General features: G+C 56.2%; 17 protein-coding genes across 72 annotated transcripts; 7 read left to right on the top strand and 10 right to left on the bottom strand.

Annotated features, from left to right (window-relative positions):
• Positions 1-31460: 31460 nt before the first annotated feature.
• On the top strand, positions 31461-34990 carry PIM3 (Pim-3 proto-oncogene, serine/threonine kinase). The gene is made up of 6 exons (XM_050745846.1): positions 31461-31974; positions 32061-32170; positions 32255-32305; positions 32381-32750; positions 33601-33777; positions 33852-34990. Exons 1-6 carry the CDS (start codon positions 31890-31892, stop codon positions 34037-34039), a joined length of 981 nt encoding a protein of 326 aa, XP_050601803.1. The 5' UTR covers positions 31461-31889; the 3' UTR covers positions 34040-34990.
• Positions 34991-62110: 27120 nt separating this feature from the next.
• IL17REL (interleukin 17 receptor E like) lies at positions 62111-84843 on the bottom strand. The gene is made up of 15 exons (XM_050745850.1): positions 84437-84843; positions 80476-80503; positions 71215-71364; positions 70886-70995; positions 70610-70724; positions 70313-70357; positions 69949-70088; positions 69697-69768; positions 69568-69622; positions 68417-68589; positions 68305-68349; positions 67985-68042; positions 67605-67768; positions 67308-67388; positions 62111-67113 (listed from the first exon to the last, which is right to left on the bottom strand). The coding sequence occupies exons 1-15, from the start codon at positions 84536-84538 to the stop codon at positions 66919-66921; spliced, it is 1533 nt and encodes a 510-aa protein (XP_050601807.1). The 5' UTR covers positions 84539-84843; the 3' UTR covers positions 62111-66918.
• A 2522-nt stretch (positions 84844-87365) lies between these two features.
• On the bottom strand, positions 87366-123582 carry TTLL8 (tubulin tyrosine ligase like 8). Of its 2 annotated transcripts, XM_050745826.1 has the most exons (13): positions 123481-123582; positions 121538-121629; positions 120827-120965; positions 119965-120038; positions 117867-117995; positions 116419-116533; positions 115819-115953; positions 112400-112586; positions 103200-103348; positions 102002-102245; positions 100504-100927; positions 99252-99747; positions 87366-87526 (listed from the first exon to the last, which is right to left on the bottom strand). In XM_050745826.1, exons 1-13 carry the CDS (start codon positions 123542-123544, stop codon positions 87366-87368), a joined length of 2409 nt encoding a protein of 802 aa, XP_050601783.1. In that variant the 5' UTR covers positions 123545-123582. The 2 variants fall into 2 exon arrangements, with proteins under 2 accessions (XP_050601783.1, XP_050601785.1); XM_050745828.1 differs by lacking the exons at positions 120827-120965; positions 121538-121629; positions 123481-123582 and having other exon boundaries at positions 117867-117990; positions 119965-120039.
• A 2595-nt stretch (positions 123583-126177) lies between these two features.
• On the bottom strand, positions 126178-154449 carry MLC1 (modulator of VRAC current 1). Of its 3 annotated transcripts, none has more exons than XM_050745842.1 (13): positions 154431-154449; positions 151158-151216; positions 150528-150763; positions 148886-148975; positions 146213-146266; positions 145803-145904; positions 143305-143406; positions 142723-142794; positions 139650-139766; positions 135923-135979; positions 133824-133946; positions 130826-130990; positions 126178-128348 (listed from the first exon to the last, which is right to left on the bottom strand). In XM_050745842.1, exons 3-13 carry the CDS (start codon positions 150702-150704, stop codon positions 128274-128276), a joined length of 1134 nt encoding a protein of 377 aa, XP_050601799.1. In that variant the 5' UTR covers positions 150705-150763; positions 151158-151216; positions 154431-154449; the 3' UTR covers positions 126178-128273. The 3 variants fall into 3 exon arrangements, with proteins under 3 accessions (XP_050601799.1, XP_050601797.1, XP_050601798.1); XM_050745840.1 differs by lacking the exon at positions 154431-154449 and adding an exon at positions 153346-153364; XM_050745841.1 differs by lacking the exon at positions 154431-154449 and adding an exon at positions 151523-151637.
• Positions 154450-154781: 332 nt separating this feature from the next.
• On the top strand, positions 154782-225926 carry MOV10L1 (Mov10 like RISC complex RNA helicase 1). Of its 12 annotated transcripts, XM_050745803.1 has the most exons (27): positions 154782-154961; positions 156786-156970; positions 165726-165885; positions 168193-168305; positions 168832-169019; positions 173537-173677; positions 173945-174186; positions 174734-174866; positions 176875-177069; positions 181380-181494; positions 186624-186801; positions 187757-187827; positions 189972-190063; positions 196907-196965; positions 197435-197535; positions 205047-205155; positions 206019-206197; positions 207069-207215; positions 208674-208795; positions 211897-211996; positions 213021-213185; positions 215328-215501; positions 221361-221510; positions 223231-223338; positions 224603-224740; positions 225196-225287; positions 225607-225926. In XM_050745803.1, exons 1-27 carry the CDS (start codon positions 154865-154867, stop codon positions 225686-225688), a joined length of 3636 nt encoding a protein of 1211 aa, XP_050601760.1. In that variant the 5' UTR covers positions 154782-154864; the 3' UTR covers positions 225689-225926. The 12 variants fall into 12 exon arrangements, with proteins under 12 accessions (XP_050601760.1, XP_050601758.1, XP_050601757.1 ...); XM_050745801.1 differs by lacking the exon at positions 154782-154961 and having other exon boundaries at positions 156554-156970; positions 206022-206197; XM_050745800.1 differs by lacking the exon at positions 154782-154961 and having other exon boundaries at positions 156554-156970.
• Positions 225927-232743: 6817 nt separating this feature from the next.
• Positions 232744-241953, top strand: PANX2 (pannexin 2). Of its 2 annotated transcripts, XM_050745830.1 has the most exons (4): positions 232744-232969; positions 238639-240102; positions 240630-240831; positions 240917-241953. In XM_050745830.1, the coding sequence occupies exons 1-4, from the start codon at positions 232744-232746 to the stop codon at positions 240954-240956; spliced, it is 1932 nt and encodes a 643-aa protein (XP_050601787.1). In that variant the 3' UTR covers positions 240957-241953. The 2 variants fall into 2 exon arrangements, with proteins under 2 accessions (XP_050601787.1, XP_050601786.1); XM_050745829.1 differs by having other exon boundaries at positions 240630-241953.
• Positions 241954-247510: 5557 nt separating this feature from the next.
• On the top strand, positions 247511-261866 carry TRABD (TraB domain containing). Of its 7 annotated transcripts, none has more exons than XM_050745833.1 (11): positions 247517-247610; positions 250810-251608; positions 254737-254803; positions 255198-255276; positions 256018-256184; positions 256551-256691; positions 259519-259629; positions 259727-259866; positions 260098-260270; positions 260350-260461; positions 260620-261866. In XM_050745833.1, the coding sequence occupies exons 2-11, from the start codon at positions 251502-251504 to the stop codon at positions 260792-260794; spliced, it is 1272 nt and encodes a 423-aa protein (XP_050601790.1). In that variant the 5' UTR covers positions 247517-247610; positions 250810-251501; the 3' UTR covers positions 260795-261866. The 7 variants fall into 7 exon arrangements, with proteins under 7 accessions (XP_050601792.1, XP_050601793.1, XP_050601790.1 ...); XM_050745834.1 differs by having other exon boundaries at positions 247541-247585; XM_050745835.1 differs by lacking the exon at positions 250810-251608 and having other exon boundaries at positions 247511-247585.
• Positions 261867-263208: 1342 nt separating this feature from the next.
• Positions 263209-279770, top strand: SELENOO (selenoprotein O). The gene is made up of 9 exons (XM_050745799.1): positions 263209-263810; positions 267945-268148; positions 270503-270683; positions 272419-272549; positions 272826-273106; positions 277923-278073; positions 278850-279035; positions 279125-279281; positions 279359-279770. Exons 1-9 carry the CDS (start codon positions 263257-263259, stop codon positions 279521-279523), a joined length of 2010 nt encoding a protein of 669 aa, XP_050601756.1. The 5' UTR covers positions 263209-263256; the 3' UTR covers positions 279524-279770.
• A 79-nt stretch (positions 279771-279849) lies between these two features.
• TUBGCP6 (tubulin gamma complex associated protein 6) lies at positions 279850-306967 on the bottom strand. 3 transcript variants are annotated; one of them, XM_050745791.1, is made up of 25 exons: positions 305669-306967; positions 301037-301200; positions 295573-295783; positions 291111-291284; positions 289685-289806; positions 288792-288870; positions 288523-288632; positions 287990-288081; positions 287753-287892; positions 287497-287646; positions 286250-286331; positions 286071-286159; positions 285884-285999; positions 284254-284392; positions 283850-283924; positions 282288-283668; positions 282006-282049; positions 281696-281840; positions 281400-281589; positions 281186-281327; positions 280842-281036; positions 280633-280765; positions 280341-280554; positions 280070-280269; positions 279850-279980 (listed from the first exon to the last, which is right to left on the bottom strand). In XM_050745791.1, the coding sequence occupies exons 1-25, from the start codon at positions 306407-306409 to the stop codon at positions 279889-279891; spliced, it is 5220 nt and encodes a 1739-aa protein (XP_050601748.1). In that variant the 5' UTR covers positions 306410-306967; the 3' UTR covers positions 279850-279888. The 3 variants fall into 3 exon arrangements, with proteins under 3 accessions (XP_050601748.1, XP_050601749.1, XP_050601750.1); XM_050745792.1 differs by having other exon boundaries at positions 281400-281568; XM_050745793.1 differs by lacking the exons at positions 279850-279980; positions 280070-280269; positions 280341-280554 and having other exon boundaries at positions 280639-280765; positions 280849-281036.
• Positions 306968-307117: 150 nt separating this feature from the next.
• Positions 307118-313205, bottom strand: HDAC10 (histone deacetylase 10). 4 transcript variants are annotated; one of them, XM_050745794.1, is made up of 20 exons: positions 312801-313205; positions 312598-312732; positions 312268-312364; positions 311905-312002; positions 311702-311806; positions 311478-311546; positions 311190-311316; positions 311027-311092; positions 310758-310817; positions 310589-310678; positions 310293-310399; positions 310152-310219; positions 309812-310073; positions 309617-309701; positions 308784-308875; positions 308588-308644; positions 308210-308288; positions 307823-308005; positions 307588-307740; positions 307118-307440 (listed from the first exon to the last, which is right to left on the bottom strand). In XM_050745794.1, exons 1-20 carry the CDS (start codon positions 312857-312859, stop codon positions 307417-307419), a joined length of 2016 nt encoding a protein of 671 aa, XP_050601751.1. In that variant the 5' UTR covers positions 312860-313205; the 3' UTR covers positions 307118-307416. The 4 variants fall into 4 exon arrangements, with proteins under 4 accessions (XP_050601751.1, XP_050601752.1, XP_050601753.1 ...); XM_050745795.1 differs by lacking the exon at positions 312598-312732 and having other exon boundaries at positions 312801-313064; XM_050745796.1 differs by lacking the exons at positions 310293-310399; positions 311190-311316 and having other exon boundaries at positions 311027-311122; positions 312801-313064.
• Positions 313206-314664: 1459 nt separating this feature from the next.
• MAPK12 (mitogen-activated protein kinase 12) lies at positions 314665-324599 on the bottom strand. Of its 3 annotated transcripts, none has more exons than XM_050745788.1 (12): positions 324171-324599; positions 323953-324082; positions 320822-320880; positions 319374-319485; positions 319157-319255; positions 318870-318917; positions 318276-318390; positions 318000-318071; positions 317407-317486; positions 317245-317323; positions 316989-317162; positions 314665-315242 (listed from the first exon to the last, which is right to left on the bottom strand). In XM_050745788.1, the coding sequence occupies exons 1-12, from the start codon at positions 324293-324295 to the stop codon at positions 315163-315165; spliced, it is 1173 nt and encodes a 390-aa protein (XP_050601745.1). In that variant the 5' UTR covers positions 324296-324599; the 3' UTR covers positions 314665-315162. The 3 variants fall into 3 exon arrangements, with proteins under 3 accessions (XP_050601745.1, XP_050601746.1, XP_050601747.1); XM_050745789.1 differs by having other exon boundaries at positions 319226-319255; XM_050745790.1 differs by having other exon boundaries at positions 324230-324307.
• A 1882-nt stretch (positions 324600-326481) lies between these two features.
• MAPK11 (mitogen-activated protein kinase 11) lies at positions 326482-346507 on the bottom strand. The gene is made up of 13 exons (XM_050745769.1): positions 346504-346507; positions 332920-333113; positions 330557-330686; positions 330304-330362; positions 330106-330217; positions 329993-330022; positions 329863-329910; positions 329670-329784; positions 329277-329348; positions 328963-329042; positions 328354-328432; positions 328090-328263; positions 326482-327792 (listed from the first exon to the last, which is right to left on the bottom strand). The coding sequence occupies exons 2-13, from the start codon at positions 333033-333035 to the stop codon at positions 327713-327715; spliced, it is 1095 nt and encodes a 364-aa protein (XP_050601726.1). The 5' UTR covers positions 333036-333113; positions 346504-346507; the 3' UTR covers positions 326482-327712.
• On the bottom strand, positions 336995-370147 carry PLXNB2 (plexin B2). Of its 3 annotated transcripts, none has more exons than XM_050745723.1 (37): positions 370054-370147; positions 356774-356826; positions 351553-352651; positions 351004-351186; positions 350787-350915; positions 350011-350111; positions 349729-349855; positions 349179-349332; positions 348092-348206; positions 347910-348018; positions 347699-347800; positions 346973-347065; positions 346533-346614; positions 346260-346417; positions 346029-346177; positions 345767-345875; positions 345490-345626; positions 345152-345322; positions 344619-344748; positions 344289-344516; positions 344001-344177; positions 343796-343935; positions 343526-343626; positions 343167-343396; positions 342908-343089; positions 342445-342511; positions 342069-342215; positions 341293-341449; positions 341016-341116; positions 340856-340940; positions 340539-340693; positions 340162-340322; positions 339849-339996; positions 339113-339177; positions 338901-338976; positions 337917-337991; positions 336995-337842 (listed from the first exon to the last, which is right to left on the bottom strand). In XM_050745723.1, the coding sequence occupies exons 3-37, from the start codon at positions 352636-352638 to the stop codon at positions 337738-337740; spliced, it is 5535 nt and encodes a 1844-aa protein (XP_050601680.1). In that variant the 5' UTR covers positions 352639-352651; positions 356774-356826; positions 370054-370147; the 3' UTR covers positions 336995-337737. The 3 variants fall into 3 exon arrangements, with proteins under 3 accessions (XP_050601680.1, XP_050601681.1, XP_050601682.1); XM_050745724.1 differs by lacking the exon at positions 370054-370147 and adding an exon at positions 362733-362791; XM_050745725.1 differs by lacking the exon at positions 370054-370147 and adding an exon at positions 357436-358107 and having other exon boundaries at positions 356774-356824.
• A 4234-nt stretch (positions 370148-374381) lies between these two features.
• Positions 374382-388197, bottom strand: DENND6B (DENN domain containing 6B). Of its 4 annotated transcripts, none has more exons than XM_050745764.1 (20): positions 387921-388197; positions 381056-381094; positions 380939-380981; positions 380032-380144; positions 379405-379485; positions 378699-378804; positions 378503-378582; positions 378354-378416; positions 378049-378104; positions 377181-377303; positions 377003-377098; positions 376821-376915; positions 376634-376699; positions 376053-376117; positions 375875-375964; positions 375684-375737; positions 375249-375358; positions 374930-375068; positions 374750-374824; positions 374382-374668 (listed from the first exon to the last, which is right to left on the bottom strand). In XM_050745764.1, the coding sequence occupies exons 1-20, from the start codon at positions 388095-388097 to the stop codon at positions 374546-374548; spliced, it is 1794 nt and encodes a 597-aa protein (XP_050601721.1). In that variant the 5' UTR covers positions 388098-388197; the 3' UTR covers positions 374382-374545. The 4 variants fall into 4 exon arrangements, 3 of the variants coding, with proteins under 3 accessions (XP_050601721.1, XP_050601723.1, XP_050601722.1); XM_050745766.1 differs by having other exon boundaries at positions 374930-375032; positions 387921-388163; XM_050745765.1 differs by having other exon boundaries at positions 375249-375346; positions 387921-388126.
• Positions 388198-399586: 11389 nt separating this feature from the next.
• PPP6R2 (protein phosphatase 6 regulatory subunit 2) lies at positions 399587-500097 on the top strand. Of its 18 annotated transcripts, none has more exons than XM_050745735.1 (25): positions 399587-399685; positions 427896-428026; positions 444211-444296; positions 449226-449468; positions 460140-460326; positions 467439-467576; positions 469320-469385; positions 472053-472165; positions 472586-472699; positions 477293-477419; positions 478695-478847; positions 488669-488878; positions 489805-489869; positions 490858-490973; positions 492373-492458; positions 493003-493083; positions 493481-493578; positions 493753-493810; positions 494122-494246; positions 494556-494719; positions 495714-495870; positions 495974-496062; positions 496834-497035; positions 499572-499823; positions 499905-500097. In XM_050745735.1, exons 3-25 carry the CDS (start codon positions 444220-444222, stop codon positions 499951-499953), a joined length of 2970 nt encoding a protein of 989 aa, XP_050601692.1. In that variant the 5' UTR covers positions 399587-399685; positions 427896-428026; positions 444211-444219; the 3' UTR covers positions 499954-500097. The 18 variants fall into 18 exon arrangements, with proteins under 18 accessions (XP_050601692.1, XP_050601689.1, XP_050601690.1 ...); XM_050745732.1 differs by having other exon boundaries at positions 495711-495870; XM_050745733.1 differs by having other exon boundaries at positions 472583-472699.
• Positions 500098-502440: 2343 nt separating this feature from the next.
• On the bottom strand, positions 502441-529214 carry SBF1 (SET binding factor 1). 6 transcript variants are annotated; one of them, XM_050745716.1, is made up of 42 exons: positions 528947-529178; positions 522367-522452; positions 521763-521900; positions 521510-521671; positions 521316-521426; positions 520956-520979; positions 520590-520695; positions 520335-520467; positions 520136-520244; positions 519949-520062; positions 519751-519828; positions 519183-519296; positions 518969-519097; positions 518787-518885; positions 518179-518383; positions 517971-518083; positions 516661-516810; positions 516257-516325; positions 516017-516175; positions 515669-515937; positions 515423-515595; positions 515272-515345; positions 514999-515194; positions 514637-514764; positions 514009-514187; positions 513747-513883; positions 513426-513633; positions 512971-513167; positions 512756-512893; positions 510785-510862; positions 510247-510428; positions 509981-510160; positions 509279-509380; positions 509022-509207; positions 508814-508940; positions 508614-508744; positions 508312-508542; positions 504188-504295; positions 503878-504089; positions 503135-503222; positions 502937-503068; positions 502441-502851 (listed from the first exon to the last, which is right to left on the bottom strand). In XM_050745716.1, exons 1-42 carry the CDS (start codon positions 528999-529001, stop codon positions 502753-502755), a joined length of 5709 nt encoding a protein of 1902 aa, XP_050601673.1. In that variant the 5' UTR covers positions 529002-529178; the 3' UTR covers positions 502441-502752. The 6 variants fall into 6 exon arrangements, with proteins under 6 accessions (XP_050601673.1, XP_050601674.1, XP_050601675.1 ...); XM_050745717.1 differs by lacking the exon at positions 520956-520979 and having other exon boundaries at positions 528947-529214; XM_050745718.1 differs by lacking the exon at positions 520956-520979 and having other exon boundaries at positions 521510-521668; positions 528947-529214.
• A 6875-nt stretch (positions 529215-536089) lies between these two features.
• Positions 536090-537399, top strand: ADM2 (adrenomedullin 2). The gene is made up of 2 exons (XM_050745779.1): positions 536090-536266; positions 536866-537399. Exons 1-2 carry the CDS (start codon positions 536157-536159, stop codon positions 537200-537202), a joined length of 447 nt encoding a protein of 148 aa, XP_050601736.1. The 5' UTR covers positions 536090-536156; the 3' UTR covers positions 537203-537399.
• The last annotated feature ends 1122 nt before the right edge of the window (positions 537400-538521 follow it).

Genomic DNA, 538521 nt, shown 5'->3' with positions numbered 1-538521 from the left:
CCCTCGGGCGGAGGAAAGGCATCTTTGGGGGCTTCGCTGGAGGAGACAGCCAATCACAAACCCCAGGGCCCGCCTGTTCCTCACCTGGGAATGAAGACACTCCAAGAAGAAAGCTGGCTGCAGGTGAGAGGTTGCAGACTCTGGGAGCTCCCTCTGAGGGGCCACGGCTTCCTCCCTGGGCCTCCCACTTGGCCTGGTCCCCCTCACCCACTCCTCAGTCACGCCGTCCCTCCTGTCCGTGCTGATGTCCCCCAGGGGTAGGTGGCTGGCTGGCCTGCTCCTGCCCTGGCCCCCCTTCCCAGGCTGTGCACTGTCCTGGCACTACTGACCCCCATGTCCACACTGTTCTGTGCCCATGAACCCCACCTCAGTGCACCTGTGCTCACTGGGCTCCAGGTGGTCATGCTCACCTGGGTATTGGAAGAGCCCTGCTGTAGGACTCTGCCCTGTGGGTCCCTGACGGGCAGAGGCGGCCACAGCCCACTTGGCAGGCTGAGTGGTGAGTGGTGCCTGGCCCTGCATCTCGCCTCTGGTTCTTCCTGAGTCAGTTGCACTCAGCAGCCTCACTGCCTCTCCCCTTCTCCCTCTAACCCTAGGCCAGGGCGCCCCAAATCCCTGGAGGGGGCACAGCTCAGCTTGGGCAAGATGGGGGCTGCTCTTGTCCACTTCAGTCCTTTCAGGCAGTCTCCGCTTCACGTGCCAATGGAACCACCTAGAGATGGCATCCCGGCCGTGCAGACCAAGGGCAGAGGCCAGAGGGGCGGGGGCTGTGTGGGCCCTTGGGGGACTCAGAAAGTGGGGTCAGAGCATGGCAGAGAGTCCACAGGGATGGCCATGGAAAGAAGTAGGGGAACACCAGCTGAGGCCCTGGGGGGCCAAGCACCTGAGTCTCCTGTGGGAGGGTGGAGCTACCCATGGGTGGGCGGGAACTAGGCGACCCCAACGGGAAGCCCTGAAGGCAGGCCCAGTCCCTGGGAGGTACCTGGGGGAGGAGTAGAGGGCACAGCCAGGGAGGAGGACCCAGGCAGGGGCTGGCCCAGGGCCACCTTGTGCACCCCCACGTGCGCAGACAGGCGTCTCCCATGTCCCTCACGTCCCTGCCCCGCTCAGCCCTGTGGAGCCGCCATCAATCAGGTAGGACTGCAGCCGGGTCTGGGACCCCCGCCCTACCTTTCAGCCGATACCTCTGTCCTGCTCCTGCCCTAGTTCCCCTCCCCTGACCATGCACCGTCCTGGTACTACTGACCCCCATGTCCAGGCTGGGGGCGTCAAGGACAGGAGGTGTACAGGCCAGGGGCCCCGGTTCCGGACGCTGGGAGCAGGATCCCGGGCGCGCAGCAGAGACGGCCCCAGTTTCCACCTTGTCGCCAGTGAACTCTAGGGAGTCCTCAGCGGGGATCGGGGCCAGCCAGGAGGGGTCCCCGTAGGACACGGGGGACGGGGGCTGGCGGGGGCGGTTGAGCAGGAATGGGGGACGACCCCGCGGGCAGAGCCGGGGCCGGGGCAGGGGCGAGAGCGTAGGCAGGGTCCTTGGGACCGTGGGGCTGGGGTCCACCTGCCCAGGTGCTCGAGGGGCGCCTGCGGGGCTGGGGTTGGAGCTGGGACCGGGAGCGCCGCCTCCTGGGGGGGACTCTGGCCCGCCCCTCCCCACGCGGTGCCGCCCGCGCCCCGCCAGCTCCCGCCCGACGCAGCGGACCCAGCCTCAGACTGCGACCCCTGCCCGGGCCCAGCTGGCGGACCGCGGGGCCGCACACGCGCTCCCGCCCCTCGGAGTCGCCCGGCCCGGGCCGAGGACCTGGGCGCGCGCGGCCGACAGGTGGCGCTGTGGGACCGCCCTGCCCGGCTCGGATCCCGGGACTTGGCCGGCTACTGTCCACTGCACCTGCCCCGTCGCACCTCTGCGCTGCCAGGACCTCTTTCTAAAAGGGGAACTTGGAAGAGTGAGGTTGGGGTGAACTGTGGACCTCCGCTGTCCTTCTGGGCCCAGGCAGAGACTCTGCCATAGCCCTGGGGGAGCCCCACCCTGTGGGAGCCGGGACTGGGGACTGCAGGGCCTAGAGGGCCTCCACTTTGGTTCCCAGACCCCAGCATCTTGCTTTGGCGCATACACAGGTCCTGGGGGTGGCTTCCATCCCCACAGGGCATGCCTTGTCAGGCTAGAAGCTTCTAGAAATGCCCTCGGTCAAGCCCACCCCTGACTTTGCTGTAAACGCGTCCCTTGGTCAAATGCAACAGACACTGGGCGGGATCCGCAGGATGAGATGTTCTGTGAGCCAGCGGTTCTCAATAGGCAGCTGTCATGTCCCCCAGGGGACAGGGGACCACCTCTGGAGGTGCTGTGGGTTGTCACGACCTGGTGAGGAGTGCTCCCACCAGGGCACAGGACACCTTGCCACAGAGGACGGCCCCCACCAGAGGACGAGCCAGCTCCCGCTGACACCAAGGCGGACAGACGCTCAGGGCAGTCCCTGGACAGTGGCCTGGACCTCAGCCAAGCTGTGTTAGACAGGGAGGCGGCAATGGTGTGAATGTGGGTCTGCTCTGGGAACACGAATCATGGGGTGGGGTCCGCACAGGCCGGGACAACCTGTGCATGCCGCCTCCTGCTGTCCTGGATGTACCACATCCCCCTGAAGACGACCGCTGCCTGCTCAGCCTCATGATGGGGCAGGTCTAAGAGCCAGTGACAGCGAGCAAGGCAGAGACACAGCCATGGGGCATCCCATGGCCAGACCATGCATCTCCGCAGGGGCCCAGAACCACGGCAAGAGTCCTCGATGCAGGCACGCAACACCCACTGCGGATAGCACGGCCCTCCTCTGCACTTGCCTGTGGTTAGGGTCTTCCATGGGCACTTGACTTTAAACCCCCACCCCTTACCACCCGTGCCTTTGGTCTGCAGGGTCAGATTGTTAAGTAGCAACCAGGACACGGGAGCTGGCCTTGGACGGCGGTAGAGCTGGTTCTGCTCTGTGCCTATTCAGAGTTGTCCTTTCATGTCCCCCAGTATTGGGTTGGAACAGAGTCCCCAAATGTGGAATATGCTCTTCAAGCTCCCAGAAGCCTTCCAGGTGCTGTGTGTCCTGGCAGGGGCTGCGAGAGGCAGTCACTTATCTGTCCTCTACTTTGGAGGGGATTCTCTCACTCAGGAGGGCCCAGTGTGCTCACCACGTCTTGCTCATCTGGTCTCATTAGCACAGGGCCATCGATAGAGGGGGCCAGTGTGACGTCCTGGGGACATTCATTCAGCTGGTGCCGGTCTCTGGATTCTTGGGAGAGAGGCAGGAATGTTACCATAGCCCATAGCTCTGGGGAGGAACTGGCTGTTTCCTGTTTTGAGTTCCAAGGCAGTGTGACTGATCTTCCTGCCAGGCAGCAGATGGAGAAGAATGCGCACCCAGCAGCGGCCTCACCGCACACCTGGGCAGGCTGGGGAACCCTCTCTAGCAAAGGCACCGCATCTAGCTGGGTTATTTTTGCAACAGTCCAAAATAACTGGTGTTGCACATCTTCCTCTGAGGGACTCAGCCTTCACTTCGGTGACTGTTCTCTGGGTCAGAAACCCACTCAGGTCTAGAAACTGGGCAGCGTCATGACATATATATATATGTGTGTATATATACACGTATATATATGTGTGTGTGTGTGTATATATATACAGAGAGAGAGAGACACAGAGTCTGGCTCTGTTGCCCAGGCTGGAGTGCAGTGGCATGATCTTGGCTCACTGCAAGCTCCACCTCCCAGGTTCACGCCATTCTCCTGTCTCAGCCTCCCAAGTAGCTGGGACCACAGGCGCCCACCACCATGCCCCACTAATTTTTTGCATTTTTAGTAGATACAGGGTTTCACCGTGTTGGCCAGGATGGTCTCGATCTCCTGACCTCGTGCTCTGCTCGCCTCTGCCTCCCAAAGTGCTGGGATTACAGGCGTGAGCCACTGCGCCCGACCCTGTTTATTTATTTTTGAGACAGAGTCTCACTCTGTCACCCAGGCTGGAGTGCAGTGGCACAATCTCGGCTCACTGCAGCCTCCACCTCCTGGGTTCAAGCAATTCTCCTGCCTCAGCCTCCCAAGTAGCTGGAATTACAGGCATGCACCACCACGCCCAGCTAATTTTTGTATTTTTTGTAGACATGGGGTTTCACCATGTTGGTCAGGCTGATCTTGAACTCCTGACCTCGTGATCTGCCCACTTCAGCCTCCTAAAGTGCTAGGATTACAAGTGTGAGCCACCACGCCCAGCCTTATTTACTTATTTTTGAGACAGTCTCTGTGTTGCCCAGGCTAGAGTGCAGTGGCGCAATCTCAGCTCACTGCAACACCTCCCAGATTCAAGCAATTCTCCTGCCTCAGCTTCCTGAGTAGCTGAGATTACAGGCACCTGCCACCATGCCCAGCTAATTGTTGTATTTTTAGTAGAGATGGGGTTTCACTATGTTGAGCAGGCTGGTCTTGAACTCCCGATCTCAAGGTGATCCACCTGCCTCGGCCTTGCAAAATGCTGCGATTTCCGGCTTGAGCCACCGCTACTGGCCATGACTTTTTATTGGAGAGAGTGCCCTTGGCCTCCCCATCACACAACCCTGATTTCTTCTGCTCCAACAAGCTGAGCAGTCTCTTGTGGGCTGCCTGTCCCTCTCCTAGGAACATGGTGTTCTACCAGTTACCTCCACAACCCCACGCGGCTCTGGCCCTTGGCCCCGCTCCAGCCCTGCAACTCTAATTAGAGCTGCCTCCACAGCCACTGATGGTCAAACGCTGCCGCCTGGCTGCCACCCCTGTCCCTGTCAGCCAGTCCAGTGATGTGACCGTCCCCTGCTCTCAGTTCCAGAGGACGGCGGGCTCCGTGGTGTCACAGGCCTTTCAGCCCCCGTCTGCAGTGGCTGCTCTGACATTCACCCCTCTTCACGTGTGTCCCGTGCTCCAGGAGCCTCTGAACCGTGAAACAGAGCAGCAGAGGACACCGCCTCCTGGGGTCCTCGTCCTCAGAAAAGGATCCACAACCCACAAGCTCTCCACCATCCACCCCACGCAGCTTATCTGGCTGGGCACAGCTGCGGGTCCTGGGTTCCTTCAGGCTGTGGCCCCTTTGTCACTGGGCCAGCACGTCCCCACCAGGATACACTGCAACTTAATCCCAGGAGGGTCTCGGGCAGGTCCTGGGGAGCTGGGAGAGGGGGCCGGCCTCTCCCACGGAGAAGGCACGGTTTGGAGACGTCCTGTTTCTTCCCAGCCAGCACCGTGGCCTGAGCACAGCAGACCCCAGGGGTAGGGTCACCTATTGGGAGCCGGCCCCTTTGGCCACCGAGTCTGTGCGTGTTCTCCATGCAGTCTTCTGTTGCTTTTCCAGAACTTCAGGGGCGGGCACCAGCAGCCCACCCAGGACACTGTTCTCAAGGTTGTGCCCCCCGGACTCTCACCCCAGGCTCACTCACCACAAGAGTGCAGGCCCCTCCCCATCGCCGTCCACTGCCAGTGGTGCCCGCTGGACAGAGCGAGAGCCTTTGCCTGCACACCTCCCTGGCGCTGCCTGTCTGTGGCTGGCTCCAGAGCAGCAGGCGGCCGCAGCGCCTCAGCCATGTCCTCAGCTGACCCAGGGGCTGGGTGAGGTGAGGCAGCCTGAGACTGCTCCAGCGTGCTGAGCTGTGAGGAGGGGGCTGGGCCTTTGGCCCCCAGAGTGTTACTCAGAGGGTATGACCTTCAGCGGGGTGCCCTCCTCAGCCTGCTCCCCACTGCTTCCTCAGCCCCCCTGCTCCGGCTCTGTCCCTTTTCAGATTCCCAGGTCCCTGCAGGCCTGGGATGGGGAAGCTGCCTGCCACCTGGGACAGGTGGTCATCACTGGCGCGACTCAGGGTGGGGGGCCCTGGCCCAGTGGCCCTGCCGTCCTCCCCATGTGCCCATGGCCAGCACGTGGGTGTGGACTGAGCCTGTGCCAGGTGGGCCCTGGGGGTTGGGGGGTTGGAAGGGACCAGGCACTGCAGGGGAGTGGGGGACGGCGTCGGGGGCCAGAAAGGGTTGCTGTGATGTGGCTGGTGGGGCCGCCTGCTCTCAAGCCACACACACCCCCTCCAGGCCCAGTGCCCCTCCCCGCCTCCCTGGGGCTGGGGTCTTCCCAAACCCCAAGCCGGCTGCTCTGCACCAGTGAGGAGCCAGGCCTGGCCTGAGGGGGCTGCAGGGCACCCACCTCTCCAGAGACCACCTCCACCCACTCCCGGGGGATCCTTCCGGAGAGACCTTTCCCAGCCGCGAGCAGGGTCCGCTCTCCCCACAGTCTGGACTTTGGGAGGATCCCCCCAGAGCCAGGGAGGGGTACCTGGTCCCTTACCCCTCAAACAGCAGTCCAGGGCCAGCGTCCTTCTGCGCTCACCCACCCGCCTGCGACCGGGCTCTCTGGGCCACAGGGCGGCCACCACTCGAGAGTCACCCGCAAGCCTCCGGGTCCCGCCTGGGAGCGGTGACTGGTGGCCGCGGTGGGGGTGGGGAGCGGACAGCCACCGGGGATTCCCCCCACCTAGGCCCCCCTCCAGCCTCTGTCCGGCGCCCGGGTCCACGGTCTGCCCGCTGCAGAGGAAGAACCCCGCCCTGCGCAGAGCGGGCTTGGGAGACCCCGGCGGGCGGCGGGGCGAGGGTGGGGCGCGGGGGCGGTGTTGCTCCCGCGGGCGGGAAGCTCGGGGCGCGGCCCTGCCGGGAAAGGGGCGGTGCCGGAAGCGTCAGCTGGCCTTTCCCCGGCTAGAGGAGGCGGGGAGCAGATGGGGGTGCCACGAGGAGGTGGGGGGAGGGGACGCAATGGAGGCGCCGGGGTGCAGTGAAGAGCGAGACTGGGGCAGAGACGGGCTCAGGGACTGGGACAGGGGGATAAAGGTCTGGGAAGGAGCAGGTGTTGGGGGCGGAGGGCGCGGGGGGAAGTGGGGGAGCGGAGAGGAGCAGGGTGGGAGCGGAGTGGAGGGTGGGGGTCCGGGAGGAGTAAGGGCAGAGGGGAGGGGTGGGGGTCCGGGAGGAGCAGGAGTGCGGGCGGATGGGAGGGTGGGGATCTGCGAGGAGCAGGGGTGGGGCAAAGGGGAGAGTGAGGGGGGGTTCAGAAGGAGCAGGGGTTGGGGCGGAGGAGGGAGGGTGGGGGTCTGGGAGGAGCAGGGGTGGGGGCGGAGGGGAGGGTGGGGGGTCTGTGAGGAGCAGGGATTGGGGAGGAGGGGAGGCTGCGGGTCCAGGAGAAGCAGGGGTGGGGGGTGTGGGGCCTGGGGTGAGCAGGGGTGGGGGCGGAGGGGAGGGTGGGGGTCCGAGAGAAGCAGGAGTGGAGGGGGTGGGGCCTGGGGTTAGCAGGGGTGGAGGGTGTGGGGCCTGGGGTGAGCAGGGTTGGGGACCTGCAGCCCGTGCCCAGCCCCACAGGGACCCGCCCGCGCTCCTCCCCCGCCTCTCCGCCCCCGCGCTCCTCGTCGCTGGGAAACCCCTGCGGGCGCAATGACGATGCGCAGGACGATGGCCGTGAGGGCACAGCCCGAGTTCTGGGGCGTGGGCCGGAGCGCGGTTGGCCTTGACCTTCTTGGAAAGCCCTTGGCGGCAGGTGACTTCGCTTAGTCACGGCCCCGCGGGCGGGGACTCCCCGAGGGAAAGGAGGCCCCGCGGAAGGAGGCGCTGAATGAGACGCATGAGCGCCACCGCCGCCGCCGAACGTCCCCAGGGGTGGAAGCCAGGACCTGCGTGCCCAGATCCCCCAGGCCCGGCAGTGGGCTCTGGACACAGCCGGCCCACAGGACGCCTGGCGGGGCCTCCGAGCTTTCCTGTTTTTTTTCTGCAGCCTGGCTGGGCTTAGGGAGAGGTGGGGGGGTGCGCCCCTTGATGCTGGGGACGCGTGTGGCACAGGGAGCCGGGGGCAGCCAAGGCCTGGAGGGGTGCCTCCGGCCCGCCCAGGTCACGCTTCACCCTTCGTGAGGTCGGGATCTTTGTACAAGCTGGGCGCCACCTGTTTTTGTTTTTGTTTTTGTTTTCAAAAATGATCAGAGGGAACGAGCCTCAGCCAGGACAGGGGGCTATGAGGCTACCTGTTGCCAGGCCCACCCACCAGCCTGAATTCCGGCAGGGCTCTCCTCCTCCACCCACAGCCCTCCACCCACACCACTCCACACCTCTCCAGTGGCTCCAAGGCCTATCTGATTTGGCCTCAGTTCACCTGTTTACTTCAGGGACACCTGGTTATCCTGCCAGAGGCAGGTTGGGGGGCCTGCAGGGCCAGCCTCTCTCAAATCCACTTCTGGCTGTGGCTGTATGGTCCCCACAGCGCTTCCTTACCCCTTCCCCACGCTGGAATCTGAGAACCAGATATGGGGGTCCCGGTCTCAGCGTCCCTCTCCATCCCGGGTGCCCTGCTGCTGCCAGCTTACACGCCCACCATCCCATCCTCAGGGTCAGTGTGGCTGCAGAATGGCCTCTGGGAAGAGTGGGGTGGGGGCTCTAGCCTGGTGTACCCCCAGCCTGCTGTCCCAGGTGAATGCAGACCCCTGGCTCAGCTGCTGACCAGATAACAGTGGCCCTTGTGCCGCAGCCTGGGTGGGGGCTGGGGTACCAGCCCCGGGTGTCTCCAGGCGCAGAATGGCACCCACCCCCACCCCACCCACAGGCAGCGGCCAGCAGGAGACATTGTCCGTCCCCCTCAACCCTGGCTATTAATAGCTCCCTGGGCTAGAAGCGGCTATAAATAGCCCCAGCCCCTCACACAGGCCCATTCAGGCCCCGCTGCCTGGGTGAGCACAGCAGCCACACTTGCACTCACTCAGAGCCGTGCACACAGGAACTGTGCCACTCCTGCCCCTCCACGCCATCTGCACTGAACAGATCCAGGCTGTCCCTGCAGCCCTCACAGGGTCTCCTGCGGCAGGGGAGGGCTCCGAATGGCTCTGGAGGCTTTTTCTTTGCTCCTCCCGCCACTGCCCAGAGTCCCCTGGGGGCTTCTAGCTACTCCTGGGTCCTACTCTGAGGCTTCTGGAAGTCAAACGCATTTGCCCAAAGCCAGCCTGGGGGGAGGTCCACCTGGAGGGAGGCCCAGCCCCTGCAGAGAACCAAGCCTGGCCTCTGCCCCAAGCACTGCCGCCTCGGGCCATGAGGCTCACAGGGTCCCCCAGCCCAAGGCTGGTCCAGCCTCCCACCTGCCCTGTGGGGCAGACGTCACTGCATTCCTACTCCTTGCCCTGGAGGCCTCATTGCTGTCAACAAGGCTGTGACCCCCACTGTGACTCCCACTCCCAGGGTGACAGGATGGGCAACTGGTCCAGGAGAGCCTGCTCTGTGGACCCCCTACCCGTCCACAATGTCCAGGCTCCGTGGCTGGTAGTGACAGGAGACAGGATGGGGGGCATGGGGGCTGCTGTTATTGTGTCCAGAGGAGAAAAGGAAAACAATCCTGTTTACGGAAAAGGAATGTCTGTCCACTGCCGCCAGCCCGTGGCCTTCCTGGGGGGACAGAGGCCCTTTGTTGGGAAAACAGGAAGCGAGGATTTCCAGGATCTGCCAGGCCGCCCGCCGGCCACCCGCCCCACTTCCGCCAATTCTCGGCAGCCTGCGCTGGCCACCAGCTGCCGGTCTGTCCATCCACGTTTCTGTCTATCCGTCTGACTGTGGGGCCCAGGCGTACAGCCTCAGCACATCCTGCTGTATGTGGTGCCCCAGTCACACAGGGACAAACACCCACGGGGTGTCCTCGGAGGGCCTGGGAGGGCAGCCTGGGAGCTGAGACCCAAGGAGTGGGGACCCGTGCCCCACACAGGAAAGGGCAGTGCCAGACATGGAGCAGGCGCCTGGGGCAGGGGCCATGGGGCAGGAACCAGGGAGGCAGGAACAGCCAAAGGGAAGCTATGCCAGCCTCTCCCCTCCCCACCCAAGAGCCAGGGACGGTTTTGGGGTTAGGGGTCACTGTGTCCCTACTACCCAAACCCACATCCAGTCCATGGCCCACACGATGCTTGCCTGTCACTGACCCGGGACAGCATGGGCATGAGCTCACCCGCGCATGAACACCAGACGTGTGCACGCTCAGCTGACACTCTCACCTGCGCACACACGCACACACCAACACCACAAGCACAGACGCCGGCACCATCACGAGAGTGGAGACCACCCCAGGACACCAGCAGCTGCACCCCCGGTGGGGCTCTGTTGGCCAATGGTGCCCAGGGGACTGCTCCCAGCCCCTGTTGGGGGCTTCTCTGATTCTGTGTGGGTTCCCGTGTGCCCTGTTTGGGCTCTCACTGGTCAGAAGGGGCTGGCACAATGCCTGTGACCACAGTCCTGGGCAGGGGCAGGAGGTGCCATGATCAGGCAGGCCTGGGGCAGGACTCTGTTTAGGCCTGGAGGACCCTCTGCCCCCACCTCCACATCCCAAGTCGGCAGCTTCCTCCCACTGTGGTGGTGATACAGGAGATAGAAAGAAATTATTTAGGCAGATGGTGAGGGCAAAAGAGTCCTCAGCAGAACTTCCCTTCTAACAAAAAGCAGGCCGGGCAGGGTGGCTCACACCTGTAATCACAGCACTTTGGGAGGCCAAGGCGGGCAGATTGGCCCTGAGGTCAGGAGTTACAGACCATCCTGGCCAACATGGTGAAACCCCATCTCTACTAAAAATACAAAAGTTAGCCAGAGATGATGGTGTGCGCCTGTAATCCCAGCTACTCAGGAGGCTGAGGCAGGAGAAGCACTTGAACCTGGGAGGCGGAGGTTGCAGTGAGCTGAGATCTCGCCACTGCACTCCAACTTGGGTGATAGAGTGAGCGTTAGTCTCAGTAAATAAATAAATAAATAAATAAATAAATAAATAAATATTAGCCAGGTGTGGTGGCAGATGCCTGTAATCCCAGCTACTTGGGAGGCTGAGGCAGGAGAATCCCTTAAACTTGGGAGGCAGAGGCTGCAGTGAGCTGAGATCACACCACTGCACTCTCAGTGTGGGCAACAGAGACTGACTCCGTCTCAACACAAAACAAAGAAAAGCAAAACGCAGTCCAAGAAATCACTTCTTTTCTAATGAAGAGCAGCCTGGAAGATTAGGCTGCAAGCATAGATCAGGCTGGAAGCTTGCACAGGAGATGGAGGCAGCTGCACAGCTGGAAAGGGCTCCCTGGGGCCAGGAATGTCCACCCTGGGGCTCCATGTCCCTCTTAGTTAGCACATGCACAGTAAGAAAAAAGTGAGTGGCATGGAGTAGCTGCCCACCTGCATAATAAAAGATTGGGGGGCCGGGCGCGGTGGCTCACGCCTGTAATCCCAGCACTTTGGGAGGCCGAGGCGGGCGGATCACAAGGTCAGGAGATCGAGACCACGGTGAAACCCCGTCTCTACTAAAAATACAAAAAATTAGCCGGACGCGGTTGTGGGCGCCTGTAGTCCCAGCTACTCGGGAGGCTGAGGCAGGAGAATGGCGTGAACCCGGGAGGCGGAGCTTGCAGTGAGCCGAGATCGCGCCACTGCACTCCAGCCTGGGCGACAGAGCGAGACTCCGTCTCAAAAAAAAAAAAAAAAAAAAAAAAAAAAAAAAAAGATTGGGGTGCTGGCCAGGCGCGGTGGCTCACGCCTGTTATTCCAGCACTTTGGGAGGCTGAGAAGGGCAGATTACCTGAGGTCAGAAGTTCGAGACCAGCCTGGCCAACATGGTGAAACTCTGTCTCTACCAAAAATACAAAAATTAGCAGGGCATGGGGGCGCATGCCTGTAATCCCAGCTACTTAGGAAGCTGAGGCAGGAGAATTGCTTGAACCCGGGAGGCAGAGGTTGTGGTGGGCCCAGATCGTGCCATTGCACTCCAGCCTGGGCAACAGAAGTGAAACTCTGTCTCAAAAAAAAAAAAAAAAAAAAAAAGATTGGGGTGTTACACTATGCAGATGGCATGCCTGGTCCCAACCAGTTTGTCATACTCTATGTAGATCAGACACCGCCTCCCCACTAGCTCATCTATAAAAACCTCTGCATTTCATCTTGGATGGGCAACACATTTTTCCAGGACCCCTATCTGTAGCAGAGAGCTGTTCTCTCTCTCCTTTTTATTTTTTTTTTTTCTTGAGACGGAGGCTCAGTCTGTCATCCAGGCTGGAGTGCAGTGGTGTGATCTCAGCTCACTGCAATCTCCACCTCCCAGGTTCAACCAGGTTCAAGCAATTATCCTGCCTCAGCCTCCTGAGTAGCTGTGATTACAGGTGTGCACCCCACTCCTGGCTAATTTTTGTATTTTCAGTAGAGACGAAGTTTCACCATATTGGTCAGGCTGGTCTCAAACTCCCAACCTCAGGTGATCCGCCTGTCTCAGCATCCCAAAGTGCTGGGATTACAGGCATGAGCCACCATGCCCAGCCTGGACAATCTGCATTTAAAAAGTTTTTTCTTAGGAAGTATGTCAAACGTACATGGCTTGAGCCACAATACCCAGCCTATTCCCTCCCTCCCTCCCTTCCTTCCTTCCTTCCTTCCTTCCTTCCTTCCTTCCTTCCTTCCTTCCTTTCTTTCTTTTTTGAAATGGAGTTTTGCTCTTGTTGCCCAGGCTGGAGTGCAATGGCACAATCTTGGCTCACTGCAACCTCTACCTCCCGGGTTCAAGTGATTCTCCTACCTCAGCCTTCTGAGTAGCTGGGATTATAGGCATGCACCACCACACCTAGTTAATTTTGTATTTTTAGTAGAGATGGGGTTTCTTCATGTTGGTCAGGCTGGTCTTGAACTCCTGACCTCAGGTGATCCACCTGCCTCAGCCTCCCAAAATGCTGAGATTATAGGCTTGAGCCACCATGCCCAGCCTATTCTCTTTCTTTTGCTGATTAAATGTCTGCTTTAACCTCACCCTTCCTGTGTCCTCGTCCTTGATCTCCGTGGCTGCGAGACCAAGAACCTCGGGTGTCACCCCAGAAATGAGGCTGCTTCAGTGAGTCTGTCTTCGGACCCAGGAGACACCTGCCCTGGTGTAGGTGAGGGAGGCCCATGTGGATCTATGATGCCAGGTGGGGAGGGCAGAGGACAGGTGTGAGGGGACAGCTGGAGCAAGACCCCTGGTCAGGCATGCCTCAGTTCAGAGGCCCAGACAGCACAAGCAGAAGAAGGAGAGGGTGCTGGGAGGATCCGTGGTGGGGACCAATCCAGGGCCTGTGGGTCCTGTGAGGGCTTGAGGTTCACTCCCATCAGGTGGGGCTGCACCAGGAGGCTGTGGCTGAGGCTCAGGGGGTCTCTGCTGCTGAGCACAGGTGGGGACTGGGAGCAGCAGGCTGTGAAAGTCCCAGCCCGTTAGGAGGATGAGCAGTGGCCTGGCTGGATTCCAGGTCTGTTCTAATGTGGAGTTGATGGAACTTTCGGAAGCTGGGGTGAACGGTGAGATGCAGACAATTCCAAGAGTGGACATGGCTTGGGGGACCAGAGCCTCAGCTCACAGCTTGACCCGCCTTTGCAAGAGCCGCTCCCAGGTTCATTTAATGGTGAATGAATGAATGAGCCCACTGTTTATCCAGGCACCACTGCATCATGGCACAAGTGGGCTCTCAGGAAAAACTACTTATTGAATGGTGAATGAATGAATGTGTGAGAGACAGAGTGAGTGAGTGAGTGATTGAGTGAATGAGCAAGTGAGTGAATGAGTGATTGAGTGAATGAGTGAGTGAATGAGTAAGTGAATGAGTGATTGAGTGAATGAATGAATGAGTGATTGAGTGGATTAGTGATTGAGTAAATGAGTGAGTGAGTGAACGAGTGATTGAGTGAATGAGTGAGTGATTGAGTGAATGAATGAGTGAGCGAACGAGTAAGCAAATGAGTGACTGAGTGAACAAGTGAGTGAATGAATGAGTGATTGAGTGAATTAGTGATTGAGTGAATGAGTGAATGAGTGATTGAGTGAACAAGTGAGTGAACGAGTGATTGAATGAGTAAGTGAATGAGTGGTTGAGTGAATGAGTGAGTGAGTGAATAAGTGATTGAATGAGTGAATGAGTGAGTGAATGAATGAGTGAATGAGTGAGTGAGTGAATAGATGAGTGAATGAGTGAGTGAATGAGTGATTGAGTGAATGAGTAGTTGAATGAATGAGTGAATGAGTGAGTGAATGAGTGAGGGAGTGAATCAGTGAGTGAATGAATGAGTGAGTGAACGAGTGATTGAGTGAACAAGTGAGTGAATGAATGAGTGAGTAAGTGAACGAGTGATTGAGTGATTGAGTGAGTGAGTGAGTGAATGAGTGAGTGAGTGAATGAGTGAGTGAATTAATGAGTGAGTGAGTGAACGAGTAAGTGAATAGATGAGTGAATGATTGAGTGAATGAGTGAGTGAGTGAACAGAGGAGTGAAGGAGTGATTGAGTGAATGAGTGAGTGAACGAGTGAGTGAATAGAGGAGTGAATGAGTGATGGAGTGAATGAGTGATTGAGTGAATGAGTGAGTGAACGAGTGAGTGAGTGGACAGAGGAGTGAATGAGTGATTGAGTGAATGAGTGATTGAGTGAATGAGTGATTGATTGAGTGAATGAGTGAGTGAGTGAATAGATGAGTGAATGAGTGAGGGAGGGAGTGAGGGAGGGAGGGGGTGAGTGAGTGGGGGAGGGAGTGAACTGGCCTCCCAACCCCCCAGCTGCTCTCTGCTGACCCCAGATCTGGAGGTGCCCAGCTCCCGTCCTGCCCTCCTGGGCTAGTGGTGGCCGCATGTGGGAGGGAGGAGTGGTCCGAATGCTGTACTGTGACTTCTGAAGCCACAGGCAGCGCCGGAGTGTCTGGGGAGGACACAAAGCCACGCTGTTCCCTGCGCAGGGGCTGGGCCTGCCTGGAGGTGAGCCGGGGCCAGGCAGGCTGGGGCCCGGGAGAAGGAGGGCCGGCCTTGCAGACAGGATGTGCTGTGGTGGGCGCTGGAGCCTTCAGACCCGGGTCGGCCTCACCCATGTCCAGCCGGCTGGTGTGGACCCCCAGCCGCCTCAGGTGGGGTGCGGTGGCCCCTGGATGGGGGAGTTTCTGCTGCCCACCCAGCTGCACGCCAAGAGGGGCTCCTCGTGGAATGGCCGTGGTGGCTCTGAGCGCTTTGCCTGAAAATCACTCTTTCCTAAAAATCACTCTGAGGAATTTGCTCCCCAAGCCTCCAAACCCAGAGCAGAGCCCCCGAAGCTGCTGGGGGGGCTGGTGAGTGGGTGGGGTTGTGTGGTAAAGATCGTCTCCTCTGAACAGCCCCCACAGGAGGCCCTGGGTCGGCCTGGCCCCTGGTCGTTGAGGAGTATCCAGCTCTCCAGGCCCCTGCAGGTCCCCCCAGCGCCCGACACCAGCCCTCCAGGGTGCGCCTGGCTGTTGTCTCACTTCCAGCCAGGCCAGCTCTGGGTGCCATGCAGCCCATCGTGAGCTGAGAGTGGAACTCGGGATCCTCGAGGCACCCCCTGCCCAGGCCTTTAGGGGAGGACCCAGCCACCAGGCATGTCAGGAAGGTCGGGTTTTCTCCGCCGATAAGGATCCCCACCTTTGGGACCATCGGAGGTCACACCACCCAGAAGGGAGAAAGTGAACGCAGGCCATAGGGCTTCCTGGAGGAGGGGACCCCGGGGAGCAGCACTCCAGCCAGCTAGATGCACGGGGATGGCATGTATGCACAGGCGTGTGAGTGCCAGCGTGCATTTAGCACCAGGGGAGGGAGGCCCAGACTCACAGCCTTGCCAAGCTAGACACCCTTAGCCCTAGGCCCCCAAGAGGGGCAGCAGCCCCGGCGGGCGGGAGAATCCAGGCCTGGCTGGTGGAGACAGACGTTTCCACTTCAAGACCCACCAGGATCCCCCACCTGCCAGTCACCCAGGCCACGGCTGGCCACCAGCCACCCTGCTGGAACTGTGTGTCCTGAGTGTGGGCCTGAAAGGGATGGGGAGGCTCCTGCTCGTCCTCAGCTGCACTCCTGCCCCCACTGCCCCTCTGGGAAGCCCCTGGCGTCTAACATCCTGTCCAGCCAAAGACTTGCCAAGCACAGGCCCAGGCCTGGTCACCCCCAGCAGGGTAACCACAGGATGGCCAGGCCTCGGCCCCCCAGAGCTGCCTCCCTGAACCCTATCCCGGCCTGGGAAGACTGGTTCTTACACTGCTGGGCCTGGGGACCAAGTCTGTGGGCAGAACGGGCCCTCCAATGCCCAGGGCAGGCCTGGGGTTGTCCAGGCCTCCCAGGTCCCGCCTCCTCCTAGACCTGGCCTTGGTCTGAGCACCTGTTCTCTCCATGCAGGTACCTGGGCCTCTGAAATCCCCGCTGGTGGAGGAGGTGTTGGGTGGCCCGGGGTTGCCAGCACACAAGGTGGTAACCTCTGCCCCGGACCTCAGGCTACAGTGCCAGGCACCCAGAGTGCCAGGAGCCCACCACAGCCACAGTGACAGCCGGGCCGTGCATCTCAGGGTGCGCTTGTGCCAGCACAGAGCTCCTGACCCCATGATGCCCTGGGGGGTTGGGCCCGAAAAAAAGTGTCACTGCTCACAGGCCCCCCAGAAAACTCTGCTCCTTTGGGGCCAGAGATGCTGTGAGAAGTGGCCTTTTATTATATAAAACTGTTTTATGCAGAATTTAAGACACACATGTGACCCTTCAGATGAAACCACATCCCCAAACAGCTCCCTGATTTTAGCCTTGTAGGAGATCCTGGGGCAGAGGGAAACTGCTAAACCAGACCTGGATTCTAGACCCACCAGGAGGTCATAAATGTGTGTTGTTTTAAACCACTAAAATCTGGGGTCGTTTGTGACACAGCAAAGCAACAGGTCACCATCATGGTGTTGAAGGTGGGGCCAGCTGGGCTTGCTGGCTGACTCTGGAGGATGCCAGAGCGTTGACCTGAGCCCCTGGCAGGTGCGGCTGGCAGCACCGGGACAGGGACAACGAAGGCTGCAAGTTAAGAACTCTGTGCTAGGGCCGGACGCTGGCTCACGCCTGTAATCCCAGCACTGTGAGAGACTGAGGCTGACGAATCACCTGAGGTCAGGTTCGAGTTCAGTCTGCCCAACATGGTGAAACCCCGTCACTACCAAAAATACAAACATTAGCCAGGCATTGTGGTGGACGCCTGTAATCCCAGCTACTCAGAAGGCTGAGGTAGGAGAATCACTTGAACCCGGGAGGCGGAGGTTATAGTGAGCCAAGATCACACCACTGCACTCCAGCCTGGGCGACAGAGCGAGATTCCGTCTCAAAAAAAAAAAAAAAGACTTTGGATAAATGTGTGTTATCCAACAACTTTGGATAACAGAGAACACCATGACAAGTTGACAAATGGATTACAGAAAAAAGAACGAGCTTCATACGTTAGCACCTATAATGTCATTTCATCCTGTATTTTGAACAATGAACCCTGAATTCTCATGTGTGCTGGGCTCTGCAAATCATGTGGCTGCTCCCAGCAGTCAGGAAAGAGAGTGGGACTCAGGGGAGGAGGCAGGACGAGCTGAGACCCAGGCCGCTTGTCCCTACCCTGACCAGGACAGCGTTCCAGCCTCCCCGTCTGCTCAGAATCCGCCCTGACCTGCCCCACACCCCTGCAGGCCCACAGGGGAGGGCAGAATTAGAGGGGACCAGTGCATAGGGACCTGGGGGTGCTGGCACTGAGGTCTCTGGGCCTGGGATGCTGACCCTCCCAGAGCCCTGAGCTGGGCCAGGACGAGGTCTTCCCATCAGACCTGCCTCTGGCTGAGGGGCTGGCCTGTCTCACAGATGAAAATACATTCTGAGGCCCAAAGGGGGCCCGGACTCTGACTTCGTGGCCCAGAGCCAGGCTCTCCCCGTAACCAGCAGGCTTCTTTACCCACACGCCACTGTCCACCCAAGCCCCGCAGGCAGGGACCCTTGGTTTTGGGTGGCCCTGAGCTTGGGATTTGTGGCTGGCTGTGTGGCCCCTCGGAGCCAGTCCAGCACACCCGCAGGCCCACACACGTACGCACTTGCACACAGCCACAGATTACACAGGCACCAGCTTCCTGGGAATCCATTTGTCATGCAAATGCCCCTCCTGGGGCCCCTCGCTTCCCCAGAGCTGTGTCTGTCCAGGGTGTGGCCCAGGCCCGCGGGATCCTGCGGTTTCCGGGCCACAGCTATTGACAACTGACGGATGTCTCTCGAAAGAGGGCCCAGATCCATGTCCAGGCTGGTCTGGGACCCAATCCCTGCCCAGCGTGGGGGCTGCAGCCTCAAGGCCCAGTCTGGCCACTGCCGAGTCCACTGGGAGCCAAGTGTGGCTTCATTCCCTCGTGGCTTCTGGAGCACCAGTGGGGTGGGGGCCAGGCCTGTTTCCCCCTTTGGCTGCCTCCAAAGCAAGAGGGAGTGGCTCTCAGCTCCATGCCCACCGACAGGCCCAGGCTCCATTCCTGCTACAGCCCCTCTACGGCCCCCCAGCCCTTGGAGCTGAGCTTGTGAGAGCTGTCCCCTACACGGTGGGCTCCAGAGGCAGAGCTGTGGGCCTGCTCCCCACCCACCCAGAGTCCGACTGGGGCAGACCCAGGCATCCAGGCCGGCGGGGTGAGCCTGTGCCCGGGTTGGTCAGGCCCCCTGTGCTGGGGGTGGTCAGGCTCTGGGCCTAAGTGCTGTCGGGGGACAGGTGGCTGGGCCCTGGGACGCTGGCTGACGGACAGACGCTCCCTCCTGTTCTCCGGGGCCAGTTGACCCTGGGGCAGCCCCCATGCCTGCTGTCCTGTCCCCGTCCTGTCCCCACACAGCCTGTGGGGCAGGCTCCAAGCACACATGGGGACCACAGGGGCAGGCGGTCCAGACAGTTCTCAAGGCAAAGCTGGGAACACTGTCCCATCCCTCTGGAGCCCATCTTGGTGAGGGGTTCCAGAGCCCTCAGTGGCCACCTCACAGGACTGGGCACCGCGCACTTCATGAGGTTGTCTACTTGGCCACAGCAGCCCTGCTGATGGAAGCCAGCCCTGGGCCCACTGCAGCCGAGCTGCCGGGGGCCTCAGTACCCAGAGCTTCCCCCAACGACCATCTCCTGCCCAGCCAGGCCCCAGACCCAGGGCAGCCTGCGGGACTCCTGGCCTCCACTCCTGCCACCTGAGTGTCTGTCTTACGTCTGTCCCACCCCTGCCCACAGGCAGCCGCAGCCCTGGACGGGCCTCAGCCCTGGGCTTTCTCAGGGCATCTGTGTTGGGGTGGGCAGGGCTACACTCTGGGGGTTCCCGTGGTCCCCTAGAGAGTGGGCTCAGCGGCATCAGCTGCCAGAGAGGCTGGCCGGCCCTCATGGCTCTTGACGGTATGTGCGAGAGTTTGCCTGGCGTGGTGGGGGGTGTTGCTGGCCAGGAACTTTCTTGTCATCATCTTTCTTGGTGTCTGTCTCCCCTGGGTTCTCTGGATCCTGTCAAGCCTGTAGGCTGAGGGTATGCTGTCACCAGGTGGCAAGGTGTCTCAGGCACTCCCTCAGGGTGAGCAGTCAGCTCCTGCGGCTGCCAGGGCAGAGGTGTGGAGAGGAGGGAGCAGCTGCTGGTGCCGGAACCCACAGCAAACCCCCGGCCCTCCCGCCCTGCCCCCGACGCACCCCCCATGGCCTGGCGGAGCACCCCACCAGCCCAGGAAGAGGGCTCCCTTCCTCACCTGCCCAGGTCCCTGGGGGAGGGGCTGTCCCTGTCCCTGCTGTCCCCCAGCCCTGGCTAGGGCTGTCCTCAGCACAGGTGGGGAAGGCAGGGCCCCACCACCCTCTCAGGGCCACAGGCCTGGGGCGGGCCAGAGGCTGGGTGAGGAGCCCTGGCAGGGCCCACCTGCAGTTCTCACTGGCACCTAGGAAGGGCCTCGGTAGGGACCAGGGCCAAACCCTGCCTGCCTGGCCTCTGCCCCAACCCAGACGTCCTGAGAAAGCCCAGGGCTGAGGCCCGTCCAGGGCTGCAGCTGCCTGTGGGCAGGGGTGGGGCAGACGCAGGACGGGCACTCAGGTGGTGGGAGTGGAGGCCCAGAGTACTGCAGGCTGCCCTGGGCCTGGGGCCTGGCTGGGCAGGCGAGGCATCGCCAGCAGGGCCGGGCAGAGCAAGCCACTCTCCCCCATGGGGCTCCCTGGGTGGACCTCGCGGGGCGGTCAAGGGGGTGGCCAGGGCACTGGTGCCACACCCAGGCTGCAGCAGGGACAGCTCCACACAGAGGCCCATGGGCACTGGAACCCTTGGGCGTGTGCCCTGGCCTTGCAGCCACCCTCCCGGCTGGCCCCGCGCCACAGCCGCGTCCCAGGACACGGTGTGCAGCCGGGAACAGGGCGTGTATTTGCTCAGGGCGCCCAGGAGCTGTGGCCTGCAGGACAAGGGCCCATTGTGTGCCCAGTTGCCCCATGCCCGCGCCTGTTCACGCCCCTCGAACCCCATCCACATGGCTCCCCACACACGACACCCTCTGCCAACCCTGCTACCCGACTCTCTTGGCCTGTGCCCCCACCCTGCTCCTCCACGATCACCCCTGCCTGCGCCCCCCGCAGCCAGTCCCCGCCATGTTTCCTCACTTCCTTACCCTGACACCCCTCCACCCACCAGGACCCAGGTTCTTAGAGCAGAGGATCAGATTTCTGGCATCGCTGCCTGGGCCCCACAAATGTGGGATCTGGGCCTTGCTCATGGGTCTCTCTGCACTTAGTGGGCAGATCAGTGGCCCCTGCCCCTGGAGCAGAGCCCCCTCAACCGGCGGGGACACAGGCTTCCCACTGGAGGGGCCCTGGGGAGAGGTCCTTGGCTGGAGACGGCCGGTGGGGGAGGCGTCAGAAACTCCCCAGCAGGTCCAGTATGCTGGGGGCAGCCCAGGCCCAGGGCTGGGACCCTCTGCAGTGTGGGTCTCGCAGTGTCCCCCCGCTGGCCAGAGGTGAGCCCTCAGGTGCGGAGGGCACAGGCCGTGAGAGCTGCACCTGCCTGAGGGCCCCGGCTGTTGGACTTTCCACTCTAGAGGGGCTCAGGGGAGGCTCCAACACCGAGGGAACTGGACCTTCTGCACCCTCTGGGGGATGCAGGCCCTCAGGTTCAACAGACAAGTCCGGCACAGCCACTGCAGGGCCTCACGTCAGGCATATCCCTCCCGCCCTGCAGTAGCATGGGGGGATTGGGGTCACCATTGACCACGAGGAAGCACAGAGGGGTGGGGGGATGTGGGGAACAAGGGTGGATAGCGGGGGAGGGGGCGGGCATGGGGCCTGGGCCAGGCTGTGTTATGGGGGAGTTTATGGGGGTGGTGGGGCCTGGGCTGGGCTGTGTTTGGGGGTGTTGGTCCTGGGCAGGGCTGTGTTATACAGCGGTGGGGGATTGTGGGGCCTGAGCAGGGCTGTGTTTGGGGGGCAGAGGGGTGTGGGGCCTGGGCCGGGCTATGTTTGGGGGTGCAGGGGGATGTGGGGCCTGGGCCGGGCTGTGTTGTCAGGAGTACACTGGCCAATGAGGGAGTTCTCTACCCAGCTAAGCGAGTAACTAGAAGGACTGGGCCCAGCCGCCTGCTGGAGCTGCCGGGGGTCGGGGGGCAGCCACCCTGTCAGATCTGCTTCATGGCAACATGGAGGGTTTGCAGTAGCTTCTCCCAGGCCCTGTGGGCCGAGGGCCGATGAGTCCAGGGCAGAGCAGGACGGGCAGGCTGGGGGGCCCTAACAGCCAGAAGGGTCCCTTTCGAGGCCAGGCAGGGGCCGCTGCCTTTCCACAGTCCATCCGCCCACTCAGCCACATTTGGGGGTCTCCACCGACCGGGCTCCGCCCTCCACCCACTCTCCACCCCAGCTGTGACGTCTTCTTGTGCCAGCCTCACAGGGGCCTTAGGCTGCATGGCAGCGTTTGGCTCAAAAATGAGGAACCAAGGCTGGAGGTTACTGGGACGGGGGTGGGGAGGGTGGTAGGGGCTGAGGAAGGGCGTGGGGAGGCTAGAGGGGACTGAGAACGGGGGCTTGGAGTCTGGGAGGCTGAGGCCATGGGCGGGGAGCTGGGGGGCTGAGGATGGGGAAGCGAGCTGCGAGGCTGGATGGCTGAGGACGGGGGCGGGGAGGCTGAGGGGCTGAGGACAGCTTTCTGGCAGGCCTGACTGCCTGGGCCCCTCCTCGGGCCAAGGGCTGGTCAGGCAGAACCAGCCTGACCGGGTGCTGCGTGTGAGCCTGCGTCTGTCTGCGCACCTGTCACGTGTGCTGTGGACCGCGGCCAGGAGCAGCTGTGTGCGTCACAGCAGTGCCCTGTGGCAGGAGGTTGGGCGGGGCTCACCTGCTCGAGGCCCACCTGCCTGGCCTGGGCGGGGAGCAGGTGCCAGCAGCCAAGACTTCAGGGCTGGGTCCCAGGGGAGGGCAGAGCCAGGGCCCAGAGAGAGCCCCTCCACCTGTCTTCACAGGCCAGGATGCAGAGAGGGGTATCTGGGCACCGAGTGGAGGCTAAGAGAGGCGGGGAGGTCACCAGGCCCCATCAGGAGGCCAAATTTGGCCTGGGGTCTGGCCCTCGGTCGGCTAAGACTCAACTCCATACCTCCCACCCCCTGGCTGTGCCACCAACCTCAGCCCAAGGGTAGCTGACCAGTGCCCTCCACAGCCCTGAAACCCCAGGGCAGGGCCAATTGGAAGGCCCACCAGCTCCCGCTCACCTGTGGCTGGCTCCTGGCCAGGTCTCACTGAAGGGATCCATGCCCAGGCAGGCTGCTGAGTTGCCTCTGCTGGGAGCCAGGTGGGACCCAGGTGGGATTTCAGGACCACAGGCCCTCAACTGAGGCCCTCGTGCCCCTGCTCAGCCCAGCCCACCTCCCTTCCACCCACATCCTTTCAAGACTCAGCTCCTCCCGGTGCCCTAGGCCTGGCCAGTGGCAATGCTGGGGTGTGACCACAAGGCCCATTTCACAGCTGGGAAGGTGGGCTCAGAGTGGAGGCCCCACCAGGCCACAGACTCCAGTGAGGTGCCTCTGATCTGGGGGCTAAGTCAGCGAACAGGAAAGAGAGGCCGCCCGACTGAGGTGTGAGGAGCACCTGGGCCCAGAGGGTTGGCAACGGCAGCCCTCACTCCTGTCACTGGGAGGCCCGGCCCTGTCAGAGCTGACACAGAAGGGTGGGTTGCAGGCTGAGCTGGTTCTCTAGGGCCCAAGCCAGGCCTGGCACCCACAACCCTGAGGAACGGGTCCTGCTGGGGCCCCAGCCACCCCTGACACCTGGTTGAGGCAGGGCGGTGGGGACAGGAGGGAGCTCTGGGCCTCCGAAGGGGCCCGGGCACTGGATGGGGAATTTCCTGGAGGTGGAGGGGCCCAGCAAGAGTAAAAGTGCAGAATTCTTTCCATTCTCTGCATTTCTCTGAGATGACTCTGCAGTGTGTTGCCTGGAGGACCTGCGTGGTGTGTGTGTGTGTGTGTGTGTGTATGCACGCGCACGCATGTGTGAACATGTGTGTGTGTGCCTGTGTGTGGTGTGTGTGCACGTGCCATGTGTGTGCACTTGTGTGTGGTTGTGTGTGTGTGCAGGTGTGTGTGCATGTGTGAACATGTGTGTGTGTGCCTGTGGTGTGTGTGTGTGCATGTGTGAACATGTGTGTGTGTGCCTGTGTGTGGTGTGTGTGCACGTGCCATGTGTGTGCACTTGTGTGTGGTTGTGTGTGTGTGCATGTGTGTGTGCATGTGTGAACATGTGTGTGTGTGTGCCTGTGGTGTGTGTGTGTGTGCATGTGTGAACATGTGTGTGTGTGCCTGTGTGTGATGTGTGCGCACGTGTGGTGTGTGTGCACTTGTGTGTGGTTGTGTGTGTGTGTGTGTGTGCAGCCTGGCCCTGGTGCCTCACCCCCACCTTTCCCCCGGGCGCGGCCCCGCTGTGCTAGCCGCTTGGCCCCCACAGGTCTGCACTGGGGAACCCTCATGGTCCCTCACGGAGCCCAGGGAAGGTAAGGAGGACCTGGATGGCGCCCAGATGCCTGCAGGGGAGAGCTCCACACAAGGGGTCTGTGAGGCCCTGCTCCAGCCCCGACGAGATTCAGATGCCCCACTGTGGGATGTGGGGACAGGCAGGTGACGTCCCGGGTCTCAGGCTCCCCATCTGGACAATGGACACGCGTGAGCAAGGACCCCAGGCAGAGCCGCAGTGCCCTCCTCCTGAGGGCTGAGAGGCTGCAGCACCCAGTGGGAGGAGGGGCCTGGGCACAGTGGGGTTGGCTCCAGAGTGGAGAGAAAAAGCTGCGGGAGCTGCACCCCCCAGCGAGGGGGCGGTGTGAACATGCCTTTGGGGGCGCCTGCCTGGCACGTGTGGCTGGCTGCATGCGCACATGCCCCCACGCTCACCTGGGAACAGGTGTGTACACAAACGCTTGCTCCCTGGGCCCTGACCTAGACTGACCCGCCGCTGGGACTCCCTGGACACCCTCCAGGCCAGACTGAGTCCTTCTCTGCTCCTCGGCCCTGGGCCACCCACAGCACTGCCGTAGGCTTGGGGCCAGCCAAAAGAGGACAGGGTGTTCAGGATGAGCTGAGCAGGCCCTGGGGCCTCCCCATGTCAGAGGCCACTCGGCTTCTGGGTACCTGCCCTCCCTTCCCCCTTCCTCCCCCCTCCTCCTCCCCCAAATGTCACTTCCCAGGAATAGGGAAGTGGGCCTGAGGCTGGAAAACAACTTGGCCACTTCTTCTGAGCATCACGCTCTGCCCGGGCTACTTCACGACCCCAGGTCAGGGGGGTCTGGGGGGACCCTGGACAGAGGTGGGGACAGGGCAGGGCCCCTGCCTGCCAGGCCTCAGTGGGTCCCTCTGGACTCTTGCAGCCTAGACCCAGGGGCAGTCCTGGGATCCACCTCCTTCGGCCACTCTGGCGCTCCTGTCCCCCCAACATGGTGAAGCAGGAAGGGCCTGGGAGGGCACAGCTCATGGGGGTTCCAGGAAGCAGCAGTGGGGCCAGGAAGGGCTGGCAGGCCCGGTCACTGCAGGCCCTGGACGTTGACATGGACACACCCACAGGTGCCCCTTCCTGGGTCCAGGAGCCCCGTCCTCTGCTCCTGCTGCATCCTGGGGTCGAAATGCCCCCGGGGCCTCTTAGTGGCCACTCAGGCTGGCCCTGGGGACAATCCTAGGAACAGACCCAGGTCCTTCTGGCAAAGGCTGCAGGAGGACAGTGTGGAAAGTCCCTGCAGAGCCACACAGGCACAGCCTGGAGGACATCGCTTCCTGGGGCTCGTCCGGCTGACTTGTCTCCAGCTCTGGCCCAGTGTCATGTCCAGGCAGTGGCTGCCAGGACCCGGCCCCTGAACACAGCCCGGGGGCCACTCCCAGCCGCCTGGAAAGGAAGAGATAGGCTTGCACGGGTGCCGTCCTTGTCTTTTCTCCACGAGCAGAACTTTGGGCCACATAGGTCCTTTCTCGGAACCACTGACTGCCCCCGACAAACCCAGGTGTGGGAGACTGTCTCCCCTCCCCCAGGCCCATTTCTGAGCCATTTGAAGAGGACATCCCAAGGGCCTGGGGTGCCCACTTGCCAGCTCCAAGCTGTGTGGATTCTGCCTGGGACTGGTAAGGATGGGCCAGACGGAGCCTGGCCCGACGCGGTCACCTGTGCTGCCCTGCTCTGTCCAAGCCCGAGCTGTCTGTGGGCAGAGCTCAAGCTCTGGCAGCAACACTCCAGTCTGAGTGCCCAGCTGGCCCAGCTGCCATTCACAGGCCTGAACTGCCCCCAAGTCCCTGTGCCTGGGAAGGCAGCTGCCCCCTCTGACAGGAGTGGGGATCCAGGAGCCCTGGAAGTGCGTGCGTCTCTGGGGTGGTGATGGCGTTCTGAGTCCGTGCTCTGAAGGAATGTTTGCTGGGATCAGGCCCTCTGGGGGATTCGAGCCCCTGGGACTCCATCTGCAGGTCCAGCTCCTCATGGCTGGACACGGGCTAGAGCAGCCCTTGGGCCATCCTTGGAAGCTTCAGGAACCCCCCCCGGAAAATGTTCTCCCTGCTGCAGGCCCTGGGCTTCAGGCTCCTCGAAGCCCCCTGGGTGGCTCCAAACTGCAAGCCTGACTGGGGACCCACGGCGCCCTGTGGCACTGCAAGCCTGACTGGGGACCCATGGCGCCCTGTGGCCCCAGCCTGGCTCTGGGTGGGAGAGAGGCCCCACTCTCACCTCTGCACATTCTGAGACCCCTCAACGCCCTCCTGACCTCCTCCAGGGAGCCCCTGGGCGAGACCCACTGGGGAGCCAGACTCGGTTTGTGTGTGAGCCTGCAGCAGCTGCACAGACACCCTGGAGGAGGGCCAGACCCGGCTTCTGGCTCCTGGGGAACCCCCACCACCACCTCTCCTGAGTCTCCTCCTCATCAGAATGCTGGGGGCCAGAGCGAAGTGGCTGGGGCCTGTCCTGTCTGGGCACCAGGCAGAGGCCACCCAACTCCCCGAACCCTCCAAGGTCCTCAGCCTGGGCCTAGAGGCTGAGCCCTCGCAATGGGGTCAGATGCAAGCTGTTGAGGGCAACTCTGCCTCCCCAGCCCCGTGTGGACCAGGCCAGGAAAGGAGGAGCAAGGTGGGGCCCCCATGACCAGCTGTGACTCTGGGCCTGCAGGATTTCAGCAGGGAGCAGGCAGAACTGCCATGTGGCACGCTGGGCCCTGCCCGGCCACCTCATCCCAGCAGCCCTCCTCCCAGGGTCTGCCTGAAACCACAGGCTCCTCTACCGGGCGCCCACTGTGTGCTGTGGGATGTGCTCCTTGGTACGTCATCAGATGCTCCGCACACCCTCCACGGGCCTCTCCGAAAAGCGGGAGACTGAGCCTGGTAGAGCCTGGGGATGTGTCTGTGACTCTGGGCTGGGTCAGCAGAAGAGCAGGGACCCAGGCCAGGGTCCCAGGACGGTCCCAAAGGGCCACCAGGGAAGGGACTGCAGGGCCAAAAGCCAAGAGGTATGAGGTGGGCAGGGCTGTGGTCCAGACCGAAGGCCAGGGTGGCCTGTCCCTGGTCACAGGTCAGAGGTCCCAGGTGAGGAGGGGGCCCTGCACGCCTGCCCTGGTCCCTGGCCCAGGCCTCGGCCACACAGGCCACGCAGCTCCGGCTCAGGCTGAGCCATGGTCTGGGAGGTGGCAAGGCCACAGCGCTCCAGGTTGGTGGATTCAGTGAGGCTGGTGTGCTGAAGCCATAGTTCTCGCCATCACTGCAGCCCCCAGGCAGCCAACAGAGGCAGCCCCTCCAGCCAGGTCTCAGCGTCTGCTCCACCCAGGACAGGATTCAGGCTAGGATGCTCCCACAGCATCTTCTGCGTTTGTGCAGCACTCTTTCTGCAGAGTCCAAGCAACGGATGCCAGGCGGCCATGCTCATTGGGGGCCCAGGCCCCAAGTGGCTTGTGGAATATAAATGATCTGTGCTGGTAGCAGGTGGGGGTAACCTGGTGGGAACAGCAGCCTCTCCAACACAGGCCAGGCCTCAGCTGAGGGGTAAAACTGGTGTCCTTCAGGCAGGGACAGAGGCTGGAAGAGGCAGCCACAGCAGCTGGGCTGGAGTTCGTGCAGGCCGCCCACCACCGGCTCCCAATGACTGGGTGCCACTCTCCACCCCAGGCCCAACCCTGGGATGCCTTTGGTGAAATGTTGCAAAATCCTGGCACAGCTCTGCTGGCTCCTATCTGCAGCGGGTAAGAGGCTGCGACGACCGAGAGTGGAGGCCAGAGGGGAAAGCACCTCTCCGCAAGCATTGCCTGCCCCCGCCACTGCCCTGGGAGCACCCCGTCTTGGCCACTGCAGCCTGTGTGGGCTGGAAGATGGGGTGCAGCAGGTGTCTATCCCAAGCTGGGTATAGCTGGGGGAGTCCGGTCTGCGGGGAGATGACGCAGAGCTCCAGCCCAGGGCCTGGGGCAGCTATGCTGGGACATTGACTCTGGGTGACAGCAGGTGCTGGTGGGGGCCAGGTCCATGGGCTGGGGAGGGGGACCTGTACCCTGGTGGCCCAGGGGAGCCACAGAGGGTCCAAGGCAGGACCGTGAGGGGCTCACACTGGGAAAAAGACCAGGGTGGCCAAGGGGGCTCACACTGGGGCCTGGGATGAGGGTGGGAGTGGGCGGGTGGATCGGCCGGAGGGAGGTTTGGTAATGGGATAGGCCTCGGTAAGGGCTTGGGGGCAGGTGAGAGGACACCCTCTCCTCAGACATGGCCTGGGTTAGAAGGGCATCAGATACAGGCAGGACAAGGCCAAGTGACCCTGTGGGATAGGCAGGGGGCAACTGGAAAGAGGCTGATTAAGGAGGCCTTGGTCATTGGCTTGGAGACTGGGGGTGGACAGGATTCCCAGGGAAGGAGGGAAGAGGGGCGTGATGGGCCGGCGGGAGGCAGGGCAGTGGGGACACAGGCTGGGGGAGTGGGAATGGGGGTGCCCATGGAGCATGAACCCTGTTCACATTCCCCTTTGTGATGTCCCAGCTTTGAGGGGGTGTCTCTAAGTGTGAGTCTGTGTGTGCGTTTTTGTGAGTTGGTGCATTGAGCAGTGTCAGCATGCACGTGTGTGTGGGACACTGTAAGTGGCCCCGGCCACCTTCCATCCCACCTCCTCATCCTCCCGAATCCAGGCAGGCCAGCCTAGCTCAGGTCACCATGGCAAGAGCGTGACCCTCCCGCCAGTAGGCCAGGGCACCTGGGGGGACTCGCCGTGTCCACTGCAGAGTTTCCAGGTCAAGCAGTAGGAATGGGATGGCTCAGGGGCTGGGCTGGGGACTGGGGTGTGCAGACTCTCTGACAAGCTCTGCTCCACTCCCCTGTCCCTGCCCTGGGAAACACCTGCTCCAAGGATAGGCAGAGGCCCCGGCCCTGGGGCAAGGCTGCCCCTCTCAGCAGGATGGCCCAAGGGAAGGAGGTGCCCATGCCATGCTGGCCTGAGCTTCAGGTGGGGCAGGGGGGTGGGAGGACACAGGAAGGGGCCGGGCCAGGCCCTCTGCAGTCAGTACCCAGGCGGAGTGGCCCCCGAACCAAGACCCTGCTAAGCCCTCCTCCTGGCTCACCTCCTGTCTGCAGGAGCGGCCTCAGCTCTGGCCCATGGGCTGGGCCTGCCCGTGGGACCCACCGGATGGGCCGTCCAGGAACCAGGAAAAAACAGGCAGGGCTGGTGTCCTGCGCTGCTGGGGACTTGGCCGGGGGTGGGGTGTTGATGGGACCTGCAGGAAAGGGGTGGCCCAGGGCAGAGGATGAGTAGGCCCTGAGGCCCCTCAGATTTTTCTTGCCCTGTATGCAGAGCACAGATGCTCCACAGCTGAGATGACCTGTATCTGTTTGCCAAGCTGAGGAACAGGCTGGGTCGTGCCCAATGGCAGGGGAGGGACAGGACAAGTGAGCAGGGTCATCTGGGGTTACCGGGGACCCCAGCACTCCAACCAGATGTGGTGGCCTGGACCACAGTCTAAAAGAGGCCTCAATGTCAAACAGTCCCTGGGGAGAGTGAAGGGCTGGGGTCCACGCTGACCCCTCACGGAGCTCATCGTCAGTGCAAGGGTCCTTGCTGCACACACACACAAGTGCGTGTAACAGCAAATCTACAACATACACCAGTGTCTGGACAGATGTGGTTACAAAGATGTCACCCTTCAGGGAAAGGGCTGCCTCCTGCTCTGCCCTGCCCTCCACTCCAGGGTCAGGCTGCTGCACCCCCGTGCAGGAGCCCTCCGGAGGCTTTCACAGAGGCCTGCGTGGCAGGAATCCCACCTGGAGGCCTGCAGGAATCTCCAGCACACCTGGAGTGAGCGGGAGGAGGGCTATGGAGGGCGGGCACATCACGCTTTCTGAAGGAGCAGAAAGCTCTTAGTTAAGGGACATTTGAGGGGTTCAGAGCAAGACCCAGGGCCTAGGGAGAGCCAGGGTGGGGTGCCCGCCTGCCAGAGCCTGGTCGTCTACGGCCAGGATGACTCAAGGAAGACTGGCCTGACATGTCAGGCTGAGGACCCCAGCCCCTCCAGACTGACATGAACCCAACTGTGGTGGTCTCCCCCTAGACCTACCGTGCTCTCCAGCGTCCCTGCCCACCTCTGCTGCGTGTCCAGCACAGAAGAGGGTGGCCCCACTGGACCCTCAGGCAGGTCCCCGGGAGGACCACACGGGCAGCAGCCCTTCCTCCTTCACAGGTGCTGTGTGGATGCCGCTGGAGGGGTAGGCTTGGGGCGTCATCCTACCAGGGATCTGATCTCGGGGGAGCCCTGCGCTGGGTGGGTGGTGGGTGGGGGAAAGGCTAACCCATCAGCCCCAACCCTGCCCTCGTACTGTGGGAGAGAATTGGACAGAGCTCCAGGAAGCAGGGGCTGGATCGGGAGAGGACTGGGGGACAGACAATGTCAGGTTGGCTTTGATCCTGAGGTAACAGGACCCAAGGGACAGGAAGAGATGAGCCAGGCAAGTGAGGAGCCCCCAGGAGCACAGGCACGGGCCCAGGCAGCAGGGGACGAAGTGAGCCCCAGAGATCGACCAGATGGCAGGTGGGCCTGGGCCAGTCCTGAGAGCCACAGCCTCAGAAGGGCTAAGCAGGAGAGAGGTGTGTGAGTGATCAGTGCAGGGACAGTGATGATAACTGTATAGAGGTGAGAGGTCAGACTTGGGGGAGGCTGGAAGCTCCGAGGCAGGTGTGTGTGCACGCTGACAGTCACACCAGACCTCCCCGGGATGTCTGCCATAATACTTAGACCGGCTGGGCCCTCAGGAGCCCCTGGGAACGCTTGGCAGTGCCAAGAGGACCAGCCCCTGGGCCCTCTGGCCCCCAACTCTCAACCCACTAGCCCTGGGGCTGGCAGGTGGCCACTCACGTCCTGGAGCCCTGAGCTGCTCTCAGGCCGGTGACCTTGGACCAATGTTGGCAATCTGTGGATTTGCACCAAACCACACAGGTGAGTCTGACTTCTGTACAGAGAGCAGGGAAGGGGCACGACGGGGTGAAGTCCAGATGAGGGCAATGAGACCCTGGCTATTCAGGCCTTGAGTGCAGTTGTTGCAGCAATCAAGGTGGGCTCCCTGGTGGAGGTGGACAGCAGCTGCTAGAGAGCCCGGAGGGCAGCCAGGACTGTGTCAGACAGGCCACTCCAGGCACCGGCCACCAGGGCAGAGGTTCCAGGGAAGGCCCTCGGGCTGGGCTGCGGGCGTGAGGTCAGAGTCCAGGGTGAGGAGGAAACGTCTCCAGCCAGGTGCGCTCTCGGCCCTCGCCGGGCTGCGAGACTAGGGACGCTGCCGCTGGGAGGGGTCCCAGAGGAGCCAGCGCCACCTCCCCGCGGCCGGCCGCGTGCGCGACGGGGAGCGCGGACAGCCAGGGACCCAGACTCGCAGCGTGTGTCACCTCGAGGCCGCGGGAGGATCGTAGGTCGCCTCCCGGACTCCCACGCCCCCAGGAACCCTGCTCGGGGCCAGCGGGTGACCTTCCTCGGCGCTGTTGAGGGTGGGGCCAGGGAACGGCTCACCCCGCCCTCGCCCCGCCCTCGCCCCGCCCTCGCCCCGCCATTGGCTGGGGCGCCGGATTTCTTTTAAAACCCCGGCTTCCATTGGCTCGTGCGGCCCCTCCTCGCGCTGCCCGAGGCGCCACGGGCGCCACCCGCGCGGGAGCTGCGCGTGCGCGGAGTGCTTGAGTGAGCGCGGCGAGTGGACCGACGCGGCACGCCGTGCGCCTCCGCGGCTGCGCTACGACAACGAGTCCCGGAGCGGCCCCACGGCTGCCGCACCCGGCCCTCGCCCGCCCGGGGACAGGCGCCCGGCTGCCCCGCCGTCTCCCCCGCGAGCACCCGGCCGCCGCCGCCGCGAGGGCCCCGGGCGGAAGGGGGCGGGGTCCCTGCTCGCCCCGCCCCCGCGGAGGGATACGCGGCGCCGCGGCCCAAAACCCCCGGGCGAGGCGGCCGGGACGGGTGAGGCGCTCTGCCTGCTGCGCGTCTAGGCGGTCCCCGCGGGCCTCCCGGGCCCACTGCGCCGCGCGGACCGCCTCGGGCTCGGACGGCCGGTGTTCCCGGCGCGCCGCCCGCCCGGATCGGCCGCGGCTTCGGCGCCTGGGGCTCGGGGCTCCGGGGAGGCCGCTGCCCGCGATGCTGCTCTCCAAGTTCGGCTCCCTGGCGCACCTCTGCGGGCCCGGCGGCGTGGACCACCTTCCAGTGAAGATCCTGCAGCCAGGTACGCGCGGGGCCCGCGGGGCCGGGGCCGGGGCGGGGACCGGGGGCACCCCGGGCCGCACCAACCCCGCCCGCGCCTCCCTGCAGCCAAAGCGGACAAGGAGAGCTTCGAGAAGGCGTACCAGGTGGGCGCCGTGCTGGGTAGCGGCGGTTTCGGCACGGTCTACGCGGGCAGCCGCATCGTCGACGGGCTCCCGGTGAGTCGGGCTGCCGGGCGCGCCCAGGGTTCTCGCGCGCCTCGCGCCTCACTCGGCCGGGCCTGACCTCCCGCTTCCCCGTAGGTGGCCGTGAAGCACGTGGTGAAGGAGCGGGTGACCGAGTGGGGCAGCCTGGTAAGTTGGGGCGCGGGCGGCGGCGGCGGCGGCGGGGTCGGGCGCGGGGCTTTTGCTGACCGCCGTGTCCCCCAGGGCGGCGCGACCGTGCCCCTGGAGGTGGTGCTGCTGCGCAAGGTGGGCGCGGCGGGCGGCGCGCGCGGCGTCATCCGCCTGCTGGACTGGTTCGAGCGGCCCGACGGCTTCCTACTGGTGCTGGAGCGGCCCGATCCGGCGCAGGACCTCTTCGACTTCATCACGGAGCGCGGCGCCCTGGACGAGCCGCTGGCGCGCCGCTTCTTCGCTCAGGTGTTGGCAGCCGTGCGCCACTGCCACAGCTGCGGGGTCGTGCACCGCGACATCAAGGACGAAAACCTGCTGGTGGATCTGCGCTCCGGAGAGCTCAAACTCATCGACTTCGGCTCGGGCGCGCTGCTCAAGGACACGGTCTACACCGACTTCGACGGTGAGCGCGGGCGCGGGGCAGGGAACGTTCCGGGGGGCCGTGCCGGCGGGTTAACGCCTGTGGGGGGCGGCGCATGGAGGGGCTGGTGACTGTTGGGCGGCCGCGCGCCCTGGGTCTGTTCTCGTGGGGGCAGCGGCCCACGCGCTGCTCTGGGGAGGACTGAGCGAGGGATCAAGAGAAGGATCGTGCTGGGTGGGGGCTAGGGGCGCGCTCAATATTTCTCCCTCCGCCGGGTTGGGGGTACGGGGCCTCCTGCCCCGGTGTGGGAAGCGCGTGACAAGCTTCCGGCCCGAGAGACCCCCGGCTGGGGGCAGTAGCGGAGGAGTCTCTGCAGGGCTTGTGCGTGACGCAGGGCGCAGCTGGGCTGAGTCTGTGCTGGGAGCCTGGAGGCCCCCACGGCGTGATTGGAGTGGCGGGGCCTCCCCTGCGTGGGGGCGGGAGCTGCGTGCGTGCGGAGCGCGGGGGCGCCGCGGCAGAAATCCCCGCATTGCGGAGCTCGGGGAAGCCGGGGCTTCCCGCCCGCCCCTCCTTCTCCCTCCCCTCTCCCCCCGCCTGGTTCCCGCAGGCTGGCCTGGCGGTAAGGGACCCGCGGTGGCCCCGGGTAGCCTCATAGCGCATCTGTTTGTTGTGAAAGCTGAACCCTTGCTCATGTGACCTGCTCCTCCCCCGCGGCCCCTCCCCCAGCCCCCCCATCGCCTGCTGGGGTTTTTCCAGGGTGATGACGAGCAGGATTTTGAGGCCTGGCCCTGCTTCTTGTGACTCAGGCCAAGGAGTTAACCAGCAGGGCCCTCGCTGTCCGTTGAGCGGCTCTGCCCCTGTGGTGGGCGTGCTAAGCCCCGTTTCCCCTTAGGCACCCGAGTGTACAGTCCCCCGGAGTGGATCCGCTACCACCGCTACCACGGGCGCTCAGCCACCGTGTGGTCCCTGGGCGTGCTGCTCTACGACATGGTGTGCGGGGACATCCCCTTCGAGCAGGACGAGGAGATCCTCCGCGGCCGCCTGCTCTTCCGGAGGAGGGTCTCCCCAGGTGCGTGGGGGCTCGAGGCGGGGGTGGGGGCCTCGCCCTGCCCGGGACCTCCCTGACCTCTCCGCTCCGCACAGAGTGCCAGCAGCTGATCCGGTGGTGCCTGTCTCTGCGGCCCTCAGAGCGGCCGTCGCTGGACCAGATTGCGGCCCATCCCTGGATGTTGGGGGTTGACGGGGTCGCCCCGGATAGCTGTGACCTGCGGCTGTGCACCCTCGACCCTGATGACGCGGCCAGCACCACGTCCAGCAGCGAGAGCTTGTGAGGAGCTACACCTGACTGGGAGCTAGGGGACCACCTGCCTTGGCCAAACCTGGGACGCCCCCAGACCCTGACTTTCTCTTGCGTGGGTCGTCTCCTCCTGCGGAAGCAGTGACCTCTGACCCCTGGTGACCTTCCCTTTGAGTGCCTTTTGAACGCTGGTCCCGCGGGACTTGGTTTTCTCAAGCTCTGTCTGTCCAAAGACGCTCCAGTCGAGGTCCCGCCTGCCCTGGGTGGATACTTGAACCCCAGACGCCCCTCTGTGCTGCTCTGTCCGGAGGCCGGAGGGGCCTTCCATCTGCCTGCCGACCCGGAGCTCTTTCCGCCGGCGCAGGGTCCCCAGCCCGCCTCCTGCCCTCAGTCCTGCGGTGTGCGTCTGGGCACGTCCTGCACACACAATGCAAGTCCGGGCCTCTGGGCCCGCCCGCCCACGCGAGCCGTACCTGCCGCCAACTCTGTTATTTATGGTGTGACCCCCCTGGAGGTGCCCTCGGCCCACCGGGGCTATTTATTGTTTAATTTATTTGTTGAGGTTACTTCCTCTGAGCAGCCTGCCTCTCCCAGGCCCCAGGGGACAGTGGGGAGGCAGGGGAGGGGGTAGCTGTGGTCCAGGGACCCCAGGCCCTGATTCCTGTGCCTGGCGTCTGTCCTGGCCCCGCCTGTCAGAAGATGAACTTGTACAGTGGCTAATTTAAGGGGAGTGGGTGACCCCGACACTTCCAGGCACTGTGCCCGGGGTGCGGGTTTTAAATTATTGACTTTGTACAGTCCGCCTGTGGGCTCTGAAAGCTGGGGTGGGGCCAGAGCCTGAGCGTTTAATTTATTCAGCACCTGTGTTTCTGTGAATGCGGTGTGTGCGGCCATCGCAGATGGGGGTTCTTTCAGTTCAAAAGTGAGATGTCTGGAGATCATATTTTTTTATACAGGTATTTCAATTAAAATTTTTTTGTACATAGTGGATAATCCTGTATTTATTGGGCTGGGCATCCTGCGGGGAGAGAGGGGGTTCTGAGAAAGGGGCTTCTGGCTGTTGGGTGACCTGATGGCTTTCCTGTGGGGCTGCTAGTTTCGCCCACAGGGAAAATGGGGGAGGCCCAGCTGGGTGCCAGCCTCCCTAGTGCCAGAGGCTACTGCATGTGGCTTGTGGCCCACCCCACTACCCCATGCTGCACCCAGGGAGAGGAGCAGCTGGCTCCTGGGGTGCCTCTGGGAGGTGGACGCAGGGAGCAACCCCCACCAGTCAGGAGGTCATCCCTGGGTGGTCCCAGGAGGATCTCTGCAGCCCCTGCCCAGGGAGGCCTTGCCGGTGGGAATGACCAGATTTGTACCCTGGTTGGTGGAAACAGAGATGTGTGGGGGTGGGGAGGGAGTCCATGCCGCCTCAGACGGTGGCTGGGGGTTTTGAAGGATGAGGAGGAGTTTGCCAGGCACATGGGGTGGGAGTGTGTTCCGGGCAGTGCCAAGGACGTGTGGAGGACACGCGGTTGGGGTCTGGTGGAGGGTATCGGGGTGTTCAGTCATAGACCCTGGCCTGGCAGGTGTGTGGTGAGACAGTGGGTATGAACCAGATCCGGGTGTGGCAATGGGCCTGGCCACAATGTTCCTGGTGGGTAGAGGAGGCCTGGGTGGAGGGTCCCAGTGAGACTGCTCCCCCATCCCACCTCAGGGACCTCCTTCTGCTCAACTGCTAACCCCGTGCTGGGCTGTGGGGTGCCCCATGCTGGCAGTGGGCCTGCACCTGGGACATCATCCAGTCTGCCAAGCGCACCCACTCGGCTCTCTGGCTCCTGGAGCCCTGTCTGCCCCCTGCCTCCCATCTGCCCCTCCAAATAAGAGCCCCTGCCTAAGAGCCCCAGGCAGGCTGCACAGCGGGACAGAAGATGTCCCAGGTCCGAGGCCAGAGGCTGCGGCAGAAACGGGAAGTTTGGGAAACTGAAACAGGAGAAAAGGAGTCACCCTTCCTCTGGAGAGCAGGCAGGGAAGAGAGGGCGTGGGTCGGGGGGGTTCCCGGCTCAGGTTGTGACTGTTCAGGGCATCAGCGGGTGTCTGTGGCCTCTGCTATGGAGGCCCAGGAGCGCCTGGAGGGCAGCTGCTCAGGCAGGTCCCTCGGGGCCCTCATCTCATCCTATAGCCTCAGCCCAGCAGGGGAAATGAGGAGGTGCCGGGAAGGATGCACCACCAGTTCCCATAGACCTGGCCCAGCCGGCCTGCCCTGAGTCCAGCCTGGTCCAGTGAGGCTTTTCCCATTACCCCACCCCCCACCGCCAAAATAGGGCCCTCGGGCAGCAGCAGTCCCAGGCAGTTGCCGCCCACCTGCTCCCAGGCCAATTTCCATGGGCATTCCCCAGCCCCAGCTTCATCCAGGCAACGGCCCTCAACGCAGGTTGCTTTCGGGAAACTGAAGCCCAGAGAGGTAAGAACCTTGGGCAGACGTCAGAATAGGACTCTGGTCCCTCCCACTGCCGTGCCCCACACACTGCTGCTGAGGGCTGGCTGGGGACCCCTCTAAGGTGGCCAAGGCCTACAGGGTGGGGACATGGGCCAGGGCTCTGGGAATGGGTGCAGAGTGCTGGGCTGAGGCTCCCAGCGAGACAGCTCTGGCCTTCTAGCACAGGGGATGGTAGGCCTTTGGACAAAGCCCTGCACTCCCTGACTCAGGAGGAGACAGGGCCCAGCCAGCCTTGGGTCCATCCTCAGGCTCTCGGCCACAGGTCATCTGCCTGGCTGAGCACCGCGGCCCAGGGGTGGCGGGAGCTGGTGGAGGATGCCTGTGGGCCTTTTCTGACTCCCGGGGGGCCCACAGTGAGCTTCCAGAGACGTCTCTGAGAGCGCCATCCTGGTCCAGAGACAAGCAGAGCTCCAGAGCCCCAGCGCCAGGAATCAGCTCCCCCGTGGGCCCGGCCCACCACAGCTGCTTTGGCTCTGCTGGGCCACTTGACTTTGGGTGCAGGATGAGGGGAAAGGATTCAGGGCCTCCCCAACCCTTCTCTGGCCCCCTCCAGCCCCACCACGGCTGTCTGGGCTCCCTCACACCCTTCTCCTAGACGCTCCCTGCGGCTCTGGTAGGATCCAAGTGACCCTAGGCCTGGTTCCTCCCCCCGGTCCCCACCCTAGACCCTGAGGTCCGGCCCCTCCCTGGGGGTTGAAGCCCAGCAGAATCCACTGTGTTCCCGCGGGGCCTCTGTGGGCTCCTAGGCGGGATCTGGCTGGGGGTGCTCAGGCCCCTTCCCTATGGACTGGGACCCTCCCACCCTGCCTGGGAGCCTCCAGGGCTGCAGCACCTCTTAGCCACTCCGGTTGAGAGATGATGCATATCCCCAACCATGCTCACCCCTGCAGGGTGTACACCAACAGGTCTGGACCTGTTGCCTGCAGGATCTGGGACCAGAGTCCAGGTCAGAATCAGCCACCGCCCTGAGCCTCTCTCAGGGGAAGATGGGGCACCCAAGCACATCCATCCCAGGGCACCCTCCTCCTAGCTTGCAGACCTGGGCCTGCTTGGTTGCTTATGACCAGATGGGCGCCTGGCCTCTGAGGCTCAGTTTCCCCCACCTGGGTCATTCAGAGCTGGGTCCAGGTGACCCATCCCCAAGGGAGGCCCCTTGTTTGTTCATGGGGGAGCAAACCCTCACCCCAGCCATCCTGGCCAACATCTGGGGCATGGTGCCCCTGGGAGAGGCTTTTCTGCAGGGCCCTGGCCAGGAGGAGGGCAGTGGCCAGGCTGGAGGGGCAGGCCCTGCACCCGCCCTGCCCAGTCAGGCCTGACTGCCGGGAACCCTGGGGGCAGAGGCTGTTCGGTTGTGAAATGAAAGCTCACGTTTTCACCAGGGCTGCCTGGGAAGCAGTGGGCCTGGAAGCCACGTGCTGGAGGATCTAGCACTGCTGAGAGGCCTCTCTGCAGAAAGCGGAAGGACTCATTGAGAAATTCCGGGGCTGGGAATCTGGCTTGGGCCCTGTACTCTCAGCCCCGGCCAGGGGTCAGGGATGGACAGAGACCCACCAAGCACTCGTCTCCCCTGTGCTCTGTGGGGAGACTGGCTGACACCCTTCCCTAACACCTGCCTGAGACCCTAGGCCCAGCAGCACCTGGACGCTGCCCACACAGATCCCCCAGCGGCCCCCATCCAGCCTTGGGTGACCTGACTGCTTCCTTTGGAGGACCCTGGGTGCCTCAGACCTGGTGTGGGCTTAGCACCCGCTTCCGTTTCCCTTTCTCTCCCCGACTTCCCGGGGCCCAGTGTGATGCTGGTGTCATATCACACCACGGGCTCGGCCCGAGGGTCAAATGGGTGATGGTCAGCCCTCAACCCCTGCCTGTCCAGGCTACCACCGCCAGTCCAGGGAGCTGCTCAGCCTCTGCCCACAGGACAGCCCCGCACAGCTGCACAGGTGGCTTCCTACAGTTTCCTTTTGTGCTGTTTCCGCTACAGTTCAGGGGCTCCCAAGCCAGTTGGGTGCCCGGCAGGGGGTGGGGGAAGGTTTTCAGGGGCTGCCAGGGATCACTTCCCTTTGCCGCGCAGCTGTGGCACCAAAGCCATGCCAAGGTTTCGTTTCTGGAGCTGCTTTGGAAGAAAGACACTGAACAGGGCCCTGATGGCTACAGAAAGTCTGTGTCCCAGTCTTTCTTTCTGGGAAGTTGGGCTGGCCTTGGGCCCAGAGGGTGAGGAGGCCAGGAGAGGCGGTAAGGCAGGGTGGCGAGAAGAATGGACCTCGGAGCGGAATCTTGACCCCCATGTGGGTGCCAGGCAGGCTGTGGGGCACGGTCAGCCTTGACCCCTCCCCTGACCTATTTACTGACCTGTGGACAAACCAATCCATTCCAAGGTTGCCAAGTGAGCCAGGACGGCATCCGTGTGGCCCAGCCTGCACGGACAGCTGGAATGGCGCACTCACCACAGTAGACGGCGGTCATGTGACACCGAGGGCCACGGCCTGCTCGGGACTCCCCCCGGGGAGGATGCTTTCCAGAACTCAGCAGAATGTTTCTAAAGGACACCTTTAGACAGCAAATGAGCGAAGGACCAGCTGTGCAGAGAATAATTGGACCAGGTGTGGGAAGAGAGGCCAGCGTGTGGACATGGGTGGTGGGGGGCACGGAGCCTGGGCACAGTCTCCTGGGAGTTGGAGGCGAGGGACAGAGGGTGGAGAAAGAGACCCAGGAAGCTTCTAGCCTGGAGGAGGGCAGGTTGGAGTTTCAGAGGTCTTGTCTCCCAGACAGTCCTTCCTAGGGCAGCCTGTCTCCCTCCCCTCCAGCCCCAGAGCCCAGGGTCCCGCCGTGGCCCAGCCCCATCCTGGACCTGAGACAACCTGGGTCTCAAGGAGCCCCTCCCAGACCCAAGGCTCCACACACAGGCCTCGTTCTGATGAGCGATCCTGCTCCTGCAGAGGAGGGTGTCCTGCAGATGCCAGGGACCTGCAAAACCTGGCACAGGGCAGCACAGACCTCCCTGCCTCGCCTGCCCTCCACAGAGCCTCCTGGCCCCAAGCAGTGGGACAGCTGGGGGCAGTTGGAGGCACCTGCAAGCACCAGGTCCAGACCCGTCCTCCTGGCCAGGTCCCTGCAGGATCTCCCAGGGGTGCTGTGCCCCAGGTGCTGGCCAGGATGGGGGTGGGTGGGTGTTTGCTCCCCCATGAACAAGCAAGGGGTCTCCCTTAGGGATGGGTCACCTGGACCCAGCTCTGAATGATCCAGGTGGGGGAAACTGAGGCCCAGAGGCGAGGCGCCCACCCGAAGTCATAAGGGGCCAACCAGGCTCAGGTCTGCAAGCCAGGAGGAGGCTGGTCTGGGGTGGGCGTGCTTTTGGGAGCCCCGTCTTCCCCCGGAAGGCCAGGGTGTGGCTGGCTGTGAGGTGGCCCTTAACCCTGCCGCCTGCCCTCCTGCAGGGCCCTGGGCTGCCCTCTGCTGCTCTATTGACATGAGTGGGGGCCAGTTGAGGAACCGGTGGCCCTCCAGGCCCAGCATGTGCTGCAGCCCCATGCTGCTCTCCTGGCCTGAACCTCTGTGGCCACTATGCTGAGGCTGGCTCTGCGGGCTTCCTCCGGACTCTAGGGGTTGGCCTATGCAGGGCAGGTGCTCGGATGTCCCGGAGGAGCTCCTGGGCAGCGTCCGTTGGGCCCCTCACCAGAACTGCTGTGATCAGTGACCCCCACCCCACTGGCCACTCCAACAGGTGGCAGGTGGCATGGAGAAGGGAAGTGCTGGTGCCCCAGTCCTTGGGCCAGACCCAGCCCAAAGGTGGTCTGAGCGTTCCCTGAGGCCTCTGAGCGTCCTGCCAGGGTCCGGGCTGTGGGACTGCCCTGGACCGCACCTGGGAAGACACTCCCATCAGGCGGCCGGGCCTGCTCTGGTTTGCAGGTGCCCTGGGTCCTGTATTCTCTCAGCCTTGGCAGGGGTCAGGGATGGACAAAGACCCAGCAAGCTCCAGTGACTGGCTCCACCCCTTGGGCCAGCCCAGGCAGAGCTGTTTGCCTGCAACCACGGACCGGGGGTCCTGGACCACTGGATGCTGCCAAGGCTACGATGTGCCCTGAAAGCATCGGGACCTTTTCTGGGCCTCTATGTCTAGAAAGGACATGAGATATGGGCCCTCATATCCCATGGGGGAGCAGGTCAGTGTAGAGAGGACCAGGGACCTGGAAACGCCAGGATTGAGTCTCAGCCCCACATGCACAACCTGCTGGCCAGGACCCCACAGAGGCAGCCCCATCCACGGAACACCCCAGAGGGGCCACCCCAAGACTCCCAACCCCTACATGCCCCTGTCTGGTTTTCTGCTCACCAAACCCTCCCACTTTTCACTCAGGAGGGAACCAGACATTCCTGAGCCTGGGGGCTCACACCTGCCTGAGAGGTATGACTATGTGGCAGGATGATTCCAGATGCAGCAGAAGCATGTTGAGGGCTCTTTGGGGCCACCATCACTGTCAGCCTTTGCACAGGAGCGCTCCCGAGCAGGGCCTGGGAGACAGCACAGGCAGCTCCGCGGAGTTCTGGGGAGAGGGGCTTGGCAGTGGGAGCAGCAGGTGCAAAGGCCCTGAGGCAGGTGGAGGGGCAGGTGCCAGGACCACAGTCCCATCCAGCACTCGCCCTAGGCCCTGCCTCCTGGTCTGCTCCATGCCCAGGGTCCCCCTCAACAGTCTGTTCTGTGTGGGGTGAGCTGAGGGGAGAAAGAAGGGGCCTCAGAAGCACAAGGGTCCTGAGCAGAGCCCTGGAGCTACAGACCTTAGCTCCCGCTGTGAGGACTGGGCAGGGGTCAGTAGGCATGCCTCCGGGTGGCCCATGCCAGCCATGGAGCAGGCCAGGGGCTGCTCTGGTGTCCACAGGACTGCCCATTTGCCAGCACAGGACCTGGCCCTGGGGGGTCCTGGAGTCCCAGCTCTATCCTGAAGCAACCACCTCAGTCCTCCCTCTGGAAAGGACCAGCAGGGTCTACAGGGCCACCCAGGAATGCAGGCAACTCTATGATGTGTAGGGACCTGTGCGTCCATGTCTGTACACGTAGAAAAGTGTCGGTGGGTGTGTATATCTATACATGCTCCAAGTGTGTGTCTCTGAGTTTTTGTGCATGTGCATGTATGTGTGTGTGTGGATCTGTGTGCAGGTGTGATTTCGTGTGTGCATGTCTGTGTGTATATGCATGTGGGCACGTGTCTGCCATGTATGTGTGTGCTCCAGTGTGTGTGATCCTGTGTGTGTGCACGTGTGTGTGCATGCACGTGTCTGCACCTGGGCAGGACCTGTCCTAAGCAGAGCCTGGAGCCAAGACTAGCAGTTCTCCCCTCTCCCGCCCCCAAATGACGTGGCTGCTGCCACCGCGTGACTCACCCTCCCTTCACTCAAAGGGCACAGCAGCACGTGGGGGCGCCTCCTGTGACTCAGCACCTCCCGGAGGCGGGGAAGGGGGACGCTGGTGACAGGGGAGGAGCCTGGGGCTGAGAGGTGAACGGAGAGGCAGCGGAGCACACGGGGCCTGCCCACCTGCGTGTCCTGTCCAAGGATGCCGGGACCCCGACCAGTCGGTCACAGGCGCGTCCTAGCGTTGGGGGCACACGTGTGTTCCCGTGTGTGATGCTGGCTGGACCGTCCGGGGCCCCGGACGGGGTTTAAGAACATTCCCGGGCCCTGTGTCCTCCAGAGTTAGGGGATCCGCTGCGAGCGCGCACAGGGGAACGCTAGGCCGGGGTGGGTTCTCGGGCGCCGAGGACGCAGGAGGAGGCGGACCCAGGGGCCGGGGGGCGGCGCAGAGACAGGGGCGCGTGGGGAGCGGGAACGCGCTTTAGGGAGCGGCGCAGGCGGAGCCGGCCAGATCTCTAAGGCGGGGGAGGATTGTGCGGATTGGGAGGTAAAACTTCGGCCTGACCCGGGAGCCGAGGAGGCCGGGCTGGCCGAAAGGACCCCGCCCACGGACGCGGCCCACGCGAGGCCCCTCCCTCCCCAGCGCCGAGGACGCGCTTGTCCCAAGCGGGCATGGCGCGGGGTCTGGGGAGAGAGTGAGGACTCGGAGCTGTGGCCCGCGGACCTCCCCGCCCCCACACCCTGGCCCAGCCTCGGTACGTTGTGTCCCCGTCCCCACCACACGCGGTCTCCAGGGCCGGCACCTGACTCCAGGCCCTGCTGCGGCCGCTGCGCCCGGCGTCCAGATGAGCTGTGGGCTGCCTGGGTCGGCAGGGGGGCCCTGGGGCAGGAGAAGGGAGGGGAGAGGGGCCAAGGTTCCACCCACCAGGGCACCTGCGGGCGCACTGTCTCCAGGACCACAGGTGCAAGCACTGACGGGGTCCCAGGCCAGCACTCCACGGAGAGCCCGGTCCCAGGAGGGCTGCGCGGCAGGTGCGGGGCCGCCCTGCGTCTGGCTGTGGGGTGCCCGTGGGGTTCTGCCCCTCGGGTCTCCTGCCTCCTGGGGAAAAGGAGCTGGAGACGGCCTGCCCTGGGGTCAGTCTGTAGGGTCGGCCCAGGTAGCAGAAGGCGAGCAGGTTGCTCACTGGCCGGTGGGTGGGGAGTGGGTGCCCCCTTCCTCCCATCCACAGCTCAGGCCCTCGTCTCTGGGGACCTCGGGGCACCGCGTGGAGGAGCTCTGGCCTGCGGGGAGGGGTCTGCGGTGGGAATGGGCAGCCAGGCTGGGGGCACCGTCGGGGCGTCTCCACCACCTCGGCGCCCACGTTGGGTTTTGCGGGGGCTTCCCAAGTGGGCCCCTGGGTGGGCGCCCACGCCCCATGCGCCTCCCTGCGCCCCAGGCGGGCAGAGTCCTCCAGGTTCCTGCCCCTCAGGCAGCCGCACCCCGCCTGGTCCGTGAGATCCCCTACAATGCCCTGAGCTTCTCTCCTGGACCCTCCTACCTGGGCCCGCCGCCCCCACCTCGGGCTGCGCGACCACCCGCGGACACCCTCCTCTCGCAGCCTCGCTGCGGCCCTCTCGCAGCCGGGACCCCCTTCCTAGCTTTGCGCATCCCCAGACCCCGGCCCCACCGCCCCCAGCCTCCTGTGTCCCTCTAGCGCTGCACCCCTACCTCCTCCAGTCCGGCTCTGTGTCCCCGCGAGGTGTCAGGTCCCTTCCCACCCCCGACTCCTCCTCCCTGGTCCCACTGGAGGGGGAGGCAGGGCCGGGGCCGAGTCTCCACACCTGAGGAAATCCCTTCCTGGCCTGGGGTCCCCACGGCTGGCCCGGTCCCACCCAGAGCCACCTGGTAACCTTGCAGGCCAGTGGCCACCCTCTGGGAGGTCCCAGCAGATGGGGTGTGTGTGTGCATGTGGTGTGTGTGTGTGGTGTGTGTGTATGTGGTGTGATGTGTATGTGATGTGTATAGTGTGTGTGTGTGTGCGCGCTATGTGTATTGTGTGGTCTGTGGTGTGTAGTGTTTGTGTAAGATGTGTGGTTGTATATATGGTGTTTGTGTATGTTGTGTAGTGTGTGCATATTGTGTGTGTTGTGTATGGTGTGTGTTGTATATGTATTGTGTGGTGTTACGTATAAAGTATGTGATGTGTGGTTGTGTGTGGTGTGTGTATCGTGTTATGTGTGTTGTGTGTGTGGTGTTTTGTGGTGTGTGGTGTTTGTGTGTGGTGTGTATATATCGTGTGGTGTGTGTGTTGTGTGTGGTGTTTTGTGGTGTGTGGTGTTTGTGTGTGGTGTGTGTATATCGTGTGGTATTGTGTGTGGTGTGTGCTGTTTGTATGGTGTGTGTTGTGTGTGTGTGATGTTTTGTGGTGTGTGGTGTTTGTGGTATGTATATATCGTGTATGGTATTGTGTGTGTTGTGTGTGTGTTTTGTGGTGTGTGGTATTTGTGTGTGGTGTGTATATATCGTGTGGTATTGTGTGTGGTGTGTGTGTGGTGTGTATGGAGTTTTGTGGTGTGTGGTGTTTGTGTGTGGTGTGTATATATCATGTGTGGTATTGTGTGTGGTGTGTGTGTGGTGTGTGCTGTGTTTGTATGGTGTGTAGTGTGTGTGATGTTTTGTGGTGTGTGGTGTTTGTGGTATGTATATATTGTGTATGGTATTGTGTGTGTTGTGTGTTTTATGGTGTATGGTATTTGTGTGTGGTGTGTATATATTGTGTGGTATTGTGTGTGGGGTGTGTGTGGTGTGTATGGAGTTTTGTGGTGTGTGGTGTTTGTGTGTGGTGTGTATATATCATGTGTGGTATTGTGTGTGGTGTGTGTGTGGTGTGTGCTGTGTTTGTATGGTGTGTAGTGTGTGTGATGTTTTGTGGTGTGTGGTGTTTGTGTGTGGTATGTATATATTGTGTATGGTATTGTGTGTGTTGTGTGTGTGTTTTGTGGTGTATGGTATTTGTGTGTGGTGTGTATATATCGTGTGGTATTGTGTGTGGTGTGTGTGTGGTGTGTATGGAGTTTTGTGGTGTGTGGTGTTTGTGTGTGGTGTGTATGTATCATGTATGGTATTGTGTGTGGTGTATGTGTGGTGTGTATGGAGTTTTGTGGTGTGTGGTGTGTATATATCATGTGTGGTATTGTGTGTGGTGTGTGTGTGGTGTGTATGGAGTTTTGTGGTGTGTGGTGTTTGTGTGTGGTGTGTATATATCATGTGTGGTATTGTGTGTGGTATGTGTGTGGTGTGTATGGAGTTTTGTGGTGTGTGGTGTGTATATATCATGTGCGGTGTTGTGTGTGGTGTGTGTGTCATGCGTTTACTGGTGTGTGCTGTGTATGGTGTGTGTTGTGCGTGTGTGGTGTTTTGTGGTGTGTATATATCATGTGTGGTATTGTGTGTGGTGTGTGTGTGGTGTGTATGGAGTTTTGTGGTGTGTGGTGTTTGTGTGTGGTGTGTATATATCATGTGTCGTGTGTGTGTTGTGTGTGGTGTTTTGTGGTGTGTGTATATATCATGTGTGGTGTTGTGTGTGGTGTGCGTGTCATGTGTTTTGTGATGTGTGTGATGTGTGGTGTGTGCTGTGTGTGCTGTGTGTGGTGTGTGTGCTGTGTGTGCTGTGTGTGCTGTGTGTGTTGTGTGTGCTGTGTGTGGTGTGTGGTGTGGTGTGTGTGTGTGTGTGTGTGTGTGTGTGTGCTGTGTGCGGTGTGCGGTGTGTGTGCTGTGTGTGTTGTGTGTGCTGTGTGTGCTGTGTGTGGTGTATGTGGTGTGTGTGCTGTGTGTGTGTGTGTGTGTGTGTGTGTGTGTGTGTGTGTGTGTGTGTGTGTGTGTGTGTGCTGTGTGTGGTGTGTGTGTGTGTGTGTGTGTGTGTGATGTGTGTGTGTGTGTGTGTGTGTGTGTGTGTGTGTGTGTGTGTGTGTGTGTGTGTGTGTGTGTGTGTGTGTGTGTGTGTGTGTGTGTGTGTGTGTGTGGTGTGTGTGATGTGTGTGTGGTGTGTGTGGTGTGTGTGTGTGTGTGTGTGTGTGTGTGTGTGTGTGTGTGTGTGTGGTGGCAGAACCCAGCTGGGAGGCAGGGAGGGTGGTGGAAATTCCTTTGAGGAAAGACTTCCTTCCCTAAGGAGGCCGGAGGGGAGGGGAGGCGGGCAGGTGCAGGCAGGGCTCCGGAATGGTCGCTGGGGGAGGCCATGGGGCCAGGACCTGCTGCTGGGGTGGGGACAGGCCGTGGGGCCATGGCCATGGTGGGAGACCGTGGGGCCAGGACCTGCTGCAGGGGTGGGGATAGGAGTCCTTGTCCAACCAAGGGCACCTCCAGGGCAGGCTCATTTCTTTCCACTGGCTAAATTAATTTTTTAAAAAAAATTCCTCTGAAATGAATACTGAGTCACTTTAAACATTTCTCAGATGTAAATGGAAATCTAATAAAATCTGTGAAAGGTATTTTTAAAACAGCTTTATTGAGGTGTGATTTACATACCATAAAATCCACCCACTACCAGCAGTTTCAGTGAATCCACCCACCACTCAGTGATTTTAGTGCAACCATCACCGCCCTCCAATTTTAGAAATTTCCATTGCCTCGAAGTCCCCTCACAGCCCTGAGTAGTCACTTCCTCTTCCCACCCCCAGCCCTAGGCAAACACTAACCTGCTTTCCGCCTTGATAGATTTGCCTTTTTTGGACATTCTGTATAAATAGAATCATACAACTGGTAGTCTTTGGTGTCTGGTTGCTCTCACCGAGCATAATCCTTTGAGGCTGGTCCACACTGTAGCATCATGGGTGGGTAGTTCCTATAATCCTCTCCCATTGTACAGCAAAGCCACATTTTGTTTAGCCACTCACCAGTTGATGGACATTCGAGCTGTTTCCACATTTTGGCGGTTATGAATAAAGCTGCTATGAACATCGAGGTAGAATTGTTCATTGTTTTTTGTTTTTGCGACAGGATCTAGCTCTGTCACCCAGGCTGGAGTGCCATGGCGTGATCATGGCTCACTGCAGCCTCCACCTCCTGGGCTCAAGCAATTCTCTGGCATCAGCCACCTCCTGAGTAGCTGGGACTACAGGAGAGCATGACCACACCAGGCTAATTTTTTTTTTTTTTTTTTTTTTTTTTTTTGAGACGGAGTCTTGCTCTGTCACCCAGGCTGGAGTGCAGTGGCCGGATCTCAGCTCACTGCAAGCTCCGCCTCCCGGGTTTACGCCATTCTCCTGCCTCAGCCTCCCGAGTAGCTGGGACTACAGGCGCCCGCCACCGCGCCCGGCTAGTTTTTTGTATTTTTAGTAGAGACGGGGTTTCACCGTGTTAGCCAGGATGGTCTCGATCTCCTGACCTCGTGATCCGCCCGCCTCGGCCTCCCAAAGTGCTGGGATTACAGGCTTGAGCCAGGGCGCCCGGCCTTTTTTTTTTTTTTTTAAGTAGAGACAAGGTCTCACTGTGTTGCTGAGGCTAAGGTATACTTTCTTGTGTGGACATATGTTGTCATTTCTCTCAGATGGAGACATAGGAATGGCATTGCTGGGTCATATGGTAAATACACATTTTACTTCTGAAGAAATTGGCTATACTTTTTTTTTTTTTTTTTTTTTTGAGACATAGTCACACTCTGTTGCCCAGGCTAGAGTGCAATGACGTGATCTCCGCTCACTGCAACCTCCGCCTCCTGGATTCAAGTGATTCTCCTGCCTCAGCCTCATGAGTAGTTGGGATAACAGGCACCTGCCACAATGCCCAGCTATCTTTTTTCTTTCTTTTCTTTTCTCTTTTTTTTTTTTTTTTTTTTTTTGAGACAGAGTCTCCCTCTGTCACTCAGACTAGAGTGCAGTGGCATGATCTGGGCTCACTGCAAACTTTGCCACCCGGGTTCAAGTGATTCTCCTGCCTCAGCCTCCGGAGTAGCTGAGATTACAGGCATGCACCACCATGCCCAGCTAATTTTTGTATTTTTAGTAGAGACTGGGTTTTACCGTGTTGACCAGGCTGGTCTTGAACTCCTGACCTCAAGTGATCCGACCACCTTGGCCTCCCAAAGTGCTGGGATTACAGGTGTGAGCCACCGTGCCTGGCAGCTATACATTTTTCATATGTCTGAAACGTATGAAGTTTCCAGTGTTCCCACGCCCTTGTCACCCCTTCTTATTGTCGCCCTTTTTTATTACAGCTAGTGTGTGAAGTGGCAGCCCACTGGGCGTTTTCCCTACTGCCCTTTGCGGAGCGGGCCTCACCCATGGGCATGTGCCAGAGCTGGCTCCCACTGGGCTTCAATTTGAATTTTCCCGGTAGTTGATGATGTTGAGCATCTTTTCATGTGTTTAAAAGCCAAAGTCATTTATATATCTTCTTTGTTGAGATGTCTAATAAAATTTTTGCCTTCTCTTTTTACTTGGGTTGTCTTATTTATTTATTTTTCTTTTTTGAGACGGAGTCTCACTCTGTCCCCCAGGCTGGAGTGCAGTGGTGTGAACCCGGCTCACTGCAAGCTCTGCCTCCTGGGTTCACGCCACTCTCCTGCCTCAGCCTCCTGAGTAGCTGGACTACAGGCGCCCGCCACTATGCCTGGCTAATTTTTTTGTATTTGTAGTAGAGATGGGGTTTCCCCATGTTAGCCATGATGGTCTCGATCTCCTGACCTCATGATTTGCCCACCTCGGCCTCCCAAAGTGCTGGGATTATAGGCGTGAGCCACCATGATGGGCCAGGTTGTCTTATTTTTAAAAATATGTTTATTACTAATTGTAAACTATATGTAACAAAAAACTTTTCTTTCTTTTTGAGACAGAGTTTCACTCTTGTTGCCCAGGCTGGAGTGCAATGGTGCGATCTTAGCTCACTGCAGCCTCTGCCTCCCGGGTTCAAGTGATTCTCCTGCCTCAGTCTCCCGAGTAGCTGAGTTTACAGGCAGATGCCACAATGCCCAGCTAATTTTTGTAGTTTTAGTAGAGACGAGGCTTCACTGTGTTATCCAGGATGGTCTCGATCTCCTGACCTTGTGATTTGCCCGCCTGGACCTCCCAAAGTGCTGGGATTATAGGTGTGAGCCACCACGCCCGGCCAGGTTGTCTTATTTTTTAAAATATATTTATTATTAATTGTAAAATATATGTAGCAAAAAACTTTTCTTCCTTTTTTTTTTTTTTTTTGAGACAGAGTTTCACTCTTGTTGCTCAGGCTGGAGTGCAATGGCGTGATCTTGGCTCACTGCAGCCTCCGCCTACCGGGTTCAAGTGATTCTCCTGCCTCAGTCTCCCAAGTAGCTGGGTTTACAGGCAGATGCCACAACACCCAGCTAATTTTTGTATTTTTAGTAGAGACAGGGTTTCACTATGTTGGTCAGGCTGGTTTCAAACTCCTGACCTCTGGTGATCTGCCCGCCTGGGCGTCCCAAAGTGCTGGGATTACAGGCGTGATTTTTTACATTTCTATTTTGTTTTTGTAGAAACAGGGTCTCACTATGTTCCCCAGGCTGGTCTCAAATTGCTGGGCTCGTGATACTCCTGCCTTGACCTCCTAATGTACTGGGATTACAGGCGTGAGCCACTGTGCCCAGCCAATTTTTATTTTCTTAATGATGTTGTTTGAAGGACACCGTTTTCAGTTTTGATGAAATCCAATTTATCTCTATTTTCTTTCATGATCCTGCCTTTGGTCTTGCATCTGAGAACACTTTGCTTCACTCAAGGTCGGTCACGAAGATTACCCCTCATGCATCCTTTTAACCATTTCATGCCTTTAGCTCTTACATTTAGGTATCTGGTTCATTTCAAATTAATTTTTGTGTATGGAGTGAGGTAGGGGTAACTCATCTTTTTACATGTGGATATCTAACTGTCATAGAACAACTGTTGAAAAGAGTGTCCTTTCCCCAACTGAAAGCCTTGGCACCTTTGTCAAACATCAACTGACCCTAAATGTTTGGGTTTATTTCTGGATTCTCCATTGATCTATATCTTGATTCTCATGCCAGCATGCACTCTATTACTGTAGTTTTATAGTAAGTTTTAAAATGGAAAGTGTGAATCTTCCAATTTTGTTCCCTTTCAAAATTATTTTGGCTATTCTGGATCCTTTGCATTTCCATATAAATTTTATGATCAGGTTGATAATTTCTGCAAACAAAACAAAACAAAACAAAACAAAAAACAAGCAAAACCAAAAAGCTTGTTCACATTTCAGTAGGGATTGCATTCAACCTACAAACTAATTTGGAGAGCATTGTCATCTAAACACTGAGTCTTAAAATCCATGAATACTGACTGTCCATCCATTCATTTAGATCTTCAATATCTCTTTGAAATGTTATATAGTTTTAAGCGTACTAGTCTTGCACTATTTTCATTAAACTTATTCCTAGGTATTTTACTATTATTATTTTGAGACAGGGTCTCCCTAAGTCTCCCAGGCTGGAGTGCAATGGCACAATCTCAGCTCACTGCAAACTTTACCTCCTGGGTTCAAGTGATTCTCCTTCCTCAGCCTCCCGAGTAGCTGGGATTACAGGTGTGTGCCACCACGTCTGGCTAGTTTTTGTATTTTTAGTAGACACGAGGTTTTGCCATGTTGGCCGGGCTGGTCTTGAACTCCTGACCTCAGGTGATCCACCCACCTTGGCCTCCCAAAGTGCTGGGATTACAAGTGTGAGCCACAGTGCCTGGTTGGTATTTTACTGTTTTTTAATGCTGTTGTGAATAAAATGCCTACAACTCCTGGGTTCACTCCTAATCTGCATGTGTGTGGATCTTCTAATTAGCATATCACATGCTTGGAGAATTGATCTAACAGGCCGACCTCCCCTGAGGTCTCAGAGTGACCAGTAGGTGGTGCACACGAAGGTTATTCCTGAATAGAACAGCAAAGGCTTGGAAAATGAACTGATAACTGGAACCACATTGCACAAGAGACTAAAATAAGAATGACCAAAAAAAGACCCAGAGAATCATCATTTACCACTCAACATTTCCACGATAGAAACAAAAATCACTTGATATATGAAGAAAGCGAATATCTAAACTCATGAATGGAAAAACAACGGACATCAATGATACGATGGCTCGCATGAATCATCTGACAAGGACTTTAAAACAGCTGTTGTAAAAATGCTCAAACCAGCAACTGCAAACAGTCTTGACACAAATATCAAAATAGAAGGACTCAGAAAAGAAATAGAAGATATAAAGAAGAACCAAAGGGAAATTTCAGAACCGAAAAATGTAACTGAAGAAAAAACTCACTGGATGGATTCAGCAGCAGAATGGAGGTAACAGAGGAGTCAACAGCCTCAAAGGTATGTTCACAGAAATTAATCTGAACAAGAGAGAGAAAAAATAATTTCAAAAAATGAACAGAGACTCTAGGACCTGTGGGACAGTAACAGGGCTAATATTTATGTCACTGGAGTCCTAGAAGGAGAGAGACCATGAGGCTAAAAGAACATTCGAGGAAGTAACAGCTGAAAAATTTATCAAGTTTTGTAAAAGACCCAACAGATTCAAGAAGCAGAGCAAATTCCATCCAGGATAAACCAAGAAATCCATTCCAAGACACTTCAAACATTAAATTGCTGCAAACTACAGACAAAATAATCTTAAGACCGGGCGTGGTGGCTCACCCTGTAATCCCAACACTTTGAGAGGCCAAGGTGGGCAGATCACTTGAGGCCAGGAGTTCGAGAACAGCCTGGCCAACATGGAGAAACCCCCATCTCTACTAAAAATACAAAAATCGCTAGGCATGGTGGGTGTTTGTAGTCCCAGCTATTTGAGAGGCTGAGGCAGGAGGCAAAACCCTCCTGCCATGTTTGGCCAACATGTTTGCCATGTTTGGCCAACATGGCAAAAACCCATCTCTACTAAAAATACAAAAATGAGCCGGGCGTGGTGGTATGCGCCTGTAGTCCCAGCTACTCAGGAGGCTGAGGCACAAGAATTGCTTGAACCTGGAAGGCGGAGGTTGCAGTGAGATTGTGCCACTGCACTCCATCCTGGGTGACAGAGTAAGATTCTGCCCCAAAAATAAAAATAAAAATCTTAAAAGCAGCCAGAGAAATTTGATGTATTATCTATCTACAGATGTATTATCTATAAAGAAAAATGATTTGAATGGCTGGATTTCTCATCAGAACTCATAAGGGCTACAAAGAAAAGACACAACACTTTTCAGACTTCTACGTCCAGCAAATTTCCTCAGCCTGACAAAAGACATCAACAAATATCCTACAGCTAACTGCATACTTCATGGTGAAGTCCTAGATGCCTTCCTCCAGTCCTAAGACCAGGGTCAAGGTAAGGATTTCCACCCTCACCCTCTTTATCAACACCCTGCTGGAAGTTCTGGCTACTGCAAAAGGGCGAGACCAGAAATAAAAGGCATATCAGCTGGAAAGGAAGAAATGAAAGTGTCCTGATTTGCAGACAAGCATGATTATCTATGTAGAAAATTCCAGAGAACCTATTAGAAACCAAGAACAAGGCCGGGTTCGGTGGCTAACACCTGTAATGCCAGCACTTTGGGAGGCTGAGGCAGGTGGATCACTCAAGGTCAGGAGTTCAAGACCAGCCTGGCCAACATGGAGAAACCCCCATCTCTACTAAAAATACAAAAATCACTGGGCGTGGTGGGTGTTTGTAGTCCCAGCTATTTGAGAGGCTGAGGCAGAAGAATCACTTGAGCCTGGGAGGCGGAGGCTGCAGTGAGCCAAGATTGCGCGACAGCACAACACTCCAGCCTGGGCGACAGCGTGAGTGAGACTCTGTCACAAAAACAAAAACAAAAAAAAAAAAACAAAAACAAAACAAAACAAAAAAACCCCAAAAACCTAGAACCAATGAATGATTTTAGCCAGGTTGCAGGTTACAAGGTCAACACATAAAAATCAATCATGGCCTAGCGCAGCGGCTCACGCCTGTAACCCCAGAACTTTGTCAGGAGATCAAGACCAGCCTGACCAACATGACGAAACCCCGTCTCTGCTAAAAACACAAAAATTAGCGGGACGTGGTGGCAGGTGCCTGTAATCCCAGCTACTAGGGAGTCTGAGACAGGAGAATCACTTGAGCCCAGGAGGCAGAGGTTGCAGTGAGCTGAGATCATGCCACTGTACTCCAACCTGAGTGACAGAGGGAGACTCTGTCTGAAAAATAAATAAATAAATAAATAAAACGTTTTATTCCCATATACAAACAATGAACAATAGGAAGCCAAAAAAATTTTAAGGTTATAATTTACAATAGCTCCAAAACATGCCTAGATGTAAATCCAACACAACTTACGAAACCTGTGCACTGGAAACTATAAAATGCTCTTGAAAATAATCAAATAAAGGGAAAGACTTACTGGGTTGGTGGATTTGAAGTTTCAGCACAGTAAAGAGGTCCATTCACAGTAAAGAGGTCCATTCTCCCCAAGGGATCTACACATTTAACACAAAACCAGGCAAAATTCCAGCAGGATTTTTTTTTCCTTTGGTAGATGTAGACTGATTTTACACTTTATATGGAAGGGCAATTAATTAGAATAACTGAAATTTGAAAGCAAGAAAACAGTTGTAGGATTGAGACTATCCGATTTTCTTTGTTTTTGAGATGGAGTCTGGCTCTGTCGCTTAGGCTGGAGTGCAGTTCTCCGCGGTTCTCCTGCCTCAGTCTCCCGGGTCACTGGAATTACAGGTGCCCGCCACCAGGCCCGGCTAATTTTTGTATTTTTAGTAGAGATGGGGTTTTGACATGTTGGTCAGGCTGGTCTTGAATTCCTGGCCTCAGGTGATCCGCCTGCCTCGGCCTCCCAAAGTGCTGGGTTACAGGAGTGAGCCACGCGGCCGGCTGACTATCTGATTTTAACACTTACTCTAAAGCCACAGCAGTCATGACCACGTGGCCAAAGTGATAGAGGCGCAGATCCACAGAAGGAAAAGATAGTCCGGATACAGCCACAGAAACTCACCATCTCCTCTGACCTTTGGCAAAGGGGCCATCCAGTGCAGAAAGGAGACTTCCCTCAGCAAATGGTGCTGGAATAACTGGTCATCGTTATTCTGAGTTGAACCGCTTTGGGTGTTCCTGGGAAGGCCTAGGGGAGCTGGGGACGGGGGCATTTCCAGATGAGCCAACCGGCACCTCCCACTGCTCCAGGGTGTGCGGAGCTGCCTGAGGCCCTGCCCGGGTGGGAGCCCTGCCCGCTGGGCAGCCTGCCCTCGGGTCCTCGTTCGTGGATAAAAAGGCACAGGTCAGAGCTGGGGAAGCTCTCCCCGGCCACCCAGGTGGTGAGGGTCACCCCGCGGTCACCCAGGCTGTCAGGGTCACCCTGCGGCCACCCAGGTGGTGAGGGTCACCCTGCGGTCACCCAGGTGGTCAGGGTCACCCTGCGGCCACCGAGGTGGTGAGGGTCACCCTGGGCCTGTGTCCACCCGGCTCCCTCCACTGCCCGGGGTAGGGAAGCAGCGCTGCCACGCAGTGGAACCGCCAGCTTCGCAAGACGCAGGCGCCCGTGGGGTCCCTCCTGGGGTGAAGGGAGGGTCTTTCTGGGAACGCCCCCTTGGGGTGGCTCAGCTGCGAGGGAAACATGAGTCCTGGGAACCTGAGGCTGACGCAGGTACTTGTCCTCAAAGACACCTCCCCCAATAAACGCTCAAGCGAGGGGGCGGGGAGACGGGAGACCTGGAGCCCGGCTCCCGGTTGCTGCGCGTGGAGGGAGCATCACGCCCCGCCCTTATTCCCGCCGCCACGGGGCTCCAGGGAGGCCGTCGCTCACCCACAGCAGCTGCGGGCCCGGCCCGGCCCTCCCGCGCCTGTAAGCCACGCCCGAGCTTCACCCCCCCCCCCGGGCCCGCCCCTCCTCCCGCCCCTCCTCCCGCCCCCGTAGCTGCTCCCTCTCGCCTTTCCCGGAACCGCGACCCCCGCGCCTTCCCTCAGGGCCCCGGGCGGGCGGACGCCAGACCCAGAAATCCGGGCGGGAGGTCGGGTGGTGTCTGCTCCGTCGCGGACAGGTGTCGGGGCGGGTCGGAGCCACGAGGACTCTCCGCAAAACGCCCAGCGACGTCAGTCTTCGCCAAGAGGCAGGTGGCTGCCCCGCTCCCCAGCTCGAGCCGGTTCGTCCCCACGTGGGGTGGAGGCGGCGCCGGACTCCCGTCCTCGGCAGGGCTCAGGCTCAGGGCCGGGGCCTCCTGCCGCGCGCCCGGAACGCCCTCCCCGTCCTCCCCGCAGCCCGTCCCCACCACCCGGGCGCCCCTTCTCGCCGGCTGCCACCCGCGGCCCCGCTCCCCTGGAGAGACGGGGTTTCACCATGTTGGTCAGGCTGGTCTCGAACTCGACCTTAAGTGATCCACCCACCTCGGCCTCCCAAAGTGCTGAGATTACAGGCGTGAGCGACCGTGCCCAGCCCACATTATTATTTTAGTAATAGCCGTCCTAATGGATGTGAAGTGGAATCTCACTGTGGTTTTGATTTGCGGTCCTAATGACTAACGATGTTGAGAGCGCTTTCATGTGCTTATTGGCCATTTGTGTATCTTCTCCAGAGGAATGTCTGTTCAAGTCCAGTTTTTCGTTGGGTTGTGTGTCTTTTTGCTGTTGAGTTGTTGAAATTCTTTATATGTTCCAGATACTAGAGCCTTATCAGAGATGTGATCTGCAAATATTTTCTCCCACTCAGTGGGTTGTCTTTTGTCTTTTCACTCACTTGATAGTGTCCTTTCATGCACAAAAGTTGTTAATTTTCATGAAATCCAATTTATCTATTTTTTCGTTTGTTGTTTGTGCTTTCAGCGTTGTTTTGTTTAGTTTTGTTTTGTTTTTTGACAGAGTTTTGCACATGTTGCCCAGACTAGGGTGCCATGGCGCGATCTCGGCTCACCACAACCTTTGGCTCCTGGGGTCAAGCAGTTTTTCTGCCTCAGCCTCCCGAGTAGCTGGGATTATAGGCATACACCACCACACCCGCCTAATTTGGTATTTTTAGTAGAGACAGGGTTTCTCCATGTTGGTCATGCTGGTCTCAAACTCCTGACCTGGTGATCCACTCGCCTCATCCTCCCGAAGTGCTGGGATTACAAGCATGAGCCACCGTGCCCAGCCTTCAGCATTATGTTTAAGAAAACATTGCTAGCTGGGTGCGGTGGCTCATGCCTGTAATCCCAGCACTTTGGCAGGCCGAGGTGGGTGGAACACCTGAGGTCAGGAATTTAAGACCTGCCTGGCGGACATGGTGAAACCCCATCTCTACTGAAAAATACAAAACTGTGGCATGTGCCTGTAGTCCCACCTACTCGGGAGGCTGGGGCAGAAGAATCACTTTAAACCTGGGAGGTGAAGGATGCAGTGAACCTACATCATGCCAGTGTACTCCTGGGCAATAGAGTGAGACTCTGTCTCAAACAGAGAGAGAAAGAGAAAAGGAAGGGAGGGAGGGGAGGGAAGGGGGAGAAAGAAAAAGAAAAAGAAAGAAAAAAAGAAAAGGAAAGAAAACATTGCCAAATCCAATATTTTCTCCTGTCTTTTCTTCCAAAAGTTTTTGTAGTTTTACCTCTTAAGTTTAATGTTTAATCCATTTGGAGTTACTTTTTGAATATGGGTTAAGGCCAGGGTCCAAGTTCATTCTTTTGCATGTGGTTAACATTTTCTCAGCACCATTTGTTGAAGACACTGTCCTTTCCCCCATTGAATGGCCTTTTCCCCCTGTTGGGAATCAATTGATCATATGTGAGAGTTTAACTCTTAATTCTATTCCATGTCTATCCTTATGTCAATACTATACAGTTTTGATTACTGTAGCTTTGTAGTAAGTTTTGAAATCAGGAAGTATGAATCCAACTTTGCTGTTTTTCAGAATTATTTTGGCCATTCAGGTCCCTTGAGATTCCAGGTGAATTTTAGGATAGGGTTTTCTTTTTTTTTTTTTTTTTTTTTTTTTTTGAGACGGAGTCTCGCTCTGTCACCCAGGCTGGAGTGCAGTGGCGCGATCTCCGCTCACTGCAAGCTCCGCCTCCCGGGTTCATGGCATTCTCCTGCCTCAGCCTCCTGAGTAGCTGGGACTACAGGCGCCGCCACCACGCCCGGCTAATTTTTTGTGTTTTCGGTAGAGACGGGGTTTCACCGTGTTAGCCAGGATGGTCTCGATCTCCTGACCTCGTGATCCGCCCACCTTGGCCTCCCAAAGTGCTGGGATTACAAGCGTGAGCCACCGCGCCCAGCCAGGATAGGGTTTTCTATTTCTGCAAAAAACACCATTGGGATTTTGATAGGGATTACACCAAGTCCGTAGGCTACTTTGGGTAGTATTGCCACTTTAGCAGTATCAAGTCTTCCAATCCATGAACACAGATGTCTTTCCATTTATTTAGGTCTTATTTAATTTCCTTCAGATGTATTTTGCAGTGTACAAGTTTTACAAGCCTTCCATATTTTTGGTTAATTCTCAAGTATTTTGCCTCTTTGGTGCCATTATAAATGGAATTATTTTCTTTTTTTTTTTTTTTTTTTTTGAGATGGAGTCTCGCTCTGTCACCCAGGCTGGAGTGCAGTGGCCCAATCTCGGCTCACTGCAAGCTCCGCCTCCCAGGTTCACACCATTCTCCTGCCTCGGCCTCCCGAGTAGCTGGGACTACAGGTGCCCACCACCTTGCCCAGCTAGTTTTTTTGTATTTTTTAGTAGAGACGGGGTTTCACCGTGTTAGCCAGGATAGTCTCGATCTCCTGACCTCATGATCCACCTGTCTCGGCCTTCCAAAGTGCTGGGATTACAGGCTTGAGCCACCGCGCCCGGCCAATGGAATTATTTTCTTAGTTTCCATTTGGGATTGTTCATTGATAGTGTATACAGATACAACTAATTTTTGTGTATTGGTTTTGTGTGCCTTGCAACTTTGCCTAGTTTGTTAGCTCTGAAAGTGTTTTTCTTTGTGAATTATTTAAGATGTTCTGCATATAAGATCGTGTCACCTACAAATAGAGATAATTTTAATTCTTTTCTAATTTGAATGCTTTTTTGTTTGTTTAATTGCTCTGGCTAAAATATTCAGTACTATGTTAGATAGAAGTGTTGAAAGTGGGGATCCTTGTCTTGTTCCTGATCTTAGGGGGAAAGTTTTCAGCCCTTCACCATTGAATATAATGTTAGCTGTGGCCTTTTCATATATGGACTTTGTCATGTTGAGAAAGTTCCCTTCTATTCCTAGTTTACTGAGCATTTATATAATGAGTGTTGGATTTTGTGAAGTGCTTTTTCTGCATTAATTGAGGAAATTATGTGTTTTTTTTCTCTTCATTCTATAAATGTGCTGAATCGCATTGATTTCTGCATGTTCAACCAACCTTGCATTCCTGGAATAAATCCCACTTGGTCATGGCATATATCCGTTAAATACACTGCTGAATTCAGTTTGCTAGTATTTTGTTGATAAGTTTTGCATCTATGTTCATAAGAGACATTGGTCTGTAATGTTATTTCTTGTAGTGCCATTCTGGCTTTAATATCAGGGTAATGCTGGCCTTACAAAATGAGTTAGGAAGTGTTTGTTCCTCCTCAATTTTTTGGAATAGTTTGATAATTCTACTTTAATTCTACTTTAAATGTTTGGTATAGTTCACCAGTGAAGCTCTTGGCTCCTGAGCCTTGCTTTGTTAGAAGGTTTTTGATGATTGATTCAATCTCTTTGTTATAGGTCTATTTAGATTTTGTATTTCTTGAGTCAGTTTTGGTGTATGTGTACATTTAAGAATTTGTTCATTTCATCTAGGCTATCCAATTTGTTGCTTATAGCATTCTTTTATAATCCTTTTTATTTCTGTAAAATGAGTAGTAATGTTTCCAGTTCATTTGTGATCTTAGTGATTTTAGTCTTGTTTTATTCCTTGTCAATCTAACAGTTTATCAATTTTGTTGATATTTTCAAGTACTAATTTTGCTTTTGTTGATATTCTCTATTTTTTATTCTCCATGTCATTATATGTCATTAATCTCCACCATATATATATATATATATATATATATATATATTTTTTTTTTTTTTTTTTTTTTTTTTTTTTTTTTTGGACACAGGGTCTTGTTCTGTCATCCAGGCTGGAGTGCAATGGCATGATCATAGCTCACTGTAACTTCAAACTCCTGGGCTCAACCAATCCTTCTGCCCCAGTCTCCTGAATAGCTAAGACTACAGGCACATGCCACCATGCCTAGCTAATTTTTTAATTCTAATTTTTTGTAGAACCAATATCTTGCTATGCTGCTCAGGGTGTTCTCAAACTCCTGGCCTCAAGTGATCCTTCCACCTCAGCCTCTCAAAGTGCTGGGATTATGGCACGAGCCACCGCACTCAGCCCACACTAATCTTTATTATTCTCTTCTTCCTGCTAGAGTTGGGTTATTTTAGTTCTCTCTTTTTTTTTAGTTCCTTAATGTGGCCTGTATGAAGATGTAAAGAGATATACTTCTTTTTGACATTTAAGAAAATCTCTTATTAGATCACTGGCTGACTGCAGAGATAATGAAATAAACTTAAATGACTACTCATAAGAAGGGATACAGATTTTGCAAACATAGTTTGGAAATGTCACTAAACATATTTCCAGGCACCATGGCTCACACCTGTAATCCCAGCACTTTGGGAGGCTGAGGCGAGCTTATCACTTATGGTCCAGAGTTCAAGACCAGCCTGGCCAACATAATGAAACCCCGTTTCTACTAAAAATACAAAAATATTAGCCTGACATAGTGGCAGGAGCTGTAGTCCCAGCTAGTTGGGAGCCTGAGGCAGGAGAGTTGCTTGAACCCAGGAGGTGGAGGTTGCAGTGAGCTGAGATTGCACCACTGCACTGTAGCCTGGGTAACAGAGTGAGACTCTGTCTTCCAAAAAAAAAAAAAGATAATTGGCTGGGCATAGTGGCTCACACCTGTGATCGTAGCTGTTTGGGAGGCTGAGGGAGGTGGATCACTTGAGGTCAGGAGTTTGAAAGCAGCCTGGCCAACATGGTGAAACCCTGTCTCTATTAAAAATATGAAAATACTAGCCAGGCCTGGTGGCGGGTGCCTGTAATCCCAGCTACTGGGAGGTTGAGGCAGGAGAATTGCTTGAAACCAGGAGGCGGAAGTGGCAGTGAGCTGAGACTGGACCACTGCAGTCCAGCCTGGACAACAGAGTGAGACTCCATCTCAAAAAGAAAAAAAAAAAAGACAATTGTAGCCCTCAACAGCAATTTTTGAGGAGGAAGAATCTGATTTTCAGAGTTAACCACATTTATATAGCTTGGATATTTGTCCTCCAAATCCCATGTGGAAATTGGATCCCCACTGTTGGATCCCACCAGGGTCTGGTGGGAGGTATTTGAGTCATGGGGTGAACTCCTCGTGAATGGTTTGGCACTGTCCTCATGGTAGAGTAAGTTTTCCCTCTAGCAGCTCCTCTGAGATCTGCTTGTTAAAAAGACCCTGGAATCTCACTCCTTGTTTCTGTGTCTCTCTCACCATGTGATGTGCCACCTCCCTTTCACCTTCCACTGGGAGTAAAAGCAGCCTGAGGCCCTTGCCAGAAGCAGGTGCTGGTGTCATGCTTCCTGTACAGCCTGCAGAACCAGGAACAAAGGAAACCTCTCTATAAATTACCCAGCCTCTGGTGCTCCTTTGGCAACACAAGTGGACTCAGACACACCTTACAATACTTGAAATGTCCAGTTCCAACACAAAATTACAAAGCATACAAAGAAACAGGAAAGTATGACCCATCACAGGAAAAAAAAGGTAATTTTATAGAAGTCATCTCTGAAGCTGTCCAGACATTGGAAGTACTAGACAAAAATGTTACATCAACTATCTTAAAAATATTCAATAAGCAGTCCTGGTGTGGTGGCTTATGCCTATAATCCCAGCATTTTGGGAGGCCGAGGAGGGCAGATCACCTGAGGTCAGGAGTTCCAGACCAGCCTGGCCAACATAGAGAAACCCTGTCTCTACTAAAAATACAAAAATTAGCCGGATGTGGTAGCACACACCTGTAATCCCAGGTACTCAGGAGGCTGAGGCAGGAGAATTGCTTGAACCTGGGAGGCGGAGGTTGCAGTGACCTGAGATCACGCTAATGCACTCCAGCCTGGGTGACAGAGCAAGACTCCATCTCTCTCTTTCTCTCTCTCTCTCTCTCTCTCTCTCTCTCTCTCTGTGTGTGTGTGTGTGTGTGTGTGTGTGTGTGTGTATTTATATTCAATAGGCTAAAGGGAAATATGGACATGGAGCTAAAGAAAATCAGAAGAATAAGGCATGAAACGAGGCAATCTCAATAAGATACATAAATTATAAACGGGAACCAAGTAGACAATATAGAGCTGAAAAACAAAATAGCAGAAACGAAGAATTCAGCTAGGCATGGTGGCTCACACCTGTAATGCCAACACTTTGGGATGCTGACCCCAGGAGTTCAAGACCAGCCTGGGCAACATAGTGAGACCTTGTCTTTACAAAAAAAGTATTTTTCTTAATTAGCCAGGTGTGATGGTGCATGCCTATAGTCCCAGCTACTTGGGAAGCTGAGGTGGGAAGATTGCTTGAGCCCAGGAAGCCAAGGCTGCAGTGAGTCACATTCATACCACTGCACTGCAGCCTGGGCAACATAGTGAGACTGTCTCAAAAAAAGAAAAGACGTGAAGAGTTCACTGAAGGGGTTCAATGTCAGATTTGTGCACATAGAAGAAAGGATCAGGGAACCTGAAGACAAGGTGATTGGAATTATCCACTCTGAAGAGCAGAAAGAAAAATGATGCAGAAAAATGGAATAACCCAAGGGACCTGGGACACCATCAAGTGTACCAACATACACATCACGGGAGTCCCGAAAGGAGAAGAGAAATAAAAAAGGGAAGAAAAATTATTTGAAGGAATAGTATCCCCAAACTCCCCAAATTTGATGAAATAAATGAATCTACATATCCCAGAATCTCAACAAACTGCAAACCGGATAAACTCAGAGATCCACAGTGAGAAACACTGTTGTCAAACTGTCAGAAAAAAACAAAGACAAAGAAAGCAGCAAGAGAGAAGCAACTGGTCTCGTACAAAGGAGCCTCAATAAGATTTTTAGCAGATTTCTCATCAGAAGCCTTGGAGACCAGAAGGCAGTAGTATAAGTAAACTACACAAGAAAATATAAAATCAAGGATTATGATAGTTTTGGTTTGTAACTCCTGTTTTTTTCTATATGATTTGAAAGACCAATTCATAAAACAGTAATTATAAATCTGTGTTAATGGACATAAAATATATAAAGATGTATCTGTGACCCCCAAATATCTGAGACAAGTGTGGGTCAATTCAGGAAGTTTATTTTGCCAAGGTTGAGGACGTGAGCCCGTGACACAGCCTCATTAGGTCCTGATGCCACGTGCCCAAGGTGGTCTGGGCACAGCTTGGTTTTATACATTTTAAGGAGACATGAGACATCAATATATGTAACATACATTGGTTCTGTCTGGAAAAGTGGGACAGCTCAAATTGGGGAGGGGGCTTCTGAGTCATGGATAGATAAGTGACAAACAGTTGCATGCTTTTGAGTTTCTGATTAGCCTTTCCAAAGGAAGAAATCAGATATGCATTTATTTCAGTGAGCAGATGGATGACTTTTTCTATCCTTTGTCCACAAAGAATTTTTCCACAAATTTGTGCACACAAATTTGTCCACCAGGAGCTGAGGCCAAAACGTTGGTCTCTTTTATTCACACCTATGTGCCAGGAACACCCCGATGGCCTCGGCGTCTGCACTTCTCCCCACCTGCCTGCCCTCCACAAGCTCACTCTCGATGCTCTTCCGCAAGGCAGTCAGGGACCTGTTAGAGCCGGGCAACGCAAAGGCCCTGCCTCTGCAGTCTCTGTTCACACTTTACCTTGTCTGAGCCTCCCAGGGACCACCCTATTTTTGAAATTTTATATTTTATTTATCTATTGAAATAGTGTCTTGCTCTGTCACCCAGGCTGGAATGCAGTGGTGCAATCATGGCTCACTGCAACCTCAATCTCCCAGGCTCAAACAATCCTCCTGCCTTGGCCTCCCAAAGTGCTGGGATTACAAGTGTGCAACACAGTGCCTGGCCTCACCCTATTTTATTTCATTTTAATTTTTAGTTTATTATTTTTGAGGTGGGGTATCATTCAGTCGCCCAGGCTGGAGTGCAGTGGTGTGATCTCAGCTCACTGCAACCTCTGCCTTCCGGGTTCAAGTGATTCTCCTGCCTCAGTCTCCTGAGTAGCTGGAATTACAGGCGCCCACCACAATGCCTGGTTAATTTTTGTATTTTTAGTAGAGATGGGGTTTCCCCATGTTGGCCAGGCTGGTCTCAAACTCCTCACCTCAAGTGATCCACCTGCCTCAGTCTCCCAAAGTGCTGAGATTACAGGCAGGAGTCACCACGCCCAGCCCCACCCTATTTTAGATTGCAGCTCCCCACACTCCCAATCGCTCTCCCCAGCCTCATTCTTTACCCCACGCTGGCACCAGCCACGCCCCTTCGCTTACGTATGCCACCTGGCTCTGGTTGTCTCTCCCATGCAAAGGTCAGCTCCATGATCCCAGTTTGCCCGGGACTGTCCTGGTGTCAGCACTGACATTCCGACCCAAGACCCTCCTTAGTGCCAGGCAGCCCCAGACTTGGTCCCCCAGCTGCAGGGCCCGGGATCTTTGCCAATGTTGTTTGTTCCCAGTGCTGGGTCGGTGCCCAGGGTCCCGGGCCTGCTCAGCTGTGCGTGATGAGTGAATGAGGAAGGCGGGTGTCCAAGGCTCACCCATGTTAACACTGTGGCCCAGATGTGAGCAGGGCTGTGCGCCCTCGTGCAGCTGCTCCCGCCCGCCCCTACTGCACCCCCCATTTCTGGGGCCCGGGGTGCTCAGCACTTTTCTCCTGGCAGGTGTGGGGGTGGGTTTCCGGTGGTGGTGGTGGAGAGCGGCAGCGACGCTGGCCGAGGAGGCGGTGAGTGCACTGGGCTGTGGGCGCTCTGTGTTGGGTGCTGGGGCGCCTGACCCGGCTCAGCACTGGCACTGAGAGCCACTGCCACCTGGTGGCAGCATGCGTGTATCCTCCAGCAGGTGCCTCCCTTGTCTGGGAGGGACAGTAGGACAGCTGAGATCTGAACACAGAAGAGTCCCAGAAGACTCAGTTTCCCCCATCTGTGGAAGGCTTGAGGGAGCCCACACCCAGTCAGGCAGGAGCTCAGCTCCGTGACCCTGCTCTGGCAAATCCTCCCTAGCTCCAACTCCACACTGGCCAGGATTCCCGGAGTAGCCCCGGGTCAGAGCAGGGGTCTTTGTGCACCACAGGGAGCACCCCTGGCTGGTCCAGGAGGCAGGAGCAGGAACCTGGGGCGGGGGCTGCCCTGCTGAGCTGGGACACTGGTCTTCTGGCTGGGGGTGGACAGGGGTATCCAGAGGAGACACGGAGAGAGCAGAGTGGCAGCCTGTGCTGAGTCCCCCGCCCCCACTGTGCCCCGACCTCCTCCACGTTAGGGAGGGGCACCTGGGCAAGTGGCAGCCTGCATCCCCCCATGCCCCCGATGTCCAGGTTAGGGAAGGGCACCCTCTCCATGCCCCCACTGGCCTCCCTGCCCCTTGTGCCCAAACCCAGCTTCTCAAGCCCCTGACCTGGCCTGACCTCTGCATCCCCAGGGTGTCCCCACCACTGCTCCTTTATGGGGACACTTGGATGAGGATGTCTGGTCACACCATGTGACACTGACCTTAGCTGACCCCAAATCCACTCCCAGAGACCCTGCCCCTCCCCTGAGTCCCAAGGTGCTGCCTGCCCCTGACATGCCCAATGGGGTGTGGCCTCCCACGCCTTTGGGGTACTCTCGGGTCCAGCCTCATGGGGATGGCTCCACGACGCCCACAGTCCAGACTTGTCCCTGATGCCGTCACCATCCAGCCAGGCCCAAGCTCCATTCTGACAGCTACCCCTGGACCAGCGTTTACTGAGTGGAGGGGACTTGCTCGCTCTGCAGTCCCCTCTCCAGTCTGTGGGGCAGAGCAGCCTCCATTGCAAGAAGGGAAAGAAGGCCCAGGGCCCATGGCAGGCTGGAAGACGGCAGCCTGGGCCCAGACTGCGGTGGGAGTGCATCTGCAGATGGGGTGCGACCACCGCCAGGACAGGCCGGGCACGCAGCCCTGCACAGCACTCAGGTGAGACGTCCAGGCTCCAGAGGGCGGCTCAGTGGGGAAGCCAGGGAGCCTACGTGACCCACACAAGAGGTCTTCGAGGGCCGACCCCACGGCCCACTGCACAGGCCACTGCTGGGGACCCCTGGCTGGGGTCTGGATGTGCCACTTGGAACGTCTCAGAACCACACATCCCAGCAGGTGGCCCCCAGGCAGGTGGCCTCTGAGACTACAGGAAGTGACTGACCCTTGCTGGGTGAGTGGGGCTGGGATCTAGGGAAGCTGAGACCCTCTGGAGGGGTCCAAGTGGGGCGGGTGCCCCAGTGAAGCTCAGCACCCAAGGATGCGCAGATAGGGGAGGGGGACTCCAGCCAGTGTGGGGTGCCCCGGGCAGAAACAGGTGATCCTTGACCACCTCGGGCTTGGTCAGCTACCGGAAGGGTGGGGTTGCACCTTGCACCCCAGAGCACTGGGGAAGCTCTGGGCAGCTGCCAGGGCCTTGTCTTCAGGGCCAGGCTCTGTGGCCATGACCATGAATTGTCTGAGAGGGAGGCTGGGGTCCAGCACCTGGGCCATTCAGGGAAGGGGTAGCCCACCCGGCTCCTGCTATTCCCAGGGGACTCAGGACAGGGTTGAAGGTCTTTTTTGTGACCCAGAGCCCCTGAGGGCCCCATGGAGCTGTAGCCCTAGGAGAGCCAGCAGATGCCTGGGCCCCACAGTCAGGTGAAACCACCCCACACTCTGAGGGGGGCCTGGCTCAGCTGTCCGAGGCTGTGCCTTGGCCTCCTGCCCCCCAGCAATGTGTCCCTGGCACCTACTTGTTCTTGAGGAGATTCCTGGCCTCAGGCTGCCATCCCATGGGGGTGGGTGCAACTGGAGAGAGATGTGGAGGTGGTACTGGCTGGGGCACCCCCTCCCAGCCCTGGCCCCACTGTGCGAGGCTGAGACAATGTGAGAGAAGGGGAGGGGGCTGCCCAGTCCTGGGGGTCAGTGGCTGTGGACAGCAGCCTCCTGTCTCCAGGGAGGCTCAGCAGACAAGTGAAGGAGGGGCCCACTCTGGCCCCAAAAGCAGTGTGTGTTACCTCCAGATCCCCCCACCTGAGCCAGGCCCAGTCCTCCTGCTGCCTCCAGGCCTGTCCCTGGGGCCGTGGACTTGCCCAGCATAGCATGGGCACTCCACAGTGGCAGGTGCCAGCCCCAGGGACACCTGACCAGCAGGTGTCCTTTGCCCCTTTCGTCTGTGAGCTGCTGGAGGTGACCTTTGCTGGGGAGGGGAACCCAGGCTTGGCCAAAAAGTATTGCTGGGAGAAAGGGGAGCTGAAGGTCTGCGGGTCCTGCCATGGCCCTGGGCATGTCCTGTGGGCAGCAGGCCAGAGGCTGCCCTGAAATGGCTGTGGCTCGGCTGAGCTGAGGAGACATTCCAGAGACCCCTGCCTGGCGCACTGGTGCTCCCTGAAAAGGGTCTCCAGAGGCCCTGGGTGCCTGGCTGTCCTATCCACCCCCTCCCACCCCTCCCACCTCTGTGGCTCTTGCGATTCACCCCACCTGAAGCTAGGCAAGCTCTTGAGCTCACAGGGAGGGTGCAGGTGGGAGTGCCAGCTCTGACCCTTCCTGGACTCCAAGGCAGAGCCACACTCCTGACCACACCGGGACACACGTGCTTAGTTCTGTCCACTGGGCAGAGTCCTGTCCTGATGTACCCTGGGTCCTGGGAGCCTGGGCCTCAGTGGCTCGTTGGCAAAGGGACATCCCAAGTCACTGGTGGTTGGAACCAGAGCTCCGATCAGGGAAGGTGGACCCCCAGGGAGGAGGAGGCAAGGCCAGTGACAGAGTGAGACCAGGGAGGGTGTGCGGGAGGCCCAGCGGTATGTGGTGGAGGGAACTGCGAGGCTGGAGGGCAGTGGTGGGCACAGGCCTGGGTTTGGCATGGAAGCCTGACCTGTCTCAGGGCTGGGTGGTCTCCCCGTCTCCCCCACCCAGTCTTCTGTTCAGTGCACGCCATACCCAGCCCACTGTGGGAGGCCGGGAGTGCCTGGGTCTAGTCCTCAGCCTCCTGTGGCCCCTGAGAGCTGGGCACCCGCTGGAGTGGAGGTTGCAGAGCTGCTGGGGGACGGAGAAGTGTACATCGGTCCTCCAGCCCTGCAGGCACAAGGCAGCTACGTCAACACGGCCTCCTGCTTCCCCCGAGGATGATGGGAAGGGGGGATGTGAACTGAGCTCCATCAACACGGCCTCCTGCTTCCCCCGAGGATGGGGATGGGAAGTGGGGGGTGTGAACTGAGGTCCTGCAGTGGAGGAGATGGGTAGGGGCTGGGCACAGCAGCAACACCCACCTGGATGCAGATGCCTGGGGCACAGGCCTCCTCCCTGGGAAGGTCCAGGAAGGCAAAGGCAGGGGCGGCTGCGGGGTCACCCTGGGATGGGGGAGGGCAGGTCAGGCTAAACCCTGTCCTTCTCCCACATCCTCTCAGCACAAAGCAGGGCTGGCCCCCTACCCCTCCCTGCCAGGTAGGCTAGACCCTGGGTGGGCTCAGGGCCCAGGTGGGGCAGAGACCACTACAGGGAAGTGATGGGGTCCTGCTGTCCCCCCCCACCCACTTCCCCAGGATGGAGCCCCTCTCTCGGCTCACTGAGGCTGGAGGGAGCGGGCTGGCCCGGAGTGCGGGTTGGCAGGCAGGGAGCTGTGACTTCCTCCTGTGACACAGGTGCACCTGGAAGTGGGCGGGGCTGGACGAGAAGAAAGTGGCCCGGAGGTGGCCCTTCATGGGCGAAGGCTGGATGGTCATTTTCCAGGCTGTGGGGAGTGAAGGGTGAGACTCCCATCTGGCCCAGCACCCCACTGCCTCCCTTCCTTCCCCAGAGGGCCCAGTGCCTGCCCACTGTACCTCCCCCAACCCACCCGGTCCCTCACTGGCCCAGCACTGTTATCCCACCTCCCCGACCAACACAGAGTGACATAAAGGATGTTCTGTGCTGCGTCCACGCTGTGCAGGCCCCATGGAGAACTTACTTGGGAAGCGACGCTGTTCAAAAGGGCACCTCAGCCAGGACCCCCAACTGGTGGAGAACTGCAGAGTGGGGTGAGGGGTGCAGGAGGGTGGAGTGTGTGCAGGGCAGGACAGAGACAGGCTGGGGCAGCTTCAGGGTGCTCTGGCCCAGATCCCCTCCTTAGGCCCTTAGCTCACCCACTGTCAGACCAGAAGGGGGCTCTGAGGGACGGCTGGGAGGGTGGGCTCCAGGGCTGGGCAAGGGCCCCTGCCCCACTTCCTGTCCTGATGCCCCCTGGCCCCTCCCCAAATAGGGCACTGGCAGGCTGTGGCAGCCCCTCACCTTCAGGCAGAGCTGGGGTTGGGTGTCCACCAGCGGGTACTGCACCTGAGGAGGGCTGGGGTCAGGCTGTGGCATCCATGCCCACCCCCATCCCTGCCGAGCAGGCACTCACTCTTCGATGCACCAGCTGGCTGGATCGCTGCAGCTTACGACAGCCGGCCCCGGGCCCCGGGCGCCAGCACAGGCTCACATGGCCACTCACAGGGCAGGTGGGCTCCCAGCTCAGTGTCTGGCTCCCTGGGTGGTAGTAGACCGTGTCCCACAGCACCTCCAGTGCCTCAGTGTCTGCAGGAACCCTCCCCCAAACACAGGTCAGTTGGCCCCTACTCTTGCTGCCAGGCCCATGGGGTCTAGCACCCACTCAAGTGACCACTGGGCCAGGGTCCAGAGCAGTCCTCCTATGGGTTGCTGAGCCCTGTCCCAAGTCTGTGCATGTGTGTGCATGTGTGTGCGCGCCTATGTGTGTGCCTGTGCATGGGTGCGTGTCCATGGGCATGGGTGTGTGTGCCTGCCTGTGCATGGGTGTATTCATGTGTATGTGTGTGCACGTGTATGGGTGTGTACATGCATGGGTGCGTGTCATGGTGTGGGTGTGTATATGCATGGGTGTGCCTGCCTGTGCATGGGTGTGCGTGTGTGTGCATGTGTATGGGCGTGCATGTGCATGGGTACGTGTGCATGTGTGTGTGCAATGTCGCTGAGCAGAACCGAGAGCAGGGCATCTCTCTTTTATTTTTTTCAGATGGAGTCTCTCTCTGTCCCCCAGGCTGGAGTGCAGTGGCGTGATCTCAGCTCACTTGCAAGCTCCGCCTCCCTGGTTCACGCCATTCTCCTGCCTCAGCCTCCCGAGTAGCTGGGACTATAGGCGCCCCCCACCACGCCCGGCTAATTTTTTGTATTTTTAGTAGAGACGGGGTTTCATGGTAGCCAGGATGGTCTTGATATCCTGACCTCGTGATCCGCCCGCCTCAGCCTCCCAAAGTGCTGGGATTACAGGCGTGAGCCACCGCGCACGGCCTGGGCATCTCTCTTGTGCCCCTCAGACAGCCCCTCTTGACAGCCTTGATTTTCCCAGGTGAGCTGGGCCACGTGAGCACACACACACACACACACACGTGCACATCCACATCTGTGCACAGGTTCCCTTGGTGACAGGCCTAGGGATTTAGGCTGGGCCTGCCCCTTATCTCATCCCCCCACGTGGGATCAGCCTGGCCGCAGCCATTCCCACCCTCCCGCCCTTTGGCATCGCAGGACACTTGCCATTTTCAAAGGGGCAGATCTGGGTCCGCACCGCATCAGGGGTCGCAGACCAGCCCTGTGGGAGGGGTTGGGGTCAGCGCAGCCCGCCCACCCCTGTGTTCCCCCACCTGCCCCAAGTACAGGCCACACCTCCAGGCACAGGCACGGCAGTTCCTGGCTGTAGGGCAGGGAGACGACCCGGGAGACGTTGTTGGCGGTCACCTGCAACCCAGAAAGGGCGGTTGAGGGGCTGCGCGGGAGGGCGGGGGTGGTCTGAGGTGGGCGGGGCCTGGGCCTGACGGGGCGGGGACGGGAGGTGGGCGGGGCCTAGGCCTGACCGGGGCGGGGACGGGAGGTGGGCGGGGCCTAAGGTTGACCAGGGCGCGGGGCGCGGGCGCTCACTTGCACCGGGGCGCCCACGTCCTCGCAGATGAACCGCTTGTGGCAGAGCCGCACGTAGTAGTCGGGGCTCCCAGAGGCCCTGGGCACCTGCACCAGAATCGCCTTGCGCCTCCGGTCCACCCAGTAGCTGAGCTTCCCGGCTGCAGGAGGCCGCAAGTCGGGGCCGCGCTGGGACCAGGGGTCACCGACACGGGGCTCTGTCCCGAGAGCCCCGACGTGGCGGCTCCTGTTTGGTTCAGGCGTTTGGCAGCCGCCCACCCGAGGGCCCCTCAGGATTTCCCAAACGGTGCAGAAGACCCCGGGGAGAGGAAGCCTGTCGCAGCGTCCAGGGGTCTTCGCCAGGGCGTCGAAGGAGGGAACTCACCGAGGCAGTCAGGCACGTTCCTCCCCACGTCCTCCTCTCCGCAGTCTGCAAAGCGCAGAGGCAATGGCGGGGTGCGGGCTGCCCTGCCCTGGGGGCAATCCTCCTCCACCCGCCCCCTCCGCACCCCCTGCCCCCACCCCGCGCTGTGCCTCCGCCATGCGACCTCGAATTAAGCCAAAGGCCTTGCGGGGATCTGTCCAGTGTGAGGGCCAGGCCCCTGCCCTGGGAAGTCCCACCCCAAGCCAGGCCCTGGAGGCTGAACGGCAGCTGTGCCCAGGGGGGCCCTGGGGACCCTACCTTCCACGAGGTGCTTCTGATCCAGCTGGACCCCGCAGAAATGAGGGATGGTCCTCAGGGTGACATAGAGGTGCTGGGCCACGCTCACCGCAAAGCAGCCAAAGTACACCTGGAGCTGAGCAGGTGCAGATGTGAGCTGCGTGGACTCAGAGGCACTGCCCTCCCCAGCCGGCCAGCTCCATTTGCGTGGCTGGAGCTCAGAGCGAGGGATGGCGCCCAGGAGGAGCGGTGCCCAGTCTTCGGGACGTGGGTGGCAGAGCCCTGCCCTGGCCTCACCTGCTGCCCCACCTGCTGCCGGTGGGAGGCCCTGGCCACCCACACGCTCTGACACTGCGTCTCCTGGGTGTCCAGGCTCACGGTGCAGGCCTCCAGGCCCCGCAGGTGCTCTGGGTGGAGGAAGGGCCCAGCAGGGCACGTCAGAGTAGGGCTGCCCCTGGCTCCAGACGGGGCTGTGGGACCCTGTTCCTCTGCCTTCTCTCTGTGAAGTGCGGTTAGCAGCGCCCCGCTCCCTCACCAGGCTGCCCAGGGTTTGATGGGAATAAAAGGCACCTGGGCCCACTGCTGGACCTGTGGGTGTTACTCCCACCCTCGAGGCCACCTCTCACCATGCAGGGTGATGGAGGCGCGTACACGCAGGAACAATGAGCAGCCGTCAGAGGGGATACATTGCATGGCAGTGTAGGACGTCAGGGCCTCCAGGACTGACCTGGACATGGACACAGGGCGTGGCCGGCAGAAGCTGTTAAAAATGTTCCCTGGGGAGAGAGAAGGCGTGTGAGGCCTCGAGTTCCCTGGTGCTTGGAAAGGCTTTGTGGTTGGTTCTGTGAAGGGCGAGAGAGCCCTGGGACTGCACAGTCTTTGCTGGGGGGTCTTTACTATCTTGCCCCAAGCCAAGTGGGGAGCAAGCCCTCTGGCATGTAGTGAGCCCACCCCGAGACACACTCTGAAATGTCTGTGGGACCCCAGCAGTGGGCCCAGGTCAGTGGGGCAGGCTGCACACCAGTCTGCATCAGAGCAGTAGAAGCTGCTGCCCCACCTGGCCAGCAAGGGGGCAGGGAGCCCACCTTGACTTGCCGGCAAGCTCTGTCGCCTCTGCTCAAAGACGAACAGCAGAAAAGGCCAACATGGGCTTGCTGGGACACCTGGGAGGCGACCGCAAGGTTGCTGCAGCCCAGACCTCTGTCCACAGGGAAGTGGCCACATCCTTGCAGGGAGGGTTTGCCTCCAGGGCCTTTTGCTCGGAGACCAAACACCATTCCAGGCAGCCGCATCAGACCTGCGCAACGGGGAGCTGGGGTATCATTTTGGGCACCAGGGGCTCAGCAATTTTGCTGCCTTTGCTCAGCCAGGTTTGCAGGTGGGACTCAGAGCAGAACTTCACGTGAGCCACAGAGCCTGGCAAGCCGGCATTCCACAGGAGGACTGCCACCCTCTTTATAGAAGGCCTGGCCACCGAGGCATGGCACCTCATGCTGTTGGTGAGACAGTGCAGCTGCTGCTCAGAGGAGCCCACACTGAACACGGCACCCTGCTGAGGCAGGAGAGGAAGGAATGAGGGTAACCAGGAACGAAGGGATAAGCAAAAGAACAGCAGGTGCAGCCAGTTCCAGGCAAGATGAGGCAGCACACAGGCCACAGCCTCCCTCCTGTGATAATGAGACTCCACTTCAGTCTCTGATTGTTGCAGACTCATCCTCCACAGGGTGTAACCCTCTGGAAACCTCCAAAGGGCAGCTAGGGGTGTTACCAAATTCTTTTAGCTTTATGAAAACCTTGGGGCGCATTGCAATCGGGGTCCTTGGCCGCTCGCTTGAGCCTGCTCCCACTCTGTGGAGTGCTCTTTCTCTTCAGTAAATCTGTGCCCTCCTTACTCCATTCTTTTTTGTTGCTTTACTTGTGTGTTTTGTTCAGTTCTTTGTTCAACACGGCAAGAACCTAGACAACTGACAGCTGAGACCTTCCACCCAGTAACTCTGTGCCTCAAAGGGGCAATGGGAACGAAGAGGTCCGAACATACTATGGGTAAGAAATCCAACTCTTTCTCCTTTTTTTTTGTTTCGAGACGGAGTTCCGCTCTGATGCCCACGTTGGAGCACAGTGGCGTGATCTCGGCTCACTGCAACCTCTGCCTCCTGGGTTCAAGCAATTCTCCTGCCTCAGCCTACCGAGTAGCTGGGATTACAGGCATGCACCATCACGCCCGGCTAATTTTTGTATTTTTAGTAGAGACAGGGTTTCACTATGCTGGCCAGGCTGGTCTCAAAGTCCTGACTCAGGTGATCCGCCCGCCTCGGCCTCCCAAAGTGCTGGGATTACAGGTGTGAGCCACCACGCCCAGCCAGAAATCCAACTCTTACAAATTCCCACTGCAGTCCAGAGAGACTCACAGCAATCTGATTTACCCTCCTGCCTGAGATAGCGGGAAACCAAGGCAAAATCCATGAGCAATGGTTTCAAGACAGTGGGCGTGAGGAAGTCAGGGCCTGTGAGTCCTGGGAGACAGGAAACAGTCACAGTGAGCTCTGGGAATGTGCCACTGTCTGGGAAGTGTTTCCAGGCAGTGGTGGGGGTGAAGTCCCAAGTGGAGCTTGGCACACTCCCTGAGAGGAGGAACTGGGATGGAGGGTCTGGGCAGCCAGGGCCTTCAGGACCGAGTATGAGAGGGGGAGAGGATAATGCAGAGAGAGAACTCTGGGGAGCATCCACTTTGCTAATAATCAGTGGAGTATTCATGAACACACGCATGTGAGGGAACACCCAGAGGTGGAGAAAGAACCACCCCAGGGAATTTGAGGGAGTGGCCGGGCGGGGCTCACACCTGCAATCCCAGCACTTTGGGAGGCCGAGGCAGGCGGATCACCTGATGTCAGGAGTTTGAGACCAGCCTTGGCAACATGGTGAAACCCCGTCTCTACTAAAAATACAAAAATTAGCCGGGTGTGGTGGCGGGCGCCTGTAATCCCAGCTACTCAGTAGGCTGAGGCTGAAGAATCACTTGAACCCAGGAGGCGGAGGTTGCAGTGAGCCGAGATCGTGTCACTGCACTCCAGCCTGGTGACAGAGCGAGACTCCATCTCAAAAAAAAAAAAAAAAAAAAAAAAAAGGCTGGGCACGGTGGCTTACGCCTGTAATCCCAGCACTTTGAGAGGCCACCGCACCCAATCAACAAAATTTTAAAAATCACTTATGATTATCTCAATAGTCACAGAAAAATTTTTTGACGAAGTTCACCATCCATTCCTGATTTAAATAAAAATCTCAGCAAACAGGGAATGAAATTTCCTTAAACTGATAAAGACAATCTGTGAAAAACCTATATCTAACATCACATTTCATAGTGAAAGAATAGATTATTTCCCTGCCCCCCAGATCAAAAACAAGACAAGGATCCCTGATCTTCTCACTTCGACTCAATACTGCAGGGGGGACCCTACTCCATGCAATGGGGCAGGAAAAGAAATAGGCTTCTTGCTTGGAAATGAAGAAGTAAAGTTGTGTTCTTTTGTAGATGACATGATTGTCTCTGTAGAAAACGCTAGTATCTACAAAAAAGGCACTGCAACTAATAAATAAGTTTAGCAAAGTTGCAGGATACAAGATCAGTATACAAAAATCCACTATTTCTTTTTTGTTTTTCTGTTTTGTGTTTTGTGTTTTTTTGTTTTTGTTTTTGTTTTTGTTTTTGAGACGGAGTCTCGCTCTGTCGCCCAGGCTGGAGTGCCGTGGCGCGATCTCCACTCACTGCAAGCTCCCCTGCCTCCCGGATTCACGCCATTCTCCTGCCTCAGCCTTCCGAGTAGATGGGACTACAGGTGCCCATCAGCACGCCCGGCTAATTTTTTTGTATTTTTAGTAGAGATGGGGTTTCACCGTGTTAGCCAGGATGGTCTTGATCTCCTGACCTCGTGATCCACCCATCTCGGCCTCCCAAAGTGCTGGGATTACAGGTGTGAGCCACCGCGCCCGGCCATGTTTTGTGTTTTTTTGAGACAGGGCCTCACTCTGTCGCCCAGGCTGGAATGCAGTGGTGCGATCTCGCCTCACTGCAACCTCTGCTTCCCAGGTTCAAGTGATTCTCGTGTCTCAGCCTCCCGAGTAGCTAGGACTACAGATGCGTACCACCACACCCAACTAATTTTTATTATTTATTTATTTATTTTTTTTTTTTTTTGGAGACGGAGTCTCGCTCTGTCGCCCAGGCTGGAGTGCAGTGGCCGGATCTCAGCTCACTGCAAGCTCCGCCTCCCGGGTTCACGCCATTCTCCTGCCTCAGCCTCCCGAGTAGCTGGGACTACAGGCGCCCGCCACCTTGCCCGGCTAGTTTTTTGTATTTTTTAGTAGAGATGGGGTTTCACCGTGTTAGCCAGGATAGTCTCGATCTCCCGACCTCGTGATCCGCCCGTCTCGGCCTCCCAAAGTGCTGGGATTACAGGCTTGAGCCACCGCGCCCGGCCTTAATTTTTAAATTTGTAGTGGAGACGGGATTTCGCCATGTTGGCCAGACTGGTCTTGAACTCCTGACCTCAAGTGATCCACTTGCCTCAGCCTCCCAAACACTGTATTTCTATATACTAGCAAAGAATAGCTATAAATTGAAAATATAGAAATAAAATAAAGCCGGATGGTTTGGGGATAAAAAGCCAGGCCGGGCGCGGTGGCTCACGCCTGTAATCCCAGCACTTTGGGAGGCCGAGACGGGCGGATCACGAGGTCAGGAGATCGAGACCATCCTGGCTAACACGGTGAAACCCCGTCTCTACTAAAAAGTACAAAAAACTAGCCGGGCGAGGTGGCGGCGCCTGTAGTCCCAGCTACTCGGGAGGCTGAGGCAGGAGAATGGCGTGAACCCGGGAGGCGGAGCTTGCAGTGAGCTGAGATCCGGCCACTGCACTCCAGCCTGGGCGGCAGAGCCAGACTCCGTCTCAAAAAAAAAAAAAAAAAAAAAAAAAAGCCAGGCTGTGCTAGGGAGCGGGGCGGGGACTGAGGGGAGTGAGGAGCGCTTCATCCCCAAGGCTGGTGTTTCCTTCCCTTGGAGGATCTTCCCTGGGGCTTGGTATGCAGCAATCTTCAGAGAAATGACTGTGCCTTAGAACTCGGTGTCTATGTTGTCATCCGTGTGTGTTCGGCCAACAACTCCCCTTTAATGCCAGCACTTTGGGAGGCCGAGCCAAGCAGATCACCAGAGGTCAGGGGTTCGAGACCAGCCTGGCCAACATGGCGAAACCCTGTCTCTACTAAAAATACAAAAATTTGCTGGGGATGGTGGTACGCACCTGTAGTCCTAGCTACTCGGGAGGCTGAGGTAGGAGAGGAAGGGAGGCAGAGGTTGCAGTGAGCACAGAGCACACCACAGCACTCCAGCCTGGGTGACAGAGTGAGACTCCATCTCAAAAAAAAAAAAAAAAAAAGACAACCTCCTTTATGCAAGAAATGAGAAATCTGCATCTTTTGACCCTTTCCAGAAAAAAGACAAAGACTTATTCCAGACAACCAAGAAAGGAATCAAAACCAGAAAGTTAAAAAAAAAAAAAAATGGTAAAGCCACAGAGGAGAAGGACTCACGGTGAGCACGGAAAATGAGGACATGTACAGAGTTAGTGAAACGCGTGCAGGAGGAGAAGCTGCTCATTGAGAAATAAAATGTACAAAAATAAGAACAGGCTCTTGTCCCAACTAAGCTGACAAAATGAAGAGGAGGCTATGTGGAAGGAAGGGTGAGTAAAGCAGAAACACACAAGATTAGTGTGGTACAAAACAGAATTCATTGTTACTGTGTGGAAAAAGCTGTGAAACTACAATTCATCATAAACTCTTAGAAATAAATGTTTTGCCTCATCCAAAATAAGGCACATAAATAACACCCAGAGACTTACCAAAAGAGTGCCTGACAGATGTGCTTCCTCCAGGAAGGAGAAGGGAGCTCAACAGGAACAAATCGGTTACGGAAAGGACTGGCGAGCGCGGAGAATGGGAAACACAGTGGGGAATTGGGAATTCAAACTGGTGTTGACAGAAGAGGAGGCTGAGGACAACTGTGTGTGTTTAAAAACACCTGGGCCGGGCATGGTGGCTCACGTCTGTAATCCCAGCACTTCGGGAGGTCGAGGCAGGCGGATCACTTCAGGTCAGGAGTTTGAGACCAGCCTGGCCAACATGGTGAAACCCCATGTCTACTAAAAATACAATGATTAGCTGGGCACAGTGGTGCTGGGAGCCTGTAATCCCAGCTACTGGAGAGGCTGATGCAGGAGAATCCCTTGAACCCGGGAGGCGGAGGTTGCAATGAGCCGAGATTGCGCCACTGCACTCCAGCCCGGGCACCAAAGCAAAACCTTGTTCCCCACACCCCTCCAAAAAAAAAAAAAAATACAGTATAACAAAAATAAAAATTAAAACACGCTGGGACTACACTTCCCTAATATGGGAGACCAGGCCATTTACACCGACTCAACTGCTGAAAAGTACTAATTAGGCTGGAGAAAAAACATACTTTTTTAAAAAACTTCCTAGGCCGGGCGCGGTGGTTCAAGCCTGTAATCCCAGCACTTTGGGAGGCCGAGGCGGGCGGATCACGAGGTCAGGAGATCGAGACCATCCTGGCGAACACGGTGAAACCCCGTCTCTACTAAAAATACAAAAAACTAGCCGGGCGAGGTGGCGGGCGCCTGTAGTCCCAGCTACTCGGGAGGCTGAGGCAGGAGAATGGCGTGAACCCGGGAGGCGAAGCTTGCAGTGAGCTGAGATCCGGCCACTGCACTCCAGCCTGGGCGACAGAGCGAGACTCCGTCTCAAAACAAAAAAAAACAAACAACAAAAAAAACTTCCTAGAAAGGTATGAGAGCTGCGAATGTATCAGGATGGGGGCTGGGGAAAGCGGGGCGTAGGAGGTTGCTTTACAGGGATCGGGGATTGGAGGGAGGGTTTCTAACCCAGTGGGAGCTGAGGGCTTTGTGGGGAGGCCCCAGCACATGGTGAGGGAGAACTTCCCCAGGTTGAGCTGGGCCTTGACCTGGGTTAGCGAGAATTGGACCGATCCTCTCCCCAAAGCCCAGAGTCACTGAGTGCAGTAGCGGGGAGTAGAAAGTTCCAGAGTCGCTGAGTGGAGTAGCGGGGAGTAGAACGCTCCCCAAAAGCCCAAAACCGAGTACAGATTCACAGCCCAGGCTGGGCCCACCAGGAAGACCCATGAAACCTCAATCTGTGAATCTGGTTTAAACGGCCGGACAGTCAGGCACTGCTCCTGGCGCCACCCAGCAACAATGGGAATCCAACCCCCGGGAGGCCCTCCATCCTGGGACTTTGAGCCACTGAAGGTAAACAAGCACTCCAGGAAGCAGAGAGCCTGGAGTGACGCTGCAGAGAGGCTGGGCCCACGGTGTCCTCCAGTGACCAGCCACAGGCCAAGCAGGAGAAAAAACAGGCTTGAAAATACAGGCAGTGGGAAAGGCTGTGACGAAGGACCGGGCACACTTGAGAGAAACGGAATTCCTAGAAACAAAACCACCGCGACAGAATTAAAATGCAATGGGTGATTTTTAAGAGCAGATTGGGGCTGGGCGCGGTGCCTCACGCCTGTAATCCCAGCACTTTGGGAGGCCGAGGTGGGCGGAACACGAGGTCAAGAGATCGAGACCAGACTGGCCAACACGGTGAAACTCCGTCTCTACTAAAAATACAAAAAAAGTTAGCCAGGCATGTTGGCACATGTCTGTAATCCCAGCTACTCAGGAGGCTGAGACAGGAGAATTGCTTGAACCGGGGAGGCAGAGGTTGCGGTGAGCCCAGATTGCACCACTGTACTTCAGCATGGGCAACAGAGCGAGACTCTGTCTCAAAAAAAGAAAAAAAAAAAAAAAGGTGGGGGAGGTTAAAGTAAAAAACCTATATGATAATTTTCATAGATGCAGACATTTTACATAAAATTCAATACCTATTCATGATAAAAGAATGCTTAGCAAGCTAGGAAAAGAAAGGTTCCTCTTTGTCTAGATCAGGGACATCTAGTGCAAACATCCAATAAACTTAACACTGAGCAGTAAACCTTCGGAATCATTACCACTAATATACCATTAATATCAAGACTCAGACAGGAATTCCCTCTTTCAACATTGCCCTGGAGATCTGAACCAATTCCACAAGATCCGCACCCTCCACCCAATGCACAGGTTTACAAGCTGTCATTAGCTGCAGAGTATGTGATCAGCTATTTAAAAAAGGAGACTCAATAGGAAATCTATTAGAAATACTAAACAGGATTGTATTTTTTTTACTTATTTATGTTTTTTGGAGGCAGAGTCTCACTCTATCGCCCAGGCTGGAGTGCAGTGGCACAATCTCGGCTCACTGCAACCTCTGCCTCCTGGGTTCAAGTGATTCTCTTGCCTCAGCCTCCCAGGTTGCTGGGATTACAGGCAAGTGCTACCATGCTCAGCTTTTTTTGTTTTGTTTTGTTTTGTTTTTGAGATGGAGTCTCACTCTGTCGCCCAGGCTGGAGTGCAGTGGTGCAATCTCGGCTCACTGCAAGCTCCGCCTCCCAGGTTCACGCCATTCTCCTGCCTCAGCCTCCCGAGTAGCTGAGACTACAGGTGCCAGCCACCACGCCCGGCTAATTTTTTTTGTATTTTTAGTGGAGATGGGGTTTCACCATGTTAGCCAGGATGGTTTCTATCTCTTGACCTCGTGATCCACCCACCTCGGCCTCCCAAAGTGCTGGAATTACAGGCGTGAGCCACCACGCCCGGCCTTTTTTTTTGTATTCTTAGTAGAGACAGGGTTTCACCATGTTGGCCAGGCTGGTCTCGAACCCCTGACGTCAGGTGATCCGCCCGCCTCGGTCTCCCACAGTGCTGAGATTACAGGTGTGACCACCGCGTTGGCCATGCTTTGCGTTTGTTGTTTGTTTGTTAATATCATCTACTTTGTGAATTAGCATTTCATCCTTGCGCTGGGACCAGGCTGGTCTAATCTCCTCCCCTAAACTTAGAGGTCCTTGAGGCAAAGAAACATTTAATTAAAGTTTAGCCATCTATTTTTCTGTTAAATTCAAGTAAAAATAAATAAAATACTTTAAATGACATAAGGTAATTTCATTTCTATAAAATAATTTTTATCTGTTTATCCTGCAAATATCTGTATGTTTGGCTACACAAATGTCTAGAACAGGCCAGGCACGGTAGCTCATGCCCATAATCCCAGCACTTTGGGAGACTGAGGCAGGAGGATCGCTTGAGCCCAGGAATTTGAGAATAGCCTGGGTTTGGTTGACCAACCAAAGATAGAAAGACCTCATGTCTATGCTTATAAAAATCAAAAATAAGAAAAAAAAAAAAAACCCAAAATGTCCAGAGCAATGTTGGTCTAGGTAAGTACTGTTTATTTCTACATGGAGGCTTTTCGTTGAGCTTTAACTTTCTTCCTTACAGCGTCTGCATCACTCAGAGCCCTTTTATAAATAGATACGCTGTTTACAAAGAAAATCAAGGTAGTTGTGAAAGGCCCAGTAGGGATCACTTTACCAGGGAAAAAGCTTTGCTAGAAGAGGTGGGGTTTTCCACCTGCTGCTGCTGGGCTGTCAACCGGGCCGCGGGTTTGGAACGCAAGGAGGCAGAGGCATTGTGTGTTAAGTGGAGACGTGGGACTCTCTGGCAGGCCCACCTCTGGCCAGGAGCAGGGGCGGCCTTGCCTGGGTGTGGCCAGGGTCACACACACATCGATGAGTGATGGTGGTTTGCCCTGCCCAGAAGGGAACCCCAGCTGCTGGGGACAGTGCAGGACAGACCTGCCTGCCACGGTAGACAAAGCGGCCCTGGTGGCCTGGGGTGGGGAGTCCAGGCCCTGAGCAACCCCCAGGGCTGAGATGTACTCACGGTTCCTGTGGCTCCTGCAGGTAAAGCCCTGGGGACAGAACAGTGAGAGGGGTGAGTGACTGAGGGCACCCCCTCCCCAGCCCGTCCTGCTCCTGCCCTGTCCCTCACTCCTGGGGGTCCTGGGCTGCCCTCAATCCCGGCTCCTCCTCAGTGTCAGGGGCCTGGCCCAAGGCTGGCATGTGGCGGTCACTTAGTAAACAGTGTGGTCTGAATCTCTGTGGACCCTCAGGCCCCAGGTCCCCCAACCACTTGTGTGTTTGTTAAGTGGACACCAGCAGAGCACCTACTATGTGCCAGGCTTGCTTGGGAGAGCACCTACTATGCGCCAGGCTTGCTTAGGTGCTGGGACTCATGAACAGAGGAAAACTGAGCCATCCCTGCCTGTCCCGGAGCTCACATTCCGAGAAGGGGGAAACAGAACAATTTCAAACCTGGGAAATCAGCAACTTATATTTTATGCAACTAAAATAAAGAGGTGGGAAAATAACAGAGGGAGCAAGAGGAGCAAGAGGGGTCCGGAGAGTGTGGGGGGTTCAGGTTATAAATCCAAGGGGTGCTTGGGGGGCCTCGTAGAGGTCAATTTCATGGACTTGGAAGGAAGTGAGGCTGAGCTGGTGGTGGGGGGTGGAGGCGTGCAGTGCGGTGAACAGGCCCTGGATGTCGGGGTCCAAACTGCACTCCTGATTTGTTATCATCCCCAGCCCAACCTGACCAAGGGTGCCCAAAGAGGGGCACGAGGACTTGTGGCCAGGTTCCTGGGGGCAGAAGGGTCCTGTGGGACAGGCTGCTCCCAGACAGCCTGTGGGTGAGGCAGGAGGTGCCCGGCACCCCAGCACTAAAGGCGTGGGAGCTGAGGGAGCACAGGGTGGCACTGGCACCCTCAAAGCAGGGCAGGACCCCCAGAGTCCAGGCCCCCTGGGGCGGCCACTGAGCTGGGGCGCTGGACTGTGCATCCCGTGGTCAACACAGCCGCTCCATTCTTGAAAAAAGCTGACCCTCTACTGACGGGATGGGGAAGCCCAGGCTGTCCGGGTTGGGGTGGGGGTGGGGGGAGCTCCAGATGGAGACCTGGACCTCTGCTCCTAGCCCAGGTGGAGCATGGAAAAATAAAACTCGGCCCACTTCTGTTCCTTGAATTGTGGAGCGGGTATTACCGGTGGCTACACCTCTTTCTAAATATTTTTTATTTTGGAATACGTTTAGATTTACAGAGAGTTTACCCAGGATTCCCTCATCTCAACAGTTTCCAGGGCATTTGCAAAACCTGGGGAGCCACATGGGTGGGCGGCAGTGAGTGACACTCAGTCTAGTGTGGAATCCGAGGCAGTGAGTGACACTCAGTCTAGTGTGGAATCGGCGGCAGTGAGTGACACTCAGTCTAGTGCGTGCTCCTAGTGAGCTGTTTTCTGTGCCAGGGTCCAGGCCAGGACCCCACCCTGCAGACGGCCTCCGAGTCTTCGTTCTCACCCCACTGTCTCCACCCATTTGCCGACCACCCCAGTAAATCCCCAGAGACTGCCATGCGTGACCCTCCTCCGCCCGCCATGGCCACGAAATGCGCTGCCCTTGGGGGGAGTGCAGGCTGGACTCAGCGTCCTGATGGAAACCCCGCCTCGGCCCCTGGTGGGGAGCAGGGCCTCAAACGAGGGGCTGGCGGAGCCGACCCCAGGCTGCTGAGGGCTCTGCCCAGGCAAAAGGGGCCAGGCTCACCTGGGGCAGCCTCTGGGGAACATGATCCGAGCAGGCCTCAGGTGGGCAGGCGATGGCAGCCCAGACCGGCCCTGGCACAAAGGGAGCGGTGGAGGCAGCGCTGGGAGGCCCAGTGAGGCCACCTGTGCGGAACTGCAGGGGGGCAGTGGCGTGGGTCCCCGGCCCTCCCTGTCTCCCACCAGGTGCCCTGAAGCCCCTCTGGGCGCCCACAGTGGCCTGGACTCCCCGCCTCCAACTCCAGGAGAGAAAGAATCCCTGGGGGCTCGGAGGCCGGGGTGGGCTGGAGATGCGAGGGGCGTCCGCTCTTTCTCCTGACTTCCCGGACTCTGAAGCCCACCCAGGGCTGGCCCGGGGCCCGAGTGTCTGCGGCTGCAGGAGAGGCCGCTGTCCCGGCGCAGGACTTCGCACGGCTCTGCCCCGCCCCTCCCCTTCCCCGCGGGCCACGGGAAGCAGGACCTGGGCGCGCTGCGGGGAAGGTGGGGGGAGCTGGGAGGCCTGAGCCTGGGCCCTGGGCGCCTCCCCCACACGGGGTTTTCCGTCGTGCTTCTCGGGGCTTCCCAGCGGCCGGCGTTGGGGGCGGTCTGTAGGGAACCCCCAGGTCAGCTGCTCGCGGCCCCAACCGGCTCAAACTCCCCTGCATCGGGCCCAGCTTCCCGCCGTCACCCGCCCGGGTTCCCCCCGGGGCGCGGCTGTAGCCCCGGCCTCCCCTACCTGGCTTCCCGCGCCCCCTCGCATCCACCTCCCTGTCCAAGGCTGCCCAGGCAGCGCCCCTACACCCACCTCCAGCTTCCCGCTCCCCCTCTCACCCCTCGACCCCTCCTGCTCCTGCTCGGCCCTCCCCACCCCATCTTCCATGAGACCCTCCCTCAGCCCCGCCAAACCCCTGCTCTCCCCTCCCCTCCAGCACTTCCCCTCCTTCCTCGCCTCTTCCACCCGCCTCAGCCCCTGCCCTTGTCCCTGCCCCTTTCCTTGGAGTACCAAGGGCTCAGTCTTGGTCCCCACACATTCCCCAGGATCACCTGCCCGTCCCAGCGGAGACAGCCCCATCACCCCTCCCACCGGGAGGCTGCCTGCACACCCCGAAGCCGCCTCAGCAAAGCTTTCCAGCTTGCATTTCAAGGCTGCCTTCCCCCAGGTCTCCCAACTCAGGGACCATTTCCTCCCAGGCAAAAGTTGACTCTGAGGTCTCATCTCTCACTTCTCCTTCCCCCTCCCAGCCAGAATCCCCAGGCCTGCCCCTCCCTGTTTTGCATCTTCACTGCAGGGTGGGATCCGGTGGACTCCCCTCCCACGTGAACCCCTCCATCTCCCCTGCTCCCACCGGTTCCCACACATCCCAGCCTGCTTTCTTCCTTGTTCCACGAATGCCCCGCGGATCTGAGCCTGCCCACGGCACCCAGCACTCCAGCCCCCATACCCACGGCTCCCCTCCCTGAGCTGAGCCCTCTGCTGGATCCATCTCAGGCCTGCGGAGCTGCTGGGTGTCCCACAAGTGTCCCCTGAGGTGACCAGGGCACCACCCTAAAGACACATCTTGCTCTCTGCTGTCCCCTTGCCAGGAACGGTGCAACCAGCAGGTCCTCAGCGAGTCCTCCCTTTCTGGGACACCTTCCGTGCTCTTTCCATGCCTGGGTTCCCACTGTGCCTCGGCCAGCCTTGGGCACCGGCGCCCCTTCCTGGGATGCGGGGTACACTTCTTGCTGCAGGTGCTGATGAGGCGCCCTCTCCTGTAAGGCTGAGTCAGCGAGCCCTGCAGCAAGACCAGCCCCCCACCCCCACCCCCAGCCCCAGCTCCCAACCCAGGCACCTCCACTGCCAACACCTCACTCTCAGCACATTTCCCGAGTGTTTCCTTGGCAGGTGTCTACACAAGCCCAGGTGCTGCGGTTCCCATGGCTCAGAGCAGCCGCAGGGGGTGGGGTGGGAGCTCCGGGTGTTGGGGTGGGAGCCCTGGATGGGCTTGCGGGCTGCCCTAGATTCTAACACAGCCTCCTTGGAGGTCACAGGTGGGTCCGAGGTGGGCTCACCCTGCCTTGAGCTTCCAGCAAACACTTCCCGAAGCAGCTCAGAAGGGTCAGGCCGGGTCTCCCAGCCTCCTTTCACCAGCGCTGCCTTCGGGGCCCCCCGGCCCCCCCGGCCCTTGCAACCCCTTCCCGTTGATGTGCTGAGAGCATCAGGCCAGACCCACCTGAGGAGAAACCAGGGCCTTACCTGCCACAGTGTAGGGGCCTAGGAGGAGGCAGGAGCTTACCTGAGAACAGGAGAGGCCACATTCTGTAATCCGGGGGATGGCCAGGCTCTGGAAAGTGCCCCAGGTCAGGCCCAGGAACGCGAGTGCTTGCCCAGCCAGCATCTGGCTGTGCAGTGACAGCTCCCACTGGTGATCGTGGATGTGAGTGGGGCAGGTTTTCAGGGTGCCCTGTGGCAGCGGCTCCAGGCTGACCCTGCAGCTCCAGCCCCAAAGACAAACAGAGGAGTGGAGTCTGCTCCTCACAGCAGAGCGAGCGGGACACTCCCCCTCCCGGCAAAACAGGGCTCGCTTCACAGACAGCAGCCCAGAGACTTTCCACCGTCTGGGGCCGAGAGACTGTGGCCAGACGCTTGTGGAGCTTCTAGGTTTCCAAAGGAAGCATCCAGAAACCTTGGGGCCTTTGGGGTCTGAGGACGCCCTAATGGGGTTCCCCACAGGGCGGCCACTGGAGCAGAGATGGCTCCAGGCCAGTGGGATAGGCTGCCACCTGTGTGCACTCCCCTCAGGCGTTCGTGAGGCCAGGATGGCAGACAAGGGCCCTGGAAAGCTGGCTGGGCTGGCAGAGGGGCAGAATCTGTCTTGGGCACTCACCCCAGAGCCCCTGGCTTCAGCTCCAGCCCCTAAGGGAGAGCCCTCTCCTGGGACCTGAGACTCCACCCAAGTCCCTGGCCTCCACCTCCCCTCAAGATACGAAAGGCCACCTCCCCTGTGCGGTCCTCACTGTGAGGTCCCCCGTTCTGGAAAGCAGCCCCTGAGGCCCTCACTGTGAGGTCCCACGTGCCAGAGAGCAGCCCCTGAGGCCCTCACTGTGAGGTCCCCCGTGCTGGAGAGCAGCCCCTGAGGCCCTCACTGTGAGGTCCCCCGTGCCGGAGAGCAGCCCCTGAGGCTGGGAAGTCTGGGGCTCGGCCTCTGCTCGGGGAGCTGTTCCGTGTCCTCTTCTTATTTGGAGCATCAAATGCATAGGAAAGTTTCTGGGCAGAAGCTTTACTGCTTCCCATTTGCCTCCAGCCAGGGCAGGGGGTTGGAGAGAACCCGGGTGTCCTTCTGGGCTCCTCCTGGCTCCTCCCTTCCTGGACAGGCCCAGAGTCCCCGTGTCCAGCCCAATCTCTATGCTGCGGCCAGGCAGCACTGAGGCGTCTGCACCTGCCTCTGGTTCTGGGAGGGCCCTGCCCCACGTGTGTGCGTGTGTGCGTGTGTGCGCGCGCGTGTGTGTGTGTGTGTGTGTGCGTGTGCGCGCGCGCGTGTGTGTGTGCGTGCGCGTGTGTGTGCGCGCGCGTGTGTGCGTGTGTGTGCGCGTGTGTGTGTGCGTGCGTGTGTGTGTGTGTGCGTGTGTGTGTGTGCGTGTGTGTGTGTGCGCGTGTGTGTGTGTGCGCCTGTGTGTGTGTGTGTGTGTGCGTGTGTGTGTGTGTGTGTGTGGTTGGGGGATGCAGGGAGTCAATAGCTGGGGAGCCTGGGAGTGTCTAGCCGGGGTGCTCTGCCTGGAATACCCACAGGACTCCCCAGGTGTGGAGGGCGGCACCACCCGCAGGCTGGGAGAGGCCGTGGGCCTCACACTGTGGGCTCGGGTAGTCAGGAGGGAGCTTGGGAAGCAAGCTCTGGGGCTTGGTCCCAGGGAGGGAAGGCGGCCGGGACCTGCTGTGACCGTGAAGTCCTCCGTCCCTCCCACCAACCCCACTGCCCACCTCCCTGCATCCTGGACCAGCACCTCCACCCTGCCCCCACCTGGCCTAGAGCCCTCCATGGGCTGGAACTTATGCGGTCACTGCTGGGCAGAGTAAATGGGGCTGAGCCCGCCCCCTGCAGCAGCGTGCCTGTGGCCATGGTGCCCCAGAGAGAGTGGCCAGTGCCAGCCTCCATGCCACAGCGTGGTCAGCAGCAGGCAGGCAGGTTTGGGGGTAGCCCAGGACGGGCCACTGTCATCCCCCATCCCAGGCCGGCCGGGGTGTAAGACAGATACTCCAGCTGGGCCTTGCCCCTCAGCCTGGCCTCCAGCCCTCCTTATACCAGGGGACAATGGGGGCTGCTGTACTGTGGCAGCGGTGTCCCAGACGATGTCCATGGCCACGACCAGCAGGATCGTTGAGAAAGGACAAATGTCCCTTCCCCGTGGGCCCACTCACACCCAAACCTCTCTCCAGGTCTCTCTGGGACAGGCCCCCACCATGACACACCCATCACCTGAAGGCACCATCCCAGCGTGCCATGACGCAGGCAGGGGCTGCAGGTGGCCAGTAGTCGGTGACCTCCTGTGGGGACGGCCCACGGGATGTGGCTGGCGCTGGTCCCAAGGCTCAGGGAAGGACAGTGGGGCCAGCCTCTGCCCTCTGCCCCAGGCCCACGGCCACCCTCTCCAGTCTGAGGTCAGGGGGCTCCCCGCCCTGTCTCTGAGGGCTGGGGGATTGGCCCTGCTCAGTATCCATGAAGAGCCAGGCCACCGACTTCTGGGCAGGCCCCAGCCACCGAGATCACCCACCGCAGCTGGACGAGGCCTGGGGTGGGGATGGGGTCCTTGCAAGTCTAGGTCCCCAGGGCAGCACGGCCACATGGCCCACTGACCATCCGTGCGCCCGGAAGCCCAACGGCGAAGGGCTCTGAGGGTCCAACCCCGAGGGCTCCCTCCGCGCCCGCGCTGGGCACCAGGTGGGAGGAAACGGGGTGCGGAGACCCTGGGCGGCGCTGAGACTCGTCGGACGAACGCGGGAAGGAACGAACTAGCGTCTGCCTGGGATCCGGGCTGGAGCTTTCCCCAGAGGGCTCCGAGGGGCCGGAGGGGCGCGGGGGTGCTGGGCGCGGGACTCCCAAGAAAAACACGGCGAGGACGCGGGTTCTCCACAACAGCGCTGTGTTCTCGGCCTCAGCTCCGCGCAGGTTTCCACAAAAGACGCGCGTGGCTCCGGGTCGTTGTCCTGGTCCCCGCGCCGGTCCCGACTCACGGGGTCCGCGGGCTGCAGCTCCGCCCGCCGAGCGGCACGAAGGACGCGCCCTGCAGGACCGCGGCGCGGAACGAGCGGCAGCGCTTGCAGGGCCAGGCGGGCGGCAGCAGCCCGCGGCACACCAGGCAGGGCAGCCCTCGGGGGTCCCTCGGCAGCCCTGGGGAGGGAGGGGCGCTGAGACCGCGTGCGCCGGCCCCACATCCCCCCGGCCGCGCCTCCCTCCACCCCGACAGCACCCGCCCGCCCGGCGCGCGCCGGGACCCCCTACCCGCAACAGCGCCTTCCTCCACCAGCGTCCCCAGGCCCCGCACCCCCACCACCGCTCCTCCAGTCCCCTGACCGTCCCACACGCCCCGGGAACCCTGGACTGCGTCCACAGACCCTGAGCCCACAGACCCCTCAAATCTCGCCCCTGTGCTCTCTTACCCCAGCCCATCCCCGACTGCGCCCCAGGCCCCCTGATTGCGCCTAGCGCCCCTTGACCTCGTCCCCAGGCCCCCAGACCGCGCCCACCCCTCCCTCAATCCACACCCACCAACAGGCGACGCCCACGCCCCTCAAGGCCACGCCCCCCCCCCGCAGGCCCCCCAGGGCCACCCTGGTCACCTGCAAGATCAGCCCAGGCGGAGAGTCCAGCCCCAGATGGCTCCCAACTCGCTCCTACATGGAGCCCACATGCTTCCCCCAGCTTTTGGATAACCAAGACCTCCACTCAAACGCGGGCCGGGGGGCGGGAGTGGGGCCTCTGGGATGAAGGCTCCGCGGATGGATGGTACCCTTCTCCACCCCCCTCACCCTCTGTAACACTCCTCTGCCCGGGCCCCCACCCCAGAGGGGCAGTCCAGCTCTGCCTCTAGCTCATCAGCCTCTTCCAGGCTAGTCGTGCCTAGAAGGACCCAACCCACCAGGGCATTTGGAGAAGATCAGCCCCCGCCCCAACTCCTCCTGCTCTGCTGTGCCTGGGCTCAGGCTCAGACGCCTGGTGCTGAGGACCTGTCCCCACTGGGCCGGGACCACGTGGGTGGTGGGCACAGGGCGATGCCTGCAGACAAGGGCCAGCAGCGTGCTGGGCCAGCCCCAGAGTCCCAGGATGGATCAGCGGCTGGAGGGCTCAGGAGGGAGGTGGGAGTGTTAAGACTAGGGGTGCTCCAGGAGCCACCGAGCCCTGTCCCCACGAGAGGCTGCACCGGGTGCAGGCCATCTGGTCACGCTGGCACCTTCGAAGTGGACCTGGGCTGGGGCTCCCAGTGGAGCTAGAAGACCTGCTGCCCACAACCTGTGGTCAGACCTCACTAGGGCCCATGGGCTGTTCTGATGCCAGGAGCTGCTGGAGGGAGCACGCCCCAGGCCAGCCATCCCATGCGGTGCCCGTGGTCTGGCAGGTGGCTGCAGTCCGTGCCCTCTCCTGCATGGACTCAGAGGTGGCAGCCATGATGGGCGAGAGCAGGTAGGTGCCATCCACTGCGGGGCTGGCCACTCAGCAAGGCCACCCCCTGCATGGGAGCTGCTGCTTTTCAAGGACTTTCACACAGTTCCTTGGAGCGTCACAGGACAGGCAAGGCTGGCAGGTGTGACCACCATGCGTCCCTTTCACCCGAGAGGCTGGGGCCTTGGCCTGGCTCTCACTCGCCTCCAGCCGCTGCCCTTGCCCTGGGGCTGTCCCATGGCTCTGGCCAGCCCTTCTCAGTGGGGTGAGCCGGTGCCAAGCCCCATCCCCCATGTACTGGGGCCGGTGAGTCAAACTTCAGGTTTCCCAGGCCAGGAAGGGCTAGGGTAAGGCCAGCCTGCATGTTTGCTGCAGCTATAGCTGGTGGGGGAGGGAGAGAAGGAGTCTCAGGATGGGGTAGGGATGTGGGGTGAAGGGGGGACTCCCCGATTTTCCCAGCCTCCGGGGCTAAAGGTTCCCAAGCAGCCACAGCCCAGCCCAGAAGTGCAGGCACCACCCTGCTGGGGCGCCCACCGCCAACAGCAAACTCCGGGCCCCAGGCTGAGTCACTCTTCCCGGGGGTCTGGGTGGGGGGAGCCCCCAGTGCCTGTGCAAAGCAGTCCTTGGTTTCCAGGAACCTCGGAAGGGCTGGGCCAGCCTGGCCCACGGGACAGGCCAGGACCCGCATGGCACAAGCAGGGCATGAGCCGCAGGAAGAACGAGGTGGGAGCAGCTCCCTGGGGCTCTCATCCCAGCGCTCTCATCCCCACTCCCTGGGGCTCTCATCCCAGCGGAGAGACGCAGAGAGGCCAGGCACAGGACTGGGAGGTCAAGTCTGCAAGGGTGGCCCAGCAGGCCAGTCAGCACTGTGGGGCAGGGCCTTGTCCCCCAGGCACCCAGGGCCTGATAGGAGCCACCGGGGTGCCCAGAAAGTGTGTGTCCAGTGAGTCCGGGCAGAGGCTGGGCCCGCCCTAAGCCAAGGAAGAGGGGACATGGTGTCTGCAGCTCTCCGTGTGTCTGTGCGTGATTAATGGAGCGTGCATGAGCTAGCCGAGAGCTGGTGTGGGGCCTGGACCCTGCTGAGGGAGGGGAGGCCCAAGGCCTGGGCCCCAACCCTGTATGGAGGCCGGGGCTGGGGTGAGACTCACTGCGGGGCGTCAGCAGGCTCTGGGGAGCCACTAAAGCTCATGGGGTACACTCAGTACCAGGGAGTCAGTCTGGGACCCAAACCAGCCCTTCCAGGGAAAACCACCAAATAGGGGCATAAGATTGGAAAAGCGTCACAAAAGCAAGCAAAAGCAGCAGGCAACCAGGTAAGGGTGGACCAGGTCCAGGCCAGGGAAGGTGAGTGAGCCAAGGAGAGGGCGCTCTGAAAGGTACCCGGCCCCGAAGCTCCTCACTCGGAGGCTTCACCACCAGGGCCACCTGGAGCTCTGGGTCCTGGAGTGTGGCGACAGAAGACACCCCATGCCCCCAACAATGTGGCAGCCCCAACATTTGGGTGCCAGGATGAATCAAAAACAGCTGGGCGTGGTGCACACCTGTGGTCCCAGCTCCTCAGGAGGCTGAAGTGGGAGGATCGCGTGAGCCCAAGAGTTGGAGGCTGCAGTTGGAGGCTGTGACTGCACCACTGCACTCCAGCCTGGGTGACAGTTGGAGGCTGTGACTGCACCACTGCACTTCAGCCTGGGTGACAGAGTGAGATCCTGTCTCAAAAAAAAAAAAAAAAAAAAAGAGAAAGAAAAAGTAAAAAGGTCAAATAATTTTATTAAAAAGTAGAACTTCTAAAAATGAAAACTTTAAGAAATTAAAACTTGAATGGGTTGATAGCATCCTTAAATGAGCTGGAAGACAGGTGAGGAGACATTTTTAGAATGCAGCACAGGCAGCTAAATAAATCAAAGAAGTGGGAGATTAAAAGATACCGGGAGAGAGAGAGAAGGCTTAGCAAACATTTAGTTTGTGTTCCAAAGGGAAGGAGACAGAACGGGGTGGAGGCAATATTTAAAGACATAATGGCTGAGAGAGTCCATAATTGAATAATGACACCAGCGCACACATCAAAGACATTCAAATTCCAGATCGAATAAGTAAAAATCAAATTGAATACTCAGATATCGTATTAAAACAGCCTTAAAAGCTGGTAGGTAGAACCGACAGCTCCCCTTGGAGAGTGATGGCTGACTCTGCCGATTTTCCGAGAGCCACAGCAAAAACAAGACAGTGGAAAGACATATTCAGTGTTTGGTGGGAGAGTGGCTGCAACCTGGACTCCTGCCACGGAGAATCTGACTCTGTCATGAACCTGTGTGGAAAAGATATTGACAGACCAAAAACTCATCCGAGCGTCCCACCACTGGTGCCTCCCTAAGGGACACTGTCTTGAGCAGAATGAAAGTGGTTCAGAATGAACATGGCTGGAAGTCTGAGACTCAGGAAGAGTGAAGGGCAAAGAGGAATGTATGCAGTAAATCTAAAAACCAGTGGCTGTGCAAGCGATGATGATAATGACGCCCAGTAGACTGTTAAAAACATTATTAAACAGCCTGACAGCAATAGCAGTAAGTCAGAAGGGAGCAGGGACTTCACATTTTCCAGGCTTCAAAGTCGATGTATTGTCAGGTGGGTATAAGTGTCACTTCCTTCACTTTAGATTTTGGTAAGTTAAGCGTGCAATGAGTCATTTGCAGGCAGTTAGTAAAACACTAGAAACAGAGTCTGTAACCTCCAAACCAGAAGAAGGAAAAACCAAAATGAGAGAAGCAGCATCATTGAAAACTAAGGCAAGAACAGAGAGAAAAAGGAACATAGAATAGATGAGATCAACAAAAGTTAAATGAAATCAGATGCTAGATACTGTGGTCATCAGGCTCCAAGGCAGCCCGCAGTGATCCTCATCCCCAGGCACTCATGCATGTGTGCTCCCCTCCTGTCTGGATCAGGCTTGGAGCACGTGGCCAGTAGAACATAGGAGCAGCAGGGGTACGTGATGTCTCGGGTGAGGTCATACAGACCTCATGACTCTAGTGGTCTCTCTTGAATCACTCACTGGAGGAAGCCAGCTGCCATGTTGTGAGGACACTCAAGCAGCCCTGTGGAAGGTGCACGTGGGAGGGACTGATGGGGGGTGCACCATCAGGGAGGTGGGTCCCCAGCCCCAGGCAAACCTTCAGATGAGGCTGCCTCAGTTGACACTGGAACTGAGCCTCAGGAGCATCCCTGAAGCAGCACCATGCCAATGAGCCCTTCTCGGATTCCTGAGCCACAGAAAACGTGGAGGGTAAGTGTTTGCTTTGTCAGCAGCTCTGCTTTGCAGTGATTTCTTAAGCAGAATCAGTCACCACAGAATCCATGTACACAGTTACCTTAAACGTAAATGTTACGTGCACTGGTTAAAAGATTAAACATTGGCAGTCTGGAATTTTATGCAGAGGGATATGTAAAACATAAGCTTATATAATGATGAAAGAAAAAACATACCAGGCAAATCCTCATCAAAATAAAATGAGTAACAATCTGAAAACTCTAAAGCAAGGACTGACAGAATTATATGCATCTCCAAGATTCTTATCATACTTTGCTTAGTAACTGATAAGCAGACGAAGAAAATGAAATATGTCAACAACACAATAAACAAATCTGGTCCAACTCGTGATGCTGAACAGTCTCAGAACCGCACATTATTTGCACCAAGAAACATTTACAAAAATTAACCTCCTAAAGCAACTGACAACCATCTAACGACGCGCAGTCCTCCATCTGACGTGCACTCCTGCACCTGACGACGTGCACTGATGAAGGCCTGGCATCCCCTGTCGCAGTTAATAGACTCCTGCCCCCTCTTACCACTGCAGGTCCATGCAGGTGTGGAGCAGCAAGTATAAGACACAAAAGGCATAAAGATCATAAGGGAAGAAGTGAAATGGAATTTGTTTGCAGGTGATGTGACTTTGTAGAAAACCCAGAGGCATCTACAAATTGCCAGAACCAAGAGGTGAATTTACCAACACACTGGGACACAGTGTCCATGTACAAAAGCCATTGCATTTCCCACATTTTAGCAACAAACAAGTGGAAAAATAAAATTTCAAATACTATTAATAAAAGCATCAAAATGTATTTGTAAAATATACTTACAAAAGTATCAAAAATCCATCAAATACCTAGGAATAAATATAATGAAAACTATGCAATAATATTGCTTGGAGAAACTGAAAAATACCTAAATAAATGTTGAGATACATCACGTGCAGGGATCAGAAACCTCAATATTGTAGGATATCAATTCTCCCCAAAACGATCTATAGATTTAATGCAATCTCAATAAACATCCCAGCAGGTCTTTTTAAAACTTAACACGAGACTGGACGCAGTGGCTCATGCCTGTAATCCCAACACTTTGGGAGGCCGAGGCGGGTGGATCACAAGGTCAGGAGATCGAGACCATCCCGGCCAACATGGTGAAACCCTGTCTCTACTAAAAATACAGAAAAATTAGCTGGGCGTGGTGGCGCGTGCCTGTCATCCCAGCTACTCAGGAGGCTGAGGCAGGAGAATCGCTTGAACCTGGGAGGCGGAGCTTGCAGTGAGCCAAGATCGCACCACTGCACTCCAGTCTGGCAACAAAGAGAGACTCTGTTTCAAAATAAATAAATAAATACTTAACATGAAAATTCAGGCCAGGTGCGGTGGCTCACGCCTGTAATCCCAGCACTTTTGGAGGCCGAGGCAGGCAGATCACAAGGTCAGGAGTTCGAGACCAGCCTGGCCAACATAGTGAAACCCCATCTCTACTAAAAATGCAAAAATTTAGCCAGGTGTGGTGGTGGGCGCCTGTAATCCCAGCCACTTGGGAGGCTGGGGCAGGAGAATCACTTGAACTCAGGAGGCGGAGGTTGCAGTGAGCTGAGATCACGTCACTGCACTCCAGCCCCAGCGACTATGTGAGATTCTGTCTCAAAACAAACAGACAGACAACAACAACAGCAACAACAAAACCATTCAAATGACATAGAGTAGCCAACACAACTTTGAAGAAGAAACAAAGTTGGAAAATGTACACTCTCATGTTTGGTTTTGTTTTGTGTTTTGTTTTTGAGGTGGAGTCTCTGTCACTCAGGCTGGAGTGCAATGGCGCGATCTCAGCTCACTGCAACCTCTGCTTCCTGGGTTCAAGCAACTCTCCTGCCTCAGCCTCCTCAGTAGCTGGGATTACAGGTGCCTGCCACTCGGCCTCCCAAAGTGCTGGGGTTGCAGGTGTGAGCCACCAAACCCGGCCCACTGTCATATTTGAAAACTTCAAAGACAGTGTGGTATTGATATAAGGATAGGTAAATAGATTGTTGAAACAGCATAAATAATCCAGAATTCCTTCAAGACAGTCTGTTTTTGACGAAGATGCCAAAGTAATTCAGTGGGAGGAAGGATGGTCTTTTTGATGATGGCGCTGGAACAACTGGACCGCCACAAGAAAATCTAAATTTAACATTTTATTTAGGAAGCAAGAATGCAATTCAAGGCATACACACAGACGGGGTGATCTCACTATGTCTGAAGAACCAAGAGAAGGTTGGGAGTTTTCTTAGAGAAATGCTCTGTGATGTTTCACAAGCAAGCTCACTAGAAAGACCAGTAAGCACCAGGAGACTTGTGGGGCTCTGACTGGTGAACAATGGCGTGGGTGAAAGTACTTTCAGAGTCCCAGCAGGTTGTTTCAGCAGCTCACAGATAAAACTGTCTTTGGATTACATGGGCTGTTTTAGGTGCTGGGCTCATGAAAAGTTTAATTTTTGGAGCAGGTGCCAGGTTATGTTCTGAGTATTTTTTTTCCTTGCCCCTTGATTCTGAATTAGTTGTGTAGGACAAGAATGAGCCCATTTGTATCACTGGCTTTTACAACACCATACACAAAAATTCACTCAAGCTGGGCGCGGTGGCTCAAGCCTGTAATCCCAGCACTTTGGGAGGCCGAGACGGGCGGATCACAAGGTCAGGAGATCGAGACCATCCTGGCTAACATGGTGAAACCCCGTCTCTACTAAAAAAATACAAAAAACTAGCCGGGCGAGGTGGCGGGCGCCTGTAGTCCCAGCTACTCCGGAGGCTGAGGCAGGAGAATGGCGTGAACCCAGGAGGCGGAGCTTGCAGTGAGCTGAGACCCGGCCACTGCACTCCAGCCTGGGCGACAGAGCGAGACTCCGTCTCAAAAAAAAAAAAAAAAAAAAAAAAAAAAATTCACTCAAGATGCATCATTGACCAAAATGTGAAAGTCAAAACCACAAAGCTTGTAGAAGGAATCACATAAGAGCATCTAAACGCCTGAGGGGCTGGACACCCTGTTTACCCTGAGCGATTATTATACACTGCATGTCTGCATCATCCTATCTCATGTAATCCACAAATAAATACACCTACAGGGCACCCACAGGAAAAAAAAATTAGCAAAAACTCCAAAAATAAAAGAATCACTAAGAAAGCAAAAAGGCAAACCACAACCTGGGAGGAAACAGTTCCATTGTGCATATCTGACAAATAAATACACAGAAGAGGCCTGGCGCAGGGGCTCAGGGCTATAATCCCAGCACCTGAGGTCGGGAGTTCAAGACCAGCCTGCCCAACATGGTGAAATCCCGTCTCTACTAAAAATGCAAAATTAGCTGGGCATGGTGGTGCATGCCTGTAATTCCAGCTGCTCAGGAGGCTGAGGCAGGAGAATCACTTAGAATCCCGGAGGCAGAGGGTGCAGTGAGCCGAGATCGCGCCATTGCACTCCAGCCTGGGCAACAGAGTCAGACTCTGTCTCAAAAATAAATAAATAAATAAATAAATAAATAAATATAAAGAATATATAAAAGCCACTGTTAGTAACCAACCAAAGACAAGCAACCTAATTTTACAACAGTAAAAAGACTTAGTAAGACATTTTGCAAAGCAAAATATCTGCATGGCTAATGAACAAAGTGCTTAGCACGGCTGGTCACCTGAAAAACAAGAGTTAAAACCACGATGAGATACCTGTACACCTACCAGACTGGCTAAAAACAGAGCCTGACAATACCCAGTGTTGGCAAGGATGTGGGGCAACCAGGACTCTCATGTGGTGGGTGGGAGTGCAAAACACCACAACCACATTGGAAACTGGAAGTTTCTTCTAAAGCAAAACCCAAGCATCCTTCATGACCTAGTGGTGAAACTCTTGGACACATGGCCGAGACAGACAAAGGCACACGTCCCCGTAACGGCCGGCACGGGATGATCAGAGCAACTTCATTTATCACAGTCCTACACTGGAAGCAAGGCAGCTGTCTGTCAGCAGAGGACCAGGCAGGCTCTGGCACATGTGTGCAATGCAGTACTGCTCTTCACCAACAAAGGGTGCACACCTGTCACACTATACAGCCACTGCACCTCAGAGCGGAGGGTCAGTCACGGAAATACACTGGCCACTCTGCACAGCCACTGCACCTCAGAGCGGAAGGTCAGACACGGAAGTACACCGGCCACTCTGCACAGCCGCTGCATCTCAGAGCAGAGGGTGTGAGTTCGAGATTAACCTGACCAATATGGTGAAACCCCATCTCTACTAAAAATACAAAAAAAATTAACTGGGTGTGGTGGCACAGGCCTGTAATCCCAGCTACTCAGGAGGCTGAGGCAGGAGAATCACTTGAACCCAGGAGGCGGAGGTTGCAGTGAGCTGAGATTGTGCCACTGCACTCCAGCCTGGGCAATAGAGCGGGACTCCATCTCAAAAAAAAAAAAAAAAAAAAAAAAAAACAGATCTGCCGGGCGCAGTGGCTCATGCCTTTAATCCCAGCACTTTGGGAGGCCAAGGCAGGTGGATCACCTGAGCTCAGGAGTTTGTGACCACCCTGGCCAACATGGTGAAACCCTGTCTCTACTAAAAATACAAAATTTTAACTGGGCATGGTGGCAGGCGCCTGTGGTCCCAGCTACTCAGGAGGCTGAGGCAGGGGAATCGCTTGAATACGGGATGTGGAGGTTGCAGTCAGCCAAGATCGTGCCATTGCACTCCAGCCTGGGCAACAGAGTGAGACTCTGTCTAAAAAAAAAAAAAAAAAGATGTCTGTTCTTCCCAAGATCTGCAGATTCAAGGTGATCCCAGCAGTTTGCTGTTCTTAAGCCGACAAGCTCCAAGGGCAGCGTGCACTTCCTGTCCTGCTGGCCGGACGAGGCCAGGTGACCCTGTCGCCACAGGCATTTTGCAGCACAGGCTCTGAGTGCACCGGTGCGGTTGCCTGACTGTCACGGAACAAACACACCCCAGGTAGCCACTAGCGTAAGGCCGAGGGGCACGTGGAGCCGGCCTGAGCCCAGCCAGGAGTCTGGAAGCAAGCCCAGCTACTCCCAGCCGTGCCCTCGCCTGACCGGGAAACGCTCGTACGCACGGGTTGGAGTTGCTTGCCATGCATGGCAACCACAGCAGGAACCCGACTCACGCACGGACGCCAGCACCCGCGAGTGAGAGGCGCCTCCGACACATGGTGTCGGCTTTGGAAGCAGCTGGTGGGTGGTGAGGAAATGTCACAGATCTGGAAAGAGAGAGGCCTCTGTAAGGTGGTGTCAAAACGCCAGGTTGAATCAACAGTCATCTGTGGGGACTCCGAAGGCAGGCAATCTGCCCAGTGAACTCGCAGCACCGGGCAGAAGGGTCTGGAGGGAGAACCCTGGTGGCACGGCTGGTATGTGAGGATCAAAGGCAGAGGAGATCTTTCCTCTTCAGCATGAGAATCCAGCACTGGGCTAAGCCTCCAGCTGCCTCCCGCTGGTGACCTGGTAAAGGGGAACATAAACTCCTTTGGTCGGCGACATTGCTTACGGCAAAACTGCCCTGTGGCGGGCAGACCACGTGGGGACTGGGGAGGTCACTGGTGTCTGGGGGCCACGTCACGGGCCTTCCTGAGTGATCCCCACACCTGGGCGTGTGCCCTGCGGGCCGTAGCCATGGGGCTGCTGCAAGAGGAACTTCACCTCCTCTGGGGCAAGAGGCATCTCCGTGAGTGGTCCCAGCCCATGAATCTCAGTGGGAATCAGGGAGGCGGCAACACCTGCACGCCATGGTAAAGACTCCCATCATGCCCTTGTAAATACCCCCATCATGCCCTTGTAAAGACCCCCATCACGCCGTCCTAAAGACCCCCCCCACGCCATCGTAAAGACCCTCATCACACCGCCCTGAAGACCCCCATCATGCCCTTGTAAAGATCCTCATCACACAGTCCTAAAGACCCCCATCACGCCTTTGTAAAGACCCCCATCGCGCCGCCTAAAGACCCCCACCACACAGTCCTGAAGATCCCCACCACGCCCTCATAAAGATCCTCATCACACCCTCGTAAAGACCCTCATCACACCGTCCTGAAGACCCCCATCACGCTGCCTAAAGACCCCCACCACACCCTCCTAAAGACCCCCATCATGCCGTCCTGAAGACCCACATCACACCCTTGTAAAGACCCCCATCACGCCACCTAAAGACCCCCCCATTGCCAGGCGCTGTGGCTCAAGCCTGTAATCCCAACACTTTGGGAGGCCGAGGCGGGCAGATCACGAGGTCAGGAGATCGAGGCCATCCTGGCTAACACGGTGAAACCCCGTCTCTACCAAAAACACAAAAAACTAGCCGGGTGAGGTGGCAGGTGCCTGTAGTCTCAGCTACTCGGGAGGCTGAGGCAGGAGAATGGCGTGAACCTGGGAGGCGGAGCTTTCAGTGAGCCGAGATCGCGCCACGGCACTCCAGCCTGGGCGACAGAGCGAGACTCCGTCTCAAAAAAAAAAAAGACCACCCCATCACACCACCTAAAGACCCCCATCACGCCATCATAAAGACCCCCGTGTGGGAGGAGCGGGCGATGCTGCCCTGCTGGCCGCCGTGTCCCTGCCCCACGTCCTTCTCAGCGACTCTGAGGCCAGGAGCAGCCTGTGGCAGCCCTTGAAGTCTGAATGTTAGCCGAGGCTCAGAAAAGCCCGATGGGGACCAGGCGTGGTGGCTCAGACCTGTCATCTCAGCCCCTCAGAGCCTTCAGAAAACCACACACAAGAGCCCGGCAGTCACTTTTGCCGCCTCACTCAGCCGGGGAGTTTGGTGCTGTTCATGGAGCTGTTCAAGGTCCTAACTCAAATCCTCCTGACCCGCACCACACCCCAGAGGTGTGGAGACAACGGCATCACCCGCTAGGTTCTACAGAGGGGACCCCACTATCCACCTGGCCGGCACTCCCACTCCCCCCACGCCGAGACCCCCGTGCCGGGCTGGGACAGGTGCCCCAACCCCGCTCCCCGGTTCCCGCCGGCACCTCTGTCGGGGACACCCCGGGACCCCGCACCGAAGCCTGCCCTGTGCCCTGCTCTGGAGGATGCAGCAGCTGCTGGCGAGGGCTGGGGATGGAGTAGACGGCCCCCAACCCCACAGCGCACCGCGAGCGGCGCAGGTTACCTTTGCCTCCGGGCGGCGGACGCAGGGCACCCTCCACTGTCTTCAGGTTCTGCGGCACAGGTGCCGGGGGGTGTGCATTTAGCTGGTTTGGATCCCAGTGTTTGGTGGGCTGGGCTTCGGGGACATCAGTGTTTGGGGCCTGACTGTCCACATGGCGACAGGGGCAGGCCGGGAGCTCCACCTTCCCAGCAGCCTTGGTGCGGATAGGCTGCGGGGCGCCACTGCTCTCGGGCAGCCCCCTTAAGGGTGCCAGCAAGGCCAGGGGGTGCCCCTTCTCTTCCTTCAGTCCCAAGTCTCGCTGGAGAGCTGGTCGTGGGGATCCCTGGGCAGGGTCGGACATGGCCAAGGGGCCCTGTGCCTCCAGTGGCTGCGTGTCCAACAGCAAGGCCGAAGCCTTGAGGTTGCAGGCAGGCAGCACTTGCCTCCTGGCTCTCCTCACACTGACGCCTGCCACGCAGAGGTCGGACCCGCTGAATGGGGGCAGCTCGACCACAGGCTGTGGGGAAGGAACAGGTGGTGGGTGCTGGGCTGTGGCTGGGATGGTGGGGTCCACGCAGGAGGGGTCTGCACAGGAGGGGCTGGTTGGGGCACAGACCCCCACCTGACTCAGGAGTGAACACCTGGGGTCCCATGCAGACCACCAGGAGGCTCCCAGGCTCTGGAGAACCCGCGGGAAGCCAAGGCTTCCTGAGGCTTGGGGGTCAGCCTGGGGGGCCCCACACCCAGGAACTGGGCTGCTCTTTTCCTGAGTTTAGCCACAAAGAGGCCTCAAGAGAGAGGCACTGGCCATGCTTCCCAATGGCTCCAGCACATCTGCAGGCACAGGGAGGCCCCCGGAAGATCCTCGGAGTAGAGGAGGCACTGCAGGCCAAAGCAAAGGAGCAGCACAGGGGGCCTGGAGGCTGCAGGCATGGAGCCCCCCACCTCTAACCAGTCAGGGCTGGGTGAGACGGGGAACAGGACGGAGGCACTGAGCCTGAGCCACCCCGCTCGCCTGGACACCTGGAGTAGCCCCTTCCCCGGTGCCGACGCGGCACTGAGCCCCATGGGAGAGCAGGACAGGCCTGGACCCTTGGCGGGACCGAGCGTGGTCACAGAGCAGGATTGGCGTCCTCCATGGACCCCGCGGCGCTGGCGGCCTGCAGCTCCACCCTCGCCCAGCGACCAGGTGGCAAAGCATCCGCATGGCGGGCAGCCACCAAACCCCCAGGGGATGGCGCCCACCGCCCGGGCAGGGGCGGACGTGGCTCACCTGCCTCCACAGGAGCTCAAAGTTGCCGACGTCACAGCTGCGGTCCACGGCCACCTTGATGGTGTCCTCCTGCACCTGTGCACACAGCTGGGCCGTGACCGGTGTGGACGGGTGCATGGTGGGGCTGGAGTTGATCTCGATCAGCCAGGGCCTGAAGTCCCTTCCAAGGACGAAGTCGGCCCCGTAGAGCTCAAAGCTGTTCTTGCGAGGCTCCACGTGGTCCTGGGCCACCTTCATGGCGTGGATGATGGCCTTCTTCATGGACGGGTAGATGACACTGCCCCACACGGCACCACGGCCCTGGCGCTGCAGGTACTCCTGGAACTTGGCGCTGGTCCACATGTTGTGTGCGGGCAGCAGGGGGCTGCGGCCCACGTCATTCTTCAGGTGCTTCTGGACGGCGTTGTTGCACAGGTGGATGGCACTGTGGGGGGGACAAGGGGCAGGTGCTCAGCCTCCGCCGGCCCAGGAGGGCACCCAAGGCCGGTCCTCCCAGCCACGCTGCGTCCACCTAGCTGGCTCTAGAGAACCCTGCCCCCGAGGACTCCCACCCTTTGCTGGAGGGGCCTAGTTGGGATGAGTGTTACTGTCCCAGATGGAGAAACAGGGCTCATATTGGTCATGGGATTGGCCAGGCGCACAGCTCATGGCTGGAGGCCCAGAAACGGGTGCTGGAAGGGGGCCCTGGCTTCTCACTGCCTGGGAGCTGCTTTTGCACAGTGAGTTCCTGGACCCCCTCCAGGCCCACTTGACCAGAGGCAGCGAGCAGGTGAGGTTCCAAGCACCTAGCCGGCTCCTCCCAGGCCTCTTCTGGGTGTGACTTCGAGCAGGACCCACCAGGCATGACCGCAGCCCCTCGCCTGGGCCAGAGCTAACTCCCCTGCAAGGTCTTTGTTACGTGACTCTCGGGCCTCCCTGGATCCTCACTCTCTTGAAAAGCAGACCCCCTGCCTGCCCAGCCATCAGGCCCCCAGCACCTCACACCAAGTGAGAACCACAGAATGGTCAGAGGAAGGCTTGGCACAGACAGAGGCTGGCAGGCCTCACCGTGCGGGCAGCACATTTCTGAGGACTCCACAGGCTCTCGCCATCCTGCCCACGAGGGGTCCCGGGTGAGGCGCGGGTCCATCCACCCCGGGCAGCACACTCGCCTCCACCAGGCGCCCCACACGCCACCGCCCCTGAACCGGGGCCCAGGTGCTGCCCACTCCATTCCGATCCCCCGGGCACAGGCAAAATGGTGCCTTTTAAGATTTTCCAGAAATGATACAGAGTGTGGGGTGTAGGGTGCTGGCTTTGAAGGTCAGTGGGCCTGGGCCTGTCCCTGGGGGAGGTCATCAGCCTCCCAAGCCTCAGTTTCCCCCCATCTGTGCCTCTCGTGGTGGCAGGTGGCAGTGAGGGGGTCCTGCCCGTGATGCTTCTCACTGCGGCTGCCCCAGGCAGGTGGGCAGCAGCCCGTTCCCTGGCCTGAGGCGTCCAGCTCACCCACCGCACTGACCTGTCCAGCTTGTCCAGGGAGAAGCGCTGTGTTGAGAACCGCAGGTAACTCTCCTTGTAGAACCAGATGGTCAGGGGGTTCCAGTCCGTGACGAGGAACCACTGTCTGATGTCGAACTTGGTGTCATAGATGAGCAGTGGCGTCTCGATGTACTTCTGGACCACCCACTTGTTGTCCCTGGGAAGAGGGTGGTCTGTAGCCGCCAGCTCCAGGATCTCTTCCACACGGTCCATGCACACTATGTCTGCAAGAGGCCACCGCTCAACCCAGCATGCCCAGCCCCTGTGCAGCGGGACCGAGCTCCTGAGCCCTGGGGCAGGGTCGCAGCTTGGCCCTGAGACCTGCACTGGCTTTGTCCAGGGCCAGCAGGCAGCATTGCTGGTGGGGGGACCGGGGACAGGGAAGGCTTAGCGCTCATGGATGAGGCTGAAGCCAGTGCCAGTCTCCCCCAGGCTCTCCCCCAACAGAACCAGCCTCTGGACTCCAGAGGGGACACAGAGATCAGTGAAGGGGCAGGGACAGAGATACTTTTAAAAGGGAGCCAGCAGGATGGGCGTGGTGGCTCAAGCCTGTAATCCCAGCACTTTGGGAAGCCGAGGCAGGTGAATCACTTGAGGTCGGGAGTTCAAGACCAGCCTGGCCAACATGGTGAAACTCTATCTCTACTAAAACTACAAAAACTGAGCCGGATGTGGTGGGCACCTGTAGTCCCAGCTACTCGGGAGGCTGAGGCAGGAGAATCGCTTAAACCTGGAAGGTGGAGGCTGCAGTGAGCCGAGATCATGCCACTGCACTCCAGCCTGGACGACAGAGCGAGACTCAGTTTCAAAAAAATAATAATAATAAAAATAATAAAAAGAAGAGCGTAGACCAGTTTGTGAATACAGAGGAGGAAATCCTGATTAACCCGTCAACCCAGATTCAGCCTTGTGATTGGAACACATGCTGTGAAGACGCCTCCAGGTCTGCCCCAGGGCCAGAGTCCCGACCCCCACGCCTGCCTCTGCGTTCTGCTCCCACCCTTCCTTCCCTGTGGCGCTGTGGGCCTGAGCCTGCCTCTCACTCACGGCCCCTGGCATCAAGTGCAGGCGTTGGTGGCTATGAACTTGGTTCAGGGAGCGCCCGCACCAGGGGACTTATCTCGCCCAGATGAACGTGATGAACAAGGTGCAGGGAGCGCCTACACCAGGGGACTCACCTCGGCCCCGAGACTTGGCCGCAGGCTTTATAATCCAGATGTTCCGGAACCCGTCGATGTCCGTCTGAGGGTTCACGGATGTGATTTGATTCAGCAGAGCCTGGCACTGAGGAAAGTAATTTCTTGAATCGGAGATGAAAGCATCGCCACTACAAAGCAAGATCCAGAAAGTGCATGAGACTTGGAGGCCTGGGTCCCGCCCCACCCACCAAGCAGGCTCTCTGCTCTAGGATGGTCTGTAGCTGACCTGGCGGGAAAGGGCTGCAGGTCGGCCCAGGAAGTTCTGCCAACAGTATGGACACCTGAAAACACAGCCCTGTGAGGCTGCTCCAGACAAGGGCTGTGTTAAGACACTGGGGACCCCAGTGTGTGGGTCGGAGCCAGCCACAGGCCCCAAGCAGCACCCTGCCTGGGTGGAAACGGTGGGAGGCACGGGGCGGGAGGCGTAGCTATGGTGGAAACGTGGGAGACACAGGCCGGGGGCGGATGCAGCCATTCCCAGGTGGCTTTTAGAACTCAAGGGTGCACTAGAGCTGTTTGAGTGGCTTTTAGAACTCGGGGGTGCACTAGAGCTGTTTGAGTGACTTTTAGAGCTCGGGGGTGCACTAGAGCTGTTTGAGTGGCTTTTAGAATTTGGGGTGCACTAGAGCTGTTTGAGTGGCTTTTAGAATTCAGGGGTGCACTAGAGCTGTTTGAGTGGCTTTTATAACTCGGGGGTGCACTAGAGCTGTTTGAGTGGCTTTTAGAGCTCGGGGGTGCACTCCTGCTGCCCGGATGGTGGGGGGGAAGCCATGCCAGTACCAGCAGCTGCCCCAGGGCCTGTTGGACCCATCCTGCATGGGCAAACTCAGGGCTGTGAAGACCCAGTGTGGACCCCACGACATCCTAACAAGGTGGCCTTGGTGCAGGAGGGGGGACCAGCGGGGCTCTGAGGACACCAGCCATGACTCTCGCAGCCAGGCTGGGCTGGGGTGGGGAGGCAAAGCCCCTGAGGACACAGGACATCAGGGTTCCATTCCCACCTGCTGGGGGCAGCTTGAAGGGAGAAGTAAGGCTGGGGTGTCCCTGACAACAGGGGAGGGGCCCCACCACTGTGGAGCTGTGGCCGGGGGGGGGCTTGGGTGAGAGCCCCTGTGGTGACAAGCCCCTCCCGGGGAAGGACTGAAGGTGATCTCAGGCAGGGGCACCTCCCGGCTCTCACTGACTGCCACGTCTCCTCCGTGGTGAGCACCGCACACTCCTGACCCCAGGATGGCAACAGGACTGTGATGAGGACTTGGAGCAAACCGGATGCAGCCAGCTCCCCCCACCCCTGAAACATCCCTGTCTGTGCGGCACAGGCCAGCCCCAAACTATTGAGGTCTAAACAAGGTGGGTCACCCATGACATCCACCATGCTGGTCACAGCCAAGGCCGCCCAGGATACCAGCAAGCTCCCAGTGACACGGGGCTACAGCGACTCACTCAGGAGGATGAGCTGTGGGAAGGAATCCCTCACAGCCTCCCAGCACAGCCCAGCCCCGAGCCTGCCCTCACATTGGGAGGTGGTATCTGGGCAGGACCACCCTCCCCACAAGTGCACGCACCACTGTGTTGCCCCTGCTTTGTGGGGAGAAGGCTGTGAGCAGTGAGGGACAGAGCCACTCAGGAGCCCAGCGGAGCATCGCACAGGAGCTGGCAAGGTCCAGGAACCATGAGATGCACACCCCAAACTCGTGAGAGAACAAGCACGGGCCTCCAGATGCTGACGGCGAGCAGGGGCCACAGCCAGGGCTCTCTGGGTCCTGACCCCAGGGCACACCTGCCAGGGATCCCAGCTGAGCCCAGTAGGTGAGACTGACGGGTGGAGGCACCGGGGACTCCCAGAGAGATCCCCTCCGGCAGCAGCTGGGAAGCTCCCCTGCAGGCACCTGAAGTGGTTTGGGATGAGTCAGCCACAGGGACTTGCGGGGGTCCGATGCTGCCACCTGGTGGTCACCCCTGGGTCTTCCTTTTAATTCAGGTCTAAGAAAACGCAGTGGGGTGCACCCTCCCATACTCGAAAAAGTCAAGTTGCACAGTGTGTACGTCCATGTACGCTCGTGTGCACGCCACCCGGATCGAGACACGAACGCCTCGGCTCCTCAACAGGCAAAGAGACCAGTTACCAGGCTATCACTGCAGACGGGGCTGGCCTGCTCCTGAACTGTCAATGAAACCACACAATTTGTGCTCCTTTGTGTCTGGCCTCTTTCTTTTCTTTTCTTTTCTTTTTTTGTTTTCTTTTTTTTTTAGACGGAGTCTCGCTCTGTCACCCAGGCTTGAGTGCAGTGGCATGATCTCAGCTCACTGCAACCTCCAACTCCCAATTAAAGCAATTCTCCTGCCTCAGCCTCCCAAGCAGCTGCGATTACAGGCATGAGCCACCATGCTCGGCTAAATTTTGTATTTTTAGTAGAGGCGGATATCACCATTTTGGCCAGTCTGGTCTTGAACTCCTGACCTCGGGTGATTCCCCCTGCCTCAGCCTCCTAGAGTGCTGGGATTACAGGCGTGAGCTGCCGCGCCCTGCCTGTGTCTGGCTTCTTTCGGCAGGACTCTGAGAGTCATCCACGCTGTAGCGTGGCTCAGCCCCTCCTCCTTGAACACAGTTTGGCAGTTTCCAGATTTGGGCCATCAAGAATGAAGTCCTTCTGAGGACACGTTTCCATTTCTCCTGCATAAATACCTCGGAATGGATTATCTCGGTCATTGGATATGCAGATGCCTAAACATATAAGAAACTGTCAAAGACTTTTCTAAATGGGTTGTGCCAATTTACACTCCCCTAGCCATGTCTAGAGTTCCAGCTGCTCCACACATTGGCAAACACTTGGTGATGTCAGTTTTTACTCTTTTTTTTTTTTTTTTTTTTTTGAGACAGAGTCTCACTCTGTTGCCCCAGGCTGGAGTACAGTGACACCATCTCAGCTCACTGCAACCTCTCTGCCTCCCGGGTTCAAGAGATTCTTCTGCCTCAGCCTCCTGAGTAGCTGGGACTACAGGCACCCGCCACCACACCCAGCTAATTTTTGTGTTTTTAGTAGAGACCGTTTTCACCATATTGGCCAGGCTGGTCTTGAACTCCTGACCTTGTGATCTGCCCACCTCTGCCTCCCAAAGTGCTGGGATTACAGGCGTGAGCCACAGCGCCTGGCCCAATGCGTTCCCATTTTTAAAAGCCTTTCACGTATCAAATGATATATCAAACTAATTTTTGTGTATTTGTGAAGCAGAATTCAAGGTACATTTTTTTCATATGGCTGACCATTGCTGGAGCACCATTTAGTGAAAAGACCAGCCTTTCCCTAATGATCTCAAATGCAGCGATCACAGATGGGAGGATCTATCTTTAGACTCTATTCTGTTACACTGAACCTATCCCAATGTCACATCTTCGCTGTTGTAAATCTAGAGTAAGTCTTGAAATTTGGAGCACAAGTCCTCTGATTTTGGTTTTCTTTATCAAGTCTGTTTTGGCTTTTCTTAAATCATTCATATTTCTATATAAATCAGTTCATTAATTCCTCCTGCCCCCTCCCCGCCCTGCAAAAGAAATACCTCTCGGGATTCTGGCTGGGATTACATTGACTCTATTGATTAGTCTGAGAAAAGCAAACATGTCTACACTATTAAGTCTTCTAAGTCATTAACATGTTATACACACACACACACACACACACACACACACACGTTTATTAGGTATTTACTGTCACTTTAACTTCATAACTTTCAATTTAGGGTCTTGAATGTATTTTGCTATATTTATTTCTAGAGGTTTGTTATTTGATGTTAGTGTATTGTGTTTTTAGAATTTCATTTCACAGTTTGTTGCTAGAACATAGAAATATGATGGAGTCTCGTATATTAACTTTGTACCCAGTGGCCTTGCTGATTTCACTTAATTTTAACACATTACCATTTATTTAAATTATTTAAATATTAAATTTTCTATATGAGCAATCATACCATCTACAAATAAGAATTTTATTTCTTCCTTTCTGATCTTTATGCCTTACTTTTTTTTTTTCCTGTACTATTAAACTAGTCAGACCATTCAGTCTATGCTGAACAGAAGTCTGATGGTGAGCAACTTTGTCTCATTCTGATTTCAAGGAGAACACTCTCAATAGTATATAACCACTAAGAAATATATTAGCTGTTGGACTCTTAAACTTTCAAATGAAGAGATCTGGCTGTGTGTAGTCAGACACGCCTGTAATCCTAGCACTTTGGGAGGCCAAAGCAGGATTGCTTGAGGCCAGGAGTTCAAGACAAGCCTGGGCAATATAGCAAGACCCTGTCTCTATAAAAAAATTTAAAAATTAGCCAGTATTGTGGCCTGTGTGTGGAGTCCCAGCTACTTGAGAAGCTGAGTTGGAAAGATTGCTTGAGCCCAGGAGTTTGAGGTTGCAGTGAGCTGTGATTGTGCCACTGCACTCCAGCCTAGGTGGATAGAGTGAGACCCTATCTCAAAAAAAAGAAGAGTTTTTTTCATTTCCAAGTTGGCTAAACAAATTTACAAGGACAGATATTAAGTTTCATCAATTTTTGCCTCTTGAGGTGATTTTTTTTTTGCCTATTGAGATAATCTTACAGCTTTTCTTTTCCATTCTGAAAATGTAATAAAATTAACTGATTAACTTTTTAATGTTAAACCAACCTTGCATTCTTGGAATAAAGCCCATTTGGTTCTGATGCATTATTTCATTCACATTTCACTGGTTTCATTAAATAATATTTTGGTTAAAGTTTTGTACATATGTAATCATGAGAAATACTGGCCTATAATTTTTTGTTATTTTACTTTTTTCAAGTTTTGGTCTCAAGCTTTTCTGGCCTCATAAAATGATTAGAAAATGTTCTCTCTTTCTCTGTTGCTTGACAGCATTTGTGTGTTATTGGAATCAATTTTAATTAATGAATTAATTAAATTTAATTAACTAGTGAAACCATTATGGCCTTGGATCCTCCTTTGTAAGAAAGTTTTTAAATTACAGATTTAGGCTGGGTGCAGTGGCTTATGCCTGTAATCCCAGCACTAACACTTATGTAACTGGAGCCCCAGAAGGAGAGAAGAGAGAGAGAATAGGGCAGAAGGAACAGCCAAGAAATAATGGCCTAGAGTATTCTAAATCTGAGGAAAAATTCCAACCCACAGATCACAATGCCCCACAAACCTCAATCAGGAGAAATACAAAGCAACTACTTGTAGAAGTGTTATAATCAAACTGCTGAAAACCAAAGACGGAATGTCCTGACATCAAGAGGAAAAGACATTACCTTCAAAAAGAACAAAACTCGTAACTATAGATGTGCCAGCGTGGATGGACTTCACTGACCTCACGTGTATCAGCGTGGACGGACCTCACAGACCTCACATGTATCAGCGTGGACGGACCTCACAGACTTCACGTGTATCAGCGTGGACGGACCTCACAGACCTCACGTGTATCAGCGTGGACGGACCTCACAGACCCCACGTGTATCAGCGTGGACGGACCTCACAGACCTCACGTGTATCAGCGTGGACGGACCTCACAGACCTCACGTGTATCAGCGTGGACGGACCTCACAGACCCCCACGTGTGCCAGCGTGGACGGACCTCACAGACCCCCACATGTATCAGTGTGAACGGACCTCACAGACCTCACGTGTGCCAGCGTGGACGGACCTCACAGACCCCCATGTATCAGTGTGAACGGACCTCACAGACCTCACGTGTATCAGAGTGAACGGACCTCACAGACCTCACGTGTGCCAGTGTGGACGGACCTCACAGACCCCCATGTATCAGCGTGGACGGACCTCACAGACCTCACGTGTATCAGCGTGGACGGACCTCACAGACCTCACGTGTGCCAGCGTGGACGGACCTCACAGACCTCACGTGTATCAGCGTGGACGGACCTCACAGACCCCGCGTGTATCAGCGTGGACGGACCTCACAGACCTCACGTGTATCAGCGTGGACGGACCTCACAGACCTCACGTGTATCAGCGTGGACGGACCTCACAGACCTCACGTGTATCAGCGTGGACGGACCTCACAGACCTCACGTGTGCCAGCGTGGACGGACCTCACAGACCCCACGTGTATCAGTGTGGACGGACCTCACAGACCTCACGTGTGCCAGTGTGGACGGACCTCACAGACCCCCATGTATCAGTGTGAACGGACCTCACAGACCTCACGTGTATCAGCGTGGACGGACCTCACAGACCTCACGTGTGCCAGTGTGGACGGACCTCACAGACCCCCATGTATCAGTGTGAACGGACCTCACAGACCTCACGTGTATCAGCGTGGACGGACCTCACAGACCTCACGTGTGCCAGTGTGGACGGACCTCACAGACCCCCATGTATCAGCGTGGACGGACCTCACAGACCTCACGTGTATCAGCGTGGACGGACCTCACAGACCTCACGTGTGCCAGCGTGGACGGACCTCACAGACCCCACGTGTATCAGCGTGAACGGACCTCACAGACCCCCATGTATCAGTGTGAACGGACCTCACAGACCCCACGTGTATCAGTGTGGACGGACCTCACAGACCTCACGTGTATCAGCGTGGACGGACCTCACAGACCTCACGTGTATCAGTGTGAACGGACCTCACAGACCTCACGTGTATCAGTGTGGACGGACCTCACAGACCTCACGTGTATCAGCGTGGATGGACCTCACAGACCCCCATGTATCAGTGTGAACGGACCTCACAGACCTCACGTGTATCAGTGTGAGCGGACCTCACAGACCTCACGTGTGCCAGCGTGGACGGACCTCACAGACCCCCATGTATCAGTGTGGACGGACCTCACAGACCTCACGTGTATCAGCGTGGACGGACCTCACAGACCTCACGTGTATCAGTGTGGACGGACCTCACAGACCTCACGTGTGCCAGCGTGGACGTATCTCACAGACCCCCACATGTATCAGTGTGAACGGACCTCACAGACCTCACGTGTATCAGTGTGGACGGACCTCACAGACCCCCACATGTATCAGTCTGGACGGACCTCACAGACCCCCATGTATCAGTGTGAACGGACCTCACAGACCTCACGTGTGCCAGTGTGGACGGACCTCACAGACCTCACGTGTATCAGCATGGACGGACCTCACAGACCTCACGTGTATCAGTGTGAACGGACCTCACAGACCTCACGTGTGCCAGCGTGGACGGACCTCACAGACCCCCACATGTATCAGTGTGAACGGACCTCACAGACCTCACGTGTATCAGTGTGAACGGACCTCACAGACCCCCACATGTATCAGTGTGAACGGACCTCACAGACCTCACGTGTATCAGTGTGAACGGACCTCACAGACCTCACGTGTATCAGCGTGGACGGACCTCACAGACCCCCATGTATCAGTGTGGACGGACCTCACAGACCTCACGTGTATCAGCGTGGACGGACCTCACAGACCCCCACATGTATCAGTGTGAACGGACCTCACAGACCTCACGTGTATCAGTGTGGACGGACCTCACAGACCCCCACATGTATCAGTGTGAACGGACCTCACAGACCTCACGTGTATCAGTGTGAACGGACCTCACAGACCTCACATGTATCAGTGTGGACGGACCTCACAGACCTCACGTGTGCCAGTGTGGACGGACCTCACAGACCTCACGTGTATCAGCGTGGACGGACCTCACAGACCCCATGTGTATCAGCGTGGACGGACCTCATGGACCTCAACATGCCAGCGTGGACGGACCTCATGGATCTCAGGTATGCCAGCGTGGATGGACCTCACAGATTTCATGTTGGGCAAAAGAAGTCATAAACGAGAGAGCACAGATGTTCCCCAAATGTGAAATCTGAAAACAAAACTGGTTCATGGTTGCAGGAGCCAGAATAGGTGTGACCCCTGTGGGGTTCTCCCGAGAAAGGTTAACAGGAGCTGACCGGGGACTGGAAACGTCTTCTGTCTCAAGTGGACTACGGCTACACAGGTGGACACGTGAGCAAAATTTCATCCACATGTACAGATAGGATTATACACTGCGTGCCCTTAACTGTAGTTATGTAATCTCTCAATAAAAGGAAAAGAAAAATACTTGATTAATTAAAAATACTTAATTAATACAAGACGAAGAAAGAAACAAAAGAATCAACACCACCGTGGGATGAAGCATGAAGCTGCTGCAGACCCTCTGAATCAAGTCACTTTCCTGACTCTCCCATTGGCCGGCAGCTGCTCATGCTCCGGGGGGGCCAGGCCCCCCTCCGCCGAGCTCCTCTCTCTGGTGGCCACTGCCAAGGGAGTGCTGAACCCCTGGCCCCAGGAAGAACTGGGCCTTCAGCAGGGGCAGGAAGGCCAGGGTCAGCCTGTGGACCCCTGGAGCGGTGAATGGTGACGATGAGAGTCAGTGAGCCAGGAGCTCTGGGCCCAGGCACCCCTCTGCCAGTCACTCGCCAGCTGCCAGGAGCTCTGGGCCCAGGCACCCCTCCGCCAGTCACTCGCCAGCTGCCAGGAGCTCTGGGCCCAGGCACCCCTCTGCCAGTCACTCGCCAGCTGCCAGGAGCTCTGGGCCCAGGCACCCCTCTGCCAGTCACTCGCCAGCTGCCAGGAGCTCTGGGCCCAGGCACACCTCTGCCAGTCACTCACCAATGACAAGAGTGAGGCAGGTGTCCCAGCTGTGAAACAGACAAACCCCACCTGCCTGTCTCGGGCTGTGGGGGGCCCAAATGACATCATACCTTTCTGGATTTTGAAGATACACAAGACAATGCTACTTCCTAAAGGCCCCCTGAGGGGGTATCATCCTCTCAACAGTCATCAGGGGCCTGGTGGGACAGGCAACAGAGGGCCTGGGCACCCCGACACCCGCAAGGCACCCCAACATCCAGGCACACACCCCAATACCATACAAGCATCCCAGACATCCAGACAGGTGCCCCAATACCCAGCAAGCATCTCAGCACCCAGACAGAAGCCCCAAGATCCAGACAGACACCCCAGTACCCAGCAAGTATCCCAGACATTCAGACAGGAGTCCCAATGCCAGGACAGGCAACCCAACACTCAATACTCCACAGGTAACCTGATGCCCAGACAGGTGACCCAATTCCCTGAGGCTGCACTGCCCCGGAAGCTCCTGCAGTCCGCACTCACGGCTCCGACACGTGCTGGGGGCCTGCGCGAGTCTTACTGAACGAGGGAGTAGTACTGCTGTGTCAGGTCCTCCCACTCGGCCTCGGTGAGGTCCTCCACGGCGTCCGCCGACATGTCGATGTCCTCATGCTCCAGCTGCCCCAGGTAGGCCTGGCACACCTTGCACGCGATGTCCACAAGCTGGCCCGGGAGACCCCTGAGCTTTGCCTCAGCATTTTCGGCATCTGAAACCCAGACACAGGCACATGGAGTGGGAACCCCACCCAGGGACAGCCCTGCCCGCCTCGAGGGGTGAGGCCTAAAGCCATGGACAAAGTTCGCTCCACTCCCTCTGTGCCCCAATACCCAACAAGTACCCCAGACCCCCAGACAGGCACTCCAATACCCAACCAAGCTTGTCTGGGCGGCCACCCTGGATGTCACGCCTGTGTCTGGGCAGGTGACTTCCTCCCTCCTGAATGGTCCCAACCTCCAATGGCTCTGTGAGTGCTATGTCCTCACAAGAAACACATGGACCCCGCCGCCAGACCCTCAGCTCCTCAGTGGGCCCCGCCACCAGACCCTCAGCTCCTCAGTGGGCCCCGCCGCCAGACCCTCAGCTCCTCAGTGGGCCCTGCTGCCAGACCCTCAGCTCCTCAGTGGGCCCCGCCGCCAGACCCTCAGCTCCTCAGTGGGCCCTGCTGCCAGACCCTCAGCTCCTCAGTGGGCCCCGCCGCCAGACCCTCAGCTCCTCACAGTAGCAATTACTGATAAGTTCAACGTCATTAAAATGAAAAACTTCTGTTCTGTAAAGGACAATATCAGGATGTCAAGACAACGAGAAGACGAGCCATAGATTGGGAGGAAATACTTGCACACATCTAATAAAGGAATATTACCTAGAGTATACAGAGAACTCTTGAAACTCAACAACAAGAAAACATAATTTTATTTTTTATTTTTATTTTTTTAAGACAGAATTTTGCTCTTGTTGCCCAGGCCGGATGGCAAGATCTTGGCTCACTGCAACCTCTGCCTCCTGGGTTCAAGTGATTCTCCTGCCTCAGCCTCCAGAGTAGCTGGGACTACACGTGTGCACCACCATGCCCGGATAATCTTGTATTTTTAGTAGAGATGGGGTTTCACCATGTTGGCCAGGCTGGTCTCAAACTCTTGACCTCAAGTGATCCACCCACCTCAGCCTCCAAAGTGCTGGGATTACAGGTGTGAGCCACCGCACCCAGCAAGGAAACAATTTTAAATGAGCAATCTGAACAGTCACCTCGCCGAAAATACATACAGATGGAAAACAAGCATATGAACACATGCTCGATATCATATACCGCTATGGACTAGCAATTCCATATCTACAAGTTTTTTCTATAAAATACCCTCAGAAATTCACAAGGAAATGGAAGCTGGGCACAGTGGCTCATGCCTGTAATCCCAGCACTTTGGGAGGCTGACACAGGAGGCTCGCTTGCTCCTGAAAGTTTGAGATGAGCCTGGGCAATGCAGTGAGACCCTGTCTCACAACAAAATCACGACAATAATGAGACACTAATACAGACCCAGGAGAATGCTGCAAACAGAACACTGACCACATAAAAGGCTTGTGAGGATGTGGAGAACAGGAACTCTCCCTCATTGCTGGTGGAAATGCAAAATGGTGCAGCTACTTTGGAAGACAGTCTGGCAGTTTCTTACAAAATGAAACATACTCTTGCCATGCCACCCAGTAAGTGCATTCCTTGGTATTTACCCAAATGAATTCAAAACTCATGGCCACACAAAGACCCACACACAGATATCGAGAGAAACGTTATTCATGATAGTCAAAACCTGGAAGTGACTGAGATGTCCTTCAGTAGATGAATAGACGAGTAAACAGTGGTGGATCCAGACAGTGGAATATCACTCAGCCCTAAAAAGAAATGAGCTCTCAAGTCATGAAAAGACCTGGAGGAATCTGAAGTGCGTATTACTAAGTCGAAGAAGCCCATCTGAAAAGGCTCCATGCTACATCGTTCTAACCAAATGGCATTCCAAAAAAGGCAGAACCATGGAGACAGGAAAAACATCAGTGGTAGCCAGGAGCTCAGGGCAGGGGGATGAAGAGACAGAGCACAGGGAGTTTTAGGGCCAGGGATCGTCTCTGTCTGATGTTGGAATGGTGGATACACGGCACCATACATTGTCCAAACCTGTAGAATGTGTAACACCATTTGGGTTACCATGATGTGTCATTGTAGGTTCACCAATTGTGTTAAAATCATTAATTAGGCCGGGTGTGGTGGCCTGTAATCCCAGCACTGTGGGAGGCCGAGGTGGGTGGATCACCTGAGGTCAGGAGTTCGAGACCAGCCTGGCCAACGTGGCAAAACCCCATCTCTACTAAAAATACAAAACATTAGCCGGGTGTGGTGCTGGGCACCCAACTACTTGGGAGGCTAAGACAGGAGAATCGCTTGGACCCAGGAGGCGGAGGTTGCAGTGAGCCAAGATCACGCCATTGTACTTCAATCTGGGTGACAGAGCAAGACTCCATCTCAAAAAAAAAACCATTAATTAGGAGGCCATCAGACTGAGGTAGCCCAAGTGACCTGGTCTCCGACAAACGCAAACCACAACCTAACTCAGAATTGAAAACGAAACTTAAGCACAGCCCATCACAGGCAGCCAGCTGGGTTGTCACTCAGCACAAACCAGGCCACCGCTCCAGCGTTCACCAATCAGGATTTATTTCCTCCGTTTCCACGTTTACCTAGAAGGGTTTTCCCCTCGGTGGAGCCCTGCAGCCGTCTGATTGGCACAAATCACTGTTTGCTCAAATACACTCTAAGAGTCTAATGCACCAACGTTCATCTGTCAACAGCTGAAACGCACTGCTTTGGCGGGGGATGCTGGCGGTGGGGGAGGCACGGGGGCAGCAGGGTGTAGCAAATCTTGTACCCTCTGCTCAGCTGTGCTGTGACCCAAAACTGCCCTAGAAAGTACATTTTATTAAAACCAACCACCACAAAAAAGATTTGGGTTTTGTCCAAAAACACGATGGCTGGTTCACATCCCTGTGCCACCCAGGGCACCTCTCCCTGGGGCTTCCTGTGTCCTCTCCCTGGGGCCCCTTTGGGGAGACTCAGGATGTGGCGTCGTGGTGGCCGTGGGGCAGGGCAGGCTTCTGACCACAGGCTGGAACCATGTCCACGGCATGGGACTGTGGCGGTGAGTGTGGGACTCAGACGTCCCAGGGCTGCGTTAACAGCCAGGTGCTTTACAAACGGGGTGACTTTGACGTTCAGCCCCACGGTTAGAAGAGAAAACCCATTTGCCATGAGAATCGAGACAGTCTGAGGCATCGCTGCATCCGGTCCCGGCTGCCACGACCCTCAGGACTGCCCACACCCAGGAGGCGGGAGGGACCCCGTGGAGTCCCCGAGCTCTGGTGGCCTGGCCCTGCCCTGCCCCGGCCCAGCGCACCTTGCCTGCTGCTCAGGTCGCTGTTTCCGGCCTCCTCCCTCCGGCCCCTGGGCTTGCTCCTGCCGCTCCGGCTGCAGCTCTGGTGGCTGACCACCCACTTGAGGATGCTGGATGCCATGGTGCGCCGGAAGTCTTCTGAAAGGACAGCACGGCCTCGCCCCATCTGCCCAAGCCGGGACTGGGGACTGGAGATGGGGCCAGGGCAATGGAGGCTCCCCGACCCGCCCCACTTCCCGCCCTCACAGCCGGTGGGGCCCAGGCCTGCTCCCACACCCCCACTCTGCCCGTCCTTCTCCCTGCAGCGCCTCTGTGACTGCAGCCATCCAACTGTACCCCTCGGCCTCCAACCACGGAGCCTGCCTCGCCCCAGCTGCTCGCTGCGCTGTCCACAGGCCTAGTGCAGAACCACAGACTCGCTGCCTGCCACCCTCCCTCCCCGGGGTCCCTGGCCCCTGTACTGCCACGACCATGGCCGTGGGGGGCCTCTCTCCGGTCCTCTGTCCTCAGACCCGGCCCCATCAGTCTGTCTCAGCGCGGGGGGAGCTTTCTAGAAGCCTCTCTGCTGACCGCCCTGGGGTCCTCTGCCATCTCCTCACTTACCCAGGAATTCCCGCTGCTCGCTCTCGGTGCAGAGGCTGTAGCAGCGCGGGAAGAAGGAGTCGGGGTTGGCCGGGACGTACCAGGGCAGGCTCCGCATGTTCACGCACAGCCCGATCTCCAGAGACAGCAGCACGTTAGGTACGAGGGGCAGCTCAGCTCAGCTCCGCCTCGCTCACAAGGCGAGGACAGACCGTCCACCTCGGACTTGCCTGGCCATGGGGCACCACGCAGCACCCCTAGGGCGGATCCCTCCCCCTCCCCAGACACACGGTCCCCCAGGGCCCCAGGCCGCCCCCTCCAGCCGGTCCCAGCAGTGGGTATGTGGATGTGCAAGCCAGGCTGAGACGCATCCTTGAGGCAGTGGGGGACGTGGCAGGTCCCGGGGAATGGGGAGGCTGCAGCTGAGGGCACCGAGGGCGGTGGGCACTGGGGCTCCCTCCAGGCCCCTAAACGGGCCACAGGATGTCCCACAGCTCAGGCCCCAGGAGAGGGAGGACCGGCTGCAGGACCCGGAATGCGGCCACACGCCCAGCACTGCCCACCACACATGATGCAGCACTGGCCATTAGAGAGGCATATCGTGAAGTCCCCGCACCCCAACGTCTGGTCTGTCACCGCGTTAAGGAAAAAAAGCAGCCGGCCCCCAGAAAACACAGCACACGCTGACTGGCTGTGCACACCCCCCAGAAAACACAGCACACGCTGACTGGCTGTGCACACCCCCCAGAAAACACAGCACACGCTGACTGGCTGTGCACACCCCGCAGAAAACACAGCACACGCTGACTGGCTGTGCACACAGGGTCTTTGAAGGGGCCGTGTTTCCATAAGCAGCACTGGCGCTGGCCTGACCCTGGGGTATTAGGTGCAGCAGGGAGCCTCCGCCCCACGCTGTGCTGAGGCAGCCGCACCTGGACTGTTGAGAGGGACCTCTGTGCCAGGGAAGCCCCTCTTGCTGGACCCCTCCCTCAGCAGGGTCCCCACACCCTGCGTCCTGGGCAGGCCCCAGCCCCGGGCCTTGGTGGGAAGGGTATGGAAGCTGCCTTGTGCAGGGCTGGAGGCTGGGGGAGGTGGGGGAGTACCCAGTGCTGCGGGGAACGGCACCTCTTCCCCTGGGGACCCACAGCCCTTTCAGCATCCAAAGCCCTGTGGCGGCCCCCACTCAGCCCCATCTTTGGCTTGGCCTCTGTGCTCTGAGGAAGGGGCTTCTGTGGCCCCGGATTCACCCAGAGACACAGAGCAAAGGGCACAGGGGTGCAGGGGGTGGGGTGGGCACTGAGTGATTCTGGCCACGGCCTTAGACCAGGAGTCCTGGGAGGCGCCCAGGAGGTGGCTGGTGGCTGCCGATGGCCACCTATGGTCACTGACCAGCCACCGAGGGTCCCTAATGGCTGCAGAAGCCCCTCCCCACCACCCTTGCCGGCTCCCGCCATGCCCAAGCAGCTCACCTTGGTGGTGAAGGAGGCCGTCTTTGCGTAGTGGTTCAGCATCTGGTCGCAGGTCAGGCTGTGATAGTCAATGGCGTCCCTCTTGATGGTCCAGAGGAGGTACGGCATCTCGTTTTTTACCAACCTAGACTGGCAAGAAAAAAGTCTTTATTGATGCTCAGCATCCAACGTTCACACCAGCCAGGATGGGACGGAGCGAGGCGACCATCAGCGGATACATGGCGTGCAGCGTGAGGATCCCAGCTGGGCTCTGCTGCGGGCAGCAGTGCTCCTTGTGGTCCTCCTGTGCACGGGATGTGGGGCGCAACCAGGACCACGCAGGGTTTCCACGGAGGGGCCTCGGGCTCTGGGGAGCCACCCCGATGTGGGGCTGCAGGTGGGGCCTGAGCCCTCCGCACGGGGTCTACGTGGGTGTGGGGATGCACCACTTGTCGAGATGACACGACACTTCATAACCCAGAGCTCACAGTCCCCAGGACGGAAGCCCCCAGGCCTGCACTGTGGGCCCTGCGCACCCCTCCCTGAGCCCCAGGCTCTGGCCTCCCGCTCCTGCCCTGCTGATAGAGGGGCTGGGCGTGGAGCTGGGGGTGTGTGGTTGGTGCTTTTCTGTTTACAAAATGGCATCTGTTAAGTCAAAATTCCAACCAGGCTGGGTGCAGTGGCTCACGCCTGTAATCCCAACACTTTGAGAGGCCAAGGCGGGTAGATCACCTGAGGCCAGGAGTTCAAGATCAGCCCGGCCAACATGGTGAAACCTCGTCTGTACTAAAAATACAAAAATTAGCCAGGCTGGTGGTGGGCGCCTGTAATCCCAGCTATTCGGGAGGCTGAGGCAGGAGAATCACTTGAACCTGGGAGGCGGAGGTTGCAGTGAGCTGAGATCGCACCATTGTACTCCAACATGGGCAACAGAGTGAGACTCCATCTTAAAACACGCCCCCCCGCAAAAAAATATGTATGTGTGTGTGTGTAAATAATAGCACACTAACTGCTAACCACTAACCACTGTAGGGGTGAGAAACAGCATCATCAACAGAGCCGAAGTTCCCCAGCCACCCCCACCAGGTAACTGCCACCTGCAGCTGTCTCCTCCAGGCGCAATGACCAGCGTGTTTCTGTCTCTCCGGAATGCATGTGTTATAATCCTCACTCCCAGGGCGATGGCATAGGAGGCGGGCTTTAGGATTAGGTCATGAGCCTGAGCCCCTCACGATGGGCTTGCACCCTTACAAAGAGGCCCCAGGAAAACCCTTGCCTCCGTGTGAGGACGCAGAGAGAAGCCAGTTGTCCGTGAAGCAGGACACTCTCAGAGAGCCCAGCCACACTGCCCCGACCCAGACTCCAGCCTCCAGAACAGTGAGGAATGTTCTGTTGTGTCCACACCACTGCCCACGGACCTGTGGGAGCCGCTGGAGCACCCACGACGCTCTATGGGAAAGGCACTGACTCCAGGAACCCGGAAGGACAAGCTCACTGGTCGTGTGGGAGGCGCCTCATCAAGTCTGGGTCCATTTTTCTATTTGTCTTTTCATTACTGATTTGTGAGTTCTTCATATATTCTGGACATTTGATCTTCTAAATTTTAAGTACTGCAAATGTCGCCTCCCACTCTGGTTTCTCTTTCGTCCTCTTTATGGTGGAGGGTTGGGAGCCCTCAGGGACTAGGCTGGGCTGGGGAGGTGGGGAGGCGCATACTGCCGTGTTGCTGGAGACCCCAGCTCACTCGCTGGCCAGGCCCCATCCTGCAACACACCGGCCGAGCTGTCCAAGCCCTGCTGGGCCTCAGTGCCCTCAGCTTCCACGTGCACGCGGCAAGCCAGCCTGGTGTGGGTGGAGGGGAGCTGGGAGGACAGGGTCCACTCACTGCACAGCGGCTCATCCAGCACCAAAGGGTTCGCCCCACCCCTGGGGGCGGCCAGGTCCTGCTGCCCGGTCAAGGGGCCCTGCTGTGACTGGGGCTTTGCCCCCGCTGGGCTGCCATCCCCCTAGGACATGGGCGAGTGGGCATGGAGCAGGGTGGTGGTGTGAGAAGCCTTGGAGAGGCGCGGCTGACCACAATGCATGCAGGGGATGCCCACGATGCACGCAGGGGACGTACCATCACGTTGTGGATGTCGTCTGTTTTCTCCAAGGCCATTTCTTGATTTTCTTTGACTTTGCCACATGTAACATCTGCCAACGAAACACAGGGGAGGCCTGAACATGGAGCCTCAGCCAGACTTCCCACGCCGTGTCCGTTACCACCACCACAGGTAGGACAGCAACTTGTTTACTTCCAGAAACCTTGCTCCAGGTGGGGCCTTGCCCCGGTGGAGCAGGTGCCTTTGTGGGTCCTGAGTCAGGCTCGGGGCGCTCTGGCAGCCCCCATACATCCAGTGAGCATCCACTGCATCGAACCTCCCCAGGGCTGTGACAGGGCTTGGGGGCCCGGGATTCCTGGAGGCCCAGGTGTCCCCGGGTGTGGAACGGTGGAGACAGCCCGGGATGGGGGTGGGAGTGATAGAGGCTGAGGGGCCACGGGCAGGGTGGAGGAGGAGGGGGACATTTGATCCGGGTCTCAATGGGGCCGAGAGGACACAGACACAGCTGTGCAGATGTCAGCCAGGAGCAGCCAGCGCCGCAGGGGCCTGAGGAGTGGACTTCGGGGACCTGGGGCTGGAGGAGGGACGGCCGGGGTCAGGCAGAGAGAGGATGACAGAAATCGCCCGGGCAGGAGGAGGCCTGGGCGGGGGCCACAGGGACTCTGAGAAGGGAGCAGGGCTGGGGACTTGAAAGAGTTTGCCTGGCACGACCATCTGGGGCAGGGAGGCCAGGAGGGCGATGGAGACCTGGGGTCGGAGACGCCCCATCAGGCACACCAGGACCAAGGGGCAGGCACCACAGTCAGGCCAGTGCCGACTCCCCCTGCCTGTGACAGACACACACGCCCTGAACTGAGACGCGCGCCTCCGATACGCTACCAGCAACCCCAGCACCTTCGTCCTCGACATCCGGAATGACCTTGGGCAAAAAGTGGAACTTCTTCTCCACCCAGCCCTTCCTTCGCAGAGCGGCCCGGACCACCGGGTAGTGTCCGTAAATAGAGAAAATCTTCTTCTCCTAAAATGGCAAGAGGATATTTTATTTTATTTCAATCATTTTTGGGGGACAGGCAGACTTTGGTTGCATGGATAAGCTCTTTAGTGCTGGTTTCTAAGATGTGGGGGCATCCATCACCCAATAATGTAATTTTTTTTTTTTTTGAGATGGAATCTCGCTCTGTCACCCAGGCTGGAGTGCAGCCTGGCCAACACAGTGAAACCTCCATCTCTACTAAAAAATACAATCTCTACTAAATAAATCTCTACTAAAAATTAGCTGGGCATGGTGGCATGCACCTGTAGTCCCAGCTACTCGGGAGGCTGAGGCACAAGAATTGCTTGAACCCGGGAAGCAGAGGTTGCTGTAAGCTGAGATTGTGCCACTGCACTCCAGCCTGGGCAACAGAGCAAGACTTCATCTCAAAAATAAGTAAGTAAATAAAAGGTAATGTCAGCCAAGTCCCCACAGGGAAGAGGCTGCAGCTCGGGGACACAGTGCGTCAGAGACCAGACAGATAGATTCCAAGTCCCAAAACAAATGTCCTTTTAAAAAAATGTCCCCCTCCCCACTGAGTCCCAAGGAGCATTTACCTTAATAGCTTTTTCCGTTAACTGCCTTGCTATCTTATATCTGTCTAATCTGGAGGAAGAAGCCAAGTCTTGGGAAATTCCTTGTTTTAATTCTGCAAAAGAGAAAGAGGACATCAAATCAAAGGATAAGGCATCCAAGGCCGGGCGCGGTGGCTCACGCCTGTCATCCCAGCACTGTTAATCCCAGCACTGTGGGAGGCCGAGGCGGGCGGATCACCTGAGGCCAGGAGTTCGAGACCAGCCTGGCCAACATGGTGAAACCCTGTCTCTATTAAAAATACAAAAGTTAGCCGGGCGCAGTGGCTAACACTTGTAATCCCAGCACTGTGGGAGGCCGAGGCGGGCGGATCACCTGAGGCCAGGAGTTGGAGACCAGCCTGGCCAACATGGTGAAACCCTGTCTCTATTAAAAATACAAAAGTTAGCCGGGCGCAGTGGCTAACACTTGTAATCCCAGCACTGTGGGAGGCCGAGGCGGGCGGATCACCTGAGGCCAGGAGTTCGAGATCAGCCTGACCAACATGGTGAAACCCTGTCTCTACTAAAAATACAAAAGTTAGCCGGACGTGGTGGCTCATGCCTGTAATCCCAACTACTAAGGAGGCTGAGGCAGGAGAATCACTTGAACCGGGAGGTGGAGGTTGCAGTGAGCTGAGATGGCGCCATTGCACTCCAGCCTGGACAACAAGAGTGAAACTGTGTCTCAAAAAAAAAAGACATGCCTCTGATGAGGCCAGACATGAAATGGCATATTCTGAGAGGCGCCATCCATAAGCCAGCAAAATTCATCCACAGTCCACAGTGATGGAGACCAGAGCTGTGAGAGAGGGCGTGTGGCCGGACGCTGGTCCACGGAATGGTGGTAGAAGTGTCAGAGGTGTGTGAACCAGAGCAGCTCCATCTTGAATAGGGGCTGGGTAAAATGAGGCTGCATTCCCAGATGGTGAAGGCGTTGTAAGTCATAGGATGAGATAGGAGGTTGGCACAAGATACAGGTCATAAAGACCCTGCTGATATAAAACAGGTTGCCGTAAAGAAGCTGGCTAAGACCCACCAAAACCAAGATGATGATGCCAGTGACCTATGGCCGTCCTCACTGCTGCACTCCCACCAGCGCCGTCTCAAAAAACATAAATTGAATTAAATTAAGAAGCTCTGATTATCAAAAGGAAGCATGAAGTGACTGACAAGCTGCATCCATCTGACAAAGAGCGTGTATCCAGGACATACAGAGAACTCCTCCAAGTCCGTGAGGTCACAGAGCAATCTCACCGCGGCCTGCAGACCCAGAACCACACTCCGGAAGGAAGAGCTCCAAATGGCCAATAATCAGGTGAAAAACAGCTCAACACCTTGAGCTGTCTGGAAATGCAAATTAAAACCAGTGAGATTTAATTAATGCAAATTAAAACCACACCCACCAGAGTGCCCGGAGTGGCAGTGAGGACACCCACTGCTGGTGGGGACGGCGGAGGTGGGGGGCCACCGGAGCTCTCAATTGGGCCCTTAAATGGTTGGGGGAGCTTCTAAAGCTAAGCATGAGCCCGCCCTGTAACCCAGCCGTTGACCCCTAGGGAGCATTTACCCACGAAGACGAGCCTGAAGAGGGCAAGGGCAGGAAGGAAGAGAAACGCGAGTACAGGGCCCCCCATGACCCACCAAGGGAGCCCTTCACACCCACACGTTTAATTTCCCAGTTTCCCAAGAAGCTGGACAGTGGGATCGGGGTGCAGGAGGCAGGAGCCAGCGCCCCCCAACACTCCTGGGGTCCTACGCCTGGACTGCCCAAGAGAAGGCACCTGGCTCTACAGCTCAGTGAAGTGCCCGCCCCCGGATTCCCCGATTTCCTGGCAGCAGGTTGCAGCCAGCATTGCCTCTGAGCTCGGGAGCTGCAGCACTGCTCTGGGCGAGTGGCTGGTACGCAGGCAATACACGATACGCACTATTTTCTTCTCTCCCGTCTCCGTTGGAAGAAGCCGACCAGAGCCCCTTCCTCTCTGGCTCCATGCTGGCCTCCGACAGCTCGCCCTTCGCTCCTCTGGACCCTAGAGGGGAGGGTGTGGTGGTTATGCGGAAACCGGGAGGGTGTAGGGGGCCCTGGGGATGGAGAGGGTTCTGAGGCCCATGCTGAGGGTCAGGTCTGGGGTTGGGAATCAGGTCTGGGTTGGGGTCAGGTCTGGGTTGGGGGGTCAGGTCTGGGGTTGGGGGATCATGTCTGGGTTGGGGGATCAGGTCTGGGGTTGAGGGTCAGGTCTGGGGTTGGGGGATCATGTCTGGGTTGGGGGATCAGGTCTGGGGTTGGGGGATCATGTCTGGGTTGGGGGATCAGGTCTGGGTTGGGGGATCAGGTCTGGGGTTGGGGGATCAGGTCTGGGTTGGGGGATCAGGTCTGGGGTTGGGGGATCATGTCTGGGTTGGGGGATCAGGTCTGGGGTTGGGGGATCATGTCTGGGTTGGGGGATCAGGTCTGGGGTTGGGAGATCATGTTTGGGTTGGGGGATCAGGTCTGGGTTGGGGGATCAGGTCTGGGGTTGGGGGATCATGTCTGGGTTGGGGGATTAGGTCTGGGGTTGGGGGATCATGTCTGGGTTGGGGGATCATGTCTGGGTTGGGGGATTAGGTCTGGGGTTGGGGGATCATGTTTGGGTTGGGGGATCAGGTCTGGGTTGGGGGATCAGGTCTGGGGTTGGGGATCAGGTCTGGGTTGGGGATCAGGTCTGCACTGGGGTCAGGTCCGGGTTGAGGGTCAGGTCTGGGTTGGGGTGAGGTCTAGGTTGGGGTCAGGTCTGGATTGTGGGATCAGGTCTGGGGTTGGGGGTTAGAACTGAGTTTGGTATCAAGTCTGGGTTGAGTGGCAGGTCTGGGAATTGGGGGTCAGGTCTGGGTTGTGGGATCAGGTCTGGGGTTGGGGGTCAGGACTGGGTTTGGTATCAGGTCTGGGTTGAGCGGCAGGTCTGGGAATTGGGGGTCAGGTCTGGGTTGTGGGTATCAGGTCTCAATTGGGGATCAGGTCTAGGTTGAGGGGGAGGTCTGGGCTGGGGGGGCAGGTCTAGGCTAATGAGGAGAGGTATGGGGTTCTGAAGGCGGAGGGGAGTGGACAGTTGTGGAGTTCCCAGAAGATGGGGGAAGGTGGGGAGAACAGCTCTGGGCTTTCGAGTGCGGGCGGGTGGGTAGAGGTGGGCAGGTGTCGAGGGGGAGTTCTGTGGTTCCGAGCGAGGATTCCGAGTCTGGGATTCCTAGAGGGAGGCATCTAGAATTCGGAAGCCCGGGGCGGGGAGAGGGGGTAGCCTGGGTTTCGAGATGTGGGGGGCGGGTCTGGGGTTCCGAAGGCAGGTGTGGGGGAGGGATCCGGTCGGACGAGCCTGGGGTTCCGCGGTCGGGGGGTCGTGCTCACCGGGGACCGGGTCAGTGGCTCGCACCGCGCCGCCCGGCTTCCTGGGGTTGCCCGGGGCAACGTGCTGGGGCGGCCACGCGCATTGTGCACCCCCGGTGCGGCGGCTGCTGGGCCTGGAGCCTGGGGCTGTGCGGCGGCGGCGGCCCCGGGGCGTGGGGCTGCGCGGGCGGCGGGGGACGCGGGGGCGCTGGGGGCTGCGGCGTGCGGGGGGCGCGGGCCCGGACCGGTAGCAGTCGGCGGCGCTTGGGCTGGGCCCGGGTTGGGGTCCGGGTCCCGGGCTGCTGTCGGAGCAGGCGCGGTTGCGGGGTCCGGGGCGCGGGACGGTGCGCGCCATGGTGTCCGCCCCGGGAGGGCCCGAGTGTAGCCCCAGGTCACGCGCTGCGGCCCCGCGCCCCCCTGTGAAGGTCACACTCAATCCCCCACCAGGTCACAAAGACCCGCGGGTCACATCCTGCCCCTCCCCTCAGGCCTCCTGGGCCCGCCGGGCCTTCTCGCCCTCCCCGGGGCCCTCACGCCACCCTGTCTCCCTGGGCCCTGCCCCACGCGAGGCTGGAGCGGCGGGGTGAGGACGCCGCGGACGCTTCGCTCCTCCCGGGCTACGCGCTGCGGGTCCTGGTTGTTGGGGGCGATGGGGTGACCGCAGCAGCGCCCCCGTCCTGCGGTGGAACCTGGGGGGGCCTTGGTGCCCGCAGAACCACTTGTGGGGTTCCACGCCGCTGTCCCCCGGGTGTTCTGAGCCCACCCAGGTCCACACGGCCCGTGTCCTATCCCCTCCGACCCCGCAGATCAGATCACCCCACCCCTCATCACCCCGCCAGGGGTAGCTGGTGTCTCATCCGGCACCTCGGGGTGGGGGTAGGAAAGACACACCCGCCCCACCAGGACCCTCACTCGTGGCAACTTTCCAAAGCCTAGATGTCTTTGGTTTTAAATCAACTTTATTTTGCATTTAACTTCCCAAGATACCCCAAAAGGGAGTTTCTGCCCCGACTCTGAAGGGACTGGTGGGGGACTTGAGGGGCAGGGAGTAGTTGCGTCCACTGGCCGGGGTGGTTCCTTCCCAGCTCCCTCCCTCTTCCCCCAGGAATGCCACTGGGCTCTCACCAGCCCCCTGTACTGGCCTCTAGGGGTTACACAAATCAGTGAGTGAAAAGCTGGCCCTCCCTTCACCCTCCTCCCTGTGTCCCGAGGTTTCCAGTAGTGACAGAGCCGACCCCGCTGAGACCCAACATTAAACAGCCACAGCCACGTCTACAAGGCAGCGTTTATTGCTCAAGCATATTAAACCAAAACGTAGATTGAAAGAGACAGTTCTTTTAAACCCCATTTGTCCGGATTTTTTAAGCGCTCTAAAATAAGAAAGTGAAAGCCAGTAAAAACGCTCCAAGTGCCTAATTCTGGCTCTGAAACTTGAGCTCTCTGGTCTACCCCCAAGAAGACATCAGTGCTGTCCCTGTGGCTCCCACCCCATTCCCAGGAGCAGACCCCACCGGCCTCCAAGCTGCAGGGAGGTGGGAGTGTCCTGCAGACGGGGTGGGGTCTGCATCCAGTGCCAGGAAGGGTGGCCTCTCCTCTCCCACAGTGGCGCTTGTTTGGGACCGTGGCCAAAGCGTTTGCCCGGCCCCTGTCTCTGTCGTTCTGGAGCTGCTGAGGGCTGCAGAGAGGGACTGGCTTGTCCCCTCTCGGAGCATCTGGGGGGACGTCTTGCCTGCATTCCCCTTGAACGGTGGAAAATAATGATCCCACTTGTTGTGAACACCATGACGGTATCTTGGCAGCCAGAGTTACTCCTGCTCAGCAGTGGGAAACCTGGGAGGGTCCTCAAAGCCCCTAGCAGGCAGCCCCATCCAACTGCATCTCCCAGGCCTCCTGGTTCTTTGATCCTGATGGCCCCAGGCCACAGAATGAATCTCTGGGCCTTTCCAGCAGCCCATGGGGGACCAGTCAATACACCCGAAGGCAGTAAAGGGAAAATGTTCATGTGTTCTCAGACCAGAAGGAAAGAAACAAAACCACTGTGAAGAAAAACACCTGCTGGAAAGTAATGACCAAAATAACAAGATTCCTAGTTTTACAGTCACCCCAACTCACTGCAGATTTACTGGGAGGATCCAGGCGCCCTCGGGGAAGAGGAGACGCAGGGAACCCACTCCTGGCCATGGCACTGCCCAAAGCCAGTGTTATTCTCACACCCAACTGTCCCTGCAGTCTGGCAGGTGGGCAGTGACTGCCTGGGCTGTACCCTAAGACCCCAAAACAGCAGAGATGGAGAAGACCACTGGCCCTGGGGTCTTCTCAGTGAGGATCAAGACAAAGTACTTGCTAGGAGGTAGAGGGGGCTGGGTGAACCTGTGAGGATTCCTGGGCTCTGACCTGATCTGTCCTACATTTTGAGTAATGGGAGCAAACATAGAAGGGAGCGGCTCAGCTTCCCCCGGTCACTGGGGCCAGGGAGTCACTGGGGCCAGGGAGACGTGGTCGAGCCCGTTTACAAAGCCTTAGATGCAGTCCCACCCCCAAGAACACTGCCTATCACAGTAGCGGCCACGTGGCACTCCAAGCTGGGCATGACAGTGCCCAGGATGTGGGCAGTGCCTGGGACGTGGGCCAGCCACTGTGGCGGCGGATTCCTCTAGAATGACTGGGTCTATGTAGGAAGACAAGGCAGGCGACCCGGTGTGGACCGGTGTGGATTTCACCTGGGAGAGCAGTGGCAGCCCGTGTCACTTGCACCTGGGCTCTGGAGGAGGGGCCCCCACGGCTCCCGGGCCAGGACAGAGGTGCCCAGCCTTGTTCTCACTGTCCAGGAAGAGCCGCTGGGCAGGCTGAGCCTGGGGCAGGTGCACCTTGCAGGGAAGTAGGTAAGATCCCACTGGGCTGACTGAGCACCCAGGATAGACCCGAAGAGTGGAGGGAAGAAGCCGGGTCAGAGGGGGCAGGAGACGCAGGGACCCACAGTCTGACCCCGGTCAGGTCCAGAGAGCCCACTCCAGCCCAGGCCATGAGAGAGGCAGGACGCGGAGCTGGGGCCTGCTCAGCGGTGGGGCTCTCAGAGGTGGAACCAGGGGGCCCTTCCTCGGCCTGGGAAGCTGCGGCCATGCTCCTGCTGTTAGGACACGGGAGCCCTTGGCACTGACTGATCTGACTGAAACACAGACTAGCCAACATTGGCCTATTTTAAAATTAAACTACCCTAGGAAGTGAAAACCCCACTACAGCCTGGTCTGCCCTCACGCAGGGGAAAAGAGGTGTTAGAAGCAGTAGCTCGGGGTGATTAGGGGTTGTGCGTTTCCGTGCTTGGGGCCAGGCTGGGCACTGCCACCCAGTTTCTGCGTCCAGAGGTCACTGGGCCATCTGCACCACGACGGCTCTCCAGGCTTTCTCCTTGTCAAACTCCTTCAGGGGGCTCCTGGCCACCTGCGACCGAGACAGGAAAGGTGTTACTTCACCAGGACCACCTGTGCGGCGGGAAGCTGGACACGCCACTCGGCCACAGGCAGCAAGCAGCCAGCATTCTTTAAACTTCAGAAGTTTTCTTTGAATGTGAAGGAAGTGGGGGAACTAACCCCTGGGCCACTATGGAAAGAGACAAAGGCCTTTACTCCCTCACTGTCCCAGCAACGCCCGCGTCCCCACACATCCGGTGTCTACGGAGCCTGGGATGGAGCAGCCCTTCACTCAGTCCCTTGCCCTGGCTCCGGGGCGGGGGGCGGGAGAGGCCTCCCAAGGGTGGACATGTGCCTGACGGCCGAGGAAGAAAACACTTAAGGCAGAGGTGACCAGATGCCTCCAGGCACAAGGGAGGACAGCGCCAGCCCCAGCTGACTACCTGAGCCCCAGCCGTTCATCCTGAGCCCCAGCCGCCCACCCTGAGCCCCAGCCGCCCACCCTGCGCCCCGGCCGTCCACCCTGGGTCCCGGCCGCCCACCCTGAGCCCCGGGATGAGCAGTTCTGGGATCTGGGGAGAGCACCTCATGCATCCAACTCTGGGCCTTGCTAGTCATGACAGAAACCCAGGTGGGTCTCATTTCAGGCCCAGGGACTGCCGTCCTAGCAGGAAGATTGACCACAGCCAGGCAAAACAGCAGCAAAGCAGCTGAGGAGGCAGGTGAAGGGAATGTCAGTGGGGAGGGGTGGAGGGTGGGGGCGACTGGGTCAGCTGAGAAAGGAGCCAAGGGCAAGAGGGCGTCTTCCAGGACTTAGCGGGCACTGGAGGCTCTGCACCAAGACTCTGAGGCCGGTGGTGTGCCGAACACAGGAGAGCAGGGTATGCAGGGCAAGAGCAGCGGCCAGTCCGCCCAGGGTGGCCTAGAGGTGGAGCAGGACTCAGAGCCGTGCTGAGAGGGTGGCCTGGAGGTGGGGCAGGACTCACAGCCTCGCTGAGAGGGTGGCCTGGAGGTGGGCAGGACTCAGAGCCTCGCGGAGAGGGTGGCCTGGAGGTGGGGCAGGACTCAGAGCCCCCCTGAGAGGGTGGCCTGGAGGTGGGGCAGGACTCAGAGCCTCGCGGAGAGGGTGGCCTGGAGGTGGGCAGGACTCAGAGCCTGCTGAGAGGGTGGCCTGGAGGTGGGCAGGACTCAGAGCCTGCTGAGAGGGTGGCCTGGAGGTGGGCAGGACTCAGAGCCGCGCTGAGAGGGTGGCCTGGAGGTGGGCAGGACTCAGAGCCGCGCTGAGAGGGTGGCCTGGAGGTGGGCAGGACTCAGAGCCGCGCTGAGAGGGTGGCCTGGAGGTGGGCAGGACTCAGAGCCGCGCTGAGAGGGTGGCCTGGAGGTGGGCAGGACTCAGAGCCGCGCTGAGAGGGTGGCCTGGAGGTGGGCAGGACTCAGAGCCGCGCTGAGAGGGTGGCCTGGAGGTGGGCAGGACTCAGAGCCGTGCTGAGTGGCCACCCAGGTGTTTGGGCATCAAGCTGACCATCCTCGTGGTCACTACACCTGAGGGTCAGCGGGCAGGTTTGCCCAGGGGAGCACCGCCAGGACCTGTAGCTCAGTGTGGGGAAGACGCTGAGCCTCCGCCTTTTAGTTGAGGGGGCAGCGAGACAGTAGGCAGGGCCCAGGGGAACATTGTTCAGGCCGTGACAGCCAGAAGTTGTTGACACCCCAGCTCCACGGAGCCCCACGTGCCAGGCTGGGTGGGCAGTGCCTTCCCTGCAGAACTGTGTCCCCACCAGAGGCCAGGGGAGGAAACCATGACCTGCCGGAGCCCCCACAAAGCCCTCTTCTGTGTCTCTGAGAGCAAATCTGAAAGCATTAAGTCCAGAATATTTCCCAGGGGTGGGTCTGGGCTTACCTAGGCTTTGTGTTTGTATTTTTAAAAGACATTTTACGGCAGGGCGCGGTGACTCACGCCTGTAATTCCAGCACTTTAGGAGGCCGAGGCGGGTGGATCACGAGGTCAGGAGTTCGAGATCAGTCTAACCAACATAGTGAAACCCCGTCTCTCTAAAAATAGGAAAATTAGCTGGACGTGGTGGCACACGCCTGTAGTCCCAGCTACTTGGGAGGCTGAGGCAGGAGAATCGCTTGAACCCGGGAGGCGGAGGTTGCGGTGAGCCGAGATCGTGCCACTGCACTCTAGCCTGGGTGACAGAGCGAGACGCCTTCTCAAAAAAGGAAAAAAGAAAAAGAAAAAGACATTTTATTTCTTCGGGGTTTTTCTGGGGCGTTTTTAAAAATACAAAGTGGCACAAGGAGCCTTCGAGGGTCGTGGTGTGTGGCCCTTGGAGGCCCTCACCAGGACAGGTGCCCCCACCGCAGGCCTCTCACCTCCCCAGCAGGCGCTCCTGTGGACCACTCACATCCCCAGCGCCCGCACACCCCACAGGCCTCTCACCTCCCCAGCTGGGCACCCCTGTGGGCCACTCACCTCCCCAGTGCCCCCTCCCCCTGCAGGCCACTCACCTCCCCAGCCAGGCGCTCCTGCGGGCCGCTCTGGGTGTCCCAGGACGCGCCCTGCAGCCTTGCGCTGACCTTGAAGCGCACACACTGGATGGCGGTGCCCGTGTTGAGGCCGGCCTGCAGCAGGAGCACCAGCAGCAGCAGCAGCAGAAGCACGTCGTAGGATGGCTGCAGGTAGAAGGAGGAGTGAGCAGGGTGGCCCAGCCGCCCTCCAGCCCAGGAGACCAAAGCTCCCTCGTGCCCGCAGCCTTCGCAAAGAGCAGGTGCCAGGCTCGAGTTGGAGCTGCAGTAACCCAAACGCACTGTTATTTCAACAACCTGATGATAATCATTCTAGCTCAATTAATGAGGTCAATTCTGCCTTAAATTCCATCAGCTTGTGTTCAACAGACAGGAATCAAAGTGACCGAACCACTGCCAGGCCCTGTGGACAGTGCTGGCTGCTAGTGGTCAAGTCGCTCCACCCATCCTGCCCCAACACCCACAAGGCTCAGTCCTGGAGCCAGCAAGACCGTCTGCAGGAGGCAGAAGCGCTGACCATTCCGTGTCAGCAGGATTCTGAGCAGAGGAGAGAGGGGGCAGCCATCCTGGCGGGTGGGGGCACAGGCCCCCAACAGCTTCACCCCTGAGCCCCCGCTGCTGGGAAGGAAGAGGCAGGAGGCAGCGCGGCGAGCTTGGCAGGGAAGGGGATGGAGGGAGCGACCAAGGATGCAGGGAGCCAGAGAGTGACCACAGAGCACCCAAACCCTCTGTGCCCGTGGATAGCTTTCCAGTGTCGGCCCAGGAAAAACAAAGCAGCTACATGCCGGAGTGATGAAGGAATTCAGAAGAGCTCTGATCCCCTCGGGTATCAAGGAAACACCAGGATAAATTATTAAGTTTAAAAAAACAAGCAAGGGGCCGGGCACAGTGGCAGGAGCCTCTCATCCCAGCACTTTGGGAGGCCAAGGTGGGCGGATTGCTTGAGCCCAGGAGTTCAAGACCAGCCCTGGCAACAGAGTGAGACCCAGTCTCTGAAAAATAAAATAAATAAATACATAATTAAAAAGTGAGGTACATGGCTGAGCACGGTGGCTCACGCCTGTAATCCCAGCACTTTGGGAAGGCGAGGCAAGCGTATCACTTAAGGTCAGGAGTTCGAGACCAGTCTGGCCAACATGCTGAAACCCTATCTCTGCTAAAAATACAAAAATTAGCCAGGCGTGGTGGCACATGCCTGTAATCCCAGATGCTCCAGAGGCTGAGGCAGGAGAATCACTTGAACCCGGGAGGCAGAAGTTGCAGTGAGCCAAGACTGTGCCACTGCACTCCAGCCTGGGCGACAGCGTGAGACTCTGCTAAAAAAAAAAAAAAAAAAAAAAAAAAAAAAAAAAAAAAAAAAAAAAAAGCAGCGAGGTACAGAATAGTAATTGTGATTCTAGTGTACACGCTATTTTGTAAGAAAGGAAAGAAAATTATCATCTGGTTGCCCATAAGAGGAGCAGGTCAGTCGGGCATGAGACCATAGCTTCTCTGAGCTCATCTGTTAGAGTCTGGCTTTTGAACCACATAAATATTTTATATATTCAAAAAATGTCATTTTGAAAAAAGCACCAAGCCCTAAAATGGAATACAACCAGAGGCCATTAAACTTAATGGGGCATCAAACCCAAAAGATAACCCCACACAGAAAGGGGCCGACTTCGCTGGCGTGTGGCTGTCCCCTCCTAGCAGAATGCAAAATGGAAGCCTCAGGCTCACTCAGGAGATGGCCCCGGGTGGTAATATCCTCTCTCGTAATCGTGAACAATTATATGCATATTGTAAGACAACGTGAAGTAGCAGATATATTAAATGTCACAGGAAACAAAATATTTGGAGTAGGAGTGGGGGAAGCAAACATAAGAGAAGTCAAGAAAAAACCCCAGGCCAGGCCGTTGTAGCTCACATCTGTAATCCCAGCACCTGTGGGAGGCTGAGGACACTATCCCCCATCAGACAGTCAGAGGGTGACTCCATCCCCCATCAGACAGTCAGATGGTGACTCCATCCCCCATCAGACAGTCAGATGGTGACTCCATCCCCCATCAGACAGTCAGACGGTGACTCCATCTTCCATCAGACGGTGACTCCATCTCCCATCGGACGATGACTCCATACCCCATCGGACGGTGACTCCATCCCCCCAGTGATTCCATCCTGCATCAGGCAGTGACTCCATCCCCCATCAGACAGTGACTCCATGCATCAGTGACTCCATCTCCCATCAGACGGTGACTCCATCCCCCATCAGACAGTGACTCCATCCATCAGTGACTCTATCTCCCATCAGACAGTGACTCCATCCATCAGTGACTCCATCTCCCATCAGACGGTGACTCCATCCCCCATTAGATAGTGACTCCATCCCCCATCAGATGGTGACTCCATTCCCCCATCCATCAGTGACTCCATCCCCCATCGGCACAATCATGTTGACCTGGAGCAAACAGCTTGAATACAGGTCTTCTAATGATTTGGGTGGCAAAATCACTTATATTGGAAACAAGAACAAACAAACAAAGAAACACACCAGGTATCCAAGAAATATATGTAGCTACACGTGCCTAAGCCTTGAAAGTCGTGTTGGAGATAAGCTCCTACTGGGCCAGCTCAAAGTCACGGGACTTTGAATTCTCCTTAAATTCACCCATTAAACTCAATGCAGTTCTGGTGCAAATCCAAAAAACGTGTCCAACAAACTCAGGACAGATTCTAAAACGGGCTCAGGGACAGAGGGGTCCCAAGTCCCTGTGAAGCAGGTGGTGGCCCCAGATCCAGGGCGGAATTGAGGCCCCGAGGCCCTGGGGCCAGGCTGGCGGTGGGCAGCGCAATCACCGCTGCCCAGGAACAGTGGAGGAGGCCCCACCTGGAGCTGCCCCTGAAGCCGGGGCCCACAGAGTCCTAGGCAAAGCCAGCAAGGGCCAGGCCAACACGCAGAGCACTGCATGTCTGGAGCGCCCCGAAATAAAACACAACTCACTTTTATGGCTGGCGGGTAATCTTTAAACATCTCCACGATTCTCATGACGCTGAATGACAGATATCCAGAGGCTGTGAACAGCAGCGGAGACGTGAGGCTGCTTATGGCTATCAGCACCTCCACCTGGAAAAAAGCGCGGGTTGCAGGGCCAGGGCCGGAGCCCGGGAGCCCAGGACAGGGGGCGTGGCCAGGGCACAGGGGGGCGTGGCCGGATGCTCAGGGGCCTAGTCCCAAGCTGGTTCCCAGCATGGCTCCTGCTAAAACCTCTGCCTTTTCTTTTTTCTTTTTCTTTTTCTTTTCCTTTTTTTTTTTTTTTTTTTTTTTTTTTTTTTTGAGACGGAGTCTCACTCTGTCACCCAGGCTGGAGTGCAGTGGCGTGATCTCGGCTCACTGCAACCTCTGCCTCCGAGGTTCAAGCAATTCTCCTGCCTCAGCCTCCCAAGTAGCTGGGATTACAGGCGCCCGCCACCACGCCCCGCTAATTTTTGTATTTTTAGTAGAGACAGGGTTTTGCCACGTTGGTCAGGCTGGTTTCGAACTCCTGACCTCAGGTGATCCGCCCACCTCAGCCTCCCAAAGTGCTGTGATCACAGGCGTGAGTCACCACGCCCAGCCTGCCTTTCTTTCTTTTCTGAGATGCAGTCTCGCTCTGTAGCCCAGGCAGGAGTGCAGTGGCACAATCTCTGCTCACTACAACCTCTGCCTCCTGGGTTCAAACAATTCTCTTGCCTCGGCCTCCCGAGTAGCTGGGATTACAGGCATGCGCCACCACACCCGGCTAATTGTTTTGTATTTTTAGTAGAGACAGGGTTTCACCATATTGTCAGGCTGGTCTCGAACTCCTGACCTTGTGATCCACCCACCTTGGCCTCCCAAAGTTCTGGGATTACAGGCATGACCAGCCTGCCTTTTCATTCAAAGCGCAGTGCTACGAGTTTTTAAATATTTACTACCTAGGCATGGTGGCTCACGTCTGTAATCCCAGCACTTTGGGAGGCCAAGGAGGGCAGATCACTTGAGGTCACTAGTTCGAGATCAGCCTGGCCAACATGGCAAAAGCCCCATCTCTACCAAAAATACAAAAACTAACCGGGCATGGTGGCACATGCCTGTAGTCCCAGCTACTTGGGAGGCTGAGGCAGGAGAAAACTTGAACCCAGGAGACAGAGGTTACAATGAGCTGAGATGACACCACTGCACTCCAGCCTAGGTGACAGAGCAAGACTGTCTCAAACAAACAAAACCAAGAAACAAAAAACATTTACCTGCAATTCTCCATGCTTGAAAAAATAACCCTTTGGCATGGGTCACCTCCTTCACTGTTCTGAAGTCTGTCCTGCCGTTTTAACCCAGCCCAAATTCCCGTTTGACCCGTCAAGTCTCAGAGACAGCCTTCACTCATGCCAAGCACGGGCAGTCACCTTGCAAAGCACTCAGGGTCCACGTTTTGGCAGCAGTCATTAATAATCGGCCAGTCCGTATCCCACCGCTGCCAGTTTGTGGCAGTTTTGGCCGGGCGTGGTGGCTCACGCCTGTAATCCCAGCACTTTGGGAGGTCGAGGCAGGTGGATCACCTGAGGTCAGGAGTTCGAGACCAGCCTGGCCAACATGGTGAAAACCCGTCCCTACTAAAAATACAAAAATTAGCCGGGCGAGGTGGCAGGCACCTATAATCCCAGCTACTCAAGAGGCTGAGGCAAGAGAATCGCTTGAACCCAGGAGGCGGAGGTTGCAGTGGGCCAAGATTGTGCCATTGCACTCTAGCCTAGGGACAAGAGCAAGACTGTGTCTCAAAAAAAAAAAATAATAATAATGAAATCGACCAGCCTTAGGAGGTGCAGATGATGCTCAGACACTGGTCTCCTTCTGTGGTTAGGCATGGAGAGCGCTTCCAGAGTCTACACCGCCTTGCTCAGGTCTGCCTGTCCCTGGGAACAGTCCCTGCTGGGCGGGCCAGCCTCCGCCTCCCACAACCTCCACCTTCCTCAGCCCACAGGCCCTGCAGCTGGGTCCCTACAGTCTGGGGCTGGAGCCTGGTCACATGGCACCAAGGGAGGGCGGGGCCGGGCCCTGGCACCTGGGGTGAGGGGTTCACCTACCAGACACTTGCTGGGACACTCTGCTGTCACGTGACTGGCAATGGCACTTGGAAAGCACTAGGAGAAAGGAAAAGGGAAAGATTTTAGGGGAAATAGTCCAAGAAGTCAAATTCCAAACGTGCTCTCCCACCAGTGACCCCTCCATCCAGGCTGCCTGGCTGGTGCAGGGTTTGCGCTGGGGGGGTGTGGCGGTGCCCAAGGGCGCAGCTGGGGCAGGGACGGGTCCGCAGGGAAGCAGGGGTAGCCTCTCAGAGGTTTTGTGTGCTCTCTGTTCCTCAACCATTGGTTTAAAATTGTAAGCCTGTAGAAGAGCTGCCAGAGCAGTGCAGTGGTCATCTGAGGCATCTGAGGCCCCAAAATCACCAGTCCTTGACAGTCACATCTGTGCTCTCTCCAGCTGTCCCAGACAGCCTGACGCCTGAACACCCGAGTGTGCTGGCTGAGCCCAGGGCACTCGTGCACACACCCAAAGCAGCACCACGCCCGAGAGACTGCACGTGGGGCCGATGTGGTCCATGCCCAGATTCTTCCACTTGTCCTCAGCATGTTCTTTTTTTAAATTTTTAAATTTTTCTTTCTTCTTTTTCTTTCTTTCTTTTTTTTTTTTTAAAGACAGATTCTTGCTCTGTCACCCAGGCTGGAGTGTAGTGGCGCGATCTCAATTCCCTTCAACCTCCGCCTCCCAGGTTCAAGCCTCCCGAGTAGCTGGGATATAGGCGCCCGCCACCACGCCCGGCTAATTTTTGTATTTTTAGTAGAGACAGGGTTTCGCCTTGTTGGCCAGGCTGGTCTCGAACTCCCGACCTTGTGATCCACCCGCCTTGGCCTCCCAAAGTGCTGGGATTACAGGTGTGAGCCACCGCACCCGGCCCTGATCATGTTCTTTCTAGAACTGTTTGTTTGTTTCTTCCTGATCCAGATTCAGTCGCCATTGTGCTCATAGTATCCTTGTGGGTCTCTGTTAATCGGGGAGTCCCTCAGCCTCTGTCACCTCCATTACCCGGACGCTTCTGGGGACCGCAGCCCGTCAGCTGTGGTCGGGCCTCCGTGTGGGACAGGATTTCTTCACGATGAGCCTTGGGGAGCCTCGGAGGAGCCTCTGCAGTGCCCCAGGGTGTGGACTGCCCCTTCCTGATGATGCTGACTTGACTCACTGGGTTAGGGGGATCTGCGGGTTCCTCTGTTGGATGGATGCCTCTTCCTTTTTATAACCAAGAAATGCCCTTTTCTCACTTATTGTGAGGAGCCTGCCTTAGTTCCACATAATGTGGGCAGAGGGAGGACGCATGATCTTCGTCCTCTTCATCCCCCCGAAGGCGTCCAGGTGCCAGCACCCCAGCCCGGCCTGCTGGGGAGAGGGCTGCCTCAGCCAGGTGAGAGGGTGGGCAGGACAGAGACAGGCTCCGAGCAGGGGAGCCTGGGCAGCGAGGGGAAGACTCAAAGCCGTCTGCAAAGGCCTCAAGCCGTCTGCAGAGGGGGGTGTGGCCCTGGCCAGGGAGGCTGAGGTGTCAGTACAGGGGTGTCTCCTGGGCTTGGTGCTTCTGAAAGGGCCTTCTACCTGTAAGCAGCAGTGAGGGCACAGGAAGGGATGGTGGCTTCAGGGCGGCCTATTCAAGGCCCCAGTGAGCCACAGGAGGGCGGGAGTTTCCCTGTTTACCCAGCACGGTCACTCCGACCCCTGCCCTAGAGGGCCAGGAAGCTCAGCCATAAGGGCTGGGGCAGTTCAGTCAAGGGCCCTGCCCTGGAACGGTCTGGACCTGCAGCCCAGCCCCCAACTCCAGCCCCGGGCACCTGGTGCAGGCCCTGGGCCCCTCTGCCACACCCAGGGCAGACTCAGGCAGGCGGAGCTGGTTCCCCCATCACGTGCACCTCAGTGCCCTCCCCTCCTCCTGGGGTCTCCTGGGCTGCTCCTGCCCTGAAAAGAGGATTGGGAGTGTGGGTGGATTTAGGGACACCCAGGAGGCAGCACCTGATGGGTGTGGGGTGCTCTGGGGAGAGCAGAGCAGCCCCTGGGGCAGGAGGGGTCTGCGGGGCGGGAGGGGCCCTGTGATGAGGGCTGACTGCAGGGGCAGGGAAGGGGGTGCCGTGAGTGCCTTTCATTCTCAACTTTTTGCAGGTACATGGTCTCCATCCTCCCTTAGCTTCCGGATGTAATCCCTGCATGTCAGACCCCAGGGTCAGATGTGCACACCTGCAGGCGTCATTCTCTCTGTACAGACCCGCTTGGGTGGGCACCCACATGAGTTCTGTGTCTCGGCAGCCGGCCCTGGTCCTGCCCCTTCCAGGGCTGTGGCTCCATCCCAGCTCGGCCCTGCCTGGGTCTCTTTCCGGCTCTGAGCGCCTCAGCAGCCCACTAGGTCGGGCACTGGTGCCCTGGGGGCATTGCTCTGAGCCTACTGACCCCCACAGGGAGCTGAGCCACAGCTGCCACCAATGGGATGTGTAGCACCCGGCACGTACGGGCCTTCTTGGCAGTCCACCCGGCCGTACCGCTCCCGGGCAGGCGTGGGCCCCTTCTCGGCAGTCCGCCCGGCCGTACCGCTCCCGGGCAGGCGTGGGCCCCTTCTCGGCAGTCCGCCCGGCCGTACCGCTCCCGGGCAGGCGTGGGCCCCTTCTCGGCAGTCCGCCCGGCCGTACCGCTCCCGGGCAGGCGTGGGCCCCTTCTCGGCAGCTTCAGGAAGAGCCCCCCTGCTGCCCAGGAGGAGCCCGTAGCTGATGCTGGGTGCTCACCATTCCTGCTCATGTACATAAGAGAACAGGGGCAAAATCTAGAAATCCACACAGCATGAGACAAACCAGGGGCTGGCCGTCAACACCGGTGTGCAGGCCACTACATGGCAAGGTGCCGAGGACCGCTCGGGGTTTCGCCCGGAGGCAGGTGGGCGGTGGCTCTGGGTGGGCCACAGGCCCTGAAGGGATCTGGCGTGTGGAGGGGTTGCTCTAGACTCAGTGTTCTGAGGGAACACACCTGTGATCCCGGCACTTTGGGAGGTCGAGGCAGGCAGATCACTTGAGGTCAGGAGTTCAAGACCAGCCTGGCCAACATGGCAAAACCCCGTCTCTACCAAAAATACAAAAAAATTAGCTGGGCATGGTGGTCCACACCTGTAATCCCAGCTACTCAGGAGGCTGAGGTGGGCAAACTGCTTGAACCTGGGGCGGGGCAGAGGTTGTAGTGAGGTGAGATCGCGCCACTGCACTCCAGCCTGGGCGGCAGAGTGAGACTCCATCTCAAAAAAAATAAAGAAAGAAACAAAATAAATTAAAATAAATAAAACGCTGCCCATGTATTGAGCATGTGGCATGTGCTAGGTGCTGTGTGACACATCTGCTATGGTAACATTTAATATAAAGTAATAACAGAAATACGCCGCATTGTATAAAAGACATGTTGTAATATAAATGCATTATATATTAGAAAATTATATAGAATAATGAACATCTATGGCCTGACATTCATATGTTTAAAAAATTAGAATAATAAAAATAATTGGTATTTTTTTCAGGAAAAATAATATAAAATAATCATACAAACTAATATAAAAGCAGTTAATTCTTTGACTCATTTAATCCTTAACTCCCCAGTTCTTCTGAACTGGGGTCTGGCAAGGACCTTCTGTGGTGCCTCCCTGTCTGAGTGCACCAAGACTGACCTCGGGGCCCAGCCACGCAGGATCTGAGCGGCGTGGCCCACAGCGGTGGCGGGCGGGCCAGAGGGAGTACTCACGGCCACTAGGATCCAAAAGAACGTCACTGAGAGGTGTGGGCCTGAGACTGAGTCATCCACGTTCAGGGCAATGATCCCCCCGAGGACGGCAGAGATGCCTGCGATTACCTCGACGACCTGGAGGGGACGGGACAACACCGGCTCATGGGGGCCGCCCCAAGGAAGTGGAGACACCCCCAGATTCGCAGAATGCACTGTGCAGACACGGACCCCCAGGAGCAGGGTGCGGTGGGCTGGCCCCGGCTCTAACCGTGGAGGAGCCCATTTGGACAGACCCCCAGCCTCACCTGGCCCAGCCCCCTCTGCCCTCAGCTGCAGCTTTTCACGTCCCTCCTGGAGTAAAACTGCTGCTTTTGTCTGCGGAGACTGAGGATATTGACCTGACAGTGGTGAGGGCAGAAAATCAAGACCCTCAGACCCCCTTCCCTGTCCTCACAGTGTGGCAGGCGGTGGTGCCCAGACCCTGGACCCCACTGAGGGGACTCGGGAAACAGGCCTGTGGCAGAAGCAGCTTCCCATAGGACACGCCCACCCACCCGTGCCATGTGGGTTTGCCATCGCCACGGCAACACTGGACGCCACCACCCCTTTCTATGCCAATGATCCAACCACCTGGACGCTACCACCCCTTTTCTAGAAATTTCTGCATAATCTGTCCCTTAATTAGCATATACTTACAAGAGGGTATAAATAGGAGGCAGAGCTGTGTCTGAGCTGCTGCTCGAGGCGCCCTGTCGGCTGGGGAGCCCTGCTCAACTGCCACTGCAATCAAAGCTGCTGTCTGCCACCAGCAGCTCGCCCTTGAATTCTTTCCTGGACAAAGCCAAGAACCCTCGTGGCCTAAGCCCTGGCTGTGGGCTCATCTGCCCTGCACCATCAGGGCTGCAAACAGCACCGACAGACCCAGGGAGGGCTGGGGAAGAAACCAACGCCGGAACGCCTGCTCGCACGAAGGATCTCTGTGAGGTGCACGTGCAGAGCTGTGGCCGGCAGGAAAGCCAGGCGTGAGGAGCCGGCCAGCAGGGGCCTGGGGGCCAGACAGGACCTGGGCAGCCAGGCCTCGCATCCAGAAGGCACAAAACTCCAGATGCACAAAGAAAGCTGAATTCCCAGCCAGGCACGGCGGCTCACGCTTGTAATCCCAGCACTCTGGGAGGCCGAGGCAGACAGATCACGAGGTCAGGAGTTTGAGGCCAGCCTGGCCAACATGGTAAACCCTGTCTCTACTAAAAACACAACACTTAGCCCAGCGTGTTGGCGCATGCCTGTAATCCCAGCTACTTGGGAGGCTGAGGTAGGACAATTGCTTAAACCCAGGAGGCAGAGGTTGCACTGAGCCCAGATCATGCCACTGCACTCCAGCCTGGGCGACAGAGTGAGACTCCACCTTAAAGAAATAAAATAAAATAAAAAATGAAGCTGAATTCCCACCTGACAGAGACCATGACCACCATGCAGAAAACTCCGGAAACAGAGAGACCGCCCACAAAGGACAGCACCTGGGCCTCCGCAGACGCAGACGGTGGAATAAACACGTCCTCGGGGAAACTGTCAACCTGGACCTCTCTGCAGGCGAATTGTCACTTAGGAATGCGGAGAACCAGCCCAAACTGGAGAAGCCTCTCGAAAACCGACTTCTAAAGAATGAAGCAGAGTGGGCCGGGCACAATGGCTCACGCCTGTAATTCCAGCACTGTGGGAGGCCGAGGCCGGCAGATCACCTGAGGTCAGGAGATGGAGACCAGCCTGGCCAGCATGGTGTAACCCTGTCTCTATTAAAAATACAAAAATTAGCTGGGTGCGGTGGCAGGCGCTTGTAGTCCCAGCTACTCGGGAGGCTGAGGCGGGGGAATCGCTTGAACCCGGGAGGCAGAGGTTGCAGTGAGCTGAGATTGCACCACTGCACTCCAGCCTGGGCAACAGAGCAGGACTCCGTCTCAAAATAAAAGAAAAAAAAAGAAGCAGAACAGAAATGGAACCTAAAAGAGAATTGAAATGCTAAATAAAGGGAAGCAAAGGCCCTGGGAAATGCACAGGGACCAAGTCAAGCACACAGGAGGCTGTCCCATTGTTAGAGACAAAAGGCAAAATGTCACTAAACATCACACGCTAGACAACAAGGCCAAGGCAGAGGCAAGCGGGACAGACGTCGCATGATCCGTTTATCAAGGAGCGCGTTTGAATATGAAGGGCAACTGCCAAAAGGATACTGAAAGCTCTCCCATCCAAAATTAGAGGGAAAAGGAAGGATGGAGCCTCTGCCAATTCAAAAGAAGGCAGGGAAGGAGGGAAAAAGGCAAAATCGGGGAAAATGGAAAACTCAAAAGATGGTGAAAATAAGTAGAAATTTATCAGTAATAACTCTCAAAGGAAATGGGCTACATTCAAAAGGCTAGGGAGAGAGAATGACATAAGATAAAGAACAAAATGCAGTTACGTGCTGCTTGTAACAACTATACCAAGGTATAAGGCAAGAAAAGTTGAAAGTAAGAAGAAGAGAGGCCGGGTGCGGTGGCTCACGCCTGTAATCCCAGCACTTTGGAAGGCCTGGGTGGGTGGATCACTTGAGGTCAGGAGTTCAAGACCAGCCTGGCCAAAACGTCGAAACCCCACATCTACTAAAATTAGAATAATTAACTGGGTGTGGTGGCGGGCGCCTGTAGTCCCAGCTCCTCAGGAGGCTGAGGCAGGAGAATCACTTGAACCCGGGAGGCAGAGGCGGCAGTGAGCTGAGATCGTGCCACTGCATCCCAGCCTGGCTGACGGAGTGAGACTCCGTCTCAAAAAATAAGAATAATGATTCCTCAGGGACAGCAGTGTCGACACACCTACAGCGATAACCAACTCCCCCCTAAAACTTAGGGAACACCAGCAGCACCTTTCACGATAAGGTACATTGTTACCAACGACACTAGTAACAGACTAGAGTCTCCACAGATGAGGCGCACGCTGCCCTACAGTCTAGACAGCCAACTCTTAGCCAACTCGGAATAGAAACGTGACATTTAATCCAGCCTCAGTCACCCCCGACAGAGTGCGAGAGAAAAGAGAAAGAAAAGGGAAGTTTTCTTACTGAATAAGATTTCAGGACCCGAGCAGGAAATGGTACTTCGCCCAGAATGTTGGTGCCGTCAGACATGGAGCCCTACAAAGAAACAGCTGTCACCCCGGGCGCACGGGCACAGGGACTTGGCACTGCTGCTGGATCTGGCCACCGTGAGCAGTGGGCCAGGTCAGCCTGCGGTGTAGACGCGAGAGGACCTTGGAGTCGCCCATGGATCTCTGGGCTTGAGGAAACATTCGCACACACGGTCCTTGCACACGAAAACACGTTTACAGGTATTTTAGCAGATGTGGTGTCTCCTGGTCATCCCCTCGGGACGAGCACCGAGCGCCGGACTGAGTCAGGCTTAGTGGGAGGGGAAGGGTACAGCATCTGTCCTCACCTCCCTGTAGCCAGTGGCCACCAACCCCTCACCCAGCTCCCGACCTGCTTCTGGCCCAGGAGAGTGGGGTCTCGTGGGAACGCCCTGGAGCAGCCCAGATCGGTCCAAAGGTGACGCTGAGACCCACTCTGCAGATGGGGGTGCGACTCGCTCACCCTGGGGCAACGCCTCTGCACCCCCTGCCCTGTGGGGCCGGAAGCTGCACCCACCTTCTTTTTCTTGCAGTACTCCTCGCTGGACCGTGCAGACATGATCACCGTGGCTGCCATGAGCAGCTCCAGCAGGAGCAGCAGGATGAGGTTGAAGTTGATCTGCCAAAGGGCACACACGCTTCAGCACCGGGCCCGCCTTTCTCACGCCACTGTGCTTCAGCGTCCACGGGGCCACCTCCTGGGCAGGCTGCGCAGGACTCTGGGCCACGGTCCCCACTTTTCCGGTCCAGGGCCGGCTGTGAGGCACTGTGAGCCACACAGTCTCTCTGTCTCACATGGGTCTTTGGGGTCTTTCAGTTTTTAAAACCATGCTTAGTTCAAAGGCTGTACAAACGCAGGCCAGGGCTGGATTTGGCCTTGGGCTCTGGTCTACCGACCCCAATCTGAACGTTCCTTGTTCCCACGAAAGCCTGCACTGGAATGTTTAGAGCAGCTTCATGTATGATTGTTAAACTCTGAGAACATAAGGTTTTTTGGAGGGTAATGAAACTACTGTGGGCCCTGACCATATTGGCAGTCACATGAATTTATACGTGTGTTAATATTCATAGACGCATACATTTTAAAAAGTCAGTGTAGCTGTCTGACAATCTGACAATTTTTTATTTTTATTTTTATTTTTATTTTTTTTTGAGACGGAGTTTTGCTTTTGTTGCCCAGGCTGGAGTGCAAATGGTGCGATCTTGGCTCACCGCAACCTCTGCCTCCCAGGTTCAAATGATTCTCCTGCCTCAGCCTCCCGAGTAGCTGGGATTACAGGTGCCCACCAGCACACCCGGCTAATGTTGTATTTTTAGTAGAGACGGGGTTTCTCCATGATGGTCAGGCTGGTCTCGAACTCCTGACCTCAGGTAATCCACCCACCTCAGCCTCCCAAAGTGCCGGGATTACAGGTGTGAGCCACTACACCCGGCCTGACAATTTTTGAAATACATTTTAAAAAGAAAGAATGCAGAACCATATTCAACTAAAAACAGAGCCTCGAAATATATGAAGTCATAACTAACAGAGCCACAGGAAGATGGAAATGCACCAGCAGTGGTGGGGAAGGACTTGAAACACTTTTCGTAGAAACTGACACATCAGGTGGAGGGCAGTGGCTTCTCTTACTAAAAATACAAAAATTAGCCAGGCGCGGAGGCTCACGCTTGTGATCCCAGCACTTTGGGAGACCAAGGCGGGTGGATCGCCTGAGGTCAGGAGTTCTAAACCAGCCTGATCAACATGGTGAAACCCCTTCTCTACTAAAAATACAAAAATTAGCTAGGCACGGTGGCGCACGCCTGTGATCCCAGCACTTTGGGAGGCCGAGGTGGGCGAATCACCTGAGGTTGGGAATTCGAGACCAGCCTGACCAACATGGAGAAACCCTGTCTCTACTAAAAATACAAAAATTAGCCGGGCATGGTGGCACATGCCTGTAATCCCAGCTACTTGGGAGGCTGAGACAGGAGAACTGCTTGACCCCGAGAGGCGGAGGTCACAGTGAGCCGAGATGGCACCACTGCACTCCAGCCTGGGTAAGAGAGCGAGACTCCTTCTCAAAAAAAGAGACAAAAACAAAAAGGCAGTGTAGGTGTTCCCACTGAGTTCTCCTGTGTCTGCTCTTTTTTCCTGCCCAATGAGAGTGTCCAGGACATACTCAAGGCTCCTCCAGCTTTCCCCAATCATAAAGTGCATTCCACATGTCACACAAAGCAGGAGGCCCTCCTTGCAGTATCTCAGATGAGGTCCTGGTTTCCTTTGAGATTTTTATCTTTTTTTTTGTTTGTTTTTTGAGACAGTGTCTCACTCTGTCTGCCAGGCTGGAGTGCAGTGGCACCATTTCAGCTCCCACAACCTCTGCCACCCACAATTTCCCATTTTTGTTTAGAGGTGCATAGAACAATTGTCTTACACAGATTGGATGAAACATGGTATTATGTTACTGTTAATTTTTTTTTTTTTTTTTTTTTTTTTTGAGACGGAGTCTCGCTCTATCGCCCAGGCTGGAGTTCAGTGGCCGGATCTCAGCTCACTGCAAGCTCCGCCTCCCGGGTTTACGCCATTCTCCTGCCTCAGCCTCCCGAGTAGCTGGGACTACAGGCGCCCGCCAACATACCCGACTAGTTTTTTTGTATTTTTTAGTAGAGACGGGGTTTCACCGTGTTAGCCAGGATGGTCTCGATCTCCTGACCTCGTGATCCGCCCGTCTCGGCCTCCCAAAGTGCTGGGATTACAGGCTTGAGCCACCGCGCCTGGCCGTTACTGTTAATTTTTAAGGATCGTTGCAAAAGACATTGTTTACCAATAAATCTGTCCAGCAGAATCACAAGACTTCAATAAAGACAATTATTTTCTTTAGACGCGTAAATAAAACTCTCAACGTTTGTCAAATTCAAGAGCTATGAATAACATTTACCACCTATTTCCAGCTCGACAAACATTTGCTGACACCATTCGTGGGGGTGGGGCTGTGGGTGTCAGGCCTCAGCGCGAAGCTCGCGTGAACTTACATTTATTGCTGATGGGTTCAGGATTAGTTTGCATCCAAACCAAATTAAACACGTAGTGGTCACAGCAAATGTGGAAACGAACAATATCTGAAAGTTGGGAATCTGAAAAACAAGGCAGGAGGGGTTTTCCTTCTCTGAATAACGAAAGAAAAAAGGTAACAGATAAACCACACTTGAGGCCATTAACTAAAAATTATCCTGATTAGGACACAATGGTGGGGAGTCCTGCGTGCTCAGCCTGCTCTCCCCTCCGTGCAGCAAAGGCTGGGCTGGGCAGGAGCTTCACTGTCTGGGGGGCAACCTCAGGGGCCCCTCTCGGTGCCACAACGTCCGTGTGTGGGCACACACGGGCACACTGTCGGCCCCTCCGGCTTTCTCCCTGGCAGAGGCTGGGTGCAAGCTGGACTCACCACATTGGCATTCCTCCTGGAGACAGTGAAGCTCACAATTGCCGAGGGGATGCACTGGAATGAAACCAGAATCCCATGAGTCCGCCGCTCACCCAAGCAACTGAGACCCTGAAATACTCTAACATTTGCGCTTCCGGAAGGATCCGAATCATATTCGCAAAACAGTGTTGCCAGCCCACGTGACACAGCGGGGTGGCTTGACTAGAAGGCCCCCAGGTACTTCTCAGTTTTAATTTTTTGTTGAGATGGGGTCTCACTGTTGCCCAAGCTGATCTTAACTTTGGGCTCAAGTGATCTGTTCACCTTGGCTTCCCAAAGCACTGCGGTTACAGGCGTGAGCCACTGCACCCAACCCCCAGGTACTTCAAAATAATTTATTCTGAAAAAAGTTTTTATTTTTCTGATGTGCTAAAAAGATATTTGTGAATAAAGGCTCTTCCAGCTGGATAAGCTTTGAAGTCTAGAATGTAACTCATGCAGGCACAAGACCTGGTCTTTGCTGAAAATCACCCAAAAAGGAAAACGTATCAGCCAGGTGCAGTGGCTCACACCTCTAATCCCAACTACTTGGGAGGCTGAGCTGGGAGGATCTCCTGAGCCCAGGAAGTCGAGGTTGCAGTGAGCTGTGATTACACCCTGCACTCCAGCCTCGGTGACAGAGCGAGACCTTGTCTCGAAAAAAAAAAAAGAAAAGAAAAAGAAAGAGGAGGCCGGGCGTGGTGGCTCACACCTGCAATCCCAGCACTTTGGGAAGCGGAGGCAGGTGGATCATGAGGTCAGGAGTTTGAGACCAGCCTGGCCAACATAGTGAAACCCCTTCTCTACTAAAAATACAAAAAAATTATCCTGGCTTGGTGGCGGGCGCCTGTAGTCCCAGCTACTCAGGAGGCCGAGGCAGGAGAATTGCTTGAACCCAGGAGGCGGAGGTCGCAGTAAGCTGAGATCGCCCCACTGCACTCCAACCTGGGCGACAGAGCAAGACTCCATCCAAAAAAAAAAAAAAAGGAATCAAGGAAGGAAGGAAGGAAGGAAGAAAAAGAGGAAGGAAGGAGCGAAGGAAGGAGCAAGACTCAGCATGTGAGGGAGGCCGAAAGGAGTCCCAGAGCCCCTCGGCCTTCTTGTCTCCAAAGGGCCACACCAAGGCTAGGAGTACAGGGCCAGGGATGGAGGTTGGGACGTCAGGGGCAGGGAGGTGAGCGGAGTCGGGCCAGCCCAGGCCTGTGGCCCTTGCTTCCGCAGCCATGGGACCCCGGGCTCTGAGGCGGGGGTGCGGGCAGGGGCATCTGAGGGGCTGAGCACAGCAGTGCTGGGTGAGGAGGCAGGAGAAGCCCCGTTGGGGCCTGAGTGAGGGGCAGAGCTGGGGCCAGGACAGTCAGGCTCAGTTCAGCACCCACTCAGGTGCCACGAGGGCCCAGGGTAGAGAAGAAAGGCCAGGGCAGGGCCAAGTGGGGCCAAGGCTGGGCGCGGGTGGGCACTTGCCCATATCTGGCAGCCTCTGAAGCTGAAGGGGCACAGCCCACAGCTCCACTGGGACAAGGGCGGCTCCCATGGTGAGGACAAAGGCCACGGAGAAGCTTCCAGAGAGGGCAGCAGAGTGGGACGAGTCACCTGCCCCAAAGAGCTTTGTTCTAAGGGAGCAGAGACCCAGGACAGCACAGGACGGGGCGTCCACTTTGTTTTTAAGACTTTGGAGGGTGCTGCTGGGGACAGTCACCAACAGTGTCCCTAGAGAAAGGGCAGGGGCCAGAGACCCAGCAGGCGTGGGGAAGCGAGAGGAGGGGAAGCGAGAGGAGGGGAAGCAAGAGGAGGGGAAGCGAGAGGAGGGGAGTGCTCGGAACTGGCTGAAGCAGGAGGGGCATGGGGTCAGCGGGTTGTGGGCCAGAGCCCAGGGGTCGGCCAGCACTGTGCTCTAGCTGCAGGCACGCTGGACAGGCAGTGGCCGGGGCTCTCAGAGGACCAGGGGTCAGCGGTCGTCTGTCCTCCTTTGCTCTGAGGATCAGTGGGTGCCCCCACCAGCCTTGGCACTGTGTAAGATTCTAGAAAAACAGCATGAAGCTTTGGGAGGGTGTGGGGCGCAGGTCTCAGTCCCAGTCCCCTTGAGGGCAGATGCTGCCAGTTTTGGCAAGATGCAGCCGCAGGATCAGAATCAACATGCAATTCCCTGCACAGGCATCTGCAGAGCAAGGTTCAGACCTGCTTCGTCGGATTCTCAAAGGTGATGAATCCTACGTGAAACTAAAGTCATATGAAGAGATTTTTTTTTTTTTTTTTGAGTTGAAGTTTCACTTTTGTCGCCAGGCTGGAGTTCAGTGGCCCGATCTCGGCTCACCGCAACCTCTGCCTCCTGGGTTCAAGTGATTCTCCTGCCTCAGCCTCCCGAGTAGCTGGGACGACAGGCACATGCCACCACCACGCCCAGCTAATTTTTCTATTTTTATAGAGATGGGGTTTCTCCATGTTTGTCAGGCTGGTCTCAAACTCCTGACCTCAGGTGATCCGCCTGCCTGCGCCCCCAAGGTGCTGGGATGACAGGCGTGAGCCACCGTGCCCGGCCCATACGAGGAGATTTGACTGAGGTACAGGTGACAGAAACCTGCACGTCTCAGAGCAAAGAAACCGGAGCACGTGCCGGCGAGCTCGGGCACCAGAAGAGACCTGGAGGAAGCTGCTTACAGAGCCTGCAGCACAGCGCAAGTAATCCATCTCCGCAGGGAACACATTCCCCAGGTACAACGAAAACCCTGAGGTCACCAGGAGGCAGCTCTGCAAGACAGCGACAGAAGCCCAGGTTACAACGCACCCCGTCCCCGGCTGGACACCGACCTTTCAGCTTCCACTTCACTGTCTCTGCGTGTTGGTGACTCACCCACGGCCCCCAGCATCAGCCGCACCCGCACCCGGGGCCCGCCCAACCTGGACTCCTCCTGTAGGACAGACGCAGCCCCGCTGCAGCCCAGGACATGGACCAGCCTCCCCCAGCCACGTCCGAGCATGGACCCCCATGCTGTTACCTGGAGGAGAGAAGGAAGGGGATCTGCCAATATTTAGAGCAAGGAATGGCACCTCTCCCCACAAAATACCCCTGTCCCAAAATGTTGTGTGTACAGAGTCTTCCGGATCCCATACTCAGGTCCAGATGCGAGACTGGAAAGCAACTGCCCATCCCCCTCCATCTGCAGAACCTCATTTCCAGATCTGGAAGAAGATCCCTCCAGGCACGGGCTCCAGGCCTAGGGGCTCCCGAGCAGGGAAGACCCTAGCAGGAGGTGGAGGGGGGGCTCTCTCTCATGCACAGCACCGCAGGGGTGAGGCAGGGAGGGTGCTCTCTCTCATGCACAGCACCCCAGGGGTGAGACAGAAGGGAGTCAGTGTCAAAGGTCACTGGGACCCAGGGTCCTGGCAGAGGAAGTGAGGTCTGGGACAGAGGGGACCTGGCCTGGGCAGGGGAGGGGCTGCAACCAAGTCCAGGGCACCGGGCGGAGGAGGGCAGAGCCCGGAGATGGCCGCCACCACCCGGGAGCCGCCTGTCCCCAGCTCCGAGGCGGATGCCTGTCTTGGTGAGGCATGCTCAGGCCATGGGAGGTGGACAGGACCACTGTGGGTGCTGCAGGGGCTGCCGGCGGAGGCGAGGGCACAGGGAGGGGAGAGATTGCGGCCTGGATCTCATTCTCAGCCCAAGCTGCACGGAACCTGGAGTGCCTGCAGAGAGGCCTGTCCTGTGGCCTGGCTCTGAGCAGCTGCACACACTCAGGCCCAAGTGGCTCCGCCAATCATCTCTGTGCCCACGACGGTGCCGGGAATGGCCAGGACCCCAGGGAAGTCCCTCGGACATCTGGCGCTGCCCGTCCGCCCTAGGCCAGTTCCTTTACACACCAGCTCCCTCCCAGCCGACCCCTGCGGCTCTCCCTAGGAGGAGGAGGTCCCTGAGGTTCTCTCACTGAGGCCTGACCTGAGGGCCTGAGACACCTCCTCCCACCTTTGCAGGTGACCCCTCGGAGGACTCTGGACCCCCAAAGCCGAGGGTCATGGAGGCTCTCGGGGCCCATGGGTAGTCCCGGGACTGTCCCTGCCCTGGTGGGACTCAACCACAGCCTGGAGCAGCTCGAGGCTGGCACAACAGACACCCATAAATTAATAAAAATAACTGTGAAAACACAAGCAAAACAAGCTCGTCAGCACCCAAGAGTTCTGCAGCATCAGGGTTAGTCTGAGAGTTGCTCTTTCTGTCCCACCCGGGGCTCCAGGGTGCCGCGGTCCATCACCAGAGGGACCAGGTGCTCGTGGCCCTCCAAGGTGTTGGTGTAGAGCTACTCACCCCCATCAGCACGGAGAAGACCCACGTCTTGGGGCTGAAGCAGGGGGGCAGTCTCTTCGACAGCTGCAGGTCGCTCGGCTTCGTGTCTGGTGCGTAGCTGGCGGGGTCTTGCCGGCCCCGCTCCAGTGTGGGCATCCGGTCATAGGCCAGCTCCTCTCTGAATGGCTCCTGGGTCATGGCACTTGGGGACACCACAGCTGTGCTGAATGTACAGCCACGTGTCACCAGTTCTTTATCTGGAATAAAATTATCATTGGTTTTGGCCGCTCTGAAGAAACTTCAATAAGTTGTTTCCAAGAAATATTTTTTAACAGAAGAAATATTGTTCACACTGAAGTGCTCTAAATTTGAAGAAGAAAATGAGCACTTGAATCTAAAAGTGAAAAAAATAACTTTCCTGGAAAAACAGACCTGAATAGTCTGGGTTCAGGGTGAGATTCTATGCTTTAAATGCCTCATTGATCCATGTGGGCCCTCCAGGTGCAACAACACCTGACAACTTCCATCGGCAACTTCGTCCATGAACCCATCACGCCGGGGACTCAAGCACATTAAACTGCTCCAATTGGTAGCTAAACAAGAGATTGTAAAATACGCCTCTACTTAACAGCTTAATGTCTGAGCACTTACCTCCCCGCCGCTCGGCAGTTGGGAGCGCCGGTCTCTGGGTGAGGGACTTCCAGCGAGAACTATTCACAAATGAAACAAAAGCTCAGCAAACTTGCGCTGAAGGCAGGGGAAGGAGAGCTGCTTCCTGAATATCAATGAGGGGAGGAATCGGGTGGATCCTAGAAATGTTTCGTGTTGGTTGTATAAACCACTGCCTGGGAGCTGTCAGAACCCAACTAGGAAAGGAAGGGCCATCCTGTGTCACTCGCCAAAGACCTCGGGTATCTCAGAAGAAAGAAGTGTCCCTAAGGTTAGAATCCCACCAAATACACATTCCGAGCAGGCCCTGTTTCTGAAACATAGCTGTTTGCTCAAAGGTCTCATACATCTTTCCAAGCAGACTTTTTCTATCCCCCACAGCCACACGGTGGGAATCGCCTTCACAAGGTCACACAAGCATTCTCGCACTCGGCTTAGCTGTGCGGCCCTTGGGCTGCTCCAGATTCGGCCCTGTGGTTTGCGTGGGCAGCCTGGACGGCTGGTAGGCCCAGTCCCGCTGCCCCCTTTATCTCTGCTCACCAAGCAGAGAGAAACCACAGCAATGTGTGTCGCCCAGAGACACTGGCACCCTGACAGTTACAGGGGCAGATTCTTTGTGCACATTGTAAAAAGGCTGAAACCAAAGTTTCTGAAAAACCAGCTCCTTAAACCATGAACCCACATTAAAACTTGAATAAAGTCATCAGGTTCCAGACCATGGAATGTTCTGTTGTCTTTGTTTCAATCAAGGAAGATGCTTTTAATAAGCTTTTATTAGCTTTTAGTAATATTATACATGCAAGCATCCCCACCCCAGTGAAAATGCCCACTAAATTACCTCGATCAAAACGAGTAAGTATCAAGTACACATAAATGCAGCTCAAAACACTTTGCTCAACCACATCCCCACGGGAAACAGCAGTGATAAATCGTTAGCAATAAACGAAAGTTTAAGCTATACTGATATTTTAGGGTTGGTTAATTTCGTGCCAGCCACCGCAGCCAATGTTCTGTTGTCTTCGTTTCAATCCAACAAGGATGAGAAATAATTTTCACAAACTATAATCCATGAAGTCAAGAACTATTCTGAATGGATTGAGAAACCTCCCAAACTTCTTTTCTGTCTTTTAAAGCGATAAACGGGATTAGTGGGAATTAGTCCAACTGGATCGAATCCTCCTGTGTTTCTTTTTGTTTGAAAAAAATGTGAATCGGATTTCAACATTTTTTCTTTCAAAAGTTCTCCACTTAAAAATGCAAACAGGCTGCCCTGAACCAGAGGTTGCAGAGCAAACCCCTCAGCTTCCCAGATCATAAGTCGTCATTGAGAAATGCTCCCATGTTACCGTTGGCAACGCTAGTTTCTAGAACAGGCCCTGTTCTTTCATACGATCTTCCAACAAATTCTTGCTCCTAAAATGCCCTTCCTCCCTCTGCCTGCTGACGTTCCATCATCATTCAACATTCAACAAACATTTACGGGGTGGACAGAGAAGTGACATCCTTCCTATAGGCTGTTTACAATCAATGGGGGCACAGGAGTGCACAGGATAAACAAATAGTGTGTTATTCCGTGATATGGTTTGGCTGTGTCCCCACCCAAATCTCATCTTGAATTGTAATTCCCATAATCCCTATGTGTCATGGGAGGGACCTGGTGGGAGGTAATTGAACCATGGGGGTGGTTACCCCCGCACTGCTGTTCTCCTGACAGTGAGTGAGTTCTCATGAGATCTGATGGTCTATTATAAGGGGCTTTCCACCCTTTTGCTCGGGACTTCTCCTTCCTGCTGCCTTGTGAAGACGGACATGTTTGCTTCCCCTTCCACCATGATTGTAAGTTTCCGGAGGCCTCCACAGCCCTGTGGAACTGTGAGTTAATTAAACCTCTTTCCTTTATAAGGACCTGACCCTAAAATTACCCAGTCTTGGGTATGTCCTTATAGCAGCATGAGAACAGACTAGTATGTCCAGCGACACATGTGATTTCCTCTATGAGGGAAAATAAGTCAGGGGAGAGAAATGAGGGGCTGCTGTTTGCAGGGGCCAGGGCAGGCCTCAGTGAGAAGGAGGCAGGGAGGGGAGGCTGGCAAAGCAAAGGACACAGGTGGGGGAGGGCAGGCGAGGACCACGCAAGGGGAGTACAGGTAGGACAGCTGGGTACTAGCACCTGTGGGTGTGGAGACGACTCTGCTTCGACTCTGAGGCAGACCTGCTGGAGGGGTCTGGGCAGAGCAGCATCCGGTCACTCACTGGGTGGAGAGCAGGCTGGGGGGTGGGAGGAGCAGGTGCTGCCTGGCATTGAGGTGGCAATGGGCAAGCGGTGAGGAGGGACTGGGCTCTGAATAGGGTTTGAAGAGCAGACGCAATCTGCTGTCAGAGCGATGTTGCCGAGTTCTGTCTAAGCAGTGAGGACGGAGATGAGAAGACCAGGATGGAGAGAGTGTGGAGCAAGGATCTTTTAGTAGAGCCGGGGTTTTGCCATGTTGGCCAGGCTGGTCTCGAACTCCTGACCTCAAGTGATCCACCCACCTTGGTCTCGCCAAGTATAAAGATATTTTTAAAATAGAGAAAAATCAATGAAATCAAGAGATTTTTTTAAAAAAAAGATCAATGAAATTGATAAATATAGACTGATCAAGGAAAATGAGAGGGATGAGATAAATTACCTATGTCAAGAATGAACGATGGTTCATCATTATGAACCATACAGACAATAAAAGGATAATAAGAAAATATGCTGAACAACTTTATGCCAATCATCTGACATCTAATAATTGGATGAAATGGACAAATTCCTTAAAAGAATTACCAAAGTTTACTCAATATTACCCTGATGACTTTAATAGCCCTCTAGCTGATGCAGAAGTGAACTTCTCATTAAAAACCTTCCCACAAAGAAAACTCGAAGCCCAGATGGGTTCCCTGGTGACTACTACTACAGTTTTTAGGGAATAAGTTACATCATCCTACTCCCTGGTCACTGCAGGCCCAGCTTAAACGGACCCCAAACCAGACAGACACGGAAAACGGGAGGTCGGCCACAGAGCAATCTGCTTCACCAGCACCGTCCCCAACCCTGGACCAAGCGTCACCAAGCTGAGTCGGGCAATACACGAAAAGGATAACGAATTGCGACCAAGTGAGTTTTCCCAGGAGAGCCAAGCAATGAAATTCCCTATACAGGCTGAGATAAAAAGCTACAGGATCATTTGAATACACGTAGAAAAGCGTTGCAGAAAATTTCACACCCACTTGTAAGAACTCTTGGAAAAATAGGACCAGAGGGAACTTCCCCAACTTAATAAAGAACACCAACAAAATACGACTCCTAACACCACTCTGGGCGGTGAAAGATCGCGCACTTTTCCCTAAGGTGTGGGCGGCAAGAAGGCGGACCCCCGCGAAGCGCCGCCCACCCACGCGAGGCCAAGCCCCCTCCCGAAGCCCCGCCCACCCGGCGGGCACACCGCCTTGCGCGCCCGGCATGACGTCACTCCCACCAGGCACCTCGCCTCGTCACGCGCCGCCAGGCGCCAACCGCCGCCCTCTATACGGGTCCCGGCTCGCGCGACGACCCCAACGCGCATGCCCAGGCGCGGCGACCCCATTGGTCGCGGGCGGCGGGAGCGGCGCGGTCGCGTGCGGGCGGCGGCGGCGGTGGCGGCGGCCGAGGCCGGGCGAGGGCCATGTTGAGCCTCGCGGCCAAGCTGGTGGCCTTCTTCTGGAGGACGGCGGACACCGCTAGGGAGGAAGCCGGGCGGCCGGAGCTCGAGCTCGCGGAAGGTGGCTCGCGGGAGGCGGCGGGGCGGCCGGGCGGGAGGCGGGTCCCGGGCCCTCGCGTGTCAGCCACCAGGGAGCCGCGCCCGGAGGTCTTTGAGTGCAGTGCGGCGGGCGGGAGACGCCGGGCCCGGCCTTTCCTCATCTCCCCTCGCTCGCCTCAGAGGCTGCGGACCCCACACGCCCCCGCCCTGGGCGCCCGTCCTCCGTGAGGTCTCGCCGGTGTCACTAGCCCCCCTGGCCGCCCTCACTTTGTGTTTCTGCGCCGAGCAGCTGCCGAGGCGCCTGTCCACGTCGCTCCTCCCTGTGGGCAGCGCCACCGGCGGCTGTGTGCTTAGAAAGCCCCGGAAAACGCGGCCCCGCCGACCTCGCCTGTCCTTTCAGAACGCGCTGCGCCCACGCGCGCCTTTTCCTTGCCTTGCTTCCGAGCCCATCTTCCTAAAGCCGGGGATGCGCTCGGAATCCCGCACGATTCCTTTCTCCCGAGGTGTTTTTTTGTTTGTTTTTGTTTGTTTGTTTTTGTGAAACAGAGTTTTGCTCTTGTCACCCAGGCTGGAGTGCAGTGGCGCGATCTCGGCTCACCGCAACTTCCGCCTCCCGGGTTCAACCGATTCTCCCGCCTCAGCCTCCCGAGTAGCTGGTGTACAGGCACCTGCCTCCACGCCCGGCTAATTTTTGTATTTTTAGTAGAGAGGGGGTTTCGCCGTGTTGGTCAGGCTGGTCTCGAACTCCTGATCTTAGGTGACCCACCCGCCTTGGCCTCCCAAAGTGCTGGGATTACAGGCGTGAGCCACCGCACCCAGCCTCTCCGGAGGTTCTGATGGCTTCTCCCGATGTTTCCTTCTGTGGGAATGAAATCCACGGTAGTCCCTAGTTGCCTTCTGTGAGAGAAACCAGGAGCAGGCTTCAGGAGGGGAGCTTCCTGCTGCAGGCAGCGTGTTCAGGGCCTCTGGATCCACAGGGGCCGATGCCTGAGGGGCCGGCGCCCGGGGGGCCGGCTGTGTTACCTGGAGCACTTGCTCCGCAGATCTGGGTCTCTTCGGTAGAACGCTCTCAGCCGTAGCTGGAGCCCCAGCTCTTGGCAGCGCTAAGATTCCTTGCCTGTACCGTAACCAGCGCCCCAGGTTCCTCCCGTGGCTGGGAAGCTGCAGGAAAGGCGCGTTCAGGACTCAGGACCATGGCTGCAGCAGTAGCCAAATGGCTGAGGGGTGCCCTGCTCCTGGGTCAGACTTGCCTGCAAAGCCCCGAACCTTTTCTAGCAGCATATTTGTTGAGATTCTCTAGTTTTCTAAGACTGCCGCTGATGGTGATGGAAGAAGATAATCGACAGTGCTAATAAAACCGTGCATGCTAGTATCTCCCAGATGCTGATATACGTGGCAGTTTACGTAGCACTTAACTTGTGTCAGCCACGTAGAGGTCCATACATGCATGTGTGTTCTGCCACTGAACCCTCCAGCAGCTCCCTTGGGTAGTGACGATTAGTCTCCATCTTACAGATGGCAACAGGCCCAGAGTAGTTAAGGACCTCGTCCAGGTTACACCAATGGCGGTAGAAGAGCTGGAAGTCAACCCCCGCAGTCCGCTGTGGAGTCAGGGCTGTCACCTCCACAGCCACTACCTGTGCCCTTCAGAGGAAACTGGGCTGTCTGCCCCCAAACCCCACGTTCCAGACACAGCACTCTCTGATGGGATTCTCTCTGTCTCAAGTCAGCCCATTAGGCGACAGTCCTTCATGGAGGCTTTTGCACTCTGCTTTTCTCTGGTGGGACTTCACTGTAGTGTGCCCTTGCTTTTATGGCCAAGATAACTTTTGTTTACCCATCTCAGGTGACACTAAGCTGAAAACTGTACGGGGTGTCGTGACAAGGTACTGCAGCGATTATGGCATGATTGATGATTTGATCTACTTCTCCAGTGATGCTGTGACTAGCAAAGTGCTTCTGAATGTTGGACAGGAAGTGATTGCAGTTGTGGAGGAAAATAAAGTGTCCAATGGACTGAAAGCAATCAGGGTAAGGTTTGAGTTCATTTGGGAACAGTTTTTCTTTGCCACAGTACTTTGTGTTGTTTTCCTTGTGTTTAATCTATCAGACATGACCTGGCCAAGGGAGAGAGAGTGGAATATACCTTCAAGGGGATGCTTTTGCTCTGTATGATTTCTATTTTAAAAAATAAACAGACTGGGTACAGTGGCTCATGCCTGTAATCCCAACACTTTGGAAGGCTGAGACAGGCAGATCACTTGAGCTCAGGAGTTAGAGACCAGCCTGGGCACCATGGTGAAACCTCGTGTCTACAAAAAAAAACCTCCACAAAAAGTAGTCTGGTGTAGTGGCACATGCATGTAGTCCCAGCTACATGGGAGACTGAGGCGGAAGGATTGCTTGAGCCCAGAAGGTTGAGGCTGCAGTGAATTATGATCGCATGACCATACTCCAGCCTGGGTGACAGAGCAAGACCCTGTCTCTATAAATAAACAGCAGTCATTGTAAATCATTCAAACAACATAGACATGTATACTTTAGAAAGTAAAGCTTGCCTATGAATTTATGCTGTGGAAAACATAGCAATTATGTATCTATTATTTTTGTGCTTTTTGAACAATGTAATGGTTATCACCAAAGTAACATCAATAATACACTAATTTATATTCTTAGGAGCAGAATGAGAGACTGCACTTGATTTGCATTTAAGCCTTAAGTATGGTAACTTTTCATGTTTTTTCTTTTTTTTTTTCTGAGACGGAGTCTCTGTTGCCTAGGCTGGAGTCGGCTCACTGCAAGCTCCGCCTCCCGGGTTCACGCCATTCTCCTGCCTCAGCCTCCTGAGTAGCTGGGACTACAGGCGCCCACTACCATGCCCAGTTAATATTTTTGTATTTTTAGTAGAGACAGGGTTTCACCGTGTTAGCCAGGATAGTCTCGATCTCCTGACCTCGTGATCCACCTGCCTCGGCCTCCCAAAGTGCTAGGATTACAGGCGTGAGCCACCGCGCCTGGCTTCATGTTTTTTCTGTGAATTATTTTTGTGTCCTTTGTTCACATTTTTGTTGAGTTCGACCTTTTCTCTTGTTAAAGCTTATATATTAGGGAAATTAGAGCTTTTTTTTTTTTTTTTTTTTTGAGACAGAGTCTTGCTCTGTCGCCCAGGCTGGAGTGCAGTGGCGCGATCTCCACTCACTGCAAGCTCCCCTGCCTCCCGGATTCACGCCATCCTCCTGCCCCAGCCTCCTGAGTAGCTGGGACTACAGACGCCCATCACCACACCCGGCTAATTTTTTTGTATTTTTAGTAGAGACGGGGTTTCACTGTGTTAGCCAGGATGGTCTCGATCTCCTGACCTCGTGATCCGCCGCCTTGGCCTCCCAAAGTGCTGGGATTACAGATGTGAGCCATTGTGCCCGGCCGAAATTAGAGCTTTTTAAGGAAAATTATTATATAAAAGTGTTAGGAATATTTTCCCCAGGATCATCTTCGACTGTGTTTTATAGTTTCATTTTTTGTAGTTAAGTGTGCCTCTTTTCCATGTAGCTTTTGGATGCTGTAAGAAGCCTTAGGGAGGCTTATTCCACTTCTTATTTCTAATATTCAGATTTTACCCTGAAAATTGTTTATTGACAATTGGAATTTTTTTTTTTAAATTTTTGAGACAGAGCTTTGCACTGTCACCCAGGCTGAAGTATAGTAGTGCCATTAGCTCACTGCAGCCTCAAATTCCTGAGCTCAAGCGATTCTTCCACCCTAGCCTCCTGAGTAGCTGGGACCACAGGTACACACCATCTCACCTGACTAATTTTTAAAATTTTTTGTAGAAATGGCATCTCTGTTGCATAGGCTGATCTGAAACTCCTGGCCTCGAGTGATCCTTCTACCTCGGCCTCCCAAAGTGTTGGGATTACAGGCATAAGCCACCATGCCTGGCCTGTTTGTTGATATTTAAATATTTGACCGGCCTGGAATTTATTTTAGTGCACAGACTGAGAGAGGGAACCAGACATTGCTTTCCTAATGGCTAGCCAGTCATCTGCATTGCTCACTTTTTCCCTGCTGATTTGCAAAATTCTTTAATCATGCACCAGAATCCCACCTGCATGTGACGTGGTCCTGATGCTTATAAGGGGGTCTCATGGCATGGGTGCTGTGATAGGTGGTGAGCAGGTTTCCCTTCCTTGCTCTTATTAGCATATGGTATTTTTCTGGCTCTTCAGTTGTTCTGGATGAGTTTTGGAATCTTTTTGCTTCTCCCCCTCTGCCCAGATTTGCTTTGGGTTTGCAGATTTGCACTGAGTTTATGGATTTCATTTAGAATAATTGATATTTGGGTCACGTGGAGTCTTTTCCAACAACACATTATGTTTGTGCATTTATTTAAGTCTTCCTTTGTATTCTGTTTTTGTTTCTGAGACGGAGTCTCGCTCTGTCGCCCAGACTGGAGTGCAGTGGCGCGATCTCGACTCACTGCAAGCTCCGCTCCCTGGGTTCACGCCATTCTCCTGCCTTAGCCTCCCAAGTAACTGGGACCACAGGCGCCCGCCACCACGCCCAGCTAATTTTTTGTATTTTTTAGTAGAGACGGGGTTTCACTGTGTTAGCCAGGATGGTCTCGATCTCCTGACCTCGTGATCTACCCTCCTCAGCCTCCCAAAGTGCTGGGATTACAAGCGTGAGCCACCACGCCTGGCCCTTTGTATTCTTTTTATAGTTCAATAGTTTTCTTCATTTAGGTCCTGTGAATTTCTTATTAAATTTATCTTCAGGAGTTTTTATGTGTTCTATTAACATCATTTTCTATTGTATTTTCAAATTTATCTTTTTCTTCCTATATGGGAAAGCTTTTGGTTTTTAAATGTAATTTGGAATCTGGCAAACTTATTGAGCTATTAACTACTTTTTAAAAACACTTAAGATGGCCAGGCACAGTGGCTCATGCCTATAATCCCAACACTTTGGGAGACCAAGGTGGGTGGATCATCTGAGGTCAGGAGTTCAAGACCAGCCTGGCCAACATGGTGAAACCCCATTTCTACTAAAAATATAAAAGTAGCTGGGTGTGGTGGCACACGCCTGTAGTCCGAGCTACTCGGGAGGCTGAGACAAGAGAATCACATGAACCCAGGAGGTGGAGGCTGCAGTGAGCCAAGATCGTGCCACTGCACTCCAGCCTGGGCAAGACAGAGTGAGACTCTGGCTCAAAAAACTAAATAAATTAAATAAAATGCTTGAGACGTACTTTATTATACTATTATAGTTAGTACCATCTAATGCTTAATATCATCTTTCTCAAATTAAGAAAAATGCATACCCAATAAAATAATTCAAAGTCTAGAATTCCATCATTCAGTATGGTAGCCACCACTCATGTGCAGCTGTTTAAATTTATTAAAACTAAATGCAACTTACAGCCAGTCATGGTGGCATAAACCTAGAGTCCCAGCTACTTGGGGAGGCTGAGGCGGGAGTTCGAGACCAGCCTGGGCACATAGAGACCCTGTCCCTTAAAAATAAATGAATAAAATTATTTCCTTGGCCACATTTCAAGTGCTAAATGAAGCCTAGTGACCACCAAATTGGGCAGCACACATAGAGAACATTTTTGTCAGCTCTGGCTTAGAGACTGAATACAAAGTAGAAGAGCCTCCCTCCATGTTCCCCACCTGCACGTTAATGCTGCAGACCTGATGCTCTGGGTTTCTGTATTTACCTCATCTGGTGGGTAGTGGAGTCACTCAAACAACATGCTTGTATCTTTTATTAATTCACCAATGTTAGTATTTATGGACTTCCATCATCAGAGATGTACAACTGGCTCGTTCACACTACCCTCTTTCCCTCTCCCAATTTTTTAATTATATTTTTTCCTCCAAAGATTTCCTTTTGAACTTGAAATTACACCATAGTCCTCATGTTTTTATGTGTATTTAAAGGAGTACTCTGGGTTCAGAGTCTTTCAAAGGGGATCTGGAACTCAGAACCTGTGGAGATGATGTTTGCCTCATTCTCTGAGCTGTGGTTGTGTAGCTCACAAGCAGCCTTCCAAAGCAGGTTCTCGTACCAAATTCCTGTTGATTTTAAGACACACCATTAATTTGATAATGAAAATTTAAAATGGAAACATAGGTCTTGAGACTCATTCTGATCTCAGAAATGTGAGAATGTGGAAAAACTGGCCCCTGGGTGTCCAGCAAGTCCCAGCCCCTTTGGTGGTCAGCTGCCCTTCGCTCGTTCCATCTTGTTAGGAATGCAGGATCTTTTTTGTTATGGTGAAGAGTGTTTGTCTCTACTCACAATCTTGCTTTTATAAATTAGTAATGGATTTTTCAAGTACTTTTCAGTATCTTCCACATGATGCCATAGTTTTTGTCCCTTTGAACTGTTTACATGGTTGGAAAATATGAGCAGTTTCTGTGTTGTGAGCCGTTCTCACTTGACGAGAATGATCCCCATTTAGTATAAACCTGAATGTACTTCTGGATTTATTTTTTATTTAGGTATTTTTCTTGTGGTAAAATATGCATAATATACCATTTTAACCATGTTGAAGTGTACGGTTCAGTGGCATTAAGCACATTCACATTGTTGTGCAGCCATCACCACAATCTGTCTTCAGAACTTTTTCAGCATCCCAGTAGACACTCTGTACCCATTAAACAGTTATTCAGTGTTCTACTTTATGTCTTTATGAATTTGCCTATTCTAAACAACCTCATATAAGCGGAGTCATGTATCTGGCTATTTGACTTAGGTTTTCAAGATTTGCCCGTGTAGCATGTATCAAAAGTTAATTCCTTTTTTATGGCTGAATATTCCATTGTGTGATTTTGTTTCTCCATTCATCTGTTGATGGACATTTGGGTTGTTTCTACTTTTTGGTTGTTGTGAATTGTGCTGCCATGAACAAGTGTCTGTCTGAGTCCCTGTTTGGTTCTTTTGGGGCTATGCCTAGGAAGAGAATTACTGGGCCATATGGTAAGTCTAGGTTTAACTTTGTGAGGAACCAGATGTTTTCCACAGCAGCTGCACCATTTTATGTTCCCACCAACGGTGCATGAGGTTTCTACTTCCTCTGTATCTTTGCCAGCACTTGCTATTTTCTTTTTCTTTTTTTTTTCTTTTGGCAGTAGCCATTCCTCGTAGTTGTGAGGTACTATCTCACTGTGGTTTTGATTTGCATGTCCCTAAGGATTTGTGAGGGCATCTTTTCGTGTGCTTATTGGCCGTCTGTATATCTTCTTGGGAGAACTGTCTACTCAAATCCTTTGCCTGTTTTGAAATTAGGTTGTTTTCTTGTTGTAGGAATTTTTTATATATTCTGGATATTAATCTCTCATCACATACTTGATTTGCAAATATTTTCTCTCATTTTATCAATTGTCTTTTCACTTTCTTCATAGTATCCTTTGATGCACAGATGTTTTAAATTTTGGTGGAAGTCTAATTTGTCTCTTATTGCCTGTACTTCTGATGTCACAGTCAAGATACCGTTGAATAATCCAAGAATATTAAGATTTTTTTCTACTAAGAGTTTCATAGTTTTTGCTTTTAAATTTAAGTCTTTGATTCATTTAAAAAAATACTTTTTGAGACGGGATCTCACTTTGTTGCCCAGGCTGTGGTGCAGCAGCACAGTCACAGCTCACTGCAGTCTCAACCTCCCAGGCTGAAGTGATCCTTCCACCTTAGCCACCTGAGCAGCTGGGACTACGGGTGTGTGTCACCTCACCCAATTTTTGTATTTTTTGTAGAGATGGGGCCTCCCTATGTTGCCCAGGCTGGTCTCGAACTCCTGGGCTCAAGTGATCCGCCCACCCCATGCCTTCCCAAATGCTGGGATTATAGGGCTGAGCCACTTTAATCCATTTTGAGTTAATTTTTGTGTATGGTGTAAGATGAGGATCTAACTTTATTATTTTGCCCATGGTTATTTTTCCCAGCACTATTTTTTTTTTAAAGACTGAACAATTGCAGTTTATCGAATGGTCCTTGTCAAAAATCAGTTGACTGCACATGCAAGGGTATATTTCTGAACTCTCTTTACTATTCCATTGGTTTATATTTCTCTCCTTACACTGGTGCCACACTAGTTTGATGACTGTGACTTTGTAGGAAGTTTTGAAATCAAGGGGTATGAGACCGTCAATTTTGTTACTCCTTTTCAAGACCATTTTGGCTATTCATGGTCCCTTGAGATTCCATTAGAATTTTAGATGGGTTTTTCTATTTATATACAAATAGACCCATAGGACTTTGATAGGGATTGCATTGAATTTGTTGGGGTTTTTTGTTGTTGTTGTTGTTGTTCTTTTTTTGAGACGGAGTCTCGCTCTGTCGCCCAGGCTGGAGTGCAGTGGAGCAATCTCTACTCACTGCAAGCTCCGCCTCCCGGGTTCACGCCATTCTCCTGCCTCAGTCTCCCAAGTAGCTGGGACCACAGGCACCCACCACCTCGCCCGGCTAGTTTTTTGTATTTGTTAGTAGAGATGGGGTTTCACCATATTAGCCAGGATGGTCTCGATCTCCTGACCTCGCGATCCGCCTGTCTCAGCCTCCCAAAGTGCTGGGATTACAGGCTTGAGCCACCACCCTCGGCCTGTTGGAGTTTTTTTGTTGTTTGTTTGAAATAGAGTCTTGTTCTGTCGCCCAGGATGGAGTGCAATGAAGCGATCTTGACTCATTGCAACCTCCGTTTCCTGGGTTCAAGCAATTCTCATGCCTCAGCCTTCCAAGTAGCTGGGACTGCAGGTGCTTGCCACTACACCCAGCTAATTTTTTTTGTATTTTTAGTAGAGATGGGGTTTCACCATGTTGACCAGGCTGATCTTGAACTCCTAACCTCAAGTGATTCGCCTGCCTCGACCTCCCAAAGTGCTGGAATTACAGGCGTGAGCACCACACCCAGCCTGAATTTGTGTAATAGATCACTTTTGGTAGTATTGCCATCTTAATAAGTCTTAAGATTGTCATCTTAATAATTAGGTATTAACATCTTAATCTCTTATAATCACTTTGGGTAGTATTGCCATCTTAATAGTTAAGTTTTAAGATTGTCATCTTGGCCGGGTATGGTGGCTCAAGCCCGTAATCCCAGCACTTTGGGAGGCCGAGGCGGGTGGATCGCAAGGTCAGGAGATCGAGACCATCCTGGTTAACACGGAGAAACCCCATCTCTCCTAAAAATACAAAAAATTAGCTAGGCGTGGTGGCGGGTGCATGTAGTCCCAGCTACTCAGGAGGCTGAGGCAGGAGAATGGCGTGAACCCGGGAGGTGGAGCTTGCAGTGAGCAGAGATTGCTCCACTGCATTCCAGCCTGGGCGACAGAGCGAGACTCCATCTCAAAAAATAAAATAAAAAGATTGTCATCTTAATAATATTAGGTTTTCAAATTCATGATCATGGTTGTCTTGCCGTTTATTGAGGTATTTAATTCATTCATTAGTGTCATTGTACGCATCTTCCATCTCCTTAGTTAGGTTACTAAGTGTTCTTAGGGATTAACCTATTAACCTAACAATGCTGTTATAAATGGAATTGTTTGCTGTTTCTTTGGAATCCTTTTGCTTGATTTCCTTTTTGGATTTTTCATTTCAAATGTATGGAAATCTGATTTTTGTATATTTGCGTCCTGTGGTTGGATTCATTTATTAGCTCTAACCATTTTTTGTTTTATTTACATGTGTGGAATCTTTAGAGTTTTCCACAGATGAGATCCTACCATCTGTGAATAAAGATAATTGAAATTTGAAAGTCTTGAAGTGAGCATGGGCATCCTTACCTGGTTCCTGATCTTAGAGGAAAGCTTTCGGCCTTTCACCATTGAGTGCGGTGTTTGTTGTGAGTTTTTTATTTATGGCCTTTCTCGTGTTGAGATTTCCTGCAATTCCTAGTTTATTGAGTGTGCATCATGAAAAGTGTTGATTTTGTCAAATGCTTTTTGTGCATCAGTTGAGATCATCGTGATTTTTTTCCCTCATCAATGTAATATGGTGACTGATTTTCCTATGTTGAAACACTTGCATTCTGGGATAAACCCCATTTAGTCATGGGATATAATCCTTTTAATATGCTGCTGCATTCAGTTTGATAATATTTTGTTAAGAATTTTTGCATCAGTGTTCATAAGGGATTGCTGTAGACTCAATGTAGGTGTCCCCCAAAATACGTATGTTGAAATCCTGACCCCAGCGCGATCTTATTAGGAGGCTTTGGTGGGTGATTAGGTCACGGGGCAGAGCCCTTAAGAAACCTTAGGCCGGGCGCGGTGGCTCAAGCCTGTAATCCCAGCACTTTGGGAGGCCGAGACGGGTGGATCACGAGGTCAGGAGTTCGAGACCATCCTGGCTAACACGGTGAAACCCCGTCTCTACTAAAAAATACAAAAAACTAGCCAGGCGAGGTGGCGGGCGCCTGTAGTCCCAGCTACTCGGGAGGCTGAGGCAGGAGAATGGCATAAAAACCCGGGAGGCAGAGCTTGCAGTGAGCTGACATCCGGCCACTGCACTCCAGCCTGGGCGACACAGCGAGACTCCGTCTCAAAAAAAAAAAAAAAAAAAAAAAGAAACATACCCCAGAGAACCCCTTTGCCCTTTCTGCCAACAGCAGGAAGACACCGACTGTGAACCAGGAAGAGGGCCCTCACCAGACCCGGAATCTGCCAGGGCCTTGATCTTGGACTTGCAGCCCTAATGGACTCAGACAGGCATTCCAGCCTATAGTTTGCTTTTCTTGTAGTTCTTGTATTATGGTTTAAAGAGCAGTGTGTGTGTTTTACAGGTAGAAGCTGTCTCTGATAAATGGGAAGACGACAGCAGAAACCAAGGCAGTCCCTCAGACTGCAGCCCCCGAGTGTTGATTGGCTGTGTGACTTCTCTGGTGGAGGGCGCAGGCTGTATCAGTCAGACCACCTACTTCTCTCTGGAGAGTGTGTGCGAAGGTACGCTCAAGGGTCTGTTTCACATTTAAAATTAGGTTTTGTCTTTTAAATGATTGTTATGGGCCAGGCACAGTGGCTCGTGCCTGTAATCCCAGCACTTTGTCAGGCTGAGACGGGAGGATCGCTTGAGCTCAGGAGTTGGAGGCTGCAGTGAGCTATGATCCAGTCACTACACTCCAGCCTGGATGACGGAACACAACCCTGTGTCTAGATTTGCGATGGCTACACACATCATTGAAGGGATCAGGTTTGGGCATGCTTTGTTGAGAGGGTTTGGGGATTAGAGTAGCTCCTCCAGGTGTTGGCTTTACACAGAGGGTCTTGGATATTGAGTGGACTTTGGGAGAGGGGACCAGGTCACTGTTTTGTTTTTGTGTTTTTGTTTTTCGAGATGGAGTCTCACTCTGTTGCCCAGGCTGGAGTGCAGTGGCGTGATCTCAGCTCACTATAACCTCTGCCTCCTGGGTTCGATTGATTCTCCTGCCTCAGCCTCCCGAGTAGCTGGGATTACAGGTGTGCACCACCATGCCCAGCTAATTTTTTGTATTTTTAGTAAAGATGGGGTTTCACCAGGTTGATCGGGCTGATCTGGAACTCTTGACCTTAGATGATCCACCCACCTCGGCCTCCCAAAGTGTTGGGATTACAGGCATGAGCCACCGCACCCAGCCAGGTCACTGTTGAAACTTGTGTTTTTATGTGTTTTGTGTTCATTTGTTAAATGCTGTCGGTAATTTCTGGGTAGTTGTTGCTTCCATTTAATTATAGTGTTTTGATCTAAGTTAGTGTTACAGGAATACTGAGGTACTATTTAAAGTACTTTAGATGTTTTAAAATAGGGCTTGGGGATAACACTGTTTCTTTCCAAAAGTATATATCCTTTTACTTTCTTTTTTTTTTTTTTTTTTTTTTTGAGACGGAGTCTCACTCTGTCGCCCAGGCTGGAGTGCAGTGGTGAAATCTCGGCTTAGTGCAAGCTCTGCCTCCTGGGTGCATGCCATTCTCCTGCCTCAGCCTCTGGAGTAGCTGGGATTACAGGCGCCCGCCACCACGCCCGGCTAATTTTTTTGTATTTTTAGTAGAGACGGGGTTTCGCTGTGTTAGCCAGGATGGTCTGGATCTCCTGACCTCATGATCCGCCCGCCTCGGCCTCCCAAAGTGCTGGGATTACAGGCGTGAGCCACCGCGCCTGGCCCTAGGACATGGTCTTCCTAAAATACTCCCTGACCTTGAAGTCAGTGCCCTAGCATATTTTAATGTCTTCTGTTTTCTTTCTGTTCTTTTTTTGAGACAGAGTCTCGCTCTGTGGTCCAGGCTAGAGTGCAGTGGCACAATCTCGGCCTCCCAGGTTCACACCATTCTCCTGCCTCAGCATCCCGAGTAGCTGGGACTAGAGGCGCCCGCCACTGCGCCCGGTAATTTTTTGTGTTTTTAGTAGAGACAGGGTTTCACCGTGGTCTCGATCTCCTGACCTCGTGATCTGCCCGCTTCAGCCTCCCAAAGTGCTGGGATTACAGGCGTGAGCCACCGCGCCCGGCCTCTCTTTTCACATAGACAGTAATTTCACCATGGCTCACGTGTTGAATGTAGATGTCAGCTGATATTTGTGCTGTTACATGTTCATCACCAGCTTTCTGGAGAAAGAAACTCAGTATTCAATTATACTCTTTTTTTTTGAGCTTCCAGAGTGCTTATTGCAAAATAACAAAAAGATTTTAACTACCTGTACCATGGCACACCTGTGCAGACCACCTCTCTGTTCTGTCAGCACTGCTCAGCCACTTCATGTCACTGAACCTGCAGTTTTCCACCAGCTGCGGAAGGCCCAGTGGTGTCTTGCGTCTGGCAGGCCATGGCTGGGGCCATAGCCCAGCTCTCTGGCACACTGAGGGGCTGGCTGGACCATTGAGTGCTCCCCTCACACCTGAGCGCAGGTGTCTCTCTGTCCCTGAGCACTGTGTGTGTCCCTGACAGGGAGGTGCCACAAACACTACAGGACAGGGGAAGGGGGATGCCACCTGCCCTCAGATGTGCCACATGGGGCAGGACTGCCATGAGCATGCACAGTGCACCTTCTGGAGCCTAGAGGTGTGAGTGAGAGGCTCCAGCTCAGCTCATTTTATTGCAGTGGTTAATATTAATACTTCAGGGTTTTTAATTCCAAAATATGTTTCTCACAGTAGTAGAAAGTGCCTTTTAAATGTTCAAATGTATCCTCAGATATGATAGAAATGATTTCAGTCTACCACGACCTCAGAATAACTTCCGCACTTTAACACTGCTATGGCTTTTCCCTGGCGGTTTTAGGCTTCGAGCCCTGCAAGGGAGACTGGGTAGAGGCTGAGTACCGGATCCGGCCTGGCACATGGAACAGCGAAGCCACCTCGGTGAAGCCGCTGAGATACAAGCGCGTGGACAAGGTAGCGTGCCGACGAGTGGCTCCTCTCTGTGCTTCTAGCAGACCTGCCATCAGGGGTAACTTGCACAGCCCAGGCTTCTTCTGCATGTGTTGGGAGCCTGGAAAAACACAGCTTAGTCATGGCCAAAGAGGAGTGTGTTTTCCTATTGATAATGCTGTGTTTCCTTAGGAAACAGTAACCCTGAGTGCTTGCGTAGCTAAATTCTAAGGTCTACAGCTTACACGACAGTACTAAAATGTTCTAAGGAGAAAGGTGTGTTAGAGAAATATTGGACTATGTAACAAACCTGCACGTTATCCACATGTACCCTAGAACTTAAAGTATAATTTAAAAAAAAAAAAAAAAAAAAAGGAAAGAAAATATAGAAGGAAAAAAAAAGAGAAATATTGAACAAGTGCTATGGGATGGCGGACTTGAGCTTCCTGGTGCAGCTTGTGTGCTTTGGGCTGACTTGGGTGTGCGTTAGAGCTGTGCCCTGGCGTCGTGCAGCACCTGCTTCCCGTGACGCTCAGCTCTGTGCTCCCAGGTCTGCATCTCTAGCCTCTGTGGAAGGAACGGGGTGATAGAGGAAAGCATCTTCTTCACCTTGGACTCCTTGAAACTGCCAGACGGGTACACACCCCGGAGAGGTGACATGGTCAATGCAGTGGTGGTGGAGAGCAGCCAGTCGTGCTACATCTGGAGGGCACTCTGTATGACCCTAGTGAAGAGGCGGTAAGAAAACGCTTTTCTGGCCAGGCGCGGTGGCTCACGCCTGTAATCCCAACACTTTGGGAGGCCGAGGCGGGTGGATCATGAGGTCAGGAGTTTGAGACCAGCCTGACCAACATGGTGAAATCTGTCTCTACTAAAAGTACAAAATTAGCTGGCCCTGGTGGTTGGTGCCTGTAATCCCAGCTACTCGGGAGGCTGAGGGAGGAAAATTGCTTAAACCTGAGAGGCAAAGGTTGCAGTGAGCTCAGATCGCGCCACTGCACTCAGGCTTGGGCGACAAGCAAAACTCTGTCGCAATAAATGAAAACGCTTTTCTTCTTTGGGATGTGAAAGGCCCAATTTAAGCATATTTTGAAGAGTTACTTTAGTAAGCCAAATAGTAGACATTTTAAGCCCTGAGTTGAGGTAAAAGGAGAGCATCCCTAGCACTTCGGGAGGCCGTGGCAGGAGAATTGCATGAGCCCAGGAATTTGAGACCAGCCTGAGGAACATAGTGAGACCCTATCTCTACAAAACATTAAAAAATTAGCCAAGTGTGGTGGTGTGTGCCCCTGGTCCCAGCTAGGCACGAGGCTGAAGCAGGAAGATTGCTTGAGCCTAGGAGCTTGAGGCTGCTGTGAGCTGAGATCGTGCTACCGCACTCTAGCCTGAGCAACAGAGCAAGACTCAGTCTTTAAAAAAAAGAGAAAGGAAAAGGAGGCTGGGCATGGTGGCTCACGCCTGTAATCCCAACACTTTGGGATGCCAAGGCGGGTGGATCACAAGGTCAGGAGTTTGAGACCAGCCTGGCCAACATGGAAACTCTGTCTCTGCTAAAAATACAACAGTTAGCTGGGTGTGGTGGCAGGCACCTGTAATCCCAGCTACTCGGGAGGCTGAGGCAGGAGAATCACTTGAACCCAGGAGGCAGGGGTTGCAGTGAGGTGAGATCGTGCCACTGCACTCTAGCTTGGGTGACAGAGGGAGACACCGTCTCAAAAAAAAAAAAAAGACTGTCTTGCCTGGGTGCCGTGGCTCACGCCTGTAATCCCAGCACTTTGGAAGGCCGAGGCAGGGTAGATCACAAGGTCGGGAGATCGAGACCATCCTGGCTAACATGGTGAAACCCCGTCTCTACTAAAAATACAAAAAATTAGCCGGGCGTGGTGGCGGGCACCTGTAGTTCCAGCTACTCAGGAGGCTGAGGCAGGAGAATGGTGTGAACCCGGGAGGCGGAGCTTGCAGGGAGCCTCTCGAGATCGCACCACTGCACTCCAGCCTGGGCAACAGGGCGAGACTCTGTCTCAAAAGAAGAGAGACTGTCTTTTGGAGGCTTTCAGCCATCTCCATGGTTGACTGAAGGTGGAGTTAGGGGTCCCTCTTCATCCTTCATCTTACATTGGTGATTGACATTTTTGGTGGATTTTTCTCTTGTTGTTTCACATTTTGGCATTTAAAAAAATGCATTGAACATGGTTCTTAAAATTATTGGATTTCCGGCCAGCCACAGTGTCTCATGCCTGTAATCCTACCACCTTGGGAGACCAAGACGGGCGGATTACCTGAGCTCAGGAGTTCAAAACCAGCCTGGGCAACACGGTGAAACCCCGTCTCTACTAAAATGCAAAAAATTAGCCAGGCATGGTGGCACACACCCTTGATTCCAGCTACTCTGGAGGCTGAGTCAGGAGAATTGCTTGAACCCGGGAGGCGGAAGATGCAGTGAGCAGAGATCGTGCCACTGCACTCCAGCCTGGGTAACAGAGCCAGACTCCATCTCCAATTAAAACAAAAAATTATTAGATTTCCTGTATCTGTGTTCTTTGTGTGCTAGACATGAAAAGGCTTCCCTGAGTTCGCTACTTGCGGGGCGGCCCCAGCTCTGACCCACCCCTCCCTGCCTGCCTATAACTGAAAGGTATGTGAGGCGGGCCTCAATCAAGTTAGAAGTTCACTTTGCCAAAGTGAAGGACATACCTGGGAAAAAGGACCACAAATCCACAGGAACAATCTGTGGTTCTTGCCCTTTTCCGAAGATGATTTTGAGGCCTTCGATATTTAAAAGAGAAAAGTGGGCTGGAGGAGAAAGAGGGTATGGTCACATGACTGGATACACATTTGCAAGAGGTAAGGAAAAGGAACGGGGGGGGGGGGGGGGGGGGGGGGGGAGTTGGTTATGTAAATCAGCACTTTGATGTAAGAGAAGGTAGGTAACATGGAGATGTTTAACCTTGTCTCATAGCTCTCTGCTTAGGGACAAAGGAAAGGCAGCTTCTTGCATGACTCAGCTTCTGGCTGAGTTTTTTCCTTTTGGCATGGTGAGTGGGGTACTGAGTCTTTCTTTTCTTTTTTTTTTCTTTTCTTTTCTCTTTTTTTTTTTTTTTTTTTTTTGAGACGGAGTCTCTCTCTGTCACCCAGGCTGGAGTGCAGTGGTGCGATCTCAGCTCACTGCAAGTTCCACCTTCCGTGTTCATGCCATTCTCCCACCTCAGCCTCCTGAGTACCTGGGATTACAGGCACCCGCCACCACGCCTGGCTAATCTAGTTGTATTTTTAGTAGAGACAGGGTTTCACTGTGTTAGCCAGGATGGTCTCAATCTCCTGACCTCATGATCCGCCCGCCTTGGCCTCCTAAAGTGCTGGGATTACAGGTGTGAGCCACCGCACCCGGCCGTGAGTCTTTATTTTCTTTTCACACTCCTCACTCACCACCAGTGAGCTTCTGAGACATCTCCTCCATCAGTCCACTTATTTTTGATCCCGGTGGAATGCAGGTTCTGTTTGGGGAAAGCGTCTGCTTTCCAGCCCTGTATCTGGTGCCTGGCTGGGCCTCTGGGTGCGGACAGACAACCCTGTGTTAACTGAGCCACGGGTGTGTGGAACAGTGCACACCGTGTAAGGGAGCTGCCGGAAGGTGGACTAGGGGCTGTGGGGGTGTGTTAACGGGACAGGACCTGGTGGGCTGTGCCTCCCAGGCGCCTCGCCTCATGGCACACTGGCAGATGCTTGTTTGGGTGCTTGGAGCCCAGTTCCCCCTCCCCACTGCACCCTGCTTTCCTTTGGGAGGGTGTCTAGGGCCCATCTCCTGGGCGAGGATGTGACATGCACTCCATCTGACCACAGAGGCCTGGGACACACAGGAGCTCTGCTTTCAGCCCAGTCTGCTGAGCCTGCTGGTGCCAGGACATAAGACAGGGTGGGGTTCCTTGACCTGCACCTCCTCCCTGTGTCTGAGTCAACTCCTCAGGCTTCCCATCTGTTCTCTGACCTCATCCCCAGGCAGAAGCTGTGGCGTCCCATTCTTGCATCAGGCCCAGAAAGCCCGGGCCTGCAGCGTGGCCTGGGGTCTGCAGGGATTCACCAGGGTGGGATTCACCAGGGACGCTAAGGAGACAGCACAGCACCAAACCTGCGCTTTCCTCACTCTTCTCTTTAGGCTAGAAATGCTTGAAAAAGACCTGTTTCTGCCCCAACAGCATTTCCCCACTGAGGCCTCCTGACCACAGAGTAGAAGCTGCTGGGATAGGCGAGCCAGGGAAGCCAGGGCGCCTGTTCCTCAGCTGGTGGCCCCAGGTGGGGCGGCCCCTCTGCCCTCCAGAAACAGATCATGTGCGGAGAGCGAGCTCCTGATCTCCGCTCAGTCCTGCAACCTTCCCATGCAAGAGCTCCGCAGCTTCTCCTGTGGGGGCTGAGCCAGGGACAGGCAGTAGCATCTGACGACTCCTTCCTGCAAAATCCCCACCCCCTCCAGCAATGCTGTGGACTCTCTGCCCCTGCACCTCCCTTGCCACACCTGGGCACACGGAGAAGGGAGAGCCGGACAGGCGCCCGCCAGGAGGAGCTGCTCTGTAACTGGGAACCTCACTGAGTTTGCAGCAGGGGCCAGAATTGTGGGGAGCCATTCTAGAGACCCCATTTTTTTTTATGGCGCCACAGATTGGAAAGTGGCATGAGGCAGGTTTACCTTCTGGAAAGAGCTTGTGGAGAGGCAGGGAGGAGAATCAAGCCTGCGTCATCAGTAGAAGGGGAAGTAAATGGGTCCATTTTTAGGGAAAGATAAAATCTCATCTTCTCATTTTCTAAAGAAAAAAACTTATTTCATTGTTTTCAAACATTTCAAAGCAACAGAACTCTTTCCAAAGCAAGTTTAGTGGAGCCCTAATAGGCAAGGCCTGTTGCCTCCCCCACCACCACCTTGGAAGGTGGCTGGAGAGAAGAGGACTGAGAATGGCACCCTAACTCTGCGTCCTGAGCAAGAGGTAGGGGAGTGCCGGGGAGCACATTCAGGACACCATTCTCAGGCTCATCACCTGTGACTGTCCTCTGGGCTGCTCCCTTTTCTCTAGACTTCACGAAGCGTGTTGTTTTCTTCCTTCGGATTTGCCATCCTTCTTAGAAACCTAAGTCTTGTGGAAGCCCTGCCTGTGGTGGAGTGGTCCTCTGAGTGCCCCACCGGCAGTCTGTCGTTAAGAGCGGAGGCAGGTGAGGAGCGGGTGGTGCTGCTGCAGAGGGACATCTTTCTTGGGCTCTTTTTTCAGAGAAGCCGCCCCTGTTCATGAGGCCACTCAGTTCTATGGAACCATTTTGTTGAAGAACAAAGGTGATATTGAAGTTACACAGATGACACATTTTGGAACCCTAAAGGAAGGAAGAAGTAAAACCATGGTGATCTGGATAGAGTGAGTTTGCCACTGAAACATTTTCTGTAAAGCTACATTAATGGCTTTTAAACTGTGACGTAATAATCTCTGTAAAGCCAACTTTGGTCATTTTTTTTCTTTATGAAGGTCTTTTCAAACTTTTTTACCCCAAAATGTCCTTTTTACTTATATTCGTAAGTGTATTTGCAGTCACCACTTCCTAGATTAAGTTCTGTGTTTTACGATAACTGAATATTTTGGTTTTAGAAATCCTGGCTGGGTTCATGGTTAATTTTCTTTTTCCAGGAATAAAGGAGACATTCCTCAAAACTTAGTCAGCTGTAAACTGGCTGGCTGGGATCAATCTAAACAATTCAGATTTCAAATGCTGGATAAAGACCAGACGTGCCCCATAGTATCTTTTGTTTCTGTTTCTGAGAAGGAGAATTCATCAGATGAAAATGTTAATTCATTAAATAGCCACACAAAAAACACAATCTCTCAGATGTCAGAGAACGGTTTGGTGAACAACAGAGGAATCTCTCCAGGTAGTGGACGTTTCGGCTGTCACTGCATGAGGTTGGGCGGGCTAGGGGCCATGGGGTTGTGAGCTCTGGAGCGGGCCATGGAGTTGTGAGCTCTGGACAGAGGGCAGGCAGCAGGGGCCAGAATACCTGGCAGCTGCAGTGCTTTGTGCTCTGAGCTCTTCGGCTTCAGGCCCTTCTCCTCTTGCTGACAAGGTTAGGGAGAGGGACAGAAAGCAGCTTGACAAATACCAAGAGGTGCTTCAGATGGCAGCCAGCTCCTGAGTGCTTCTAAGCAGGGAAAGATTGCTGGGCACGCCAGGGGGGGCCTTCTTTCCCAGCACTTGGATAGTTGTGGTCACAGCCCTTTCCTACTTCCAGCTGCTCTCTCTCTTTATGTTTTTCCAGCCACCATCTGAGACTTTGCCCTGTGTTTTTGTGTGCATCTGTCTGTGTGTGTGTGTGTGTGTGTGTGTGTTTGAGAGAGTCTTCATTTCCACTAAGCATGTCAGCACTGTTAGAGATAATTTACCTTTTGGTCTAACTTTGTATTAAAATTTTTATTTCCCAGGTGATTATACTTGTAAAGGAGAAAATGGAGAAAAAGACAACATTCTCTCAAGGAAGCAGATGACAGAGCCCGAGCCTGGGGGGCTTGTCCCTCCAGGGGGAAAAACCTTCATTGTGGTCGTATGTGATGGAAAGTAAGGGCCTGGAGGTCTGAAGAAAGCTGCTTTTTTAAGTTTCTCTGATACTTCTAGGTTGGGCGTTATAAAAGGTACTCCTTTGAGGCGGGCAGATCACCTGAGACCAGGAGTTCGAAACCAGCCTGGCCAACATGGCGAAACCCCGCCTCTACTAAAAATACAAAAATTACTTGGGCCCCTGTAATCCTAGCTACTCAGGGTGCTGAGGCAGTAGAATCACTTAAGCCCAGGTGACGGACGTTGCAGTGAGCCAAGATCGCATGACTGCACTCCAACCTGAGACAGAGCGAGACTCTGTCTCAAAAAAACAAAAAGGTACACCTGATTGTTTTGATGTGACAGAATCCTAAGAAAAAGCATTGATCTAGAAGCCGGCTACCAAGTGTGACCCACCTGGGGCAATGGATCCTGTAACTTCGTACTACTCGTGAGGGTCCTCACCAGACGGCCTCGCTGTCACCCTCACAAAGAAAACAGGGCCTCTGTGAGGCTCTCTGAGGCCTGAGCTCCCTGTGCTTCTGCTGTTCTGAGACATCACGTCGGCTCCTCTTCACTGCCTTACCCGTGTTCCCCGTAGCCGAGCCCTCGAACCTCGGTCATCTCCATCCTGTCACCTGGGTGTTTGGCCAAGGCACGGACAGCACAGTGTGCTGAGGTGGGGGCAGGGACGGTCCCTTCCTAGCTGGGATGCCAGTCACCAACCTTGAGCCCTCCCCTCTCCCTGGTGTGGTTGGCTACATCAACTGACCAAACAGGCCCTGTCCTCCAGCTCCCTGTGTCCCCACATCGCTGCCTAAACTGCCCTACGGTGCGTGATTGCCTTCCAGCTGGGTGTCTAATCCTCAATTTTTTAAAAAAACTTAAATCTGATGAAATCACAGCTCATCAACATCAAGCTGTGGGTGGCAAGTGCACAGTCAGCTGTGTGAGGTGCAGCCAGCTTCAGTGCTTTTTTTTTTTTTTTTTTTTTTTTTTGACCTTATGACAACATAGAAACAGGAAAAAAAAAGTCATTAAAAAAAAAAAAGTCGGCCGGGCGCGGTGGCTCAAGCCTGTAATCCCAGCACTTTGGGAGGCCGAGACGGGCGGATCACGAGGTCAGGAGATCGAGACCATCCTGGCTAACACAGTGAAACCCCGTCTCTACTAAAAATACAAAAACTTAGCCGGGCGAGGTGGCGGCGCCTGTAGTCCCAGCTACTCGGAGGCTGAGGCAGGAGAATGGCGGGAACCCGGGAGGCAGAGCTTGCAGTGAGCTGAGATCCGGCCACTGCACTCCAGCCTGGGTGACAGAGCAAGACTCCGTCTCAAAAAAAAAAAAAAAAAAAAAAAAAAAAGTCATAGGTGGGCACAACGTGTAGTGTGGATGGTGTAGCCCCAGTTAGAGCCACAGCAAGGGCTGGGCAGAAAGCACGTTAGGTGTAGTACCTGTTTTTGGTCATGTCATAAAATTCTGACTTAAAGCTGGGAATATCAAAACTTTCCTATTCTTATATGTTAGGATTACAAAAAAGACTGTCATAGGTGCTTAATTTTTGTTGTTGTTGTTGTTGCCCAGGCTGGAGTGCAGAGGCATGATCATGGCTCACTGCAGCCTCCACCTCCCTGGGTTCCCACCTCAGCCTCCCAAGTAGCCGGAACCACAGGCACGCACCGCCATGCCCAGCTAATTTGTGTATTTTTTGCAGAGACAGGTTCATCCTGTATTGCCCAGGCTGGTCTCAAACTCCTGGGCTCAAGCAATCTGCCTGCCTCAGTCTCCCAAAGTGCTAGGATTACAGGCCTGAGCCACCGCACCCGGCCCATAGGTGCTTAATTTTATCTTGAGAAAATATTAATTACATAGCTTATTTTAGAAAATCTCTTTTTTCTCTGGAAAAATAATTATTGAAGACTAAAGATGACTGTTAGCTCTGTCACTTTTCTTGTATGTGCAAAGGAAAATTGTGTTGACTCTGCTTGTCTTAATTATGACTAAAACTAAATTTCATTTTGTTTTTTCAAGAAATCCTGGCCGCTGCAAGGAGCTCCTTTTGCTTTGTTTTTCTGATTTCCTGATTGGGCGATACCTTGAAGTAAATGTTATCAGTGGGGAGGAGTCACTAATTGCTGTGCGCGAACCATTTTCTTGGAAAAAGCTTAAAAGTTCACAAGCGTTAACATCCGCAAAAACGACAGTTGTTGTGACCACACAGAAAAGGTACCCTAAGTGAAATGAATGTGGCTCTTGGTCTGGCAGTTTTATCTGCTGGGTTTCAACCCTCTTTCCATGATTGTATTTGGGGGACGGGGTGCATTTCCATGGAACTCTGAAGGTCAAGTTCTGTCTCTGCAGCTGCCCAGCAGCAGTGTGAAGCCCAAGGAAGACGGCCTTCACTCCCTCAAGCCCCACTCTGCCCTGGCAGTTCTCAAGGTGGCTCTCAGAGCAGGCTGGCCTCACCCAGCTCCCACCACCTCTTCCATCCTGACGAGGCCATGGTGTGTAGTGCACGGCATCCCTGTGTCACTCGCATTGGGGGCAACAGGATTGTGGGGTCACCCGAAGCCTGTTTGAAGATGTGGTACCACTTAAGAATGAAGTTAGGAGAAACAGTGTGTGATCTGGGACTTGTGGCTGGGGAACATAGGGACCACCCAGATTGTAACTGGAGTTTTGTCTCAGGAAAGCATTTCACGTCCACGTGTTCTCTTCTGTAGTTATAAAACCAAAAAGCCCTGAATAGCAGGCTTTTCTTTTCTTTTGTTATTTTTTTTTTTGAGACAGAGTCTCTCTCTGTTGCCCAGGCTGGAGTGCAGTGGCGCGATCTCGGCTCACCGCAAGCTCCGCCTCCTGGGTTCATGCCATTCTCCTGCCTCAGCCTCCCGAGTAGCTGGGACTACAGGCACCTGCCACCTCGCCTGACTGGTTTTTTTTTTTTTTTTTTTTTTTTTTTGGTATTTTTTAGTATAGACGGGGTTTCACCGTGTCCGCCAGGATGGTCTCGATCTCCTGACCTCGTGATCCACGCGTCTCGGCCTCCCAAAGTGCTGGGATTACAGGCTTGAGCCACCACGCCTGGCCTTACAGCAGGCTTTTCTAAAGTTTAATGACTTTGTCCCGTGTATGTGACGTTTCCTCCATCAGCTATAATAACTGATGGGTTTGAGCTCTGCTACTACCCCAGAGCCCCCTGAGGGTGAGATGGGTCACTTTTGTAATATGCGAAAATTCTGAATTTCAAATCACGTGTTGCCCCAGTTACAGTTCAAGATGAGGGATTACGGACTTCTACTAAGTTGCAGACTGAAGGGAAAACCTGTTACCAGAGAGGAATATGTGGTTGTTTACCTTTTAAGGTTAGACCATTGTCTGAATCACAGCACCACCACCAAGAAGCTGTGTGACCTTGGGCAAGTTTCTTAACCACTCTGAGCCTTATTCTTGTTGGTAAAATGATAGTCCCTGCCTCGTGTGGTTTGAAGGTTGAGTGAGGTCATGCATGTAAAATGTGCAGTTTCCTGGCACAAAGCAATCACTCAGTAAGTGAATAAGCAGTCGTCATCCCTGGGCACATTATTATTGAGAAAAAGGGGCTCACTGCCTGATGCATTAGAGGCCATTGCTACGACAGTGGGTTTCTGAGAAAAGAAAAGCTTTGTATTGAAAACCAACCCCCAAGGAGACAGGAGTCAAGCTCAAATGTGTCTCTGTGCTGGCTTTAAGGCAGTAATTTTATCAGAAAACGTTTAGCGGGTAGAGTCTGGGATTAACAGGTAGTTGGTGGAAGGAAAAGGGAGGGCTGGAAAGGCCTTGGGTGTGCGTAGTTACCTCTTCATGCTACCTCACGGGTCATGTGCCAGTTCTCATGAAACACATGGTGGGAATCCAGGCTGTGATGTCAGTAAGCTCTGCACAAACTCCGGTTGTCCATTTTGGTTCTAGCTGATCTCAGCCAGTCCTTTGATGTCATAAGCAGAGGGAGTCTTAGCGTTGGAGTTGTTTCTTTTTTTTTTTTTTTTTTTTTTTTTTGAGACGGAGTCTCGCTCTGTGGCCCAGGCTGGAGTGCAGTGACCGGATCTCAGCTCACTGCAAGCTCCGCCTCCCGGGTTCACACCATTCTCCTGCCTCAGCCTCCCAAGTAGCTGGGACCACAGGCGCCCGCCACCTCGCCCGGCTAATTTTTTGTATTTTTTTTAGTAGAGATGGGGTTTCATCGTGTTAGCCAGGATGTTCTCGATCTCCTGACCTCGTGATCCGCCCGTCTCGGCCTCCCAAAGTGCTGGGATTACAGGCTTGAGCCACCGCGCCCGGCCTGGAGTTGTTTCTTATCACCCATCCTGCAGGCTCAAGAATTTCTGTTAGTCATTGGTTTCTTTAACTCTTTGGGCACAGTTTCAACATGAAGGGGCTGTAGGGATGTAACCCAGAAAAGGAGTAGGAGGGTCCCTCGGCTGCCAGACAGAGTCGAGTCCCCGAGGATCGAGTTTTAATTATAGGAGCCTTGGAGGATCCCTGGTTCTCATCTAGTGATACACCAAACAGCTTTCTAGTTAGCATTTGGCTTAACACAAAGAGTGAAATACACAAAGCAACAGCCACAAGGATTTTAACCCCCTGGTCAGTTACTTCCCTGTGAATATTAACATATTGTGGGGGAGCGTCTCTAAAACAAGGACATTAGTTTCCTGCCGGTCAGGTTGGTGACCCAGAGTGCCTGACCCGGGTTGGCTCAAGCACACCTGGAGCACCAGGTGTCTGGACCTGCCCATGCGGGCATTGGCGGGTGCCTGCTTCCAGAGCTGTCCATCTGTGGCTGCCTGTCACAGGCACTGTACTTCCTGCTAGGACCCCCAGTGCCAGGCAGCTTTGGCTCTTAGAGCAGTGCTTTCACTCAGCAGATCTGTTCTGGGTGCTCTGTAGGCAAGCACCTTCCCAGCTGAGTTTATCCACCCATCATGGTAGTGACCACATTTTGTTAATCCAGCGTGTCTGTTGAGGCCATGTGGTTCTGTTAGCTGTTCAGGCTGTTGACCTAAGCCTATAGTGATCATCCTGGTTTCCCTTTACCTTGTTCATGTTAGTAATCAATGCTTTCCAAATACACCTCACGTGAGCACTGACATAACCCTTGACACAAACCACAGGGAGTGTCTTCACACCGTTTCTCCTGTTGAGGGGTGAGCCAGTGGAACCCAAATTGAGATGACAGTGAATGGAATACAGAGAGCAATGTGAGCTCTCCTGGGTGAGACTGCACTGAAATGGAAAGCTAGGAGGGAATGAGGGATAAAGGTCCAGCTAACATCCTTATTCGCTGAATTGAGTTTTATCAACCTCACTCTGACTTTTCGTTTCCCTGTTCTCTCCTGGCTTCTCCTCTCCTGTCTGTCCCTTTCCCGTCGTCTCTGTTGCTGCATTGGGCTTGCCTCCAGAGCAGCAATGTTCTTCATCCTGAACATGCAGAGAAACCACAGGCGGCCGGGCGCGGTGGCTCAAGCCTGTAATCCCAGCACTTTGGGAGGCCGAGATGGGCGGATCACGAGGTCAGGAGATCGAGACCATCCTGGCTAACATGGTGAAACCCCGTCTCTACTAAAAAAATACAAAAAACTAGTCGGGCGAGGTGGTGGGCGCCTGTAGTCCCAGCTACTCAGAAGGCTGAGGCAGGAGAATGGCGTAAACCCGGGAGGCGGAGCTTGCAGTGAGCTGAGATCCGGCCACTGCACTCCAGCCCGGGTGACAGAGCGAGACTCCGTCTCCAAAAAAAAAAAAAAAAAAACCACAGGCTGGGAAACAACAAAAACAAATCGAAGGCAGGACCCAGACAGAACAGCCTTTTCCTAATGTGTGCTTTGCAGGGATAGGCCCGGATGGAGTCCTGATGACAAATACAATAGGAAGAGCTCAGCTCATAGAATGTTAAAAACAGCTGTTTTCAAACTCCTGGTTCCAGCAGATTCTGGGGGTTCCAGCCCTGTTTTCCCACAGCCTGTGCAGCTACACTTACCTGTTTACAAATAGTAGACTCATGGGAACTGTTTGAGGAAAGGATCCCAGAGCTAAAACAAAAGCTTCAAACCACTGCCTTAGACCAGCTGTTCATATATCAGTTCTTTTCAGTGAGTGGATGAACTTTGGTCTCCCTAAAATAGGACAGGATGTTTAGGTAAGAATGTCTAGGCCAGGCGCGGTGGCTCACACCTGTAATCCCAGCACTTTGGGAGGCCAAGGTGGGCGGAGCACAAGGTCAGGAGATCGAGACCATCCTAGCTAACTCGGTGAAACCCCGTCTCTACTAAAAATACAAAAAATTAGCCAGGTGCGGTGGCGGGCGCCTGTAGTTCTAGCTACTCGGGAGGCTGAGGCAGGAGAATGGCTTGAACTCGGGAGGCAGAGCTTGCAGTGGGCCTAGATCGCGCCACTGCACTCCAGCCTGGGCGACAGAGCGAGACTCCGTCTCAAAAAAAAGAATGTCTAGTGATACCTGGCAATAAAGACTTGTTTTTAACTTGTGAACTTAATTTTTTAAGGAACTCAAGACGACAACTTCCAAGTTTTCTTCCACAATATCCAATCCCAGATAGACTTAGAAAATGTGTGGAACAAAAAATTGACATCCTGACTTTCCAGCCATTACTTGCAGAGGTAGGAAGTGTCTGATGGCCTGTGGGGTGTTTGCATCTTCTAATGCTCTTGTTTTCTGACAAAGCCAGGAGGTTCCTTCTCAGGTTCAGACCTTCATCTGGCTCATTTTCTTCACAGGTAGCTGAGATAACGAGGGTCACTGTCTGGTCCTGAGGCACACTGCCAGACCTGCTATGCTTCAGGGGCTGGCATCCCACAGCTTCACTGGGAGTCACGCACAGGGCCTTTGGGGTCTGGAGCAGAAGAACTCAGGGATACCTGTGCCATCAACTCAGCCTCTCTCACTAGACTAGGAGGCCTTTGTTATGAGCAAGAAGCATTCCAGCCTCTTAACATCACCCTGACAGAGCCAGCAGGGCAAGGGTCCAGGGGAGGAGAGCCCAGGTCCCCACCCATATGAGAGACAGAGGAGCATGTTCTGAGTGAGGTGTCTGGAGAAGAAAAGTCCAAGAAGGATGAAAAGTCTATGAAATTTGACAGTTTGAGGGGAGAACATTGCCCTTTGTCCAGGAGGGTTTTTTTCTGTAGAGCTTTGAGGTGTTCTGAGAGTCCCCAGCTAAACTGGAGCTCCAGTGCCAGAGCAACTGGCAGCCCTGTCCTGAGGAGAATGAAGGGAACGGGACCTGGGTGTTCACCATGCACCCTTCAGGGGATACTTGTTCTACCAGGAGGACAGGCTGATGCCCCATGACCGGGGGTTCCTCACACAGGAAACTAACTTATTCTGGCAGACGCCCTCGTGGCTCTCGTCTGACCTGTGTCCAGGTTATGCCTGCCTGACCATCTGGCACTGGGAGCTCAATCTTATGTTCCTCAATGCCAGGGAAAACCCGGCCTGGGCAGCACTGGGTTCTTGGGTTGGAAGGTGCAATTCAATCCATTGCCATGATAGAAACAAGTTCAGATATGTTTTACTCACAGATCCTGGGCAGGGAGGATGCCATGAGTCGGGAGTGCAGTCCTCTCTCCCCCAGTCATTTTGAGTTTGCAGGCAAATGCCTGAATGGTTCATTGAAAGAAAGTGGCAGAAAAAGCTGGACCTGGGTCTGCTGGGATGGGGAGGTGCTCCTCAGCTCCTCCCTCGGGACCCAGGTCTGCTGGGCTTGGAGGGTGCTCCTCAGTTCCTTCCTCAGGCCACCAACCTGATGTTTTGATGCTGCAGCTTTGTAGTAAGTTTTGAAATCAGGAAATTTGAGTCCTCCATCTTTGTTGTTCTTTGGCAAAATTTATTTTGCTTTTCAAGATCTTTCATATGAATTTTAAGATGCTTTTTTCTATTTCTGCAAAATACACCATTGGAATTTTTTTCCCCAGAGACGAAGTCTCACTACATTGCCCAGGCTGGTCTCAGACTCCTGGCCTCAAGTATTCCTCCCCTCTCAGCCCCCCAAAGTGCTTGGGATTACAGGTGTGAGCCACTGCACCTGGCCTGTCATTGGAATTTTGATGGGAATTGCATTGAATCTGTAGATTGCGTTGGTTAGTATGGACATTTTAACAATATTGAATCCTCCAGGCTATGAACATGGAATATGTTAACATTTATTTATGTCTTCTTTAATTTCTTACAGCAGTGTTTTGTCATTTTCTTTGTATGTGTTTTTCACTTCTTTGGTTAAATTAATTTGTAAGTATTTTATTCTTTTTGTTGCTGTTGTAAATACATTGCTCTCATAGCTTACTTTTCAGATTCTTCATTGTTGTTTAGAAATGAAGATACTTTTTGTCCTTTGATTTTGTACCCTGCTACTTTGCTGAATTTGTTTATTCTAACAGCTTTTTGTGGAATCTTTTAGAGTTTTCTACATATAAAATTATGCCATCTGCAAACATATAATTTTACTTCTTCTTTTTCAATTTAGATGCCTTTCATTTCCTTTTCTTGCCTAATTGCTCTGGCTAGAACTTCTAGTACCATGTTGAATAGGAGTGGTGAAAGCAGGCATCCTTCTCTTGGAAGTTCCTAATCTTATGGGAAAAGCTTTCAATCTTTCACCATTGAGTATGATGTTAACAGTGGGTTTTTCAGCCGGGCGCGGTGGCTCAAGCCTGTAATCCCAGCACTTTGGGAGGCCGAGACAGGCGGATCACGAGGTCAGGAGATCGAGACCATCCTGGCTAACACGGTGAAACCCCATCTCTACTAAAAAATACAAAAAACTAGCCAGGCGTGGTGGCGGGCACCTGTAGTCCCAGCTACTTGGGAGGCTGAGGCAGGAGAATGGCAGGAACCCGGGAGGCGGAGCTTGCAGTGAGCTGAGATCCAGACACTGCACTCCAGCCTTGGGGACAGACCGAGACTCCGTCTCAAAAAAAAAAAAAAAAAAAAAAAAGTGTGTTTTTCATATATAACTTTTATCATTTTGAGGTGGTGGTTTTCTTTCTTTCTTTTCTTTTCTTTCTTTTTTTTTTTCTTTTCCTTTCTCTCTCTCTCTCTCTCTTTTTTTTTTTTTTTTTTTTTTTTTTTTTTGAGCCAGGCTCTCCTGTGGCCCAGGCTGGAGTGCAGTGGTGTAATCACAGCTCACAGCTGTGACTACAGGGGTACACCACCATGCCTGGCTAACTTTCGTATATCATAGAGATGGGGTCTCACAATCCTCCCGCCTTGGCCTCCCAAAGTGTTGGAATTACAGGCAAGTACAGGCATGAGCCACCACACCCAGCCTGGTTTTCTTCTCTTCCTGGTTTGTTAAATGTTATCATGAAAGGGTGTTAAATTTTGTCAGATGCTAGCCAGGCGTGGTGGCATGCACCTGTAATCCCAGCTACCTTGGAGGCACTTGAGCCCAGGAGGCAGAGGTTGCTGCGAGCTGAGATCACACCATTGCACTCCAGCCTTGGTGACAGAGGGAAACACTGCCTCAAAAAAAAAAAAAAAAAGAAAATTCAGTTGCTTTTTCTGTATTGAGATGATCATGTGATTTTTCTTTCCTTCTGTTAGTGTGTGTTGCTACAGTAATTGATTTTCAGATATTGAACTATCCTTGCATTCCAGGAATAAATTCCACTTGATCAAAGGGTGTAATCCTTTTATGTATGTATTTTTGAGACAGGGTCTCGCTGTGTTGCCCAGGCTGGAGTGCAATGGCTCAGTCACTGCTCACTGCAGCCTCAAGCTCCTGGGCTCAAGCAATCCTCCCACCTCAGTCTCCCAAGTAACTGGGACTACAGGAATGAGCCACCACACCCAGCTAATCCTTTTCATACGCTCCTGAATTTTGTGTGCTAGTATCATTGAGGATTTTTGCATCAGTGTTCATATTGGTCTGTAGTTTTCTTTTCGTGAAGTGTCTCTGTCTGGCTTTGGGATCAGGGTAATGCTCGCCTTATAAGAGTAAGTCAGAGTGTTCCCTCCTCTTGAATCTTTTTGGAAAAGTTCGAGAAGGTTTGGTATTAGTTATTCTTCAAATGTTTGGTAGAATTTAGCTTTGGAACCATCAGGTCCTGGGGTTTTCCTTTTCAGAATATCGATTACCACTTTAACCTCCTTAGTAGTGATCGGTCTATTCAGATTTTCTGTTTCTTCATGGTTTAGTCTTAGTAGGTTTTGTGTTTCTAGGAATTCGTCCATTTCATCTGGGTATTGGTGTACAATTGCTTATACTTTCTTATAATCCTTTTTATTTCTGTAGAATCTGTAGTAATGTTCCCACTTTCCTATCTTATTTTAGTAATTTATGTCTTTCTCTTTTTTTCTAGTTAATCTACTAAAAGTCTGTCAATTTTGTTGATCTTTTTAGAGAACCAACTTGTTTTCCTGGTTTTCTATATTGTTTTTCAGTTGTCTTTTGTTCATCTCTCCTCTAATCTTTATTTCCTTCTTCTATCTTTGGGTTTAGTTTGTTCTCCTTTGTCTAATTCCTTGCAGTGCTCATGGGAATCAGCACTCATGGTCACAAATTCCCTTAGCACTGCTCATGCTTTTCCCGTAAGTCTTGCTATGTTGTGTTTTTGTTTTTATTCATCTCCTAAGTATTTTTTTAGTTTTTCTTATGGGGTTCTTTTGCTTTAATTCTTATCTTTGCACTTTTGCACATAACGTTGTTTCTTCTTAGCTGCTTTTAAGATTCTCTCTTTTATCACTGATATTAATAGATTTGGTTTATGATGTGTGGTGGTAGAGATTCTTTTCTTCCTGTTCTTGTGCTCAGGGTTCATTGGGATTCTTGAATATGTGGCCTTGAGTTTTCTTCACATTTGGAAATTTTCAGCCACCATGTGTTCAGACGCACTTTCTGCCCTCCCACTTTCTGATTCCGGGCAGGCTGCTGTGAGTTTTCCCCCACCTCATGCTGAGGCCCTGGTCTGGCCCCACAATGGGTCTTGCAGGGTGGTGTCTCGTGCATTCCTCAGTGCTGAACTGATGGTCCCGAGTGGGTCCCCCGACCCCTCCACACCACTCTGTGCTGCTTGCTCTTCCCAGCACCCAGCCCCATAGACCAGAGCTCCTCTCCTCAGAGACCATGCGGCTCCCCGAGTCCTCTGTGCTGGGGCCTAGGAGCTCTGTTCAGGTACAGGTGGGTCAGTCATGGGGCCTCCATGGATTGTTTCCCCAGTCTTGGGATCACAGTCCTGTGCTGCGTGATGTTCATTGTTGAAACACCATCATTTCTTATTTCTATGTCTCTAAGTTTTTTTCAGGTACAAGGGTAAATCTGGTTCTTGTTAGTCCACTTTGGCCAGACCTAGAAGTTTGTCCTTTTTTCACAGACGTCTGTGGAAGCCAAATTCTACCTTTCCAGAATTAACTTGGACAACCTGAAAAAGAGCAGGGAGGGTGGACAGTGCTGGGCAGTGCAGGGAGGGACACCACCAGCTGGAGCCCCACAGCCTCGTGCCAAAGGCCAGGGAGCGTGCTGGAGCCTCATGGCCCTCGTGCTGAAGGCTGGGAAACGTACTGAGGCATTAGCAGACTCTGGCGAGAATTGCCCTACCTAGGGGGCCATGTGCTGAACTGGAGCTGTTGGGACGTCCCCGCTGCAGAGCTGCTGCTTTCCATTGTACCGCTGCGCTGTTGCTGACTTTATAGCTTTCCATTGTGCCGCTGCGCTGTCGCTGACTTTATAGCTTTCCAGTGTGCCGCTGCGCTGTCGCTGACTTTGTATTCTATACGTTTATGTGTTTTCCAGCTTCTGAACATGTCAAATTACAAGGAGAAGTTTTCAACTTTGCTGTGGCTTGAGGAGATTTATGCAGAAATGGAACTGAAAGAGTATAACATGAGCGGGATCGTCTTAAGAAGGAATGGGGATCTGCTGGTTCTGGAGGTCCCAGGGTTGGCCGAAGGGAGACCTTCTCTGTACACAGGTGTGTTTGTTACTCGCATGCTTCCCTAGGTAGACTAGCAGAGAAACCACCCTTAAGAGAGAAAAGATACTCTTTTAACTGGCAATATGACAGTCACATTATCGCATTTTCTTTCTTTTGGGTTAGAATTTCACTAAAAATCAGCAACCTATGTACATCAAGCATGCAAGCATGTTTCTTTGTTGTATTTCTTTTTTTTTTTTTTTTTTTTGAGACAGAGTCTCGCTCTATCGCCCAGGCTGGAGTGCAGTGGCCAGATCTCAGCTCATTGCAAGCTCCGCCTCCTGGGTTCACGCCGTTCTGCTGCCTCAGCCTCCCAAGCAGTTGGGATTACAGGCACCCACCACACGCCCGACTAATTTTTTGTATTTTTAGTAGAGATGGGGTTTCACTGTGTTAGCCAGGATGGTCTCGATCTCCTGACCTCATGATCCGCCCACCTCGGCCTCCCAAAGTGCTGGAATTACAGGCGTGAGCCACCGCGCCAGGCCTCTTTGTTGTATTTCATTATTTGTAAACAGTTGACCCCAGTAATTTTTGTTTGTTTGTTTGTTTGTTTTTTGAGACGGAGTCTCGCTCTGTTGCCCAGGCTGGAGTGCAATGGCAGGATCTCAGCTCATTGCAACTTCCGCCTCCCGGGTTCACGCCATTCTCCTGCCTCGGCCTCCCTAGTAGCTGGGACTACAGGTGTCCACCACCATGCCCGCCTAATTTTTTTTGTATTTTTAGTAGAGACAGGGTTTTGCTGTGTTAGCCAGGATGGTCTCAATCTCCTGACCTCGTGATCTACCTGCCTCGGTCTCCCAAAGTGCTAGGATTACAGGTGTGAGCCACCATGCCCGACCTGACCCCAGTAATGTTTTATTGAACTTCCTCATGTTGGATTTTATAGGACAGCACAGAAATTTGTGATTTTGTATTAGCTTTAAACATGGTAATATATTTTTTTAACTAGGTGATAAACTGATTTTAAAAACTCAAGAGTACAATGGACATGCCATCGAATACATCAGCTACGTGACTGAGGTGAGAGCACACTCTCTTAATGAGTTCACGTTGGATGCACTCTTCTGACTGGTTGGAAAGGTAACATTCTCCCCACGGCTTTTGGGGAAGTGCTCCCATATGCATTGGCTATTTTGGAAAATGTGAAGATACAGTGAATCTTTAAATAATTTTTGATGCATAAAGGAAACTTAATACTGTAATTTTCAACCACGTAAAACATGTATCTTTTAGGTTATATGTAAGTCATGTTGTTTGCGTTGAGTTATATTTGGGCATTCTGAATGTATTCCGGAAGAGCTCGCAGAGTGGAAACCTTGAAAGGAAAAATACACCTACAAGTTTGCAGCTCTGATGTTTGTGTGAAGGTGGTTTTTTTGGCTTTGAGTAGCTCCTGGTGCTCCAGATGGTTCTGCATGGGATGGTCTGTGACTCTTGGGCTGGATTTTACTGGTCATGTACTGAGCATAGCACTGGGAGCGATACTGGGATCTGCATAAGAGGGGAGGTGCTTTATCTGTGCATCAGAGAAGATGAAGCGACACATTAATTAATGTAGAAAACTTGAATGGAGAATGCCAGAGCCTTTACTGTCAGAGGGAAGAAGGACTGAGAGAGCTAGAAGAGCCTGGTAAGGATCTGGAGAAGAGGCAGCCTCCAACCTTTGCCGCCACAGTCACTCTGGGCTACACCTTCATGCAGGGTCCATGCTGTGGCTGATTTCGTAGAATGGGATATTTCCCAGAAGACAAAATCTTGGCAGGATTTCAGAGATCTTGTAATGACTTAGGCCATGGCCTGTGTACTGAGATGTGAGACACGGGTGACATGACCTCGCCAGCTCTCCATTACCCACTTTTGCTGTTGATCAAGTTGACATGAGGAGCCCAAGATGGCCGAGTGACCATCTTAGCCTCCAAATAGTAGACCAGCTGTGCCAAGAAAGGAAGCCTCGCATACCAAAACCTCCAAAGAAGCAGAGCCAGAGATCTCAGGAGGAAGGTACCTGCCTGCCTCCACCCCTGGTTCCTGAGCCGTATGGCTGGGCCTCCATGCCATTGATCAAACCCTGGCATCTGAAATGACCTTCCATATCCTTTTGAGCTCCAAAACTTATTTTCGTCTTTTCAGGCTGTCTTGGATGCTGCCTCCTGCTCTTCTCAAGTAGACTAACGCGTGTCTCCTGTGTACAGTGAGGACTTGGTCTGTCTTCCTCATCCTCGGGGAACGGTCCCACAGTCCGGTACCACTGTTGCTTCCCTTCCTCCCGGGGCTGGAAGCCAGCCCGGGGCGTAGCTTCCCGACCCTCTGCTGGTGTCAGCCCTGACCCTCAGGAAACTCACCCTGTTGCCTGAGCTACCTGGAGAAGAGCTTGAGCTCCTTTTGGATCAGGGCTTTCCTTCTTATTTTTCTGCCCACACTATCTAGGAAAGAATATGCAGAACTGATCATGCAGGATCTTGCTTTAGCTGGAGGGCTTTTCTACTAAAAGGAGAAGGCTTGTAATGGCTGTTTTTTGTTTTGTTTTTTTTTTTTTGAGATGGAGTCTCACTCTGTCACCCAGCCTGGAGTGCAGTGGTACGATCTTGGCTCACTGCAACTTCCACCTCCCAGGTTCAAGAGATTCTTCTGCCTCAGCCTCCCAAGTAGCTGAGATTACAGGTGCCCACCACCACACCCGGCTCCTTTTTCTATTTTTAGTAGAGACAGGGTTTCGCCCTGTTGGCCAGGCTGGTCTCAAACTCCTGACCTCAAGGTGATCTGCCCACCTTGGCCTCCCAAAGTGCTAGGATTACAGGTGTGAGCCACTGCACCTGGCAGACCTTCTTATCGAGGCTTCCTTACAGTAGGTAACACTTGGCTACACTTGTGGTTGTTTTGTTTGTGTCTATGGAGTCAGTGACCTCCCATGCATTCTCTATTCTCAGAGCCTTAGGAGAGGCTACAGCCCAGCGAATTGAAGTTCAATAAGTTTGAGTGTAGTGATCCATTTCCTCTTGTTTGTATAATTGAATGGCATAATGATTTAATCCTTTTCAACTAATTTTGCAGATAGGTATCAAATTTTAGCTCAAAGCTGTAGAATGCATTTCTGATGATGTGTTGCTGGATACAGATATCACATTATTCCAAGAAATCAGGTATATTGTTTGTTTCTTTTTTAGATTCATGAAGAAGATGTAACTCTTAAAATTAATCCAGAATTTGAACAAGCCTATAACTTTGAACCTATGGATGTGGAATTCACATATAATAGGTAATGCTTTTAGTGAGTCTTCTTTCAAATGTCTTTTTTTTTTTTTTTGAGACAGGGTCTCGCTCTGTCACCCAGGCTGGATTGCAGTGGTGCGATCTTGGCTCACTGCAACCTCCGCCTCCCAGGTTCAAGTGATTCTCCTGCCTCAGCCTCCCGAGTAGCTGGGACTACAGGTGCCTGTCACCACACCCAGCTAATTTTTGTATTTTTAGTAGAGATAGTGTTTCACCATATTGGCCAGACTGGTGTCGAACTCCTGACCTTGTGATCTGCCTGCCTTGGCCTCCCAAAGTGCTGGGATTACAGGCGTGAGCCACCGCGCCCGGCCGTCTTTTTTTGTTGGTTTGTTTAATAGAGATGGGATCCCAGGCTGGTCATAAACTCCTAGGCTCAAGTGATCCTCCTGCCTCAGCCTCCCAAAGTTTTGGGAGTATAGGTGTGAGGCACCATGCCCAGTTAATTTGTCTCTTTATCTTTGATTGGACAGTCTTCTCTTGAGTATGGCCGTTGACATCTAAGTAGTGACGTAGGAGCCCCCACCACACCTGTGGTTGACTTGTAGCGGCCTCGTGGATGAAGTGGGCTCCTACAGCATTTTTGCATGTCCCGTGTTTCTAGCTTTATTATCAACTATTTTTTGAGATATAAAGGTGCATACATTTGCATGTTCATTCTTTCCCAGACCTCACGTGCACTGGATCTTTGGTTCATGCCTCACTGTCACTGTCAGCTACCAGCTCCTTACTTTTATTTGTTTTCTAGTGAGATGAGGGGTGCTGTGACCTGGCACCCAGCTGACTTTTTCTTCCTCCACAAAACCATTAACTAGTCGTGCACAAAAAGTGTATTCTTCAGTTTTAATTCTTCTGAACTTTAGAAAAGGAGTAACTTGCTGTATTTGGTTCCTAGGAGCTGCAGATTTTCTCTAAACATTGTGTTCCTGAGATGTCTTCGTGTTGTTGCCTGTAACTACTGTTCATTGGTTGGCGGTTGTGTGAATACCCTGGTTTTCTGTTGATGGACATCTTCATTGTTTCCTGTTACTATTGTTTGCTGCTTTTCCTAGAGCCGCTGTGTATGTGGGGGTGGGATTGCTGGGTTTGGGGTATATTCCTGTTTCCAGCTTTACAAGTGGTTGCATCAGTGACTTCCGGTATCCAGGTATATAACAGTCTGTTGATCAGTGCCCTCCCTGCAGTCTGATTTTGTTCGATTTCCTAACTGGTGCCACTCTGGTAGGTGTGTAATGCGTCTCATGATGGTCTTGATTTACTTTTCTCTGGCTTACTTACAAGGCTGAGAATCTTCTTGTTTGTGGACTGTAAAATGTTCATCTTCCGTGAAATGCTTGCTTGCATTTTTTGCCCTCTTTTTTATTGAGTACTTTATCTGATTTTCATTGTTGGAGGAGTCCTTTCTGTATTCCTTATGATAAACTATTCTTAGGTACATATCTTCTCCAGATTTGTTCCTTGTCTTTTAGCTTTTTAAAAAGTGTCTTTTGAGACTGGGTGCGGTGGCTCACACCTGTAATCTCAACACTTTGGGAGGCCAAGGCAGGCTGATCTCTTGAGGTCAGGAGTTTGAGACCAGCCTGGCCAACATGGGGAAACCCCATCTCTACTAAAAATACAAAACTTAGCTGGGCATGGTGGCACATGCCTGTAGTCCCAGCTACTTGAGAGGCTGAGGCAGGAGAATTGCTTGAACCCAGGAGGCGGAGGTTGCGGTGAGCTGAGATCACACCACTGCACTCCAGCCTGAGACAGAGTGAGACTCTGTCTCAAAAAACTATGTATATATTTTTTAATATATATAAATATATGTGTCTTTTTATTAACAGAAGGTGCTAGTTTTAATATAGTCAAATTTATCAATTTTTTTTTAGTATTAGTGCTTTTTATGTCTGAAAAATCGGCAGTATTTGGGCTACAGCCAGATTGGAATGTGTTGAGAATGAATGAATGGACTACGGGGAAATGGAGAAATGTCGTTGATTCCTTTTTAAGGCATTTGCCCATGAAAGGGAGGGTAGGATGGAGAGAGAGCGAAAGAAATTGGTGACCAAAGAGATACAGGAGGCCCTGGAGGGGGTGCTTTTTGTTTGCTGTACAAGACGAGAGACCCCAGCATGTGAGTGCCATGAGAAGGCCCAGGAATGGGAAGGGAGGGGCAGCTGTGTTGGATGACGCATGAGGGTTGGCTGGGGCCACAGGGAGCAGCAATGCTGGTAGAAGGCACACGGCTCCCATCATGGCAGCCAGAGAGACTATAGCCCACGTCTAGGCCTGGACTCCTTGACCTGCTTTGACTTTAGAACAGAGCTGATTCTCATAGTGTGAAGGGGTATCTCGTGGATTTAATTTGTATTTTTCTAATAACTAGTGATGCTGAACCTTTTTTTTTTTTTTTTTTTTTTTTTGAGACGGAGTCTCGCTCTGTCCCCTGGGGTGCAGTGGTACGGTCTCGGCTCACTGCAAGCTCCGCCTCCCAGGTTCAAGCCTTTCTCCTGCCTCAGCCTCTCCCAAGTAGCTGGGACTACAGGCACCCGCCACCACACCTGGCTAATTTTTTTGTATTTTTTTTAGTAGAGACGGGGTTTCCCCGTGTTAGCCAGGATGGTCTCAATCTCCTGACCTCATGATCCACCCGCCTCGGCCCCCCAAAATGCTGGGATTACAGGCGTGAGCCACTGTGCCCGGCCCCGTTTTTTGTTTTTTTTGAGACAGAATCTTGCTGTGCCCCCCAGGCTGGAGTGCAGGGGCATGATCTCGGCTCACTGCGAGCTCCACCTCCCAGGTTCACACCATTCTTCTGCCTCAGCCTCCAGAGTAGCTGGGACTGCAGGCGCCCGCCACCACGTCTGGCTAATTTTTTTGTATTTTTAATAGAGACAGGGTTTCACCGTGTTAGCCAGGATGGTCTTGATCTCCTGACCTCGTGATCTGCCCACCTTGGCCTCCCAGATTGCTGGGATTACAGGTGTGAGCCACTGCGCCCGGCCGCTGAACATCTTTTTATGTGCTTTTTTGCCATTTGTACAAAATCTTTGTTGAAGTCTTTCCTCAAGTCTTTGGGCCCATTTTAAAAAATTGTTTTCTCATGATTGAGTTTGCAGAGATGTTTGTATATTTTCAGTACAATGCTTTATCAGATATGTGTCTGTGCAAATATTTCCTCAGACTACAGCTTGTATTTTCATTGTTTTTATAGTGCCTTTTGAAAAGCAGAAATTATTAATTTTGGTGAAGTCCAGTTTATGAATGTTTTCTTTCACAGATCTTTTAGTGATGCATCTCAGAAATCTTTAATTTGGATCTCAACGATTTTATCCTGTTTTCTTTTAGAAACTTGGCAGCTTTAACCTGTACATTTAGGATTATGATCTATCTCATTAAGCTTTGCAAATTATTTGTGGGGTATGAATGGAAATTGGAGGGTGGAATAAACATCCAGTTGTCCAAGCATTATTTGATGAAAAAACTGTCCTTTCTCCAATGAATTACTATTGTACCTTTGTTTAAAAAAAAAAAAAAAATCAGTTGATCAAATTTTTTTTTTTTTTTTTTTTTTTTTTTTTGAGACAAAGTCTCGCTCTGTTGCCCAGGCTGGAGTGCAGTGACGTGATCTCGGCTCACTGCAAGCTCCGCCTCCTGGGTTCACGCCATTCTCTTACCTCAGTCTCCTGACTAGCTTGGACTACAGGCACCTGCCACCACACCCAGCTAAGTTTTTTATGTGTGTTTTTAGTAGAGACGGGGTTTCACTGTGTTAGCTAGGATGGTCTTGATCTCCTGACCTCGTGATCCGCCCGCCTCAGCCTCCCAAAGTGCTGGGATTATAGGCGTGAGCCACCACACCCGGCCAACCAAATATTTGTTGATCTGTTTCTGCAGACTGTCTGTTCTGTTCCGTACGGTACACTTGTCTGTGTTGACACCAACATTACAGGGTCTTATTGTCTGTCTTAGTCCACTCAGGCTGCATTAGCATAGCACCATAGATGGAGTGGCTTATAAACAACAGAAATGTATTACTCATGCTCTGGAAGTCGGGAAGCCCAAGGTCAAGGCACCAGCAGGTTCAGTGTCCTAGTGAGACTGCTTCCTGGTTCATAGGCGGCTATCTTTTCCCTGTGTCCTCACGCAGCAGAAGGGATGAGAGAGAGCTCTCTGTGCTCCGTTGTGTAAGGGCACTAACTCCATTCTTGAGGCCCCACCCTCATGACCTAATCACTTGCCAGAGGCCTCAACTCCTCATACCCAATAACATCATATTGGGGATGAAGTTTCACTGTATGAAGCTGAGGGGAACACAAACATAGTATATGATATGTGCCTTTATGATAAGTCTCAAAATCAGGTAGTATCAAGCCTTCAACTTTGTTCCTTTTCAGAGTTGTCTGGCTATTCTAGGTCTTTATTATTCCATGGATTTTAGGTCATATCAGTTTCTACAGAAAACATGTTGGGATTTTGATTGGGATTACATTGAATCTATAGGTCGGTTTAAGGGAGAATTGAAATCTTAATAATAATGAGTCCTCCAGCCCTGGAAAATGGTATCTCTCTATTTATTTGCGTCTTTTTTCATTTCTTTTAGCAAGAATTTTTTTTTTTTTTTTTTTTTTTTTTTTTTTTTTTTTTTTTTTTTTTTTTTTTTTTTTTTTTTTGAGACGGAGTCTCGCTCTGTCACCCAGGCTGGAGTGCAGTGGCCTGATCTCAGCTCACTGCAAGCTCCGCCTCCCGGGTTCACGCCATTCTCCTGCCTCAGCCTCCCAAGTAGCTGGGACCACAGGCGCCCGCCAGCTCGCCCGGCTAGTTTTTTGTATTTTTTAGTAGAGACGGGGTTTCACTGTGTTAGCCAGGATGGTCTCGATCTCCTGACCTTGTGATCCACCCGTCTCGGCCTCCCAAAGTGCTGGGATTACAGGCTTGAGCCACCACGCCCGGCCCTTAGCAAGATTTTATACTTTTCAGTGTATAGGTCTTACGTATCTTTTGTCAGATTTATACCTATTTAAAGTTTTTAAATGGCTATTATAAACAGTAATTTTTTTTTTTTTTTTTTTTTTTTTTTTTTTTTTTTTTTTTTTTTTTTGAGACGGAGTCTCGCTCTGTCGCCCAGGCTGGAGTGCAGTGGCCGGATCTCAGCTCACTGCAAGCTCCGCCTCCCAGGTTCACACCATTCTCCTGCCTCAGCCTCCGAGTAGCTGGGACTACAGGCGCCCGCCACCTCGCCCGGCTAGTTTTTTGTATTTTTTAGTAGAGATGGGGTTTCACGGTGTTAGCCAGGATGGTCTCGATCTCCTGACCTCGTGATCCGCCCGTCTCGGCCTCCCAAAGTGCTGGGATTACAGGCTTGAGCCACCGCGCCCGGCCTATAAACAGTAATTTTAACTTAAGTTTCTAATTGCTTGTTTCTAGTATTTATAAAAAGCAGTTGATTTTTGTCTGTTTACCTTGTATCCTGCAGGTCTCCTAAACTCAATAGCTACAGTAGCTTTTCATAGAGTCTGTAGGATTTTCTGCATATACAGTCGTACATCAAAGAATGACAGTTTCAAGTCGGGTGCAGTGGTTCACGCCTGTAATCCCAGCACTGTGGGAGGCCAAGGCAGGCGGATCACCTGGGGTCAGGAGTTTGAGACCAGTCTGGCCCACATGGGGAAACCCCGTCTCTACTAAAAATACAAAACATCAGCCAGGCGTGGTGGCAGGTACCTGTAATCCCAGCTAGTCAGGAGGCTGAGGCAGGAGAATCACTTGAACCCAGGAGGCGGAGGTTGCAGTGAGCCAAGATTACCCTACTGCATTCCAGCCTGGGTGACAGAGCAAGGCTCTGTCTGAAAACAAAACAAAACAAAACAAAGACAGTTTTACTTCTTCCTTTCTTATTTGGATGCTCTGTATTTGTTTCCCCCTTGCCTTCCTGCACTGGTTGGAACTTCTGTGCCAGTGTGGAATAGAAGTGGTGAGAAGTGATGCACTGGCTTCGTCCCTGGTCTTAGGGGCAGGGCTATCAGTCCTGAATGAGTTAGTACAGTGTGGGTTGTAGGTTCCATAGTGGCCCTCTATCAGGTTGAGGAGATAGATTCTTATTTTAGTGAGTTTTTAATCAAGAATGGATATGGGGCCAGGTGTGGTGGCTCACACCTGTAATCTCAGCACTTTGAGAAGCTGAGGTGGGAGGATCACGTGGGCCCAGGAATTTGAGGCTTCAGTGAGCTGTGAATGTGCCACTGCACTCCAGCCTAGGCAACACAGCAAGACCTTGTCTCTTTAAAAAAAAGAATGGGTGTGGGATTTTGTCACATGCTTTTTTTTCTTTTTTTTTTTTTTTTTTTTTTTTTTGGCTTCATTGGTATTCTCTAGTGGTTTTTACAAAAAATTTTTTAGACAGAGTCTCACTCTGTCACCCAGGCTGGAGCGCAGTGGTGCCATCTCAGCTCACTGCAACCTCTGCCTGCCAGGTTCCAGTGATTCTCATGCCTCAGCCTCCCGAGTAGCTGGGACTACAGGCGTGCACCACCACCACACCTGGCTAATTTTTGTATTTTTAGTAGAGGCAGGGTTTCACCATGTTGGCCAGGCTGGTCTCGAACTCCTGATCTCAGGTGATCTGCCCACCTCGGCCTCCCAAAGTGCTAGGATTACACATGTAAGCTGCTGCGCCCATCCTTTCTAGTGTTTTTCTGTTCTCTATTTCATTGATTGTTGGATTGTTGCTGTGATTTTTTTATATTGACTTAAAGGTTGTATAATCAAATTTGCATTACTGTATGCCAGCCTTAATAGTTCTGAATGCAAAGTTAGTTATTTTATGTGGTTTTCTTCCCGGCAGGACTACAAGCAGACGGTGTCACTTTGCACTTGAACAAGTCATCCACTTAGGTGTAAAAGGTATTATTTTTATAGAATGATAGTGTTACATCTTCACAGAGTATTTTTATAGGCTTCATGTAAAATTTTGTGTAAAATAGTCTCTTCAGTCATAACATTAGAAGTAAAACTTTATTATATTCATGTTTTTAATTTTCTATCAAGTTTTAGTATTTTCGTACTATTTCAGCTTAGTGAATAACTAATAATAGCTTGCTTAAATAACTGAAAATAAATTCATCTTGCTCGCCTTTCCCCTCATAAATGTAATTCATTTTTGTTTTTGCAGATGGGCGAGTAAATGGCTTTCTTGTGAAGAATATGCAGTACTAATAATGCTCTGATTTAGAAACAGTGTAACAGGCAGGTTAAGAAAGGAAGGGAATAGAATATTAATTACTTTAGGGTCAGCCATAAACAACCTCTATTAATTTTTTTTTTTTTAGCTTTTTAGTTATACCTATGCTCTTACCTTTTTTTATTTTAAAAGTGTTGTTTCCAGAAGAAATTATTTTACAGTCTCCCCAAGTGACAGGAAATTGGAACCATGAACAAGACACCAAAAGCAATGGACGGTCCACCAGCAAAAAGGTAGTGCTCAGCGACGTAACTGTCTCTACACAGGGGATGGGAATTTCCTTCTTGGCGTATTAGCGCTCAGTTGACTGGAGTATTCGAGCAGTGTGGTTCACAAATAACCCAAAATTGCAGTTAAAATCAAGTGAACTACAATATTCACAAAATAGATTTAGTGTAAAGTTTATGTGCAAGGGCTAAGATGGCTACAATATATTAAATAGGGGAAGCAAAGTATGGATGTTTATATGACCTTAGAGTTGGGTTTTTTTCTTTTTCTTTTTCTTTTTTTTTTTTTTTTGAGACAGAGTCTTGCAGTGTCACCCAGGCTGGAGTGCAGTGGTGTAATCTTGGCTCACTGCAACCTCTGCCTCCCAGATTCAAGCGATTCTCCTGCCTCAGTCTCCAGAGTAGCTGGGACTACAGGCATGTGCCACCACACCCGGCTAATTTTTGTATTTTTAGTAGAGACAGAGTTTCACCATATTGGTCAGGCTGGTCTTGAACTCCTAACCTTATGATCCACCCTCCTCGGCCCCCAAAGTGCCAGGATTATAGGTGTGAGCCACCATGCCTGGCTTTAGAGTTTTATTTTTAAATTATATGGTTTTTGTGTACACTTAGGTACATTTATGTGATTGTGTATGCATGGAAAATGTCTGGAAGGATACACACCCCGCAAATTGTTAACATTTCCAAACTTCATGAATGTTGCAAAGATATTTTATAAAAACTTCTAGGGGCTGGGCGCGGTGGCTCAAGCCTGTAATCCCAGCACTTTGGGAGGCCGAGACGGGCGGATCACGAGGTCAGGAGATCGAGAGACGATCCCGGCCAACACGGTGAAACCCCGTCTCTACTAAAAAATACAAAAAAACAGCCGGGCGAGGTGGCGGGCGCCTGTAGTCCCAGCTACTCGGGAGGCTGAGGCAGGAGAATGGCGTAAACCCGGGAGGCGGAGCTTGCAGTGAGCTGAGATCCGGCCACTGCACTCCAGCCTGGGTGACAGAGCAAGACTCCGTCTCAAAAAAAAAAAAAAAAAAAAAAAAAAAAAAAACAAACTTCTAGGCCAGGCGCAGTGGCTCACTCCTCTAATCCCAGCACTTTGGGAGGCTGAGGCAGGCGGATCATGAGGTCAGGAGTTCAAGACCAGCCTGGCCAACATGGTGAAACCCCATCTCTACTAAAAATCCAAAAAATTAGCCGGGCGTGCTGGTGTACACCTATAATCCCAGCTACTTGGGAGGCTGAGGCAGGAGAATCACTTGAACCCAGGAGGCAGAGGTTGTAGTGAGCCAAGATTGAGCCACTGCACTCCAGCCTGGGCAACAAGAGCAAAACTCCATCTCAAAAAGAAAAAAAAGCTTTCATAGTCCAGTCACTCCATAATTAGTAACATAGTGCCTGTTTTTGTGAATACAATAGAAGTGGTTTTATTTATCTTCGTGTTTCTAATAACGAGAAGGTCATCTATGCCATGGTGGAGCTTACAACTTACTCTGTGCTATTCAAATTTGGTTTTATGAGCATGTTTTCGATGTATAACATGAATTTTTAAATTATATCTAATACTCAAAAATGCTTACCATTTTATACTTCCTCCCCCAAAATGCAAAAATGATAGGTTTAGAATGCCTACACAATCATGGAAAATACGACAAATGAAGCAGCAAGAGGTTATCCTTGAAAGTTATTTGTGGCGTATTTTATAGTTGATCTCTTTTTTGTTCTGCAAATAGAAAGGAGTCTTCCTTGGACAGTGCTTTTCTTCTCCGTCATCACCTCATTACTAGTTCGTTATACTGCCTGATTCTCAGGGACAGTCTGTGATGCGGATGGCCTGTGAGGTCGGGGAGGTGCTACTATTTAGGTGGGCACATTCCTAATTGACTGTAGATTTTAAAATGCAAAACATTATCTTCTTATGGATTAACTAGATTGAAAATAAACTCAAGAATTTTTTTTTTTTGGAGACGGAGTCTTGCTCTGTCGCCCAGGCTGGAGTGCAGTCAAGATGGTCTCGATCTCCTGACCTCGTGATCCGCTCGTCTCGGCCTCCCAAAGTGCTGGGATTACAGGCTTGAGCCACCGCGCCCGGCCTCAAGAATATTTCATATGTCAACCAAGATAGAATTTCAGGGACCAGATTTATCTTTCTTCCTGAAACAATAAAAAAATCAGACAAACCATATGGAACAACAATTTCAGACATTAACATCAGCTGTCATAGGACAGGGATTCCTGAGAGAGGAAACAAATGAGGTGACCCCATGGTTTTCCCAACTCACAGCCTTCCGAGAGTGTCTTGGCCAGAGAGCACCAAGAGGGAGCCCAGGTGGAGCCTGGTGACCTGAGTGCAGAGACAGCATTTGGAAGGGTGGGGAGGGCAAGCGGGATAAGGCTGACAGAGTAGAATGCTGGGGAGAGGGCAGGGCACAGAGAGCATCTGGGGACCTACAGAGGTTCCTCCTTGAGTTTCCAGCTAAGCATTGATGAATGCGTGATGTGAGTAAAATACCCAGGTGTGGAAAAGAACCAGCTAGAAAGAACAGCAAGAAAAATCCTTAAAGTTGACACAGTGCCAAAAATAGCTGTGCCCACAGCCAGAGAAGAAAAACCTCATAATTCACATGTAGAGTCCTTGGGAGGGTGTTGTCTCAGGAGTGTAGAAAGTCTAGCCCTTGACTGAAGGCTGCTCTGGCCCAGACTGACAAAGTATGATGGCCTCAAAGGGAGCAAGCTGTTCCCAAATAATTGGATTGCATCCCAGAACAAAGTTTAAGAATATTTATAGGAATATAAAATTATCCAGCACCCAACAAGGTATAAAATGAACACTGTCTGACATCTGATTAAAAAATGAAAAAGTGAAAAACATAACCCAAAAGGAGGAAATTTAGTCAGTTGGAACCAACCCCCCAAAATAACATGGTAGAATCAGCAGACAAGGACATTAAAACAGTTATAAATAAGTTCCATGTGTTCCAGAAAGTAGAAGACATGAGCATGTTAATTGGAGACATGAAAGATATATAAAAGACAATTTTATCTTCTAGGAATGAAAACTTCAGTGCCTAAAATGAAAAATATATTGGACAGAATTATCAGCAGACTAGACAATGCAGAAGGAAAAAAGTGAACTTAAAGACGGAGCAGTAGAAACTATCTAAAATGGAACAGAGGTGGAGGCTGCAGTGAGCTGAAATCGTGCCACTGCACTCCAGTGTGGGCAATAGAATACAGCAATACTCCATCCCAGAAAAAAAATTAGCTGAGTGCGGTGGCAGGCACCTGTAGACCCAGCTACTCAGGAGGCTGAGGCAGGAGAATCGCTTGAACCCAGGAGGTGGAGATCGCAGTGAGCCGAGATCATGCCACTGCACTCCAGCCTGGGTGACAGAGCGAGACTCTGTCTCAAAAATTATATATATATACACACACATATATACAGATATATATTTATATGACACATGTATATGAGACCAAGAGGGTTCATCCCAGGAATGGCTTAACATTCCAAAAATCAATGTGTAATATACCATATTAACAAGCTGAAAAGGAAAAACCATCTGACAAAATCCAGCATCCATTCCTGATCAAAATTCAGCAAACTAGAAATAAAAAGGAAATTTCCGTTACCTACAAAAACCTACCTAGTGATAACTAAATGCTCTTTGCTTGTGAGATCAGGATCAGAGCATGTTTACTCAGCATTTCTGCCCAGCATTGTGCAATGAAGCAGAAAGAAAAGGCATCCACATCCTGTAGAAAGTCTGATGGAGGCTGGGTATAGTGACTCATGCTGGTAATCCCAGCACTTTGGGAGGCTGAGATGGGAAAATCACTGAGAACAGCCTGGGCAACATGCAAGACCCTGTCTCTGTTTTTAAAAAGTTTAAAAATTAGCTGGGCATGGTGGCACACACCTATAGTCCCAGCTACTCAGGAGGCTGAGGCAGGAGGATCCCTTGAGCCTGGGAGGTCGAGGCTGCAGTGAGCTGTGATTGTACCGCTACACTGCAGCCCTGATAAAGTGAAACTCTGTCTCAAAAAAAAAGAAAAGAAAAAACCTGATGGGATCTAAAATGAAGCTGTTAGAACTAATAAGTGATTTTGCAATATACAAGATCAGTGTAGAAAAATAAGTTGTATATATATTTCCAGTAAACACTCAGAAATTGTTTTTTGGTTTTTTGTTTGTTTTGAGACAGAGTCTCGCTCTGTTGCCCAGGCTGGAGTGCAGTGGCAGATCTCGGCTCACTGCAGCCTCCACCTCCCAGATTCAAGCAGTTCTCCTGCCTTGGCCTCCTGAGTAGCTGGGATTATAGGTGCGTGCCACTGCACCCTGCTAATTTTTGTATTTTTAGTAGAGACGAGGTTTCACCATGTTGGCCAGGCTGGTCTCGAACCCCTGACCTCATGATCCGCCCACCTCAGCCTCCCAAAGTGCTGGGATTACAGGCGTGAGCCACCGTACCCGGCCTGAATTTTTTTTTTTTTAAGTAGCACCTAAATGTTTTAAACATTATTGTATCTCTGGGGTCCGAAGACTCCATATTATCAAGTTGCCTGTTTTACCTAAAATGATCTGTAAATGCAGGACACATGCAAAAACATGAACCTGCATCCGTACCTCACAGCATAGACAAAAACTAACTTACTCTGTGGTTCGTAGCCGTAAATGTAAAGCCTGAAACTATACATCTAGAAAACAGCGTAGAAGAACATCTGCACGTCCTTTGTGCAAGGATTTTTTTTATGTGACACTAAGAGCATGACTTATAAAGAAATTGATATATTGGACTTCAGTGAAATTAAGTATTTTGCTGTTGAAAAGACACTGTTAGACAGGCACAATGGCATACACTTTTAGTCCCAGTGACCCAGGAGACTGAGGCTGGAGGATCTCTTGAGCCTAGGAGTTCAAGGCTAGCCTGGGCAACATAGAAAAACGCTGTCTCAAAAAAAAAAAAAGAAAAGAAAAAGAAAAGACACTGGTAAAACAACGAAAAGTGACAGACTAGAGAAAATAATTTGCAAATCACATCTGATCAAGAACTTGTATTTGGCAAACAGTACTCTACAAACTGCCTAGGAACTCAGTTTTCAAAAATGGATCAAACACTTGAACACTTTACCAAAGAATACATACAGATGGTAATAAACACATGAAAGATGTTCAACATCATTAGTTGTTAGGGAAACACAAATTAAACCACAACGAGGTACCACTGAACACCTACTAGAATGGCCAGAAATTGAATTGGACCATCTGTGCATTGGTGAGCACGTGGGGCCGCTGGCACATACCCTGCTGTGGGAAGTGGGTGTGGCACACCACTGTGCAAAAGGTGTTCTTAAGAAGCTGGATGCACACCTGCCATACTACCCAGTCATTTCTCTCTAGGCGTGTGCCCCAGAGAGATGAAGACCTACGGCCATGCCAGGACCCATACACAAAGTTCACAGCAGCTGGATTTTTAATCACCAAAAACCCAGTGTCCATGAGCAGGTGAATGGATAAGCAAGTCGCATTGCGTTCGTACAACGGAACATGACTCAGCAATACAGGGAGCAAGCTGTTGACATGCAACAGCACAGGTGTCTCTCCAGTGAGTCACACTGTGCGCACTCATGTGAAGTATGAAGTTCCAGAGCACGTGAGCAGCCAGTGTGACTGGAGGGGCTGCGGCACACGGCAGCTCTGGGGACTGACGGGTCTGTTTGTCGTCTCTATTGTGCTGATGGTTTTATGGGTATGTGCACATGTCAGACTTGTCAAGTCACACACTTCAAATATGTGCACCTTATTGTATGTCAGTCACACTCTGAAAAACACAGTAGTTGTGGAAGGAGAATATTGGCATAAACTTCTAAACCATGGGTGTCCGATCTGTGGCTTCCCTGGGCCACACTGGAAGAAGATTTGTCTTGGGCCACACATAAAATTCACTAACACTAATGATAGCTGATGAGCTGAAAAAAAAAAATCACAAAAACACTCATAATGTTTTAAGAAGTTTACGAGTATGTGTTGGGCTGCATTCAGAGCTGTCCTGGGCCGCATGCAGTCCATGGGTTGCTGGTCGGACAAGCCTGTTTTAGACTAAAACTTAGTAACGTGTGTGTAAATTTTTTAATGTGAGACCTTTTTTTTTTTTTTTTTTTTTTTTTTTTTTTTGAGACAGAGCCTTCCTCTGTCCTCCTAACTGCAGTGTGGTGTCACAGTCATGGCTCACTGCAACCTTGACCTCCTGGACTCAAGCAGTGCTTCCACCTGAGCCTCCTGAAGTGCTCCGATTATAGGTGTGAGCCACTACTGCTGACCCCAGAACTTTCGATTTCACAGATTCCAGAATCTGTCCTATGAAAGTAATGAAGTTATTTAACAAAGATAAATGTGCAAAGCTGTGGATTACAGATTGTAATGAAAAAAGTGGAAAATCCCACTGGTTTAGGACAAATGCCGTTTATGTTGGAACGTACAACCAATTCTTGTGTAGGATCCTTTTTTTTTTTTTTTTTTTTTTTTTGAGACGGTCTCGCTCTGCACTGGCGCAATCTCGGCTCACTGCAACCTCCACCTCCCGGATTCAAGCAAGTCTTCTGCCTCAGCCTCCCGAGTAGCTGGTGACACCACGGCCAGCTAATTTTTGTATTTTTAGTAGGGACAGTGTTTCACCATGTTGGCCAGGATGATCTCGATCTCTTGACCTCGTGATCTGCCCGCCTCAGCCTCCCGAAGTGCTGGGATTACAGGCATGAGCCACTGCACCCAGCCTTCTTTTTTTTTTTTTTTGAGTTGTGGGGTCTCCGTCACCCAGGCTGGAGTTGGTCGTGCAATCTCCACTCACTGCAGCCCCGCCTCCTGGGCTCAAGTGATCCTCCCACCTCAGCCTGCCAAGTAGCTGGGACCACAGGTGAGCACTACCATACCTTGCTAATTTTTTTTTTTTTTTTTTTTTTTTGTATTTTTGCTAGAAACAGGGTTTCACCAAGTTGCCCAGGCTAGTCGTGAACTCCTGGGCTCAAGTGACCCCCTGCCTTGGCTTCCCACAGTGGTGGGATGACAGGCGTGAGCCCCGCGCCCGGCCTGGTGCAGGATCTTGCCTGACGTCAATGGGCAGCACTGGCACTTTGCACACTGTGCAGGCCTGTGAGACCCAGAGCCCTGGGCTGTACCCTTGACCGTCCCCTGCAGGTTCCCCCACTGTCCAGCCTGGAAAGCAGGTAGGATGTACCAAGGGAAGACAATAAAATAAAATGTAGTCCTGCGCTTTGGTTTCATCACAAATTTTACTTTATATTTATTTATAAAAGCAAGTTCAAAGAAAAAGCGTAAGCCTTTTTAGCAGCTTTTTATCTGATAATCTGTTTTTTCTTTATTTTTCAAAGGGTCTGACCTGTGATCCATCCAAAGAGCTGTTAAAGTAGAACACTAGATGTTTATGTTTGCTCTTTCAACCAAGCCAGTGTAAACACCGAGCTGTTTTTTTAAAACCATTTTTCTGCCTGATAATTTCTAGACTAGGAAAACGATGACGGACCAAGCTGAACATGGAACAAAGGAGAGACGTGTTGGTGACAAGGACCTGCCGGCGCTGGCGCCCTTTACTGCAGAGATGAGTGATTGGGGTGTGTGCTTGTGAGGGGCAAGGAGAAGAGCAACTCTGAGACTCTTGTCTGGAAAACGGGGACTTTGAGGAGTGGGCTGTCATGCAGAAGGAAGAACAGTCGGGGGACGTGTGGCCTGTGGCAGGTGGCTGCCGTCTCCACCTTGACTGGAGACTCGGTGTTTTAGGTTAGATACTTTAAGAAGACTTTTAGATTCTGGGTGGTTTTTTCCAGGTATTCTTTGTAGATGTGGACATTTTCTAATCCAGTCTCTAATATTTGAGTGTGATCTCTAAAGCCGCAGAATCAGTTGATGCCCTGTCATTTTCCTCTCAGAAGCTGCATTCGTTATCCTGACCCTCTTTAACAAAGCACAGACAGGTTGAGTGCAGAGCTCACACCTGTCATCCTAACACTTTTGGGAAGCTGAAGTGGGCAGATCACATGAGCTCAGGAGTTCGAGACCAGCCTGGACAACATGGCGAAACCCTATCTCTATACAAAAAAAAAAAATACAAAAATACAAAAATTAGCCAGGTGTGGTGGTGGGTGCCTGTGGTCCCAGCTACCTGGGAGACTGACGTGGAAAGATTGCTTGAGCTCAGGAGGTGGAGGTTACAGTGAGCTGAGATTGTGCCACTGTACTCCAACCTGGGTGACAGAGCCAGACCCTGTCTCAAAAAAAAAAAAAAAAGCACACACAGATTATTAAAGGAATGCCCCTGTGTGCGTCTTACCCATGGTCACACTGAAGAGCTGCTCCCTGTCTGTAGTCTGATTTAGCCTTTACACAGCCGTGCTGACGCCTGACCTAGGTGAGGATGTGTCCACAGCTGTTGAGAGCTGTTTGCGTCTAACTGAAACTTTCCCCACTTTGAATACAGTAGATGAAATTCAGACCCCTAAAGCAAGAAAGATGGAGTTTTTCAATCCGGTGCTAAATGAAAATCAGAAGTTAGCAGTTAAAAGGATTCTGAGTGGTGACTGCCGTCCCCTCCCGTATATTCTCTTTGGACCTCCTGGGACTGGAAAGACAGTGACAATAATAGAGGCTGTTTTACAGGTAAGGACAGCGGCACCGCGGGTGCTGTGGCTCTGTGCTGCTGTTCACGTGTCGTCCATGTCTTCAGGAAGTGTGGGTTTAGATTGTAGAATCGGACAGCTGGAAAGAGCTTGAGAAATACCAGTTATTTCATAATGTTAAGTCTGTTTATGTGGATATGTGGGGATTTAAAAGCTTATTTCATAGGTTTAGAAGGAAACTCATTTTTAGCCTAGTAAACTGTTTTATCTGAATCATGAAATTTTGCCGCAGAAGTAACTCTTGGAGTAGCTACAGCCACCGTTCTGCAGAAGTTTTAGATGTCTTCATTTGTAATTGAAGTTAAGTTTGTGAAAATGTTGTGTACAGATGCTTCTTGACTTTTGATGGAGTGACCACCTAATAAATCCATCGTAATGGGATTTGGGAAAAGCCTGTTTCAGGCTCATCAAGGCATGATCCGTTGTACGTTGAGGAGCAGACTGACTGGGGATGGCCTTCACACCATCATACAGTCAAAAAAGCGTTAAGTCAAACCATTGTAAGTTGAAGACCGTCTACATTTAGCGTCATTCAGGATTCAAATTAGCAAACAGGTATTGAGTGCACAATTGTACAACATGCCGGATGTGTGCAGATGAATCTGACTCCGTTTCTGCCCTGGAAGGTGGTTTAGAATCTTAGAGAGTGTGGAGAACCTTCCCACCTTACCCACGCCTTGGCAGCAGTATTACGAGGCAGAGTCGTGGCCCAGGTCTCAGTGTGTTGGGGGCTGGCATCTGAGCCCACACAGCTGAGTTCCTGCATCAAATGTTCATGTTGAACTTAGGCTCCTGGTTTCCACCTTGCATGTGGATGTTGAGCCTTGGTCTCTTGTGTGTCTTTGATGAAGGTACACTTTGCCTTGCCGGACAGTCGGATTTTAGTCTGTGCGCCCTCCAACAGCGCCGCTGACCTCGTGTGTCTGCGGCTGCACGAGAGCAAGGTGCTACGGCCAGCCACCATGGTCCGGGTGAACGCCACCTGCAGGTTTGAGGAGGTGAGCCCTTGTGAGCAGTGGAAGGGCACCAGAACCCCTCCGTGGAACATAGGAAATGCCAAGTGAGCAGGGGAGGGCAGGGATAGGAGGGTGGGCAGAGAGGTGCCACAGAAAGCCGTGTTTGAGAAATGGCTCTGCAGTGGGACCTCCCTCACCGCTAAATAGTGGAGCTTGATTGCTGAATATTTCATCACATTCTCACTCTGTGTGAGTTACCAGACCTATTGTGGGCATTCGTAGCATTGTTAAATTATCACATTCCTCTTTTATTTAATCCCCAAATGTCTCGTTACTTTATAAGTTTTGTTTTGTTGGTTTGGTTTTAAGTATCCCTTTAGGGAAATTTTAAGTTGCTGGTTTGGTTATAAAGTATTGCTTTTATTTGTTTGTTTGTTTGTTTGAGACGGAGTTTTTGCTCTTGTTGCCCAGGCTGGAGTGCAATGGTGTGATCTCGGCTAACTGCAACCTCTGCCTCCTGGGTTCAAGCCATTCTCCTGTCTCAGCCTCTCAAGTACCTAGGTTTACAGGTGTGGGCCACCACATCCAGCTAATTTTGTATTTTTGGTAGAGACAGGGTTTCACCATGTTGGTCAGGCTGGTCATGAACTCCTGACCTCAAGTGATCCACCCGCCTCTGCCTCCCAAAGTGCTGGGATTATAGGCTTCAGCCACTGTGCCCGGCCTGAAATACTGTGTTTAAAAAAGACATTGAAGGCCGGGCACGGTGGCTCAAGCCTGTAATCCCAGCACTTTGGGAGGCCAAGGTGGGTGGATCACGAGGTCAGGAGATCGAGACCATCCTGGCTAACATGGTGAAACCCCGTCTCTACTAAAAATACAAAAAACTAGCCAGGCGTGGTGGCGGCGCCTGTAGTCCCAGCTGCTTGGAGGCTGAGGCAGGAGAATGGCGTGAACCCGGGAGGCAGAGCTTGCAGTGAGCCGAGATCGCGCCACTGCACCCCAGCCTGGGCGACACGGCGAGACTCCGTCTCAAAAAAAAAAAAAGACATTGAAAATAGCTGAGTGTGGTGGCACGCGCCTGTAATCCCAGCTACTGGGGAGGCTGAAGCAGGAGAATCGCTTGAACCCGGGAGGCGGAGGCTGCAGTGAGCCGAGATCGCACCCCTGGGCGACAGAGCAAGAGCAAGACTCCGTCTCTAAATATACAAACAAACAAACTGAATAGAAAATGTACAGAGTTGTTTTGGAATTATGTGTTATACGTGACACAGAATTATGTGTTATATGTGACTCTAGAGTTGATAAAACATGGACTGAATTGATAAGGAAGTATGAAGTATTCTGAGGAAAAAACCTTAAATCATGACTTAGACGTAACTAAGAAGTGGCACCAGGGCACGGTTCCCTTTTGGAATTCTTTTTGCCCTGGTGATTCCGTCCAGTTTATAGAAGTGCTTAATAATTGGAGGAGTAAACTCTATGTCTCCTTGCCCCCAGATAGTTATCGATGCCGTCAAACCGTATTGCAGAGACGGAGAAGACATCTGGAAAGCCTCACGCTTCCGGATAATCATCACCACTTGCAGCAGCTCAGGGTTGTTTTACCAAATAGGAGTGAGGTGAGCCCTGGGCGTGGAGTGCGGCGCAGGACCTCCCAGAGCAGAGGTCGGTGTCCTCTCCTAGCTTCTGTCTGAGGGGCGGATGACCCAGAGACTCAGTGCTCAGGGAGGGAGGCAGGGCTGTGGGCGAGAAAGGCTGGTTGGGGAGGGCCGTGCTTGAATGGAGCCGGGGAGGCCGAGACCCCAAGGACTCGAAGGAGCCAGCAGTGGGATGGGCAGGCGGATGGACTGGCCCTTGTAGAGGCCCCACAGTTGGAGAATGCTGAGGTCTCCCCAAAGGAGACTGGAACCAGAGACTCGTGAGCAGGAACGTCCTGCACGAGGTGGTGAAGGGGAGGCCTGGAGCCTGGGCCTGGTGGGCCATGGAGGGGCCTTTGGACTGACCACTGGTGAGCTGGGAAGCCAGTGAAGGGCTTCTGAGCAGGAGACTGAGTCGCTTGGAGTGGGCGTGGGGAGGCAGGCTGCCTAGGAAACGGCTGGGCTCTGTAAGATCAGACCCTCGGGGGCCATTTGTGCCCCTGGTGCTGGGGGCTCTGCAGGGGAGGCAGGCAGAGGAGATGGAGTGCAGGGTGCCGGCTGTCATAGGACGGCCTCCCCTGGGGGCTGGGAGGAAGAGCTTCGAGCCCAGGGAGGCTGAGTGAGGACCAAGGCACTCTCAGACCCCCGTGCAGGGAGGTGGGGTCGGGGAGGCAGCAGGCAGCTCCCTCTCAGTGAGTAGAGCCAGACAGTGTCAGGGGCACAGGCTGAGGGTGAGAGAGGGAGAAGCTAGGGGCTCCGAGGGAAGCCCCACCCTCCCTGACAGCCTGGAGACAGGTCGCCCTGGACAGTGTCCAGCGTCACGGTGGTCGTGAGGGTGACCATAGGAGGTGGTCTGTCAGCTCCACACGGAGCAAAGGCACAGCCGGCCACGCCTGTCACAACGTGTCATGAATGGTTTCATCGGCGTGTTTTAGTCTCTCACATACACAACGTCCTTTCATCATGAGATTAGTAAAGCATGATTGATGAGACACTTTACAATTTTTTTGGTTGAAGTCTTCAAAATCCACGATGAATTTTACACTCAGAGCGTGTCAGGTTTCAGACTAGCCACTGTGCGGTGCCCGAGAGCCACGTATGGCTACTGGATTGGACAGCATAGACCTGAACAAGAGAGGGATTTTTTTTAATGTGTGTTGATGAGTCAAAGGTCAAGAGCGGAAGAGCCCGGCCTCACTGGGGTGCAGAGGGCTCTGTGGGGGCCGGGCGGGCACAGCATGGACCCTGCACCCTGGAGCTGATGTCCAGGTAGTGGGAGGAGGTGACCGGCTGGGGCAGGCCGCTCTCAGAGGCGCTCTGTGCAGAAGCAGGGAGGGTGTTGCAGCCCAGCTGCAGAGGCCCCACAGGGTTAGCTGGCCACTGGGGCGGCTGGAGCGGGGAGGGACACTTCAGAGGGTAAAGAAGTAGCAACGTCATCTAGCAAAAGTGACATTAAATAACTGCAATTAATACAGAATTCAAACCTAAATGCTTACATTCTAGGAAAGATACATAATGTTAATTTTTTTCAACAGCAGTGGGGACATGAGATGGGGAAATGGCAGTGTGCTGGTTGCTGCATCTTTCACTGGGAGGGTGCACGGTGTCACTTGTGAAATCCGTGTCTTGAGACCTGAAGTGAAAGGTGTCAGCTGGCCATGAGTGGATGCAGGACGTGCAGGACGTGTGGGGCCCAGCACTGCTGTGAGCAGTAGCCCACCCCGGCACAGCTCTGACCACAGGGTCTCACCCCACAGTGGGACACCTGAGGCTCAGAGGTGATGGATTTGCCTAGCATCTGGGGTTGGAGAGGGGAGATCCTGGACTCAGCAGTGAGAAGGGTGAACCTGGGCTTGGCAGTGAGAAGGGTGAACCTGGGCTTGGCAGTGAGAAGGGTGCGGGCCCACGGTGCCTCCTGTTGAGTTTTGGCATGGCTCCGGACACTCCCTGCCCCATACCTGCTTCCTCGGGCGGCAGGACCTGTTTCTGCCCTAACAGCATTTCCCCACTGAGGCCTCCTGACCACAGAGTAGAAGCTGCCGGGATGGGCGAGCCAGTGAACTCGGGGCGCCTGTTCCTCAGCTTGTGGCCCCAGGTGGGGCAGCCCCTCTGCACTCCAGAAACAGATCATGAGCCGAACGAGCTCCTGCTCTTCGCTCAGTCCCACAGCCTTCCCATGCAAGAGCTCTGCAACTTCTCCTGGAGGGGCTGAGCCACGGACTGGGCAGTAGCATCTGACGACTCCTTCCTGCAAAATCCCCACCCCCTCCGTCAGCAACGCTGTGGCCTCTCTGCCCCTGCACCTCCCTTGCCACACCTGGGCACATGGAGAAGGGAGAGCCGGACAGGCGCCCGCCAAGAGGGGCTGCTCTGTAACTGGGAACCTCACTGAGTTTGCAGCAGGGGCCAGAATTGTGGGGAGCCATTCTAGAGACCCCATTTTCTTAATAGTGCACAGATTGAGAAGTGGCTCCCAGGGCCTCAGCCTATTGGCATGGCAGGCCGGGCAGTGCCCAGCTGAGAATAGCTCACAAGGATGAGTCAAGAGGAAATGAGCGGATGGCAGGAGAGGCCACCATCTGTGGCTGCCTGCCCGGCCAGGCTTGTTCTCAGCACTTCACGGCGGCCAGCTCGGCTCTCACCCTAGCTGCCTCCTGAGGGACACGTGGGAGGTGGAGGCTCAGAGAGGGGAGATCAGGACTCAAACCTGGGCATTTTGATAATCACAGGAGTGAGATGCAGGTGGAGAGCAGGCCAGGAGCCTGCGGCGCTTCTCCTGTGAGCTGCCCCCAGGAAACGCTCATGTGTTGCCCCTCGCCCCCACTCCTTCTTCCCTCCACATCTCTAGAAATACAGACACTGCGTGCAGAGCACCGGGTGCTGACGTGGCTTAGCCAGCATATCCTGATGCCTGTGGCCTGTCCTTCCTCCAGCCGGGTGACACCCAGACCCCAGCTCCTACACACCCCTGGGCAACCCCGCTTGGCCCCATGGGTGCTGAGCGTGGCTTTGCCAGTGTGTCAGAGGCATCGATTGCTAAAACAATTTGGCAGAAATTACCATTTAGAATATCTTTGCTCTAGAGTTGGACACTTCACTCACGTGTTTGTGGACGAGGCCGGGCAGGCAAGTGAGCCGGAATGCCTCATTCCTCTGGGGCTGATGTCAGACGTCAGTGGCCAGGTAAGTCCTGACTACTGTGTGTGCGGCTTCCTCCTCACCCTGTTCTCCTGTAGGGATGGGGGCTGCGGTCCTCCCGGGAACAGTCACAGCCGTATGGGGTCAGGTGGAAGTGCCAAGGACCCTGAGGTGCTGGGGGCCATGGGTCTCTATTGTACTTTATTCCTTTTGGACAAGAAGTGAATGTCTTGACTCACTCACTTCTAAAACAGAGGTTAGGAGCCATTCTAGGTATTGGGGATGCAGCAGTAAAGTCAGGAATGTGGTCCTTGCTGTGGGTGAGCCAGCCACACAGTGTCTGGAGGGGCGAACAGGGCCGGTTCTCCTGCATCTGACCTGCCTGTGCCTCTGGCTGCCCCGGCCTCCAGCTCTGTGCATCCTCTGTTGTCCGCTCCCACCTGTTTCCTCCCTGGGTGCTTCTGATGGTGGCGTGGGCATCACCTTGAACTCCCCTGTTTCCCTCCCTGTGGCTCATCGAGGCAAGCTCATCCAGCGTCCAGCGCTGGACGTTTCAGGCTCCTCCTTGGCGCCCATCCTAGATGCCTGTCCCAGTCACCAGGCATGGGGTGGAGCATGAAGGTGGCGCTGAGGGAGGGAGCAGGGATTGGTCCAGGCGGAGCAGTGGCGTCCGGCGGCCTCACCAGGTCAAGGCAACCATGGGCAAGAGGCCAGGGGCAGGTGGGATGACGGCCAGGGCCGGCCACACAGAAGCTTCCAGAAGATAGATGGCATCCTTGGGGCTCTTACCACTTTGAGAGATTCGCAGGAGAGAAAGCCAGGCTGCAGGAGCCAGGCAGGTGGCAGGACTTCGGGGAGAAGCGGGGAGAGATGGCTCCAAGCCCTGTCGGCATCCCCTGGTCTCCCAGCCCCTCCCGTCATCCCCTGCAGCCAGAGCGAGTATGGGCTGGCCTTGCACGCGGCCCCACCCCCACCTGAGCCCGTGGGCGTGGCAACGGCCCCTCGGCCCCTCCCTGTGTGGGCCGAGACGGGCCTCCCTGCGTGGGCTGAGACCGGCCTCCGTGTGCAGATTGTGCTGGCAGGAGACCCCATGCAGCTCGGCCCAGTCATTAAGTCCAGACTCGCCATGGCCTATGGTCTGAACGTGTCCTTGTTGGAACGGCTGATGTCTCGACCCGCGTACCAGAGGGACGAAAATGCTTTCGGTGCTTGTGGCGCACATAACCCCTTGTTGGTGAGTCACAGACTCCAGCGTGTTCCGGTCCCAGTTAAGCAGACACAGGCTCCGGGGCAGTTGAGCAGCTCGCCCCTCTGTCCACCCGAGTGATCTCTGTCCGTGGGCAGAGTGCAGGAGAGCACCTACCACAGCGCCTCCCCTGTCAGCAGAAACTGCAGCCTGGTGCTAATGGCTGAGACTCTGGGGTCAGATACAGTAAAATAAGTTAAAATCTGTGTTACTCTGTGAACATAAGAAAAGCAGGAAGTCACTTTTGTGACTTAAAAAGCCTGCCCTAGACTGCAGGCAGTGTCTCCTCAGTGGTCTCCGACCCCAAGGTCCCACTGAAGTGCAGGTTCTGGGCTCTCAGCCAACCTTGTACCAAATTCTGAGGGATGGGCTTTGGGATTTGCATCTTTGGAGCCCCCAGCACACTGAGCTTGGGCCTCCAGGGCCCATCATTAAACAGTGAACCAAGTAGCCTCAGTTTTTAAGCCCCTGTAGCCCACAGAAGAACAGTCTCCATCTGATTCCCATTGCCAGTATTAACATCAATAGAAAATGACGGGCAGTTACTGTGGGCAGACTTTCAGGGAAAAGGACTGGACCCCATTCCTCGTTGTCAAGGATGTGGGGCAGGTGGGGGTCTTCAGGCCAAGGAAGGTCTCATGAGGGACCACTCGCAAGACAGGCACCGGCTGTGCCAGGGGCCATGAAACTGCCCCCAGGAGGATGGCCAGCTGCAACCAGCTGCTGGGCCTAAAGGGTGCCTGAGAGCTCTGCTGCGCCTGAGAGGTTCGCCTCATTCTCCAGTGCCGCTGCACCCCTCCACGCGCTAGCTGCTTTGCTGGAGGTGTGGGTGCAGGTGACGTGGCTGCAGCAGGGGAGACCAGCATGCTGCTGTCACCACCGTCCCCACCACACAGCCTTCAGGGCAGGTGCATGTGGCACACAGCCACAGGTACAGACAGACCCTGCCACACAGGAGGTGAAGGCCTTGTCCTGTGCAGGGCCTGGGCAGTGTCCTGCACCCTCCAACCAGAGTGGCTGCCACAGTGACCCCAGGGGGCGGCATGCTTCCTTTCTTTTCCCCAGCAGCTGCCCGGCTCCAGCTAAGGCAGAGGTGCCATGACTCTAGATCGCATTTGGAGTTTGGAGTAGCACGTTGGAGGGTGGACACATTCTAGTTAGGCTTGACAGAGTCGGGAGGAGTCATGGGGCCAATAATGGCGCTCTCGTGCCAGTATCACCTGGCGAGTAACTGACAGCACCACAGGAACTCAGGTTTTCACCAACACGGGCTTTGTTACTCATCCCAAGGAGGGAGAGCCCTGGGCGTGTTCTCCCCAGCAGTGTCTTCCCAAGGGACAGTCAGTGACAGGAGGGCAGAGGGTGCAGCATTGCATGCAGAGGACGGCTCCCCATGGCACAGACGCAGCAAGTCCTCATGCCAACATGTGGGTCATGTGTGATGAGCAGTGTCGAGACTGAGCATTACTCTGACTGGTTGAACTCCTGTAGTCCCTGGAGACCTTCCCTGGCTGCCTACACCAGCACCAGGGGAAGAGTGCCTGCCCTGAGTGAGCTTCCCGGGCAAGTTGGAGGCAGACAGTAAATGTGTCCCATGTACTGGTGACATCACAGTCACCCTCGGCCGCATCAGTGAAGTCACAGCCAGGCCTGCCCAGGGCTGGCCATGCCCCCACAGTCACAGTGTCTATACTCTTCTGGCCCAGGGGCCCAGGAGCTCTTCCTTCCCTGTGGCCAGCGGAGGCAGGGCTGCGTGGGCCAGCAAGACACTGTTTGCAGGGTGAAGCTCTCAGCACACGAGGGAAGCGTCCATCTGCCCTCCTCCCCGCTGCCAGATTCCAGGTGGCAGGAACCCTTTGAGAGGCCCCTCAGCCCCACCCAGACCCAGGAGAGGAAAAGAGGGTGGCCGTCACACCCTTTTCTTCCTGATGTTCTCATTTTTCTATTCAGATGGACCCTTGGCTTCACCATCATCCAAGGGCTTGGTCTGGGGGCAGGTGACACACAGGGGCAGAGTCGGGCTTGGAAGTCAGGCGGGCCTCACGTTTGCCGTGCAGAGCCGCTTTTCCTTTGACAGAAACTGTGCCAGGTGCCACCTTCCCCTTGTGACCCATCACCCTCTCCTTGTAGGTCACAAAGCTGGTGAAGAACTACCGGTCCCACGAGGCCCTGCTGACCCTGCCCTCACGGCTGTTCTACCACAGGGAACTCGAGGTCTGTGCGGACCCTACAGTGGTGACCTCTTTGCTGGGCTGGGAGAAGCTGCCTAAGAAAGGCTTCCCTCTCATCTTCCATGGTGTGCGGGTGAGTTGTGTCTTGAACCCGGAGGTGACCATGTCGGGTGAGGACAGTGTGGCAGGAGGTCCTTCCTCCCAGGTGAGGCTCTTGTCACCTGCTTGTGGCGGGGCAGATGCTCCGCTGGTCACTGGAGAGTGAAGAGCCATCAGGGGCTTGTGTCCCCCAAGATGGATGCCGACTTCTCCTGCCAGATGAGTTGTGCCTGGTACCAAGGGGACATCATGGGCACCACTCTCAGGTGGTCACAGCAGACAAGCACTGGGCTCCAAGAGAAGCAGAGCTACCCAGTGAGCTCTGGGGGGCCTGGGGAAGCTTGCAGGGCTGTGTGACGGGATACCCTGGGGCCGCAGGAAGCTCCCGGAGGCCGCTGCCGCCTCCCTCCTGGTGCTTCCCTCGAGGGTTGGAGCTGTCAGGAGAGAGCCTGGCAGGGAAGGCAGCAGCCGCAAGCCCGAGCCCTGTGCCTGGGGCCTGAGGAGTGACGGGCCACCACCCCCTCTCTGAGGCCTCATGGAGGGACAGAGTTAGATGCTGAGTGGCCAAGCAAAATTACAAGCATTCACTAAAATGAGATAGTTTGTATTAGGACTTTAGTTAGAAGCAGAAATCAAGTTTTGCATTAACCCCCTCCCCCAGAGGAAGGGGCATTCACGGTATCTGCAGTGAGGGCTGCACCCAGGCCACAGGGGGACCCTGGTGCAGGTGCCCCTTCCATGCCACGGGCCCCGGAGGACAGGGGTCCAGGCTACACCACTCGGCTGCCTCGGGGCCTCTGCATTCCATGCCCCACCCAGCCATGGCCCCCAGTTGCTCTTCGTAAGTTCCTGAGGGAGAAAATCTGTCTGTGACCTGTCCAAAGCAGTGGGGTGGGACGTGTGTGTGGTGGCTTCGGGGTGCTCACATCTGGAAGGGAGGGAGTCCTGAGGGGCTCTGCAGTGAGCTGGACACCTCAAGACATGGTGCTCTCTGAGGCAGGTCCCTCCCCAGCAGTGGTCTCCTGCCATCTGTCCTCCTAGCTCTGCCCATCCTCAGAAGCTTTCCTGGGTATCAGGAAAACACACTAGTGGCCAGGCACAGGGGCTCGCCTGTAACCCCAGCACTTCGGGAGGCTGAGCCAGGAGGATTGCTTGAGCCTAGGAGTTCAAGATTAGCCTGGGCAACATAGTGAAACTGCCATCTCTTTAAAAAAAAAAAAAGAAAAAAAATTTTTTTTTTAATTAGCTGCGCATGGTGGCATGTGCCTTTGGTCTCAGCTACTTGGGAGGCTGAGGCAGGAGGATCGCTTGAGCCCAGGAGATTGAGGCTGCAGTGAGCTATGATTGCACCACGGTACCCCAGCCCAGGGGACAGAGTGAGACCCTGACTCTTAAAAACTATATAACTAAATAAAAATAAATGCATGGAGGCTGTCACTCAGCAGCTTTGTGTCCTGACCTAGGATCTGTCACCGGGTAGGCCATGGTGGAGAAGAGGAGTGAAGCCTCTCGTTCTCATTGTGCTTCTCATCAAATTATCCTTGGGTTTCTAATCGTTCTTGTCTTACGAATTTTAACTGCTATGTTTCATGCATACAATTTATCATTGCTTTATCTTCCTCCTTATGTAATACTCTTCCATACCATCCTGTGTGTGAGTGTTAAATTTCACCTCGTAGTATTTACATTGCCGTTTTTTTATTTTTACATGGTATGTCTTTGCCCTCTGTTTTCATTTTTTATTGTATTTCTTAGGAGCAGCTAGGTTTTTATATTTAATCCATTTTGGGAGTCAGTTTGCTTTTAGAGACATAAATCAGTCCAGTCTATAGTGATTTCACATTATTTCTTCTTTACCTTTCCTAGTTATTTATTTCCTGATTCTTTCTAGTTGATTGGTTGCTATTCATTGAACTGTTTCTCAGTTTAGAAGTTTCTGCTATAAGTTTCCATCCCATTAATCTTTTAAGTTTCTTCAGTCATTTATTATTTACAATAAATGAGTAAGTTACATGGTTTAACAACAACAACAAAATTAATTCTTACTGCTTTATCTGGTGGTCACTTTTTTGGGTTTTGTTTTGTGGGGGTTTTTTTGGTTTTGGTTTTTTTTTTGGTTTTGGTTTTTTTTTTTTTTTTGGTTTTATTTTTGAGACAGAGTTTTGCTCTTTCACCCCAGCTGGAGTGCGGTGGCGCAATCTCGGTTCACTGCAGCCTCCGCCTTCCATGTTCAAGCAATTCTCGTGCCTCAGCCTCCCAAGTAACTGGGACTACAGGTGCCTGCCACCACATCCAGCTAATTTTTGTATTTTTACTGCTTTATCTGGCAGTCACTTTTTGGGTTTTTTGTTTGTTCATTTAGTTTTGTTTTGAGACAGGGTTTCATTCTGTCGCCCTGGCTGGAGTGCAGTGGCGCAATCTTTGCTCACTGCAACCTCTGCCTCCCAGGTTCAACCAATTCTCATGCCTCAGACTCCCAAGTATCTGGGACTACAGGTGCCGGCCACCACATCCGGCTAATTTTTGTAATTTTAGTAGAGGGGGTTTCAGCATGTTGGCCTGGCTGGTCTCAAACTCCTGACCTCAAGTGATCTGCATGCCTTGGCCTCCCAAAGTGCTGGGATTACAGGCGTGAGCCACCGCGCCCAGCCTGGTGGTCACTTTTTTAAATTGTAGCGCTGGACATGGCTCACATCTATAACCTCTGCACTTTGGGAGGCCAAGGCAGGCAGATTGCTTGAGCCCAGGAGTTCAAGAACAGTCTGGACAACATAGCAAGACCCTATCTCTACAAAAGATACAAAAACTATCCGGGCATGGTGGTGCACACTTGTAGTCTCAGCTACTCAGGAGGCTGAGGTTTCAGTGAACTGTGATCATGCCCTGGAACTTTAGTCTGAGCGACGGAGTGAAACCCTGTCTCATTCATTGATTCATAAATAAATTTACACATAATATAAAATTTGTCATGTTAAAAACTTTTTTTTTTTTTTTGAGATAGTCATCTCACTCTGTCACCCAGGCTGGAGTATAGTGGCGTGATCTCAGCTGACTGCAACCTCTGCATCCCAGGTTCAAGCAATTCTCATGCCTCAGCCTCCCGAGCAGCTGGGACTACATGCGTGCCCCACCATGCCCAGCTAATTTTTGTGTTTTTAGTAGAGACGGAGTTTCACCATATTAACCAGGCTGGTCTCGAACTCTTGACCTCAAATGATCTGTCCACCTCGGCTTCCCAGAGTGCTGGGATTACAGGCGTGAGCCACCACCCCCAGCCTCCATTTTTAAGTGTAAAGTTTAATAGTGTTAAGTATATTCACATTGTTTTGCAGCCTGCAGAACTTTTTTTTTTTTTTTTTTTTTTTAGACGGAGTCTCGCTCTGCTGCCCAGGCTGGAGTGCAGTGGCCGGATCTCAGCTCACTGCAAGCTCCGCCTCCTGGGTTCACGCCATTCTCCTGCCTCAGCCTCCCGAGTAGCTGGGACTACAGGCGCCCGCCACCTCGCCCAGCTAGTTTTTTGTTTTTTGTTTTTTGTTTTTTTTTTTGAGACGGAGTCTTGCTCTGTCACCCAGCCTGGAGTGCAGTGGCCAGATCTCAGCTCACTGCAAGCTCCGCCTCCCGGGTTTACGCCATTCTCCTGCCTCAGCCTCCCGAGTAGCTGGGACTACAGGCGCCCGCCACCTCGCCTGGCTAGTTTTTCGTATTTTTTAGTAGAGACGGGGTTTCACCGTGTCAGCCAGGATGGTCTCGATCTCCTGACCTCGTGATCCGCCCGTCTCGGCCTCCCAAAGTGCTGGGATTACAGGCTTGAGCCACCGCGCCCGGCCAGTCTGCAGAACTTTTATCTTGCAGTATTAAAATTCTGTACCCGGCCGGGTGCGGTGGCTCACGCCTGTAATCCCAGCACTTTGGGAGGCCGAGACGGGCGGATCACGAGGTCAGGAGATCGAGACCATCCTGGCTAACATGGTGAAACCCCATCTCTATTAAAAATACAAAAAAATTAGCCGGGCGCGGTTGTGGGCGCCTGTAGTCCCAGCTACTCGGGAGGCTGAGGCAGGAGAATGGCGTGAACCCGGGAGGTGGAGCTTGCAGTGAGCCAAGATAGCACCACTGCACTCCAGCCTGGGCAACAGAGCGAGACTCCGTCTCAAAAAAAAAAAAAAATTCTGTACCCATGAAACAGTAACTTTCTTCCCTGCAGCCCCTAGCAGCCACCATTCTACTTTCTGACTGTATGAATTCAGCTGTTCTAGGTACTTCATATAAGTGGAATTAATCATGGAGTGTTTGTCCTGTGACTGGCTTATTGCACTGAGCATCCTGTCCTCGAGGTTCATCCACGTTGTAGTGTGTGTTAGAATTTCCTCCCTTTTGGGGGCTGAGTAACATTGTATTGTGTGTATACACCACACTTGGCTTATCAGTTCATCTATCAGTGGACACTTGGGCTGCAGATATTTGACTGTTGTGAGTAGTGCTGCTATAACAGGTGTACAAATATCTATTTGAGACCCTGCTTTCAGTCCTCATGGGTATATACCCAGAAGTGGAATTGTTGGTAATTCTAGTCTTAATTTTTTGAGAAACCATCATCTTGCTTTCCACAGTAACTGCAGCATTCCACACCCCACCAACAGTGCCACAGGGTTCGTCTCCCCACGTCCTCACCACCACTTATTTTCTGGGTTGTTTTATAGTAGCCATCTTAGTGGGAGTGAGGTATAGCTCACTGTAGTTTTGATTTGCATTTCCTCAACGATTTGTGGCCTTGAGCAGCTTTTCATGCACCTGTTGGCCATTTGTATGTCTCCTTTGGAGAATTCAGGTCCTTCGCCCATATTTAATTGGGTCGCCTTTTGTCAGTGAGTTTAAGACTTCCTTATAGTTTTGGATATTAATTTCTTCTATACTATTTGCAAAGGTTTTCTCCCCCTCCGCAGATTATCTTTTCACGTTGTTGATTGCATCCTTTGATGCCCAGACATTTTCCATTTGGATGTAGTCCAGTGTATCCCTTTTAGTTATTGCCAGTGGCTTTGGTGTCGTATCCAAGAAATCATTGCCAAACCCAGTGTTGTGGGGTTTTTTCCCTGTTTTCCTTCAAGAATTTTATGGATTTAGGTCTTAGGTTTAGATCTTCCATCTACTTTTGAGTTTACATTTCCAGGTGGTGTCAGGTGAGGGTCCGTCTTCATCCTTTTCGTGTGGCTCTCTAGTGTTTCCAGCAGCATTGGTTGAAAAACTGTCCTGGCACCCTTGTCAAAAGTCATCTGGCCATAGGCCGTATACGCAAGGGTTTATTTCTAGGTTCTCCATTCTACCCTGTTGATCTATATGTCTGTCTTTTATGTCAGTGTATCTCATCAATGTTTTCTAAGGAAGAGTATTTTCAAGATGAACAGTAGCTACCACCCAACACCCCACCCCCCCCCCCCCCCCCCCCCCCCCCACCCCCCCCCCCCCCCCCCACCACCCCCCCCCCACCCCACACCCCCCCACCACCCCCCCCAACCCCCCCCCCCCCCCCCCCCCCCAACCCCCCCCCCCCCCCCCCCACCCCCCCCCCCCCCCCCACCCCCTGTCAAAGGTCTAATATCAAAAAAAAAAAAGAAGAAGAAGATGAGCCAGCCAGCCCTCCACTCTGGGGCTCAGACCCGAGTGGTGGACTCGTGTGACCATCCTCCTCTGCAGCGTTTCGCGTGGCTGTGAGCCATGTCATCATCGTTTAACATGTGCCATCTGCCCTGCTCCCAGTAAGTTGTGTGTGAGAGCAGGGGTCCGTTCTGTCATATTCGGTGTGTCTTCCCAGCACCAGCCTCAGCTCCGGGGTTGCAGCCTCTTCTGGCGAATATTCATGGAGTGAAGGAGGTTTCCCTCTTCATCAACCCAGGGCAGCGAGGCACGGGAGGGAAAAAGCCCATCGTGGTTCAACCCGGCCGAGGCTGTCCAGGTCCTGCGCTACTGCTGCCTCCTGGCCCAGAGTATCTCCAGTCAGGTGTCTGCCAGCGACATCGGCGTCATCACGCCCTACCGGAAGCAGGTACGCCCTGCCCAGGCACGCCTGGCTCTGTGAGGTCCCTGCAGCCCCACAGAGGCAGAAACAAGCTCCTTTGAGCAGCAGCAGGTTTTTAAAGGAGCAGAACCGCACTTGAATGTCATTCAGCACGAGAGGTCAGCCGGCTGCCATCCACGCGCCAGTTCCAGGCTTTTCTATGGCCGGAGCCTAGAACAGTTTTTACATTTCTAAATGGTTACATTTATATGTCCCTTGATATTTGGCCCTTTGGGAAAACATTTGCCAGCCCCCAGCTCTAACCCAGTATTTCTCAAAGGGGTGACTTTGGTTATATTTGAATGTTATATTTGAATGGGACACTTCTCATTTCCTGTGACTGCGGTGTGATTATAGGGGAGTTAGTGGCCCCGGAGGCCCAGGGACTGGTCCCAGGAAGCATCTCCACACGTTCACAGTGGCCCTAGAGCTCTGGTGGGGACGCGGGTGGCTCCCATGCCGAACACTTTCATGAAGTATGTGTCCCTGTGGCGTTCACACCACCAAGCAGAGCTTGGAAAGAACCCCCAAAATGCAGAAGAAAAGGTGGGTCCCCTAGGCCGTCACAGTAACAGATCAGCTGTACCACGGGCGTGCCCACCGCAGGGCCCTTCACAGGTGTTATGTTTCCTTTTGTCTGACCTCGGGGCCTCAAGAGGTGAGTGCTTAGCTCTCCCAGAGGTACAGAGTAATGAAGGCTTGTGGAGACAAGTAAGTTGCCAGACATCACACAGCCAGTGTCCTGGTGTCAACCTCAGCTTGTAGGTGCCGTCCTGCTGAGACACACACCTCAGCTCTAAGCAGCAGACACGCATCTCATTTCTCCTGAAGGACTTCCTCCATCCTTGATGTGTGCTTGTGGGGAGGGAGGATTTTCCACATGAAACTTGGCTTTCCTAATAAGCATTATCCCCCGTCCCCAGTTTAACTAAAACTGGAATTTGTCTTCTAATCAATTCAGATTGGAAGAAAACAATAAAGAATTAAAAAGCAATATTGCACATTGGCCAATATTTGGTTCACGCTGTGATGTGTAAAGAAATGGATATGTACAGGCCGGGGGCGGTGGCTCACGCCTGTAATCCCAACACTTCGGGAGGCTGAGGTAGGTGGATCACAAGGTCAGGAGTTCAAGACCAGCCAGGCCAACATGGTGAAACCCTGTCTCTATTAAAAAATACAAAAAATTAGCCGGCTGTGGTGGCAGGCGCCCGTAATCCCAGCTACTCAGGAGGCTGAGGCAGGAGAATTGCTTGAACCAAGGAGGTGGAGGTTGCAGTGAACCGAGATCACGCCACTGCACTCCAGCCTGGGTGACAATAAGACTCCATCTCAAAAAAAAAAAGAAGGCCGGGCGTGGTGGCTCAAGCCTGTAATCCCAGCACTTTGGGAGGCTGAGACGGGCGGATCACGAGGTCAGGAGATCGAGACCATCCTGGCTAACATGGTAAAACCCTGTCTCTACTAAAAAAATACAAAAAACTAGCCGGGCAAGGTGGTGGGCGCCTGTAGTCCCAGCTACTCGGGAGGCTGAGGCAGGAGAATGGCGTGAACCCGGGAGGCGGAGCTTGCAGTGAGCTGAGATCCGGCCACTGCACTCCAGCCTGGGCGACAGAGCGAGACTCCGTCTCAAAAAAAAAAAAAAAAAAAAAAGAAAAATGGATTCGTACAGTGTTATCTTTAGTCTTTCTTTTAATCTGTTCTCAAGGTGGAGAAAATCAGAATTCTTTTGCGTAATGTTGATCTGATGGATATAAAGGTTGGATCAGTAGAGGAGTTTCAAGGACAAGAGTATCTGGTCATCATCATTTCTACCGTAGGTATCCCTGTTCTCCGTGGGGTTGGCCAGTCAGGCGCTTGCTGCCTTGGGGGTTTTGGGGGCTTCAGATCTAAAGGGTCAGAGGCCGATTCCCAGCACAGAGAAGCAGCTGTAGGCGGAGACTCCCTAGGCCCAGGAGCCATCGTGAGCCGTGGCTGTGGGAAGGTCTTTGAAAACAATACTCAAAAGAGTAAGACAGGAAAGTAAAGAGAAGGGACCCAGGAAGACATGGTGAATGCCTTGGAGAAGGAGGGACACGAAGTTGGAAGAACAGGCAGCTGAGGAGCAGAGAGTGGGAGGGCAAGTACCAACAGGAGAGCCCCTAAGACCCCGCCATCCAGACAGCCACAAGCATGAGGGCTCCCTGTCTGCAGACGGAGTCCGATGAGTCCCACCCCTTTCTGCTGCCCCTGCTCCTCCTCCTCCCTCCTCCTCCCCCTCCCCTCCTCCTCCCCTCCTCCTCCCCTCCTCCTCCCCTCCTCCTCCCCTCCTCCTCCCCCTCCTCCCCCTCCTCCCTTCCTCCTCCCTTCCTCCTCCCTTCCTCCTCCCCTCCTCCTCTCCTCCTCCTCCCCTCCTCCTCCTCCCCTCCTCCTCCCCCTCCTCCCCTCCCCCCCTCCTCCCTTCCTCCTCCTCCTCCTCCCTCCTCCTCCCTCCTCCTCCCCTCCTCCTCCCCCTCCTCCTCCCCTCCTCCTCCCCTCCTCCTCCTCCCCCCTCCTCCCCTCCTCCTCCCCCCCCTCCCTCCTCCCTTCCTCCTCCCCTCCTCCTCCCCCCTCCTCCTCCCCTCCTCCTCCCCTCCTCCTCCCCTCCTCCTCCCCCTCCTCCCCTCCTCCCTCCTCCTCCCCTCCTCCTCCCCTCCTCCTCCTCCTCCTCCTCCTCCCCCTCCTCCCTCCTCCTCCCCTCCTCCCTCCTCCTCCTCCTCCTCCCCTCCTCCTCCCCTCCTCCTCCCCCTCCTCCCTCCTCCTCCCCCCTCCCCTCCTCCCCTCCTCCTCCTCCTCCCCCCTCCTCCCCCCTCCTCCTCCTCCCTCCTCCCCTCCTCCTCCCCTCCTCCCCCCCCCCTCCTCCCTTCCCCCTCCTCCTCCCTCCTCCTCCCCCTCCCCTCCCCCCCTCCTCCCCCTCCTCCTCCTGTTTCTTTTTGAACCAAAAAGGAGGTCGTTCTGCTTTTTAACATTCTAAATGTTTTCATATGTCAAGAGTTTCTCTTCATGCCCCCCAAAAATTTAAAACGCCATTTTTTTTTTTATTCATCTCTGTGTGCTTTTAGGTACGGTCAAATGAAGATAGATTTGAAGATGATCGATATTTTTTGGGTTTCTTGTCCAACTCAAAAAGATTTAATGTTGCAATCACCAGACCCAAAGCTTTGCTGATAGTGCTGGGAAACCCCCATGTTCTCGTTCGAGTGAGTTTTCAGGCACTGGGTGGGCTGTGATCACTTAAGGAGGGAGGGTCCGGGCCAGGCGTGGTGGCTCACACCTGTAATCCCAGCACTTTGGGAGGCCAAGGCGGGTGGATCACGAAGTCAGGAGATCGAGACCATCCTGGCTAACACGGTGAAACCCCATCTCTACTGAAAAATAGAAAAAAACTAACCGGGCGAGGTGGCGGGCGCCTGTAGTCCCAGCTACTTGGGAGGCTGAGGTAGGAGAATGGCGTGAACCCGGGAGGCAGAGCTTGCAGTGAGCCGAGATCGCACCACTGCACTCCAACTTGGGCGACAGAGCGAGACTCCGTCTCAAAAAAAAAAAAAAAGAAAAGGAGGGAGGGTCCAGGTCACTGGGGATGAGACGCACGTGGCACCAGGAGACATGGGGCCTTCACTTGCTCTCATGCCAGGCTAATTGTTATTGCCAACAGGACCCCTGTTTTGGTGCTTTGCTGGAATACAGTATTACAAATGGTGTTTACATGGGATGCGATTTACCTCCTGAACTGCAGTCTCTGCAAAAGTGAGCACTTCTGCTGTCTTCCTCAAGGACAGGCTGGCTCTAGAACATGCTCTAGCCTGCTCTCCCCTGCTCCCCTCACCCCCACCCACATGCCCCCCAACCCACTGTAGCCTTAGTCCTCCGCCAGCCACCTTCCTCAGCTCATCCTAGGCTTCAGCAGTCAGCGTTTCCTGGACATTCGGGGTCATGTCACCTGTCTTGCATAGGCTAACAGGGTAAACTAAGTCCCCTTGTAAAACCCACAGTGGGAAAAGAGTGCAGCTCCCAGCCTGCTATGGGAGCCTGACTCACTGGCCATCCGCTTCTCCTCTGTCTGCAGCTGTGGCGACGGGGTGGCAGACCCCTCCTACCCAGTGGTGCCAGAATCTACAGGACCAGAGAAGCATCAGGAGCCCAACTGATCTGCAGTGGCTGACAGCAGCGAAACCATGTGTTCGGCCTGGCCACGATGCTGTTTCCATCTGCTCCGTGGCTCCTGTGGCCTGCCCTTGTCTCACAGCCAGGCGGGGCTGTGTGTGGGTGTGGGGCTGCCAGGTTGAACCCAGCTGCTGCTGCCCTGACTTTGGCATATGCCAGCCTGTTCCTGCCACGGGGCAGTCACTGCCGCCCACCCTGAAATAAACCCTCGAGTGACCCCCAGCAGCCTTTCCACCTTGAGATGTGTGCCCATGTCAGTGATGACCAGGGTTTCATGTGGCCTCTCACCCCTGCTAGCACAGGTTTTGGAGATGGCTTGCTGTCCACTTCACCTGAACTAGCCGTGTGCCAGGCTCCAGGCAAGGCTGCCAGCTCCACTCAGCAGAGCGCCAGGGCCATGGACCAGGCATGTAGAGCCCACAGGGCCTGAGGCTTTACATGGGGCCAGGGTTGTGGGGGTGGCAGTCAGGCCTGCCCTAGGCCCAGTGCTTCTGGGAGTTTGCAGCTGGGTGGGTTCCTGGGTGCAGGCCTGCACCCTAGGGGTACTGAGTTTAGGGGTCCTTAGAACACATCTCTGGGCCAGAAATAAAACACATGGAGACGGGTGATGCATTTCAGGCCAGGAGGAGCAGAGAAGTGGCAGGAAGAACACTTGGGGTGAGCCCCGCACTGTCCTCAGCCTGGTAGGCCCAGGCAGAGCCCCCATGCACGGAGGCTGCTGTGCCCACGCTCCTGCAGCCAGCATTTGCTGGACTCCCGCTGCAGAGCAGAAGTCCTGGGGCAAGAACCTCTCCATCCCGTCAACCCCAAATCGAAGGGGCGCCCCCAGGGAGGCTGGGGACCTTTCTGACCCAGGTGAGGGGAGCAGTGGGGTCAGCGCTGACACTGAGAGGCCGCCTCTCTGGGCTCAGTGACCTGGATGTCCTGGCAGGTGGGAGAGAGGCAAGAAGCAGGCATGGGGTCCACACCTGAGGGAGTGCTCTTGGGCAGAGACGTGGGGAGCCACTATTGAGGCTGGGCAGGTGTCGTCAGCTGGGGACACCTCAGCAATGATCTGGCGTGTGTCCGGCGTGGCAGGAGACCAGGCAGGGTCATTCTATAAAGGACTCGGGGCACCTGTTCGCTGGTGCAAGAGTGGCAGGGAAGCTGTCAGGTGACGGGGAGGGAGGGGAAGAGAAGGAGGTCAGTGAGGAGGCTGCCCTGGAGGGGCCCAGGCTATGGGGAAGGCAGCACTGCTCAGCCACCCACACATCCCTGCAAAGCAAGGCAAGGGGAGCAGAGGCAAATGGGGCCTGTAGACAGGTGTCGTCTGCAGAGGATTTTGGACTTTTTTTGAGACAGAGTCTTGCTCTATTGCCCAGGCTGGAGTGCAGTGGCACAGTCATGGCTCACTGCATCCTCAACCTCCCAGGCTCGGGTGATCCTCCCACCTCAGCCTCCCAAGTAGCTGTTACTACAGGTGTGCACCATCACACCTGGCTAATTTTCTGTAGAGACAGGATTTTGCCATGTTGCCCAGATTGGTCTCAATCTCCTGGGCTCAAGTGTTCCGCCCACCTCAACCTCCCAGGTAGTTGAGATCACAGGCGTGTGCCACCACACCTGGCTAATTTGCTTATGATTATTTGTAGAGGCAGTCTCGCTATGTTGGCCAGGCTGGTGCACAGTTTTCAACTTTGGTGCTTGGAGTCCCCTAAATGAAACCTTAAGGGAGTGTATCTCTTCCCTCATTTTTTTAGTTATCTAAGGTTTTTCTTCATCATGTTTTAAACGTGCTTATGATGTAAGTCACAGCATATTATAAATCTTGCCATTTTATTTATTTTTATTTTTTATTATATTTATTTTTTTATTTTTTTATTTTTAAATTTTTTTTTGAGATGGAGTCTCACTCTGTCGCCCAGGCTGGAGTGCAGTGGCGCAATCTCAGCTCACTGCAAGCTCTGCCTCCCGGGTTCACGCCATTCTCCTGCCTCAGCCTCCCGAGTAGCTGGGACTACAGGTGCCGCCACCACGCCAGGCTTATTTTTTGTATTTTTAGTAAAGACAAGGTTTCACCAAGTTAGCCAGGATGGTCTCCATCTCCTAACTTTGTGATCCACCCGCCTCAGCCTCCCAGAGTGTTGGGATTACAGGCGTGAGCCACCGCGCCTGGCCAAATCTTGCCATTTTAAAGAAAAACAATTTAAACAGCGTTTTCAGTGTATCCAGTGGAACAAAAAATGCCATTACAATGTGATACCATCATCCACTTAGAGGACACCAGCAAGTTGTTCTTTCACAGCTAGAAAGTCTATTTCAATATTCTTTTCCTTGAACTCACATTTCTATTCCACTCCCCCACATGTTTGTATCCTAATGCAAAATGTGTTATGTTTGAAAGGTGTGGGCATCTGGGCACAGAACAGGATTTCACCCCCACCTCCTTCACCACCACAGGTGTGTAAGGCCAGTGACGTCGCCGATGCGAAGGCTCTGAGGGCAGAAGGCAGCTCACCCCCACTCCCCACTGGACACCGGGGTGAGGGCTGCTGTGCCAGGCTGAGGACAGTGGGACAGCCCCCAGCCTCCCTGGGAGCAGTGTGTGGGGCAACAACCAGGGCTGCTGTTGGCATCTGTTACTGTGGCATGGCCTGGCCTGTCCCTACCAAACACATCTCAGCACACCCTGACCAAATACACGCACTGAGGCTTAACATGGGGCCTCCCAACAATCAGGCTAGCCGATTGTTATTCTTATGATTATTATAAATACCCAATCAAAATGACATGCATACATTTCCAGTTTTAGTAATAAGCATAAAAATAAAATTGAACTGGAAATTTTTTTTCTTTTTTCTTTTTTTTTTGAGATGGAGTTTCACTCTGTCGCCCAGGCTGGAGTGCAGTGGCACAATCTCAGCTCACTGCAAGCTCTGCCTCCTGGATTCAAGCGATTCCCCTGCCTCAGCCTCCTGAGTAGCTGGGATTACAGGCGTATGCCACCACGCCTGGCTAATTTATTTTATTTTTTTCTTTTTCTTTTTTCGAGATGGAGTCTCACTCTGTCGCCCAGGCTGGAGTGCAGTGGCACGATCTCGGCTCACTGGAACCTCCACCTCCCAGGTTCAAGCGATTCTCCTGGCTCAGCCTCCCAAGTAGCTGGGACTGCAGATGCCCGCCACTACACCGGCTAATTTTTTTGTATTTTTAGTAGAGACGGGGTTTCACTGTGTTAGCCAGGATGGTCTCGATCTCTTGACCTCGTGATCCACCTGCCTCAGCCTCCCAAAGTGCTGGGATTACAGGCGTGAGCCACCGCGCCTGGCCACCTGGCTAATTTTTGTATTTTTAGTAGAGATGTCGTTTCACCATGTTGGCCAGGCTGGTCTTAAACTCCTGACCTCAAGTGATCCGCCCACTTCAGCCTCCCAAAGTGCTGGGACTACAGGCATGAGCCACCGCACCTGGCCAGAAATGCATTATTTAATTATCTGTATGGGGCTTATTTGCAAATAATGTCTTCATGCGAAGATATTACTTAGGGCAGAAATGAAAGTTGGTCAGTTTTTTTTCCTGATTTTCATCTTCATGGATATGGAAGCTCAGAAAGCTTGTTGGCCTGAAGAAAGAGATGGGAATACAAGCTCTGCACAGCACTCACCATCTTCAAGATCCTTCCATGTGTTGAAATCTCATGTTAATGTATCACCAAGAGAAAGAAGCAGCTGCTCCCACAATATGGGGATTTGGGAAGACTGTCCTCCAGTCTGGGCCACCGGAGTGTGAAGACCGCAGGGGTGGACCCTTCACTCCCTCCGCACATCCTCCTGAGGAGGGTAGCAGGCCAGGCAGCCAGGGTGTCATCACGGACCTTTGCTCATCATTCCACTCACCTGGAATGAAGATGGCAGCCAGGGTGCCGAGTTTGAATCCAGGTCCCGGCTCTGCCACAGGCGTTCCTCTTGTCAAGCTCCCACCACTTCCTGTGCGAGACAGTGACTGGCCAGTGGTGCTCAGTGGCGCTCAACAGGCATGCAAGATCACACCCACTCAACCATCCTTGTTCACTGAAAAGCTGCTGTGGCCCAGATGCTGCCCCAGGCAGGGGGGCAACATGCAAAACAAATGCAGCAGGTGCAGGGGCTCATGCCTGCAATCCCAGTACTGTGGGAGGCCAAGGTGGGGGGTGGGGGGGCTGGGGGGATCAGGAGTTTGAGGCCATCCTGGGCAATATAGTGAGACCCCGTTTCTACAGATAAAAAAATTTTAAGGTCAGGTGCAGTGGCTTATGCCTATAATCCCAACACTGGGAGGCTGAGGCAGGAGGACCACTTGAGCCCAGGAATTCGAGACCAACCTAGGCAATGTGGCGAAACCCCATCTCTATCAAAGCAATTAGCCAGGTATGGTGGTGCACGCCTGCAGAACCAGCTACTCAGGAGGCTGAGGTGGGAGGATCCCTTGAGCCCAGGAGACGGAGGTTACAGTGAGCCAAGATCACACCCCTGCACTCCAGCTTGGGCAACAGAGAGACCTTGCCTCAAAAAATAATAGTAACAATGTAAAGAAGCCAGGCGTGGTGGCATGCATCTATAATGCCAGCTACTTGAGGGATCAAGGTGGGGGAATTGCTTGAGCCCAGGAGTTCAGGGTTGCAGTGAGCTCTGACCAGTGATGCTCAGGGTTTGCACAGACCGTGAACACAAACTGCTAGGAATAAAGAAACTCAAAGTACCTCGAAGCTACACTCCCTGCCTCAGAATGGTAGATGCTAGAAGGTGGATAGGTCTGAGAGCTGGAAAGAAGATGGTAGATACTAGAAGGTGGATCGGTCTGAGAGCTGGAAAGAAGACAGGGACAGGAAGCTTTTTCACTGATGGTGTGAGCGTGCACTGGTCCAGCACTTCTGGAAAGCATGGAGAAGCACCTGTGCGAAAGCAGAAAGTGCATCTGAAAAACAAAGACACCCACCCAGCAGCCACACTCAGAGGGGCTGGAACTCACTGCTCTGGGTTATCTGGGAGTGACTGAGTTGCCTGGGGGGTGACTTGGTTATGTGAGGGGTGGCTGGGTTCTCTGGGGTGACGGTTCTCTGGGGGTGACTGGGTTATATGGGATGAGTTATCTGAGGGGTGCCTGGGTTATCCAGGAGATGACTGGTTTATCTGGTTTCCTGAAGGGGACTTGATTATTTGGGGATGATTATTTTATCTGGGATGACTGGGTTATCTGGAGGTGACCGAGTTACCGGGTGAATAGGTTGTGTGAGAGGTGCCTGGGGTGATTAGTTTATCTGGCAGTGACTGTGTTATCTGCTAGGGGTGATTTATCTGGAGGTGCCTGGGTTATTTGGGGTGACTGGGTTTATCTGGGGTGACTGGGTGGTTGGGTGCTGGGATTGGATGTAGCTGAACTGTCTGCCTTAGGATGAAGTTTGCTGGAAGCCATGGGCGGGCATCCCTCAGAAACATGCAAGGATCTTTAAAAGCACAGACAGCGTGAAAGCTCAAAGCAGACACACATCCCCTCTGCAGCCGAGGGAGGCAGGGGGACCTCCTGGTTTGCTCACAGCAGTGGCCGGCCTGCGAACACTGGGGCTCAAAATACATTTTTGGAATGAATTATTGAATGAACTTAAAACTCCAATCACGCTGAATCTTTTATATGAAAGATTGTGCACGTACGTCCTGGTATAGTGGGAAGGGGACCTGCACAAGGGAAAACCGCTGCCCCAAAGAGGACCCTGTGGGCGGGGACCACGCGGGATGCACCCGCGCCTGAAGCCAGACTCCCGGCTCCCCAAGGGAGAACAGAACGGAGGGCGGGGCTGTGGGGAGCGGAGGGGATGAAGGTCAGGGAGGCGGCGGGGGCCCCCTGAGCTGGCACAGGCCCTGGGAACGCCTGTGGAACAGGGGACGGGATGGGGCGTGTGGGGGAGGAGGTGCGGGCTGCAGAAGTGGGGTCCCCGCGGCGGTGATGGGGTCACTCACGGCGGCGGGACTGGGGGGTCTGGGGGGGTCAGGTGGGGGCGGGGCTGCATTGGAGGGTGTGGGGCGGGGAGATGCCCTCATTGTCCGCGCACGGGCGCCCGAGCCCGGGGAAGAGGGCGCCGGCCTCCCCACCCGTGGCCGCAGCACCCCAGGAGCGCGGGAGCTTCCGGGCCCACAGCGGGGCGCGGCTGGGGCAGGTGGGGGGCCCGGGCGAGGAAGCCCCTTCTGCGTCCTGGGCTGGGCGAAGAGCCCTGCGGTGCGGCGGGGGCAGCCCCAGCGCGCGCCCGGTCCTCGAGTCGCCACCGAGCGGCGCCCCCGCCCCGGCCCGGAGCCCCGCAGGGCCGCCCCCACCCCTGCCCACCCTCCCGCGGGCCGGGGCGGCCCCCACCCCGCCACCCAGCGTTCCCAGGAAGACGGACCGGTCATTACTCATTCATTTCATTTCATTTAAATATTTTCTGCAAAGTCATCGCCCGCGCCGCATCTGCGTTGCTGGGGGCGGGGTGGGGGCGGAGCCACGCCGCGGAGTCGCCGCAGGTAAACAGCCCCCTCCCCGCGGCGGGAGCGGGGCCGCCGGCCCCAGACAGGGACAGCAGCCGCCGCCCGCGCTCCGGGCCGGGATCCCGCCGCCGCCCCCGCCGGAGGCACGCGCCAGGGCGGGGGCCGGGCTGCGGCGGAGGCGGGCGGCTCCTGTGCCCCCCACCCCCGCGCCGGCCCCGGCCGCCCGACCCCTGCCCCCGGGGGCGGCGGCGGAGCGCCCCCCAAACCCCGCCGCGGGCTCCGCGCCCGGCCAGCCCCGCTCCCGCCCCGCGCCTCCAGCTACTCCCATCCCCCGGAGCACCCCGCTCGGTCCCGGCGTCCCCTGCCACCCTCTCCCGCGCCCCCCGTCCCCATCCCCGTCCCCGTCCCGCGCCCTCACGCTCCCCGATCCCCGCCCCCGCGCTGCGCGTCGCCTCCCGCCCGCGCCCCCCTCGCCGGGCCCGCCCCGCGCCCGCCCCGCCCGCGCCCCCCGGGCCCCGCCCCGCCCCGCCCCCCCCCCGCCGGCCGGGCCGCGCCCCCCGCCCCCCATGCACCACCTCCTGGAGCAGTCGGCGGACATGGCGACCGCGCTGCTGGCGGGAGAGAAGCTGCGGGAGCTGATCCTGCCGGGCGCGCAGGACGACAAGGCGGGCGCGCTGGCCGCGCTGCTTCTGCAGCTGAAGCTGGAGCTGCCGTTCGACCGCGTGGTCACCATCGGCACCGTGCTGGTGCCCATCCTGCTGGTCACCCTGGTCTTCACCAAGAACTTCGCAGGTGAGGCCGGCGGCCGGGGCGCGGGGCGCGGGCAGGGGGCCGTCCGCAGGTGTCCGGGCGCTGGCGCTTCCCGCGTCCCCGGCGGCTCCGTCCAGCCGCGCCCACCGTGACCTGGCTGCGTCCGCGGCGTCCCAGGCACCTTCCACAGCCGCCCCCATCCTCGCAGGTGTGGCTGGTCGCTGGTCGCCCAGACCCCTCGTCTCTATTTTATTGTTGTTCTTCCTTCCATTCGTCCGCCCATGAGCTGCGGGTGGGACTAGGCCTGTCTGGACCCAGGGGTCCCAAATGTCATGAGACATGGGGTCTGGTTTGGAGAATGTCACAAGCAGCATCTGAGGGGGTGCGGGGTGGCCAGGTGGGGACCAGGAAAGGCCGGGACGGGTGTTGAGAGCAGAGAGCTGATTACAGGGGCTGGTGGAGCTGCCGGGCAGGGTCCCCGGGCTGGACTTGGGTGGAAGGAGGGCAGAGTGAGTCTCTGAGAGGCCCAGGCCTTCCACCCCTCCGGCGGCCCGAGGCCTATCCTGGGGCACTGGTGGCCTCTGAAGGTCTGAAGCAGGGGAGCTAGCACAGGGCAGGGCCACGTGTCAGAGCAGGGAGCCTGGAGCTCCTGCATGGAGATGGGAGCTGGACCAGGGCAGGGACCCGGGCTGGTTAGATCAGGACCAGTGAGGGCACCTGAAGCCACCCAGGTGAGGCAGGAAGATGGACAGAGCAGCCAGCCTGCCTGTGAGCCTCTGCGGGGTGGGGTTCTGGTGCCTTTGCCCTCCCTAAGGAGCGGGGCGAGACAGGTGGAGCCGAGAACTTCCTCCCCTGGGGTCTGGGCCAAAGCAAGGGGGATCAGGGTCTCCTGGCCTGTGTGGCCCAGAGGGGCCAGTCTGCAGCAGGGAGGGGTGCTGGGGCCCTGGGGCCCTCTCTTCTGCAGCCTCCAAACCTTGGCGGACCCTGCCTTAGCACTGGTGCTTCCTGAATCTCCCAGGTGACTCCTTAAGGAGTCACCAGGCCTGAGGGTGGACATTGGCCAGGCTGTCTGATCCCACCCAGGGGCGGAGGAGGGCTCTGCTGGTCTCCTCTTGGACACTGGAGCCCAGACACCGGGGATTAGAGGACCCCTGGGGTGGGCGCACAGCACACACTGAAGAGCAGGGAGCCCGGGCGTGCGGGGGCCTTGGGGCAGGCCCAGCATGTCCAGGCGCCATGTGTGTTCTCTGTGTTTGTGGCAATAAAGTACCACAAACTAGGCAGTTTCAAATAGCAGACATTTATCTCTCATGGTTCCGGAGGCCAAAAGTCCAAACTCAAGGTGTCGGCAGGGCCCTGCTCCCTCCAAAGCTCTAGGCAAGGGACCTTCCAGCCTCGTGCTGACCTGCGCACCTTGGCTCATGGCCACCTCACCCAGTCTCTGCCTCTGTCTTCTCATGGGTTTCTTCCCTCCCTGTCTGTGTCCAAATTTCCCTTTTCTTTTTCTTTTTTTTTTTTTTTTTTTTTTTTTTTTTTTTTTTGAGATAGCGTCTTGGTATGTCGCCCAGGCTGGAGTGCTGTGGTACGATCTGCAACCTCCACCTCTCAGGCTCAGGTGATCCTCCTGCCTCAGCCTCCAGCCTGGGACCACAGGCATTCAACACCACACCCAGCTAATTTTTGTGCCATGTTCTCCAGACTGGTCTCGAACTCCTGGGCTCAAGTGATCCTCCCACTTCAGCTTCCCAAAGTGCTGGGACTACAGGCGTGAGCCACTGTGCCCTTTTTTTGAGACAAAGTCTTGCTCTATCACCCAGGCTGGAGTGCAATGGTGCGATGTCGGCTCACTGCAAGCTTCACCTCCCGGGTTCAAGCGATTCTCCTGCCTCAGCTTCCCAAGTAGCTGGGACTGCAGGCTCCCGCTACCACGCCCAGCTAATTTTTGTATTTTTAGTAGAGACGGGGTTTCACCGTGTTGGCCAGGCTGGTCTCAAACTCCTGACCTCAGGTGATCCGCCCACCTCGGCCTCCCAAAGTGCTGGCATTACAGACGTGAACTACTACCCCCGGCCCAACTTTCTTCTTTAAAACGGAAAGGAAGCGAGTGCTCTGCCCCCGAGCACCCTCCCGGGAGCCTATGGGTTGGTTCCTCTTTTTGGCCTCAGCATCCTTGGTGGGCCGAGCGCAGCCCCGCAGCCCTTGATGCCGCAGGGCAGGGTTGGGCCTGAGGGCCCGTGTGGCCAGCTGCTGTCTCGGGATGCGGCACCCTCGAAGGTTGAGGGCCAAGTCTCAGGGTCTCCAGGGTGGGCCGGAGAAGGCTGTTGGTCCCCCTCAGCCTGCAGAGACTGGAGAATGTAGCAGGTGCACAGCCACTGCCAGGATTAGCTTCCTATGGCTGCTGGAACAAACCTACAGGTCAGAAACCAGATGCGAGTCTCATGGGGCTAAAACGACCGTGTCAGCAGGGCTGGCTCCAGGGGGAATCCACTTTCCGCCTTCTCCGGCCTCCGGAGACCTCCACATTCCTGGCCTTGCAGCCCTTCCTGCGTCCTGAGAGCCAGCCACGTGGCGTCCTCTCTCCCACCTCCGCTTCTGTCCTCACATCCCCTCCCTGACTCTGACCCTCTTAGAGGAAACCTGCAGTTGCCGCCCACCAAGACCCCCAACCTAGGCATGTCTGCAAAGTCCTCGTGAACTGGGAAACGTGACACCGCCACAGGCTCCAGGGTTGGGATGTGGCATCTTTGGGGGCCATGAATCTGCTCACTGCAGACCCTGTGTGGAGGTCTGTAAGGCCAGGGGAATTGGGGAAGAGCCAGGGCCTGGCCTGGGCCGAGGGCTTTGAGGATGAGGCAATGGTCTGAGATGACTAGACAGGGTTTGGCCAGCAGACAGGAGGAGCCTGTGCAGAGCCAGGGGGTCCTGGAGAGGTGTCCCCACTCCCCAGGTGGGAGGGGCTGTCGGGAGGGACCCAGCTTCACCCTTGGGGGTCACCTTGGGGCCATGTGCAGCCCAGACCGCAGGGGTGGGCTGGAGACAAGCTTGGGGATGGCAGAACTGAGGAAGGGCACAACTGGGGGAGGGCCGGGAGGCTGGGCTGTGGCCTGGGGCCCTGTGGACAGCATTCCAAATATGGGAATATGGGCTGTGGTGGGGTGCGCTCAGACACCCATTCAGAGGTGCTCCAGGCAGCACCAGGCCCCTGGCTGCCAACTCTGACATTGTCACTGGGGCTCTGAGAACTTGGTGTCACAGGCTTCTTGGCTGGGAAGCCAGTGTTCTCTCTTGGGGCATAGCTGGCATGACTGGGGTCCACACAGCAGTGTCTCCTGATAAAGGGGCCCCTGGCGGCGGCTCTGTCTGCCCTGTCGGATGGGCCAGGCCTTCCTGCCTCTCATTTGGACACCTGCACTGGCCAAGGCAGGGTCCCACTATCCCTGGGAAGTCCCAGAGCAGGGCCTCAGGCAAAGGACCCATGGCAGTTGCTGTGTGTGGGATGGGCCCATGAATTTGGGCTCAGTAGCCCCTCTCTGCTGCTCCACCCCAAGTCAGGCCAGCACCCCCGGCCCTGGCATCCCCTGCTGGAAGCTGCGGCAGCATCCACCGGGAGAGGCCCAGCTGCCGGCACAGCTTTGAGTCCATCAGGACCTGCTAAGGCTGCCAGGAGCACCCTGCGCCCTGCAGGTGCGGCAAGTCCAGGGAGGAGGAAGGCCTTGCTGGACATGCCTTGGGGCCCCCAAAGGGCTGGGCCGCTCACCTGCCGTGAGTCAGGGCAGTATCCTTGGTTGAGCAGATGAGGAAACTCAGGTCAGAGTGACAAGCAGGACTTAGCTTCCTCTTGCTGCCGCCATCCGGCAGGGAGACAGTAACAGGAGTGAGGAGTTCGGGTCCAAGTGAGGCTCCACACAGTGGGGGCAGCTCGCCAGACATGTGGCGCAGGGTGGGGCCCCTGCTTTCATTCACCCTGGAGGAGGCCAGGCCGTCCCCTGCCCCAGAGACAAGGAGCCCTCCTTCCTGTCTCCCTGCGGCCCCACTGGAGTCTGGGCCAGGGGTTCTGGGGCCTCTCCCCACCCATGTTGGCCACACATGCCCAGCAAGGGTGGCTGCCAGGGATGGGCCAACTCAGGACGGGACACAAACCTGTCCCTGTTCTCTTCCCCAGGGTGGACGCTCTTCTCTGGCTCCTGGGATTGGCTGTGAGAACAAAACATAAGTAAATAAAATGTGCCATTTTCTCAACCAAGAGAGTGGATTCCTTTGCCTTGTCCGGTTTGCTCTTCTCTGAGTCCAGCTCAATGTCCCCACCGAGGACTCGGGCCTCAGGTCCCAGCTTTTCCTGCCTCTTCCCAGGTTTCCCCCCAAACCCTCCAGAGTCCCCAGGACCCTCAGAAGGATCCGATGACTCATGGGAGCCCTGCCTTAGGGGTTGTCCTCGAACCCTCCCTGAGCAGACTGTCCAGACTGGTGGATGTGCGTCAGTGGCGATACAATGGCAGCCAGGAGCTCCATGTGTGGTCTGAGGGGCTCGTTGCTGAGCCGGGTTCAGGGCTGGAGGTGCCCAGCTGTGTCACCAGCCGTCTTGCCCAGCCCCCGGGCCCCGTGGGGCGTCAGCAGTGAATGCCGCTCTTCTCAGAGTGGGCGGAGTCTCTAATCTGCCTCGCTTTCCGACCCTCATTCAGGTCTCGGCACAGACGGACAGGCCTGTCCCTGCTGCTTCTGGTCTGTGGGGAGGGGATTGCGCTGATGTGGGTCCTGCCCTGGGGCTGCTCTTTGGGGCTGGGAGACAAGGCCAAGGCTGGCGTGGGCCCCGTCACATGTGCTGTGTGAAGGGCTCAGCCTGGACAGACGGCACAGTGGCTGGAGGCACAGTGGCTGGAGGCCCCAGGCTTTGAGCCTTCCTGGGAAACATTAGCAAGATCCCAGGCGCTCAGACCCCACACTGAGCCAAGGCGCGAGTGTCCTGAATGCTTTTACTGCCGTGTGTGCCATTGTCACCTGCAGGCACAGACACGCTCTTGAGGGAAAACACAGAGTTCAGTAACAACCATTTGCCTGCAGTTCGAGGGACCCCCTCTTTTCAATTTTAGCAGGAGATACCGCAGTCCAGCAGGTGACATCCCCAATCAGCCCCACCTGGTGTCCCGGGTCCCCAGGCTGGCCAGTCCCCAGAACAGTGGATCTTAGGGAGGTGCCCCTCACCCGCAAGGGTGGGCAGAGCCCATACTGGCTTCCCAGTGCTGTAGAAACCACCCTGCCAGCTAGCAGCACCTGAGCCAACCGCCTTCCTCCCAGGGAAGCACATGGCCCATGGCTGGGACCTGGTTTGGGTCCGGCTGTGTGGATAGAAGAGAGACCCTGCCTGGGAGTCCCGACCTGCCTTGGTCCTCTCTGGGATTTGGTTTCGCCTTGTGCACACAGTCCTTGTGACATTTGGAGAGGTGCGTGGCTCAGGTGGTTTCGCAGGCGGTCATGGCTTCAACCTGCAGGTGCCTCCCAGCTGACGTCGTGGGGGTATTCAGGGCCAGACCCCCACACCACCGTGGTGGGGGAGGGGGTGGGGTTCATTTGGGGAACCACAGGCGCTGTGTGGGAGGAGGCTGGAGAGGCTCCTGGGAGGGGTTTGGTAGGGACGTGGTCAGGTCCAGCCCGGTTTCTTCAGCCCAGCCCGAGCCGCCTCCCCGCCCCAGCCCGTGTCTCCTCTTTGCCCCCAGAGGAACCCATTTACTGTTACACCCCGCACAACTTCACGCGCGACCAGGCGCTGTACGCCCGCGGCTACTGCTGGACGGAGCTGCGGGACGCGCTGCCCGGCGTGGACGCCAGCCTGTGGCCGTCGCTGTTTGAGCACAAGTTCCTGCCCTACGCGCTGCTGGCCTTCGCCGCCATCATGTACGTGCCCGCGCTGGGCTGGGAGTTCCTGGCCTCCACGCGCCTCACCTCCGAGCTCAACTTCCTGCTGCAGGAGATCGACAACTGCTACCACCGGGCGGCCGAGGGCCGCGCGCCCAAGATCGAGAAGCAGATCCAGTCCAAGGGCCCGGGCATCACGGAGCGCGAAAAGCGCGAGATCATCGAGAACGCGGAGAAGGAGAAGAGCCCGGAGCAGAACCTGTTCGAGAAGTACCTGGAGCGCCGCGGCCGCAGCAACTTCCTGGCCAAGCTGTACCTGGCGCGGCACGTGCTGATCCTGCTGCTGAGCGCCGTGCCCATCTCCTACCTGTGCACCTACTACGCCACGCAGAAGCAGAACGAGTTCACCTGCGCGCTGGGCGCGTCCCCGGACGGGGCGGCAGGTGCGGGGCCCGCGGTGCACGTGAGCTGCAAGCTCCCGTCCGTCCAGCTGCAGCGCATCATCGCGGGTGTGGACATCGTGCTGCTGTGCGTCATGAACCTCATCATCCTCGTCAACCTCATCCACCTCTTCATCTTCCGCAAGAGCAACTTCATCTTCGACAAGCTGCACAAAGTGGGCATCAAGACGCGCCGGCAGTGGCGCCGCTCGCAGTTCTGCGACATCAACATCCTGGCCATGTTCTGCGACGAGAACCGCGACCACATCAAGTCGCTCAACCGGCTGGACTTCATCACCAACGAGAGTGACCTCATGTACGACAACGTGGTCCGGCAGCTGCTGGCGGCGCTGGCGCAGTCCAACCACGACGCCACCCCCACGGTGCGCGACTCGGGGGTGCAGACCGTGGACCCCAGCACCAACCCCGCCGAGCCCGATGGCGCCGCCGAGCCGCCCGTGGTCAAGCGGCCGCGCAAGAAGATGAAGTGGATCCCCACCAGCAACCCGCTGCCGCAGCCCTTCAAGGAGCCGCTGGCCATCATGCGCGTGGAGAACAGCAAGGCGGAGAAACCGAAGCCCGCGCGCAGGAAGACGGCCACTGACACGCTGATAGCGCCGCTGCTGGACCGCTCCACCCACCACTACAAGGGCGGAGGAGGCGACCCAGGCCCAGGCCCTGCCCCCGCGCCCGCCCCGCCGCCCGCCCCCGACAAGAAGCACGCGCGCCACTTCTCCCTGGACGTGCACCCCTACATCCTCGGCACCAAGAAGGCCAAGCCCGAGGCGGTGCCCGCCGCCCTGCCCGCCTCCCGGAGCCAGGAGGGGGGCTTCCTGTCCCAGGCGGAGGACTGTGGGCTGGGCCTGGCCCCGGCGCCCACCAAAGGTAGGGGCCGGGCTGGGGACTGGGGACGGAGGACTGGGGATGGGAGAGGCGCCCACAGCCACAGCGGCCCACGGGAGCCTGCCCAGGGCGCTAGGGAAGGGAGGGGGCCTGGTTTGAGGCCCCCTCAAAGGGGGAAGGGAGGAGGCCAAGGTTTGAACCGTCTGCATCAAACGGACTCTGTCAAGGTGAGCCTCAGGCCAGGCAGGGCCCTGGAGACCCCCCGGAGGCAGGCGGGGAGGAGGCAGGGTGGGAGGGAGGCGCTCCTGGTCGGCTTCCTGGAGCTCCGCGTGCGCGGTGGAGCCAAGTTCCTCAGGTGAGGAAATTCCACCGACGGCACTGCGGCTCCAGGACAGTGGGGCGGGGCGTGTGCCCAGGCCAGCTGCTGTGTGCAGGGGCGTCCAGACCCAGCACCTCCAGGGCCCTTCAGAGCCGTGAGCCCTGCTCCCCCGCCAGCCTGCACTGGGTGGGCGCTGAGAGGGGCGCAGTGGCGGCTGGCGTGAGATATCTGTGCTCTTGGCTGTTTGCAGATGCTCCGCTCCCCGAGAAGGAAATCCCGTACCCCGCAGAGCCAGCCCGGGCAGGGCTTCCCTCGGGGGGCCCGTTCCACGTCCGCTCACCTCCCGCCGCGCCTGCTGTGGCCCCTCTGACACCAGCCAGCCTGGGCAAGGCGGAGCCCCTCACCATCCTGAGCCGAAACGCCACGCACCCGCTGCTACACATCAACACGCTGTACGAGGCCCGGGAGGAGGAGGAAGGGGGCCCCCGCCTGCCGCAGGACGTGGGGGACCTCATCGCCATCCCTGCCCCGCAGCAGATCCTCATCGCCACCTTCGACGAGCCGAGAACGGTCGTGAGCACTGTGGAGTTTTGAGGGATGGCACCGCCCAGGCCGTCAGAGCCCCTCCAGATGCCTCCCGGCGGACACCAGCCCTGCGTGGACGTGGTCTCTGCTTCGACCGCACTGCCCACATCCCCAACCTCCGTCCGCATGCCTGGGGCCCCCACCCCACCCGCTCCACAGGGGAACCCGCCCCGACGGCATCGCCAGGCACTGGCTGGGGCGGGAAAAGGTGGCCCCGTGGAGCCGGTGGCCAGGAAGGCTGAAGCCGGCTTCCCATGCTCCTGCATCAGGCGCCCAGCCGTGGGTGGGGGCCTCCAGATGAAGAGTTTATTTTTGTAGTCCGTTTCGTCCTGGCCCCGGGCTGTGGCGGGACAGCCCAGCTCCCCCAGCCCAGAGCCAGGGAAGAGGAAGGTGGAGCCGGTCCCACCAGTGGGGTGGCCATGCCCATGGGGTCACGTGCTCAGGGGTCACCCCCTGCAGGGACCTGATGCCCTCGGGTGGGAGGGACCGAGGTCCACCCTCGGGTCAAAGATCAACATGCACTTTCTCCTTGTTGCCTGACATACATTTTATTTTACTAAGACTGCTGTACCGAACAAGCATATTTATCATCAGGAGACTTAGGATGGGTTTAAAGCAGGATGGTGTGTGTGTGTGAACGGGCATGAGCAGAGGTGGGCGTGAGCAAGCGGGTGTGTATGTACGAGTCTGCACGTGTATGCATGTGCACAGAGGGTGTGGTGCCAGCTTGGGTGGGATTGTGTGTGAGCAGGCGGGTGAGTGAGCGAGTGCGCGCTGGCGCGTGGCCCATGTATGAGGAGGGAAGCAGCCCAACGCAATAACCACGTCCCCCACCCGGGCCCCCTGCCGTGGCTGAGGCCACACGGCTTCCTGTGGGAGCCCCGGCTGGCACCCGGCTGGTCCCACCCCGAATACCTCAGCCGTGGAGGCCATGTGATGCAGAATTAACAAGGTAGCACCGAGCATATCAATAAATATTATTCTGATAACCGCCTGTGCTCGGCCGGGGACTTTGCCTCCCTCCACACCCGTCCCCTGACTCGGCGCCTCTCGTGGGGGTGCTGGGGGACGTGGGGCAGGGGCCGCCTTCAAACGCGTGGTGGGGGCCCTTCTGCACCCACAGCAGGTGTCACACTTGGAGCAGGACATGCCCTGGACTCAGGCTGTGGGCACGGAGGCGATTCAGCTGTGGCCTGAAGCCCTTGGGCACACAGGCTTGGGAGACGAATGCACGACCCCCTTAGTCTTCCCGCTCTGGCAGGGGAGCGAGGAGGGGGAGTGTGAGGCACCCTCTAGGAGAACAGAGAGCTGGCAGGATCCAGGAAGGCTTCCTGGAGGAGGTGCCCTCAGTGTGGTCTGGGATGCTCAAAACAACATGGAGGTCCTGTGCAGGCGCCTTTGCTGGGGCCAGGACTCCATGGAACAAGGCTGGTCCCGTGGGTGCACCATGGAGCCACGTGCCCTGTAGACCCCGGCAGGTGACCCTGAGAGTCTGAACAGAGGCTCCTTGAAGACAGGTGGCTGGGCAGCGAGGCCAGAACCCCATGGGGGCTGGAGTGGGGTCGGTGGTGTAGGTCACTAATTGCAAGGGTGGGCGCTGCTGAGATCAGAACGGTCTCACCTCCCGCCTGGCCTGGGTTTCCTGGAAGCCCCGTCGCCAGGCCCCTCCTGGAGCAGCCCTGAGTGGGCAGGGCAGGGCTCCCCGGGTTCCCAGGAGTCAGGAGGAAGGGTCTCTCCAGGGTGTGGCCCCCACGGCCAGGGCCTAGTGTGAGACACACGGGGACACAAGCTGGAGGGTGTATCTCGCCCTCCACATTAAAACGGAGGTTTTTATACTCTTCTGGGCTGGCAAGGCCTCTTGCCATTAAAAGAGCTGGGCCAGGCGCCAGGGTATACGCCTGTCATGGGAGGCTGAGGTGGGAGGATCACTTGAGGACAGGATTCGAGGCTTCAGTGAGCCATGATTGCGCGACTGCACTCCAGCCTGGGCGACTCCACGAGACCCTGTCTCTAAAAAAAAATAAAAAATTTACTCAGATACCCCGTGCCACCCAGGGCCACGCAGGAGGGCACCGGATTGTCACAGACACAGGCAATGGGGGGAAGCGTGGGCAGGGCCTTCACCGTGACTCCACCAAAGGAACGAGTGGGGTGGGGCCACAGGCTCGGGACTCCAGAGTGGACACCCTGGTGGGTGCTGGGCAGGGGCTGCCCCTGGCTGCCGGGTAGGTAGCCCAGGGCGATAAGGGCAGGGGGATAGGGCCTAGTGTGTGAGAGCCCACGGAGGAGGCCTGGAGGGGGTGTGGGCCCTGAACCCAGGAGCTTGCACAGGAAGTTGTTTGCTGACAAATCGGTGGGCCCTAGGAGAGGCAATCTCACCAGGGCCAGCAAGGACCCGGAGGTCAAAGCAACGAAGCAGAAAATAAAAGGCATAGTTTGGCCGGGCGTGGTGGCTCACACTTGTAATCCCAGCACTTTGGGAGGCTGAGGTGGGCAGATCATCAGGTCAGGAGTTTGAGACCAGTCTGGCCAACATAGTAACACCCTGTCTCTACTAAAAATACAAAAATTAGCCGGGCGTGGTGGTGCGTACCTGTAATCTCAGCTACTCAGGAGGCTGAGGCAGAAGAATCGCTGGAACCCAGAAGGTGGAGGTTGCAGTGAGCCAAGATCGTGCCGCTGCACTCCAGCAGCATGGGCGACAGAGCGAGATTCCGTCTCAAAAAAAAAAAACGCAGTTCTTCATGCTCACCTAACTCGGGACACCTCCCCAGCCTGCACACCCATGTGCCCAGCATTCCCACAGATGCCAGCCCAGGCCAGCCTGGTTGTGCAGGGAGGGCTGAGCCCTGGGCCTTGGCAGTATCGCCTTGGTCCTGCACCCACAGACCAGCTCAGTGGCGAGGGTGGACAGGACATGGCAGCTGAGGAGACCTGAGGGATGCTGGCCTCCAGTGGTAGCGTTTGCCATGGGCATCCTTGCTGCTCTGAAGCTGGGGCTGAGGTCCTACCTCCAGGGCCCTCCTCAACCTCACACGTGCACCCATCCTCCCTGCCCCAGAGGCCACCCAGCATCCCACATGGCTCGGCTCAGAGAGGGAGACGTCCAGTAGTCCTTGGGGGCAGCTGGTCTGGGTGGTGCTGAGTCCCTCAGGCCCTGTATCCCAGATCGTGAGAGGGGAGCTGCCCTGCCCAGAAAACGTCTCGGCCGATGTGGGGCTTGAGCTGAGCTGGGGAACAGAGGAGGCCTCAGGTGGAGCCACTGGAGTCTTCAATGGGGCCAGGGCCATGGGCAGCAGCCACGCTGCCCATCCCCCGCCTGTGGGCCTCGGCCTGGCAGGAGGTGTCAAACCAGCTCCTGTCTGGAAAGAGGTTCGTGCCTCAAGTGAGCACCCCGCCCTGGGCTGGAGCCGGCCCTCCTCGCGGCCCATGATGGGGAACTGGTGTCCGTCCTACAGTGAGACGCTGGCTCCCGACTCTCCCAGGCAACACCACCGTCTCATCCCCAGACCTGTTCCTCTGGCTATGTCCTTGCCAGCTGTGCCACATTCCTAGAGGCAGGCGGGCAGAGGCCTGAAAGGGTGGCGCTCACCCTTGGCACTGGGTCAGGGCTGAACCAGCCCCAACCCCCTTCCCCCATGGGGCTCCCTCCCTCCCCTTGCCCCAATGCCTGCTTCTGTGGGATCTGTCACTCTGCTCCGAATGGGACTTGGCCCTTCCTCAAGGTCCACCCCTTGAGGACAAAGCCAGCTGGGGACCAAGACTGTCCCTCCCAGCACAAATGGCTTCACACAGTTTGTTTCTGTTCCTCATGACCCCCACCCTCCCTAGGATGACTCCTCACTGCCCCCAGGGCACCTCAAGAAACACCTCCTCTGGCAGCTCCATGAACAGGGCATCCACACAGCCAGCCCCCCGGGGTCGGGGCCTCAAAAGCTCTGGCACCCCAGGGTGCACGTCCTCCACCTCCACCTGACCCTCTTCCCAAGGCAACCCTACCTGCCCCCTACGGCGAAGGTACGGAGCCTGCCCAGAGAAGAGCAGGCTTGGGAGCAGACCTTTAGAAGACAAGCTCAGCCTGGGATGTGGGTGGTGGTGCAAGGCCAGCGGCTGAGGTCCTGCCTCAGTTTCCCCCACATGCTCCCCAAGGACTCAATCTCCCCCTGTTCTGCTTCTCACCCCCCACAGCCTAGTGCAGCCCTGCAGGAGACCCCAGCCGGATCGGAGGGCAGTTCTGCTTCTCCACTGTCTACTGCCCACCGGAGGCTGGGATCTCGGACACCCTCCCCTCCCCGACTGGCCACCTTGCCCAGGTGAGTCAGAGGGTCGTTCTGCAGCCCAAGGGTCGGCGTTGGTTTGAAATAGTGCCTCCTCCCCCTCCCTGAGCATAGGCAGGCCTGGCAGGTGGATAGTACTGTCCCTCTCGTGGAGAAGGAGGGGCTCCAGGAGGACCTTGCACCCATTCCAGACGGCCAGACGGCCAGGACCGAGAACCCAGGCCTCCAGCTCCCAGGCCAGGGATCTTCCCTCCACACCAACCCAGCGCTGAGAAATGGGTGAGGTAGAGCCGGGGCCACTGCCAACCGCTGCCCTCCTGTGAGGATGTGGCCGAGGTGGTCAGAAAGGCAGAATGACCACAAAGGCAGCGAATAATGAAAATGAATGGAGAGGGTGTGAGCCAGAGGCCCTAGGGCCCAAAGTGAGTGTCCTTCACTGAACCAGGAGGACAGAGGCCTCTGGGGACCAGGAAGCTGTAGGAGGGGGCGGAGCCTCTTGTGTAAGAGAGTTCAGTGGGCAGCCAGCCCAGACTGCTGGAGGGAGCCCAGCCTGCTGTTGTGTGGACAGTCATTTTCACCCACCCGCGGGACCCCGGGAGGACCACCCGCAGACTCAGGACTGGGGACCTGAGGGGACCCCTGCAGGCCACCCGAGCGGGGGTAGCTCCTCAGAACCTGGGGCTGGGGCCGGGGCCTCCCTTCCTGGAGCCTGGAAGGAAGCAGGCTCCCCAGCACGGAGTCCTGGTGGACCGTCTCAGGCAGACCCAGACCGGACCCGGGCGCTGCGTTGGACTCCCGCAATCCCAGGCCTGTTGGGTCAGCCTTCCAGGCTCGCTGCAGGTTCCTGCGCGGGGCAGCCGTCACTGAGGTCCTTACCCTAGCTCCAGAGAGTAGCTGGTCCCAGGGCACTAGTAGAGAGGTGCGCCCTCCTCCCTCTTCTAAAGGGTTCCCCAGCTGGGCCCCACCTGGCCCCTTTCCCCAACTAACTCATCAGTGCCTGGCAGGAAGACACAGCAGCCCTTCCCTGGTGACTGGAGTCCTGGCCCCAGGGCAGGCCCCGCTCCAAGGACCTGATCCCTGGGCTGGGTCAGCGCGGTAGATGTGGGTGCAGAGCTTCGGGGAGCTGGCTGTGGGGGCCGCGCATGCAGCCCGCAGGCAAACCATCGCCACGCCCACGCCTGCACTAAGCCCAGCGCCAGCGCCAGCGCCAGCGCCAGGTCAGCCAAGAAGCCGGGGTCGTGGAGGAGGAAGTCGTGGACCCGGGATGCGCGGTCTGACCATTGCAGGCGAGCGGGGCAGGCGGACGGCGCAGCAGCTGGCTGGCAGCGAGTCGTCTGCATGCGGCGGCGAAGGGCCCGGGACCCTCACTACGCCCAGCCCCCAGTCCGCGCCGTTCCCCGCAGCGCGCAGCAACTTGGCCACCGGGCCCTGGCCGCCCTGGGAGAGGCTGGGTGCAGCAAGGGGGACAGGAGCCCGGGCAGGAGGGGCGCGGCGGGTGGGGCCAGGCAGTCTCTCCCTGCCCTCGGGGCGGAAGGCGCACAGCGAGGGTCTAGCGTCGGGGTGGCCGCGGCCAGCCGGGTCCCGCTGGGGCCCTCGGGACGATCGGAAGTGACCGCGCGCCAGGGTCCATGAGGCCGGGGGTCGGCCTGCCCTAAGACTCCCGCCCGGTCCCGGTTCTACGCCGGGCTGGCTGCGGGGCCCCTGGGGCCCGACCTCCCCGGGGTGCCCCAACCTGCGGCAAGGCTGAGGTCCCGCTGAGGCATGAGTCCCGGGTCAGGGACGGCTCTGGGCTGACTCCCGGAGGATGGACTAGGCCGATCCCCAGAGGGGAGGGGGTCGGGCCGAGGCCCTGTCGGCGCGTTCCCGGATCCCGTGTTCTCGGCTCCTCGTGTCCCACTATCGGCTCTTTCGTGTGGGACTGACGACTCACAAAACAGTTACATTTCAATATCATTCGACTCAAAACCACCCTGTGGACGCCGTGCGAGCATTGTCCCCATTTCACAGCTTGGGAGCTGCGACCAGAGAATGTGAGCGCGCCTCGCAAGGCCGTGGCCGCGGCGGGACTCGAACCCTCCCTCCCTAGTGCGTGCCGGTGCACCTTAGGACCCGGGGGCGCCGGGGCGGGGCGGGGCCTCGCGCGCGGCCCCTTGGGAAGTGTAGTCCGCAGTCGCAGGCCGGGGCCAAGCGGGAAGCGCGTGGGACTACCTTTCCCGGCATGCCGCGCGGCCGCCGGCGCCCTTGGCCCGTCCGCCCCGCCCCGCCCCTCGGCCCCAGCCCGCCCCGTCCGTTGAGGTCCCGCGCCGCATGGAGGCCGGCTGAGGAGCGCCGCTGCCTCGCCTTGGTACGCCGCGCGGCGCGGACAGCGCGTGCGTGAGGACGGGGCCCGGCACCGGGCGGGGGGGGGCCCGGGTCAGGGCCGTGGGGTGACTGTGGGGGGCGGGAGGAGCCAGCCCGAGTCGGGGGGTAGGGGCCGGGGGGGTCAGGCCCGGGTCAGGTTTTGGGGCCGGGGTAGCAGGTCGTGGGGGTCAGGCCCGGGTCACGTTCAGGTTTTGGGGCCGGGGGAGCAGGTCGTGGGGGTCAGGCCCGGGTCAGGTTCAGGGTTTGGGGCCGGTGGAGCAGGGTCGTGGGGGGCCGGACCCGGGTCAGGTTTGGGGGCCAGGGTAGCAGGTCGTGGGGGCCAGGCCGGGGTCAGGTTTCGGAGCCGGGGGAGCAGGTCGTGGGGGTCAGGCCCGGGTCAGGTTTGGGGTGGGAGCAGGCCCCGAGCGTTCCCCGCCACAGCTGCCTGGAGCGACGCTGCCCAGGAGCGGAGCCCCCAGGGCTGGGGCCGGGAGGGTCAGCTGCGGCCTCGCGGGAGGGCGCGGGTCGGACCTCTAGTCCCGGGGTCCTCGCGGGTCGGGAGGGCCCCAACCATCCCCGCCTCCCGCCTGCGGTGGAGCCGGCCGAGGTGAGAGTGGAGGAAGGCGGCCCAGGCCTGCGGGTCTCTGGGGGTGCTGGAGGAGGCCAAGCGTGAGGTCCCGGAACCCCGTTGTCCCTCCGGCCACGCTGAAACCTGGGGCTTCGCTCCTCTGTAGGTGCCTTTGCCCTTCAAGTGGAGCAGAGCGGGGTTCCCATATGGGCGAAGTGGACGCCAGATCGTCCCCCGCTGTGCTCAGCCCAAACTTAAAAGGTCTTTGTAACTGAGCTACCGTGAAGCTGCCGTGTGTCTTTTTCAAAACTCTTACAAGAAAAATGGAGTGGGAGCTGTCTGGGCACTGGCGTCCCAGAAACAACCAGGAACTTGCGAGGGTGCTGAGGTCCCTGCGGGACTCCCGCAGCCTCGGTAGCCTCCAGATGGACGCCTCCTAGCTTTTAGGTCCCTAAAGAGGCTGTGCAGGCCGCCAGGCTCACTGCCCTGTGTGTCTCTGCTCCCCGCTTGCTGCCGCCGCCCCTGCAGTGTGACTGCTGGGGCCGCTGGACAGCCTCGCCGGAGGCCGTGATGCTGTGGGGTCCGAGGAGGGGGCCTGGCAGGGTGGGTGGGTGGCAGGAGCCTGTGGGGCCCCCTGCATGGTGGTCAGTGTGGGGGCTGTGCGTTGGCTGTGACCAGGTCCCGGAGGTTGGGGGCTGCCAGGTGTGCTGGCGAGGAGGCCTCGGGTTCTGGCTCAGGTGCGTTTCCCGTCTCCCAGCTCTGCCACACCTGCGTGAAGCGGTCCCACCAGACCCGGGAGAGGTTTCCTGTGGCCAAAGGCGTCAGCCTCAGAAATGGGAAGCAGGGGAGGTCAGAGCTCTGGGCCACACCCTGGTCCCTCCAAGGTTGTCATTTCTGCAACCCCCAGGTCTGACCAGTTTGGAACCTGGGCTTTCTGAGCCGGTCTAGTGGGTTGGTTGAGAGATGGGTTTTTTCTGGGAACTGCATTTGGTGCTAGCTAGCTTTTGGTCTGCACTAGGAAGCTGGGCTGGAGTCTGGGAGGCAGTTTCTAGTAGGGTGAAGGGGATAGGATGGGTGTCTTAGCTCTGGCTGCTGTAACAAAACATCACAGACCAGGAAACTTTAAAAAAACAATAGGCTGGGCTGGGTGTGTTGGTGTACGCCTGTAATCTCAGCACTTTGGGAGGCCGAGGCTGGCAGATCACAAGGTCAGGAGATCGAGACCATCCTGGCTAACATGGTGAAACCCCGTCTCTGCTAAAAAATACAAAAAATTAGTCGGCATGGTGGCAAGCGCCTGTAGTCCCAGCTACTCAGGAGGCTGAGGCAGGAGAATGGTATGAACTCAGGAGGCGGAGCTTGCAGTGAGCCGAGATCGTACCCACTCCAGCCTGGGCAACAGAGCGAGACTCCATCTCAAAAGAAAAACAAAAAAAAACAGGCTGGGTGTGGTGGCTCACACCTGTAATCCCAGCACTTTGGGAGGCTGAGGCGGGTGGATCGCCTGAGGTCAGGAGTTCAAGACCAGCCTGGCCAATATGGCAAAACCCCATCTCTACTAAAAATACAAAAATTAGCCAGACGTGGTGGTAGGTGCCTGTAATCCCAGCTACTTGGGTGGCTGAGGCAGGAGAATCACTCGAACCCGGGAGGCAGAGGTTGAGATCACGCCACTGCACTCCAGCCTGGGCAACAGAGTGTGACTCTGTCTCAAAAACAAAAACAAAAATGAGGTCTCGGCCTGGCGCGGTGGCTCATGCCTGTAATCCCAGCACTTTGGGAGGCCGCGGCAGGTGGATCAGGAGGTCAGGAGTTCAATACTGGCCTGGCCAAAATGGTGAAACCCTATCTCTACTAAAAATACAAAAATTAGCTGGGTGTGGTGGCGCGCGCCTGTAATCCCAGCTACTCAGGAGGCTGAGGCAGGAGAATCGCTTGGACCCCGGGGTGGGGGAGATTGCAGTGAGCTGAGATCATGCTGTGGCACTCCAGCCTGGGCGACAGAGTGACACTCTGTCTCAAACAAAAAAAAAGAAAATGAGATCTCGCTAAGTTGCCCAAGCTGGTCTTAAACTCCAGACCTCAGACAATTCTCCTACCTCAGCCTCTCCTGAGTAGCTGGGGCTGTGGGCGAGTGGTCTTCTCCCACCGTGCCTCACTGGTGCTGGGAAAAAACTTAACAGAAATTAATCTTCTCAGAGTTCTAGGGGCTGGACGTCCCAGGTCAAAGGTCACTGGTTGCCATCCAGCCTCCTGGCTTGTAGACGGGCCCTCTTGCGGCGTTCTCACCTCGGGGAGCGAGAGCTCTGTGGTGTCTTTTCCAGGAGTACTAACCCCGTCACCGGGGCTTTGCACTTATGACCTCATCTGAACCTGATCACCTCCCGGAGGCACCACCTTCTAATACCTTCATAGTGGGGGTTAGGGCTCTAACCTGTGGGTTTTTGGGGACACAGTTCAGTCTGTAGCAGTGGGGCCTGAGCAGGCAGGTGGGATGTGCCGTCTGAGGCATCTGTGGAGCCTGACGCTGCAGGACATTGGATGCAAACAGCCTGGGACTGGATGTCACATCCTGGGACAGACACCCTGTGGGACATTGGATGCAAACAGCCTTCTCTGATGCCAAAGGACTATAGATGCTGCTCTGATTTTGTGTCTAGGGCTTTTCTCGCGCACAACAGATGTCCTCCTGGGCTGCTGGGAACTCTCAGAGGCTTCGTCTGCACAGAGGATCATGGTTTCCAAAGCCAGATATCGCTTTTCACGGATGAGGAACAGCCCTTGGAGAACAAGTGTCTTCAGAGGCAGTGTCTAGGGTCTCCTGAAATCAGGCTGCTGAGTCTTTTCTTGCCCTGTGGGTCTCCACCCTGTTCTTTGCCTTTGGGACAGATCATGCTGTGGCAGAGAAGCTCAGAGGCTGAGGCCGACTGCTAAAGCAGCGTCTGCATGTGGCTTGTGCTTGCAGCCAAGAGAGGGCCACCTGTGTGGGACAGGTGGGATGCTGACCCTGGAGGCAAGTTCCCGCCTTAACCGGAGGCTCGTTTGAAGCATCCTGCCCAGGGCAGCGCTGGGGTCTGAGATCCGAGGACCCTGTCTGCCGGCTACCCGTGCTCAGGAGGCATCTCCCACAAATCGTGTTCAGCACCCACCCCAGTCCTGGTCGGTGGACATCTGTGCGGGGCAGGGAAAGTGAAGCACAGCTGGTCTGATAGAAGCGTCTGGCTTCCTTCCAGGCTGCACTGCCTCCCAGCGGGTTGGCCTCACGGGTAACAAGGCCAGAAGCCGCTGTGAGGCTCCCTGGGGCAGTGTCAGCACTGGGGATTTGGGAAGGAGAGTGGCCGGACCCCAGGTGATGCTCTGCTGGGACCCAGAGGGGGCTGCAGTGTGCGCTGGCCGGACCCCAGGTGATGCTCTGCTGAGACCCAGAGGGGGCTCCCGTGTGCGCTGGCCGGACCCCAGGTGATGGCTCTGCTGGGACCCAGAGGTTGTAGGGGTGGGATCCAGGTGGGTGGTTCTTCAGACATTGCCTCTGAAGACACTTCAGAGTCCAGGCCCAGCATCTGTGGCTTTCGGGCCAGGGCCCTTTGCTTACCACCAGGCAGCTGGGAGAGGCTTTGGGCCCAGCTGTAAATGTCTGAGAGCACGGCTGCCTGGAGCAGGCTAGAGGGAGGAGGGCTGGTGACCTGAAATCACACCCTAGAGCTTCCAGGGGCCTCAGCGAGGAGGGAAAGAGAGTGCTGGGACTGTGAGGGGGACTGCCAGATATGTCCCCCAGAATCACGGGCTTTAGGTGCTGGAGGGGCCTCAGTGACCTTCCGCCTGGCCCCCTGCGGGCAGCACGCCTCTGCTGAGAGGCTTCAGGGGCCAGGGCTGGGGGCTGGCACTGCCTCTGGTGGCACTGACATCGTCCTGCTCAAGGCTTGGCTGCCGGCCAGGAAGGCTTCTCTGCCCGCCCCGACAGGAGACCTGTGCACGCCCACCCCGTGGCACGACTGGGGTCAGGACCAGCGCCTGCTGCTGCAACTGAGATCCTGCCCTGTCCATGGCCACAGGCGCACCCGGGACCGGCCTCAGAGGCGGGTCTGGCCAGGCTGGGTGGAGGGCGGGGGCTGACCGCAGACCTGGGGCTGCCACACCCATGGGGGAAGGGCTGTGGCAACGTGGGCGCCTCCCGTTGGCTGGGCCGAGGCAGCCTCCCACTGGCTGCACAAGAGTTTCTTTAAGGAGTTTCCCCCGTGCGTGCGTGCTGGCAGCCTTGCGCTGCTCTCAGAGTCCCGACTTCCGTGTGTGAGTTTCCCCCGCGCTCCTAAGAAACTGCCTCCCAGACTCCAGCCTAGTGCTCCCCCGTGCTCGTAAGAGTCCCAACTTCCATGTGCAGCTGGACCCAGGGAGGTGGCCATCCCCCGGACCGGGTGCTTGTCTGGGCCAGCTGGCCTGGCAGCTGCTCACAACAGCTTCCAGCCGGTTTTGTATCTTTCATCTGCAAAAGGGGAAGGAGGCGGCCCAAGCTGCCGAGGCCTTTGCTCCGACCAGTGCCAGCAGCACTTCCTGGATATGCCAACCATTAAGACGCCCAGGCCAGGGTTGGGTCCAGACTCAAACCCAGGTGGAAAGGAGTGGGACCCCCTGCCAAGGCCGCACGGCCCTAGAGGGGAGCCTGTGGGGTGGGCTCCCCTTGCCCTCTGCAGAGGCTCAAGGCCCCCGGGGGCATGAGGACTGGGTTCCCAGGCCAGCCTGGTGTTTATCAGCTGTCTCTTTAGTCTCAGCTGACCTCCCCTGACCACGGCCCCATTGCACCACCTGCCCCAAACCAGGCCAGTTCCTCTTCCAGAAGTCCTGGCTGTCCTCAGGGTGGGCTGCCCTCTTCTTGGTCAGCTTCAGATGGGGCCTCTGGTTGCACTGAGGCCCCTTCCCCTGCTCAGAACTGTCCCTGCCACCCCCCCTGACTGCCCTCCTAGACACTACACGGAGAGCTCCTTCCTGTTCACAGGTGAGGACACCTGAGCTTGGAGGCATCTTAACTCGGACATGCGTGGCCGGGACCCAGCTGGGTCCGTGAGTCCTGGCTGGGGCCGGGGTCTGTGCTTGCGGCTGTGTGCCAACAGGGTTTGCAGAGGAAAGGAACCTCACGTAGCATCTTATTACTCATTGTTCCTTTTTCTTATGAGTTCTGAGAAGTGGGCAGCAGTAGTGATACGAGAATGACCCCAGATGCACACAGGCATCAGAGCAGAACCTGGCAGTGGCCCCTTCTGAAGCACATACAAGCCCGTTGTGTCCTCCGCAGATGCTCGTCTCTGACTGACGCAGACACTTCAAGACAAAACCACAATGCCTTGCAAGACTAGACAGTTCAGAATAGCTCCCAACGGCTCTTTTTTTTTTTACTTTTTTTTTTTTCTCTTGAGACAGAGTCTCCCTTTGTCACCCAGGCCGGAATGTAGTGACATGATCTCAGCTCACTGCAACCTCTGCCTCCCAGGTTCAGAGCGATTCTCCTGCATCAGCCTCCCCAGTAGCTGGGATTACAGGCATGCACCACCACACCTGGTTAATTTGTGTATTTTTAGTAGAGACTTGGTTTCACCAGGATGGTCTGTGTTGGCCAGGCTGGTCTCGAACTCCTGAGCTCAGGCAATCCGCCCACCTTGGCCTCCCAAAGTGCTAGGATTACAGGTGTGAGCCACCCTGCCTGGCCTGTTTTGGATATTTTAATGATTCTGCCTGGCGACACATCCATCTGCCAGGACATGCATGAGCCATTGACTGTCAGTCGCTCCTGGCGTTCCGTGGCCGGTCTCAGGACAACCTGCTGGTCCCTGCCCCCACCTCAAGGGGCGCCATGGGTCTTGGCCGGCATGTGCCTCTGGTGCTACAGGCGCCTGGCTGTTTTCTTTCTCTTCCTTAGGCTCCTGGGCCCCCAGCCTGAGCTCCTGGTTTCTCTCTGAGGGTCTGTGGGGAGCTGTGACACGTCGGGGCAGCCCCCTCGCATGGCTGCCCCAGCCTGTCCGAGTTTCTGCCATGGTTCCTTCCACACCATGTTTGTCTCTTAATCTGGGAGAGAAGGTCTTGGCTCCAAACACGTTGAACTGTGTGCTTTGTGGATTCCTCTGTCTGTACTGACTCTGATGACGTTGCCTGGGCTGTAGTTACCGAAAGGGGAAGTGGCTTTTGTACAAAGGCCCTGGGGTCTTTGCCACGTGTCAGAAGCTGTGTTCTGTGTCCTGAGATCAGGCACGGACCCCAGGGCCGCCTTCCTGTGTCTGCCCGCCATGCCGCGGTGAAGGTTGGGCAGCTCTGGCCCTGTTCTGAATGAGGCCTGAGCACCAGCAGCCCGCCCTAGCCCGTCTGCATTTTGCTTATGGTGGGTCCCCGGGGACCTGCTGGCTGTTCCCCACCCGGGCCTGACCTGAATGCACCCTGGACCTCAGTAGCCTTTGATGGGCAGGAGGCGTTTGGGGATATGGGGAAAGGAGCCCCCAGTCCCGCCCAACAGATGGTTCTAGACTGACAGAGCACTACGCAGTGAGTCCTGAGCCAGGCCTGGGGCTCCAGGTGGAAACTCCGCCTCTCATGCCTCTCCTCAGGCTCCCGACCTGTGCAAGAAGCCGCCGCCCAGCCATGGACGGGGAGGAGCAGCAGCCACCGAATGAGGTGAGGTAGAGGCTGGGCTGGATGCACAGAGGCAGGGGTGGGGGACCTCCCCACTGTGTGGGTTCTCGGGGTCGGTCCCTGGCTGCTGTTCTGCAAAGGTGATCTTCACAGGGCTCTCCAGGGTCAGGCAGGAGGCACCTCCGAGGGAGAGGGGCCCTGGGCTGAGGCGGCTGGTGGCCCTGTCTGCCTAGCTTGATGGCAGCCATGCCAGTGACAGCCAAGCAGCAAGGGGCCTAGGCTCCATGGAGCGGCCACGGACCCTGCTTTTCAGGGTGTGTGGTCCACGGAGCGGCCACAGGGCCCTTTCCAGGGTACGTGGTCCGTGGAATTGCCACGGAGCCCTGGCTTTCTGGGGTGCATGGACCCTGACTTGAACTCTCCCTTCCGCCTGCAGGCCAACGTGGAACCTGTTGTGTCGTCGGAGGCTTCAGAGCCGGTGCCCAGGGTGCTTTCTGGGGACCCCCAGAACCTGTGTATGTCTCCTTCAGGGCCCTGGCACGTTCCCCCATGTTGGGCTGTTGAGTCAAGGAGGAGGGGGAGGCAGCCAACCGCTGCTAGGGGCTTGGAGGTTGTGGTGAGCAGGGTCCTGGCCTAGACCTGGGGTAAGTGCTGCTGGGCCTGGTGCTCCAGAGGGCAGACCTGCCCCCCAACAGCAGCTGCTCCTGGGCCCTGCCTGACAGTGGAGCCTCTTGGAGGGGCTGCCAACAGCACAGGCCGGCCCCTGGAGGGGCTCTTGAGCACAAGTAGTGTGAGCGGCATGGGAGTCCCTCCTTGCTGTGGCCTCAGCCTGTCCCTCCTGAGTGGGGTGGGGGGCCTGCTTTGCCTCAGAGCCCCTCTCCTAGCTAAGCCCCCTGCAGCACCCGCCCCCCACTGTCCCCCACACCAGGCGTCATCCACAGCAGCCCCCAGGGTCGCCCTCACGGGGTGTATGGGGCACAGGACTCCTGAGGCCCTGGCTTCTCGACGGCATCCAGCTCACAGAGTTGGTAGCTGGTGTCTCCATCACCGGGCAGGCCAAGCATGTGGCGTGTGATGCTCGCCAGGGGGCGTGTGCTCTGCACCTGTTTGATTCTCAGAACCCAGGAGGGTTCCGGAGCCCAGGCTGCCAGCGGGCCTGGTGGTGTCCCTGGGTGGGCCCGGCGGTGTCCCTGGGGTGGGCCCGGCGGTGTCCCTAGGTGGGCCCGGTCCCACAACGGCCTGTGCTGCTATTGCAGCTGACGTGGACGCCTTCAATCTGCTCCTGGAGATGAAGCTAAAGCGGCGGCGTCAGCAGCCCAACCTGCCGCGCACTGTGACCCAGCTGGTGGCTGAAGATGGGAGCAGGGTGTACGTGGTGGGGACAGCCCACTTCAGCGACGACAGCAAGAGGGACGTCGTGAAGGTGAGTGCCACCGCCCGCCACAGCCCGGACGCGGGTTGGTGTAAGCTCCTGTGTCCTGCACTCAAAGGGACCTCGTGGCAGGGCCCGTGTGCCCGTGTGTGTGCACCGCAGGCCATCTGCTTCAACACTCTGTGGTCCCTGGGAGTGGCGCGGTGGGCTTGCTGCCTGGGAGCCATAACAGCCTCGTGCGTCTTCCCACTTGACAAGTGAACAAGCTTCACAGCTTCCTCTCTTGTTGCTTGAAGAATCGAGCTGTCACTGCAGCAGCAGGCTGCCCCTGGGATGGGGCCCCTGGTGCTGGTGTCAGCTGTGCTGAGGGGCAGGGAGCTGGCCATGTTCACAAGGCGTGGCCTGCGGCTGTTGCAGACCATCCGGGAGGTGCAGCCTGACGTGGTGGTCGTGGAGCTCTGCCAGTACCGTGTGTCCATGCTGAAGATGGATGAGAGCACGCTGCTGCGGGAGGCGCAGGAGCTCAGCCTGGAGAAGCTGCAGCAGGCCGTGAGGCAGGTGCGCAGCCGCGGGTCGGGGTCGGGGTCGGGGTCAAAGCCACCTGTGCGCCTGTTGCCCAGGTTCCTCCCATGGCCCATGGCCCCAGTCAGTGTGGCTGTGCCTGGCCCGCCCTGGGGATCACCGGGTTGGGGACCTCCCCTGGGGCAGGAGAAAGGTAAGAGGCTCCATTACCCGGTTTCAGGCAAGGGAGGGGGAAACGGGTGGCTCTCCAAGCTGAGGCTGGGGCTGGTCGCCCGAGGACTGGGCTGCTGAGCCTTCGCTGGGGACGGGTCAGGTCTCACTGCAAGGCTGGCCCCCCAGGTACCGCACCCAGGCCCCAAAGTGGGTGGGGCTCAGGGCTCCTCCTGTCCCCACTTCTCCAGCCTTGCAGTGACTGCTGAGGCAGGACTTTCTCATTGCTCTTTGTGTTTTCGTTTTTGTTTGTTTGTTTTGTTTTTTTTTAAAGACAGAGTCTTGCTCTGTTGTCTAGGCTGGAATGCAGTGGTGCAATCTCAGCTCACTGCAACCTTCGCCTCCTGGGTTCTAGCGATTCTCCTGCCTCGGCTTCCTGGGTAGCTGGGATTACAGGTGCCCGCCACCACACCCGGCTAATTTTTTGTATTTTTAGTAGAGATGGGATTTTGCCATTTTGCCCAGGCTCATCTCAAACTCCTGAGCTCAGGCAATCCACCCACCTCGGCCCCCAGAGTGTTGGGATTACAGGCATGAGCCACCATGCCCGGCTGATCTTTGTGTTTTCAAAGGGATACCTGACCCCAGCCCTAGTCAGTTTGCCTTCCCCCTGTTCAAAGGAAACAATTGTAATGAGATCTTGTAGAAACGTCCCTAAACATTTGGCACCTGCCTTTCATTTTTTAATTTCTCCAGGTGAGGGAAGTCACCACGGACTTCTGTGGGCCATCTTGTAAAGGGCAGTCCCCAGTCCAGCCAGGGCCCAGTGCCAGATAGCTTCCCCACCAGAGCCTGGGGCCCAGTGATCTCGAAGGGGCATAGAATTCGGCAGTGCTGTGGTGCTCAGTGCTGCGGCATCACAGAGGGAAGGGGGTGTGGGGCGGGGTCTGGGAGACACCAGGTGTCCGATTCACCTGTCCCCTCCCGGGGGAGGCTCGCTGTACCCTGGTGTCTGGGTTTCTACCAGGGTTGGTCACAGGCATAGCTGAGCTCAGGCCCCAGCCCCTCCAGAGGTGGAGCTGGTCCCAGCAGACCAAGGCCCCATGCACATCTTATCCTAAGTTAGCCCGGGCTCTCCAGGGTGGCCTGGGCCCAGGAGAAACACGGGCCCTCCATCAGATGGGACATTCCCAGGGCTCAGGCCCAGACCTTCCCTGGGCGTGTGCAGGGTGTGAGCAATTGCCCGGCGCTGCGTGGCCCCCGGGGCTTTGCTGCCCTTCTGTGGGCAGCATCTCCACGCGTGGACACCCCTGTGGCCCCAGCTGGCCGGCGAGACCCGGGGCAGTAGGTCTCAGGCTGTGGTTGCTGAAGATGTGGGTGGCCTGGCGTCTGCACCAGCGGCAGTGCTGTGCTGGCCTCAGCAGGCAGGTGAGTGGCGAGGCCCCGTCTCCGGCCTGCCTGCCCAGCGCCCAGTGTCCGTGCCAGCTCAAGGCGGCCCCTGTGCAGCACAAGACCACCTCGTGAAGATCTTTTTTCTTTTTTATTTCTTTTTTTTTTTTTTTTTTTTTTGAGACAGAGTCTCGCTCTGTCGCCCAGGCTGGAGTGCAGTGGCGCGATCTCGGCTCACTGCAAGCTCCGCCTCCCGGGTTCACGCCATTCTCCTGCCTCAGCCTCCTGAGTAGCTGGGACTACAGGCGCCCGCCATCGCGCCCGGCTAATTTTTTGTATTTTTAGTAGAAACGGGGTTTCACCGTGGTCTCGATCTCCTGACCTTGTGATCCGCCCGCCTCGGCCTCCCAAAGTGCTGGGATTACAGGCGTGAGCCACCGCGCCCGGCTTTTTTTTTTTTTTTTTTTTTGGGACGGAGCAGTCTCGCTCTGTCGCCCAGGCTGGAGTGCAGTGGTGTGATCTCGGCTCACTGCAACCTCTGCCTCTGGGGTTCAAGTGATTCTGCCATAGCCTCCTGGGTAGCTGGGATTACAGGTGCCCACCACCACACCCGGCTAATTTTTATATATATATATATATATATATTTTTTTTTTTTTTTTTTTTGAGACGGAGTCTCGCTGTGTGGCCCAGGCTAGAGTGCAGTGGCCCAATCTCGGCTCACTGCAAGCTCCACCTCCTGGGTTCGCCATTCTCCCACCTCAGCCTCCGAGTAGCTGAGACTACAGGCGCCCGCCACCACGCCCGGCTAGTTTTTTGTATTTTTAGTAGAGACGGGGTTTCACCATGTTAGCCAGGATGGTCTCGATCTCCTGACCTCGTGATCCACCCGCCTCGGCCTCCCAAAGTGCTGGGATTACAGGCTTGAGCCACCGCGCCCGGCCAATTTTTATATTTTTAGTAGAGATGGGGTTTCGCCATGTTGGCCAGGCTGGTCTGAGAGAATTCCTGACCTCAAGTGATCCGCCCGCCTCGGCCTCCAAAAGTGCTGGCATTACAGGCGTGAGCCACCGCACCCAGCCTGTGAAGGCCTTTTCTGAAGGGAGCTACCTTTGAGAAGTGACTGTTGAGCCAGCACTCCCTGCTCTGGTCCCACCCTCTGTATGCTAGGGTGGTCCTGCACCTGTCGGGGAGGGGGCCGAGGACACAGCACGGGGCTGGGGCGGAGCTCTGTGCTGGTGCTGCCTGCCATCCCAGTTCTGCCGCTCCCCCAGCGCACCCCGCAGCCCCACCCCTCCCGCTGACGCCTGCTCCCTCTCTCTGCAGAACGGGCTCATGTCGGGGCTGATGCAGATGCTGCTGCTGAAGGTGTCTGCGCACATCACCGAGCAGCTGGGCATGGCCCCGGGCGGCGAGTTCAGGGAGGCCTTCAAGGAGGTGGGCACAGGGCGAGGTAGGGGGTGACCACAGGGATGTGGCTCACAGGGGTGGTCTGGGGCTCCCACTGCTCCCCAACGCCCAGCCTCTGCTCCAGGCCAGCAAGGTGCCTTTCTGCAAGTTCCACCTGGGTGACCGGCCCATCCCTGTCACCTTCAAGAGGGCCATCGCTGCGCTCTCCTTCTGGCAGAAGGTCAGGCTGGCTTGGGGCCTGTGCTTCCTGTCAGACCCCATCAGGTAGGGCTGCCCCCAGGACCCCGGCTGGCCTGCAGGGTGGTCTGCGGGAGGCTCCAGGCCTTCCTGTGCAGGTCCAAGCGCAGCCAGTCCTCACTCGAGGCCTTCCCTGCCCTTTCCGTCTACCACAAATCCCAAACAAACGTGCTGTGGTCCCTGCCTGGTGTCCACGGTGCCAGCCCTCCCCCAGCACGCTGCCCCATCCCTGCGGGGCTGCAGCCACCCTCTCCACAGCAAGGACGACGTGGAACGCTGCAAGCAGAAGGACCTGCTGGAGCAGATGATGGCTGAGATGATCGGCGAGTTCCCGGACCTGCACCGCACCATTGTCTCGGAGCGCGACGTCTACCTGACCTACATGCTGCGCCAGGCCGCCCGGCGCCTTGAGTTGCCTCGGGCCTCTGACGGTGACGGCTGTCCCTGGGCACGGGGCCGCCCGTGAGGCTGAGGCCCGAGCGGGTACTGACCCCTTGTCCTTCCCCACAGCCGAGCCCAGGAAGTGTGTCCCCTCTGTGGTGGTGGGCGTCGTGGGCATGGGCCACGTGCCTGGCATTGAGAAGAACTGGAGCACCGACCTCAACATCCAGGAGATCATGACGTGAGTGCCCACCCCACCCCGCGAGCCCCGCCCCGCAAGCCCCCAGGTGGAGGCTGAGCCCCCGGGAGGCCAACCGCACGTGGCGGTGACCCAGACGTGGGGGCTGGGGTGTGGGGAGCCCACCCCCAGCCAGGCCCAGCACCCCCTCCCTCCCGCAGCGTGCCCCCGCCATCCGTCTCCGGCAGAGTGTCTCGGTTGGCCGTGAAGGCCGCCTTCTTCGGTCTGCTGGGCTACAGCCTGTACTGGATGGGCCGCCGCACTGCGAGCCTGGTCCTGTCGCTGCCCGCCGCGCAGTACTGCCTGCAGAGGGTGACCGAGGCCCGGCACAAGTAGGAGACTGCTCCCCGCCCGCTCGGGCCCCTGAGGAGCCAGTGCCCCTGCGGCACTTCCTGGGTGCCAGGCGCATCCTAGCCCGCCGGAGGCCCCTGCCACCCCCCATGGGGGTCTGGGCCCGGCCTCGCCTGCCCTCCTGGTCCAGTCACCCCTCCCCCAGCCCACCCAAATAAAGGATTATTTAACTGTCTGAGCTCAGGCCTCCCGGCAGCCCCTCCCCTCCCATACTGCAGGGGCCGTTCACCGGCCTCTGGACAAGACGCCCAGCTTCGAGGAGGCAGGGGCTTGGAGGAGCCGAGGTGTGCGCTGCCCTCTGAGCCCTGGCGGCGGGCGGGGGACAATGGCCACTGTCCCTACCTCACTGTGCCTTCCTGTGCTCCAGTCATGGGAGCTTCGGCCCAGGGGCGGCTCCTGGGGACTCCAGGGCAGGCGAGACTGGGACAAAGGCCCGGCCCTTGAGCTCCAGCCAACCCTGCCATGCCCCCGGCATCCTGGCCCCGGCCACCTCCCCGGCGCCATCTGCCTGCAGGGATTCTGTGTTTTTGGCTTTTTTAATGTCTCAAAATCTTTTACTCAGGTAATTTTAATTTCAAAGAGAAAAACTGAAGTAAATGTCAAAAAACACCAGCCTTAAATCCAGGGGGACAGAATTCGTGTTCTGGGGTCTGTCCCTAGTGGGCTTGTGTGCAGCCAAACATCAGCTCTGGCTCCAGGCGCAGCCTCACCTGGAAGCCTGTGTCCTGAGCCCCCGGAGTGAGGGGGTGCCCAGGGTGTCTAGCCCTCTGTGGGCAGAGAATGTGTGCACCTATGTGGAAGGCCAAGGACATGGGCTATGGCCGGGCCTGCCCCGCTCAGGCCCCCTGCCCGGCGGCCGTCTGTGTGCGGGGCCTCCCTCCTGGCTGTCCAGGACACGGCCTGTGCAGCCCCAGCCTGGACCCAGGTCACCTCTGGTTGTGTCTGTCCCGACTCAGTGTTGAGTCACTTCAGGTGTGCATCAGGAGCTGGCCGTGTCCTTCCTGCCACACTCGGGGATTCATTCCTTAGAAACTGAAATAAATTCTAATTTTGGAAATCCTGTTTTGTGACGTGTGGAAATGGGGTTCAGGTAATGAAGGATCCCGGCCTCTTCCCCCATGCTCCAGGGCAGCGTGTGCTGGGGGCCCTGCAGGGGCCCTGGGGGAGCTTGCCTGGTTTCCCGCGGAAGAGACAGGGTCACTGTCCCTCCATGCTGACCTGTGGGACCCTTCTCACCCACCCGGCGGGACGCAGGTGGCCTGCTGACACTCAAGACCTCCATACCCAGTCCCACCAGATTCCAGAGTGTGGACAGACTGAGCCAGACCGGGGCCGGGGGTCGAGGAGACAGATCGGGAGGGCCCAGGGCCTGGGGAACAGGGAACAGGGGTGCCAGAGCGGCCAGGCGGGGGCTGCTGAGGAGGGAACGGTTGCTGTGGGCTGCAGGGGAGGGTCGGGCACGGGCACCTCACCACGTTGTCCCTCATCCGGTCACCTGCCCAACCCACGCGGAGTGTCCTGAGGGCTTCACCCGCAGAGGGGGCAGAGCTGAGGTCACACAGGTCTCGCAAGCCCACGCTGTGGCCCCAGGAGAAGGTTCTGGATGTGGCTCCGGTAAGTGAAAGGTGGACTCACGGCGCTGCGGGAATAAAGGGAAACCACAGGCAGGAGGGAGGCGCGTCCAGGATCCGCGGCCACCGGCCTCTCGGACTGTCCTCTGGGGCCGGGTCCGGAGGAGACGGAAAGCGGGGGCACCACAGGCTCGTCTGAACCCGCGCGTTCATTGGGCCACACCGACCCCAAACCCCTCCCCCGGGGGTCGGGTCCTTCAAGCCAGCCGAAGACCCCGGTGCCCGCCCAGGCCTCCGGGAGCGTCTGCGCCTGCGGCCTCGCGGGGCCTCTCCGAGCCCGGGCGCTGTTCCACGGGCCGGGCACGGGTCCAAGGCCCTTTCGTTCCTACACGGCAGGCGAGGGGCCCGAGAGGCCGGAGGCCAGGGGACACCCTGAGAGGCGGCGCGAGGCTCCGGCGGCCCTGAGCTGCGGCGGGGTCCGGGCCGCCTGTGGGGCGCGGCGCTGAGCCCCGGCCCGACCCGAACGGACGTGGGCCTCGGTCCCTGCTGCCGGCGCCGGTGCAGCCGAGGAAATCCGGGGCTGCCCGAGCGGGGTCGTCGCTGGCGGTCTGGGAGGCGTTTCCAAAGGTCATCCGGCTGGCGGCAGCGCGCGCCCCATGACGCCGGCGGCCACCCCGGACGCCTCAGACCCTCGGGCAGGGAGATGCGGACAGACCGACAAGGCAGCCAATTAGAGCCCGGCCAGACACCGCGCCTCCCGCCCCCACACACCCCCACTGGCGATTGGGTTGCGGGACGCGCGGGGCGGGGCTTCCGGGAGGGGCAGGCTGGCTTCCGGGCGGGAGAGGCTGGCTTCCGGCGGGAGCGCCGCCGCGCATGGCCGCGTACAGGGCAGCTCTCGGGGGTTCGCTCGCAGCTGCCCGACTCCTGCCCCTCGGCCGCTGCCACCCGTCGCCCGCGCCCGGCTCTACCTTGTCGGGCGCCGCCATGGAGCCCGCGCCTTGCTGGCTGGCGGGGCTGCGCTTCGACAACCGCGCCCTGCGCGCGCTGCCCGTGGAGGCGCCGCCTCCCGGTCCCGAGGGCGCCCAGTCCGCGCCGCGCCAGGTGCCCGGGGCCTGCTTCACCCGCGTGCGGCCCACCCCCCTGCGGCAGCCGCGCCTTGTGGCGCTGTCGGAGCCCGCGCTGGCACTGCTGGGCCTGGGCGCGCCGCCCGCACGCGAGGCCGAGGCCGAGGCCGCGCTGTTCTTCAGCGGCAACGCGCTCCTGCCGGGCGCTGAGCCCGCCGCGCACTGCTACTGCGGCCACCAGTTCGGCCAGTTCGCCGGGCAACTGGGCGACGGCGCCGCCATGTACTTGGGCGAGGTGTGCACGGCGGCCGGCGAGCGCTGGGAGCTGCAGCTCAAGGGCGCTGGGCCCACGCCCTTCTCCAGGTGGGCCGGGGCGGGCGAGGGGCGCGGGTGGGTCCTCCCCGCCGGGGCGCCCCTGCCCTCCAGCCAGCGCGGTATTGGGGGCGTCCCGAGGCCACTGCCAAGTGGGGCCTCCTCTCCTCCCGCGGGAGCGCGGTGCTGGCAGCCGCCCGCTCGCTGTGCTCATCAACCCGCCGAGGACCTTGGAGTCAGCTCCACCAGTGACGCCACTCATGTTTACCGACGTTCGCTGGGGCTCCAAGTCCAGGGACGGGAGCCGGGGTGAGAGGTTAGGCTAACCCTAACCCTAACCCTAACCCCGCAGGTCCCCAGCCTTCCTCCGATCGCCCGTAGGGCGGGCCGCTTCGTCCAGCAGCCTCGCTCTGCTACTCTGGCCATGACTTCCATGCGGGCGGCCCTTTTTAACCCGAAGTGAGGTGGGCATCGTTTAGATTTCGGGGGAGGGGGGCACACAGGTAGTCTAAGGCAAGATCTGGGTCCAGATGCCGCCAGGCCCACCAGGGAGCCGTGCACGCGCCACCTGCCTCTTGTGTACAGATAGCACTTTGGTCTGTTCTGCTCTTTTCCACTAAACAATTAATGTACTTATTCCATATTGTTTACTGCTTTTGTGGAATGACTAGGAAAACAATACACACAAGTGTACATTTTATGTTCAGAGAAATGCTAAAGCCGCGTCTCATCCGGCCCCTCCCTGTGCTCTCATCACCTCCCCCTCCAGTGCCTGAAATGCCCCTCAGTCCCTCAGCATCCCTTCCCTGGGGCTCCGTCTGCCAAGCAAGCTCCTCAGACTGGGGTCTTCCTCACTCCCCCGTCTCCACATCCGTTCTGTTCTGTGTCTGAGGGCAGCCTGGCCCTCCCTCCCCACCCCCAGCGACCTGCTTAGTGTTGACGCACCAGCCGCCCACGGAGCATTTCTGACCCTTGGAACGTGGTGGAGATGCTCAGCCTGGGGCCTGCTTATCCTGTGAGCATTTTTTTTTTTTTTACTTTTTTGTTTTTCTTTCTGGTGAACATCTTAAACTTTCGTTTTGGTGATATTTTGAGTTATAAAGACAAATTTTTTATGAGAGTAATCTGTCACTGGAAGACACTTTTTATATTTGAAGACTCGAGTATTAACTCAGTGCTTTCAGACCTGAGGTATGCTAGAATATATTTTCTCCTAAAAATTAAGGAGTCCTCTGACCTTTACTCAGACCCTGCCTGTCATCCCCACAAGTGTCCTGGGGTCCCTGGCCTCACCAGTTCTCTGGGATTGAGGCTAACATCTGAAGTGGCCGTGAGAAGGAAGAGACTTGAGCGGTGAAAACTGAAAAACATTACTGAAAGAAAGTAAACATAAATGGAAACATCCCTTGTTCATGGGTTGGATAAGTTTATATTTGAAAGACAACAGTACTCTTTGAAGAGATTCAGTACAGTCCCTATCAAAATACCAATGACAGTTTTTGCAAAAATAGAAAAACCCATTCTAAAATTCACATGGGGTCACGTGCAGTGGCTCACTCCTGTAATCCCAGCACTTTGGGAAGCCAAGGCAGGAGGATTGCTTGAGGCCAGGAGTTGGAGACCAGCCTGGGGAAACAGCAAGACCCTGTCTCTTCAAAAAAATTTTTTTTTATTACCTGGGCATGGTGGAGTGTGCTTCTCATTGCAGTTACTCAGGAGGCTGAAGTGGAAGAATTCACTTGAGCCCAGGATTCAAGGCCACGGTGAGCTGTGATTGTCCTATTGCACTCCAGCCTGGATGACAGAGTGAGACCCTGTCTCAAAAAGTAATACAATTCACATGGAATCTCAAGGGACCCTGAATGGACAAAACAATCTTGAAGAAAGTTGGAGGACTCATGCTTCCTGATTTCAAAACTTACTACAAAGCCGCAATCAGCAAAACAGTATGGCATTGGCATAAGGATAGACATAGACCAGTGGGATGGAATAAAGAGCCTAGAAATAAACCTTCACATATATGGTCAGCAAATTGTCAACAAGTGTGCTGAGACCATTCGATGGAGAAAGACTTTTCAACAAATGGTGCTGGGAAAACTGGATCCTCATGCAAAAGAATGAAGCTGGGTCCTTACCTACACCATGAACAAAGTTAACTGAAGAGTGGACCAAAGACCTAAGCATAAGAGCTAAAAGTCTTAGAGAAAATAGGGAAAATGCTTCATGACATTGGATTTGGCAGTGATTTCTCAGCTGTGACACAAAAGGCACAGGCAACTAAAGAAATAGGCAAACAGGACTTCATGAACACTTTAAAAATTATGCATAAAAATACAGTATTAACAGTAAAAATGCAGCCCACAGAATGGGAGGAAATATTTGCAATTCATGTATCTGGTAAGTGAGTAATATCCAGAATATACAGAGAACTCTCAAAACTCAACAACGGGAAAAAAAAACCCAATTCAAAAATGGACTGGGAGGCTGAAACAGGAGAATCACTTGAACCCAGGAGGCGGAGGTTGCAGTGAGCCGAGATCGCACCACTGTCCCTGGGTGACAGAGCGAGACCCTGTCATCAAAAAAAAATGTAAGTTAAAGTGTTGAGGCTGTGGAGAAATTGGAACCCTTCTGCACTGCTGTGGGAATGTAAAATGATACGGTGCTGTGGAAAACAGTGTAGAAGTTCCTCAAATAATTAAAAATAGAATCACCATGTGATTCAGCAGTCCTGCTTCAAGAGCAGGCTCTCAGGGAGACATTTGTATACCGATATTCATAGCCAAAAGGCAGAACAAGTGTCTATCAGCAGATGAATGGAATATTATTCATCCTTAAGAAAGAAGATGCTGACGTGCTACAACACGGATGAACCTTGAGGACATGCTGCAGAGTGAAATAAACTGGTCACAGAAAGACAAATCCTGTGCGATTCCACTTACCTGAGGTACCTAGAGAGCCACATTCATAGAGACAAAGTAGAATGGTAGGTGCCAGGGGCTGGAGGGAGTAGAGGAATCGGGAGCTAGTGTTTAATAGGGACAAAGTTTCAATTTCACAAGACAGATTTCTGGACATGGATGGGGGTGATGGTTGTGTAACATTATGAACGTATTTAATAGCAGTGATCTGTACACTTAAAAATGGCTAAGGTGGGCCGGGTGCAATGGCTCATGCCTGTAATCCTCGTACTTTTGAGAGGCCAAGGTGAGAGGATCGCTTGAGCCCAGGAGTTCAAGACTAGCGTGGGCAACATAATGAAACCCCATCTTTACAAAAAGTAAGATAAGAATTAGCCGAGCCTGGCGGCAGTGCCTGTAGTCCCATCTACTTGGCAGGCTGAGGCGAGAGGGTGGTGCTGCAGTGAGCCAGGTTTGTGCCACTGCACTCCAGGCCAAGTGACAAGAGTGAGACCCTGTCTTTAAAAAGCAAAAAAGAAAAAGTGGTTTAAGATGGTAAATTTATTTTGTGTGTATTTTACCACAGTGAAAATAACTGAAGAAAAAGAGGGCAGTCATCTGGCCCTCAGATCTCACATCCCCTTCCCCATGTGCGTCCGAGTCCCTGGCCTCAGCAGTTCTGCAGGACGTGAGGTGGAGACCAGGGCCCTGAAGACATGTGGGGAAGGGAGTGCGAGACCTGGGGGTCAGAAGTGGCTGAGTGCCCTGAGGCCGGTGCTGTTGGAGCCTCAAGGGGCGGGTTTTTCGGGGTGGGCAGCTGGCTTCTCTGCCCTGCCTCCTCCCACCGTGGGCATGAGGGCTCTGGCAGGCACAGAGGAGCTCATTCCTTGGCTGGCCTATACCTGGGCACCCGTCCTGGTGCAGACAAAGGCTACTGTGTCCCATGGGGCAGGGCTGCCCCAGGCCCTTTGCCCCTGCTGCACAGTCACACAGTCTTGGCTTCTGCTGCAGAATCCTCGTCCTGGGCAGGAAGACAGACTCCTGCGTGTGTTCAGGCCCATTTTTACCAGAGGCTGTGCCGACAACCTGCTGGGGTGTGTGATTGCTGGAACTGGGCGATGTTGGAGGCTCACGAGGCACCTGACGTCACCTGGGATGGGCGGTTTTCAGGGACATGTGAGCTGCTCACGTTACATGCGTTCCCTCCTTTCCGTGTGCTGCCTGGAATCTTGGTGTTGGGTGATTCCTGCCCAGCCCACGTAGTGAACTCTGTGTTTGTTTTCAGACAGGCCGACGGTCGCAAGGTCCTGCGGTCAAGCATCCGGGAGTTCCTGTGCAGCGAAGCCATGTTCCACCTGGGGGTCCCCACCACACGGGCCGGTGCCTGTGTCACGTCCGAGTCCACGGTGGTGCGCGACGTGTTCTATGATGGTAATCCCAAATATGAACAATGCACGGTTGTGTTGCGTATAGCTTCCACTTTCATAAGGTAATGCCGGGGTCCTTTAGGCCTGTCTACACACGCTTGCTTAGAGAGTCCTAGGAGATCTGGGCCTGTGCTGCTAGGATTCTGGCAGAAACACAAACTCAGATGACCGCCTTGGCCTCTTCTGAAAGTCTAGCCTGTCCCTGGCAGCCTCAGAAGCTGCCTGTTTGCAAAGTAGCTGCGTGACACCCACTGGGAGGGATCTGAGTGCAAAGGCATTTGGTGCTCGGTTGGGACACTTGTGCTAAGCCCTCCCACGTGCCCGTCCAGGCCCTCGTTGCGGCCAGAGATGGGCCTGCGGGAGCTGGCATGTCTCAAAGCACCAGCGGGGGGTCCAGGGCCACGGGTACCAGAGAAGGGTCCCTGCCTGGTGCTTCTGGGGAGGAGGGGCTCCCAGAGCCTGAGGCTGGGGACAGTGTCCAGAACTGTTTGCTGGAGTTTATGACAAGGAAGTACTTAGACTTGACTGAGGAAATAGCCATTGAAGAAGCAGGAGCCACAAGCGTGCTGTTCCCGGTGTCCTGCTCGTGCTTTCTGATCTGATGGTCAGTTGCTCATTGGTCTGGAGTCCTGGGCTGGCTCCTCTCTGACGTGAGCCATCAGTTACCAGTTTTCTTTTCTTTTCTTTTTTTTTTTTTTTTTTTTTGAGATGGAGTCTTGCTCTGTCGCCCAGGCTGGAGTGCAATGGCGTGATCTTGGCTCACTGCAAGCTCCACCTCCTGGGTTCAAGTGATTCTCCTGCCTCAGCCTCCCGAGTAGCTGGGATTACAGACGCCGCCACCACGCCCAGCTAATTTTTGTATTTTTAGTAGAGACAGGGTTTCTCCATGTTGGCCAGGCTGGTCTCGAACTCCTGACCTCTGGTGATTCACCCACCTTGGCCTCCCAAAGTGCTGGAATTATAGGCCTGAACCACTGCACCCGGCCCCCAGCCATCAGTTTTTTTTTTTGTTTTTTTTTGTTTTTTTTTTGAGACGGAGTCTTGCTCTGCCACCCAGGCTGGAGTGCAGTGGCCGGATCTCAGCTCACTGCAATCTCCGCCTCCCGGGTTCACGCCATTCTCCTGCCTCAGCCTCCCGAGTAGCTGGGACTACAGGCGCCCGCCACCTCGCCCGGCTAGTTTTTTGTATTTTTTAGTAGAGACGGGGTTTCACCGTGTCAGCCAGGATGGTCTCGATCTCCTGACCTTCTGATCCGCCCGTCTCGGCCTCCCAAAGTGCTGGGATTACAGGCTTGAGCCACCGCGCCCAGCCAACCATCAGTTTTTGATGTCACCTTGCCACCTGGTGACTAACACTTCCTCCTGAACACCTCAGCGTAGAGTTGTCTGTTGGTCTCGCGGCCCCATCCTGCCCGGGACACCAGCCGCCCACCCCTGTGACTGCCTGTGGGCCTCTGGCCTTTCCTGTCCTGCGGTGGTGGGGACGGAAGGATCTGGGGCAGCAACTTCCTCTGAGGCCCCGCCCAGTGGCAATGCTGGCATCGTCATGAAGTCCATCCCGTGTGGTACGCAGCATCCCTGCTCTGGGCCAGTGGTAACCCCAGTTGTGACAATGAAAATGTGTCCAGACCTTGCCTGATGTCCGCTGGGGGACGGTCACCCTGGAGGATGGCTGTTGCTGAGTGCTCACAGATGTGTGTCCGCAGCAGCTGACTCTCCTTCACACCCCCTTCCCGAGGATGCAGCGGCAGGCCACGCCCCTCCAGGTGTGAGATCTGCAGAAAACCCTCCTCGTGGGGTTGGGGTGGGGGTGCAGGGGGTGTTGGTGATTTCTTACCCCATGGGCCTCCCCCGCACGTGCCCCAGACTCTGTAGACAGGGCCTGGTCAGTGGCTGGATGTTGACCAAAAGTGGAATACGTCTGTGTTTGTGTCAGGTAGAGCCAGGGTGCATTCTCTTTGGTTGTTTGCTTTTGTTTTAATCAAGGTTCTCTTTCTGCTGTAGGGCTGCAAGATTTAATAACCACAGCAGGCCGGGTGCGGTGGCTCACGCCTGTAATCCCAGCACTTTGGGAGGCCGAGGCGGGTGGATCATGAGGTCAGGAGTTTGAGACCAGCCTGACCAACATGGTGAAACCCCGTCTCTACTAAAAATACAAAAATGAACCAGGTGTGGTGGCGTGTGCCTATAATCCCAGCTACTCAGGAGGCTGAGGCAGGAAAATCACTTGAACCCAGGAGTTGGAGGTTGCAGTGAGCCGAGATCGCGCCATTGCACTCCAGCCTGGGCAACAAGAGCAAGGCTCCGTCTGAAAAAAAAGAAAAAAATAGCCACAACAACGTGTTTTTCTTTTTCTTATTTTCACAAGGGGTCGGGGTCAGGTTTGACCTGTTGACAACTCGGGTCTTCCCTCCAGGTTTGGATCCTTTGAGATTTTTAAGTCCGCAGATGAGCACACAGGGCGTGCAGGCCCCAGCGTGGGGAGGAACGACATTCGCGTGCAGCTGCTTGACTATGTCATCAGCTCCTTTTACCCTGAGATCCAGGCTGCTCACGCCAGTGACCGCGTGCAGAGAAATGCTGCCTTCTTCCGGGAGGTCAGTGGGCTGCAGGCCGCCCCTCCCTGTGGGTGGGTGCTGGGTGTCCTTGCCTGTGCTGAAGGCACCCTCATTGTGGCCGGGGGACAAAGGCTTTTACCCAGCCTCCCCGCCCTTCTCTGAGCTCCCCCTCCTGTCCGCAAACCCCATCACGTGTGCCCTGGGACAAACCTGAAACTCGGGCCGGGCGCGGTGGCTCACGCCTGGAATCCCAGCACTTTGGGAGGCCGAGGCGGGCGGATCACAAGGTCAGGAGATCGAGACCACGGTGAAACCCCGTCTCTACTAAAAATACAAAAAATTAGCCGGGCGCGGTGGCGGGCGCCTGTAGTCCCAGCTACTCAGGAGGCTGAGGCAGGAGAATGGCGTAAACCCAGGAGGCGGAGCTTGCAGTGAGCCGAGATCGCGCCACTGCACTCCAGCCTGGTCGACAGAGCGAGACTCCGTCTCAAAAAACAAAAAACAAAAAACAAAAAAACTGAAACTCCCCTGGGCTCAGTGGCGTTGGGGGCCCTGGGCGTGCTCTCCTGCTGGTATCCCTGCAGGGCCAGCTCGGGGCGGGGGCGCGGGGTGGAAGCACCATGGGTGCTGGACACCTCCCACGTGGGTCGACACGTCTTGATGCCCAGGGCAGCCAGTCGGGTCCTGACTGGGGAGATGCTGAGGGCCCGCCTTGGGTCTGGGTCCCTGCCCCACGGTCTGATGGCATCGTCCTTGTCACAGGGCATTCAGTGCACGGTGGGGGAACCCGGCACCTCACCTGGCTGGGCTGGGGGCCTGCAGCATCAGTGGGGTCAGACCAAGTGGGGGTTCGGGGGACGAGGCACAGCATCGTCTTTGAGAAGTCTCAGGCCATCCCTGGAGCAGCTGCAGCCAGGGCTGTGTGGGGACCCGCTTTGCCATGTGGCTGGAGGCTGTTGAGCTGCCGTCAGCAGAAGTGGGCCCGAGGCAGGTGCTCCTGGGGCTGTGTCCTGCCCCAGCTGCGTCCCTTCAGTCCACCCCCGCCGTGCTCCGTGTCGGGGATGACGGGGCTGCAAAAGGCCGGGAGGAGCCGCTGGGGGCAGCCTGGTACTCCGGCATAGACAGCATGGGTGGTCAGGGCAGGTCACTCTGCCCCTCTGAGCCTCAGTCTTCTGCCAGGATGCAGGGAGGACAGCACTGCCTGCCTCCCAGGAGCGTTGGTGGCCTGGCAGGAGCGAGGCAGTGTCAGGCCTGTGTTGAGCAGGGTCAGTGGGTCCTTCAGTGCATCTTGGGGGCTCCTGGCCCCCGTTGGTTGGCCCCTATTCTCACGGTTGCCAGCGCTGGGCTGAGTGGGGACTGCTGTCTGGTTGGAGGGGCTAGGCCGGCAGGGTGGTGGTGGCACCGGGATGGACAGTGGCCTGGCCCTGGGGCAGGTGCGGCCCCTCAGTGAGCTGACCCTTCCCTGCTTCTTTGGGGTCTCTACTGGGCCTGCGTCTGGGGTTCCCTGATTTTTCTAGTTTGGGTAAAAGCGAAGTTTTGTGAGCATATAAAAGAGTGGATGCTGTGAGTAGGCTTGAGAACCCTTGACACACACTCTGCATTGCCACGCTGTGGTGGAGACGGTGACAGGACATCGGGACACATTGCCCAGAAGTACCAGAGTGAGAGCCACTCAGCGAAGCACAGCCGGTTTCCGGGAGGGGAAGGATGGACACGAGTTGGGGGGTCTGGGCAGGACCCGGAGGAGGGAGCAAGCACGCTGTCCCGCCCCCAGGTGACGCGGCGCACGGCGTGGATGGTGGCTGAGTGGCAGTGCGTGGGCTTCTGCCACGGCGTGCTCAACACTGACAACATGAGCATCCTGGGGCTCACCATCGACTACGGGCCCTTCGGCTTCCTGGACAGGTAAGTGACTGGGGGGTGCAAGCTGCATGAAGCCTGCTGCCCCGAGACACTGACCCATGATGCCGACGGGGGCTGGGGGCTGATGTAGGAAGTAGAGAGTCCAGGGCAATCCCGGAGGCCTTGGGCGGAGGCTGTTGAGACAGGACCCCTGTGGGACAGGGCCAGAGAGCCATGGCCACGTGGGAACTTCCTCTGGGCCTCCCCTCCAGGGTGCCTGCACCATCTCCTGGGAACTTCCCCTCAGGCAGGGCGTGGCTCTCTTGCCCTGTGTGGCAGGTATGACCCTGACCACGTGTGCAATGCCTCCGACAACACCGGCCGCTACGCATACAGCAAGCAGCCCGAGGTGTGCAAGTGGAACCTGCAGAAGCTGGCTGAGGCCCTGCAGCCAGAGCTGCCCCTGGAGCTGGGCGAGGCCATCCTGGCCGAGGAGTTTGATGCCGAGTTCCAAAGGCACTACATGCAGAAGATGCGCAGGAAGCTGGGCCTTGTGCAGCTGGAGCTGGAGGAAGACAGGGCGCTGGTGTCCAAGCTCCTGGAGACCATGCACCTGACCGGTGAGTGACCCAGCCGTGCCCACAGCGAGGCGCTTCCTGTGCTAGTGTGGTTAGAGATGGTTTACCTTCCAGCTTCCAGTCTCCAAGTGCACAATCACTCCCTGGGCCTGCCCCAGCCCCTGGCACCCCTATTCTACTCTCTGTCTTTATGGATTTGGTGAATCTAGGGGCCTCGTGCGAGTGGAATCATATGGTGTTTGTTCCTTGGTGACTGCTTATTTCACTTAGCAGAAGGTCCTCAATGTTCATCCAGGTTCGTATCAGGATTTTATTCCGTTCGAAGTCTGAGAAGCATCCCGTTGCGTGGACAGGCCACAGTTTGCTTATCCATGACCTACTGGCGTACACGCTCCTCTTCTGGCTGTTGTGTACGGTATATTGTGTGTTGTGTGCAGTGCTGCCATGAAAGTGAGTGCAAAGCTCTCTGATGCCTGCTGTCAGTCCCGTGGTGTACAGTTGGTAGGACTGCTGGGTTATGTGGATGACTCACTGGGGTGCCCTAGCTAGGATGTGGATGTTGAATAGAAGTAGCTGAGATGGGCATCTTCTTCGTGTTCCTAACCTTCGGGAAAAAGTGTTCAGTGTTTCACCCATTGAGTGTGATGTTAGCTGTGGGCTTTTTAACATACAGCTTTTACCACGCCGAAGTTTTCTTTCAGAGTGCCTTTACCATGAAGGCGACTGCATTTTATCAAACGCTTTTTCCTGCAATGAAGATGGTCATGTGATTTTATTATTTCATTCATATCTCCTTGCATTCTGGGGATAAATTTTATTTGGTCCTTTTAATATGCTATATAATTATTTTTTAATATTTTTTGAGACAGAGTTTCACTCTCGTTGCCCAGGCTGGAGTGCAATGGCATGATCTTGGCTCACTGCAACCTCTACCTCCCGGGTTCAAGTGATTCTCCTGCCTCAGTCTCTCAAGTAGCTGGGATTACAGGCACCTGCCACCATGCCCGGCTAATTTTGTATTTTTAGTAAAGATGGGGTTTCGCCATGTTGGTCAGGCTGGTCTCGAACTCCTGACCTCAGGTGATCTGCCTGCCTCAGCCTCCCAAAGTACTGGGATTACAGGCGTGAGCCACCGCGCCCAGCCTATGCTGTATAATTATTTTAATATGCTGAATTTTGTGAGTATTTTGATTTTTGCATCTGTATGCGTAAGGGATACTGGCTTATAGTTTTGCTTTGTTTTTTCTTTAGTGTATGGCTTTGATGTCAAGGTGGTGCTGGCCTCAGAGTGAGTTAGGAGGTATTCCCCCATCTTCCATTTTTTTCTTCAAAGTTTGCAAAGGATTTTTTGCCATTTGTTCTTAAGAGTATTTGGTAGAATTCACCAGTGAAGCCATCTGGTCCTGGCCTTTTCTTTGTTGGAAAAATTTGGATTACTGATCAGTCTCCTTGCTTGTCTTAGATCAATTTAGATTTTCCTTTCTTCTTGAGTCAGTTTTGGTAATTTGTGTTTCTAGGAATTTTCTGTGTCATGTAGTTTGTCCATGTCTTGTAGGTAATTTTGGCATACAATTGTTCATAACAGTTTTTCAAAAACAATCTTATTGTGGTAGGAACACCACATGGATCTATCCTCTTAAACTGTGGAGTGCACAGGAGGTGCACAGCGCATCATAGCTGACGCAGGAGCAGTGCTGTACAGCTGAGCCCTGCAGCTTGTTCACATCTGCAACCCAAACCCTGTGCGAGCCGATTACCAGCTCCCCATTCCCCTCCCTGCAGCCCCTGGTAGCAGCCACTCTGCTCTGAGTCTGTGAACCGGACTGCTCTAAAGCCTTCGTGTAAGTTACGCAGTGTGTGGCTTCTCTGTTTTTCAGTCTCTTATCTCCCTCTAATCTTGGCTCTTCTTTCTCCAGTTCCTTAGGCGTGAGGTGAGGTAACTGATTGGAGATCTTCTTCAGTGTAGCCATTTACAGCTGTGCATGTCCTTCTGGTCACTGCTTTTGCTGTGTCCATCAATTTTGGTATGTTGTGTTTTGTGTTTTTTTGGTTTTTAGACGGAGTCTCGCTCTGTCGCCCAAGCTGGAGTGCAGTGGCACCATCTTGGCTCACTGCAACCTCCGCCTCCCAGGCTCAAGTGATTCTCTTCCTTCAGCCTCCCAAGTAGCTGGGACTACTGGCATGCTCCACCACACCTGGCTAATTTTTGTATTGTTAGTAGAGATGGGGCTTTACCATGTTGGCCAGGCTGGTCTCCAACACCTGACCACAAGTGATCTGCCTGCCTCAGCCTCCCAAAGTGCTGGGATTCCAGGGATGAGCCACCGCGCCCGGCCAGTGTGTTATGTTTTTAAGTGATTTCTAGCTTCATTCCATTGTGGCTAGAGATGTCAGCCTTTGTTTATTACAACTTGTTTTGTGGCTTATCTTGGAGAACGTCCCGTGTGCCCTGGAGAAGACGGTATGCTCTGTTCTGCTGGGCGGAGTGTTCTGTGTATATGCCTGTTTGGTCTTGTTGGTTTAGGCTGTTGTTCAGGTCTTCCATTTCTCATTGATCTCCTGTCTAGACGCCTTTTTTTTTTTGGAGACTGAGTCTCGCTCTGTCGCCCAGGCCAGGCTGGAGTACAGTGGCGCGATCTTGGCTCACTGCAAGCTCCACCTCCCGGGTTCACGCCATTCTTCTGCTTCAGCCTCCCGAGTAGCTGGGACTACAGGTGCCCGCCACCACGCCCGGGTAATTTTTTGTATTTTTAGTAGAGACGGGGTTTCTCCGTGTTAGCCAGGATGGTCTTGATCTCCTGACCTCGTGATCCGCCCGCCTCAGCCTCCCAAAGTGCTGGGATTACACACATGAGCCACTGCGCCTGACCCTAGATGGTCTATCCATTATTAAGTGGTGTGTTTAAGTCTCCAACTCTTACTATAGATAGAACTGTTTGTTCTCTGTCCCTTCCATTCTGCCAACGTTTGTACATTTTAGGGCTTTCTTATTGGGTGCATGTAGGTGCATGTTCATAATTTTTACATTTTATTGATGAACTGACTCTTGCCGTATATAATGCTGTTTCTTGTAACTTTTTTTTTGGTTGAGGGTGGGTGTGTCTCACTTCGTTGCCCAGGCTGGAGTGCAGTAGCACAGTCACAGCTCACTGCAGCTTCCACCTCCTGTGCTCCAGTTATCTCCTCCCGCCTCAGCCTACCAGGTAGCTAGGATTACAGGGGTGAGCTACCTTTCCCGGCCCTTCTGACAATTTTTTATTTAAAATCTTCTCTGGCCAGGCGTGGTGGATCACGTCTGTAATCCCAACACTTTGGGAGGCCAAGGCGGGCGGATCACCAGAGGTCAAGAGTTTGAGACCAGCTTGGCCAACATAGTGAAACTCATCTCTACTAAAAATACAAAGATTAGCCAGGCATGGTGGTGGGCGCCTATAATCTCAGCTACTCAGGAGGCTGAGGCAGGAGAATCACTTGAACGCGAGAGGCGGAGGTTGCAGTGAGCTGAGATCACGCCACTGCACCCCAGCCCAGGCGACAAGAGTGAGACCCATCTCAAAAATACAAAAACAAAAACAAAAATTAGCCAGGCCTGGTGGCAGGTGCCTGTAATCCCAGCTACTTGGGAGGCTGAGGCAGGAGAATTGCTGGAACCCAGGAGGTGAGAGGTTGTAGTGAACCAAGATTGCGCCACTGTACTCCAGCCTGGGCGACAGAGCAGACTCCATCTCCCAATAAATAAATAAGCAAGCAAGCAAGCCAGGCATGGTGGCGCATGCCTGTAATCCCAGCTCCTTGGGAGGCTGAGGCAGGAGAATTGCTGGAACCTGGGAGGCGGAGGTTGCAGTGAGCCGAGATTGCACCACTGCACTCCAGCCCGGGCAACAGAGCAAGACTCCATCTCAAAAAATAGAAAACTTATCTAATGTGAGTATAATAGTCACCTCAGCTCTCTTTAGGTTACTCTTTGCCTGGGTTTCTTCATCCTTTCACTTCCAGCCTGTTCGTGTCTTTGAACGTCTTGCAGATCGTGTGGTGACAGCATGGAAATTGTCTTTTCGCCCACTTTGCCAAGCTGCCTTTCATTGGAGAGATCCATTTGCTTTCAAATTACTGATAAGGAACTACCTCTGCCATGTTTTTGGTCCGTCACGTTCTCTGTTGCTGCCTTTGTGTGTAGTTGACTTTTTTGTAGTATGTTGCTTTGGCTCCCTTCTCATTTTTAGACGTTGTCTTAGGGTCACTGTGGTTTTGAGACAGCTGTTTTCCGGAGTTGGGGAGGATCGCAGTGTCTGTCACAGTTGGGCCTTTTGCAGGCTGGTGACAGCCTCTCCTCAACACTCGCTAGCTCCTAAAGCAGGCAGTCGTGACTGAGGATGTGAGGGCCGGGCAGCAGCCTCTGTGCCTTCTTGGTGTTAGCCCACTTCACAGGTGACTTGCAGGGCCAGAGCAAGTGGCAGCCGCCTGGGCGGTGGATGGGTGGAGGAGTGGGGTGTGGAGGGCTCAGGAGTCCCCGGACCAGTGCTGAGCAGGGCTCATGTGGCACCTGTGCTGGGGGCAGCGTTTGGGTCCATGTGGGTCTCTGTGGCATCCTTGCTGGGTGTGGGTCCGTGTGGCATTGTGCTGGGGTGAGGGTGTGGGTCCTCTGGGGTAGTGTGTGGGTCTGTATGGCACCTGTGCCAGGTGGAGGGTGTGGGTCGGGGATTGTGTGGGTCCGTGCTGGAGTGGGGGTGGGGGATGGAGCATGTGGGTCCATGCAGCACGTGTGCTGGCGGGGGCGAGGGTTGGGGGGCTCTGTACGGCACCAGGACAGGGACCCTGGGCCTTCTGCTTCCAGCTCCCTGAGCAGCCTGTGTTCCAGGTGCTGACTTCACAAACACCTTCTTCTTGCTGAGCTCCTTCCCAGTGGAGCTGGAGTCGCCAGGCCTGGCGGAGTTCCTGGCCAGGCTGATGGAGCAATGTGCCTCCCTGGAGGAGCTGAGGCTGGCCTTCCGGCCCCAGATGGATCCCCGGTGGGTACTCAGTTCCTACTTCCTTGGATTTGTTTCCAGAAAGGGAGGCACAATCAGAAACAGGCCGGAGGAGAAGCTGGAGGCAGGGCTGGCTGGTGCCCAGGTGGCTGCTCCGCTCCCAGGGACAGGCGCAGTCAGGGCGTCTCTGTGGTGCTGGGGCCCGTTGGTCACAGAGGAGAGGGCGGCGAGGCTGACACAGGTGTGGGGGGAGACCGTGGTCTCGGCTGTGGTTGGGCTTTAGGGAAAGCCTCTGGGTTTCCAGGGAGGATGGGCTCCCAGAGGTCAAGCTTTCCCACACCATCTTCCAAACGGAAGGGCCGTCCCGTCTGAAGGGTCCCGCCCATGTGCAGGCTGAGACGCGGGAAGTGTTGCTGCTTTTAACTTAAAAAACAAGACTGGTGGGGTTGGGTGGGAGTGCCGGCCAGCAGGCCCTGCTGAGCGTGAAACCCCCTCCACTGGAGAAAGGGTGGCCCCAGCCCACCTGGACCCTTCTGGAAATGAGGGAAGCGCTAATAGCAGTGCCCGTCCCACAAGCATTAAACTCTGGAGGCGGAGACTCTCCAGCAGAAAGCTGGGCAGCAGAGCGTGGACATGACTGGTGTGTGTCCACTGGGTCCATCCCTGCTAGTGGAGTTCAAGGGACCTTGGGGACTGGACTGCTTGGGCCCTTGGACTCCAGGTGAGCCGTGAGAGCAGCCTGGGGCAGGAGGAGCAGCTGCCTGCGGGGCAGGGACACGGTCAGGGGCTACCTCCCAGACACCCTGGCCTCCCCACAGGCAGCTATCCATGATGCTGATGCTGGCACAGTCAAACCCGCAGCTGTTTGCGCTCATGGGCACCCGGGCAGGCATTGCCAGGGAGCTGGAGCGTGTGGAGCAGCAGTCTCGGCTGGAGCAGCTGAGCATGGCAGAGCTGCAGAGCCGGAACCAGGGCCACTGGGCCGACTGGCTGCAGGCGTACAGGTGAGCCCTGCGTCCACGGTCACCTGGTGGGGGGCGCTGCTGGGAAAGTCCAGCCCGGCTGTGATTCCAGAGCCTGACTGTCATTCCAGAGCCCGGCTGGACAAGGACCTGGAAGGCGCCGGGGATGCTGCTGCCTGGCAGGCTGAGCGTGTGCGCGTGATGCACGCCAACAACCCCAAGTACGTGCTGAGGAACTACATCGCGCAGAACGCCATCGAGGCTGCCGAGCGCGGGGACTTCTCAGAGGCAAGCACGGGCCTGTCCCTGTGGTCCCTGGGATGGGGGGCTGGCCCTGGACCCCTCTCACCCTCACGATCCTCCAGGTGCGGCGGGTGCTGAAGCTACTGGAGAACCCTTACCACTGCGAGGCGGGGGCTGCCACAGATCCCGAGGCCACGGAGGCCGACGGGGCGGACGGCAGGCAGCGCTCCTACAGCAGTAAGCCCCCGCTCTGGGCAGCCGAACTGTGTGTGACATGATCTTCGTAATGGCCTCGGCACGCGCTCCACACCCCTGGAGCCTCCCGAGGCCCCCGTGTGCTGCTGAGTGGCCAAGACGGTGCTGGGCTGCCCTCTGCACTGGGGGATGCTGCCTGGGCCCATGCACACCTGTCTTTCCATGATGGCAGAGACATCCAGTCAGGACCTGACCCGTCTCTGTCTGAGGCCAGCTCAGCAGTGCAGCCTGGTCCCTGGGGGCTGGACCCAGGCTCCTAAATAAACCAGCAGCTCCCTCAGGCCCATCTGTGGTTCTTCTTCCCCCACCCTGCCCTGCCCTCAGCCCCGCCCAGGAGAGAGAGATGCAGACAGGGTCTGAGAACACCTTTATTGTGCATGTCCCCCGCAGAGCAGCCTCAGGTGTCCTGGTAGTAGTTGTTGAAGTTGATGCGCAGCAGAAAGTCCTCCAGGTGGGGCTGGTAGCCGCGGTTCACCAGCTTGGTCACCACTAGGGACCCGTGAGCCGCTCAGGCTTCTGCCCATGGTGGGAGCCCCGCCCTGCCCCCCCACAGCCCTCCCAGCCAGGGTGGGCCTCACCTTTGAAGAGAAAGTGGGAGTAGTACTTGAAGGTGTTGTAGGACTGCTGCATGAGTGCAAAGTTGGGGTGCTCTGCACCCCGCGGGCCCCCAGCGGGGCCCCAGGCTTGGGAGATGAGCTGGCTGCGGAACTTGAGCACGAGGCTGAAGATGCTGTGGATGACGTTCATGACAGGCGCCGCCTTCTCCGTGAGCAGGCCCCTGCGGGGAGGCAGTGCTGCTGGGTGGGCTCAGCCGCGACCACAGGGATGCAGCCGCTGCCCGGGCCTCACCTGAAGACGGCCTTGTGCAGGTACTCTGCGTGTGCACGCTGGATCTCCTCCAGGTCGCTCACGGTGGCCAGCCTGGCCCTGAACTCGCACCAGGTGACGTGCAGGATCTGGTTGGCGATGTAGCCCTGGATGACCTTCACGAAGTGCTGCATTTCATGCTTGAACAGCTGCAGCTGGCGGAACTGCACGGAGCTGGCCATGTGGCTCAGCAGGGCTGGCAGAGGGCAGAGGGCAGAGGTGAGCGCAGCCTCAAGCCAGGGGTGTGGGGCGCCGAGCTCCGGTGGGGCCTCACCTGTGCGCTTGAGGTGGAAGCAGATATCCTTGAGCGCCCACATCATGAGCTTCAGCTGCAGCAGGAAGGAGAAGACGCCGCTGTACTTGCTCAGGCAGCCCTCAGTGATGACAACATTGAGCGGCCAGTCCACCTACAGGGACACACGGCTCAGCAGGTGTCCCACGGGCAGCCCCTGTCCCATCCCCGTGACCGGGGCTGCTGCTGACCTTGTACCTGAGCTCCAGGCAGCTGAGCACATCTGGGGCGTTGGGGGCAAACACCTCGGGCAGGTACTTGAGGGCGAGGGAGAGGTTGGAGGCGTGCGGGGCGTCCCCATGCAGGCTGCACTGCAGGGCCTTGCTCAGCACAGAGTTCAGCACCAGCGGGTTGAGCAGCTCCCCGGGTGTCTGCCCGGCCCCAAGCTGGGCAGAAAAGGGACCAGTGTCCCCAGGAATCCCAAGCACATGCCTGGCACTCACTGGCGCCCCATGGGGCTGTGGGCCTGCAACCAGTCTCCCCTTTCCCACGGCCTCCCCTCTACCACTGGCCCCACTCCATGTCCGGAGATCACCTTCTCAAAGAGGAGGTCGCTGAGGGACTGGGCGAACTCGCCGTCCTCCATCAGCAGGAAGTGCCGCAGCGCCTCGTAGTGCGCCTCCAGGTGCAGCTCCACAAAGAAATAGTCGACGGCAGCCTTGTTCACCAAGGAGATGCTGGCAGGAGGGAGCTGGAGTCAGGGCGGGCCAGGACGGGCTAGGTGGGCGGGCTGGGGCGGGGGCACTCACTGGGCGGCCAATGGTGCCGTGATGGAGTGCTTCATGAGCACGGGCAGCGTCAGCAACTCGCTCAGCTGCACGGCAGTCTCATCCGCGGCAGACTGGACCTGGGGGTCCACGGGAAAGGCGAAGGCCCGGGGAAGCACAGGGCGCAAAAGGTGAGCGATGGGTGGCTCAGCTGCAGGAGATGAAGCACATACTGGGAACCAGCGGCCCAGGGCTCCACCCCCGCCCACAGGAGATGGAGCAAGTGCTGGGAACCGGCCAGCCCAGGGCTCCCTGCCAGCAGTAGCTGCTGCACTCACACATGGACTCGTAACTGTCCGGGTACCGCTCCAAGTGGTACTGCCCTGCCAGGCCTGCCAGGTAGGCCTGCTCACCGCCCTGAGCCTCCGCCGCCAATGCCGCCTCCTCACCAGGGCCTGGGCTGCTCTGGGCAGCTGCGTTTTCCTAACAAAACACCAGCCTCAGAACCACCTCCCCACCACACGCTTCTGCAACTCCCAGCTCGAGCCAAAAAAAGGAAAACCGCATGTGGGACCCACCCGCGTGATAACCTGGAGGGACGGAGCCTCCCTGCCTGCTGTGGGACCCCCCAGGCTGCATCCACCTAACCTGTGAGTTCAGTGGCTCCTCAGCGTCCCCGCTCCTCCCAGGGCCTGTGTGGACACAAGTGGACAAGAGGGCGTCAGGGCCGAGCGCCTGTGAAGGGGATGGAGCAGAGCCGCTCCCGGCTCAAGCAGCCCCTCCCATGTCCCCCAAACAGCAGCCCAGGTCCTGGCTGGCAAAGGAGGCCTGAGGGGAGCTTCACATGCCACCAACCCCACCGCCTGCCTACCTCCCAGGCTGTGTGGGTCCCACAGTCCCAATCCTGGCCACCAGCCACCCTACTCTCACCTAGTTCTTCAGAGACGCCGTCTCCCGGGGTGTTGGGCGACCATGGCTGGGTGGGAGCCACGTCTGACACGTTCTCCCCGATGCTGATGCTCTCCTCCCGGCAGCCTGAGCTGAGGGAGGACAGAGATGGCCCCACTTCTACAGGCAGCCGTGACCCACAGTCCAGCACAGTGCTCTGTGCTCCCAGGCTGAACGCTGACTGGGACGTGTGGCCAGCGGGGCTCTGTTGGGGCCTGGGTGTGTTGGGCTCAGCTTCTGGTGAGACAGCCCCCAGCATCATGTGGGGCGGAGGGACGGGTGCATGGGTGTTCCACCGTGGCCGGGTGGAAACCACGTCCGACACAGGCTCCCCCAAGCTGATGCTGGCGTCAGACACGTGTCTGTGGGTGTTCCACCGTGGCCGGGTGGGAACCACGTCCCACACAGGCTCCCCCAAGATGATGCTGGCGTCAGACACATGTCCATGGGTGTTCCACCGTGGCCGGGTGGGAGCCACGTCCGACACGTTCTCCCCGACCCTGATGCTGGCGTCGGACACGTGTCCATGGGTGTTCCACCGTGGCCGAGTGGGAGCCACTTCTGACACGGACTCCCCCAAGCTGATGCTTGCATCGGACACGTGCCCGTGGATGTTCCACCGTGGCCGGGTGGGAGCCACTTCTGACACGTTCTCCCTGACCCCGATGCTGGCGTCAGACACGTGCCCGTGGATGTTCCACTGTGGCCGGGTAAGAGCTGTTTCAGAAGCATAGCCCCCTGTGGGAAGACCACCTCCTGACTCATGCCCGAAGAGCTGCTCTGTGGGCTGGCTGCTCCCCTCCTTCAGAGCGGCACGCCTGGGTGGGTGTGAGGGGGACAGAGCCACCTGCAAGGTGGAGCCACAGGCATCCAGCTTCCCACAACTGTCCTCCCACAGCTGTGGCCCTGAGCTGCCCAAGTTGCACTCTGCAGCCTGCAGGGGTCCTGGTGCAGGTGAAGCGGCCACAGCTGGCCTCAGGACAGTACTAAAGTCGTACTCCTGTGGCCTGGAAGGCTGAGTGCTGGCTGCTGCGGGTGCCTCCCCAGGAGCTGAGGGGGGCAGGTCCAAGTTGATGGTCTCCAGCGCTGCCTCCAGGAGAGGGACCATGCCAGTCTGCACGGACTGCTCAGCCCCTGGGCCCACAGGTAGGAAGTCTCCAATGCTGAGGCTGTCAGAGAAGGGTCCGGCCTCCTCCGCCTGCTGCAGCCCTGTGCCACCAGCCCCCATTGCTCGAGGCTTAAGGGACTGTGGGGTCGGCAGGCCTGGCCTGTTCCGGCCATCCCAGGCAGCTGAGTGTTGCTCCGCAGGCCCAGCATCACAGCCTTGGTCTCCCTCTGGGTCCTCAGGGCCCGGAGATGCGACCTGAAACACAAGTGACATCAAGACCCAGTCTGGTCTCAGGCTCCCCCAGCCCTCGAACTGTCCCCCAAGTTCAGCTGTGCAGCCATGACCGACATGAGGTGCCCAGGGCTATGGGGAAACCACCAGGCCCGGCACCCCTGGCTCAGAGCTAGGGCACCCTGGGTTCCGCTCCACCGCTCACCTGGGGGTGCACGCTCAAGAGGACATCTGGCGGCTCCTGGGGCTGGTGAGCCTCAGACATTGCTCTCAGCATCTCCTGTAAATTCAAGCCAGAGGGGTGACCAGCAGAGCTGGAGTCAAGCACGGCCCCTACTGCCCATGGCAGCTGTGTGTACTGAACCAGACAAGGCTTGTGCTGGGCTCCACTGGGACCCTGGGCCTGCAGAAAGTACTTCAAAACCACGCGCTCCTCAGCGCCTGTATCTGTGCAATTTGGTGGCACGCAGGGAGAGAGACAGTGCTCTGCTGCCAACACGAGAGCCGCCAGCCCTCTCCTAGAAGAGCACACAGGTCTGTGTGCAGTCTCGGGGGTGCCCAGACCCCCAGAGCCCAGGGAAAGAGTGCCACCTAAAGCCACAGAGATACCTGAATGTGTTTCTCATCTTCTAAGAGAAAACGAAGCCGTGCACTCTCCAGTCGGTGCCTCTGGATTCGCCACAGCGCCTTCTGCTCCCGACGAGCTGCCTCTGCAGAGAGCTTGCTGTAGTGGTCGACCAGCGCCTGCCTGAAGCCACACCCAGAGAGGACACGGCCACAAGTCACCCCACCCCATCCACCTGGTGCCTCTCAGGCCAGGATGGTTCCCCGTAACAGAGGCCCCAGTGGGCCCTTGCCCCCCAGTCTCCCCCTACCAGGGGCTGATAGCTCTGGACCCTCACAGCACCTGCAGGGCAGCACCAGGCAGGCCCTTCCACCTGCCAGGCTGGGAGACCCTGGTGAGTCGGTGCCCAGCCAGGGCTCAGCAACGTCTGCTGGATGAATAGCGGAATGAGATCCTGTGTGGCCTGAAGCAAGGGGTGAGCAGGAGGCCGAGGGCCCCAGGCCCCGAAGACGTAAGGCCTTTTCCCCTTCTACAGGTACAAAGCTGAGAACTGAAGACTAATGCAAAAAAGCACGTGAGGCAAAACCAACACAAACGCTTTATTTGCTGAACTCAAAGCCTGCCTCACTGTGCCCCATGATTTTGAGCTTCTCACCAGCAGGCAACTGGGCTCAAACCTGGACTGGCCAGCTCTAATTTGGCTGCCACAGGCCAGAGACATAGTGTCTAGGCCTGGTTTTATCCATGTGTTAACAGGACAGTCTTGACGGACATACGTGAACAGGTATGCATGCATAAATGCATACACAGACGTGCTTGCACACAGGCACGTGCACCCCTCCACACATATCCCTCAGGGGCTCCATAAACAGATCTAAGGTTGGGACAAGAGCATCGCGTGGCACTGAGCAGGAAGCGGCCAGTCCCTCCCATAAGAGGCTCTCTCCAAAACCCCGAACAGCCCCTTGAAGGCTCCAGCACTACTCAGCCTAGGGACAGGCTGATGACAGCACAGGGAGACAGACTCAGATGCCGAGTGGGACAAACACTCTGTCTCGGCCGGGCGCAGTGGTTCACGCCTGTAATCCCAGCACTTTGGGAGGCCGAGGCAGGTGGATCACCTGAGGTCAGGAGTTTGAGACCAGCCTGGCCAACATGGTGAAACCCCGTCTCTACTAAAAATACAAAAAATTAGCTGGATGTGGTGGCAGGCACCTGTAATCCCAGCTACTTGGGAGGCTGAGGCAAGAGAATTGCTTGAATCTGGGAGGCAGAGGTTACAGTGAGCAGAGATTGTGCCACTGCACTGCAGCCTGGGTGACAGAGCGAGACTCCGTTTCAAAAAAAAAAAGCCCTGTCTCAGACCAGTAACAGACTTAAAAATAAATAAGGGGGGATGTTTAGAAAGATAATAGAGACAGGACCCCAAACAATATGCAGGCCTCGCCTGGACCCTAATCCATACAAACTACCCACAAGACCACACGCAGGACGGCTAAGGACACCTGGATATGGCAGAATGGCTACAGCCACTCTGGGTTCAGCACATTGGTCTTTCTACCTTAATGTTGCTTGAAGGTTTTCAAAAAAAGTAAAATCATCAGTAAGATTAAGCCAGAGCTACGGGGCCCCTGCCACACTGCACCCCTAAGCCTGGAGCCCCGGCTGCCCTACCTCGCCTTCCTCTCCAGCTCCTCCTCCAGGGACTTCAGCCTCCTTTCCCTGTCTCGGAGCTCACGGGCGTAGCTGAAGTCATCATCCAGCTCCTCCTGCCTGGCCGCCTGGCGTCGCTATAAAACACAGCCTGGCCTGTGAAATCAGGACTCACGGGCCTGACCCCGCAGGGACAGGTCCTACCCACCTCCTGGTCCTTCACAAACTGTTCTTTCAGCCTCTGAAACTGCTCGCGCTTTCGGGCGTCCAAGGCCATCCGTTCTGACATCTGCCGGTCTACATAGGGACAGTAAGGGGTGCAATGTCACAAGGAGGCCCCAGCAAGGACCCCCGAAACTGCAGAAGGGAGGACTTGGGGCCACTCACCACTCAGTGCACTCAGGACCCTGGATGCTGCTTCCCGGGCATGAGCAATTAATTCTTGTTTTGCAATTTCCATACGTAATTCCTGAGAAAGACAACTGGTTAAACAAAGCATCCTGGCCAGGCGCAGTGGCTCACGCCTGTAATCCTGGCACTTTGGGAGGCCAAGGTGGGTAGATCACCTGAGCTTAGGAGTTTGAGACCAGTCTGGACAACATAGCAAAACTCCACCTCTACTAAAAATACAAAAATTAGCCAGGTGTGGTGACGGGCGCCTGTAGTATCAACTATTTGGGGGGCGGGGGATGGGGGGAGCTGAGGCAGGAGGATCTCTTGAGCCTGGGAGGTGGAGGCTGCAGTGAGCCATGTTCGAGCCACTGCACTCCAGCCTCCTGGCCCACACAGTGAGACCCTGTCTCAAAGAAAAAAAAACCTAATCCTCTGACCCCTCACCTAGGATGCCCAGGACACCTGTGGACTCAGGGCCGGCAGGGGAGACACATGGTCCAAGGGTTCGGGGAGGGACCAGGTGATGGCAGGACAACCCCCCCGCCACCCCTCCCCCACCCCCAGGCTCTCAGCAGTGGCAAAGCAGGCTCCAGGCCATGGACGGGAGCTGACCGGCTCTCACAGAGACATCTGGGGCTGAGGACCCCAGGCTGTGTGTGCCTACCCTGGAAGGAAACCAAGGGGCCTGAGAGAGGGGGCTTCCCCACTCAGCCTCATAGGCCTGCCCCTGCCCAGGTATCCCTGCTGCCCACCAGGCACTGGGCCAGAAACGGTGTTCCTCGGAATGGCACTGACTGTACTACCGAGCCCCTCCCAGAGGACACAGGAGAGGCGTGGCTCGTCCCTGACACGCTGTCCCTTCCCAGCAGAAGGGGGACTTGCAAAGGCCATCTGAGTACAGGACCACAGGCCCTGCCGCCCTGGAGTGCAGCCAGGACTGTCTGTCCACAGCCGGCGGGCCCAGGGGAAGCCCCAGCATAGTTTCCCACGCCAGCAAAACCTGGGCTTCAGGCTGAGCCACCCAAACCCAGGAGGAGAGAACAGAGCCCCTGCCTGGCATCTGGCTCCAGGATATTCGTCTCAGCTCCCCCTTGGAACCCACCCCGGCCACCGCCAGGACAGAAAATGCCAGAAGGGAGGCCCCCATCTTGCACAGCCCTCACGGTCCACCCCACCAACCTGAGACCCCAGGAAGCAGAGGTGGGGCAAATAAAACCCCCGAGACCCGTGGTGCCACGCACCTTCTCCTCCTTGCTGACAGAGCTGTGGCGGGCCACCCTCTCCATGCGCCCGACGTAGACGGCACAGTCCTTCTCAATCTCCTTCAACTCCTCGAGGGAGAAAATCACTGAGATCCGGGGGACGGGGACGTCGGACCAACAGAGGTAATGCTGCCAAAGGTGATGTAGGCACAGCCACCAGCATTCAGCCCCAGCCTCAGACTCAGCCCCGGGGAAGACTGGCCCCTCCCCTCCCCATGCGTGAGCCCCTCCTCACCCGGGGGCAGCAGAGCTTCAGCAGGTTAATGGTCTTCCCGCAGACGTACACGTCGTGGGCAATGTGCTTCAGAAACACGGGAACACAGTCCTCCACCTCTTTGGAGATGAGCACGTAGCCATGTGTCCAGTACGACTTATCTAAGGTGGGGCGAACACCAGGGTGGCCGGCATGGCCGTGGCCCTGAACCCAGGCCCACAGGCACAGACCCCTGCCCCGCAACCAGCTGCCACCTACCTCGGAAGCTGAGGTACTCATGGTTCACCTGAATCATGAACTCGCCATAAGCGTCTCTGAACACACCGCTGTACACCCAGTCGTGGATGAACCTGCAATCGGGGAGCAGCAGGGGTAGGCACGGTCAGCAGAGAGGTAGGTGGGGCCGGCAGTGAGGGGCAGGGTGGGGCGAGGCTGTAAGGGGCGGGATGGGGGTGTGGCCGTCAGTAAGGGGCGGGGTGGGGCATGGTCGTCAGTGAGGGGCGGGGTGGGGCGTGGCCTTCAGTGAGGGGCGGGGTGGGGCGTGGCCTTCAGTGAGGGGCGGGGTGGGGTGTGGCCATCCATGAGGGGTGGAATGGAGTCGGGGCAGGGTAGGGGCTGTGGAGTGGGGTTGGGGTTGGGGGTTGGGGGCTCCTGCCCAGGCCACCTATCCTGCCCTCTCCTTCCTGTGTGATCCCCACATTCAGCAGGTGTCTGACAAGGGACTGCTCTCAAGTGTCTGTCTGGTGGGAGTGCATGCCCGCCCAGCCCACCGCCCACCGCCCACCGCCCACCGGGTGTAGGGCTCGCAGCTGGTCTTCAGCAGGGACAGCAGCACAGGGTAGTGCTCGTTGCTGCAGTTGTGCAGCGCCTCCTGGTAGAGGTAGGACAGCAGCTTCACACCCTGCAGACCACAAAGGGGGCGGGGGGGGGGCAGCTCAGTGCACCCAGCCCTGGGAGTCAGATGCAGCCCTGCCGGCAGCAGCCCCCCAGGGACACGCTCAGTCGCCCCCTTTCCTGGAACCCGCCAGGCTGACACACTCGGCAGGGACGCACAACTCACGGTGGGAAACGCAGCCCTGGGGCCTCCTCCGCAGGTGCCTGGGAGCACAGCACCAACGCCACAGAGCTCGGCCAGGTACCTAGACCCAGAGGCAGGATCAGACCAGGTGACCAGGCTCAGGGTCCCCAGGCCTGGATCAGATCATGAGCAAAATCTCCATGTATCTTCATGCTCCCTGGAGCAACTGACTTCAGATGCAGTCTTTAAAAACCACATGCACCCCAACGACCCAGAAATGGGCTCCCTGGAGGACTTGTGCCCAGCCCTGGGCCTCTGCACTGTCCACACAGACCCACTGAAGTACCCACACCCAACAGGCCCCTCCCTCCCAGGCTCTGGCCAACACACTAATCACCCTGATCCTCCCACTTCCGGGGGCTGCACCTGAGAGCCCCTCCCATCCACACAGTGGCACCAAGCACCTGCCACAACTCGCGCCTTCACAGCCCAGGCTCCCCTGCCCCACGGTGTCTCAGCCCTTGGGTCTCCTCAGGGCTGCCACATTCTGCTCCTCTGCCTGGAAGGTCGCCTCTCCCACTGCTCCCAATGCCCAACTCCTCACTCTTCCTCGTCTGACAGCACTTGCCAGTAGCTCCCCAGCCTGGTTGCTCAGTAACCAGCTTGTGTGTACCAGAAGCCACATCCCTAGGGACCCTGTGTGCCAATTAGGCAGGAGCCACCAGGCCTGGAGGGCCTGGATGGGGCCAGCTGTGGTAGGCCCATGGGAGACACACCCACTCTGCCTGGCACCTGGTGAACTCGGCCAGCCAAGGGCCATCCAGTCACCTGCTGAGGGCTGTTCTCACAGGCCCTCCTTGCCAGGAAGCAGAGCAAACCCTCCATCACCCAGCAAGCTCCATGCCACTCCTGCAAAGTCCCCTGCTGAGGCTCACCTGAGCTGCCGGCCCAGTTTCTTGAAGAGAAAACCAATGGTGAGGAGGCTCAGGGTGGGCGAAGTGGAAAGGACACAGGCCCGGTAATACTGGAGGTACCTCCTCAGGCCACTGGTGAAGGCCTGTGGGCAAAGAGGCTGGGAGGAGGGCGGCCAAGCACATGGACGCAGCTGTGACCAGGGCCTGAGGGGCACCAGTACTGGGCACAGCGCTTTGTTTCCTGCCTCAGCTCTGGGCTCCATTTCCAAGCAATGGGCCTCTGTGAGCCACGTCCCACCACTGGACCAGGTGGAAATGTGGCCCGTCCACAAGAAGCCAGAAGCTGTGGCCCCCCCCCAACCCTTCCTCTCATCTGAGACCAGCTGCCCCAGGGGCGTGGCATAGGGGTTGAGGGGTGAGGGGGGAAATGGCGGCTGCGCTCTGTGCAGACACTAGTGCTGTGAGAGCTGCGTCTGCTCGGACCACAGTGGTCTCAGTGGCACCAGCATCCTGGGCAATGCCACAGCAGCAGGCCCTGCAGGTCACACCAAGACAGGCGCACCCTGGACCAATCTCAGTCCACCCACCCCGGAACCCGCCTGGCCACGCCTGCCAGATGAGTGGGAACCACAGTCCAGCCCTTCTCAGTGTCCCTGCTCTGCCCCCTTCTCCACCATCTGCAGCCCTCAAGTCCCCCAGGGCTGAGCCTCTGCCTAGAAGCTCTCCCCGTCCCATGCAGCTCCCACCATGCCACCTCCACAGCCCGTCTAAAGCCTAAACCTCACCACATCCCACCATGCCACCTCCACAGCCCGTCTAAAACCTAAACCTCACATCACCCCACCTACAGCCCCCGCTGTGGCAGCAACAGTTGAAGGAGGCTGCGCCGCCTGGCTCCTCCAGTGCTCTCTGCCCACCTTCCGAACACCCTCCTCACAGCCCCCAAATTACCCATCATCCGCCTGCCTATTCTCTCCCAATCAAGGTGCAGCCTCTGTCCCATGGGTCTCTACTCAGCATATGAGCCAGCTTCAAGACTCACCAAAGAGCGGCTTCCGGAGCCAGACTTGGCTCAGAACGCCCAGCAATGTAAATTCACCCAACACGAGGGCCGGGCAGTGTCAGTCATCCGCAATGTGCCGGGCCCACTGGGGAGCAGGCGGCAAGGGCCCCACTAACGCCTTTCCTGCCTCGCATGCCCCGAATGCTGGCTGCACCTGCCTCCCACACACCCCAGGGCCCACACGCATCTGCCCCAGGTTTCCAGTGAGGTAAAACATCTTCACTGACCCATCCCTCACAAGCCACTATTGGGTTTCAGATGTTAGCAAGGAAAGAAAAGGTTTAGACTGTCTGGTCCTGCAGAAGGACTTCTGAGATTCTCTTTTCCAGGTCGTGTGCACCGTTCTCACAAGGATGTGTGACAGCCACGAGGCAGAGGCCGTACCTGGAACACGAGGCCCTTGCTGTACGAAGAGTCCAGGACCGGCTGCAGAGAGAAGTGACTCAGGCGCGTGTAGCAGGTCCCATACTCGGCCACCTCCGAGAGCAGGCTGCTGATGCTCTCGGGAGACGCTCCCGACACGTGGACACCCCGCTTCACCACAAAGGCCTGGGCCGGCTGCACAGGGGTAGAGGACACTGCTCAGAGGCCAGGCACCCAGACCCCCAGGAAGGTGCCATCTCCTTCCACCCTTGCACCCAACCCCACACCACCTAGAGTGCCCCCAGGACCCAAAAGCAAACGCCCAGAAGGCGCACCCAGAACTCCTACACTGAGGGACAAAAACGTACAAACCAAAACAAGGCACAAATTCTCACCACACTGAAAAATACATGTTTAAAATGCCAAGTGTAGAAAAGGGTAGGAAACAACAGAACACCTTCCACAGGACACAAGTACACAGACAGCCTCCTAGGGCAGAAGCTATAAAACATGTTTGCCGTGAGACCCGCTCATTCAACTCTTCGGGATGAAAGAGCGGAAACGATGGAAGATGCACAAAGACTCACCACAGCACATTCCCCGCAATGTGTTTGTAACCAGAGAGTGGAGACCCCCAGTAGAGGGCTCATGACAACCGAAACGAACGGGGTGCAGCAGAAGCCAGGAGGGAGGTTACAGCTGCAAATACGCACGTTAGAAAGGAAAAGGGATATCCCACATTACAAGGAAACAAGATACTAAATCACAACAGCACTGTGTATATCCTAAAGAGATATTTTAAAAAGAGCTGTTAGGCCAAGCACAGTGGCTCACACATATAATCCCAGCACTTTGGGAGGCTGAGGCAGGAGGATCACTTGAGCCCAGGAGTCTGAGACCAGCCTGGGCAACATAGCGAGACCCCCATCTCTACAAAAATTTTAAGTTAGGCCAGGCATGGTGGCTTACGTCTGTAATCCCAGCACTTCAGGAGGCCGAGGCGGGTGCATCACTTCAGGTCAGGAGTTCGTGATAAGCCTGGCCAACATGGCAAAGCCCCGTCTCTACTAAAAACACAAAAATTAGCCGGGCATGGTGGTGTGCACCTGTAGTCCCAGCTACTCAGGAGGCTGAGGCAAGAGAATCGTTGAATGTGGGAGGCAGAGGTTGCAGTGAGCTGAGATTGTGCCACTGCACTCCAGCCTAGGTGACAGAGTGAGACTCCGTCTCAAAAAAAAAAAACAAAACACACAGACATCTCTAGGCTGGGTGTGGTGGCTCTTGCCTCTAATTCCCGCACTTTGGGAGGCCCAGGCCGGCGCATCACGAGGTCAGGAGATCAAGACCATCCTGGCCAACATGATGAAACCCTGTCTCTACTAAAAATACAAAAAGTTAGCTGGGCGTGGTGCTGCACACCTGTAGTCCCAGCTACTCAGGAGGCTGAGGCAGAAGAATCATTGAATGTGGGAGGCGGAGGTTGCAGCGAGCTGAGATGGTGCCACTGCACTCCAGCCTGGGCAACAGAGCAAGACTCCATCTCAAAACAAAAAAAAACAAAAAAAATTTAAAATTAGCTGGGCGTGGTGGTGCAGGCCTGCTGGTCCCAGCTACTCAGGAGGCTGCGGCAGGAGGATCAATTTGAGCACAGGAGGTTGAGGCTGCAGTGAGTCATGTTTGAACCACTGCACTCCAGCCTGGGTGATCCTGTCTCAAAAAACAAAACAAAACAGGCTGGGTGCAGTGGCTCACATCTGTAATCCCAGCACTTTGGGAGGCTGAAGCAAGTGGATCACTTGAGGTCAGGAGTTTGAGACCAGCCTCACCAACATGGTGAAACCCCCATCTCTACTGAAAACAAAAACTAGCCGGGTGGGGTAGTGCACACCTATAATCCCAGCTACTCAGGAGGCTGAGGCAGGAGAACTGCTTAAACCCAGGAGGAAGAGCTTGCAGTGAGCCGAGATTGTGCCACTGCACTCCAGCCAGGGCAACAGAGCGAGACTCCATCTCAAAAAAAAAAAAAAAACAGCAGTTAAACCCAAAACTAGCAGAAGAAAACAAATGATAATTAGAGCAGAAATAAATACAGAGTAGGCCAAGCGCGGTGGCTCAAGCCTGTAATCCCAGCGCTTTGGAAGGCCGAGGTGGGTGAATCACTTGAGGTCAGGAGTTTGAGGTCAGGAGTTTGAGATCAGCCTAGTCATCAACACGTGAAACCCCATCTCTACTAAAAATACAAAAATTAGCCAGACGTGGTAGTCCACACCTGTAGTCTAAGCTACTTGAAAGGCTGAGGCAGGAGAATTGCTTGAATCCAAGGGGTGCAGGCTGCAGTGAGCTGAGATCGCATCACTGTACTCCAGCCTGGGAGACAGAGTGAGACTGTGTCTCAGAAAGAAAAAAAAAATACAAAATAGAAAAACAATAGAGAGAACCAAACAAAAAGTTGGCTCTTTGAAAAGATCAACAAAATTGACAAGTCTTAGCTAGAATAATTAAGAAAAAACACGACTATGGGCTGGGCGCGGTGGCTCATGCCTGTAATCCCAGCACTTTGGGAGGCCAAGGCAGGTGGATCACGAGGTCAGGAGATCAAGACCATCCTGGCTAACACGATGAAACCCCATCTCTACCAAAAATACAAAAAATTAGCCGGGCATGGTGGCGGGCCCGGGAGGCGGAGCCTGCAGTGAGCCGAGATAGCGCCACTGCACTCCAGCCTGGGTGACAGAGCAAGACTCCGTCTCAAAAAAAATTAAAAAATTAAAAAAAATTTTTTTGAAAAGATGACTATGAAAGAGAAAAAAATCAAATTACTAAAATCAGAAATGAAAAATAGGGGCCGGGCATGGTGGCTCACACCTGTAATCCCAGGACTTTGGGAGGCTGAGGCAGGCAGATCACTTGAGCCCAGGAGTTCAAGACCAGCCTGGGCAACACGGCAAGACCCCATCTCTATAAACATTTTAAAAATGAGCTGGCTGGGCCTGGTGTGGTGGTTCACACCTATAATCCTAGCACTTTGGGAGGCTGAGGTGGGCGGATCACTTGAGGTCAGGCGTCCGAGACCAGCCTGGGCAACGTGGTGAAACCCCGTCTCTACCAAAAATACAAAAATTAGCCGGCCATGGTGGTGTGCACCTGTAATTCCAGCTACTCGGGAGGCTGAGGCAGGAGAATTGCTTGAACCTGGGAGGTGGAGTTTGCAGTGAGCGGAGACCATGCCATTACACTCCAGACTGGGCAGCAGAGCAAGACTCTGTCTCAAAAAAAAAAAAGAAAAGAAAAAATGAGCTGAGTGTGGTGGCACATGCCTGTAGTCCCAGCTACACAGGAGGCTAAGGTGGGAGGATTGAGATGCAGCCTAAGAGGTCGAGGCTACTGTGAGCTGTGACAGTGCCACTGCACTCCAGCATGGGCGAAAGAGTGAGACCCTGTCTCAAAAAACAAGAGAAAGAGTCAGGGTTGGTGCCACAGAATAAGGCTATCCCCACAACAGACAAGATGAGCCGCGAGAATGGTGTTGAGAACAGGCGCCGTCAGCGCCGACAGCAGCTGGAGCTTGCTGGTGAGCACTTTTCTGGGGCAGTCACTGGCTGTGCTTCTAGTCCATTCTGAAGTCTAAGAATGGCCACCATAAAAGAACATTTTTTTTTTTTTTTTTGAGACGGAGTCTCGCTCTGTCGCCCAGGCTGGAGCGCAGTGGTGCGATCTCGGCTCACTGCAAGCTCTGCCTCCCAGGTTCATGCCATTCTCCTGCCTCAGCCTCCTGAGTAGCTGGGACCACAGGCACCTGCCACCACGCCCGGCTAATTTTTTGTATTTTTAGTAGAGACAGGGTTTCACCGTGTTAGCCAGGATGGTCTCGATCTCCTGACCACGTGATCCGCCCACCTCGGCCTCCCAAAGTGCTGGGATTACAGGCGTGAGCCACCGCGCCCGGCCAGAACATTTAAGACCAAAGAAGGAAAAAGCTGCAGAACAAGACTTCCTATTTCTGAATAAATCCATTTACGGCTTCAGTGTCCAGCAAGAGGGCTGGCTAAACTGCAGCTGGTGCCAGAACCAGCAAGTCCCGGACCCATCCCGGATGACACCATGGTCCAGTGAGAAGAGCAGCGCAGACCCCAATCTTGGGACGCTCTCGGCAGGCAGGTGCTCCTCCCGAGCGATGGGAAGGCTCGGAAGGCGCCTGGCACTTCTCCAAGATGGAAATGGAAATGGGGGAAGGGACATTTCCTATCGCTTTGCCGACAGTAATAAACATGTTATTTCTCTGCAGTTTTTTAAAAGAACGTTAACACTTTTTAGAACCAAAATGGAATGACGCTATCATCACTGGTGGCCCTCGAAGATGGCCTTCCCTGCCACTCCCCACTCCCTGCACTGGGGCTTGTTCTGCCCTGTAAAGGGCTGGGCAGTGCCTGGTAGAGAGGGGGCCAGCCCCATGCCGCTGTGGCCGGGAGTGAGCAGCTCTCACCTGGCAGAGGGAAAACGTGGCAGACACGACCCCAATCAAGACGTTCAGCACATCTTTCACCAGCTCACACTCCTTCACCAGCACGGGCTGTGGGGCCTGTAGGACGCCCCCAGCAAGCAGTTGAAGCTCCCCTTGGCGGAGCCTGCAGAACTTGTCGAAAGCGTCCCTTCCCGCCTCTGTCAAGTAAGGCTCCTCTCTGTGGCCAGGGGGGCTGCGAGGGGGGCAGAAGAGAGGCCATGAGCAGACGTGATGACCTGCACCTCAGCACCAGCATACTTTCTCTCGGGAATGGGCACGAACAGAAGAACGGAAGTGATTCAAAACAATAAACTCTAAGAAACGCAGCCATGTACAAATGCCAACTCACCACCCAGCCTTTTGTGGATGATACTGCTGTGAACACCAGCACAATCAATTCTATCAGGACAACTCATGTGGAAATGTGTCCAGGGCACCTGCCTGGGGTCCTGGGCATGGCTGGGGGTATCCGACGGGCCCAGCCCTGGAAGAGCACCCCAGGCCACGCCAGTGGCCCTTGGGGTGGTGACTTACTCATAAAGTATTCTTCTGTTAGAAACAAAACAAGGTTTGTACACCCATGTACACAGCAGCATCCACAACCCTGTTCACGGCAGCATCATCCACACCCAAGTCCACGGCAGCATCATCCACACCCAGGTCCACAGCAGCAGCATCCACGCCCCTATCCACAGCAGCATCATCCACACCCAGGTCCACGGCAGCATCCACACCCATTCACAGCAGCATTATCCACAACCCCGTCCACAGCACCATCCACACCTGTTCACGACAGCATTATCCACACTCAGGTCTGTGGCATCATCCATACCCATGTCCATGGCATCATCCACACCCCTGTCCACAGCAGCATCAGTCACACCTGTCCAGGGCAGTATCCACACCCTTATCCACTGCAGCCACACCCGTCCACGGCAACATCATCCACACCCCCATCCACTGCAGCATCATCCACACCCCCATCCACGGCATCATCCACAGTCCCGTCCATGGCAGCATCATCCACACCTCTGTCCACGGCAGCAGCACCCACATCCCTGTCCATGGCAGTATCCACACCCCTGTCCATGGGAACATCATCCACACCCTTATCCACTGCAGCATCATCCACAACCCCACCCACGGCAGCATCGACACCCCAGTCCACGGCAGCATCCACACCACGGTGCACAGCAGCATCATATACACCCCTGTCCACAGCAGGATCCACACCCAGGTCCACAGCATCATCCACACTCCTGTTCACGGCAGCATCCACACCCCTGTTCATGACAGCAGCATCCATATCCCTGTCCACGGCAGTATCCACACCCCTGTGCATGGGAACATCTCCACACCCTTATCCATTGCAACATCATCCACACCCCCATCCACGGCATCATCCACACCCCTGTCCATGGCATCATTAACACCCCCATCTATGGCAGTATCCACACCACAGTCCATGGCAGCATCCACACACCTGTTCACAGCAGCATCACATACACCCCGGTCCACGGCAGCATCATCCACACTCCTGTCCACGGCAGCATCCACACCCATTCACGACAGCAGCATCCACGCCCAGGTCCATGGAAGCATCCACATGCCTGTCTACAGCAGCACCCACACCCCCATCCACAGCAACATCATCCACAATAGCCAGGGGTAGAGGAGCCTGAGCACCCAGCAGAAGAGGATAAATACAGGTGGCCCATGCAGACCCCCGCCCATCATTCAGCCTTATAAAGGAAGGCAGCTCAGACACATGCTCCAGAAAGGACGGCACTCAAGGACGCCACATGGAGTGCAGTGAGCCATCACAAAACACTGTCTCCACAGGGACAGCGCTCGAGGATGCCGCGTGGAGTGAAATGAGCCATCACAAAACACTGTGTGACTCCACTTACATGAGGTCCCTACAGTGAACAAAATCCTAGAGACAGAAAGTGGAGGCCGGGCGCGGTGGCTCACACCTGTAATCTCAACACTTTGGGAGGCCAAGAAAGGCAGATCATGAAGTCAGAAGTTCAAGACCAGCCTGGCCCAAATGGTGAAACCCTGACTCTATTAAAAACACAAATACTAGCCAGGCATGGTGGCAGGCGCCTGTAATCCCAGCTACTCGGGAGGCTGAGGCAGGAGAATGGCTTGAACCCAGGAGGTGGAGGTTGCAGTGAGCCAAGATCGTGCCACTGCACTCCAGCCTGGGCAACAGAGCAAGACTCCGTCTCGGGAAAAAAAAAAAAAAAAAAGTGGAGTGAATGGGAAGCTGTTTAATGGATTCAGAGTTTCCTGCAGATTTGCTGTGCAGCAGTGAAAATACACACAGCATTACAAAGCGGTACAACTGGTTAAGACGGTAAAAACATTATATAAATTTTACTACCCCACCTCAAAAAAACTGTAAGAGATGGATACAGAAAAAAAACTCACAAATTTTCTTTTTTTTTTTTTGAGATGGAGTTTGAGACCAGCGTGACCAACATGGAGAAACCCCATCTCTACTAAAAATACAAAATTAGCCAGGCGTTGTGGCGCATGCCTGCAATTCCAGCACTTTGGGAGGCCAAGGCGGGCAGATCACGAGGTCAGGAGATTGAGACCATCCTAGCTAACATGGTGAAACCCCATCTCTACTAAAAATACAAAAAAATTAGTGAGCCAAGATCACACCACTGCACTCCAGCCTGGGAAACACAGCGAGACTCCATCTCAAAAAAAAAAAAAAAAAGAAAGAGGGAGAGGGAGAAAGGAAGGGGAGAGGGAGAAAGGAAGGAGAGAGGGGGAGAGAGAGAGAGAGAGAGAGAGAAAGAAGAGAGAGAGAGAGAGAGAGAGAGAGAGAGAGAGAGAGAGAGAGAGAGAAGAGAGAGAGAAAGAAAGAAAGAAAGAAAGAAAGAAAGAAAGAAAGAAAGAAAGAAAGAAAGAAAGAAAGAAAGAAAGAAAGAAAGAAAGATGGCTCAAGCCTATAATCCCAGCACTTTGGGAGGCCGAGACGGGCGGATCACGAGGTCAGGAGATCGAGACCATCCTGGTTAACACGGTGAAACCCTGTCTCTACTAAAAAAAAAATACAAAAAATTAGCCGGGCGCGGTGGTGGGCGCCTGTAGTCCCAGCTACTCGGGAGGCTGAGGCAGGAGAATGGCGTGAACCCGGGAGGCGGAGCTTGCAGTGAGCTGAGATCCGGCCACTGCACTCCAGCCCGGGCGACAGAGCGAGACTCTGTCTCAAAAAAGAAAAAAAAAAAAAAAAAAAGAAAGAAAGAAAGAAAGAAAGAAAGAAAGAAAGAAAGAAAGATTGATTGATTTATGAGGGAGCGTTTGGGGGACCTAGTTTGTTTAGGATGAAAGGAGTTGCCTAATTATGGTGAGCTGAAGAATGTTCCAGGTGAAGGGAACCCGGTGTTGGAAGGTTCTGAGTTTTTACAAACATTAGCCAAGCATGGTGGTGGGTGACTGTAATCCCAGCCACTCAGGAGGCCGAGAGAGGGAGAATTACTTGAACCCGGGAGGCAGAGCTTGCAGTGAGCTGAAGATGGTGCCACCGCACTCTAGCCTGGGCAACAGAGTGAGACTCCACCTCAAATAAATAAATAAATACCAAAAAAAGAGAAAATAAATACTATTAGCAGACATGTACAGAATACAGCAATAACTTGTAGGGCCAGTTTTTAAACATGTGAGGGATTGGCAGAGAGCAGGACCATGAGATTTGCTTTGACTGATGCAACAGCAGGAAGTGACACGGCAGGAAGGCGCAACAGCAGGAAGTGACACGGCAGGAAGGTCCTGGCAGTCAGGATAAGGCCACCACCACTGTGCTGGGAGGCAGGCAGACAGTCATCCCTGCAGGAATCTTCATGTCAGGAAAGCATGCCTGCCCGCGGGCACATGCTCCTGTCCAGGCTGCAACAGCCCAGGCACTGCGTCCCAGAGCACTCGGCTCCCGGCCAGCCCTGACTCTTTCACCCAACACTCCCCAAACCGGTACCCACAGGATCACCAGTGGACTGGATGTGAACGGGGCATTCCATGGCCAAACATTTGGGGAAATATGTATTATTCTTTTTTTTTTTTTTTTTTGAGATAGTCTCACTCTGTCGCCCAGGTTAGAGTGCAGTGGTGCAATCTCGGCTCACTGCAAACTCTGCCTCCCAGGTTCAAACAATTCTCGTGCCTTAATCTCCTGAGTAGCTGGGATTACATATGCCACCATGCCCAGCTAATTTATATATATATATGTTTGTTTGTTTTTTTGAGACGGAGTCTCACTCAGTCGCCCAGGCTGGAGTGCAGTGGCGCGATCTCGGCTCACTGCAAGCTCCGCCTCCCAGGTTCACGCCATTCTCCTGCCTCAGCCGCCCGAGTAGCTGGGACTACAGGTGCCCACCACCATGCCCAGCTAATTTTTTGTATTTTTAGTAGAGACGGGGTTTCACCATGTTGGCCAGGCCGGTCTCAAAATCCTGACTTCAAGTGATCTGCCCACCTCAGTCTCCCAAAGTGCTGGGATCACAGCTGTGAGCCACCGTGCCTGGCCAAAATGCATATTCTCTATCTGGGTTCTGGGGGTTATCAAAAGATGCCACCACATTAAAGACTCTGAGAGGCCCTGAGTGCAGAGGCCTCTGGACCCAGATGAGCCAGGGAGTGAGTGGCTACTGCATCCGGAGAGCAAGCTGCTGGCACCAGTCAGGGAAAAGCTGCTGCAGCTGGAGCTTCTCATCGCCCAGACTGCCACTCCCAACTCCTCCAGACACGGATAGAAAAGGCTCCTTCATCAGCACCCTGTGCCCAGTGAGCATTTCTTCCTGGCACTAACTACACAGCCTGCCAGGCAGCTCTCAGGCACCTCTGACTGGTCGTAAGGACATAACTTAGCTGCTCCGACTGCTCTGCCCGGCAGGTGTGATCTGGTTACTGGGTGGGGAGGTGAGGCCTCCTTAAAGGCTGTTAGTGGCCGGGTGCGGTGGCTCAAGCCTGTAATCCCAGCACTTTGGGAGGCCGAGACGGGCGGATCGCAGTCAGGAGATCGAGGCCATCCTGGCTAACACAGTGAAACCCCATCTCTACTAAAAAAATACAAAAAACTAGCCAGGCGTGGTGGTGGGCGCCTGTAGTCCCAGCTACTCAGGCGGCTGAGGCAGGAGAATGGCGTGAACCCGGGAGGCGGAGCTTGCAGTGAGCTGAGATCCAGCCACTGCACTCCAGCCTGGGCAACAGAGCGAGACTCCGTCTCAAAAAAAAAAAAAAGGCTGTTAGTGTTTTCCCCTCTGCATCTCTCTTAACTCCCAGGACTCAGTCAATGTGGGACACTAGCTTAGGTTCCTAACTCATCACAACTGCCTGGGACCCTGAGTACACAACGCCCCCCACACACCCCACCCAAGGCCACGCTCATGCAGGGGTAAGGGCACTGCATGCCAAGGCAAAGAAGGGCACACACCAGCCGACTCGCTCCCAGCACCTCCGCTTGCTGGCCTCATAGGTGAGTGCGGCTTCCCACAGGTCCACGTCTGGGGTCACGCTGGGCTCAGACTGAGAATCAGGAGTCAGGTTGGATGCTGACTGGAATCCTTCGTCTTCCCACTGATCCACACTCGGTGGGACCTGGAGACACAGGGAAGGGCAAACCGCCACTCATTCCTGTGTCCACATTTCATCCAAGGGCAATGAGAATTCCAGGAACTTCATCCACCTAGTTCCATTGACTTGTTAGAGGCAAAGACCTATCAAAATGTTTCTTCTGTTTTTCTCAAGCACATGTGTACCATATAATGTTTTCCCCCAATGAGCCATTTAAGGAATTAAACAAAATAATTTGTCAAGGCTGCCAATTTCCAATTCCATATAACACATAAGCCTCAGTGGAACTTACAGTGAAACTTTCTGAGATGCCTCTGACCTGGAAATTCCATTGTGGGGAACCCCGAATAAAAAAATCACACTAAACATTAAAAAATTACTGTACACCGGGGCCAAGCACGGTGGCTCACACCTGTAACTCCAGCACTATGGGAGGCTGAGGCGGGTGGATCAGCTGAGGTCAGGAGTTTGAGACCAGCCTGGCCAGCATGGTGAAACCCCATCTCTACCAAAAATACAAAAATTGGCTGGGCATGGTGGCGGGCACCTGTAGTCCCAGCTACTCAGGAGGCTGAGGCAGGAGAATTGCTTGAACCCGGGAAGCAGAGGTTGCAGTGAGCCAAGACTGCACCCCTGCACTCCAGTCTGGGCAACAGAGCAAGACTGTGGGCAGCAAGCCACCCAGGTGCCAAGGCGAGAGACCGAGGGCACAAGCCATTCCGGTATAATAAAGAAAATATATAAAATCAGAATTGTAGGCTGGGCGTGGTGGCTCACACCTGTAATCCCAGCACTTTGGGAGTCCAAGGCAGGCGGATCACGAGGTCAGGAGATCAACACCATGGTGAAACCCCGTCTCTACTAAAAATACAAAACATTAGCCGAGTGTGGTGGTGCGCGCCTGTAGTCCCAGCTGCTGAGGAGGCTGAAGCAGGAGAATGGTGTGAACCCAGGAGGTGCAGCTTGCAGTGAGCCGATATCGCGCCACTGCACTCCAGCCTGGGCGAGAACGAGACTCCGTCTCAAAAAAAATAAAAAAGCGCCGGGCACGGTGGCTCAAGCCTGTAATCCCAGCACTTTGGGAGGCCAAGACGGGCGGATCACTAGGTCAGGAGATTGAGACCATCCTGGCTAACCCGGTGAAACCCCGTCTCTACTAAAAAATACAAAAAACTAGCCGGGCAAGGTGGCAGGCGCCTGTAGTCCCAGCTACTCCGGAGGCTGAGGCAGGAGAATGGCGTAAACCTGGGAGGCGGAGCTTGCAGTGAGCTGAGATCCGGCCACTGCACTCCAGCCTGGGCACTGGGCGACACAGCGAGACTCACTCTCAAAAATAAATAAATAAATAAAATTAAGCCGGGCGCGGTGGCTCAAGCCTGTAATCCCAGCACTTTGGGAGGCTGAGACGGGCGGATCACAAGGTCAGGAGATCGAGACCATCCTGGCTAACACGGTGAAACCCCGTCTCTACTAAAAAATACAAAAAGCTAGCCGGGCAAGGTGGCGGGCGCCTGTAGTCCCAGCTACTCGGGAGGCTGAGGCAGGAGAATGGCGTGAACCCGGGAGGCAGAGCTTGCAGTGAGCTGAGATCCGGCCACTGCACTCCAGCCTGGGTGACAGAGCGAGACTCCGTCTCAAAAAAAAAAAAAAAAATAAATAAATAAATAAATAAATAAATAAATAAATAAATAAAATTAAATTAAATTAAAAAGCAAAAGAAGAACAGTTATACTAGATATAAATCATAGATATGATTATATGTGACCATTAATCATTAGTTTGTAGCAATTACTCTTTATCCCAACATCATAATAATCTTCACTCTACAATTATAACTTAGGAGAAACCAGGCCATACAGAGACAGAAGCTGAAGGGACAGGGTGAGAAGTGACCAGACGACTAAGAGCCTTCTGTTATGCCCGGGCAGGGCCACTAGAGGGCTCCATGGTCTAGTGGTAACGCCAGCGCCTGGGAAGACGCCGGTTACCTAGCCGTAGCGTCAATGTCAAGGAAAAGCACCCGCTACTTAGCAGACAGGGGCGGCGGGGTGGGGGGTCTCCCTTTCCCCGGTGGGGGAGTTAGACAAGACTCTGCTCCACCACCTCTTGTGGGGGGCCAGATATCAGTCAGGCCCGCCCGCAGTTATCCAGAGGCCTAAATGTCTCCCTGCGATGCTGTGCTTCAGTGGTCACGCTCCTGGTCCGCTTTCATGTTCCATCCTGTATGCCTGGCTCTGCCTTCTAGATAGCAGTAGCAGATTTAGTGAAAAGTCTCTGAAATGCAGAAATAATGGTGTAAGTTGTCTCCTCTCTCTCTCTTTCCGCCTCGGCTGCCAAACAGGGAAGGGTCCCCTGTCCAGTGGACGGACACATGACCCACATGACATTACCTATCACTGGAGATGGCTCATGCTCCTTACTCTGCCCCCTTGTCTTATATCCAATAAATAACAGCACGGCCTGGCATTCGGGGCCACCACCGGTCTCTGTGTCTTGGTGGTAGTGGTCCCCCGGGCCCACCTGTTTTTTCTTTTATCTCTTTGTCTTTTGCCTTTATTTCTACAATCTCTCATCTCCACACATGGGGAGAAAAACCCACAGACCCTGTAGGACTGGTCCCTACACAAGACTCCATCTCAAAAAAAAAAAAAAAAAAAAAATCAGGCCAGGCTCACGCCTGTAATCCCAGCACTTTGGGAGGCGGAGGCGGGCGGATCACGAGGTCAGGAGATCGAGACCATCCTGGCTAACCCGGTGAAACCCTGTCTCTACAAAAAAATACAAAAAACTAGCTGGGCGTGGTGGCGGGCGCCTATAGTCCCAGCTACTCAGGACGCTGAGGCAGGAGAATGGCGTGAACCTGAAAGGCGGAGATTGCAGTGAGCTGAGATCCGGCCACTGCACTCCAGCCTGGGCGACAGAGTGAGACTCCATCTCAAAAAAAAAAAAAAAAAAAAAATCAGGCCAGGCTCACGCCTGTAATCCCAGCACTTTGGGAGGCCGAGGCGGGTGGATCACGAGCTCAGGAGATCGAGACCATCCTGGCTAACACGGTGAAACCCTGTCTCTACTAAAAACACAAAAAATTAGCCAGGCGTGGTGGCGGGCGCCTGTAGTCCCAGCTACTCGGGAGGCTGAGGTGGGAGAATGGCGTGAACTTGGGAGGCGGAGCTTGCAGTGAGCCAAGATCGTGCCACCGCACTCCAGCCTGGGCAACAGAGCAAGGCTCTGTCTCAAAAAAAAAAAAAAAATCAAATCAAATTAAAAAAAATACAAATACAAAAAAATATAAAAATTAGCTGGGTATGGTGACACACGCCTGGAGTCCCAGATACTCAGGAGGCTGAGGCAGGAGAATCACTTGAACCCAGGAGATGGAGGTTGCAGTGAGCCGAGACCACACCATCGCACTCCAGCCTGGGCAATAGAGCGAGACTTGTCTCAAAAACAAAACACAAACTGCTGTACACCAAGACATTTGCTGTAGCATTAGATATGTTTATAAATTGTCTAGCTATCTCACAGGAATAGAATGACTAGTAACAATGTATCCTTTGGGCAACACTGATAAAGCAAGAAAATACGAAACTCAAATGAGGAGCTACACGGGACCATGGGAAAGCCTCAGGCAACAGACAGCAAAAGCATATCCAATTGCACGTATCACAAAACGTGAACACTTTTGCCACATGTGGCTACTGAGCACTTGAAATGTGGCTTGTGGGGCTGAGGAACTGAATTTTTTATTTTGTTTTAATTAACTTAAATTTAAATGGCAGCTCTAGAAGGCAGAGGAGGCTTAATGACATGCCCCGTTAGGTAAAAATGAAAAGCAGCACGTTGCTTTGACCGGTAGGTGGGCAGCACTGTCCTTGCAGAGCAGGGTGGCCGCCAGTAAGTCCACTCCAGTAGCCCCACCCCACAATGCAGCCACCAGACTATCCCCCCTTTTACCAGGATAAAAGGAAGGTCACTGGGCCAGGCGCAGTGACCTTAATTCCAGCACTTTGGGAGGCCGAGGTGGGTGGATCAACTGAGGTCAGGAGTTGGAGACCAGCCTGGCCAACATGGTGAAACCCCGTCTCTACTAAAAATACAAAAATTAGTTGGGCATGGTGGCTCATGCCTGTAATCCCAGCTATGCAAGAGGCTGAGGGAGGAGAACTACTTGACCCCGGGAGGTGGAGGTTACAGTGAGCCGAGATCGCACCACTGCACTCCAGCCTGGGCAACAGAGCGAGACTCCATCTCCAAAAAAAAAAAATTAGCCGGGCGTGGAGGCAGGTGACTGTAATTCCAGCTACTCGGGAGGCTGAGGTACGAGAATTGCTTGAGCCCAGGAGGTGGAGGTTGCAGTGAGCCAAGATCACGCCACTGCACTCCAGCCTGAGTGACAGAGTGAGACCCTGTCTCAAAAAAAAAAAAAAGAAAGTCACAGAAAGCATTTTCCAAACCCCAAGAAAGGTGAAAGAGGAAAAACCAAACATTCTACCTTAATGGCCAGCCCAGAGAGGTCTGCATTGTCTGGCACGGGGGGCAGGCCCAGTCGGACGTCCATGTCGTCAGTGCGGCTGTGCACAAGGGCCCCGAAGAGCGAGACCCGGGTGTCTCTCTCAAACCTGTCACCACAAGAGTCACCAAATGAGAAGAGCCCGACGGTGGGCAGGCCGGTGCCTGGAGCAGCCTCCATAACCTGAAGTGTTTCCTGGATCATGCTGTGACACAAACACTCTTCTCTGGAGATCAGAGACTGAACTTCCGTCTCAAACACACTCAGGTGGTCGCAATCATAGCCGCTATACGGAACGTTTCTCCCCACGTGCTTGTTGTTAAGGAAGTAGTCTCGATTTCTCGGCAGAAGTTGAGGGGGACCACTCCCTGCCAGCTGAACCAGGAGGTCCAAAACAGACCCCACCTCCAAAAGCGGACAGCAAGGGGCTGCTTCAAGCTCCTCCACAAGCTCCTCCAGACGGTCGGCCTCGGGGCCCAGGCCACCCACTCTCAAGTCAAAGGACAACATGAGGATCTTGTTTCTCGCTGGTAGTTTTGACATGTCAGGCTGCAGCTGTGGAGTCTCATCTTGAAAAAGATTTGTGAAAAGCGCATTGTAGGCCACCTTCTTGAGGCTCCGCTTTGCCCTCTTCCGGTTCACACTGCGCTGGCCCAGGTGAGTCTTGGCAGCCGGCAGGAGGGCCTCACACAGGTCGTCGAACAGCTGCGTGATGCTGGCCATGCCCCTTCTCAGCTCCGGGCCCCCGGCGTGTGGGAAAACACCTCACCCGGGCTTCACTCACGCTCCGGAAGACGGAGTGAGAGAGGGTCTGAAGGGGCTGAACGACAGGCGGCCTCTCCAACGCCGCAGCTCAGAACGGGTATTTTTTAAAGGAGGTTTTGCGGTTGCTCTACTCAGAGTAAACACGCCCTGCCCTCCCCAGCCCAAGCACGCTGCCCGGCGCCCGGCAGCCCCCCAGAAGCCAGCTTGGCGTTTCTTCCAATTCAGTAGCCCTCAACCTTTAGGGAGTCACAGAACCATGGCAAACCCGAAGAACGAAACGCGCGCCCGCGCAGTACAGCGCACGAACTCGGCTTTGCCCCGTTCTTCGGGCCCCACGAGAGGAGACGACCAGGAGAGGGTGCCACTCCGAGACTCGTGGGCAGCGGAGAGTCTGGGGGCGCAGCCGGGTGGTTCCCGGCCTGCACGTCCACCCGTTCTCCAGGCGTCACCTGTGAAAAAGCCCACCGCTCCCGCTCCCGCCGCCTCCGTCACGTCACAGCAGCGCGAACGTGAAGAGCGCTAGGGCGGGCGCGCCGGAAATACGTCACGGGAACGCCGGCTGCGCGTGAAAGTGAGACCCGGGCCGCGGCGCACTTCCGGCCTGAGTCCCGCACCGCGGTTGAGAGATCGAGGCCAGCGTGTTCAGTAAAGGAGGCAGAACCAGGGTTTCGTTTGACCCATGTTTACTAACGGCGCAAGGGCGGGGAGGGAAGGGCAGCGGGGCGCAGGGGCCGGAACGGGACCGAGGGTGGGTTGCATGGGCTCGGATGGGACGGGCCAGGGCGCGATGGGTGGGGCGGGGCGAGGCGAAGTGAGGGGTGGAGCAGGGGAAGCACGGGTGGGAGGGGGCGGGGTTCCGTGCCCCGGAGTCGTGGGAGCTGCGGGCTTGGGGTCCGGATCGCGGCAGCGAGGCGCTGGCGTGCGGTGTCATTTCTGCGGCGTAAATGCACCCACCTTGGCCGATTTCAAACCACCAGGTGAGGACGGCACTACAGGAGGAGGAGCCGGGAGGAGGCGCGCAGCTGGCCTCCTGCACTGGAGCTGGTTCTCAGCACTCACTTGCCCTGCCCTCCCCACCGACCTCTGCGGCAGAGCCGGGCCCCAGGGCAGAGCCATGCCTCCGCAATCAGCCTCACCTGCAGCATCTTCCACTGAGGCTCCAGCTGCCCTCTCAGGTACATCAGAGCCTGGACGTCCTCCGGGGAGGCCACAGAGGAAGGGCCTAGGCTAGGAGGTGCCTCTCCACGCAGCACCCGGGCCAGGATCCCTGCTAGCTGGGGTGTGGAGTCCTGGGCCAGGGGCGAAGACGGAAGCAGTCATTGGTCCTTCCCCTCATCCCACCCCACAGCACCTCCACCCTGCCCAGCTTACCTCCTCCAGGAGGGCCAGGACTCGGCCCCCTGCCAGCCCCCGAAGCATGGCAGCCAGGAGTGCAGCGTGGGGGCCCTGCAGGCCATGGCCAGGCCCTAGCGCCACTAGCACCAGGTCAGGCTGGAAGCCATAGGCCAGGGGCAGTACCAAGCCCAAGATGCAGCTCAGGAAGCCACCAGTCATCTGTGGGGACAGCAGAGCCCAGCTCCTCATCTACAGACACCTGCTGGCTCTGGCCCCCCAACCTCTCAATCTCAGGACCCCTGGAGCAGGAGCAGGGAGACAGGAAGGACCAGAGGCCTGCTATCATGACATGCCAGCAAGCAGCAGCGGCACACATCCATGGGCTCCCCAGCACCTGCCTTGCTGCGTGGCGTGGTCACTCACCACTGGCAGTGGCGTGGCGACATGGAACATGGATAGGGCGGCTGCCTCCTTGCCCCCGATGTTCAGCCACAGAGTCCTCCTTCCAGGACACATGTGCATAAGTGTAAGGCCCTGCTCACCCTCCTGAGCCCAGACCACAGAGGCAGAGGTGGAAGAGCATTCACAGGGCCATGGGCAGGGGTGCTGTGACTGCTGAGCCTCTGTGCTGGAGACCCACCTGGCATTGCCTGTAGCAGCCCTTCTCCCAAACCCCAGCTGAGGAAGGCTCCATTCAGTACCAAGTGCCCCACCCACCCGTCACCCTGGGGCCCAGGCACACATCCGTCGCATGCCCATTCACATCCATGGCTGGACAGATGCAAGACGTGAGAGTCCTACCCATCATGGGCGAGGTCTGGAGGCCGGTCCAGCTGTCCCAGGGCCACACACAGCAGCCTGGAGGAAGAGCTGGCCTCAGGACAGGTGTTCCTGTTGTCCAGAGTCCATTCCCAGAGCTCTCTCTGCTTGGCCAGCCAGGATAGGGGTGCCCACAGGTCCTGCCCTCAGAGGCTCCGGATGGTCAAGTGAGGCTTACCTCTGGGCTCCGTGGGACAGGCCTCTCTGAATAGCCACATCCAGGGTGGCTGCTGCAGCAGAGGCTGGAGTGGCTGCGATGCCACTGTTCACCTGTGGGATGAATAAACAGTGGAGGACGAGGCAGCAGCCAACTCCCGAGCCAGGTAAACAGATCCACGGTTCCCTGCATTTGTTGTATCTCTGTGGCTACTGCCAGCCACACTTCTTACACTCAGGTCAATTACTCTGCTTCTGTAAATAAGATGCTTACGTCTGTAATTTTTTTTCTTTCTTTCTTTTTTTTTTTTTTTTTGAGAGACAGGGACTTGTTCTGTACCCAGGCTGGCGTGCAGTGGCGCAATTATAGCTCACCGCAGTCTCAAACTACTGGGCTTAAGTGATCCTCCTGCCTCAGCCTCCTAAGTAACTGAACTACAGGCACACGCCACCACACTTGGCTGACTTTTATTTTTTGTGGAGACAGGGTCTCTGTATGTTCTCTAGGCTGGTCTTGAACTCCTGAGCTCAAACATTCCTCCCACCTTGGCCCCCCAAACTGCTGTTATTACAGGCATGAGCCATTGCACCCTGCCTAAATGTATACTTTAAATCACCCCCTTCACCTCTCTGCCAAAGAGCCTTTAACTGAAGAAGCTGAGGTCAGAGGTCAGACACGCTGGTGATCCCCATCCCTGGGGCTGTTCTGAGAACCGTTCTTGGCACAAGGCAACGTTCACATCCATGTGGTTCTGCACCACCCAGCCCTCCTCTGGACAGGCCACATCTCGTTGGCAGGTCCTGGTCCCTGCCCCTAGGTCCACAGCACCCCCAACCCCTCACAGGTGCTCCCACCTGCCCATCCAGCATCCCATCTAAGAGGTACAGGAGCTTCCCAAGTGCAGTGAGGGCCTCCTCCCGGGCCAGGGACTCGTGTGGCCTGTGGTGGACAGACCAGAGGGACACACAGACACGTAGTGACTACACGTCAGGCACACACACGCACAGGTGTAGATGCGGCCCCATCCTCCCCAGGCCAGCCCTGCCCACCTGGCCCAGGCTTCTGTCTCCTCCCTCAGGGCTGACCCTTCCTGTTGGATGACATCAGGGGGCAGGACCAGTGTGATATCTGGCGCTGTCAGGGCAACAGTGGTGCGGACAGAGGGTGCAGGGCAGAGGCACAGCTGGTCCAGGAGGGAGCTCGGTGCAGGTGCAGGTGCAGCTGCCTTACACATGGGACCCCCAGGCAGCAGAGGTGGAGGCCTCCCCTCTGGGGAGTGGGTGCTGGGGCTCGTCGGCACAGGGGTCACATCTAGGGACAGTTCAGAGTCATAGCCACTGCACGGAGCCTGAGGTGGGATCCTGCAGCCTAGCACCTGGCCACACTGACCTTGCAGCTGCAGGCTCTTCCAGTACGGGGCTTGGGCAGCACGGGCACTCTGGATGGACTCCAGGGCACTGTGGGGGAGACACAACAGTGGTGACGCCTGGCCTCACACCCCAGCCCCACCTGCCCTCCCTCCCCTCGAACCTCTGACATGGCACCATGAGCCCTGACAGGGGTGGAGCCGGGTCGCCCAGCAGCGTCTGTACTGTCATGCACACTGACTCAGCCAGTGACTCCAGGTGGTAGCCGCCCTGGGAGGAGGGTGGAGACATGATTGGGGCAGAGATAGCACTGGGATGGGGTGTCACCAGGACGGCCCTTGCCTGGCTCTATCCCAGGCAGGATGCCCCTCCCAAGTACCACGCGGGCACCTGGCTCCCATGCTCCTGACCCCCAGACCTCTGGCCCAGGAACCCTCCCTATGTGCCCTCCCCAGTCACCTCCAGCATGGCGCAGACCCGGCCGCCGGCCAGCACCTGCAGCAGATGTGTGAGGTGGGCGAAGCACTCTGGCGTGGCCTGCATTTGCCCCTGGAACCAAAGCCATGTGTGATGGGGGACCTGGGCTCCAGGACCCTAGAAGCCCTCCCTGGCCAGGCAAGGCCCTCACCTCAGGGTCCCCGATGGCTGAGTCAAATCCTGCTGAGACCAGCACCAGCTCAGGGTCAAACTACAGGTCAGGCAGGGGTGGGGAGAGTTGAGAAAGGGGCTGGAGCCCAGGTGAGGGCAAGCCAGGCCCATCCCATCCCCTCCTGAGCACTCTTCCCTGCCAGGCAGCAGTGGGGCAGCTCATAACCCTCCTCCTGCCCTCACCGTGGCGCTCCAGGCACCAAGTTCCCTCCCACCCGGCTGCCCTGGGGGAATCCTCCGTGCAGTCACCTCAAAGGCCAGTGGGAGCAGCAGGTGCAGGAAGGCAGCCACGTAGTCAGCGTTTCCCATCCCGACCTGGCAGGACATCCCAGGCTACATCCTGAACTGTGGGGCAGGGGAGGGGGCTGGGGGGAGGGGGCTGGGTGGGGGCCTGGGGCTTGAGGGTAGGCACCTGGTTCCAGGGCAGGTTGACAGTGAAGCCGAGGCCCTGTCCCCGCCCCACTGCGTCTGCATCTGACTCTCGAAGGAAAGGCCAGAAACGCCCATGCTCATAGCGGTGCCAGGAGAAGTAAAGGACGCTGCCAACGGCCAGCCAGGGCCAGAGATCAGAGGTCAGGATCCTCAACAGCTCTACAGCTGCCCGTAGAACCCTGACCCGAGCACGTCTGTATCTTGCCCTTGGATTTTCCCAGGCCAGGCTGGGGTTGCAGGAAAGGGTGCTGTCTGCACCCTTGCTCACCTGGGGTCATCCTCAAAGAGATACTGGATCCCCTGGCCATGGTGCACATCCCAGTCCACGATGAGGATCCTGGGCACAGACAGCGCTGCTGGCTGAGGGGCAGGGCCTCCCACCTCCAGGAGCCCGGCCAGGGATGGGAAAATGCTGGCTGGGTTCTCTCACCACCTGTGCCGCCCCTTGCTGTGTGGCCTGGGCCCACACCCTGCAGCCAGCCTGGCACACACCTGTGTAGCCCGTGCTTCTGCTTGGCATGTGCAGCTGCTATGGCCACGTTGTTGAACACGCAGAACCCGTTGGCAGCTGCCCTCTGGCTGTGGTGCCCGGGGGGCCTATGGCGTGAGAGGAGGATTTGGGTTGTGTCAGGGTTGCCCTGGCCCCTCACAGGGCCACCCACAGAGGAGCAGCCAGGGGAAGCAGCAGCTCTCACCTCACCAGAGCAAGCCCGTTTTGCACAGCTCCCGTGAGCACAGCATCCACCAGCTGCAGTCCAGCCCCTGCGGCCAGGCGTGCACAGTGAAAGGTACTCTGTGGGCGCAGGGGCACAGATGAGCCCCCCCGCCTTCCCTGCTGCCCTTTGCAGGCCATGCCCACACTTGTGTCAGGCTGCAAGGCACCAGCCGCTGGGCACAACAGGCCAGTCCCAGGCTCTGGCAGTGCCAGCAGGCAGGTGTGCTGGACAATGTCACGTGCACGGACCAGGGGACGCTGGCTGGGATCGGCAGCCATGACTGTGAACGTGCAGAGGCGCGTGCATGTGTCTGCACAGGTGAGTGTGTCCGGGGACACGCACCGGGTGGAAGTAGATGGCGTCGAACTGTCCGGACAGCGCTTGCAGCTCCTCCTCGCCTAGGACCTGGGTCTTCCTGACCAGGGACACATACTCTGGGCTGCATGCAGATGGGCAGGCAGGAGAGGCACGGTCACCAGCAGGAGCAGGGGGCTGGGAGGGGGGAGCTGGGATTTGTGGTGGGAGTGGCCACCCTGTCACTTCCTCAAGCCTGTGAGCCCACCCAAGGTGCATAGGGAGAGGATCTGTCTTCAAGGCTGGCAGGCCCAGGTTCCCAGGTTTCTAGATGGGTTGCCTGCCCCCATATCATGGGGGGGCTTCCCCCGTCCTGACCTGTGCACCAGGCCCAGCTCCTCTTTCGAGGCCTCGCGGGCTGACAACCGCAGACACCTCTGTTCCAGGCCGCGCTGCCGCAGGCGGTCCAGGGCTGCGGTCAGGCGCTCAGGGCGCTCAATCTCGCACTCGGGGCTGGGGCAGACGAAGAGCTCAGTCCAGAGGTCCCTCCCCGCACCCCACCTCGGCCAGGTCCCACTTACTCGTCCCAGAGCAGCCGGGTGGCCGTCATGTCCTCATGGTACACAAGCGCGGTCCCCATGGCTGCGCCGTGGTCACCCTGGGTCCCCAAACGCCCTCGCCAGCGGTGCCTGCCACTGCCAGTCCCCACCTTCGGCCGGGAGCAGCCGGAGGCCTGGGACCTGCCTGGGGCGCAGGCGGGCGGCGGGCACCGGCCTGGGCGGGAGCGCACAGAACTAGGCAGGCTCCGGGATCCCAGGCGTGCAGAAGGCGCCGAGCGAGGCTGCAGTCGAAGGGGGAGGCTCCCCGCGCACGGCTTCCGGCTTCCTCGCCTCGGACCCGGGTCCCGCCCCGCGCCCTGCTCCCGCTTGCTATCGCGAGCCCCGCCCCGGAGCGAGGAACCAGCAGGCGCGGAAGCCTCAGCGCCCGGAGCCGCCAGCCCTCCGAGCTGCGCTGCTGCTCCGCCTCCCCCTCGGCCCCGCCCCGATCCCCTCCTAGAGGGGCGGGGTCCCCAGGCCCTGCGCTGGCGGTCGCCGCAGCCCCACCCGAACGCCTGTGGCTGAGCCTGCCCAGGCGAGCCCCGTTCTGCTCCAGCTCCCGGGTCAGGGTCCAGCGCAGCCCCAAGGCCACCCGGCCCGAGCGCAGGAAGAGCCGGGGTGAAGGGCGAGCGGGGCGAGGGGTCCGCAGGCAAAGGCCACGAGGCGGGAGAAGCCCGCGGGGAGGCGGGTGGCGCTGCGGCCGGCTCAGGGCGGTAGTCGTGGTTGCATCCAGGCACAGCACCGCCCTGGAGGTTTAAGGAGGGCGAGTCCGGTTCTGGCTCCGAGAAGATCCCTGGCCTAAGAGCAGAGTCAAGGTCGGTGGAGGCGGGGACACTGGACCGGAGTTGCGGTAGCGTGGCGGGGAACAGAGGAAGTGAGGAAGGCAGGAGGCGCGGGCACAGCCACGGAGCAAGGTGCCCCAAGAGGAGACCGGAGCCGCCCTGGAGCCCAGGGGCCACCCTGTCCCCGCCGGAGCTCACGTTTAGTTGGGTCAGTTTTGGGGCCCCCAGTCCTCATGCCACCTATGGCAGGAAGCTGGGCCCCGTGTGGACAGCAGCCATGACACAAGTCAGCGCGGCTCCCGAGCCGATGGGGATCACGTCCCCCATGCCCGGATGCCCTGGAGAGGCATGAGGGTCGCTGGCAGAGAAGGCATCTGTCGTGGCAGCTCATCAAGTCCAATTTGGCTGGGCCAGCTGTGGAAGTGTCCACCGAGGAGGACGCCTGGCCTGCCCTGCCCTCACTGGTCTCTCTACTGTAACCCCCTGCCCTGGGACAGGTTTGGAGGTGCCTGTGGCCTGTGGTCCAGCCGCCACCCTTGGAAACACCGAGTGGCCTGCAGAGGGCGGCCTGGGCATGAAGATACCACTGGAGCACGGTAGTAGGTAGGGACTAGAGGTTTGATCAAAAACAAAACCCAGCTCTCTGTGCTCACCACTCTACCACAGGGGCCAGAGGGGTCTCAAGGTGTTCAGTGTGCCCCCTCCCCCCAGGGACCTGCTGGCCTTGGAGGGTGCAGAGAGCTAGGGTAGATCCTAACATTTCTCCCCATCAGGCCCTGCCCCTGGGTCTGGCTTCAGGATCCACACACAGTGGCTTAGACTCTAAGCCATTAGCAGAAGGTCACCCTGTAAAAGGGGAGGGGGCCAAGCCCTAATGTGGGGGTTCGAAGCTCACTGGCACAGGTCTGGGGAAGTGGGCACCAGCTTTGTGGCCTGGGAGAGATGGGATGCTCAGGCCCCCCAGCTGGCTCTGAGGGTCTGAGCTATCAGGCCAGCCTCCTCTGCATGCAGGCCAAGGGCTTGGAGGCCTTAAGACAGGTCGCAGCATGAGGACGCACAGCCAGAGCAGGGAGCTACAAAAGGGTCTATTTCATTCCAGCCACGTGGGCGCCACACAGCTGATTTACATTCCAGGCAGGGGTGCAGGAAGGTCCACTGACGTCGCCCAGGAGAAGGGATGTCCCTGAGTTGGTGCCCTGCGCCCACCCTCTGTTCTTCCTCCGCATGGCCCAGAGCAGGCAGGGCTCAGAGGCCAGGGCCTGACCTGGAGCCCCACCAGCTCCGAGGTTTCTGAGGGCACCGGGCAAGGGGGCCCCGGCTCCAGGCATCAGAGGCCATCCCCAGGTCGGCCAGAGGTCCTGTCCAGAAAGTTCAGGTGCTCCTCCAGGATGGGCACCCGAGAGCAGAGGCAGGGGCATGGGGAGGAGGGTCCATGGAACCCAGGGGTCTGCTCCGACGGATGCCTTGGGATGCAAGCCCCAGCCAAGGTCAAGGTGGCAACGAGGGTCCCCTCTCAGGTGGAAGGTGAAGGTGGTCCTCACTACCACTCTGGAGCTCAGAGATCTTCACAGAGCCGTCTCCTTGGAGACCCTGGCTCCCAGCTGCCGGGGAGGCTTGAAGCTGAGCACCTCTTTGTAAGTAACACCTGGCGGGGGCGGGGGGCACAACAGAAACCAGGGTCAGCCTTTGCCTTCCATCCTGGGGTGTCACTCACAGACACGCCTGGCGGTGCCTCGTGGGGCCCTTCTCTAATCCTAATGTGGTCCAAACTACTGAGAGAAGGTTTGTGTGAAGAGGCCATTGCTCTAGATCCGGATTTTCCAGGGAAAGGGGAGGTGGCCAGGGCTTAGCCACGTGTCCACCACGGTCTGTCCTAAGAGCTGAGGCCCCAGCTACAGTTGTGTGGGTGGGGACTACAGAGAGGATCCTATGGCCCATGGTTTTCAAGTTATCTTTTTAGCAGGAGAAACCTTTAATCAAAGCCAAACTCATAAGCACACAACTAAGCACACACAGCGAAGGGTGGAGGCCCTGCTGCAGGCACCCAGGGACCCGTGGCCCTAAGGAGCACAGGTGAAGAATCTCAGTCCATCCAGCCCCACCCAGCCAGTGTGGAGGACCAAGGCCCTGCGCCCAAGGCAGAGCCAGGACAGGGCCTGAAACACGGCACTGCTCCCAGTGTCCACCTGCTGTCCCCGGGCACCCCCACCACAGGTTGGTCATGCAGCCATGAAGAAGACACAGCCTGCCATTCTGGAGCAAAAATGAAGCCAGGTCCAGCATAGCCTCAGGCCACAGCATAGCTGTGGGAGCTGGGGAGGCTTCCCTGAGTTCAGCCTGAGGCTGCACAGGCCTTGGCCACCCCTCCAAGATGAGGGGATAGCCCCTGGTATAGGGGATGATGGACCCTAGTAGTTAGGGTTGGGGTGTGGACTGCTCAGGGGGGCTGGGGGAGACAGGTGAGGCCCTGGGGACTATCTTGGGTATATAAGACATACATGTCTTGTCCAGATGGGAAGGATCCTAAAATGGACCAAAGAGAGGGCCGGGCGCGGTGGCTCACGCCTATAATCCCAGCACTTTGAGAGGCCGAGGTGGGCGGATCATGGGGTCAGGAGATCAAGACCATCCTGGCTAACACGGTGAAACCCTATTTCTACTAAAATTACAAAAAGTTAGCCGAGCGTGGTGGCGGGCACCTGTAGTCCCAGCTACTCGGGAGGCTAAGGCAGGAGAATGGCGTGAACCCGGGAGGCGGAGCTTGCAATGAGCCAAGATCACGCCACCACACTCCAGCCTGAGCAACAGAGCGAGACTGTCTCAAAAAAAAAAAAAAAAAAAAAAAAAAAAAAACACCTGGGGCAAGGAGAGGCAAGGACAGATTCACGAGATGTGAGGAGAGAGGCCTTAGGGACAAATGGACATGGTGAGGGTGGCACGGTGGCCCGGGTCTCTGGCCTGGACATGGCGGAAGGGCAGCAGGTCTGGGGCCAGGAGGGGCTCAGTGGGCCCTGCTGCCCTGACTCACAGCTGCCCTTCACCGTTCCCGGCTCCTTCTGTGCCAGCCTCTGTGCTGAGCCTGCCAGGAACACCCTCCTTTCATCTTTCAGCTCCAGCCAGAGGCCATTTCCACCAGGCCACGCGGCCCCATGCTGCCCTCTGACCTCCCATTCTCCTCACCTGACCTGCATCCCAGGGACGGGGATTTAGGACTCTGAGCCTGGCCACCTGCATAGGGCCCACAGGGTCCACACAGGCCCTGCCCGAAGCCTGCCACCCATGGGTCCACACAGGCCCTGCCCAGAGCCCCCCCACTCACAGGTCCACACAGGCCCTGCCCAGAGCCCCCAACTCGGGTCCACACAGGCCCTGCCCAGAGCCCCCAGCTCACGCTTCCATTCATCCAGCGTGCGGTCCACGTCATCAAAGGAGTCGTCATACTTCTGGACCTGGGGCTCATCTTCCGTGTCGTGCAGGGACTCGAAGTAGGGATGGGCCAGTGCCTCGGCTGCCGTCACCCGCTGCTCCGCATCCAGCACCAGCATCTTCTCCAGGAGGTTCACAGCTGCGGGGGAAGGTGCGTCAGGCCAGACTGCGGGAGGCCCCACACTCCAGCACCTGGTGGCCCCCACACTAGCCAGCCCTACCCAGAGGGCTTGCATTGGTCAGGATGGAGGCAAAATCCTTCTTCTCCAACTCAGGGAGGCCCTTCATGTAGTTCTTGGCCTATGTGGAAAGAAAGGGTGAGGGGCCAACACCGAGGCCCGGGTCCGCCCCCACCCCCACCCAGCTCCCCACTCACCACTGACCTCATCACTCTGCAGCCGCTGCACAAACTCAGCTGGAGGCGTCCCTGTCACTTTCATGATCTCCTTCAGCTGGTCCAGGTCTGCACTGAGGTCAGGAGCACAGCTCGGGGGGCCAGAGATCAGGGCCCTCACTGCCCCCACCTGGGCAGGAGCCATCCCCAACCCCCAGAACCCCCCACCTGCGCAGGAGCCATCCCCACCCCCCCAGAACCCCCCATCTGGGCAGGAGCCATCCCCAACCCCAGAACCCTCCACCTGGGCAGGAGCCATCCCCAACCCCCAGAACCCCCCACCTGGGCAGGAGCCATCCCCACCCCCCCAGAACCCCCCACCTGGGCAGGAGCCATCCCCAACCCCCAGAACCCCCCACCTGCGCAGGAGCCATCCCCACCCCCCCAGAACCCCCCATCTGGGCAGGAGCCATCCCCACCCCCCCAGAACCCCCCATCCAGGAGCCACCCCCCCCCCCCCAGAACCCCCCACCTGGGCAGGAGCCACCCCCCCCCAGAACCCCCCACCTGGGCAGGAGCCATCCCCACCCCCCCAAGGGGCAGGAGCCATCCCCACCCGCCCCTGGTGCTGCTGGAGGATACGGTCGCTGCCTTTGAACAGCGTCTTGCCTGTGATCATCTCCGCCATGATGCACCCCACAGACCAGATGTCCACTGAGATAAAAGCCATGGTCAGCCCCATGGGCAGGGGGACGGGATGAGATGGGGAGGGAGGAAACACAGACACAGCCCACCCACCCGGCTCCCACCCCAGCTCAACAGCCTCCCTGGGGAGCAGCCACCACAGGGCTCTCAGTGAAGAAGTAGAGAAGCAGATGGTGCAGCCCGAGAGGCCCAAATCTCTAGGCAGCTTCTCACCCGTCTGCGTGTAGCGCATCCAATTCAAGATGACCTCGGGTGCCCGGTACCACCGGGTCACCACATAGCCAGTCATCTCGCTGTCTGCCTGCCTGGCCAGGCCAAAGTCCAGGATCTGCGGGAAGAATCGGGGAGGTGGGTTCTAGGGGACTCCCAAGGAGCGGACAGGCCACCCATGGTCCAGGAGACCCCGGCGGGGTTGGACTCGAAGCCCCAAGCTGGGGCCTCCTGACAACCTTTGAGGACTTGAGGCCAAGCCCTCGGACCCCAAACTGTGCGAGCTCCTCCCTTTGGCCAGTGCACCGAGCCCAGCTGCCCTTGGGATGGAGCAGGGGCCCTGGGGCTCCCCTCTCCCTGCTGTCACCTGCTGCCCACCAAGGCCTCAGCCCTGTCCTGGACCAGGCAGGGGCCTGGGGGCGCCTCCCACCCTCACCCGCTGCAGGTATGGCATGTGGCATACCACTGCCTCCTGGGGCTCACCCACCCACCAGCTCCTCAGCCACTGCCCAGAGCCTGGGGCCTTGGCCCCCTGCCCAGGCCTGACAGGTGGATTGGTGGGCAGATCCGGAGGGGCCCCTGCCAGGTGGCACACACCTTCAGCTCACAGTCTTCGTTCACAGCCAGGTTGCCAGGCTTCAGGTCCTGGGGACAGAGGAAAGGTGGCCACTGTGCCCCACCCTCCCGAGCATGGACACAGCCAAGAGCCTGGGTGGCACCTAAAGATGGGGCCACCAGACCTGGCCCCCTTGCTCCCTGCAGCCCTTCAAGGACAGACCCAGGTACCTGGGCATCCAGGCAGGCTCCCACCAGGGGCTGTGCCTGAGGTGTGGCTCAGCACCCCCAGACCCCGTCAGCCCCCCCAGACCCTGTCAGACCCTCACAGGTAGGACGTGGAGGCGGGGGATTGCGCTGGGGGAGGGCTGATGGGTGGCTCCTCCACCAGGACTCACTCTGTGGATGATGCCGGCAGCATGGATATACTGCGGGGACAGAAGATTCGGCAGGTTTCAGCGTACCAGGGCCTCAGAGCCACAGGGCCCTCCTCTGCCCAGCCCCGAGGCCCTGCCTGCCTCCCTGCAGCCTCCCCTGGGGCCATACCCTCAGCCCCTTCAGCATCTGGTACACGAGGAACTGGATCCGGTCCTCGCCCAGCTTCTCATGTTTCATAAGCTTGCCCAGGTCGGTGCCCATGAATGGCATCACCAGGTAACTGTGGGAGGGGCCGGAGCACCATCAGTGGGCAGAGCCAGCCTCTGCATCCCAGAGGCCTACCCAGCAGGCCCAGGCTCAGACCCATCCGGGATCCAGCAGGTGCCCCCGGGAAGGTTACCCTGCAGCACCCGTCTCCACTAGCCTCGGCATCCTCACAACCCCACCTTGCAGTGCCAGGCTCCATCCTGCCCCAACTGTCACTGCCAGCAACGCTCACACCTCCCTTCCACTCTGAGGACTGTCAGACAGGCAGGAGGCTGCCCTTTGGGGTTTTTGTTTTTGTTTTTTTTGAGACGGAGTCTCGCTCTGTCCCCCAGGCTGGAGTGCAGTGGCCGGATCTCAGCTCACTGCAAGCTCCGCCTCCCGAGTTCATGCCATTCTCCTGCCTCAGCCTCAGCCTGGGACTACAGGCGCCGCCACCTCGCCCGGCTAGTTTTTTGTATTTTTTAGTAGAGATGGGGTTTCACCATGTTAGCCAGGATGGTCTCGATCTCCTGACCTCGTGATCCGCCCGTCTCGGCCTCCCAAAGTGCTGGGATTACAGGCTTGAGCCACCGCCCCGGCCTCCCTTTGGGGTTTTTGAACCCTCTGCTAAAGTGCCCTGCGTGCCAGGCTGGGGCTGAGGCTGCAGGGCTCGAGTCTTCACAGGCAGGGGAGGGAGGCAGTCAGGTTTCAACCTCGGAACTTTGTGCCAGAGATGAGGGAGGTGCCTGGGGGCGATGGGGGCAAGGCAAGGCATCTGGGTCAGAGGGGCTGGCTGAGCCGGTGGAGACGGACACAGGAGAATGGTATTTAGCACCTCCCCAGAGGCCACTGAGGCCAGCGTGGGTCCTTGACGTCTGCAAGTCAGGCGGGAGGCATCTGCTACCCTCTCCAGGCCTTCCTCAGCCTGGCCCTTCACTCTTGGCCGACAAGGTGTGAGTCCCGGGGTGGTCGGCTGCAGGGCAAGGGCAGGGTGGGTCCTCCCTACCGCTTCTCCCCCACCTGCTGGGAAAGGTCAGCAGCTCCAGTTACTGGCCACACACTTGGTGCCAGGGTCCCGAGCACGGGACCTTCCTGTTAACAAATGGTCAGGTCCAAGGTTCACACCTCTGGTGCCGGAGAGCCCAGGTGCCAGGCGTGAAGGGAGGCAGCAGCCCCAGCTCTGCCCAGCTGTGGGTCCCAGGACCATGTGGGGGAGGGTGTGGGGCAGAGTAGTATGGGGGGGCTTGGCAGTGTGCATCCCCCACTCAGGCTACAGGAAGAGAACCCCATGCCAACCTGGAACCTGAAGCCAGTGCCCAGAGCTGCCCACCACCCCTTGTGCCCAGCAGCCAGCCCAGGTCGGCACTCACAAGTCTGTGAAGTCATCCAGGGTCTCATCAGGAGTGAACACATCCAGCAGCCCAATCACCTGGGGGGCCAGGTAGGGTTGAGAGTGCAGCGGAGGACACGGGCTGGGGCACCCCCCAAGAGTGGCACAGCCCTCTGGGCAGGAAACCCCCTCTGCAGCTGTCGTCATGCCCCACTGTCCAAAGGGCCTGGCTCTGCCCACTGGCAGCGTGGCCCAGCCCTGGCACACATACCCACAGACAGGTTATTTTTGGATGGTGACAGCCGGGATCTTCTGGGGGAAGGGCAACCCGGAGTCTGGGCTGGCTCTGAACCATCCAAAGGGCTCCTGCCACTTGCCCCTTTCTCCCCTCTTTTCCCCAACCAAGCAGACTGACACCCAGGGAAGGGATAGCGCTATGAGGAGAGGCCAGGCCTCTGCTGGTGAGGCCCAGGTGGACAGCACCATGACCCGCCAGACCTGGTCCCCACAGCACCCCTGGTTGGGGAGATGGACAGTGGACAGGTCATGTGATAACTGCCGCCTCAGCATTTTGGGGTGACAGGGTCCCAGGGAGGCCCGGAGAAGTTCTGCACAGCCAAGGATGGAGGGGCAGGTAGACATGTGGGCTGCGGGACACCCGGCAGAGGGCACATGCAGAGTGGCCAAGGCAAGAGGGAGAACACTTGGGAGAGTTTGAGGAACACAGGGAGGGAGGCCAGGTGGCCAAGGCCCAGGCCAGGGAGGGGCTGAGGAGAGGCCAGAGGGAGCCGGCAGGGCAGCACACACCAGGTGAAAGTTTGGCTTTGATCCCAAGAGAAAGGGAAGGATTTAAACGGGTGTGATGCTAAACGCGTCCTGCTGGCCGTGGTGTAGGGACTGGCCAGAGTGAAGCAAGAATGGACCTAAACTGGAAGGACAGCTCTGCCAGAGCCGTGGGCAAGAATGTGGAGGGAGGAGGAGAAGGAACAGAGGCCCGTCCAGGGAGGCCTGGGAGCAGTGGGGTCTGTGGACACGACAGCTGGAGGGTGCCCAAGAGAGCGCTTTGGCAGAAGATGGAAAGCAGGGTCCTGTGGGCTAGGGGCCATAGGACTTGGCTTGGCCTCTGTGGTGTGGGGGCTGGCCTGGAGAGGGAGGTGGCATGGGGATGGCAGGACTGGGGCCTGTGGCAGAGCCTCCTCCCCCGCTGAGCAAGGCATGTGGCCTCACAGAGCTTCAGTCTTCCAGGAAGATGGGGTTCCAGGGAAGGAGCCTCAGCTGCAGGCCGGGAGCCCAGGGGGTGGACCCCCAGGCACAGCAGGGACCCCAGGACAGCAGGGCGGTGGCTAAAGAAAAGCCCAGCGCGGTGGGTCACGGCTGCACTCCCAGCAATTTGGGAGGCGAAGGCAGGCGGATCACGAGGTCAGGAGTTCAAGACCAGCCTGGCCAACATAGTGAAACTCCGTCTCTACTAAAAATACAAAAAGTTAGCCGGGTGTGGTGGTGGGTGCCTAGAGTCACAGCTACTAGAGAGGCTGAGGCAGGAGAATTGTGTGAACCCAGGAGGTGGAGGTCGCAGATCGCGCCATTGCACTCCAGCCTGGGCGACAGAGGGAGACCCCATCTCAAAAAAGAGAAGCCCCAGTGGACGGGCGCGGTGTTTCAGGCCTGTAATCTCAGCACTTTGGGAGGCCGAGGCAGGCGGATCACTCGAGGTCAGGGGTTTGAGACCAGTCTGCCCAAAATAATGAAACACCGTCTCTACTAAAAATACAAAGCATTAGCCAGGCATGGTGGCATGGACCTGTAATCCCAGCTACTCAGGAGGCTGAGGCAGGAGAATCACTTGAACCCAGGAGGCAAAGGTTGTGGTGAGCCGAGATCATGCCATTGCACTCCAGCCTGGGCAACAAGAGCGAAACTCCATCTCAAAAGAAAAAAAAAAAAAGAAGAAAGAAAAGCCCCAGAGCGCTTGGCTGGATGGGGCAAGGCCCAAGCAGGTGAGTGAGTGGGTGGGTGGGGGCAGGGGGCCGAGGGGAAGGCTACAGTCCTGGGGCAAGGTCTTGGTGTGACGGGCGGGATGGGGCAGTGCAGTGGTGGCAAGGTGGGGGCAGGGCTGGGTGTGACGGGGGTGTCGAGGTGGGGGCAAGGTTGGTGTCCACCGCAAACAGATTTCACAGGGCCCGGGGTGGTGAGCTGGGGTCAGGGTGGGCTATGGGAAGCCTCAGAGAAAAGGACCCACCCAAGGGGCTGAGAGAGTGGCGGTGGCCAGGAACCAGGGGGCGGGTGGTTTGCTGGTGGACGCAGGGACTCATTCTCCCAGGGCACCGGTGGCTCGGATGACCCAGGAGGGTCCAGAGCATCTCACACTGGAGCTAAGGTCCGGGCGCCCAGACCACCTGCCTTCAGGCTGGGCCCAGACCAGGGGCAGGGCAGGAGTGACATGGGGGGCAGTGGACAAGTAAGACTGTGTCCAGAAACCAGAGGGCCCCTGGCAGAGAAGTCAGGCTCTTCGCAGCCAGCCACTCCGTGGGAGAGGCCCAGGGCAGCTGTGCATGGCATCTCACAGGCAGGACTGGAAAAGATGGGCCCCCACAACGAAAGGGAGGGTGTCTGTGAGATGACCACCACGCCCAGTGCCCCCCAAACAGCAGCTCCCTGAACCCTTCACTCACCCCCAGGGTTCACCATACTCCCTACGTTCTGGCGCCCCCCTCCTCCCCCTCCACCAGGTCGGAAGACTCGGGAGATGGACAGCAACAAAGTGGGCTCCACAGAGGGGCTGGAGAGGGGCCGGGATGGGAAAGAGAAGGTGCCCCTTCCAGGAAAATCCTCCTGCCGGGAGCATCCTCTCACCGCGGGCTTCCTGGCTGGGGGCAGGGTTTGGCGTGAGACCTGGAGGATCCCCTGGGCCTGGCCAAGTCGTGTCCCCTGACCAGGGCCTGGCTGAGACGCCAAGTCAAGGGGCTCTTTCCCGGGCCTGGCAGAGGAGGGGGAATGGCCCTTGGGGGAGTCGTCTCCTTGCTCTCCTTCTCCCCTGGGGGCCCACGGCCAGACCCCCGCCCCGCCCCACAGCAGGTTGCCTGGGGAAGGGGTTGCCGGGTGGAGGGACCCAGCCCAGCCGAACCGAGCCTAGGCCGGGGCGCCTTCCCGGAGCGGGGTCGCGCGACTCACGTTCTCGTGGCGCATGTGCTTGAGCAGGCGCAGCTCGCGGTAGGCGCGCTTGGCGAACAGCTCGGACTGGAAGGGCCGGTACAGCTTCTTGATGGCCACCTTAGCGCCGGTGCGGCTGTCCACGGCCGAGCTGCGGGGCGGACCGCTTAGCGGGAAGGCCGGGCACCCCGCGCAGGCCCCGCCCGCCTCGCCGGCCGCCCCGCCCGGCCCGCGCTCACCACACCGCGCCATAGGCGCCCGAGCCCACGGGCTGCAGGTCCCGGTACACGGCGCGCACCTCCCAGGCCGTCTTGGTCACCTCCTGGCGGTAAAAGCCACTGCGGGCAGGCGGCGGAGAGCTCATGGCAGGCCCGGGAGCCGCCCACCCCGCAGAGCCCGCGGGCGGTGCCCCAGGACCGGGGACCCAGGATCGGCGGGGCTTCCTCGGCGTGCGCCCCGGGCCGACTCCGCGCTGCTCGCCCGCCCGCCGCTGGGACGCTCCTGTTCCCGGCCCTTCCCTCGGGGATGCCCCAGGTGCCGACCCTGGCCCGACCCCGACCCAGGCAGCGCACGGCCCCTCCCCCGCCCGGGGACCAACCGGCCCGCGGGCGGCGCGCACGTGACGCCCTCGCCCGCCCTCCGGCCCCTCCGGAAACCCGAGGCGGCCGCCGCCGGGGGAGGGCCGGAGCCTGGAGGGAAGCGCAGGGGGAGGGGAGCGCCGCCCCGCAGCTTTGTCCCGACCTAGGGCCGGACGCGGCGCGGAGATACCCCTGTCAGCCTCTCCCCTTTGGCTGAACTGCCCCGCTCTGGGGGTGGAGCCGGGGGAGTGGGGAGCTCCTGCTGAGACCCTGGGCTCCAGTCCTGACTGCCCATGGTTCCAGGGCGCAGGGCCCATCCTTGACAGCCTGAGCGCTGACTTCTATCGGCAGTCCCAAGTTGGGCTGAGCCCTGTGTACCTAGAGTCAACTTCCCACGCCACCCCCAAGGATGCCCTACCTCTGCGCCTGATCCATCCATCCCCGAATGGGGGGTCCATCTGCACCTGTCTTGCCTGTATCCCTCTTTCTACACGGAGGGGTCTGTCTCCCAAAATCCTCAGGCTGCATCCCCAACCCCCACCCCTGTGGCCACTGACCCCGGGCCTCTCAGTCCCATAGGTCCCCGAGGGCCCTTTTGGACACCCAACTCCTCCCCCTGCTCCCCCCATCTGCGGGGTGACTGCTGCAAGTGTTGCAAGTGCTGGTGCCCCTGCCCGTCCCATCCCTGCCTGTCCTGTCCTGCAAAACCCAGGCTGAGGGTGGCTGCACTGTCTCCAGCAGGGATGGGGGCCTGCTGGGGCCCTCAGCCTGACCCCTCTGTGTGGGCGTTATCTTCCCATATGTCTGGCCCCATCCTAGACCAGATGCTCTGGTGGGCGAAGCCCCACCCTGACACCCCCTCCGCAGTCCAGAAACCTGGGTCTGAGGAGGGATGTGGGTGCACCCCGGGAGCCCACTGGGCTGGTGGGTAACAGGATCGCTAGGGCCCTCTGCCCCGCCCTCCGGCCATGAATCAGCAGCTCAGCCGCTCAAGGGCGGGAGGAGCTTTACACCTGGGCTTTGGGCTGTGTTCCGTGGCATTCATCAGCTCGTGCCCAGTGAGCAGGGGCAGCCCGGGGCTGCCCAAACCACAGCTGCCTGTGGCCTGCACCCTTTGTGCCCTGGGCTGCCTGTGGCACTCCATCTACCTCTTTCAGGAAGCCCAGCTGCCACTGCTGTCCCCCTTAACTCCCCGTGGTGGAGCTCAGGGGTCCAGAAGGCCCCGCACAGACCAGGCTTCTGAGGTGGGGCTGTGTCCCCATTCTGCTCCCACCCCCAACCACCAACACTGGACTTCCCCCAGGACTGACCACTACACTGATGAGGCCCCAGGAGGGCCCCCAACTCCCAGACAGTTTCCACCCCTACCCAAGACCCAAGCAAGGGCACAGACTGTCCCTGGCCCCTAGAGACACTGCCTGACCCCAAATGGTCTGGCCCCTCCCCCACACGTAAGCTGCAGAGCATAGTGGGAACGGGACCAGCACACACATTCTCTGGGTTAAAGTGGCCTCTTTTTCCTTCACCAGGAAGGAAAGGAAAGCTATTTTCCCTAGCCCACCCAGCCCCCGCCCAGGGATGGGCAGACCCTTGCTCCCTTGACACCCAACTTCCCCCCAGCCAGCTTCCCTGACCACTGAGGGGTGGGGAGGTGGTGTCTGGATCTTGGCCCGAAGCCAAGCCTGCCCAGTACATCCCCACAGGGCAGCTGGGGTCACCATCTGGGTGGCCATCCCACCCTGTGCCCTCAGAGCCCACCCATCAGCCGTGTCCTCCCCTGGTCCCCCTGGGCTCAGACCCTCCAGGGAGCAGGGAGGGTGCCAGAAGATGGCCACTGGTCTGACTGGGGGCCTGAGGGATCTGGCCAGCTAGAGGTGAGTGATGCAGAGTGACCCAGACACTCCCCCCATGCCCAGCAGTGGGGATGGCGGGGGCAGCAGGGCCTGGAGTGGCCTTTGGATATGAACCGAGCGAGAGAACCCCCTTTATTGTGCACCCCTGGTGCAGGCACTTGACACCCAGGCTTCCCTGGGCCCCTCGAGGCAAGAGGTCACCCCCTTTCCAGGGCAGAGCCATACCCCCAACTCAGCTCTGGGCAGGGTCCCGTCTCCGAGGTTACTGGATCAGCTCCATCCTGGGACAAGGAAAGAGGACTGACCCGCAGACCAGAGCACCTCAGATCTCCGGCTGCAGGGCCACAACGGTGGGCAGAGGTAGAGAGCGGGCCAGGGTGCGGCGCACAAGTGTCTGAGTCCAAGTCCACACCCGCGTGTGCTGCCTGCCTTAGCGTCCTCAAGGCCAAACCACCCAGTCACCCCCAGCCTCAGGAGCCTGCTGCAGGTCACATATCCGAGGAGAAAGCCCGTGCTGGCGCTCATGTGGCTGCCCTTTCGCCCACTGGAGCCCCCAGTCTGAAACACCCCTCACAGCATCAGGAACTGAGGAGAGGGAAGGCAACAGCACGCCCGCCCCAGCGCCAGCTTCTTGCCAGGCATGGCTGCTGGCCCTTAGGCGCCCACAGATTCACATGCACCATATCACATGTGCCCTGACATATGAACACGAGGAGTGCACGCTCATCCACATGTGCCCACACACACCCACGGGTGAACACAAGGCTCCAGGCAGCTTTTCTCATTTGACACCTGGTGGTTGTCCGTGCCCAGCCTGGTGGCACACTGGCTCTGCCACTCCTCTTAGACCTGTGGGTCTCAGCACTGACCAGGACAGCCCCCTACTTCCAGGCTGAGCAGCTCTAACCACTGAGACCTCTCCCTTTGAGTCTCCCAGGGTCCCGGCCCCAGCGTGTCCTCCAGAGAGCCCTGGGACAGAAGAGACCCCAAGGTTGACGCTCCCCAATGGGTCAGCCTGGGACAGACAGGGGAACTCCGCAGGGGTGCCCTTTTGGCATCCAGGACCCCACAGTCAGGTCCCAATGGAGAGCGCAGTAGCCAGAAGGGAGCAGAAGGACCAAGGTAGGCCCAGGGACACTTGTGCCCAGACTCCTACACATGGCAAGCACATGTACACACATGTTTGTGCATGCATACATGTGTGTAGATTATCCTGAAGGCGAGGGGTCCTAGGTCAGGAGTCAGTGACCATAGGAATGTGGGAGGTGCCTCTTGAGGAAATCGGACCAGCTGTGGAAGGGTGCAGGCCCAAGCCCCTCCACAAGCTCTTAGGGGCTGCTGGGCGGCACCTCACTGCTCAATCTCCAGGCTGCCAGGCGGCTTCGGTGGCTCTGGGGGCTTGAAGCTGAGGACTTCCTGGTAGGTGAGCTCTAGGAGGTGAAGGGAAAGGGTGAGCCTGTGCCTCGCACAGCCCAGCCCCCCACCTGCTTGTCTGGCACCTGCCACCCAGCCCAGGCCCACCACCCTGTGACAGCAGCCTCAGCAGAGTCTGGGAGCCAGAACCTGCCCTGTGCCACTCCCCAACCCCACCCACCCCCAGCCTGTGCTGGACACCCGAATGCCCTTCCACACCTGACCAGTCTGGAGAGGAACTGGGGCATTTCCTGCCTCTGGGGAAATGGAGCCTGCAGGCCCCTGGACCCACCCACAGCCACTGCCATGCCCACCCTTCCACTCCTCCAGCGTGCGCTCCTTAGCCTCAACGCTCTCATCATACGGCTCGGCCTCTGGCTCATCCTCAGGGTCATGGTACTGGCTGAAGTAGGCGTGGGCCAATGCCTCGGCAGCACTGACCCTCTGGTCACTGTCCAGCACCAGCATCCTTCCAAGGAGGTCTATGGCTGCAGGGGAGCCAGTGGCAGGGAGGAGAGGGTCAGCTCTGTATCCAGGGCCAGATATGGAGCCCAGTCTAGCCCCAGGGCAGTCCTCACCCAGGGGGTTGGCTCCATGGAAGATGCTGCTCAGGTCCTTCTGGGGCATGGGGGGCAGGGACTGGATGTATGTCCGGGCCTGGAGGGCACACGAGAACACCTGGGGAGGCTGCTCACTCTCTGCCTCCCTGGCCCCAAACTGGGGCTTCTCTTGGCAAGCCCCCAGACTCAATTCACTCCAACAGGCTAGGACAAGGGCACAGGCAGACCAGTGACTCTCTCCACATAGGGTCCGGTGACTAGCTCCTCACTTGGCCCCTAACGCCTGCAGGAGCTGGGTCCAAGTACACTCCCTCCACCCAGCCCAACCCCACTGCCCTGGCCAGGCACTGCTTGCTGGGGTCATGGTTTTGCACTCACTGTCCCTGGTGTCAGGAACATCTTCCCCCTTCTCCTGTTTCCCCTGCAGGGATTGGGCACCTGACGTAGTCTCTATCCCACCACATCCCATGTTCCCCATTTTGTCCCCACATTTCCACACCACCCTCTCCCCGAGAGAGCCTGGGACTCGACCAGCAGAGGGAGGAGACTCGACCAGCAGAGAGGCAGACTCGACCAGCAGAGGCAGAGAGCCTGGGACTCGACCAGCAGAGGCAGGCACCAACTCACGTGTTCCGAGGAGATCTTTGCCAGAACCTCGGGGCTGGGTGTGCCCACCACTTCCATGATGCGCTTCAGCTGGTCAATGTCTGTATCACTCAGGAAACACCCACGGGCCAGCCAAGGACCTCTCTTGGGCCCCCAGACCCAAAACTTTGGGGCGCTGCCCAGAGCCCGCTCTCCTAGAGCTGAGGATGGCCAGCCCAAAGTAGCATGGCATGGGGGGCAGAAGAGGCAAGACCCGCCAGAAGGGGCCAGCGCTGGTCCCTACCCTACAAGAGGGGCCCTGTTTGACCCTGCTCCCCAACCTGAGCCAAGGATACAGTCGCTTCCCGGGAAGAGGGCCTTGCCCTGGAGCAGCTCAGCCATGATGCAGCCCACGGACCAGATGTCCACTGTTTGAGGGCGAGGGGGCCTCCATCAGTGTGCTCACCCCAAGTCCCTCCTCCAGGAGACCCACAGTCACATCCAGGCCCTGAGACGGGCAGACCCCCTCCTCCGCCATACCCAACCCCCCTGGGCAGGGGGAGGCCTGTAGCTGCAGGGCCAGAGGAGGCCAGCACCCGTCATGCTCTAGCGGCCTCTGAAGGGCTGCCTTTGAATGTGGGTCCCACATTCTTGGGGACCTTGCCCGCCCCCCAAGACCTGGCATGCAGAACCAGTCCAGGGCCAGACGAGGCCCTCGGCCTTCGTCCCCCCAGGCCTTCCCCCTGCACCTGTCTGGTTGTAATGCATCCAGTTTAGCATTATCTCAGGTGCCCGGTACCAGCGCGTGGCCACGTAGCCGGTCATCTCCTCATCTGCCTGGCGCGCCAGCCCGAAGTCCAGGATCTGGGGCGACCACGAGGTGTTCTCAAGCTCGTCACGGGCTTCGCCACCGCCCTGCCCATCCCTGCCCGCGGGCCTCACCCTGAGCTCACAGTCCTCGTTCACAGCCACGTTGCTGGGCTTCAGGTCCTGCAGGTCACGCGGAGCGTGAGCACAGGAGGCCGGGACGGAGCCCTGCTGGACCCGACCCTCACCCTGCGGTCGCACCTACCCGGTGGATGATCCCGGCCGAGTGGATGTACTGCGGGAGGGGGATCGTGGTGAGCGCCAGGCCCGGCCCGCCCGCCGCCGGCGAGGGGACCCGCGAAACCCAGGGCGCCCTACCTTTAGCCCGCGCAGCAGTTGGTAAACCAGGAACTGAACGTGCTCGTCGCTCAGCGCCTGGCACTTGACGATGTTGTTCAGGTCGGCGCCCATGAGGGTGGTCACCAAGTACCTGGGGCGGGGTCAGGGGGTCAGGACAGGGCCCCACCGCCGCTCCGCGAACGCGCTCCCCGCTGCCTCGCCCGCCCCGCCGCTCACACTTCGCTGAAGTCCTCGATGGACGTGGCCGGCGTGAAGACGTCCAGAAGCCCGATGACCTGGGTGGCAGGGGGCGTCAGGGCCGGGCGGCGAACCCCCGGCTGTGGTTCAACCCCCCCGGGCCCCGCCCCGCAGCGCCAGGCCGTGCCCCCTATGGCCACGCCCCCATCACCAGAGCTCACCCACCCATTGGCTGCGCCCGTGGCCCCGCCCCTGGACGCGCCCTCCCCCCCACGGCCCGCCCCCGGCTCACGTTCTCGTGCTTCAGGTGCTTGAGCAGCCGCAGCTCCCGGTACGTTCTGCGCGCGTGGATCAGCGACTGGAAGGGGCGCGACAGCTTCTTCACCGCCACCTTCTGGCGCAGCCGCGCGTCGTAGGCCGAACTGGAAGGCGGGCGAGTGAGGCGGCGCCGGGAGGGGTCCGAGGGCAGCCGCCCGCGCGCACACGCGCTCCCGTCCGCACGCGCGTGGACCCGGGCGGCGCCGCTCTCGCCGCTTCTCTGTGGGGATGGGGCAGTGGAGCTTTTCCGCCCCGGCCCCGGCCCCAGCCCCGCCGCCCCAGCTCGGCCTCCCGCCTCGGGCCTACCCTCTCCGTGCTTGCTGGGAAGGAGCCCCTGGGGCTGGACCGCCATGCGTGTGTTCGCCCCTCAAGGTCCTGGACCTTCTCTGTCCCCTGACCCCACTGATTCCCACTCCCAACCAGGGGCCCCCATTCAAAGCGAGGCTGGGGGAGAGGCCCCCCACCCAGCGTGGAAAAACACAGCAGGAAAACAGCCACTGGCATTCACCTGCAGCAGACCGGCCTCCCTCTGCCCCATAGACCCCATGGTCCCAGGAGGCTCATGGAGGGGGATTCTAGAGCCACCTCAAAGCCCCTGGACCCCCAGTGCCTCCGAACGTTCAAAATGCGGAGGGAAAGTTGGTCAGAGTGTTTATTGCATCATTATTTGGAACAAAACCTGGACAGAAGGTGATGTACAGCTGAGGGCGTGTGCTGGCCCCACAGAACAGCCCTTCGCCCAGCCCCACTTCCCAGAGGTCCAGACCCTCCACCCTGCACCAGCTTCCTGAGCGCACACTCCCTTTGCCAGTGACCCCTCATCCCACCCTCCCATGTCCCACTGCCCTCAGCCCTGCTAAAGGCAAGGCCTTTGCACAGCCTGTTCCCTCTCGCTGATTCTTGCCCCTTCTCTCCCTCCTACTTCTGTCTCTTGGGATCCTGTCCCAGAGGAAGTGGAGGCTGCGGCCACCCCCATGCCCACACATCGGGGAGCAGGGGCGGTTCCCGCTGGGTCTGGGATGCTCATGGGCCCAGGTCGAGGTGCCTGGGGCAGCCATGCTCCCAGCCTACGACCAGGGAAAGGTGCTTCTGAGGTGGTGAGGCGAGTGGCCCCGCACATGGGGCAGCAGGTTCTTTTGGCCAATTGTATCTGTGCGGTCAGGTGACAGGAAATTGGCACCCGGTCCGCACCCTTGGCAGTGGAACTGAGAAAATGGGCCAGGGGTGCAAGGGGGGAGACCAGGCCTCACTCGGAGAACCGGACACCCCTCAGCAACTCCCAGAGTCCAGCTAGGCCCCGCCCTAGTTCCCTATGGCCACTCCCACACTGTCCCAGACCGTTTTCCTGCCCTTGAGGTCTCAGAGAGGAAGACAGATCTGTGCTGGCATGATGGCTAGCATGACCCACCTGCAGCTTCTGACGGATGGCTAGGGACCACGCCAGAAGACAGCCTGCCCTGGGACCCCCAGCCCTGATGCTGGCTCCTGAGCTCTGAATCTGGTGGGCCTAGAGATCCCACTTCCAACCTGCAAGTGCCTGGGACAACGCCCTGCTCTGGCTGCCTCTGCCTTCACGCCCCACCAGGACCCCCCAGTGGGCAGCAGCTAAGGGGCACTGGCCGTGGTGAGGACTCAGCTGCACCTCTCAAAGCCTGTACCCATGATCGGCCTCCCAGTCAACATGGAAGCTGAAACTTAGGACTCTTGGTAATCACCTCACCCTAAGCCCCTCCAACCCTGGCTGCCCTGGTAACTAGAGGCCTTGGCCCAGTCGACCCCCTCCCCCACCCAGATTCTGTCGTCTTCCTGGGCCCCAGGCCAGGTCCTCTGGCCCCAGGGCCTAAGTGGGGTTTGTGGTCTGAGGGGGAGCCTGAGGCCATCCCAGGGGGAAAGGTCTTGGCTTCCGGGAGCGGGGCTTCCCTTTTCAGACAATAGCCCCCAGCCCGGGCGGGGGAGGGGCATCCGCTAGACCCAGGGGGCTGCCTGACCCGACTCAGTGGGTGCTCAGACATTTAGGGGCCCGGACATCAGGGTGGCTCGGGGCTCGGTCGCGTGAGACCCACCCTCACGTCGGCTGTGACCCCCCGGGCCTCAGGCCTGGTGGGGGGCGGTCCGAATCGGGCGAGGCCGGAGGACCCCCTCCCTCCCGGTAACGGCGTCTGCTTGGAAAGTTTCTTTACGCCGCCCCCCCATTCATTCCTCAGATCCGCGCGGCGCCCGGGGGCGGAGGCAGGGCGAGGCCCCTCCCCACGCCGAGAACCTCGCGCGGGCTAGGAGGGGACGCGCTCTCCGGCCCGGCCCGGCCCCCACCCAGCACCCCCTGCGCCCCGCCCCTACCAGACGGAGCCGTAGGCGCCCGAGCCCACCGGGCGCAGCCCCTGCAGCCGCTGCGGCACCTCCCACACGGTCTTGTTCAGCTCCTGCCGGTAGAAGCCGGCGCGAGGGCCCGACATGTCCGGACCGGCCGCCGCTCCGCCCGGGGCCAGCCCCGCGCCCCGCGCCCGCGCCCGAGCCGAGCCCGAGCCGAGCGGAGCGGAGCGGAGGGCGGCGGAGGCGGTGGCGGCGGGCGGGGCGGGGCTCCGGGGCGGGGCCGGGAGGCCCGGGCGGATTTCCCGGGCTGGGTGGCTGGGGCGTGGGGGGGTTCCCGAAGACAAATGCGCTGCTTCCTGCGCCTCGGAGGCGGCGGCGGAGCGGAAACCAGCCCTCCCCTTCCCGGGGGGGCGCCAAGGGCGGACACCTCCCTCCAGCTCTCACCTCCTGGGGGCCGCGCGCTTCTCCAGATTTGCGCCCGCGTCTGGGCTCGACCCGGGCTTCCCCACCCCGGCGGCGCCCTCCCCAACGAGGAAGAACCGTCAAAACCGAAGAAGCCTTGGGTGAACCATGGGAAGTATTTTTCATCAAGACAGAAATAAGAATAGCACCTCCCAAAGACTCGGCACTGGATAGGAAAATAAGCCGAAAGGCGTTGGGACGGGGCTGGCGTGGCTTTCTCACGCAGGATCTGCAGGCCTTGGTCTGCGGCGCGCCTCGGAGAACCTTCCAGGCCTCCTGCCCCGGATCGCCCTGACCTCCCCTCTGGGAGAGGTGCGACCGCTGGACTGTCAGGACCAGGGACAGCGGCGTCACCGCGGGGCCTTCCTACCCACAAACAGCGGCCCCAAACGGATCCTTTTTGCTGCCCAGAACCTTTCCTCCTCCTTAGCTGCCACTTCTAGGAAGCCCACCCTGACTATCCCAGGTCCGAGGAGCCGCCTTTGGGTGCAGGGTCCTTGAAGTCAGCCCCGCGGGCGGCCAGGCGCGGGGGGCTGCCTCGGCGGGGAAGGGGGCAGCGCTCCACTCCTTCTCGGCGTCTGTGCCGCGCCCGGGGCCGCACAGCTACTTTTATTCCCACTGGAAAGTGACCAGGGCTCGGAGGAGCATTGCCTCCTGGAGCACCGGTCACCGACCTCCGCCCTGGTAGAGCAGTGGGTGGGAGGTTTCGTGGCTGGGCGGCCCCCTCCAGCGAAGTGAGAAATCAGGATCCCAGTGGCCCAAATAACTCCTTTTTTAAAACATTAAAATCCGAGTTTTAATATCAAATCTGATTTTTATATATCGGCAACCAAATTAAAACAGCCAGCGCGGTCCTGGCCAACGGACCCATGCACACCGCGGCGAAGGAACGGGTCTCAGTCCCAGCCGCTCCGGCCTCTTTTGCATGACCAAGCCCCGTGCCTCAGTTTCCCCAGTGGAAGCCGGCATCCGACTTGGGGCCTGGCGCGGGCCCGGGGATGGCCTCTGTCCTCGCTGGGGCTGGATTGGGGCGAGGACACCGGTGGCCTCCCGGAGGGCCCCCGCCCCGGGTCGCCTTTCACTGGGCCAGGCTGGGTTTTGTGCGGAATTAATGGAGCTTCAGCTAAAGGAGTAGGAGGCGGGAGCGCAGCCCCGGGGCTGTGGGAACCGCGGCCGCGGCCGCCGGGGGAGGGGAGCGGCCTTTGTCTGTACCGCGGCCGGGCGGGGCGGGAATCGAGTTCCCATAGCGACCGGCCCCGCCCCTGCGCCTCCCGGGGGACTGGGCGGCTCGGTTCTCGCCCCAGGGTAGGGGACATGGAGGTGGGGAGGTGTCAGGCTTCCCCCAGGCGCCGCCCGCCCGCAATCCTCCCGGCCAGGGGGGGGGGGGGGGGCTCAGCGGGTCAGGTGAGCGTGTGTGTGGGGGGCGGGGGACAGGACCCTCTCGCGACTGAGCTGACCTGCCCCGGGCATTAGAGGTCCCACCCATGCGCCTACCGGGGACAGTGTGGGGTCGTGGCACTGCCGAGGAGTGACCACTGAGGAGTTTCGGGTGGTGCGAGGACCCGGAGGCCGCCTTCCAGTAGAGGCACCGTCAGAGCGCGGTGGGGGCCAGGGAAGCCCCCCTGGAGGGAGCTGCCAGTGGAGGACAGTCCCAGGCCCAGAGGGGAAGCAGGCTGGTGGTGACAGGACTGCCCTGGGTCAGGGGAGCCGGGAAGGGCAGGTGGCAGGGCAGGAGTGAGAGGCCCTGGGCCAGAGGCACCTCCTACCCAGCTGATTCACTGTGGTCCCTGAATACAGCAGACCACCCCTCCTCCGTGCTCATCCCCCCCATCCCACTGCCTGCTGGTCCTGGCTACCCCTCCTCACTGGAGGGGTGTGACAGCCCCTCTCTGGTCCCCCGGTCCCTCCCAGCTGGCCTCTTCCTGCAGTCAGTGAACGTCCTAAAAGGCAAATCTGGCCTTGCTCACTGGGGGACCAGGTGATGGTGGGTGCGGAGCTGATTTAGCAGAGGACTTGTCCTGCCGGTAAGAAGCAAGCAGGATGTAGCCCTGGGCTGGTGAGCTACCCACTGCCTCTCCTCCCACCACTCTGGGAGGAAAATGGGACTTGGAAAGCACCAGGAAGGACAGGCCACCCCTCGTCTGTCCCCAGATGATCACTCCGGCCCACCCATGTGCACCCCAGCAGCTATGCCCGGGTTTTACCCATGCCGGCCCCCACCTGGGTGCTGGACTGCTGGGCCTGCAGCCTCTCCCGAGCCCCAAGTTTCACGTGTGTGGGGTCTCACTGAACCTTCCCTTCTTTCCTGACTGCCCAGTGAGACAGGGGTCTAGTACGGAAGCCAGGCCTCCAGGTCCCCAGCCCCCTGCACGATGGTCTGCAGGGGTCGAGTACAGAAGCCAGGCCTCCAGGTCCCCAGCCCCCTGCACGATGGTCTGCAGGGGTCGAGTACGGAAGCCAGGCCTCCAGGTCCCCAGCCCCCTGCACGATGGTCTGCAGGGGTCTAGTACGGAAGCCAGGCCTCCAGGTCCCCAGCCCCCTGCACGATGGTCTGCAGGGGTCTAGTACGGAAGCCAGGCCTCCAGGTCCCCAGCCCCCTGCACGATGGTCTGCAGGGGTCTAGTACGGAAGCCAGGCCTCCAGGTCCCCAGCCCCCTGCACGATGGTCTGCAGGGGTCGAGTACGGAAGCCAGGCCTCCAGGTCCCCAGCCCCCTGCACGATGGTCTGCAGGGGTCTAGTACGGAAGCCAGGCCTCCAGGTCCCCAGCCCCCTGCACGATGGTCTGCAGGGGTCGAGTACGGAAGCCAGGCCTCCAGGTTCCCAGCTCACTACCTGAGACCTGCCACTCAGCACTTCAGACTTCGGTCCACCCCCTTGCTCTGATCTTCTGACCAGCCATGTCTCTGGGAAGGGAGGAACCCAATGTCATTTCAGGGGTCCCTAGAGCAGGGGATGTCAGTTTGCCTTGTACCCCTTTCTCCTGTGGGGGAGAGAAGGCCACCCGTTTTTCATCGTGGCTTGAATGGAGGTGCCCCAGTCCAAAGGGGACTCGAGCAGTGGAGGCCTTGCCCATCAAGAGACCCTGGCCTTGATGTGCCCCAGTCGGGGAGACAGGCTGGGGCTGCCTGAGAACGGATCCTCGTGAGTGGGTCAGCAGTCCAGACCAGCAGAACCTCAGGATGTGTGCCTAGATCCAGCCACATCTGAAGCTGGGCCTTCACTTTGTGTCTGGAGCACTGAATGCCCCTCTGCCTGGGCTGTCTGTATTCTTGGTGCACAGGGGAGGCTCCGAGCCCTGCCTGTCGTGGTTGTTGCTGTTCCTAGCGCTCAAGACAGTGCATGCATGGTGTGCAGTGGCCATTTGGTAAGAATGTGTTGCATGAAAGAAGCAGGCCATGGAAGCCACCAGATGGCACCAGAAGCAGTCCTACATTCCAGCACCCCCCACCTCCCCCAAGCACCCCTATTAGCCCCCTCCACCTCCCCCTAGCACCCCTCCCAGCCCCCTTCACCTCACACGAGCACCCCTTCCAGCCCCCTCCACCTCACCGCAGCTCCCCTCCCAGCAGGGCCCACAGAGCCCAGGGAAGGGGTGGTGAACAGGGGCACCGCAGCCCCAGTAGGAACTCAGCCAACCCACAGAGTGAAAAAGACGACTGTATTTGATTTACAATGAACAAGATTTACAAAAAGGGGTAGGGTGGTCTTGGTGGAACTGCTCCCAGTCCCACTGGACTGGGTGGGGCTCTAGGGCAGCCTGTCTGACAGACCAGGACCCCAGGATGTCTGGGCCCCGACGCAGGACTTGACCTACGACTCGACCTTTGACGTGGGGCCCAGCAGCCGAGTCCACCCAGAGTGCCGGCACCCTTGGGAGGCCGGTGAGGTCAGCAAGGCATTGTACCGCTTTTTCTCCTCCTCCCATCCCGAGGTGGACAGACGGACGCAGGATCTGGGAGCTTGCCCTGGGGGCCACAGGCCCTCAGATCCCCAGGGGCCCAACCCAGGGGCATGGAGGCGGCTGCTGGTGCGTGGGCGGAGGCGGAGGCCAGCTGCCCCCAGCGTGGCAGCGTAAGGCACATTTTCAAATCACTCGAGACTCGACAGTGAACACCCGATGCTGGTTCTGCCGCCGGAGGGAGCTGGGGCTGGGGCCGGGTCTGGTGCTGGTGCTGGTGCTGGTGCAGCGCCCAGGCGGTATTGCTCAGAGGAAGATGCTACAGTCTAGACGTTGGGTGGGTTCCTGCTGCACCCACTCCCGCATGGGGCGCGTTCTCCTGGGGAGGGTGGGGGCCTCAGCCACAGCCACTTGGCCTCCTCCCCCGAGGGGCTCTCAGGTACCTTGGGTACCTACGCCCCAAGGCAGCACTGGAGATTGGAGGTCAGAGGTCAGTGACCTTGTTCTCCAGCGCAGCCGCAATCTGCTGCAGGCGGAAGGCCAGCTGCATCTTCTGGGCGGCGGGGTCCTCCTCCAAGGCATTGATGATCTGAGGGAGAGTCCCATCAGAGCACATTGGGGGATCGCCCGGCCCCCCCCCCGCCCCCAGGGGCCTGACCCTACCTCGTCATAGTACTTCTGTGTGTATTGGTAGAGCTGGTGTAGTGCCACGAGGGTGTTTAGGGAGTCCGTGTGTGCCTGCGGGGTGACGGGACGGTCAGGGCAGAAAAGGGGCTGTGGGAGCCCCAGGGCTGGCAGGGGTAGTGCAGGACGCCCAGGACAAGAGGCCTCCCCGGGGCAGCAGCTGGGGCCTTGGGCACAGGCAGCACTTAGGGACCCCCATGTGGCGTGGCCTTAGACACCCACGCAGACAGAATCCTGCACACACAACCATCTCAGTGTCTTCTTGTGTGATGCACGGCTGTGGGTGGAGTCACAGGGAGGGGGCGCTGTGGGCATGGCTGTGGATGGACCCACAGGGAGGGGGCGCTGTGGGCACGGCTGTGGGTGGTGGAGCCACAGGGAGGGGGCGCTGTGGGCACGGCTGTGGGTGGTGGAGCCACAGGGAGGGGGCGCTGTGGGCACAGCTGTGGATGGACCCACAGGGAGGGGGCGCTGTGGGCATGGCCGTGGGTTGAGCCACAGGGAGGGGGCGCTGTGGGCACGGCTGTGGGTGGACCCACAGGGAGAGGCACTGTGGGCATGGCTGTGGGTGGACCCACAGGGAGGGGGCGCTATGGGCATGGCTGTGGGTGGAGTCACAGGGAGGGGGCACTGTGGGCATGGCTGTGGGTGGAGCCACAGGGAGGGGGTGCTGCGGGCATGGCTGTGGGTGGAGCCACAGGAAGGGGGTGCTGTGGGCATGGCCGTGGGTTGAGCCACAGGGAGGGGGTGCTGTGGGCATGGCCTGGCTTCAAACAGCTCACACTCCCCACACACAGCACGCTCAATTCACATGGCTGGGCCCACCTCGAGGTCCCACCCCACCCTCTCTCCCCTTCAACACCATTTAACCCCTGCCCTGCAGCTCAGGGCCAGGCTCAGCACAGGGTAGTAGGAGCCAGGAGCAGGGGACGGCCGTGGGTGCGTCCCTGGTGGCCTCCTTACCCGGGAAATCTCTGCCAGGTGTGTGTTCATGTCCTGGTCGCTGACCTGCACCATCTGCCGGATGCCCTTGTAGTAACTGCAGGGGTGGGAGCACCACAGTGTGGGCAGCGGGGGACACAAAGGGGGTGGTGGGAGAAACCAAGGCCTGAACCTCCCCGCAGGGGGTCGAGGGTGGGCACGGGGGCCTGGCCTGGAGGGCGGGCAGCACTTACTCCTCCACCATCTTCTTGTAGGTGGAGATCTCCTTGGCATACAGCAGCTTGTTGCTGGGAGAGTCCTGTCGGGGAGAAAACCCAGTGATGCCTGGCCAAGGGGCCCAGGCTGGGGCCGCTCAGAGTCCCCCTGGGTAGCCTCCCCTGCCCTGAACTGACACTTTCATCAAGAAAAGTATGGGCCGGGCACAGTGGCTCATGCCTGTAATCCTAACACTTTAGGAGGCTGAGGCGGGCAGATCACCTGAGGTCACGGGTTCAAGACCAGCCTGCCCAACATGGTGAAACCCCGTCTCCACTAAAAATACAAAAATTAGCCGGGTGTGGTGGTGGGCACCCGTAATCCCAGCTACTCGGGAGGCTGCGGCAGGAGAATCGCTCGAACCCAGGAGGCGGAGGTTGCAGTGAGCCCAGATCGCGCCACTGCACTCCAGCCTGGGCAACAGAGCAAAACTCTGTTTCAAAATAAAAAACAAACCAAAACAACTACTTATTTTGTGATCTGTAGTAAAACTCAGTTTCTCTGCTTGGGTACTGTGGGAGAGGGCAAGTGGTCTCGGGATCTCCCAGGCTCTGCTGGGCGCCTGTGCCCCCAGCCTCGGCCACGCGCCACCCCCTCATCAAGGGCTCCAGCCCAAGATGTGCAAATCCACACCCCAGACAAGCTCCCAGCTCACAAGATGCTCCTGGGGCAGACCCAGGCCTCCCTGCCCCGACCTGTCCCCACCCCACTCACGCGGCTCAGCTTATGCTCCGTGCGCGTGCAGGCGTCCATGAAGGTCTGGGCGATGACTGACAGCGAGGCGTCCACCACCTCGTGGACGTGCACGTCGAAGATGAAGTGGGGGTTCTTGAGGATGTTCACCCAGAACCGGAGCGGTAAGCTGAGGCAGAGCGGCGGGAATGAGAGCGGGGCTGGGCCTGGGGGGTGCGGAGCCTCCCAAGAGTGAGAAGTAGCGGAGCTGGGCTCAGCTGCGGGGGGGTGCGGAGCCTCCCAAGAGTGAGAAGTGAAGGAGCTGGGCTCGGCTGCGGGGGGTGCAGAGCCTCACCTGTTTGTCTTCCAGATGTGGATGGTGTCCTCATCCTGGATGTTGTGCTTCTCCGCCTGCTCGTCCAGGAAGTCGAAGAAGTACTTGACTGCGGGTGGCACCGCGTGCCCGGGCGCCAGCACGCTCTGGAAGAAGTTGTCCACAAACTGCTGCAGTGTGCCCTGTGGGGGGGAGGGTCTCAGCGTGGCACCGTGGGCGCGGCCCCTGGGGGGGAGGGTCTCAGCGTGGTGCTGTGGGGGAGGAGGGTCTCAGCGTGGCGCCGTTGGGGGGGGGAGTCTCAGCGTGGCGTCGTGGGCCCAGCTCCTGGGGGGGTGGGTCTCAGCGCGGCGCCATGGTCCCAGCTCCTGGTGCCAACCCACACACCCACAGGGGCCCACCTTGACTGAGAGCAGCCGCGTCAGGTAGATCTCAGTGATGGCCTTCGTCCGCTCCTTCTCCTTCACGCTGCCTCGCTTGGACTTGCCCTCATCCACCTCGTCGGTCGGCCGCACCAGGTGCCACACCCGGTTCTCCTCCTCCAGGAGGGCATGGCCTGTGGGGAGCGGGCACTGAGACACCCCCACCCAGGTCTGGGGCATGGGTCCCACGGGGAGCAGTGGTGGCGGGGTGGGTGGGGGTACATGTTTCCAGGGCGGACGTGGTCCATGCCGACCACCTGGGGCTGGAAGGAAACAGGCAAGAGGGAGGGACTCACGCTCCCCAGGCAGGTCCTGCTGGCTGTCCTCCGGCTGCTGGGAGACCCCCACCTTGGAAAGGATGAGGGTGGCTCCGTCCCGGACCTGGAGAACACGGTGGTGAGAGTGGGCTGTGCCCCGGAGTGCCCAGTTCTCGCCCGCCCCGGCCCACACGCTCACATTGTAGTGCATGAGGGTGTTGACGCGCTTCCACCGGCCCTCCCGCTGTGACGTCAGGTCCAGGTCCGACAGGATCTGGGCTGTGGAGCCTGGACGCCACTCTGGGAAGAGACAGCCCAGCTTGGCCCCGGCCACCAAGGTTCCTCCCACTGCCCACCACTCCCACATGAGAAAGCCGGCCAGGCAGGATCCTGCCCCAGGACACGGGCCAGGCACATGGGCGCCTGTGTGCAGACGGGCAGGGACCGTGTGCAGACGGGCAGGGACCGGCACTCACCCAGGACCACGCTATCTGGCCTGGGCCAGCAGGAGCAGGGCTGCCCGCGGTACACCTGGTCAATGATCTTCTCCTTGACCTGGGAGATGGTGTCACAATTGAGGACCTTCACCGGGATGGCATCAACTCCCTCGTCCTGCACGATCACGCTCACCGTCTGCCGAGACATCCAGGATGAAGTCGGACGGGGAGGCCCTGCTCTCACCCGCACCACGTAGGAGCCACTGTCTGCCCCGCCAGCTCTGCCCACCACAACGGCACCCTCGGACAGCAGGCCTCCGCCGGCAGGCTCCAAGCCCCCGAGGCTTCCCAGATGACCACACTCTGCCCTTCCCCTGCCTGCTCTGGCTCAGCAGAACAGAAAGACGGGGACAGCTCAGAACCGCTCACTCAGGCTGACATACAAGCTCACGGAAGCACATGCACACACACGGAATACACACGTCTCACGCGTGCACAGGCTCCTGCCACACCCACTGGTCACGTGTGTACGGAACCCCGGACACACCTGGTGTGCCAGGCCCCTCACATGGCCTCCAGGAGGTGGGGGTGCCCAGGAAGAGCTGACGGAGGGCTCGCACACTTACAGCCTCCAGAGCCCACAGCCACCGGCACCCAGGCCCCTCCCCGAGCCCGAGTAAGAGCAGGCTGTAACTTGAATCCACAGAGGAGGTGGACGGCCTCTAGCCTGTGGGTCCCGTCTGTGGCCAGGGGATGCCCAAGCTCCTTAGCCCAGATCCGAGGCGCCCATGGCGGCCCCCACCCCAGGAGCTCACCAGAGGCGCATACTCCACATCGTCCCCCAGCAGCCCCGTGTCGTTGAGAGTGTACTTGGCCTTCTTCTGTACCGCATCCACCGGGCCCTTTTCCACCTGATGTTTGATGGCCTTGAAGAGCTTGTACAGGGGCTCGCCGGCACTGTCCTGGAGTAACACGGAGGGGAGGCTGGGAGGTCAGGGGACTTGAGGCCTGGAAGGGGCCCCCGGAGCCCTGGCCAGAGGCATGGACAGGGTTGACCGTGTCAGGGGTAGGAAGCAAACCTGTCCAGGCAGGGCCCACCTCAAGGTGCTGTACAGATAGGGGGGACACTGGAGGGAACGGCAGCAGTCTGCCTCGCCCCTCAACCCCCAGCCAGGCTGCAGTGTAACCCACCTTAAGATACTGGTACAAGCAGATGGACATCCAGTTGGACAGCATCCTCTCCACCACAGTCTCAGACCTGGGGGTGCAGGGAGGCCTTGTAGCAAGTGACCCCATAGTATTCCTGAGGCCCAACTGACTCCTCCAAACACCCGGCCACGCTTGCGCCAGCGTCGCCCGTCCAGGCCTGGGTGTGGCCTGCAGTAAGGACTGCCCGGTGGCAGCACCAGCCCTTATGGGAAGTCCGCCACCTTTCTCCTGTTCTGCAGAGGACTTAGGCTGTGACCAGCTGAAACCGCTGGACAGGAAGGGCTAGAGTCCGGCTTTGTGTTTGCTGCCGGGGACATCACCCCTAGGCTGCCCCCCACCACCACTGCTGGCTGGAACCTGCCGGCTCCTGGGTGCCCAATAGGCCTCTGTGCCACCCGCCACCAGCCCCTGTGGTCGCCCCGCTTGCGGTCCCACCCATGTGCACCTGCGCAGCATCAGCTTGGGGTTCTTGGCCACCACATACTGCTCCAGGAGCTCCAGGAAAAGCGTGCGCATGATGTCGGTGTAGTACTCCAGCTTCCCGTGCAACGCCACCGTCAGCAGGGACGCGAAGTAGACCTTGGCGCGGGCCGAGAACTCCCGCTGGTTCTCCAGGGTGTGGATGAACTGTGGGGGCCGGCGGTCAGAGCCTGCCCAGCGCCGCCTGTGCGCCCTCCCGCCCGCCCGCCGGCCACCCGGCTCACGTTGATGAGGAAGGACTTGCTGTTCAGCAGGTTGGAGAACTGGTAGAGGGCCTGCTCCACCACCGGCCGCCGCGGCTCGGGGATGTCCAGCTTGCCAGTGATCATCACGTCCTTGTCGCCGTCCTTGGAGGGCAGGAAGAAGACGCGGTCGGTGTAGGTCTTGTAGTCCAGCACGGGGATGCCAGCCTCGTGCACGTCGTTGGTCTGGTCCTCCATCTCGATCATCAGGTCTAGGGGGAGGCTGGCGTGAGACGTCCCTGGCCACCTGGGGCCCTGATCCCCACACCACACACAGCATTCCCGCCGTAGGAGGAGCCCAAGCACCAGCCCCCGAGCGGCCGCCGCCGAGCGGCCCCTACCCGTGAATTCCTTCTTGCAGCGGTCCCGCACACTCTCCTCCAGGCCCTCCAGCTGGGACTTGATCTTCTCATACTCTCGTTCGGCCTGCTGGCTCTTCCTCCTGCGGGGCACAGGGAGGCTCCTGGGTCCTGCCGGGCCGACTGCTCAGCTGCCCGGATGAGGAGGTGGATCTACACGCCTGCCTGTGCAGGGCGGCGGGTGAGGCCAGAGGGGCCGAGGCGGGAGGGCTGAGGGCTGGGGGTGTTGGCACAGCCGCGGGGCGGGCTCACCAGTAGCAGTAGACAGACACCGCGATGACAACCACCATGGGCACAATGACCAGCGGCAAGATGAGGCTGAGTGGCACATCGCTCACCCGTGTGTCATACTCCACGCGGCCCAGCACCCACTCGCGAGAGCCGAACTTCACCTGCGTGGGGGGCCAGGTTCAGCGCGGTCCCGTGGGGGCGCCTCCCGCCCGCCCCGTGCACGCACAATGAACTCAGGCAGGTTGTGTGTGGTGTCCCGTTTCTGCCGCCGCTTGGGCGGGGGCTGCACCTCCGGGGGCTCGCAGTACAGGTCGGTCTCCGTCAGCGTCTTCATGGTGCAGCGCTCGGCACCCACAAAGGCCTCGGCCTCCTGCAGCGTCATCGCCTTGTTCAGATTGGTGCCCTGGGGAGGGGGCAGCGGCCAGGGTGAGCAGGAGGGAACTAGGGACGCGTGGACCAGCTCTGAGCCCAGACCCGAACGGGACCCAGAGCCCCGGGGCTGCACCATCCTCACCCGGGCGTGGATGAGCTTGTTGACCTGCTTCTTGACACCACCTGTGAAGTTCTCAAAGGTGGGGTCAGGCACGTACTCGAAGGCCCCGGCCTCCGTCCTGAGCAGGGCACGGTGCCCGTCCATCTCGATCAGCACCGTGAGGTTGTAGGCCTCTGGCTCCTCGGGGACAGCCGGGGACAGGAAGACAACCTTGGTGTCGTTGTGGAACACGTAGTCCATGCCCACCACCTGCGGGCAAGTCCCAGCCATCAGCCCCCGGGTGAAGACCCTGCCCTTCCTGGGCACGATCCCATTGGCCGGTGCCAGAGCTGAGCCCACACCAGGACTGACCGTCACAGGCTGCAGGGATTCAGCCTCCCGCGGCGGCTGCCAGGACTGCAGGGGCTCCGCGATGACCACCATGGCAAACCTCTGGATCAGGCTGAAGCCCTGACCCGTGACGTTGATGCTGCGACCACCACTGGGGAGGGCAGTGCCGCTGTGGGCTCGGCCGGCAAGGGTGGTCCCTGCAGGCTTTGCCCTCCCGTCCCCGCCCACCCTGGCTCTGCCCACACAGGGCTTCCAGGTGCTTGTGTGGGTCTGGGTGGGCAAAGGGGCAACACGGTGGGCCGTGCTGAGTGCGGGACTGTGCCACCGTGGGCGGGGGGCACGCGGGGCCTGGTGAGCATGGAGCCCTGTGGTGTGCCCGTCTGGGTTTCTAGGAGGAAGTGGATCTGGGGTGCAGTGGGGTTTTCCAGAGGCTTCCTCCCGCTGCACAGACCAGCCCCACCACATTCCTTTCAGCGCAGTCAGCCAAGGGCACTGAGGAGGCAGCTGGGTGTGGGCAGAGTGGGGCGGGGCGGGGCGGGGCGCACCAGCCTCACCTGGCAAAGCTTCGCAGTGGCTCGAAGGCTCGCAGTACGGGGTTTTCACGGTAGGTGAAGAAGATGCTAGAGCTGGGCACCGGGGAGCCCCCATAGGAAACCTCCAGGGGCATCTGGCCCCGGGTCACCTGAGGGCCTGTGACACACTGGAGCTGCGCCCCAAACTTCGTCCTGGGGAGGGAGGGTGCTAGTCTGCATCAACCCCTCCCCCGGGACCAGCCCCAGCCCGACCAGGCTGGCCCCGCCATCCCTTAGGGCCACTCAGGTCTCAGGAAGTGCCCCCCTCCATACCCAGGGCCAGGGCCAACCAGACTCAGCAGCTTGGCGGTGACACCCACACTTTACACGGGATGCCGTTGAGGGTCACCCGCACGTCCTCCTGGGAGCCCGTGTCCAGGTAGGTGCCGTGGATGGTCAGTGTGGTGCCGCCCGCCTGCGGTCCCTGCTGCGGCTCCACACTGAGAGGCTGGGGCTGCTGAAAGAGCCGCAGGGGCAGTCGGGTGAGGACGGGGCACAGGACACCCTTAGCCCTGGGCTGGATGGTAACTGTCGTGGGGAGGTGGCGGGCAGAGCCCTCCTCCCGGGTTCGGCAGGTCCCCGAGGCCAGGTGCTTACTTGGAAGGTGAACTGGACGTTGGGAGGCGAATGACCGAGTTTCCCAAAGACGTCCACCTCGACACCCCCAGTGAAGGGCGCCTCTGCAGCCTCAATCACACACACGATCCTGGCGGACGACAGGCAGGGTGGCCCAGGCCCTCCCGACCCACCCCTACCCTGACACCCTCACCCCCTCAGCCTCTCCACCCACCCCGTCACCTGAACCCCAGCGTGGGTACTGACACGGCCGACGGGGCCCGGGCCAGGGCCGTCCACTCACCGGGTGGACACGGAGTAACTTTCCGGCTGAAAGGCGCAGTTCCGGCCAGCCACGGAGATCCTCTGGATGTCCTCTGCTCGGACACCCAAATTGGACCCCAGGATGGTGATGCGGATGCCGCCACCGAGGGGGCCTGTCTCAGGCTGGATCTGAAACCGCAGAGCTGGGTGAGCAGAGAGGGGCTCAGGCCAGGGGCACGGGAGGGTGTGGGCCAGGCTGCGAGGGGCTCACCCTGGTGATGACGGGCGGCGGGCACTCGGAGGTGGCGTTGCACAGGGCCTCATACACGCACCTGCTCTGGCCCCCGCACCACGCACACCTGTAGTCAGGGTGAGCGGCCTGGCACAGGCTGCAGTCGCTGCGGCCAAAGGAGCAGTTGTAGAGGGTCACTGCGGGGAGAGCTGCCATCAGCGGTCACCCCGTGCCTGCCCGGCCCCCACCTGTCCCCACGGTGCCCACCTGTCCCCCTGCCCACCCCCCACTGCACCCGCCCGTGGCCCCCACCATGGAGCTTGCTGTCGATATTCTTGCCGTAAGACTTGACGTAGAGATGCAGAGGCAGCGTCTCGTTGGCATCGTGGGACAGCTGGGGAACACACAGGGGCACACTGCACTTCCCGCCCCCACAGAGGGGCGCGGGTCAGGGGTCACGAGGGCAACCACCCTGTGGCCACCGGGTCCCTTCCCAGCCAAGGGCAGCAGGGGAGGCCTTCAGGTGTCGGAAGTTGGGGAACCCCATGGACACTGCTCTGCGCCACTCTGTCCCCCGGAGGCAGAGGGCAGAGGGGGCTTCTCCAGCAGCGAAGGGCACGGCAAGCCCCTGGCTGGGTTCTGGTCCCTGGGGTCTCCCTGCTGCCCCTCCCCTCACAGTCCTGGAGGTAACCCGCCACCCCACCCTGGGCCCTAGGGTCCAGCAACTGAGCCGGCCTGCCCTGGAGCCATACCTTTGGGGTCCGAAAGACGAAGGTCCCGGATTCCTGCATGCTCACTGGCTCCATGAACTTCAGCAAGTCACTGCCCACGTGCAGGGAAGAACCCTGCAGACCAACCCGTCAGGACCCTGGACGGGCGGCTCTGGTACCCTGGCCCTCCTCCCAGAACCCCCGCAGTCCCTCCTCAGTGTCTACAGTGTGAGCCCTCTCCTCACCCCACACGTGCCTGTCCCTCAGACTCTCCCATGCCAGCTGACCCCTCGGCCACTCCAGAGTCCAAACACCTGTGTCTGCAGAAGCCTCTGAACGTCCTGTGTGGGTGTCCCCTGGTCACCTCCACCACTCATCCACCTGAGGGCATCGCCCGGCCCACCCGGCATCGTGGCCCCCACAGCTCCCTCCTCGGGAGGTGGCACTGGCCCCTCAACCTCCGCACACCTGCCTCCTCCACCACCTCTGCTCAGTCCCATCCAAAGGCCCCCGCATGCTCCCTCCTGGCTTCTGTCCCTGATATATCCTATGCGCTCTACCTCATGTGGGGGTCCCGAGTTGGGGAGCACAGGTGGAGCTCAGGCTACCACACACCCATCAGCACCGGCCTGCCGCAGCCTCCCTCTGCACCTTAGCCTGCCTGTCGCTGGCCTGCCGCAGCCTCCCTCCGCACCTTAGCCTGTCGCCGCCCGGCACCCCTCCCTCCGCACCTTAGCCTGTCGCCGCCTGGCACCCCTCCCTCCGCACCTTCACAGTGTCCAGGTTCTTGCCCTGGAAGGTCACATCTGTCTCATGGTTCATGGGGATCACCAGGGGGCTGGGTTCCAGGAACTGGGGACAGCTGTCCTCCTGGGAGAGCAAAGCTGGTCAGGTGCTGCCTGGGCACAGCAGAGCAGCCGTGCCCTGAACAGTCCCCCGAGGCCCTGAGGCCCCTCACCATGTCCCCGAGGCCCCTCACCATGTGGGCACGGATGATGCCGTCCTCAGGGTTGGGCGAGGCCTCCCGGCACTCATGGTAGCGCAGGTCCCACTGGCAGGTCCAGCGGTTGCTCACGCAGGAGATGCACCTGCGTCCAGAGAAGGTTGTGAGCAGGGCTGGGTGGGTGGGTGGGGCGGGGTCGAGGGGCAGGAGACACTCACGGCAGGTTCTCCTCCAGGCTCATGGCCTGGCGGCAGTCGTAGAAGGGGTACTTGTAGGAAGTGAGGAAGATATTGTCTCGTCTGAGGAGGAGCTGGATGGTCACAGCCACGTGGTCTGCAGACAACAGAGGGGACGGCATCAAGGTGGAGGCTGCAGGGCCGAGGGCCAGGCTGAGCCTCCCCTGGGGCTGACTCCGGGGGCCGAGGTGGAGACGCCTGGTCTTCAGATGGCGCCTGCCAGGACGCCCCGCGCTCACGCTGGGCTGGGCCTGCCACCTGCTATCAGATCTCGAGTGGGGCTGCCAGGACGCCCGTTCACGCTGGGCTGGGCCTGCCACCTGCTATCAGATCTCGGTTCGGGTGTCGGGCCCAGTGCGGGGTTTGCCTTCCTCCCCAGGGCCAGGTTGCTTTCGTACCCTCTGTTCCCGCAGGCACTGAGGGCAGCGGCTCCTTGGAGTCTGGGTAGGACCTGCCAGGTCCCTGCCCACGTCACTGTGTGGCCCCACTGCCCCCAAAACTCAAGGGATATGGGCGTGACGCCTGCCCTGGCCCACATGTGAGGCCCTGCAGCCTCTGGGAACCGCCCTGCTCTCTCAGGCTGGGCTGGACACGGCAGGGAGGGGTGAGGGGCGTCTGCCCAGACGACGGGGCCTGGCACCTGGCACCCAGATGCTGCTCTGGACGTGATGAGGAAGCAGGCTGAAGACAAGTCACCCTTGCTTCGGGCCTGAGGGGCGTGGCTGCAGACAGCCCTGGCGGCCCTGCAGCCTCTGGGAACAGCCCCTACTGTCTCAGGCTGGACAGGGCACCCGGATGCTGCTCTGGACGTGATGAGAGAACAGGCTGAAGACAAGTCACCTTTGTTACGGGCCTGGGGGCATGGCTGCAGACAGCCCTGGGGGCCAGAACCTCCCCCACCACGCACAGCAACCCCACCACAGGCTTCATTCAGGCTGGGCCCCCGGAGTGGCCACAGAGTGTGCCTGTGCCCAGCTTGCACCCAGGGGCCAGCAGAGGCAAGAGCCCACGTGCACAGGGCCCCGTGTGACCGAGAAGGGCCACCTGGGGGCTTGGGAAGGGGCCTCACCCTGGCCTGGCGGCGTGATGGGGATGCTGCTTGGGGAGTTGCAGATGACGGTGCCGCCCTCCACACGGGCTGGGTGTGGCGGCGACTCCCCAAAGAGGCACAGCAACTCATCCTCCTTGCTCAGGGCGGGGAGGGGGCTGACGGTCAGCTGCACCTGAGGGAGGAGCCCTGCAGCTCACACCGGGAACCCCAAGTCCTGTCTGCCCACCTACCCGTGACTCGACCTCCCTGTGTGTGTGGGCGCACGTCCCAGAGGAGCCTCCAGAACCTGACTTCGCATCTTCCAACACAGGCCCCTCTGTGGTCACCCCTCCTGGGACAAGGCCTGGGTCTACCCTGGATAGGGACAAGCCCCACCCCTACCCACCCAGGTCACAGGGATCCAGGGAGCCAACGGAGGGCGGGCTCCATCACTAAGGCTCAGTGCCCGGAGCCCAGGCGGGGGAGACATGGGGCCCTCCCCTGCCTGTCCCAACAGCTCCTAGCCTGGGGGAGCCCCCACCTGGCCGAGCCTGGGTCCGAGGACCCCCACCCCAGCCCCACCACGCACCTCCCCCTGGGCCCGCCGGCTCATGTTCTGTGGCTGGGCGCTGGTGATGGCCACGCAAGACTTGCTCCGGCTCCACAGCCAGTGGCTGGCCTCCTCGGCCCGTGGACACTCGGCCTTCCGGGTGCATCTGCAGGCGCAGGGGGCGGCCTCAGCACTAGGACTCCCTCAGCCCAGGGTGGGGTCTTGTTCTCCTAGGACAGTGCAGTGTGTCCCCCGACCCAAGCCATGACCTACCAGGATCCCAGAGGCAGGCCGTGTCCCCGATCCCCCCCAGGCACTCACCGTCCCTCGACGACGCACCAGCCGCAGTAGGGGTCCTGCGAGTCGCGGCACTGGGTGCAGGTCGGGTAGCTCAGGCACTCCTGCACTGGCAACCGGAACACCTGGGGCAGTGGGGCCGAGAGTGGGACCGTGGCAGAGGCCACACGGGCCTTCCGCAGACCCTGGATGTTCCCAGACCGCCAGCTTGACCCAGCTTTGTCCCAGGGCCTCGAAAGCCTCAGAAACCTCAGGCTTGTTGTTAAACAGTTCTGGCTCTGTGTGGCCCTGGCCTGCTGGCCATGCCACGCCCAGGATCCCGATGGGAGCCCAGGGAAGCCGGGAGGTCTTGGCTGTGGGGTCTCCTGGGGCAGCTCCCCTCCTCTGTACTGGTTCCCTCTGAGGGGTACTCCTAGGCCCGGCCTGAGGGGCTCTTGCACCAACCCCCCACAAGCTTGGGGCCCAGGCCCACGTCCCCCACTGACTGAGCTCACAGAGGCTGTGCCGGGACCCCGTCTTGCCATCCACCCTCAGAACACCCAGGTCCCTTTCATCAGGACGGGGCACAGGCGGGGCCGGAGGGAGAGACCTGGTTGAGACCACACAGGACAGAAGGAGCGGCAGAGACGGGCAGTGCCAGAGACACAGGATGGAGACACTGCCCGGGACCCGTCCAGCCGCCCCTCTTCCAGCCCAAGGAGAAGGGCCTGGCTCTGCAGCACCCAGTCCTCCTCTGGCCCCCAGGCCTGTCATAAGGGCACACTTGGCCTGGAGTGCTCTCCGCGGTGCGTCCGGCTCACCTTGTCCTGGGTCATGGCGTACAGGCTGGCCAGGTCTCCAGACAGTACCAGGTCGCGCTTGACTCTCTTGTTTATCTCCACAAGGATAGAGTCGTACTCTGAGGAGGTGCCGTTTGGGGTGAGGTACACCTGTGTGCATGAGGGCAGGCTGGTGAGGGTAGGGGCCTCGTGCACAGACAGGCCCTCCAGAGCCTCCCTGCCCCAGCCTGGGCCAAACCTTGAGGATGCGGCCGTCAGAGGTGCCCAGAAAAGCCACAGTGTGGTTGTTCTCGGCGGTGACCGTCACGGCCGTCAGGTTCAGGCCTCCACGCTGCAGCACAGCCGTGGCTTTGAGCCCGTCGCGGCTGCCCAGTGGGTAGGGCAGGTGCTCCGAGCCACACGGGAAGCTCTGGCTGGAGCCCTGCGGACCGCGGCGTGTCAACGGCAGGCAGACCCCCCGTCCTGAAGGGCCCTCCCCACTCGGGCTCCGAGACTTGGGACAGGCCCTTCCCTTCGGCACATGTGCCCCACACACGTCCCGAGAACAGGGCCCACATGGCAGGGAGCCCCACCGTGCTGTTGTGTGACCCAGTGCCCGACACAGGCCTGGGACTGGTGCCGGCGTGAATGGCACTGAGACACGCAGCACCTACCCACGCGAGCACCCACGCTGGCGAGAACCACGGCCACACTGCTCACGTGCACCCTCCCCAGCAGGCTGGGACACGCAAACCCACACACGGACGCCTGCAGTCCGGGCCCCGCAAGAACACACAGAGGCCCGTACCGGCGCGTGGCCGCCGCACAGGATGTCGCCGTGGAAGGGCTTGTAGAAGATGTCACGGGATTCCCGTGGGGTTGTAGAAGATTCCCAGGTGCCTGTGTAGCAGGCGTTGCGGTTGGCCTCCATCTTGGCGTGCACCTCGTCCAGCGGGAACAGGCAGAGGCCCGCACCAGGCCCTCCACTGCTCCGGCCGTCTCTGCTGAAGGCAGCGTACAGCACCCTGCCAGAGCCAGGCGCGGCCACGGAGGCCGCCAGGCAGGTGCCAAAGGCCGCGGCATTGGCGTCGGGGTCCCGACACTGCAGGTCCATCTCCAGGTAGGAATAGTAGTTGGGGTCCTCTCTGCACATGCGGGCCAGCAGCGTGCGGTTCTGGGCCGGGTGCTTGTCCTGCTGGTTGAAGACAAAGAAGACGTAGGGGCCGTCCTCGAAGGCCGCCACGAACTGCTGTGTGTTGGTGGACAGGTAGCCGGCCTTGTAGGTGGCGTGGTCCGTGTAGGCTTCAAAGGCTTCCCTGCTGTCGGTCCGGTCCAGCAGCCGGGTGCTCACGATGATGCCGTTGTCATGCGGCCCGTTGCCTTTGCCCACAAACAGCACGCGGTCACCGGGACCCGTGGAGCTCACCAGCCCCACCGTGGCCACGCCCTCGTCATTGCTGGCCACGAAGGACTTCTCGCCGCTGCCGTCCTCGTAGAACAGGCGGAGGGAGATGTTACTCAGGGCACGCAGGGCGCAGATGCCCTTGAAGAGGCTCCCGCACTCCACCAGGCGCTTCCTGGGAGGGTCGAGCAGCAGCAGCTGATTGACATTGTCAGTCATCTCAGCCTCGTGGCACTGGCTGGCCTCGATGGGCGGCGTGCACTTCTTGTTGTCCAGGGCCGGGCCCGTGGCCACCTGCTGCTCCAGCTGCAGCTTGGCATCCAGCTGGTAGAGGGCATTCACCGCCCCCAGGTACACCACGCCTGAGGCCTCGTCCACAGCCAGGTGGTTCAGCTCTCTCTCGCTGCGGAAGAAGTCCAGCTTGCGGGACCTCAGGCTGCCCGCCGCACCCAGCAGGCCCAGCAGGGTCAGGGCCCAGAGCCGCAGTGCCATTGCCCCCGGCACCCTGTGGGAAGAGTGAAGGGTCAGGGGAGCCCCGGCCCAGAAGACCCCCCATCAAATCCCTCTCCGGGCCCTGCCCCAAACGTCAGAACATGGGACAGAGAGGATCGTGCCACTCCACGAACTGAGGAACCCGGAGCTCCGCCCCTTCCTGCTTCACACCCCCGCCATCCTCAAGATCTTGCTGGAGACCACCTCCCAGCCCTCCTCAAGGCCACCTTGACCGACCACTGGGGCCAAGGCACTGCCACTGCCTACTACAGGATCCCTCCCGGAGGTGCTCACAACACCCGCAGGCCTAGTCCCGAGGCAAGGAGTCGACGCCCCCAGAAAGGCTCTCAGCTGCTCACACACACGCCCCCTGACCTGTGACCCCAAGCAGCTCCAGGTGGTCGGGAGGCACTGGCCCCAGCGCATAGGCTCAGGCTGACAGACCGACCCCTGGACGTTGGAACAGGCAGCTCACATATGGGGCGGAGGCGAAGTACACGGGAAATTGGAGGCTCGGGTGAGAGCGAGGGGTGAAGGACACAAGAAACTGGAGAATCGGGTGAGAGTGAGGGGTGAAGGACACGGGGAAACTGGAGAATCGGGTGAGAGCGAGGGGTGTACTGTGCATACCCCAGCAAGTGCACATGCTGTTTACAACTGCCCACCAGAGCCCCAGGCGGCCTGACCGCCTCCAGGCCTCCTGCCCTGGTGCAACAGTGGAAGCCAGCAATCACCCACCACTCCTCGCACTTGGCCCATGCCACCCCCCAGGGCAGAGCGTCTGATGGGGACACAGGGGAGGCAAGAAGGGGACCTGGGGAGCCGTGAGCAGCTCCAAATCCACCAGGTCTCAGAAGGGGAGGCCCCCAAGTGTTCGGGCTAGACAGGCTGTGTCCACGTGTGTGTAACTGAGCACGTCTCGGTGTGGTGTCTGTGCCTGCGTCCGGCCTGGGTCTGGGTGGATGAGGGGGATGTGTGATGTGACAGGTGACCTTCTGAGGACCAGGCTGAGTTAAGGGTCTCCCAACAGAAGGACGATCCAAGGCCACCCAGGACATGTGTGGTTCTCCCTCCTTCCTTCCCTACCAAACTCAGGTGCATCTTGGGGGCTCAGATGCAAGTGGCAGACAGGGCCCTTCTGCCTCTGAGCTCTTCCTCAAGGTGGTCCGTCCCTCTCACACTAGGGACCCTGCTCCATCCTGGCCAGTGATCCCTGCATCAGCCTCCCTGCCAGTGCCCCCGCCTCATGCTCCCAACCACCCCCACTCCTGGGCCCACTGTCATCTTCCCTGAGTGCACCAACCCTGGGGGCTCCCAGGTGTACAGGGCAGCCCTGACATGGCAGGTGCCAAGGGGGTCCAGACCTGATGGCAAAGGGTCACGAGGGATGCAGGCCCTGGCCTCCCCCACCTCCCTGTGCAGGCCCACGCCGTGCCTCCAGAGGGACTGCCACACCCTCTCAGGCCACCGCAAGTGTCACCTCCCTGCATACGTCTCATCCCCTCGAAACGCAATCCTCTTTCTCACCACCTATTTGAAAGTTCTGCTGGGCCTGGTGGCTCACGCCTGTAATGCCTGTAATCCCAGCACTTTTGGAGGCCGAGGCAGGCGGATCACGAGGTCAGGAGATTGAGACCAGCCTGGCCAACGTGGAAAAACCCCGTCTCTACTAAAAACACAAAAAATTAGCCGAGTATGCTGGCACCCGCCTGTAGTCTCAGCTACTCTGGAGGCTGAGGCAGGAGAATCACTTGAACCCGGGAGGTGGAGGTTGCAGTGAGCCAAGATTGCGCCACTGCACTCCAGCCTAGGTGACAGAGTGGAACTCTGTCTCAAAAAAAAAAAAAAAAAAAAAGTTTTAAGTGTGGAAAGAACAAGTCACAAAATGCAAATGTTTCCACATCTCTGTGTCTCTGACGGCCAGGCTGAGCCATGACAGCCTTGTGACCCATTTCTCAAGTGAAGAAACTGAGGCACGGAGTGAAATTTGCCCAAAGCCACACTGCGGGCATGGGTGGGGCTGGGATTCTGACCTGCAGTGGGAGCAGCTTGGCCTCTGACCACTGCGTTTCTCCACCCTTTGACAGCCCCCGGTCCCTGTGGCCTCTCCTCCCAGGAGGGCAAGGAAGCCCGCTCTGTTGCTCTGTAGCCAGGGGAGGTGTTTCTCCCGAGCCTCAGCTTTGGGTGAAGCTGCATCTACTGGCACAGCCGCCCTCCACCTGCCCGTGGCACCCCGTTCGGATTGCCCTCACGCTTCCTGAAATCTCTTGAGGTGCGACCAAGATGCAACCAACCGACAACATCTGAACAACCCCAGGGCCCGCATGAGTGAGACGGGGCTGCACTGGCCTTCCTCCTCCCTGAGGACGTGCCCATCAGACAGGCAGCTCCTGCGCCGCACAGAACCCCCTCCCTGCACCGGCGATTCAGTGCTCAGCTGCTGCCCAACCCCTGGAGCCCCCAGGTGCCCACGAGCGCAGCAGCCGCTGGGAGGGGTGACACCCACAGGCCAGGGAGTTCCTGGCCACTTGATGGCAGAGGCTGGGCAGGGCCAGGGGACCCCAGGCTTCACCCCGACAGGGGTGATCAGCCAGAAGATGCTGGTTTTAGTGAGACAGGAAGATTCTACGAGCCCACGGGAACCTCTGGGCGCGACCTTGGGGGAGGGGGGTCTATGCCCAGCTCAGCCAGGGTCCCCCGCTGTGGCTCAGTGGCCTGTCCAGGGGGAGAGGAGAGGAGGGTATGGAAGTCCCAGGCCTCCAGGAGACGCCCACAGGCGACAGCTCCAGCCCATGGCCCTACCAGGGAGGGGCAGCGCCTGCCCGAAGGCCCCCCAACCCCTGCTGCGCCCCCCTCCCACCCACGGCCATCCGGGGGCAGGTCCCGCGGGCCCCCGCCTTCTAAGTGCACCCAGTGGCGCCAGCGGGGGCAGGCAACAGGCAACAACCAGGCCCCTCGGCCCTGCGCCCAGGCCTGCTGCCCTCCCGTCCCGGCCCGGCTCATCCGGCCCAGCTCACCCGGCCCAGCTCGGCGGTGGCCTCGGCCCTGCGCAGCTCCCGGGAATGAATGGAATGCGCCGCAGCCGGGAAGGAGGCGCGGGGGCGGCGCGGGGGCGGGGCCCATGGTCCCCTCGGATCTGACCCGGACTGAGGTGGGGCAGCTTGGATAACCCTGCGGCGCCCCCAGCCCCAGGAAAAGCAATGGCTCTGGGCCCCCACCGGCCACCCCTCACCCGTCCCCATCAGCTTCCACCCAGGGAAGCCACTCACCCACCCACCAGGGCTGTAGGGGCCCCGGTGCCGGAAGAAGGCTCTGCTGTCCCTGCCAGGGGCTGGCACACCCTAAGTGCTCAATAAACACCACCGTGTGCCACCGGGGAAAGCCTGACTCGGCCCGTGCTCCTAGGGCCCCGCCGGCCCAGGCCTTCCAGGGTGGCAGGCGACCCTGGGGTGACACCCTACAGGTAGCAGCTGCCTTCTCGTTCCTGGACAAACAAGGCCTCAGGTGACCTGCCTGCCCAGGCCCAGGAGCAAAGGGCAACCCACCGGACCAGCAGCAAAGCTCAGGCAGTGCAGGAGGCGCCCGGCACAGCCAGCTCCACTTCCTGCTGCCTGTGTTCCTGGAACAGGAGGGAGGGCGGGCAGCAGGCATTTCCTGTTCTGAAGCCCTCCTGGGACCCCCACTTACGGGGCTGGCGGGGATTTCCTCGGGCCCTCTGGTGCCTTCCTCCTGGCTGAAGCTCGGAGGGGCACTTTCAGGAGACCACACCAACTCTGGCTGCTGCTGGCCCACCAAGCGTCTGCACGGGCACCCCCATCACCACACCCCCAACGCCCAAATTCCCAGCCCTAATGTCCCAGAACCCGGTGCTCCAGTCTCACTGCAGACCACTCCACCTGAGCGAAAGCTTGGCCTCAGAGAACCGGGGGGCCTCACAGCGTGCTGTGGGCAGGGAAGCTCCCCACTTCCATCCAGGCCAGGCCATGGGAGGAGCAGCAGAGTGACACGTATGGTTGAAACCTGGCTGGACAGAGGCTTGCAGACACCACATGGCAGTTCTAGATACCTCCAGCCTCCCTGTCCACATGGCCCCAGCCACCCACTGCCTTTCCCAGGTGGAGTGCAGCCCCCTCACCGAGGCTCCAGTGATCCAGCTCAGTTTCTGCTCCAGGCCAGCATCGAGATTCTCTAGGAGGCAAAGGAGAGACGCCGGTCACAAGAGGAGCCGAGTCACAAGAGGAGCCCCCTACCTCTGTCCCATGCTGGTGGGGGCTGGGGGAAGAAATAACCCACAGGACCCTATCTGGCCTTTGCCTTCTTCCTCTGGCTCCTGCGCAGCCCCTTCCTCAGACACCTCCAGGGCTCCTGGCACTCCCCTCTGTCAGAGGCTTTCTGCCTGTTTAAATTAGGTATGGCTATTACTTTGCTTAAAATAAAAGTTGCTTTCTGAGGTCGGGCGCAGTGGCTCACGCCTGTAATCCCAGCACTTTAGGAGGCCGAGGCGGGTGGATCACGAGGTCAAGAGATGGAGACCATCCTGGCGAAGACAGTGAAACCCCGTCTCTACTAAAAATACAAAAAAATTAGCGAGGCGTGGTGGCGGGCGCCTGTAGTCCCAGTTATTCAGGAGGCTGAGTCAGGAGAATGGCGTGAACACGGGGGGTGGAGCTTGCAGTAAGCGGGAGATCGCACCACTGCACTCCAGCCTGGGCGACAAAGTCAGACTCCATCTCAAAAACAACAACAAAAAACGTTGCTTTCTGAAAAATATACACACCCATGACCCCGAAATTTCACTTACTAGCTGTGTGACCTTGGGCAAGTTACTTAACTTCTCTGTGCCTCATTCCCCATCTGTGGAATGGAGAATGAATAGTGAGCTACCCCCAGGGGTTTATAAGGACTAAATGAATTCATTCACAAAAAAGTCTCAGAGTGTTACACTGTAGCATTCAGCAATGCTTGCTATTGTATCTTCCCTTGTTATTGTATCTTCTAGTTCTGGATAAACACCCACTCTACCCACAGGGAGGCACAGACCCAGGGTGCTTCTCGGCATGGTTGGCTTTAGCGAAAATGTGGCAGCCACCCAGCATCCCACCAGAGGATACTGTGCAAGACTACATGGTAGATGCACGTGCGTCTGTGCTGACTCTGATAGGGAAGTCTGAGTGCAGGGTTTGGCCCCATCCATCTCTGAGAGGCTCCAGAAGGCCTCAATCCAAATTCAAAATAGTGGCTGGCTGCGGTAGCTCACGCCTATAATCCCAGCACTTTGGGAGGCTGAGGCGGGCAGATCACGAGGTCAGGAGTTCAAGACCAGCCTGACCAACATGGTGAAACCCCATCTCTACTAAAAATACAAAAATTAGCCAGGCGTGGTGGCACGCGCCTGTAATCTCAGCTACTCAGGAGGCTGAGGCAGAAGAATCGCTTGAACCAGGGAGGCAGAGGTTGCAGTGAGCAGAGATCGCACCACTGCACTCCAGCCTGGGCAGCAGAGCGAGACTCTGTCTCAAAAAAAGAAAAGAAAATAGTGGTGAACTTTGGGAGCAAGGAGGAGGCCACTGCACTCCAGCCCGGGCCGGAGTGATACTGTCTTAAAATACATACACACACACAGACACACACGCACATCCCCCCCCCCCCACAACAAAACAGTTCAAGGAACTTGGACTACACCATGAACTGGCCGGGTGTGGTGGTGCAGCCTGAAGTCCCAGGTACTGAGGAGGCTGAGGCAGGGTAGCTTGAGCCCAGGAGGTTTAGGCTCCAGTGAACTGTGATTGTGCCACTGCACTCCAGCCTGGGCAACAGAGCGAGACCCTGACTCTAAGATTAAAGCAGAACACAAGTTTAAGACTATATTTACATATTGCTTGTCTAAAGAAGAAGCTGAGCCAGGCACGGTGGCTCACACCTGTAATCCCAGCACTTTGGGAGGCTGAGGCGGGCGGATCACCTGAGGTTGCAGTGAGCCGAGATTGCGCCGTTGCACTCCAGCCTAGGTAAAGAGCAAGACTCTGTCTCTCAAAAAAAAAAAAAAAAAAAAAAAAAAAAAGGAAAAGGAAAGAAATAAAAAAAAAAAGAAGGTAGGCTCCACTCTGCCTCAGGACGTGACTCTCCAGGCCCTCAACAGCCACCACCACAACCAAGGTTCGGCTACTGAATCCTGCTCAGGCCCCAGAGTCCACTCCAGCCTGGCCAGGTTGGGTGCCAGCAAAGCGCCTCCTCCGGCAGGGCCAGGCCCCGCTCTCCTCCCACCCCACCAGGATCCTCATGTGCCCTGTGCAGCAGGACCCAGGGTTGGACATGCAGTAACATCAGCAGCGGGGAGGCGGGAAGGGAGGTGAGCGTCACAGCTGTGCATGGATTGTGCTACCGTGCCGCACAGGTAAGGGTTAACCCGGCCAAAGGGCTGGGGGAGGATGAGGTTTGATGGGCAGAGAGTGTCCTTTCGACCTGAGACTCAACAGCGCCTTTGTGAAAAGGGCAAACTCCTCTGGCAAACTCAGAAGCCAAAGCACAGGGCAGCACCGGGCCTCCTGAGAAAGCCGGGACCCGCGGGGACTGGAGTGGAGACTGCAGCTCCTGAAGGAGGTGGCAGCCATGGCGGTGGCACAGTGGCCCCAGACCTGCCACCTTGAAGGGATGCCATGCCAGCCTGTGTGCCCGTGCCCACTCCCTCAGCCTCCTGCAGCCCCCAAACTTCTCCCTGCAGCACACCCCCAGGCCCCAGCCTCCACCAGCCCAGGCCCTGGGGTTGGGGGGATCAGCCAAGGTCAGGGGAGGCTGGCCTCCTCCCTGCCCATCCCGCGCCCCCTAGAACGACCTCCCCCGAGAGATCGATCCACTCAGGAAGCCAGAGGCAGGGCCCATACTTCACTCTCCTGGAGGGGGCTTCCTGCTGTCCTCTCCCCTGGCCCTCACAGTGGAGGAAGGCCATGGATTACCCCTCCCAGAGAAGAACACCAGGATCCCTCCACCCTCAGCCTGGGGCCCTTCCTGGCCCAAGTCTACCTCCTCTGCTCGGCCTCTGGCTTCTCCCACCTCCATCCATCTTGCTCTCAATACTGAGCCAGGCTCCATCTCCCTCTCACAGGATTCCCGCTTAGCTATCCCAGAAAAAGGAGCTTCTTCCTTAGGTGGCTGTGGTCACACCCGAGGCTGTTGCACACAGACCTCAAGGCCTGAACTCCGGAGCCACACCAGTGAGTTCACACCCCAGCTCTGTCACGTTCTGGCTGGCTCATGTGGGCCATTCAGAAAGCTGCTCTGTGCCTCAGTTTCCCCATAGGTAGTCTGGGGTCATCATGGCACCCACCTCAGAGGGCTGCCTTGAGGTTGAGTGGGTGTGGAAATCTTTACAGCTGTGCCCACTCAGAGAAGGCACCCAGGGAATGCTGCCTCACGGCATTCCCAAGTCTGTGTTCACCGTGCTCCCCAGAAAGCCCCTGCCCATCCTTTAGTCCCAGAGACACCCTATCTAACCCAGCCCCTGAGGGACTGGCCTTCTCTGTGGTCTGTGGTCTTTGCCCACAGGGCGTGGCCACACCCCCCCACCCCCCGCCCCAACACTGGATCTGGCCACTAGGCACCTGCCGGTCCAAACTCAGTGAGCCAGGAAGGGGTGGCGACATGCAGGGGTGGGAGCTAGAAAGTACACCTGCCCCCTTAGGTCACCCCCAGGCCAACAGAGCAGAAGGGTCTCCTCACCCAATCAGAACTCTGATGGGGGCCAAGGGCAGCCCAGGGATGCTGGGCCTCCCCCCTCCGCCCTAGACAGTCTAGGAGGGAGCAGGAGCTGCTTGCTGGCTGGGCGCCTGTGGTCCCCTCCTCAGGTCCCCTTTTGTTTTTCTGACCAGCAGCCCCAGGCCCCTTGCACAGGCTGAGTCTGTCTCCCACCCCTCTCACCAGGTAAAGGTAAACAAGAGGCACCGGGCGCGGTGGCTCAGGCCTGTAACCCCAGCACTTTGGGAGGCCGAGACGGGCGGATCACGAGGTCAGGAGATCGAGACCATCCTGGCTAACACCGTGAAACCCCGTCTCTACTAAGAAATACAAAAAACTAGCCGGGCGAGGTGGCGGGCGCCTGTAGTCCCAGCTACTCGGGAGGCTGAGGCCGGAGAATGGCGTGAACCCGGGAGGCGGAGCTTGCAGTGAGCTGATATCCGGCCACTGCACTCCAGCCTGGGCGACAGAGCCAGACTCCGTCTCAAAAAAAAAAAAAAAAAAAAAGGTAAACAACAGGCATCTAAAGGGGAAAGACAGAGCCCTACTCCAGATGAAGCCAAGAGTGGGGGCTGCCAGGTCCCCCAACTCCTGCCAGCCTTGGTTCTGAGACTGCCCCAAGTCTTGGCTGCACTGGGAGACGGTTCGGCAGGGGGGCTAAAATTGGGGGTTCTGCCTTTCAGTATTTTCAAGCAAACAGACTGAGCCATTCTTTTCTTTTCTTTTTTTTGAGACAGTCTCACTCTGTCACCCAGGCTGGAGTGCAGGGGCACGATCTTGGCTCACTGCAACCTCCGCCTCCCGGGTTCAAGCAATTAATCCTGCCTCAGCCTCCCGAGTATCTGGGACTACAGGTGCACGCCACTACGCCTGGCTAATTTTTTGTATTTTAGTAGACATGGGGTTTCACCATGCTGCCCAGGCTGGTCTCGAACTCCTGAGCTCAGGCAATCCGCCTGTCTCCGCCTCCCAAAGTGCTGGAATTACAGGCGTGAGCCACCACACCCAGCCAGACTAAGCTATTCTTAATGCTAAAATCAAACCAGCACAAAGCAGTCAGGCCCAGTGGGAGGACGGGCCCAGCTTGGGGGCTGCTCTTGGCCAGGCCAGGCTGTGGGCTCTGGCAGGGGAACCAGAGAGGGCAGGGGCCAGAGGAGGGGGCAGAGGAGGTGGATGGGCAGCTGCCAGACCGGGGCCAAGATGGGGACCCAGGCAGCAGCAGCAGCCATGGAGAACTAGGACAGCTCAGGCCTAGGCCTGGGAGGACGGGAGGGGGTGATATGAGCACAACCCTCCACTGCTGCGGTGCAGCACGCAGGGGTCCTAAGGCTGCGCGGCCCTCCGGGGCTCAAAGGACTGGGGTGGGCACAGGCCCTGCACTGGGGGACCCCGGTGCGGGGGCGGGTGAAGCAGCCTCGACAAAGTGAGCGATTGGCTGCCCCAAGGCCAAGACGCATCTGAGAGCTGCCGTCCCGGAACGGGGAGACAGGCGTCACAGAGAAGCCAGGGAGCCCCCGCAGCCAGCAGCCAGAGGGCCGGGCCAAGGCTAGCGACACACGCAAATCTGCAATTAGCCCAGAGCGCTAAACAAATCAGAGGAAACAAAACAGGAGCGCCGGCGAATCCCAGCCTCCGCCGTTTTCAAAACAAGCTCGAGGGGGGCGCCGCGGGGCGGGGGCCTGGGGGGTCGGCAAGGACCCCGGCCGCCCCTCCCCGCAGCACCGCGCCCGTGGGTAGACGCGGGGAGGGACTGGTCCGAGAGCGCGCAGGAGACCCGGCGAGGGCGAGCCGGCGGCCCCGCCACCCAGCCTCACCCGCCGCTGACCCGGGCCAGAGTTCAGCCCAGGAGGCGGGGGCGGTCCCCCCGGAGCCAGCGGGGCGGGGAGGAGTGCCTCCTGGGTGGGTCTGCGAGCCCGGTACCCGGCCAGAGCCAAAGGCTGGCACCCCGGCCTGTGTGGAGCGCCCTGGACTGTTCCTCCCGGACAGACCCAGGTGGCACAGCCCCTCCCCCCGGCGCCGGCGCCGCCAGACTCCCCGGAGGGCGCAGAACGGTTGCCAGGGAGCCAGGGGCAAAGCGCGCCCGGGGCCAGGAAGCGCGGGGACTAGGCCCGGGCCTCCTCGGCGCCGCCCACTGCCCCCCGCAAGCCTGAGCTCCGCGGCCACCTCCCGGGGACTCCGGCGCCCCGTCCGCCCCTCGACCCCGCGCACCTGGCGCGCACCTGGCGGGAGCACGTGGCCGCCTCTGGGACAAACCTCACCAGGCCGGGAACCCAGGGGCGGGTGGGAGCCTGACCCGAGTAACAATGACGGCGGCGGCGACAGTCACAGGAGCGCAGGAGACATCGTCCCCGCGGGGCGCTCACCTGGCGTCAGGCACATCGGAGCGCGCGAACGGCCATTACCTAAGTCCTCCGGGCCGGGGAAGGGGCGCGGGGAGCGGCTCCGCCCCGCCGGTGGTGGCTCCGCCCGTGCCCCGGGTCGGTCTCAGGGCTCGGCCCCTCCCGGCCCAGCTGCCAATCATGCACGACCCTGCCCAGAACAGCCTCCCGCAGGACTCTGGACCCAGGGTCAAGGCCAGACTCACCCGGAGCAAAGGCCGAGCGCTCCCGGCGCAACCCGACCTAGGAGCTGGGGTGGGGCGGGGCGGGGCTCCAGGGACAGACTGACGTCGCGGCCTGAGCCTCGCGTCAGCGTCTACAGCGATCCCCGCTGGACTCTCGGCCGAGGACCCCTCCCAGGTGGAGGCCGTGGCGCCCCTTCCCCGCCAGCCTGGTTCCAGGGCGGGGCTCCTTCTTTGGGGCCAGCCTCCCCTGCAGTCTGGGCTCTGGGTCCCAGCAGGAAAAGTCACCCTGGCTGGCGGCAGCGACGGGGTCACCAGCCCAGAATCCTGGGGGTGCCTCAAGAAGCCCCAGCTCCTCCTGTCACCTGCTCCAGCCGGGCTGGTCACAGGCCCCACTGGTCCACACCTCCTGACGCACCCAGGCCACCTGGTACCCAGGCATTCTGTATCTAGCCCTGGCCCTCAGGCACCCCCTGAGCTCACCTGGCCATGCCCAAGGGGCCTGCCCCAGCCCCCTCCCTGCCTCACCCGCCCCAGCCCCCTCCCCGCCTCGGTACCAAGTGAAGTCCCTGTATATGGTGGGTTCCCTAGACCCGGGCCACAGGCTGCCCTCCCATCCTACACACAGCTTCGAGGCCCTCCTCAGCCTCCTCTCTGGCCACCGCCCACTGGCGCATCTGGAGGAGGGTCCTCGCCAGCCCTGACAGAAGGTGGGATCCAGTTGGCTATGGTGCCCTGTCCCCACAAGCGCCAGGCCTGCAGAACCATTCTCCTCAGCCACCCCTTTTGGGGTCCCAGCCCCCATCCTGTCCAGCCTGGGCACAGCTGCAGCCCCCTCTTGCTACACAGCGGTCCTTCGGGTCAGAAATCTGGGCAGCGCAAGGCACCCACCGATGTCCCTGTGCTTCCTGAGGACCTCCTGCGGGAGGGGCGGGCACTGCCAGGTGCTCGGGGCACACACATGAAACCGGTGGCCACTGCAGGAACCACTAGCTCATCAGGACGGGACGTGTGGTCAGACAGCCGGCGGCCACAGAAGGACTCTCGTGGGATTCTGGGGCTCGGTCACTTGGAGTCTCTCCTGAAAGGAGGCCTCCGGGCCCACCGGTGCCCAGCCCCACCTGCAGGCTCTCCTCTGAGTGGCCCCCACGCATCTCCCCCTTTCCAGTTCAACCCCACAGCACCCAGCTGCTCAGAGACCAGGTCCTGCCTGGATGCAGCTGGCTCAGGACCAGCCCCCGCCCACAGCCCCCTTCTCACCCCCGGGGTGGGCGTGGGGGGTGGATGGGTGAGGCCCCAGCCAGTGAGCGGTAAGCAAGGCCTGTAATCTCCCCGTCAGCCTGTCAGAGCCTCAGCGGTCACCCCAGCCCCGCCTCTCCCATCACTGCTGAACCCCACAATTAGCTTGGGGCGCCGCGCCAAGCCTGTGTGCCAGACACCGCTTGCACACATGACCACACATGTGCAGACACACACGGCTGGGTGCTGCCGGAAGAGCTCTGCCAACAGGGTCTCACCCCAACACCCAGAACTCGCCCCCAGTACAGAGAGCCTGGGAGAGATGCCTCAGGCTGGGGCACTTGGGTTGAGAGAGGCAGTGGGTAGCTGGGATCTTGGCAGTGGGGGTCTCAGAGCCTGGCATGCCTGGAGCCCCGAGGGAGGGGCCGTGTGTGGCATGGGGGAAGGGGGCGGGGCAGGGCCGTCTCAGCAGGGGAGAGGGGCTGCATCTGCCCAGGATGACTTGGGGGTGGCATGGGGGAAGGGAGGGCAGAGGCAGGGCCGTCTCAAAAGAGGAAAGGGGCTGAGTCTGCCCAGGATGAGTTGGGGGCTGGTGAGGCACAGGGTGTTGGGCAGGATCTGGGTCCAGGCCAAGGGTGAGGCGCCCCAGGATGTGGGCTGGGCCCCACAGGGGCAAACACTCAGGGCTTTGGGAGGCTAGAGGGACCGGGATTTCCCAATGAGGAAATGCCCATCTCAGAGTGGGGGCAGGTCAGTGAGTGGGAGGTGAGGCCCGTGGCCGGCGCTGTGCGGGAAGGTGGGTGCCCCTGGAGGCCAGGTCCAGCCCCTTGCTCCACGCGACGGCTTGCTCTGTTAGTGGTGGAGCTGAGGACTTCGAACCCCCCAGGGACTGGTCAAGGGTCACTGGGCCCCAGGTCTAGATGCGGAACTGGGGGACCCTCCGGCGAGCTTTGCTGGGCCTGGGTGGCCTGCCCGGGGTGCCCCGCCTTCCCGCCCTCCTCCCTAACATCCTTTTCTCCTGAGGTCCCTCAGGGTGGTCACCAGATCAGGCCTGGTGCCAAGATGGGAGTGGGGAGGCCAAGCCCCTCAGCTCCCCTGGCCAATCTCTGAGGCTGAGAGGGACTGGGGGGCCATGCTGGAGCACCTCCCTCCCACCACCTGCCCCTCGCCCCTGTCAACTGCTGGCTCCACTTAAAATAGCTTCTCCCCCTCACTGGTGGGAGGGAGGCCCTGGTGTCAAGCCGGTGAGGCTGGAGCAGGGCTGGGCACGGGGCCTGGGCTCAGCAGTGTTCTGTGCCCTCCATCTCCTCCAAAGCAGGCCCCAGCTCTGAAAACACACCTGGCAGGGCCGGGATCCACAGTCCTCACCTCCTGCTGGTCCTCAAACCCCGTTCTCCATGGCTAGGTCTCTGAAAGACTTGGATTACCCCCAAGCCCCCCACCATCCCGCCAAGCTGTGGCCCCCATGCCACCCTACCACCTCTGAGTCTCCCTTGCTTCCCCCAGGAGAGACCCCCCACGCTCCTGCTTCTGGCCTGTCCTCAGAGCCCCAGAACTCACCTAGGTTCAAAGCCAGACCCCAGCTGAGGACGGAGCCTGGGCCCCAGGCAGGTGCAGTGAAAATCACAGAGCAGGCTCCTACGCCGGCCACTCATGCGGCCTGAGGCATAACCCCCTGGAAACTGCCTCAGCCTTCAGCACCCCGCCTCGGACCAGCAGGGCAGGGAGGTTCCTCCTCTGAGAAGCCCTCAAAGCTGCCTGGAAGGCGTGGGCAGTGCCCCCAGCCACCAATCTGACAGTGGTCCAATCTGTCTCTGAGCAGGTGGCATGCTGGCTCGGGGGTCCCAGACCACAGCAGAAGGTCACCTGGGAAGACAGCCCCACCCCTGCACAGGGCTTGTGGGCAGGAACCGTCCCAGCCACGGGGCAGACGCCCTTGCCTGGCCCCTCGGGGGGCCGTGTTCACACAGGAGGCCTTCTCAGAGGTGGACACCAAGCATTTTCCTCTTTCTCACTCTTGCTGTGGGGCCCAGCTGGCGCAGCATCGGGCCCAGAGGTCGGTGCTGGACACTGTGACTCCACCCAGGGCCCCCCCAGGGAAGCTGCTGACCAGCTGTGCCAGAGGGGCCAGGGGCCCTACCCCCAGGAGCCCAGTCCCTGCCCCTGATGCTGCTGCTGCTGGCAGAGCTGGGGGTAGAACTGGGGCAGCACCTACCTCTCCTGCTCCAGGCCTGGGCCAGGACTCAGCGGGCACTGGAATGAGGAACTATTGGCTTTCAGAAGCCAGGAGACCTCAGGGGGCTGAGGAAGAGAGCTGGACCTGCCCCCAGGCACCCTGATCCCAGCCCAGGGCAGTCTCCTCCCTCACCTAGCCTGGGACAGGAGGCAGCTCAGGTGTGGCCTCGGCCAGGCCTCGGGGGCCACCCCCAGGGAAGGCCACCAACCACAGTGGGCCCTCGGTGTGGGCCGGTCTCTGGATGTGAAGGGCTCCAGGATCTGGGCTGCAGAGGCAGGACTGTGGGAACTAGAACCCCCGGCTCCTCGGCCAGGCCAGCCCCAGTCTCCTCCCCAGACACAGACATCCCCAGGGGGTGGGGCAGACCTGCAGTACCACCAGGGGCAGCCTGCCCCACCATCCCTGGCTCCACTGGGCCTGGGGCCAGTCACTGTCACAGGTTCCTGAATTTCACAGAGCAGGGCAGACCCACGGGGGGGGGGGGGCAGGGTGCCAGCATTCAGGGCCAGACAGCAGGGGCCCAGCCAATCCCTTCACACACTTGGTCTTCAGAGAGGAGGCTTCTGAGCCAGGAGGGCCACTGTACTGGGGCCTGGCTTGAGGCCACACCTGTGGCTGGGGGAGCCCAGAACAGCACAGGCTCCTCCCTTGGTCGGCAGAGAGAGGCAGGGGTCCTTACAATCTGGGGGTATGCGAAGAAGCAGGCCCTGTGTCAAGGGATGTGAAACCACGGAAAGGAAGAAAGTGGAGGAACCTGTGTAGCTCAGAAAGAGGGAAGCGAGGGCAGCTGCCTTCCCTGGGGCCCCAGAGCCCGAGCACCCCCCACCAGCCGTAGGCTCTGACCCACCCTCCCCATCCTGTAATTAGTCAGAGACCCAGTCCCACCCCACCCACAGCCCCACCCCAAACACAAACAGCCACTACTCCTAAGGGAGGGAGGGGCTCGGCCCAGCCCCAACCCCACCGAATCCCCCACCCCCAGAGAACCTGGATCCGCCTCACAGAAGGGAGGTCAAGGCTGGGGGGCCCCTGGCTGGCCACTGGGTGAGTTCTGAGCAGCTCACCACCTCATCCCCAAACCGCATCCAAGGACGGCTCTGGGTACAAGAGGTTCCCCACCAACTTCCAAGGAGGGCGGCCAGGCTGCAGCCAGAGGGACAGAGGCATGAGCTGAGTGAGAACTCCCATCTCAGGGGAAGGCAGCCCTCGTGGCAGAGGCCTGGCATCCAAGTGCCTGCCTAGCTTAGAGAAGGCACAATATGAGGGGCCGGAAGACAGTCTCTCCCAGCCAGTGCACCCCTGCCCACGCCCATGTCCCGGGGGGACCATCGGTTGTGGCTGGCACAGCATGAGGCAGGGGGCAGGACACAGTGAGAATGGACGACGTCCTGGGCTGGGAGGAGGACTGTGCCATATGGGCCCTCCCCAGCACCTTCCAATCCAATCTCTTCTGCTCCACTTCCCTGGGCCAGGGCCAAGCCCCTGGGCTTTCTGCACTTGGGGCCAGCTGCCGGCTCCACCTCCCCGATGTGGTCCCCATGCAGGCTGCTGGGCACACGCCCCGGGTGCACACACAGCATGGACCCAGAGCGCCCGGCAGCCACAGCCCTGGGCACACAGCGTCGCAGATGACTCCTCACACAGACCCATCTCTGGCTTCAGTCTCCCCACTTGTGGGATGGGCTCACAGGCACCATATCCACCGGGGGCCGTAGGCGAGGCCTGGCTGTCGGAGGGGCTTGGAGGGAGGCTGATCCATTAGTCAGGAGCTGAACAGGGAGTCAGTTGGGGCAGGAGGGCCCCCTGAGGAAGACCCCAGTGCCGTCCCTAGCAGCCTGGCCTCCCTCCTGCCCGTTCCTCCCTGGCACGCATAGGTCACCGGCACAGGGTGTGTCCCTGAACTTGGGTCTGGAGGGTGCCTCAGAGGCTCTTCAGACTACCGTTGAGGCTTCTCGGGGCGAGGGGGTCCCTGGGTGGGCCCAGAGCTCCTCCCATCCCATGGTCTCCCCCAGAGGGGCCTGGGCCCACTGCAGGCTCAGCAGGGCCTGCTGGGGCCAACCTTGGGGCCTTCTCCAACCCAAAGGTGACGCATCTCCTCCCCGCCCAGTCTGGGCAGCTGCAGTAGAAAGTGGCAGAGCTGCCCGGACTTGCCTGTCCTCCTCCTGGGGCCCTCAACCCACGGCCCGGAAGTGGATCCCTCTCCCACGCTGCAGCCTCCCGCTTCGGGTGACTGGACACGGCTGGATAATCCAAAATAATTCCTTCTTGGCAGGCAGCCGGTGGGGGAGGGGGACTCACATTCCAAACCCTTGTTTTTCTCAGTAACTTCCCTCTACTGGGGCAAGGAACCCCTGGCAAGACCTCAGGCCTCCCAGACACCCCAGACAGAGGTGGGCCCCACATTGGAACCTTGAGAGGACTCAGATGTGCCAGGCCCACCTGCTTGCTCCTCAGTCAGCTCCGCGGATTTCTATGCAACATGTAAAAAGCTGACTCGCCACAAAAAAATGCCCGCTGGCCCTGCCCTCCGGGGGACCCTCACCTCTGGGCAGGAAAGAGAGGGCTCCTCCCACCAGCTGTTCAGCTGTTCCGTGCCAGGGTCATCTGGGCACGGGGCAGGCTGAGAGACCCCAGTTCCTGGCAGCCTCACTCTCCCACCCGCAAAGGGCTCCTGAGGAAGCTCAACTTTAAAGCCTCGCAGGCTGAGCGAAGCCTCCAAGCAAGGGCCGAAGTCAGACATTAAGTGGGGGGCGGGGGGGTCCAGGGAAGGTGGGGCCCAGGGAGCCCTCCAGGCCCCCGGAGACCTGCGGGGTTTGGGGCCCACCCTCACCCCCTGTCCTGACTCTGCCACAGCCCACAGTGGGCAGACAGACCCCTTTCTTCCTTTCCCAGGGAGTTTCGGGAAGAGAAATCAAGGGGCTGGCAGGAAGCTCCAGGGCTCCCGGGCTCTGAGACCCCCAGATGACAGCGGGAGGCGGGCTCCCCAGATCTGCCGAATAGCCCGACCAGGGGCGCTGGCAGGACAGGGGCTTCCTGCATGAGCAGGGTGCGGAGGGGCACGGTCAGCAGCGGGGAGGCAGGGCCCGCGCCACCGCTTCTAAGACTTTCTGTGTCTCGGGGTGTCCACCCAGACGCCACCCTGGGAACCGCGAGGAGGCCCGGGCCGTGGGGTCTCGCCAGGTGCGGGTGTTCTCCGCCCTGGTCCCCCCGAGCCAAGCAGGCCCCAGGGGTGCGGGGACGGCCCCCGGGAGCTCGGGCAGAGCCAGGCTCCTGTGCCGCTGAGCCTGGGGCCGGCCCGGAGCGCCTGCACCGCGGGACCATCTCCGCTCGGCGCACGGAGCTCGGCGGCTGAAGAGTGAGAGGCAGGCGCGGAGGAGGGAATCCGACGCTGCTCCGGAGGGACGCGCAGCCCCCGCCGGCCGCGCCCGTCCCCCGAGTCCCCACCGGGAAGGGCGTGGGGCGGGAGCGGCCCGGGCCTCGCCGGATGGACCGACGGACGGGGCCCAGGCCCCGGGAGCCCTCCGCGGAGCCGCAGCCGCCGCAGGTCCCCGGGCCCGAGCGCGGCAGGCCCGGGCGGAGCGGCGCTGACGGCGAAGCCCCCCGCGCCCAGCGCGACGTCCCCCGCAGCCCAGTCCCCCGAGCTCGGTACCTGCACGTCCGCCGCCAAGGCTCGATGGCGCCCGGGCCGCGCTCCGCGCTGCGCTCTGGCCCGCGCTGCTGCCATGGAGACGGGGCCTTTGTGTGGCCGAGGAGGGGCCGGAGCGCGCGGGAGCTGCCGGCCCCGCCCCCGACGAGGGAGAGGAGGGGAGGGCGGGGAGAACAGGAGAACGGGGGAGAGGGAGAGGAAAGCGGAGGGGGAGAGGGAGGGAGGAGGGGCAGGGGGAGAGGGAGGGAGGAGGAGGAGGGGGAGGGGGGGAGGGGGAGGGGGGGAGGAGGGGGAGGGGGAGGGGAGGGGGGGGGGGGAGGGGAGGGAGGGAGGGGGAGTGGGAGAGGGGGAGAGGGAGGGAGGAGGAGAGGGGGAGAGGGGGAGGGGGATGGGAAGGGGGAGGGGAGGGGGAGGGGAGGAGGAAAGGAGGAGGGGGGGGGGGGGAGGGGGAGGGGGAGGGGGAGGGGGGGGGGGGGAGGGGGAGGGGAGGGCAGAAGAGAACGGGAGGGGAGGGCACGGGAAAGGGAAAGGAGAACGGGAGGGGAGGGAACAGAGAGAGACGGGAAGGGAAGGGAGAATGGGACGGGACGGGAGGGGAGGGGCTGGGTCTGCACCCCCTGCGCTGCCCCCATGTCTCCCCTGCCCCAGCAGCCACAGCATCATTGGGTAGGTTTGGGCACCCCAGTTCAGACCCAGGTTCAGCCAGGGCAGCACCCTGCCCACCATGCCGCCGTCCAGGAAGGTCGAGTGCCCACAGAGGCCCCTTGGCCAGAGCACCCCCACAGGAACCCCACAGGTTTGAGGGGAGCCCAGGGCTTGGCGCTAGGGGAGGGCATTACGGGCGCACTTTTGCCTGGTCAGAGGAACAAGGGTCCCTGCCAGTCTTGAGATGGGTGGGCACCAGACCCTCGCCCCCAGACCAGGAGCAGACCAGTCGCTCCCCAGCAGGTTTCAGGAGTGGGGGCTGCTGGGCTTTGGCCCTTTCCCAGGGGTCTCAGGCCCTCAACTTCCCAGGGTAAACCGGGCACCTGAGGATGGCCTCCCAGCACATCCCTGGCTTCCAGCAGCACCTCGGGACTCTGCACCTGGGACCCCACACTGATCCTTCAGGGCCTGGAGGTGGGTGGCCCGAGACCTCTTTCTGGGGTTATGGTTTCTGGGACAGAGCTGGCCCCACTTCTGGCATCCCAGGCCTCAAGTCCCAGCCCCAGTGCTCCTGGGGTCCCCTGCGCTTGAGAAAAGGTGGAGAACCCTCTGCAGGGCCAGACCTTGGAGCATGCCTCCACTGCCCTCCCAGGACTGGATGTGCTAAGCAGGAGACGGAAGCATTCCCCAAGCCCTCACCCTCGCCCCCACCCTGGGTCACCCCTCCCTGGGGCCGGCCTTCCACCCAGACCTGCCCCGTCCTTGCAGCTGGTCGGCTTCCTCCTGTCCCCAGCCAGGCATCCCCTCCTCCCCTGCTTCCCCCACTTGGGATCTGCCCTGCCACATCCTGACAAACTCTCCCAGCCTGACTTAGTTCTTTCGATCTCTGCCTTCTCTCACCCTCAAGCAGCCAGGCCTTGTTCCTGCCCAAATCTTCCCTTGGGCCTTGAACCACAATCCACATTGCGGCCACCCTCCCCTTCACTGCAGAGGACCCCAAAATTACCAGGGTCTGACAAGGTTGCCAACATTTTATCAAAAAAGGAAAAGACAAGCCCTGTGTCACAAAAGGACATTTTAATACCAAAGCCGTAGGAAGGCCTCTGTTCTAGACCAAAAGGGAGTCTTTAAATAGCCAGCAGGAAGCTTGAGGCTGAGCAGCTGTCCTTCCTGTCCCTGAGCAGGCCCTGTGTGCACCCTCAGCCCCCAGCCCCACTCCAGACCTGCTCCCAGCTCTCTCCACCCTCTGGGTTCTGTGGTCCCTGTCCTTCAGGAGGCCTGTAACCACAGCAGTCCTCACCCTTGCCAACAGTTCTGCCCAGCAAGCCCTCTTGCCTGCGGGGGCTGGCACTGTGGCCAGGGGTAGAGCTTTCTGGGCCTTCCTGTCTCTTCACTGCCTGCCCCTGGCCTGGTGTGCGTGGGGAGGGGAGGGCCATGGCCCAGCCCTGGACAGAGGCTCAGCCAACTCAGAGCGGCCTTGACACTGGGGGGCCACAAGAGGCATCGGGACAGATGGAGCTGGCAGATCTCCATGCCCAGCCCCCACCCATTCACCCCAGGCCACATTCCACCCCAGGCCTCTTCTGCATAGGTGGGGACAGGCCCTGAGGAAGAGGGGCTGGGACACTACCCTCCACCTTAGCCTTGGCTTCTGCCCAGGGCAATGCTGGCCGCCTGGCCCAGTGCCCCCCACCAAGTCTCCCACTCGCCCACCTATGTGGCCTTACCAGAGCCCTCCAGGGAAATCTGCTTGTGCGTTTCTGGACAGACAGTGGCCAGGGTCCCTGGGGGGTTCAGAGACTAGCCTGAAGCTCCTCCCTGCAGCCCTGTGGGTCTGCAGCCCTCTGTGCTGTGGGGCAGCCCTCAGAAAGCCGTGAGGTGAGACTGTGGTGTGGGGAAGCACATGCCACCGTGGTCCTTGGGGTGCACTCCCCAAAGGGGGGCCACAGTTGTGAGAGGGGCGGATTGTCTTCCCAAGCTTCCTCGACACCTTGAAGTGGTGGTCCTCAGGGGACGGGCCACCAGCACAAGGCTTTTGCAGAGGGCCCTGGTGGAGGGCAGCTGATGGCAGGGCCTATACTGGCCCCCAGGCCCCATCTTACGGAGGTCAGTGTTCAAGCTGGTCACACAGGAGGTGCCAGCATCTCTGCAGACCCTCTAGAGACCAAGCCCTCAGTAGGGAGGCTGGTCCCCCCATGCTACAGTTGGGAGGCCCAAGCAGAATTTGAGGCCGGGACCTTTCTCACCCTCAGGTCCCCGGCTTGCCCCGCCACAGAACAGGTTTGCCGCCTCAGCCTCTACGTGTTCTGTTTAACGTGGTCACGTCCTTGGACCCTGCACCAGACATCTGGGCTCGACAGCTCCCCTTTGTCACCCTCCCGGCTGCCTCTGTGTCCTTGTCTGTAGAATGGTGACAGGGACAGGCTGTCCTAGGCGCAGTCTGGCTGGACAAGTTGACATGTACCAAGTTCTGAGAACTACCTGTCGTCCGGACACCTGACCCCGCTGTCCTCGTGGCTCGGTCACGCCCTGCACTGAAGTGGCTGGCAGTGCTCACTCTACACCGCCTGGCTGGAGGATGTGGTCCGAGACCACCAATGAGAACACAAACAGTACATTGCGCACGCGTGCTGAACGAAGGCTACCTTCTACAGACTGAATGGGGGCCTCAGAAGAAAAAGAAAAGTCCTTCCCCCAGCCCTGTGTCCCCTGGCCAGCACCTGCCCGGCTTCGCAGGGTACAAAGCCCATTCTCCATGAGTGACCCTCCCAGCACCATGTCGGGCATCTGCACTGCTGGGTCGCTCAGGCAAGGAGTCTGAGGGTCTGAGTGGTCAGGGGACCTATTCCTGGGCACACAGTGTGTGATGCTGAGCGGGGCTTGGCTGTCCGGAGCCCTGACAGTACCGTCACCGTGTGCTGCGCAGTGCCAACACCGTACCCATGGGCCTCAGTGCCTGCAGGTGTCACAGGGGGAGCACATGACCCAGAGGTGGCTCTTAGGGATCTTCACCCCTTACCAAGGAAAGGGAGACATGCAGGCTTCAGCCAGAGGCAGGGTCAAGCCGAAGTCCAGAGCCCCTTGGGCTGCATGTGGGGCATGGACGGACACATTGGACGGCAGGAGCCTCGTCCGCCTCCCAGGAGGGACATACGGAGCTGGCGCATGGTGGGGGCTCCAGGACTGGGAACCAGGAAGGTGCTGTGGACCCTCTGAGGGCCAGGCTGAGCCAGCTCTCCTAGCAGAGGTGCTGGGCCCCACACCGCCCCCTGCCCAACCCCTACCTCCCAACAAACCACAGCCCCAAGCAGGTGGGGGCCCTGAGGGGCATCAGGGGTGGTGGGCAGAGCTCTTCACACTGCAAAGCAGTCTCTCTCCTTCTCAAGTTGATGACGGTGTGCAAAACAGCCTCCCATCCCCAGATAAGACGAGTCGGCGGCTGGTCAGGAGAGGGTCCCTCCTGTCCTGGGCAGCCTGTTGGGCTGAAGGAACCACCACACACAGTGCAGGGGGCTTGGGGGCCAACAGATGGGCACCGGGAGGGGCAGACGGTAGACGCACCCACATCAGCGAGGGCTCCCAGCCTGTCCCCGCCCCAGTCCCAGCCTAAGGTCTGTGGAGGCCAGGTGGGGCCCAGGAGGAGGCAAGGCTCCGCCTGCACGGAATCCCTACGGTCAGGGCCATGCTGTGGTTCCAAATGTCGCCTTTACTGCTGAGACAATGGAGGAGCCTGCAGTCTGGGCGGGGGGCCAAGGAAGGGGAGCGTGTGCTTGGCCCAGTGCCGCCGCCACTGGGGAGCAGGAGGCTCAGGCAGACCTAGGGCCCTGGGACCGTGGCCCTTGGCTCTGTCCTAGGGAGGGCACAGGACGGCCTGCAGGTCTTTGGGCAGGGAGCCGATGACCGTCTCGATGTACAGCTGGGCCCGCTGCAGCGTTGCCTCCTTCACAGGGAGCTGGTGGCCCTGAGCCCGCACCTGCAGGGGCAGCTGTGGTCAGGGCAGGCGCAGCTCCGTGCCAGGCTAGTGGTGCTGGGACAAGGCTGGGAGGCATCTTACCAGCTTCTCACGAAGTTTCAGGACCAGGTCCACGACCTCCACCTCAGACTTGTCTTTCATCCAGGTCTCGATGTTCTGCAGGGTAAGATGGGGTCTGCTGTCAGCAAGGCCCCCCACTGCCCTGGGCCTGTGCCCACCCCCACCACGTTCTGGCCCTCCCCAACCCCCAGCCTCCCTCACCGCCTCACAAATAGCCTCCAGGTGCAGGGCCTCCAGCTTCAGGGCCATCTCCTTGTGCCGTTGCCGGTACCAGCCGTCAAAATGGGGGGACTTGAAAAACCGCCTGTGGGGATTGACAGGCAGGGCCCCGGGGCTGACCCTGGGGACGGACAGGCAGGGCCACGGGGCTGACCCTGGGGACGGACAGGCAGGGCCGCGGGGCTGACCCTGGGGACGGACAGGCAGGGCCGCGGGGCTGACCCTGGGGACGGACAGGCAGGGCCGCGGGGCTGACCCTGGGGACCAAGGAAGGCTGAGGCTGCACCCGCAGTCCACCCACCTGTAGAGACCCAGCCAGTCGCCCTTGAGGATGCAGGTGAGCTGGGGCCCGGCATGCTCCAGGCTACGCAGGAAGTCATCCTGGCTGAAGGGCCGGATCTGGGGGGGAGTCTGATTGGGGGTGGGTGAGCCAGCATGTGGGAACTCGGCCTCACAGGCCTGCACCCGGTACGCTGCCCAGACACGCTCCTCACCACTTCTGAATACCCCCAGCCCCCACCCTGCCTGGCACAGATCCCAGGATAGCCCTTCCCAGGGCGCAGACCCTAAGCCCCTCCAAGGGTCCCGCCAGCCACCTGCCCTGTGGCCCTCAGTTTCACAACATGATGGCCTTGAGCCCTGTGTCTCCTACACAGCCATGGCCTCCTGCTCCAGACCTTCCCTTCTCCGGGTGAGGAAGGGAACCCGCCCTCCATGGACCCCACAGGACCCCCACCTTCCAGGGCGTGATGCTCTTCTGCAGGGGCATGAGGCTGGCCATGTAGTGCTCCTGGGTGGGGAAGGGAGGGGAGTGAGCCTGGGGACCCATTCCCCCCAGCCCCGTGCCCCCGAGTCCCGTCCTCCCCCGTCCCATCTCCCCCAGCTCCGTTCCCCTCCAGCCCCTTCCCCCACAGCCCCGTGCCTCACCAGAGGGATGATGAAGCTCTGGGTGAGCTCCAGGAGGTGCCGCCGCAGCAGGGCGCTCTGCACATCTGATGGCCGCTTCTTCTGCACGCCCTGCAGGGAAGGGGGGCCAGGCCCTTGCTGCACCTCACACCACCCCAGACTCCCTGCATCCCCAGCCCCCTCCCGCCACAGCCCATACCTTGAGCAGCCGTTTAAGCAGCGCCTTGTCGCGGTGGAGGTGGGCTGTGTACGCGGTGTAGAGGCCTGGCGGGAGGGCACAGCTGGCGCCCCGCCCTTCAAGGGCCCCCCTCCCACACTCCTGCAGCCCCACAGAGGAGCCTGGGTGGGGATCTCATCTGCCTGCAGCCCCATGCCCTTGGCTGCACCTGAAAATCTCACCCACCCCACCCCAGACACAGGGACCCACTGAAGAAGACAAGAAGGCGCCCCCTCCCCGAGGGTCCGAGGGTCCGAGCTCTGCTGCTGAGTCCTGGGAGAGGAGCAGGGGTCGGGGGGCCGGGCTGAGGGGTCTGGGCTCTGCTGCTGAGTCCTGGAAGAGGAGCAGGGGTCGGGGGCCGGGCTGAGGGGTCTGGGCTCTGCTGCTGAGTCCTGGGAGAGGAGCAGGGGTCGGGGGGCCGGGCTGAGGGGTCTGGGCTCTGCTGCTGAGTCCTGGGAGAGGAACAGGGGTCGGGGGGCCGGGCTGCCCCACCCGGGAGACCCACCAGGTACAAGACAGGCCCCTCCACCGTGGAGGGGCTCCAGGTCGAGGGGAACACAGACCTGGCTTAGTGTCCAGGGTCTTCAACCTTGAAGGCTTTTTCAGCTTGACTTGCTTAGGAAGGTCTCCTACGAGACATGCCCGGTGGCCAGGCCTCAGTGCCCGCAGCTCTGGCCATGGGCTCTGAGGCAGCCCCACACTCAATGAGGCTTCTGAGCATCACCCCCTGCACCTCCCCGGGAGCCTAACCTGACATCTTGGGCTCCCCGACTCGGAGGATGTGGGGCCAGTGCTGGAGTGTTTTGATAAAGAAAGGGTTTGTGACTCCCAGGACCACGTTTGGTCTAGACAGAGAGAGAGAGAAGAGGCAGAGACAGAGGTCCAGGGAGGTGCAGCAAGGACGAGAGAGGTGGGGCGGAGGCGGCACTTACGGGGCCTGCGTGCGTGTGGTGAACTCCTTGAACTCGCTGTCATGGATGGTGAAGTAGGGACGGAAGTCGCAGCAGAACCTGAGGGGCTGCAGGCAGCTGTGGGCAGGAGTACAGGAAGCAGGTGAGGCACAGCCGCGATGGTCCAGTGACCCCAGCCAGGACCGAGCCAAGGTGGTACCTGGTCAAGGCCAGCACCATCTCTGAGGACACATCGGGCGAGGGTGCCAGGACCAGCAGGGGCTCCCCAAGGAGCACAAGCTCCCACAGTGTCTGCACGTGAGTCAGCACGGGCCGGAAGCACCTGGGGCCGGGCAGGAAGGTCAGGGAGGTCAGGAAGGGGCTGAGACTCCTGGCCCTGGCCCTGCTCTCCCACGTGTTCACCCAGGCGCCGGTGAACACGGCACGCTGCGCCAGATGAAGACAGATCTGTCTGAAGATGTGAGTGTCTCGGGTTATCATGGCCACCCCGAGCTCCGACAGTCCACCTGTGCTGGGCCTGGGCCTGGGAATAGGGGACTCAACCTGGACCCACCTATGAGGGACCAGCTGTCCTAAAGTGGCCCCAGGGCCGGGGCAGGGGCTGCTGACCTGGGATGGGGGGTACCCGCCCGGACCCCTCTGGTCTCCCTGTGCCCATCCCAAGTGCAGCCCTGGCTCCTGTTGGGCCCTCCACAGAGCAGGATGGTCTCAAAGCCCAGCCTCCCTTGCAGACTCGCCCAGAGGCAGTGAAGGCAGACTCAGGCATCCTCTCCTAACAGCCTCTCCTGACACTGCCTTTCAGGACCTCCTGCCCACCGTGCCCATCTCCGCTGGCTGCAGCCACGTGGCACGTGCTTCCTCTTCTACACAGTTCTCCCTTCTTCCTTCCAGAACTGTCCCAAGGGTTACTCAGGATGAGCGCTGCCTCCCTTGGGCAGTCCCCACATGGCGCTGGCCATACACACACACACGTGCACACACGCACTCACACACACACGCACACACGTACCTGCACGTGCACAGAGTGAGCTCCCCCAAAGCAGCATGCAGAACCCTAGGGGACTCACCTGAACAGGTCCAGCTCGTGGACGCTAGCAAGAACCATTGGGGCTGGCAGCAGGTTCTGAGAGGAGGGGAGTGTAGGTCAGGGCCAAGGGGGGCTGGCACCCCTTGGGCCCCAAGCAGCCCCTGCCTCACAGCGCAGGGGAGGGTGGAGAGCGCCCAGCCCTACACCAAGGCACAGGCTGTGGCTTTGCCTGGGTTTGACCACCCCGCAGGGTGGACCAGGGAGGCAGGTGTGGGACCACCCAGCCCAGGAGCAGGACTCAATCGGGTGAAGCCCTCTCAGCTCCGCCTCCACCTCAGCTCCCACCTCTTGATCACACTGCTTCGGAGGACTGGACTCGGACTTGTCCACCCTGGATGGGATGCGCACCTGGGAGAAGGAGGGAGCAGCTGCCAGAGGGAGTAAGGCCTCCCCACACACCTGCAGAGCCTGCTCCCCAGCCAGCTGACTCTCACCTGGACAACAACGCCCATGACAGGTAGGTTCAGGGTCTGCCCAGGTGCAGGCGCCGGCCACTGGTCGATCTCACTGCACACTGCGGATGCAGTAGCCGGCGTCAGGACCCTCCCCAAGGAGAAGCTGCTGTCAGGCCCACCAGGGGCCACAGCTGGGATGATGAGACCGCGATGGCCATACCTGATGGCCACTCACCTGCTTCCAGGCAGGGCGCCAGCTTGTCAAAGTACTCAGGGGCAATGAGGCTTAGCAGCGCCTGGAATAGCCGGACAAAGGGCAGGCGGGACACCAGCACCAAAGACTGCGGGGCCATGGGGCCAGTTAGAGGCCCCCAGCTCCAGGCCTCACTCACCCCAGCCACTCAGGAGCCCACAGGGACCCCTGAAGCCACGCTCACCTGGAGCTGGCCCAGGGTAGCATGTCCCACCAGCTCCGCAAGACAGCTGCCCCGGGAACGGCCTGACTCAGACCCCAGAATTATCAGACAGGAGAAAACCCAACCCTGAACTCCCTGGGTGGTGGCCGGGGCAGCTGGACCCTAGGGCCTTCGGAGGGAAACGCATGGTGGCCAGAGTTTCTGGAATGATCTCCCCAGGGGCTGAGCAGCTTTTCTCTTGGCCTATGGCTTCCAGGCTGGGTTGTCCTGACCCTGACATGACCCTCCAGCCATCAGTGAGGGGCAGAAATGTCCTGGACCGGGACATAAGGGCCTCGGGTGCCACGCCAGGCAAGGACAGGGCAGAGGGGGCTGCAAGGAGAGCTGGACACAGCCCAGGTGGGGCTGCAGGAGGGGTGGGCACTGCTGGAGGCTCAGGACCCCTTGCCCGCCCCACAGTCCCTCCTGCTGCCTGCCAGCTCTTGCCTCTCTGAGGCGCCAGCCCAGAGTGACCAGGCAGCGCACCTTCTGGAAGTAGCCCCTCTTCACAGAGCGGTCCTTCACCTGTCTGAAGTACACGTAGCCAAAGTAGTGCGCCGGCTCCCTCTGGAAGGAGCAAGGGTTAGCCAGGCCATGCCCCACCCAGACCACCTGGCCAGCCCCAGGGCTGGGAGTGGCAAGAAGCATGCAGGGACGGCAGCAGATGGGAGCCTGCAGAACCAGAAGGCTCCTGGAGCTTCTGTCCCTGCCCTCTGGCCACCAAGGCGGAGGCCAGGAGGTCCTGGGCTCAGAAGGTGGGTAACAGCCCTGCTGATACAGCAGGGAGTCTGCTGGTGTAGGGGAGAGGGGTTCAGGGTGCTGGGGGCCCTGGGAGGTTCACGTGGGCCCCTGTTCAACTATGCAGATGCCCAGTCACGGATGTGTGGTGCCAAGGGAAAGCCCCAGGGACCCTGGGGAGACCCCGGAAGAGCTGGCCCATCCTCAGTTGGGACTGGTGCCTGGGACTGCAGGGTCAGCGGGGCATGGCCAGCTCCTCTCCTGCCACACAGTGCCCAGGCACTCCGAAGGGGCTTCTCCCACCAGCCTGACCCTGGCAGGACCCGTGGGGAGCAGGGGAAGAGAAGCAGGCCAGAGACGCAGCCCAGTGCTCACCTGCAGTGCCACGGGGGCCCTGCTGTTGTAGTGCCTATCGTCGGCATGCCAGGGGCTCCTCTGCCCTCCACACTGGCGCATGCGGAAGCTGAACTGAGTGTCTCCAAGGCAGCCTGAGAAGGGGGCAGCCCACCACACGTCAGGGCCGGGAGCTGGGGACCGGGGAGCAAGGGCCCTGCGAGCCTGGCCTCTGCTGTTAGCCAGAAACCAGCCTGGCCAACACAGTGAAACCCTGTCTCTACTAAAAAGACAAGAAGTAGCCAGGCATGGTGGCACACGCCTGTAATTCCAGCTACTTGGGAGGCTGAGGCGGGAGAATCACTTGAACACGGGAGGTGCAGGTTGCAGTGAGCTGAGACTGCGCCACTGCACTCTAGTCTGGGTGACAGAGTCAGACTCCATCTCAAAAATAAAAAAAAAAAGCCTCAGAAAGAATGCCCAGCTGAAGGGGCCTGTGTTTCCCAGTGGGCTCCTATTCTGACTCCTGCACACCCTGCACCTACAGGCCTTAGTATATGTTCGCACAGAAATGCACCTTCAGCCTATCTGGGAGATTGGCTCAACATGCTTGAGACAGAAACCAGGCACTAGAAAATGGTTACCCAGATGTCTATGCCCCAGGGCAGGAGCGAGAGGGAGGCCCAGCCCCTTTGGCCACTGTGTGGGGTGTAGGAGACTGTTGGTCTCTGCAGAGAGACACCCTTTCCACGTGCATCTGGGGACCTGCCTGACCTGCTGCAACGCGGAGATCTGGGTGCCTCCACTGAGTGGGCATGGGGCTGGTGCTGCCCACCCCCTGTGGCACTCTGCACATGGGCAGCCTAGGCAGCCGTGATGCCCCTGGCCTGGGCTACAGGGACGCCCAGCTGGCTTCATGTCCAGCCCCAGTAAAGATGGGGTCACCTACCTGAGTGTGAGTCGGGAAAAGACAGGTAGCAGATGCTGCTTTTCTGAAACATACAAAACCCGGTGAGGGCCGACCCACTCCTGGGTCCCATCCATTCCCAAGAGGGCCAGGACTCACCTCCTTGTCTGTGAGCCGGAAGTCATTTGGATACACCAGCTGCAGAGGAAGACAGAGCGCCTGGTGACGCCATCTGCCCAAGGAGGCAACACCCCTTGATGGCATCCGCTGGACTGGGACCGCCCCAGCAGCTGCAGCATCTGTCTCTGGGGCACAGGTCAGTGCCATGGTGCTGGCTCGCCCCCGGCTCCCTGCTCCAACAGCATGCTGCGTCCTCCCCACACCATCTTCTCTGGCTACTGTGCCCAGCTCCTTGCTGACCCGCTCCTCTCTCTGACCTCCAGGCACCAGGCCCCAGGCAACTAACTCCCCTGCCAGCCGGAGGCTTCTCTACTCTCACCTCCCCAGGTCCCTCTCAGTAAGAGGCCAGCACAACGGGGTGGGCTTCCTGACCCCTTTCTCACACCCCTGGTCCTCACAGCCACCCAACCACCTCTTGCCCAGACTGTAGTTGGGCCCCCCTGCCCCTACACACCCAGACATCAGTTCACAGCATCAGACATCAGAAGGGTAGTGCTCAGGGATCCAGAGGCCCCTCACCCGGGACGGTCACAGGGCCCTACCTGGCTGGTCCTCCATCTCCATCACCACCTGCCAAACCAGAGGGCCCCGGACATGCTGCTCCCCGAGCTTTTGCTCAGATGCAGGCCCGGAAGCACCCCTGCTCCATGATGGCAGCCTGCCGTCAGGCCCTCTCCCCATTGTGCTCAGTAGTCTTCACCCAGCCTCCCCCTGCCAGGGCCTGTGCCCCACCTGCAGTGCCCAGTGAGTGCCCAGCCAGACAAGCCCTGCACCCCCAGGAGTGGACAGTGGGGGAGAGCATGACACTAAGCAGGCGCTGAATGACCTGGAAGACAGGTGTGCACTGACAGAGGCAGCAGGTGGGGCAGGTGACCCTGGGAGCCCAGCCCAGCAGGTCCATGCACACGTGGACCACTTTCCGTCTAGGGACCTCCCAGGGCCCCCATTCCCAGTGGACCCTGCAGTGTCTCCTGGGCTGTCTGAAGCCTGCTGGGAGGGCCTCTGTACACTGTCCCCTCCTCATCCCATCTGCCCAACTTCTCCACTGAGTTGAATTTAGGCTATAATAAGGCTTCTTCCAAGATGTGCCCTGAGCCCCCAAACAGTGAGGAGCCAGGCCCTGGATGAAAGCATCTGCCATTTTTTTTTGAGAGACGGGGTCTCGCTCCGTCACCCAGGCTGGAGCGCAGCGGCGCAATCACAGCTCACTGCAGCCTTGAACTTCTAGGCTCAAGCAATCCTCCCACCTGAGCCTCCTGAAGTGCTGGGAGTACAGGCGTGAGCCACTGTGCCCCGCTTGCTCTGTGAAAATAGCTCTGCTTTTGTTTGCTCTGGGCTTGCTACTGTGGTCGGTCCTGCTTTGTCTCTTCCAACGCAGAGCAAATCTCTTTAAGGCAGGGACCCTGTCCTGGTTACTTCTGCCTCCCAACACCTGGCACAGAACAGACCCTCCCCAAATACAGTGTTTGTGGCATATGTGATGAGGTCTCTGAGGTCTACTAGGACAGGTGGGTGGAGGGGAGCTAAACAGGCACCAAGGAATGGTCAGGAGGAAGACGAAGGAGGAAGCTGGGAGTAGGCTGGACCCACAGGGGCGCCTCAGGATAGCTCCGTGAAGGGCTGGGGATATAGGGCCACTCAGTCTGAGCCTTCATGTGTCCGCACTGAGGAGGGCTGAGGAAAGGCAGGTACCCTCTGCCTCAGGTCAGGACTCTGTACCTGGTCTGCTGGTCACGGGGGCTTGTGGCCTCTGAGCTCCGTGCCCATGCCCGGGGGCCCTCAGCATGTCTGACCAGGGAAACCCACATTCTCAGGCTCATCATCTTTGGGAGTAGCCCTGGGGCCCAGTTACAGCCTGAAGCTGAGTACTGAGCCAGGGGTCAGGCTACCTGGGGTTGGGCATGCCAAGGTGAAGGGACACCTGGAGCTGATCCTGAGGGCATGCAGGCCTCCCAGGCCAGGCTGTGCCCTGCTCGGGCTTCCGCAAGGGTCTCGCCCTTTTCACCTGAGGCAGCCTGCACCGGTCTCTGCTCCTGGTGAGCAGTCACTGAGGAAGACTGCGGGTGGGAGCTTGGCTTAGAGAAGGCACATCCAGGGAGCAGTTCTGAAGGTATGGCCTGGCCACCCTCGGGATCCCCGGGGTCAAAGCTGTTCTCCTGTGCGAGAGCCTCCTTGTCTCTCATCTTCGCCCTCATGTACAGCATGGCTCCTGGAAGCCAGTGTGTCCTGTCCTGGTGGGCTGAATGCAGCGCTGATGAGAATCCATCTGTTTTCTATTTGGTTGGACTTTTTTTTTTTTTTTTTTTTGAAACAGAGTCTCGCTCTGTCACCCAGGCTGGAGTGCAGTGGCCGGATCTCAGCTCACTGCAAGCTCCGCCTCCCGGGTTCACGCCATTCTCCTGCCTCAGCCTCCCGAGTAGCTGGGACTATAGGCGCCGCCACCTCGCCCGGCTAGTTTTTTGTATTTTTAGTAGAGACGGGGTTTCACCGTGTTAGCCAGGATGGTCTCGATATCCTGACCTCGTGATCCGCCCGCCTCGGCCTCCCAGAGTGCTGGGATTACAGGTGTGAGCCACTGCACCCGGCTTGTTTTTTGTTTTTTAACAGACAGGCTCAACCTCCAACTCCTGGACTCAAGCAGTTCTCCCACCTCAGCCTCCTGAGTAGCTGAGAGGACAGGTGTGTGCCACCATGCCTGGCTCTTTTACCATGCCTGGCTCTTTTTTCTTTTCTTTTTTTTTTTTTTTTTGAGAGCTGCGCTCCAGTTCCGTCAGCCAGGCTGGAGTGCAGTGGCACGATCTCATCTCACTACAACTTCCACCTCCCGGGTTCAAGCGATTCTCCTAATTCAGCCTCCAGAGTAGCTGGGATTACAGGCGTACAATGCCCGGCTAATCTTTTGTATTTTTAGTAGAGATGGGGTTTCACCATGTTGCCCAGGCTGGTCTCAAACTTCTGAGCTCACACGATCCCCCTGCCTCAGCCTCCTAAAGTGCTAAGATTACAGGCGTGAGCCACCACACCTGGCCTCATTTTGTATTTTTTGTAGAGATGTGGGTCTTGCTATATTGACCAGGCTGGTCTAGAACTCCTGGCCTTAAGTGCTCCTCCCACCTTGGGCTTCCAAAGTGCTAGGATTACAGGCATAAGCCAGAAAGCCTAGCCTTTTTTTTTTCTTTTAATTTTGTTTTGAGACAGGTTCTCATAACCCAGGCTGGAGTGCAGTGATCATGGCTCACCACAGCCTTGAATTCCTGGGCTCAAGCAATCCTACAGCCTCAGCCTCCTGAGTAGCTGTAACTACAGGTGCACGCCACCACACCTGTCTAATTTATTTTTATTTTTGGTAGAGACAGGGTCTCACTATGTTTCCTAGGCTAGTCTGGAACACCTGGCCTCAAGTGATCCTCCCACCTCGGCCTCTGAAAGTACTGGGATTATAGGCAGGAACCACTGTGCCCGGCCCAAGAGGTGAGTTTTCAAAAGCTGAGAAGGCGGAGCCAGGCCCTTTCCTAAGCTGACCTGTACACTCCAGTCACTCCACAGTCCTGCCCAGCCCCTCTCAAGCCAGACCCCTTGTCACCCCACAGCCTTGCTGACCCCTCTCAAGCTGGACCCCTCATCTCACAAGCAGGCTGCACTGCACTCATTTCCACGGTGCCCCCATGTGTACAGTTGCGGGGGTATCCTGTGAGCACTACGGACCCTGAACCACTTACTCTCCATATCACTGGCATATAGTGTGAACTCCTAGAGGGCTAGAGCCTTGTCTTCTCATGTGCTGGGCACCAGTATTGTGGGGCTGGGCTGGTGATAGCTGCTTAATGTGATTTACGGTTTTTTGTTTTGTTTTGTTTTTGTGAGATGGAGTTTGCTCTTGTTGCCCAGGCTGGAGTGCAATGGTGCAATCTCAGCTCACCGCAACCTCTGTCTCCTGGGTTCAAGCGATTCTCCTGCCTCAGTTTCCTGAGTAGCTGGGATTACAGGCATGAGCCAACATGCCCGGCTAATTTTGCATTTTTAGTAGAAACAGGGTTTCTCCATGTTGGTCAGGCTGGTCTTAAACTCCTGAACGCAGGTGATCCGCCCACCTCGGCCTCCCAAAGTTCTGGGATTACAGGCGTGAGCCACTGCACTTGGCCTTCAAAGTGATTTACTGAATGAGTAACTGAATCACCAGCTCTTTGCCTTTTGCTTATGTTGCCATTTTGGGAGAGGGGTTACCTGAAACAGGACCCCCTCCCCTGTCTCTTCTCAGCGTCCAAGACTTATTTACCTAAGCCCATTCCATCCTCTGAGCTGCATGCATCCCAACTAGGGTCTTCCTTCCACGTCGCAGAACCAAGCACAGCCCTGGGACTTTGCGGTGCTTAGCTGGGCTGAGCTGTGACTGAGTGCACAGTGGGTGCTCCCTAAAAGTCTGTAAGTGACTAAAACAACCTCAATCTTCCCCGTGACTTCCACAGGAGGGAGGAAAAGCAAGAGTCATGTGCTCAGGCCCCAGTGGATCCACTGCCAGGTTTCTGCACAGACCCAGTGATCTGTAGGTGTCCATGTCACTGCTATGGAGGCTTCGGACATGGACCTGGGTCCCCAGCACTCTGCCAGCTGACCATGCCCCCAGTCCGAGCTGGGTATCCCAAGCACACACAACCTTCAACAGCTCAGAAGTAACTTTTCAAATGGGGTTTAGAAAATAACACGAGAGGCCGGGCGCGGTGGCTCAAGCCTGTAATCCTAGCACTTTGGGAGGCCGAGACGGGCGGATCACGAGGTCAGGAGATCGAGACCATCCTGGCTAACACGGTGAAACCCCGTCTCTACTAAAAATACAAGAAAATTAGCCAGGCGAGGTGGCAGGCGCCTGTAGTCCCAGCTACTCGGGAGGCTGAGGCAGGAGAATGGCGTGAACCCGGGGGGGCGGAGCTTGCAGTGAGCCGAGATCGCGCCACTGCACTCCAGCTTGGGGCACAGAGCAAGACTCCGTCTCAAAAAAAAAAAATAAAAAAAAATAAAAAAATAAAAAAAAAAAGAAAATAACACGAGAATGCCTTAAGGAACAGAGGAACTTCTCAACTTTTTTTTTTTTGAGATGGAGTCTCAGTTTGTCACCCAGACTGGAGTGTGGTGGTGTGATCTCAGCTCACTGCAACCTCCCCGTCCTGGGTTCAAGCGATTCTCCTGCCTCAGCCTCCCGAGTAGCTGGGACTACAGGAGCCTGCCACCACGCCCGGCTAATTTTTGTATTTTTAGTGGAGATGCGGTTTCACTGTGTTGGCCAGGATGGTCTCAAACTCCTGACCTTGTGATTCGCCTGCCTCAGCCCCTCAAAGTGCTGGGATTACAGGTATGAGTCACCGCGCCGGGCCAGGAACTTCTTAACTTCTTTTTTTGTTTGTTTTTTGTTTTTTGAGATGAAGTCTCACTCTTGTCACCAGGCTTGAGTACAATGGTGCGATCTCGGCTCACTGTAACCTCCGCTTCCTGGGTTCAAGCGATTCTCCTTCCTCTGCCTCCCAAGTAGCTGGGATTACAGGCGCCCATCCTCACACCCAGCTAATTTTTGTATTTTTAGTAGAGACGGGGTTTCACCATGCTGGCCAGGCTGGTCTTGAACTCCTGACCTCAGGTAATCTGCCCGCCTCGGCCTCACAGAGTGCTGGGATGACAGGGGTGAGCCACCGCATCCGGCCGGAACCTCTTAACTTCTTTTGTGATTTTGTGGGTAACAATCTGGGCAACAGTATTGAACTAAGAAAGTGGGCTCTCAACCCTGGACAGGTCACCACAGTTCTTGGTACTCAGCCCCCACCCAGTGATGCTGTTCGAGACGGTGCACCTGCTGGGGACGTTGTGTGGTGGGAGGCGCTCCAGAGAGTGCTAGAGTTAGCGCTTTTCTGTTTTCTGTTTGGAAGATTATAGGCTTCTTACGGCTTCTTGGGAGTTCAGCAGGGCCTTAGAAAGCATCTCCCAACCACAGAGACACGCTGTCTGGCTTTCCTGATGATGACAATTTGGCCTCACCTTGGACACCTGCAGTAATGGAGCGCTCACTACCTCTCGGGAGGTTCCTCCGCCAGTGCGGGAAAGCCTCCCTCCACCTGCAAGTGGGCCTCCCCTGTGCTGGTCAGCTCTCCCGTGTGTGTCATACAGGACACAGAGGAGATCATCCCGCGGGGCCTCCCTGGAGGAAGGGAGGCTGCGTGCGTGGGTAGGTGAGTGGAGGCCTGCAGGCAGTAGGAAGACCACATCGAAAGCCCACGGGCACAGCCGATGAACAGACCCCCAAGAGCAAGAACACAAGACGCAGGTAGAGGGACAAGGGCCTATGGGGTCTGGATCCGATTCTAGGTGAACGAGGAGGCGCTGCAGGGTTTTAAGCAGGAGAGCAACAAAGATTAAACTCTGGGGTGCAGCTGGGGCGGGGATGACATCAGTGATGGCAGCAAAAGAACGGATCCGAGACTTTTGTTGCAGAAGGAGCCGTCAGCCTTGCCTATGCCCAGAGATGGGACGCGGAGCAGAGGGTAAGCCCGGGACTCTGGCGGGAGCCACTGCGGGGATGAAGGTGTCACTACTCCGGTGGGGAATGGAGTGGGGAAATGTGAGATATTTACTGAGAAAAATCGAAAGAGTGCCACTCAGGAGATGCAAAATTCTCCATCCCAATGTGAAGACAACATCCGACTCCGAGCGGCTGGCCTTCCCTCCTCGGCCTGGGAAGCGCTTTTGAGGCCCGGGGAAGAGGCCCCTCCAGGAGGCGGCGGCCGAAGGCCAGGGAGAGTGCGGGGCGGCCGAGGGCCCCGAGCGGCCCAGCCCTGCCCACCCGCCCGCGCCCGCTCACCTCCAGCGCCTGGCCCAGCTCCAGGTCGAAGGTGACCACGCACACGCACTCCAGCCAGGCGGAGAAGCGCGCCCAGGGCGCCGCCGGGGTCCGCGCCGCGCGGCCTGAAGACCTGGGTCCAGCCGCGCCCAGGCAGCCGCGAGCCCGGCGAGACCCTGTGCCCAACAGCGCGTCCATGGCGGCGGCCGCAGGTTGCCGGGGGAACGCGGGCGGGGGCGGTGCGCGTCCGGACCGCGTCTCAGAGCAGTGGAGCGGCCGCCGCGGCCCAGTGCGGCTCCACCGCGGCCGCGCGCCCCCTAGCGCCGGAGAAGCGCCAGCGGCCGGGCGCCGCCCAGGGCACCAGCGAGCCGGGCGCGCGCGGGCCAGAGCGGCCGGAGCCCACTGGGGGACTTCCGGGGAAGAGGCCGCACCGGAGTTTTCCGCGGCCCACGCCGTCTGAGGCCCGAGAGAGTCGGGTCGGCCCCGGTGCTAGCGGATGCCGGCTTGCGGGAGCCTCGCGGCCAGGCCGGGGAGGCAGAGCAAGGCCGCAGCCAGCGCCGAGCTCGTGGGGCTTCGCAGGTCCGGCCAGCCCGCCTCGCCCCACCGCGGAGCGGCGTCGCGGGCGTTTTCGTGGAGGAATGGCGTCTTCACTGAGCGCCCAGCCACCACCGCGGACTCGCGCTCCCGCCCCATGGACTCCCGCTAGTTTCCTCTGGGGCCGGTGCGGCCTGGGGTCGCGTCTGACCGCCGGTGTCCACGTGGCGCCTCTGCAGTTTCACTTTCCGGGGGAATCGCTGGAACCTGGAGCGCCTTCCCTCCCTCGCGAGGGCCACGGGCCCCGCCGTGGTCCACAGAGCACCTCGAGGCCTGGCGTGGAAGGGCGAGTTTGGGGCTATCGGTAACTTAATGGAGCACGCCTTTGAGTCGTGGGCCTCGTGACGTTTCGGTGGAAGGCGGGCCGCATATACTGTGGTGGTCCCTTCAGATTACCACGTGTTGGCCAGACGCGGGGGCTCACATCTGTCGTCCCACCACTTTGGGAGGCCGAGCGGGGGTGGCGGATCATGAATCCAGGAGTTCGAGACAAGCCTGACCAACATGGTGAAATCCCGTCTCTACTGAAAATACAAAAAGTAGCCGGGTGTGGTGGCTGGAGGGCGCCGTAATCCCAGCTACTCCGGAGGCTGAAGCAGGAGAATCGCTTCAACCCCGGAGGCAAAGGTTGCAGTGAGCCGAAATTGTGCCACTGCATTCCAGCCTGGGCGACAGAGCGAGACTCCATCTCAAATACATAAATAAATAAAAGATTACCACGTGTTGTTCGGATTATCTGGCCTAGGTGTGGGGTAGGCTGTCCCATCTAAGTTTGTCACAACAAAATCGCCTAATGACACATTTCTCAGGACGTAGCTTCACCGTTGAGCAGCACATGAACGTGTTGTTTTTTTGAGACAGAGTTTTGCTCTTGTTGCCCAGGCTGGAGTGCAATGGCACGGTCTCAGCTCACTGCAACCTTCGCTTCCTGGGTTCAAGTGATTCTCCTGCCTCAGCCTCCCAAGTAGCTGGAATTACAGGCGTGCACCACCATGCCTGGCTAATTTCTGTATTTTTAGTTTTAGAAACAGGGTTTCACCATTTTGACCAGGCTGGTCTGGAACTCCTGAGCTCAGGTGATCTGCCCCCCAGGCCTCCCAGAATGCTGGGATTACAGGCGTGAGCCATTGCGCCAGGCCAGACCGTGTTGCTTTTATTTTTATTTTTAGAGGAAAGGTCTCACTCTCTCTCAGGCTGGAGTGCAGTGGCCCATTGCAGCTCACTGCAGCCTCGATCCCCTGGCTCAAGCTGTCCTCCCACTCAGTCTCCTGGGTAGCTGAGGCTACAGGCACACGCTTCCATACCCCATTATTTTAAAAATTTTTTTTTCTTTTTGTGGAAATGGGGTCTCATGTTGCCCGGGCTTGTTTTCATTTCTCTTGGGCATATGTAGAAACCAAATTGCTGAGGCATAGCCTGGGTATATGTTTAGCGTTTCCCAAAGCAGCCATACATTTAAAAACATTCCTGCCAGGCGAGGTGGCTCATGCCTGTAATCCCAGCACTTTGGGAAGCCCAAGTGGGTGGATCACCTGAGGTCAGGAGTTTGAGACCAACCTGGCCAACATGGTGAAACCCATTTCTACTAAAAGACACAAAAATTAGCCAGGCATAGTGGCAGGCGCCTGTAATCCTAGCTACTCGGGAGGCTGAGGCATGAGATCGCTTGAACCTGGGAGGCGGAGGTTGCAGTGAGCCGAAATCGAGTCATTGCACTCCAGGCTGTGTGACAGAGCAAGACTTTGTCTCAAAAAAAATAAAAATAAAATAATAATAATAATAAAAAGTCTTACCAACAGTGTATAAGTGTTTCATTTACTCCACATCCTTCCCAACATTTGGTGTTGCCAAGCGTCTTCATTGTAGCCAATGAGTGGGTAGTGGTATCTCGTGATTTTTAAAATTTTATATATATTTTTAGAGAAGAGATCTCATCCTGTCACCCAGGCTGGAGTGCAGTGATGTGATCATGGCTCACTGCAGCCTGGAACTCCCAGGCTCAAGGGATCCTCCCGCATCAGCCCCCCCAGGTAGCTGTAACTACAGGCATGTGCCAGTGTACCTGTGTATTCTTGTGACTTGAATTTGCATTTTCCTGATTACTAATGGTCTTGCGCATTTTTTTTCCCTGTGGTTACTGCACTGTCATTGTAAGATGTATTCTGGTATGACTAATGGTCTTGAGCATTTTTCCCCCCTGTGGTTACTGTATGCCATCATTGTAAGATGTATTCCGATTTTTTTTTTTTTTTTTTTTTTTTTTGAGACGGAGTCTCGCTCTGTCGCCCAGGCTGGAGTGCAGTGGCCGGATCTCAGCTCACTGCAAGCTCCGCCTCCCGGGTTTACGCCATTCTCCTGCCTCAGCCTCCAAAGTAGCTGGGACTACAGGCGCCCGCCACCTCGCCCGGCTAGTTTTTCGTATTTTTTTTAGTAGAGACGGGGTTTCACCATGTTAGCCAGGATGGTCTCGATCTCCTGACCTCGTGATCTGCCCGTCTCGGCCTCCCAAAGTGCTGGGATTACAGGCTTGAGCCACCGCCCCCGGCCGATGTATTCCGATTTTGAGGTAGGAGGCCGAACTTTATTCCAGACCAGATTAAAGACTGGCTGAAGGCCGGGCGCGGCGGCTCACGCCTGTAATCCCAGCATTTTGGGAGGCGGAAAAGGCAGGCAGATCATGAGGTCAGGAGATCGAGACCATCCTGGCTAACACGGTGAAAACCCATCTGTACTAAAAATACAAAAATTAGCCAGGTATGGTGGCTGGTGCCTGTAGTCCCAGCTACTCGGGAGGCTGAGGCAGGAGAATCGCTTGAATCCAGGAGGCAGAGGTTGCAGTGAGCTGAGATCGCGCCACCGCAGTACAGCCTGGGTGACAGAGGGAGACTGTGTCTCAAAAAAAAACCCAAAAAACAAAAAAGACTGGCTGCAACTGGGAAGAGGCAAAAGCACCTCTCCGTGAGACACGCCTGCCAGTACCATCTGTTTCCATTGCCATGGCAATGCCCACAAGTTACTGCCCCTTCCCATGATAACTACCCTAAAGTTAACGCCCTTTTTCTAAAACTTTCTGAATAACTTGCACCTTAATTTGTATATAATTAAAAGTAGTTGGCCGGGTGTGGTGGCTCACACCTGTAATCCCAGCACTTTGGGAGGCTGAGGCGGGCAGATCATGAGGTCAGTAGATCGAGACCATCCTGGCTAGATGGAGACCATCCTGGCTAACACGGTGAAACCCTGTCTCTACTAAAAATACAGAAATTAGCCAGTCATGGTGGTGGGTGCCTGTAATCCCAGCTACTCAGGAGGCTGAGGTATGAGAATCGCTTGAACCCAGGAGGCAGAGGTTGCAGTGAGCCGAGGTCACGCCATTGCACTCCAGCCTGGGCGACAGAGGGAGACTCTGTCTCCGGAAAAAAAGAGAGAGAGAGAGAGAGGTAGGAGGCTTAGAGTCAGAGAAGTCAATGTGATGCTAGGATCTGAGAAAAAGAACCTGGAAGATGTTCAGCTGCTGGCTTTAAAGATGGAGGAAGACACTATGAACCAAGGGATGCAGGGCAAGCTGGAAAAAGCGAAGATACAGATTTTCCCTGGAGCTTCCCAAAGGAAGCCAACACCTGGATTTTAGTCCTGTAAGACTCATCTCAGATTTGTGAGCTACAGGACTGTAAGGGAATAAATGTGTGTGGTTATCAGCCACGATGTGTGTGGGGACCTGTGTTGGCAGCAACTGGAAACTAATGCATAGACTAGTTTATTCTGCCTGGTTTCTTGCACCTCACATTATGTTTTTGAGCTCATGCATATTGTTGCATGTACTAGTAGTTCATTCCTTCTCATGAATGGTATTTTTATATAACGTTTTCTTGTCCATTTACTATTTGAAGGACATTTGGATTGTTTCCAGTGTTTACTTTTTTTTTTTTTTTTTTTTTTTTGAGACGGAGTCTCGCTCTGTCGCCCAGGCTGGAGTGCAGTGGCCGGATCTCGGCTCACTGCAAGCTCCGCCTCCCGGGTTTACGCCATTCTCCCGCCTCAGCCTCCCAAGTAGCTAGGACTACAGGCGCTCGCCACCTCGCCCAGCTAGTTTTTTGTACTTTTTAGTAGAGACGGGGTTTCACCGTGTTAGCCAGGATGGTCTCGATCTCCTGACCTCGTGATCCGCCCGTCTCGGCCTCCCAAAGTGCTGGGATTACAGGCGTGAGCCACCGCGCCCGGCCCTCCAGTGTTTACTTATTATGACTCATGCTGCTGTGACATTTGTGTCCAAGTCTCTGTGAGGACACACATTTCCACTTTTGGGGGGTAGATACGTAGGATTGAAAGTGTTGGGCTGTATGGTAAGTTTATGTTCAAACTTTGGAGAAATTATCAAACTTTTCTGAACAGTTTTACATTCCCACTAGGAATGTATAAAGGTTCCAGTTCTCCACATCCTCCCCGATGCTTAGTATTGTTCCAGCCATTCAAGGGGGCGGTCTGCAGCCGTACTTTATTGTGGATGAGTTTGGCATTTCCCTGAAGATTATTGATGTTGAGCATCTTATCATGTGCTTCTAAGTCATTCGTGTTAGCTTCTTTAAATAAATGTTTATGCAGATCTTTTGCCTATTTGTTTATTTATTTTTGAGACGGAGTCTGGCTCTGTCGCCCAGGCTGGAGTGCAGTGGCACGATCTCGGCTCACTGCAAGCTCCGCCTCCCGGGTTCACGCCATTCTCCTGCCTCAGCCTCTCGAGTAGCTGGGACTACAGGTGCTGCCACCACACCTGGCTAATTTTTTTTTTTTTTTTTTTTTGTATTTTTAGTAGAGACAGGGTTTCACCGAGTTAGCAGGATGGTCTTGATCTCCTGACTTCGTGATCTGCCCGCCTCGGCTTCCCAAAGTGCTGGGATTACAGGCATGAGCCACTGCGCTCGGCCTATTTATTTATTTATTTATTTGAGATGGAGTCTTGCTCTGTTGCCCAGGCTGGAATGCAGTGGTGTGATCTCGGCTCACTGCAACCTCCACCTCCTGGGTTCAAGCAATTCTCCTGCCTCAGTCTCCCAAGTAGCTGGGACTACAGGCGTGTGCCACCATGCCCAGCTAATTTTTGTATTTTTAGTAGAGAATTTTTTTTTTTTTTTTTTTTTTAGAGACTGGGTCTCACCGTGTTGTCCAGGCTGGTCTCAAACTCCTGGCCTCAAGTGATCCTCCTGTGTCAGCCTCACAAAGTGCTGGGATTATAGGTGTGAGCCACCATACCTGGCCTGTTCCTTCTTTATTTTAATTGATTAATTTAGAGACAGGGTCTTGCTCTGTCACCCACATTGGAGTACAGTGGCATGGTCACAGCTCATTGCAGCCCCGACCTCCAGGGCTCAAGCAATCCTCCCACCTCAGCCTCCAGAGTAGCTGGGACTACAGCTGTGCACCACCATGCCTAGCTAATTTTAAAAATTTTTGTAGAGACAGGCTCTCGCTGTGTTGCCCAAGCTAGACTGTCCTTTCTTGAACACAAACTTAACTTTATTACTTTATAATTAATCCCCTTTTGTTGATAATATATTATATATATATATGTGTTTTTTTTTTTTTTTTTTTTTTTTTTTTTTGAGATGGAGTCTCACTCTGTCACCCGGGCTGGAGTGCAGTGACGTGATCTCGGCTCACTGTAAGCTCCGCCTCCTGGGTTCACACTATTCTCCTGCCTCAGCCTCCTGAGTAGCTGGGACTACAGGCGCCTGCTACCACGCCCGGCTAATTTTTTGTATTTTTAGTAGAGACGGGGTTTCACCGTGTTAGCCAGAATGGTCTCGATCTCCTGACCTCGTGATCCGCCCACCTTGGCCTCTCAGAGTGCTGGGATTACAGGCGTGAACCACCGCGCCCGGCCGTTGATAATATTTTATATCAGACTTTCCCTGTTGAAACCATTGTGTGGTTTCTGTCCCTTTATTGAACTGTGACTAGTGATACAATTTTGAAGGAGGAAAAACTAAGCGGGGAAGGTGGTGATGAAGTGTGTGTGTGCGCATGCATGTGCACGTGTGTAGTGTGTGTGCGATGTGTGGTGTGTGTGTGGAAGGTGTGTGTGGTGTGTGTGCTGTGTGGGTATAGTGTGTGTGGGGGTATGTGTGTGGTGTGTTGGTGTATGTGTCTGTGTGTGTGCTGTGTGTGTGGTGTATGTGTGGTGTGTGGTGTGTAGTGTGTGGTGTGTGGGGTGTGTGTGTACATGCATGTGCGTGTGGTATATGTGTGTGGTGTGTATGTGGTGTATGTGTGTGGTGTGTGCGGTGTGTGCGATGTGTGTGGTGTGTGTGCGCTGTGTGGGGTGTGTGTGCTGTGTGGGTATAGTGTCTGTGGGGTGTGTGGTGTGTTGGTGTGTGTGTGTGGTGTGTGTGTGGTGTGTGGTGTGTGCGTGCACTTGCATGTGTGTAGTGTGTGTGTGTCTGTGTGTGGTATGTGTGTGCGATGTGTGTGGTGTGTCTGTGTGTGTGGTGTGTGTGTGTGTCTGTGGTATGTGTGCAGTGCACTTGCATGTGTGTAGTGTGTGTGTGTCTGTGTGTGGTATGTGTGTGCGATGTGTGTGGTGTGTCTGTGTGTGTGGTGTGTGTGTGTGTCTGTGGTATGTGTGCAGTGTGTGTGGTGTGTGGTGTGTGGTATGTGGTGTGTATGGTGTGCAGTGTGTGGTATGTAGTGTGTGGTGTGTGGTGTGTTTGTGGTATATGTATGGTGTGTAGTGTGTGTAGTGTGTGGTATGTGGTATGTGTGGTGTATGGTGTGTTTGGTGTGTGGTGTGTGTGTGGTATGTAGTGATGTAGTGTGTGTGGTATGTGGTGTGCATGGTGTGTGGTATGTACTGTGTGTGGCAAGTGGTGTGTGGTGTGTGTATGTGGGGTGTGTGTGTGTGGTATGTGGTGTGTGTGTGTAGGGTGTGTGGTGTGTGTGTGGTATGTAGTGTGTGTATGTAGTGTGTGTGGTAAGTGGTGTGTGTGGTGTGTGTGTGTGGTATGTGGTGTGTGTGTGTGTAGGGTGTGTGGTATGTGTGTGGTGTGTGTGGTATGTAGTGTGTGTGCTATGTAGTGTGTGTGCTATGTAGTGTGTGTGGTATGTGGTGTGTGTGGTATGTGGTGTGTGTGTGTATGGTGTGTGGTGTGTGTGTAGTGTGTGTGGTGTGTGAGTGTGGTATGTGGTGTGTGTGTGGTGTGTCTGTGGTATGTCGTGTGTGTGGTATGTGGTACACGTGGTGTGTGGTATGTAGTGTGTGTGGTAAGTGGTGTGTGGTGTGTGGTATGTAGTGTGTGTGGTAAGTGGTGTGTGATGTATGTGGTGTGTGTGTGGTATGTGGTGTGTGTGTAGGGTGTGTGGTGTGTTTGGTGTGTGTGGTATGTAGTGTGTGTGGTATGTAGTGTGTGTGCTATGTAGTGTGTGTGGTATGTGGTGTGTGTGGTATGTGGTGTGTGTGTGTATGGTGTGTGGTGTGTGTGTGTAGTGTGTGTGGTGTGTGAGTGTGGTATGTGGTGTGTGTGTGGTGTGTCTGTGGTATGTCGTGTGTGTGGTATGTAGTGTGTGTGGTAAGTGGTGTGTGGTGTATGTAGTGTGTGTGGTAAGTGGTGTGTGATGTATGTGGTGTGTGTGTGTAGGGTGTGTGGTGTGTGTGGTGTGTGTGGTATGTAGTGTGTGTGTATGTAGTAAGTGTGGTATGTAGTGTGTGGTATGTGGTATGTGTACAGTGTGTGGTGTGTGTGGGTAGTGTGTGTGGTGTGTGGTGTGTGTGTGGTATGTGTGGTATGTGGTGTGTGTGTGTACAGTGTGTGGTGTGTGTGTGTGGTGTGTGTGTGGTATGTGGTGTGTGTGGTATGTGGTGTGTGTGTATGGTGTGTGGTGTGTGTAGCGTGTGTGGTGTGTCTGTGGTATGTTGTGTGTGTGGTATGTGGTGTGTGTGTGGTATGTGTGGTATGTGGTGTGTGTGTGTACAGTGTGTGGTGTGTGTGTGGTATGTGGTGTGTGTGGTATGTGGTGTGTGTGGTATGTGGTTTGTGTGGTATGTGGTGTGTGTGGTATGTGGTGTGTGTGTATGGTGTGTGGTGTGTGTAGCGTGTGTGGTGTGTCTGTGGTATGTCATGTGTGTGGTATGTGGTGTGTGGTGTGTGTGGTGTGGTGTGTGGTGCGTGTAGTATGTAATGTGTGTGGTATGTGTTGTGTGTGGTGTGTGTGTGGTATGTGGTTGTGTGGTATGTGGTGTGCGTGTAGGGTGTATGGTGTGTGTGTATAGGGTGTGTGGTGTGTATGGGGTATGTAGTGTGTGTGGTATGTGGTATGTGTTACAGGTATGTGGTGTGTGTGTGTAGGGTGTGTGGTGTGTGTGGTATGTAATGTGTGTGGTATGTGGTGCGTGTGTGTGGTATATAGTGTGTGTGGTATGTGGTGTGTGTGTGGTGTGTGGTATGTGGTGTGTGTGTGTAGGGTGTGTGGTGTGTGTGTAGGGTGTGTGGTGTGTGTGGTATGTAATGTATGTGGTATGTAATGTGTGTGGTATGTGGTGTGTGTGTGTGGTATTTGGGTGTGTGGTATGTGGGGTGTGTGTGGAGGGTGTGTGTGGTATATAGTGTGTGTGGTATGTGGTATATGGTGTGTGTGTGGTATGTGGGGTGTGTGGGGAGGGTGTGTGTGGTATATAGTGTGTGTGGTATGTGGTGTGTGTGTGGTATGTGGGGTGTGTGTGGAGGGTGTGTGGGGTGTGTGTGGAGGGTGTGTGTGGTATGTGGTGTGTGTGGTATGTGGTGTGTGTGGTACGTGGTGTGTGATGTGTGTGTGTATGATTGTGAGTTGAAACACAGTGACCAGGGAAACCCCCACAGGGAAGGGCACAGTGCAGTCAAGATCCCGGAGGACAGTCCCAAGCACAGCAATGACCGAGGATGTCCCTGCGGGGATGCAGGGACATCACCAGCCAACCATCTGTGGCAGGCAGTCGCGATGGGAGCCATGAGCAAGGGGAGTAGGAGAGGTGAGCTCAGGTCATGTAGGGCGCTGTGGGCAACAGCAGGGACTTTGTCGTTCAGCCTGTGAGGCAAGAGCTCCTGGGGGTAGGGAAGATGTGATCTGACCTATTTCATTTCATTTCATATATTTATTTAGAGACAGAGTCTCGCTCTGTTGCCCAGGCTGGAGTGCAGTGGCGCGATCTTGGCTCACTGCAAGCTCCGCCTCCCGGGTTCACGCCATTCTCCTGCCTCAGCCTCCCGAGTAGCTGGGGCTACAGGTGCCCGCCACCACGTCTGGTTAATGTTTTTGTATTTTTAGTAAGAGACGGGGTTTCACCGTGTTAGTCAGGATGGTCTCGATCTCTTGACCTTGTGATCCGCCCGTCTTGGCCTCCCAAAGTGCTGGGATTACAGGCGTGAGCCACCGTGCCCAGCCAATCGGATCTATTTTAACTGGACCCCTCTGGGTGCTTTGCTGATTACAGCAAGCTGACCTACAGCAAGTACTCCAGGATGGAAGCAGGGGCCCCATAGGAGACTATTGGGAGTCAGGAGAAAGAAACTGGTTTCGAACCAGAATGTTGGTAGTGGAGCTACCACATGTTGCCGTGGAGGGAACACATTTGCTGATGAATCCAGTGTGGGTGAGAGAGGAGGAGAGGGGCTCTTGCTGACCCCAGGTGCACTGGCTGAGCACAGGAGGGGTATCAAGATCAGGCAGAGAGTTGAACGTGCTTAGGGCAGCAAAAGGGAGGTTGGAGCATCTCCCGCATCTGGTGCCCCTGGCCCCAGTCCCCATTCCGCAGCTCAACTCAGCAGCGCCTCCCGCTCCTGCAAAGGAGACCATGGCGAGGGCATGAGAAGGGCACAGCCTACTGAACGCAGGACGTCTCTCCTCTAGGTTGTGAGGCTGAGGCTTCTTTACCCCCACTTCCTGGAAGTTCTCTCAACGGAAATCTGCCAGAAATCTGACCCTTAGGATGCTAGGGGAAAAGCTTTGCTGGGGAAAGGCTCGCTGGAGACATCTGCTATAAAACCGCCGAGGAGGGTGCTTCTGACCAGGGGAGGGGACAGGCGTCGGGGAAGCCCGGGGCCACCAGCCGCAAGGCCAAGCCCTTTTCTCCTGCAACGTCTCTCTGGCGCCCCCTACCGACAAAGCCTAGCAGCGCCAGCTGGCAAAGGAGAAATACCGAATATTTGAGCCGCCCAGATCCGCTTTCCCTGAGAGCATCGGTGAATACTGGGCAATACACTGACAACTGGAAACAACGTTTAGAGATCCCTGAAGTGAGCCATGTTTTCCCAACATTTACCCACAGCTCGCTCTGACATCTGAAATAATAGTGATCATTTTTTGAGATTAGTTTGATGGAATTAAACAATTCCAGCACCTGTTAAATAGGCACATACTTAATTTCCAAAACGCCGAGCAAGAAGTCGTAGGGCACCTGGAGAAAACAGTGTCTGGAGGCGGCTCAGGCGCTCCGGATCCAGGCAGGACGCGAGACGGGGAGGGGCCAGGCCTGGAGCCGGGGACCGAGCCTGCTCCTGCTGCTCTGGGCGTCCATGCCCCGCGGCCTCTGGGAGGGGCCTGTGGCAGGAGGGAGGCCCGGGAGAACAGGCCCTTTCCTGGGCCACGGGGAAACCCCTGCCCCAGGTGTGTGGCTCTCAAACTGCGTCGGGCCTCTAGAGGATTGTTTTGTGGCTACAACAAAATTAACTATGCTTGCACAAAACTTTAGCCATACCTCAAAGGGGAACGTAAAAGAGGAAAGACGGACTCTTACCCCACCCACTCCAAGACAGTGGACACCCCTCCGAGGCCGGGAGCCTAGTGCTCCCACGCGGGCTGCACAGAGTGCTCCGGCTCCAGGGGGCCCCAAGAGCTGGCCCAGGTCCCGGTCCCGCCCACCCGCGCGGCCCCGCCCCCGGCCGCGAGCGTGCGCGCCCCACGCGGAGACCCCGCCCCCGGAGCGCGCGCCCGTGTGCCGCCGCCGCCATTTTGGAGCGATCCGAGTGCCGCCCGCGGCCCCGAGTCGGTCTCGAGCCGCCGGCCGGCCGCGCCGGTGTCCGCAGGCGCTGCGCCCCGGGCCGGGCCCATGTGTGTGCGGCCCGCCCGAGGCCGCCCGGGCTTTGCCTCCACCAGCGCCCTGGCCTCCGCTCGGGCCTCCACACGGGCCTCCGAGGAGCTGCCGCGACGCCCGGCCCGCAGGGCAGGTGAGTGCGGCCGCCCGCCGCTCGGACCCGGCCCCCAGTCAGCCATTGCTTCCCAAGTCACTTCCCCCGCGTCAGTCAGTTCCCCCCAGTCAGTCGGTGCCCCCCTGTCAGTTCCCCCCCAAGTCAGTCATTTCCCCCCAGTCAGTGCCCCTCCAGTCAGTTCCCCCAGTCAGTGCCCCCTCCAGTCATTTCCCCCCAGTCAGTGCCCCTCCAGTCAGTTCCCTCCAGTCAGTGCCCCTCCAGTCATTGCTCCCTCCAGTCAGTTCCCCCCCCAGTCAGTCAGTGCCCCTCCAGTCATTTCCCCCCAGTCAGTGCCCCTCCAGTCAGTTCCCCCCCCAGCCAGTCAGTGCCCCTCCAGTCAGTTCCCCCCAGTCAGTGCCCCTCCAGTCAGTTCCCCCCCCAGTCAGTGCCCCTCCAGTCAGTTCCCCCCAGTCAGTGCCCCTCCAGTCAGTTCCCCCAGTCAGTGCCCCTCCAGTCATTTCTCCCCCAGTCAGTTCCCCCCCCAGTCAGTCAGTGCCCCTCCAGTCAGTTCCCCCCAGTCAGTGCCCCCTCCAGTCAGTTCCCCCCCCAGCCAGTCAGTGCCCCTCCAGTCAGTTCCCCCCAGTCAGTGCCCCCTCCAGTCAGTTCCCCCCAGTCAGTGCCCCTCCAGTCAGTTCCCCCCAGTCAGTGCCCCCTCCAGTCAGTTCCCCCCAGTCAGTGCCCCTCCAGTCAGTTCCCCCCAGTCAGTGCCCCCTCCAGTCAGTTCCCCCCAGTCAGTGCCCCTCCAGTCAGTTCCCCCCAGTCAGTGCCCCTCCAGTCAGTTCCCCCCAGTCAGTGCCCCCTCCAGTCAGTTCCCCCCAGTCAGTGCCCCTCCAGTCAGTGCCCCTCCAGTCATTGCTCCCTCCAGTCAGTTCCCCCCCCAGTCAGTCAGTGCCCCTCCAGTCATTTCCCCCCAGTCAGTGCCCCTCCCGTCAGTTCCCCCCAGTCAGTGCCCCTCCAGTCAGTTCCCCCCAGTCAGTGCCCCTCCAGTCAGTGCCCCTCCAGTCAGTCAGTGCCCCTCCAGTCAGTCAGTGCCCCTCCAGTCATTGCTCCCTCCAGTCAGTTCCCCCCCAGTCAGTCAGTGCCCTTCCAGTCAGTTCCCCCCAGTCAGTGCCCCCTCCAATCATTTCCCCCCAGTCACTGCCCCCTCCAGTCAGTTCCCCCCAGTCGGTGCCCCTCCAGTCATTGCTCCCTCCAGTCAGTTCCCCCCCCGTCAGTCAGTGCCCCTCCAGTCAGTTCCTCCCAGTCACTGCCCCCTCCAGTCATTTCCCCCCAGTCACTGCCCCTCCAGTCAGTCAGTGCCCCTCCAGTCATTGCTCCCTCCAGTCAGTTCCCCCCCCAGTCAGTCAGCGCTCCTCCAGTCAGTTCCCCCCAGTCAGTGCCCCTCCAGTCAGTTCCCCCCAGTCACTGCCCCCTCCAGTCAGTTCCCCCGGTCAGTGCCCCTCAAGTCAGTCAGTGCCCCTCCAGTCACTGCCTCCTCTAGTCAGTTCCCCCCAGTCAGTTGGTGTCCCCCAGTCAGTGTCCCCCTAAGTCCGTCAGTGCCCCCTCCAGTCAGTGACCCCCAGTCAGTGCCCCCTCCAGTCATTTCCCCCCAGTCACTGCCCCCTCCAGTCAGTTCCCCCGGTCAGTGCCCCTCAAGTCAGTCAGTGCCCCTCCAGTCACTGCCTTCTCTAGTCCCCCCCAGTCAGTCGGTGCCCCCCAGTCAGTGTCCCCCTAAGTCCGTCAGTGCCCCCTCCAGTCAGTGACCTCCAGTCAGTTCCCCCCAAGTAAGTTCCCCCAAGTCAGTGCCCCCTCCAATCAGTTTCCCCCAAGTCAGTTGGTTCCCCCCAGTCAGTGCCCCCTTCAGTCAGTGTCCCCCATGTCAGTCAGTGCCCCCCCAGTCAGTGCCCCCCTCAGTCAGTTCTTCCCATCAGTGCCCCCTCCAGTCAGTGCCCCCCAAATCAATGCCCACTCCAGTCAGTTCCCCGAAGTCAAGGCCCCCCAAGTCAGTTCTCTCTCCAGTCAGTTCCCTGCAAGTCAAGGCCCCCTCTGGTCAGTTCCTCCCAGTCAGTTCCCCCCGCAGTCGGTTCCCTCCCAGTCAGTCAGTGCCCCCCCCAGTCAGTGCTCTCCTTCTGTTCCCCCACCCTACACCAGTCAGTGTTCCCTGCTAGCCAGTCATTGCACCTCACCCATCAGTCCCCACCCCACCCATCAGTGCCCCCCACCGTCAGTGCTCCTTGCAAGTCATGCCCCTCCCTTCGGTCAGTGCCTCCACACTGGTCAGTGCCTCCACTGTTGGTCAGTGCTCCCCCACCGTCAGTCCAGTCTGCCACCCATCAGTGTTCCCCAGTCAGAGTCCCGCATCCCTGTCCCCCATCAGCCAGTGCCCCCGCCAGTCAGTTATTTTCTTTCTGTCACATCCCACCCATCAGTGTCTGCACCCCCACCCGTACCCATCAGTCACTGACTGCATAATCCCTCCCCTGCCAGTGCCCTTCCTTGTCAGTCCCAGCGCTCTGTGACCCCTTCTGTCAGCGGTGCCCCCACCTGTCATTGATCTTCTCTGTCAGTGCCCCCCATCAGTGCCGGTGCCTCTGTCGGTGAGCCCCATTGTCAGTAAGTTTCCCTCATAAGTGTGTCCCCCGTCCTGCCTGTTGTGGCCTTTCCCCTCTTTGCTGTCAGCCCGTGTTAGTGCCTGTCAGCCTGTGTTAGTGCCTGTCAGATGTTCCCCATGAGTTCTCCCCTATTGTCAGCGCGTGTCCCCTCTTTCATGCTTCCTCTTTTCTCCCTTGTCTATCAGGGACCCATTAGTACCCTGCCCTGCTGTTAGGGACCCCGCCTGTCAGTGTCTCCCCACTGCTTCTCCCCCGCCTGTCAGTGGGAGAACTTTCAGTGCCCGCTGTCATCACCCCTCTTGTCCAATCACTGACTCCCCTTTCCGTCATTTCCCCCTCTTTCCAACACCACTCCTCTTTTCCTGCCACGTTCCCCGTCACTGCGTCAGATATCACCAGTCATCTGCGACCTCACCTTACCCTGCACTGTCCTATTCCTTCCATCCCCATCATCTCTTCCCTCACACCTGTCACCTTCCCCATGCACCTTACTGTCCTCCCACCTGCCACTCTGCGTACTCGCAGCTTCCCTATCTGCTTCGTCCACTCTCTTGTTACTGACGCCTCCCAATTTGCTGCTTATTCCCTGATCTGTCAGCACCGGCTCCCCCAAGTCTGTCACTTCCATTTATTTAGTCCCTGCCTCTCACTGCAGCCCCCCCTTTGTCGCTGATTTTGTTCTAGACCCTTCTCCTGTGTCTTGTTCTTTCATCCACCCTTTCCTCGTGGCCTCTCTGCCACGCTGTTGGCTTCTCCGTGCCCCGGCAATTGCTGACACTATCGGCTGTTCACCTCTTTTTGATGTCCCTTCCTTTCTGGTTTATCTTCCCGTTGTTTTTATTTTTTACTTTGAAATGTTGTGGGTACGCAATCAGTGTATGTATCTCACCCCTTTGACTTTTCTAGCTCATTTCAGTTAATCTCTGGAATGTGAGAGGCAGCTAGCTTTTGAGACAAGTTGGGGGACAGAGTCTCCCAGGCTGAGAGGACAGCACATGCAAAGGCCCTGAGGTGGGAAATTTCGGGTGTGATATCCCCCAGGAACCTAGATAAGACTGATGTGCTTACGGTAAGGGGAGAGAGAGGCAGGAGCCGGGGCTAGAAAGTTGGTCTTCTCATTAAGCCGTTCCTTGCAGCTGTTAGTAGGGGGTTGAACCTTGAGTCTGAGTTGTAGGAGAAACCTGGCCTGGAGGTTGAGTTGGAGAGTGCCATGATCATATGGACACTGGCACGTGAACAGGAGGCGGGGGTGAGATGAAATGTTGGGAGGTGGGTGTAGTGATTGTAATGGTTTAGACCTTGGTGGTGGATTTAGGGAGATATTTTGGAGGTAGAGATGTTGGGACTTGTTGATAGATGAGAAGAGAGGTGTGAGAGAATGAGTGGACTCAGGGTAATTTCTGGGCTTCTTTTTTCCTCCCAGCCCCGTCAACCCTTCTAGGCTTTTTGATGGAACAAATGGGTGGATAGTAGCACTGTTTATTGAAATAGGGAAGCTGAATTAGTCAGGGCTGGGGGTGTTATTACAGTTTGGAAGTAGAAAGCAAGGCTTTCTCTTGGCTGAAAGTAGTGGACGTCTGAGAAGTCCAAGGGTCACTAGGGAGAAAGGGATCTGGAACCCAGAGGAGAGGTCAAGCTGTAGGTGTACAACGTCATCATGGGGATAAGGTTTAAAGCCTTGGGAATGGGTATTTGTTAAAAAGCACATGGGCTGGGTGCAGTGGTCCACGCCTGTAATCCCAGCACTTTGGGAGGCTGAAGTGGGAGCATCACTTAAGGCCAGAGCAGTCTGGGCAACATGACAAAATCCTATCTCTACAAAAACAAAAAACAGGGCCTCGTATGGTGGCTCACGCCTGTAATCCCAGCACTTTGGGAGGCCGAGGCAGGTGGATCACCTGAGGTCAGGAGTTCTAGACCAGCCTGGCCAACATAGTGAAACTCCGTCTTTACTGAAAATACAGTAGGTGGCGGGCGCCTGTAATCCCAGCTACTCAGGAGGTTGAGGCAGGAGAATCGCTTGAACCCGGGAGGTGGAGATTGCAGTGAGCCAAGATTGCGCCATTGCACTCCAGCCTGGGCGACAAGAGTGAGACTTCCTCTCAAAAAAAAAAAAAAAAAAAAAATAGCTGGGCCTGGTGGTGTGCACCTATAGTCCCAGCTACTCGGACGCCGAGGTGGGAGGATCACCTGAGCCTGGGGAGGTCAAGGCTGCAGTGAGCTGTGATCACTCCACTGCACTCCAGCCTGGGCGACAGTGTGAGACCCTGTCTCAAAAAAAAAAACAATAAAACACAGACTGGGCGTGGTGACTGGTGCCTGTAATCCCAGCACTTCGGGAGGCTGAGGTGGGAGGAACACTTGAGGCCAGGAATTCTAGGCCAGCCTGAGCAACATAATGAGGCCCCATCTATGCCAAAAATAAATAAAAGCACACCCACAAAAGCAGAATGTGGCCAGGCATAGTGGCTCACGTCTGTAATCCCAGCACTTTGGGAGGCTGAGGCAGGTGGATCACCTGAGGTCAGAAGTTCGAGACCAGCCTGGCCAACATGTTGAAATCCCGTCTTCGCCGGGCGCGGTGGCTCACGCCTGTAATCCCAGCACTTTGGGAGGCCGAGGCGGGCGGATGGGTCAGGAGATCGAGACCATCCTGAGGTCAGAAGTTCGAGACCAGCCGGAGCTGGCGCCATTGCACTCCAGCCAAGAGCAGACTGTTGAAATCCCGTCTTCACTAAAAATACAAAAAATCAGCCAGGCGTGGTGGCAGGTGCCTGTAATCTCAGCTATTCGGGAGGCTAAGGCAGGAGAATTGCTTGAACCTGGGAGGTGTAGGTTGCAGTGAGCCGAGATCACGCTGTTGCATTCCAGCCTGGGCAACACGAGCGAAACTACATCTCAAGAAAGAAAGAAAGAAAGAAAAAAAGCAGCTGGGCGCAGTGGCCCACCCCTGTAAGCACTTTGGGAGGCCAAGGTGGGTGGATCACCTGAGGTCAGGAGTTGGAGACCAGCCTGAACAACGTGGTGAAACTCCATCTCTACTAAAAACACAAAAATTAGCCGGGCGTGGTGGTGCATATCTGTAATCCCAGCTATTCAGGAGGCTGAGGCAGGAGAATTGCTTGAACCCAGGAGGTGGAGGTTGCAGTGAGCCAAGATCGTGCCACTGTACTCCAGCCTGGGTGACTCCATCTCAAAAAAAAAAAGAAACCGTTTTCTTTGCTCATTCATTAGAAGCAACTCCTCATGTCTTTTATCCTGAGATTGCAGCAATTCAGTCACATCTTCAGGCTCTACTTCTAGTTCTGTTACTGTTTTTTTTTTTTTGAGACAGAGTTTTCCTCTTGTTTCCTGGGCTGGAGTGCACTGGTGTGATCTTGGCTCACTGCAACCTCTGCCTCCCAGGTTCAAGCGATTCTCCTGCCTCAGCCTCCTGAGTAGCTGGGATTACAGGTGCCCACCACCATGCCCGGCTAATTTTTGCATTTTCAATAGAGACGGGGTTTCACCATGTTGGCCAGTCTGGTCTCAAACTCCTGACTTCAGGTGATCCACCTGCCTTGGCCTCCCAAAGTTGCTGGGATTACAGGCGTGAACCACTGTACCGGACCTGAAATGTATTTCTTTCTTTCTTTTTTTTTTTTTTTTGAGACAGAGTCTCGCTCTGCCGCCCAGGCTGGAGTGCAGTGACCGGATCTCAGCTCACTGCAAGCTCCGCCTCCCGGGTTTACGCCATTCTCCTGCCTCAGCCTCCCGACTAGCTGGGACTACAGGCGCACGCCACCTCGCCTGGCTAGTTTTTTGTATTTTTTTAGTAGAGACGGGGTTTCACCGTGTTAGCCAGGATGGTCTCGATCTCCTGACCTCGTGATCCGCCCGTCTCGGCCTCCCAAAGTGCTGGGATTACGGGCTTGAGCCACCGCGCCCGGCCTGAAATGTATTTCTTAAATTATAAGACTTAAGAGTCAGAATTACTCCTTGATCCACGGGCTGCAGTATGGAGTATGTTAGCAGGTATGACAACATTAATCTCCTTGTACATCTTTATCAGAGCTCTTGGGTGACTAGGTGCATTGTCAGCAGTAATATTTTGAAGGGAATCTTTTTCTGAGCAGTAGGTCTTAACAGTGGGTTTTTTTGTTTCTTTGTTTGTTTGTTTGTTTGTTTTGAGATGGAGTTTTGCTCTTGTTGCCCAGGCTGGAGTGCAGTGGTGCGATCTCGGCTGACCGCAACCTCCGCCTCCCAGGTTCAAGCGATTCTCCTGCCTCAGCCTCCCTAGTAGCTGAGATTACAGCTGAGATTCTCAGCTGAGATTACTGAGATTACAAAGTAATGTAATCCCAGTGCTTTGGCAAGCTGAGAGGGGCGGATCATGAGGTCAGGAGATTGAGACCATCCTGGCTAACACGGTGAAACCCCATCTTTACTAAAAATACAACCTGGGAGCCACCACGCCCAGCCACCGTTTGCTGTTTCACCTTGCATTTTATTATGCTAATAGAGTGGCTTCTTAAGCCTCATGAACCAATCTCTGCTAGCTTCCAGCTTTTCTTCCGCAGCTTTGTCATCTCTGTCATCCTTTGTAGAATTGAAGAGAGTGAGGGCCTTGCTGTAGGCTATTGAAGCCTGGTTTGGTCTTCTCTCTAAACCATTAAAACTTCCCGGCCGGGCGCGGTGGCTCAAGCCTGTAATCCCAGCACTTTGGGAGGCCGAGACGGGCGGATCACGAGGTCAGGAGATCGAGACCATCCTGGTTAACACGGTGAAACCCCGTCTCTACTAAAAAAATACAAAAAAAAAACTAGCTGGCCGAGGTGGTGGACGCCTGTAGTCCCAGCTACTCGGGAGGCGGAGGCAGGAGAATGGCGTGAACCCGGGAGGCGGAGCTTGCAGTGAGCTGAGATCCGGCCGCTGCACTCCAGCCTGGGTGACAGCGCGAGACTCCGTCTCAAAAAAAAAAAAAAAAAAAAACTTTCTGCAGGCCCTGGGTGTGGTGTCTGACACCTGTAATCCCAGCACCGTGTGAGGCTGAGGCAGGTGGATCACGAGGTCAGGAGGAGACCATCCTGGCCAACGTGGTGAAACACCTTCTCTACTAAAAATACAAAAACTAGCTGGGCATGGTGGCACGTGCCTGTAGTCCCAGCTACTTTGGGAAGCCGAAGCACGAGAATTGCTTGAACGGAGGAGGCAGAAGTTGCAGTGAGCCGAGATCGTGCCACTGCACTCCAGCCTGGTGACAGAGCGAGACTCTGTCCCACAAAAAAAAACAAAAAACTTTCTGCAGGCTAGGCACGGTTGCTCACACCTCTAATCCCAGCACTTTGGGAGGCTGAGTGGGGAGGATTGCTTGAGCTCGGGAGTTTGAGACCATCCTGGGTAATATAGTGAAACCTCATCTCTACAAAATATCAAATGTTTAGCTGAGTGTAGTGGTGCTACACCAGCTACTGGGGAGGCTGAGGCAGGAGGATGGCTTGAGTCTGGGACATCAGAGCTGCAGTGAGCTAGGATTGTGCCACTGCATTCCAGCCTGGGCAACAGAGTAAGACCGTGTCTCCAAACAGAAAGCAACCTTCTCCATATCAGCAGTAAAGCTGTTTTGCTTTATTATTATTTGTGTGTTCACTGGAGTAGCAGTTTTAATTTCCTTCAAGAACCTTTCTTTGGGCTTCACAACTTGGCAAACTGGTGTAGGAGGGCTAGCTTTTGGCCTGTCGGCTTTTGACATGCCTTCCTCGCTAAGCTTAAGCGTTTCTAGCTTTTAATTGAAATGAGAGACATGTGACTCTTCCTTTCGTACAGGATTAATTGACCTAATTTTATTACTGTTGTGTCTCAGGGAGTAGGGAACCTTGAGGAAAGGGAGAGACTCAGGGAAATGGCCAGTCAGAGCATACGTGGCATTGGCTGGACGCGGGGGCTCACGCTTGTAATCCCAGCACTTTGGGAGGCCGAGGCAGGCAGATCCTGAGGTCAGGAGATCAAGACCATCCTGGCTAACACGGTGAAACCCCGTCTCTACTAAAAATACAAAAAAAAATTAACCAGGCATGGTGGCAGGCACCTGTAGTCCAGCTACTCGGGAGGCTGAGATGGGAGAATGGCGTGAACCCCGGAGGCGGAACTTGCAGTGAGCCAAGATCACGCCACTACAGCCTATGCGACAGAGCAAGACTCCGTCTCAAAGAAAAAAAAAAATACGCAACATTTATTAAGTTTGCCGTCCTACATGGGCACGGTTTGTAGTTCCCCAAAACAATTACAATAGTAACATCAAACATCACTGATCACAGGTCTCCGTAACAGATAAAATAATAACGAAAAATTTTCAAATATTGTGAGAATTACCAGAATGCAACACAGAGACACGAAGTAAGCACATGCTGTTGGCAAAATGGTGCCTGTAGACTTGCTCGACACAAGGTTGCTACTGACCTTTAATTTGTTTTTTTTTTTTGTTTTTTTTTTTTTTTTTTTTTTTTGAGACGAAGTCTTGCTCTGTCGCCCAGGCTGGAGTGCAGTGGCGCGATCTCGGCTCACTGCAAGCTCCGCCTCCCGGGTTCACGCCATTCTCCTGCCTCAGCCTCCTGAGTAGCTGGGACTACAGGCACTCGCCACCGCGCCCGGCTAATTGTTTGTATTTTTAGTAGAGACGGGGTTTCACCGTGGTCTCCATCTCCTGACCTTGTGATCCGCCCGTCTCGGCCTCCCAAAGTGCTGGGATTACAGGCGTGAGCCACCGCGCCCGGCCTGACCTTTAATTTGTAAAAAACCTGTGAAGCACAATGAAGGGAAGCACGTTAGACAAAGTACACCTGTATTGTTTTGTTTCATAGATGAGGAAACGGAGATAAACAGCAAGTAGGTGATAGAGGCAAGATTTGTACCCCAGGTAGTTTGATTCAAAAGCCTCTCCCCCCCCCCCTTTTTTTTTTTGTTAAGGAAAAGGCTAACTTAAAATATTTTTTAAAAATTTTAATAGATTCCGCCGGGTGCGGTGGCTCAAGCCTGTAATCCCAGCACTTTGGGAGGCCGAGACGGGCGGATCACGAGGACAGGAGATCGAGACCATCCTGGCTAATCCGGTGAAACCCCGTCTCTACTAAAAAAATACAAAAAACTAGCCGGGCGAGGTGGCGGGCGCCTGTAGTCCCAGCTGCTTGGGAGGCTGAGGCAGGAGAATGGCGTAAACCTGGGAGGCGGAGCTTGCAGTGAGCTGAGATCCGGCCACTGCACTCCAGCCTGGGCGACAGAGCGAGACTCCGTCTCAAAAAAAACAAAAAAAAAAACAAAAAAATAATTTTAATAGATTCCCTAGAAGAATAGAGGAAGAATAAAGAAAAGCGAATAAATTTTGGAATCATAACGATAACTGATTATGTATCAGGCATTTGTGTGTGTGTTCCTGTTTATGTTCCAACACAATTTTATTTAGAAAAGCTGACTGGGAGCCTGGGCGTGGTGGCTCATGCCTGTAATCTCAGCACTTTGGGAGGCTAAGGTGGGCAGATCACCTGAGGTCAGGAGTTTGAGACCACCGTGGCCAACATGGTGAAACCTTGTCTCTACTGAAAGTACAGAAATTAGTGGGGCATGGTGGCACATGGCTGTAATTCCGGCTACTCAGGAGGCTGAGGCAGGGGAATCGCTTGAACCCAGAAGGCAGAGATTGTAGTGAGCCAAGATCACGCCACTGCACTCCAGCCTGGGTTACGGAGTGAGACTTTATCTCAAAATAAATAAATAATAAATAAAATAAAATACTTGGGACTAGAGGAGTTTCTGATTTCAGATTTTCTCAGATTTACCAGTGGAACATCCCAAATACGGAATCTGAAATGCTCCAGTGAGCGTGTACTTTGAGCACCATGTAGATGCCCAACAAGTTTTGGGTTGGAGTGTTTTTTTTGTTTTGTTTTTGTTTGTGTTTTTGTTTTGCCTAGTCAAGTGAAACACTGGGAGTCTGGGAGTGGAGAAGTAACAAAAACATCTGTAGCCAGGCACGGTGCCTCACGCCTGTAATCCCAGCACTTTGAGAGGCTGAGGTGGGTGGATCACCTGAGGTCAGGAATTTGAGACCAGGCTGGCCAACATGGTTAAACCCCGTCTGTACTAATAATACAAAAATTAGCTGGGCATGGTGGCAGGCACCTGTGATCCCAGCTACTCAAGAGGCTGAGGTAGGAGAATTGCTTGAACCTGGGAGGCAGGGGTTGCAGTCAGTCGATATCATGCCACTGCACTCCAGCCTGGATGACAGTGAGACTCTCTCTCATACACATACACATACACATACCATACAAATCTGTAACTGGTTTTGATCAATTAGTTGTAAAAGCCACTGCACCTGGATCAGCCTTTGTTTTTTTTTTCTTTGTTTTGTTTTTTTTTGAGATGGTCTCATTCCATGTCACCTAGGCTGAGTGCAGTGGCACAATCACGGGTCACCACAGCCTTGACCTGCCAGGCTCCTGAGTAGCTGAGACTACAGGTGCCTGCCACCATGCCTGGCTAATTTTTTATTTTTTGCAGAGACAGGGCCTTGCTCTGTTGCCCAGACTGATCTTGAACTCCTGGACTCAAGCGATCCTTCCACCTCAGCCTCCCAAAGTACTGGGATTACAGGCGTGAGCCACTGTGCCTGGTCCAGGATTTCAGTTTCACGATTTTTGGATTAGAGATACTCCTTCTGTATTGGAAATCATGTTATATCCACATACAGCAAGCAGCGTTTTTTGAGACGGAGTCTCACTCTGTCGCCCAGGCTAGAGTGCAGTGACGTGATCTTGGCTCACTGCAAGCTCCGCCTCCCAGGTTCACACCATTCTCCTGCCTCAGCCTCCCGAGTAGCTGGGATTACAGGCGCCTGCCGCCATACCCAGCTAATTTTTTTCTATTTTTAGTAGAGACGGGGTTTCACTGTGTTAGCCAGGATGGTCTCGATCTCTTGACCTAGTGATCTGCCCTGCTTGGCCTCCCAAAGTGCTGCGAGTAGAGGCGTCAGCCACCGCGCCCGGCCCTCTTCTTTAAAATGAAAAAAAAAAGAAAAAAAGAAAAACACCTTTTTGAAAAATTTTTTCTTTTTAAAAAAATATACACATAACACATAATAATTGTACATATTTATGGGGTACATAGTGGTGTTTAATACCTGTAGTGTATGTCCCTCTTTTTAGCACAGAATGTACAGTCTTTCTTTTTTTTTTTTTTTTTGAGATAGGGTGTCACTCTGTCACCTACTCTGGAATGCAGTGGAGTGATCATTGTTCACAGCAGTCTTAACCTTCCCAGGCTCAGGCAGTCATCACACCTCAGCCCCCCAAGTAGCTAAGACTGCAGGCACACACCACCATGTCCAGCTAATTTTTTGGTATTTTTAGTAGAGACGAGGTTTTGCCATGTTAGCCAGGCTGGTGAAAATTCTTACATTAATACAAGTCTTTTCTGTGGACATATGTTACTTCTTTTGAGTAAATAGGAATAGAAGTGCTGGGTTATAATATAGATGTATGTTTCACATTTTTAAGAAACTGCCAGTTTTCGGCTGGTTGTGGTGACTCACCTGTAATCCCAGCACTTTAAAGGAGGCTGAGGAGGGTGGATCACAAGGTTGGGAGTTCGAGACCAGCCTGACCAACATGGTGAAACTCCGTCTCTACTAAAAATACAAAAATTAGCTGGCTGTGGTGGCCGGCGCCGTAATCCCAGCTACTCCAGAGGCTGAGGCAGGAGAACTGCTTTAACCCGGGAGGCAGAGGTTGCAGTGAGCCAAGATTGCGCCACTGCACTCCAGCTCGGGCAACAGAGGGAGACTCCATCTCAAACAAAACAAAAACCTTCCTGTTTTCCAAACTGGTGCCATTTTACACTCCTACCAGATGTGCGAGAGTTCCTTTTCTTCTTGTCTATGACAGCACTTAGTCTTTTTAATTTTAGCCGTTCAGGCAGTGGAGGTATCTTACTGTGGTTTTAATTTGCATTTGTCTGATGAATTATGATGGTGAACAACTTTTCAGGTGCTTACGGGCCATTTGTGTATTTTTTTGTGAAGTATTAATATCCACGCTTTTACCCACTGTTTATTGGATTGTCCTTTTATTCATTTTTAGGAGTTTACAAAAATAAATTCTGGTTACAAGTCCTTTGTGGTGTGTGCATGTGTGTATGTATATACATACATAGTGAGGGGAGGAAGAGGAACGGGGTTAATTTTTTTTGTAATGCGAGTTGCCTATTTATTTTCTTTTTCTTTCTCTCTCATCTCTTTTTTTCCCTCCCTCCCTCCCTCCCGCCTTTCTTTCTTCTTTTCCTTTCTTTTCTTTTTTCTCTCTGTTTCCCTCTCTCCTTCCCTCCCTGCCTCCCTGCCTCCCTGCCTCCCTCCCTCCCTCCCTCCCTTCCTTCCTTCCTTCCTTCCTTCCTTCCTTCCTTCCCTCTCTTGCTCCCTTTCTGTCTCTCTCTCTCTCTCTCTATGAGGTGTCACTCTGTCACCCAGGCTGGAGTGCAATAGTACAGTAATGTCATCATAGCTCACTGCAGCCTCAAACTCCTAGGATCGAGCAGTCTTCCCACCTCGGCCTCCCTGGCTAATTTTTTTTTTTTTTTTTTTGAGACAGAGTCTCGCAGTGTCACCCAGGCTGGAGTGCAGTGGCACGATCTCCACTGTGACCTCCGCCTCCCAGGTTCAAGCGATTCTCCTGCCTCAGCCTCCCAAGTAGCTGGGATTATAGGCTCCCGGCACCACGCCCCGCTAATTTTTTTGTATTTTTAGTAGAGACGGGGTTTCACTATGTTGGCCAGGGTGGTCTTCAACTCCTGACCTTGTGATTTGTCCTCCTTGGCCTCCCAAAGTGCTGGGATTACAGGTGTGAGCCACCGTATCTGGCCCCTGGCTAATTTTTTAAATTTTAATTTTTTGAGACAGGGTCGCACTTTGTTGTCTAGACTGGATTGCAGTGGCGTGATCATGGCTCACTGCAGCTTTGACCTCCAGAAGCAGTCCTCCCACCTCAGCCTTCCAAGTAGCTAGGACCATAGGCACAAGCCACCACACCTGGATAATTAAAAAAAAAAAAAAATTGCCAGGCGCGGTGGCTCACGCCTGTAATCCCAGCACTTTGGGAGGCTGAGGCAGGCGGATTACAAGGTCAGGAGATCGAGACCACGGTGAAACCCCGTCTCTACTAAAAATACAAAAAATTAGCCGGACGCGGTGGCGGGCGCCTATAGTCCCAGCTACTCAGGAGGCTGAGGCAGGAGAATGGCATGAACCCGGGAGGCGGAGCTTGCAGTGAGCCGAGGTCGCGCCACTGCACTCCAGCCTGGGCGACAGAGCGAGACTCTGTCTCAAAAAAAATAAAATAAAAAATAAAAAATAAAAAAATTATTGGTAGAGATGGGGGGGTCTTTCTGTGTTGCCCAGGGTGGTCTTTAACTCCTGACCTCAAGTGATCCTCCACCTTTAGCCTCCTGAGTCGCTCAGATTACAGGTGTGAACCACTGTACCCAGCTTCTATTTATTTTGTTTTCTTTTTTCTTTTTTTTTTTTTTTTGAGACAGAGTCTGGCTCTGTCGCCCAGGCTACAGTGCAGTGGCACGATCTTGGCTCACTGCAAGCTCCACCTCCCTGGTTCACGCCATTCTCCTGCCTCAGCCTCCCGAGTAGCTGGGACTACAGGCGCCCGCCACCTTGCCCGGCTAGTTTTTTGTATTTTTTTTTTTTCCCCGGAGACCGAGTCTGGCTCTGTCGTCCAGGCTGGAGTGCAGTGGCCGGATCTCAGCTCACTGCAAGCTCCGCCTCCCGGGTTTATGCCATTCTCCTGCCTCAGCCTCCCGAGTAGCTGGGACTACAGGCGCCTGCCACCTCGCCCGGCTAGTTTTTTTTTGTATTTTTTAGTAGAGACGGGGTTTCACCGTGTTAGCCAGGATGGTCTCGATCTCCTGACCTCGTGATTCGCCCGTCTCGGCCTCCCAAAGTGCTGGGATTACAGGCTTGAGCCACCGCGCCCGGCCGTTTTTTGTATTTTTAGTAGAGACGGGGTTTCACCGTGTTAGCCAGGATGGTCTCCATCTCCTGACTTTGATCCACCCGTCTCGGCCTCCCAAAATGCTGGGATTACGGGCGTGAGCCACCACGCCCGGCCCATTTTTTCTTATTTCTTAATGGTATCTTTTGATGAACAGAGCATTTTAATTTGGATAAAGTAAAACTTTACCAATTTTTTCTGTTATGATTATTTTGTGTCTTAAGAAAATTTTGCCCGCACCAGGTTGTGTAGATGCTGCCCTGTGTTTTTTTGTAGCTTTACAGCGGTAGCTTTTGTATTTAGGTCTGTCATCCATCTTTTTCTTTTTAACAGTTTTATTGAGATAAAATTAACATATGATACACTATACATGCTTAAAGTATAAAATTTGATAAGTTTTGGCATATGTATACATTTGTGAAATCATCACTATAGTCAGGATAGTAAATGTATTCACTGTCCCCCAAATTTCCTCATGGGCCATTAGGATTCTTTCCTTCCACTGTTCCTTTCCCTCTTTCTCTGAGCAACTGCTGGTCTCTTTTCTGTGTGATCCATCTTGCTTTCATTTTTGTGTGTGATGTGAGGTGGGGTTGGGATACATTTTTCTCCGTATGGATAAGCAATTGTTCTACCATCATTTGTTGAAAGGACTCTCTTCTCTGTTTAATTCCATTGGAACTGTTGTTACAAATTAATTAAACGTGTCTATAGGCTTATTTCTGTTTTTTTGTGTTCCATTGGTTTGTTTTTCTATCCTGTGCCAACACCACAGTGTCTTGATTATTGTAACTTAATGGTGTATCATGAAACCAAGTAGTGTAAAGCACCGCTCACCCCTCCTCCCCACTTTTTTTGAGCCAGAGTCTCGCTCTCTTGCCGGGCTTGAGTGCAGTGGCGCCGTCTCCGCTCACTGCAACCTCCACCTCCTGGGTTCAAGCGATTTTCCTGCCTCAGCCTCTGAGTAGCTGAGATTACAGACGCCAGCCACCACACCCAGCTAATGTTTGTATTTTAGTAGAGATACGGTTTCATCCTGTTGGCCAGGCTGGTCTTTTTTTTTTTGGCGGGGGGAATGGAGTCTTGCTCTGTTGCCCAACCTGGAGTACAGTGGTGCTATCTCGGCTCACTGCAAGCTCCGCCTCCTGGATTCACGCCATTCGCCTGCCTCAGCCTCCCGAGTAGCTGGGACTACAGGTGCCTGCCGCCATGCCCGGATAATTTTTTGTATTAGTAGAGACGGGGTTCCACCGTGTTAGCCAGGATGGTCTCCTGACCTCATGATCCGCCCGCCTCGGCCTCCCAAAGTTCTGGGATGACAGGCGTGAGTCACTGCACCTGGCCTGTGGAGTGTTTTTTTGTTTTTGTTTTTTTTTGTCATGAAAGAGTGTTAGATTTTGTCAAATGGTTTTTCTGGTCACTTGGTTTTCGTCCTTTATCCACATGTGATATGTTAAATTAATTGATTTTCAGGTGTTAAAGCAACCTTGCATTCTTGGAATTAACTCCCCCATGGTGTGGTGTATAATCCTTCTATATGGTTGGATTTGGTTTGCTAGTGTTTTGTTGAAGCTTTTTACATCTGCCTTCTTAAGAAAGATTTGTGTGTGACTTTCTTTTCTTTTGATGTCTTTGGTTTTGATATCAGGGTAATACTGGGACCTGTGGAATGAGTTGGGAAATTTTTCATTTCTTTTACAGACCAGATTTCTCTCCGGGATCATTTTCCTTCAGCTTGAAGCACTTCCTTCAGGATTTCTTGTAATGTGGGAATGATGAGGACAAATTCCCTCAGCTTTTGTCTTAAAATGTTTTTATTTATATTTCTGGTTTCAAAGGATATTTTTGCTTGATATAGAATTATAGGTTAACAGCTTTTTTTCCTTTCAGCACTGTTTTTTTTTTTTTTTTGAGATAGAATCTTGCTCTGTCATGGAGGCTGGAGTGCAATGGTACAATCTCGGCTCACTTCTACCTCCACCTCCCAGGTTCAAGCAATTCTGCCTCAGCCTCCCAAGTAGCTGGGACTACAGGTGCATGCCACCACGCCCGGCTGGTTTTTGTGTTTTTAGAGAGATGTGGTTTCACTATGTTGGCCAGGATGGTCTTGATCTCTTGACCTCATGATCTGCCTGCCTTGGCCTCCTAAAGTGCTGGGATTATAGGTGTGAGCCACCATGCCTGGCCTTTTTTTTTTTTTTTTTTAAGGAGAGACAGGGTCTCCTCTGCCGCCCAGGTTGAAGTTCCAGTGGTAGGAACACATGATCATAGCTCACTGCAATCTTGAACTCTCAGGCACAAGAGACCCTCCTGCCTTAGTTTCCTGAATAGCTAGGACTCCAGGTACACGCTACCGCACCTGGCTAATTTAAAAAAAGGTTTTTAGAGATGGGGTGTCTCTGTGTTGTCCAGGCTGGTCTTGAACTCCTGGCTTCAAGCAGTCCTCCTGCCTGGGCCTCCCAAAGCACAGGGACTATAGGTGTGAGCCACCATGCCTGCCCTGTTTTAACCCCTGTTCACCAAGGAGCTGCAGAGAAGCTGGCAGTCAGCTGCATCGTTAGAACCCGCCTGGCACCTGTTGGGCGTGAGCCAGGGAGCTGGCCTGTGCTGCTGCCCACTGCTGCTGCTCACGCCAGTCTTTCTCAGGTGCGGCACTGTGTGGAGTCCGTCAGTGTCTGTGCCAGGGAGCTGACCTGTGCTGCTGCCCACTGCTGCTGCTCACGCCAGTCTTTCTCAGGTCCGGCACTGTGTGGAGTCTATCAGTGTCTGTTTTCTCTGCTAGACGTCAGCTTCCTTGGGGCGTGACTAGGTTTGTCCCACTATTAGCTACATTTGTTGCTGAATGAACTGACTGATGCCCAGTGTCCTCTCTCTCGGCTACTATGGACAGTCAAACCTTTAGGAGCGCTTCAGGAATTTGACTGTCACTCATCCCGTTGACTGCTCCACTTCAAAGACTTCTCTCTCCTCGTGATCCCACCATCTCTAAGCCTATGGAACTCTGCTCTGACCCTTTCTTAGCTCTTGGCTGTGATGTCCTTCCTGGACTAGTTCGGTCGTGGGTGGTGCCTTCCTGTCATCACCCTCAATCTTGGTCATTCCTTTTGGATTTCCTTTGATAACTCCTTTTTGTCTTCATTGACTCAGCCAGAATCTGGTTATCATATGGAGACTGAGAACAGGGACTTTGCTGTCATCCAAACCTGGGTTCAAGTTCTAGAACGGATACTTACTAGCCCATGACGTTGGGCCAGTCGTGTAACTACTGAGACCTCTGCTTTTTGCTTGTGAACTGAGGTTGGTGGGAAACTATCTGCTGCATTAGGCTTTGAGCTTTAGGTGTGCGGATGAAGCCAGCTACTGCCGCTCTCTTCCTGTGGCTGCTGGAATCCTAAAGGCAGTTTCTAGGCTCTTGGTTCTTCTGTGCGTCTTGCTTGGACTTGAGCTTTGTTCACTGCCCCAGTTTCCTCCCTGCTGCTTTTTGCTGCTGTTTTCTGCTTGTTTGACAATGCTTTTTATCTAGCTTGTCTTCAGCTATTTTTCCTTCAAGAGTCTCAGCCCAGAGTACGCCCTGCCCATCTGCCCTTGACCCAGTGACTGTTTGTTCTGGTTCGTGTTTTCCCAGGAGTATATTATTGACAATAAATATAACACAGGCAGTCTGTCTGTCTGTTGTGATGCGGATAGGCGCAGACTAGGGTCTTGCTATGGTTTCCTGCAGTTGATTGTTTTTCTCTCTAGGCCCCTTGGAGGCATCTGGTATTAGCCACTGTCCTAGGGCAGTGGTGGCAGACATGAGTGCTGTCTTGGAGTCACACTTTTACCTGCAGTGTACATGCAGCAGGCACTTGCCCAAGGTTCCAGAGCTGCTCAGTGATGGAAACTGGACGTTATGCCCGGACCTTTGTGGTCGGGGAGTGTCCTGATGTGGCCAGGGCTGCCTGTCTCAAGAGGTTCTCTGGCTGCTTGTGGGGGGGTCTGCGTTGGGCTCCAGGAAGGGGAGGAGTGGGGGCCGGGGCCCTTAGCACTGGTGATGAGGAAGGTGCATCCTCAGAATGCTGGCCATCTCTGTCCTTAACTGGGAGAGCTGCCATGGTTGCTAGTGGTGAGCAGATGGAGGTTTTCAGTTTTCACTTCAGCCTTCATCCTCTGTAACAGCCAGGAGGATACTCTTCTGAATGCCAGGAGACACTGAGAGCCTGGTGTGGGCCTGACAGCCGTCTGGTGGGGCTGTGTGTTAAAGTCACCTTTCTTTCTTTTTTTTTTTTTTTTTTGAGACGGAGTCTCGCTGTGTCTCCCAGGCTGGAGTGCAGTGGCGTGATCTCGGCTCACTGCAAGCTCCGCCTCCCGGGTTCACGCCATTCTCCCGCCTCAGCCTCCCAAGTAGCTGAGACTACAGGCGCCCGCCACCACGCCCGGCTAGTTTTTTGTATTTTTAGTAGAGACGGGGTTTCACCATGTTAGCCAGGATAGTCTCGATCTCCTGACCTCGTGATCCACCCGCCTCGGCCTCCCAAAGTGCTGGGATTACAGGCTTGAGCCACTGCGCCCGGCCTAAAGTCACCTTTCTGAGACTTTGGTGGGAGACCAGCTGGGCCTCCACTGCTGGGAGGAGAATTGCTACCTTGGGAGCTTGAAGACTCTTGGAATGTGCAGCGACATAAGCAGGCTGTTCTCGGCCCGTCGCTGGGTCCTCACTGTGTTCCTGTTGCAGAGCACATGCTTTACATGGAGGCCTCATCCCGTGCTCAGTTACTGGAAGGGCTCAAAGGCAGACAGGGTGCTATGGACTGAATTGTGTCGTGTCCACCCCACATTCCTAACTTCCATTTAGTGGTATTTGGAGGGAGGCCTTTAGGAGATGATTAGGTTCCGTGAGGTCACCAGGTGGGGCTCTCAAGATGGGACTGGCACCCTCATACAGAGATACACCCGAGAGCGTGCTCTCACCCTCCCTGCTGTGAGGACACGGTGAGAAGGCAGTGGTCTGCAAGCGGGGAAGACGGGCTTTCTCAGAAACCTCACTGGCCAGCACCTTGACCTTGGACTTCTAGGCCCCAGAACTGTGAGAAATAATTGTCTGCTGTTTAAGGTGTTGTGTTCTGGCCACCTAAGCATAGGAAGACACCGGGTCAGTGGAGGGCGAGAAGGCGGCTGGCTCTCTGGCAGAGCAGTCATTGCAGACTGGCTCCTCAGCCACTGGTGGCCTGAGGATGTATTTGGCTTGTCCTGCATAGTATTGGCCCACATAGTGTTAAAAAGTTAAATTAATTATAAACGTGAAGATTTGGGATTTACAAAAAAATTAGAATTTTTGTCATTTCTTGTAGAAGCAGACGTGTCCTGGTGCCCTGTGTCCTTGCACAGCTGTGATTGCTGGGGTGGGCCTGTGTCTGCTCCCTTCAGCGGGCACATGCCCGCCGGTGCTGCAGCCTTCACTCGCTGCTGTCTTTTCAGCCAGCCACCTTCCTTACGCTTAGTGTCTTGCCTTGTTCTGCAGGCCTTTAAGTTGCAATCTGTGCTTTAGGCTGTGGCAGGAGAATCAGCAGTCGGGTGACTGGGCACCTCTCCATTGCCTCAGTTAAGAAAGGCCTTTACTTCAGAGGTATAATGCTTTAGTATGTTCATCTCTGAGTAGAGCAAGCTTCCTTTTTTCCCTTTCATATTCCTGGTGTCTGGAATTAGCCTAGGCCTGAGTGCTTCCAGTGCTCATGCAAAGCTTTTTCCTGAGGAAGATTCTCCACCTTTTCACTGTGTTTCTTGGCTCTTCTTCTTGAGGGCATATGGTAGAGTCAGGAGCTGGCAACCTGCAGAATGGAGAAGCTAGCTCCACTGTCCACAGCTGCTGCTCATGAGCCTGTCGATCTCTCTCCTGCTTCTGTTCTTGCAGAAGGACCTGGAGCCCTGCTAGAGCTGGGCTCATCTGACCATTCAGCGTGCTCCACGGGAGCCAGACTCGGGGAAGGAGCCCGACCATTCAGCTCCACGGGAACTTGTCTCACGATCCAGTCTCTGCTGTTTCCTCATCGGTTTGGTTCCATTTACTTACTTTACTAGAAAATTTTAAAGGGTGAAGAATAACCAAGACAAGTGTGAAAAAGAATAAGAAGGAAGTTGCCATAACAGATTTTCAAACTTTTTTTGTTTTTTTTTTTTTTTTGAGACGGAGTTTTTGCTCTTGTTGCCCAGGCTGGAGTGCAGTGGCGTAATCTTGGCCCGCTGCAACCTTTGCAGCCTTTGCCTCCCGGGTTCAGGTGATTCTCCTGCCTAAGCCTCCTGAGTAGCTGGGATTACAGGCATGTGTCACCACTTCTGGCTAATTTTTTTTGTATTTTTAGTAGAGACAGGGTTGCACCATGTTAACCAGGCTGATTTCAAACTCCTGACCTCAGGTGATCTGCCCACCTCGGCCTCCCAAAGTGCTGGGATTGGAGGCATGAGTCACTGTGCCTGGCCCAGATTTTCAAACTTATTGTGAGGCCAGTGGAATGGATGACCTGGAAAAGGACCCTGTATAAATGGGAACTTGATATATGAGAGAAGTATCGTACTTGAAATATGTATTTAAAGCAATGTGCCTTTTTTGGGAATATAAGTCGTAAAATAATGAAATTATGGATACTGCAAGTTAGTGATTGTCTCTGAAGAAGAGGATTGCTTGAGTTGCTGGGTATCTCAATGTCCTAGAAACATTAAGAAAGAGGCACATACAAACAAATGTTAGTGTTTGTTAAGTCTCATCACATGGATATTATGCCCTTCTCTAGACTTCAATGTATTTAAAAATTTCATAATTAAAAATATTTAAAACTGAGTTATTTTAATTCTCTAGAAGGTATAAGTAGTCTTGTGAGAGCACTGAGGAGGGACTCAGAAAGTTGACAAAGGTAGATGTAGATGAACTTCAGATAGGAAGATCAGGCACAAGTTTGTCAAATAGAGAAAGTGGGAAGAGGGCATTCCAGTCAGAGGGACTGTGTGTGCCAGGGTGTTAGCTGGGAGAGACACTCAGCCTATTTAGATGGTGGGTTTTGGTTACAGAGTCAAGTGGGGATGAGGAAGGAGTACCAAAGTTATATTGTGTGGAGGTCCTATGTAGTTGTCGTCGTGTAGAGGCTTACAGAAGTACAGTGTATTCTTTGTTCGCTGTTTGTCTTTTTCTACCTTCTTTTGGATTAAGAATGTTTTTATGTGTGATGGTATTAGAAGGTGGTGCATAAAAAGAAAAAACATCTTCTGTGATTCTCTTTAGGTCTTTGTATATCTTCCATGTCTCTACTTAATCTTTCCTTTAGGTTTTTGAACATATGAGATACTTTTTTTTTTTTTTTTTTGAGATGGAGTTTTGTTGCCCAGGCTGGATTGTAATGGCGCAATCTCGGCTCCCTGCAACCTCCGCCTCCCGGGTTCAAGCGATTCTCCTGCCTCAGCCTCCCCAGTAGCTGGGATTACAGGCATGCGCCACCACACCCAACTAATTTTATATTTTTAGTAGAGACGGGGTTTCTCCATGTTGGACAGGCTGGTCTTGAACTCCCGATCTCAGGCAGTCCGCCTGCCTCGGCCTCCCAAAGTGCTGGGATTGATTACAGGCGTGAGCCACCATGCCCGGCATGAGATAACGTTTATAAGAACTATTTAAATGTCCTTATCAATTCTTTATTTATTTATTTTTTTTAGAGACAAGGTTCCGCTTGCTCTGTCACTCAGGCTGGATTGCAGTGGTGCGATCCTGGCTCACTGCAACCTCAAACTCCAGGCCTCAAGTGATTCTCCCACCTTGCTCCTGAGTAGCTGGGATTATAGGCATGAACCCCTGGACCAGCATTATCTGTTAACTCATCTGTGTCATTTCTGGGTTGGTTTTATGTTTTTCTCCTCATTGTGGTTTATGATTTTTCTTTTCCTGCTCCCTTGCATGCCTAGCACTTTTTGATCAGATGCCCAGACATTGTGAATTTTATCTTGTTGGATACGGAGCATTTTTGTGTTCCTGTAAATATTCTTGACCTTTGTTCTGGGATGAGGTTCAATTACTTGCAAACAGTTTGATTCTGATAGGTCTTGCATTTCAGCTTTGTTAGGTGGAACCCGGCTAATTTTTAGTCTAGGGCTAATTTTGCCCCGCCACTGAGGCAAACGTCTTCTGAGCATTATGTCCAAAGCCTTGTGAATTACGAGGTTTTCCACTGGGACTGGCAGGAAGAGGAAGTATCCTTGGCTCTGTGTGAGCTCTGAGGATTGTTCCCTCTCATCTTTTTTTTTTTTTTGAAATGGAGTCTCGCTCTGTTGCCCAGGCTAGAGTGCAGTGGTGCGATCTTAGCTCACTGCAACCTCCGCCTCCCAGGTTCAAGCAATTCTCCTTCCTCAGCCTTCCGAGTAGCTGGGATTACAGGTACCCGCCACCATTCCCAGCTAATTTTTGTATTTTTAGTAGAGATGGGGTTTCACCATGTTGTTCAGGCTGGTCTTGAACTCCTGACCTCAGGTCATCCACCCGCCTCGGCCTCCCAAAGTGCTGGGATTACAGGCGTGAGCCACCGCACCCGGCCCCTCTCGTCTTCTTGAGTGATGCTTTCCCTGGCTTGAATACCTTCCTTACACACGTGCACTGATCAGTGCTTGGCTGGAGACCGGAGCGGGAGGTGTCCTCTGTAGATCTTCAGCATTTGCTGTGAGCTTTGCCCTCTCTGGTGTTCTGTCTGTGAACTCTAGCTACCTTGGACTGCCTGGACTCCCAGCTTTGAGTTTCCAAGTCAGGAGACTGCCATCCTCCCCCTGGTGCTTCTTCCTTGGGCTGTGGCCTGGCTTTTCAGGCTGAGGCTGGACGATTACAGGGCTCCCTCCTGTCATTTGTCTCCCTGTTTTCAGGGACCATTTACTGCCAGTGTCGAGTGTCTTGAAAACCATTTGCTTCCCTGTGTTTTCTTTTTTCTTTTTTTTTTTTTTTTAGTTGTTGCAGATGGGAAGGTAAATCTGGTCTGTTGGTCCATCTTGGCCAGAAGCAAAAGTATAAAAAACAGAGGTTTTTAGTGAAAGCTTAAGTTTGTGTAGAAATACTCATGGGCACCTAGAAGAATGCTGACCCACTTCCTGGCTGGGATGTGGGATGCCTGGACGGGAGAGCAGAAGTCGGGATGCCTGGACGGGAGAGCAGAGGTCGGGATGCCTGGACGGGAGAGCAGAGGTGGCTTTTTCCTGGGTAGACATCAAAGCATTTGGTGTATTGAGTGAAGATGGTGGGGATAGGGCTTGGAAGAAGTTTCCCTAGAAAAATCAAGGGCTGTAGAATGAGCTGCTGAGGGAATGATGAGAAGAAAGTGATTGAAGTCTCCCCTCCTGAGACAGAATCTTGGCTGGAGGGTACGGGCGAAAGAAGGCTTGTAGCCTGCAATAGGAGAGTGTAGGAGGCTGTGATGTTGCTGGGGAAGCAGTGAGCAGAGGATGGGGGGTGGATGCTTAGGATGTACCTGTTAAGGAGTGGGCCTGGAGCTGCCCATCTCTCCTACGCTGTTACAGTTTCCATTCAAGGCACACAGTTAAGTAGAAGACGAAAAAGGGAGGGAATGGACCTTTGCTTCCAGCATTATTAGATGCTCTCACCAGGCTCTCCCATTACAGTCCAATTAAATGCTGGATAAATTACAATAAATATAATTTCTTTATTTTTTTTTATTTTTGAGACAATATGGGGTCCAGCCCTACAGGGCCTGTGGGTTTTTCTCTTCGTGTGTGGACATGAGATCATAGAAATAAAAGATGCAAAACAAAGAGATAGAAGAAAAGACAGCTGGGCCTGGGGGACCACTACCACCAAGACGCGGAGACTGGTAGTGGCCCCGAATGCCTGGCTGCGCTATTATTTGTTGGATACAAGGCAAGGGGGCAGTGTAAGGAGTGTGAGCCATCTCCAGTGATAGGTAACGTCACATGAGTCACGTGTCCACTGGACAGGGGGCTCTTCCCTGTTTGGTAGCCGAGGTGGAGAGAGAGAGAGCAGCTTACGTCATTATTTCTTCTATGCATTTCAAAGACTTTAGTACTTTCACTAATTCTGCTACTGCTCTCCAGAAGGCGGAGCCAGGTGTACAGGGCGGAACGTGAAAGCAGACCAGGAGTGTGACCACGGAAGCACAGCATCTCAGGGAGACGGTCAGGCCTGCGGATAACTGCGGGCGGGCCTGACTGATGGCAGGCCCTCCACAAGAGGTGGTGCAGCAGAGTCTTCTCTAACTCCCCCGGGGGAAAGGGAGACTCCCTTTCCCGGTCTGCTAAGTAACGGGTGCCTTCCCAGGCCCTGGCGCTACCGCTAGACCAAGGAGCCCTCTAGTGGCCCTGTCTGGGCGTAACAGAGGCTCACACTCGTCTTCCGGTCACTTCTCACCATATCCCTTCATTTCCTATCTCTATATGGCCTGGTTTTTCCTAGGTTATAATCGTAGAACAAAGATTATTACAATATTGAAAGAGTAATGCTACAAACTAATGATTAATAATATTCATATATAATCATATCTGTAGTCTATTTCTGGTATAACTCTTCTTCTGTATATTTATTTATTGTACTGGAACAGCTTGTGCCCTCGGTCTCTTGCCTTGGCACCTGGGTGGCTTGCTGCCCACAAGACAAGGTCTCACTTTGTCACCCAGGCTGGAGTGCAGTGGTGTGATCATAGCTCACCATAACCATGCACACCTAGGCTGCAGGGATCCTCCCACTCAGTCCTGAGCAGCTGGGACTGCAGGCGTGCACTGCCACGCCTGGCTAATGCTGGTGCTGTTTAGGCACACAGACAGCCATTCTTCCCCCAGCTCACACTGAGTAGAATTTGTTAAGAAGATGCATGCTACAAAATCATTGACTCAAGATTAGAATAAACAGGCCAAGGTCAACATTGTAAAAACTTTTCCTTATTTTGAAAACTGTGTATAAAGTTTTAGAAAAGTGGGCTGAGAAGCCTATTTTGAGTTACTTAGCTTAATAATTTTTATCATGAAATGTTAGGTATAAAAAAGTATTACCTGTTTTAGAAGGTGGTAACTGGGCTACTGGCACCACTTTGAGTACCTTTTGTTTGATTTGTTTGATTTTTATTTTTTGTTTTTTAGAGATGGGGTCTCACTCTGTTACCCAGGCTGCAGGGCAGTAGTGTGATTGTGGCTCACTGCAGCCTTTTATTTTATTTTTTGAGACTGAGTCTTACTCTGTCGCCCAGGCTGGAGTGGCTGACTGCAACCTCTGTCTCCAGGGTTCAGGCAGTTCTCTTGCCTCAGCTTCCTGAGTATCTGGGATTACAGGCATGCGTCCGGCTAATTTTTTGCGTTTTTAGTAGAGACAGGGTTTCACCAAGTTGGCCAGGCTGGTCTTGAACTCCTGACCTCAAGTGATCGCCCACCTTGGCCTCCCAAAGTACTGGGATTACAGTTGTGAGCCACTGCGCCTGGCCTTTCACTGCAGCCTTGAACTCCTGGGCTCAAGCATTCCTCCCACTCAGCCTCCTGAGTAGCTGGGACCACAGGTGCGTGCCACCACACTCAGCTAACTGAAAATTGTTTTTTGAATAGAGACAAGGTCTGAATGTGTTGCCCAAGCTGGTCTTAAACTCCAGCACTTAAGTGATCCTCCTGCCTTGGCTTCCCAAAGTGTTGGGATTACAGATGTGAGCCACCACATTCCGCCTTTTGTTTGATTTTTATGAAATGTAAAAATATGCAAAAGTAGAGAAAAAATAATTAACATCTATGTACTCATCACCCAACTTCAACAGTGACTGACACTTTTTTTTTACTTTGAAAGATCTGATTTTATGTTCTGAATCAAAAAGAAGTGTATTCATGTTAAGTTTAGAATGTTTAGCTTTCCATTGATCTCTCAAAATGCTTTCCAGATACTAACAGTGCACAGAACTATGCGCCACGTCTTGTTTGTTTGTTTTTGAGATGGAGTCTTGCACTGTCGCCAGGGCTAGAGTGCAGTGGCGCGATCTCGGCTCACTGCAGCCTTCTAGGTTCAAGCAATTCTCCTGCTTCAGCCTCCCCAGTAGCTGGGATTACAGGTGCCTGCCACCATGCCCAGTTAATTTTTTGTATTTTTAGCAGAGATGGGGTTTCACTGTGTTGGTCAGGCTGGCCTCGTATGCCTGACCTCATGATCCACCCGCCTCGGCCTCCCAAAGTGCTGGGATTACAGGCATAAGCCACCACGTCCAACCACACCATGTTTTAAAGAACAAAGTTTGAATGTAAGACCTATTTCTTTTTTCTTTTTTTTTTTGAGATGGAGGAGTCTCACTCTGTTCAAGAGCTAAAAATCAGAACTTTTTTTTTTTTTGAGACGGAGTCTCGCTCTGTCACCCAGGCTGGAGTGCAGTGGCCGGATCTCAGCTCACTGCAAGCTCTGCCTCCCGGGTTCACGCCATTCTCCTGCCTCAGCCTCCCGAGTAGCTGGGACTACAGGCGCCTGCCACCTCGCCGGCTAAGTTTTTGTATTTTTAGTAGAGACGGGGTTTCACTGTGTTACCCAGGATGGTCTCGATCTCCTGACCTCGTGATCCGCCCGTCTCGGCCTCCCAAAGTGCTGGGATTACAGGCTTGAGCCACCGCGCCCGGCCAAAAATCAGAACTTTTAAAACAAATTTTATTTTCTGAGGGACTTCATACCTGACAACACCAATTAAACATAATACTCCACCCATCCTACAAATTATTAAATACATTATTTCACCTGGGACTAGGATAATTATAAAATGGAGTTTTAAAGTTATAATATAGGCAGGGACAGTGGTTTGTGCTTGTAATTCCTGCTACTCAGCAGGCTGAGGCAGGAGGATCACTTGAAGGCTGTAATGTGCTGTGTGAACTGGGTGTCCGCACTAAGTTCGTCATCAGTTTGGTGACCTCCCGGAAAAGGAAGACTGCCAGGTTGCCTAAGGAGGCGTGAACCAGCTCAAGTTGGAAATGGAGCACATCGGAAACTACCATGCTGATTAGTAGTGGGACTGGAACTGTGAATAGCTACTGCTTTCCACCCTGGGCAACATAGTGAGACCCCATCTCTGAAAAAAAAAAAAAACTACCTTAATATATCATTTAAGTGTCATGTTTGTTAGTTGAATTATGAAATCAAAGACAACATTTATATTCAAGGGACAGATGATAAATGCTCTTCCATTGCTCTGTTTTTTAAATTTTGTAATTATTATTATTTTTTGAGATGGGGTCAGTCTCTGGTCACGGAGGCTGGAGTGCAGTGGCATGATCTCAGTTCACTGCAACCTCTGCCTCCCAGGCTCAAGTGATCTGCCTCAGCCTCCCGAGTAGCTGGGACTACAGGCGTGCACCACCACACCTGGCTAATTTTTGTATTTTTTGGTAGAAATGGGGTTTTTCCATGTCACCCAAGCTAGTCTTGAACTCGTGGACTCAAGTGATCTGCCACCTTGGCCTCCCATAGTGTTGCGATTATAGGTGTGAGCCACAGCGCCCTGCCTCCTTTTCCTGTTGTCTGCCATTTTGATAAGTTAACTTTACCAAGGAAGAACTTAAAATAAGATTTTTCCTCTTATTTTTCAGGTAAAGAGATTATCAATCTTCCACTGAATGAAAAAAATTTTCTTAAAGCTGCATATACTCCAAGAAAAAAACCACAAATGTTTTTCTATTTTGCCTGAATACATGATTTAAACAAGAGATTTCCATAGAAGGTAAGCTAAGTTTCTTTTTCAATTTGATTCTGTTTTATTGTGTAATTTATACAAAAGGTCTGTATAGGTGGAAGTTCGAAGATGGGTCACAGCAAAAAATGTAGTTTAGAAGATGTGCTGGCCGGGCGTGGTGGCTCACGCCTGTAATCCCAGCACTTTAGGAGGCTGAGGCGGGCGGATCACGAGATCAGGAGTTCGAGACCAGCCTGACCAACATGGTGAAACCCCATCTCTACTAAAAATACAAAAATCAGCTGGGCGTGATGGTGTGTACCTGTAATCCCACCTACTCAGAAGGCTGAGGCAGGAGAATCGCTTGAACCCGGGAGGTGGAGGTTGCAGTAAGCCAAGATTGTGTCACTGCACTGTAGCCTGGGCGACAGAGCGAGACTCTGTTTAAAAAAAAAAGAAAAAAAATAGAAGATGTATTCATGGTCTCTTTTGGTGTTTTTTGATCCTCCTGTGTCTAGTTTTGAGATGCTCTGTGTGTTTTTGAGCAAGTTACTTGGTCTTTCCAAGCCCAAGTTTAATTCTTTTTTTTTTTTTTGAGACGGAGTCTCGCTCTGTTGCCCGGGCAGGAATGCAGTGCTGTGATCGCGGCTCACTGCAACCTCCGCCTCCCAGGATCAAGCAATTCTTCTGCCTCAGCCTCCCAAGTAGCTGGGACTACAGGCGTGTACCACCACGCCCAGCTAATTTTTGTAATTTTAGTAGAGATGGAGTTTCACCATATTGCCCAGGGTGATCTCAAACTCCTGACCTTGTGATCCGCCCTCCTTGGCCTCCCAAAGTGCTAGGATTACAGGTGTGAGCCACTGCGCCCGGCCCAAAGTTTAATTCTGACAAAATGGGAACAGTTTTGCACGTATGTAATGAGGTATATATTCTGTCTCATTTGTGGGGAACATGTGACATACAGCATATACACGGTCACAGCTGCCATTCAAGCCACACAGTTATGTAGAAAATGAAAAAGGGAGGGAAGGACCTCTGCTTCCAGCAGTATTAGATACTCTTACGAGGCTTCTCCATTGCAGTTCAGTTAGATGCTGGATAAATTAGAATAAATATAATTTCTTTATTTTATATTTATTTGTCACCCAGGCTGGAGTGCAGTGGTGTGATTGTAGCCCACCACAGCCATGTACACCCAGGCTGAAAGGATCCTCCCACTTAAGCCTCCTGAGTGGCTGGGACTATAGGAATGCACCACCATGGCTAATTTATTTATTTTTTTTATATATATATATATTTGTGTGTGTGTGTGTGTGTGTGAGATGGAGTCTCGTTCTGTTGCTCATGCTGGAGTGCAATGGCACGACCTTGACTCACTGCACCCTCCGCCTCCCGGGTTCAAGTGATTCTCCTGTGTCAGCCTCCCAAGTAGCTGGGATTACAGGCACCAGCCACCATGACCTGCTAGTTTTTGTGTGTTTAGTGATGGCGGGGTTTCACCACATTGGTCAGGGTGGTCTTGAATTCCTGACCTCAAGCAATCCAGCCGCCTCAGCCTCCCAAAGTGCTGGGATTATAGGCGTGAGCCACCGCGCCCAGCCCACCACGGCTAATTAAAAAAACTTTTTTAGAGATGGGGTCTCACTCTGTTGTCCAGACTGGCCTTGAACTCCTGGGCTGAAGTGATCCTCCTGCCTTGGCCTCCCAAAGTGCTGAGATTATAGGTGTGAGTTACCGTGCTTGGCCAAGTATAGTTTCTGTGAACACTTTGATGCATTAAGGCTGGGCGGATGGCTGGCTTGAGTCTGAAAGGTGGAGGCTGCAGCGAGACAAGGTCGTGCCACTGCCCTCCAGCCTGGGTGACAGAGCCAGACCCTGTCTCAAAAAAAACCCACCAAAATTCAATATATGGATTAAACAGATTAAACATAGATGAAGATGGAATTAGTAAAGTGAAACATAGTGGAAGACATTATCCAAAGTGCAGCCCTGAGAGATCAGTGATGGTAGTAAATACGTAGTTGGAATTCTCGAATGAAAAATTCGGGAATACTGAAGGAGAGGTATTATTCAAAGTATTAATAACTTTGAACTTTCAGAAACTAATAAAAGACATAAATTCATAGGTTTAAGAATCACAGTATGTTCCAATCAGTATTTTTAGAAAAAAACAAACCCAGCCGGGCGTGGTGGCTCACGCCTGTAATCCCAGCACTTTGGGAGGCCAAGGTGGGCGGATCACAAGGTCAGGAGATCGAGACCATCCTGGCTAACACGGTGAAACCTCGTCTCTACTAAAAATACAAAAATTAGCCGGGCGTGGTGGTAAGCACTTGTAGTCCCAGCTACTCCGGAGGCTGAGGCAGGAGAATTGCTTGAAGGTGGGAGGTGGAGGTTGCAGTGAGCTGAGATTAAGCCACTGCACTCCAGCCTGGGCGAGAGCAAGACTCTGTCTCAAAAAAAAAAAAAAATCAGAAAGAAAAAGAAAAAAACAAACCCACACCCACACACTGAAGTGGTATAGCACCAAAGACAAAAAGAAGAAGATATTAAGGTAAAAATTAAAAAACAGATTACCTAAAATGGAACATTAGCTAGGTTGACAACATGTCTCATCAGCATGAATGGAAGCCAGTAAAGAGTAGAATAATTCCTCAAAGTGACGAGAGCACATAAGTTTCATTATAGAATCGTGTTATCAAATACATTTTGCAAGAAAAATGGCAAGGTTTTATGTTGTTGGGAATGTTAGGCTAGGTTATTTAGACTACCTTCTACTCCCCCACCCCACTCCAGAAAAACAACCACAATTGTTAGATTAAAAAAAATAAATAAAAGAACTGACAAAAAAGCAAGGAACTTTTCGATCAAAATCTGACTGAAAATAAGGTAGAAAGGTAATTTAAACACCTTTAAACACGGTAGAATGGAGTCTGCTTTTGCCTTGAGGGCGTTTGCTGATGTAGACAAAGTGGGGCTTTGAGTTTAGAGGATTTGCAGGGTGAAAAGAACAGTAGTTAAGCTCGATTCCTCTCAAGGTAAATAACCTAAAGGAAACCCTCCCCACACTGGTGGAGCTCTGAAGGGCTGTATCCTCAAGGTGTGAGGGCAGACTGGAGACACATGTGCCTCACACCATTCCGTGTCCCCGCCTGGTTGTCTTTTTACTAAATGTAGCACAAAAAAGATGAAAAGGGAAAAAACCTGTGTCTGAGAATTGTGGCTATATATTGGCCTTTGTGAGGTTTTTTAGCCCAGGTTACATTGCCTGGTAGTTAAGGGATATCAGGCATGAATTTAATTCAAGGTGTTTCTACCTTGTCATCTGACAGAAACAGAGATAAAAGCTCGCTGGAAGAAGTTACCTTCATCCTAAGATACAAAGAATCCCTGCAGATTTCTTTTTCTTTTCTTTTCTATTTTTTTTTTTTTTTTTTGAGGTGGAGTCTTGCTTTGTAACCCAGGCTGGAGTGCAGTGGCACAATCTCGGTTCACTGCAACCTCTGCCTCCCAGGTTGAAGTGATTCTCCTACTTCAGCCTCCCAAGTAGCTGGGACTGTAGGCGTGTGTCTGTCTAATTTTTGTATTTTTAGTAAGGATGGGATTTCACTGTGTTGGCCAGGCTGGTCTTGAACTCCTGACCTCAGGTGATCCGCCTGCAGTTATTTTTTAAGGACAGTGATTAATAGTACACAGACAAAAATGACTAAGCACACAAGGAAATAAGCCACCCTGAGTTAAACCAGTACAGTTCAGGCATGGTGGCTCATGCCTGTAATCCCAGCAGACTGAGAGGCTGAGGCAGGAGGATGGCTTGAGTCCATGAGTTGGAGGCTGCAGTGAGCTGTGATTGCACCGCTGCACTCCAGCCTGAGTGACAAAGTGAAACCTTGTCTCAAAAAACCCCCCAGAAGCCGGGCGCGGTGGCTCACGCCTGTAATCCCAGCACTTTGGGAGGCTGAGGCGGGTAGATCACAAGGTCAGGAGATGGAGACCATCCTGGCTTAACACGGTGAAACCCCGTCTCTACTAAAAATACAAAAAATTAGCCAGGCGCGGAGGCGGGCGCCTGTGGTCCCAGCTACTCGGGAGGCTGAGGCAGGAGAATGGCGTGAACCCGGGAGGCGGAGCTTGCAGTGAGCCGAGATCGCGCCACTGCACTCAAAACAGAAAAACCAGTAGAAACGCTTTCTCAAAGACTTCAGGTATTGGAATTATTAGAAACAGACCATTAAAATGTGTGCTTTTTGTGTGTGCGTGAGAAGATCTTACTCTATCACCTAGGCTGGAGTTGGAGTACAGTGGTGTGATCTTGGCTCACTGCAGCCTCTGCCTCCTGGGCTCAAGTGATCCTTCTGTCTCAGCCTTCCGAGTGGCTGGGACTATAGGCACACACCACCACACCTGGCTAATTCTTTGTATTTTTTGTAAAAATAGGTTTTTGCCATGTGGCCCAGGCTGGTCTCGAATTCCTGGCTTCAAGCCATCTGCCCACCTTGGCCTCCTAAAGTGCTGGAATTACAGGTGTGATCCAGCATGCTGGCTGAGTGTGCTTCTTATTTTTATTTTATTTTTTGAGATGGAGTGTCACTCTGTTGCCCAGGCTGGAGTTCAGTGGCATGATCTTGGCCCACTGCAAGCTCTGCCTCCCGGGTTCACGCCATCTTCCTGCCTCAGCCTCCCGAGTAGCTGGGACTACAGGCGCCTGCCACCACGCCCAGCTAATTTTGTGTATTTTTAGTAGAGATGGGGTTTCACTGTGTTAGCCAGGTTGGTCTCGATCTCATGACCTCGTGATTTGCCCGCCTCGGCCTCCCAAAGTGCTGGGATTGCAGGCGTGAGCCACCGCACCTGGCCTATTTTTAAAGAAATAAATATTTAATAACATAAAAATATTTGTAGGAAACAATAGAAAGTGATCTAGAATATTTGAAAAAGGAGCAAATAGAACGTCTAGAAATAAAGAATAAAATATCCAATATCACGAATTCAGGCCAGGTATGGTTGCTCATGCCTATAATCCCAGTACTTTGGGAGGTAGAGGCAGAGAGATCAGTTGAGCCCAGAAGTTCAAGACCAGCCTGGGAAACATGGTGAAAACCTGTCTCTACAAAGAATTTTAAAAATTAGCCAGCTGTGGTGGTGCACATCTGTAGTCCCAGCTGCTTGAAAGGCTGAGGTGGGAGGATCACTAGAGCCCAGGAGGCCAAGCCATTAATGTGCAAGTGCACTCCGGCCTGGGTGACAGAACGAGAACCTCTCTCAATAATAATAATAATTCAGTGTGTAGGGGTTTAATAAAAAAATATGTACAGTGAAGTGAAAATCACTGAACCAGAAAACAGGTCAGAAGGAATTACCCAGAATGAAGCACAGAGAAAATGATGGGAAACTGACTAGAACATGGGACATCGAGGGGGAATGTCTAATGAGTGTTTACTTAATGTTCTGTAAAGAGAAATGAGAGAACGAGGCAGATTTAGTATTAGGAAAGATAAAGACTAAAATTTCTCAGAATCAGTGAAAGAAATCTACAGATTTAGGCCAGGCGGGAGGATCACAAGGTCAGGAGTTTGAGACCAGCCTGGCCAGCATGGCGAAACTCCATCTCTACTAAAAATACAAAAATCAGCTGGGCGTGGTGGCGCATGCCTGTAATCCCAGCTACTCGGGAGGCTGAAGTAGGAGAATCACTTGACCCTGGGAGGCAGAGGTTGCAGTGAGCTGAGCTTGCACCACCACATTCTAGCCTGGGTGACAGAGCGAGACTGTCTCAAAAGAAGTCTACAGATTTGAGAAGACAACTGAATGGTAAGCAGGATAAATAAAAAGAAAATTTATAGCTAGCCGAAGGAGAGTAAAACTGTAAAGCACCAAAGACAAAGAGGGATCTTAAAATAAACTAATAAGACAGATCAACTTTATCTGAGCAGCAGTAAGAATGATGGCTGACTTCTTAAGTGCCACAATGGAAACCAGAAACCAGTGGAGTAATATTTTCATTGTGCTGAAAGTAAAATAATTCCTGACTTCTAACTTTATATCAGGAAAAATTATCTTTCAAAAAAATTATCTGCTGTAGGCTGGCGTGGTGGGTCACACCTGTAATCCCAGCACTTTGGGAGGCCGAGGCAGGTGGATCACCTGAGGTCAGGAGTTCAAGACCAGCCTGACCAATATGGAGAAACCCCATCTCTATTAAAAATACAAAATTAGCCGGGCATGGTGGTGCGTGCCTGTAATCCCAGCTACTTGGGAGGCTGAGGCAGGAGAATTGCTTGAACCTGGGAGGTGGAAGTTGTGTTGAGCTGAGACTGGCGCCACTGCACTCCAGCCTGGGCAACAAGAGCAAAACTCTGTCTCCAAAAAAAAAAAAAAAATTATCTGCTGTAGTTGAATGTTTGTGTCCCTCCAGAATTCATATTGAAACTTAATCCCCAATGCAATAGTCTTAAGAGGTGGGGCCTACCAGCCTGAGCAACATGGTGAAACTCTCTCTCTCTAAAGAAAAAAAATTAGCTGGGCATGGTGGAGCCTGCCTGTAGACCCACCTACTTGGGTGGCTGAGGCAGGAGGATCACTTGAACCCAGGAGATTGAGACTGCAGTGAACCATGATTGCACCACTGCACTCCTGCCTGAGTAAGAGTTAAACCCTCTCCCAATTAATAAAAAAAAAAAAAAAAAATGGCGAGGCCTAGAAGATGATAAGGTTGTGAGGGCCACTCTCATGAATGGGATTAGTGCCTTGTAGAAGGGCTTGAGGGAGTCTGTTAGTCCCTTTTGCCATGTGAGGACACAGTGGAGGCACCATCTATGAAAATTAGGTCCTTATCACACTCTGAATCTGCTGCTGCCTTGGTTTTGGATTTCCCATCCCCCAGAGCTTTGAGAAATAATTTTCTGTCATTTATAAATTACCCAATCTAAGATATTTTGTTATAGCAGAGAAACAGGGTAAGACACAGTCCTTTACTAAATATAATTCTCAAGAACGGGCCAGGCGCGGTGACTCAGGCCTGTAATCCCAGCACTCTGGGAGGCTGAGAAGGGTGGCTTGCTCGAGTCCAGAAGCTTGAGACCAGCCTGGGTGACATGGTGAAACCCTGTCTCTACAAAAAAAAAAAAAAACACAAAAGTTAGCCAGGAGCCGTGGTGCACACCTGTAGTCCCAGCTACTTGGGAGGCTGAGGTGGGAGGATCACTTGAGCCTGGAGGTGGAGGTTGTAGTAAGTTAAGATCACACCCACTGCACTCCAGCCTGAGTGACAGAATGAGACCCTGTCTCAAAATAAAATAAGAAATAGAATGGACTTTAGGCGGAAAACTGATCCTAAATGGAAGAACTGAGATTCAAAGAAGAATGCAAAGCAAATATGTGAGAAAATTCAAATTAACATTGGCTGGGTGCAGTGTCTTCTGCCGGTAATTCCAGCACTTTGGGAGGGTCACTTGAGCCCAGGAGTTTGAGACCAACCTGGACCACATAGGGAGACCTTGTCTCTACCAATAATAAAAAAAAATCCTGGGCATGGTGGCACATTCCTGTGGTCCCAGATACTTAGGAGGCTGAGATGGGAGGATCATGTGAGTCCTGGAAGTTGACGTTGCCGTAATCACACCACCATACTCCAGCCTGGCTGGCAGACCAAAACCCTGTCCCCTCCAAAACATCCCACTAATTTGTTAGTAATGTAATAATATCTATGGGGTAAAATCAAGGTAGAATTGCATCATATATGAAAATAGTAACATGTAAGTCATGAAGGAGAGTAAATGAAGTTAAAACATTCCAGTCTTTGTAGTAGCTGTGTCTTAGTCCATTTGTGTTGTTATAAAGGAACCAGAGGGTGGGTAATTTATAAGGAAAAGAGGTTTATTTGACACAGTTCTGGTTCTGGTAGGAGTTTCAGACTGCTTCTGCTCATGGCGGAAGTTCAAGGGGAGCCAAAGGAAAGCTAGCTTGTAGAGACCCCGTGGTGATAAAGAGGGAGAGAGAGAAAGAGAAGGTGCCAAACTCTTTCAACAACCAGTTCTCTTGGGAACTAAGAATGATAACTGGCCGGGCATGGTGGCTCACGCCTGTAATCGCAGCACTCTGGGAGGCCGAGGCGGGTGGATCACCTGAGGTCAGGAGTTCGAGACCAGCCTGGCCAACATGGTGAAACCCCATCTCTACTAAAAATATAAAAATTAGCTGGACGAGGCAGCAGAATCGCTTGAACCTGGGAGGTGGATGTTGCAGTGAGCCAAGATCACGCCATTGCACTCCAGCCTGGGTGACAAGAATGAAACCCTGTCTCAAAAAAAAAAAAAAAAAGAGTGAGAACTCGGTTACTCCCTCAAGAATGGCACCAAACCATTCACAAGGGATCTGCCCCAATACCCTAAACACCTCCTACCAGGCCCCACCTCAGCACTGGGCATCACAGTTTAACATGAGGCCTGGTGCGGCCAAAGAAACCATATCCAAACCACAGCAAACTAGGATAGGGATTAGCTGTAGATTTTAATAAGTGCAGTTTACAAGTTCTAAGGAATTATTGTAAGAATAGAAACAGTGTACAATTTCCAAATTAGTGAAGAGAAAATAGTGGACCTTCCTTTATTCTTGTGAGGAAAAGTTGCAACAGTTTTTTTTAGCAACCATTAAATAATAATATATTGAAAACTTAACCTGTGAAAATGGAAAGAAGACAGGACACGTGCTTTTACTACTTGAGAATAGTGAAGGAAGTCTTAGCCCAATAAATCAGAAAAAGAGGATAAAGAGATAAAATAATTAAAAAGGAAGAAACTATTATTCATTGATGATACTATTGTATATGTAGAAAATCCAAAATGATCCAAAGCTACAATACAGTCAATTCTTTTTTTTTTTTTTCTTTTTTTTTTTTTTTTTTTTGGAGACGGAGTCTCGCTCTGTCGCCCAGGCTGGAGTGCAGTGGCCGGATCTCAGCTCACTGCAAGCTCCGCCTCCCAGGTTTACGCCATTCTCCTGCCTCAGCCTCCCGAGTAGCTGGGACTACAGGCGCCCGCCACCTCGCCCGGCTAGTTTTTTGTATTTTTAGTAGAGACGGGGTTTCACCATGTTACCCAGGATGGTCTCGATCTCCTGACCTTGTGATCCACCCGTCTCGGCCTCCCAAAGTGCTGGGATTACAGGCTTGAGCCACCGCGCCCGGCCTCCTTTTTTTTTTTTTTCTTGAGATGGAGTCTCACTCTGTCACCCAGACTGGAGTGCGGTGGCGCGATCTCGGCTCACTGCAAGCTCCGCCTCCTGGGTTCACGCCATTCTCCTGCCTCAGCCTCCTGACTAGCTGGGACTACAGGCGCCTGCCACCACGCCCGGCACATGTTTTGTATTTTTAGTAGAGATGGGATTTCACCATGTTAGCCAGGATGGTCTCGATCTCTTAACCTTGTGATCTGCCTGCCTCAGCCTCCCAGAGTGCTGGGATTACAGGCGTGAGCCACTGCACCTGGCCTTTTTTTTTGTTGTTTTGTTTTTTTTTTTTTGTTTTGTTTTTGAGATAGAGTCTCACTCTGTCACCCAGACTGGAGTGCAGTGTCACAATCTCAGCTCAATGCAACCTCTGCCTCCCAGGCTCAAGTGATTCTCTTGCCTCAGCCTGCCGAGTAGCTGGGATTACAGGGATGTGCCACCACACCTGGCTAATTTTTGTGTTTTTAGTAGAAATGGCCAGGGTGGTCTCAAACTTCTGACCTCATGTGATCTATCTGCCCTGGCCTCCCAAAGTGCTGGGATTACAGGCATGAGCCACCGCACCCAGCCTGATTTTAAAATTATATGAAAACGAAGGGGTCCACGAATCCTCAAGATATGACTGAAGGATTCCAATTAATTCCACGTGTCAAACATCTTAAGATGCTGGTATTTTCGTATTGGTAGGTGCCCATCAGCCCTGGTTTGCCCAAGTGTGCTGGTTTTTCCGGTGGTCCTGGTCTCGTTGAGAATGTGTTTACATCATGAGTCCTTTTGGAAGTCTTATTCTGCTGTTTGGGTAAAGAATTGACTGTATTTTTTAGTTTTTAATTTTTGTTTTTAGGATTGCCCACGTTTTCCCAAATATAGAATTCCACACCAGAGAATAGCATCTTACCATAGTAGAGAGATTGCTTCTCTTTTGGTAAGTGGTGGCCAGGAAGGAGCGCCAGGTAGAATTAAGTCCTGGCCCCCAGGCGTGTCTTGTTCCCTCTCTCTTTGCTTTCTGTGAGTTCCTTGGGCCTTCTTGTTTATGATGGAGAATATATAGGACTTAGCCGCCTCAGCTTCCTTCTTTCTTGCAGCCATATGGGGCTGTTATCTTTCTGCCTCTGGGAAATGAGAGGGTGGGTGTTAAAAATTAACTTAAAAAGGAGAAGGATGAGGCCGGGTGCGGTGGCTCTGACTATAATCCCAGCACTTTGGGAGGCCGAGGTGGGCAGATCCCCTGAGGTCAGGAGTTCAAGACCAGCCTGGCCAATGTGGTGAAACCCTGTTTCTACTAAAATACAAAAATTTAGCCGGGCATGATGGCGGGTGCCTGTAATCCAAGCTACTCGGGAGGCTGAGACAGGAGAATTGCTTCAACCCGGGAGATGGTGGTTGTGGTGAGCTGAGATCACACCACTGCACTCCAGCCTGGCGGCTAAGCGAGACTCCATCTCAAAAAAAAAGGAGAAGGATGAACACTTTTGAGCTCATGCGTGTTAGTGACATCACATCCCTTCTTTCACTCATTTAGTGAATTCAAGTATGATTTGATGGGCACTGAAAATATGCCAGGTGCGTTATGTAACTCCTGTAGCCTTTTGAAGAAAATATTATTTTATATGAAGCCCAGTGTCTTAACCTGTTTTCTGCTGTTTAGAATACCCGAAACTGGTTAATTTATAAAGAAAATAAATTTCTTTCTTTCTTTCTTTCTTTCTTTTTTTTTTTGAGACGGAGTCTTGCTCTGTCACCCAGGCTGGAGTGCAGTGGTGCGATCTCGGCTCACTGCAAGCTCCGCCTCCCAGGTTCATGCCGTTCTCCTGCCTCAGCCTCCCAAGTAGCTGGGACTACAGGCGCTCACCACCACGCCCGGCTAATTTTATTTTGTATTTTTAGTAGAGACGGGGTTTCACCGTGTTAGCCAGGATGGTCTCGATCTCCTGACCTCGTGATCCACCCACCTCGGCCTCCCAAGGTGCTGGGATTACAGGCGTGAGCCACCGCGCCTGGCCAGAAATTTCTTTCATATAGTTATGGAGGCTGAGAAGTCCGAGGTTGAGAGGCATATCTGGTGGGGGCCTTCTTGTTGCTGGGGACACTGTGGTGGCCCAGAGTGGCGTGTCTCGTGGCAAGGGAGCTGAGTGTGTTCATGTACTAGCTCAGGTCTTTATTCCTTTTTTTTTTTTTTTTTTTTTTTTTTTAAGAGATGAGGTGTCACTCTGCTGCCCAAGCTGGAAGTGCGGTGGCACAATCACGGCTCACTGCGGCTTCAACCTCCTGGGCTCAAGCGATCCTCCCCGCTCAGCCTCCTGAGTAGCTGGGACTATAGGTGCGTAGCACCATGCTCAGCTAATTTTGTTTTGTTTTGTTTTCCATAGAGACAGGGTCTTGCCATGTCTAGCAGGTCTCAAACTCCTTACCTCAAGTGAGCCTCCTGCCTTTAGCCTTGCAAAGTTCTGGGATCACAGGCCTGAGCTACCGTACCTAACCTCTTCTTTTTATAAAGCCACCAGTTCCACTCCCATGATAACTCATTAATTCACGAATGGATTAATCCATTCTTAAGGGCAGAGCTCTCACGATCCAATTACCTCTTAAAGGCCCTACCTTTCAATACTGCCACACTTGGATTAAGTTTTGTTTTGTTTTGGAGACAGAATCTCACTCTGTCACCCAGGCTGGAGAGCAGTGGTGCAATCTAGACTCACAGCAGCCTCTCTCTCCCAGGTTCAAGTGATTCGTGTGCCTCAGCCTCCCGAGTAGCTGGGATTACAGGCGTGCACCGCCATCACGTCTGGCTGATTTTTATTTTTAGTAGAGACAGAGTTTCACCATGTTGGTCAGGGTGGTCTCAAACTGCTGACTCAGGTGATCCACCCACCTCGGCCTCCTAAAATGCTGAGATTACAGGCATGAGCCACCACACCCAGCCAGGGATTAAGTTTTTTTTTTTTTTTTTTCTTGAGACAAAGTCTCGCTCTTGTCCCCTAGGCTGGAGTGCAATGGCACAGCGACTCACTGCAACCTCTGCCTCCCGGGTTCAAGCAATTCTCCTGCCTCAGCCTCCCGAGTAGCTGGGATTACCATGCCCAGCTAATTTTTGTATTTTTAGTAGAGACAGGGTTTCACCATGTTGACCAGTCTGGTCTTGAACTCCTGACCGCAGGTGAGCCGTCTGCCTCGGCCTCCCAAAGTGCCGGAATTATAGGCTTGAGCCACCGCGCCCAGCTTTTTTTTTTTTTTTTTTTGAGACAGAGTCTTGCTCTGTCTCCCAGGCTGGAGTGCAGTGGCTCGATCTAGGCTCACTGCAAGCTCCACTTCCTGGGTTCATGCCATTCTCCTGCCTCAGCCTCCTCAGTAGCTGGGGCTACAGGTGCTTGCCACCATGCCCGGCTAATTTTTTGTATTTTTAGCTGAAATGGGGTTTCACCGTGTTAGCCAGGATGGTCCCGATCTCCTGACCTTGTGATCCACCCGCCTCGGCCTCCCAGAGGGCTAGGATTACAGGCTTGAGCCTCCGTGCCTGGCCAAGTTTTTTGTTTTGTTTTGTTTTGTTTTTTGAGATGGAGTCTTGCTCTGTCTCCTAGGCTGGAGTGCAATGGTACGATCTCGGCTCACTGCAACTTCTGCATCCCGGGTTCAAGCGATTCTCCTGCCTCCCCTCCTGTGTAGCTGGGATTACAGGCGCCGCCACCACACCCAGCTAATTTTGCATTTTTAGTAGAGATGGGGTTTTACCACGTTGGCCAGGCTGGTCTCAAACTCCGGACCTCAGGTGATCCACCTGCCTCGGCCTCCCAAAGTGCTGGGATTACAGGCGTGAGCCCCTACGGCTGGCCTTAAGTTTTTTTTTTTTTTTTTCAGATGGAGTCTCGCTCTGTCGCCCAGGCTGGAGTGCAGTGGCGCGATCTCGGCTCACTGCAACCTCTGCCTCCCGGGTTCACACCATTCTCCTGCCTCAGCCTCCTGAGGAGCTGGGACTACAGGCGCCGCCACCACGCCCGGCTTATTTTTTGTATTTTTTAGTAGAGACGGGGTTTCACTGTGTTAGCCAGGATGGTCTCGATCTCCTGACCATGTGATCCACCCGCCTCGGCCTCCCAAAGTGCTGGGATTACAGGCGTGAGCCACCGCGCCCGGCCGGCCTTAAGTGTTAACATGAGTTTTGAAGTGGTTGTTTATTCAAGCCATAGACTCAGGGAGGTAAAGAACCTTGCTCAAATTGTAATAAGGTACAAACCGAGCTTCTGCAGAAAGGAGGTCCCAAAGAACAGCGGCTTGAGCAAGATGCAAGCACATTTCTTTCTCCTCTAACAGTCTGGTCAACCAGGTGGCCTTCCTCAGCTTGTGGCTTCCCCTCGTGGATCTAAAAGGGTCTTTATAGTTTTTGGTTTCCCACCAGGTGGAAAAATCAGAACCAAGGAAGCTCACAACAGTAAGAGCTTGAGGTTCCAGTGTCAGTTCTACTCCCAACCCACTGACCAGAGTTTAATCACATGATGATAATTGGCTGTAAGGAAGGCTGGAAAAATTAGGCTGAAGGAGGGTGGCCATGTACCCAGCTGACCTCCATTCTGTTGAAGAAACGGAGACTGGAAACTGGAGACAAGTAGAATTTCTCCCACACATGCCTGCAGTCATACAGGTGGAGGGTGTGGATCCAGGCCCTCTCTTCCTATCTGCCCTGCTCTTCCGCAGTACCTTGCTACTGGTTTTGGGAAGAAGCAGCCTTTGAGAACTTTATTTGTGTATTTTTTTTTTTTTTTTTTTTTTTGAGACTGAGTCTGGCTCTGTCGCCCAGGCTGGAGTGCAGTGGCCGGATCTCAGCTCACTGCAAGCTCCGCCTCCCCGGTTTACGCCATTCTCCTGCCTCAGCCTCCCGAGTAGCTGGGACTACAGGCGCCGCCACCTCGCCCGGCTAGTTTTTTGTATTTTTTAGTAGAGACGGGGTTTCACCATGTTCACCAGGATGGTCTCGATCTCCTGACCTCGTGATCCACCCGTCTCGGCCTCCCAAAGTGCTGGGATTACAGGCTTGAGCCACCGCGCCCGGCCTTTATTTATGTATTAAATTAAAATCATTTATTTATTTTTGAGACAGGGTCTTGCTCTATCACCGAGGCTGGAGTGAAGGGGTACGATCATAGCTCACTGCAGCCTCAGCCTCCTGGGCTCAAGCAATCCCCCTGCCTCAGCCTCCCGAGTAGCTGAGACTATAGGTGCACACCACCATGCCCAGCTGATTTTTTAAACGTTTTTTCATAGAGCTGGAGTCTTGCTGTGTCGCCCAGGCTTGTGTTGAACTCCTGGGCTCAAGTCAACCTCCTCACCTCGGCCTCCTAAGTTGTTGGGATTTTACAAGCATGAGCCATGTGCCTGGCCTCTTTTCACTTCTGATTTTGGATTTTTATTTAACCTGTTTGCCCCACTCCACCCCCTTTTTAAAGTTAGACTTTTTTCCCTGGTCTTTTTTCAGTGGACTGTGCCCAGGATCGACATAGTCTTGTTTGTTCCTTGGTTGTACAAATATTCATTGTGCTTCATGGGCTCACGTTGCCATTTTTTTTCAGGCCAAATGGAAATCAGGCATCCAGCCTGTCCAGTGGTATGTTGGTAAATGTTTAACAACGGGCTTTCTGGGGAGGACAAACCCTCCTGGTTTGTAGCACTTGCTGATTTCCATGGTGTTAATTCTCCCACCACGTTGCAGTTGAGCTGACAGTGTGATGTCCTGAAGGTGGAAGAGGGACGAGAGGTATGAGGGCACAGGTTGGGCCACCACGGAGCATGCCCTCTGTGGGCAAAGTGACCTTATCTCTGTTTCCATCTCTACACTGAGGGTCTTTGATAATGAAATGTGCTGGAACTGCTCGAGAGCCTTTATGTGGCATAACTTAGTAATCCTCACCACAGGGGATGTTGATTGCTGCATTTTATAGGTGAGGAAATCAAGGCATGAGAGATCATGTAAGTAGCCTCAGGTCACACTGCAGAGCTAGGACTTTGATCGTAAATCTTTAAAAGAAAAACAGTGGCCAGGTGCCAGTGGCTCATGCTGTAATCCCAGCACCTTGGGAGGCTGAGGCAGGTGGATTGCTTGAGCCCAGGTGTTCAAGACCAGCCTGGGCAATATGGCAAGATATGGTCTCTACAAAAAAATTTTTTAGGATTAAAAAAAGAAAACAAACAAACAGCCAACTTGGGTGACATGGAAAAACTTTGTCTCTACCAATAAAAGTACAAAAATTAGCTGGGTGTGGCGGCGCATGCCTGTAGTCCCAGCTATTTGGGAGGCTGAGGAGGGAGGATCACTTAAGCCCAGGAAGTTGAGGCTGCAGTGCGCCAAAATCCCACCACTGCACTCCAGCCTTGGCAATAGAGCGAGACCCTATCTCAAAAAAAAAGCCAAAATACTGGAGGTAGCTCATGCCTGTAATTTCAGCACTTTGAGAGGCTGAGACAGGAGGGTCACTTAAGCCCAGGAGTTTGCTTTGAGAGGCTGAGACGGGAGGGTAACTTAAGCCCAGGAGTTTGAGACGGTTGTGGCTGCATTCAGGCCTCTGCCTTCCAGTCTGGCTCACAGAGTAGGACCCTGTCTTAAAAATAGACATACATTTTTTAAAAAGGGCCGGCCACGGTGGCTCACACCTGTAATCCCAGCACCTTGGGAGGCTGAGGCGGGCAGATCACAAGGTCAGGAGTTCAAGACCAGCCTGGCCAACATGGTGAAACCCCGTCTCTAATAAAAATACAAAAATTAGCCAGATGTGGTGGCAGGTGCCTGTTTTCCCAGCTACTCAGGAGGCCGAGGCAGGAAAATTGCTTGAACCTGGGAGGTGGAGGTTGCGACGAGCCAAGATTGCGCCTCTGCACTCCAGCCTGGGGACAGAGTGAGACTCCATCTCAAAAAACAAAAACAAAAACACAATCGATTTGTGGCCAGTGAATAGGGCATTTCAGATTCTGATTTTCTCTTAGCAACAGTCTCTATCACAGAATGTTGTTTTTTAAAGGGCTCTTTCATGGAACTGTATGGTCATGTGGGCAACATTTCTGTTGAAATCTACCTTCTGTCTGACGGATATGCCATCCTGAAAAAGTAAAGAAGCTGAACTTCAAGTTCCTTTCGTTTAGCATTGGGTAAGAATCTAGAAGATGTTGATCATACTGTGCTTGACATCCCAGACGGACCACTGAGGATGGGAGTCAGGATGTGAGAGGAATCCTTACGCTCTGTGGAGACTCCCGGTGTAACCAGAAATGCCTTAAACCGACAAGCCATTGGCCATGACCACTTGTTTGTTCTGAAGATGCTGCCGGTGCTGACCTTGGGGTCATGTAGGGAAGGAAATGAAAGGTCTTCCCTGTAGGTAGGGCCAACCAGGAAGATGCTGGCATCTCTTTGGAGGATAGATAGGGTGTGGTTGTGCAGATAGGAGAAAAATTGGAAAAAAGAAGTCTGCCATATTATCTTAGTAAATGTTCTGGAGTCTGTTTCTTCAACAGTGAAATTAGCTGTAACTGAACCAGTGCCATTGCAGGGAGCTCTTAAAGGACGCCTCTTACGGAGTCTCGCTCTGTTGCCCAGGCTGGAGTGTAGTGGCGCAATCTTGGCTCACTGCAACCTCCACCTCCTGGGTTCCAGTGATTTTTCTGCCTCAGCCTCCCGAGTAGCTGAGATTACAGATGTGCGCCCCCATGCCTGGCTAAGTTTTGTATTTTTAGTAGAGATGGGGCTGGCCAGGCTGGGCTCAAACTCCTGACCTCAAGTGATCCGCCCACCTTCCGCAAAGTGCTGGGATTACAGGCGTAAGCCACTGTGCCCAGCCTGATGTGATCATTTTTGAGTGTTTCTTATAATGTGGGGAGAGGTGATGGAAACATAGAAGTGTTCTTGTTATGCAGAGATTTTTTTTTCTTTTCTTTTTTTTTTTTTTTGAGATGGAGTCTCACTGTCACCCAGGCCAGAGTACAGTGGTGTAATATCGGCTCACTACAACCTCTGCCTCCTCGGGTTCAGACGATTCTCCTGCCTCAGTCTCCCACGTAGCTGGGATTACAGGCACGCACCACCACACCTGGCTAATTTTTGTGTTTTCAGTAGAGATGGGGTTTCACCATGTTGGTCAGGCTGGTCTCAAACTCCTGACCTCATGATCCACCCGCCTCGTCCTCCCAAAGTGTTGGGATTACAGGCGTGAGCCACTGCGCCTGGCCCATATGCTGTTTTTCAAGAGAAACATTTTAAATATAAAGACACAAGTAGGTTGAAAGTCAAAGGATGTTAAAGGACATATACCAAGCATGAGTCACAAGAATGGTGAGAATGGTGTACTATGTTAACATCAGACAAAGCCAACTTCAAAACAAGGTATATTGCCAGAGATCATGAAGGACATTTCAAAATGATCGAAGAATTAATCATCAAGAAGACATAACAGGTGGTGGTTTACACCTGTATTCCCAGCACTTTGGGAGGCTGAGGCAGGTGGATCTCCTGAGGTTAGGAGTTCCAAGACCAGCCTGGCCAACATGTTGAAACCCTGTCTCTACTAAATACAAAAAGTTAGCTGGGCATGGTGACACATGCTTGTAATCCCAGCTACCTGGGAGGCTGAGGCAGGAGAATTGCTTGAACTCAGGAGGCAGAGGTTGCAGTGAGCCAGTTGCACCATTGCACTCCAGCCTGGGCAACAAGAGCAAAACTCTGTCTCAAAAAAAAAAAAAAAAAAAAAAAAAAAAAAAAGACATAACAATCCTAAATATATGTCAACTAATAAAAGAAATTCAGGGCCGGGTGTGGTGGTTCACACCTGTAATCCCAGCACTTTGGGAGGCCAAGGCAGACAGATAACGAAGTCAGGAGTTCCAGACCAGCCTGACCAACATGATGAAACTCCATCTCTACTAAAAACACAAAAATTAGCCGGGCATGGTGGCACGTGTCTGTTATTCCAGCTACCCAGGAAGGTGAGGCAGGAGAATCGCTTGACCCCGGGAGACGGAGATTGCAGTGAGCCAAGATCGTGCCACTGCACTCCAGCCTGGGTGACAGAGTGAAACTCTGTCTCAAAAAAAAAAAAAAAAAAGAAATTCGGGCTGGATGCAGTGGCTCACATCTGAAATCCTGACACTTTGGGAGGCCAAGGCGCTTGAGACCAAGAGTTCAAGACCAGCCTGGGCAACATAGCAAGACCCCATCTCTATAAAAAATTTAAACATTAGCCGGTCATGGTGTTGCTTGGTTGTACTCCTAGCTACTTGGGAGGCTGAAATGGGAGGACTGCTTGAGCCTGCTATGATTGTGGCACTGCACTCCAGCCTGGGCAACATGGCGAAACACCATCTTTAAAAATAAAATCCCATCTGACAATGTTTGTCTTTAATTGAAATGACTATTTGCATTTAATGCACTTACTGAAATGGTTGAATTTATGTCTGGTATCTTGCTGGTTTTTTAAATTTATCTCCTCTGTTTTTGTTGCTTATCTCCTTGTATTTTTATTTTTAGCTTTGGTCTTTTGGATTAATCTGGTTGTTTTAAATGATCCTACTAGAAAAACTCTTCTAACAGGATCCTATTTCGTTGATGGTCTCTGGTAATCCACCCAGCCTTCCGTCTTCTCTGTGGCTAGAAACAGGACTGTCCACAAGTCACCTCTAACTGCCCTATCTTGCAAGTTCTGATTTTGGAGGAAAAAAAAAAAAAACAGCCTTGACAAGGTGGGATTCGCTTCTTTTCCTGGGTTGTGTGTCATCCAGGTATGTGAGACGTAGTGCATTTCGGAGAGAGGAGCATTCCATATGTGTTTGGAGGCAGCCATCTTTTCCTGAAAGTCCTTTTAGGAATCATTATTTCTGGTCCTCTGAAGTTTGCTGCTACCACTCATAAATATCTATCCACACCCCTTACAAGAAGAATAAGGAAGATCTTAAGACCCAGAAGGAAAACTGAATGCAGACCAGGTGTGGTGACTCAACGCCTGTAATCCCAGCATTTTGGGAGGCCAAGGCGGGCAGATCGCTTGAGCTCAGCCGTTCAAGGCCAACCTGGGCAACATAGTGAATCCCTGTCTCTACCAAAAAAAAAAAAAAAAAAAAAATGAACTCCCCCACACCCCAGAATCAAAACTGAGTGTAGTATCAGTGTATATATGGAGTCCCTTGTGCTGAAAGTCAAAGCAGCTTCATTTTGGGCCCTTAAGAGCTCCACCTCTGGGCTCTTCACATCTAAGTCCATGAGAAGGGCCTACCCCAGTGGTGTGGATAGGTTGGGGGCTGCAGGGCCACACCCTTAGCTGCAGCTGGTTCCGGAACCGGTGCAGAAGGATACAAGTAGGAAAGTGCAGTTTGCATGGGAAGAAAAATGCAGTGTCCTTGTAGTGCAGATGGGGTCCAGGAGACCCAGGAGGTGCCCAGAGGACCTGGTGGCATGCTGTAGAAAGTAGCCTAGTGGGCATCTGGGACCAGGAGAGGTTTTGAAGCTGAGATGAGAAGATGTGCAGACATCAAGTGAGTTTGAATTAGCAAAAGCCAGAGGCTGTGGGAGTATGGCTGGACGGTGGAGGCTCCCATGTCAGGGGTCCTAGAGCAGCACTGGCTTTACAGACAGACAAACCTGGGCATTTACATCTGTGGTCAGCCTTTTATTTTTCTAAGTAAAAATATTAGATAAGATAAATTCTACCTACTATTTATAATTTTAAAAATGATGTTTCATGTAACATTGAAAAGATTTATAATCACATAAAGTTTTAACTTTGTTAAAGATGTGGGCTTTATGTTTTCACTTTCTATCAGAATAGTGAAAACTTCATTGCTAACCAGCCCTGGCCCACAGAGTGACATGTAAGACCCTAGTGACATTGTCTGACCCACAGAGTGACGTGTAAGACCCTAGTGACATTGTCTGACCCACAGAGTGACACGTAAGACCCTAGTGACATTGTCTGACCCCCAGAGTGACACGTAAGACCCTAGTGACATTGTCTGACCCCCAGAGTGACACGTAAGACCGTAGTGACATTGTCTGACCCACAGAGTGACACGTAAGACCCTAGTGACATTGTCTGACCCCCAGAGTGACACGTAAGACCCTAGTGACATTGTCTGACCCACAGAGTGACACGTAAGACCCTAGTGACATTGTCTGACCCACAGAGTGACATGTAAGACCCTAGTGACATTGTCTGACCCACAGAGTGACATGTAAGACCCTAGGGACATTGACCCACAGAGTGACATGTAAGACCCTAGGGACATTGACCCACAGAGTGACATGTAAGACCCTAGTGACATTGTCTGACCCACAGAGTGACAGACAAACCCTGTCTGTCCAGACAAAGACAGCAAGAGCCAGGATGTCTGGGAAGCAGAGGAGGGGCTGGATCAGTGGTGATTCCTCAGGTGCCTGTGGCAAGACCTAGTGCCCGGTTGGTGTTCGTGTGAGGAGGTGCCTGCTTCAGAGATAACCCTGGGTGTGATTCAGCAAGATGGGGACGATGAGTGGAGGGGCCGGTGGCTGGGGGGTGGCAGAGGAGTGAGCGCAGGGTCGGGCAGCATCGTCTGTCTTGATTTTGACTTGCTGAGTTTGCTCACAAATGTGAGACTTTTGGAGGGGAGGTGTCCAGTGTTCACTCAGGACAGAAGGCATCCCTGACACGTGGGAGAGACACCGGGGTGCATTCGCCGAACAGAACTACAGAGCAAGAAAGAACCCTGAGGAGCGTGTTGAGCATGCTTTTGGATGGGGGACAGTGTGGGGAGTGAGGGCAAAGGAGGGGCTTAGCCCAGAGGAGAACCTGGAGAGGCAGGTCCTGGAGCTGGGGTGCAGCCTCAGAGCTGCCGAGCAGCTGGGAAGTCTGTGCAGACTTTGTGAGCCCAGACCATTCCTGATGGGCATCACCATCCTGAGCCCTGGGAATCGTGTGTGTTCATGCTGCGGGTGGACTTCTGGGTCTTGGGTCTAGTGCTGCTGAAGCTGGATTTGCAGAGGTGAGAGAAGTGACCCCTTTGCCCTCGCTTGCAGCTCCGCGGCCGTCACGATGTTCTGGAAGTTTGACTTGAACACCACGTCCCACGTTGACAAGCTGCTGGACAAGGAGCATGTGACGCTGCAGGAGTTAATGGATGAAGATGACATCTTGCAGGAGTGTAAGGCTCAGAACCAGAAGCTGCTGGACTTCCTGTGCAGGCAGCAGTGCATGGAGGAGCTGGTGAGCCTCATCACACAGGATCCGCCCCTGGACATGGAGGAGAAGGTCCGCTTCAAGTATGTACCAAAGCTGTGATGGGCCAGTACGCCAGGCAGTACTGCAGGGATGCCGCGGGCAGTGTCTGAGGATGGCCAGAGTTGGGGATTTCTGGTGAAGAAGCGAGCCGTAAAAATCCACCTCATGTGAGAAGTGAGGAGGGCACTCCCATGGGGTGTGATGTTGAGGAATTTGCAGGTTGGGGGCGGTGGCTCACTCCTGTAATCCCAGCACTTTGGGAAGCTGAGGTGGGTGGATCAGTTGAGCCCAGGAATTTGAGACCAGCCTGGGCAACATAGTGAGACCCTGTCCCTATTAAAATTTTTTTAAAAATTAGCCGGATGTGGTGTTGTACACCTATGGTTCCAGCTACTTGGGAGGCTGAGGTAGGAGGATCACTTGAACTTGGGAGGTTGAGTCTGCAGTGAGCCATGATTGTGCCACTGCACTCCAGCCTGGGTGACAAGAGTGAGATCCTGTCTTTAAAAAAAAAAAAAAAAAAGGCTGGGCGCAGTGGCTCACACCTGTAATCTCAGCACTTTGGGAGGCCAAAGCGGGCAGATCACTAGGTCAGGAGGTCGAGACCATCCTGGCTAATACGGTGAAACCCATCTCTACTAAAAATACAAAACATTAGCTGGGCGTGGTGGCGGGCACCCATAGTCCTGGAGGCTACTGTACTCAGAAGGCTGAGGCAGGAGGATGGCGTGAACCCAGTAGGCGGAGCTTGCAGTGAGCTGAGATCATGTGACTGCACTGCAGCCTGGGCGACAGAGCGAGACTCCATCTCAAAAAAAAAAAGAGTTTTGGCTGTCTTGTGCCTGCATTTTCTCATTCTGAATTATAAGTAAATTTTAGGTTGGTATATGTCAGTGTTTTGAGTGGCAGTATGTTGGGGAAAAAAGACGGATCCCATGCTAGAGATGCGGGTGGCATTGCAGCATGAGGCAGCACTCAGCAGGGTTGGCTCCAGGCCACAGAACGGCCAGGCAGGAGAGATGTGTAGTGTCTGACCCACAGTCCTGGGACATGCTTCACTTTAGGTCTTCAGCTTGAAGGACTTACATGATTGTCATTCGTGGTACTGTCCGTTCTCAAAGGTTTCCCTGAAACGTTCATTCAGCCCTGGCCAGGATGCTAGGAGATGACACAGAGGAAGGGGGCAGTGTGGTGAGATGGCTGGAGCTTCAGGGCCTTGAGTCAGGACAGAAGGGTGAGCAAGGATGGGCCTGGGGCAAGAGGGAGGACGGGGCGGAGCCAGCCTCCCAGCTTCTCACAGTGCAGCTCTGCGAGGAGCACATGGCCTGCTGTGTCCCCAGGTGATGCCTCAGGAGGTGGGAGATCCATTCAGGTCAGCAAACCTCAACCTGCAGGTCATGTCCTGTTTCTCTGTGGCCTGTGAGTGAAGAATGGTTTTATATTCTTTTTTATTTTAGTTTTTTGAGACAAGGTCTCACTCTATCGCCCGGGCTGGAGCGCAGCGGCATGATCTCAACTCACTGGAGTCTCTGCCTCCCGGTCCCAAGTGATCCTCCCGCCTTAGCCTCCCAAGTAGCTGGCACTACAGGTGCATGCTACCATGCCTGGCCAATTTATTTTTATATTTCTTTTGTAGAGATGGGGTTTCACCATGTTACCCAGGCTGGTTTCAAACTCCTGGGCTCAAGCAATCCACCCACCTTGGCCTCCCAAAGTGCTGAGATTATAGGTGTGAACCACTGTGTCCAGCTGGTTTTACCTTTACCTTTTTAAATGGTTGGGGGAAAAAAATCAAAGGAAGCTCGGGCATGGTGGCTCATGCCTGTAATCCCAGCACTTTGGTAGGCCAACGGGGGTGGATCACCTCAGGTCAGGAGTTTGAAAGCAGCTTGGCCAACATGGTGAAACCCCGTCTCTACTAAAAATACAAAAATTAGCCGGGTGTAGTGGTGCATGCCTGTACTCCCAGCTACTCAGGAAGACTGAAGCAGGAGAATGACTTGAACCCGGGAGGTGGAGATTGCAGTGAGCTGAGATCGTGCCACTGCACTCCAGCCTGGGCAACAGAGCGAGACTCCGTCTCAAAAAAAAAATCAAAAGAAGAATATTTTATTACACACATGAAAACGACATGAAACTCATGTGTCAGTGTCCACCAATAAAGTCTTATTAGACACATCCACACTCATCCACATCTCATGTAGCATTGAGCAGCTGCAGCAGGGGCCATGGGAAATAATTCCTCCCTGGCCGTTTACAGAAACTCTTTGATGGTCTTACAAGGAAAATAAAGCAGGATAGGGAGCCAGGGTGTCCTTGTATCAGGGGGTGGTCAGTACTTCATTTAGGGTAGTCAGGCAGGTCCTCTCAGGTAAGGGGAGCAGTGCTGGGATGGGGAGGAGAGTTCTAGCCTGAGCAGGGCCTTGCCTGTAAGGAACCGAGGGCTTAGGGTGGGGCGGCTACACCAGAAGCTGCTGTGGCTTCTGGTGTGCCGGTCACACCTGCTGTGTCAGCATCACTGTTGATAGCCCCATCCCTCCCACTCCCAAATGTGGCCCAGTCTGGTGACAAATTAGAGCTGAGAGACAGGTATGGGGCGAGGAGAGTGGGGAGGCGTCTTCTGGGTCAGGACAGGAATCCCAGAGTAGCAGCAGTGAGCCAGGAGAGTCTCATAGAGTTTGGGAGAAATCAGTAGTAGGTAAGTGCAGAACCGAGCAAACAGCAAGAGGACTGTGAACTTGGAGGAGACGTCCATAAGTAAGCAGAGATGCCCGAGTGAGCAGTCTGCTCAGCTGTAGGCAGAGATGCCCGAGTGAGCAGTCCGCTCAGCTGTAGGCAGAGATGCCCGAGTGAGCAGTCCGCTCAGCTGTAGGCAGAGATGCCCTGAGTGAACGGTCCGCTCAGCTGTAGGCAGAGATGCCCTGAGTGAGCAGTCCGCTCAGCTGTAGGCAGTACACGCAGGATATCCCTTAAATTACCCTGTAACTTCGGAGGGAGGGAAAGGGAGAGGGAAGTTGGATGGTGGGAAAGCTTTGCCTTCCATTGTAGGAAGTTAATTCATAATGTCTAAAATTGATGAACGAAAAAGAAATGTACATATGTATTATTTAGAAACATGGAGGTTAACATTGGAGAAAACTGCTGAAAGAGTCCAGTTGTTGCCTCTGAGGAGCGTGACTTGGGAAGGGGGGAGCCTTTCCTTACCAGCCCTGTCAGCTCTCTGAGTTTTCCTCTGAGTCACCAACCCTGTCTTCTGTCTTGAGTTTTCAAAGCGCATGCACATATCACTTGTATAAAAAACATTGAAGTCAGGTGTGGTGGCTCACGCTGGTAATCCCAGCACTTTGGGAGGCTGAGGTGGGAGGATCACTTAAGCCCAGGAGTTGAAGACCAGCTTGGGCAATATAGTGAGACCCCATCTCTTTTTTTTTTTTTTTGAGACGGAGTCTCACTCTGCCGTCCAGGCTGGAGTGCGATGGCACGATCTTGGCTCACTGCAACCTCTGCATCCCAGGTTCAAGCGATTCTCCTGCCTCAGCCTCACAAGTAGCTGGGATTACAGACACGCATCACCATGCCCAGCTAATTTTTTGTATTTTTAGTAGAGACGGGGTTTCACCATTTTGGCCAGACTGGTCTCGAATTCCCGACCTCAGGTGATCCACCTGCCTCAGCCTCCCAAAGTGCTGAGATTACAGGCGTGAGCCACTGCACCCGGCCCCCATCTCTATTTTTATTAAAAAAAAAAATTTTTTTTGGAAACATATTAAGGCTTTTTTTTCCGGAAACAGTCTCTTTCTGTCAACCATGCTGGAGTGCAGTGGTGCAATCTTGGCTCACTGCAACCTCCGCCTCCTGGTTCAAGCAGTTCTCCTGCCTCAGCCTCCTGAGTAGCTGGGACGACAGGTGCACATCACCGTGCCTGGGTAATTTTTTGTATTTTTAGAAGAGACGGGGTTACCTTGTTGGCCAGGCTGGTCTTGAACTCTTGAGCTCAGGCACTCTGCCTGCTTCAGTCTCCCAAAGTGCTAGGATAGTGCTAGGATTACAGAAGACACTTTTTTTGAGGCTAGTCCAAGTGCAGCAGTATTTACACCTAATTGGTCACAACCGGTTAAGATTTCTTTCCTCCTTCTCCAGTCTGTCTGCGTCACATGACTACCATTGTAAACAAAATGAAACAAAAAACACCTTTTTTGAGAAATGGAATAGGACAGATGGATGGATGGATGGAGTGAGTGGTAGCTGAAGGAAGAAGAAAGGTCAAGATTATTTTTCAGTGATGGGGAAGATCCAGGCGTGGTGACACATGCTTGTGGTCCCAGCTGCTTGGGAGGCTGAGGTGGGAGTTGAGATCCCGGAGTCTGGGGACTCGTGTGTGCTGTGATCATGCCTGCGAAGAGTAAGTGCACTCCAGCCTGCGTGACACAGCGGGACTATCATCTCTCTAAAAAATAAACAAAGATGGAGAAGATATAAGTATGCGTGTAGACCAGGATTCGGCAGTCTGTATCTGTGAAAAGTCAGAGAGTAAATACTTCAGGCTTTGCAGGCCGTAAGGTCTCTGTTGGAAGGACTCAAGTTGTAGCATGAAAGCAGCTACAGAAAATAGTAAACAAATGGATATGGCTACATTCCAAGAATGTAGCAGCGCCTGTGCTTCTGAGACTCTGCTATCCCTGCCTCGGTGGCACTGCCAGGTTAAACACCTCCTCCCGCAACCTGTTAGCCTTGGAGGTCAGGGTTCTGCAGACCTGGCAGGACACCTCCATGACCACAGGCTGAATTATGGGAGGACTCTTCTTGAAAGTGGATAATTTGCCTGAGCTGTCCATGCTCAAGAGAAGCTGTACTTGGTTTGAGTGGTTTGGGATCAGGTAGCAGCCACTGACCCTGGTTAATTAAAGCCAGGGACTGCTCCAGGCAGGTGAGGCCCACATGCTGCCTCTTCTGAGGCCTGACATGCAGCTCCCCTACCTCTATGAAGCAGCCCTTGGCTGAAAAACCACTGTGGCCGTAAGACGGCTGGTCACCTTCCAGAGTCAGAGTGCTGCCTGCCCAGGCCACAGCAGAGGGTGCCACCCGGGGCTGGAGGCAGCAGCAGTCACATGGTCAGCCCTAGAGCCTGTGGGTGCTCCTGGTCTCTTCGTGAGCTCTTGTCCGAGATCTGGATTATTTGAGAAATAAGACAGAAGAGCCAGTAAGAGACACCAAGCTGTCGCTTTCATTACTCATAAAGCAGTGTCATTTGTAACTCTGAGCTGTGGGCTTCCTGATTCCTGATTGCAGAATTAGAACTGCTCACCCAGTGGGAAGCAGCAGTGGGTAACAACAGGCCCCCAGGAAGCACCCCCGCTCCAGAGAGACTTGCTGCACTCGGCAGAACTGAAAGAAAGACGGCATCTCCACTAAAGGAAACACTGGGAGGAAGGGAACTTCACCGTAGCAGTTCATGGGCCACTGTCCATCCCCTCCACATCCACTGCCCAACTGTCCATCCCCTCCACATCCACTGCCCACCTCCTGTGATGGCTTCTTCCTCTTCTTTGGTTGACTTCCTGTGGTAAATTGTACTCTGTTAAAACAGCTTCCTGAGACGGAGTTCGTGGGCAGTGATGTTTAGGTCATCGGGCCTGTGTGTTTGAGACCCTCTGATTAGAAGTTCAGACTGGGCATCACCCCCTGGGCTTTGGGAGCCTCCGTGTTGTCCTCTAGTCTCACAAGTCTGATGTAACAAGCTCCCAGCTCACGTGTGTCACCTGTTTTCTCCTCTCTGAGGGCATTTAGGTTCTTTTCTAAGACCTGTTGTTCCTGAATTTCCCAGTAATGTGGAATTATTCTCTTGAGTCAGGACCGAGGATCCCAGAACAGCATCATTGAGCCAAGAGAGTTTCATGAAAGTCAGAGCTTGGGAGAATTTAGTAACAGATAAGTACAAAATCAAGCAAACAGAGCAATGAGAAAAACTAACTCTAAGGGAAGAGTTATACCCCAAGTAAACAAATCAGCTCAGCAGTAGACAATATGTGCATATTCACACTGAGGTCCACAGTGGATATCCATTTCCTTCATATGTCGTGCTGGGCTCCCTGAACCGTTTTAGTCTGTACATTTATGACGTTAGCTGAGGGAAATTTCTCATATTATTTCTTTGATATTTTCCCTCTTTTCTCTTTCTGGGACTTCTAATCAGGTGTTAGATCACTCAAATTAATGCTTTCCTTATTTTTGCTTTTAATGTTTTGTACTTTGCCTTTTTGACCTACATCTGAGAGATTTCTTCATCTTTTAAGTTCTCGTCCTTTTATTGACTTTTCAAAGTTCTACCATTATTTTGTGTTTGTGTTTTAGACATGAGGTCTTGCTATGTTGCCCAGTCTGGACTCAAACTCCTGGGCTCAGGTGATCCTCCCATCTCAGCCTCCCAAGCAGTTGGAACCACAGGCGCTCGCCACCATGCTTAACATCTGTCATATTTTTAATCTTTTTTTTTTTTTTTTTTTCTGAGATAGAGTGTTTCGCTCTCTTGCCCAGGCTGGAGTGCAGTGGCACAATCTCGGCTCACTGCAAGCTCCGCCTCCCGGGTTCATGCCATTCTCCTGCCTCAGCCTCCCAAGTAGCTGGGACGACAGGCGCCCGCCACCACACCCAGCTAATTTTTGTTTTTGTTTTTGTTTTTTTTTTTGAGACGGAGTCTCGCTCTGTCGCCCGGGCTGGAGTGCAGTGGCCGGATCTCAGCTCGCTGCAAGCTCCGCCTCCCGGGTTTACACCATTCTCCTGCCTCAGCCTCCCGAGTAGCTGGGACTACAGACGCCTGCCACCTCGCTGGGCTAGTTTTTTGTATTTTTTAGTAGAGACGGTGTTTCACTGTGTTAGCCAGGATGGTCTCGATCTCCTGACCTCGTGATCCGCCCGCCTCGGCCTCCCAAAGTGCTGGGATTACAGGCGTGAGCCACCGCGATTGGCCCATATTTTTAATTTCTAAGAGCTGTTTCTTATTCTCAGATATTTTAATAAAAGCTTCCAGTTCTTATTCATGTATACACAGTCTCAATGTGTCATCTCTGAGAACGTTATAGTTTAAAAGAGTTTCCTTCTGTTCTCTACACTCGCTGTCCTCTGCGTGCCTCGTCTTCTGTTCTCTACGCTCACTCTCCTCCTTGTCACTCGCTCTCCTCTGCCTTGTTTTCTGCTTGGTCAGCACCATGCTGCTTTCCTGAGTGGGGCCCTAAATCCTGCACAGAGTTTGGGATCTGCCTGGGGCTTACTCACCACAAGCTTAGAGGCCACTAGTTGACTTTTCTCTTTGTCTCATTATTTTTCCCAGAAAAGAATCCTAGCTCCCCCCTGTGGGGCATGGACCTGTTAGTATCAGGAGCTGAGTTGGGGAGAGGGTTGGGGGCACCCCAGTGTTGTTTTTTTTTTTTCCAAGTCCCCTATTTCTGGATGGTGTCTGATCACCCTGCGGCTGTGCCTGTCGTCCCTGGCCCACCGATCCCAGGAGGCCATAAGGGAGGGACATGTCCCACTGCCCTGGCCTGTGAGTTTTCAGCCCACCCTGCCCTTGCTGACCGCCAAATCAATGTCCAGGCCTCTCTGGAGTTCTGTGGCCTGAATTCTCATCTCTAGTTGGTGCCCCTTCTGTGGGCTCCTGAAGCTCAGCCTTCCCTGTGCCAAGGCCGTCTTCACGTGGCCGGCTGGTTCGGGCCTCCGGGCCTGGTTTGTCGTTTCTGCCTCTCTTTTCTTGTCTTTTTAATTCTTCGTGTTGTTTGAGATGGAGTTTCAGAGGGAGTATCAACAAGCCTGTGTGCTCCATATGCTGTGGAATTTCTGTACCTTGTGTAAGTTTTTAAACTACTAGAGCAGCACCTGTTATTTGAAGAATAATTGTAAAATGTTGATAAAGGAAAAAAGAAGAAAATCTTAGTCCCTCCATCTAGAGAATCAGCGTCTTCTAGCTTGGTTTGTGCCATGTGTGCATACGTTTGTCCGTGTGTAGACAAGATGAGTTTGGAGCTGGGCTTGGTGGCTCACGCCTGTAATCCCAGCACTTTGGGAGGCCGAGGCAGGCGGATCACTTGAAGTTAGGAATTCGAGACCAGCCTGACCAACATGGTGAAACCCCGTCTCTACCAAAAATACAAAAGTTAGCCGAGCATGGTAGTGCCTGTCTGTAATCCCAGCTATGCAGGAGGCTGAGACAGGATGTGAACCCAGGAGGCAGAGGTTGCAGTGAGCTGAGATAGCACCATTGCACTCCAGCTTTGGTAACAGAGCAAGACTCTATCTCAAAAAAAAAAAAAAAAATCAATTTGTTCCCTATAGTATTGAGATACTTCTTCAAGGAATGATTTGGACGTTTCTCTGCTTCCTCACTTTTGATCTTCTTCCTCACCCCATGGGATGTGACTTCTTCCCCCTGCCCAGCACACCGGTCTTAGTGTTAGAGATCTGGTAGACCTGGGGCCTCGCTGTGGCCTTTGAGGCTGCCAGCCCGGCCCTCCTCTCCTGCTCTCTGGTCCTTCTGCCCTGAGGGGCCGTGTGTTGTCCACTGTGCCAGGCACTTGTTGGCCAGCCCCTATGACATCCCACAAGGTGGGTACTGCCTGCCTTAATTAACAGACAAGGAAACTAAAGGCCAGAAAGGTCGGCTAATGAGGGGATGAGCCCAGGCCTGCCCCAGCCCCCCTGCGCCCACCTCTCAGGCCCCCTATCTGCCCACACATCCAGCCTGCAGCGCCCCTGTGCCCTGATGCCCTACTCCATCAGGCCCCAACCAGGTCCTGTCTCCCCAACCCACGCCTGCTGGGCCACTCTTTGACCCTCTACATTCCACCTGCCCTTACAGACGCTGTTCTTCAGAGCTCTAAAAGTGGCACTTTCTTGTCTGGGCTGATGAGTAACACCCACCCCGCAGCCAGCCGAGGTCATTGCGTTTCTTCCCCTTCCACACTTGGTCGGCCGCCAGGCCTGGCCAGCTGTTTCCTATAGAGTCTCCCAAACCCAAACCCCTCTAGCCAGTCACAGCGACCACCTTGGCTTAGGTCCAGTGCTAAGGCTGCCTCTGCACCTGGCACCAGCCACATGTTGGCAAGAGAAGGAAGGTCATAGCAGCTGACCTTGAGCACACACTTGCTGTGCGACAGGCATGGGCAGGCACTGTCACCTGCACGTTATTTTTTTATTTTTATTTTTGGAAACAGTCTTGCTCTGTCACCCAGACTGGAGTACAGTGGCACGATCTCATCTCACTACAACCTCCGCCTCCCAGGTTCAAGTGATTATCCTGCCTCAGCCTCCCAAGTAGCTGGGACTACAGGCGTGCACCACCACACCTGGCTAATTTTTGTATTTTTAGTAGAGATGGCGTTTCACCATGTTGGCCAGGATGGTGTCGATCTCCTGACCTCAGGTGATCCACCTGCCTCGGCCTCTCAAAGTGCTGGGATTACAGGTGTGAACCACCGCACCTGGCATTGTTTTTTTTTTAAGTCAGGGTCTTCCTCTGCCACCCAGGCTGGAGTGCGGTGGTGTGTTCTTAGCTCACTGCAAACTCTGCCTCCCGGGCTCAAGCTATCCTGCCACCTCAGTCTCCCCTGTAGCTGGGACCACAGGCACGCGCTGCCTCGCCTGGCTAATTTTTCCTTTCTTTTCTTTTTCTTTTTTTGGAGAGACAGGGTTTCACCATGTTGCCCAGGCTGGTCTCCCACTCCTGAGCTCAGGTGATCCACCCGCCTCGGCTTCCCAAAGTGCTGGGATTACAGATGTGAGCCACTGTGCCTGTCCTCACCTGCACGTTCAGATGGGAAAACCTAGACACAGAGAGGACAGGTCACTTCCTGGTGTTGGGACAGGCCTGTTCTGAGACAGCCATTCCTACGGGATGTTCCCACTGGGTTCCTGCCTGCTGGGCCCTGTGCTTCTCTCCAGCATTCCCAGAGGCAGGGTCACCTGCCAGGCCTTGCTGTGGGGGCTGCTGTTGAGGGCTGTGTGGGCTGTGGGGTGTGCCTTTCCTAGGGCGATGGCCATCACCCACCTCTGTCTACCAGGTGCAAAAGAGGGAGCACAGTGATGTCGTCATGGGATCATATGCACTGGGCTATGGATTGTTTTGTATCTGGTCATTTTAATCAGATGAAAAGTGCATTATTCACAGGTGTTGGTATTTCCTAGTCATAAAGTTCTTGCACAGTGCCTTGTCCCTCACACTGCTTCCCGAGTGCATAGTGCCTCGTCCCTCATGCTGCTTCCTGACCTGCTGAGGGGGTGTGTCTCCCGTCTGGGGATGGATTGGGCCTGTGTTTGTGATGGAAGAGTCACGGCTTAGAGGGAGAGGAGAGGCTCAGTGGAGGGGAAGATGGAAATGGTCACAGACGTGTCCTCACGGAAACAGTGTGATCAGACAGGAGGTGAGAGACCTGGCAGGTGAGTGTGAAGGCCTGGAGAGGAGAAGCCAGAAGACTGAGAGAAGTTATTTAAAGAATGGGAGTAGGGTCAGAAAATGTCGGATATCAGCATATAGGGCATGAGGAGCATAGAAGGTATGTTAAAAAACTTCTAGCTGGTCACAGGTAGTCATGTTTTTATTCTGTTCTGAGGTCTATAGTTTTTATCACGTGGGTCTGCTTCCTAAGAAACAGACTATGTAAGCAGCTTCCTAAGAGTTGGAGAAGTCTAATTTCACCTCCAGTGCTTGGACTGTGCCCTTTTAGATATCCAAACACAGCCTGTGAGCTTCTGACTTGTGATGTGCCACAGATCAGCGACCGCCTCGGTGGGGACGAGAGCCTGCTGAGCCTCCTGTATGACTTCCTGGACCATGAGCCGCCTCTCAATCCTCTGCTCGCCAGTTTTTTCAGCAAGACCATTGGCAATCTCATTGCAAGAAAAACTGAACAGGTAAATGTGCAAAGCCCATGTGATTTGGGGCACTGTCATGGTGGATACTGACGTGTCCTGCTGTGGGCCTGGCTGTGTGACTCATCCTCAGGCCGTGGGAACAGCATTTGTGACTCTTCTGTGCAACACATGTGGAGCAGTGGGGGTTTTGCCAGTCTGAGAACTGGAATTTGAAGGAGTGTTTCTGGCCGGGTATGGTGGCTCATGCCTGTAATCCCAGCACTTTGGGAGGCCGAGCTGGGCAGATCACCTGAGGTTAGGAGTTCAAGACCAGCCTGGCCAACATGACAAAACCCTGTCTCTACTAAAAATACAAAAATTAGCTGAGCGTGGTGGTGTGCATCTGTAATCCCAGCTACTTGGGAAGCTGAGGCAGGAGAATTGCTTGAACCTGGGAGGCAGAGGTTGCAGTGAGCTGAGATTGTACCACTGTACTCCAGACTGGGCGACACAGTGAGACTCTGTCCCAAAAAAAAAAAAAAAAGAAGGAGGAGGTTGTAACTGGCTCTGGAATAAGCACCACTTCCCGCCATCCCTGGGAGCTGCACGGGGCCCCAAAGTAGGCCATCTTGTGCTGTCACCTACCAGGTGGAGGTATGAGGTCCTGGGGCTTCATGGCAAGACGTTGGACATCCACCTTCTCAGGTCTGCAGCTTTGTCTGTGTGGGTGGCGTGTCTGTCTGTCCAGAGCATTTATTCTTTCAAAACAAAGGTAACTTCTCACATTAGACTTCTGCAAAAGCAGTTAGTGAATTCATCTCAGCCAGCTGTAGCGGGGTCTTCCTGGAGTCCATCCTTGCTCCTGCCTCACATGTGACCTGACCTGGGCGTCCACAGCCCCTCCAGGCTGTGGACACATAGGTAGAGAGGAGTGGTGGCCCCTGTGCCTGCACCCCGTGGTCCGCCTTGCCCAGTCTTCTTCCTGTGTCATGCCCCACCTGCCCGTCCCCGACAAGAGTATTTTAAAACAAATCCTAGACACCAGATTATTTCTTATATAAAGATTTCAGTATGTGTATATATTTATTTATTTTTGAGACACGGTCTCACTCTGCCCAGGCTGGAGTCCACTGGCTGCATCACAGCCCACTGCAGTCTCAACCTCCTCAAACTCAGGGGATCCTCCCACCTCGGCCTCCTGAGTAGCTGGGACTACAGGCACGTACCACCGCACCTGGCTAATTTTTTAAAATGTTTTTTGTAGAGATGGGGTTTCCGCATGTTACCCAGGCTGGTCTCGAACTCCTGGGCTCAAGTGATCTGCCTGCCCAGGCCTCCCAAAGTTCTGGGACTACAAGTGTGAGCCACGTTGCCCAGCTATGTATCTCTAAAATAAAGACTTTTTTCTTTTAAATATAATCAGAATTTTATAATCACACTCCAAAAATAGTAACCATAATTGTTTCATACCATCAAACATTCAGTCAGGGCACAAACCGTTATCTCACATCTGCTTTGAGCTCTGAGAAAGTGCAGCCCCAGGAAGGCCGCCGTTCACCTTGACAACATTCACTGTGCATGTGAGTGTATAGTGGAATGCCGTTTTCCCTTGTGCCATAAATCTGAGAGTTGCAAGGGCCCCCAGGGGACTGCCTCACCTCAGCTCCTTCTGAAGCTGTGTGTAAGTGAAGGGCACCAGCAGCAGTGGGTGGTGCTGGGTGGGAGGCTGCTGGCAGAATGGGAGTGGGAGTGGGAGTGGAGGCGGCGGGGAGCTGTGGTGTGGGCCGGGGGTTGTCGAGGCTGTGGGGTGGTAGTAGAAGTTGTAAAAACCTTGATGACCTGGCCCTTGCAGCCCAGTGACTAGATGCATGTATCTCGTAATTTGCCATAAGCTGATCTTATTCCTCTGCCACTTTCAGATATTTTCTTAATAATTTTACTACTTAATATAATATTTTTCTCCCATTCCCTTACCCAGTACTTAAGGCGTTAAAGTAATATGAACTGAACTGTTACAATTTTATTCTATTGGCCGGGCGCAGTGGCTCACGCATGTAATCCCAGCACTTTGGGAGGCCGAGGCAAGCGGATCACCTGAGGTTGGGAGTTTGAGACCAGCCTGACCAACGTGGAGAAACCCCGTCTCTACTAAAAATACAAAATTAGCCGGGCGTGGTGGTGCATGCCTGTAATCCCAGCTACTCAGGAGGCTGAGGCAGGAGAATCGCTTGAACCCGGGAGGCAGAGGTTGTGGTGAGCCAAGATCGTGCCCCTGCACTCCGCCTGGGCAACAAGAGCGAAACTTTCCATCACCCAGCAGCTGGTTTGTTCTCAGGGCCAGCCGTGAGGCAGGGATGCCACGAGCCTTCCTCCTGTGTTTCCTGGAACTGTGGGAGTAGCCCAGAGGCGGGGCTTCCGGGAGACGACCGTCCGCATTTTCCCCGCCCTTCGTTACGAATTCTTTCAAATGTCTACAAATTAGAGAAAATATTTCACGAACCCCCATGTCTCTGTCAGTCAGATTCCACGTCATTTGTTCATGGCTAATCACATTTCTTCTGTATCTCTTTATTTTTCTTCAAGATTGTTTTTATGATTCTTTGCCTTTTGATTATTATTATTAATTTTTTTTTTTTTTTGAGGCAGAGTCTTGCTCTGTTGCCAGGCTGGAGTGCAGTGGTACAATCTCAGCTCACCACAACCTCCACCTCCCGGGCTCAAGCGATTCTTCTGCCTCAGCCTCCCCAGTAGCTGGGTCTACAGGCGTGCGCCCCCACGCCCAACTAATTTTTGTATTTTTAGTAGAGATGGGGTTTCACCATGTTGGCCAGGATGGTCTCGATCCCTTGACCTTGTGATCCGCCCGCCTCGGCCTCCCAAAGTGCTGGGATTACAGATGTGAGCCACCGCACCCGGCCAATGATGATGATGATGATTTTTGAGACGGAGTTTTGCTCTGTTGCCCAGGCTGGAGTGCAATGGCATGACCTCAGCTCACTGCAACCTCTGCCTCCGGGGTTCAAGCAATTCTCCTGCCTCTGTCTCCTGAGTAGCTGGGATTACAGGCGCCCGCCACCACGCTGGGGTAATTTTTGTATTTTTAGTAGAGACAGAGTTTCATCATGTTTGCCAGACTGGTCCCGAACTCCTGACCTCAGGTGATCCGCCTGCTTCGGCCTCCCAAAGTGCTGGATTATAGGCGTGAGCCACCGCACATGGCCTATTTTGTTTTTTGTTTTTATTTTTTTCTTTTCTATTTTTTATTTTTTTTCTTTTTCTTGATTGTTTTAGAATCAGCACATTTTAGAATGAGTTTGTCAGTTTCTACATTCTCCCTCTCCATACCCTGCCCCCCAAAAAATAAACCTACTGAAATTTTGATGAGGTTTGCGTTGGCTGTAGTTGGGTCTGGCAAAGTGTGAACAGGCCAAAAGCAGCCACCGATGGTGTGAGCGAAGCAGCCACTGATGGTGCGAGCAAGGCAGCCACGGAGGGTGCGAGCGAGGCAGCCACGGAGGGTGTGAGTGAGGCCTTACTGTAGCACAGCCACTTCTATTTCACACCATAGCAGCACAGCCGGTAGCTCAGGCTGCTTTGATTTCTCAGAAATACACTGCAGTTCTCTGTCTGGCAGTCTTGAGCATCTTTCACTGGATTTATTCTTAGGTATTTGATATCTTTGTATTATTCTAAGTGTTTTTTTGTTTTGTTTTGTTTTGTTTTGAGACAGAGTCTTGCTCTGTCATCCAGGCTGGAGTGCAGTGGTGCGATCTTGGCTCACTGCAACCTCCGCCTCCTGGGTTCAAGCGATTCTTGTGATTCTCGTGCCTCAGCCTCCCTCCCGCCTGGGGGATAGAGTGAGATTCTGTCTCCAACAAAAGAAAAAAGAACCTCTATTTTTCTCAAGCTTATAATGATCAATGTATCATACTCATATACATCAATATTCTAGTTGTGATATTATGCTGGTGTTTTAGAAAATGTCACCATTGGAAGAAACATGTCAAAGCATACAAGGATTTTGTTTTTGTTTGAGGCAAAGTCTCCCTTTTGTCTCCCAGGCTGGAGTGTAGGGGCACAATCTCAGCTCACTGCAGCCTCCGCCCCCGGGTTCAAGTGATTCTTCTGCCTCAGCCTCCCAAGTAGCTGGGATTACAGGTGCCCACCACCACGCCTGGCTAATTTTTGTATTTTTGGTAGAGACGGGGTTTCACCATGTTGGCCAGGCGGTCTTGAACTCCTGACCTCAGGTGATCCACCTACCTGGGCCTCCCAAAGTGCTGGGATTACAGGCATGAGCCCCTACCCCCGGCCTTTAAATGGTATCTTTTTAATTGAAATTTTGATTGAGATTATTGTATTTGCATGAGGTTGTATGAAATAATATGAAGAAAATCCTTGGCCAAGAGCAGTGGCTCACTCCTCCCAACACTTTGGGAGGCCAAGGTGAGTGGATCACTTGAGCCCATGAGTTTGAGAGCAGCTGGCCAACATGCCAAAAGCCTGTCTCTACTAAAAATATAAAAATTAACTGGGTGTGATGGCACATGCCTGTAATCCCAGCTACTTGGCGGGGCTGAGACAGGAGAATCACTTGAACCTGAAGGCAGAGGTTGCAGTGAGCCGAGATCGCGCCACTGCACTCCAGCCTAGGTGACAGAGCAAGACTCCGTCTCAAAAAAAAAAAAAAAAAGAAAAAAGAAAGGCCAGGCACGGTGGCTCACGCCTGTAATCCCAGCACTTTGGGAGGCCGAGGCAGGTGGATCACGAGGTCAGGAGATCGAGACCATTCTGGCTAACACGGTGAAACCCCGTCTCTAGTAAAAATAAAAAAATTAGCCGGGCGCAGTGGCGGGCGCCTGTAGTCCCAGTTACTCGGGAGGCTGAGGCAGGAGAATGGCGTGAACCTGGGAGGCGGAGCTTGCAGTGAGCTGAGATCTGGCCACTGCACTCCAGCCTGGGTGACAGAGCGAGACCCCGTCTCAAAAAAAAAAAATCCTTGTATGCTCTGACATGTTTCCTCCAGTGGTGACATTTTCTAAAACACTAGTAGAATATCACAACTAGAATATTGATGTGAATATGTGAATATGATCCATTGATCATTATGGGCTCAAAAAAAATAGAGGTTCTTTTTTCTTTTTTTGGAGTTAGAATCTCACTCTGTCCCCCAGGCTGGAGTGCTGTGGTGCGATCTTGGCCCATTGCAACCTCTGCTTCCTAGGTTCAAGCAATTCTCATGCCTCAGCCTCCCGAGTAGCTGGGATTAACAGGCACCTACCACCACATCTGGCTAATTTTTACATTGTTAGTAGAGACCACGTTGGCCAGGCTGGTCTTGAATTCCTGAGATCAAGTGATCCGCCTGCCTTGACCTCCCACAAGTGCCATGATCACAGGCGTGAGCCACCACGCCCAGCCTAGGGTTATTTTTTCTTAAATGTTTGGAAGAATTTATTGGTAAGGCCGTTAAACCTTCTCTGTATAGAGAGCCTATTAATTATAGATTTTGTGGGGTTTTATTATGTTCTGGAATTGATTTTGTTTCTTGTCAGTTTAGATAAGTACTTTTTTTAAGGAAGTTTCTTTTCTAAATTTACAAAAACTGGCATAAAATTGTTTCTGTTAATTTCTCATAGTACATCAGGTGTGGTGGCTCCTGCGTGTTACCACAGCATTTTGGGAGGCTGAGGTGGGAGGATCACTTGAGCTCAGAAGATGGAGGCTGCAGTGAGCTATGATCGCACCACTGCACTCCAGCCTGGGCGACAGAGTGAGACCCTGTCTCAAAAAAAAAAGAAAAAAAAAACTACAAACCTCTCATCGTAGTTTTTATTTCTTTTTTTTTTTTTTTTTTTTTTTTTTGAGACGGAGTGTCGCTCTGTTGTCCAGGCTGGAGTGTAGTGGCCGCATCTCAGCTCACTGCAAGCTCCGCCTCCCGGGTCTACGCCATTCTCCTGCCTCAGCCTCCCGAGTAGCTGGGACTACAGGCGCCCGCCACCTCAACCGGCTAGTTTTTTTTGTATTTTTTAGTAGAGACGGGGTTTCACCGTATTAGCCAGGCTGGTCTCGATCTCCTGACCACGTGATCCGCCCGTCTCGGCCTCCCAAAGTGCTGGGATTACAGGCTTGAGCCACTGCGCCCGGCCCGTAGTTTTTATTTCTGTAGGATCTTTAGTGATGTCCCTTGTTTCATTCTTGATATTGTTATTTGCATCCTCTGTTTTGTCCTTAGTCTTTCTAGAAGTTTAATCATCCTTTTCGAAGAGCCGTCCTCCTCTCCTCCTCCCCTGCCCCCTCCTTCCCCTCCTCTTCCTTCTTCCCTTCTCTTTTCCCACCGATCCTTTTCCTACTCTCCCTCCTCGTCGCAGCACTGGGGAGTGAGGCTGAGGCCCTGCAGCCAGGTGGGCCTTCTCTGTGTTCCCATTGTTTCCAGTGGAGGGCTGGGTCTACCCCAGCCCCCAGCCCAGTAGCCTGGACATAGCAGACACTTATCTCTGTAGGCTGAGTTGAGCTGAATTTGCAGCAAGCCCAGCCTTCAACTCTCCACTGTTACCTCAGATCCACCATCTGAGCAGCTCACTGCGTCTGTGATGGGTGCTGTGCCTCCCCGTGGCCTCACGCTTAGCTGTCTACACTTCGTTGGTACTGGTCATCAGCCAGCCACAGAAGGCCTCTTTTTCTTTTCTAAAGCCTCAGTCTTCTTTCCCCTTCAGCTGCTCACTGGTTTTGGTCAGCAGCTGGCATCTTGTGCACTCTGTGCTCCCTGAGTGTGTGTTCTAGGCCTGGGGCTGCCAGCGATGGCCATCAGCTCAGCTCAGCTCTGTCTACACCATTCGTTTCTATTGGAAAAACCCGAACCAGTAGGTATTGAATGGCAGCTTCTCACACAGCCTGTGGTGCCCCGCCTGGGACAGCTGTGTCCTGTCAGTGCAGAGCCACAGCTGTCCCTGTGCAGCGGCCTCCCCCTACCAGGCCCTCACATACACCACTGCCTGGTAGAATTCTCTGCCTGTCCCTTGAGAGAGCTTTCTTACAATCTTGTCTGGGTCTTTCCGTTATTTCTGCTTGATATAATTAACAGTTCAACTTTCCCGTGAGAGTTTTTGAAGGAGGAGTCTCATGGTTGTCAGGGTCAGCCCTGCCTGCCTCTCAGGTGTGTGTGATTTCAGGTGATTACATTTTTGAAGAAGAAGGACAAGTTCATCAGCCTGGTGTTGAAGCACATCGGCACCTCAGCGCTTATGGACCTGCTGCTGCGCCTGGTCAGCTGTGTGGAGCCAGCCGGGCTCCGGCAGGAAGTCCTGCATGTGAGTCCAGGAGTCCTCCCAGTTCCCGAGGGCAGGGGTGCTGCAGGAAGCCAGCTGGTTAAGTGCAGGAGCTCACAGCACCAGGGCGCCCGGCCCTCATCTCTTCACCCAGCGTGCACTTCTCCATGGGGCTGTTAGGGGTTCTTGTCAAGGATTGTGGCCTGCACCTTTCCCACTGTTCTGACTCAACTTGCTCAGAAGCGCGGAGCAGAGAGGTCCGTTCTCTCTGCAGTCTCCAGCCTCCTGCTCTGTGAAGAGGCTGAAATGGACTTATCTTGCCTGCCTCCTTTTCCCCTGCCAGCGCCCACCCCTGTGGCTTAGAGCAGGAGGTCAGTGAGGTGCTGGCCCTGCGTCCAGGCCTGTGCCTGCCAGGAGAGCCCTGGTGGACAGCAGTTACCTGCAGAGCCCCATTGTTTACCCTGGAGTGTGCATGCGTCTGTTCTGATGGTGTTTAGTCAGTGAGAGCAGGTGCTATAGTTCCCGAAAAGAGGAGGATGCCCCCCAGAGAAGTCCGGGAAATCCATGCCGCACAAACTTCCACTCACTGTTTGGCCAGCTTTGTTTATGGTGAGATTTAAAATAGAGTAGAGGCCGGGCGCGGTGGCTCTCACCTGTCATCCCAGCACTTTGGGAGGCGGAGGTGGGCGGGTCATGAGGTCAGGAGATGGAGACCATCCTGGCTAATATGGTGAAACCCTGTCTCTACTAAAAATACAAAAAATAGCCAGGTGTGGTGGCGGCCCCTGTAGTCCCAGCTACTCGGGAGGCTGAGGCAGGAGAATGGTGTGAACCTGGGAGGCGGAGCTTGCAGTGAGCCGAGATCGCACCACTGCACTCCAGCCTGGGTGACAGAGCGAGACTCTGTCTCAAAAAAAAATAAATAAATAAAATAGAGTAAACTGTGAGGCCCTCTCCCTGTTTCCCAGCTCCTAGAATCTGGACTCATCCAGGTGGTCACTGTCACTCTGAGGTTAGTAATGCTTCCTCAGGGAGCAGCTTCTCACTGGGCATGACCGACCGTCACCCACCTTTGCGCAGTGGACGCAGGGAATGACTGACCGTCACCCACCTTTGCACAGTGGACACAGGATCAGTACTAGCTGTGGTCATAGCCGTTAGTGGGAAGCCTGCAGAACTGTACATCAGGCAGCCTTTTAGCTGCTTTACTTGATTCACTTCACAAAGTAGCCACGTGGGGACAGGTCATCCCATTCTGGGATAAGGAATTTAGGCACAGGGCACAGCAGTGCGGTGTGGGAGCCAGATGTGGCCCAGACCTGCCGGACCCCGACACTCACACTGGGCCCCCGTTGCCCATGAGCTTGACCCCACAGTGTTCCTGTGGCCTCGCCAGGGTGGATTTACTCTTCCTCATCCTGGGAAGGCCCCAGTGCTGCAGGGAACAGCTGAGGCTTCTCTGGCTTCAGCATCCAGCAGGTTCCTGAGCTGTGGCCCGTGTGGCTCATTTGCACCCTGGTCCTTAGAGAGAAATCCTGAAGACAGAGCTTACATGTGCACCGTTAGGGCAGAGGCATGGTGGTCACCCCTTATTATCTTTTCAACTACTTCCAGGACCTCCCAAAACTCAGTCATTTTGTGTTATTTGTGTTCTTTCTGGGTCTGGGACGTGTCAGGCAGAGTCTATTCTAGAAAACGGGTGCAGTGCTGCGCTGAAGGGGAAAGGTTCCTGCTGTTTACTTAGACGTGAGCAGCGACACTGAAAGGCCTCTTTTTCTCTTTCAGTGGCTGAATGAAGAGAAAGTCATCCAGAGGCTTGTGGAGTTGATCCACCCGAGCCAGGATGAAGATGTGAGTGTGCTGCTTACCAAGCTTCGTGCATGCTAGCCCAGGCCTGTGGCTGCTGGGCCATCTACTGCTGCCGGCCAAGGGAGTGAGGGAGGGGCAAGTCATCCCTTTCCTAAGATGAGGATCTGTTGGGTACTTTTCTCTCTTTAATCAAGCACTGACTTCTAGGCTGTTTTTTTTTTTTGGTTTTTTTTGTTTTTTGTTTTTTGAGGTGGAGTTTCGCTCTTGTTGCCCAGGCTAGAGTGCAATGAGGCGATCTTGGCTCACTGCAGCCTCCGCCTCTCGGGTTCAAGCGATTCTCCTGCTCACCCAGGCAGGTAAGCCACCACACCTGGCCTCTAGGCTGTTTTCTTGTTGTTTAAATAGAGAGGAGGTCTCACTACATTGCTCAGGCTGTTCTCAAACACCTGGCCTCAAGTGATCCTCCTACCTCAGCCTCCTAAAGTGCCGTGGTTACAGGAGTGAGCCACCATGCCTGGCCTAGGCTTTTTTTCCTTAGCTGAAAAATAATATATGTGTATGATAAAAACAATTCTAGGACAGGCGCGGTGGCTCATGCCTGTAATTCCAGCACTTTGGGAGGCTGAGGCAGGCTGATCACTTGAGGTGATGAGTTTTGAGACCAGCCTGGCCAACATGGCGAAACCCTGTCTCTACTAAAAATTAGCCAGGCGTGGTGGAGGGTGCCTATAATCCCAGCCACTCAGGAGGCTGAGGCACGAGAATCACTCGAACCCGGGAAGGGGAGCTTGTAGTGAGTCGAGATCGCACGGCTGCACTCCAGCCTGGGCGACAGCGAGATTCTGTCTCAACAAACAAACAAAAGAACAATTCTAATAGAATTGTATTGGTCGTCTGCGACTGAATAGCAAATTACCCTGAAACGTAGTTGCTTATGGCAAGTATTTTTACCTGTAGCAGTATCAGCTTCTGTGGATCAGGCATCTGAATGTGGCTTAGTGGCTCTTCTGCTCATTCTCTCACAAAGTGCAGTCATCTCAGAGCTCCCCTGGGGTAGAGGCCAGCTCCATGGTCACAGATGGGTTGGCAGCATACAGTTCCTCAGGGCTGTGGGCCGAGGCCACCCTCGTCATTGTACCACGTGGGCCTCTCCACAGGGCAGCACACGACGTGGAGCTGAGCTTTCCCCTCACTCTTACTGTATTTGGCTCTTTAGAGCTGGGTGGCTGGGTCCAGCCCACACTAAAAGAGATGGGGGCTATAGGGGCATGAACTCCAGGAGGGGATTGTTAGGGGCCCCCTAGAAGCCACCCACCCTGGAAGCACCTAAGGTGACAATGGGGCTCCCTGTGGTGATGCCTGTTCAGAGTTTGGGGTACATCCCAGCAGACCTTTTCCTAGCATTACACGTATCTATCTATACATACAACCACGCGTCCTTGGCAAATTGGAAAACAGTGGTGCTGACTCGTGTCTGAGGCCTTCACCGCTGCCTGGCCAATCACCCTGCTTCGTTCTCTGTCAGCCCACAGGGCTGATCAGACAAATGGGAGAGGCCACACTGGCGTCTGTAGGAAGCGAGGAGGCCACCCTGCCTGAGAACCAGAGTCCACCCATGCATGTGGGTGTTGTGGACTGATGGCCTGTCCTGGGTCCCAAAGGCAGAGCTCAGGGCTAATCTGGCTGCTTTCTTTTCTCCCTAAAACACTCCTGTGAGTGTTTGCCCCTCCGTCTTCCCACAGCATGTGAGCCAATGCTGCAACGAGTCGGGTTGTTTCTCTCTGAATCACATTTGTCTTCCCTAGAGAACAACCCCGGCATTGTCAGCAGGGGCAGGTTCCCATCAGGGATTGTGTGTTAATGTTTCCCTAGAAAAGTTGAGTCCTCTGTTTTCTTGGTAGCAACTTCCCTATTTTCATCAGCTTACAGGACTCATTCTGAATAACAGCAGCTACTTATTACCACATTTAAAATACAGTATCAATAACATGGCCACATATTCAGTATATTTCAAAACGTGGATCACAGGTATAGCCCAGTATCTGCATTGCATATCTGACCATTATTAGCCCTGTTTTGAATTCCTAAAGATAGTTCAATGCAGCTTTAAAAAAAGAAAAATCTAACCAGATCTACATTTTGACAACAGAAAAGGCATACTCGAGCTTCTTTGAAATGAAGCTGTTGTCTGGAATCTTTGTAGAAAACTGGTTTAGAGAAAGTCCCACATCCTTTTTTTTTTTTGGAGACGGAGTCTCGCTCTGTTGCCCAGGCTGGAGTGCAGTGGCGCGATCTCGGCTCACTGCAGGCTCCACCTCCCGGGTTCACGCTATTCTCCTGCCTCAACCTCCCAAGTAGCTGGGACTACAGGCGCCTGCCACCATGCCCGGCTAATTTTTTGTATTTTTAGTAGAGATGGCGTTTCACTGTGTTAGCCAGGATGGTCTTGATCTCCTGACCTGATGATCCGCCCGCCTCGGCCTCCCAAAGTGCTGGGATTACAGGCCAGAGCCATTAGACCCAGGCAAAAGTCCCACATCTTTTAAAAAAAAAAAAGAAAGAATTTAACATCACAATGGTATTGAATAACAACAGAAGTCTAGCATCTGCCAGAGAAGCAGCAGGACTCGTGCCCTGTGTGCCTGCCAGGGCTGGTCCTGCTGTTTCTTCTCCACACTGAGGGGCTCTGTGTTTCCCTTGTCTTTTCAGAGGCAGTCAAATGCTTCTCAGACTCTCTGTGACATAGTTAGGCTGGGCAGAGACCAGGGCAGTCAGCTGCAAGAGGCTCTGGAGCCAGACCCCCTCCTCACAGCGCTGGAGTCGTGAGTGCTGGTGGGCCGTGGTGCTGGTGGGCCTCCCTTTCTGGGTCATGGGGACATCGCTGAGCCTCGCTCTGAGCACCAGGACATGCTGCCACCTCCTCTGATTCACATTCGAATGAACCCCAGGTTCAGAGCCCGTGTTAACTGGGGGCCTATTTCCAGAGGGAGGGGTCTCCAGAGGAGCCACCTGGCGGGTCTAGAGAGTGGGCCAGCAGCAGCAGGAGTGTCCTGAGAACCCTGGCGCCTGGCCTTGAGCCTGAGCAGGTTTAGGGTTTTGCTGGGGTCCTCCACGGGGAGCAAGGAGCATCCTTGCATCCTTTGTGTGTGTGTCTGCTCTGCCAGGCAGTGAGTGACCTCTGTGTGTGTCTCTTGTGTGTGTGTCTGATCTGCCAGGCAGTGACCTCTGTGTGTGTCCAGCAGGCAGGACTGTGTGGAGCAGCTTCTGAAGAACATGTTTGATGGAGACCGGACGGAGAGTTGCCTCGTTAGCGGGACTCAGGTGTTACTCACCTTGCTGGAAACCAGGCGGGTTGGGTGAGTCTCATGAGGAGAAATCGTATGGAGCTGAACTTGGTGCTTCAGTGACTGGCAGCCCACATGAGCAGTCTGGATTATGTCATTTGTGTTTTTAATTTTTGATTATGCAAGTAATAACACAGATAGATTTCCCTTGTTGAAGGCTTGACTTTATGGCTGCGGCCAAGTCCCTTTGGACCCTCATCATCACTGGTGCTTCCTCTCCAGCCTGAAGCTGCTCGTTGTGACTAGTTGGCGATGCAGGTGTCGACATGTGTGGAGCAGGTGTGGTTGGCAGGTTTTCCCTGAGGACTGTTGTGACAAGTCCCCACAGCTCCTGTGTGTGTGTGTGTGCGTGTGTGTGTGGCAGGGTTTCCACAGCTCCTGTGTGTGCGTGTGTGTGTGTGTGTGGCAGGGTTTCCACAGCTCCTGTGTGTGCGCGTGTGTGTGTGTATGTGGCAGGGTTTCCACAGCTCCTGTGTGCGCGTGTGTGTGTGTGGCAGGGTTTCCACAGCTCCTGTGTGTGCGCGTGTGTGTGTGTATGTGGCAGGGTTTCCACAGCTCCTGTGTGTGTGTGTGTGTGTGTGGCAGGGTTTCCACAGCTCCTGTGTGTGTGTGTGTGTGGCAGGGTTTCCACAGCTCCTGTGTGTGTGTGTGTGTGTGGCAGGGTTTCCACAGCTCCTGTGTGTGTGTGTGCGTGTGTGTGTGTGGGGCAGGGTTTCTACAGCTCCTGTGTGTGCGTGTGTGTGTGTGTGGCAGGGTTTCCACAGCTCCTGTGTGTGTGTGTGTGTGTGGCAGGGTTTCCACAGCTCCTGTGTGTGTGCGTGTGTGTGTGTGGCAGGGTTTCCACAGCTCCTGTGTGTGTGTGTGTGTGCGTGTGTGTGTGTGGCAGGGTTTCCACAGCTCCTGTGTGTGTGCGCGTGTGTGTGTGTGGCAGGGTTTCCACAGCTCCTGTGTGTGCGTGTGTGTGTGTGTGGCAGGGTTTCCACAGCTCCTGTGTGTGTGTGTGTGTGTGTGGCAGGGTTTCCACAGCTCCTGTGTGTGTGCGTGTGTGTGTGTGTGGCAGGGTTTCCACAGCTCCTGTGTGTGTGTGTGTGTGTGTGTGTGTGTGTGGCAGGGTTTCCACAGCTCCTGTGTGTGTGTGTGTGTGTGTGTGTGGCAGGGTTTCCACAGCTCCTGTGTGTGTGTGTGTGTGTGTGTGGCAGGGTTTCCACAGCTCCTGTGTGTGTGTGTGTGTGTGTGTGGCAGGGTTTCCACAGCTCCTGTGTGTGTGTGTGTGTGTGTGTGTGTGGGGCAGGGTTTCCACAGCTCCTGTGTGTGTGTGCGTGTGTGTGTGTGGCAGGGTTTCCACAGCTCCTGTGTGTGTGTGTGTGTGTGTGTGTGGCAGGGTTTCCACAGCTCCTGTGTGTGTGTGTGTGTGTGTGTGGCAGGGTTTCCACAGCTCCTGTGTGTGCGTGTGTGTGTGTGTGGCAGGGTTTCCACAGCTCCTGTGTGTGTGTGTGTGTGTGTGGCAGGGTTTCCACAGCTCCTGTGTGTGGGGGGGGGGGGGGGCAGGGTTTCCACAGCTCCTGTGTGTGCGTGTGTGTGTGTGGGGGGCAGGGTTTCCACAGCTCCTGTGTGTGCGTGTGTGTGTGTGTGTGTGTGGCAGGGTTTCCACAGCTCCTGTGTGTGTGTGTGTGTGTGTGTGGCAGGGTTTCCACAGCTCCTGTGTGTGTGTGTGTGTGTGTGTGTGGCAGGGTTTCCACAGCTCCTGTGTGTGCGCGTGTGTGTGTGTGGCAGGGTTTCCACAGCTCCTGTGTGTGTGTGTGCGTGTGTGTGTGTGGCAGGGTTTCCGCAGCTCCTGTGTGTGTGTGTGTGTGTGTGTGTGTGGCAGGGTTTCCACAGCTCCTGTGTGTGCGTGTGTGTGTGTGGTGGCAGGGTTTCCACAGCTCCTGTGTGTGCGTGTGTGTGTGTGTGTGGCAGGGTTTCCACAGCTCCTGTGTGTGCGTGTGTGTGTGTGTGTGGCAGGGTTTCCACAGCTCCTGTGTGTGCGTGTGTGTGTGTGTGTGTGTCAGGGTTTCCACAGCTCCTGTGTGTGTGTGTGTGTGGCAGGGTTTCCACAGCTCCTGTGTGTGTGTGTGTGTGTGTGTGGGGCAGGGTTTCCACAGCTCCTGTGTGTGCGTGTGTGTGGGGCAGGGTTTCCACAGCTCCTGTGTGTGTGTGTGTGTGTGTGTGGCAGGGTTTCCACCGCGACGCACAGTTATATATACATGTGTTTATCTCCCAGGCAGACACTGGCCCTCACAGGGTGGGGCTGTGGCATTAGCACTTGGTTCCCAGGCGACTGTCCTCCGTTGCACTTTCTCGTTCATCAGGTGTCATTTCTGTACCCACTGTGCACTAACACAGGCCCAAGGAGTCAGAGAACTGAGACACAGCCCCTTCCCTTTAATTGCTCCCATCTGGCACAGGAGGCCAGTGTGTGGACAGCCAGGGTGATGCAGAGTGGCGAGTGCCGTAGACATGCACCCTGTGCCTCAGGGCTCACAAGAAGGGACCCACATGGGGCTGGTGGGTGGAGCCTCGCAGTCAGGCACGTTTTCCCTGAGAGGCCGCATCTGGCAGAGACCACCTGGGATGAGGCAGTGAGGGGGTCCCAGTGTGGACACAAGCATGGGGCAATATGTGGCAGAGGAGAGTGGAGCTTGCTCGGAGGAGCTCCTTTGCTGTGAGCCCACACCGCTATCCTCAGTTGCAGCTGTTGGAGGCCTGTTGAGGCACGACAGTGAATAGGCAGAGACAGAGGAGTCAGCAGCAGAAGTGAGTTCAGGTGAAAGTTGAATTGGTTTGAGGATATAGGTGCTGGAGACCCTTCTCTGACCCCAGGTAGAAATTTCAGGAAGTGTTTGAAACTGTTTCTCTGGATCACAGTGTGGCCTAGAAGGCCCTCAGGTCACAGAAGGCTGGGCAGTGCCAAAGCCTTTCAAGCAGTTGAAACTCCGAGCAGGACGCCCATCAGGCGCAAATGGAAAGACAGTTGAGTGGAGAGTCTGTGAGGGAGGCATTGGGACAGGGGGGTGTGGTTGGCCTGCCAGATGCCCAGGAGATCCTATAGTGTATGTCTCGAAAGGGCCGTATCAGTGTTCTCTGGGCATTTCCCCTCCTGGCCTGCCCCTGGCCCTTGAACCCCATCTGTGGATTCAGGTTCCCCACATGCCAGCGGGAACCTGATATCTCCAGGACATTTCCGTCGTCTCCATTCCATCACACGCGACGATGTCTAACTCTCCCAAGGTGACTGTAGCTCCCTTATTTCCGCATTCTGGGGAGAACGTAATTCAGCCCCCAACACTGATAGCCTGTGCTTTTTTAAAGTGAAAGAAAAAGGAACAATAAGAAAATGACAAGAAATTGACTTAACCTTGGTAGTGAGGTTGTTAGGACTGTCTCTGTCTCTCTTGTACTAATATTTATTTGTTAGCTTATTAACCAAAAATAGTGTTAAAATGTTGTCGTTTTTCTCTAGTTAGGCAAGTGGAATATTGATATTTTAATCTTCATAAATCCAGGAAAGCTGAGCCACTTCTGAGGCCCAGGCTCAACCCTACATGTGATGGAGGGGACTGTGTAAAAATCAGGAAAACAGAGAGAAGCCAGCTGTTTCTCTTTGATTCTTGTGCTGCTGCTGCTGCTGATTTTCAGACGGTGTCTTGCTCTGTCCCCCAGGTGGGAGTGCGGTGCCACAACCATATCTCAGTGCGGCCTCAGAGTCCTGAGCTCAAGCCATCCTCCTGCCTGTCCCTTGCAAAGTGCTGGGATTATAGGTGTGAGCCACTGCACCTCGCTCTCTGATTTTTGAAATTCTTTTGCTTATTACTTTAAAAAATATATGATTATGTATTATTTTTACAACTGGAAAGAGTGTTTAAATAAATATCTCAGACTTGCTTGAAAACACCACAGGGGCTGGGCATGGTGGCTCACACTTGTAATCCCAGCACTTTGGGAGGCAAGGCGGGCGATCACCTGAGGTCAGGTGATTGAGACCAGCCTGGCCAACATGGCGAAATCCTGTCTCTACTAAAAATACAAAAATTATCCGGGTGTGGTGGTCCATGCCTGTGGTGGTCCATGCCTGTAGTCCCAGCTACTCGGGAGGCTGAGGCAGGAGAATCACTTGAACCCAAGAGGTGGAGGTTGCAGTGAACTGAGATCGCATCATTGCACTCCAGCCTGGGTGACCAAGTGAGACTCCGGCTAAAAGTTAAAAAAAGAAGGTCCACACAGGAACATTGTGAAAGATACAGGGATAGCAGTGAAGGTTTTCAAAGCAGGAGGACAGAGCAGCACCCCACCGGTGCTGGGGGCAGTGAGTCCTGTGTCACTTGCCCTTTCTCCATGTTCTCGGATGTCACAAGCAATCATCTTCCTGAAGGTCTTTAGTGCCTTTCTCTTCTATCTGTACCAGTCACCAGATCACGTGTGGAGACCTTGGGTAGCTGCAGTCCTCTAGGATTTATTTTTGGGAAGTTAAAGAGGTCTCCTTCTGGAAGAAGAGGATGCACTGAGTTGCTGGTGAGGTTGGACAGGGCCCTGGTGTCCCCGGTCTCCATCTGCTTTCCTCATCCACAGGACAGAGGGCTTGGTGGACTCCTTTTCTCAGGGACTGGAAAGGTCATACACTGTCAGCAGCAGTGTACTACACGGCATCGAGCCTCGGCTGAAGGACTTCCACCAGCTCCTGCTCAACCCCCCCAAGGTAAATGGCCGTGGCGACTGCTGAGTGCCTTTGGAGGCCTCGCAGGGGAGGTTGATTTGCAGGGAGGAGAACCCACAGCCTGTCCCATAGGAAGCAGAGTGTGGAGTGAATGTGTTCTAAGACAGCCGTTCCCACCCCCCCACTTGAGAAGCACCGGGTAGGTGCCAAAACACATTTTCAGGACTGCTCTCCCAGATCTGCAAGTGCTCTTCTCTGCCTCTGCAGCTGACCTGGAGGTCACCACAGGCCTGGCCTCCAAGTTGGGGGCACCTAGCTAAGGGATGCTGGGCTCCTGAGAGAGGGGACCGGGGGTGGCAGGGGAGGCCCCTTGCCCCGCTCAGCAGCACTGGGCAGTGCGTGGGTCATGTTGAGGAGGGTGAAGCACACAAAGGCTCCTCCTGGCTCAGACTGCCAGCCAGGCGACTGCCCATCCCGTCTCACCCTCCCCAGACACAACGCCCCCCACCCCGCGCTGCGTAGCGCCCTCCTGACCTACAGCTCAGTTCCTCTCACTCGCCACCTTGGTAAGATCCACCTGCCCCCCTAGCGAGCCCTGTGGGGGCTGGGATTCTGTTTTGTCAGCCTGGAGCCTTCAGTGAAGAGAAGGCAGATGCATTATGCTGAGTGTAGGGGATCAGAAAAGACCTGCGGCCCATCTGAGGAGGCATTTCCGTCCGTCTCCCCAAAGTGTGTTCATGGGACACTTGTTAACTTGGTGTTCTGAGGTTGTGTCTGCAGAGGCAGCCCCACTGGGCATCCTCAGTGAGGCATCATGCCAAGGGCTCTGACCTCAGACTGGTGCCGCTGGCCCCATCTTGGACATCTCACCCGCTGAGGTGCACGGCTCTCTGGCCCCACAGGCTCAGACTGGAGTGCCCGTGAGCCATCCTGGGAGCACTCTTCTGAGGCCCTGAGGGGAGCAGCAGCCTCTTCACCCCACTGATCCCTTCATTTCTTCTGGCAGACAGCCCTCCCTGAGGAACCCCCGCCATGCACCTCACCACCCTAGGCTGGGTCCCGGCGTGGACCCCCGCCATGCACCTCACCACCCTAGGCTGGGTCCCGGCGTGGACCCCCGCCATGCACCTCACCGCCCTGGGCGGGGTCCCGGCGTGGACCCCCGCCATGCACCTCACCGCCCTGGGCGGGGTCCCGTCGTGGACCCCCGCCATGCACCTCACCGCCCTGGGCGGGGTCCCGGCATGAGCCCAGAGACTCCAGCAGTGGCCTCATTGCTCACAGGGCCTAACTGGGTGGTACCTTCTGTGTTTGCAGAAGAAAGCGATCCTGACCACCATTGGTGTGCTGGAGGAGCCCCTGGGGAATGCCCGTCTGCATGGCGCCCGCCTCATGGCAGCACTGCTGCACACAAACACACCCAGCATCAACCAGGAGCTCTGCCGGCTCAACACCATGGACTTACTGCTGGTAAGTGGGCCCCTCAGCCCCGCTGCGTGTCTGTGAGCGTGCCGGGCCTGGCCTGTGGACTTGTCGGGAGCCGCAGAGTGGGGCCCCAGCATTTGGACAAAGCTCTGCCAAGGGGAGGTGCCAGTCCCAAGGCTGGACCACAGGTCTCTGGTGGGGCACAGAGCAACAGTGAGGCGTGTCTCAGCTGCAGGCTCACGGGAAGTGACAAGTCTACTGTAGAATTGCCCTGAAAGCAGAAGGCGGATTTCTAGCCCTGTTTGACGGAATGGAGTGACATGTCTACCTCCTTTGTCATGTTCTGACTGAACAACGTAGAACTTACACGGTGGTTATTAAGTATAAAATGTGCTAAAAGAGAAGCTTCCGTCTTCCACAATAGAAGGTCAACCTGGCAGTTTTTGTCAAAGCCAGCGGGCAGTGCTTCTCCATCCTGCAGACGGCCTGCATGATGCTCCAGGTGTCTGGGGAGAGGAAAGGGCAGGCGGTGCTGGTGGGCAGTGCCAGTGAGCAGCCCTGGCTGTGGGCAGCAGGCTCCTCTGCAGAGAGCACAGGGCTGCTCCCCTGAGGGCGAGGGGCACTGCCCTAGTGGGTCCTGTTGGCAGACACAGCCTCCCCTCTTCTGCCTGGCTCTGGGGCTCTGCTGGAATCTCCCTGCAATCTTAGTCCCAGGATGAGCCGGTCTCAGAACTGGGCTGGAAGTGCTGTCTGGCTCAGAAGTTCTGTCAGCATGTAGAAGTTCTGGGGCACTGCTTTGGCTGTGAGATCCCAGGCTGCTTCAGGGAAGCAATTACAAAAGACCTACTTTCCTTTTCCCTCTTCTTTTTTTTTTTTGACACAGTCTTGCTCTACCGCCAGTCTGGAGTGCAGTGGCGCGACCTCGGCTCACTGCAATCTCTGCCTCCTGGGTTCAAGCGATTTTCCTGCCTCAGCCTCCCGACTAGCTGGGATTACAGGCACGCGCCACCACGCCCAGCTAATTTTTTTTGTATTTTTGGTAGAGACAGGGTTTCACCATGTTAGCCAGGATGGTCTCAAACTCCTGACCTCATGATCCACCCGCCTTGGCCTCCCAAAGTGCTGGGATTACAGGCGTGAGCCACTGTGCCCGGTCCCTTCTCCCTCTTTAAAATAATTCTCTCTTCCACTTTCTTCCTGTCTTTTATATTTACTGTGGTAAAATATCATAACATGAACTTGGCTGTTTTAATTATTTTAAGGTGTGTAACTCAGTGCATTCACCATCTTGTACAGCCATTGCCATTATCCATATCTAGAAGTTTTTCATTTTTCCAAACAGAAACTCTCTCTCTGTTAAACACTAACTCCCCATTCATTCTCCCTCTCCACAGCCTCTGGCAAACCACCTTTCTCTTTGTCTCTGACTTGACTATTCTAGGTACAGTTTATGAGTGGAATCGTGAAGTATCTGACTTTGGCTGTTCTAGGTACAGTTTATGAGTGGAATCGTGAAGTATCTGACTTTGGCTGTTCTAGGTACAGTTTGAGTGGAATCGTGAAGTATCTGACTTTGGCTGTTCTAGGTACAGTTTATGAGTGGAATCGTGAAGTATCTGACTTTGGCTGTTCTAGGTACAGTTTGAGTGGAATCGTGAAGTATCTGACTTTGGCTGTTCTAGGTACAGTTTATGAGTGGAATCGTGAAGTATCTGACTTTGGCTGTTCTAGGTACAGTTTGAGTGGAATCGTGAAGTATCTGACTTTGGCTGTTCTAGGTACAGTTTATGAGTGGAATCGTGAAGTATCTGGCTTTGGCTGTTCTAGGTACAGTTTATGAGTGGAATCGTGAAGTATCTGACTTTGGCTGTTCTAGGTACAGTTTGAGTGGAATCGTGAAGTATCTGGCTTTGGCTGTTCTAGGTACAGTTTATGAGTGGAATCGTGAAGTATCTGACTTTGGCTGTTCTAGGTACAGTTTATGAGTGGAATCGTGAAGTATCTGACTTTGGCTGTTCTAGGTACAGTTTATGAGTGGAATCGTGAAGTATCTGGCTTTGGCTGTTCTAGGTACAGTTTATGAGTGGAATCGTGAAGTATCTGACTTTGGCTGTTCTAGGTACAGTTTATGAGTGGAATCGTGAAGTATCTGACTTTGGCTGTTCTAGGTACAGTTTATGAGTGGAATCGTGAAGTATCTGACTTTGGCTGTTCTAGGTACAGTTTATGAGTGGAATCGTGAAGTATCTGGCTTTGGCTGTTCTAGGTACAGTTTATGAGTGGAATCGTGAAGTATCTGACTTTGGCTGTTCTAGGTACAGTTTATGAGTGGAATCGTGAAGTATCTGACTTTGGCTGTTCTAGGTACAGTTTATGAGTGGAATCGTGAAGCATCTGACTTTGGCTGTTCTAGGTACAGTTTATGAGTGGAATCGTGAAGCATCTGACTTTGGCTGTTCTAGGTACAGTTTATGAGTGGAATCGTGAAGCATCTGATCTGACTTTGGCTGTTCTAGGTACAGTTTATGAGTGGAATCGTGAAGTATCTGACTTTGGCTGTTCTAGGTACAGTTTATGAGTGGAATCGTGAAGTATCTGACTTTGGCTGTTCTAGGTACAGTTTATGAGTGGAATCGTGAAGTATCTGACTTTGGCTGTTCTAGGTACAGTTTATGAGTGGAATCGTGAAGCATCTGACTTTGGGCTGTTCTAGGTACAGTTTATGAGTGGAATCGTGAAGTATCTGACTTTGGCTGTTCTAGGTACAGTTTATGAGTGGAATCGTGAAGTATCTGACTTTGGCTGTTCTAGGTACAGTTTATGAGTGGAATCGTGAAGTATCTGACTTTGGCTGTTCTAGGTACAGTTTATGAGTGGAATCGTGAAGTATCTGGCTTTGGCTGTTCTAGGTACAGTTTATGAGTGGAATCGTGAAGTATCTGACTTTGGCTGTTCTAGGTACAGTTTATGAGTGGAATCGTGAAGTATCTGACTTTGGCTGTTCTAGGTACAGTTTATGAGTGGAATCGTGAAGTATCTGACTTTGGCTGTTCTAGGTACAGTTTATGAGTGGAATCGTGAAGTATCTGACTTTGGCTGTTCTAGGTACAGTTTATGAGTGGAATCGTGAAGTATCTGGCTTTGGCTGTTCTAGGTACAGTTTATGAGTGGAATCGTGAAGTATCTGACTTTGGCTGTTCTAGGTACAGTTTATGAGTGGAATCGTGAAGTATCTGGCTTTGGCTGTTCTAGGTACAGTTTATGAGTGGAATCGTGAAGTATCTGACTTTGGCTGTTCTAGGTACAGTTTATGAGTGGAATCGTGAAGTATCTGACTTTGGCTGTTCTAGGTACAGTTTATGAGTGGAATCGTGAAGTATCTGACTTTGGCTGTTCTAGGTACAGTTTATGAGTGGAATCGTGAAGTATCTGACTTTGGCTGTTCTAGGTACAGTTTATGAGTGGAATCGTGAAGTATCTGGCTTTGGCTGTTCTAGGTACAGTTTATGAGTGGAATCGTGAAGTATCTGACTTTGGCTGTTCTAGGTACAGTTTATGAGTGGAATCGTGAAGTATCTGGCTTTGGCTGTTCTAGGTACAGTTTATGAGTGGAATCGTAAAGTATTATCTTTTTGTGACTGACTGATTTCGCTTAGCATTATGTGCCCAAAGCTCATTCAGTACTGTAGTGTATGTCCAAATTTCCTTCGTTTTTAAGGTTGAATAATTACTGTGTGGGGCCCACGTTCTGTCCGTGCATCCATCGGTGGACAGCTGGGTCGCTTCCAGCCTTGGCTGTTGAGAATAAGGCTGCTGTGTATGTGGGTGTGCAAATACGTGTTTGAGTCCTTCCTTTCAGTTCTTTTGGATAAATACCTACGAGGCCAGGTCATGTGACAGTTCCATGGTTAATTTTTGAGGCCAGACCTTTCCACAGTGGCTGCACCATTTTATCCTCCTGTCAGCAAAGGCTCCCCTTTCTCCACATCCTCACCCTCATCCCGCCGACACTTGTCTTCCTTCTCATGATGGTCATCTGATGTGGATGTGAAATGGTGTGTCCGTGTGGCTGATGCTCGTCATCTGATGTGCGTGTGGAGCGGTGTCTCCGTGTGGTGCGTGTGGAGCGGTGTCTCCGTGTGGTGCGTGTGGAGCGGTGTCTCCGTGTGGTGCGTGTGGAGCGGTGTCTCCATGTGGCTGATGCTCGTCATCTGATGTGCATGTGGAACGGTGTCTCCGTGTGATGAGTGATGTTGAACATCTTCTCCTGCTCGTTGGCCATGTGAATAGCTTTGTTGGAGAAATGTCTATTCAACCTTCCTTTGACCATTTTTGAATTGAGTTGTTTTTTTTGTTTGTTTGTTTTAGAAGTTCTTTACATATCCTGGATATTAATCCTTTATCAGATATACCCAAATATTTTCTTTGGGTTATCTTTTTACATAAAAAAATTTTTTAGACATAGGGTCTTGCGGTACAGTGATCGTAGCTCCCTGTAACCCTGAACTCTTGGGTTCAAGTGACCCTCCCACCTCAGCCTCCTGCGTAGCTGGAACTGCAGGTGTGCGTCACCACATCCAGCTAATTTATATATTTTTTGTGGAGATGGGGCCCCACTGTGTTGATCAGGCTGTTTTTGAACTCCTGACTTACAGAGTGCTGGAATTAATAGGCGTGAGCCACCAGCCCCCTGCCTTTACTCCTTTGACACACAAGTTTTAAATTTTGGTGAAATGCAATTTTCTTTTTTTTCTTTGTTGCCTGTGCTTTCGGTGTCATATCCAAAAAAGTCATTTCCAAATCAGTATCATGAAACTTTTCTTCTGTGCTTCCTTCGAAAAGTTTTATGTTTTCTCTCTGATGTTTAGGTCTTTGATCCATTTTGAATTAATTTTTGTATCTGGTGTAAGATAAGGGTCCAGCTTCATTCTTTTACATGGGGTTATCGAGTTTTCCCAGCACTTGTTGAAGACGGTCCTAGGCCAGGCACGGTGGCTCACGCCTATAATCTCAGCACTTTGGGAGGCCAAGGCAGGCAGATCACCTGAGGTCAGGAGTTCGTGACCAGTCTGGCCAACATGGCACAACTCCGTCTCTACAAAAAATATAAAAATTAGCCAGGCGTGGTGGCGGCGCCTGTAATCCCAACTACTTGGGAGGCTAAGGCAGGAGAATCACTTGAACCCGGGAGGCGGAGGTTTCAGTGAGCCGAGATTGCGCCACTGCACTCCAGCCTGGGTGACAGAGTAAGATTCCGTTTCAAAAAAAAAGAAACACTGTCCTTTCTCCCATGAATGGTCTTGGCCTAATTGTTAAAAAACCAGCTGGCTGGCCGGGCGCGGTGGCTCACGCCTGTAATCCCAGTACTTTGGGAGGCTGAGGCAGGTGGATCATGAGGTCGGGCGATCGAAACCATCCTGTAACATGGTAGTTTACCATGAAACCTCATCTCTACTAAAAATACAAAAAAAGTAGCCAGACGTGGTGATGGGCGCCTGTAGTCCCAGCTACTCGGGAGGCTGAGGCAGGAGAATGGCATGAACCCGGGAGGTGGAGCTTGCAGTGAGCTGAGATCGCGCCACTGCACTCCATCCAGCCTGGGCAACAGAGCGAGACTCCGTCTCAAAAAAACAAACAAAAAAAAAAACAGCTGGCCGTGTGTGCAGTGGTTTCTTTCCGGACTCTCTGTTCTATTTTGTTGTTTTATATGTCTGTCCTTATGCCAGTGCCCCACTATTTTGGTGACTGTAGCTTTGTAGTAAGTCATAAGTGTGAGTTTTCCAACTTTGTTCTTTTTCAAGATTGTTTTGGCTATTCAAAGTCGTCCCTTGAGATTCTGTATGAATTTGGGGATGGGTTTTTCGATTTTTGCAAAAATACTGTTGAGATTTTGGGAGGGATTGCATTGAATTCATAGATCACTTTGGGTAATACTGTCTTCTTAACAATATTAAGTCTTCAATCCATGAACACAGATGTCTTCCTATTTATTTATTTATATTTTTGAGACAGAATCTCACTCTGTTGCCCAGACTGGAGTGCAGTGGTGCAATCTCGACTCATCGCAACCTCCGCCTCCTGGGTTCAAACAAGGCTCTTGCCTCAGCCTCCCGAGTAGCTGGGACTACAGGCGCCCCCCACCACGCCCGGCTAATTTTTTGTATTTTTAGTAGAGATGGGGTTTCACCGTGTTAGCCAGGATGGTCTTGATCTCCTGACCTTGTGATCCACCTGCCTTGGCCTGCCAAAGTGCTGGGATTACAGGCATGAGCTACCGTGTCCGGCCTAGGTCTTTAAATTCTTGTAGCAGTGTTTTGTAGTTTGCAGTATACGGATCTTTTATCTCCTTGACTTAATTCTTTTGGATGCTATCATATATAAAATTGTTTTCTTACCTTCCTTTTTGGATTATTCAGTGCTAGTGTATGGAAATGCAACTGCTTTTTTGTGTGTCAATTTTGTATCCTAGAACTTTGCTGAATTTGTTTATTATCTTTAGCAATTTATGTGGAATATTTAGAATTTTCTGTGTGTAAGATCATATCAGGCCGGGTGTGGTGGCTCACGTCTGTAATCCCAGCACTTTGGGAGGCCTAGATGGGAGGATTGCTTGAACCCAGGAGTTTAAGACCAGCCTGGGCAACATAGTGAGACCTTGTCTCTACAGAATAAATGGGAATAAAAATTAGGCAGGTGTGGTGGCACAGATCTGTAGTCCCAGCTATTCAGGAGACTGAAGAGGGAGGATCGCTTGAGTCTGGGAGGTCAGGGCTGCAGAGCCAAGATCACGCCACTGTGTGCACTTCAGCCAGGACAACAGAGCAAAACCCTTGCTAAAAAAAAATCATGTCATTTGGGAACAAAGATAATTTTACTTTTGCCTTTACCATTTGGATGCCTTTTCTTTCTATTTCTTGCCTAATTGCTCTGGCTAAGACTTCTAAGAGAAGATTGAATAGAAGCGGTGAGAGGGGGCATCCTTGCCTTGCTCCTGATCTTAGAGAAGTTTTCAGTCCTTCAGTATTGAATGTGTTGTCAGCTGTGAGCTTCTCATAGGTGCCTTTATCATACTGAAGATAGTTCCTTCTATTCCTTTATCATACTGAAGATGGTTCCTTCTATTCCTTTATCATACTGAAGATGGTTCCTTCTATTCCTTTATCATACTGAAGATGTTTCCTTCTATTCCTTTATCATAATGAAGATGTTTCCTTCTATTCCTTTATCATACTGAAGATGGTTCCTTCTATTCCTTTATCATACTGAAGATGTTTCCTTCTATTCCTTTATCATACTGAAGATGTTTCCTTCTATTTCTAGTTTGAGTGTTTGATCAAGAAAGTACGTTGATTTTTTTTTTTTTTTTTTTGAGACAGAGTTTCACTCCTGTTGCCCAGGCTGGAGTGTGGTGGCGTGATCTCGGCTCACTGCAGCCTCTGCCTCCTGGGCTCAAGCGATTCTCCTGCTTCAGCCTCCTGAGTAGCTGAGATTACAGGTGCCCACCACCACGCCCGGCTAATTTTTGTATTTTCAGTAAAGACGGGTGTCACCACGTTGGCCAGGCTGGTCTTGAACTCCTCACCTCAGGTGATCCACCCTCCTCAGCTTCCCAAAGTGCTGGGATTACAGGCGTGAGCCACCGCACCCGGCCGTATGTGGAATTTTATCAGATTTTGTTTGTATGAGTTGAGGTATCATTTGGCTTCTGTCCTTTACCCTGTTAATGTCGTATATCGATTGATATTCATATGTGGATCCATCTTTGCATTTGAGGAGCAAATCCCACTTTATCCTGGTATATAATTTTTTGTTTGTTTGTTTGTTTTGTTTTGTTTTGTTTTGTTTTTGAGACGGAGTCTCATTGTCGCCCAGGCTGGAGAGCAGTGGCCGGATCTCGGCTCACTGCAAGCTCCGCCTCCCAGGTTTACACCGTTCTCCTGCCTCAGCCTCCGGAGTAGCTGGGACTACAGGCGCCCGCCACCTCGCCCGGCTAGTTTTTTGTATTTTTTAGTAGAGACGGGGTTTCACCATATTGGCCAGGCTGGTCTCGATCTCCTGATCTCGTGATCCGCCCGTCTCGGCCTCCCGAAGTGCTGGGATTACAGGCTTGAGCCACCGCGCCCGGCCTGTAATTCTTTTGATAAGATGCTAAGTTGGGTTTGCTGGTATTTTGCATCCATGTTCATACGGAATATTGGTTTGTAGTTTTCTTTTCTTGTAGTGTCCTTGTCTGGCTTTGGCATCGGGGTAATGCTGTCCTCACAGAATGAATTAGAAAATGTTCTCTCCTCTTCAGTGTGTTTGAAGAGTTTGAGAAGGATTGGTGTTAGTTCTTCTTTAAACGTGTGGTAGAACTCATCGCCAGGACATGAAAAACAAGCGGCAGCAAAATAAATGTTCGGTAGAACTTCCCAGCAAAGTCATCTTGTCTGGGCTTTTCTTTCTTGAGAGGTAGGTCTGACCCCATGTTATAGATGAGGTAACACAGTCAAGCCTTCTCCAGAGTTGCTCAAGGTCACGTGGGCAGAGAAGGTGAAGCTGAGATTTAGGAGCGTGTTCCTGTGGAGAAGAACATGAAGCAAATGAGCCTCCCGCCTTTCTCTAGCTCCAACCCTACTGTGTGGAACCAGGGGCTCAAGCTCGAATCCTGGTGTGGAATATATACCTCCCCCCATTCCCCTCCCCACACAGTCCTCCTCCTCCTCCATGGAGGCGGAAGAGGGTCTGGGACACAGGCTGCCGTGGCCCCTGGAATGTAAGAGGCAACAGTGGGGGGTGAGTGGGTCAGACCTATGTCCCCCTCTCTGTCCTCGTCTGGAAGGGGCTACATGGGAGGTGAGAGACAGCAGCTGTCCTCGCTCTGCCACCTCTGTCCCCAGGGGAGTGCCTAGGTGGCCAGAGCCTCCTCTGGGCTTCAGCCCATGCTGCTTAGGTCTGGGCTCCCTTAAGGGGTGTCTGGATATGCCCCTCCCAGTCTCATGTTTGTGTGGTGGACGATGTGCACACGCCTGCCCATCCTGGGTGGAATCCTCATGTGCTCGAGAGTCTAACACACTTCCGGTAACTCACAAGAAAGGCAGAATCATAAAGGAACTTTTCACATACTTAGAACTGAAGAAGAATAAAAATACTACTCAGCAAAATGTGTAGAATGTAGTTAAAGTTGATTGTATACGGGGAAATGTAGCCTTTAAAGACAGACTGGAAAAGAAGAAAGGCTGCAAATTAATGAGTTAAGCTTCCAACTTAAGGACAAAAGAAGCTCATGCCTGTCATCCCAGCACTTTGGGAGGCTGAGGCGGGCAAATCACCTGAGGTTGGAAGTTCAAGACCAGCCTGACCAACATGGCAAAACCCTGTCTCTACTAAAAATAGAAAAATTAGCTGGACATGGTGGCGGGCACCTGTAATCCCAGCTACTCGGGAGGCTGAGGCAGGAGAATCACTTGAACCCAGGAGGTGGAGATTGCAGTGAGCCGAGATCGCGCCACTGCACTCCAGCCTGGGAATAGAGCAAGACTCCATCTCAAAAAAAAAAAAAAAAAAAAGAAATAAACCCGCAGAAAGTAGAAAGAAGGTGATGACTCAGATCGGAGCAGAGACCGATGGACACCCACAGGCAGGAGACAGACGTGCCCGTGGCTACCACAGGCAGGAGACGGAAGTGCCCGTGGCTATTTGAATTTGAAGAAGCTCCTTAACAGAGAGATGAGCCACAGGAAAACGCCTAAAACTCCTTCCTGGCTGCCCAGAGACTACTCGTGAGGAGTTAGGACGCCACCTTTAGGAAGGGTTTCCCTCCCCTTTGTGGTGTAGCCGGCAGGAGAAAACCGACCTAAGAACTGTCTTCTGTCCTCTTTACCCAGGACTTGTTCTTTAAGTACACCTGGAATAACTTTCTGCACTTCCAAGTGGAACTCTGCATAGCCGCTATTCTCTCCCACGCTGCCCGCGAGGATAGGACAGAAGCCAGCGGGTCCGAGAGCAGGGCGGAGCCTCTGCATGAGAACGGGAACCGGAGCCTGGAGACCCCCCAGCCTCCTGCCAGCCTCCCTGACAACACAATGGTGACCCACGTGAGTCCAAGCAGCATCCAGCTTATCAGCGCCAGCTGCGCCCCACTCAGACCGCGTCCACGTCAGCGCTGACGTGTGCCGGACCTTGCTGTGCAGCTGACACGGGGGCAGGGCTTGGAAAAGGGTCCCCAGGTGTCGGTCAGAGGCTCGGAGACAGTGGGCTTTGGGCTTGAGTGGGGCTTGCAGGTCTCATTGCCACCTGCTTTCAGCAGGGCACTGGTGCCTTCTGTGTGCAGGCCTGGCAGGGGTTAGCACTGGATAAGATGAGTCCAGTCTGGCCTCCACCTGGAGGCCCGGAGAATAAATGCCCAGGGGGCAGCAGTGTCAGTGATGAGGAATAAATGCCCAGGGGCCAGCAGTGTCAGTGATGGGAACCGCATGGTGGGGAGAGGGTGTTGAGGGATCTGCAGGCCAACCAGGGACCGTCACCCAGATAGCAGGGCCACGGGTATATCGTAGTGTGAGGTGGAGCCCAGGACAAACATCTCAGGTACAAGAAGTGATCTGTGTCAGGGCCTGGAGGTGAGAGAAAGTGCTGAGGACAAACAGCCCTATTGTTCCCTCTGGACACGGAGGAAGAAGGTAGGAGAGTGACCGAAGTCGGGGGCAATTGAGAGACGGGGAGAAGGCCCAGGGGAAGGCAAGGGTCAGGGGGCAATTCCAGGAGTCAGAGGAGAAGGGAGAGGGTCCTTTTCTCAGGCTTCATCTTCAGGGCGCTCAGCAGTATGAGCTGCTGAATAGCACCCTCCTCTGGTGTTTGGTGAGGACCACGGAGGCTGAGGCTGTGCGTGTGCAGCAGTTAAGGGCCTGCAAAGTCCACACAGACGTGGTGGCCGCCAGCCAGCCCTGCGCAGTCCAGGGATGGGTGGAGGGGTGCATGCCTCCTTCAGACCCTGACTCGCTCTGCCCCCCACCCCACCCACCAGCTGTTCCAGAAGTGCTGCCTGGTGCAGAGGATCCTGGAGGCCTGGGAAGCCAATGACCACACACAGTAAGAGCCACTCGGACATGGAGGGACCCAGCCTGGCCAGTCAGGGATGCAGAGACGCACCTCACTCAAGCCCTGGCGGCACTGCGTGCAGGACTGCAGGATCGGGCGGAGTGTCGGGTGTGCGATGCGGCCCCACACTCTGGGGCTGCCGTGCAAGGGGCCCTCCTACTGGGTGGACAGCTGCAAATACTACTTGGGGAGGGGACACGGGGAGCTGACAGGAAGCGGTCCCGTCCCCACCAGGCACCTGCTCTGGCCCCCGCCCAACCTGGTTTGCCTAGGCTTTGCCAAACTCTTGCGGGTCCCCTGTCCATTCCTGATCTTCCCCAAGAACTCAGGCCCTCCGTCAGCACTCACACACGGGGACACATTATTTTGGTCTTTCCGTGTCTGCTGCTTAATGGGTGCTCCCTCTGGTCAGAACACATGTCTTGCTTATTGTCCTGGGCCCAGAGCCATCTCCACCCATTGGTTGTCCTGCTGGGAGCTTTCTGGCTCTGGGCGATGTGAGGAGGGACTCACGGAAGCTGGGAGGGGTCTGAGTGCAGCTGTGGGGAAGCAGAGGCTGAGCTGGGCTGCACAGCATGGAGGTCCTGCCCGCCCCTCCCTGCAGGGTGCTGAGCCTGAGCTTTGTAGCTGACAGGGTGCGCTCACCTCCTGTGCCACTGCTGCCACCAGCAGGGCTTAGGCCATGCCACGGCCTTTCTGCCTCCATTTCCCTGTCTGTAAAATGGGGTGAGAGCAGTGTCTGTCTCCTCGTCTGTCTCAGGGCACTTTTGGTGGTGAGGTTGGGGTGAGCCTCTGCATGTGGCAGGTGCTGCTCAAACAGAAGTGTCCTGGAGGCAGGGCCAGGGGCGCGAGCGCTGGGCAGAGGCCAGGCACTTGCTCTGGAAGTGAACCTGGAGGCCTCTGCCACTTGGTTCTCTGGGTCGTGGGTCTGGCAAGGTCAGGACTAGGAGGCCGCCCTGATGGTGCCTGTTGCTTTCAGGGCAGCGGGTGGCATGAGACGTGGGAACATGGGCCACCTCACGCGGATCGCCAACGCGGTGGTACAGAACCTGGAGCGGGGCCCTGTGCAGACGCACATCAGCGAGGTCATCCGAGGTGAGCCCCCAACCCGGTCATCCTGCTGGTCATGGGCACCGGGGCCCCAAAGGAGCTGCCGCCTGAGGCTGCCCTCTGCCCGTCAGCAGGTGCTGACTGCACTGACAGTGAGAGACCCCGCCGCCACCTCTGTGCTCTCACTTCACACATCAGATATCTCCTCGGGGGGCCTGGGTCTCATGTGTCAGTTCTGTTGGGCGGACTGTGGAGACCCTGCCAGGCGTCAGCATGTGGCACAAGAGACAGTCCTGCCGGGGCAGTTGGTGACTCCGGAGCTGGTGCTCAGAAGCCATTAGCACCGCCAGGCTCCTTGCATCTGATGGAGCCCTGCCTGGCTGGGCTGTCCTGGCCGTGTGCTCTGCACTCAGGTGATTGGAGAGTCTCATTCTCACTCAGGTGTGAGACTTCCTAGCACAAGTCTCAGGAGAGCAGGTAGCAGCCTGTTTCTTAAGAACACAGTGGGTTAGATGGGCACAGGCACAGCACATGTGTGGCAGAGGCGGGCCCAGCTGTGGCCCCTCCTCCCTATACCTGTGTAAGGTGAAGAAGCTCTGGATAGTCCTCCCTGCACCCCAGGACCATAGTGAGGGGTCTCCTGGGTTGGGCTCCATTAGGCCCTGGCGAGGTCAGGCCCACCGGCTGCCGTCATAAATAATAAAAGGGCAGGAGGAGCTTCCCCACATCCTGGAGGGCAAAGCACATGGGTAGAGGTCGAGGCCAGGGACGGCTCCCCGGGGCAGAGGCAGTTTAGGGAGGCGAGGGGCAAGCAGGAAGCCCTTGGGTCATCCCACACGATCTCCAGATGTGAGTCCTTCCAGGGCTCTGACCTCCCCGGAAAAACAGACAGGACACGTGCCCCGGCCTGTGGGCTGCTGCTGAGTTTGGGCCTGTGAGGCCGGGAGGAGGAGGCCGGCGTGGGGCGGGGAGGAGGAGGCCGGCGTGGGGCCGGGAGGAGGAGGCCGGCGTGGGGCGGGGAGGAGGAGGCCGGCGTGGGGCCGGGAGGAGGAGGCCGGCGTGGGGCCGGGAGGAGGAGGCTGGCTGCTTTCTTAGATTCTGTTCCGCGGCTTCTCATTTCTGGGAGTTCCTCACCGTGGGCTTCCGCACCAACAGACTTGGAACTTGGATGCCCATTGGGGTCTCGGTAGGAGCAGATGTACCCACCACACTGCCCACAGTTGCTGCACCTCAATCTCAGTGTGGCCCCAGGTCCCTCCAGACACGCGGCTGTGCTGCCTCCTTCCCATCCAGCAAAGCCCGTGCTTCAGGCCCTCAGACGGACTGACCGCGGTAGCAGCGCCCCATCCTCCTGGACCCACGATGCACCTGCTGTAGCTCCTGGGTGCCTTGCGCCATCTGCACGGGGTCTCCCAGGGCTCACCAGGCAGCACTTCCCTTGCAGGGCTCCCTGCGGATTGCCGTGGCCGCTGGGAGAGCTTCGTGGAGGAGACACTGACGGAGACGAACCGCAGGAACACTGTGGACCTGGTGAGGAGGCTCGAGGCTGCCCCCTCGGCATGTGCACGGTGCTGGGACGCCGTCCGACGCTCCTGCCTTTGCCCTGAGGCAGAGGCCAAGGGAGGCACAAGGGCCGCACACCTGCCTGCTCCTGTTGCACGCGGCGCCCCTGCGTAGCCCGCAAGTGTGCAGTGTGTCCTCTGGGCTGGTGTCCATAACAGAGACCCTGTCCTGTGCCACACCAGGGCTGGGTCTCTGAGGACCTCTGTGCAGAGCCGGTGTTGGCCTCAGTTCCCTTCCCTCCCACTCCAGGAGCTGTAGCTTATTGGCAGAGGGCTCCTTTTGCCTGAGACCCACAACCTGCCCCCTGCACATGGAGGTTGGGCCGTCACGGGGCCTTGGCCTCACCTGGGCACCTTACACAACACGGCCTCTGGGGCCCAGAGATCTGACGAGTGACGTGCTGGGCGGGGTCTGGGAGCCCTGGGCTGGGCAGGGTCCTGGGCGCTGGGCTGGGTGGGATCTGGGGCGCTGGGCTGGCTCACACGCCCACCCCATCTGGCCTGTGTTTTAGGTGAGCACTCACCACCTTCACTCCTCGAGTGAGGACGAGGACATTGAGGGTGCTTTCCCTAACGAGCTGTCCCTTCAGCAGGTGAGGGCGTGGCCGGCACCTGTGTGCGCTGCGCTTGGTCCTCCAGACGAGTCTGATGGCATCTCACTAGCAAAGGGGAGAGGGGGCTCGTCTCCGAGCACGTATGGGGCGGGGTGGGTCTGAGGGGAGAACCCCAAAGTCACTCCACCTTGATGAGAGCGCTGAGAACACAGCAGATGGACTCCAAAGTCAGAATATGGGGCGTATCTCAGATGTGACCGCAGCGGGCGCGCAGCCTGAGTTTCGGTAGAATCGTGAGCCCTGAACGGTCAGAGTTTACTGCCGGCTTTTGCTGGAGGAGAAGCTCCTGAACAACTAGAGAGCCTGTGGTTCCAAAGAACAGCCTCCAGGCCTGAGGCTGCTCCATGACTGGTGTCCCTGCCTCCCTCCCTCCCAGGCCTTCTCTGACTACCAGATCCAGCAGATGGCAGCCAGCTTCGTGGATCAGTTTGGCTTCAATGATGAGGAGTTTGCAGACCAGGACGACAACATCAAGTGAGTCTGCTTGGACGCCCGTCCTCGATGCTGGGGTCCCACGGGGGCAGCTCCCTGAGGCCTTGCCAGGAGTGCGGCCTGATGTCCCTAGTGAGCACCAGGGGGGGAGAACTGCGGCCCCAGATGAGCAGTGAGGGGGCAGGAGCGCTGAGACCACCCTCCTTGCTCTTGCAGTGCCCCGTTTGACAGGATTGCAGAGATTAACTTCAACATCGACGCTGACGAGGACAGTGTGAGCCAGCGGGGCTGTGTGGCACTGTGCGGGGCTGTGTGGCGTGCGGGCACCCTTTTCCCAGGCAGCTCAGGCCGCGCCCATGGCTCGGTCTGCCATGGGCCTGTGGTCTGCCGTGGGCCTGTGTGGTGGGGCTGGGGGAGGCCCCTCTGTGGAGCTCGGAACAGTCGCTTTCCTTGCCCCTCCCCATCCTGCCCTCCAGCCCGGGGCTCCCACATCCTGAACTAAGTCCCTCTGGGAGCCCTTTGGGGAGAGCACCTCCTGTCTCCCCCAGACCCTCTGGAAACTGACCTTGGCGTTTTACTCGGCAGCCCAGCGCAGCTCTGTTTGAGGCCTGCTGCAGCGACCGCATCCAGCCCTTTGATGACGATGAGGACGAGGACATCTGGGAGGACAGTGACACTCGCTGTGCCACCCGGGTGATGGCCAGAGCCAGGTGCGGGGCCCGCCCATCCCCCAGAGCCTCTGCCGAGGAGGTGCAGCCACCAGAACACCCGTCAGACGCCCCGACGCCCTGCTGCTTGTTAACTCTGGCTCGCAGAGCAGGCTCACCTGTCCTGCAAGTTCTGGGGCCCAACGCAGCGGGTGACCCTGAGGAGCCCGGAGCTGAGGCCTAGAGCCACTCCTGCTCCTCTCTCGAGATGATCTGTGCTCACTCTCAGCCCCGAGCCTGGGGCCGTCACTAACCCTCAACCTTAGGCGTCCATCCTGGGCCACCAGGCATCTGACTCTGAGTCTCCCCCAGGTTTGGAGCCCCCCATGCTTCAGACAGCTGCTCAAAGAATGGCCCAGAGCACGGAGGCCAGGACGGGAAGGCGAGCTCAGAAGCACACGGAGATGCACCTGGGGCAGGTGCCCCCCCGGCCCCTGGGAAGAAGGAAGCCCCCACTGTGGAGGGTGACTCAGAAGGTGGCGCTGGGGGCCGGGGCTGTGGGTGTTGGGGATAGGACATGGTACCCTGGCCTGGGTGTTGTGGAAGCTTCATTTGGGGCTCACTGTGGCCTGGAGCCTGCATCCCCAGCTCTTTCCCAGCCATCCTGAGTAGGGGTCTGTGCTGCCCTGTGCCCGGCACAAGGTGGTCTCCTGGCCCTGCCTCTTGATTGTGGTCACTCAGCCATGTTGCCAAGGCTGGTGGGTGGTGTCCACCTAGTCTTCATCGTCCACCCGGCCCCCACAAAATTGGGCAAGGGCCTGACGCCCTCCCCAGCACAGCAGCTCAGGCCGGCCGCCACCCTCACAGCCTACGTCTGTGGCAGGAGCTGGTCCACCTCACAGGCCGCATGGCTGATAAGACCCCTCTCCTTACCCCTGCCCTGGAGGCAGCACTGAGGCACTCAGGACTGTGGGCGGGGGGGACAGGAATCTGCGGCACTCAGGACTTTGGGCGGGGGGGACCGGAATCTGTGCGGCACTCAGGACTTTGCAGGGGGACAGGAATCTCTGTTAGGAGGTGCTGAGCTCTTAGCTGAGGCTGACGGAGCAAGGGTGACACCCTGGGGAAGCACGAACATCCCAGATAGGAGGGAGGCACCCCATCCTCGAGGCCAGGGAGGGGCCAGTGGTGCTCGGTGAGCTGCCGTCTCTGTCGGTTGCGTTCCTGGCTAGGGCAGGGCAGTGGTGTCACCTCCACGGTCAGTTCAGCCCTGCTGGAGGCCTGGGGCCCCTCAGGCGCCTCCCTGAGCCTCGGGTCACATGCCCCATAGGTGTTGGCAGCTTGTCAGGACCCTCAAGCTGCCCCGTTGCTCTCTGAGGGGCTGATGCGCACTGCCCAGCCCTCCCTCCTGGATCAGCTCCATGTTCCTGTCAACCTCTGTGGGGCCCCTGGGGTGGGGGTGCTGCCTTCCCTTTGCCTGCAGCACCCCAGGCAGGCCTGCCCACACCTGACCCGTGTCTCCCCCAGCAGGCGCCATGTGGACGGCAGTGTTTGATGAGCCAGCGAACTCGACACCCACAGCCCCAGGAGTGGTGAGGGACGTGGGTGCCAGTGTGTGGGCAGCTGGCACCTCAGCTCCAGAGGAGAAAGGCTGGGCCAAGTTCACCGACTTCCAGCCCTTCTGCTGGTAACAAATGCGCTGGCAGGAGGGGGCCGTGCCAGGAAGTGCCCGTCAGGGTCAGGAGGCGCCCGTCCCCCGGGACTGACCCTGTCCTCGTGCTTGCCTGCAGCTCCGAGTCAGGGCCCAGGTGCAGCTCTCCAGTGGACACAGAACGCAGCCGGGCTGAGGGCAGCCGGAGCCAAGGCCCTGAGAAAGCCTGTGAGTAGGAGTAGTGCAGGCAGCACCCAGGCTCCTGCAGAGGCCCAGCCTTGCCCAGTTTAAGGCCTGAGGCCAGCTGGCCGCCCTCCTTGGGGGCAGTGGGAGGTGGTGGCCAGGGCCCCGCATGCTGCTGGGCCTCTGGTGACGTTGGGGTTTGATACAGCAGTGGGACTGGAGCAGCCACGTGTAGATGGGGAGGCCCCCAGGGGGAGGCAGCAAGGCCATCGGGCTGGCCCAGAGTCCGGTCTGAGTAGGTGGCACAGCCCAGGCCTGCAGCCCGAGTTCCGGCGAGCAGCCCCGGGACCCCAGTATTGAGATGTATGTGGGTGGGGTGCTGGCAGGAAGCCGTTCTGGGGCCTGATCAGAGCCCCTGGCCCCCAGCCCCCTAGTCAGGCTCAGAAGCTGCCCCAGATAAGGCTGAGAGCTCCAGGAGAGTGACAGCTGGCTGCCAACACTGGTGTCCCAGGTGCTTGAAGGAGCTGTGGCAGGACCATATGAGGCGGAGCGGGCCCCTCCCTGAGCCTGTGTCCTCCTGTGAGACCAAGGCGTGTTGCCCTGTATCATGGGGGAGGCAACAGGGTTGCTTGTGTGGAGACCCCATGGCAGGTGCGTGAGCCTGTCTGCCTCATCATGCGGCTCTCACACAGGCACACGTGTGCAGGCAACAGGCTGCATGTGAGAGGCCACATGTATGGGGGCCCTATGGCCAGGGTGGCCGTGCCCTGTGGCCCCTCCTGCCTCACTGGACAGCACAGGCCTCCTCCTTTGCAGTCAGCCCAGCTTCTCCATGTGCCTGGAACGTATGTGTCACCAGGAAGGCCCCCCTGCTGGCCTCTGACAGCAGCTCCTCTGGGGGCTCCGACAGCGAGGACTACCAGAAGGCAGCGAGTGCCGTGGATGCCGTGAGCAGGAGTCCTGGCCGGGAGGCCCCCCCGCGGCCCACAGGGGCCAGGACAGAGGAGGCTGTCGGCAGGTGTGTGGGGCGTGGGGAGCGGGGCGGGCCTGCCCAAGTGCAAAGGGTGTGGCTTCCAGGCTGTCCCCAGGTCTCAGCTCCCCCCAGAGCAGGCCGAGGCCAGGCCAGAGTCTTCCCCACACTGCTTCCCCCATGGCCCTGTGGCCCTCAGAGGCTGGCTCGGGGTGGTGGTGCCTGTGACCCTCAGAGGCTGGCTCGGGGGGTGATGCTCAGGGTGATGCTGCACATTAAGTGGAGCCGGATGGGAGGAGGGTGGGGCTCGTTTCTTGGACAGAACATCTGTGTTCTCCGTTGTGAGTGGTTAAGACAAGAAGACAGGGCCTGGGTGTCCCAGACAGTCCTCCAGGGACGTGGGGGAGCAGCCCCTACCCCAGATCCCGGTTGGAGAGAACAGCCCAGCTCTTGGGGCTCTGGGCCTGGCTGAGCCGCCTGGGATCTGGGTACCCTGGTGGTCAGGGAGGGGCACAGACTTTAAGTCCGGCAGGCGAGCGGGCATCTGTGGAGCTCACACAGACCTCGCCCGCTGCGCCCCTTCCACGGGAGGCCTGTGATTCCCAGACGCCTCAGAAGCAGGACAGTAGAATGGGGGCGGGGGCCTCAGGACTGCATTTGGGGGGTCCAGACCCTGAGAGTTGGAGGCAGCTTGCAGGTGGGCAGAGGCCCAGGCTCCCTTGAGCCCCCAAGAGCCATTCCTGGGGAGAGAGTGGAGAGGGAGGCACTCCCTGTGAGGAGGCTGGCGTCTGGCCGGCCCCTCCAGCAAGCTGAACCCCATCCATCCCTCCACAGGAAGAAGGTCCCTGGCATTCTTCAGTGAACAGATACCTCTCTGGCCTCTGGGGTCAGGGGGTGGGAGATTAGCAGGAGGGCAGGACAGATGGGGTAGATGCCAGGGCCAGGTAAACCTAAGGGGGAGGGTAGGACTGGGCTTGACGGGGGGACGAGGGTGCACCCGGCAAGGGTACAGCTGTGCAAAGGCCCTGGGGCCTGAGCTCCCAGTAGGTCCAGGCAACAGTGGGGAAGTCCTTGGATTGGATTCCTCTAGGAGGGGACGAGGTGCCTGTCGCCTGGTGGTACATCCCAGTCCCTCCTGGCTCCGTGGTTGTGAAGGGCCTCAGCCTGCATGCGTCTCCCCTGTGCTGCCCTCCCCTCACATGTGGAGCAGGTCTGACACCTCAGAGGGTCCTGCTCGCTGACCCCCAGCAGTCCTGGAAGGTCTGTGTGGTACTGGGGCTCCAGGCATCTCCCCCAGCCAAACTGCAAGCTCAGCGCCGGGCTGGTCTCCCCGCCCTGTTGACCGGCAGGCCCCGTCTGTGCTCACAGCTTCTCCCCTTGTTTGGCCACCCTGTCCTCAGGGCATCTGCAGCAAGTGGGGGGCACAGCACGGGAAACGGGGCCAACGCCACAGCAGTGGATGTCCCGATGCCAAAGTCACTGGGAAGCCCAGGCCAGAGCCCCTCAGGTTGAAAGTCATACAGAGTTCCTGCGTGGGCTTCATTCCTTCTTAAAAGTTTAGTCACTGAAAATAATTTTTTGTTTGTGTTTTTGTTTTTGAGATGGAGTCTTGTGCTGTTGCGCTGAGCAGTGACCGCACTCAGCCTAGTCACTGAAATTCTTAACAGTCTTTACCCAGCCAGGCACAGTAGCTCACGCCTGTAATCCCAGCACTTTAGGAGGCCGGGGCAGGTGGATCACGAGGTCAGGAGTTCCAGACCAGTCTGGCCAATATGGTGAAACCCGTCTCTACTAAAAATACAAAAATTAGCCGGGCGTGGTGGCGGGCGCCTGTAGTCCCAGCTACTCGGAAGGCTGAGGCAGGAGAATCGCTTGAACCAGTGAGCCGAGATCGCACCGCTGCACTCCGGCCTGGGTGTCAGAGACTGTCAACCAAAACAAACCTTTACCCACTTTTCCTAAACAACCCGTAAAAAGCTTTGTTCTGAAAAGTGGGGAATATCATTGTGCAAAGTAAGTTGCTTTTTTCCACGGGGCTGTCTGCATAAAACTTGACACTTAGAGCTGTGCCTGCACTGTCCTGGCGGCCCAGCCTGCAGGTGAGCTCCTCGCACCCCCGCCCGGCCTGAGCGCCCCTCGCTGGGTCAGACACTCAGTGTCCTCGCCCTGCAGGAGGCCAGAGGGCTCATCTGCTGCTCGTGGCCAGGCTGGGCCTTGGGGTGCCTGACTCCCTCCAGAGCAAGCCCCTTAGATGCCCAGCAGGATCCTCTTTCCCCTCCCATCCCTCCGGCGGTTTCCCCACACTGTGCCCAGTGTAAGGCTCAGCACAGGATCTGAGCGCTGCCTGGAAGGAGGTTTGAGGTCATCCGTGGACAGGCAGCTTGTCCCAGTACTTGGAACTCGGGGCCGCAGAGCTGCCTAGCTGGGCACAACCTGGGCCACCCCACAGAGGGCAGGAGTGGGAGGGGCCAAAGATGGTGCTCCAGGCCACCTGGACCTTTTTGTCCAGCTGGTCCTTTGGCATGAGGTGGAGTGGCACTGAGGGTGGGGGTGCCCGTAACCGGAACCCGTGTCTGCCACACAGGGCCGTGTGTGCCAACAGCCGGCTGTTAGACCCTGCCTGCCCCGCGCCAAAGGAAGTGACCGCTGCCCCAGCCATGGCTCCGCCCCCCGAGGCTGCTGTGGCCATCACCACAGCACTGAGCAAGGCTGGCCCCGCCATACCCAGCCCAGCAGTCTCTTCTGCAGTGGCCGTGGCGGTCCCCCTAGGGCCCATCATGGCAGTCACAACAGCCCCAGCCATGGTGGCCACCCTGGGGACAGTGACAAAGGACGGGTGAGCAGGTTGAATGTGGGGGTAGGGGGTGCGGACAGGGCCCGCAGCCCGCACGGCTCCAACCCCACCCCATTCCTGCAGGAAGAGAGATGCCCCGCCGGAAGGAGCTGCCTTAAATGGCCCAGTGTGATGCTGCTGCCGCCCGGCCACGGCCCGCCCTGGTCAGGCTGCATCCTTAATCGAGAAAACTACCTGGTGATGCAATCTTTTTTTTTTTTAATTTAATTTAATTTTAAAATAAATGCTGCATTGGTAAAGCTGGCAGTTGAAACCAGTTGGACGGCCCAGCTTGCGTCTCTTCTGCCTGAGTGGGCCTCTCAGGTCACTCGTGCCCTGCTGGAGGACAGAGGGGCACCTCAGCCCCCCCCAGGCCTGGAGCACAGCAATAAGGTCTGCCTGCAGGAGCCGGGATGGGGGTGGGGGGCAGGACCCTGAGATGCCACCAGGACCTGATGGGCCAGGAAGGGCGTGGACTTGGAGGCTGTTTTTAGAAACTTTTTTAAAAGAATACAGAAGGAGCCAAGCTTTTTTGCACTTTGTATCCAGCTGCAAGCTCAGGGCAGAGTCAAGGGCCTGGGTTGGGGACACCCGACTCACAGGAATGCATAAGGGCCTCAGACCCTTGCAGCTGCCCAGTAGCCCTTGGAGCTGGCACTGAACCAGGCTGTGAGATTTGACTGCCTTAAAATCACAAGGCCCTCTGGGCCTGGCAGGGATGTCCCTGTGCCCAGCATAGGGTGCCTGGCAGGGGGAGACCACAGGTATGCAAGTGGGGGGCCATGGCTTGGCACTGGGGGCTTGAAGACTGGTTTCTAGCACTACTGGTCATGGCCATGTTGTCCTAGAAGGGTCCAGAAGATTATTTTACGTTGAGTCCATTTTTAATGTTCTGATCACCTGACAGGGCACCCAAAACCCCCAACTCCCAATAAAAGCCGTGACGTTCGGACAAACCGCGTATTGTGAACCTTCCGGCCCCAAAGCCCCAGTCCGGCCAGGGTGGGAGTGTCTCCTCCTGCGTCTCTTTTGTGGCCCCCCATCCCCCAGGATCATCCCCGTGTAATGGGTGGAGGTGGAACAGGCCACGTCACAACAGCAGGTCTCTATCTCTGAGCAAATACTGAGCTTTTTCCTGTTTGGGGGATGGGGGGGCCACTTCACCTGACGCTCACACACACCAACCCCAGGCCTTGCTTCTGTGCCAGCTCCCCCTCCCCCTCCCGGAAGCCTGGGCCCCACCTTGGCCTCACTGAGTGGGAACCCCTGCCGGGGGGCTCGTCTGAAAAATGACTCAAGGGTCTGCTTCCACCACGGTTGGCGAGGACCTGCTCAGCTCCCCAGAGGCCGGCTCCGCCCCAGCTACACACTCTGCCTTGTTCTCACCCCCTGCCCTGTGCCTGGCATTTGTTCTCTCCCCCCACAAACGTGGAATAGGGAGGGCAGGGTCCCTTCTCCCCTTACTCTGACCTGTGGGTTTCCCAGGTGCCAGGAACTTTGGTCAGGCTCCATCTGCCTGGCCTGAGGGAAGACCTGGCTGGTTTCAGTGGCTCAAGTGAGCCCGACCACGTCTCCCCGCCCCTCCCCCGGTGTCCCAGCACCACCTGTTTGGTGGGGGAGGTGGTGGCATCATGCTGGGCCTGACAGTGTCCAACGCTGTCCTTGGCTTCAACGTCCCCCCAGGGGAGGGTCTTGGCCCCCCCCACCTGCCAGCACCAGGCCCCACCTCTGCAGTGATCACCAGAACCCTCCCCTCACCCCCACCTGCTCACCTCCCACCTGAGAAGGGCCTCTCGCTGGGTCCCCTGTCCCCCACCACCCCTCTGGCCAGGTCACCAGGTGCCACTCTCAGATGTTCTCTGGGCCTTGGCAGCACCTACACCCCTCCCCACCTTCTGCTCCCACACCCCTGGCCAGGCCTCGCCACAGGCAAGGACACAGCAGCTCAGCAGGCGAAGCCCTGGGCCGGGTGGGACTCAGGTTTGAATGGGAAGAGCAGTGAGGGGCCACAGTGACACCAAAAAGGGAAGGACCGGGGCCCTCTGAGACCCCAGAATTCCCAAGAACAGGGTCTATCCCCCACGGGCACTGCCCCCTCACTCTGCCAGGTGCCGCCTGCTGCCTGAAGAGGGCCAGATGTGGTCGACCCGCATTCCCCTGGGCGCCTGCTGTACCCTCTCCTGGGTCTGGCCTCCATCCCTTCAGCTCAGAGGGTCTAACCAGAAGCTGCCGTCCAGCTCAAGTGTCCTCTGGACTTGAAACAGCCTCCTGAGGGCAAATGACCACCCACCCTTTCACCCCCCAAGCCTCCGTGATGCCAGCTTCTGCACCCCCTGGGGAGGGATGGCAGCTTCCTCTCCAGCTGTGCCGGCCCCTAGACCAGCCCTGAGGCCTGGGGGGAATCAAGCAAGGCCCCAGTGAAGCCTCCTGCTCGATCTGCCCCCAGAGCAAAGCCACTCCCAGGGACGTGCAGGCTGAGCTGGGTGGACCCAGGCACCAGGAAAGGCTCATGAGGAAGATGCCAGCCTCCCACTAGGTGGGCCTGGATAGGGGCAGACGGGACCCTCTGGGTAGGCTGAGAACAGGCAGCTGGGACGTGGGTAAGGCAGGCACAGGAGCATGGCGTTAGTTCTCTCTTTATATAGACTCTGGTTCTAGAAACTCGCCTGCAGCCGCTGGCTGGACTATTTACAGGCCCATTGCGGGCTGTACCTTGGCCACCTCCCGGCACGGTGCTCAGCTGTGATGCCAAAATAAGTTAGGGCCGGCCGGGCGGGGCGGGGCAGGGACGGGGGCTGTACACACAAGTGCTGGGGGCTCGGGGCCTCAATACTGTCGAGGGCCGGGGCTGTAAACATGGCCGGGGCGGCCCTGCCCACCCCTAGTGGTCGGTAACGACTGGAAGCAGAGCAGCCGGGCAGGGCCGGGAGGCTCAGGCATCCGACAGGCAGCTCTGGATCCGGTCCACCCACTGCTGGGCCGAGGGCACGTCCTGGGCACAGAAGTTGTAAACGCGACGCGTTGTCTTCACCTGGGGAAGGGCAGGTTACTGACTCCGCAGCCCCCACACCCCAGAGCCCCTCCCTCCCCTCTCCCAAGCCCCGGCCAAGGCTCACGTCAAAGAAGGCCTTCTCGTCCACAGTCTTAGGGGCACCCATGGTGGGCGTGCCAGGTGCCACAGCCTCCACCTCCGCCAGGTCGATGACACCCTTGCACTCTGTGTCCACACGGTGGTCATAGTAACGCAGCTGGAGGAGGCCACAGAGTCAGCGCAGCCCCTTCCCCCGAGTCCCCCCGACCACCTGATCACTCACCTGGTGCTTGGTCTTGTCCAACACGAACCAGCGGGCCTTCCAAGGCTTCATGAAGGCCCCCTTCTTGTACAGAGTGCCCTCGTAGGACCTGCATTTGCAGCAGAACCAGGGCCAGGTTGGCTGTCATGGCCCAGCCAAGCCCAGGCCCCAGCAGTTGTCCCCACCTGCTGTCCCAGCCCAGGAGGTAAGACCAGGCTCCCTGTCCCCAGAACTGACCTACGCCCAGAGCGCTGGCCAGGGGGCCACAAAGCAGCCTCGGGGCTGCAAGCCCAGGAAGACGGCCCAGAAAGGAGACAGTGAAGGATGCCCCACCCCCTCGACTCCAGGGAGCATCCCCACAGCAGAGCCTCAGGGTCTTGGGAAAGCAGCCCCCCCACACAGGGCAGTCGCCCTGACGAGGAGAGGGATGCCGGGCAGGTAGATCTGTGGAAGCAGCCGTGGCAGCAGCTGCCCGGGATGGATCCTGTCAGGCTCCAGACTCATGGGGGCCCCACTACCTCCCTCTTTCTGCTTCTCCCTCAGCCGTTGCAGGCTGTGGTCGGCTGCGGTCACCAGTTCCACACCCCAAACCCCTCCCGATGGTAGCGTATACTTAGGCCATCACTGTGGCCTTCCCAACAAATCCTTCTAAACTAAGAAATGACAAGCTCCTCAAAAGCACCTGCATCTCCCACCAGAGGACTGCCTGGGACCCCAGAACACCAGCTGAGATTTCCGTGCAGCAGTGGGAGGGCCCCTCATACCTGTTCTCACTCTCAGCTGTCTGGAACTGGCTGTACAGGGTGCTGGTGCTGCGGCGGGCAGCCTGGCGGGAGCCGGATGCGGTTGAGCCGCTACTCTGGTCGCTGTCCAGGCTGAGGCTCAGCGTGGAGCCCACGGGCCCCTCCTGCAGGTACACACCCAGCGAGCGGCGGTGGTGGGGTGCAGTGGACACCAAGAGGGAGCTAGGGGTGCCCTGGAAACAGGAGGTTGGGACTTGGGTCAGGGCTGGGCAGATGCCACTTTCTCCCAGCAACAGGCCCACCGTGGCCGCTCACACTGGCCCTCACTCACACGTCCGTCTGGCCGGCCTTCGAGGCGCTGTGCAGCCTTCACCCGGTCCCAGGTGTCCTTCCAGCGCTCAGCGGGTCGGCCCAACTCTGTCTCCAGCCTCTGCAGCTCCTGGCGGGGAGAATTAGTGAAAAGTTTGTTCAAAAGGAAATATCCAGACTACAGCATGAAAAGACAAAAGGATGGAAAATACAGGAAAGAGATACAATGGAAAGGCCTAACACGTGTGTAACTGGATCACAGGGGGAGATGGCAAAGGGAGGGAAGAAATATGCAAAGTGAATATCTGGGGACAACAGTTGAAAAATTTCCCAAACTAACCAGAGGCATCAAACAACATAAGCACCACAAACCCCAACAGGGTAAGTTAAAAACACACACCCCCTGGCCAGGCGCGGTGGCTCCCGCCTGTAATCCCAGCACTTTGGAAGGCCGAGGCGGGTGGATCATCTGAGGTCAGGAGTTCGAGACCAGCCTGGCAAACATGGCGAAACCCCGTCTCTACTAAAAATACAAAAATTAGCCGGGCATGGTGGTGGGCACCTGTAATCCCAGCTACTCGGGAGGCTGCAGTGAGCCAAGAGTGCGCCATTGCACTCCAGCCTGGTCGACAAAACGGGACTCTGCCTCAAAAAAAAAAAAAAAAAGCTATGAGCCGAGTCCAAACTCTAGAGGTTAAGCAATGCTGAAAGACGCTGGACTTCCAAAAAGCCAGTGTGGCAAGACCTCACCGGAGACACAGACACACAAAACTCCAACTGAAGCCCTGGAGAGGCCACACACCTTAGGCTGCTTTATCCCTGCAGCTTCTCTAGAGGTGCTGGAGAGCTGCCCAAACAAAGCTTAGAAACAAGCTTCAAACAGATCAAGCTGACCCACAAGCTCATTACCTACCGGCAAGAATAAAACCCAAGACTCCTTAAAGAAAGACAACACAGGCAGGGCACAGCGGCTCACGCCTGTAATCCCAACAGTTTGGGAGGCTGAGGAGGGAGAATCACTTGACCCAAGGAGTGTGAGAACAGCCTGGGCAACATCAGGGCAAGACCCCATCTTTGTATATATTTTTAAGTTATAAATATGTTTCAAGATTTAAAAGAAAAGATGGACATAACAGTTTATCAGATGGGGAATCTCTATAATGAAGAGAGTTAAATTCATTAGATGGGGCCAGGTGCGGTGGCTCACACCTGTAATCCCAGCACTTTGGGAGGCCAAGGTGACAGGACTGCTTGAGCCCAGGAGTTTATGAGACCTGTCTGGGTAACATAGGGAGACCCTGTCTCTACAAAAAAAAAAAAAAAAAAAAAAGCCGGCATGTGGCACAGGCCTGTAGTCTCGGCAACTCGAGAGGCTGAATGAACATGAGGATTGCTTGAGCCTGGGAGGTCCAGGCTGCAGTGAGCCATGACTGTGCCACTGCACTCCAGTCTGGGCAACAGAGCAAAACCCTGTCTCAAGAAATTTAAAAAAAAAAAAAATTCATTTGATGGGCTTGAGTATATTAAAAACAAAGAAAAGAGTAGTGAACTTGAAGATAGGACCACAGAAATCATCCAAAATGAATTGCAAAGATAAAAACTGAGAAAAAAAAAGCAGAGCCTCAGCAACATACAGGACAAGAAAGTCCCGGAAAGGGAGAGATTATGCAGAAAAAGTAATTTACAGAAGCAGTGGCTTAAAATGTATTAAATTTGACGAAAATGATCATCCCACAGACCCCAAGCAGGATGAAAGCAAAAACCATGATGGTCAAATTGCTGAAGCCAAAAATGAACGCAAAATCTTAAGGCAGAGGATGAAAGGGCACCATTATACACAGTTTATAAGGATAAGAATGAACACCAACTTCTAAGCAGAAACAATACAGGCCAGAAAACAAAGTAATTTTTTTTTTCTTTTTTTTTTGAGGCAGAGTCTCACTGTTGTCGCCCAGGCTGGAGTGCACTAGCGCGATCTTAGCTCAATGCAGCCTCCACCTCCCAGGTTGAAGCGATTCTCCTGCCTCAGCCTCCTGAGTAGCTGGGATTCCAGGCGCCACCATGCCCGGCTAATTTTTATATTTAGTAGAGATGGGGTTTCACCATATTGGCCAGGTTGGTCTCGAACTCCTGACCTCAGGTGATCCAACCTGCCTCAGCCTCCCAAAGTGCTGGAATTACAGGCGTGAGCCACCGTGCCCGGCGCAGTAATGATATCTTTTAAAGTGACATCAGTTTAGCTGCTGAATGTTTAAAAAAAAAAAAAAAAAAAAAAAAAAAGCTCTACCTAGAATTGTATATCCAGAGAAAACACCCTTTGCATAATAAAGGCCCAAAGATGTTTTCAGATCAACAAAAGCTGAGGGAACTTGTGACTGGCAGATCTGTATTACCAGAAATATTAAAAATTCTTCAGGCTGAAGAGAAATAATGACCAGACCAGATTATACTGAAGAATGAAGAATGTTAAAAACGGCAAAAACAGAAGACGCTTTCCTTCCTTCTTAACTTCCTTAAAACAAAGTTGACTGTTTAAAACAAAAACAGGCCGGGCGCGGTGGCTCAAGCCTGTAATCCCAGCACTTTGGGAGGCCGAGACGGGCGGATCACGAGGTCAGGAGATCGAGACCATCCTGGCTAACACGGTGAAACCCCGTCTCTACTGAAAAATACAAAAAACTAGCCAGGCAAGGTGGCGGCGCCTGTAGTCCCAGCTACTTGGGAGGCTGAGGCAGGAGAATGGCGTGAACCCGGGAGGCGGAGCTTGCAATGAGCTGAGATCCGGCCACCGCACTCCAGCCTGGGCGACAGAGCGAGACTCCGTCTCAAAAAAAAAAAACCACCACGCTGGGTGTTTATGTCATATGTAAAAGTAAAATGTGTGACAGTGACAGGAGGACAGGAAAGGCGTGAATGGACATACACCACTGTAAGGCTCTTCTGGTGTGAACGGGGTAATGTAATTTCAAGTCAGATGATTATAGCCCTGGCAACTCCTGAAACATAACACAGAGAGATACAGCTCAACTCACAGTAGACAGAATACTAAAAACATATTTTTTAAAAAAAGAAAAGCAAGAAAGGAAAAAAAATCAAAGGGACAAAGAGAAAACAAACAGCGAGACGCCAGACTTAAAGCCAGCCACATCAATAGTAACAGTAAATTAAAATGGGCTAAAAATTCCAATTAAAAAAAACCATTAGACTGGGTAACAGGAAGACCCAACTACATCTACATCCTGTGTCCAAGAAACTCACCTTAAACATAAACACACAGACCAGTAAAAAACACAAGTATAGAAAATCACAGAGCAAGCTGATGCTGGTCACCACAAAGCTGAGTGACTCGTCAGCACCAATCGGACCGCGCCAACCTAAGACAATGAGCTTCGCTTGAGAGAAAAAGGGACCGCTGTCCGTGTGTGGATCACCTCCGTCGCAAACCATGACTCCCGTGCTCCCCCAAACCTGGTGCCCCATGCTAAGTCACTGAAATAAATGACTCATTTCAGCCTCACCACTTCCCTGTAAGGCAGGAATCAGCATTTCCACTTTCTGCACGAGGAAACAGAAGCTCTAAGATGCTCAGATAACCTCTAAGGCCACGCAGCCAACAGTGGGGAGCTGAGTACAGGTCCCCCCATGGCCTAGCTCTGAAGTCCTACACACCAACCTGGCCGCCACCCCTCAGTCTCCTTTCTCCCTCCCAGGCGTCTCTGCCTTGTTCAGTCCAGGCCCACCAGGGATGGCACAGTGAGGGGTAAGAGAGGCCTAAATGTCAACCCCAAGCTTTCAGGGCAAGAACCCAGAGCTGCTCACTTTAGGGTAGGTGGGGCAGGCAGTCTGGCAGAGGGAGTAAAACACCGTCATCTCTAAGGGCTGACTCCTCAAGAGTTGCCTGAGCTGCTCAAAGCCACGTCAGGGAAAACACGGGGGCCCAGAGTGGAGGCTGTGTACTGAGACCTGGGGGTCTCAGGTCACTGTCTGGAAGCATCCACTGAGTGGGGCGGGGCCCTGGGGAGCCACAGCCACCCCCAGGGGTAACCGGACTTACGTGCGTGTACAAGGGCACACACAAGCACAACCCTGGAGTCTGAGCAAGAGGAGGGGGTGCCAGGCCAGACCCTGCTCCAGGACCACACGCACCTCCAGCAGGCGTGAGATGGCGTCAGGCTGGGCCCGCGGGCAGCTGTCGTAGCAGGGCCACACCACACGGCGCCGGCTCTGGGGAGCGCCTCCGTCAGATCGTTCTTCCTCTGGGGGCTCGGGGGGCCCCTGGGCCAGTTCCCAATCATAGGGAGGGCCCTCGGCCAGCGTCTCCTCAGTGTAGAAGTCCCACACCTTCAGGTTGGACACGTTGCTGTAGGGCCGCAGGACCTGGGGGTGGGCCTGCAGTTGAGGACCTGGGTCAGGCAGGAGCTGCCTACCCGACCCAGGCCCCAGCTTACCTCCGTGTCCTCGGGCGCATACATGTAATTGTAGAACACAGGCGTCCTCTTGCTCAGTCGGTCCACGTACTCCCACACAGACCTGCATGGCAGCTGGCCCCTGCGTTCCCCTTTCTCCTCGTACAGCAGCCCTGCACAGGCCAGCAGTGAGCCTGGGCCCTCCTGACCCGTGGCCGTCCCAGCCCCGACTCCCCACATACCCAGCTCAATGCGCTCATAGTCAGAGTCGAGCAGGAAGGTCCGGAAACGGCGGGACACGTGGTGGTAGCCGAGGAACTTGAGGTAGAACTGGCTGAACTCAAACTCCATGGGGAACTGCAGGTGGACCTGCACGCCATGTGGGTCAGGGGCCAGGGGTCAGCAGTCAGGGTGCACAGCCCCGGCCCACCCACACAGCAGCCTGCCCACCTGATGTACGCAGTCCAGGAACTGCAGGAAGACGGGTGTGAAGCCGCTGCTCTGCCCAGCCAGGGTGTGGGCCCCACGGTGGCTGAAGCGGTGACCGAAGGACAGCCACTCCTTCTCCAGCAGCAGGCGGAAGCCCTCCAGCGTGCGGTAAAAGGGGTCTGAGAGCAGCTGCACCAAAGATACCACCTGCCAGCACCGCCGGAGGGTCAGTGAGGAGCCCGGGAGCCTGGCCCACCCCAGCCCCATGCGCCACACACCTGGGTGGTGATGTCCCAGCCGTCCTCCAGGCCCACCAGCACAGAGGAGCCTGAATCCAGGAGCTCCACCACCAGCACAGACACCTGCAGCAACTTGTGGATCTGCAGGGACAGGCAGCCTCAGCACCTCTGGGACCCCCCGCCCTCCCGCCTCACCACTCATCAGGCTAGAGACCCACACGTCCACAAGCACCGGGGAGGCAGGCCCTGTCCACAGCCCTCTGAGCCCTGTATGTGGGCACAGTACTGGACCGACACAGCTTGCTCTGGGCATGCCAACCACCGCCGCCTCCAGCCTGCTGGCCACAGCCCACCCCCTTCCAAGCTCTCTAGGACTGAAGGACGTCCCTGTCCCTCAAGATGCCCGGTGGCCTCATCTTCAGTGTTCACCGAGCCAGCGTCCTGTCAGTACCCACCCCCACAAGAATGCAGCAGAGGCCCAGAACCATAAACCGCATCCCCCGTGTGGTCATCGGCCCACCTGGACCCAGCAAGCTGCTCCGACACACCCATGCCCAGGCCCTGGCCACTCTCACTGCCAGCTGCCTTCCGGCCCCAGAGCCGGGGTGGGAAGTGGCCGTCACTTCCTCCTTCCAGCGTTCCACACACTCGGACAAGCAAACCTAGACCCGTCCACTTGGCTCTAGCCAAGGGGTAGGCCCAGCACCAAGGTGGGCAGAGGGACAGGGGCAGTGCAGAGACCTGGATCAGCCACTCCGAGTCCTCCAGCGAGCGCAGGAAGGAGGCTGGGCTGGGCTCAGCAGCAGGGCAGCCTGGGACACACGCCTTCAGCAGCTTCTTGAAGCTGGCCTTCACCTGCCGTGCCTCAAATACCTCAATGGGCACCAGCTCCCACTGCTGCAGGGGGTCTGGCCGCACACCCTGAAAAGAACCCGGCCAAGCACCGTGAGACACGTGAGGCCCCAAGCCCCCTGCCCAGCCCCACCCCCACCCCCCAGCCCAATCACCTTAAGCTGGGCTTTGTCCCCGAGGATGTAGAGGGCTGCTCGCTGCGGCCGCAGGAAGCCCGGGTCGGGAGGGCCCCCGTTGGCCTGGGGTGGGGCCAGCGTGTCTCTGCCAGCCAGCCGGGAGCCCACCTCGGTGCCAAGGCCACTGCTGCGCCCACTGGTCCGGACACTGCCCCACTTACCTGTGGAGAAGACGCCAGGTAAGCACCCGAGGGGGGCCAGGGCACCACTTACCTGGGGCTGGCTGGGCCTGGCCTCCAGGGAGGGGGTTGAGCTCCCAGGGCAGGGGTGGTTGGCAGGACCCCGGCAGGGCCGTGCGAGAGGAGGGCTGGAACACACAGATGCTGAGACGTGGGGTGGCAGCCAGTGTTAGTTTCTAGGGCAGGACTCGCGGGTCAGGTAGGTAAGGACTGGGGCTCGGGAGACAGGTCGTTAGTGTCAGGCGTGGAGGGAGACATTAGTGCCCGCAATAACTCAGTGCACACTAGAGGCCACCAGCACCAAGTAAGGGCTGGCCTGTGCAGGCTCGGTACGGTACCTCGGGGTGCGGTCCGTCTGGAGGCCGAGGCCGCCATGGGGTTGGACAGCGTGGTGACCCTGGCTCTGGGGCTGGGAACTGGGGGCACAGCAGAGAGAAGGCTCAGGCCTAGCCCCAGGCCTGGGCGTGCCCAGCTTGGGGGGTGCCTACAGGCCGGAGGGTCCCACCAAGCCCCCAGGGAGCCTGGAGGTAGCAGCCGTCAGCCCCAAGTCCCTGATCTCAGGAGAGTGAGAAGAGCCATCCTGGTGCGGGCCTCTCTGCCAGGGCAGGGCAGTCCGCAGAGCACTCTGTGGCAGCAGAAGGGCTGTGTGGTGGGGATCCCGGGCTCTCCCCCGAACACCTCCTCTCTTCCCACTTAAATCAGCTCAGGGCAAGTCTGTCTCTGAGTCCCTCCTCCACACCCTGGCCCTTTGTCCTCCACTCAGGGGACCAAGGCTTGTGATGGGCACAGCTCAGAACTCGCAACAGACGGGCATGCAGAGGCCTCTGTTCAGGGCATAGCAACAGGAGGTGCCCAAGAGGTGTGGCCTGGAGAATAGGCGAGCGACCTGGAGGCTTCCCAAAGAGGGGAGAGGGTGGGCTCAGAGCCTGAGCCCAGTCCAAAAGGATGGAGAGCAGCTCAGTCCAGGACACAGGCAGGTCTGAGTCCTAGGCTGAGGCTTACAGTCTGGACGATGTGGCCTGAAGGCACAGGGGAGGCCACAAGAGGAAGTGGCAGCCCAAAGGGCTGGGAGATGCCTGGGTCCACAGTGGGTCTCTGGGCGCCTGGCCCTGCCTCAGGCTCACCAGCTTCTGTAGAGCCCAAGGGTGGGACTGAGAGAGGAAACGTCTCCTCGCCCACCATGTCACCAGGGGCCAAGCACAATGCCAGCCCAACACACCCTGCATCCTCTGACGGTGGCCACACTGCAGGCACCCAGCTCACAGTGAGGACGCAGCACCAGCCCGCTTTGGATGCCAACCAGGGCCCAGTGGGTCCTTATAAAGAGGTCAGAGCTGGGACTAGAAGCCACAACTACAGCTGAGGGAAGCTGAGCCCGAGTGTTGCTAGGCACTGAGAGGGACACTGGGAGGCAGCAGCCACGGGCACTGGGGATGGTCGGAGACGCAAAAGGGACTCCACGGGAGGCACACACATGGTGATGGAGGGGCGGGCCGGGCCGGGCCGGGCCCACCCGCAAGCGCCACTCAGGGTTTCTGGCAGGGGTGGGAAGGCAGGAAGACAGGGTGAGTGTAAAACAGAACCATGTAACGTGGTATCTGGAAAAACAAAACCACTTCTGCACTAGAGAACAGGTGCTCCAGACAGTGAGTGCGGGGCATACCTGCCACCCCGTCCAGGGGCCAGTCTACCTCAGTGTGTGTACAGCGCCTGTAAAGTGTGCGAGGCGGTGGGGACAGAGACAGCAGGGCCAGCTCGGGCAAGGCCCAAGGAACCAGGACACACGAGGACAGAGGCCAAGCAGCAGGCAGAGCCAGGCCAGAGGCTCCAAAGACAGTCTGGATAGGGGGATGCGGGGAGGGCGGAGGCTGGGGCATGAGGAGAAACAGTGACACTGGGAGGGAACAGGACAGAGGAGCATCTGGGATGTTTCCAGGCTGTGGGAAATGATAAGACAGAGCCACGTAGAGGCAGCACCCAGAGGCCCCTGCAGGAAGCTGCAGCAGACACAGAGGTGGACAGCGGGGCAGTCAGAGCAGGCAGGATGTCAGGGAGGGCAGGACGTCAGGGCGGACAGAGATCGGGGCGGACGGAGGTCGGGGCGGACGGAGGTCAGGGCACACACCTGGTCTGGGCAGGCTTCCCGCCCCTGCCCCACGGCACCCCAAGGGCATGCTCCTCATCCCATACCCAAACATCCACGATCAACGCCGTTTCTGCCCCTCTGTGGCCTGCCTGCCAAACCACAAATGCCACCACAGCCCCGCAAAGTGCCCCCGGCCCCACCGTCTGCCCACAAGCACCCTCACCGTGACTGCCCATGTGGGCTGAGGAGAAGCCGCTAAGCGTGTTGCGTCCCGACGCGTCGGCGTAGCGGGGCATGGAGCTGACCACGGCCTGCAGGTACTTCTCCTGCTCCAGGCTGCTCGAGTCCGCCTGGGACTGGCCTAGGGTGGGACGTGGAGCTGAGGCAGGGGAGGGTGGGACAGGGCAGAGCAGGCACAGGGCAGGACGCAGGAGGTACCTGGAGAAGGTGCGTTCTGGGCCTTGAAGAGGCCGACGACACCTTTGCCATGCAGGCCGCCAGAGCGCAGCAGTACGGCCTTAGACCGCCCGCTGCGCCAGCAGACCACGGGGAAGCGGTTCTGGCGGTAGCAGCGGGACACGCGCTGCAGGGCGTTGTCCTGGACGCTCTGGGGTACGATCAGCAGCCCTGGGTAGCTGTGGGGAGGCAGAGGCGTGAAGGCGGCCGGCCCCACCCACTCTGGGCTCATGCCCCAAGCAGGGCAAGAGGAGCCAGCCCGTGGCTCCCAACAGAAGGGGGCCCTCCAGCCCACGCCCCCAGCCCTGTGGCCCGTCCCTCCGCCCTCTCCCCCTCCACATTCCTTACGTGACCAGGAGCCGTGGCCAGGCCCACAGGAAGCAGGAAAGACACTCAGTCACCTGCCGACCCCCCCGGCCAGCCCCGGCCGGCCTCACCTGCGGCAGATGGCGTACATGCGGTTGACCGGAGAGATGCGGAAGGGCTCAGACTTGGCCCGGCTCAGGCTGCTGCTCAGGGTGCCCAGGCCGAGGCGCTGGTAGTCGCGGCAGCAAGCCCTTTCCACCAGGCTGCTCATGGTCATGCGGTCGGAGGGCTTCAGGGCTGAGGACGGGGTCAGCGTGCTGGGCTCCAGCTCCTCCGACACTGTGCAGGCCAGGCACACGGGGTCATCACCCAGAGGCCACTCCACCTGTCCTGATCCTCCCTGGCGAGTGTCAGCATCCAGAGACCACCCAGGACTCCCCCCACCCTTCCACCTGAGATCTCGTCCTCCTGGTCCTCGGGGGGCGGCTGGCCCCGGTGCTCCCAGCTGGGGGGGTTGTACTTCTTACGAGTGACATGCTGCCGCCCGATGGTCTTCTTGGCGTTCTTGACCAGGTTCCGGGACAGGGTTCTGGGGCACACAGAGTCACCAAGGTGAGAGGAAGAGGGACAAAGACGGGCACGGGGCCCAGGAGGGTTGGAGCGGAAACTCATGGCTGAGGCCCAGCTGCCCGGGCCTGGGACCCAGATCCATACCTGAGGGAAGGACCCTTGTCCTTGGTGACTCGCGGGGGCCGGCCGGGTGTGTGGGCAGAGCCCAGGGTGAACGCAAAGGTGGCCCTGACGTCCGGCGGGTACCGCAGCTTATGCAGCTGCTTGCGGAAGAGCTCGGCACTGTCAGACCCCACCTCCTCATCAAAGGCCATTTTCAGCAGCTGCGTCAGAAAAAGCAACCCTTAGGAGTCTGGGTGGCCCCCAGCCCCTCCCCCAACTCTGACGCTGCCAGGTGCCAGGCTCCCCTTCCCCCCGCAGCCGTAACACAGAGAGAAGCAAGGCACAGGCAAAGGCCTGTGCCCGTGTCACAAAAAGGCAAGCATTTGTGTAAACTTGACATCTCAGTGGCTGTGAGGTAAGGCCCGGGCTTGCAAGGCACACCCAAGACATGCACTTGAGGGTCGGCGCCCCAAGGAAAGGACAAGGACCCAAAGACTGCATATCAAACAGTGGACGTCAACTCGAGCCACGGTGAGGGCCCCAGACACGCAGGCCTAACAGCAGGGCCACTGGTGGAAACTGGCTTAAAAATGGTTCATACGAGAAAGACCGGTTCGCACGAGAAAGACCAGGGTGGGGACGAGAGCCCCACCCGTGCACCACGCCCCACCTGGAATGTGCAGGAGCGCAGCTGCAGCCCGTCCTGCAGGAGCTGGTCCACAGGGGTCTGGACGCTAATGCGCTTCTCCTTGGTCAGCGCAGCCACCGGGAAGGAACGGACCACCACCTGCTCCCCAACTTAGGACAGGCCAGGCAGAGTCAGAAGCAAGGAAGATAAGGCAGGGGGGTCCCAGAATCTCAGGGTACCACAGTTATGGGGGATCCCAAGTGGGTGGGGAAGGAGCAGACAAAGGCCCATTTCCCATGGGGATCCACAACCCCCAAGAAGAGGGCGGGAGAAACAGGGAAAGTCCATTCACCCCAAAGACCTGGCGGGAGGGGGCGACAGGGCCAGGGGGTCTGCAGGCTCACCCAGGGGGTCTGTGGGCATCCCTGTGAAGATGACCCGGTACGTGGTGAGGAAGACGGCGCCCTCAGCTGGCAGCAATGCTGGTCCCCCGGCACTGCCCCCCGCACCCTCCTCACGCCCGTCCGGCAGCAGGTAGACGCGCAGGCCGTCCAGCACACACTCCTCCCCAGGCAGCAGGCGCGGCCGCAGCAGCTTGGGCTACTCGAAAACAAGAGCAGGAGCTCAGGATGCAGCCCCAGCCTTGGGCGCCCGCGGCCCTGCTGGCCCCCACAAACCTTCTGGATGGGTGGCAGCCTCCGGCTCTCCCGCTGCACGGCCTCCAGGGTCTCGATGTGCATCTGGACGATGTCTGGGGGAAGGCAGTTCTCACACTCTGCGTCCAGCCCTGCCCATCCAAGGGGGTGTCACCAGCCCAGACCCCCGTACCTGGCACCATGACATGCAGCCCCTTGAGGTGGTCGCTGGTGACCCCGCTCTCCGTGCAGACCTTGTCCACGAAGCGGTTGATGAAGCGGACCACAGCCCCAGCCACATCGCAGGTCTCTGCATCCTCAAAGCCACTCTCCGTGTCATAGCTCTCAGCCACGCTGCCAGCCATGCTGGGCCAGGGAAGAGACTGTGGGCATGGGCCCCGCCCACTCCACTGGGCCCAACCCCCAGTCCCCGCCTCACCTGTTGGTGACCAGGCTGTTGCTGGCGCTCTCCAGGTCGCCCAGCCCAGCGCGCTCCCGAAGTAGGCGGCTCTTGCTGCTGTCCAGGGGCAGGAGGAGGTAGCTCATGCGGTTGGCGTAGTGGATGGCCTGACTGAACACCGTGCTCTCCTCCTTCTGCACCAGCTCCTGCTGCTTCTCACGGCTCAGGGTTGGCCACAGGCGCCGCTGCTCAGAAGCCACATCCAGGGCAGAGCGCTCGTCCTCCTGGGAAGGTGCCTCCCCAACCTCCTGCCACAGCACCACAGGCATGAGCTGGGGCCACACTGCCCCCAGCCCCCAGTCCCCAGCCCCAGGACTCCCTGCGCACCTGGGCGGGGGCCAGGTCCTCGGTGGGCTCCAGGTAGAGGGCCCGGATGTGAGTCTGCACATCCCCATAGAACATGGCCTCCCAGAACTGTGGCGTGCTCCACACCACGTGCTCCTGCACACAGCTGTACGCGAACTGCGTCACCCCCGGGCTCAGCTTCTGCAGAAGCCAGGGGAGAAGGTCAGCGGGATGCAGCCAGGAAGGGGCTGGGAAGGAGACCTCAGCCATGCCACCACTCACCCGGCAGAAGGCTGTGACCAGAGGCAGCAGAGCAGCTGCGATGCCATGCTCATCCAGAGAAGTGCAGTCCTGCAGGCAAAGCGAGAGCCTGTGAGGACATCTCCCCTCCCAGGCAGCATTCACCTCCCACCATGCCCCCACCACCCCCGTAGCCACCGCGGACCAGCACCTGACACCGTGGCTCCAGCTCCCCAGGGCTGCCTCAGAGGCTCTACATCAGGAAACCCCAGGCCCCAGCACCTGCCCCCAAAAACGGTTCTCTCCACTGTGTTCCCTGCAGACCCAGGACCCCTGCCCACTGGCACAGGAGTCTCTTGCACCCTCTCTACTCTCACCCGCAGACCAGGGTCTCCCCGCCTGTTCCCGCTCATGCGCCCCTGGCAGGATGGGAGACCTGGCCTCACCTGCAGGCAGCAGTTCATCATACGGACGACAAAGTCAAACTGCTGGTGGTCCAGGACCGCACGGTTCTGCTGCACATGCAGGTGCAGCTCCTGGGCGAGGCAGCGGCGGGCAGCTCGCCCCTTCAGGGCCCTCAACACAGCTGGGAGCAGCTGCAGGTGGGGAAAGGAGACACGGGCTGAGGGCACAGAAAAGACCCACTGGGGGCCCAGACAGGGAGGGCAGCAGGAGTCCAGGAGACCCAAATGCCTTTCAGGTGGGATGTCCCAGACTCTGGGGTTTTGCTGACCAATAAAGACTAAAACCTCCAGTGGGCCCAGCAGCTCCACAAGTACAAGTTCACCAGGCCAGACACGAGGACACAGACGCTGCACCTGTGAGCCGGCAGGGAGGTGCGCTCCAGAGAGAGGCCTTGTGGCCCAGGCCCCCCAGCTCACAGGCTCAGAGCTGCCTGGCTGGCCAGGGCTCAGTGACTCGCCTGGCACAGGCCCGGCCACAGAAAGGCTTGGAGTTTGTATTCTATTGCTACATCGTTCATCACAAAACTGGCCGCCCCAAAGGGACACCACACAGCCAATGAAAAACAAGAGACAGGCCGGGCGCGGTGGCTCAAGCCTGTAATCCCAGCACTTTGGGAGGCCGAGACGGGCGGATCACGAGGTCAGGAGATCGAGACCATCCTGGCTAACACGGTGAAACCCCGTCTCTACTAAAAAAATACAAAAAACTAGCCGGGCGAGGCGGCGGGCGCCTGTAGTCCCAGCTACTTGGGAGGCTGAGGCAGGAGAATGGCGTAAACCCGAGAGGCGGAGCTTGCAGTGAGTTGAGATCCAGCCACTGCACTCCAGCCTGGGTGAAACAGCGAGACTCCGTCTCCAAAAAAAAAAAAAAAAAAAAAAAACAAGAGACTCCAACTGGCCATGATGAAAGACCCCAGAGGTGTGAAGTGAGCATCACAGAGAGTAAAACAGCAGGGAGCAACCTCTGTTTCCATAAAGTACGAGGAGCAGGTCGTGTACGGCCCAATTTAAGGGGAAGGATACAGAGGAAACATAATAGTGAAACCTTCTGATTTCTAAAAATGGAAGTAAATCTCCCTGGCTGGGCCTCCCACGCAGGCCTGACCCACCACTCGCTGCGGTCGAGAGGAGAGCCGGCGCCCACCTGCCCTCAGGCCGGCCCAGCCACCCCCAGCTGTCTGTTAGACAGAGGAGGCCCCGGGGCAGGGTCAGCACCCACGAGGGCGAAGCGTGCCCTAGGTCTCCTCTGAAACCCGCTGCCCTGGCCCGGCTGGAGCCTGCACAGCCCTCACCTTCTTGGCCTCAAGCATTTTCCCCTCAAACACATAGGAGATGCAGTTGCGCACGACCTCCAGACGCCGGGCGCTGTTGACATGCAGCCCGCTGCACCGCTCCAGTATGGCAGCTGTGGGGAGAGAACACGCACACTCGGACCCCTGACCCCATGCCCGTCCTGGGCCACGCCCGGGACCTGCCTCCCCGTCCCTCCTCATTACGCACTCATGGGGGGCCCTGAGGGCACAGTGGTCCTCCTCTCGGCCTTCACAGCTGGGGGTGCACCCTGCATCTTGGCCGCAGCCTGGTCCACGATCCACTGCACGGTGCCCTCATCCAGCCGGGGGAAGGGCCGGGGCACCCGTCGCAGGTGGCTGCTCTCGCCGGGCCTCTGTACCTTGTGCATCGCCACGGCTGGGTACGGGTTCTCCTGCGGGGAGATGGGAAGTGTGGAGCAGGGGCCGAGGGAGCGAGGTGGTGCGACGCCTCCCATCCTGCCACCCTCGGAGCAGGGCCGAGGGACCGAGGTGGTGCGATGCCCTCCCATCCTGCCACCCTCGGAGCAGGGCCGAGGGACCGAGGTGGTGCGATGCCCTCCCATCCTGCCACCCTCGGAGCAGGGCCGAGGGACCGAGGTGGTGCGACGCCTCCCATCCTGCCACCCTCGGAGCAGGGGCCGAGGGAGCGAGGTGGTGCGATGCCCTCCCATCCTGCCACCCTCGGAGCAGGGCCGAGGGAGCGAGGTGGTGCGATGCCCTCCCATCCTGCCACCGTCGGAGCAGGGCCGAGGGAGCGAGGTGGTGCGATGCCCTCCCATCCTGCCACCCTCGTACGTTCTTGTAGAGCTGCTCTGCCAGTTCCTGGACGTGACGCAGGACACGCTGGGGGTGGTTCTCATCTGCCCGCATCCGTGCCACCTCGTGGGCCACCAGCTAGCGGGGTGGGCAGGAGGTTAGGTAAGCCATGGTCAGGCAGAGCCAGGGCAGGGGGCTGGGCGGGCAGGGTGGGGGTGCACCTCATCGAACAGGTCTGTGGGGCGGTACGGGACCCCACGCTCTGACACGAAGCCAGCAAAGGCCATGCCCTCCAGCACTTTCATCAGGAAATCATCCTCCACCAGCCCACGCTGGCCCAGGAAGGCTGCCTGGGGGACACAAGCAGGTCGGTCCCTCAGGGGTCTCCACCAGGCACTTATCTCCCACTCCACCCCCAGCCGCCAGGTGCCCCACCTTATGGAAGCGGATGACAGGCTCCGGGTGGACGCGCACGACGTGCAGGCACCAGCGATAGCCCTGCAGCAGCTGAGCGAAGAGCCGCAGAAAGACAGCCCGCAGCTCCTTGTCCTGGGAGGAAAGCTGACTGCAGGCGAAAGCCAGCCCTGCCGACCCCCACGCCAGGTCCCTCAGGGGCTCCTCCACCCCCCCACCCCAAGCTGGGATGGGGCCTCCCCAGGCTGCCTTGCTCCCGTTCTTCTGCCCCTCCCACCATTCTGCACACAGGGCCACCAGCAACTCTGAAACTGTCTGGATGAGGCACTCCTGCTCAGCACCCTCAAGGGCTCCTGTGACCAGAGGCTGAGTTCCAGCCCCTTGCTGGGCCCCTGCCGCCTCACCCGCACCGCTCACGACCACCACACCTAACTGCTGGCAGCTGCTTTGCTCCCAGGCTCCTTCCTGCTTATGCTACAGGAGCCGGGGCCAGCCTGGGGGTGGTGCCTTGTGTGTCAGTGGCAGCAGACCTGAGCGGGGCAGCCTGAGTGCCCCGGGGTCCCCATGCAGGAGCAGCAATGACACCCACCTGCATCTTCAGGGAGGAGGTGGACGTCGTGGGTGGAGGGAAGGCGAGGTCAGCCAACTCCAGTTCCGGGTCCAGGACCTGCCAGCACAGAACGGAGCAGGCAGCTGCACGCTGGCCCCAGCTCTGGGCTCCCCGTGCTGCCAGGCGGCCACATCCCAAAGGCCCCCAAGGCTCCCGCTTGCCCATGGTGTCCCTCACCATGCTCAGCACACTGTGTGTCTGACTCTGCAGCGGCTCTGGCAAGGGTGGAATGTGCACACACTCAGGGATGGCCACCGTTCCTCCATCCAGATCAGCAACGATCACGTCGAGCTGCGGGCCGAGGGAGCCGGCAGTCAGGGACCCGCAGGCTTAGGCCGAGGTGGACACAAAGCACAACCCTTACCAGTTCCTGGGTCTCTGCCTGGAAGGCCGCGTTGACCCCGATGATGAAGGGCGTGGGTGTGCTGAGGACCTCCAGCAGCTGAGCCGGCAGGATGGGCACATAGGTGAAGCTGTGCAGGCCCCAAAGGACGCAGTGAGCCAGGGGATGTGGCTGGGCAAAGGGGCCAGGAGGAGGGGCTGGGAGGGCCGGGCGGGGTCACCTGTATCTGAGAGGAAACAGCAGTGCCAGGAGGCCCCTACAGGCATCGGCGAGCCGCTGGTAGCTCCGGGACAGGAAGAGAACCTTGTGCTCCGTCAGGGCGGCACAGAACAAAGACAGCACGTTGGTGATGCCTAAAAGAAGAGGAGAAGCTTGGAGAGGACCCTGGGCCCCTACCCAGGCAGAGCGAGAACCCACATCCCTGACTACCAGCCCCCGAGGGGAAGCCATGCAGGGGTGGGACAGACAGGCTCACCCAGCTGGCGGAAAAGCAGGGCCACGCTGCAGCGGCTGACGGGCAGCGAGTCAGCCAGTGGAGTTTGGATGACCTGCCGGTCACCAGCCCCCAAAGAGATCGTCCTCTGCAAAAAAAGAATGATCGGGACTCAGTAGCTTGACCAGATCTAAGTCAGCCCAGAGCACCGTGGCCCCAGGCACACCCTGGTGGACAGACAGACCCGAGGTGGGACTGGCTGGGATGGGCAACATGGCAAGAGGGAAATGCCATGCCCTGCCTCTGTTGTCCCAAGCAGCTGCAGAGAAAACTCAGGACAGGAGTGGCTGCTTTTGACTGGGGGTAGGGATGGGGCCTAGGTGGGCAGAAGAAACAAAGAATCCATACCGCTCCTTCCTCAACAGAGTCCAGCTGCACAGGACAGACGGGCAGAAAGACACGGTTAGACACCCCAACACACCCAGGCACAGGGCAGGAAGCAGACAAACAAGCTGACACCAACATCCAGAGACAGGTACACACCACTGAAGGAGCGGACAGAGAGGCTGAAGGACACAGGCCCAAAGCACAGGTGCAAAGGCCAGGTGAGCAGGCCAGGACTGTCGGGGGCAACGGTGGCACAAGGACACAGGAGGGAGCATCCAAGGCCTCCAGCTGTGTGTGGCTCTGGCTGGGCTCCAAATACCTACAAGGGCCCCAGCAGGAGGGCCTGTGGCTGTGCAGACACCAGTTGCCCCCAAAACCCACCTGTGAGCCCCCAGCCAGGGGCACAGTGCACGTCAGCAGGTTCCCAATCACGTTTTCCAGGCACACATTCAGGCCCTCCACGTGGATGGCATAGATGAGGCCGAGGCTGTTCTGCAATGACCAGAGCGGGGAGTGGCGGGACAGCCGACGGAAGCACCCTCGTCCTGCCTCGCCACCCCGGCTGCCCGCCTCACCCTGAACACCTCCGCGTGGTCAAGTCGAGACACCAGTACCAGCGTCTTCGGTGCAAACAGCTGGGCAGATGGGGCAGGCGCTGTGGGAGACAGGTGGGTCTGGCCTCCCTCATCCTCCTCTTCTTCCCTCTCTGGGGCATCCTCCTCACGCGTCGTTTCCTGCTAGGGGTCGGGGGAGATGGGGGCAGGGGGAGTTGGCCATGGCCCAAGGATGCAGCTTTGTTCATGCCATACCCAGAGGCCCCAAGCTGACCTGTGAAGGCTCCACTGGCTCCCAGAAGGTCAAGCAGGCGCAGTAGTGGCGCTCGGAGTTGATGTCAGTGAGGACAGCAACAAAGAAGGTCGGTGGATTCCTCTCGGGACACAGCTGCCACCCGCTAGGCTGGCAAAACTGCAGGGAGGGCTCAGCAGTCAGCTCCTCCCCCTACACCTGGGGCAAGAACCAGCCCACCTGCCCCAGCGTCTGCACTGCCAGGCCTGGAGGCTCCAACACACACAGGCAGCTCCTTGCTTGGAGACCCTGGGGACACGTGGCCTCCTGGGCGTCAGTGTCTCCGACTGAAAGGAGTAACAGCCTCTGACCTCCCAACCTGGGGCAAGGACCAGAAGATGGGAACAGTCCCCACCATCATGTTTGAGTGACAACATGACACAGTGACATGAGCACCGAGCAGTTTGCCGGCCAAGCCGGCCACACCCCCCAACTGCGGCTCTGCTGTCTGGTCCCTCACTCAGCGGTAAGCCGGGCACTGCAGAGGCCCCTCAGTCAGGGACGAGGGCAGGGCTGTGCCCACCTGCCCTCCCCACCTGCCACCCCCTCCACCTGCCAGCACCGTCTCAGCACGCCCCCCACTTACCAGCTCGATGCCCTGGGGGAATGGGTTGTCTTCCCAGTCCTTCTCCGGAAAGCGCTGCAGAATCTGGCCCTGGCCTTCCCCACTCCCTGAGGACAAGAACAGGTGGTCAGAGCACCCGACCCGCCCCCCATCCACCAGGAGGCTTGAGGATCCCAGTGTGGAAACATTCCCACCCACCAGGCCCGCATCTGGCACCAGATCAGCCTCAGTTCCCTAAAAATAGTTCTGTATGCAGAGTCTGCTGGGCAGCCGCAGACCCCAAGGCTACCTGAGAGTAGAGAAGCCCCTGCCACTACCATCCCCATTCCCCGATCCCATCCCAGAGACCTCCTTCAGCCTGACCAGCCCAGCTTCACACAGCACAGCAGCCCTCCATCGAAGGTCAACAGTTCAGGACTGTTCCACAGCCCCCACAGCATCTGCCACCACAGCCAGGCCCCCACTTAGGCTCTCAGCCCCCCAACAGTGGGCATCCCCCAGAGCTCCCTGTCACCCACCAGCCCTGGGCCCAGCCAGGCATGTGGAGGACTCACGTCTGTTGTCTGTGTGGGATTCAAGAAGCCTCAGCCCCACCAGGCTAGGGGACATCCCCGCGCCCACAGCCCCAGACTCCTCCCCGTCCCAGCTGCCTCAGAGACAGGACCCAGTACAGGTCCCAGAAGGTGGAGTTTGGCAGCTGCCTGGTAGAACACCATCCCCACAGCCAGCAGGACCCAGAGGGGCAGAGCCAGACGGGAAGGATGGAGACTTGGTCCAGGACGACCACTGAAGGATACCCAGACAGCCTCCTGAGCACTGGGATCCAGCAGCTCTCAGAGGAGAGTGGGACGGCGGTCGCATCCAGGCCTGCTCCCTGTCTCCAAATCTCCCTGCACAAAGGCCATAGGATGGGTGCTGAGCACAGCCTAAGCTCCCCTGGGCCAGGAGGAGGCTTTCAGGGCAGGGGAAGCCAAGAGGCCTACATCTCCCCAAGAGATCCCTCCTCTCCTTCTACTCTGTTCCCCCAACAACCACACCCAGGGCACTCTTTCCAGGCCCAGTCCACACTGCTGGGCTACTCTGTTCCCCCGACAACCACACCCAGGGCACTCTTTCCAGGCCCAGTCCACACTGCTGGGCTAAAGGTGCCTGCCTGTGGCTCACCCCTAGAGAGCCAAACTAGGAGGCCTGGTGGTCAGGACCACAGCGGGATACTCAGGGTGTGGCTCCCGCTGCAGGACGGCTCCACAGGCCTCCCAGGGCTTGTGGAGGACGGAGCAGGTGCAGCAAGAAAGACGAAAGCCTCCCTGCCTCCTCCACACAACCCACAGGTCCCCAGGGCCTGTGCCCATCCTCCGCTTGGACAGGCCTCAACACCGCCACCCACCTGGCGGAGGCAGCAGAGCCAGACGGGCAAGGGGGGGTCCTACACAACACAGATCGCCTCGTGTACCCCCACCCCGATCCCCAGGAAGCTGCAGCCCCACATCCAGCGTGCCTGGTCCTCCTGGGAACAGATGAGCAACCCTGGCAGCCCAATGGCACACACTCCACAGGTCCCCCACAGGCAGGGAGACCACCCGCCCTCCAGGGTTACAGAGGCAGAGCCAAGGAAGTCGGCAGTGGGCAGGTTGCTGCTAAGTGGGAGATGGTGGGGCGGTGAGGGGCCAATTCTGACTCACAAAACCTCAGCTTCCTGCTCCCCTCCCCCTCCCACCACTGACACCCTGCAGAGGACAGGCGGCAGACTGATGGGGGCCCAGGTGTCTGCGGGTGCCACACCTACCTCCACACCCCCAAGCACAGCTCACTCAGGCACAGGCCCTGAGCTGCGGCTCCTCCCCCACTCCACCCACTCCCCCAAAGGCCTCCTTGTGCTCGGCCCCAAACCACCATCTGGGCCCAGCCCTGGCTGGCACCCAGGACTCACCCAGTTCTTGCCACGAGGCAGCAGGCGGAGGAAGGAAGAGGGGTTTATGAACAGGGACAGCAGTCCCTGCACTGCAGCCTCCCCCAGGCCAGGCAGGAAAGGCAGTCTTCCCCAGGAGGATGGGCAAAGTGGCAGGTCACTGTCTACCTTGACCCTCTCCACCCCATTTGTCTTGTGAAACACCAACTCTCACTCAGCCTTAAGTCCTCTGCAGGGCTCTACCCTCCAAAGAGCCAGCCCTGAGCTCCACTCTCCTTGGGCTGGCCCAGCAGGCATCTCTCCCTGAGCTCCTCTGTGCCATGACGGCCCCAGACTGGCCCTTCAGGTCTCAGAGCAGCCTCCATGATGGCCCCAGACTGGCCCTTCAGGTCTCAGAGCAGCCTCCATGACGGCCCCAGACTGGCCCTTCAGGTCTCAGAGCAGCCTTCAGGTCTCAGCCCACAGAGCACCCCCTCCCCTGGGACGCTCTGCCCCAGCCTGGGGCCTACAGGGATCCTAGGACCGACCTCCCTCCACCACACCCCAGTGACTGCTAGTGCACCTGTTAGCTTGGCTGGGACGGACCACAGACTAATTAAGGCTTGTAGAACACATACAGTCGGCTACACGACCATCCTCCCCACACCCAACGCACTCACACCCCACAAACAGGTTCCTCCATCAGAAGTACAGGGCACCTTCCGGAGCCCCAGGGAATGACAGAACACAGCTGGCCCCTGGAAAAGCAGGCCATGGAGGGCCCTGCAGCCCTGGGCTGTGAGCAGCTCTCCTCCTCCCCGTTCTGAGGTCCCAGCCTGCACCTCAGCTCTGTGCTGTCTGGGGCCAGGCCACATCTTGGCCTCCAGGGGGATGGGGGGGTTTGCCATGTCTCTCCGGGGTCCCCACCCACCCCACCTGAGCCCTATTGCCACAGGAGTGACCTCCAGCAGCTGAGCTCCTTGCCCACCAGAGTGCTGCCTTTACCTCAGATCAGAGAGGAAGGAGGGTATCCTCCCCGCTCCTCCCCTCAGCAACAGGACGAATCCAAACAGTGTGCCGTGTGGCACAGGGCACCAAGGTTTTCTTGCCCCTCCACCTTTGAACATGGGGCCGAGGGGGCCACCCAAGGACATTAGGGCTCCTGTCCTGAAAGCTCCTCAAAAAGCGCTTCCTCCTGCACCAGTGTCCCCGCAGCCAGCCCCACACAGACTGCAGGCCTGAAAGGCGGGCGGGCAGGCAGGCGAACACAGACCTCGCGTTCTGTCATCTGCTGGCAGCACCCCATCACCAGTGCCAGGCTCTGACGCCTGGAGGGCTGGCCCAGGCCAGCGTGTGCTGTAGGGAGGCAAAGAACGATGGCAGCCTCTCCTGTTCCCCCACCACACTCCCCACCGTGCACGAAGACCAGCCCTGGCCAGCTCTGCTGCTCTGGGGGGAACCCAGCTATAGGAAAAGAGAAGAAAAGAAGGAAAGACAGCACCTTCCTGCGACACCACCCACCGAACCCCAACATGCACATGGCTCCCTCAGCCACAGCGGCAGGCCATGTGCAGGGCCCCTGCAGCTTCCTCAGCCATCCCCCCAACCTCCCCTGCCCATCAGACCAGAGCAGCTCTGACCCAAGGCCTTGGACCCCTTCCGGCTCCCAGGGTGGAGGCTGGGAGGCAGCTGAGGCCGTCCCAAACAGCCCCGGCCCGCTCCAGAGGGCGGGAAGGAACGTGGGTGGGGACAGTAGATGGGGCTCAAGAATGCAGCCAGCTCATCACAGTCAGGATGAGGCGAGGCCATGGGGTAAAAGGTCTTTTTCTCAGATGCAAGGGGTCCAGCCCCTCCTCCCAGGCAGATGCACACTTGGCTGCTGGAGCTGGAAGGCCGCTGGCCAGGTCAGGGCCAGATCAAATGTGTCTCCTGCTCCCAAAGACACCTCAGCACTGGCCATGCTGTGATCAGGGCCCTTCTGGGCGAAGAGCCGGGCAGAGGTCTGTCTAGTCCTGATGCTGGCCCCAGGGCACAGAAGGTGATCCCTGACTCACCAGGTGAGGGGCCTGCAGATGGGCCGGCGCCGGCCACCATCACTCTCCGAGGTGAAAGAGTCACGGCCAGCACAGGCATTTACCTTCTCAGGGCCCCTCCCCACCTTTCCTGAGAGGTTTCCAGCTGGTGACCACTAGCAACTGGGATGCTGCCTCAGGCAGGACTCGTGCACCCTCAGCACCCTGGTCCTGCACCCAGCAGCTCCAGACAGGATGTCCAGATCCAGGCAAGACAAGCTATCCGCCCTCCTAATCCCCAACCCAAGAGACCCTGCATCCGGCCCTGAAGTCATACTCAGCCTGACAGAACAGAGGGGGTCCTCTACCCACTTAGAAGTGTCTGTTGTATCTGTGCCTAGAGAATCCACACACCTGCTGCTCAGTCACTAAAGATACTCATCATTTCCAGGGCCCTCCTGTGTGCCACCGCTTCACACGTGTGCATTCACTGCATCCTCACGGCAGCCTGGGAGGTTAGCATGACTCACTCCATCCCCAGATGAGGAAACTGAGGCACAGAGAGCCAAACGACTGGCTCCAAGGGGCAAAGCAGAGATAAGTGATCCCCACGCCATGCTCCTCTGCCTCTTCCGCCCCCGACCTGCCCTGGTACCTGGTACCTGGTTCTATCCTCAGTCCATGACCAGAGTCCCAGTCTATAGGCTTGTTCCCCTCAAGGATAAACAAGTCCTTCAAAGGCGCTGCGAGGCCAGCAAGCAGCTGACCAGCTCAACCCCAGAAGGTAGTGGGCACAGGGCTCCACGGTCCCCCAACCCTACTACAGTGGACCACTTATCACTCCTCCCTGCCACTTAGGGGAAGGGCGAGGGGGGCACTTCGGGCTCTAGCCTTCTACCCTGTCCTGTGCAAAGGACACACACACACACAGGTGCCTGCACTACATGTGGCTCCAGCAGTGAGCACACACATGTCACGGCCAGCTTGTCGTGGAGCCCACTCTGCCTCTTCTCTGTGCCCACCTTCAACTCCTCACCCCATGGCCACCAAGCCTCCCACCTGGCCTTTGCCTGCAGTCTCTGCCAACCGAAACCCTCTCCACACTGCCCTTAGGATCATCAGGGTCATCATCAGCTGTTCCTGCAGCCCCTGTTCCGACCCCCAGCCCAAGGCCCCTCACGCCAGGGCAGCCCTCAGCCAGCCTTGCTTCCCTCAGGCACCCTCTGCCCCAGGTGGTACGGCCTCCTCTTTGCCCCTCACAGGTGCCTCAGCACAGACAGCTCCCTCTGTGGGTCAAGGCAACACTGACAGCCAGCCTGCACCCGGGGGATGAGGACTGTGTGCTCCTAGCAAGCGAGAACTCCCGCTCTAAAGAAAAAGGCAGATGCTCACGACTGACGGTGCCGTTAGACACACACTTGGATAGGACGGTACCATAAGACACACATTTGGATAGACGGTAACAGGGAAGAGCGTGTGCTGCGTAAGAGGTTACTAGGAGGGGCTGGAGATGAAGAAGACGCTAAAGAGTCTTCAGGAAGTGTGTGGGGGGTCCAGCAGAAGAAACACAAAGAAGAGAGAAGTCCAGGTCCTGGGTGGGGACAGCGACAGCTGGACTGACAAAAAAAACACGGTAACTGGGAAGGTAAGCTCAACCCCACCTCAACATCCAGCCCCTGCCTGACCACACAGCCATCCCCACTTACTGCCCGTCTGCAGCTAGGATTTGACTGCCTGGGTGCCAGTCCCAGCCCCTCTGAGCCGGCCCAGGCCAGGCAGTCAACTTATCCCCGCCTGACTTCTCTACAGATGGGGGCAACAGCAGGGCAACCCCGGTGGGCTGCTGGGAGGAAGAGGTGAGATCATGCACACAAAGGGCTGTGCGGGGCCTGGCACACCGAGCACGCTCGCCAGCGCTGCTGTCTCCAGGCTGCTGCTGATGTCATCGTCAGGCTCCGTTTTCTCCTACCCCCTGGGCTGAAGGGCTCTCAGACACGGGCGCTGACCCCAGACACAGACCTCCTGGGCATAGGCACCCATTGCCACGCTGATCCCCCACCCAGGGCTTGGCGTGCAGGGCCTGGCCCGTCAGGCGAGTCGCCAGGAATACTCCTCTCTACTCTCGACGCTTCCTCCTGAAATCCTCCCAGTTTCAAGTCAAACACCGCTTCTCCATGCACCAACCCGAACTCCACCCCCTCTTTGCACCCCGCCAAGACCGCCAGGGGCTTCAGACGCAGCACCAAGGTCAGGGGCGGGCTGGTGAGCCGCGGGTCCGCGCCCCTGGAGCCAGTAGAGCCACAGCCGCCGGCAGCCGGCCAAGGGGAGAGCCCGTCCCACCCCACAGAGGCCGGGCAGGCCGGGCCCAGGCTTCCCTCCCGGCCGCCACCAGGCCCGCGCGGCCACGCCGCCCCCAGCGGACGCCCATTCTCCCCACGGGCTGTCAGGCCGCCCCGACCTTCAGCCCCCACCCGGGCCCCGGTCCCCGTCCCCGGCCCCGGCCCTCAGCCCTCAGCCCTCAGCCCTCAGCCCTCGGCCCCCCGACCCCGGCCCTCAGCGCCCAGCCCCCGGTCCTCAGCCCTCAGTGCCCGGCCCTCAGTTCTCGGCCCCCCGACCTGGTCCCCAGCCCCCAGCCCTCGACCCCCGACCCCCGACCCTCAAACCCAGCCCCCGACCCTCAGCGCTTGGCCTCGGCACTCACCGCGCGGGTGCGGCCCGAACGCCACCAGCACGAAGTAGTCCGCGAGCCGCGCCATGGCGAGGGACGCGGGGCGGCCCGAGGGGCGCGGGCGGGCTCCGCGGCTCGGGGACTCGAGGGCGGCGCGCTCATGGCCCGGCCCCGGCGCTGGACCGCGCACCCCGGACACCCCGGGTTCGCTCTGCGGCGGCGGCGGCGGCCCGGGCTCCCGCCGCCATCTTCCCAGCCAGCCGGCCCGCCCGGGCGCGCCGTGCGCCTGCGTGCTGTCGTCCCGCCCTGAGTGGGCGGGGCCTTCAACCGCGTATCTCCATTGGTCCAGAAGGTACGAGGGCGGCTCCCCGCCCATCGCTGCCCACTCTGGGGCCCGGGCACCGCCCCTCGAGCCGGGAACCCGGACTGCGGCTCCGGCGGGTCTGACGTCCCCACCCGGGTGGGCCGTGGTGTCGGCGGGAGGCAGGGGCCAGGACCACAGCTGCCCTCGCGGTTGGGACTCCCCGCACAGGGGCCCGAACCCCACTCCTGGGCCCTCCCAATCTGGGGATCGGGTCCCCAGACGCCCCGTCCCCCGCCCCTCGCTGTCCAACTGGAGGAAGGCGGGAGGAGCCTGGGCGCTGCCCACCGGGCCCCCCAAACTAGAAGTCAGAGGAGGCGCAGGGCCGTCACCTCAGGGGCTGCCAGCCTGGCGATAGGGAATGGAGAGAATCAGGCCCTGCCCTTGGGGGTCCCAGGCTGAAGAGCCCCCATCTGTAAGGCGAAGTGAGACATTTAACACATTAGCTTAAAAACGGCACGCTCATGTCCACCTGTAAAAGAGCAAGTGTTCTAAGCGTGTGAGGCACATGAGGCCACGGAGCAGGGGGCTCTAGGAAAGCTGCATCACCCAGGATCCCTGACAGTACCCACCCCTCTCAAGGGCAGGGCTGGCCAGGGCCACCCCTGAAGTGGCTCAGGGATGAGCATGAGCCTACAGCAGAACATGCTGGGAGAGAAGGTGCAGGAGCCAGCCTGGTGCAGCAGGGAAATCCCTCTGAGCATAGCAGGCCAAGGTCTGTTTTTTGTTGTTTTGTTTTTGAGGCAGCGTCTCAATCTGTTACTCAGGCTTAAGTTCAGTGGCACGATCTTGGCTCACTGGAACATCCGTCTCTCCTGGGTTCAAGCGATTCTCCCACCTTGGCCTCCTGCATAGCTGGGATTACAGGTGTGCGCCACCATGCCTAATTTTTGTATTTTAGTAGAGACGGGGTCTCACCATGTTGGCCAGGCTGGTTTCGAACTCCTGACCTCAGGCCATCCACCCACCTCGGTCCCCCAAAATGCTGGGATTACTGGCGTGAGCCACTGCGCCTGGCCCACCTGAAGGTCTATTTTTTGTTTGTTTTTGTTTGTTTTGAGACAAAGTCTCGCTCTGTCGCCTAGGCTGGAGTGCAGTGGTGTGATCTCAGCTCACTGCAAGCTCCACCTCCCAGGTTCACACCATTCTCCTGCCTCAGCCTCCTGAGTAGCTAGGACTACAGGCACCTGCCACCACGCCTGGCTAATTTTTTGTATTTTTAGTAGCGACGGGATTTCACCGTGTTAGCCAGGATGGTCTTGATCTTCTGACCTCGAGATCTGCCTATCTCAGCCTCCCAAAGTGCTGGGATTACAGGCGTGAGCCACTGTGCCTGGCTGGCCTTGAAGATCTGCTTTTAAATGAGTTTGGCTGCTGCAAGAACTAGCCAAATGACTGGCATCCACGCTCCCTCCATGGGCAGGATCCAGACCAAGAGAATGAATGGAATCAAACTGAGAGACCCCACCAGGGCCCCCTCCCTGCCCTCAGGCATGGGCCACACTACACCTCTCCTCTACCACTGTTGGTTTTCACAGGTTGAGAAGTCCTCTTTTTAAAATTTAATTTTTTTGTAGAGACAGGGTCTTGACATGTTGCCTAGGCTTGTCTTGAACTCCTGTCCTCAAATGATCCTCCTGCATCTGCCTCGAGAAGTGTTGGGATTACAGGTGTGAGAAACTGTGCCCTGCCAGAAATCCTCCTTTTTGCTCCAGCTGGCTCAAGCTGGTTTCTGTCACTTGCACCCAAAAAGGTCCTCAGCACCACATTACCACACCATTGAGCTTGTGTACAGGCTGGCAGTCTCCCTGGGCAAGTCTGGGCTAGTGCTTGAGCCCAGGGCTGGCTCTCTTCTGAAAGACTCTGGGGACCCTGCATCGTACTCTCCACTCTCACGCTTCCACCAGGCCCTTGGGAACAACCATCCATAGTGGCTCGGCGGCTCAGATGGATGGACGCCCTTCGCTACCACCTGGCCTGCTGATTTCTGGTCAGCTGTCTTGCAGTCTGCACTCTCCTCAAACCTCCCACCCCACTTCCAGTGTCTCTGAGATGATTGGCTGCTCCTCACAGAGCAAACAGAAGCTATGAGGTGGGAGCACCAAGCCCCCATCTTACACCCCTCACACCACCCCTCCCTCCATTACCACAGGTTCTGCCCCCCTGCCCATCCCTCATCTCAGGCCATCATTCACTGTCAGTGCCCACTGCCAAACTCCATCATTCCCTGTCTATGGATTCTTTGCTATCAGAGTCAAACTTACCTCTGCCATCATAAAACACTCAAAACAAAAACCCCCAAAGCCCAGGCGTGGTGGCTTACACCTGTAAATCCCAGCACTTTGGGAGGCCAAGGTGGGTGGATCACTTGGCATCAGGAGTTTGAGACCAGCCTAGTAAACATGGTGAAGCCCTGTCTCTACTAAAAATACAAAAATTAGCCAGGTGTGGTGGCTCACACCTGCAGTCCCAGCGACTCGGGAGGCTGAGGCAGGAGAGTTGCTTGAACCCAGGAGGTGGAAGTTGCAGTGAGCCGAGATTGCACCACTGCACGCCAGCCTGGGCGACAGAGCACAACTCCATCTCAAAAAAAAAAAAAAAAAAAGGAAAAAACCAAAGATGCTTTGTCCAGCCAGTTACCACCCTAGCTTGTTTAGATTCTCACAAGCATTCTCCAGTGCCACCGCCCCCCTCCTATGGTCCAGCCCTGGCACATTTGGCAACTCGTGTCTTCTCTTCACCTGTGTCCATCATAAGCAGTGCTGGGGCCCCATCACTCCCCAGAAGCAGGTCCTCCAACTAAGAATGGAGTCACATGAAACAAGTGCCAGGGGCCCTGGGATCACAGAGGGGGCTCCTCTCTGGTGGGCAGGGCAGGCGCAGAAGCAGCAGCCAGGCTGATGCCTGAGGGCAGAGGACACACCCTCCCCACAGGCGGCGGGAGGTAGGACTGTGGCTCACAGGGGCAGCAACTGTCCTGTCATCCCAGGGTCTGAAACGCAGCCCCTCACTGGGGCTGACCTCCACCTGTCCCAGATTTAAAACCTTGTGAGGACAGGGAATTGTCACTGATTTTTCTTTATTGGTGGGGCGAATGATTTGATTGCACTTATATTTTGAAAGGACGGAGCTGGTGGCGGTGTGGAAGGCTGAGGGCCGAGTCGGGAGGCAGCAGAAGCCGCAGCAGCAAGACTTGGGAACCTGGGGGATCCTCTGCTCAGGCCCTTCCCTCCCTGGCCCTCCAGAGCTGGCGCTGAGCTCTATTCTTGGCCGGCCTCTCCGCATTCTCTGTGGACCAGGCTCACCATATCCTCCATGGCCGCGCCATCCCTGAGATCTCCAAAACTGTTCTCGACCTGCCTTCTCTCAGTCCCATGCCTGCCAGGCTGGGGAGCAGCCAGACCCCCTCCCTGGACTACCCTCAAGCATCTCGGCCTCAGCATGTCTAGGCCCCGACCTCTTCCCACCCCCTCAGCAGCTGCCACATCAGCAAACAGAAGGGCTTCGCCGGGAACTGTGAGCCCCTCATTTACCATCCTGCCCTGCTATATTTCTCCCACTCATCCACTCTGTCCCCTCAAGCTCTTTCTGCCCGCCTCCTCAGCACCTGCCTTCTTGGCTGCCACTCCGCCTTTCAACATAAATGTGACACTTGGCTGGGCTTGGTGGCTCACACCTGTAATCCTAGCAGTTTGGGAGTCAGAGGTGGGTGGGTTGCTTGAGGTCAAGAGTTTAAGACCAGCCTGGCTAGCATGGTGAAACCCCGTCTCTACTAAAAATACAAAAATTAGCTGGGTGTGGTGGCAGGCGTCTGTAATCCCAGCTACTAGGGAGGCTGAGGCAGGAGAATTACTTGAACTTGGGAGGCGGAGGTTGCAGTGAGCCAAGATTGTGCCACTGCACTCCAGCCTGGGCGACAGAGTGAGACTCCATCTCAAAAACCAAAAACAAAACAAACCACTGGGTGCAGTGGCTCAAATCAAACCTGAAATCACAGCACTTTGGGAGGCTGAGATGGGTGGATCACCTGAGGTCAGGAATTTGAGACCAGCCTGGCCAACATGGTGAAATCTTGTCTCAAATACAGAAATTATCCGGGCGTGGTGGTAGGCACCTGTAATTCCAGCCACTTGGGAGGCTGAGGCAGGAGAATCGCTGGAACCTGGGAGGGGAGGCTGCAGTGAGCTGAGATTTCACCACTGCACTCCAGCCTGGGTGACAGAGTGGGACTCCATCTCAAAAAAAAAAAAAAAAAAAAAAAAAAAAAAAAAAAGCCGGGCGCGGTGGCTCAAGCCTGTAATCCCAGCACTTTGGGAGGCCGAGATGGGTGGATCATGAGGTCAGGAGATCGAGACCATCCTGGCTAACACGGTGAAACCCCGTCTCTACTAAAAAAAAATACAAAAAACTAGCCGGGCGAGGTGGCGGCGTCTGTAGTCCCAGCTACTCGGGAGGCTGAGGCAGGAGAATGGCGTGAACCCGGGAGGCGGAGCTTGCAGTGAGCTGAGATCCGGCCACTGCACTCCAGCCTGGGCGACAGAGCGAGACTCCGTCTCAAAAAAAAAAACCTATAAATGTGACACTCCTTGCCCCTTAACTGGTCAAAATAAGTAAATAATACCTGCAGGGCATCCCCGCCCTCCCAGAACGGCCTGTGTGGTGTGTGCTCGGCACTCCTCGACTTATTCATCCAGCAGATGTTGACTGTGTTCCCAGGCTGGGGGCACAGCAGGGGGTTACAGGGTGAGTGCAGGGGTTGGGGAGACAGAAGGGGAAGCACAAACAGACGCAGAGATCCTCAGCTAACCCAAGAGAGAGGCCAGTCTCAGCAGCTTGGAGCCCATGACACCAAGTCCAGGACTCGTGGACGGTGGGTAGGCGAAAACTGTGGAGAACAGTGAACCATCTAGCAACACCAACACGCACTCACCTTCAACCAGAATTTCTACTTCCAGGAAGGTGTCGTACAGACACGTCTGTGAGCTCGAGGCAGCAACTCACAAAAAGACTGGTGGTCACCTAATTTCACGTTAATCGCAGGTGAAGTGAATCATACAACACCTATATGCTGGAGTAGGTCCAACCATAGGAAAGAATGGGGTCTCTGATGTGAGGACGGTCAGGCTGTGAGGCCTGTCACCCCACTGGTCACCAGGGTTGATTCGGCTGATGTGGTTGGCTAAGAGGTAGGTGTCCCCTCCTTCCCCACCGTTCCCTGTGTGTCCCTCTGAAGCTGTGTGCTCCGTCAAAGAGGATGAAGGATCAGGCTTCCAGTAGCTGTGCTCCTCTGCCAGGACCTACAAACAAGCTCTCAGTAAAGAATGGGGTCTCAGTCCTATTGCAGGTCTGCACACATGGATGTGTGTGCCTCACACGGCCGCACCTTGGTGTGCCCAGGGCGGGTCAGGAGAGGGCTCCCACCCAGACCGGGGTAGGGGTACCAAGTGGGTGGTAATGATGAGGAGAGTCTCACGTTTCACTTGTTTAAATTTTTTTTTTTTTTAATTTTTGAGACGGAGTCTCACTCTGTCGCCCAAGCTGGAGTGCAATGGCACGATCTCAGCTCACTGTAACCTCCACCGCCTGGGTTCAAGCCTCAGCCTTTCCTGCCTCAGCCTCCCAAGTGGCTGAGATTACAGGGACCCGCCACCAAGCCCAGCTAATTTTTTTTTGGGGGGGGTTCGGAGGCGGAGTCTAGCTCTGTCCCCCAGGCTGGAGTGCAGTGGCTCCGCCTCCCGGGTTCACACCATTCTCCTGCCTTAGCTTCCCCAGTAGCTGGGACTACAGGCGCCCGCCACCACGCCCGGCTCATTTTTTGTATTTTTAATAGAGAGGGAGTTTCACCGTGTTAGCCAGGATGGTCTTGATCTCCTGACCTCGTGATCCACTCGCCTCGGCCTCCCACAGTGCTGGGATTACAGGCATGAGCCTCCGCGCCCCACCGGCCCATGACCAGCTAATTTTATTTTTAGTAGAGACGGGTTTCTCCATGTTGGCCAGGCTAGTCTCAAACTCCAGGCCTCAGGTGATCCGCCCGCCTCGGCTTCCCAAATTGCTGGAATTACCGGAGTGAGCCACCGCGCCCGGACACTTGTTTAGATTTGTTACAGAAACCGTGCAATACTTTGGTCTGGGGTTGGAGCGGCTGGCGGTAGGTAGAGCTTTTTAGGAGCGCAGCCCCGGGTTTGGGACACCGCGTCAGAGGATAGCGGAATCCCGCGGACTCCCTGGTCAGGCCGGGGTCCGGGGTCCACCGGATCAGACCCTGGAGGGTGGGACCGCCAGGACCCACCAATCGGGAGGTGGTTGACAGGGTGAGAGTCCGCTCCAGCCGTGGGATCAGCTTGGACTACGGCTCGCCCCCTAGAACCCCGCTTCAGCCTGGGGAAGTCCGGCCCCCCCAGGCTCGGGGCTGCGTCCCCACTAGAAGGCGCCTGGAGTGAGGCTGGCAGCCCCGCGGTCCCGGGCCGGTCGCCGAGCGCTCCCGGCGGGAACAGCCCCCTCCCCGCCCCGGAGCGTGGCTTGGCCCGGGGCAGGGGCGCCCCGCCCCGTCCGTGCACCCGGCTCCGCCCCTTGCTGGAAAGGCTACGTATTCAGCTCCAGAGGTGCCATCCCGGCCGCGACTCTGCTCCAGACAGGACCCCCAACCCGCCCAGCCCGCTCCGCCTTGCGCTCTGGACCCGCGGCCGACCCCAGACCCGCTGCCCGCTTCGCGCCCGAGGCCTGCGCCCCGACGGACGCCCGTGCCCAGCTTGCCATACCCACGCCCGGTGCCCCGACCGCGGAGGGCTCCCCGAGGTGCCGGCGGAGGGGGTGGCTCGCGGCTCAGGCTGCTCCCGACCTGCCCGGCTCACCGCTCCCTCCCCTGCAGCGCCGCCCGCCATGGCCCGGATCCCGACGGCCGCCCTGGGTTGCATCAGCCTCCTCTGCCTGCAGCTCCCTGGCGTGCTGTCCCGCAGCCTGGGCGGGGACCCGCGTCCCGTCAAACCCAGGTGAGTCCAGGTCTTGGGCCAGCCAGCCCCTCTGGCCCCCACAGGGAAGCAGAGTGCCAGGGGCCGCCCTCCCTCCAACCGCCACCTGCTGCTAGGGCTCCCGTCCCAAACCAAGGCCCCTGCCCCAGGCTCAGCAGCGCCTGAGCAGGGCCAGAGGACCCTCTTCCTCTGCCTCCCTGCACAGGGCAGTTGCTTCTCCCCACACAGGTGGACACAGCAGCCCCTTTTCTGGGGGTGTCTGCTGGGGGAGGGAAGGCTGGCGGTATCCCCAGGCCCACCTGTGACCAAAGGGAGGGCAGAAGCTGAGTCACCCTGAGCCCTGAGAGTGGTGACCCGCAGAGGCTGGGCCGCGGGGGTGCCCTTTGCTCAAGGAGGTGCCGGTTCCCAGGACACGTGACCCAGGCCACTGAGATGGTCCCAGGCCCCAAGCCCAGAGGGGACGCGTGGGCTTCCCCTGGCTATGCTCCAGGCTGTGTGTGGGTGGGGGCCGTGGGCTTCCCCTGGCAGTGACCCAGGCCTGTGTAGAGGCAAAAGTGGGTAGGTGTGAGGTCTCTGAAAGGCTGAGCCATCCAGTTGACATTCTCCATCTGCCTCTGCAGGGAGCCCCCAGCCCGGACCCCTTCCAGCAACCTGCAGCCCAGGCACCCCGCACCCCGACCTGTGGTTTGGAAGCTTCACCAGGCCCTCCAGCCACAGAGGGGTGCTGGCCTGGCCCCTGCTATGGGTCAGCCTCTCCGGGATGGTGGCCGCCAACACTCGGGCCCCCGAAGACACTCGGGCTCCCGCAGGACCCAAGCCCAGCTCCTGCGAGTGGGCTGTGTGCTGGGCACCTGTCAGGTGCAGAATCTCAGCCACCGCCTGTGGCAACTCATGGGACCGGCTGGCCGGCAGGACTCAGCTCCTGTGGACCCCAGCAGCCCCCACAGCTATGGCTGAAGTGGGGCTGGGCCACACCCCTGGCCATCCCAGCCAGGGTGCTGTTCCCCCGTCCAGAGCTGCAGCTGAGCCCCCTCCGCAGCCCAGTCCCGCGGAGCTGCAGACAGCAGGTCCTGCAGCAACAATGCCTGCACGGCGTCGCACACGTAAACCCTTGCACACCTGTAGACCGAGGTTGGTCTATATGCAGTGCTGGTATGTCAAGGAGCCTAAACACCCTGAAATTGTAAACCCTTGGGGGATGGCTGCCAGACCCAGCTGGTGGCAGCACCAGATGCTAAAAAGCGTTTTAAAAAGGAGACATCTGCCAGGGACGTGGAGCAGAAGCTGGGCCCTGAACCCACAGGGCCACGTCTGCACGAACAGGGGAGAGGGGCTGAATTGGCCGGAAGCGGCCCCTCCGCTGCTGGTCCAGTCAGACTGAAGCCCGGCCTTGTGCCTGGGCTGTTCCTGCTGTCATGCACAACCAGCCCTTCCACGTGCCTGCCTGGCCGGGGGTCCCAGCCTCTCCCTCCCCATGCCTTTGGGACAGGACAGGGAGTGTGGGATGCTATAGCCCCCTGGGGTTGGGCAAGGGAAGGATGGTGGCCCTCCAGAGGTCATGAAGGGACCTCTGTGGCTCCAGCTGCCAACCCTGGAGCCCAGACTGAGGTAGCCATGGGGACTCCATCTGGATGCCCTGTGGGAGGCCGGGGAGGGGAACTCAGCAGTTCAGAAGCCACCCCAAACCATTCTGGGACAGGGACACCCCTTCCTACCCCAGGACAGGGCAGGGCTGGGTGGGGCAAGATCCCCCAGCCCAAATAGACCCACCCCACCTCAAGGGGGTGAGACCCTTGTTGGCAGCCAGACAAGGGTGGGGCTCCACAGGCAACCCAGGCGCCCCACCACCACCCAGTGTGGGGGCCCAGTGGAACCAGGTGTGGGGGCAGCAGGTGACTCGCCAAGAGCCCGGGAGGGCAGCCCAGCCCCAAATGACAAGAACAAGAACCACTGCCAGTGTGCACGGACTTGGTGTGTGTTCTTCCCCGGGGAGATGGGGGCTCATGTGCGTGTGCCACTCGAGGCTCCCAGTCGTCCAGCAGAACGCGGGGTTCAGAAAGGGTTCCTTCCGCTACTTAGCAAACACTCAGCATTTAATTTGCAAATGTTTGCTAGGGTCACCCTCTCAGCCACCCCATGAGGGTCGCCATGATCACCCCAACTCTAGAGGCTACAGCAGAGCTCAGGACATTCCCCCACAGCCTGCCCCTCAGTGACTACCTCCAAAGGGGAGGGTCCTGGAAGCGCCCACCCAGGCGCCGCCTCTGTGCTTGCTC

This window comes from Macaca thibetana, chromosome 10 (genome assembly GCF_024542745.1).
Source record: "Macaca thibetana thibetana isolate TM-01 chromosome 10, ASM2454274v1, whole genome shotgun sequence".
Taxonomy (NCBI): Eukaryota; Metazoa; Chordata; class Mammalia; order Primates; family Cercopithecidae; genus Macaca; species Macaca thibetana.
This window is presented reverse-complemented; position numbering and strand designations above follow the sequence as displayed.

Coding starts and splice junctions, on each gene's coding strand:
- PIM3 (XM_050745846.1), top strand. CDS start 31,890: ATGCTGCTCTCCAAGTTCGGCTCCCTGGCGCACCTCTGCGGGCCCGGC. Junction 32,306..32,380: donor TGACCGAGTGGGGCAGCCTG/GTAAGTTGGGGC, acceptor CGTGTCCCCCAG/GGCGGCGCGACCGTGCCCCT. Junction 33,778..33,851: donor CCGGAGGAGGGTCTCCCCAG/GTGCGTGGGGGC, acceptor CGCTCCGCACAG/AGTGCCAGCAGCTGATCCGG.
- IL17REL (XM_050745850.1), bottom strand. CDS start 84,538: ATGCTGGCTGGGCAAGCACTCGCGTTCCTGGGCCTGACCTGGGGCACT. Junction 70,358..70,609: donor TCAGAAGCACCTCGTGGAAG/GTAGGGTCCCCA, acceptor TGCGCTTTGCAG/ACTGCGGAGAGGAGGACGTG. Junction 68,350..68,416: donor GCCAGCTGGTGCATCGAAGA/GTGAGTGCCTGC, acceptor AGCCCTCCTCAG/GTGCAGTACCCGCTGGTGGA.
- TTLL8 (XM_050745826.1), bottom strand. CDS start 123,544: ATGGAGCCAGAGAGGAAGGGGCTCTGGTCGGCTTCTTCCAACGGAGAC. Junction 120,966..121,537: donor TAACGGAAAAAGCTATTAAG/GTAAATGCTCCT, acceptor TTGCCATTTTAG/GAGAAGAAGATTTTCTCTAT. Junction 100,928..102,001: donor TCCCTGGACAAGCTGGACAG/GTCAGTGCGGTG, acceptor TCCCCCCCACAG/TGCCATCCACCTGTGCAACA.
- MLC1 (XM_050745842.1), bottom strand. CDS start 150,704: ATGACCCAGGAGCCATTCAGAGAGGAGCTGGCCTATGACCGGATGCCC. Junction 139,767..142,722: donor GGGTCCTGAAATCTTATTCA/GTAAGAAAACTT, acceptor CGTCCCCTCCAG/GTCGTCGAGGTAATCGCAGG. Junction 135,980..139,649: donor TCTTTTGGATCCTAGTGGCC/GTGAGTACTCCC, acceptor CCTTTCTCCTAG/TGCTTTCCAAGTGCCATTGC.
- MOV10L1 (XM_050745800.1), top strand. CDS start 156,644: ATGGGATTCTCTCTGTCTCAAGTCAGCCCATTAGGCGACAGTCCTTCA. Junction 174,867..176,874: donor GTGGTCGTATGTGATGGAAA/GTAAGGGCCTGG, acceptor TGTTTTTTCAAG/AAATCCTGGCCGCTGCAAGG. Junction 211,997..213,020: donor TGTCAGACGTCAGTGGCCAG/GTAAGTCCTGAC, acceptor CTCCGTGTGCAG/ATTGTGCTGGCAGGAGACCC.
- PANX2 (XM_050745829.1), top strand. CDS start 232,744: ATGCACCACCTCCTGGAGCAGTCGGCGGACATGGCGACCGCGCTGCTG. Junction 232,970..238,638: donor CTTCACCAAGAACTTCGCAG/GTGAGGCCGGCG, acceptor CTTTGCCCCCAG/AGGAACCCATTTACTGTTAC. Junction 240,103..240,629: donor GGCCCCGGCGCCCACCAAAG/GTAGGGGCCGGG, acceptor GGCTGTTTGCAG/ATGCTCCGCTCCCCGAGAAG.
- TRABD (XM_050745832.1), top strand. CDS start 252,288: ATGGGGGAAGGGCTGTGGCAACGTGGGCGCCTCCCGTTGGCTGGGCCG. Junction 256,185..256,550: donor GCAAGAGGGACGTCGTGAAG/GTGAGTGCCACC, acceptor CGGCTGTTGCAG/ACCATCCGGGAGGTGCAGCC. Junction 259,630..259,726: donor TCAGGGAGGCCTTCAAGGAG/GTGGGCACAGGG, acceptor CCTCTGCTCCAG/GCCAGCAAGGTGCCTTTCTG.
- TUBGCP6 (XM_050745791.1), bottom strand. CDS start 306,409: ATGGCCAGCATCACGCAGCTGTTCGACGACCTGTGTGAGGCCCTCCTG. Junction 289,807..291,110: donor GCAAGGGCCTCGTGTTCCAG/GTACGGCCTCTG, acceptor CTTTGCCCACAG/GCCTTCACCAGTGGCCTGAG. Junction 281,037..281,185: donor GCGACCTCCTCTTTGAGAAG/GTGATCTCCGGA, acceptor TTTTCTGCCCAG/CTTGGGGCCGGGCAGACACC.
- HDAC10 (XM_050745794.1), bottom strand. CDS start 312,859: ATGGGGACCGCGCTTGTGTACCATGAGGACATGACGGCCACCCGGCTG. Junction 311,317..311,477: donor CTCTTTGAGGATGACCCCAG/GTGAGCAAGGGT, acceptor GGCCGTTGGCAG/CGTCCTTTACTTCTCCTGGC. Junction 310,074..310,151: donor GAAGAGCCTGCAGCTGCAAG/GTCAGTGTGGCC, acceptor AACTGTCCCTAG/ATGTGACCCCTGTGCCGACG.
- MAPK12 (XM_050745788.1), bottom strand. CDS start 324,295: ATGAGCTCTCCGCCGCCTGCCCGCAGTGGCTTTTACCGCCAGGAGGTG. Junction 324,083..324,170: donor GGCGCCTATGGCGCGGTGTG/GTGAGCGCGGGC, acceptor TCCGCCCCGCAG/CTCGGCCGTGGACAGCCGCA. Junction 318,918..319,156: donor CCCGCCTCCACGTCCTACCT/GTGAGGGTCTGA, acceptor CTCTGTCCCCAG/GACCTGAAGCCTGGCAACCT.
- MAPK11 (XM_050745769.1), bottom strand. CDS start 333,035: ATGTCGGGCCCTCGCGCCGGCTTCTACCGGCAGGAGCTGAACAAGACC. Junction 330,218..330,303: donor ATCGAGGACTTCAGCGAAGT/GTGAGCGGCGGG, acceptor ACCCCGCCCCAG/GTACTTGGTGACCACCCTCA. Junction 328,433..328,962: donor CAAAGATCTCCTCGGAACAC/GTGAGTTGGTGC, acceptor TGTGCCCTCCAG/GCCCGGACATACATCCAGTC.
- PLXNB2 (XM_050745723.1), bottom strand. CDS start 352,638: ATGGCACTGCGGCTCTGGGCCCTGACCCTGCTGGGCCTGCTGGGTGCG. Junction 343,627..343,795: donor GTGTCTGTCTACTGCTACTG/GTGAGCCCGCCC, acceptor TGTGCCCCGCAG/GAGGAAGAGCCAGCAGGCCG. Junction 341,450..342,068: donor ATGTGGAGTATGCGCCTCTG/GTGAGCTCCTGG, acceptor ATGTCTCGGCAG/ACGGTGAGCGTGATCGTGCA.
- DENND6B (XM_050745764.1), bottom strand. CDS start 388,097: ATGGACGCGCTGTTGGGCACAGGGTCTCGCCGGGCTCGCGGCTGCCTG. Junction 380,982..381,055: donor TCCGGCTCACAGACAAGGAG/GTGAGTCCTGGC, acceptor TGTATGTTTCAG/AAAAGCAGCATCTGCTACCT. Junction 374,669..374,749: donor TGAAACTTCGTGAGAAGCTG/GTAAGATGCCTC, acceptor CTGCCCCTGCAG/GTGCGGGCTCAGGGCCACCA.
- PPP6R2 (XM_050745730.1), top strand. CDS start 444,220: ATGGAACTGTATGGTCATGTGGGCAACATTTCTGTTGAAATCTACCTT. Junction 444,297..449,225: donor GGATATGCCATCCTGAAAAA/GTAAAGAAGCTG, acceptor CCTCGCTTGCAG/CTCCGCGGCCGTCACGATGT. Junction 478,848..488,668: donor ACACCATGGACTTACTGCTG/GTAAGTGGGCCC, acceptor CTCTTTACCCAG/GACTTGTTCTTTAAGTACAC.
- SBF1 (XM_050745716.1), bottom strand. CDS start 529,001: ATGGCGCGGCTCGCGGACTACTTCGTGCTGGTGGCGTTCGGGCCGCAC. Junction 516,811..517,970: donor AAATGCTTGAGGCCAAGAAG/GTGAGGGCTGTG, acceptor CCCCACCTGCAG/CTGCTCCCAGCTGTGTTGAG. Junction 508,543..508,613: donor ATGCGCCCGAGGACACGGAG/GTAAGCTGGGGC, acceptor GCCCACCCCCAG/GTCCTGCGGCCCTACAGCAA.
- ADM2 (XM_050745779.1), top strand. CDS start 536,157: ATGGCCCGGATCCCGACGGCCGCCCTGGGTTGCATCAGCCTCCTCTGC. Junction 536,267..536,865: donor CCGCGTCCCGTCAAACCCAG/GTGAGTCCAGGT, acceptor CTGCCTCTGCAG/GGAGCCCCCAGCCCGGACCC.